Consider the following 511,992-nt stretch of genomic DNA (forward strand, 5'->3'; position numbering starts at 1 on the left):
AATTCCAACAAACACCCACTTACCTCGACATAAACCTGGACAGGTCGCTTACATTTTGTCAACACCTGACTTGTCTCCGCGATAAGGTTATGGCATGTAGCGGCCTCATCCGACGCCTGGCAGGAACAAGTTGGGGAGTCAGTCCATCAACTCTTAGCTCTTGTGTATGCCCCAGCTAAGTACTGCACACCCGTATGGAGTAGAAGTAGATACACTAGCCTGGTAGACATGAGCTTGAACAGCACCTTACGAACCATCACTGGGTGCCTTCAACCTACTCCAGTTGAGCAGCTCCCTATACTTGCAGGCATTGCGCCTGCATGGATCCAAAGCAAGCAGCAACTCTGGAACTATCTCGTCATGCCATGGACCCAGATCACTCCCTTCATCAGGCTAACAGCAGAGAGCAGAGGCCCCCCCGACTGAAGTCCCGTCACCCCTTTGCTCCACATGGAAAACAACTCCTAGCATCCATCCAGCCAACTGAGACAAAAGCACACTGGATAGCCACCAAGTGGTCACAGGAGTGGAAGGCAACCTCATCTCCATTACACAGCTACATCTCTTCACCAGATAAAAGCTGGTCAGGGTCTGACCTCCCCAGAGGAGCATGGGTGAAGCTCAATAGACTTTGTACTGGAGTTGGGCGTTTCAATGTCAGCATGTGGAGATGGGGGCTCTGCCAGAGCCTAGCCTGGAAATGTGGAGCAGAACAACAGACAGCCAACCATGTCATCTCTGGGTGCCCGCTCTACCACCCAGTAAATGGAGCTCAGGGCCTGGCAGACATTGATGCAGAGACAAAAACCTGGCTGATCAACACCGGCTTGAGATCTAACTATTCCTTTGGTTTATGTTTCATTCGCAAGAAGAAGAAGAAGATAGGATGTGCGATGTGCAATGTGCATCTCCTCTCCTCCCCCCAGCCCCATTCCGCCTTCCCCTACCCACTCTCCCTCCCCCTCCTCAGTTTTTGCACGCCCCCTCCCATAAATTGGACTGTTGTTTTTTGAGCCAAAAACACAACACGGTGACAATTGAACACTTAGATCTTATGAAGTTTTAATGAAAACTAAGTTATGAAGCTCAGTTCAATGTACATTTAACAGGATGTATTTCTGCATCTTTCTATTTAATTGTACATTGACTGGTTGTATTAAAAAAAAAACATTGCGCGTGTCGGTACTTGCTGAATTTTTGATCCTTGATGCAACACCAACAGCTACCAACTTTCCTACAAGGCCATTGCAGCAACCCGTGCACCAATGATCCAGAAGGATTCTTAATGAATGCAAATAAGAATTCATAACAAACACCACTAACCAGTTTGCAAAATAGCACCACAGAGTAATTATATTCATTCTTGGCAAGATTATACTTTTATAATCACAACGGAATAAACACAGGATCATAAATAAAGGATGCGAATTCCAACAGAAAAACATAAACACAAGAACAGGATGTTTTGCTGTACGGAATCAGTCTGATATTGGTGATGGTTTAATTTTCATTCCAGGATTCCAGATAGTGGCCATTAAATATAGGTGCAGATCTCCCACTGCCCCAAAATGACTGCCATCAGGTTACCCTTGGGTCTTAACGTATTTCAACACATGTGTTACCAAGCATAAACACGTTCAAAAACGTCACAACCCATTAAAATCATCAAATTCTTTCATGTCATCTCACTGTTCCAAATTCCACACACTATAGAAGACATTTGGACCATCTATGCCAATGCCGAGGAATCTCCTTCTCCCCACATTCCCATCAATGCCACCAACCAACCACAAATTCTCTGCCACAGAAGGTAGTTGAGGCCAGTTCATTGGCTATATTTAAGAGGGAGTTAGATGTGGCCCTTGTGGCTAAAGGTATCAGGGGGTATGGAGAGAAGGCAGGTACAGGATACTGAGTTGGATGATCAGCCATGATCATATTGAATGGCGGTGCAGGCTCGAAGGGCCGAATGGCCTACTACTGCACCTATTATCTATGTTTCACATTGTCCAATTAACCCTACATGTCTGTGTGATGCAGGATGAAACTGCAGCAGCAGAGAGGAAACCCACGTGGTCACAGAGAAAGGGTGCAAACTCCGCACAAAGCACTGGAAAGTACACAAAGTAGTGTACGAATTCTATTGACTTCTGACAATGATCATTTTGTGGTGCTATACACAACACAGCAGCTAATTAGTAGCTGCCTTTGTAAAAAAAAAATCAATTTTATAGAAGTTTGGATTCAGTCTTTTAGAGCACAGAGGAGATTGTGCTTGTGTGGCTCTTTGAAAGTGCTAACCAATTAATCCCTTTCCCTAACTCTGAAATTATTTCCTGGTTATCTAATTTCCATTTGAAAGTTGCTTTTGAATTTCCAACCCCCCACCCCAAATTTCAGGCAGTCCATTCCACATCGCATTAACTTGCCACAGGAGAAAAATGTCTTATAGAAACATAGAAACATAGAAATTAGGTGCAGGAGTAGGCCATTCGGCCCTTCAAACCTGCACCGCCATTCAATATGATCATGGCTGATCATCCAACTCAGTATCCCGTACCTGCCTTCTCTCCATACCCTCTGATCCCCTTAGCCACAAGGGCCACATCTAACTTCCTCTTAAATATAGCCAATGAACTGGCCTCGACTACCCTCTGTGGCAGAGAGTTCCAGAGATTCACCACTCTGTGTGTGAAAAAAGTTCTTCTCATCTCGATTTTAAAGGATTTCCCCCTTATCCTTAAGCTGTGACCCCTTGTCCTGGACTTCCCCAACATCGGGAGCAATCTTCCTGCATCTAGCCTGTCCAACCCCTTAAGAATTTTGTAAGTTTCTATAAGATCCCCTCTCAATCTCCTAAATTCTAGAGAGTATAAACCAAGTCTATCCAGTCTTTCTTCATAAGACAGTCCTGCCATCCCAGGAATCAGTCTGGTGAACCTTCTCTGCACTCCCTCTATGGCAATAATGTCCTTCCTCAGATTTGGAGACCAAAACTGTACGCAATACTCCAGGTGTGGTCTCACCAAGACCCTGTACAACTGCAGTAGAACCTCCCTGCTCCTATACTCAAATCCTTTTGCTATGAAAGCTAACATACCATTCGCTTTCTTCACTGCCTGCTGCACCTGCATGCCCACTTTCAATGACTGGTGTACCATGACACCCAGGTCTCGCTGCATCTCCCCTTTTCCTAGTCTCCCCTTATCCCCTTATCTCTTTAAACCATAACCTTAAGAGGGTTTTGTTTGTGCTCTTATATTCTCCTTGTCTTGCTATTTGCATTTTAAAAATAACATTCAAACAATCAGTATCCTGAAAAAATATATGCTTCTGCGTTAAAGCTCATTATCTGGGGATAAATGTTGCACGAATAACTACAGTGCTTTGGATAATTAGCAAAACTTGTTAATTGCATTATTTATTGGTGTGGGTCATTCTTTTCTAGATGTATTTTTGATGATGTATGCTGCAATCTACATAATTAGACCAGTTACTTCAGGTAGTGGGACTGACCACACAATTATATTGCAAGGTTCAGTGGAAACTAAACTATAATTCTGGATAAAAGCCTGGTTTCTTTCTGTAGATCAGCTGCTAAAATTTAAGTATGCAGCTCTTTTAGTCCTGATGGCTGCTCCCATGAGATGATTATGTGTTTCGTAACGATCACAGATCTCGGATCTATGAGTATTTGGTAATACACTAGGAACATGTTTAATTCCAGATACAATTACTGAACAATGCTAATAAGGACAGACTCTCCCAATACAACTGTACAGCCTGCGGTAATTACATAGAAACATAGAAAATAGGTGCAGGAGTAGGCCATTCGGCCCTTCGAGCCTGCACCGCCATTCAATATGATCATGGCTGATCATCCAACTCAGTATCCTGTACCTGCCTTCTCTCCATACCCCCTGATCCCTTTAGCCACAAGGGCCACATCTAACTCCCTCTTAAATATAGCCAATGAACTGGCCTCAACTACCTTCTGTGGCAGAGAATTCCACAGATTCACCACTCTCTGAGTGAAAAATGTTTTTCTCATCTCGGTCCTAAAAGATTTCCCCCTTATCCTTAAACTGTGACCCCTCATTACATTTGAAATGAAGTGGTTCTTTAAATACTGTGCATTCCTTCCTTGTGTTTGTGTGTGTTTCAATGATCTAAATATATGAGAAATGAAATATGAGATATGTGATGACATGAAGGACTACGATGAAAAAGGATGATATTCATACATCAATTTGAGGTTAAAAAGTCAGGGATTTCCTTTATTGGTAATGAAACATACAAAAGTCTTATAAACAAACAAATGTTGATAACAGCCTGGTGGGTGGTGTTGAGGGTTGTGCCCTGCCCCTGAGCTGAAGCCTTCCCCTCGGAGATATGTCTCACACCGTTTGATCCACTAAAAGAAAAATTGCGCAATGACCGAGCACAGGAATGACAGCACATCACGTGCTGCTGTTTACATACCTTTTTTTTCACAATGAGCCAATGAAAATGATCGGTCGATTAACTAAGACTACCTACGACTATCACGACTACTTACGATTACCTACAAATACATGACGACCCCACTACAAATTTTTGGTTGCAGAAAATTTTTCAACATGTTGAAAATTTTTCGGCCACCATACTGAGGTCGCGACCAGTTCCCAAAATGCGGGAACTCCTCGCGACCATGAAGGAGACTCACCAGAGACCACCAGCGACCATGTGGCGATCTTGTGGCGAGCGCAGAGTCTCCTGCACTTGCCAAAAAAGTCACCTAAGTGGAACAGGCCCTTTAAGGGCCAGCTATGTAGAATTCACACGGTATATATATATCTCACGATTCAGACAATGGGCCAGATTGTGGTTACCTCTGGTTGGTGGAGAATTACTGGACATCAACATTTTGTTGTCCAGCTTATCTCCAACTTCCATGCCTGCACAGTGAGATGGGAAACATTCATGTAGAGTCTGAGCTGCATTTACAGAACAATTTCTCTTTATTACAAATTGGTCAACTTGGGATACACCCATTCTGGGGCAGATGCCCACAGATACAAAGCATACATTGTTTTCTTATACTACCTATTATCTACATTTCCCTCATTATCTCCACTTCACAGGCGTAACAAGGACATAAAATAAAGGAATTCATGTTTACCACGGTGTACTCTGGTGGGCTCTGTGTTATAAAAGCTGTGAGTAGTTCCTTTTTACCCTATATGTTCAATGCTAAATTCCCCCCGGAGTCTGTGCAGTGGTTGTCTGGCAGCATCTAGGCATAGGCTAAGTTAAGGTCACTTCATTTGCACTGGTCACTGAATCTGGTATTATGCAATTTCAACAAGGTTTCAGTGAGGCCCCTGGTCCAGCCTTGAGTATTATCGGGTAGAAGCAAGGAACTGCAGATGCTGTTTCAGAAGTATCCTTGTCACCTATCCGTGTTCTACAGGGATTTTACCTGACCCGCTTAGTTACTCCAGCACTTTGTGTCTTTTTCTGAGGATTATCTCACCATATGTGTTAGTCCATTGTCTACTTTAACCCATTGTCTGCCTTGACCCATTGTATCCATTTACGGATGTGGAGATTGGATGGTGCCATAGGCAGTCCAGCGATGGAGTACAAACACATGAAGCAGAGGCAGTCACTGACCTCGAGTACGAAGGCAAGTGCAGGTAAATGGTTTATTTAATATTTTAACTTTTAGGGATTTAAAACAATTAACAATTATTTTAATCTTCAAACATTTGTATTTGGTCAGAGACATCTGAAATCACTCACATCTTGGGAAATATGGCTGAAGGGAAAACTCACAAAATGCACCATTTTCAGCCTAGTTATTGCTTGGAGCTTTCTCTGCCTCCCAGGACATTCAGTTCGAATGACCCAATTGTGTTAGAGGTGAGTGTTTCACTGCTGTATAAATGAGGTTGTTTCTATTTTGCCACCATTTTGTCCAATGGCCCATTTTCATGTCATATTTTTAAGACAATGTTGCTGGAGGCTTATCAAAATTGTAAGTAGATTAAGCAATTGTTTGCAGTTAATTGGACCCACGGGAGACTTGCTCAGTCGCACTTACAAAGACGATAGTGATTGGAGATTTATTTTTTCCGTCTGTAGTTCAAAGAACAATTATTTTAGAATGTAGAATTTTCATTAAATCAGAAGACACTTGGTAATTCTACAATTTAAAAATATTTGCAATTGATTTTATGGCTGCAGTTTGTCTTAATGGGTGTAATCTTTGATTCATGCTAATAATTAACTTAATATGAATATTTTTCTGAAGCAAATTTGTTAATTAGGTTTACTTTGATTCCTATGATAACAATATGGGTAGATTATTCTGCAATAATTTACCTGTCCAATTAAACTCTCAAAATTAGCTGAGACTTCCTAGTTACACACCCAGGTGGAGAATAGACCTATCAATGATAATACGCCAGGCTGGTAAAAGCAGGGCTGCATATCTGAGTCTCAACATAATGTCTTATAATGTTTCACAAATATGGGTGGTATAACAATGCTGAACTCTGCAAATGAGGAGGCTGTTTGGCAGGATTTGTAGATCTATATTTGCTAAGTACATAATGAGGACATTATGACATTTATTATCCCATATGAACAACAGTACACGCCAACATTTTATTCTCTTGTATTCCCATACTACCACTATACTTAGCTGATACAGGAGAAACAAGTTGTGGCCCATTAGCTTGTGGATATATATAGAACTAAGTGCCACCTTTAAGAACTTAGTATGATGTGGCGATTCTGTGGACGCAGTCGGGAGACCAGGATGGTGGTCTGTCTCCCTGGTGCCAAAGTCTCGGACGTGTCTCAACGCGTCCAAGATATCCTGAAATCAGAGGGAGAAGAGCCTGAGGTCGTGGTACATATAGGTACCAATGACGTAGGTAAAAAAAGGGAAGAGGTCCTGAAGGGAGGATTTAGGGAGTTGGGAGGAGAGTTAAGGAAAAGGACCAAAAAGGTAACAATCTCAGGATTACTGACTGTACCACGCGACAGTGAGAGTAGGAATGGAGCGAGGTGGAGGATAAATGCGTGGCTGAAAGACTGGTGCAGTGGGCAGGGATTCAAGTTTCTGGATCATTGGGACTTCTTTTGGGGAAGGTGGGACCTGTACAGAAATGATGGGTTGCAATTGAACCCGAGGGGGACCAATATCCTGGCGGGGAAATTTACAAAGGCTACTGGGGAGACTTTAAACTAGAAAGGTTGGGGCGAGGGACTAAAATAGAGAAAGCTAGTAGACAGAATGGGAGGCAGGAAGCAGAAAAGGGAAGCACTCGGACACAAGAGGAGAAAGAAAAAAAAGGAAATAAACAGAGAATAAGAGGCGGGGGGTTTCTTAAATGTGTATATTTTAATGCTAGGAGCATTGTAAGAAAGGTGGATGAGCTTAGAGTCTGGATAGACACCTGGAAGTATGATGTTGTGGCGATCAGTGAAACATGGTTGCAGGAGGGCTGTGATTGGAAACTAAATATTCCAGGATTTCGTTGCTTCAGGTGTGATAGAATTGGAGGGGCAAGAGGTGGAGGTGTTGCATTGCTAGTCAGGGAAGATATTACAGCAGTGCTTTGGCAGGATAGATTGGAGGGCTCATCTAGGGAGGCTATTTGGGTGGAACTGAGAAGTGGGAAAGGTGTAGCAACACTTATAGGGGTGTATTATAGACCGCCAAATAGGGATCGAGAATTGGAAGAGCAAATATGTAAGGAGATAGCAGATATTAGTAGTAAGCACAAGGTAGTGATTGTGGGAGATTTCAACTTTCCACACATAGACTGGGAAACACATTCTGTAAATGGGCTGGATGGTTTGGAGTTTGTAAAATGTGTGCAGGATAGTTTTTTGCAGCAATACATAGAGGTACCTACTAGAGGAGGGGCAGTGCTGGACCTCCTGTTAGGAAATGAGACGGGACAGGTGGCGGAGGTATGCGTTGGGGAGCACTTCGGGTCCAGTGATCACAATACCATTAGTTTCAATATAATTATGGAGCGGGTCAGAACTGGACCTAGGGTTGAGATTTTTGATTGGAGAAAGGCTAACTTTGATGAGATGCGAAATGATTTAAAAGGAGTGAACTGGGACATTTTGTTTTATGGGAAGGATGTAGAAGAGAAATGGAGGACATTTAAAGGGGACATTTTAAGAGTACAGAATCTTTATGTTCCTGTTCGGTTGAAAGGAAACAGTAAAAATTGGAAAGAGCCCTGGTTTTCAAGGGAAATTGGACATCTTGTTCGGAAAAAGAGGGAGATCTACAATAATTATAGGCAGCATGAAGTAAATGAGGTGCTTGAGGAGTATAAGGAATGTAAAAAGAATCTTAAGAAAGAAATTAGAAAAGCTAAAAGAAGATATGAAGTTGCTTTGGCAAGTAAGGTGAAAGTAAATCCAAAGAGTTTCTACAGCTATATTAATAGCAAAAGGATAACGAGGGATAAAATTGGTCCATTGGAGAGACAGAGTGGACAGCTATCTGCAGAGCCAAAAGAGATGGGGGAGATATTGAACAATTTATTTTCAACGGTATTCACCAAGGAGAAGGATATTGAATTATGTGAGGTAAGGGAAACTAGTAGAGTAGCTATGGATATTATGAGTTTCAAAGTAAAAGAAGTACTGACACTTTTGAAAAATATAAAAGTGGATAAGTCTCCAGGTCCTGACAGGATATTCCCTAGGACATTGAGGGAAGTTAGTGTAGAAATAGCCGGGGCTATGACAGAAATATTTCAAATGTCATTAGAAACGGGAATAGTCCCCGAGGATTGGCGTACTGCGCATGTTGTTCCATTGTTTAAAAAGGGTTCTAAGAGTAAACCTAGCAATTATAGACCTGTTAGTTTGACTTCAGTGGTGGGCAAATTAATGGAAAAGATACTTAGAGATAGTATATATAAGCATCTGGATAAACAGGGTCTGATCAACAGGAACAGTCAACATGGATTTGTGCCTGGAAGGTCATGTTTGACTAATCTTCTTGAATTTTTTGAAGAGGTTACTAGGGAAATTGACGAGGGTAAAGCAGTGGATGTTGTCTATATGGACTTTAGTAAGGCCTTTGACAAGGTTCCTCATGGAAGGTTGGTTAAGAAGGTTCAACTGTTGGGTATAAATGCAGGAGTAGCAAGATGGATTCAACAGTGGCTGAATGGGAGAAGCCAGAGGGTAATGGTGGATGGCTGTTTGTCGGGTTGGAGGCAGGTGACTAGTGGGGTGCCTCAGGGATCTGTGTTGGGTCCTTTGTTGTTTGTCATGTACATCAATGATCTGGATGAAGGTGTGGTAAATTGGATTAGTAAGTATGCAGATGATACCAAGATAGGGGGTGTTGTGGATAATGAAGAGGATTTCCAAAGTCTACAGAGTGATTTAGGCCATTTGGAAGAATGGGCTGAAAGATGGCAGATGGAGTTTAATGCTGATAAATGTGAGGTGCTACACCTTGGCAGGACAAATCAAAATAGGACGTACATGGTAAATGGTAGGGAATTGAAGAATACAGTTGAACAGAGGGATCTGGGAATAACCGTGCATAGTTCCTTGAAGGTGGAATCTCATATAGATAGGGTGGTAAAGAAAGCTTTTGGTATGCTAGCCTTTATAAATCAGAGCATTGAATATAGAAGCTGGGATGTAATGTTAAAATTGTACAAGGCATTGGTGAGACCAAATCTGGAGTATGGTGTACAATTTTGGTCGCCCAATTATAGGAAGGATGTGAACAAAATAGAGAGAGTACAGAGGAGATTTACTAGAATGTTGCCTGGGTTTCAACAACTAAGTTACAGAGAAAGGTTGAATAAGTTAGGTCTTTATTCTCTGGAGCGCAGAAGGTGAAGGGGGGACTTGATAGAGGTTTTTAAAATGATGAGAGGGATAGACAGAGTTGATGTGGACAAGCTTTTCCCTTTGAGAATAGGGAAGATTCAAACAAGAGGACATGACTTCAGAATTAAGGGACAGAAGTTTAGGGGTAACATGAGGGGGAACTTCTTTACTCAGAGAGTGGTAGCGGTGTGGAATGAGCTTCCAGTGGAAGTGGTGGAGGCAGGTTCGTTGGTATCATTTAAAAATAAATTGGATAGGCATATGGATGAGAAGGGAATGGAGGGTTATGGTATGAGTGCAGGCAGGTGGGACTAAGGGAAAAAAGTTGTTCGGCACGGACTTGTAGGGCCGAGATGGCCTGTTTCCGTGCTGTAATTGTTATATGGTTATATGGTTATATGTGTGATATTACTTTTAATGCATCATTGACCCAGTAACTGCTGTTAATGAAGATAGTAGTTTTCAACTGAAGGATGCTCTGTTGCTTGCTCCATCTCCATCTATTTGCCCTTGTAACCAGCAACACTGAAGAGCCTACAAATAAACCCATTCCTACTTAATTAATAAATATCAGATGATGCTGAGGTAAAAAAGAGAACCCTCAACAATATATTCTCGTTCTTCAAAGACTTTGTAATCTCTATACCCTTGCAGCTCAAATCCCCCGAAATATCTGTGCTCCTCCTAGTCGAGCCGTTGCTCTGATTTAATTTGCTCCATCGCTCACTGTCTGCAAGTGTTTCCACCCTAAGCTTTGGAATTCTCCAGCAATTATGACATTTTTTGTTTTAAAGACACGCAGCATCAAAACAGACCCTTCGGCCCACTGACTCCATGCTGATTATCCCACTTTCTCATCCATTCCCATCACAATTGGGGCAATTGACAAAGGCCAATTAACCTACAAACCCGTCTGTCTTTGGGATGTGGGAGGAAATTGGAGCACACGGAGGAAACCCAGGGAGAACCTGCCAACTCCACATAGACAACACCAAAGGTCAGGATCGAATCCAGGTCTTTGGCAGGGCAGAGGCAGCGGCACAATCAGCTGCACCACCCACTGTGCCACCCATCTCTTATAAGAAGCTCTTTAAAAATCATAAAAATGCTCTACACTGCTTTAGTGACAATTGCCTGATATGTTTTATTAGAGGAGCCCTCTGATTTACTGGGTAGGTTACTGCATGGTGATCCCTCCACCCATGCAAATCTAGGAGAGCTACCAACTCACAGCACCCATAACCCATATTCAATCCTGACCTCGGTGCTGTTTGTGTGGAGTCTGCACATTCACCCTAAGACCGTGTGGGTTTTTCTCTGGGTACTCTAGTGACTTCCCACATTCCAAAGACATGCAATTTGATAGGCTGGGTGGCCACTGTAAATTGTCCTTTGTGTAGGTGAGTGCTAGGATCTGGGGGAGTTAACAGAAAAGTGAGAAGAATATAGAGAAATGTGAGGTGTTGCTTTTTGGGACATCTAACAAGGGCAGGAACTACACAGAGAATGATCGACCGCTGTGGAGTGTTGTAGAGCAGAGGGATCTAGGAGTGCAGGTGAATGGTTCCTTGAAGGTCGAGTCGCAGGTTGATAAGGTGGTCAAAAAGGCTTTTGGCACATAAGCCTTCATCAGTCAGAGTATAGAAGTTGGGAGGTCATGTTGCTGTTGTATAAGAAGTTGGTGAGACTGCATTTAGAATATTGTGTTCAGTTCCGGGCACCATGTTATTGGAAAGATATTGTCCATCTTGTAAGGGTTCAGTGAAAATTTATGAGGATGTTACCAAGACTAGAGGCTGTGAGCTATAGGGAGAGGTTGAGTAGACTGGGTGTCTATTCCTTGGAGCGCAGGAGAATAAGGGATGATCTTATAGAGGTGTATAAAATCATGAGAGGAATAGATCGAGTAGATGCACAGAGTCTCTTGCCGAGAGTATGGGAATCGAGGACCAGAGGACATAAGTACACGGTGAAGGGGAATTTAATAGGAATCTGAGGGGTAACATTTTCACACAAAGGGTGGTGGGTGCGACCTGAGCTAATTGGGAGAGGTTGGGCAGGCTAGGACTTTATTCCTTGGAACACTGGAGGCTGAAGGATGTATGTATGGATCTATATGGATGTATACAATTGTGAGGGTGATTGACTAGGTGAATGCACAAAGCCTTTTACTCCAGGGTAAGAGTTTCAAGAAACAGAGGACATAGTTTTAAGGTGAGAGGGGAAAATTTAATAGGAACCTGAGGGGACAACTTTTTCAGAAGATGGTGGGTATCTAGAGTGAGCTGCTGGAGGTTGTAGTTAAAACAGGTACAATGACAATGCTAAAAAGACATTTGGGCAGGTACATGGGACTAGCTTAGATGGGGCATCTTGGTCAGCATGGAGGCTGAAAATTATAACCAACAGGTTCAAGAGCTGCTTCTTCCCAGCAATCAGGCTCTTGAACACACACAACACTAACCTCAAGAGCTGTGATCTTTGGTTGCACTATGCATATTGTTTTTTGCACTATTATGATTACCTATTTTTTACCTAGTAAAAAATATTAATTTAATGCATTTTTGATTTTTATATATTGTATGTGTCTAATTGCATTAACACTGAGACGTTAACTCGGTTTATCTGTCTTCTGATGCTGGTTGGCTTGCTGAGTGAGCAGAGCATTTTCTGTTTTTATTCAATGTAATTACATTTCCCCAAGGACATAACAGAACTGGTGATCAAAGGCTTGATGGACGAGAGAATGGTTGAGAGGTGCAGAGGTTCATGGAGGCAATCCAGAACAAAGAGACTTCCATTTAGAGAATGCCTTTCACAATTTCAAGCCAACCCAAACCACTTTGGAATCCTTGAATTATTTTAAGACATATTCACAGATATAATAGAATAGAAATATACAAACATAGAAAATAGGTGCAGGAGTAGGTCATTCGGCCCTTCGAGCCAGCACCACCATTCAATATTATCATGGCTGGATATCCAGAATCAATAACCATATAACCATATAACAATTACAGCATGGAAACAGGCCATCTCGGCCCTACAAGTCCGTGCCGAACAATTTTTTTCCCTTAGTCCCACCTGCCTGCACTCCTACCATAACCCTCCATTCCCTTCTCATCCATATGCCTATCCAATTTATTCTTAAATGATACCAACGAACCTGCCGCCACCACTTCCACTGGAAGCTCATTCCACACCGCTACCACTCTCTGAGTAAAGAAGTTCCCCCTCATGTTACCCCTAAACTTCTGTCCCTTAATTCTGAAGTCATGTCCTCTTGTTTGAATCTTCCCTATTCTCAAAGGGAAAAGCTTGATCACATCAACTCTGTCTATCCCTCTCATCGTTTTAAAGACCTCTATCAAGTCCCCCCTTAACCTTCTGCGCTCCAGAGAATAAAGACCTAACTTATTCAACCTATCTCTGTAACTTAGTTGTTGAAACCCAGGCAACATTCTAGTAAATCTCCTCTGTACTCTCTCTATTTTGTTGACATCCTTCCTATAATTGGGCGACCAAAATTGTACACCATACTCCAGATTTGGTCTCACCAATGCCTTGTACAATTTTAACATTACATCCCAGCTTCTATACTCAATGCTCTGATTTATAAAGGCTAGCATACCAAAAGCTTTCTTTACCACCCTATCTATATGAGATTCCACCTTCAAGGAACTATGCACGGTTATTCCCAGATCCCTCTGTTCAACTGTATTCTTCAATTCCCTACCATTTATCATGTACGTCCTATTTTGATTTGTCCTGCCAAGGTGTAACACCTCACATTTATCAGCATTAAACTCCATCTGCCATCTTTCAGCCCATTTTTCCAAATGGCCTAAATCACTCTGTAGACTTTGGAAATCCTCTTCATTATCCACAACACCCCCTATCTTGGTATCATCTGCATACTTACTAATCCAATTTACCACCCCTTCATCCAGATCATTGATGTACATGATAAACAACAAAGGACCCAACACAGATCCCTGAGGCACCCCACTAGTCACCTGCCTCCAACCCGACAAACAGCCATCCACCATTACCCTCTGGCTTCTCCCATTCAGCCACTGCTGAATCCATCTTGCTATTCCTGCATTTATACCCAACAGTTTAACCTTCTTAACCAACCTTCCATGAGGAACCTTGTCAAAGGCCTTACTAAAGTCCATATAGACAACATCCACTGCTTTACCCTCGTCAATTTCCCTAGTAATCTCTTCAAAAAATTCAAGAAGATTAGTCAAACATGACCTTCCAGGCACAAATCCATGTTGACTGTTCCTAATCAGACCCTGTTTATCCAGATGCTTATAAATATTATCTCTAAGTATCTTTTCCATTAATTTGCCCACCACTGAAGTCAAACTAACAGGTCTATAATTGCTAGGTTTACTCTTAGTACCCTGTTCCTGCTTTCTCCCCACATCCCTTGATTCCATTAGCCCAAAGAGCTATATCTAACTCTCTCTTGAATACATCCAGTGAATTGACCTCCACTGCCAATGCAGATCATTCCACAGATTCACAACTCTCTGGCTGAAAACGTTTTTCCTCGCCTCAGTCCTAAATGGCCCACCCCTTAATTCTTAAACTGTGACCCCTGGTTCTGGACTCCCTCAACATGGGGAACATTTTTCCTGCATCTAGCCTGTCCAATCCCTTAAGAATTTTATATTTCTATAAGATACCCTTTCATCCTTCTAAATTCCAGTGAATATAAGCCCAGTCGATCCATTCTATCATCATGTCAGTCCAGCCATCCTGGGAATTAACCTGGTGAACCTGAGCTGCACTCTCTCAATGTCAAGAATGTCCTTTCTCAAATTAGGAGACCAAAACTACACACTATACTGCAGATGCGGTCTCACCAGGGCCATGTACAACTGCAGTAGGACCTCCTTGCTCCCATTCAACTTCTCTCGCTATGAATAGCTTTCTTCTCTGCCTGCTGCACCTGCATGCTTACTTTCAGTTACTGATGTACAAGTTCACCCAGGTCTCATTGCACCTTCCCTTTTCCTACTCTGACGCCATTCAGATAATAATCTGCCTTCTTGTTCTTGCCACCAAAGTAGATAACCTCACATTTCTCCACATTATACTGCATCTGCCATGCATCTACCCCCTCACCCAATCTATCCAAGTCACACTGCAGCCTCCTAGCATCATCTTCGCAGCTCACACTGCCACCCAGCTTTGTGTCATCCGCAAACTTGGAGATGTTACATTAAATTCCTTTGACTAAATTGTTAATATATATTGTATGTATTATTGTAAATGACTGGGGTCCCAGCACTGAGCCTTGGGACACCCCACTAGTCACTACCTGCCATTCTGAAAAGGACCTGTTAATTCCTACTCTTTGCTTCCTGTCTGCCAACTCGTTCTCTATCCATGTCAATACCCTACCCCCAATACCATGTGCTCTAATCTCTTGTGTGGGTCCTTGTCAAAGGCTTTTTGAAAGTCCAGATACACCACATCCACTGGCTCTCCCTTCTCCATTCTACTTGTTACATCCTCAAAAAATTCCAGAAGATTAGTCAAGCATGATTTCCCCTTCATAAATCCATGCTGACTTTGGCCGATCCTGTCACTGCTTTCCAAATGTGCTGCTATTACATCTTTAATAATAGACTCAAGCATCTTCCCCACTACCGACGTCAGGCTAACTGGTCTATAATTCCCTGCTTTCTCTCTCCCTCCTATCTGAAAATGTTGGGTTACATTAGCTACTCTCAACCTCCCCTTTTCCTAATCTGACACCATTCAGGTAATAATCTGCCATATTGTTCTTGCCACCAAAGTGGATAACTTAACATGTATCCACATTATACTGCTTCTGCCCACTCACCCAACCTGTCCAAGTCACTCTGCATCCCCATAGCATCCTCTTCACAGTTCACACTGCCACCCAGCTTGGGTCATCTGCAAATTTGCTAATGTTACTTTTAATTCCTTCATCTAAATCATTAATGTATATTGTAAATAGCTGCGGTCCCAGCACCGAGCCTTGCGGTACCCCACTAGTCACTGCCTGCCATTCTGAAAGTGACCCGTTAATCCCTACTCTTTGTTTCCTGTCTGCCAATCAATTTTCTATCCATGTCAGCACCCTACCCGCAATACCATGTGCTCTAATTGTGTCCACTAATCTCCTTTGTGGGACTTTATCAAAGGCATTCTGAAAGTCCAGGGACCCTACATCCACTGGCTCCCCCTTGCTCATTTTACTTGTTACATCCTCAAAAAAATTCCCGAAGATTTTGTAAGCATGATTTCCCCTTCATAAATCTATGCTGACTTTGGCCGATCCTGTTACTGCTTTCCAAATGCGCTGCTATTACATCTTTAATAATTGACTCAAGCATCTTCCCCACTACCGACGTCAGGCTAATTGGTCTATAATTCCCTGCTTTCTCTCTCCCTCTTTCTTTTACATTAGCTATCCTCCAGCCCACAGGAACTGATCTAGAGTCTATAGAATATGGAAACTGATCACTAATGCATCCACAATTTCTAGGGCCACCTCCTTGTGTACTCTGGGATGCAGACCATCAAGCCCTGTGAATTTATCTGCCTTCAGTCACAACAGTTTATCCAACACCATTTCATAACTAATGTGAATTTCCTTCAGTTCCTCACAGTAGATCCTCGGTCCCCATGTATTTCTGGGAGATTGTTTGTGTCTTCCTTAGTGAAGACAGAGCCAAAGTACTTGTTTGTCGTTTCCTTGTTTCCCATTATAAATTCACCTGTTTCTGGCTGTAAGGGATCCACATTTGTCTTGACTAATCTTTTCCACTTCACATATCTAAAGAAGCTTTTTACAGTCAGTTTTTATATTCCCCGCAAGCTTTCTTTCATGCTCTATTTTCCCTCTTTTAACTAACCCCTTTGTCCTCCTCTGTTGAATTCTAAATTTCCCCCAGTCCTCCGGAGGCATAACATGAGAATGCTGAAAGGTTATGCAATTAAATAGAAGGCACTGATGGTGAAGTGATGAAAATCAGTAAGAAATCGATGAAAAGATGCTCACAATACAAGCTCACATATGACTATTACTGCACCCATAAAGCCACATGTAATATACTATTGGGAACTAACATCAATGTTTTTTTTGATAATGTAAAATAAATAGCCTAGTGTAGTTTTTGCTATTTAAGGAGCCCTAAGCACAGATGTAAGTGCTGACGATACCTAGTGCATTGATTAAACATTTGGAAATTATATGTTGAATAAACAGATACGTACCCTCTCCTGTTCCTGCCTCAGATCGGGCATGGTGCTGACACAGAGGCTTACTGTGGTGATCGTCACAAACAGAACTGAGAGGCATGCAAAGATCTTGCCTGGGATCCCCGAATCAGGATTCTCCACCATGTCCCTGAGCTGCTTCATGCAATGACCCAGCCGAGTCATCTCATCAAAGGCACCCTGTGGTTCTTCAGTAAGGAGCACTTCAAATGTCCTCTTGATTTCTTCTAGGTCCTCCACTTTCTGGTACAGTTTCCGGCGGCAACACCACTCCAGATTTTCGTCCTCAATGCCCCAGTAAACCAGCTCCTCCTGGAAGGAGAGGGCACACATTTCTCGGAGGAGCCTCAGCTTTCCAGCTGTCAGGAACGTCATGATGGTTCTGAAGGCACAAGGATTTCGGTCAAAGAAAAACTCGTTGTGGTTTACATCGTAATCGTCACAGATATCCATGATTTCCTCATAATTGCTGCAGGCTTTAAGCCTGCCCAGGCGTGTTAAAGGGATCTGGTCCAGTGTAGTCCATGGAATCTGATACTTATTGCCTCCGACGTTGACGATAACAGAGGTTCTGTCATTGAGTTGGGCGATGCTATATGCATCCTCGTTGGGTTGAAGCAGCCTGGCCTTTTGGTAGAAAATCCCCTTCCTGGCACAGCTTTCCGCCTTCTCCCAGGGGCAAGCGCAGTTTCCGAGCTGTCGCTCAGGCCTGCCGTCGGCCAGCAGATCCATTGCAATGTGATTTACTGCGGGAGGGCTAGTGGTCAGTTGTCACTGTCACGGAAAGAGACCCAATGAAGTAAAACTGCTGCATCTGCAAGAAGCAAAACAAAATAAGGAGTTAAAAAACCCCCCAATAAAACCTCAATACTCCAGCAGCATTTGGCCAGCCATGCTTTGTCCTGCCCTTCGAACGATCTAGGTTTCTTCCCGCCCCCACCCAACCTTGCAATCAGTCTGAAGAAGGGTTCCAATCTGAAACGTTACCTATCCGTGTTCTCCAGGGATGCTGCCTGCAGTTCCTGGTTTTTAGCATTTGGACTTTGCTGGCACTGGGCTAGCGGATTTTCCCATCGGCTGGATGTTGCTCCTGATAATACCCAAACATATATTTATTTTACTCCTTTTGTTAAGCACGTCACATAATGGTGCGATACATTTTCTGATGAACTTGACGAGTTTAAAGGAAGCCGAGAATTTACAAGTATTTCAGATCCCAGTTCGACCACAAACCTGACCCTTGGGTCCAGCCGCACATTCAGTCGACAGTCGGAACTCTTGCCCCAACCACACTCCAGCCCCCCAACTTTGGCTGGACATGCAGTTCCCTGACCTGCGTTCCTGACAGACAGTTGGGCTATCAGGATCACCCGGCATAGAAATAGGCCCTATGGCTCTATCCATCCATGCCGACCAAGAGGTCTATCTGAGCAACTTCCATTTTCCCACTTTTGGCCTATATCCCTCTAAGCCTTTCCTATCTGTGCACCTATACAAATATCATAGTCGTACTGCAGGGAAACAGGCCCTTCGGCCCAACCTAATCTGAGGAAAGACATTCTTGCCATAGAGGGAGTACAGAGAAGGTTAACCAGACTGATTCCTGGGAAGTCAGGACTTTCATATGAAGAAAGACTGGATAGACTCGGCTTGTACTCGCTAGAATTTAGAAGATTGAGGGGGGATCTTATAGAAACTTACAAAATTCTTAAGGGGTTGGACAGGCTAGATGCAGGAAGATTATTCCCGATGTTGGGGAAGTCCAGAACAAGGGGTCACAGTTTAAGGATAAGGGGAAATCTTTTAGGACCGAGATGAGAAAAACATTTTTCACACAGAGAGTGGTGAATCTCTGGAATTCTCTGCCACAGAAGGTAGTTGAGGCCAGTTCATTGGCTATATTTAAGAGGGAGTTAGATGTGGCCCTTGTGGCTAAAGGGATCAGGGGGTAAGGAGAGAAGGCAGGTACAGGTTACTGAGTTGGATGATCAGCCATGATCATATTGAATGGCGGTGCAGGCTCGAAGGGCCGAATGGCCTACTCCTGCACCTATTTTCTATGTTTCTATTTTAAAGACCTCTGTAAAGACTTGGTAAAAAGGAATGGGAAGTCAAAAGAGAGAGAAGTTCAGGGAAAGAATTCTAGAAGTAAAGGCATGAGCACCAGAGAATTTTTATCACCCTAATCTTGGCCTTTTAGTATCTCTTTCCATTCCCCATTTTTTTATTTTTTTGCATGTCATCTAATTTCTTCTTCAATACATACATTTTGCCTTATTCATTTCATGTGTTGGCAATTTTCACATTCCATCTATTATCTAATTTAAGAGTTTTTTCTCACTGTATTTATTTGGAACGTATTTACGAACTCTAGTTTATTTGTCTTCCACATCTAGAAGCTATTCAAACGTTTATCATTAATCTAATTCTATAATTTAAAATTATTTTTTATCAAGAGAATAGTTGCCAAGATTTCTCAGTTCCAAGACAATCCTTGTAAAACATCTATATACTATCTCCAGAGTTTGAGTCCAATTTGCAGTAAAGCCACCAGAATTGTGTACAACTTTGCAGTTAACTGCATTATAATGTTTGTGGCTGAGTTCTAGACTTAACCATATAACCATATAACCATATAACAATTACAGCACGGAAACAGGCCATCTCGACCCTTCTAGTCCGTGCCGAACACATAATCTCCCCTAGTCCCATATACCTGCGCTCAGACCATAACCCTCCATTCCTTTCCCATCTATCCAATTTATTTTTAAATGATAAAAACGAACCTGCCTCCACCACCTTCACTGGAAGCTCATTCCACACAGCTACCACTCTCTGAGTAAAGAAGATCCCCCTCATGTTACCCCTAAACTTCAGTCCCTTAATTCTCAAGTCATGTCCCCTGTTTTTCTCATCTCGGTCCTAAAAGACTTCCCCAACTTCGGGAACAATCTTCTTGCACCTAGCCTGTCCAACCTCTTAAGAATTTTGTAAGTTTCTGTAAGATCCCCCCTCAATCTTCTAAATTCTAGCGAGTACAAACCGAGTCTATCCAGTCTTTCTTCATATGAAAGTCCTGACATCCCAGGAATCAGTCTGGTGAACCTTCTCTGTACTCCCTCTATGGCAACAATGTCTTTCGTCAGATTAGGAGACCAATTCTGTACACAATACTCCAGGTGTGGTCTCACCAAGGCCCTGTACAACTGCAGTAGAACAGGAGTACAACTGCTCCTATACTTAAATCCTTTTGCTAATCTGCCTTTGAAATCTGCCTCTTTGATGAAGTTTTTGATTTTTTAAGGTTAACTTAGGATATTTCTGCTTTGTTACAGCTTTGCTATTAACTCAGATGATGACTGCCTGTTCTTGCTCTGCTGTGAACAGCTTGGCTGCTTTTAGTCTTACTCTAATCAGTAGGCAAAAAGAGTGGACATAAAAAGGTCAGATTAGATTATTAAAAAGACGTCATGGCATTTACAAAATCCAAAACAAATTGGCCATAAAATCTTGTTTCATTCGTCTTGGTTGGAGATGTCAGTCAAAAGTTAAAATACATTGGTCAGCGAAAATTTTTGATGAGATTACATTACAAAGATGGTTTGCATTTGTAACCTTGCTTTCAGGCCCATTAAGTTGTAGCTTCAACTTTTTTTGGCAGATATTAAATTTCAGTAATATTCTTAAACATAAACCGAATGCTGTAATCGCCCAGGAGTCAGTTCCCTACGTAACTCCCTGGTCAATTCATCCCTTCCACCCAAACCACTCCCTCCCCTGGTACTTTCCCTTGCAACCGCAGGAAATGCTACACTTGTCGATTTACTTCACCCCTCGACTCCATCCAAGGACCCAAGCAGTCTTTCCGGGTGCGGCAGAGGTTCACATGCACCTCCTCCAACCTCATTTACTGCATCTGCTGTTCCAGGTGTCAATTTCTCCTCATCAGTGAGACCAAGCGCAGGCTTGGTGATCGCTTCGCATAACACCTCCGCTCAGTTCGCAGTAACCAACTTGATCTCCCAGTGGCTCAGCACTTCAACTCCCCCTCCCATTCCGAATCCTACCTTTCTGTCCTGGGCCTCCGCCATTGCCAGAGTGCGGGCCAGTGCAAATTGGAGGAACAGCACCTCATATTTTGCTTGGGCTGTTTACACCCCCGCTGCTGGAACATTGACCTCCAATTTCAGGTAGTCCTTGCTTTCTCCTTCCTTCCTCTCCCCTTCCCAGCTCTACCCCAAGCCTACTATCCCCGCCTCTACCTTCCCTTCCCCCCCCCCCCCCCCGACATCAGTCTGAAGAATAGTCTCGACCTGAAACGTCGCCTATTCTCTCCATAGATGCTGCCTCACCCGCTGAGTTTCTCCAGCATTTTTGTCTACCTATGAGATTTATGCTGCTCTTTTGTAGTGTGGCATAGCGGTGCAGCCTGATAGCACCAGAGACCCGGGTTTGATCAACACAACAGGTACTGTCTGTACAGAGTTTGTATGTTCCCCTGGTAACCTCAATTTCCGGTAGCCCTTGCTGTCTCCTCCCCTTCTCAGCTCTCCCTCAGCCTCCTCCTCTTCCTTTCTCCTTTCTTCTGCCTGCCCCCCCACCCACCCTACATCAGTCTGAAAAAGGGTTAGAGGGTTTCGGCCTCGAAACGTTGCCTATTTCCTTCGCTCCATAGATGCTGCTGCACCCTCTGAGTTTCTCCAGCACTTTTGTCTACCTTCGATTTTCCAGCATCAGTAGTTCCTTCTTAGACAGATGAAAGAGACTGGTTCTGGGGATCCATCTATTTCTAGAATAATTTGGATGGATGACATTGTAAGACTGAATGTGACATATTGACATTATATTTTCAAATGCCAATATTCAACAAAAGTGCGAGCACATTTTGAAATAGCTGGCATAAAACATTTGGGCAGCATATATACATTTTGTAAGAATTTTAATTATACATTAAAATGCAAGTTCCTTGATTTATTTTACTTTCAATCAGAAAAATTCAACAAAATGGATACATGCTCCAGTTTGGTTATTGAGGGGGGATCTTATAGAAACTTACAAAATTCTTAAGGGGTTGGACAGGCTAGATGCAGGAAGATTGTTCCCGATGTTGGGGAAGTCCAGAACTAGAGGTCACAGTTTAAGGATAAAGGGGAAATCTTTTAGGACCGAGATGAGAAAATCATTTTTTACACAGAGAGTGGTGAATCTGTGGAATTCTCTGCCACAGAAGGTAGTTGAGGCCAGTTCATTGGCTATATTTAAGAGGGAATTAGATGTGGCCCTTGTGGCTAAAGGGATCAAGGGGTATGGAGAGAAGGCAGGTACAGGATACTGAGTTGGATGATCAGCCATGATCATATCAAATGGTGGTGCAGGCTCGAAGGGCCGAATGGCCTACTCCTGCACCTATTTTCTATGTTTCTATGTCTCTTTTTTAATCAAAATATTTATTTAATTATTAAAAATAATATTTACAATACAATAAAACAAAACAGAACCAACCACCATAATACAAGACAAAAATATCTACTAAATGAACTGCTATATAAATATATTGCAATCCTTGCCAAGGATGCATTCAAAGGTTTTTGGCTCTTGGGAGGGAAAAACATTTATAGTTATTTTCAGTTTTGATGATTTTATATTATCAGTGGATTACATCCATTACAAATCACCTACATAAGCCACTTACAAATAAGCAAATGAAGCAATAATGCACGAGTTAATTATACTTCCCTCAAGAATTGAGGCTTCTAAATTAACATGGATATCAATTTTAAAACAAATTAAAACGGGAGATTAAAATATTGTTTAAAATGTTTGCTAAGATGTCATCACTACATAATTCGTGTCTAGTGACCATAAATGAACAAAAAATGGGAGATAGAATTTCCAGAAATCACATGTAATTTAGGAACCTTTTCTTTAACTGTCAATAATGCACCAACAAATTGTTTTGTGGATGAAATACATCAAGTATTATGGCTGAAGATAGATACCAAAAGCTGGAGTAACTCAGCGGGGCAGGCAGCATCTCTGGAAAGAAGGAATGGGTGGCGTTTCGGGTCGAGACCTTTCTTCATACCGGTTAGGGATAAGGGAAACAAGAGAGATAGATGGTGATGTGGAGAGATAAAGAACAATAAATGAAATATATGCAAAAAGCAATGATGATAAAGGAAACAAGCCATTGTTAGCTGGTTGTAGGGTGAAAATGAGAAGCTAGTGCAATGGGTGGGGGAGGGATAGAGAGAGAGGGAATGCTGGGGATACCTGAAGTGAGAGATATCAAAATTCATACCACTGGGCTGTAAGCTCCCCAAACGAAATGTTAAGGCCCTGTCCCACTTACGTGTCCTTGGCACGCAAATTACGCGGCCTCGTCGTCGCGTTGAGGCGCACGGGCATCGTGGGGCCGGTCCCACTGAGAAGCGCGGAGGGGTATGGAGTTGTGCGCTGTATCGCACGGCGCTCCGGGATTTTGTACCGAACAAAATCTTCGCGCGCCACCGGCCTGTCAGGTAACTGGCGGCCAAAGTGGGACAGGCCCAAGACCCTGGCGCGACGCAACGTCTCACCTTCAACAGCAGCAGAAGCCGGCAAACGATCGTCGAACTCAGTTTTGGGCTCACGGCCGTTGCGGTCTGGATCCGCCCCCACTCCTATTCGGAGCGGGGCCAAGAAAATTGAAGATAGACACAAAATGCAGAAAGGATGGGTTGCACTTGAACCCGAGGGGGACCAATATCCTGGTGGGGAAATTTGCAACGGCTACTGGGGAGACTTTAAACTAGTATGGTTGGGGCGAGGGACTCAAATAGAGAAAGCTAGTAGACAGAATGGGAGGCAGGAAGCAGAAAAGGGTAGCACTCGGACACAAGAGGAGAAAGAAAAAAAAGGAAATAAACAGAGAATAAGAGGCGGGGGGTTTCTTAAATGTGCATATTTTAATGCTAGGAGCATTGTAAGAAAGGTGGATGAGCTTAGAGTCTGGATAGACACCTGGAAGTATGATGTTGTGGCGATCAGTGAAACATGGTTGCAGGAGGGCTGTGATTGGAAACTAATTATTCCAGGATTTCGTTGCTTCAGGTGTGATAGAATTGGAGGGGCAAGAGGTGGAGGTGTTGCATTGCTAGTCAGGGAAGATATTACAGCAGTGCTTTAGCAGGATAGATTGGAGGGTTCATCTAGGGAGGCTATTTGGGTGGAACTGAGAAGTGGGAAAGGTGTAGCAACACTTATAGGGGTGTATTATAGACCGCCAAATGGGGATCGAGAATTGGAAGAGCAAATATGTAAGGAGATAGCAGATATTAGTAGTAAGCACAAGGTAGTGATTGTGGGAGATTTCAACTTTCCACACATAGACTGGGAAACACATTCTGTAAATGGGCTGGATGGTTTGGAGTTTGTAAAATGTGTGCAGGATAGTTTTTTGCAGCAATACATAGAGGTACCTACTTGAGGAGGGGCAGTGCTGGACCTCCTGTTAGGAAGTGAGACGGGACAGGTGGCGGAGGTATGCGTTGGGGAGCACTTCGGGTCCAGTGATCACAATACCATTAGTTTCAATATAATTATGGAGAGGGTCAGAACTGGACCTAGGGTTGAGATTTTTGATTGGAGAAAGGCTAACTTTGATGAGATGCGAAATGATTTAAAAGGAGTGAACTGGGACATTTTGTTTTATGGGAAGGATGTAGAAGAGAAATGGAGGACATTTAAAGGGGATATTTTAAGAGTACAGAATCTTTATGTTCCTGTTCGGTTGAAAGGAAACAGTAGAAATTGGAAAGAGCCCTGGTTTTCACGGGACATTGGACATCTTGTTCGGAAAAAGAGGGAGATCTACAATAATTATAGGCAACATGAAGTAAATGAGGTGCTTGAGGAGTATAAGGAATGTAAAAAGAATCTTAAGAAAGAAATTAGAAAAGCTAAAAGAAGATATGAGGTTGCTTTGGCAAGTAAGGTGAAAGTAAATCCAAAGGGTTTCTACAGCTATATTAATAGCAAAAGGATAACGAGGGATAAAATTGGTTCATTGGAGAGACAGAGTGGACAGCTATCTGCAGAGCCAAAAGAGATGGGGGAGATATTGAACAATTTATTTTCTTCGGTATTCACCAAGGAGAAGGATATTGAATTATGTGAGGTAAGGGAAACTAGTAGAGTAGCTATGGATACTATGAGTTTCAAAGTAAAAGAAGTACTGACACTTTTGAAAAATATAAAAGTGGATAAGTCTCCAGGTCCTGACAGGATATTCCCTAGGACATTGAGGGAAGTTAGTGTAGAAATAGACGGGGCTATGACAGAAATATTTCAAATGTCATTAGAAACGTGAATAGTCCCCGAGGATTGGCGTACAGCGCATGTTGTTCCATTGTTTAAAAAGGGTTCTAAGAGTAAACCTAGCAATTATAGGCCTGTTAGTTTGACTTCAGTGGTGGGCAAATTAATGGAAAAGATACTTAGAGATAATATATATAAGCATCTGGATAAACAGGGTCTGATTAGGAACAGTCAGCATGGATTTGTGCCTGGAAGGTCATGTTTGACTAATCTTCTTGAATTTTTTGAAGCGGTTACTAGGGAAATTGACGAGGGTAAAGCAGTGGATGTTGTCTATATGGACTTTAGTAAGGCCTTTGACAAGGTTCCTCATGGAAGGTTGGTTAAGAAGGTTCAACTGTTGGGTATAAATGCAGGAGTAGCAAGATGGATTCAACAGTGGCTGAATGGGAGAAGCCAGAGGGTAATGATGGATGGTTGTTTATCGGGTTGGAGGCAGGTGACTAGTGGGGTGCCTCAGGGATCTGTGTTGGGTCCTTTGTTGTTTGTCATGTACATCAATGATCTGGATGAAGGTGTGGTAAATTGGATTAGTAAGTATGCAGATGATACCAAGATAGGGGGTGTTGTGGATAATGAAGAGGATTTCCAAAGTCTACAGAGTGATTTAGGCCATTTGGAAGAATGGGCTGAAAGATGGCAGATGGAGTTTAATGCTGATAAATGTGAGGTGCTACACCTTGGCAGGACAAATCAAAATAGGACGTACATGGTAAATGGTAGGGAATTGAAGAATACAGTTGAACAGAGGGATCTGGGAATAACCGTGCATAGTTCCTTGAAGGTGGAATCTCATATAGATAGGGTGGTAAAGAAAGCTTATGGTATGCTAGCCTTTATAAATCAGAGCATTGAATATAGAAGCTGGGATGTAATGTTAAAATTGTACAAGGCATTGGTGAGACCAAATCTGGAGTACGGTGTACAATTTTGGTCACCCAATTATAGGAAGGATGTCAACAAAATAGAGAGAGTACAGAGGAGATTTACTAGAATGTTGCCTGGATTTCAACAACTAAGTTACAGAGAAAGGTTGAATAAGTTAGGTCTTTATTCTTTGGAGCGCAGAAGGTTAAGGGGGGACTTGATAGAGGTCTTTAAAATGATGAGAGGGATAGACAGAGTTGATGTGGATCAGCTTTTCCCTTTGAGAATAGGCAAGATTCAAACAAGAGGACATGACTTCAGAATTAAGGGACAGAAGTTTAGGGCTAACATGAGGGGGAACTTCTTTACTCAGAGAGTGGTAGCGGTGTGGAATGAGCTTCCAGTGAAAGTGGTGGAGGCAGGTTCGTTGGTATCATTTAAAAATAAATTGGATAGGTATATGGATGAGAAGGGAATGGAGGGTTATGGTATGAGTGCAGGCAGGTGGGACTAAGGGAAAAAAGTTGTTCGGCACGAACTTGTAGGGCCGAGATGGCCTGTTTCCGTGCTGTAATTGTTATATGTTTATATGAGTAACTCAGCGAGACCGGCAGCATCTCTGGAGAGAAGCAATGGGTGATGTTTCGGGTCATGACCCTTCTTTCAGACTGAAGAACGGTCTCAACCCGAAACATCACCCATTGCTTCTCCTTAGAGATGCTGCCGGGCCCGCTGAGTTACTCCAGCATTTTGTGTCCATTTTCAAATGACGTCACGCGCTCCAGACGGTTGTGCGGGTGCATGAAGCCGCGTGCAACTCTCGTGGGACTGTCGGGGTTGCGTAATTAGCGTGCCAAGGACACCTAAGTGGGACGGGCTTAAGATGCTGTTCCTTCAATTTCCATTTAGCATCCCTCTGACATTGGAGGAGACCTAGGACAGAAAGGTCTGTGTAAGAATGGGAGGGAGAATTAAAGAGATGAGGTGGGTTCAGGCGGGATGAGTGAAGGTGTTCCGTGAAACGATCGCCCAGTCTGCATTTGGTCTCACCAATGTATAACAGTCCACATCTTGTACAACGGATACAGTAGATGAGGTTGGAGGAGGAGCAAGTGAGCCTCTGCCTAACCTGAAAGGACTGTTGAGGTCCCTGGACAGAGACGAGGGAGAAGGTATAGCGACAGGTGTTGCATCTTCTGCTGTTGCAGGGGAAGGTACCTGGGGAGGGGGTGTTTTGGGTGGGAAGGGATGAGTTAACCTGGGAGTTGTGGAGGGAACGGTCTCTGCAGAAGGCAGAAAGAAGTGGAGATGGGAAAATGTGGCTAGTGGTGGGATCCCGTTGGAGGTGGCTGAAATTTCGGAGGATTATGTGTTGTATGCAACGGCTGATGGGGTGGAAGGTAAGGACCAGGGGGACTCTGTCTCTGTTGAGACTAGGGGAGGAGGAGGAAGGGCAGAGCTGTGGGGTACCGAGGAGAGACGAGTGAGGGCCATACCTGCCAACATTTGAAAATGAATAATCTTACTCTGAGTGTGCGGGTTGACGGAGCGTGAGCGCCCAAGGCGGGTCCAGGGGCCCGCCTTAGCTCCTGGGTTTTTAGGATTTTTTAAGTAGTTTGCCGATATCGCGATATATTCAGAGCTGCCAAGTTTTGTCAGAGCATTTTAGTAGTCTAGTACCTGAAAATCAATATTTTGCTGAGGAAATCAGTATTTTTACGCAGTGCCATTTGCTGATTTTTTTTTATATATGTACAGTCATACCCATGTAAATGTACAAGAATGCATAACTTGTTTATTGTGTATTTGTAATACAGTTTATTGTGTATTATATGTCATAGCTGCTTTCTTGCATTTGTCCAGAAGTTTATAATTGAACGTCGTTTGGTAGCAATGTTTCCCCATGGCCTGGGGCAATGTTAAGGGGCTGGAATCATTTGGCGTTTTGCAAAGACAACCGCATCTGTTGTCCTTCCTATTGAAGAAGAACCCTGGCCTGAAACAACTCCTACAGGCATGATATTCACCTCCGGAAAAAAAGTAGGAAGTATTGGCCGGGGGTCCAGGAGGCCGGTTGGGCCCCCCACAGTGGGGCCTCCTGCAATTTCAATAAATTGAAAGTGATTCCCAAGCTTTCTGCTGGTAGTTTACATAACAGAAGCTTAGAATATTTCTAACACACAACCAGTAAAATAAGCCCCAAAAGATAAATATTTCATGAAATAAATGACTTCATACAGCTAAAAAAAATCTTTACAAAGAATGTGTCCTGAAATGTCTCTTTGCCTAGCACTGTGTGCAAACAGCAGAGAAAAAGTGTTGGGGGCAGCCATCTTCTGCTTCAGTGAGGGAAGCTGGTCGGTGATTGGTCACAACGCCTCTCGGAGACAGCGTCTGAATGGCCGCCGAGTGATCAGCGCATGTGATTGGACACAATGCCCTTGGAGGCAGCGGCTGATTGGATGGGAATTTTAAGGGAAGTTGGTCGGTGATTGGACGCAACCCCTTTAGAGACAGCGGTTGTTTGGCCTTTTTTTCCCCCCTCATTTCAAAATCGTACTGTTCCGATTTTTCACACTTTTTTAACCTAAAAACCGGAACAAATACGATAAAATCGGACTAGTTGTCTATGGTGAGAGAGGTGAACCCCCGTTTCCTAATGAATTAGGGCATCTTGGAGGACATACACTCTCCCCTACTCCCAATTCCTCCGTCTACACCACATCTGCGCCCAAGATGAGGTGTTCCATACGAGGACATCTCGGATGTCTTAGTATGGAACCCCTCATTTTGGGCACAGATGCGTAGACGGAGGAATTGGGAGTAGGGGATAGAGTCTTTGCACGAAGCAGGGTGGGAAGTGTAGTCGAATTAGTTGTGGGAGAGTGGGTTTGTAATAGACATCAGTCAATCGTCTATTTCCTGTGATGGAGTATTATGGTTGCTTTGAGTAATAATGAAATACATGATCAGGAATGAAGTGATTCTCTCTTATCAATCAGATCTGGAATCTATAAACAGATTTTGATAGAATCTGTCCCCATTTGTTGGACTATCCAATTATCATGCAATTTCAGTATCTGAAGAACTCATCTTGGTTTTAATAAAAAGCTGTTGTATTTTTGGTCATGATCTACCAGTGGTACAGATTTTGAAACAGGCTCCATAGATTGTTTGATGATTGAATGAATTTTACGAGTTCCATCCTGCCTTGAACAACAAAAATGTACAACTGTATAGCATCTCAGATGTAACCAATGTACCGAGACACACAGCAGGAGTTCTATGAAACCAAATTTAAAAGTAAAGTCACAAACAGATAACAAAAGGATTGACTTGTGAGGTATGTATTAAAGGTTGTGATAAAGCATACAGAGTAGTATAGAGCAGAGAAATATGAGAAGGGAATTTCAGATCTTAAGGTCAAGGCAGCAGAAACCCAGTAAGTAGAACAAAATCCGGAAATGACAAAATCAGGAATAAAACACAAAGTTAATGATCAGAATACCAATCCAACCTAATGAGTTTGATTTTAACTCACTCAGTACAACTGTTATGGTAATTGAGCCAGTAAAACCCAACAATGTCCAATGGGTGTCCATTGGGTGGCGCTGCGTGTGGCTGCCTCGCCAGCAGCTGTCTGTCCTTTCAGCCTTTTTGTTATTTTTAGTTCATCTAAAAGTATGTTTCTGGAGGTATTTTTGTCCTTTTTATGCGGGGGAGGAGGAAACCGTTTTCTCAGTCACTACCTGGTCGAGGATGCATCTATTCTCCGCGTCTTTGCCGCCTCTCGCGGCCCACCATCTGGATTGGCGCGGCATTTCCTGCCGGAGACAGGCCAGAGCTTCAGCAGCGGCGCAGCAATGGATTCCATCGCGGAGCGGGACAATGCCTTACTGTGTATCGCCGGAGTGTTGGGACTGCTGTTTAATACTGTGGAGCTGTGGTTTGCGGAACTTCCAGCCGCGGGCAGCACTGACTTTAACATCGCGGAGTCCTGGGGGCCTCTTGCCTGGGTCACCAGCATTGAATCTCCGCCAAGTTCGGCCCGTGGACTTCAGGAGCCGCGGTCTCCGGTAGGAAGTGGCCGATTCGGAAACTCCAAGCCGCTGAGAATGTTCTCCGTACCGATGCCGGAGCTCCAATCATCCCCGGCGAGAGGGCCTGAAGGCCCCGGCCACGGGTGAACAAAGAGGAAGAGGACTGAACTATATTGCCTTCCCTCATAGTGGGAAACATTGATTCTGCTGTGTGGGGATGTTCGTTAAATTCTATCGTATTGTGTTCTTTTTATTCGTATGGCTGTATGGTAACTCAAATCTCACTGTGCCAATTGGTGCATGTGACAATAAATGTCTTAATTAAAAAGAAAAAACAAAAAATAATCTGTCCCTGGGCCAGCTAAGATGGTGGACCATATTTCGGAGAGCAGGACAAATGGTCAAATAGGCTATTGGTCTGAGAAATACTGCAATCATACAGTTCCCCCCTTGCTGACTGCGACAGTGATCGCTGCTGAAAGGCGAAAAAAAAACCAGATACATAGTCACAGATAGGTGCAGGAGGTAGCTATTCAGCCCTTCTAGCCATTCAATGTGATCATAGCTGATCATCCACAATCAGTACCCAGTTCCTGCCTTCTCCCCATATTTCTTGATCCCGCTAGCCCTAAGAGCTCTGTCTAACTCTCTTGTGAATGCATCCAGTGAATCGGCCTCCACTGCCTTCTGAGGCAGAGAATTCCACAAATTCACAACTCTCTGGGTGAAAAGGTTTTTCCTCATCTCAATTCTAAATGGCCTACCTCTTATTCTTTAACTGTGGCCCCTGGTTCTGGACTCCCCCAATATTGGGATCATGTTTCCTGCATCTAGCGTGTCCAATCTCTTAATAATTTTATGTTTCTATAAGATTCCCTCTCATCCTAAATTCCAGTGAATACAAGCCCAGTCGCTCCATTCTTTCATCATATGACAGTCTCTCCATCCCGGGAATTAACCTCGTGAACCTACGCTGCATTACCTATTTAGCAAGAATGTCCTTCCTCAAATTAGGAGACCAAAACTGCACACAATACTCCGGGTGTGGTCTCACCGGGGTCCTGTACAGCTGCAGAAGGACCTCTTTGTCCCTATACTCAACTCCTCTCGTTATGGCCAACATGTAATTAGCTTTATTCACTGCCTGCTGCACCTGTATGCTTACTTTCAGTGACTTACTTTCATGTACTGGGACACTAGGGTCTCGTTGTACTTCATCTTTTCCTAACCTGGCACCATTCAGATAATAATCTGCCTTTCTGTTTTTGTCACTAAAGTGGATAACCTCACATTTATCCACATTATACTGCATCTGCCCACTTACCCAACCTGTCCAAGTCACCCTGCATCCTGATAGCATCCTCATCACAGTTCAAACTGCCACCCAGCTTTGTGTCATCTGCAAATTTGCTAATGTTACTTTTAATTCCTTCAACTAAATCATTAATGTATATTGTAAATAGCTACGGTCCCAGCACCAAGCCTTGCGGCATCCAACTAGTCACTGCCTGCCATTCTGAAAAGGACCCGTTAACCCCTACTCTTTGTTTCCTGTCTGCCATCCAATTTTCTATTCATGTCAACACCCTATCCCCAATAGCATGTGCTCTAATTTTGCCTGTGTGGGACATTATCAAAGGCTTTCTGAAAATCGAGATACACATCCACTGGCTCCCCCTTATCCATTTTACTTGTTACATCTTCAAAACATTTCAGAATATTAGTCAAGCATGATTTGGACCAATCCTGTTACTGCTATCCAAATGCGCCGCTATTACTTCTTTAATAATCGACTCCAGCATCTTCCCCACCACCGATGTCAGGCTAACTAGAATAGGAACTGGGCTAGATGGAATAGTAAGAGTTCAGTGGGAAAAAGTTAAAGATCAAACTAGCTTTAAGATGTTGAGAAAGGGGGCAGAATCTCAAGAACATAAGAGAAGCTGTAAGGTGATTAGGAGCAATTTAAAGACAAAAATGGATGGAAAAGAATGTAAACAGAGGAGGAGAATTGTTGTTCGATATTGTTGAAATCAATGCTGTGTCCAAAAATCATGGTTGAATGGAGTTTATGTTGAGGTGCATTGATTGTATATCGGTGGCTAAGCGCAGGGGTTAAAGTCGGAGTGCAAGGGAGTGTCAGAATGAAAAGGTGATCAGCTTGGGATCACTGAGCAGAGGTGGTCACCCAGTCTATATTTGGCCTCCATGAGAGAGGGGACACAATTGTCAGTCCTTGTCCCAGGCAGTACAGTGGTAGAGTTGCACCTTACAACGCCAGAGACCCGGGATTGAACCTGACTATGGGGCTGTCCAGAGTTTGTACACTCTCCCTGTGACCACATGGGTTTTCTCCAGGTGCTCCAGTTTTCTCCCACATTCCAATGACATACACGTTTGTAGGTTAATTGTCTTCTGTTTATTGTCTCTAATGTGAAGGATAGTGCTAGTATACATAGTGATCGTTGGTCGGCGCGGACTTGGTGGGCTGAAGGGTCTGTTTTCACACTGTATCTCTAAAGTCTAAAATAGTCAATGAATTTGAAAGAATTTAAACAAAAAGATGACTTTATATTGGTACTTGTTTATTATTGTGATGTGTACCAAGATAAAAAGAAAAAGTTGTGTGCTATCAAGCAAATTCCATACCAGAGTACAAAGCTTTTTTTATGTCTGGCTGTGGTGGCTTTGACAGTCCAGAGTTGCCTTCTAGAGGGAAGTGATTTAAAGAGTTTGTGGCCAGAGTGAGAGGGCTCAGAGATGATCTTACCCACTCTCTTCCTGGCACTTGCAGTGTACAGTTTGTCGATGGGGGGGGGGTTAGGTTGCAGCCAACAACCTCGGTTGATCGGACGATTTGCTGCAGCCTCCGGATGTCAAGCTTGGTGGCTGAGCCAAACCAGACCGTGATGGAGTAGGTGAGGACAGACTCTATGATAGCAGTATAAAACTGGACCATCATTGCCTGTGGCAGATTGTGTTTTCTCAGCTGCAGCAGGAATAGATGTAAGATAAATTCCTTTTATTTAAGCTAAAACTCCTAATATTTCTATATTGAACAATATAAACATTCACTGGAAGTTTCTAAAGTATGGAATAATTCCCTTTTCTTCAGATGTAAACTCCAGTCAACGGAACTCTGTTCCCTTTCACGTATCACACAATAAATTCATATAATTTGCAATAAATCTTCTCCTCTACCAACTTGCACTATTGTCATTTATTGTTCTTATGTTTCCTGCAACCCTAATAAGCACAGTTCACCATCCAAGTATGGCTGTTACAATGAGGACAGACAGCCTCTCTACAATATTTACCGTAAGTTTCATCACAAGATCATGTGATAGGTGCAGAATTAGGGCATTTGGCCCTTTAAGCCTATTCCGCCATTCAATCATGCCTGATCTAACTCTCCCTCCTAACTCCATTCTCTTGTCATCTTGTGGACGCTTTGGTAACCCACCCTTTACCCCCTCCCCTTTCAAAGTGGCCGTGAGTGGATCTACGATGTTTTATTACTTTTGATTTGACCCAAACCCTTCCCCTTTTGGGAAGGTATCTCAAGAAATATTTCAAAAGGGAACTGAAAATTCACTCTATGGAAACAATTTGCAAGGCTGCGGGGCATGAGTGAGGCAATGGAATTGATAAGATTACCTTCAAAGAGTTGGTAGACAGGCAGAATAATCTCCCTCAATTCTATTGTTATGAAGAGAAATATAATGTTTTCATACTAATAAAAACTAATGATCATGCTAATTTCCGAGCCTTGTGCTTACCCCTTGTTATATTCCTACCGTATTCATTCATGTAATGATGTAACTGTTTGCTCAGACATTACTGGGGAGAGAGTAAAATGCTGGAGTAATTCAACGGGACAGGCAGTATCTCTGGAGAGACATTTCAGGCGAGATCCTCCTTCAGAAGAAGAGTCTTGACCCAAAACAGCACTCCCCAGAGATGCTGCCTGTCCCGTTGAGTTGCTGGAGTTGAGGTAGTAACTTTACAAGTTGTGCACCAGTTCTCTATTGAAAGCAAATCAATATTCCTGGTGACTAGTGTTCACCATTGGTAATGGTTTTGCTTTTTACCACTGATGAGGTGATCATCCCATTGTTTTTTTCTGAATTACATCCATCTGCAAATCCATTAGCAGTAGTTTGACTTAATGTTAACTGTGGCGCTATTGGTAGAATTCTTCCCTCCAAATCTGAGTGTTTTGTTTGCAGAGATTTCTACCTATGTAGCTCTGAGGTAGTTGGGATGGTTGTTAGGATGATAAGTTAAATGAAGACCTCCTCAGTCCTCTAGCGCAGACACAAATTCTGTAGGAAAAGATTTTTTTAAATACAGAGGAAGAAAATTCAAGGTGCAAACTAGAAACACTAGTCAGGCTGCATCCATCAAAAGAGAAACAGATAATATTTCAGGTCAGGGCCATAGTGTGATAGAGTGATACAGTGTGGAAACAGGCCCTTCGGCCCAACTTGCCCACACTAGCCAACATGTCCCAGCTACACTAGTTCCACTAGTGTGTTTGGTCCATATCCCTCCAAACCTGTCCTATCCATGTACCTGTCTAACTGTATCTTAAATGTTGGGATAGTCCCTGCCTCAACTACCTCCTTTGGCAGCTTGTTCCATCCACCCACCACTCTTTGTGTGAAAAGGTTACCCCTCAGATTCCTATTAACTTTTTCCCCTTCATCTTAAACCTATGTCCTCTGGACCTCGATTCACCTACTCTGGGCAAGAGAGTGCTATGTGCATCTACCTGATCTATTTCTCTCATGATTTTAGACAGACCCTTCATCAGAACTGTGTAAAGGAGTTAGTTTTAGTTATAAAATAAGTTGGGGGAGGAAGATGTATAGAACAAAGGAAATTGCTTTTCAATGCATTGATTTTGTTCTAACATTCCCTCCTGCATTTCCTCTCCGACTGAAAACAAACTTCTTGCCCCCCTTTCCCAGATCTGACAAAGGATCCTGGACCTGGAACAATAACTGCATTTATTTTTAAGCCACCTGACCTGCTGAGTGTTTCCAGCATGTCCTGAGTGTATAATCTTTTGCGGGAGATTACTGGTTGAAAGTTGGGTGCCATATTTCCTGTATCATGACAATGACTATATTCATTGGCGATAAATGCTTTTGATACTGACACCATGAAATGTACAGTAAGCATATCTTTATCGTATACATTACTGACTATTTTGTATTTAGTTAATAACAAGCCGTCGATATAAAGTAGAAACAATAGTTAGCTGTGTTGTAGTGACTTTGTAGTATTTGCTTCTACCCAGATAACACTCAACAAATGCTTGTTGTTTCATATGTTTCAAATAATGACTTTCCTACTCCCATGATGTATCAGAGATGCCAAAAACCAAGTATAGACGATGGCCCATGAGTTTACAACACACTTTCACTCTAATCCCACATGCTTATAGTTTTATTTTCCACTGTACTGGAACCCATTCAGCCTATGCTGGCTCTCATGGCATTCCCATCCCCCCCCCCCCACTTACTGCCTTACTACCCATTCTCTCCCCAGTTCTCTGACTGAGCACCTCATTGTTCCGTTGATGGTACATATAACAATTAAACAGTCTTGACTATTGATCCCAAAGAGGTGCTGATCTTCTGATTTAGTAGCATTATCGGCTACTACAACATTGGCTACACAGTAATTGTTAGTAGCCAATTATTCTATTGATCACCACATCTTTAGACCAAGAGTCAAGAGTGTTTAATTCTCATTTGTACCAACAACGAAACAGTGAAATCTTGCTTGCAGCAGCATAATAGACCAGTAAACACAGTACTCATAGGTAATACCATCATCAACATAAAATTAAATAAATCAAAAACCCCAATATTATGCAAAAAGCCCAAAGTCCTTATTGCAACCAAGGAGGTACATAGTGGAGTTAGTATTTGTAGTGTTCAAGAGCCTGGTGGGTGTTGGGAAGAAGCTGTTCTTGAATGTGGGGGGGGGGGGGGTTCATGATTTCAGACTCCTATACCTTCTTCCCATTGGTAGGAGTGAAATGAGAGTGTGTTCAGAGTAGTGTGGGTTCTTCATGATGCTGGCTGCCTTTTTGTGGCAGCACCTACAGATCCATTTGATGGTGGGGAGATCAGCACAAGTTATGGAAGAAAACCAGAGTAGGCAGGGTAACCAATGCATTGGTAAGGAGCGCAGGCAATCTCCAGGCATATAGCACCAGAGGTCCTGTTTAAACGGTTGCTGAAGCCATGAGGCAGCAATACCATTGTGTCACCTATTTTTCTGAAGCTGCTATATAAATCTCTTAAACGACTTGGCAGGATCCTCACACACTTGTTTTGAAACACGCAAGCAGATTGTAATATCCTAAATTAAATTATACTGTCTTCAATGGACCGAATATCAAAAGTAGAACAGAATCCAGATGGGATCCCTGCACTCTCACTTTTCAAATTCTAACTACCTTGCAAAGCAACATCTAACTATCAAGGAGACAAAAGAGACTGCAGATTCTGGAATCTTGTGTTAGAAGCAAACTACTGGAGGAACTCAGCAGGTCAGGCAGCATCTGAGGAGCGAAATGGACAGATTATGTTTCAGATCGGGATGCTTCTTCAGACTGATGAAGTGGAGCGGAGATAGACATAGGGTCCATTGCCATGTTCATTATTTGTCACCCCCCTGACATATTTTGCCTTTGATTTTCATCTTGGCCAGTATCTTCTCTTATAATCAACTGGTGTTGGCCTCGTCATCATAAAGGTTCAAGACCTGATGATCCGTGAAGTTTTAAATCTTTCGAGTCGAAGTTCACATTTATTGTCACATGCACCAATTAAGGTAGAGTGATATTTGAGTTACCATACAGCTATTCAAGTAAAAAGAACGCACTACACAATAAATTTAACATAAACATCCACCACCGTGGAATCAACATTCCTCACTGTGATGGAAGGCAATAAAGTTCATTCATCTTCCTCTTTGTTCACCCGTGGTGGTCAGGGCCTTTGAACGGGACTGTTGCCGACGGTCCATTGTTGAAGCCCTCTCGTCGGGATGATCGAAACTCTGGCGTCGGGACGGATCGGGACTAGATTCAGGTCTAGTGAATAATGTTCAAATCACTCCACATGACAGAGGACCCTACTCATTTGTTTAAAAGAGACTTATACCAGGTGCAATGTTTAATTATGTTTTAAAATGTTTCAACCAATGTAAAGGGCAGCATCTGAGGAGCAAAATGGACAGATGATGAGCCTCCATACTCTTTTTTGATAGAGAATTTTAAAAGATTCACCACACACACACACCAGTGAAGAAATTTTTCCTCATCTCAGTCCGATATGGCCTACCTCTTCCTCACAAGCTGAACCCTCCAGTCCTTGACTCCTCATTCAGGAGAAATACACACCTCTGGTATCTTCTCTAATGCTCCATGGTTTGATGAAATCCCCCTTTTCAAATCCGGAGTAAAATCTCAACCCACTGAATCTCTTCTCTGATTCATGGTGCCTGGAACCAGCCTGGTAGGTCTTTACTGCACTCCCTCTATGGCAAGTACACACTTTTCCTTGGCAAAAGCACCAAAACTATATCCAATATTCAAAGTGCGGTCTTACCAAGCCCCTGTGTAATTGTAGCAAAACTTCCTTACTCCTGGAATCAAGCCTTCTTGAAATATGTCATCCTGTTTTTTTTTAATATATGCTCTAATGGTGTTTTTTCTAGGAAGAGAACTTAGTAGGATTTATAATATATAACAAATAGATTAATCAGCAGTTTATTTCCATCTAAATTTCATTAGCACTTTTATTTCTATAAGAACAGCCAATGTCTGTCAACCCTCGTAGTCTTACCATCTGTGAAGCAAATGCTGCCTGGTTACATTGAATGTTATATCTGGCAGTGCCTTGCAAGAGGCACGATAGTACTTTCAAAAGAAGCTGCATCACAATAGAAGTGGTCTGAAGGGCATGGATCAATGATGGAGATAGCTGGTGGTTGTCTTCTCAAGCCATGTTGCCAACTATGCCCAGTCAGTAACAAGCTGTACCACACCTTCGATGCTGAAGCACTCGAGTATAGAATTAAAGCACAAATAGTCGTCATCTTATTTCTTAAATAGATGGATCACATTTTGGCTGAAAATAACAAGTGCAACATATCTATTTATATGGCTGTATGCATTTGACAAGCACATTTTGTTTTGATAAATCATAGAACAAAAATATTTTATGTTTAGGAACATATGGACCCACATGGCCTTCATAATTCAACCCTTTCTTTTGGAGCCCATCAAAGTACTTTAGGCAACTGAAAACTGATTTCCAACTCCCATCTTTCTGATCTTTGTCCTTCCATTGCTCAGAGATCCATATCCAACATCCTGGGATGGCAGGACTTTCATATGAAGAAAGACTGGATAGACTTGGCTTGTACTCACTAGAATTTAGAAGATTGAGGGGGGATCTTATTGAAACTTACAAAATTCTTAAGGGGTTGGACAGGCTAGATGCAGGAAGATTGTTCCCGATGTTGGGGAAGTCCAGAACAAGGGGTCACAGTTTAAGGATAAGGGGAAAGTCTTTTAGGACCAAGACTGAGAAAAAAAAAATTCACACAGAGTGTGGTGAATCTGTGGAATTCTCTGCCACAGAAGGTAGTTGATGCCGGTTCATTGGCTATATTTAAGAGGGAGTTAGATGTGGCCCTTGTGGCAAATGGGATCAGGGGGTATGGAGAGAAGGCAGGTACAGGATACTGAGTTGGATGATCAGCCATGATCATATTGAATGGCAGTGCAGGCTCGAAGGGCCGAATGGCCTACTCCTGCACCTATTTTCTATGTTTCTATCCCTTTGTGAGAAAAAAAAACTTTTACTCTCTCTCCTATCCTTCTTGCTCCCCCTTCCCCAACCCTGAGTCCCAGATTGAACAGGTCCCCATTCTTTATTTTAGGCTTTAGAGATACAGCATGGAAACAGGCCTTTTGGCCCACCGAGTCCACGTTGACTAGCAATCATCCCGTACGCTAGCACTATCCTACACATTAGGGACAATTTACAATAGGTTTTTTGAATGTGGGTGGAAACAGGAGCACCTGGAGAAAACCCACAAGGTTACAGGGAGAACGTGCACACTCTTTACAGACAGCACCTGTAGTCAGGTCTCCAGCGCTGTAATAATAATAATAATAATGGATGGGATTTATATAGCGCCTTTCTAATACTCAAGGCGCTTTACATCGCATTATTCATTCACTCCTCAGTCACACTCGGTAGTGGTAAGCTACTTCTGTAGCCACAGCTGCCCTGGGGCAGACTGACGGAAGCGTGGCTGCCAATCTGCGCCTACAGCCCCTCCGACCACCACCAATCACTCACACACATTCACACACATTCACACACATTCACACACAGGCAAAGGTGGGTGAAGTGTCTTGCCCAAGGACACAACGACAGTATGCACTCCAAGCGGGATTCGAACCGGCTACCTTCCGGTTGCCAGCCGAACACTTAGCCCATTGTGCCATCTGTCGTCCCTGTAAGGCAGCAGCTCTACCACTGCGCTACTGTGCTACCCCTGTTTCACCCAGGATGAGGTTTCTTGCCTTTCAGCAGCTCAGCACAGAGAAATCTCAAGAGAGCCAGAAGAGGTGGACAAGAACAACACAGCTTTACAGGACCTCCAGCGATGCGATGAGGATCTTGGACCTTTAAATAACATTTTTTTTCAGTCTTTTGTTATCAGACTACTGGATAGTCCTTCCCTAAGTCTTCTAATCTACCCCATTATGAACTTTGCATATTTTTCATCTGTTCTTTTTCTGTAACTTAACACTATATTCTTTGCTTTAGTATTTTTCTCTTTGCACTTCCTGGTGTATCTGTGCATGGCTTGATTGTACACATGTATAGTATGATTTGATGGATAGCATATCAACCAAACTTTTCATTGTATCTCAGTACACGGACAATTATGAACCAATATCGAAATAAGCATTTGGTAGTTTGTTGGCCTTTATCCACACTCTTCCTTTCCATGGGGCAATAATACAAAGTGCATAAAGTCCATAAAGCAAATCCTGACTGCAAAATATCTGAAAATAAGTTGAAGCAGCACAGGCAAGGTTGCAATGTGCTGAATAAATCATCTGCAGACAGCACTGTGACAGATTTGGACGACGAACTGAACAGTATTTCAGGGAATATTAGTCATTTTGTACTTGATGAGATTTATTGTCATCAATAACAAAAGGGAAAAAATAACATATGCCAGACCTTGATAAATTGATCCTACTAATATTCTGTGACATTTGTGGCTAAATCATTGTTGTAATCAACCTACACTGGGCTGGAAAATGCTGACGTACGAAATGAATCCAAAAGGACCACATCTTGAAACATGCACACAAAATATCACTCGTCCTTCAACCAGGGCAATGCAAGCTGCCAATTCTCTCAAGCTAATGCAGAAACATTTTCATCTGTCGGCAAGTCACAGTTAGAGCTAATGCAAGCTAAACACGGCCACCCAATTGACTTATGAATCCATTGACACACTTATCTGCTGATATATTGCGTGCGTTACACAAATTCTTATTGGACAACTCCTTGGATTCGAAGGACAGCCCCATAAATTGCTTCGCAGATTCTGAGGTGGCTGAAAAGAGGGTGCTTGATGGGATGAGTAGATGCGTAGTTTTCCAATCCATCCTTGTTTCCGTTAAGGCCTCCATGTGCTTCCTCAATGTAAACACGAGGCTCACTGGGTATTCTCCTAGCTCTTGTGTGATCATGGGCCAGGGACTTTCTTGAGTTAGTGAGGGCCTTACATTGAGAAAATCCTGTAAGCATTACCCTGTGACCATGAAACTCCCATGCAGTGATTCCGTTTGGTGCTCATCTTATGTACCTGGACTGGACAATCATTAGTTCACTGATGTATACCACATCACATTAACCTGTGATTGCTAGGCTGAAGTTGGACATTGGCATTAGTTGCTTATCAAGCCAATGGATTTGGTAGATCATGCAAAAGATGTTCTTCTACTGCTCTGAGGTTTCTCCTCCCATGGTTACCTTCCAACCAGGCCATGGATCTCTGCTGCCCAGTAGACTAAGCTTGGTACCACTCTTAATCTTTTTTGTCCCATACACGGTTGAATGCTGGTACATTGGGTGTCTTGTGGATTTCATCACTGATGTGGACAGTATTGAGAAGTGCCTCCTGACGTATAGAAAATGATCCAGAATTTCCTGTGTCTTCAGGTATCTCGACTGTCCAGGGTGGGAAAGCCTTTGGACTTTCAAACTTTTCAGGTAAATTATGTCTTAAATACTTCTGTGAAGAAGTCACCGATGACTTGGGGCTTGGCCTCCGAGTGCTCATATTAGCACTCAAGTCTCGCTCGGTTGGCATGGCTACAGGGACTGGGGAGATGAAAGCATAAGGGAAGGAGGCAAGACTGACGGGTCAGAACGCAAGAATCAGTGTGAGGGTTGATGAGGAAATGAGTGCAAGAGCAAGGTATGTTGGGGGAAAAAGAGTTAAAACAAGGGATTAGAGAGGGTGGGGGCTGAGAGTGTGGGAAGAAGTGCCAGAGTTACAACTGAATGAGAGGGGCTCAGGAAGAGGTTTATGAGGAAGAGGGTGTGGGCAAACTGTGTGTGTCCTCTGTTTCTGCATGGTAGGTGAATCAGTGTGAGTGCGGGTTTGTTGTGTTTTAAGACCCTGAAGCAAAGCCAGGACTCTGATCATGGTTTCGACCCGAAACGTCGCCTATTTCCTTCACTCCATAGATACTGCCTCACCCGCTGAGTTTCTCCAGCATTTTTGTCTACCTTTGATTTTCCAGCATCTACAGTTTTTTTTATTTTATTTTTTTAAATAGGTGCAGGAGTAGGCCATTCGGCCCTTCAAGCCTATACCACCATTCAATATGATCATGGCTGATCATCCAACTCAGTATCCTGTACCTGCCTTCTCTCCATACCCCCTGATCCCTTTAGCCACAAGGGCCACATCTAACTCCCTCTTAAATATAGCCAATGAACTGGCCTCAACTACCTTCTGTGGCAGAGAGTTCCAGAGATTCACCACTCTCTGTGTGAAAAATGTTGTTCTCATCTCGGTCCTAAAGGATTTCCCCTTTATCCTTAAACTGTGACCCCTTGTCCTGGACTTCCCCAACATCGGGAACAATCTTCCTGCATCTAGCATTTGGCATCTAGTTCCTTCTTAAACAAAACTCTGATCATCTTGGATCCCTTTGCCTCATCCTGTCTGTTAATTGCCATGAAATAGTCCCCATGTTAAGCAAAATGATGTTCTCTAACATTAAGTCTGAGACTTGGAAGATTAGGATCTCCTTGACAATCCCAACAATGACAGACCCAAATATCACCACATGCTGAGAAACCGGATACTGCAAATTTGAGATACGGTGGACTGCCTCTGCGGGAATCTGGAACAAAGACCAAACTGCTGGAGGAACTCAGCAGGTCTGGCAGCATCTGTGGATGGAAATTGATATTTTATGTTGGAACTCTTCTTCAAATTCTTTAACATTCCAACCCAAAACATTATCAGTCCATTTCTCACCAATTATTGCCTGACCTGTAGAATTTGTATGGATTATATTTATGTTGCACAAGGTTTTATATTAACCTGGTGATCCTTCCCGGCATCGCGAAATACGGCAGAAAGAAGAGACCTGTCATTTCATACAGAATTCGCAAAGTTCAACGATAGATTGCATGCAAAGCACAGTGTCTTTACATTACCCACAACTTTAATCTGGGACAGGAAGAGTGAAGAGAGCCTATCATAGACTTCTCAATTGTTTGGGGATTTAATAAAATTTGCAACTGCGTTGACATTGATAAATGCAAGGGAAATCAAATACTACACCACTAAAACAAAATCTACTTAACAACTCTCGAATACCGATTAACCATTCTTCCCCTTCCCTGGTACGATTCCTCCCTATAATTAATGCTGGTATTACAACGACATTGTCTAAATGCAAAAATAAAGAGCAACTCCCTACAAAACCATCAACCATGACGGTTCCACATATCGTAGCTCAGTCAGGTCCATTAACTTATTTTTCCAACTGGAAGTAATGAGCTTACTGCAAATGCCTTATACATTAACCATTCATTGCTGCCTGAAGAGGTCATCTTATTGTTGCATACATTTTCAGAAAGTGCTTCTAATGCAGGAGGGAGATTACTAACTGTGTTGTTGACTCGCACTGATAACATCCTTACTTTCGAGCTAGTGCTCGTGAAAAATAATGTACCATATCCCCAGGAATGGAAAGTCATGGCTCCATAGGTAATTGGACATAAGAAAAAACTTCCAATAAGTTCCAATTTTTCTTCTAACTTAAAGAGTAACCTCACTGGGATTGGCTGGGGGTCTCCTGCACAGAACATTCAACCCAACTCCTCCATGCCCACCAAAATTCTCCATCTAAGCGAATCACAGCAACATTTATCCCATAACCCTCTAAACCTTTCCCATCTATGTACCCATTCGAACTACTTTTAAAAAGTAAACACAAGGAACTGATGATGCTGGTTGACAAAAAAAGACACAAAGTGCTGGAGTAATTCAGAGGGTCAGGCAGCATCTCTGGAGAAAATGGATAAGCAAAATTTCAAGTCAGGCCCTTTCTTCAGAATCTATGACTTTTAAACCTTATTGTCCCTGCTTCAACTACTTCCTCTGACAGCTCAGTCCATATACCCGCCACCCTCTGGTTTGAAAAAGTTGCTCCTCAGGTTTCAATTAACCTTTCCTATTATTTCCTAAGATTCCTATTAAATCTTTCCCCTCTCACCTTAAACCTGTGCCCTCTAGCTCTAGATTCACCTATCCTGGAAAAAAAACAATGTACATTCGCTGTTTCATGATTATACACCTAGATACGAACACACTCAGTCTCCAACTTAAAGGAATGAAGCCCCAGCATGATGAACGATCCCCTACAACTCAGTCTCTCAAGTACTGGCAACATCCTTTGATCATTCCAGCTTAACGGCGTCGTTCCAAAAGCTGCCTTCACCACCCTAACTACCTGAGGTGACTTTCAGGGAAAGTATTCCTGGATTCCTTTGTTGTACAACACTCCCCAGGGCCCTACAAATGACACACAATGAAATTCTTGCTTTGGTTTGGCTAACAAATATGTAACAGCTCACACTTATCGGAATTATCATCAAGTGTGAGGAAGGATCTCAACCCGAAACGTCACCCATTCCTCCTCTCCATAGAGGCTGCCTCAACCGCGGAGTTACTCCAGCATTTTGTGTCTACCCCCTATCTGAGTTAAACTCCATTTGCCATTCCTTAGCCCACTTACCCAGCTGATAAAGATCACAGTGGAATTCTTGGGAGCCATCTCAACTCTCTACCTAAGATAAACACAAAATGCTGGAGTAACTCAGCGGGACAGGCAACATCTCTGGATAGAAAGATCAGCCTATCACGCCGAGTCACTCCAGCATTCTGTGTCTATCTTCGATGTAAACCAGCATCTACAGTTCCTTCCTACACATTAACTGTCTACCTATATTAATGTCATCTAACTTACCATGCCTTGTACATTCTCATCCTGATCTTAGATGAAGGAAAATCCTGCTAGAGGAACCCAGGAGAAAGTTACAAAGGGATAAAAAGTTATGTTTGAATCATTGTGTTAATCAGTTGAAAACACAGTTGGAGATAATTTCCTGCTGTTATGGTTACAGTTGTTGAATCCTCTGCAATTATATCTTATGTCCTCTGCAATTCAGAATAGAAAGTAAATGCAGGCATTTGACGGGTATTTTGTTTGCTTCTTAAACCCATTTCCCCATTAGTCTGTGCAAAAGCAAACTGCAGGTGGGACTGAGCATCCGTGAAGGGAAACATTTATATGACACCCAATCCCAAAGGTCGTCTATCCATTTCCCTCCATAGATGCTGCCTGGCCCTCCAAATTCCTCCAGCAGTTTGTTTTATGCTCAAGATTCCAGCATCTTCAATTACCTGTGATCCCATTAGTACCTCTGTTGTTGATATATTCTATATAATGATTCCACTATGTTCCCTGCAGGAACCCCATGATGTTAAAAGGAAGTTGGCTGTTTGTACACAGGATTAGTGGTAGACAGTGAACTAAGCCTGTGTTTTTTCCTTAAATATGCAGTGGGCTGTCTACCAGGGCTGGTTTGAGGAACAGAGATGTCAACCTTTTTTAAATAGACATAAATCCTTATGTAAACTCCCTGTAGGCAAGTACGATCTAATCACTCTTTAACCTAAAGATGAAAGACTAAATAGACTGTACTTGCTTACAGAGAGTTTAACAAAGCTACTAACCTGGTCAAGAAGAAAGAAGTACAATTGAGGGGTTGTAACAGATATTGAAAGACAAGTGAAATAATAATAATAATAATAATAATAATGGATGGGATTTATATAGCGCCTTTCTAATACTCAAGGCGCTTTACATCGCATTATTCATTCACTCCTCAGTCACACTCGGTGGTGGTAAGCTACTTCTGTAGCCACAGCTGCCCTGGGGCAGACTGACGGAAGCGTGGCTGCCATTCTGCGCCTACGGCCCCTCCGACCACCACCAATCACTCACACACATTCACACACATTCACACACAGGCAAAGGTGGGTGAAGTGTCTTGCCCAAGGACACAACGACAGTATGCACTCCAAGCGGGATTCGAACCGGCCACCTTCAGGTTGCCAGCCGAACACTTAGCCCATTGTGCCATCTGTCGTCTCGAAATGTCTTGCTATATCAACAGACAGGTGAAATGAACAAATCCATAGTGATGCAGTTTGGTCAGAGTAACAACAAAGTAACATCTTGTGAGAATCAGCATGAACCATAAGACAGACGAACAGAATTAGGGCATTCAGCCCACCAAAAAAAAACCGTCATTCAATCATGGCTGATCTATTTTTCCCTCTCAACCCCATTTTCCTGCCTTCTCCCTGTAACCTTTGACCCCCTTACTAACCAGGAATCTATCCATCTCTGCTTTAAAAATACCCAATGACTTAGCCTCCACAGCCGCATGTGACAATGAATTCCACAGATTCACCACCCTCTGGCTGAAGAAATTCCACCTCATCTCCATTCTGAAGGTACACCCTTTTATTCTGAGGTTGTGCCCTCCGGTTCTAGACTCTCTGGACATTGTAAGGCAGTATACACAAAATTCATCAGAAGGGATTGGTCCGATGTACACATTAAATTAAAGCATATAATTCCTGTGCAACAGTCCTTCATTTCTTGAGATCCTGGTCCAAACCCAATGCAAAAGGTTGCAGTCACTTTCTTTCCTCTGCTAACTAAGCAGACAATTCTCTAAGTATGGAGCCAAGTGTTTAGAGTTTAGGGTGATACAGCATGGAAACAGGCCCTTCAGCCCACCAAGTCTATGCCAACCATCAATCACCCATTCACACTGGTTCTGTTATCCCACTTTCTTATTCACTCCTTGCACACAAGCAACAATTTGCAGAGGCCGATTAACTTACAAACCTGCATGTCTTTGGGATGTGGGAGGAAACAGGAGCACCTGGAGGAAACCCACGTAGTCACCAGGAGAACGTGCAAATTACGCACAGACAACACCCGAGGTCAGGATTGAACCTGGGTCTCTGGAGCTCTGAGGCGGTAGCTCTACCAGTTGTGCCATTGTGCCGCCAGTGATACAGCAGGTGGAGCCACTGTCACATTGCTCCAGTGATCCAGGTTCCACCCTGACCTTGGGTGCTGTCCGTGTGGAGTTTTGCCCTATAATTTGACTGTGATCCTGTGCAATGATCCAGATGATCCAGTTTCCTCCCTCAACCCAAAGACATGGGCAATGATAGGTTAATTGGCCACTGTAACAATGTCCCTACGACGGTGGAATCTGAGGTAGTTAATGAGAAAAGTGGGGAGAGTAGGTTTCAGGGAAAATGAGTGGGGAATAGATTGCTCTGTGAGCCAACATGGTCTCATCATACAATGCCATAAGTATGATTAGCTATTGTATGTTTGCCTCATGCCTGGATATAAGCCTCACTGTGAATCCAACAGTGGCTCACAAAGGACCATCAACACAGATAGAAACTCTCTCTTCCGGCATTCTTGGAACCTGACTGGTGCCACTCCACAGAAATTGTCCACGATCATCTTCTAGTGAGCAAAAGAACTGTTCTTTATAAGGAAGATAGACACAAAAAGCTGGAGTAACTCAGCGGAACAGGCAGCATCTCTGGAGAGAAGGAATGGGTGACGTTTTTGGTCGAGACCCTTTTTCATTAAGAACCATGGGACAGTCAGGGGAAATGGAAGCTGGAGGGTTCTGAGAAGTGTCTGTAATCCAAGCTCCCGTAAATTGGAAACACTGTTTGTCCGAGATTGCGAAAGTTGCACTAGGAGGTTAATTTAGCTACAGATCTTAGCTAGGACATGTTAATTAGTACAAATCTCTACTATAGATTCAAAAATGCCAGACCATGGGATGCTGGACCAGAGAACTTTAAACCCCTGTCCCACGGTAGGAGTTCATTCCAAGAGTTCTCCCGAGTTTGCCCTGATTTGAACTCAGAGATTTACGGTAATGGCCACTCGTCGGTACTCGGGGCGCTCGTGGACATTTTTCATCGTGTTGAAAAATCTTCACGAGTCAAGATCTTCCGTGCTTACCTGCCGTTAGCTAGTCTTCCCGAGTACCTGCCGTTAGCTAGTCTTCCCGAGTACCTGCCATTAGCTAGTCTTCCCGAGTACCTGCCGTTAGCGAGTCTTCCCGAGTACCTGCCGTTAGCGCTAAGAGACGTCCCCGAGCTCCGATGTGCCTGCTACGTTCATTCTCCATGCTTACCACGAGTTTGATTTTGATTTTTAACTCTGGAGAGCTCTTGGAATGAACTCGTACCGTGGGACAGGGCTATAAATCTGTACAAACTCAGTCTTTCTAATTCTGAATACAGTGTGCAGAGGATATCAAATTCTTGACCAGATTCAGAGTAGTTTAAGAATATAGAACATGGGACAGTACAGCTGAGGAACAGGCCCTTCAGCCCACAATGTCTGTGCCAAACATGATGCCAAAACCAACTCTTATCTTCCTGCACATTATCTATATCCCACCATTCCCTGCATATCCATGTGCCTATCCAAAATACTCTTAAATGCCACTATATATTTGCCCCTACTAACATCACCGGCAGCAGGTTCCAGACATTCACATTATGTAAATAAAAACTTGCCCCACACACCTCTTTCAAACTCTATCTCTCTCACCTTGCCCTCTAGTAATTGATATTTCCGTCCTGATAATTATGCTTTTAAATTATGTTTGGATACTAAAGAAATTAGATTATTCCACATTGAGTTGAGAAGGTCAGGCAATGCTTACAAACAAAATTCATATTATAAAGGGTTTTCATAGAGCAACTGGAATGAGTCACACTGCTCTGGCAAGGAGTTGGTGAAGAATGTTTAGATGCATAAATAATGTTGGCTAAATAATTGGAGAGAGAGTTAGACATATTCAGACAGAATATACCTTTGTGTAGGAAGGAACTGCAGATGCTGAAATACACCGAAGATAGACACAAAATACTGGAGTAACAGTGGGAGACGTCTGGAGGGATGGAATGGGTGATGTTTTGGGTCAAAACCCTTCTTCAGACTGAGCTTCGTTATCTTTGTTAGGACAAGGAATGTACAACCTGATAGAGTCATGGACTTATACAGCACGGAAAGAGGCTCTTTGACCCAACCTTTCCAATCTGTGAACTTTCCAGATGTCTCTTAAACGTACTTGTACCTGCCTCTACCACTTCTTCTGGTAGCTCATCCCACATATCCACCAAACAATGTACAAAATGTGCTTCTCAGGTCCCCTTTAAAGTTTTCTCCTCTCACCTTATATCTACACCCTTTAGTTTCAGAATTCCCTGCACTGAGAAAAAGACTGTGTCCATCCACCTTACCTACAGTATGCCACTTGTGATGGTATATAACTCCATAAAGGTCACTCCTCATCCTCCATCTCTCCTTATAACTCAATCCTTCTAGTCCTGGCTAAATGCTTGTCAATCCTTTTTGCACCTTCTATACCTTAATCACATCCATTGTATAATCTGAAAACCAGAACTGCACATAATACTTCACGTGTGGTCTTAATAATGTCATGAACAGCTGTGACATATAACCATATAACAATTACAGCACGGAACCAGACCATCTCGGCCCTTCAGGTCCGTGCCAAACACATATTTCCCCTAGTCCCATCTACCTGCACTCAGACCATAACCCTCCATTCCTTTCCCGTCCATATACCTATCCAATTTATTTTTAAATGATAAAATCGAACCGGTCTCCACCACTTCCACATGAAGCCCCAACTCTTGTACTCAATTCCCCTTATACCTTCACGTGGAATCAAAGCATGGGACTTTGTGTGCTGGTCCCAGAAGAGGGTCTACTATCATCCACTCTATTACTCATGGATGGCATAATTTGACTGGATAGCACACAATACAAAGTTTTTCACTGTATTCAATGTTACAATAATATTAAACTAACTCAACTTCATCAGTTTGTTAACCTGTGTTGCCACTTTCAGAGAACAAGGTACTTGTATCCCTAGGTCTCTATTCTATAACATTCCCCAGGGCACTATCATTTGTTGTATAGGTTCTGTCCAATTTAACTTCCCAAAATACATCACGACACACATGTGAGTTGAAATCCATCTGCCAATCCTGTGCTCACTTATCAAGTTGACCTTGACGCATGGGCGGCACAGTAGCGCAGCAATAGAGTTGCTGCCTTACATCAGAGAACCCAGTCCGATCTTGACTATGGGTGCTGTCTGCACAGAATTTGTACGTTCCCCCTGTGATTGCATGGGTTTCCCCTGGGTGCTCCTGTTTCCTCACACACTCCAAAGACGAGGACCAGAGCTTCAGGAGGCGCAGCGGGACTGTGACATCGCGGACCCCCTTGCCGGAGAAGCGCTCCAACCGCTGGCCTGTGGCCGACAACATCTGGAAGCCGCGGTCTGTGGAGCTTCTGCCGGCAGGCGTGGAGCGGACATTACTTTACCATCGTGGAGCGGGCAATCCCTCGCCGGGGTTTGCCAGAGAAGAGCTCCGACCGCCGGCCTGCGGCCTACAACATCTGGAAGCCGCGGTCTCCGGTAAGGAGGTGGCAGATTTGGGAGCTCCGGACCGCGAGGTGTACTCGACCCGTCCCGACATCGGCGTTCCGACCATCCCGACCAGAGGGCTTGAACATTGGGCCGTCCGTAGCGGCGACTACAGAGGATCAGGGTCCCCGACCACGGGTGAACAAGGGAAGAGGAGGAGGAGGACTATCTGAACTGTGTTGCCTTCCACCACAGTGAAGATGTCTGTGTTGAATTATGTTGTGTATTTTGTCCTTTTTTAATCGTAACTGCATGGTAAATTACATTTCACTACACCTTATGGTGCCTGGGACAAATAAATGTGAACTTTGAACTTTAATTTTGATGTGATCGCACCGCCTAGAGTAATAAAACATAGAAATGGCCCCTCGGGCTATCTCATCCACGTCAACCAAGATGCCCATCTAAGCTATGGTGGCGAGTATTGGAGGAACAGCACCTCATATTTCACTCGGGTTGTTACAACCCAATGGTATGAACATTGAATTAGCTAATTTTAAGTAACTTCTACCTACACTCTCCCCCCTCCCCACTTCCTCCTCCTAGTCATTGAATAGCCCTGTCCCACAGTACGAGTTCATTCCAAGAGCTCTCCTGAGTTAAAAAAAAATCAAACTCAGTGGTAAGCACGGAGAATGAACGTAGCGGGTACGTCGGAGCTCGGGGTCGTCTCTTAGCACTAACGGCAGGTACTCGGGAAGACTCGCTAACGGCAGGTAAGCACGGGAAGACTCGTGAAGATTTTTTAACATGATGAAAAATGTCCACGAGAGCCCCGAGTACCGACGAGTGGCCATTACCGTAAATCTCCGAGTTCGAATCAGGGCAAACTCGGAAGAACGCTTGGAATGAACTCGTACCGTGGGACAGGGGTTTAACAAGTTCCACAGTTCACAACATTGTATCTCTCTTGAGATCACACCTTCCCTATTCAACAATGGACCGACCAGGGCACCACCCTGCCTGAGGTCATTTGTGGCTGGCCCTGATTGGTCCTGGTCATTTCCCGCCTCCAGGTTATCACCCCCACCCACCGTCCCCTACTTTCAGTCTGAAGAAGGGTCCCCACCGGAAATGTCACCCATCCTTTTTCTCCAGAAATGCTGCCTGACCAGCTGAGTTACTCCAGCACTTCCCATCAAAGGTAGATCCATTTGACTGCGTTAGACCATATCCTGCTATACCTTTCCTATCTAAGTACCTGATCAAACATCTTTTAAATGTTGTTATTGTTCTTACCTTAAACATGTCCTCTGGCAGCTTGTTCCACTTACACACCACCCTCTGTATGGATAAGTCGACTTTGGGTTCCTACTCGCTCTTTAATTCTATGCCCTCTGGTTCTTGATTCCCCAACCATGGCAAAAAGTCTGCGTGAATTCACCCTATCTATGCCGCACATGATTCACACAACTCCATAAAATACCCCCTCAAACTCCTACACTCCAAGGGATAAAGTCATACCCTGCACAACTGTTTCCTATAAGTCAGTCCCTCAAGTCCTAGCAACATTCTCAAATCTTTTATGCACTCTTTCCAGGAAGTAGTTGAGGCAGGGACTGTTGCAATGTTTAAGAAGCAATTAGACAGGTACATGGATAGGACAGGTTTTGAGGGATATGGGCTAAATGCAGGCAAGTGGGATTAGTGTAGATGGGACATGTTGGACAGTGTGGGAAAGTTAGGCCAAAGGGCCTGTTTTGTACTGTATGACTCTATGACTGTGTTGTATGATTCCTCAGTTCTAACTGCTCAACCATTATTTCTACCCTATAAGGAGTAAAGAGGAAGAGGGTGTCCCAGGTTCGGCTAGCAATAATTAGTCCTTTCGAGTTTTATCATAGTAGCAGCCTAAAATGGAATTGGAGATTGGGAATGTGAAGTTCTGTAAATGTTTCTGAGATCAGGAAGGTTGTGATCCTTACCTAAAGTGTTTTTCTTAATCTAAATTCCTGCACTTATTAACCCAGAGTTGTCACAAAATGTCTAATACTGTCAACTTCTGATTAAATTGTTTTCTGCTCAATTAATTTACTCCCACCACACAAAAACAAAGCAAACATTTCCAGGGTGGATCAACTGTAATCTATTAATGTATCAGTGAAAACTGTCTGAGACAAGGCAGTACGAAACCGCATGCCAGTGGAAAGGAAAACTTATATTTACACACCAGTGAACATTTGAGCACAAGCTTGCAACATTGTGGAGATGCAAGATATATTGCATTCCACATGATCTCCCCGTGATCTCCCCAATTACACCAGTAACCCTACTTTTGTACAATAGGCAAACTGGTATTTTTACAAAGATTTATAAGACACCTATTAAAATACAGAAACATAGAAAATAGATGCAGGAGGAGGCCATTTGGCCCTTCGAGCCAGCACTACCATTCATTGTGATCACGGCTGATCATCCACAATCAGTACCCCGTGCCTGCCATCTCCCCATACCCCTTGATTCCGCAAATCCCAAGAGCTCTATCGAACTCTCTTTTAAATTCATCCAGTGAATTGGCAGAGAATTCCACAAACTCACAACTCTCCGGGTGAAAACCTTTTTTTCTCATCTCAGTTTTAAATGGCCTCCCATTTATTCTTAGACTGTGGCCCCTGGTTCTGGATTCCCCCAACATTGGGACCATTTTTTCCTGCATTTAGCTTGCCCAGCCCTTTTATAATTCTCTACGTTTTGATAAGATAGCCTGTCATCCTTCTAAATTCCAGTGAATACAAGCCCAGTTTTTCCAATTTTTCCTCATATGATAGTCACGCCATCCCGGGGATTAACCGCGTGAACCTACTGCCTCAATAGCAAGGATGTCCTTCCTCAAATTAGGAGACCAAAACTGCACACAATACTCTAGATGTACAATTGCAGAAGGACCTCTTTACTCCTATACTCAAATCCTCTTGTTATGAAGGCCAACATCCCATTAGCTTTCTTCAATGCTGTACCTGCATGCTTACTTTCAGTGACTGATGTACAAGGACAGCCAGGTCTCATTGCACTTCCCTTTTTCCTAATCTGACGCCATTGAGATAATTATCTGCCTCCTTGTGCTTGCTGCCAAAGTGGATAACCTCACATTTATCTACATTATACTGCATCTGCCATGCATTTGCCCATTCACTCAACCAGTCCAAGTCATCCTGCAACCTCCTAGCATCCTCTTCGCAGTTCACACTGCCACCCAGCTTTGTGTCATCTGCAAATTTGCCAGTGTTACTTTTAATTCCATCATCTAAATCATTCATATATATTGTAAATAGTTGCGGCCCCAGCACCGAGCCTTGCGGCACTCCACTTGCCACTGCCTGCCATTCTGACGGGGACCTGTTTATTCCTACTCTTTGTTTCCTGTCTGCCAACCAATTCTCTATCCATGTCAATATCCTACCCCCAATTTCATGAGCTCTAATTTTGCCCACCAATCTCCTGTGCGGGACCTTATCATAGGCTTTCTGAAAATCCAGATACACTACATCCACTGGCTCCCCTTCATCCATTTTACTTGTCACATCTTCAAAAAATTCCAGATGATTAGTCAAGCAGGATTTCCCTTTCATAAATCCATGCTGACGTACCAATCCTTCTACTGCTATCCAAATGCGCCATTATTACTTCTTTAATAATTGACTCCAGCATCTTTCCCACCACCGATGTCAGGCTAACTGGTCTGAAATTCCCAGTTTTCCCTCTCGCTCCTTTTTTGAAAAGTGGGATAACATTAGCTACCTTCCAATCCACAGGAACTGATCCTGAATCTAAAGAACATTGGAAAATGATCACCAATGCGTCCACGATTTCTAGAGCCACATCCTTAAATACCCTGGGATGCAGACCATCAGGCCCTGGGGATTGATCAGCCTTCAGTCCCATCAGTCTACCCAATACTATTTCTCACCGAATGCAAATTTCTTTCAGTTACTCTCTCTCCCTAGATCCTCTGTCCTCCAGTACGTCTGGGAGATTGTTTGTGTCTTCCTTAGTGAAGACAGAACCAAAGTACCTGTTCAACTCTTCTGCCATTTCCTTGTCGCCCATAATCATTTAACCTGTTTCTGCCTTCAAGGGGCCCACATTTGTCGTTACTAATCTTTTTCTCTTAACATACCTAAAGAAGCTTTTGCTAACCTTCTTTATATTCTTGGCCAGCTCAATTGAATTTACATGTCTTTAACTGAAGGCTATAGATCCCAAGTAATTGGAAATCTGATTTTGTAAAAATGTTGCAACAGATTACCTGGATAAACCTTCTACAGAATGGTACAGTAATTGGGCACCGGAACGGAGCTCCCGACTCACAAATGAAAGATAAAATGAAAAACCCCGATATAAAAGTAGAATCAAAACTCCTTTATGGAATCCAAAACACGCAAAGAAAAAAAACCAGCCAAAATCTCAATGCAGAGATCATATGGGGAACCCTAATCTCAAAACTCATCCTAAAAGCAAAATTCTGAATCCCAACCAAAAAAAAATCATACAACACTATGTAGAATCCTATCGTAGGAGGCCATTATACAAATGGAATACAACAAACACCATATATGTATCCCAGTGCACAAACATATGAAGGGATCTTGTACAGAATACATGGATGTGACTGCATGCCATGTGCGGTCAGTGAAACAAAACGCCACATTTGCTGATTAATATGATTGAATTCTGCGTGCTTTTACGAATCGCCGCCTGCTCTGATCTGCTGGGGAAGTCCAGGCATAACCTCACACCTACAACACGACACATTAAAAAATAAAGTCCGGCGCAAACTGCATTACCAGTCACGGTCCAAGTGGTTTGTCTCTGTAACCGAGAGTTTCGGTGAGCACAGATCGCCGAGTCCGATACCTTTTGAGGTAGTGGAGAGAGACCGACTCATGTAGATAACTGTACATTTAGATCCGGAGTTCATCATCCCCTCGAATGCAGGATATGAACACACAGGGTTTCAGATAACTATTCCCGGTTTGAAATAACTTCTATTCAATAATACTCAGATTAGAAATAAAACCAGGGAAATCACGCAATCAACCCAAATAAACTGGTTCTCAAGAAATAACTGTTATTAAGATGATCGTTAAGGGCGACTTACTTTGGGTATACGGTTCTTCATGTCATTTCTCCACAGCGATGTTCATTCCAAGTGCTCGCAGTCCCGTGTCTGTTGAAGCACTCGCTCTTCTTTCGCCTGCTGAAGGATGATATATTGTGGATTAATTTCAATCCGACGTTTTATTTTCTTTAGCCTGTTACAGCGTGGTACACACCCCCTATGCTTGCAGTGCCTCTGCTCTGGGTAAAGTGAAGTTGTGTTTCACTTGTCCTCCCCACCAGCACGATGCTCAGACATCCATCCCAACATCTCACCTGTTGCATCGGGCTCATTGAAGGTTGATGCGATGTCCGCTCCCGTTCAGCATAGCGGCCGCCCTTTCCCCACTCACCAGCTGAACAAGAACGTAAAGCATGACAGCTGGATGAGGCCATTCGGCCCTTGCCAGCCTATCCACCATTCACCTTCCTCAACCTGCTGTCTCCACCTATCCCCCAATCCAGATCCCACTGCCCGTATGAGGGGCAGAGGCCGTTTACTTAATGCGTTTTACAGAAAGTGGGGAGCAGGCCGTTCAGCCCATCTGCTCAAAGGTCGCCTAAACTTCCTCCCACCTCACGGACTCCCACCAACCCATTCTTGTCTGTTTCTTTCACTTCCACACACACACTGAATAAATAAACCCGTGCCTGTGTGCTCCAGCGGCTGTGTGGTAACGAGTGCCACATCCACGCAATCATTTAGTGCGAGTCTATACACTGCATCTATCCCGCTATCGGTCCCCGACCCGATATTCCACTCCCGTCCTCGCCCTGCCCAAGTGAAACCACTTTCACTGGGTACCTACCTCTTAAAGAGGTTTCAATGAGTTCCGTAGCCTTCACCCCGGATGAAAGAACTCGTCTCTTCGCGGACAGTACGTTTAAACCGTCGGCATTTAGACTCGTGTCTTCATTAAGCAAAACACAAAGTGCCGAAGGAAGTGGCTTCATTGATTGCAAACTCCATTTATGGCACTTTGCAATTCCCCGAAGAAAAGTGGTCTGTGCAAATCCCACAAATAAATGATTTATCCCTGGGAGCTGGAGCTCTGTCTTCCACAGGCTCACTGTTCCTGGTATTAAGCGCAGTGGTTCTGCTTACAATTTCCAGTAAAAAACAAGCCCCACAAGATAGACATAAAAAGCTGGAGTAACTCAGCTCGTCAGGCAGCATCTCTGCAGAAAAGGAATAGATGATGTTTCGAGTCGAGACCCTCTTCAGACCATATTTTAAACCGTCCTGGCTCCATGTACAAATCTTGGCCACACCATTGCAAATAAGTAGTGGATAATTGAACGTGCAGGTTATTAGATAACCGCCAAAGATTTCTTAGAGAGACATCAATAAATAGCGGGGACCGACTCTCGCCCACGTTAACTCTACTGCCCTACTCTTGTTTACACCGTGAAATTATAAGAGTACGCACACCGGCAGTGTTTGCAAGTAGCTTTGAGTGTAGTCTGGATGAGTTTGGAACAGAGCGCTCCAGTGAAAGTAGGTCTAGTTGCCGCAGCTCAGAATGGGTGTGAATCCCAAGGCAAATCCATCGCTTCGCAACCCACAGTTTGAGAGGTTTTCTATCTGTCAGTTTAGAGGGGAGCGAGGTTGTTCCGCCAGTACTCTAAACATCAAGTTCAAGTTCAAGTTCAAGTGAGTTTATTGTCATGTGTCCCTGATAGGACAATGAAATTCTTGCTTTGCTTCACAACATAGAAACATAGAAACATAGAAATTAGGTGCAGGAGTAGGCCATTCGGCCCTTCGAGCCTGCACCGCCATTCAATATGATCATGGCTGATCATCCAACTCAGTATCCCGTACCTGCCTTCTCTCCATACCCTCTGATCCCCTTAGCCACAAGGGCCACATCTAACTCCCTCTTAAATATAGCCAATGAACTGGCCTCGACTACCCTCTGTGGCAGGGAGTTCCAGAGATTCACCACTCTCTGTGTGAAAAAAGTTCTTCTCATCTCGGTTTTAAAGGATTTCCCCCTTATCCTTAAGCTGTGACCCCTTGTCCTGGACTTCCCCAACAACGGGAGCAAACTTCCTGCATCTAGCCTGTCCAACCCCTTAAGAATTTTGTAAGTTTCTATAAGATCCCCTCTCAATCTCCTAAATTTTAGAGAGTATAAACCAAGTCTATCCAGTCTTTCTTCATAAGACAGTCCTGACATCCCAAGAATCAGTCTGGTGAACCTTTTCTGCACTCCCTCTATGGCAATAATGTCCTTCCTCAGATTTGGAGACCAAAACTGTACGCAATACTCCAGGTGTGGTCTCACCAAGACCCTGTACAACTGCAGTAGAACCTCCCTGCTCCTATACTCAAACAGAACATAGTAGGCATTGACTACAGAACACATGAATAAATAAACTGATAAAGGGCAAATAACAGATAATGGGTTATTAATGCTCAGAGTTTTGTCCAAGTCAGGTTTAATAGCCTGATGGCTGTGGGGAAGTAGCTATTCCTGAACCTGGTTGTTGCAGTCTTCAGGCTCCTGTACCTTCTACCTGAAGGTAGCAGGGAGATGAGTGTGTGGCCAGGATGGTGTGGGTCTTTGATGATACTGCCAGCCTTTTTGAGGCAGCGACTGCGATAAATCCCCTCGATGGAAGGAAGGTCAGAACTGATGATGGACTGGGCAGTGTTTACTACTTTTTGTAGACTCCTCCTCTCCAGGGCGCTCAAGTTGCCGAACCAAGCCACGATGCAACCGGTCAGCATGCCCTCTACTGTGCACCTGTAGAAGTTAGAGAGAGTCCTCCTTGACAAACCAACTCTCCGTAATCTTCTCAGGAAGTAGAGGCACTGATGTGCTTTCTTGATAACTGCATCAGTGTTCTCGGACCAGGAAAGATCTTCAGAGATGTGCACGCCCAGAAATTTGAAGCTCTTGACCCTTTCAACCATCGACCCGTTTATTTAAACGGGACTGTGGGTCCCCATCCTACTCCTTCCAAAGTCCACAATCAGTTCCTTGGTTTTGTTGGTGTTGAGGGCCAGGTTATTGTGCTGGCACCATATGGACAGTTGCTCGATCTCTCTTCTATACTCTGACTCATCCCCATCAGTGATACGCCCCACAACAGTGGTGTCGTCAGCGAACTTGATGATGGAGTTCGCACTATGACCGGCTACGCAGTCATGAGTATAGAGTGAGTACAGCAGGGGCTGAGCACGCAGCCTTGAGGTGTTCCCGTGCTGATTGTTATCGAGTCTGACACATTTCCACCAATACGAACAGACTGTGGTCTGTGGATGAGGAAGTCGAGGATCCAATTGCAGAGGGATGCGCAGAGACCCAGTTCTGCGAGTTTGGTAACCAGCTTGGAGGGGATGATAGTATTAAATGCCGAGCTATAATCAATGAATAACAGCCTGACATATGAGTTTTTGTTGTCCAAGTGGTCCATGAGCGGAGTGGAGGGCCAGTGAGATCGCATCCACCGTTAATCTGTTGTGGCGGTAAGCGAACTGCAGTGGGTCCAGGTTTTTGTCGAGGTAGGAGTTGATTTGCGCCATGATCAACCTCTCGAAGCACTTCATCACCACCGGCGTTAGTGCCACTGGTCGATAGTCATTGAGGCACGTCACCTTACTCTTCTTGGGCACTGGTATAATTGATGCCCTTTTGAAGCAGGTGGGAACCTCAGACCTCAGTAGTGAAAGGTTGAAAATGTCCGTAAAAACTCCAGCCAGTTGGTCCGCACAGGTTTTTAGAACATGACCAGGTATACCATCAGGTCCAGGTGCTTTTCGAGGGTTCACCACCCTGAAGGATTTCCTGACGTCGGCCTCTGTGACTGAGACTGAAATACCATCACAGCGAATGGGGGCTCGGGAAGGCACATCAGTATTCTCCCTATCAAAGCATGTGTAAAACGCATTGAGCTCGTCAGGGAGTGATGTTTCGCCGACATTCGAGCTGCCTCCTGATTTCGCCTTGTAGGAGGTGATTGCATTCAGGCCCCGCCACAGCTGCCAAACATCTGTCTCATCCTCCAGCTTGGAGCAGAATGCCCTTTTGGCCTTTTTCATGGCCTTACCAAGGTCGTATCTGGACTTCTTGTATCATCACTCACTGTCTCACTGACACAGACATGAATGCCCGGTGTCTGGTCTTCAGAAGAGTGCGGATCTCAAAGTTCATCCAAGGTTTCTGATTGGGAAACACTCGGAAGGTTTTGATGGGGATGCAGTCCTCCACACATTTCATAATGAAGTCTGTAACGACTGTGGCGTATTCGTTCGTCCGTTGCCGAGTCCTTGAACATTTACCAGTCTACAGACTCCAACCAGTCCTGTAGTTGTTCCTCTGCCCCCCCCCCCCCCCCCCTCCCCCCCCGCCCCCCCGACCAGCTCTGTACTGTCCTCACCTCTGGGGGTGCGTTCTTTAATTGCTTCCTGTAGGCAGGAAGAAGCAGCACCACGGTATGGTCGGATTTACCGAAGTGAGGGCGAGGGATAGAACGATAGGTATTCTTGATGGTGGTGTAGCAGTGGTCGAGGGTGTTAGGTCGTCTGGTGCAGCAGGAGACATGTTGGTGGAAGTTAGGGAGTGATTTCTTTAGGTTTGCCTTATTGAAGTCCCCAGCAATGGTGGTAAATGCCTCGGGGTAAGACGTCTGTTGTTTGTTGACCACGGCGTGCAGCTCCTCCAGTGCCAGACGGACGTCTGCCTGGGATGGGATGTAGACCACGGTCAGGATGATGGAGGTGAATTCCCTTGGAAGGTAGAAGGGACGGCACTTCACCGCCAGATGTTCGAGGTGTGGAGAGCAGGAGTTGGACAGGACAGCCACGTCTGAGCACCACGCAGAGTTGACCATTCAATTCAATTCAACTTTAATGTCATTGCACAAATACTGAGTATGGGTACAACGAAATGCAGTTTTGCGTCAGTCCGTAGTAGTGCAATATAGAAATTTAAAAAAAAAGAGGATACAGAATAATAAAAAATACAGGATAATTAAACAATGGGGACGGAGGGATCGGAGGAATCTATCGGCGGGACTCCGAGTTCAGCAATGCGACGGTATGATTGTAGAAGCTGTTCCTCATCCTACTGGTACGAGACCTGAGGCTCCTGTACCGCCTCCCTGATGGGAGGAGGGCAAACAGTCCATGGTTGGGGTGGGAGGGGTCTTTAATGATCTTCCCAGCTCGTTTCAGACACCGTTTTCGGTGGAGGGCATCCATGGCAGGGAGCGGGGCACCGATGATGTGCTGCGCGGTTTTCACCACCCGTTGTAGTGCCTTCCTGTCCGCAACAGTGCAGCTGCTGTACCATACCGTGAAGCAGGTGGTCAGGATGCTCTGGATGGTACAGCGGTAGAAGTTGGTCAGGATCTGGGGGGACAGGTGGGCTTTCTTGAGCCTCCTCAGGAAGTAAAGGCGCTGCTCCCTCCTCTCCCTTTCCCAGATGCCAGGGTACGGTCCATACGGTGGATGGAGAACCCTTCAGGCTGGACCGCTGAGTCTGGGGAGCTGGGGGTGACCAATGTCTCTGTGAAACAGAACACAGAGCATTCCCTCATCTCCCTTTGATAAAGCAGCCTTGACCTTAAGTCCACTTTATTTTCAAGGGACTGTACATTGGCCAGAGGATGGTAGGGAGAGGGGGCCGAAGTCCCCTGCGCTTCAGTCTGACCTGAAGTCCTGCCTGTCGGCCACGTTTCTGGACACAATGGAGGAACATGCAGCCAGCTGTCCCACTGCGGCGACCTAATCCGCGAGCTCAGAAGAGTGTCTTCGACGTTCAAGCTCGAGGGCACTCGCCTGGAAAACCTTGAGCTGGATCGACCATCAGCGTTGAAACCGCAAACTGGATCGACGGACCGCACACACATACACACATTTCAAAGACCCGGGCCTGGGAAAGTGAGGGGGGAGCGCTGTCTGAAATTCACACTCACGATGAAGAGGAAGGTAAAATATGAGAGCGCGGAGGGGGAGGGGAGAGAAGGGGAGAGAAGGGGCGAGAGAAGGGGGAGAGAAGGGGGGAGGAGTGGAAATGCTTTTAAGATGCCAGACAACTTATAATAAAGTTTAGCGGGCATTTTATCTAATGGTCGGTTTTCCTTATCCTAAAACTCCAATGAGCGAATTAAAATGCCCGGTCAGCGAAGGAGATTGCCTACGGCTGCCCTCGACTGCCTGTAACTGCATAGCGACCCCACTCCACTGCACTACAAGTTAAAAAGAACCATGCCGACTAATTTATCCTCACGGAAAAATGCTCAACATGCTGAAAATATTTCTGCGACCTAGCTGAGGCCGCGAGTATGCGGGAACTTCCCTCGAGCATGAAGGAGAGTTCCAGTGACCTCATAGGACCTCATAGGACAACGTGTCGACCACGCTGCGAGTTTGAGTCGAGGGCAAACTCTTCTAAACTCGCAGATTAGGTTGCCGCAGTGGGACAGCCCCTTTAGGGCCGCGCATGGTCAGCTCAGCCGCCGCTTGTCTCAGCTCCCTTGCCCGGGAAAGATTCACAATGCACATGTTTGCAGAAACTCTCCCTGGATTTGTTGCAATACCTTAGACAACACTGGGAAGCGGCGGCTTTGCTGTCCAATTGTTAAATTAAATACATTTAATTTGCAGAGTCCGTTACTGCGCACCTTGTTTGACGTCATTGTAATCTAATATACGTGATTTACACGATCCCCGTTCACGTTCATAGTCACACGCGTGCCCAACCTGCCTACGCCGATCAACATGACCACCTTCACTTGTCCATATGCTTTGTGTGGCCCATATCCTATGAACCTATCATGACATGTGCCTGTCTAAATGAATTGCTCTTAAACATGGGATAGTCCCCTGCCCAACTGACTCACCAGCAGATGGATCCAGTTGACGTGACGTTATTAATTTGATGATAATTTGTTTGTAAATGTCAGATAGGCAGTCTTTGAATGTGTTATACTCTATGTTATTTATTTTTGGAAAAATAAAAAGTAGTTTCTCATTAAAAATTAAAAAAAAAAAAAAGCGATGGTTACATACACCTATGGCCCTTTGAGTTAAAAAGTTAACCCACACGTACTATAAAGAGGGACAGGAATGTGGCCCAGAGTTTGTCTGCTTGCCTGTCATGTTGGATGTCCATTACCCTGTATTCTCATCACTCTGTTCTTAAGTGCAAGCTGCACAAACAGCACCTTCAATGTTGACTGGGCTCATTCCAATCTTCTAGACTCAACACCGAGTTCAACGCATACAATGATTCGATTGTTCCTCTTCCTATTCCATTAATCCATCTTTCATTCTTTTGCCTATCCCAGCAACGATCCCTTCTTGCGCTATCACAGTTTATTTCCTTTACATCTCTCCTGCATTCTACTCTACCACAAACCGTCCCTTTAGTTCACCAAGCTAATCTGAAGAAATCGCTCCCTAACTTCCACCAACACGTCTCCTACAGCACCAGAGGATCAAACACCCTTGACCACTGCTACACCACCATCGAAAACGCCTATCGCTCTATCCCTCGCCCTCACTTCGGAAAATCTGACCATTCAGCGGTGCTGCTTCTTCCTGCCTACAGGCAGCAACTGAAGAGCGCATCCCTAGAGGTGAGGACTGTACAGAGCTGGTCGGGGGAGGACAGAGGAACAACTCCAGGACTGTTTGGAGTCTGTAGACTGGGCAATGTTCAGGGACTCGGCAACGGACCTGAATGAATATGCCACAGTCGTCACAGACTTCATAAGGAAATGTGTGGAGGACTGCATTCCAACAAATACCTTCCGAGTGTTTCCTAACCAGAAGCCTTGGATGAACCATGAGGTCCACATTCTTCTGAAGGCAAGATCCCGGGCATTCAGGTCTGGCGATGCAGAGGTCTATAAGAAGTCCAGATACGACCTTGGTAAGGCCATCAAAAAGGCCGAAAGGGACTTCTGCTCTAAGCTGGAGGATGATGCGGATGTTCAGCAACTGTGGCAGGGCTTGAATGCCATCACCTCCTAAAAGGTGATATCAGCAGGTAGCTCAAACGACAGCGAAGCATCACTCCCTTGACGAGCTCAATGTGTTCTAACGCACTGGTTCAATAGGGAGAACACTGATGTGCCTTCCCGAGACCCTATTCGCCCTGACGGTGTTACAGTCACAGAGGCCGACCTCAGCATATCCTTCAGGGGGTAAATCCTCGGCAAGCGCCTGGACGCCTCAAGCGACCACGTTTGGTCGCACTAGACGCATGCTATCGCTTGCTGGTGGAACAGGCCCTTTATGGTGCACATCAGCTCCTACCTCGACAAGAACCTCGACCAACTACAGTTCTCATACCGCCACAACAGGTCAAGGAGGATGCAATTTCACTGGTACTCCACTCCGCACTGGACCACGTGGACAATAAAAACACCCACATCAGGCTGTTGTTTATAGACTATAGCTCGGCATTTAATACCATCATCCATTCCAGGCTGGTTACCAAGCTCACGAAACTGGGCCTCTGCGCATCCCTCTGCAATTGGATCCTCGACTTCCTCATCCACAGACCACAGTCTGTTCAAATTGGAGGAACCACTTCATCCTCGGTAACAATTAGTATGAGAGCACATCAAGGCTGTGTGCTCAGCCCCCTGCTTTACTCCGTCTACACCCATGACTGCGTAGCCGAACATAATGCAAACTTCATCACCAAGTTCGCCGATGACACCACTGTGGTTGGACGAATCACAGATGGGGACGAGTCAGAGTATAGAAGTGAGATCGACCGACTGACCATATGGTGCCAGCACAATAACCTGGCTTTTAACATCAGTAAGACCAAGGAACTGATTGTGGACATTAGTAGGGGAAGGATGAGGACCCTGGTCAATGGTGGAAATGGTCAATAACTTCAAATTCCTGGGCGTGCACATTGATGTAACTGTAAAGAAGGCACATCAGTGACTCTACTTCCTGAGAAGATTACAGAGATTCGGCATGTCGAATAGGATTCTTCTAAACTTCTACAGGTAGAGAGCATTCTGACTGGTTGCATCGTGGCCTGGTTCAGCAACTTGAACGTCCAGGAGAGAAAAAGACTACAAAAAGTTATGATCACTACCCAGTTCATCACAGACCTCCCCGCCGTCGAAGGGATCTATTGTAGTCGCTGCCTCAAAAAAGCAGCCAAAATCAACAAGGACCCACACCATCCTGACCACACACTTATCTCACCATTGCCATCAGGAAGAAGGTACAGGAGCCTGAAGACTGTAACATCCAGGTTCCAGACCAGCTTCTTCCCCACAGCTATCAGGCTACTAAACACAACACCAAATAAGCTGTGAGCTCTGAACTGTATAAGACTATATTATTATTTGTTATTTGCACTATATTTGTTATTTATTGAACTTTTTCTTTTTTTCCACGTTATATACAATGTTTTCATATTCACATATTCTGTTGTGCTGCAGCAAGTAAGAATTTCATTGTCCCGTCTGGGACATATGACAATAAAACACTCTTGACTTCTTGACTAGTTTCTCCTTCTCTCCACTTGATTTTCACCTTAAGACAACCTAAAGCTGGCTTCGAATGTTCCAAGTTATGACAAAAGGTCTTCCATTTGGGACACAAACTCTGTTTATAGATAATAGACAATAGACAATAGGTGCAGGAGTAGGCCATTCAGCCCCTTGATGTGCTCGTGGCTGATCATCCACAATCAGTACCCCGTTCCTGCCTTCTCCCCATATCCCTTGACTCCGCTATCTTTAAGAGTTCTGTCTAGCTCTCTCTTAAAAGCATATAGAGAACCTGCCTCCACCACTCTCTGAGGCAGAGAATCCCACAGACTCACAACTGTCAGTGTGAAAAAGATTTTCTTCATCTTCGTTCTAAATGGCCTAACCCTTATTCTTAAACTGTGACCCCTGGTCTGGACTCCCCCAACATCAGGAACATGTTTCCTGCCTCTGGCGTGTCCAAACCCTTAACAATCTTATATGTATCAATATGATATCCTCTCATCCTTCTAAATTCCAGAGTATCCAATCCCAGCTGCTCCATTCTATCAACATATGACAGTTCCGTCATCCCGGGAATTAACCTGGTGAACCCACGCTGCACTCCCTCAATAGCAAGAACGTCCTTCCTCAAATTGGGAGACCAAAACTGCACACAATACTCCAGGTGTGGTCTCACTAGGGCCCTGTACAACTGCAGAAAGACCTCTTTGCTCCTATACTCAACTCCACTTGTTATGTAGGCCAACATGCCATTCGCTTTCTTCACTGCCTGCTGTACCTGCATGCTTACTTTCATTGACTGATGAACAAGGACACCCAGATCCCGTTGTGCTTCCCCTTTTCCCAATTTGACTCCATTTGGATAATAATTTGCCTTCCAGTTTTTGCCCACAAAGTGGATAACCCCACATTTATACACTGCATCTGCCATGCATCTGCCCACTCACCCAACCTGTCCAAGTAACCCTGCATCCGGAAGTGGCGGCGCTGCCTTGCAGCTGTGGCTCGCCTGCAGTCCGTTTGTCTTTTCTGTTTTTTGTTTTCTTAGTTGTGTATGTGTGGGGGGTGGGTGTGGTATGTTTTTTTACGAGTTCGTGGCTGTGGTTGCGGTGCGACCCGACTTTGGAGCGTCGGAGGCTCAGCCGCGGGCCAGTGGACGACATCGTCGGGAGCTCACAGGTGGTGACCTTTTTTCCGGAGCTCCCGCAACTACAGCTGCGTCCGCTGGACTGGAGGGCGGCAGCTTCGGCAGCTTCAACCGCCCCGGGCCGTGGAGTTTGAACCGGCCCGTTTGCGGAGCACGGATTCTGCCGTGGGACTTGCACACCATCACCCGGTGGGGTCACAACATCGGAGGCTTGGATTGCCTCAGCGCAGAGGGAGAGCAAGGAGGGAAGAGACAATGACTTTGGGACTTTAAACTGTGTTGAGTGTTGTTTGTTATTTATTCTATGTTATGACTGCAGGCTAAACCATTTTGTTGCACTGAAAAGTGCAATGACAATAAATTGAATCCAATCCAATCCAATCCATCCTCAGAGCATCCTCCTCCCATTTCACACTGCCACCCAGCTTTGTGTCATCTGCAAATTTGTTAATGTTACTTATAATCCTTCATCTTAATCATTAATGTATATTGTAAATAGCTGCGGTCCCAGCATCAAGCACCGAGCCTTGCGGTACCACACTAGTCACTGCCTGACATTCTGAAAGGGACCCGTTAATTCCTACTCTTTGTTTCCTGTCTGCCAAACAATTTTCTACCCATGTCAGCACCTTACCCCCAATACCATGTGCTCTAATTTTGCCCTAATCTCATGTGTGGGACCTTATCAAATGCTTTATGAACGTCCAGGTACACTACATCTACTGGCTCTCCCTTGTCCATTTTCCTAGTTACATCTTCAAAAAATACCAGAAGATTGGTGAAGCATGATTTCCCCTTTGTAAATCCATGCTGACTCGGACGGATCCTGTTACTGCTATCCAAATGTGCCGCTATTTCATCTTTTATAATTGACTCCAGCATCTTCTCCACCACCGATGTCAGGCTAACTGGTCTATAATTCCCTGTTTTCTCTTATAACATTTTTATGCCTTTCATAAAAAGTGGGATAACATTAGCTACCCTCCAATCCACAGGAACTGATCCTGAATCTATAGAACATTGGAAAATGATCACCAATGCTTCTACAATTTCTAGAGCCACATCCTTATGTACCCTGGGATGCAGACACCAGGCCCTGGGGATTTATCAGTCTACCCAACATCTTTTCCTGTCGAATGTGAATTTCCTTCAGATCCTCCATCACCCTAGATCCTCTGGGAACATTAGGGAGATTTTTTGTGTCCTCCTTAGTGAAGACGGATCCAAAGTACCTGTTCAACTCATCTGACATTTCCTTGTCCCCCATAATAAATTCACCTGTTTCAGTCATCAGGAGTCTAACTTTGGTCTTAACTAATTTTTTCCTCTTCACCTACCTAAAGAAGCTTTTACTATCCTCCTTTATATTCTTGGCTAGCTTACCTTCGTACCTCATCTTTTCTCCCCGTATTGCCTTTTTAGTTATCTTCTGTTACTCTTTAAAAGTTGCTCAATCCTCTGGCTTCCCGCTCATCTTTGCTATGTTATACATCCTCTCCTTTATTTTTATACTGACCCTGACTTCCCTTGTCAGCCACGGTCGCCCCTTACACCCCTTGGAATCTTTCTTCCTCTTTGGACTGAACCGATCCTGCACCTTCTGTATTATTCCCAGAAATACCTGCCATTGTTGCTCCACTGCGATTCTTGTTTGGGTATCTTTCCAGTCAACTTTGGCCAGCTCCTCCCTCATGGCTCCATAGTCCCCTTTGTTCAACTGTAATACGGACACCTCCGATTTACCCTTTGTAAACAGGCACCAGAGATTGTGTTTGATTTAAACACATCTTTAATCAGCACCAAAACTTAACAGCGTTGAGGACAACAGGTTGTCAGTACATCCCAGCTGCTCAGACGGGCAGTGCCGGGAACGGATGTTAGTATAGGTGTTATAGTGGGGTGGGGTTAGTGATGCTGGCTTATGTGTGATTGGTTCACATGCATCATCAATCTACATCCTTCTCCCTCTCACATTGCAGATTAAAACTTATATCATGTTATGGTCATTTCCTCCTAATGGCTCCTTTACCACAAGTTCCCTTTATCAAATTTAGTTTATTGCACAACACTAAATCCAGAATTGCCTTCTCCCTGGTAGGCTCCAGTACAAGCTGCTCTAAGAATCCATCAAGGAGGCATTCCACAAACTCCCTTTCTTGGGGTCCAGTACCAATCTGATTTTGCCAGTCTATCTGCATGTTGAAATCTCCCATAACCACCGTAGCATTACGTTTACGACATGCCAATTTTAACTCTTGATTCAACTTGCACCCTGTATTCAGGCCACTCTTTGTGGACCTGTAGATAAATCCCATTAGGGTCTTTTTACCCTTACAATTCCTTAGTTCTATCCATACTGAATCCACATCTCCTGTTTCAATGTCACCCATTGTAAGGGACTGAATTTCATCCCTCACCAACAGAGCTACCCCACCCCTCGGCCCATCTAAAAAGCCTCTTAAATGCCACTATCGTATTTGCTTATGTCATTAACTCTGTCAGTCCGCTGTACTTATATAGCCTTGCCAATTAGTCATAGAGCTTTACAGAATCTGGCATTTCAGCCCATCATTTACTGTAGAGTCATAGAGTCATAGAGTGATACAGTGTGGAAACAGGCCCTTCAGCCCAACTTGCCCACACCGGCCAACATGTCCCAGCTACCTGCGCTTGGTCCATATCCCTCCAAACCTGTCCTATCCATGTACCTATCCAACTGTTTCTTAAACGTTGAAATAGTCCCAGCCGCAACTACCTCATTTCTATGCGGTTCGTCAAGCATGCACCTACACTAATCCCATTTTCACACTCAAATCCTCATCAACTATCATCCCGCCCCTCACTTCCACATCCAAATTCTCCTGCCATCTACCTATACTATACCACCATTCAATGTGATCATGGCTGATCATCCACAATCAGTACCCGTTCCTGCCTTCTCCTTATACCCCTTGATTCTGCTAGCCCTAAGAGCTCTATCTAACTCTCTTTTGAATGCATCCAATGAATCGGCCTTCTGATGCAGAGAATTCTACAAATTCACAACTCTCTGGGTGAATATTCTTTTCCTCATCTCAGTTCTAAATGGCCTACCCCTTATTCTTAAACTGCGGCCCCAGGTTCTGGATTCCCCCAACATCGGGAAGATGTCTCCTGCATCTAGCGTGTCCAAACCTTAATGATCTTACACAGAGGCGACACAGGCGTGGGATCTATCTATGACAAACATGTTTGGTAAAGAAAGAGGACAGCTCAGATGCGCTAGAAAGGAAAGCCTCATCTTGGGAGTCTATGCGACGGTGACAGAGGAATTGAGAGTAGGGGAAAGCGCCTTTGCAAGAAGCAGGTGTAGATAACTGTGTGAGTCAATAGGTTTGCAGTAGATGTCAGTTGATAGTCTGTTCCTCATGATGTAGACAAAGAGATCAAGAAAGGGGAGAGAGGTGTCAGAGATAGTCCAGGTGAATTTCAGGCCTGGGTGGAAGTTAATGGTGAAATCAATGAGTTCTTCACAGGTGCAGGAGGCAACCTCAATGGTTTAATGGAGAAAGAGTTGGGAGACGGTGCCCCGCGTATGCCTGGAACAAGAGGAGAGTGTGAGGCAGGGAGAGAGATAGGAGAGACAGCGAAAGGCAGGCAGAGAGGAAATTGGGGAAATGAAAGTGAGAAGGAGAGAGGTGGTGAGAGAGAGAGGTAGGGTGGAAGTAGTCAATTAGATGAAAGTCTCAGAAAAAAAGTCAGAAAGTGAGAGATGGGCTGAGAAGGGGAGGCAGGGATGAGGTTGGTGGGGAAAAGGATGGAGAGAATGAAGAGAGACCAAAAGGAAGACAATTTGAAGGGGAGTGGAGGAGGAGAGAAGAGACGGGGGAAGTGGGGGAGGAGGAGGGGAGATGGGGAGAAAGAGAGAGTGTGGTTAGAAAAGGAAGAGGGAATGAGGAGGGATGGAGAAGAGGCAGGGGAAGGGAAGGGATGAAGAGGGGGAGAGATGAAGAGGGAGAGGGAGGAGGGGCAGGAGAAGGGATTGGTGTAGGAAGGTAGGAAAGAAGAAGAACGGCAGCAGAGATAAATGGGAAAGAGAAGTGGGGTGTAAAGGGAGAAAGAGTGAAAGGAAGGGGCCTGTTGAAACTGGCAGATTGTTCCATAATTTATCCATAAATACTTCAGGCACATTATGGCTGTGCTGAGGCACCCCACCAAACTGATTGCAACGATCCATTTGGTAAACTACACGGGGTGCAGTGGAAATTATGAAAGATGATGAGAGTTGATTAGGAGAAGGGAGAGTAGTTTCCTTTGTTGCCTGGAGTCGAAAGCATACTATCATGAGGAGGAAGGAAATCAATTGCCAACGGAGTTCTGTAAAGACCAAAGGAAATACAAGGTCAAAGAAAGAAAATGTATTAAAGCAATTAATCACAAATAGTGAATCATCTTTGAAGCATAGCTAATGTTTTTGGTTAAGCAACACATAGAATAATAAATTTAAGTTCTGAATGTTCCCCATTGGTGCACCTTATTTATTATCTCACAAATATGAAGTGCAGATTGTTTGAATGACAACTCCAATGTTATTGAGCTAACACTGCAGGTCATAAAACAATATATTTTTCTCTGCATTCTTCATATGTATGAAAATTGAGATCATTAAAATAGCTTAAAATTACTAAATGAAAGTTGTGATAAATATTTCATCCATGATTTGTGTTACTTTGGATTTAATGCAATTCTTTCATGAATGTACAGCTAATAGTGGTGGTTAAAAGAAAGTGCTTGTTAATTTTAGAATATTTCGTAAAGATTGTGCAAGAATCGCTCAGGAAAGATGTAAATGAAACTAGACAAAGTGGGACCCGTTGGGTCCCAGCATCACACGGGAGGGCTGATCACCAACGCAATATTCCACCTCTCCACCAATTCCAATATTGCTCGCCAGTGGGGGGGGGGGGGGGCTTTCTGTCGCGCTAGAGGGCTAGTATTGACATTGTGGGCCGAATGGATTCTTGGGCAGGCAGCCAAATGTTGCAACAATTTTAAAAGCCAAGCCAAGGCAAACAATTTGGCTGCAGCCACCCGACAACCAAAATTCATTTTGTGAACACAAGCTTTTTAAAAAAGGCGAGGCAAACAATTGGGCAGCAGCCGCCCAACAACCAAAATTCATTTTGTGAACACAAACTTGTTAAAAAGGGGAGGCAAACAATTGGGCAGCAGCCACCCGAAAACCAAAATTCATTTTGTGAACACAAACTTTTAAACCTTTTAAAAAGGCGAGGCAAACAATTGGGCAGCAGCCACCTTACAGCTGCATCGAGGGGACTCACCGTGGAGTAGACGTGCGTTCAGTGTTATTCGCAGCTCAGAGAGCCGTGACCCTCTCGCTTCCTGGGTCTGGTAGAGACTGAGTGAGGGACGACACTTCCGGGTTTTATAGACCCTCCCACTTGCCGCCAGCGGGGGCAGCAGAGAGAATGGGGAATTTTAAAAAAACATCTGATTTTTCATCGATGAGAAAAATCCTCCAGTCCCGGAAGGCGGAGGGGGGGGGGGGGGGGGGCTCTGAGCGAGGTGGCCAAAATTACGGCCGTTCTCTCGGAAATCGCACCACAGTGGGCCAAAAGCGGTCAAGATCAGACTTTTAGTAATATAGATGAAGAAACAAAGTCCTGCGGATGCTGGTATATACCAAAGATAGACACAAAGTGTTGGAGTAACTCAATGGGTCAGGCTAAATCTCTGGAGATAAAGGATGAGAGATGTTTAGGCCAGTCTGAAGAAAGATCCTGACCCGGAAGGTCGCCCATCGTTTTTTTCTCCAGGGGGGATGTGGGGGAAGGGAGGGTGGAGGAAGACGGGGAGGTGAGGGGTGGGGGGGTGTGGGGGAAGGAGTGGTGTGGGGAAGGGGGGAGTGTGGGGGACGGGGTGTGTGGGGTGGGGGAAGGGGGGTGGGGGAAGGTGTGTGTGTGGGGGAGAGAGGGAAGGGGGGGTAGTTGCAGCAGACGCAGCTCACACTCTGCTCATCCCGCACTCTGCTCACCCCGTACCTTCAGCTTTCGGCCTCACGCAGCAGCTCCAGGTCCCACTCCGACTTCACTCAGAGGCTTCCGGTTCAACTTAACAGCTCCCGGCTTGTGGTGCTGGTCGCTGCAGAAGCAGCCCGCACACTGCTCTCTGCCCACACTCTGCTCACTCCACGCACGCTGCTCACTCCCCGCACGGCTGCTCACTCCCCGCACGGCTTGTGGACTCAATCAGCATGGTTCGTGGACTCAGCCCCGCCTCTGAGATTTATTCTCCTCGCCCCGATGATTGACAGCGGGTGCCGGAAGGGGCGTTACCTTCATGGTGACTGACAGGCGAAAAGACCAATCTGCTGATCTCACGATTTTTTAAACCTTCATAGCTTTTGCAATATTCCACCGATCGGAACAAAACTTGGTGCACTTGGAGCAGAGGAGAACGGTAAGGTGGCGAACGAATCCTAGCAATATATGGTACCGTTTGTGCACAAATTTTTAAAATCGCAAGTAGATAGATAGATAGATAGATAGATAGATAGATAGATAGATAGATAGATAGATACTAGACCAAGTGGGACCCATTGTGTCCCTTTCCCCCAAGCAATATTCCACCACTCATACATAGATCTAACTATCCATCCATCCATCCATCCATCCATCCATCCATCCATCCATCCATCCATCCATCCATCCATCCATCCATCCAATCTTATCTATCTATAGTATTACTAAACCTATCCCCTTGACCACTTCCGGTTTGCATTGTATTTAAATTGGCGCAAAAATGCTACCCTATATTGCTAGGATTTTTTGCCACCTTACTCACCGTTCTCCTCTGCTCCAAGCCATCAAGTTTTGTTCCGATCGGTGAAATATTAGAAAATTTATGAAGGTTTAAAAAATCATGAGATCAGCTGACTGGTCTTCTCGCCCGTCATTCACCATTAGGGTAACGCCCCTTCAAGCACCCGAGTCGAGAAAGCCGCTGTGTAGAGTCGGGAAGTGCTGTGTGGTGACACGACCAGTGGCTGCTGAGTGGAGTCCCTCCCCCCCACACCACCCCTCCCACCCACACCACCCCCTCCCCCACAACCCCCCACCACCCACACCACCCCTCCCCCCACCCCACCCCCTCCCCCCACACCACCCCCTCCCCCCACACCACCCCCTCCCCCCACACACTCCACCCCCTCCCCCCACACCTCCCCCTCCCCCACAACCGCTCCCTCACACAACCCCTCCCCCACACACACCCTCCCCACAACCGCCTCCTACACACATCGCCTTCTGCACACCCCTCCCCCACACCAACCCCTTCCCCACACCAGCCCCCCTCCCCCACATCATCCCCACACCACCCCCTCCCCGACTCACCACCCCCTCCGGTTATTGAGTATTTCTATTTGCCCCAAAACAGTACGGGATAGCGCTACGATTTTTGTGGCAACCAACTCACCAATCTCCTGTGCTGTGAGTGCAACAAGTTTCGTTCCGATCGGTGGTATATTGTAAATGTTATCAAGGCTTAAAAAACTTGACAAATGCGTGTGCACAGATTACTTCAGTCAGCGCCACACAGATTGGTCTCTTTTTCTGTCAGTCAATGCTACGGCTGGGATGGCGACGCCCAGTCCTGCCACACTGATGGCAGCCTGTCCCGCCTCACTCACAAACTCCTTTCTCCCTTCCGCACAGCAACTTGTCTATCGTCTCCCCCACCACCGGCAGCGGCTGCGGGGGGTTCAGTGGAGGCCTAGTGGAGGCCCTGGTCCTGTCTCTCTCTCCCTCATCACTTACCCCTCTCCCCCGCCCACCCTCTGTGGCAATGGTGGTCCCGTCTTCCCACTCCTCCCGGGTCCATCTCCTCCACTGCCGCCGTTGCGATAACTCACCCTCACGGCCTTCTTGGAGGAGATCTTCTCCTTCAGCTCATCGAAAGTCATGGTGCCCACAGTGACGAACACTGCCTGCACAGTTGGGGGCTATGCATGAGTGGTGCAATATTGTGTTGGGGGAACGGGTTGCATTGGGGGACCAGGCCTCCCGTGTGACAAGGACCCAACAGGTACCACTTAGTCTAATCTCCTTTAAACTTTGCCCCATCTCACCTTAAAGCTATGCTCTTTAATATTTGTTTTTTATAGTGCCATGAGTGGAGTTTGGGATCTGTGCGACCCCTGATAGTTTGTTCTAATTTATGGAGCAGAAAGCAAACAAAAAGCAGATTGCACATAAATGATTGTAATGAGGTCAACTTAAGCCGTGTAGATTGGGTTGTGTTCCTTCAGGGAAAGTTGGTTAATCCATGTACATGTACATTATCTTTTCAAACATCTGCTATTAAAGTATCAATGCCTGTGCATATTGATAATGCTAAACATAAAACTATGCCTTTGATTGTCCGTGATGAACAATACAGCAAGAAAAATGGTTTTCATTGGTCAATCAGAGGGCACAACTAAAGATGATAACACAAAAAAATTAAAGTGTGTATAGGGAAAGATTCTATCCACTTAGTGTAAGACTAATTAGCTTGTTACTTCCTCACTAGAGAGTGGTGAGATGGTGACATTTCTCTACCATAAACTGGAAATGAAACATGTGCTGCAAATTATCACCTTCTTAAAATAAAGTGAAGTTATGGTGCTCACATATGTAGGTTTGCTCCATAAGGTTCCAGAAGCAGCCCTGGCATGTTGTTAGTCCAACATGGGAAGAAGTTCGAAGGTACACAAAAATGCTGGAGAAACTCAGCGGGTGCAGCAGCATCTATGGAGCGAAGGAAATAGGTAACGTTTCGGGCCGAAACCCTTCTTCAGTCTGAAGAAGGGTTTCGGCCCGAAAAGTTACCTATTTCTTTCGCTCCATAGATGCTGCTGCACCCGCTGAGTTTCTCCAGCATTTTTGTGTACCTTTGATTTTCCAGCATCTGCAGTTCCTTCTTGAACACATGGAAAGAAGTTCCTCAGCTTTGTTTGGGGTAACGATGAGAGGAAGATCTGAAACAATATCCATGATAGAACTAGGTTCAGAATAAGAGCAGGGAGAAGAAGCATTGGAACTATGTGCACCTGATTGAAAAAATATATAAACATATATAATCACTCATTATTTCTTTTCAGATTCAGAATTTGATACAATCCACACCAAATGAAATATTATGTAAAATTGGATAGAATTGACAGTACAGTAGCAAATTACATGTACTGAGGGTAAACATATTCCACACAAACTTCTCTCACCCATTTGTCTCAGCCGCTCCATATGGTCAGCAGCTACCACATTCTACCTGGGCTGTAAAAATGCCGCTTCATTTTTGTCAAGTACTTTCATCCCCAATTGTGGCCTCCACAATTACGGAAAGATCAAATGGGCAAATATTGGCCAGCATCCCACTTTATCTAAAAGGAATTTTCAGTACAATGCTGGGTGGACAATATATGCTGGAGAAACTCAGCGGGTGAGGCAGCATCTGTGGAGAGAAGGAATAGGCGGCATTTCGGGTCGAGACCCTTCTTCAGTCTGATGTCGGGGGGAGGGCGGGAAAAAGAAAGGAAGAGGTGGAGATAGTAGGCTTTGTGGGAGAGCTGGGAAGGGGAGGAGAAGGAGTGAGAAAGCTAGGGCTAGAGAAGTCAATGATCATACTGCTGGAGTGTAAACTACCCAAGCAAAATATGAGGTGCTGTTCCTCAAATTTGTGCTGGGCCTCACTCGGGCAATGGAGGAAGCCCAGGACATAGAGGTTAGATTGGTAATGGGAGGGGGAGTTGAAGTGCTGAGCAACCGGGAGATCAGGTTGGTTTGTACGAACTGAGTGGGGATGTTGGGAGAAGCGATCGCCGAGCCTGCACTTGGTCTCGCCGATGTAGAGAAGTTGACACCTGGAACAGTGGATGTAGTGGCCATTTGGCCTGTTTTGCATGTCATTGTGGATGGCATGTTCCTTTAAATTTTAGACTGCCCGTTATAATGTGGGTGGGATTTATGACGTGTCTTTGGGCGTGTTTATGCAGCTTAACTGCTTGCGTGGTAGTTTAGTTGGTTAGATTCGTTTTGGAGTGAAGAGGGAGAAGGTTAATCCTTCGAACATGTCAAGCCACATGTCGAGCATGTCGAGCCACATGTCAAGATCATGTGAAGCATGGAGACACGAGGAGTTTTCTAGTATCTGAAGTAATGAGCTGGAGTTCGAAGAAGATTGCTGGAACAAGTCGGAAAAACCTTGGATGTATCTTACTATTTTATATCTACAATAAAGAAAATATTCATTAAAAGACTGTGTGCTGAAGCTTTATGAAAGGAGAAGCTCTGAAGGTCTCTGAGGCAGCTTGCATGCGTACCGAAGATATTCCCCTTATCCCGTCTCACCCAATTAGTGGCTAGGGAATTAATTTCCTGAAAGATTTGAAAAATCTGCCGCTACAATAAGCCGAAGGATACCTCCGTCAGGGGGGTAATTGCCAGTCCCAGAGAGTGGGACAGAAGATAAGTAGAAGCGAACCTCCGGCGGGGGTAAATACCAGTCCCTGAGATAGGGACAAAAGATCGAAGTGCAAAGGCTAAGACCTCGGAGAGGCGCAGCCAGAGCAGGATGACCAGGCTAAGGCCTCATAGAGGCATAGCCAAAGAAGATTGGTTCCAGTCGTGGAACTGAAGAAGATCTCGGCCAGGAAGAGCCTTGAGGTCTATCATCAGCATCGGAATGTATCTGAAGACGTATCACTGGATTTGTGAGTACGAATCGATTATTACCTTTTGAATTAAAATCACGGTTTTAATTAAAAGAATTCTGTTACAGAGCTCAAGAAGCTGTTTTCTCCAGCGTGTCTGGGAAAGGCAGACCGACCTTGGATTGTTTTGAATCTCTTGTGATAAGGCGCATTCCATTTGAATTAGCATCATTTATTTTGCACCTGGAATTAGAGAGAGGTTCTCTACATTATCGGTATGTTTTAGTTTTGGAAGAAATTGTTGATAATAACAAAGTCACTTAGAAGCAGACTTTTTCGACTAATTTAAAGACTTGGCAATCTGCCAAGACCTTTTTTAAATCATGACTAAAGATGAAGATGAGGGCAGAGCTATGCCAGAAGAGCCACGTGGTGGTGAAGAAAGACCCAGACAACTTGAAGAAACAGATATTTCACTTGCTGCCTGTCTGAGGGAAACCGAGAAAGAGAGAAATGAATTATGGTTGCAGGTTACCAGAGTAATTGATACACAGAAAAAACGAATGGAATCAGAACAGAACGTTATCGAGGTGAAATCGTATACGAGCCAACTATGGAACCTCTACCAGGAGGTTGGCAAGAAACAGAATGTACTGCTGTGTTCAGTGCTGTCTTGGGAAGAACGCAGACGTCATACCCAGTGGGATGAATACACGAAGAAGATATTCAATGGGTTCAAGAAAAATGTAGAGAAGTGGTTATCTGAAATTATGTCACAAGTGACGAGCTTAGTAGCTGGAAGTGCAAAGCAACAAAGTGCCGGAATGGAAGATGAATTTAGACGACGAGATACCTTGGTGCTTGAAGGAGCACATGGTGGTGAAGAAAGACCAGCCAGACAAGTTAAACTCACTGAGAAAGGTCGAAGTCATGTTCTCAAGGAGGCTGAATTGGATAGGAACAAGTTGGGGTAGAGGATTAGAAGGCTGTTTGAAAGTGTGAAGATACTCATGGAATCAGATGAGAACCAGGACAAGGTGGAGGAGAAATTAGGCCTGATAAGTAGCCTTAACCAGGAGCTGAAAGAGAAGCAGGACACACTGCTGGAAGCAGAGCGTTCTCAAGAGGAACGTGAAAGACATTATAAGTGGGATTCCGAAAATACGGAGTATGATGATGAATCCAACGATGCTGCAGAAGCATGGTTAGAGCAAGTTGACAAAAGTAAATGTAGCAGAAAAGAAGATGCTAAGCATGAAGAAGAAGGTGATGAAATACAACCGGGAGATAGTATCTCAAATGTGTCTTCACGAAGATCAGGCTGTAAATCTGGTAGCTCAGCCAGTTCGGTTTCGAGGGCTTCTGCTCGTTTGGGAGCCAAGGCTGAGTTAGCAACGCTCTCAATAGAAGCGGATGCTATGAAGAAAAAACATGAGATGGCCCTACAGCAAGAAGAGATGATGCAACAGATGGCCCGACAGCAAGAAGAGATGGCGCGATGTTAGGAACAACTGGAATTAGATACAAAGTTGAAGGTGGCTAAAGCCAGAAAGGACATACTGGAAAGTGAAGGGTCTAGATGCAGCTCTAGATCGTCAAAGACGATGAGCTCTAGACAGAGAGCCAAAACTGCTCAGAGTGAATTGGCAGTTGGATCGATTCCACGGTCAAAGTCCACAGAATACCTTGGATTGGAAAACCTAAATAGGTTGAGTGAACCTTCAGCTCAGCAAATGGGTGCTAGACCGAAACTAGGCCACTGGCAGCAGCCTCTACCTACAGCCTGTCTGTTATTTCTATATTTTTTATTATTTTTAGTTAGTCTAAAGTCTTGTGTTGGGGGAAACTTTAACTTTTCTATGTGGGGGAGGGGGGCAGGGTAAGGGGGAAACCGTTTCCCAGTCTCTTCCGGGCGGGGATGCGACTATTTCTCTGAGTCGCGTCCTCGCCCCCCACCTCGTGGCCTACCAGCTGGATCGGAGCGGCCTTTCCTGCCGGGGACCGGGAACCGGACCAGCATTGCTACAGCGGCGGCGCAGCGCTGGAGTCACCGCAGAGCGGGCGATGCCTACCTGGGTCGCCGTTTGGAGCTCCGAAGCGTTGAGCCGCTGCTCCAACATCGTGGAGCTCTGGTGCGGAGAGCTTCCAACGCGGGAAGCGCTGACCGTCATCGCGCAGTCCTGGGGCGCCTTGCAGAGGGTCTCCAGCAGCAGTATCCACCCGGCGCGGCCTGCGGACTTTGGAAGCCGCCGACTCCGGTAGGAGGGGGCCGACTCTGGTGTCCACGCCGCTGAGGACGTCCCGCAGCCCCGACGTCGGACTTACAACACCCCGGCGAGCGGTCCTGAACATCGGGCCGCCCGTAGCGGCAACTGCGGAGGGCACGGGGAGGCCCTGACCACGGGGAACAATGGAGGAAGAGACTGACTTTGGTGCCTCCCACACAGTGGGAAACTCTGATTCTGCTGTGTGCGGATGTTTTATGTCAAACTCTATAGTGTGTTGTGTCCCTTATTTTTATTGTATGGCTGTATGGGAATTTCATTTCACTGTGTCATCTGGCACATGTGATGAATAAATCTATCTTGTATCTTGTATCTTGTATCTTGTATGGGAACATCCGTACAAACTCGAGATGGACCAGTGGACCAAGGAGAAGGGAATCAGGTTGGTCTATTGGCACTGTTGAATAAGCAATCTGAATTCAACGAGATTATAGCTCGACAAAATACCTCTCTCATTCTGCCACCAGTTGAAATTCCTACGTATGGTGGAGATCCTTTGGGGTATGAAACTTTCGTAAGAGCCATAGAAAAGGTATTAGAGACGAAAGTTAAGGATGAAAAGGAGCGCTTACGATTTCTGGTGAAGTACACAAAAGGAAGTGTGAAGGTGCTTGTGGAAAGTTGTCAGATGGAGCCAGGCAACCAGGGCTATAATAAGACGAGAAGATTACTAAAGGAACGTTTTGGTGATGAACAAAGGATTGCAAATGCATACATTGAAAAGGCCCATGCTTGGAAAGAAATCAAGCCAGAAGATGTGGATAAATTGAGTGAATATGCAATATTTCTGAGAAGATGTTGCAGCTCGATGAAAAATCTTGGCTACATGGAGGAAATTAATCTTTCAAGTAATATGAGAATCATCATTAACAAGTTGCCCAGAAGAATGAGAGAAAAGTGGAGAGACAGGGCTGGTAAATTGCGAGATAAGAGCAAACAAGTAGCCAGACTACCAGATCTGGTGGAATTTTTAGAAAGAGAAGTACGGTACATGTCAGATTCATGCAACGGGATTATTGAAGAAGCCAAGCCACTTGCAATTTATAAGGGTTCTACCTATGTCAAAACTAAACAAAAGACAGGGCCTAAGAAAAGCAATTTTGCTACCAATATAATACCTGAGAAGGTGTTGGGTGGTGCCAAAGAGGATGCACCGACCAGAAAGAACGAATTTTGTCCATTTTGTGATGAAGTAGGTCACACCATAAGATGGTGTCGTAAATTTAAAGACTAGAAATATGAAAAAAAGATGGACTTTTTAAAAAGGAATGGAATCTGCTATGGATGTTTAAAGAAGGGGCACATGGTAAAAGACTGTAAGTGCCCAATAATTTGTGACAAATGTAAGCAGAATCATCCTGATGTGCTTCATACTGTAAAGAAAGAGCCAGATCTTACTGAGCAGAAAAAGGAGTCAGCGGATGTTAATGCTATCACCTCGCCTCAAGTAACTGCACATATTGGGGCCGGAGAGAAAGCATGCATTTTCTCTATTTCACCAGTACAAGTGAGAAATAGGGAAACTAATGTAGTGTTGCAAACATATGCTTTTCTGGATCATGGAAGTTCAGCTACTTTTTGCACAGAGAATTTGATGAGAAGGTTGGACATTACTGGAGAGAAAGTTAAAATTCAAATGCGTACCATGAATAAAGAAAAGGATTACCATAGTTATTATATAACAAATATGGAGATATCCAGTTTGGATGAAGATAATTTTATTCCAATTTCAGAGGTTTTCACACATGAAACAATGCCTGTTGGTCGTCAAAATGTACCCAGATGTGAAGACTTACAGCAATGGCCTTACCTGAAAGATGTCAAAATATCAAAGATAAATTCTGATATTGACTTACTTATTGGAACGAATGCTCTGAGAGCATTAGAACCTGTACAGATAATTAGGAGCCAAGGGGATGGACCGTATGCTATGAAGACCCTACTAGGAAGGGTTATCTATGGCTCCTTGTGTAAGAATAAGGAAAGCACCAGCAAAATGAATTGCCGTGCTGTTGCTGTTAACCAAATATCTACAGGTAAATTGGAAAAGCTGTTAATGAAGCAACATAACCATGACTTCAATGAAAGTACCAGCCAGGAATATGAAGAAATGTCTAGAGAAGAATTAAAATTCTTAGATATTATGAACCATTCAGTTAAGATGAAAAATGGACATTATTGTTTGGGTTTACCTTTCAAGCAAGAAAGTGATAATTTACCGAATAATCGTTATATGGCTGAACAGCGTATTCAAGGTTTGAAACGTAAGTTTGTTAAGAACACGAAATTTTAAGAGGAATATACATCCTTCTTACAGAATATGATTAATAATGATTATGCCGAAAGGATACCAACGAATCAACTATATCGAGATGATGGAGAGATCTGGTATATTCCGCACCATGGGGTGTACCACTCGAAGAAAGGGACATTGAGGGTGGTATTTGACTGCGCGGCAGTCTTTAAAGGGACATCGCTTAACAGTGAACTACTGCAAGGTCCAGACCTTACTAACTCGCTCATTGGAGTTCTCAGGCAAGAACCGATAGCTTTGATGGCTGATATCAGATCAATGTTTCATCAAGTGAAAGTAACTGGTAAACATATTGATTATCTGCGATTCTTATGGTGGCCTGAAGGGGATGTGCAACAAGACCTGTTGATTACCAAATGAAAGTACATCTTTTCGGAGCAGTGTCATCTCCAAGTTGTGCGAATTTCGCTTTAAGGAAAACCGCAGAGGATAATAAAGATTATTTCCCAGAGGAGGTAATTTCCACTTTGATAAATAATTTTTACGTGGACGATTGCCTAAAATCCATATCTACTGAGTTAGAGGCCATTCAAATGGTGAAACACCTAACCTCTCTCTGCAATAAGGGAGGATTTGTACTTACCAAGTGGGTCAGCAACAGTCGTGCTGTTTTGGAAAGCATTCCACCAGATGACAGAGCGGAAGAAACCAAGGAGTTGGATTTAGACAAAGACAACTTGCCAATGGAAAGGGCACTGGGACTGCACTGGTGCGTGGAAACGGATGTGTTTAAGTTTAAATTGTCGATTCAGGAACGACCATGCACAAGAAGGGGTATCTTATCTGTGATTGGTTCAGTATACGATCCTTTGGGATTTCTTGCACCATTTACACGGCTAGCCAAGTTAATTTTACAGAATCTGTGTAGAGAAAAACTTGGTTGGGATGAGAGTATAACTCAAACATCCTCGCACAGTTGGACAGAATGGTTAAAAGACCTCCACAAAATGTCAAAGTTTAAGGTAGATCGGTGTATAAAGCCTAAAACCTTTGGTAAAATCGGAAATGCACAACTGCATCACTTTTCGGATGCCAGCAAAAGTGGTTATGGGACTGTTTCATACTTAAGACTACAAAATGTAAACAAAAGAGTGCATGTTGCATTCTTAATGGGGAAAAGCCAGAGTAGCGCCATTAAAGCAAATGACGATTCCCAGAATGGAACTTACAGCAGCAGTCTTAGCTGTTAAAATTGACATAATGCTGAGAAAGGAACTGCAATTTCAACTGGAAGAATCTACCTTCTGGACCGATAGCACTACAGTTTTGAAATACATTAACAATGAAAACAAATGTTTTATGACATTTGTTGCAAATAGAGTTTCCTTTGTACTAGGAGCTACTAATGTTTCTCAATGGAGATATGTTAATACAAAGGAAAATCCTGCGGATGAAGCCTCTAGGGGACAAACAGCAAATTGCTTTCTTAATGACAAGAGATGGATCAATGGGCCAACGTTTCTTAGTAAGCCAAGTAGAGAATGGCCAAAGCTTGAACTCGGATTTGAAATCTCTACAACAGATCCGGAAATTAAACAAAACATTTCGGTGAATGTGATTGAAAAAAACTCATATGACACCGTGAATAATTTAATTACCCACTTTTCATCATGGAATAAATTGATAACATCGGTAGCCTGGTTTCTTAAAATAAAAACAAGATTGTTGATGAAGATTCGGGAAAAGAAACAAATAACAGAAATTATCTTGGAGGAGAATCCTGAGGAAAGGGAAAAGGAGATCAAAGTCCAGATGCAAGTTTTTGAAGCTTCACATAGCTTCTTGATGATCTCCTCAAAGCAGAAAATGCGATCATTTATTTCTGTCAAAGACAGAAATACAAAGAAGAGATATTAACATTGCAAGCTGGAGGAGAGGGGGTAAAAAGAAGTAGTCAATTGTATAAGCTCGACCCAATTTGGGAAGGAGATCTTCTGCGGATGGGTGGACGCCTAAACAGATTGGCAATGCCTGAAGAAATGAAACGTCCTATCATTCTCGCTAAAGACTTTTACATAACGACATTATTATTACGGCATATTCATGAACAAATTGGGCATGGAGGAAGAAATTACATGCTATCCCAACTTCGTAAAAAATATTGGGTTACCAAGGCTAATTCAGCAGCAAGAAAGATAATAAAAAATTGCATCATATGCACGCGAGAGCGTGGGAAACTTGGTATACAGAAGATGGCAGACTTGCCTGTGGAGAGGATCACTCCAGACAAACCTCCATTCACGGATGTGGGGGTGGATTATTTTGGTCCTATGGAGGTTAAGAGAGGACGTAGCCTTGTGAAAAGATATGGTGTGATCTTCACTTGTATGGCAAGTAGAGCGGTACATCTTGTAGTTGCATCTACACTCGACACGGACTCATGTATTCAAGCATTAAGGAGACTTATTTGTCGACGGGGTCAAGTTACTTCGTTAAGATCGGATAATGGTTCAAATTTCGTTGGAGCGGATAGGGAACTAAAAAAGGCACTCAAAGACTTAAATCAAGATAAAATCCAATATACTATGCTTCAACAAGGCATAAAATGGAACTTTAATCCTCCAATGGGTTCCCATCATGGCGGTATTTGGGAACGATTAATTCGTATAGTACGAAATGTGCTGCGCTCCGTTCTTAGACAACAAATTTTGGATGATGAAGTGTTACGAACTCTGTTTTGTGAAGTTGAGGCGATTTTAAACGATCGACCTATTACGAAAAGTTCTGATGATCCTAATGACCTGGAAGTACTCACACCAAATCATATTCTTCTGCTGAAAACAAATCCAACACTTCCACCTGGGCTTTTTGTAAAAAAGGATTTGTATATGAAACGTAGATGGAAGCAAGTACAATATATGGCAAATCTTTTTTGGAGGAGATGGATACAAGAGTATTTGCCTTTAATCCAAGAACGACAACGATGGCTAAGGATTAAAAGGAACTTTGTTCCAGGCGACATTGTGTTGGTGGCTGACTCTACAGCATCTCGAGGTTCTTGGTTAATGGGAAGAATACTAGAAATCATGCCTGATGTTCAGGGTTTGATGCGTATGGTGCGACTGAAAACAAAAAACAAAGCGAAGATGGAAGAGTCGATAAAGAATTGTGATTGCAGATACAGTGGCTTGCAAAAGTATTCATACCCCTTGAACTTTTCCACATTTTGTCACGTTACAACCACAAACGTAAATGTATTTTATTGGGATTTTATGTGATAGACCAACACAAAGTGGCGCATAATTGTGAAGTGGAAGGAAAATGATACATGGTTTTCAAATTATTTTACAAATAAAAAACTGAAAAGTGTGGCGTGCAAAAGTATTCAGCCCCCTTTACTCTGATACCCCTAAATAAAATCCAGTGCAACCAATTGCCTTCAAAAGTCACCTAATTAGTAAATAGAGTCCACTTGTGTGTAATCTAATCTCAGTATAAATACAGCTGTTCTGTGAAGGCCTCAGAGGTTTGTTAGAGAACATTAGTGAACAAACAGCATCATGAAGCCCAAGGAACACACCAGACAGGTCAGGGATAAAGTTGTGGAGAAGTTTAAAGCAGGGTTAGGTTATAAAAAAATATCCCAAGCTTTGAACATCTCACGGAGCACTGTTCAATCCATCATCCGAAAATGGAAAGAGTATGGCACAACTGCAAACCTACCAAGACATGGTCGTCCACCTAAACTGACAGGCCGGGCAAGGAGAGCATTGATCAGAGAAGCAGCCATGGTAACTCTGGAGGAGCTGCAGAGATCCACAGCGCAGGTGGGAGAATCTGTCCACAGGACAACTATTAGTCATGCACTCCACAGATCGGGCCTTTATGGAAAAGTGGCAAGAAGAAAGCCATTGCTGAAAAAAAGCCATAAGAAGTCCCGTTTGCAGTTTGCCACAAGCCATGTGGGGGACACAGCAAACATGTGGAGGAAGGTGCTCTGGTCAGATGAGACCAAAATTGAAGTTTTTGGCCTAAATGCAAAACGCTATGTGTGGCGGAAAACTAACACTGCACATCACCCTGAACACACCATCCCCACTGTAAAACACGGTGGTGGCAGCATCATGCTGTGGGGATGCTTTTCTTCAGCAGGGACAGAGAAGCTGGTCAGAGTTGATGGGAAGATGGATGGAGCCAAATACAGGGCAATCTTGGAAGAAAACCTGTTAGAGTCTGCAAAAGACTTGAGACTGGGGCGGAGGTTCACCTTCCAGCAGGACAACGACCCTAAACATACAGCCAGAGCTACAATGGAATGGTTTAGATCAAAGCATATTCATGTGTTAGAATGTCCCAGTCAAAGTCCAGACCTAAATCCAATTGAGAATCTCTGGCAAGACTTGAAAATTGCTGTTCACAGACGCTCTCCATCCAATCTGACTGAGCTTGAGCTATTTTGCAAAGAGGAATGGGCAAAATTCTGAGTCTCTAGATGTGCAAAGCTGGTAGAGACATACCCCAAAAGACTTGCAGCTGTAATTGCAGCGAAAGGTGGTTCTACAAAGTATTGACTCAGGGAGGCTGAATACTTTTGCACGCCACACTTTTCAGTTTTTTATTTGTAAAAAAATTTGAAAACCATGTATAATTTTCCTTCCACTTCACAATTATGCACCACTTTGTGTTGGTCTATCACATAAAATCCCAATAAAAGACATTTACGTTTGTGGTTGTAACGTGACAAAATGTGGAAAAGTTCAAGGGGTATGAAAACTTTTGCAAGCCACTGTATATAGTGCATGCTATTTTTTCCTTGTTAGTATAGTGGTTAGTATCCACGCCTAGCACGCGGGAGATCGGGGTTTGATTTCCCGACGAGGAGCTACAGGGTTCTATTCCCTGATCTTTTGATTTTGATTTTGATGTATGTTAAGCCTTTATGGCCACTTTTTTAATGTTTATTGGTAATTGCCTCATTATGTATTCGGAACAATTAGGGGCCGGTATGTAGTGGTCATTTGGCCTGTTTTGCATGTCATTGTGGATGGCATGTTCCTTTAAATTTTAGACTGCCCGTTATAATGTGGGTGGGATTTATGACGTGTCTTTGGGCGTGTTTATGCAGCTTAACTGCTTGCGTGATAGTTTAGTTGGTTAGATTCGTTTTGGAGTGAAGAGGGAGAAGGTTAATCCTTCGAACATGTCAAGCCACATGTCGAGCATGTTAAGCCACATGTCAAGATCATGTGAAGCATGGAGACACGAGGAGTTTTCTAGTATCTGAAGTAATGAGCTGGAGTTCGAAGAAGATTGCCGGAACAAGTCGGAAAAACCTTGGATGAATCTTACTGTTTTATATCTACAATAAAGAAAATATTCATTAAAAGACTGTGTGCTGAAGCTTTATGAAAGGAGAAGCTCTGAAGGTCTCTGAGGCAGCTTGCATGCGTACCGAAGATATTCCCCTTATCCCGTCTCACCCAATTAGTGGCTAGGGAGTTAATTTCCTGAAAGATTTGAAAAATCTGCCGCTACAGTGGATGCAGTAGAAGAGGTTGGAGGAGGTGCAGGTGAACCTCTGCCTCACCTGGAAAGACTGATTGGGTCCTTGGATGGAGTCGAGGGGGGAGGTAAAAGTGTAGCATTACCTGCGGTTGCAACGGAACGTACCCGGGGAGGGGGTGATTTGGGTAGGAAGGTTGGGTAGGAAGGGACGAATTGACCAGGGAGTTACGGAGGGAATGGTCTCTGCAGAAAGCAGAAAGGGGAGGAGATGGGAAGATGTGGCAAGTGATAGTATCCCGTTGGAGGTGGCGAAAATGTTGGAGGATTATATGTTGTACTAGACTAAGTGGGACCTGTTGGGTCCTATGTTCACACGGGAGGGCTGGTCCCCCTACACAATATTCCACCTCTCCACCTATTCTAATATTGGTGGCCAGTGGGGGGGCTTTCTGGAGTGCTGGTATGGGTTCTTGGGGTGGCAGCTCAGTCCCTCAAGCCTGATCTGCTGGCAGCTCACTCACGGCTGGTGGGCTGGCAGTTGACTCATGGCTAATCCTTGAAATTCCATTTCAAGCAGGGTGCAAGGCCACCAAATTCAAGTGCAGTTTCTTACCACTATGAGCAGGGTGCAAGGCCACTGAATTCAAGTGCAGTTTCCAACCACTTCAAGCAGGGTGCAAGGCCACCAAATTCAAGTGCAGTTTCATACCACTTTCAGCAGGGTTCAAGGCCACCAAATTCAGTGCAGTTTCATACCACTTCAAGCAGGATGCAAGGCCGCCAAATTCAAGTGCAGTTTCATTCCACTTCAAGCAGGGTGCAAGGCCACCAAATTCAAATGCAGCTTCATACCATTTCATGCAGGGTGAAACCACCATAAAACCACACAAAACACTAAACCCACAGTTCAGTAGACATTCAGTGTGTTCAGTTGATTCACAGCTCAGACAGTGTCATGACTTCTCCCTCCCCCATCATGCAGAGACTGAGCCACACCCACACTTCCGGGTTTTATAACCCCTCCCCCTCCCACCGGAAAAGGTGTGGCTTTCAGGGCGTGATTGACAGGAGAGAGATACTCAACATTTTTTAAACACTAATAACACTTTTATTTTTCATTGATGGGAAGAATTTTCTGCACCTGCTCAGCCTTTCAATTTCAAGCAAAGCACCCAAGCCACTATTTGCAGTAAGTAGTGCCTTTAACTTCAAGCCAAAGCACCTAAGCCGCCATTTGCAGCAAGTAGTGCCTTTCAACTTCAAGCCAAAGCACCCAAACCACCATTTGCAGTAAGGAGTGCCTTTCAACTTCAAGCCAAAGCACCCAAGCCACCATTTGCAATAAGTAGTGCCTTTCAACTTCAAGCCAAAGCACCCAAGCCACCATTTGCAGTAAGTAGTGCCTTTCAACTTCATGCACCATTTGCAGTAAGTAGTGCATTTCAACTTCAAGCCAAACCACCCAAGCCACCATTTGCAGTAAGTAGTGCATTTCAACTTCAAGCCAAAGCACCCAAGCCACCATTTGCAGTAAGTAGTGCCTTTAACCTCAAGCCAAAGCACCCAAGCCACCATTTGCAGTAAGGAGTGCCTTTCAACTTCAAGCCAAAGCACCCAAGCCACCATTTGCAATAAGTAGTGCCTTTCAACTTCGTCAAAGCACCCAAGCCACCATTTGCAGTAAGTAGTGCATTTCAACTTCAAGCCAAAGCACCCAAGCCGCCATTTGCAGTAAGTGGTGCCTTTCAACTTCATGCCACCATTTGCAGTAAGTAGTGCCTTTCAACTTCAAGCCAAAGCAACCAAGCCACCATTTGCAGTAAGTAGTGCCTTTCAACTTCAAGCAAAACACCCAAGCCACCATTTGCAGTCAGTAATGCCTTTCAACTTCAAACCAAAGCACCCAAACAACCATTTGCAGGCTGTACCTTTTTACTTCAAACAAACCATATTTTCATTTTCAAACCACATTAAGTGTACTCACAGTTGTGTAGACATTTGTTCAGTGTTATTCAGAGCTCAGAGAGACGTGACCCTTGGCTTCATCCATCTTGCAGAGACTGTGAGGCACACCACTTCCTGGTTTTATAGTCCCTCCCCCTCCCTCCAGCAGGTGCGGCAGAGAGAATGGTGATCTTTTAAACTTCAAGCCGAAGCTCCCAAGTCACCATTTGCAGTAAGTAGTGCCTTTCAACTTTAAACCAAAGCTCCCAAGCCACCATTTGCAGTAAATAGTGCATTTCAACTTCAAGCCAAAGCACCCAAGCCACCATTTGCAGTAAGAAGTGCCTTTCAACTTCAAGCCAAATCACCCGCCACCATTTGCAATAAGTAGTGCCTTTCAACTTCAAGCCAAAGCACCCAAGCCACCATTTGCAGTAAGTAGTGCCTTTCAATTTCAAGCAAAGCACCCAAGCCACCATTTGCAGTAGGTAGTGCCTTTCAAGCTCAAGCCAAAGCAGCCAAAGCACCCAAGCCACCATTTGCAGTAAGTAGTGCCTTTCAACTTCAAGCCAAAGCTCCCAAGCCACCATTTGCAGTAAGTAGTGCCTTTCAACTTTAAACCAAAGCTCCCAAGCCACCATTTGCAGTAAGTAGTGCCTTTCAACTTCAAGCAAAAGCACCCAAACAACCATTTGCAGCAGTACCTTTTTACTTCAAACAAACCATATTTTCATTTTCAAACCACATTAAGCGTACTCACAGTTTTGTTGACATTTGTTCAGTGTTATTCAGAGCTCAGAGAGACATGACCCTTGGCTTCATCCACCTTGCAGAGACTGAGTGAGGCACACCACTTCCTGGTTTTATAGTCCCTCCCCCTCCCTCCAGCAGGGGCAGCAGAGAGTATGGTGAATATTTTAAAAACATTAATATCTCTCTGATTTGTCATCGATGGGAAAAATCCTCCGCACCCATAAGGCGGAGGGGGGCTCTGAGCGAGGTTGTCAAAAATGACGGCCGTAGGTGGCGGCGTTCTGTCGGAAATCGCAGCACATTGGGCCAAAAGCGGTCAAGATCAGAGATTTAGTAATATAGATGTGCCGGCTGATGGGGTGGAAGTTGAAGACAAGGAGGACTCTGTCCTTGTTACAAGTGAGTGGATGGGGAGTAAGAGCGGAGCTGTGAGATATAGAGGAGACCCTGGTCAGAGCCTCATCTATAATAGAAGAGGGGAATCCCCGTTCCCTAAAGGATGAGGACATCTCTGATGCCCTGGTATGGAACACCTCATCCTGGGTGCAGATGCAGTGTAGACGGAGGAATTGGGAGCAGGGGATAGAGTCCTTACAGGATGCAGGGTGGGAAGAAGTGTAGTCTAGATAGCTATAGGAGTCAGTGGGTTTGTAGTAGATATTGGTAAGTAGTCTATTACCTGCGATGGAAATTGTGAAATCTAGAAATGGTAGGGAGATATCAGAGGTAGACAGAATTGCTGGAGAAACTCAGCGGGTACGGCAGCATCTATGGAGCAAAGGAAATAGGCAATGTTTCGGACTGAAACCATTCTTCAAAATTGAAGAAGGGTTTTGGCCCGTAACGTTGCCTATTTCCTTCGCTCCATAGAGTTTCTCCAGCAATTTTGTCTACCTTCGATTTTCCAGCATCTGCAGTTCCCTCTTGAACAGGGAGATATCAGAAATAGTCCAGGTGAATTTTAGTGCCGGATGGAAATTAGTGGTGAAATGGATGAAGTCAGTGAGTTCTGCATGGGTGCAGGAGGTAGCACCAATGCGGTCGGCAATGTAGCGAAGGTAGTAGCAATGTTACAAAATTTTGAGATTTAAAAAATCAAGTCTGTAATTTATCCCATCAGATAAAGCATAAAAAGAAGTTTAATTTGGCACCTAATTCACTTTCATATCTTCAGTATTAAAAAGGTTATGGCCATTTTCATACTCGGAAATTAGCATCTTGTTCCATCTTGTTCCCTATTGCTTTTCCATTGACTTAACTAAAAAGCTGTGATCGAGGACAGTAAAAAGCCCATAACTTTCTTAAAAATTATGAGAACAGAAAGACATTTTCAGTTATTATAGATTGGAGCATTCTGAAACAAATATGGAACAATCTTACTTAGATGACTTGAAATTAAAGCATATAATTAGTTAGTTACCTAATTGTAGCTAATTACAAAATTCAATTACTAGATCTAAACATCTATCAATTTCTTAAGAATAGATTAACATTTTTAAATAGCCTAAGTGTCCAAATAATATTCACACAAGAATTCACAATATAACATAATTTTTAAATCTCATTGTCATGGATTTATAGGCCAAATGGAAGGAATTTAATGTTTAATACCTGTAAATTAATGGCCATTTAAATCATCTTGCGAGTGGGTTTTTCTGAAACGCGATCATTTGGAACGTTGCAGTTGCGTTGAATTTAAACCCCATATCAGCAGGAAAAATACTGCCGGTTCATATGGGGAAAAAAATCACCGTTTCGCAACGTAAAATGTGAATGAAAGGCATCTTAAGGAGCTCTTTTATACATAAAATAAACGGCTTTCCTTTACCTGTCCCATACGTGAAATCCGTCCCCGTTGTCGGCGTTGACGGCTTTAGAAACTGATTTTAAAATTACTCCAATGCTGAACTTGTTGGGCGATTAAAAAAAAAAAATGCACAGAATGGCCGTCGGAACAATTCTTCAGCAAAAGCTTGCACTCCGAGAAAATATAATCCAGGACAAGGCAGGAGAAAACCGCGTTTTAACCCCGCCGCCCCCCCCTCAAAGGTGCCAAAATCACGCACGAGGCCAGTATTGTAACATACTTAAAGGTAGAGTTTGAGGATAGGGCCACGGTATGCCTCGAACAGGGATTATTCGATGTACCCTACAAAGAGTCAGACATTGCTTGGGCCCATGCGTGTGCCCATAGCTACGCCTTGGATTTGGAGGAAATGGGAGGAGTCAAAGGAAAAGTTGTTGAGGGTCAGGACCAGCTCTGCTAGGCGGAGGAGAATATTAGTGGACAGAAGTTGGTTGGTTCTGCGGTCAAGGAAGAAACGGAGGGCTTTTAGACCCTCCTGGTGGGGGGTGGAGGTGTCGAGTGACTGGACAAGAATGGAGTTGTAGAGTGACTGGACAGGATGGAGGTGTAGAGTGATTTTCTTTCTGGTAATTCTTCCATACCTTTTCAAGGTTCCTTGGATATAAACTATCATCTCCAGTCCACCATAAATCTGATTAACCCTATGGAAATTACCAATAGTGACCACATTTGTATAATCAAATATCTTTGACAAGAACCCCCATTTACTATTCTACTCTATTAATTTCTTAAATTACAACAACTCAGATGTGAAAGCCCTGCTAAAGTACATTCTTTATATTTTCACCTCCTTTCCTGTTTACCAGTTCTGCTGCTACTTTAGTATTCAAGTAGCTACATAAATACCTATCGTCTTTTGTTAACCCTGTCAACCACTTCTCTTAACTTTCTCATCTTAACACTGCTCCTGTCATCATTGTACATTTTCCTCAATCTTTAAAATTGGTTCCTTGTCAGTTTTAAATTTGATCTAACCTAGCTCCTAATTTACAGAATTTCACATTTTGGTCCACTATATTTTTTATTGGACTTTGTTTGATTTGTATGCTTATGTTAAATGTTCTGAACAATGATATATGGTTCTGCTAGACCATTTTAGTTGTCCCTAAATTAAGGCAAAGTCTCTTTTTATTCCATTGTAATTTGATTCTTTTTTTTTAAACCAGTCTCGTCCTTGACCTTTCTTTTCCCTTTTCTGTTATTAAACTGAATCTAATTATATTATAATCATTGTGCACCAAATCTTCCATTTCTTTAAGGCTGCCTTGATGTCCAGCTGCATTACCCAGAGCCAAGTCAAATTGTTCTCTCTGCAAGAACAGAAGATAGAATATTCTTAAATACTCACAGAAATTCTCAGTTCTCTCAAACATTACCTCTCATTTAATTGCTCACTGAAAGTGAAAATCTATCATATAATCTTGCTGTTAATTTTCTCATTCTAATTCCTTTACATTACAGAGCAGTTCATTGTTTGTTTGGTTTACTTGTTGATCATCAGCTAAATCATTCATTTTAATTCTCCATTCAATTTATGAATCTGTCACTTAACTTTCTATCAATGCAACCGTGAATTAAATGGCATTAGATGTTGTTAATGCGTAAATCAGTCAGTAGCATTTTTATTTATTTGAGGATGGGGTCTTACAGGATAACTAATCATTGATTGTCCAAGCCTAGTTGCTTTTGGAAGGAATGACTGATTGGAGTAGGTATAGGATCAGGTTTAAACTTATTATTGTCGAGTGTACCGAAATACAGTGAAATGCTGTGTTTCACATGCTATCCAAACCAATCAGATAATATTATATATATAAATACAATCAAGCTAAACTCAAGCACAATAGGTAGATCAAAGGGAGAGATACAAAGTGCTGAATATACCGTAGTTCTCTGCATTATAGAACAACAGTACCAGATACAAAGTCCAATGTCTGCAATGAGTTGGAGGAGAATCGGACTGTCCCCTTGTTTAAGCAAGAAGCATACTTGGAGAGGATTTGAGAGGCAATTACATTGCTGTGCCAGGAGCCTGTGATAGCCAGACTAAGTAAAGGCAGTAGATTTATTTCCCTGAAGAATATTTGTGAACCAGATTGGATTTTACAACAATCCATTACCTTCAAGGTCACCATTACTGTTAGTGGATTTTAATTCCAAATTTATTTAGTTAACCCAAGCTTCACTTGATGGAATTTGAACTTATGTATCTAAATTATTATTCTATGAGTAAGAAGGAACTGCCTTTGGTTTAAACTGAAGATAGACACAAGAAAACTGGAATAACTCAGCGGGTCAGACAGCATCTCTGGAGAAAAGGAATAGGTGACGTTTCAGGTCGAGAAGGGTTTCAATCCGAAGAAGCGTCTCAACCCGAACCGTCACCTATTCCTTTTCTCCAGAGATGCTGTCTGACCCGTTGAGTTACTCCAGCTTTTATCTTCATTATTCTATGAGTCAGTCATGTAAAAGCTATCTTCTTAACTGCCCTGACCACAATGGCACCAACCACCTGTTGAGCAAGTATTACGCAGTGATCCATGAATTGCCATGTTTTGGACGATAGCCACTGCCTTATCATAAATCCAGGGAAAACTCCAGTTTACCATTCTCCTCCCTCACCCTCATATCTTAAGAATTTGTCAGATTTGCACAGTAACTTTACGTTAAACTCATTGCAGAATATTTACGTTAGCAAACCAAGTCATGTCTTAACAGCGTGGTCGTTGATGCTGCCATGCAATAAACTCCCCACACCCAGAAATGTTACCTCAGTCCCTGTTTCAAGGACAGACAACGTAGAATAATTTCTACACTGAAATCCAAGGCCCATCATAATGGGAATTTCAAATGACACCCACTGCAGAGGCAGTGCTGAGAGTTCAAAAGCCCCGACCACGGGTGATCAAAGGAGGAAGATAACTGAACGTTATTACCTTCCATCACAGTGAGGAATGTTGGTTCCACTGTAGTGGATGTCTATGTTACATTTTATTGTGTATTGTGTTCTTGTTTACTTGTATGGCTGTATGGTAACTCATATATCACTGTACCTTAATTGGTGAATGTGACAATAAATGTGAACTTGAACTTGAACTTGAACCTAGACACTGTCTGAAGTGATTGCTAAGTCTTTTCCAGATCCCAGTGAGAGGTCCAGTTGAATGTTTAATACTTGCTCCATTGGTTGTTGGTGTAATTGTGGACAGGATATAAGAAGATAGCAGGTACATGACTACTAACTCAGTTCAATGTAAACCTAGATTAGCCCAAGACAGCCAATTCCAGCTGAAATCAGGCAAAACAGGCCCATTCAAGACAAGTTCAGTTTTAGGAATTTACTTACTGCAATGTTGGCTCACTTGAAATTCCTTTACTTACGGCAGTTGACTCACATGAAATTCCTTGAAATTCCATTTCAAGCAGGGTGCAAGGCCACCAAATTCAAGTGCAGTTTCATACCATTTCAAGCAGGGTAGAAGGCCACTAAAGACAGCAAGTCGTGACCTCTCCCTCCTCCATCTTGCAGAGATTGAGCCATGTCCACACTTCTAGGTTTTATACTCCCTCCCCCTCCTCCCACCAGAAGGGACGTGGCCTTCATGGCGTGATTGACAGGAGAGAGAATCTCAACATTTTTTAAACACTAATAACTCTTTAATTTTCATTGATGGAAAAATCCTCGGCACCTGATGAGCGGAGGGGGAGCGGAGTAAATGGCCAAAAATCACAACCGTATGTGGTAGCGTATTTTCTAAAATCAATATAAAGCACAAACAGGAAGTGGTCAAGATTAGACTTACAATTATATAGAAGGCAAGGCAACTTTAATTAGGCAAGGCAACTTTAATTAGGCAAGGCAACTTTAATTAGGCAAGGCAACTTTAATTAGGCAACACAGCTTTAGCATTTCCAAACCAAATGCAATACAGCTTTAGCATTTCCAAACCAAAGGCAACACAGCTTTAGCATTTCCAAACCACATTTAGGGCACTGACAGGTCAGTATATATATATTTCTATATGTCAATTCTCTTCGTAAATAGGAAGTGTGGCCAGGCCTCGGTTATAGAGGGAAAACCATCAGTACCTTCACGGACACAATGAAGTCAGTGGCCTTTAAATTGCCCAGGGGCAAATTTCCTTGTACTAAAACAAGGTTGCATGGTTGCTTTAACAATGCCTGTTAAAGTTTCATTAAGTGGGAGGAAGAATTTCAATTGTTAGAGATATGATGGGTAGAAGGGGGATTGGGGCCAATGCTCCTTTCGGAGTTGCTGGGGCAGGGTGGGAAAGTAGGATTGGTTGGGGGAGGGAAGAGGGATCAAGATTAATGTTTGACTCAGAGGACATGGGGGATTGGGGGAAAAGGGATCAGAGCTGGTGCTAACGTCATTGTCAGTGGGGACGGGCCAGAGGCATCGGGACTAGGGTTGAAATGTGACAGTGGTCTAGGGAACGGGACTATTTAGGGATGGAGATCCTCATTGGAAGCCTTCATGGATTATAGGACCCCAAATTCAAAGGGTTGAACAGTTGCCAGGTAGGGGGTTGGGATCGATATTGGTAGGTGTGGGAACAGAGATATATTACTGCTGTGTGAGTTAAGGATGGTAAAGTGGAACAATGGTAGAGTTGCTGCCTTACAGCACCAGATACATGGGTTTGATACAGATTTTGATTGCTGTCTGTACGAAGTTAGCATGTTCTCCGGTGACCACGTAGGTTTTCTCTAACTACTTTGTTTCTGTCCACACTCTAAAGATGTACAGGTTTGTAGGCTAATTGGCTTCTGTAAGTTGTAAAAAAATTGTCCCGAGCGTGTGTAGGTTAGTGTACGGGGTGATTGCCAGTCGGTGCGGACTCGATGGGTCGAAGGGCCTGTTTCCGCGCTGTATCTTTAAAGTCTAAAGTCTAATTAGATGGGGCTAGAGAAAGATTCTAGATGTGTATAGAAGTTGGGAGGTCATGTTGCAATTGTACAAGACGTTGGTGAGGTCGCATTCAGAGTATTGTGCAGTTCTGGGCACCATGTTATAGGAAAGATGTTGTCAAGCTGGAAAGGGTATAGAAAAGACTTATGAGAATGTTGCCAGGACTCATGGGTCTGAGCTATAGGGAGAGGTTGAGCAGGTTGGGACTCTATTCCTTGGAGAGCAGGAGGATAAGGAGTGATTTAATAGAGGTGTATACAATGATATAAAAGAACCAGAGGGCATAGGTTTAAAGTGAAGGTGAAAAGATTTATTAGGAATCTGAGGGGTAACTTTTTCACACAAAGGGTGGTGGGTGCATGGAACGAGCTGCCAGAGGATGCAGGGACTATCACAATGTTTAAAAAACAATTTAGGTACATGGACAGGACATGTTTAGAGAGAAATGTGTCAAATGTAGGCAGGTGGGACTAGTGTAGATGAGACATGTTGTGGTGTGGGTAAGTTGGGCCAAAGAGCCCATTTCCACGCTGTATGACTATGAAACTATGACTATGAGTATGGGACTTAACTAATGGGGGAGGTGGTTTAATCTACTGACTGGGTAATTGAGACAACAAACAAAAAGAGGCGATTTGGCCCGCCATCGATGTCTGGCTTTTTGAAGGATCCATCCAGTTATTTCAATATCATTCCAATATAATAAACAAAGCCATATCTTTTCCAATTGCTCTAATGTGAATTGGGGAAAAGAAAAGTAATTTTTAAACTTAAATAAAAAATTACAGTGCAATGACCTTAGGAAGTGTATGTCACTAGGAAGGCCAATGTACTTTATCCACTTCTAATGGTCCTGGACTGACTGACTTGCTAGGCTATTTTCAGAGGCTAATAAGACTTAATGGATCTGGAGATCCAAGCAAAACCAAGTAAAGACATTTGATTTATTCTTCCAAAGAACACCGATGAACGAGATGGACTTTTATGACAATCCGGTAGCTTCCTGGCCTCCGTTACTGATACTATTGTTGCAGAATTATTTAGTTAAATGAATTTAAATTCCCTAGGGGATGTGTGGGATATGAACACATCTGCAGATGGATAGACCAGCTATTAACTTGATAATAGTGCAATCATACTATTCACAGCTGTGTATCTGGAACAGGCCAGCATAACTGACTTCAATCTATAAAATCAATAGCAGGAGAAAGGAACCCGGAAAGACGTGAATATTCCAGACATTGGGGTAGAATGCATAGAAAGGTGAACATCTAATTATTTGTATTACTGGATTGAAAGTCTGGAGGATGAAGATGATTGGGAACTTAAGAGTAAGAGTACCCCAATAACAATGATTTTAGAGGTACATTAAAAAAACCAGACTTGGTTATCCCCCTTATCCTTGTTCCTGGTTTTGGGAAGTCAGCAAAGATAGACACAACATGCTGGAGTAACAGCGGGTCAGGCAGCATCTCTGAAGAAAAGATGATGTTTCAGGTTGAGACCCTTCTTCAGACTGGAATCAGCACCCGCCTCTACAATTGAATCCTTGAATTATAGTCTCATGGACCGCAATCAGCGAAGATAGGAGACGAAACATCCTTCGGAATAATTCTTAACTACGGTGACCCGCATGGCTGCCATCTCAGCCCCTTACTATACTCCGGATACCTATACTGTATATGGCCAAATTCAGCTCTAACTCCATTCACAAGTTTGTAATGATCTGTACTGCACCAGATCTCAGACAATGATGAGGTGGGGTACAGGAAGGAGATAGAGAGCTTAGTAACATGCTGTCAGCCAACAACCTATCAATGTCAGCAAAATGAAGGAGCTTGTCATTGATTTCAGAAAAGTGGGGTGATGTGCAGAAAGAGACACTTTAGCCCACTGCTTCCCACAATCAAGCACTCGTTTACACTGATCTTACTCTATTCTTCCCACATTTCAATCAACTCTCATCCTTTGATTCCACCACTTACCTGCACACTAAAAGCAACTTTCAGTGGCCAATAGATGCATATACCTGCACCTATTTGTGAGGAAACAGAATATCCTACAGAAATCAATGTGGTCACAGGAGAACATGGAAACTCCACAAAGAAAGGTCAGGATCAAATCAAGGCCACTGGACCTGACTGGCTTTACTATTGTATTACCCGATTGCACCACTCTGCTGTTCTATACATGCATGCAGTAATTCAAGGATTCACTTGTAGAAGCAGATGCTGACTCCAGTCTGAAGAAGGGTCTCGACCCAAAACGTCATCTATTCCTTTTCTCCAGAGATTGGCAATGTTACACAAAATAACTCATCTTGCTTGGCCCTTGCTTCTTGGGTGGTTATATTTCTCTCTCATTTGAAAATGATTTGCCTTCCTGTATTTGAACAGCATGCTCCAAGAGGCAACAAAGATATATAGAGTCTATGGTGCTGCACCTATGCTGGAAATGGGATGCAATTGGTAATGAGGTATGTCAGGAGCTGAGAAGTTTATGCAGGGAATATTATGCAGGAGCTAGTGCTGTTTAACTGCTTTTAGTAATCTGTCTATGCAACTTCCTCGGGCGCCTAGATTGTTGAGACTGCAGTCGCAAAGTTTCTTCCTTGTGGAGGTTTTTGATCAATTTCAATATCATTCCTTCTAACACCATATGTCATTCCGGTACATGCAACCCGACCTTCATTTTGCGTCATTGCCAACAGCAATGCTAGATTTATTGGTGTCATTAGCACAAATTAGCATCCAAATAATATATGCTAACAATGATCTGAATAATTGCAGCTGATTAAGCCTTGCCATTCATTGCCAGCAGGAAGTTAAGATATGGTTTATTAGAAAGTGAACTTGTCATAGTTGCAATTAGCTCAAAAGCTAATAAAACGTGCCCAGAAGAGCGTAGAGGTCTGAATCACATTTCAGATTTTACACTTATGTGTGGGGAAAGATGGCAAGCCAAGATAGCAGTTGCCAAGTTGCTGGTGCATCTGGTTGTCTGCTCTGTTACTAGCCCTGGCTTATGTTAAAGGCAGTACACCAGCACAGAAGAACAAATATTGATGCTAAGCCAGGGCAATTAACAAATAGCTGGGTCATCCGAAGAGGAAAGGGATGTGGCAAATGCCATTAATACTGAGCCTAATACATAATTTTCACACGTTCATATTAGATGATAGAACAACACAGCACAGGAATAAGTTATTTTGCCCATGATGTCTTTGCCAACCTTGATGCCAATACCCACCAATCCCATCTGGTTGCACATGGTCCATAACTCTTCATTCTCCACCCATTTAAATGTCTGTCCAAATGCTCCTCAAATGCTGCTATGTATCTGCTTCCACCCCCTCCCCCAACAGTGCACTCCTGATACTCACCACCTTGCCTCACAGATCTTTCACAGACTTTCCCCCTCTCACCTGAAACCTACGGCTTCTTTTCCATGCCACATTGAGGATGTTTCCACAATACTTACCTGGTATTGAACCTTTTGCCGAATCCATCAGGGGATTCCTGGCACGGGAGAGACCGTGATCACCAAGGAGGTTCTCCCAGGACGAGCTATTTGAGTAAAAGAGACTATCTGTTCTTATTAGAACAGTTCTGGCGGTCCCTTGAGGACAAGGGCCGTGGATTGCGGAGCGGAATCAGGGACGAGGAGTCGGTCGGCTGCGGGCTTAGAGGTGGATCCATGCTGGTTGGGTAACCAACCTAACACCTCATTCAGCCACAATGGCAGCAGCAACTGGAGCGGGAGTACAGGGTATCCCATAAGGACCTCAGCAAGGGGGTTCCCTTCTCACGAGACCTGTTCGTGAGGAAGATCTTGCTAGAGACCTGCAAATTCAAGGCCAAGGACATCTACTGCCTCCAGGACTTCCTGGGTAACGGATACTTTGACGTTACCTCCAAGTATCCGATGGGATGGCAGAAATTGATGCAAGATTTCCGGGAGAAGGGGAACGAGGCTCAGCTGTCGATGCTGAAGGTGCAGCCGCTCTTCACGCTCGCCACCCAGAAGGAACGGATGATCACGGTGCACATGTTCAACCCACATGTGCCCGTAGTGGATGTCCTCACCTTCCTTGCTCGTTATGTCGAGGGAGCAGGGAACGGTGAGGATGTGAAGGACCTGCATGGGATCTGGACGAGCAAACGGCAAGTAAAGGTGAAGCTGAGGGTGGACGAGAAGGGAACCATCATCCACCCTCCCTCGGTGTTCGCTAGTGGAGGAAACCGAGGGTACATGAGCTACGCGGGGCAACCCAGGCTGTGCAGGAAGTGCAACAAGCCTGGGCATGTGGCAGCCCAATGCAATGCAGTTGTCTGCAAGAACTGCAAGATGGAGGGCCACGAGACAAAGGATTGTCAAGTCAGCAAGAACTGCAACCTGTGCGGGGAGGCAGGCCGCCTCTACAGGGCCTGCCCTAAAAAAAGCCTGCACCTACGCACAGGTGACAAGAGGGGCTGTTGCCAACACCCCCAGGGTGGGCGAGACGCCTCCCACCACTGCCAAGCCCCCAGCAGAATGGGAGAACAAGGATGAGGACAGCCCGACCACCTCCAGCCCCCAAGCGCCGGACAGAGCCTCCAGCCCCCTGTGCAGGAGGGAGAGTCAATGGAAGAGGGGGAATGGCAGGAGGAATGGCAGGTGGTGAACAGGAGGAAACACTGGAGGGTTCTGCCCAAAGAGCCAAGGCCGGAGGGGACGGGAAAGTCCAAGAAAAGAGTTATTTCCCAGACAGATGCCAGCAACCTCTCCTCGTCGGAGGATGAAGTGACATCGAGGACCCGACAATGGAGGCAGAGGTGGAAAACGGGTGAGGAAAAGGGAAAGGCCTTGCCTATTGTCCCCCAGCTCTGGGAGACCGGGAGCAGTGCAGCGACTGATGGGCCCCAGCTCCGGGAGACCGGGAGCACTGAATCAGCCACCGTACCCCAGCTACAGGAGACAGGGGGGAACAAGGAGGATCCCCCCGACGACAAGTCCGGTTACGCCAGAGGAGACCCACCTCCCTAAGGATGCCGGCACCCAGTACCTGAGCCCCGGAAAGGTGCTGCAATTCATCAAAGCGGTGGGCATGAGGGGACAAGACGACAGTCAGTGACTCTAAAGGATAATGGAGCTAAAACTGGCATCATTAAACGTGCGCAGTGTAAAGAACACTGCGCGATGTGTGAACGCCTTGCAGTACCAGGCCAAGGTCAAGGCGGACGTGACCTTTATGCAGGAGTGCGGGCTGCCACACCTCCGCTGCTATCGGAGGTGGTCGCGATGGTGGCCCCACGGACTGTCGGTGTGGTCGGGGGGCGATGACTGTTGTGCTTCCGGTCTGGGGACCTTGCTGCAGGGAGGGAACTTCGCCATCACTGAGGTCAGGGAAGTGTTTGGGAGGCGTCTGCTCGTGGTGGATGTAATGTACCGTGGATCTCCGCTCCGGCTGATTCATGTGTACGCCTCACCCGTGTGGACTGAGCAGTCGGCCGTTCTCCAGCAGCTCCCAGTGCTGTTGGCCACGTCCCGGCAGCTCGTTCTGGCCGGTGACTTCAACTGCATCATCGATGTGGCTGGACGATCCGGCAGTACCGACCACAGACTGGACAGCACGTCCAAGCTCCTGATGGAGACGGTCAAAGACGCGAAGCTGCACGACGCCTTCAGTGACCCTGCAGGCGGGTCCCAGACACGGTTCACCTGGTCGAGATCGGACGGTTCAGTCCCGTCCCAGTTAGACTTCCTCTTCACATCGAAGGCCGTCACGGTCAGAAACACCGACCTCACGCCAGTGTTCTTCTCTGACCACTGCCTCCTTCAGGCTTCCTGTCACCTACAGGAGGACCAGAAGGCAGGCAGAGGGACGTGGAAGTTAAATGTGAAGCTGTTGACCCCAGAGAACGTTGAGGAGCTAAAGAGGGACTACGCATGTTGGAGAACGGTGAGGCCCCTCTTTGACTCCCCGACACTCTGGTGGGAAGCAACCAAGGAGAACATCACGAGGTTCTTCATATTTAAGGGGGTTCAGAGAGCAAGACAGAGTCAGAGGGAATTGTGGCAACTCCAGACAGAATTGCAGCAACTGCTCCTTCTGCAGTCGAGAGGGGTGGATGTGAGGGAGGGAGGAGTTGAAGGGTCGGCAAGCTCTGCTCTTTACCTCTGAACCCTCCAAGATCATCTTCCGATCCAGGGTCCGCCACGTGGAGCAGGATGAGACGTGCTCTTGCTTCTTCTTCCATAAGGTTCACAGGGGGAGCTCTGTGATGAACAGCCTTAGGGAGGAGGATGGCTCGGTAGCATCCTTGCAGACGGACATGCTGAGGATCTGCAGAACCTTTTACACGGATTTGTATGACAGAAAGGCCACGGACAGCACCGCCTCCCAGAACTTCCTGTCCTCTATCACGGAGGTCTTGGAGGACAGCAAGCGGGAGAGTCTGGACCAACCACTGACCCTAGAGGAGCTGACTGGCTCCATCAGTTCCTTTGACTCGAGTAAAACTCCCGGAAGCGATGGCTTACCGGCCGAGTTGCATCGGCTCTGTTGGACTGGGTGGGCCCGGACCTGCTGGAATTGTACAATGACATGCTTCTAGCCGGCAGCATGTCAGACTCTATGAGGAAGGGCAGCATCACCCTAATCTACAAGCAGAAGGGGGAGATGAATGATATAAGGAATTGGAGACCCATCACATTGTTGAATGTAGATTACAAGATCCTGTCTATGGCCATCGCCAACCGGGTCAAGTCTGCTCTGGGACGGGTGATCCACCCGGACCAAACCTGTGCTGTACCTGGCAGGAAAATCTCAGACAGCCTGGCGCTGTTGAGGGATAGCATCGCCTACATGCAGGACAGAAGGGTGGATGCCTGCCTAGTCAGCTTGGACCAGGAGAAGGCCTTCGACAGGATATCACACACGTACATGAGGGATGTGCTCTCCAAAATGGGCTTTGGGGATGGAATCAGAAACTGGATCAAACTGCTCTACACCGATATCTGTAGTGCAGTTCAAATCAATGGGTGGGAATCAGACAGCTTCCCCGTCAGGTCTGGAGTCAGGCAGGGTTGCCCTCTCTCCTGTCTTGTTCGTCTGCTGTATTGAACCTTTTGCCGAGTCCATCAGGAAGGATGCGAGCATAAGAGGAGTGACATTGCCAGGCAGTGGGGGCATTCAGGTCAAGACCTCCCTGTACATGGACAATGTCGCCGTCTTCTGCTCGGATCCAGGGTCGGTCCGCAGATTGATCAGCATCTGTGACCAGTTTGAGTCGGCCACGGGAGCCAGGGTGAACTGCAGGAAGAGCGAGGCCATGCTCTTTGGCAACTGGCCCGACCGACCTTCCGTCCCCTTCACCATCAAGCCTGACATCTTGAAGGTGCTGGGGATCTGGTTCGGGGGGGCTGAGGCGTGTGACAAGAATTGGCTGGAGCGGATAGCCAAGGTGGGGAAGAAACTGGAGCTGTGGAAGCAACGTTCCCTCTCTATAACGGGGATAATTTGGTCATCAGGTGTGAGGTGCTCTCGGGGCTGATGTACTTGGCACAAGTGTGGCCCGTCCCTCCCTCCTACGCCACAGGGACCACCCGGGCCGTCTTCCAGTTCATCTGTGGTTCGAGCACAGACCGGGTGTGACGGGCCACAATGCACAAGTCGGCAGACAACGGGGGTAAAAGTGTGCCCAACGTTGCCCTCAACCTGATGGCCACCTTTGTGTGTGGCTGCATCAGGCGGAGTGTAGAGCCAAGGCACGTGGGCACCAAGTGTCACTACCTGCTGAGGTTTTACCTGTCCCCGGTGTTGCGAATGGTGGGCCTGGCGCAGATGCCACGCAATGCACCAGTCAGCTGGACATTGCCGCACCTTCTGTCGTTCGTGGAAAGGTTCTTCCGGACCAACACCTTTGACCACAAGTCCATCGGGCAGTGGTCAGCACGGAACGTCCTACAGGCATTGCAGGAAAATAACTCCATGAATCTGGTGGCGTGGTTCCCGGAGCAGACTGCCCAGCTTGTCTGGCAAAATGCCTCATCACCAGAACTCACCAACAAGCACCAAGACCTGGCTTGGCTGGCGGTGAGGGGAGCCCTCCCAGTCAGATCCTTCCTGCACCATCGGAACATCACTACCAGCGCACGCTGCCCTTCGGGACGGCAGCTATGGAGAAGGGACGGTTGCCCACCTCTTTGCAGAGTGTGGATTTGCAAAGGGAATCTGGAGAGGTTTGCAAGGGTCCCTGTCACGGTTTATTCCAAACAGCTCCATCACAGAGAACTCTGTGATTTACAGACTGTTCCCAGGGACGCATTCAGAGACTGACATCGAATGCTGCTGGAAGTCATCAACTCGGTGAAAGACGCTCTTTGGTCTGCCTGAGCGTTGTTGACCACCCAACAGAGCGAGATGTCCGTCAGGGAATATTGCCGACTGGCCTGCTGCAGACTGCAGGAGTAGGTGCTGAGGGACGCACTGAAGCTCGGTGCAGCCAACGCCAAGGCTTGGTGGTGGAGGACCACAGTCTAGGTTCCTTCCACTGCTGGACATGGGGGGCAGGGTGTGGTGGAGATGCCCCTCAAAATAAGGGAAGGGATTCCACGCCAGTGGGCCACATGAGTGGCAAGGGTGGGGGGAGAAATTTGTGATTTGAGCAAACTGTGTTGTATGTGTGTATAGCCTCCGAGAATGTCGGATGGAGTTTTGTAAGGATCGTGAATTGTATATATTTGTTTCTCGAATAAAGTCTATTTTGAAATATTAAAAAAATGTTTCCACTAGTGGGAGAGTCTAGGACCAAAGTCCATAGCCTCAGAATAAAAGGACATACCTTTAGGAAGGAGATGAGGAGGATTTTCTTCAGTCAGAAAGTGGTAGAAACATAGAAACATAGAAATTAGGTGCAGGAGTAGGCCATTCGGCCCTTCGAACCTGCACCGCCATTCAATATGATCATGGCTGATCATCCAACTCAGTATCCTGTACCTGCCTTCTCTCCATACCCCCTGATCCCTTTAGCCCCAAGGGCCAATCTAACTCTCTCTTAAATATAGCCAATGAACTGGCCTCAACTGCCTTCTGTGGCAGAGAATTCCACAGATTCACCACTCTCTGTGTGAAAAATGTTTTTCTCATCTCGGTCCTAAAAGATTTCACCCTTATCCTTAAACTGTGACCCCTTGTCCTGGACTTCCCCAACATCGGGAACAATCTTCCTGCATCTAGCCTGTCCAACCCCTTAAGAATTTTGTAAGTTTCCATAAGATTCCCCTCTCAATCTTCTAAATTCTAACGAGTACAAGCCGAGTCTATCCAGTCTTTCTTCATATGAAAGTCCTGACATCCCATGAATCAGTCTGGTGATCCTTCTCTGTACTCCCTCTATGGCAAGAATGTCTTTCCTCAGATTAGGAGACCAAAACTATACGCAATACTGCTCCTGTTAGAATTTGCAGCAAAAGTTAAGTGTATAAAGACTCAAACTGTAGAAATAAATGTACATTTCTCACATAAGTATAAAGACATCCTGCGGTTACAAATTAGTATCACCACAAAGGAAGGGTTGGAGAAGGTTTTACGTGTTAAAAGCCTGTATTGTTGGAATGGGCAAGATGGCCATAGTTTCATTGACATTGAACTTGATCTCTTTAATTGAGTCATAGTGTATATTGATGCATACTTTGTGTCAAATAATTTTAAGTGCCTTCAGCTGAAATCAATTTCCATTGCACCCTTTTAGCCATGAAAGAATGTTCCACGTTAAGCTATGGTCATAAGATCATAAGTGATAGGAGTAGAATTAGGCCATTCGGCCCATCAAATCTACTCTGCCATTCAATCATTGCTCATCTATCTCTCCCTCCTAACTCCATTCTCCTGCCTTCTCCCCATAACCTCTGACACCCGTACTAATCAAGAATCTATCTATCTCTGCCTTAAAAATATCCACTGACTTTGCCTCCACAGCCCTCTGTGGCAAAGAATTCCACAGATTCACCACCCTCTGACTAAAGAAATTGCTCCTCATCTTCCTAAAAGAACATCCTTTGATTCCGAGGCTAAGACCTCTAGTCCTAGACTCTCCCGCTCCCACTCTGGCCTAGTAGCTTGTTCTCATCTCGTACCAGCTGGCCAGTCATTCTGAACTTGTATCTTGACAATGGACAAGCCCTTTGCTTACGAAGTGGGCTGTGAATGGATATGATTGATGGTCGAGCCCTTGGGGTCATTTTATAATGTTAAAGGCATTTTTCAACACTCTTGAAAAGGGATGCAAGTAACCGATGACACCATTGACCATCCTGCAATATATATATACAATTTACCTAGCCTCAGCAAACCCTCTCCCACCCCACTCCATCGTGGTTACCTTTGCCATACCTTTGGGATGATAATCAATAATCCCATGAACCAGACAGCATTCAGCCAAAGAAGTTGAAAACCCGACTAGAGGCCAACATCTCATGGTTAGGGAAATTAAAAAAAAATGAATTAGAAATCAGAACCAAAAACAGAAAACGTCAAGAGAGTTTTATTGTCATATGCCCCCAAAATGGATTACAGCAAGGCAAGGCAAGGCAACTTTATTTATATAGCACATTTCATACACGAGGCAGACTCAAAGTGCTTCACATAAAAACATGTCATACAATAAATGAAATAATAAAATGAAATAAAATAGAAGAACTAAAAGAAAAGAAAAGCAAAATTAAAAATGCATTATAATAAGTGCAAAAGTTAAAAGTGCAATGTAGTTAAGATTTAGCTGAAAGCTAAAGTAAACATAAACGTTTTCAGTCTTCTTTTAAAAGTGGTCAAAGTTGAGGCAAGTCTTAAATCTTCAGGAAGTTTATTCCAGCTATTTGTTGCATAGTAACTAAATCCTGCTTTCCCATGTTTTCCCAGCAGGCCAGGCAACGTCCGGGGAAGGAAAAACAAGTCTTTTGTTTGCACACCAATGCTTCTACTTCCTTAGAAGGCCTAGGAAGTTCAGCATGTTCTCAACAACTCTTACCAACACCTGAAGATGTGCCATAGAAAGCATTTTATCAGGATGCATCGCAGCATGGTTTGGGAACAGCTCCATCCGAGAATGCAAGAATGCAAGATATCGCAGGGAATTTTGGAAAAGCACAATCCAACCTCCTTTCGATTGACTCCCTTCCATTGACCCCATTTATACCTCACGCTGCCTTGGCAAAGTCACCAGCATAATCGTGGTCATCGTACTCTGGCCACTCCCTCTTCTCCCATCTCCTATCGAACAAAAGGTCTAGGTGTGAAAAATAAAGTGTGAAGTGTGATTCAGGACAGTTTCTTCCCAGCTGTTATCAAGCAACTGAGTCATTCTACCAACAACTAGAAAGCAGTCCGGAGTTGCCTCTTTTTATCAAGAACTCATGGGTATGATCCGGGTTTGTGAAAAGATTCCTGGTGATCCAGGCACCTTCACTAGGTTGGGGCGTAGGGATAGATCTGTCTTTGGGAACCACAGACAGATCACAGCATATCTCTCCTGTCCAATTGAACCACCACAGCATATCTATCCTTTCCAATTGAAATCTCCTGCACAGTATCCTTCACACGGTGGCTTTAGACCAGCATGGGAAACTACTGATCTTATCTTGGTGAAGCAGTTTGAGGTTTTCACTGATCCCTCTTTGGTCTTTGATTCTAGAATCATGGAAACAGGCCCTCTGCCCCTTGAGTCACGATGACCATTAATACATTATTCCCAAGAAACCCCAAGGACGCTATTAGTTGTAAAGTCCTTGGTACCTGCTGATTGAGTTTGAATTCTGTTAACAATGTTAACATATGGTTCCTGCAGAGGCATATGACTTCCACGGCCCAAGGCAATAGTGCAGTCTTATAGCCCTTTACCATCAGCATGTACCATATCATTGGCCAACATTTATTTTACCATTTTCCTTCTACCCATCCGAGTCTTCATTGGTGACTACCACCCACCACAAATTACCTTCAAATAAAGGCAAACCTTTTCAATCTTGCCCATCTGTGCCCCAAGTTCAAAACCAACAGGACATCAATCACTAAACTTGAGTATGCTGATGAATGTACCATTGCAACATGCACAAATAAAGTCAAACAGTCCATGTTTACAAATGCCTGGGACTTATTATCAACGCTGAGAAAACAAAGGTGTGATATCAACCTCCTGGATATCTTCCAACTCCATCATGTATGAACTCTCTCCTGGTCTGCTCATACCACCACCATATGTGAACTATCCCCTGGCCTGCTCACACCCCCAACCTGGACTTTGAAAGAAAGACATCACGGCGCATTGGAACATTATCAGCAGCACGATCTTCATTGAATCCTTAGAGTCACCTAGGAAGACGAACTCACAATTGCTGGTGTCCTATCCTTAGGCAGTTGGGATCATGGATATTAAATACCAACTGCACTGGGCAGATTATTTTGGCCACAGGTCGGATGAGCTCTTCCCAAAACAAGATATCCATTACCACCGTAATGAAGGCAAAATAAGTTTTGAAGTTCCAAACGAATGATTGGATGATCAGCCATGATCATATTGAATGGCGGTGCAGGCTCGAAGGGCAGAATGGCCTACTCCTGCACCTATTTTCTATGTTTCTATGTTTCTATGTTATACCCTCAAAGCACTTCTCTGAAGACACACTAGATTGATATTATAAGTTGGGAAGTTCAAGCAATGAGCAAATCACTATGGGAACTATGTGGAATTCTCACACTTTTATGAGTTTCACTACTCTAAAGCAGCTGAAGAAAGAGTGAAGATGAAATAACAGGAAACGCCTGACAAGAACATGACCGATGTGTGGTATGTTTGTGCATGGATTTGCATCCCAAGGATTCGGCCAATAGGGTCTAAAACCATACTTATTCTGGATAGGGATAACATGGGAGAGAACATACTAATGCTCTAGCGTTTTTGCCAAGAATAAGTTGAAAGTCATTGCTCTTAATATTCATCAAAATTAACCAATAAAGCAAAAAGTGCTAATATATAACCATCCATTATTTGCATATTGTTTTACCCGGAAACTAGATATCATTAATGACATAATTGACCAAAAGCACTTTGAACAGAGATAAAAAAATATGGTTAAGAAGCATTTAATTGATTCCATTGATGGTAAGGGCATCTCACTGTTGATCAGATGTCATAGAGTTGGGTGTTTAAGAGCATTATAAAAACTACATTGACTATCAAAGGGGATTGCTTCAATCAAAACTCTGCTGCTTAAAGTAAGGGATGGTTGAAGGTCAGCCTCTGGGTCATTACGGGGTCCACCCTTCCTTGGTTATTTGTTGCCAGTCCTGCTTTGTCCTGGCCTTTTCCCACCCCCTGTTCCCTCCCCTCTAATTTCAATCTGAAGAAGGGTCCAGACCCGAAACATCACCCATCCTTTTTCTCCAGAGATGCTGCCTGACTCGCTGAGTTACTGCAGCACTTTGTCTCTATCCCTGGAAGTTTATATACGTCCAGTCTTTAATGGAGTGTGGGCAATAAGGCAGTGGACATGTGAATTGTCTATAATTCTCTATAATTCTAACCCCATCATGTATGAACTATCTCCTGGTCTACACACAACACCACCATATGTGAACTATCCCCTGGTCTGCTCACATCCCCAACCTGGACTTTGAATGAAAGACATCACGGTGCATTGGAACATTATCAGCAGCACCATCTTCATTGAATCCTTAGAGTCACCTGGGAAGCCCAACACATAATTGCTAGTGTCCTGTCCATAGGCGGTGTTGGGTTCATGGATATTAAATACCGACTGCACTGGGCAGATTATTTTGGCCACAGGTCGGATGAGCTCTTCCCAAAACAAGATCTCTATTCCCACCACAATGAAGGCAAAAGAAGATTTGAAGTTCCATATGAATGTTATACCCTCAAAGCACCTCTCTGAAGACACACTAGATTGATATTATACGTTGGGAAGTTCAAGCAATGAGCAAATCACTATGGAACTATGTGGAATTCTCACACTTTGATGAGTTTCACTACTGTAAGGCAGCTGAAGAAAGAGAGAAGATGAAATAACGGGAAAAGCCTGACAAGAACATGACCGATGTGTGGTAAGTTTGTGCATGGATTTGCACCCCAAGGATTCGGCCAATAGGGCCTAAAACCATACTTAATCTGGATAAGGATAACATGGGAGAGAACGTACTAATCCTCCAGCGTTTTTGCCAAGAACAAGATATACATTCAAGTCATTGCTCTTAATATTAATCAAAATCAACTAATAAAGCAAAAAGTGCTAATATATAACCATCCATTATTTGCATATAGTTTTACCCGGAAACTAGACATCATTAATGACATAATTGACCAAAAGCACTGAACAGAGAAAAAAAAAATGTGGTTAAGAAGCATTTAATTGATTCCATTGATTCAGATTCAGATTCAGATTCAGATTCAACTGTCATTGTCATTGTCAGTGTACAGTACAGACAATGAAATGCAGTTAGCATCTCCCTGGAAGAGCGACATAGAATATGATTTCAATAAATAAATCTATTTACATGCATACAGTCATAGACTTTTTTTTTCCTGTGGGAGGAGTGTCCGGGGGGGGGGGGGTGATTGGCAGTCACCGAGGTACATTGTTGAGTAGTGTGACAGCTGCAGGGAAGAAGCTGTTCCTGGACCTGCTGGTCCGGCAACGGAGAGACCTGTAGCGCCTCCCGGATGGTAGGAGGGTAAACAGTCCATGGTTGGGGTCATTATGTGGTCCACCCTTCCTTGGTTATCTGTTGCCAGTCCTGCTTTGTCCTGGCCTTTTCCCACCTCCTGTTCCCTCCCCTCTAATTTCAATCTGAAGAAGGATCCAGACCTGAAACATCACCCATCCTTTTTCTCCAGAGATGCTGCCTGACTCGCTGAGTTATTGCAGCACTTTGTCTCTATCCCTGGAAGTTTATATATGTCCAGTCTTTAATGGAGTGTGGGCAAGATGGCAGTGGACATGTGAAGCACCAGCAATTGATTGGCAGGCAGGGGTGTGTCAATTATGGCAGGTTTTTGCGGAGCATGGCAGGAACTGGTAGCCGAAGAAGCCACAGTGGAAATAACTCTATGAATTCTACTAATTCTCAACTTTTGCTTGTGCTGTGAAAGTGGGAGAGGGAATGAAATGAGAAGATATCAAAATAATCCTGTTAGCTTGGATGTTTTTTGATATGCCACAACATAGGGCAAGTAATATCATTAATAGTGTTATTAGACTTAATGTGTGTTAGTTCAATACATTGAGTCAATATTCCTCATCATTAAGCGATTCTTTGGTTGACATTTTGAACTCATTGAATGTATCAAGTCTCATGTACCCGCTATCCCTGCCTTGCTGATCTGCACAACGTTTCCATTTGACAAGGCCTCAATTTTGTCCACATTTTCAGCTGTCTCTAAGGCTTGATCTCCCTCCCACACAGGACCATGCCCGCAGCCCGTAAAAGTATCTGTACTCAGCCAATTCTGGCACATCCTTGACTTCATTGTCCCAGCATTGCCCCTGGTGACCCAGTTATTAAAGACCTGAATTCCCACCTAAAATCTCTCAGAAGGTACACAAAATGCTGGAGAAACTCAGCGGGTGCAGCAGCATCTATGGAGCGAAGGAAATAGGCAACGTTTCGGGCCGAAACCCTTCTTCAGACTGATGGGGGGGCGGGGGGGGGGAGAAGAAAGGATAAAGGAGGAGGAGGAACCCGTGGTACGGGAGGGAAGGGAAGAATTGACAAGGGAGTTACGGAGGGAGAGGTCTTTGCAAATGGCAGACATGGGGGGGAGATGGGAAGATGTGGCGAGTGGTGGGGTCACGATGGAGGTGGCGAAACTGATGGAGGATTACTTGTTGTATGTGACGGCTGGTGGGGTGAAAGGTGAGGACTAGGGGGACTCTGCCCTTGTTGCGAGTGCGGGGATGGGGAGAGAGAGCAGTGTTGCGGGGTATGGAAGAGACCCTGGTGCGAGCCTCATCTATGGTGGAGGAGGGGAACCCCCGTTCCCTGAAGAATTAGGACATTTCAGATCTGCTTGTTAAGACTGACTATAATCCTCTGACCAAATTGTTGTTGTCCCATGCTAACATCTCTTTGCAAGCCCCAGGATCAGATTATTTTTACAATGTAAAATGCATGATATAATTGTGTTATTGTTCTTTACCATCTATTTTCAATCTGAATGCATAAAGTGAGGCATAACTCAATTGTGCTAAACACTATTGTTTTATCAAAAGACCTTACGGTGTTGCAAGGACAAATTATAAATTGATATTTTATGTTGAGTGTTTTCAGCATTTTCTATTTTTATTTCCAATTAGCAGCTAGTGCAATGTTTTCACTTTTCAATAAAATATAATTTACTAATTGTCAGTGTGTTTTGAACTAAACTCATGCTGATTAAATAGCTCATCAAATCTGGTTTCCCCTGAGGCGATTAGCAAGCCCTGCGGACCTTTACAAAACTCGACCTGCGTGGAATCCAGTTGAGCGTGGCGAATGTACACAGACACAATGTCACCAGGTAGAAGGCAGAATCGTTTTACATACTTGGAAAATGTGCCCTTGAAATTCAATGTGATATATATTTCATATTTAGCAATGATGGATTTGTCTCATTAATATACTCATTGCAACATCATCTGTGCACCAATAAAACACATGGAATGCATTTTTTCCAGGGTTAGATTTCCTCTTCATTGTTCATTAGTTCTAATCTCCTGCGACATTGCAGTCCACAGCGGTGCTATGCATTGGCACAGTCACAATTCCTTCCCATCTGCGTGATGACACATGATGGCACATGAACCCAGGATGTCAATTCCTTCCCTATCCCATGTTATTATGCGTAGCACTCTATGGTCCAACACCAAATTAGTACAGTTATTCTTCTATTCCTAAATGTTTAATTTATGGGAATTTTAGCTGTAACACCATTGATTCCATGGGGCTACATGTCTTTGGTTTACAAATCTCTCTCTCTGCCGAGAAATATATTGTATAAAAATAATTACAATCCATTTTGCCCAGTCTTTTCCCATTCACTAAACCTTGCATGCCAAACCTTCCAGGGACCTTTGTTTATAAATTGAGGAAGTATATCTTGTGCCTGGGCATGACCGCAAGCCCAACAGGAGGTGATTTTGCAATGCTATGTTTCTAGATAAGCTCACAGCCAGGGATAGAAGAAATGGGAGCAGAAGTAAGTCATTTGACCCCCTATGCCTGTTCTGTCATTCAATAAAATTGAGGCTGGTCTTTTATCCGAGTCCCATAGGAGTCGCTGAGGAGTGTTCACCCGACGCCGGAGTTCCATCTTCCCGGCAAGAGGGCCTATAACATCGGGCCGCCGTTGTGGTGACTGGCTGCGGAGGCCTCAAATAGGCCCCGACCTCGGGTGGACTAGGAGGAGGAGGAGGAGGAATGGACTTTTTGGTGCTTTCCCTCACAGTGGAAAGTGTTGATTCTGCTGGGGGGACGTTCATGTTGAATCCTATAGTGTATTGTGTCTTTTTTTTCTTTTTTCTTTTTTCTTTTATATGGATGAATGGATTTGTGCCTGGAAGGTCATGTTTGACTAATCTTCTTGAATTTTTTGAAGAGGTTACTTGGGAAATTGATGAGGGTAAAGCAGTGGATGTTGTATATATGGACTTCAGTAAGGCCTTTGACAAGGTTCCTCATGGAAGGTTGGTTAAGAAGGTTCAATGGTTGGGTATTAATGGTGGAGTAGCAAGATGGATTCAACAGTGGCTGAATGGGACATGCCAGAGAGTAATGGTGGATGGTTGTTTGTCAGGTTGGAGGCCAGTGACTAGTGGGGTGCCACAGGGATCTGTGTTGGGTCCACTGTTGTTTGTCATGTACATCAATGATCTGGATGATGGTGTGGTAAATTGGATTAGTAAGTATGCAGATGATACTAAGATAGGTGGGGTTGTGGATAATGAAGTAGATTTTCAAAGTCTACAGAGAGATTTATGCCAGTTGGAAGAGTGGACTGAAGGATGGCAGATGGAGTTTAATGCTGATAAGTGTGAGGTGCTACATCTTGGCAGGACAAATCAAAATAGGACGTACATGGTAAATGGTAGGGAATTGAAGAATGCAGGTGAACAGAGGGATCTGGGAATAACTGTGCACAATTCCCTGAAAGTGGAATCTCATGTAGATAGGGTGGTAAAGAAAGCTTTTGGTGTGCTGGCCTTTATAAATCATAGCATTGAGTATAGAAGTTGGGATGTAATGTTAAAATTGTACAAGGCATTGGTGAGGCCAATTCTGGAGTATGGGGTACAATTTTGGTCGCCTAATTATAGGAAGGATGTCAACAAAATAGAGAGAGTACAGAGTAGATTTACTAGAATGTTGCCTGGGTTTCAGCAACTAAGTTACAGAGAAAGGTTGAACAAGTTAGGGCTTTATTCTTTGGAGCGCAGAAGGTTAAGGGGGGACTTGATAGAGGTCTTTAAAATGATGAGAGGGATAGACAGAGTTGACGTGGATAAGCTTTTCCCACTGAGAGTAGGGAAGATTCAAACAAGGGGACATGACTTGAGAATTAAGGGACAGAAGTTTAGGGGTAACATGAGGGGGAACTTCTTTACTCAGAGAGTGGTGGCTGTGTGGAATGAGCTTCCAGTGAAGGTGGTGGAGGTAGGTTCGTTTTTATCATTTAAAAATAAATTGGATAGTTATATGGACGGGAAAGGAATGGAGGGTTATGGTCTGAGCGCAGGTATATGGGACTAGGGGAGAATATGTGTTCGGCACGGACTAGAAGGGTCGAGCTGGCTTGTTTCCGTGCTGTCATTGTTATATGGTAATCTAATTTTATTTTCTCTGTAAAGCACTTTGGCTTCAACGTGATTTGATTTAAAAGTGCTATATAAATAAAAATTACTTACTTACTTACATAGCCTTCCAGCAGCCCATATACTTATGTGATATTGCTCTGAAAGACACAACATACTTTAAAAACAAATCAAATTTAAAGCAGAACAGAAATGAGTTTTACAGACTGCAAGATTTCATGTGGGGTGTAGCTTTCACAAACTTCCTCTGCTGTTCTCTTTTTGACAGATCATGACCTATTAAAGCATACGAGTACATTGCAAGAAAAGGGTTCGTAGAAATTAACTTGAATAATGGGAGGCGATCCTGAAATTAGTAAAAACATTTGCACGTTTTCAGGCAGTAACAATACAAAAACATTGCCTTCTATATTTACCTGCAGATCAGACAAGTAACCGATTCTTCAATTATGTGTGGCTATAAACTGAGATAATATAACTCCATGAAGGTAGTAGGTTGGTCCTCATGACATGAAGTATCTATCTGTTATGGTAATCCTCCATCTGAGTTCCCAATTTCTTCACTATGAGCCCCACTTTACCAATCGCCGGCTCGTGTTCAGCCCCATCATCCAGGCCTGATCTCCAGACTTGAGCCTGGCTCCCATCTCCAGGCCGGAGCCTGGATCCAAACCACAGGCCTACCCTGAGCTGTCAATCTTTAATCATCGACCAATGATCTGACCTCAACCAACCCTCAATGAAGGCTGCGCATGTGGCAATAAATTTAGATTTAGTAACTCCATTGAATGTAAGATCAGGACATCATGATTCAGCTTCATAGTACTTTGGTTAGGCTGCATTTGGAATATTGCATGCAATTCTGGTCACCCCATTACAGGAAGGATGTGGAGGCTTTGGAGAGAAGGCAGAGGAAGTTCAACAGAATTCTGGCTGGATTAGAGGGTTTCATCTACAGGGAGAGGTTGGGTAGCCTTGAATTATTTTCTCACGCACATGGGAGGATCAGGGGAGACTTGATATAAGTATAGAAAAATATGAGAGGCATAGATAGGGTAGACAGTTGTTGTGTATTTGGGTGCTTGGATCTGACTTAAAATAACACTCAGATACGGGAGTAAACTAACACGCTTCTTTATTCCAGGACGCCACCTTGAGTCTCCCCCAGCGCATGTGTCCCCTCGCACAAGACATAACATATGCTAATTATATCACATACATCACATTGCTCCCCCTTTAACTTGAAGACGGGTAACACCATTTATCTAATATACACCACAACAGTCAGTACCTTTTTCCCAGTGTGGAAATGTCCAACACTAGAGGGCATAGCTATAAGGTGAAAGGGGGAAATTTAATGGAAAGGTGCTGGACAAAGTTTTTACAGAGTGGTTGGGGCCTGCAACACATTGCCAGGGAACATGGAAGTGCAGGGAATAGATAGGGATCATATATTGGCAGATGAGATCAGTTTAATTTGGCATCATGTTCGGCAGAAACATTATGGGCATGTGCTGCACTGTTCGATGTACCATGTGTGGGGAAGGCCTGGTCTCATGCAGTGTCTTGAGAGTCCAGCTCTTGGTCAAGGACTTACAATTTCTATATCGTCATGCCAACTGTGGAGTGGCAGGAAATATGCAGCATGGCAGCTCTTATACTTGGATCACTCGTTGAAAGTACTGGTATCAGTACAATGGGTTGATTGCCCTCCTCCTCTGCACTTCATTCAATAATTCTCTGCGCAGATAAATCTAGAATATACAGAGCTTCACAGATAATGCAGAGAAATAATTGGTTGTAAATAACTCCGAAGAGACATATCAAAGGGACCATGTTCACTCTGTGACGAAGAGCAAAAGGTAATTGCTGCAGATGCCAGAAACCTGAAAACACTCAGCAGGTCAGGTAGCATCTGTGATGAGAGAACCAGGGTTCAGAGTTCAATTGTTTGAAATGACTCGCTTTTCTCGTCTTTTGAAGTCTTTACTCACCGCATCTTTACTTTCCTGCTCTGGCGGTGATACACTACTGGCTTTAGTTTAATGAATTACTAGAAAATGAAGAGTGAAGCAAATGGGAGCGTTATTAAAATGTTTTTATGTGTGAATGGACATAAAAGTAACAAAGCCCAAGGGAAAACACAAACAAAACACATCACAATATTGTCAAGCTTAGAAACATAGAGAATAGGTGCAGGAGTAGGCCATTCGGCCCTTCGAGCCTGCACCACCATTCAATATGATCATGGCTGATCATCCAACTCAGTATCTTGTACCTGCCTTCTCTCCATACCCCCTGGTCCCTTTAGCCACAAGGGCCACATCCAACTCCCTCTTAAATATAGCCTCAAGCTTGAAAGGGTTCGAAACATATTTACCAGGATGTTACCATAAATAATGCCAACAAGAAGCATCTGATGACATTGTGAATTATGGATCTTGTTATAAAATATCATGTGGAAAGAAATACCACAAGCTTTCAGTGCCTGGTAAAAAAAACCCTGCAGGTTGCATTTTGCTAAATATCTTAAATATAAGTTGAGCACATTGAAATAGTTTGTTAGAACCCAAACAACAATTAAAGCATTAGCAAGGCTATTATATCTAATTTAAGGTTCATTTAAGACATAATATTCCTGGATGAATTGTGTCTGCATTCAGTTCCTTTATGTTGAAACTGGATGGGTTTTGGTTAAGTCACCATGTTTATCCATCAGCTGTTCAGTCACATGAGCCAGGTTTATTGCCGGTTTATTGCGAGACCAATTACAATTGCTCCTTCCCTCCTGCTCCAGTTTCCTCCACTGGATGTCTGAATGTGCACCCTATCCAGCAAGCATTTGATTGGGCATCTCTGTTGCCTCTAATGGCAAAATAGTCTGTTCAAGACGGCACTCACATAACTTGGAGGGAGTCTGAACCAAAAGGATGCATGGGGCAAGATGACACAACTTTCAAAGGGTAATGGAGCGAGGTGAAAATTAAAAATAAAATATTGAGGAAAAGATAAGATGTTCAAGAGTAGTTGTCACCCCTAAGTATAAAGACAAGGGAAATATTAAACAATGTTAAAACTTTATAGAGAGTAACTTTGGGGCGGCACAGTGGCGCAGCGGTAGAGTTGCTGCCTTATGCCCCTGTCCCACTTAGGAAACCTGAACGGAAACCTCTGGAGACTTTGCGCCCCACCCAAGGTTTCCGTGCGGTTCCCGGAGGTTGCAGGTGGTTGCCGGAGGTTGCAGGTAGTAGAAGCAGGTAGGGAGACTGACAAAAACCTCCGGGAACCGCACGGAAACCTTGGGTGGGGCGCAAATTCTCCAGGGGTTTCCGTTCAGCTTTCCTAAGTGGGACAGGGGCATTACAGTGCCTGAGACCCCTGTTCGATTCTGACCACAAGTGCTGTTTGTATGTTCTCCCTGTGACTGTGTGGGATTTCTACGGGTGCACCGGTTTCCTCCAACACTCCAAAGCCATACAGGTTTGTAGGTTAATTGGCTTTGGTAAAATGATAAATTGTCCCTGGTGTAGGATAATGTTAGTGTACAGGGTGATTGCAGACTCGGTGGACCAATGGGTCTGTTTCTGCATTGTATTCTTAAAGTCTAATGGGAGGGAAACAATAGATGCAAGTATTTCCAAAATATTTTTTATAATGGTGGTGAAATAATGGGCCATCATATTTAAATGAGCGGGCATGCAAAGTTATTCCTTCATAATCTTTAGATTTGATGGCATGCCTCGAGAAATTCCCAAACTGCAGAGGGTTAAGAAGTTAGCAGATAGCGTTGTTTTAGTTTTAGAGATATAGTATGGAAACCGGCCCTTCGCCGACCAACAATCACTCGTACACTAGCTCTATGTTATCCCACTTTCGCACTTTACAGAACCCAATTAACCTACAAACTTCCAGGTCTTTGGAATGTGTGAGAAAACTGGAGGACCCGGAGAAAATGCACGTGGCATCAGAATGTTCAAACTCCGTACAGACAGCCCCCGTAGTCAGGATCGAATTCTGGTCTCTGGCACTGTAAGGCAGCATCATGACCAAAACACTTGGAATTGGAGTCCACCTGCCCCCTCAAGCCTGCCCTGCCATTCTATATGATCATGGCTGGTCTCAATTCCTCTTCTGGGCCAGTAGGTGAAGAGTATGGAAGGGAGCTTGAGCAAAGAATTAACACGGGGAATAGACGTTTGACTTGCATGGCCTGTACTGTAGGTTCTAAAACGGTGTGAGTAATTTGCATTCACCAAACAAGTGAGAATATTGGTTGGATGTATGCTTCTCCCGATATTCAACTTTTATGGAATTAATAACGTGTTTAGTGACATCGCCACATCAGCTAATGAGTTGAAAGCAGGACATGTGCCAAACAGCCCATTGTGCAGCAAACAGTCAAATTACTCAGAAAACTGAGTCTAAAGAGTGGAGAAAATCTACAGCAAGTTCCCTGAATTAAAGCAGGATCATTTCCAAAGAAAAGTGCGCACATGGGAGTGAGAATAATTTCTGGACATAAAATCAATCTCAATTATCAAACATGATTAGCTGTGGAATAATCCAATCATTAATGTATTCTCAGGCCGATTATACAACAACTCACAAGATTTACTAGGTCATCGCAGGAAGAAAGAAAAGTCACCTGCGCAACATGTACAAAATAATTTTTTTAATCTTTATTTAATGAAAGAAATTTTTTCAGTGTGTCAAATATGAAATTGAATATACAAAAACTTTACATTGGTTCTGCAAACAAAGAAATAATAAAATAAAATCCTTAACTAGGAAATCCTAGCTGCATTTCTCTGTGTGAAACTGATGATGAATGGAGGGGAAAATAAAGCTTACGGTAATTGACGACCGTGTAACATTCTGCACCAGAACCACTCGTTACACAGGGGTTTAGAATAAAAATCTACACAATGTTCTTCTGAAGAACCCAACTAGTCTGCAACTCAACTTCTCTTGCAAAACCATGAAATGCAACAAACTAGTCATTGAATCGAATTGTAGGTAACCCTTACCCACCCTCCCGGAAAATTGTTAGCTCGCGTCCATAGTTGCAAGTCGATAAACCCTTCACAAGAGGGCCAATGAAGAATTTCCTTGCTATCAAAAGATCACACAGTTTGTACTCTCGTACAGAGGCTTCGATGACCCCTACATTCTTTGGCTTATTTCACCAGCCCGCCGTAATAGTACTACATTCCAGAAACATTCCTCCTCCCCGCTCACCAAACCCCTTTACCAGCCCCCCTCCTATCTGAGCCCAACCCAACGTTTTTACATTTAAAATGAAGAAAAAAAACTAAGAATCTTGTTCCCTTGTAAAAAAGCATGAAGTTTCAATTTTGAAATCTGGTTACTGGTTCTGGCATATTATTTTGTAAGGGTGGCAACAAAAAAAATGTACAACATTCCAGGGTCTTCAGTCCAAGAAGTGGCGCTTTAAGTAAACTTTCGGCCCAGAGTGGCAACCTCAAATGAAATCGTTCAGCTCCGCTTCAAGCGCTGCTGCCATCTCGTCCGCTTCCGAACTGCTATCGTCTTCGTTGCTGGAGAGCTTGCTGGAATCGCTGGCAGCTCCATCTTCCTCCAACTTACGTTTGCGGCCCCTTGAACAACAGAAAATAGCGCATTACTGAGAGCGTCAAAATAAAATCACACCTGATTCCTTCACAGATAGAACACAAGGTGGTGGGCCAGGCAGCTTCTCCAGAGGATACGGATAGGTGACATTTCGGGTCTGGGCACTTCTGCAGATTTGGGGGAAAAAAATCTAGATTCTTTCACGATTTTCAATGGATTCTTGAAATATGAGAGAGAGGGGAAGGGGAAGAATCTGGGGATAAATGAGAAAAAGGGACGAGGGAGAAACAGAGAAGAGAGAGACAGAGGAAAGAAAAGAAACAGAAGAGAGAAAAGGGGAAGAACGAGAAATTGAAGTGTGAAAGGGGAGGAGGGAGCAAGGGAGGAGTGAAAGGGGGAGAGAGAAAGAGAGGTGAGAGAAAGAAAAGGGGGAAGAATGATTAAGAGGGGGAGAAGTAAGAATAAGTGGAAGAGAGGGAGGAAGAGGGAATAGAAACACAGGAAAGCCTGTAATTGTTGAACAATAATTATAAATGCATAACTTCATCTTAAACACATAATAATTAAATGTAGATTATACTGATGCTCTTCGAGGATTTTATTATTTACTTTCTGCATTGCATTCTCTTCTCCGCTTATCTCTTCATCTCTTATGCATTTGTAATAATGCTCAAGAATCACACAGGGATAATAAGCAAAAAGGAAGAAGAAAGGGTGTAAGGAGGAAGGCAGAGCAAGAGGGGGCAAGGGGGGGAAGAGAGTCTGTGGGGAAAGAGATCAAGATTTGGGAAAGAGGGAGTGGGGAAAGAGAGAATGGGGGGAAAGAGTGAGCAAGTGGGGGAAGAAGGGGGGGGGGTAAGACAGGGCAAATGGGGAGCGAGGGGGAAAGAGAGTGAGAGGGTTAAAAGTACAAGAGAGAGTGCGGAGAAGAGAACACTATGCAGAAAGTACATTATAAAATCCTCAAAGAGCATCAGTATAATCTACATTTAATTATTCTGTGTTTACGAATTGTGTGTAATTATTGCTCAATAAACGTAAAACAGTTTTGTGAAAAACAAAGCAGCAGTTGAATTGTCAGAAGCACATAATGGGGAGACACCGAAAGACTATGTAACCTGTGTGTTCAATAATAGTTATACAAGATCTCTTCACAAGATCACATAGTTAGCAATTCCTACAGCACATTTCACCTGCAACACTGGTGGCAGGGAAGCTGATATAAATAATCATTTTTAAAGAAACGCTACTTTTATAAATATGCATTTAAATATATTAGATATATTTCAGGCTGAGATAGATCAATATTTAAAAGACTGGGGGACTCAGCATTATGGGGAACTGGCATAATGAGGCCGGCATAGATCATACTGAATGGTGGTAGAACACGAAGTGCTGGAGTAACTCAACGGGCCAGGCAGCATCTCCTGAGGTCATGGATAGGCGACGTTTTAGGTCAGTCTGAAGTAGGGTTCCAACCTGAAACATTGCCTATTCATGTCTTCCCAAGATGTTTCCTAACCCGCTGAGTTACTCCAGTATCTTCTGTTCTATGCAAGATTCCAGCATCCGCATTCCTTGTGTTTCATATTCAATGGTGGGATAGGTTTCAGGGCCGAGTGGCCTACCCCTGCTGTCTTTCACTTGTGTTTTATCCAATGCTGGATTTACAATGGGTCAAATGTTCCCGTTTGTCTCCGGGTATGAACTCTGCTGGCATTCCAGTGTGTGCCGGCTTGATGCGGGCTCTGTCACTGCAGAAAGCCGGCTGCACTCATAGAATGGCTTTGACAGGCGGTGAGACCTCGTTCCCTATTCCACCAGTCTCACTGGCTATCAGCGTAACTATTTGCGCATCTCTTAGGCATTCACTAGCAGGTATGATCTGTTTAATAGAAAATGTTTACATTGAGCACTGAAACAGACTCCCAATTTAACAATTTTTAAATTTCAGATGCTGGAAATCTGAAATATATAACAATATACTGGCTAAATTCAGCATGTTCATGCAACATCTGTGGGAAGAGAAACTGCGAAGGCCTCAGCCAGCAATAAAAAGCTAACGGAAAATATTAAAGTCAACTTAAAGAATAAAAACTTTCTCCTGGGGATCAATCTTTCCTATCCACTTGAACAGCCTAGTTATGCCTTGACTAAGTTTAACGTCACAAAGAATCTACAGGCCCTGCCTGAGAGCTGTGGAAGTTCTTGTTTCCCTGTTAGGATTCACCAGCAGAGCTGATGAGGTTTAGTCTGGTTTAGAGATACAGCGTGAAAACAGGCCCTATGCCCCACCGGGTCCACGCAGACCAGCGATCCCCGCACACTAACACTATCCTACAAGGATATTAAGGATAATTTACAATTATACCCAAGCCAATAAGCCTACAAACCTGTACATCTTTGGTGTGGGAGGAAACCGGAGCACCCAGAGAAAACCCATGCAGGTCAAAGGGAGAACGTACAAACTCCATACACCCAACACCCGTAGCCGGGATCGAACCTGGGTCACTGGCGCTGAGGCTGCAGCTCTACCGCTGCACCACTGTGGCGCCATGGAAGCTGGGATTTCCATGAGGTAAGGCGGCCAATTGATGGAGTGAATGCTGGGGTCTTGTTGAAAGATTTGGAAACGTCAGTTTCTGGCTCAATTGGTTTTAAAGACAAAAATAGCAGAAACACTCATCAGGTCAAGGAGCATCGGTGGAAAGACAGAGCCCAGAGCTCCTGGTCAAATTTGAACTATTCCTGTTTCCTTAGACCCTGTTTGACCTGCTGAGTGAATCCAGCATTTTCTGCTTTTCTAGTCAATTTGTTCATGCCGACTGAGATGTCCCATCAAAGCTGGTCCTGTTTGCCCAGGTTTAGCCTATATCACTCACAACATTTCCTAACCATGTACCTATCCATATGTCTTTTAAATGTTATTGTGCTTGCTTCATTACTTCCTCTGGCAGCTCATTATACTATATATATACCCTCCACATTCTGTGTGAAAATGCTGCCCCTCAGGTCCCTATTAATTATTTTCCCCTCTTACTGTAAATATACTGTATATCCTCTAGTTCTTGATTCCCCCATCCTAGAAAAAAAGACTGCATATTCATCCTATCTATTCCTCTCATGATTTTATACACTTCTATGAGATTACCCCTCAAGCCTCCTCCACTTCAAGCAATTCAATTCATAGCAAAAGGATCTGAGTATAGGAGCAGGGAGGTTCTACTGCAGTTGTACAGGGTCTTGGTGAGACCACACCTGGAGTATTGCGTACAGTTTTGGTCTCCTAATCTGAGGAAAGACATTCTTGCCATAGAGGGAGTACAGAGAAGGTTCACCAGACTGATTCCTGGGATGGCAGGACTTTCATATCAGGAAAGACTGGATAGACTCGGCTTGTACACGTTGGAATTCAGAAGACTGAGGGGGGATCTTATAGAAACTTACAAAATTCTTAAGGGGTTGGACAGGCTAGATGCAGGAAGATTATTCCCGAAGTTGGGGAAGTCCAGAACTAGGGGGGTCACAGTTTAAGGATAAGAGGGAAGACTTTTAGGACCGAGATGAGGAAATCATTTTTTACTCAGAGAGTGGTGAATCTGTGGAATTCTCTGCCACAGAAGGTAGTTGAGGCCAGTTCATTGGCTATATTTAAGATGGAGTTAGATGTGGCCCTTGTGGCTAAAGGGATCAGGGGGTATGAAGAGAAGGCAGGGATGGGATACTGAGTTGGATGATCAGCCATGATCATATTGAATGGCGGTGCAGGCTCGAAGCGCCGAATGGCCTACTCCTGCACCTATTTTCTATGTTTCTATAACGTCCTAGCCTTCCCAGCCACATCCTAAAGGGCCTGCCCCACTGTACGAGCTAATTCAAGAGCTCTCCCGAGTTAAAAAAAACAAAAAAACTTGTGGTAAGCACGTAGAATGTACGCAGCTCGGGACGTCTCTTAGCGGCTAGTAACGCTAACGGCAGGTACTCGGGAAACACGGTAAGCTCGGGAAGACTTGTCAATATTTTTCAACATGTTGCAAAATGTCCACGAGAGCCCCGAGCACCTACCAACGGCTATTACTGTAATTCTCCGGGTTCGAATTGGGGGAAACTCGGGAGAACTCTGGAATTAGCTCGTACAGTGGGACAGCCCCATAAAGCTCAGGCCCTCAATTCCGGGAATCATCTATGTTTTTTTTACTTTAATATCCTTTCTTTGTTAGCTTTTGTCATTGATAAACAGTAGTGAAGTGGAAACAGAAAGCGGATCCTCCTGTCAATTGCATGTTGGCACGACAATAATAAGCTACATCAGAATCAACTTCTGAATAGATTGGTATCTCAACTCTTCTGTACTAATCCAAGGGGATAACATATTGTCCACTTTTCCTGTAAAGAGGAACGTTACTTTGAGTTAAGAAACACTGAGCACTGTGCTGGCATCACGATGCTCTTGAAATTCTACTCATTAATCTCAGTCAAAAAACTAACACCGCCCTCAGGGGTTTGGTCCTGCCCAAAGGAATTCTTGAGGATATCTAGTAAGTACAAGGCCAGTCTATCCTTCAAAAAAAATAAGAGAAATTTGTGATGTTGGCAGTTCTTTGGCATACGGAAGTGATTTTACTGCCTACCCCTGACATAATGTTTAAAAAGTTTTACAGAATAAAGATCAGAAAGACTCAACCACAACACATAACTCAGGAATACATCACCTGTCAAACACCTGCAATTTTGGAAATACCATTTTTGTTATTTTGACATTTTACAAGTGGCCTCTGGTTAATAACTAGGGGAATGGGAATGGACATGACCTTTTCTGCCATTCAGTGAGATCATGGCTGATTGGTGACCCGAGTCCAAATAGCCATCTTTCCTTACCTCCTCTCACATTCTTGGTTATTAAAAGTCCATCAATTTCAGAATAGATAGACTAAGTGGGACCCGTTGGGTCCCAGTCACACAGGACGCCTGGTCCCCCAACGCAACCTATTCCCCAACGCAATATTCCACCACTCACCCATAGCCCCTAACTGCGAAGGCACGGCTTATTTCCTCTCATCTCCGAACACTCCCTCCCCCTCCTCTTCATGTGTAGGAGGGGGGGAGGGAAGTGGTGTGTATGGCGGGTTGGGGGGGGGGGGGTTGTGGGGGGGGGGGGGAGGAGGGGTGTGTGTGGATGGGGAGGTGTAGGGGGGAGAGGGTGGTGTGGGAGGAAGAGGGTGTGGGGGAGGGGATGTGTGGCGGGGGTGTGTGGGGTGGGGGGGAGGTGTGTATGTGGGCGGGAGGGTTGTGGGAGGGGGAGGAATAATGTGGGAGGGGGGTGTGTGGGGGAGGGTGTGTGTGTGGGGGGGGGGGGTGTGTGGGGGAGGGTGTGTGTGTGGGAGGGGGGTGTGTGGGGGAGGGTGTGTGTGTGGGGGGGGGGGTGTGTGGACGGGGTGTGTGCGTGGGCAGAGGGATGTGCAGGCGGAGGGGTTGTTGGGAGAAGGGGGGTGTGAGCGGGGGGAGGGGTGTGTGGGGGCGGGGGGTTGTGGGGACGGGGTGTGGGGGCGGGGTTGTATTGGGGCCGGGCTGTGTTGGGGCGGGGTGTGTGGGTGGGGGGGGGGGGGGTGTGTACAAAGGCGCGTGCGTGGGTGTGTGTGTGGGGGGGGTGTGGGGAGGGGGTGTGTGTGTGGGCGGGGGGGCTTGTGGGAGGAGGGGTGAGTGGGCGGGGGGTTGTGTGGGGGAGAGGGATGTGTGGGCAAGGGGAGTTGTGGGGGAGAGGGCTGTGTGGGTGGGGGGGGGAGTGCTCGGAGAAAAGACGAGGGAAGAGCCATGGGGGAGAGGGGGGCACCATGGGGGGGGGGGGGAGGCAGCGAGGGGGACCATAGGGGTAGTGGCTGGAAGCAGCAGTGTGATAGGGACTCACAGTGGGCGCTGGTCGCTGGTCGTTCTTTTCTGCCGGGATCAGTCTCCGCTTTCCGTTTGGCGACCACTCTGACTGGGCTGGGCTGGGTCTCCCACGCTGGGCTGGGCTGCTGCTGCTTAGGGCGAGGCTGGGTTGCTGCTTGGGGCTGGGCTGCTGCTTGGGGCGGGGCTGGGCTGCTGCTTGGGGCGGGGCTGGGCTGCTGCTTGGGGCGGGGCTGGGCTGCTGCTTGGGGCGGGGCTGGGCTGCTGCTTGGGGCGGGGCTGGGCTGCTGCTTGGGGCGGGGCTGGGCTGCTGCTTGGGGCTGGGCTGCTGCTTGGGGCGGGGCTGGGCTGCTGCTTGGGGCGGGGCTGCTGCTTGGGGCGGGGCTGGGCTGCTGCTTGGGGCGAGGCTAGGTTGCTGCTTGGGGCGAGGAGGGGCTGCTGCTTGGGGCGGGGCTGGGCTGCTGCTTGGGGCGGGGCTGGGCTGCTGCTTGGGGCTGGGCTGCTGCTTGGGGCGGGGCTGGGCTGCTGCTTGGGGCGAGGCTAGGTTGCTGCTTGGGGCGAGGAGGGGCTGCTGCTTGGGGCTGGGCTGCTGCTTGAGGCGGGGTTGCTGCTTGGGGTGGGGCTGGGATGCTGCTTTGGGCTGGGCTGGGCTGCTGCTTGTGGTGGGGCTGGGCTGCTGCTTGGGGCTGGGCTGGGCTGCTGCTTGGGGCTGGGCCAGGCTGCTGCTTGGGGCTGGGCTGGGCTGCTGCTTGTGGCGGGGCTGTTTCGGGTCCCTCCGAAAGTTTGGTTGGAAACCTCCGTCGGCCACCCTCAGCCCCAGTAAAGACGCGATGGCACAGGAAGGGGCGGACCGTCCCGGGGAGCGACAGGGGAAGAGACTAATCCGCGCGGCGCTGACTGTCAGTAGAAGCGATCGATCTGCGCACGTGCAGTTTTTAAGATTTTTAAACCTTGCTAACTTTTACGACATTCACCCGATCGGAACGAAACTTGGTACAAACGCAGCATAGGAGAACAATAAGCGAAGTGGCGAAAAATTGTAGCGCCCCCGTTTTTTGTGCAAATGGAAAGACCGCCAAACCTGGAAGATAATAAGATCAGAGTTTGTATAGATATCAGTTGCTGTATTTGGAACAGATCCAAGCATCACCTACTCACTCCACGTAGCGTTGTTAAAAATTCCTGCCATCAGTGGTGCGCTAGATCTGCTCACTGCCTATGCGTGCGACTCGAGAGGCTGTGGGGGGGGGGGGGGGCTTAGTAAAATGCAGGTTTTTATAGGTTGTCAGGGAGGGATTTCCTCGTAAAACAAGCTTATGAGGACATTTTGTTCTGTCATCCCGTTCACAATTTAAAAAAAAAGTTGCTTAACTATTGAATCGCTGGATGAAAATTGCGCCAACTTCAACGCCTTCAAAATCACAGATCACAAATTCAGGACAAAAGGTATGTACTGTAGGACGTTTATTTAACATCTTATCTAGTTTTTGGTGTAATGTCATTTTAATCTGATGATGCAAAATATGTTATTTAGGCCCGATACCGGCCGTGTCTTGCCTGCCGGCTGTGACAGTGTGAGCAAAATCATGGCGGCGGCCACAATCCGATCTAAGTATCATAATCCACCAACATCCACTCTCAAGATAATCAAATTCATTATTTTTTGCACAATCATGTCATAAGAACATCTAAATTATCTATATTTTGTGTTATTGTCTATCTATAATTAATATTTTCATACTAAATATCTGACTAAAAACTTCCGCAGTACATAGTTTTTAGTCATGAATAGACAATTACACAAAATATAGATAATTTAGATGTTGTTATGACATGATTGTGCAACAAATAATGATTTTGATTATCTTGAGAGTGGATGTCTGTGCAAAACGGCCCTTGCCTGCCGCAGTATTATAAACCAACAGTAACATTTATGGGAATTGAACGTTCAATTCCTTTGATTTGGCATAGAAATTCACGACAAAGTGAGATTTAAACATCATGTTATATTGTGAATTGTTGTGTGAATGGGGTAAGTTTGTTATTTGGATACTTTGGCTATTTAAAAAATATTTTTAGCCTAGAGCTGCCAAGTTTTGTCAGAGCATTTTAGTATTCTAGTTCCTGAAAATCAGTATTTTGCTGAGGAAATCAGTATTTTTACGCGGTGCCATTTTGATGAAAGAAATTTTGTTTTTTATGTGCAGTCATAGCCATGTAAGAGTACAAGAACATAACTTTTCTACCAATTGATATGTCTTCTACGCACCTTACTTGACAGTGCATTCATTGGCATCTCTTTGTATACTGCTGTTTGAACGGCTGCTTCCTGCTTTTAGCACCAGATTATGATGTAGAAGCCATTTTGGAAGCCTCCCTCGCTCCCTCTACTCTCTCGAAAGAAGAAGCGAGAGAACGAAAGAACTCCCTCCCCCAACGAAAGAAAGAGACAACTCCTCAAGAAGCGCGAGAGAGGGAGGAAAGAACGCCTCCCCTCCCACCCAAACTCTCTCCTCGTCCTCCTTCCTTTTTTCTCCCTCCCTCTCTTATTCCCTTCCTCCCTCACTCTCCCTCTCTTTCCCTCCTTCTCCGTTTCTCCCTCCCCTCTCCATCCCTTTTCCCTCTCTCCACTCCTCTACTCTCTCCACCCCCCTTCCCTCTCTCCCCCTTGAGCCCACCCACCGTTTCTGTACAATCAACGGGCCCAATCCCAATTTAACTGCAATCCCACTGGTAACCTTTCACCACTAGACTTAGCGCTATGTGTAAAGCCCACAGCACTATGTTTAAAGTCCATAGCTCCAGCTGGTAGTGCTATTTTAGAACCCATAGCGTGTAGTCAACAGCACTTCGTTTAAATTCCCACGTGTTAAACTGACAGCGCTCTGTTTAAACCTGGAGCGGGACAGGCAGCGAGAAGGAGAGACATTTCTGGTCGAGACCCTTCTTCAGACTGAACTGAACTCCGTATTTAAAATCCGTGTTTAACAACACATCCGTATTCTAATCGCATTTCCGTACAACATACGGAAAATCCGTACTACTTGGCAGCTCTGTTAACCTTTTCTTAAGAATGGGATAGAAGTTCGAGAGAGTCCTCTTTGACATACCAACTCTTCCTTTCCAAAGCATCTATTGTGCTTTATTAATTATCGGTTTATTGCCTGAAGGCAAAAAAATATTGTTTTTATAGTTGGCTCTGTTCAGAGATGCTGTCTTGCGGGTACAATTACTATTTAAAATTACTATTAATAAACAAGATTGAAGAATGAAAGTTCGTAGACAATATATGTGCCAGAGATCCCTCCCCCCCCCCCCCCCCCCCCCCCCCGCTCTTTGCTACTTACGACTTTCATTTCTACCTATCCTGGTCCTGACAAAAGGTAATCGATTCAAAACATTAGTCTGTTTCTCTCACCACAGACACTACACAACCTGCTGAGTATTTCTAATATTTTCTGATTTTATTTCAGATTTTCAACATCTGCGGTATTTCAATGGTTTAATCGTTGGAATTCTCTCTCCACGAGGTCCATGTAAAACACAGTCGCTGTGTATATTCAAGACAGAGATTGATAGATTTCTGGAAAATCAGGAAATCAGTGGGGTATGGGTTTAGTGCAGGAAAATGGCCATGAGATAAACGATCAGGCACCTGCTTAATGGACAATGCTGCAGGCATGATAGGCTGAATGGCTTCTTGCTTCACATTCTCATATTCGTAAAGGAGTCAATCATTGTACCATCCACAAACTCTGATTGATGGCTTTTTATCATTAAATTCCTTTAAAAGTAGATGAAAGATCATGTACGTGTAGTTCTGATATAATACGTGTTGCCATAACATGAATTGGAATTTGCGATCAATGAATTAGGGAACGCTATCAGCACTAGACAGGCTGAATTGATTTTAATGCAAATTCAATTGAGAACTAGAGAACCACTTTACGTAGGAAATTGACAAGTAGAAAAGGGGGGAGAAAAAAACTGTTTCCATGTAACCTCCCAGCAGTAATCTGACATCTTTGGCTCTTTAGAACACAGCCGCTACTTGAACATTGAGTAACAGTTGAAACTGACAAGAAATCACGTCTGTAGACAACTCAGCGGGTGCGGCAGCATCTATGGAGTGAAGGAAATAGGCAACGTGTGGGGGGATGGGGAGAGAGAGCAGTGCTACGGGGTATTGAAGAAACCCTGGTGAGAGCCTCATCTAGTGTGGGGGAGGGGAACCCTCGTTCCGTGACGAATGAGGACATTTCCAGGGCTAGCTTGTGTTTTATTCAATCTGCTGATCAATGGTAGAAACTCTGTGATGTTTAAGGACACAGTAACTGTGAAAGCAGGCACTGTGTACCTGGACAAACTTTGACAGAAGCCAGAAGAAATCTACTTCCATAACTGAAATGCATATCTCCAACAAGCATGTTCGTACAGCTCCGTATATAAAATCAGTATGATCCGAAAGTTGGAATTTTAAAATGGAATTTTAAAATGGAGGTTTGAGGGAAATATGAGAGTGGGCACAGCAACTTGTGCTTACATAATCAGCACAAACGAGGATCACAAGACACCAATCTAATCACTAATCTTCAATGAAATAGTACAGCAAAATTGTGTTAAGCCAGAACCCTCGGGACTCTCTCTCTGGCCAATTCTCCAGACTATTGGATGTAATTTTCGTTTAATTTTAGTTTAGAGATTTTAGTTTAGTTTAGAGATATTTACTGATACTCCAACATACTTTTGGCATATTAAAAAAAAAAATGTTACAGAGTACCATTCCAGCAAACCTGCGAAACACAGTCCACAGAACCAGGCAAGTTTAAAGTGTGTGTGGGAACTGAAGTTCTAGCAAGTGGATGGGGAGTATGGTAAACGGCACTTGGTGAACCAGATACCAAAAGGATGGATGGCAGATTATTGGAGTTGCACTGTACATTGCATTTTACACACACCTGGGGCATCAGAGGGGACAGAGTTTTGTTGCCGATCTGAATGTTGGATCTACAAACCTTTAGGTCTTTGGACTGTGGGAGGAAACTGGAGCACCCGGAGAAAACCCATGCGGTCACAGGGAGAACGTACAAACTCCGTATAGATAGCATCATCGTCAGGATCGAACTCGGGCCTTGCGCTGTAAGGTAGCAATTCTACCGATATGCTACTGTGCCACCCTAGTTCTTCAATATACAATGCCTTGCAAAATGTGCAGTTCCCCTGATTAATTGTATCACATTTTAATAATTAAATGAGAGAACCATTTTAGGTACAGTGAAGTTAGTAAAGTTCACCTACAAAATAGTAATTAGAATTCTCATGGCAAAGTCTATTACTGTAATGCACCCTTCTTATCTTGGAAAACAAAAATAACTCATTTGATTCCCAAAAGTATTATTATTTCTTTATTTATACTATTATTTCTTTAATGTGTGCTAATAATAGCATTTTCTAAAAATGCTGCAGTTTATTTTCTAGTTTTTGCAAATGCTGCAATGGTGTAAATCTGAAGGTGAGTCAAGGAATAATCCCTTGTGTACTGGTAATATTATCCTTAAACACCATTGTTATTTGGTGTTTGGGAACCTTAAGGCAGCAGAGCATTGCACAGTAGAGAGCTTGCATTTGACCATTTGGTGTTTGTTCCCAAAATTCTTAAGGGGTTGGACAGGCTAGATACAGGAAGATTGTTCCCGATGTTGGGGAAGTCCAGGACAATGGGTCACAGTTTAAGATAAAGGGGAAATCCTTTAGGACCGAGATGAGAAAAACATTTTTCACACAGAGAGTGGTGAATCTCTGGAATTCTCTGCCACAGAAGATAGTTGAGACCAGTTCATTGGCTATATTTAAGAGGGAGTTAGATGTGGCCCTTGTGGCTAAAGGGATCAGGGGGTATGGAGAGAAGGCAGGTACAGGATACTGAGTTGGATGATCAGCCATGATCATATTGAATGGCGGTGCAGGCTCGAAGGGCCGAATGGCCTACTCCTGCACCTATTTTCTATGTTTCTATGTATACCAAAAATAGAAAATGCTGGAACTACTCAACAGGTCAAGGGGCCTTGGTGGGAAGTGAAATAGATGCTCCAGGCATGGTAGTATATGGCACCGGAACTGGCCCTTCAGCTCAATGGATCCATGCCAACAATCAAGCACTCATTGATAATAATCACTCTCTATTCTGCTGTTATTTCTAATGATTCCTCTTAGGATTCTACCAGCCACTCACGGCCTCGACAATTTACAACACCCAATTAATTTACCGACTTTCATTTCTTTGGGATGTGGGAGGAAACTGGGCACCCAGAGAAAAATATATGGTCAAAGAAGGAAGTGCACACCACAGACCCCGATATCAGGACTGCACCTGGGTCTCTGGAGCTGTGAGGCAGTGACCCATGATTTAAACAGTTACTTGTTGATGAAGAATCCTTCACGGATGCCGCTTGACTGCTGAGCATGTCTCCCCTTTTTTCCCCTCTTACAGCCCTCCTGTTCACATAAGAGACTACAGATGCTGAAAACCATAGGAATCCAGGCCAGGCAGCAACTGTGGAAGCAAATGGACAGACAGCATTAGTCGGTAGACTGATGTCTGAAGATGGTTTTGCGTGGCCTGAATGTGTTTTATGGTGAGGTAGAACAGCTCACATCAAGATAAATGGTCAAATGCAAGCACTCTACTGTACAGTGCTGTGTTGCCTTAAGGTTCCCAATCCAGTAGGTTCTGACATAACTCGCAGATGCCACAGGTCTAGTATCCAAAAAGCACATAAAACTGCCAGCAGTATCTCATATCAACAAGCTCCAGCTTCATAATGTTTTTAATTATTGCAGACAACATCCCTTAGAAAATGAAATACAACAGAATAAACTAGTGCTGTTTCTGATGTCTGAAACCAGCATTCCCCACTACATTTTTCATAGACGTGCAGTTTATGCATTATTTTTTATCATCGCTCATGAATGCATGTCCACTCTGCCTTCCTTTTGATGGAGGCAATTTTCTGAAGGATATCATTATAATGGCTGACCCAAAACAGTTCTAATTTTGTCTTTACAAAGATTACGGTGAAACTATCACTGAATGGGAGGCACATTCATAGAAAATATAAGGGCAAATGTTTAGAGGCACAATTAACTATGAACTGTACGCTGAAGGCTGTGAATGGAGTCTGACCTGATAATAACTGATTGTTTGTGAGGTCAAGTTGGTGAAATGGAGATAATTGGACAGTGCATGTTTGTTTATGGGGTCAGGAGTATTAAACAGAAGTTAGACAGATGGCTCATTTTAGAACACTGTCACTCCTCTTACTCTGACTTGCAATATTCATTTTGTCAAGTTGCTATGCAACACGAATATTTCAACCAAAACCCAAGCCACTCAACTTTCAGTGGACTACTGAAACACTCTGTAAGTAGGTAATTGTCCATTACAAAAATATTTGTTGCATCTAGCTTGAGGACACTATTATAATAATCAGGCTCTCTGTTCATTGCCTTTATTAATATTCTCAGCCTCATGGTTGGCAGTGACTTTCTCCCAACATTACTGCTATATTTCAACAGCACAGCTGGGGCTCTGGGAAACCAGCATCTCGTTGGTCCATGGCTGAAACCTGGTCTTGTATGTTAGGAAACCTATCATAATCACAATCACAAGCACAAGGGAACCTGGGTCGGCTCAGCGCAGAGGGAGAACAAGGAGGGAAGAGACAGAGACTTTAAGACTTTTGCCTCCATCACAGTGAGGAGGTGCCTGGTGAACTCACTGTGGTGGATGTTAATTTGTGTTTATTCTGTGTTTTTGTTATTTATTACTATATGTATGACTGCAGGCACGAAATTTCGTTCAGACCGAAAGGTCTGAATGACAATAAAGGAATTCAGATTCAGATTCAAATCATACTTTATTAGCCAAGTATGTTTTGCAACATATGAAGAATTTGATTTGCCATACATTCATACCACTAAAATGCAACAAAACACACAAAATACATTTTAACATAAACATCCACCACAGTGACTCCTCCACATTCCTCACTGTGATGGAAGGTGAAAAAAAAGTTCAATTTCTTCCCTTATTTGTTCTCCTGCATTCGGGGCCTTAAGCTTTCCGTTGTCGGGGCGATCTTGGCTCCCGCAGCCAGCGATCGGGCCCTCCGCGTCGGGGCGATCAAGCTCCCGCATCGGTGGGGGATCTCAGCTTCCCGGCGCCGGGCTATCGGACACCAGGTCGGGGCTAGTCGAACCTCCAGCGACTTTGGATCCATAACCGTGATCCATAACTCCAGGCAGGAATATCAAAACCTTTAGGAAACTCGCTCTCACTTTTTGTCTGTATTATAACCAGCCATTTCTGCCTGCCCTCATTTTGCTTCAGCTTTCCTTATCCTGATGCTGTACAATAAGTCCTTTGCAGCATTTCCTCACAGCTTTGTCAATGTCAACATGGGGCGGCACGGTGGCACAGCGGTAGAGTTGCCTTACAGTGCCAGAGACCCGGGTTCGATCCTGACTACGGGTGCTGTCTGTACGTTCTCCCCGTGACCGTGTGGGTTTTCCCCGGGTGCTCCAGTTTCCATCCACACCCCAAAGATATACATGTTTGTAGGTTAATTTGGCTTCGGAAAAATAAATTGTAATTTGTCCCTAGTATGTAGGATAGCGCTAGTGTATGGGGTCGGCATAGACTCATTGGGCCTATTTTATGCCATATCTCTAAACTAAACTAAATTAAACATAACACAGACAAAAAAGCGTAATGTACTGGTGCTTAACGCACTGATCTCACTCTATCAGAGGTAATCTCTTTGTTTTACTCATTCCTCCCCAGCTTCCCTCCTAATGAAAGCCAAATAGTTTTTCTTTCTTTCCCAGTTTTGACAAAGTGTTGTGGACCTGAAACATTGAGCCTTTCTCAGACCACAGATGCTGCCTGACCTGCTGAGTGTTTCCAACATTTTCAGTTTTTAGCTAGAGGAAGGACTTAGGGGCTTAGGGACTTAGGGAAACATTTTCACCCAGAGAGTTGTGAATTTATGGAATTCCCTGCCACAGAGGGCAGTGGAGGCCAAATCACTGGATGGATTTAAGAGAGAGTTAGATAGAGCTCTAGGGGCTAGTGGAGTCAAGGGATATGGGGAGAAGGCGGGCACGGTTATTGATAGGGGACGATCAGCCATGATCACAATGCATGGCGGTGCTGGCTCGAAGGGCCGAATGGCCTCCTCCTACACCTATTTTCTATGTTTCTATGTTTCTATAAGTTTGAAATTACACACGAGCTGTCATCATCCAATTGCCAGCCTTGTCTGAGAATACATTCCATGTGAGAAATCAACTTTCAATTGCAGGCCTTGTCTGAGCTGAGCCAGGCATCTTACACAGCATTGGAAAATGCTAATTGGTTTTCATTGCTGATGCCAACTACCTAAGCATAATAATCAGTATAACGTTTATAGCATATCATCCAAAATGCATATCACTTACTGTATTAAGAATGTAACAGCAAAGATGCAGTATTTATGATGTTATTTATGATGATGATATTTATGAACTAAATAGTATTTGGATTTTGATCTTTTGAAGAATTGGCGTATCAGAAACTGATTATAGAAACATGTGAAGTGATGAGCACTGAATCAGGCAGAAGTAGTGGAAGTATTCAATCGTCAAATTGAATTTACTGTCATATGCACGCATACAGTGAGGTACAGGCCCAATGACAACCTTGCTTCAGTTTAGTTTAGTTTAGATACAGCTTTGGAAACAGGCTCACCGAGTCTGTGCCAACCAGCGATCCCTGTTACTCTAGCACACACTACACAATAGGACCAATTTACGATTTTTACCGAAGCCAATTAACCACACTCTTTGGAGTGTGGGAGGAAATGGGAGCACCTGGGGAAAACCCACGTGGTCATGGGGAGAACGTACAAACTCTGTACAGACCGCACCCGTAGTCAGGACGAACCGGGGTCCCTGGCACTGCAAGGCAGCAACTCCACCGTTGCGCCACCATGCCACCCTTGCAGCAGCATTGTAGACACATAGACTCAGGCAAACACCCAAAGACAAATGATACATAAATTATACCCACAAATCCTAAAATAAATAAGTGTGCAAAAGAAACAAGACTTTAGTGGAAAACACAATTTTTAAAAATCCACAGAATGCAAGAGGTGGACTGTAGTGTTCTATTATCAAGGTGGGATTAGGGTAGTACAGGTTGGTGCAAGAAAACTGACAGCTGTAGAAATATAAGTTCCTCTGAATGGGAATTATTAAAAAATAATGATGTCAACTAGAGTACTGATGGCCAATAAGATACTGGTTGGACTCTTATCCTAACATCTGATATATGCAAGATGTTACTTTGCAAGCAACATACTTTGGTTGTTGGGAATCTAAACAGGCCTTGCCTGAAATGGTCAGCAGATCAGGCTCTATGGGAGTTAAAGAGTTAACGTCATAAGATGCTGATCCTGTCTGAAACGTAAGGATATTTTAATCCTCAGATGGTAAGGTAAAGGACACCAAGAATGAGGTCATGAGGAAAGGCTTGTTTATATTAGAAAAGTGCCATTAAGCTAATTGAAATTTCTTGTTTTAGATCAATTCTGAATGAAATTAATAAAGCAATCGAGACAAATTGCTCACAATGACAGAAGGTTCCAAGAGAAAGGAACACTTAAAATTTGTGAGTAATAAACAATTCAAGAGGAACTGTTTCACATAAAAGTAAAATATAAGATTAGGAAGTGAGCAATATAAACTGGTTCAGTGCACAATGACCATATTAATTCAGTGTCTTTACTGTAACAATATATACATTACGGGTCGTTTAAAGAAAAAACATCTTCCTCATGTTTGGAGTACATGAAGATTTTTCTTCATAGATTTAGATTAACAATAAAAAAATAATCGTAGTTCAGAAACCAATTATTCCACTCTGAGATGATTTGTATGGAAAGAGTGGAAACGATGAAGGATATTGTTGACTGATGCTGACTCCATTATCCTAACAATTGCATACTGACGGGGACTAGTGCTTTATAAAGGGGTCGATGTGGCAATGCTGAGCCTTACTTAGTAGGACGTCACCCTGCCAGACCCAGTGCAATGTGTACTTAGGCTTTATGTGGGCGCTCAATGAAGGTTGTAACTTATGCGCAACAGATAAGTAGTAGGACATTATTAGATACGTAACTGACTCCAAGGACTAATGTGACTTGTACACGCAAGTACCAAGGCAATTTCCTGAGAAAATAATCATGAGCATGATTTACTCTGGTCACAGTTGCTCTTATGTGTGATCTGTGTATGACAACTATATCCGATGGATCCAATTTCCAAGCTATGGACTGTCTCTGCGTCACCACTGTGCACGGGGGTTCTGCGTACAATCACTGGTGAGAAATATACTTCACTTCCATCACTGGGTACATCTTAGATGCAGTTGGGAAAAAATAGCAATGAAAGTACACGTAATATTCAGAACCAGTAGGTTAGCTTGGTGCATCAGTGCTAACAAATGGGCCATGCATGAATAAGTCACTAATCAGTCTGGCAACATAATGAGTTACATAATACTGATGAATCAGTATATTTAAAAACACATTTCCTCTTTACTGCTAGAATCAATTTTACTTATATTATTACATTAATGCAGCTCAGGTGATTAGGATCCAGTGGAATATCATATTTATTTGGTGAAGTTGATGAATAATTTGATCTACTTGATGTACTACAAATGAATGTAGCTCAATTATTTTAAACTAACACAGCCTATTACACACATTTTTAACAGTTGTACAAATCAATATAAATATTTAACAGAATCATTATGAAATTGCATAACATCAACTTTCATATTACTTCTGGTGGCTGTTCAGCATGAAATTTGTAATATTTTTATAACGATGAAAGGGTAATGCTCAAAGGAGACATTTAAATTAACTTTGCAATGCTGAAGAAATGTGTAACAAGTGTTATTTTTAAAGTATCCCTTTGTACACGTTCCGGTGGGCGGCGCGACTCACGTCGCAGCGGCCTCTGCAGTCCGTCTGTCTTTTTGTTATTTTTTGTCCCGTTTTAATGTAGTTTTTATTTTTTTGATGGGGTATGTGTGTGTGTGTGTGTGTGTGGGGGGGGGGGGCGGAGGGTGGGGGGGGGAAACTTTTAAAATCTTTCCCCTGCACGGAGAACCCGACCTTTTCCCTGTCGGGTCTCCATTGTCGTTGGGGCTGCAACGTGGAGCGGCCTCCAGCAGGAACGTCCTGGGGCTCCAGTCGCGGAGCTGCGGACTTACGTACCATCATGGAGCTGGCCGAGTTCGGAGCGGGTGGAGCTGTGGTGGCGCTCGGCTGCGACCCGACCCCCGGAGATTCGGAAGCTCCAGCCGCCGGTTTGGTGGACGGTAATATCGGGAGCCCGCGGGTCCATGCTGGGAGACCGCTTTTCGGGGCTTCCGCAACGGCGACTTCTCCCGCCCGAGTCGCGGGGTCGAAGAGTACCTGGACCGGGGCCTTGCATCACCGCCCGGTGTGGCTTCAACGGCTGCGGGACTTTGCTTGCGCCCGCCGGGGGCTCCAACACCAAGACCCAGAGCGCGTCATCACCCGGCGCGGCGTTAATGGCTGCGGGACAATTGCCATCGCCCGCCGGGGGCTTTGACTCTGACATCGGGAGGGGAATGGGAAGAGCAGGGGAGAGATATGTTTTTTTGCCTTCCATCACAGCGAGGAGGAGATGCGCTGTGATGGATGTCTGTGTAAACTGTGTTGTGTCTTGGGTCTTTTTTTCTTGTGTGTATGACTGCAGAAACAACATTTCACTTGAGCCTCTATGAGGTTCAAGTGACAAATAAATTGTATTGTGTATTGTGTATTGTGTGATGGTCCTGCCTATCTCATGCCAAATCTGTCCTACTTACACTGCGCAGTGAATTTAGCAAAAGAAAGGAGAAATGTGCCAGATTAGCCACCAAGTTGGCTGGAAGTTGTACCAATATTATGGTGAGGTCTATGCACAGTTAAATAGGCTGGCCGTTAAATGGAATTTAGTGTGAGGTGCTGACCTCCAAACGAGATGTTAAATGGAGGTGCTGAGACAGCATAGTTGATATTCAATTATCCAGGGCCACCACAGGGCTGGGGGAATCAGGACCCAGTGGATAATGAACTATCAGAGGTGTTGCTTAGTACGTTAACTGCTTATTAAAGTACTCTGTCATGTCTCCGTGTTTCAATGACTGGCTTATTTTCTTTTATAATATCCATCTGTAGTCTACTCTTATCAGTGCTGACATGGAATCTTGGTGCTCCACATAACAAGCAGAGTCCCAACATAGACTACGGTTGCACAGTTTTAACACCAGTGCCATGGTATAGGGTCTTCTCTCCTCCATTATTGCTCACCGTTGTGTTCTGTCCACGTACATATTTTACAATGTCATTGTCAGAAAACAATTTGTATCCACGCTGATGACAACCATTGGGCAGCCATTCATCAATGCTACTGCACTAACACCTCCGACTCTTACTGCACGGCCTCCATGGGTTCAGCTGCCTAATTTTCTTCCTTGTCCCAGTCCTCACCTCTGGAGAGATTTTGATCCATCATCTTATTGACTGGTTTCACTGCACTCAATACTATGGCCCCTAGAGTCTGTGTAATGACCCCCACATTCTGTGCATTGGGCCATGGTACTTTGACCCTCATAAGCCATATCCACTTAACCTCTTCTGCAAAGTTTTCAATTTGTTCCACTCGCACACATGCTTTTGTAAATGTCACGAATATCTTCTATTGCATGCAATCAATCTTTGGTCCACAGAATAGGCAAGGAAGACATACTTGATGGTAAGATTTGAATGCTAAGATGCACGTCAGTAAATATTTATAAAACCATTTCATTTCACCTTCTTTGCAAATCTGTTCTTGTTATAGCTCTTCTTTGTCAATGATTGCTGTGAATTCTTCTTGGCAGCTGAGCTGTCAGCACGTAACTTCACCCCAGCTCTTTTGGATGCCGCATTGCTTTTGTAAATCAGCCATTAGGACAAGTTGCTTACATTCCCCCATTCCAGAAGTATCAAAGACTTGGTGGCTTTAGCAAATTAACTTTGGATATTGGTGTACTCTCATCTCTTTGTTAATTAAACCCTTCCAGCGTTGCTGTGTCCATATCTTCATAATTTGTCTCCCTCACTGAATTTCACCAGTCACAGAAGTTAACTCCATAGGAAATCAGTACATGTTCTCCCTTCCACGTGGTTCCATCCTAACTCTTCCACTCACTTTCTTGACTAATTTATACTTGTCCCGGGGGGGTTATATAAGCAACCAACATCCAAAGGTCACATCTACCTTGACTATACCTCCTTAAAATCTGCTTCTGACAAGGACTTCATTCAATTCTCCCATTGTCTATGGTTCAGTCCTATTAGTTAAAAGGATACCACCTTCAACATTGTTGTTTCCAAGATGTCTTCCTTAACCACAGCTTTGCTATCAAAGCTGAAAGGGATCTCTGTCACGTCTGTTCCATTCCCCCCACGTGCTCTCACACTCTCTCTTCCCACTCAGCAAGGAGAGGATTTCCCATGTCCTCACCTTCCACCTCACGTCTCCACATTGAACAAGTTTCTCCCACCTTCAACAAGACCATACTACCAGATACACCCCCCTCGTCCCATTAAGTATTACAAAAGGACAGTCCTTCAGCAACTCCCTAGTTCACAAACAAAATCCACATTTGCAAATTGGATAACTTGCTTTGCAGAATAGTCTGCAGGAGTGACCCTGAGCTTCCAATTGCCTGTCACATCAATTCTGCACCCATTCTGATCTCTTAATCCAACCAAGCCCAATATAACAGCAATTCATCTTCCAACTAAACGCATCACAGCAACAGCATTTAACACTAAATTCAATCATTCAAAACCAGCCTTTCTGGTTTGTATCAAAATTATCTGATCTGAGGACATATCATCAACCAGTATTGTGAACTCTATTTTCACCCTCTACAGATGCTGCCTCCCATTTGAATATTTTCTTCTCTCTGAAATTAAATGACACACATCCAAGACTTTGCGCTACAATCTCTCAAGGATCAGAAAATCAAGATCGCACCATACAAGTTGACTGAACTACAATGAATATTATTGCAGCATCTTTAAAGAGCTGTATTTTCGAGCTTTATCCTTTTATCAGCAAGATTTTTGATATTAGATCAATTTTGAATTATTGTCACAAAAAAATGACAGAAGTATTTACTAAGATAAGCAAAAGAACTAAATTCAACACTTGCGCAAGCGTTCGATAAAAAGTAAAACAGTTACACATTACTGCACTACGTTTCCCCAAACACAATTACACTATGCAAACTTTAATTACCAAAGAACTCTCCCAGCAGAATTTTTCATCAGCTTGCATGGAAATGTTGCGGGAAGGCAGAGGAAACGGAATATTAATTACACCCACAACAGAACTAATTCCGATGGGCGCTGTTTGATATGCCCACATCAGAATAATGTTGGGACTAACGCCTACAGCAACAAGAATAATACAAACTGCAAAGGTTAGAAAACACATGGCTGTAATTATCTCTGAAGAATAGCATACATTAAAACAAAATCAGGTCGTCAATAATGCAGCAGTTAAATTTAAATTCTGCACTCGGTCAAATGGGAGCCAAATTCAAGGACGCGTGTGCGTGTTTTATCAAACTCCCATGATGGCAAGAGGAAAATGTGGAGTGCAACACTGAGGAGCCGGGGAATCAGCTGCCGTTGCATTTGATGCGAGTTCCATTCACTGACATCCCTCCATCAGCACGCCAAGAATGTATTACACAATGGAACATGGCCATTTGGTTACAGGCTAGGAGTGGGTTAAACCCAGGTTGCAGGACTTATGTGTGGGAGGGAACGGCAGATGCTGGTTTACACCGTAGACACAAAAACGCTGGAGTAACGCAGCGGGACGTCACAACCCTTTTTCAGACTGAGAGACAGAGGAGAGGGAAACTAGATGTATGAAAAGGTGTTGAACAAATCAGAGCTGGCACTGATGATCTGATTTATTACCTACCTTTTCATACATCTAGTTTCCCTCTCCTGACACTCAATATTAAGAAGGGTCTCGATCTGAAATGTCACCTACTCCTCTTCTCCAGAGATGCTGACTGGCCGTTGTGCTACTCCAATATTTTGTGTCTATCGCAGGGGCGGAAATTGCTATCAAAACAGGGGGGAGGGGGGGACACGGACACAATTTCTTGGTGGCCGTGCGCGCGCACACACACGTGCGAGGCTTCGGCCATGGGCCCTGTGGACGGTAACATCGGGAGCTGACCTGGTTGGTGACTGACTCCAAACTCCAGGAACAGCAGCTTCGTCCGCCCCGAATCGTGGGACTTGAATCGGCCCATATGCGGGGCCTTTCATCGCCCGGCTCGGCTTAAAATCCGCCACGGGAACTTCCATCGCCCGGCAGGGGCTTCAACATCGGGAGTCTCGATCACCTCAGTAGTCGCGCAGTAGTTTGACTGCCTAACCACGGAGCGATGGAAGATTCTGCGGCCGATTTTAAGCCACGCCGGGCAATGAGAGGCCCCACAAACGGGCTGATTCAGCCCTTAGAAAGCGTCTGATAACCGCTTGAATCTTTCAAAAGCTACAATGTAATAAATAACACTTAAATAAATAAAACTAAAGCAAATCAAGGCAAATAGCAGAACCAACCTTGGAGGGGGGGAGAGAGAGAGTGAGAGATGGGGAAAAAAAACTAAATAACGAGACCATGAAAGAGGCTTACCGGCAAGCCAGCGAGGAAACCAGTTCGACCGGAGCCCATAATGACCTGACCCGTTTACATTTTTCCCATCCACCAATACAGCCAATTAGTTCAAATGGTAATTGTACCCGCATCAGACAGTTTTAAGAAATTCTCCGTGAATACCTTCAGTAATACTTGAAGGTCAAAACACAATTGGTAACACATCGTGTTAATACGATGTTAATAGAGACATTTAACAAGCGCTTACCCCCCACTGTCTCACTGAAAGTGGAGATTTTAATAGATTTTTTTTCATCGAATTTCAAAATCCGGATCACAAAACATGGGGAGAGGGGGGGAGGGATTGTCCCCCTCACCTCTCAAAACATGGGAGGAACGTAGACATAGAAACATAGAAAATAGGTGCAGGAGTAGGCCATTCGGTCCTTCGAGCCTGCACCGCCATTCAATATGATCATGGCTGATCATCCAACTCAGTATCCTGTACCTGCCTTCTCTCCATACCCCCTGATCCCTTTAGCCACAAGGGCCACATCTAACTCCCTCTTAAATATAGCCAATGAACTGGCCTCAACTACCTTCTGTGGCAGAGAATTCCAGAGATTCACCACTCTCTGTGTGAAAAATGTTTTCCTCGTGTGTGCTCCCCCATCAACAACACCACTGTCACATCTGTGGAGTCCTTTAAGTTCCTGGGAACCATCATCTCCAAGGACCTTAAATGGGGGGCCACCATCGACTACACAGTCAAAAAGGCACAACAGAGGATGTACTTCCTGCGGCAGCTGAGGAAGCACAATCTGCCACAGGCAATGATGGTCCAATTCTACACGGCCATCGTAGAGTCTGTTCTCCCCTTCTCCATCATGGTCTGGTTTGGCTCAGCCACCAAGCACGACATCTGGAGGATGCAGCAAAACGTCCGATCAGCTGAGAAGGTTATTGGCTGCAACCTTCCCCCCATTGATGAACTGTACACTGCAAGGGCCAGGAAGCAAGCGGGCAAGATCATCTCTGACCCCTCTCACCCTGGCCACAAACTCTTTGAATCACTTCCCTCTGGAAGGCGACTCTGGACCGTCAAAGCCGCCACAGCCAGACATAAAAACAGCTTTTTTCCACGAGTAGTTGCTCTACTCAATAACCAAAAGTCTGTAGTCTCCTTTTGCTTTGGTATTTTATTTTATTCACATGTTTAAACTATAATGTTTTATTCCTAATGGTTTATTGCATGTCGTGTTGTTACTTGCGAGGGGAGCACCAAGGCAAATTCCTTGTATTTGTACATTCTTGGCCAGTAAACTTATTAATTAATTAATTAATTAATTCATTCATTCATTCATATATTCATTTCCAAATCTGCTGCAATTCGAGGCAATTGTTTGTCTGTCTTTACTAAGGTTGTCAACTTGCAGGCTGGCCCAGTTATGATGCACCTTGATTTTAAATTACTCAATCTCTTTTCAAATTCCTCTGTGGAATCTGAAAACGACACACCCAGTCAGTAGGGTATTTTAACGTACACGTACATTTTTGTCTTTATAAAAATGAGAAAGAACAAAGTAATTTGCTGGAAGTGCACAGGGAAACCACTTGGGGTTGGACGTCTGCAGCCTTGCATTGAAACAAGGCAGGAGCAGGCCAAGGTTGCTGTCTGTACCACAAGCAGGAGTCAAACTCAATATTCTCTCTCTTTGTTTACTTCATAGCAACGGGTTTAGCGATCTTAAAGACAGACAATGCATTAGCAGTAAAATAATCATCTATGTGGCTCTAAATACGTGTTTTCGCTGTACCCCAAAGGTTTCCCCAGGGGGTAAATTTGTTGATTCTGGATTTGTACATTTTTTTCTCATTGACTGACTGTGTTTGGCTCTGGTATATCTGTTCATCATTAGTCGTTCATAAATAAGTGAAATAACATAGTTATTGAGTCAACAACCAATTCTTTCTTCTTGCTGCCATTAAGGGTTAGGTTGTCCTTTGCTCGGGCACTGAAATGTAAAAGATAGTCTCCCACCCTATTTTTTTGAAAATGTAAATTGGATCCCAACGCAATAGAAAGTGGAGAAAGTTTATGTGCAAAACATGCATTGCTAATTTACCTCCATGTATGTTAAAAAATATGTATTAACATTTATGTCAATGATACAACTCAAAAATGACAACAAATATTCTAGATTGACCACATTCATACTAGATTGATAATCCTATTTATAGCAAGGTGAAAACAAATCTTTCACTGCCCAAAAATACACGCAAGATATTTTACATTTTTTAAAATCTAGCATTATGTATAAAAGCCTCAGGAATTAGTTCTCTGTGCTGAATATGCATAACTAAATCATACTGAAATAATTTCTTAGTGGTAACAGTAATCTTTCAATTCATTGTCAAAATTGTCATGCAATGTTTTCTCATATCAAAATCCCACTATAATATTACTTGAAATTAATTCTACTTTCTTGACATCTCCTTTCACATTTAATTAACTATGCAAGGTTCTAATAGCACTAGATGTGCTAAACCAATATTGAGATAAACTGCCATAGGCACAACAGGAGGTATTACCTTGCGTTTAATAAATTTGTGCAAGATGGTGTGGTAGCACAGTGGTTAAGTTACTGGACTGGCATCTGGAACCCTGGTCTTTTGTCATCAGGAACAGTTTCTACCCATATGCAATTCGAACTCTGAACACTCTATGATAATATCACAAAGCAACCCCGTGCATGTACTGTATACTGTATGTTGTCTGTGTTTTATGTTATGTTATGTTCTGCTTACTGTGTTCTTCTGTACCACAAACTGTATGTCTGCATGACTGGAATCAGCTTATTGTGTAAAATCCTGTACTGAACATGAATTCCACCAGCTTGACTGTGTGGTCATTAAATCATCTTGAATCTTGGTCTATTGGTCCAGAGACATGAGTTCAAATCTCACCTAACAGCTGGAGAATTCAGTTAATTAAATAAAGGGTTATGTCAATTTTTGTACTTCAGTGTCATCTTGATTTATCAGACCAAACCCAATATCAACAGCTTTTTAGAGAGCTTGTCTTCTAATAAAAAAACCTGAAGCTTCATTCTCCAGGTAATTCAGTTCTTTATTAATATTGAAAGAAATATTAATATTGAACACCTGGAGTTTTATCAGATCCAACATAACCATATGATTGTAAAAACTTCATGCTGCCTCCAAAAACTCGGCATGAAGTCAAAATATCAATGTCAGAAAGGATTCTTATTTTTAAGGTTAATGCACAGGCCACAGTTTAAAAAAAATATTAGGGGATATGGGTGCCACTGGTAATGCTCTCTTGAGAAGGTGCCTTGATGAGGTCGCTATCTTGTCCCGCTGCAGAGCTCCCTGTGAACGTGTGTACAAAGTGCTGTTGGGGAGGGCGTTCCCGGATTTAGATCCAGTGATGACAAAACATTGCACGATGTTTCCAACTCAGGCTGAACCTGGAGAACATGTGGTGATAGTTCCCTTTCACTTATTGTGCTTGTTCTTCTTGGCGGTAGAGGTCAGGCATTTGGGAGAAGGCAATCCATCTGCACTTCCTAACATGCAAATATATTGTGTATAGCACATAGCCAAATCACGTCAAATCAAGCCATGTCCAGTTCATTGTCATATGCACAAGTATGGTGATGTCCAGGTACAATGAAAATCTTGCTTGCAGCAGCATCACACGCGTATAGACTCACATAAACACACAAAAACAAATGATACATAAATGACACGTACCATTTTGAAATGAAGGAGACTGTGCACAAAAATAATACATTAGTGCAAAAATCATATTTAGAAAAAAACCCAAGTCTGTTGTAAAGCAAGAGATGGGACCGTCGTGTTGTCCTTTGTTGGAGCATCCACCTTGCTTTTTAAAATCTTTACTTCCTTTCATAATTTTAGTGCCGTACCATTAGAAATCACCAAGAATCATACAACTTTCATCAGCACTCCCTCCCACCCTTCACAAAAAACAAATTCTTAATTGGAGTTTGTTTTAAGGAAAGAAAATCTTAAAGCCATAATGTTGAAAGTTGCTCCCCTTGCTTCAAACAATGGTGTTTGCCATTCTGCTTTGTGAGATATAACGTGCAGTACTACTATACACGTTCTATCACATTCCTGCCTCATCATGGCTGAAGGATCAAAGTGTAGGTCATTTAATATTAGCATTATGTCTGGGATCACAAACATGTCTGCACATTACTCCAACGTAAATGATCCCTGCAACCTTTTGAATAAATGTTAGATTACATTTATACAGGTGGTGATGATAATCTGGAATGAGCAGCGAGAGGTGATGGTAGGCAGATAGAATTACAATGTATAAAAGGCATTTGGACAGCTACTTACATAGGAAAGGCATAAAAGATAAGGACCTAATGCAGTCAAATCAAATTAGGGGATATGGGCACCATGAACAAAGAGTGCCAGAAGGGCCATTTTCTGCTGTGTGATCCAATGAAGTAAATGTTCTTAATTCAATCACATTATCTATTAATATCTATTAATCCGTTCCCAATAAAATGCCGACAAGCACAATTTCTATATGGATTTTTGGCTGAATGGTTCCATGAAAACTCCTTCCAAAAGGTGTTGTCAGTTAGAGTGCTCAATTACTCAAACCCAGGCAAGTTTACCTGTAGGATAGCTAATACATAATTCTAGCCAGGTATTGTTAATGGGTCTGTAGAGAGTTACTTACACAGGCAACTAGACTCTAATCACTTCCCATTATTTTATGTTAACTGTTTTTGACCAAATAATGCACTAAATTGCTGCAAAATGCACGAGTCAATACCGCATGTAAGTAATTCTCACAGTTCCACAGTAACAACTGTACGACAGGGAAATAGTTGCAAACGCTCGGATACTATTCTAATGACTTTCCATTTTTCAACTTAACTTTTCTTAAATAACTAATGTGTTAAGTTGCTACAAGATGGCAGAAGTCAATAGCCTTTATGTGGGTGTGTTGCACAGTTCGTTATTGATAACCATTCTAATCAGAGCATAGCTGCACATTCTCTGATTCACTAATGTGTGAGGAGACCATCAAAAACTTCCACTAAAATAACTATAAAGAATCATTCGGGCTGAGCACATTTGGAGGAAATACAATTGGCATGAAATACAATTGTTTGCCAATTCTGCACTGTCTACTTTGCAAGAAGATAGATCGTAATTGGTCATTCAACCCAATAGTTTGCTACACTATTCAATAAAGTTACTGACAATTCTCCAACGCAGGTATAGTTTTTCACGTAATCTCATTAAAGGATCATTGTAAGTGCGGGATAGGTACAACAATTAAACATCCACAGTCCTCTGGGAGAGAGACTTCAAAGATTCATAACTAACTGAGTACTGACCTGTTACCCTGAAACTAATGGCACAGTGCCGCCACCCACAGTCTTCAGCTTCATCCTAGATGTAGACTTTGTAGATGTAGATTGTAGCTGTCATTCCCTCTTTGAATCTAATATATTGCAATGGTATCACTTCTCAATCTTCTAAATATCTAGAGAGCAGAAACCAATCTTCCTTAGCTTCACCTCTGTGGGAGAACACCCTTGTTTCAGTAAATAATCCAACAAAATGAGATTTCAGAAAAGACACATTTTGGAAAGAACTCTTCTTCCAGAAAAACCATAAAATTAATTGAATACTTTAATGTCAAGTCCCAGTGAAATTCTTTGCTTGCATACCCAAGGTATGTAATAGTCGCTGACAAAGTTACAAAGTATCCCGCGCTAGGTCCACCCTTGTTCTCAACCCCCCACGGCGGTTCCCCTATGTCGGGCCCTGCTTTGTTCTCCCCTTCTCCCTCGCCAGGTTTCCTTTGTACTTCCCCCCTCCCCCACCCTCACGCCGGTCCCCCCCCATGCCAGGCCCTCCTTTGTTCCCGGCAGCGCGTCCTCCGACTTGATAAAATTCCTGAGTGTTTATGAATATGAACATGATTCTATTCCCAAGATAGCAATGGATAGATGTATGTTCATCATCCAAATCTATTCTCTTTGATAAAGAAGATGAAAAAGGTGAACAAATGAAAATCTTATTGAGAAATTTTACTTTGGAGGTGAGGAAATCTTGAAAATTTGGAGCTGAGATAATACTCGAAACGGTGAAGGGAATTAATCTTTCAATATGCTACTTTTTCCCACACAAAGCTCAATTTTTAATTATTTCGAATGCACGTCAGAAAATACACGTGCTGATTGAACAGACAGCAGGAATAGCAGAAATGATTATCCAGTCCGATACTGGAAGGATGTAGATGCTTTGGAAAGGGTGCAGAGGAATTTTATCAAATGACGTCTGGATTAAGGAACATTAGCTACAGGAAGAGGTTGGACAGACTTGGATTGTTTTCTCAGAACAGTAAAGGTTGAGGGTGGAAGTATGTAAAATTATGTGTGCTGCAGATAAGGTAGACACAGAACCTTGTTCCCGAATGGAAATATCAAAAATTAGAGGGCATACTTTTAAGCTGAAGAGGCAAGGCTTAAAGGAGAGGTGCGTGACGTCTTTTTACACAGTGGGTGGCGAGAGCCTGGAAGGCATTGCCGGGAGTGGTGGTGGAGGCAGATATGATAGAGGTATTTAAGAGTCTTTCGGATAAGTAGATGGATTTACAGGGAATGGAGGGATATGGAATATGTGCAGCAGCTAAGATTTGGTCTTGGCATCATGTTCAGCACAGACATTATGGGCTGACGGGCTTATTTATGTGCTGTACTTTTCTATGTTCTGTTATTATTGGGAACTTAGTGACAGAAGTTGGGCCACAATTCTTTCCTGATTTTTGTCAATGACTACTTTCCAGAAGCCCTTAATCAGATATTTTGGGGTTATTAAAGGTGCAATATAAAAGAAAATCCAAATTTGAACAGCGCAGTTTTCTGAGTTCAGCTAAAATAAACATCAGGACTTTTTATTAGAAATTATTTGAATTGTGAGAATACAAACTTAGAGAAAAAAAGTCAATTTTAAACCCAGGTAGTTTGCACAATAAATTGTGCATGGCTCCAGGAGGAGTTATCTCCAGGAGGAACAAGCTAAAAATGTTGACACTCTAGAGCTGGCATTTTTTTAAATTAGTCAAATATAATATTTAGAAAAGAGCAAGGTTGGAAATGTGCCTTAAATTGACTCAATCAAACTCTTGAACATTACATTAGGCCTTAGTTCAATTGGTCAGGCAATAGGAGATAAATTAGCTCAGTGAATGAGCTAAAAATAACTCAAAGTTTGCAGATATCTTCCATGTCTTGTGTCCTTTCGAAGCAGTCACTTCCTCTAATATTCAAGAAAATCGAGGGATTATGAGCGTGGGCTGAAAATCTGGCTCAACAGTAGCTTGATGTTGAATATTAATATAATAGGTGGATACAGGTGAGGGGGGTTTGATTGGTAGATGGGAGGAAAAGGTGACAAATGTCAGATATGAAAATAAGGCAAAAGGTAATGGAAGCAGTAAATTATAAAGCAGAGAGAGGGGTATATGTGGAAGGGGTCAGGAAATGGGGGAAAGAGGTGTGGGATAGAGGGTTAAATGGGTGTGTAATAAGGTGGGGGGGATTTAGGGTGCAAGAATGTGAGAAGGTGATGAAGCGATGTTACAAAATTGGAGGATTTAGCCCACATACATACATTCAGAAAGTATTCAGACCCCTTCAATTTTTCCACACTTTGTTATGTTACTGCCTTATTTTAAAATTGATTAGATTATTTTTTTTATCATCAATCTGCACACAATACCCCAAAATGAAGAAGTGACAACAGGTGTTTAGAAATTTTTGCAAAGTTGGAGGTGTTTGTCTCATGGAGACAGAGAGAGGCTAAGAAAATGGAGAGAGGTGTCAGAGGTAGTGCAAGTGGATTTAAGTGCAGGGTGGATGTTAGCAGTAAAGTTGATGAAATCAACAAGTTCTGCATGGGTGCTGGAGGTAGCCTTGAGGCAGTCGTCGATATAGCAGAGAGAGTTGAGGGATGGTGCCGGGGTACGTTTAGCACAACGACAATTCAACCTAACAAACAAAAAGGCAGGCAGAGCTGGGACCCATCCAGGTGCCCATGGCTACACCTTCAACTTGAAAAAAGTGGCAGAGGACAAGTTCCACCAGGCAGAAGAGGGTGTTAGTTGTGGGGAACTGATTAGGGGTCTGTTTAAGGAAGAACTGGAGGGCCCCGAGAGCTTCCTGGTGGGAAATTTAGGTGTAAAGTCACTGTACGTCTATGGTACAGATGGAGGTCAAGGAATTTAAAGTTATTGAAGAGCATGCGAGGTGTCTAAGATGTAATGTATAAATTTAGGATACAGGGTGAGAGAGGTCGACGGATGTTGTTTTAAATCAGATTTTTGTGCACAGCCAAACTGCAGCTTTTTTGGTAGTATATATATATCAGTATTTTGAAATATAAACTGGCATTTATAAAACAGCAGATTATACCTGCAGGGAAGTAATCATATAACCATATAACAATTACAGCACGGAAACAGGCCATCTCGGCCCTACAAGTCCGTGCCGAACAATTTTTTTCCCTTAGTCCCACCTGCCTGCACTCATACCATAACCCTCCATTCCCTTCTCATCTATATGCCTATCCAATTTATTCTTAAATGATACCAACGAACCTGCCGCCACCACTTCCACTGGAAGCTCATTCCACACCGCTACCACTCTCTGAGTAAAGAAGTTCCCCCTCATGTTACCCCTAAACTTCTGTCCCTTAATTCTGAAGTCATGTCCTCTTGTTTGAATCTTCCCTATTCTCAGGGAAAAGCTTGTCCACATCAACTCTGTCTATCCCTCTCATCATTTTAAAGACCTCTATCAAGTCCCCCCTTAACCTTCTGCGCTCCAGAGAATAAAGACCTAACTTATTCAACCTATCTCTGTAACTTAGTTGTTGAAACCCAGGCAACATTCTAGTAAATCTCCTCTGTACTCTCTCTATTTTGTTGACATCCTTCCTATAATTGGGCGACCAAAATTGTACACCATACTCCAGATTTGGTCTCACCAATGCCTTGTACAATTTATACATTACATCCCAGCTTCTATATTCAATGCTCTGATTTATAAAGACTAGCATACCAAAAGCTTTCTTTACCACCCTATCTATATGAGATTCCACCTTCAAGGAACTATGCACGGTTATTCCCAGATCCCTCTGTTCAACTGTATTCTTCAATTCCCTACCATTTATCATGTACGTCCTATTTTGATTTGTCCTGCCAAGGTGTAACACCTCACATTTATCAGCATTAAACTCCATCTGCCATCTTTTAGCCCATTTTTCCAAATGGCCTAAATCACTCTGTAGACTTGGGAAATCCTCTTCATTATCCACAACACCCCCTATCTTGGTATCATCTGCATACTTACTAATCCAATTTACCACCCCTTCATCCAGATCATTGATGTACATGACAAACAACAAAGGACCCAACACAGATCCCTGAGGCACCCCACTAGTCACCTGCCTCCAACCCGACAAACAGCCATCCACCATTACCCTCTGGCTTCTCCCATTCAGCCACTGCTGAATCCATCTTGCTATTCCTGCATTTATACCCAACAGTTGAACCTTCTTAACCAACCTTCCATGAGGAACCTTGTCAAAGGCCTTACTAAAGTCCATATAGACAACATCCACTGCTTTACCCTCGTCAATTTCCCTAGTAACCTCTTCAAAAAATTCAAGAAGATTAGTCAAACGTGACCTTCCAGGCACAAATCTATGCTGACTGTTCCTAATCAGACCCTGTTTATCCAGATGCATATATATATTATCTCTAAGTATCTTTTCCATTAATTTGCCCACCATGAAGTCAAACTAACAGGTCTATAATTGCTAGGTTTACTCTTAGAACCCTTTTTAAACAATGGAACAACATGCGCAGTATGCCAATCCTCGGGGACTATTCCCGTTTCTAATGACATTTGAAATATTTCTGTCATAGCCCGGCTATTTCTACACTAACTTCCCTCAATGTCCTAGGGAATATCCTGTCAGGACCTGGAGACTTATCCACTTTTATATTTTTCAAAAGTGTCAGTACTTCTTTTACTTTGAAACTCATAGTATCCATAACTACTCTACTCGTTTCCCTTACCTCACATAATTCAATATCCTTCTCCTTGGTGAATACCGAAGAAAAGAAATTGTTCAATATCTCCCCCATCTCTTTTGGCTCTGCAGATAGCTGCCCACTCTGTTTCTCCAATGGACCAATTTTATCCCTCGTTATCCTTTTGCTATTAATATAGCTGTAGAAACCCTTTGGATTTACTTTCACCTTACTTGCCAAAGCAACCTCATATCTTCTTTTAGCTTTTCTAATTTCTTTCTTAAGATTCTTTTTACATTCCTTATACTCCACAAGCACCTCATTTACTTCATGCTGCCTATAATTATTGTAGATCTCCCTCTTTTTCCGAACAAGATGTCCAATTTCCCTTGAAAACAATGGCTCTTTCCGATTTTTACGATTTTTACTGTTTCCTTTCAACCGAACAGGAACATAAAGATTCTGTACTCTTAAAATTTCCCCTTTAAATGTCCACCATTTCTCTTCTACATCTTTCCCATAAAACAAAATGTCCCAGTCCACTCCTTTTAAATCATCTCGCATCTCATCAAAGTTAGCCTTTCTCCAATCAAAAATCTCAACCCTAGGTCCAGTTCTGACCTTCTCCATAATTATATTGAAACTAATGGTATTGTGATCACTGGACCCGAAGTGCTCCCCAACGCATACCTCCGCCACCTGTCCCGTTTCATTTCCTAACAGGAGGTCCAGCACTGCCCCTCCTCTAGTAGGTACCTCTATGTATTGCTGCAAAAAACTATCCTGCACACATTTTACAAACTCCAAACCATCCAGCCCATTTACAGAATGTGTTTCCCAGTCTATGTGTGGAAAGTTGAAATCTCCCACAATCACTACCTTGTGCTTACTACTAATATCTGCTATCTCCTTACATATTTGCTCTTCCAATTCTCGTTCCCCATTTGGCGGTCTATAATACACCCCTATAAGTGTTGCTACACCTTTCCCACTTCTCAGTTCCACCCAAATAGCCTCCCTAGATGAGCCCTCCAATCTATCCTGCCAAAGCACTGCTGTAATATCTTCCCTGACTAGCAATGCAACACCTCCACCTCTTGCCCCTCCAATTCTATCACACCTGAAGCAACGAAATCCTGGAATATTTAGTTTCCAATCACAGCCCTCCTGCAACCATGTTTCACTGATCGCCACAACATCATACTTCCAGGTGTCTATCCAGACTCTAAGCTCATCCACCTTTCTTACAATGCTCCTAGCATTAAAATATGCACATTTAAGAAACCCCCCGTCTCTTCTTCTCTGTTTATTTCCTTTTTTTTCTCTCTCCTCTTGTCTCCTCTTGTTGTAACGATTTTATATTTACAGTATATCCAAAATCAGCACCCAAGATTTCTTCAATCAAAAAAATATTCAATTAGGAATCGCCATGTTCGACCAACAATGTGGTTCAAAAACAATTGCTGCAAACATTACAGCTTCAACTGGAAGAAATTCCATTTCATGCAGAACATTAAGCTTATGATTTGTCCCATGACTCAGTGTTCGCAGATGAAAAGGCTGAATTTACATTTTCTGTTTAATTTTTGAATCATATCTGAAATGTGCCTGTTCATTAACACATGTTCTGCCTCTTCAAAGAAAGTCCACAAAAAAAGATCTGAATACCAGAAAATAACTAGCGATATTTTTCTTTTTACAGTAGAGAGCCTGCAATAATTAATTTACTGAAGAAGGGTCTCGACCCGAAACCTCACCCATTCTTTCTCGCCTGACAGGCTGCCTGAGTTACTCCGGCATTTTGTGTCTATCTATAATTAATTACATGTCCAATAATGAATTTACATTACAAAATTGGAGGTGGAAATATTAAAAGGCACAACATCTTGGATGACCTGTCCTGAGCCCGTGCCTCTACTTTCTTGAACTGTCCACATAGGAGATTAGTGGGCAAAATTAGGGCACATGGTATTGGGGGTAGAGTGCTGACATGGATAGAGAAGTGGTTGACAGACAGGAAACAAAGAGTAGGGATTAACGGGTCCCTTTCAGAATGGCAGGCAGTGATTAGTGGGGTATCGCAAGGCTCAGTGCTTGGACCGCAGCTATTTACAATATACATCAATGATTTGGATGAAGGGCTTCAAAGTAACATTAGCAAATTTGCAGATGACACAAAGCTGGGTGGCAGTGTGAACTGTGAGGAGGATGCTATGAGAATGCAGGGTGACTTGGACAGGTTGGGGGAGTGGGCAGATGCATGGCAGATGAATTTTAATGTGGATAAATGTGAGGTTATCCACTTTGGTAGCAAAAACAGGAAGGCAGATTACTATCCAAATGGCGTCAAGTTGGGAAAAGGGGAGGTACAATGGGATCTGAGGGTCCTTGTAAATCAGTCTATGAAAGTAAGCATGCAGGTACAGCAGGCAGTGAAGAAAGCAAATGGCATGTTGGCCTTTATAACAAGAGGAATCAAATATTGGAGTAAAGAGGTCCTTCTGCAGTTGTACAGAGCCCTAGTGAGACCAGACCTGGAATATTGTGTGCAGTTTTGGTCCCCTAATTTGAGGAAGGACATTCTTGCTATTGAGGGAGTGCAGCGTAGGTTTACAAGGTTAATTCCCGGGTTGGTGGGAGTAAGCCATTTAGAACGGAGACGAGGAAACACATTTTCTCACAGAGAGTTGTGAATCTGTGGAATTCTCTGCCTCAGAGGGCAGTGAAGGTAGGTTCTCAAGAGATAGCTAGATAGGGCTCTTAAAAATAGCAGAGTCAGGGGATATGGGGAGAAGGCCCATGTCGGTCGGTGGGGGCGCTGCAAGCCGCCGCCCTGTCAGCAGCGTGTCCGTTTTTTTCCTACTTTTTTTGTTTTTTTAGTATGTTTTAATGTATGCTTTTAATGTTTCTCTGTATGTCTTGTGTGGGGGGTGGTGTGGGGGGGGTAAGGGGGAAACCGCTTTGGTCGCCTCCTCCACGGAGAGGCGACTTTTTCCAGGTCGCCTCCCCCGTGGCCTAACAGCAAGGATCGGCGTGGCCTTTCCCGGAGACGCGACTGGGGCTTCAGCGGCGGGCGCAGCGTGGACTCTCGGCGTGGAGCGGGTGAGCCCTCGCTGGGGCTAGCCGGAGGGGAGCGCTCCGTTTCGCTGGCCCGCGGCAGCCGGCAGCCTGAAGCCGCGGTCTGCAGACTTTCAGCTGGCGCGGCGTCCGCAGCCCGGGATCCCTCGTGGGGGACCCGGGGGGAAGAAGAAGCTTCCACCGCCGGCCCACGGCCAACTTCTACCGCGGGCGCCGTGGCGACTTACCATCAGGAGCGGGGACCCTCGCCAGGGATCCCTGGAGGGGAGCTTCGACCGCCGGCCCTGCAGTCCGTGGTGTTTCTGACTGCGGCGCGAACTTTAAATCTACGACCGCCGGCCTGCGGCCTACACCAGCCTTAAGCCGCGGTCTCCGGTGGGGAGGAGCCGATTCTGGACTTACCTTGACTTGTACCTTGTCCTTTTACCATCTGGACGCCCGCAGCAACGGCTGCGGAAGGTTGAGGTCCCGACCACGGGGGAAAATGGAGGAGGACCGGCCAATTTGTGTGCCTTCCACCACAGTGATGAATGCTGTGGTGGATGTTTGTGTTAAATTTTTATCGTGTATTGTGTGTTCTTTATCATTGTACCGCTGCTGACAAATTCATTTCACTTGCACTTTATGTGCAATGTGACAAATAAAACTGATTGTATTGTGATTGTAAGGCAGGAACGGGGTACTGATTGGGGATGATCAGCCATTGAATGGCGGTGCTGGCTCGAAGGGCCGAATGGCCTACTCCTGCACCTATTGTCTATTGTTTAAAGAGATTCAATATACCATGGACTACTCTAAAATCTCTACAGATGCACTGTAGATCTTAATCAAGCGGTTACAGAGAGCTCTTGTTGAGTCTCATTGTCTTGTCACCCATTCTTCTCCAGAGATGTTGCCTGACCTGCTGAGTTACTCCAGCTTTTTGTGTCTATCTTTGGTTTAAACCAGCATCAGCAGTTCCTTCCTACACAATTAGGCTACAGAGAGTGCTGGACTCAGGCCAGACCTTCCAACAGCTACTTACCTCCAACCATCAGGCTCTTGAACTGACCTGCACTACCTAATCCTATCCCAACACCAAACACCACAAACCACTTCTTGCACTGCCATGGACTTTGTTTCCTAATGGTGTATTTTTGTTTTGAACAGTATTTTTCTTTTCACTGTCTTGTATAATTAATATGGCCTGTGATGATGTTACAAGTATGATTTTCATTGTATTTATACCTCACAATAAATTTGACTTGACATGACATCTATTTTTAGTGGACCACATTAAAGCATAAGGAATAAGTACTAGAGTGGGTCACACGTCCGTCCGCTCAAGCCTGCTCGGCCATTCAATAGGATTAAACGTCCACCTTTCTACAAGTCTCTCCATATTAGACTCATAGGGTCATAGAGTGATACAGTGTGGGAAACAGGCCGGCCCAAATTGCCCACACCAGCCAACATGTCCCAGCGATATTAGTCCCACCTGCCTGCTCTTGGTCCATATCCCTCCAAACTTGTCCTATTCCTCACACTCCCTTTTGTTCTCCTAACCTGCTCTACGTCCTCCTTAACCGGTAGCTTTCTGCCAGAAACGTTAACTCTGTTTCTCGCTCGATCAATACCTTCTGACCAGGTGGACATATCCAGCACATCCTTTCTTTAAACCCATAGGCACTGACTCTCCAAAAGTCCACAAATGTGTCGATCACATCAGTAAGGATAATGAAACAACTGATGATTTACAGCCCTCTGCTTTATGGTTAAAGACATTTCTCTTCACCTCATCCCAAAGGCAACCAGCATGATCTTTCTTTCTTGCAGTAGAAAGTTATGAATGAAACGTTTCATACTGGCACCTTCACCACTGACAGTCAATGTATTACCTTACTCTTACATGATGCCTCCTATGCTGCAAAGTATACCAAGGTACTTCACACGGTATAATCTAATAAAATTACTGAGTGGGAAAAATGTAAGGAGATGTTAGAGCAGATGATCAGTGCTCGGTCAACGAGGTAGGTTTTGAGGAAAGAGAGAGAAACAGAGAAGAACAAAAGTATAGAGATAAATAAGGAGATGGGGGTGGGAGGACGAAGAAAAGGGAGTTAGAGACAAATAAAAATACATAGGGAAGGATTTAGGGAGTGATCTCAGGGCTGAATGCCCAGCGGTAGAGTTGCTACCTTACAACACTTGCAGTGCCTAAGACCTGGGTTCGATCCTAACTGTGGGTGTTGTCTGTACGGAGTTTGTAAGTTCTACCCATTACCTGCGTGGGTTTTCTCCGAGGTCTTCGGTTTTCGTCCACACTCCAAAGACATACAGGTATGTAGGTAAACTGGCTTGGTAAATGTAAAAATTGTCCCTAGTGTGTGTAGGATAGCGGAGATCGCTGGTCAGTGAGGATTCGGTGGGCAGAGGACCTGTTTCCGCGCTGTATCTCTAATCTAAACTAAACTGAAGCTCCAGCTAACTGAGAGCATTCTCATCGAATGGTTACTCGACTATTTACGGGTCAGCTACTGTAACTTGCTTTAAGACAGCCGATGGGATTTCAGCTGAGAATTCAGTGCCATCATGAGGAAATGCTGCCGATATGGAGGCACCTTCAATTTGAAACCTGCATGGTCAGAAAGAAGTATATCATTCCCCTGGGATGATCTGCAGAACAGGGATTTAGATGGAAAACAAATTTTCCGTTCCTGGGTTTATGGAACAATGAGCAAGTTGGATGCAACACCTTTTGTACCCTGTGCTCAGTTGCACCATCCACACCCAAAAAGTTGAACTGATTTCCAGCATTTTCATGATTTCCAGCTACTTTGCACCCAATCATATCCTCCATTCAAAACAAAACGGGCTTATTTATGTGCTGTACTTTTCTATGTTCTGTTATTATTGGGAACTTAGTGACAGAAGTTGGGCCACAATTCTTTCCTGATTTTTGTCAATGACTACTTTCCAGAAGCCCTTAATCAGATATTTTGGGGTTTTTAAAGGTGCAATATAAAAGAAAATCCAAATTTGAACAGCGCAGTTTTCTGAGTTCAGCTAAAATAAACATCAGGACTTTTTATTAGAAATTATTTGAATTGTGAGAATACAAACTTAGAGAAAAAAAGTCAATTTTAAACCCAGGTAGTTTGCACAATAAATTGTGCATGGCTTCAGGAGGAGTTATCTCCAGGAGGAACAAGCTAAAAATGTTGACACTCTAGAGCTGGCATTTTTTTAAATTAGTCAAATATAATATTTAGAAAAGAGCAAGGTTGGAAATGTGCCTTAAATTGACTCAATCAAACTCTTGAACATTACATTAGGCCTTAGTTCAATTGGTCAGGCAATAGGAGATAAATTAGCTCAGTGAATGAGCTAAAAATAACTCAAAGTTTGCAGATATCTTCCATGTCTTGTGTCCTTTCGAAGCAGTCACTTCCTCTAATATTCAAGAAAATCGAGGGGTTATGAGCGAGGGCTGAAAATCTGGCTCAACAGTAGCTTGATGTTGAATATTAATATAATAGGTGGATACAGGTGAGGGGGGTTTGATTGGTAGATGGGAGGAAAAGGTGACAAATGTCAGATATGAAAAGAAGGCAAAAGGTAATGGAAGCAGTAAATTATAAAGCAGAGAGAGGGGTATATGTGGAAGGGGTCAGGAAATGGGGGAAAGAGGTGTGGGATAGAGGGTTAAATAGGTGTGTAATAAGGTGGGGGGGGATTTAGGGCACAGGAATGTGAGAAGGTGAAGCGATGTTACAAAATTGGAGGATTTAGCCCACATACATACATACATTCAGAAAGTATTCAGACCCCTTCAATTTTTCCACACTTTGTTATGTTACTGCCTTATTTTAAAATTGATTAAATTATTTTTTTATCATCAATCTGCACACAATACCCCAAAATGAAGAAGTGACAACAGCTGTTTAGAAATTTTTGCAAAGTTATTAAAAAGAAATAACTGAAATATCACATTTACGTAAGTATTCAGACCCTCTGCATAGCACTCAAAATTGAGCTTAGGTTCATCCTGTTTCCATTGATTATACTTGAGATGTTTCTACAACTTGATTGGAGTCCACCAGTGGTAAAGTAAATGGATTAGACATGATTTGGAACCACACACACCTGTCTATATAAGGTCCCATAATTGACAGCGCATGTCAGAGATCAAAAACCAAGCCATGAAGACAAAGGAATTGTCTGTAGACCTCCGAGAGGATTGTGTCGAGACACAATCTGGGGAAGGGTATAAAACAATTTCTGCAGCATTGCGGGTCCCGAAGAGCACAGTGTCCTCCGTCATTCTTAAACGGAAGAACTTTGGAACCACCAGGACTCTTCATAGAGCTGGCCGCCCGGCCAAACTGAGCAATCAGGGGAGAAGGGCCTTGGTCAGGGAGGTGACTAAGAACCCAATGGTCACTCTGACAGAGCTCCAGAGTTCCTCTGTGGAGATGGGAGAACCTTCCAGAAGGACAACTATATCTGCAACACTCTACCAATCAGGACTTTATGGTAGAGTGGCCAGACGGAAGCCACTCAGTAAAAGGCCCACGACAGCCCGCTTGGAGTTTGCCAAAAGGCATGAGAAACAAGATTCTCTGGTCTGATGAAACCAAGATTGAATTTGGCCTGAATGCCAAGCGTCACGTCTGGAGGAAACCAGGCACCGCTCATCAACTGGCCAATACCATACTTACGGTGAAGCATGGTGGTGGCAGCATCATGCTGTGGGGATGTTATTCAGTGGCAGGAACTGGGAGACTAGTCAGGATTGAGGGAAAGCTGAATGGAGCAAATTAGAGAGATATTTGATGAAAACCTGCTCCAGAGCATTCTGGACCTCGCACTGGGGTGGAGGTTTACCTTCCAACAGGACAACGACCCTAAGCACACAGCCAAGACAACGCAAGAGTGGCTTTGTGACAAGTCTGTGAATGATCTTGAGTGGCCCAGCCAGAGCCCGGACTTTAACCCGATCGAACATCTCTGGAGGGACCTGAAAATAGCTGTGCATCGAAGCTCCCCATCCAACCTGACAGAGCTTGAGAGGATCTGCAGAGAAGAATGGGAGAAATTACCCAAATACAGGTGTGCCAAGCTTGTAGCGTCATACCCAAGAAGACTTGAGGCTGTAATCGCTGTCAAAGGTGCCTCAACAAAATACTGAGTAAAGGGTCTGAATACTTATTTTATATGTGATATTTCAGTTTTTTTTTAAATTACTTTGCATAAATTTCTCAACATCTGTTTTCACTCTTTTTATTTTGGGGTATGGTGTGTAGATGGATGATAAAAAAATAATTTAATCCATTTTAGAATTAGGCTGTAATGTAACAAAATGTGGAAAAAGTGAAGGGGTCTGAATGCTTCCTGAATGCACTATATTGTTGGCTTAGAAGCTAACAGTTAGCGTGTGGCCTCATTCTGGCAACAGAGGAGGTCTAGCAGAGAAATTCCAGTATGCGAATGGGAAAGGGTGTACAAATGGTTAGCAACCGGGAAATCCAGCAGGCCTTGACAGACCAAGCAAAAGTGTTTGGCAAAACAATCATCGAATGCAGTAGATGAGGTTTGAAGAGATGCATGTGAATGTCTGTCTCATCTGGAAGGGTTGCTGGGCCCCTATAGGGAGGTAAGGGAAGAGGTGTGCAGATGGGTGTTACATTGCAGAGGAAAGGGTGGTTTGTGTGGGAACCGGTGAGTGAACCAAGGAGGTGCGGAGAAAATGGTTTCTATGAAAAGCAAAAATTGGTGGAAATGTCGGAGAATAAAGTGTTGGATGTGGAGGTTGATGGAATGAATGGTGGGAATCAGGGGAACTATATCCTTGTTCCATCTGAGGGAAGGGCGAGTGTGAAGAGAACTGCAGGACACAGAGGAGACATGAGTGAGGGATCCATTCACAACAGCAATGAATGACACATCAGACAATTAATCTTGGATGTCTGAGAATGGAAAGCCTGGTCTTGGGAGCAGATGCATTTGTGCAAGAGGCAGGGTGTGAGGAGGTCTAGATAACTATGGGGGTCTGTAGATTTGCAGGTGACGTTAGTGAAGGTGTTTGTCTCATGGAGACAGAGAGAGGCCAAGAAAATGGAGAGAGGTGTCAGAGGTAGTGCAAGTGGATTTAAGTGCAGGGTGGATGTTAGCAGTAAAGTTGATGAAATCAACAAGTTCTGCATGGGTGCTGGAGGTAGCCTTGAGGCAGTCGTCGATGTAGCGGAGAGAGAGTTGAGGGATGGTGCCGGGGTACGTTTAGCACAACGACAATTCAACCTAACAAACAAAAAGGCAGGCAGAGCTGGGACCCATCCAGGTGCCCATGGCTACACCTTCAACTTGAAGAAAGTGACAGAGGACAAGTTCCACCAGGCAGAAGAGGGTGTTAGTTGTGGGGAACTGATTAGGGGTCTGTTTAAGGAAGAACTGGAGGGCCCCGAGAGCTTCCTGGTGGGAAATTTAGGTGTAAAGTCACTGTACGTCTATGGTACAGATGGAGGTCAAGGAATTTAAAGTTATTGAAGAGCATGCGAGGTGTCTAAAATGTAATGTATAAATTTAGGATACAGGGTGAGAGAGGTCGACGGATGTTGTTTTAAATCAGATTGTTTGTGCACAGCCAAACTGCAGCTTTTTTGGTAGTATATATATATATCAGTATTTTGAAATATAAACTGGCATTTATAAAACAGCAGATTATACCTGCAGGGAAGTAACGATTTTATATTTACAGTATATCCAAAATCAGCACCCAAGATTTCTTCAATCAAAAAAATATTCAATTAGGAATCGCGATGTTCGACCAACAATGTGGTTCAAAAACAATTGCTGCAAACATTACAGCTTCAACTGGAAGAAATTCCATTTCATGCAGAACATTAAGCTTATGATTTGTCCCATGACTCAGTGTTCGCAGATGAAAAGGCTGAATTTACATTTTCTGTTTAATTTTTGAATCATATCTGAAATGTGCCTGTTCATTAACACATGTTCTGCCTCTTCAAAGAAAGTCTTCACAAAAAAAGATCTGAATACCAGAAAATAACTAGCGATATTTTTCTTTTTACAGTAGAGAGCCTGCAATAATTAATTTACTGAAGAAGGGTCTCGACCCGAAACCTCACCCATTCCTTCTCTCCTGACAGGCTGCCTGAGTTACTCCGGCATTTTGTGTCTATCTATAATTAATTACATGTCCAATAACGAATTTACATTACAAAATTGGAGGTGGAAATATTAAAAGGCACAACATCTTGGATGACCTGTCCTGAGCCCGTGCCTCTACTTTCTTGAACTGTCCACATAGGAGATTAGTGGGCAAAATTAGGGCACATGGTATTGGGGGTAGAGTGCTGACATGGATAGAGAAGTGGTTGACAGACAGGAAACAAAGAGTAGGGATTAACGGGTCCCTTTCAGAATGGCAGGCAGTGATTAGTGGGGTACCGCATAGCTCAGTGCTTGGACCGCAGCTATTTACAATATACATCAATGATTTGGATGAAGAGATTCAAAGTAACATTAGCAAATTTGCAGATGACACAAAGCTGGGTGGCAGTGTGAACTGTGAGGAGGATGCTATGAGAATGCAGGGTGACTTGGACAGGTTGGGGGAGTGGGCAGATGCATGGCAGATGAATTTTAATGTGGATAAATGTGAGGTTATCCACTTTGGTAGCAAAAACAGGAAGGCAGATTACTATCCAAATGGCGTCAAGTTGGGAAAAGGGGAGGTACAATGGGATCTGAGGGTCCTTGTAAATCAGTCTATGAAAGTAAGCATGCAGGTACAGCAGGCAGTGAAGAAAGCAAATGGCATGTTGGCCTTTATAACAAGAGGAATCGAATATTGGAGTAAAGAGGTCCTTCTGCAGTTGTACAGAGCCCTAGTGAGACCAGACCTGGAGTATTGTGTGCAGTTTTGGTCCCCTAATTTGAGGAAGGACATTCTTGCTATTGAGGGAGTGCAGCGTAGGTTTACAAGGTTAATTCCTGGGTTGGTGGGACTGTCATATGCTGAGAGAATGGAGCAGCTGGGCTTGTACACTCTGGAGTTTAAAAGGATGAGAGGATATGTTATTGAAACATATAAGATTGTTAAGGGCTTGGACAGGCTAGAGGCAGGAAACATGTTCCCGATGTTGGGGGAGTTCAGAACCAGGGGCCACAGTTTAAGAATAAGGAGTAAGCCATTTAGAACGGAGACGAGGAAACACATTTTCTCACAGAGAGTGGTGAGTCTGTGGAATTCTCTGCCTCAGAGGGCAGTGAAGGTAGATTCTCAAGAGATAGCTAGATAGGGCTCTTAAAAATAGCAGAGTCAGGGGATATGGGGAGTAGGCCCATGTCGGTCGGTGGGGGCGCTGCAAGCCGGCGCCCTGTCAGCAGCGTGTCCGTTTTTTCCCTACTTTTTTTATTTTTTTTAGTATGTTTTAATGTATGCTTTTAATGTTTCTCTGTATGTCTTGTGTGGGGGGTGGTGTGGGGGGGGTAAGGGGGAAACCGCTTTGGTCGCCTCCTCCACGGAGAGGTGACTTTTTCCAGGTCGCCTCCCCCGTGGCCTAACAGCAAGGATCGGCGTGGCCTTTCCCGGAGACGCGACTGGGGCTTCAGCGGCGGGCGCAGCGTGGACTCTCGGCGTGGAGCGGGTGAGCCCTCGCTGGGGCTAGCCGGAGGGGAGCGCTCCGTTTCGCTGGCCCGCGGCAGCCGGCAGCCTGAAGCCGCGGTCTGCAGAGTTTCAGCTGGCGCGGCGTCCGCAGCCCGGGATCCCTCGTGGGGGACCCGGGGGGAACAAGAAGCTTTCACCGCCGGCCCGCGGCCAACTTCCACCGCGGGCACCGTGACAACTTACCATCAGGAGCGGGGTCCCTCGCCAGGGATCCCTGGAGGGGAGCTTCGACCGCCGGCCCTGCAGTCCGTGGTGTTTCTGGCTGCGGCGCGAACTTTAAATCTACGACCGCCGGCCTGCGGCCTACACCAGCCTGAAGCCACGGTCTCCGGTGGGGAGGAGCCGATTCTGGACTTACCTTGACATGTACCTTGTCCTTTTACCATCTGGACGCCCGCAGCAACAGCTGCGGAAGGTTGAGGTCCCGACCACGGGGGAAAATGGAGGAGGACCGGCCAATTTGTGTGCCTTCCACCACAGTGATGAATGCTGTGGTGGATGTTTGTGTTAAATTTTTATCGTGTATTGTGTGTTCTTTATCATTGTACCGCTGCTGACAAATTCATTTAACTTGCACTTTATGTGCAATGTGACAAATAAAACTGATTGTATTGTGATTGTAAGGCAGGAACGGGGTACTGATTGGGGATGATCAGCCATTGAATGGCGGTGCTGGCTCGAAGGGCCGAATGGCCTACTCCTGCACCTATTGTCTATTGTTTAAAGAGATTCAATATACCATGGACTACTCTAAAATCTCTACAGATGCACTGTAGATCTTAATCAAGCGGTTACAGAGAGCTCTTGTTGAGTCTCATTGTCTTGTCACCCATTCTTCTCCAGAGATGCTGCCTGACCTGCTGAGTTACTCCAGCTTTTTGTATCTATCTTTGGTTTAAACCAGCATCAGCAGTTCCTTCCTACACAATTAGGTTACAGAAAGTGCTGGACTCAGGCCAGACCTTCCAACAGCTACTTACCTCCAACCATCAGGCTCTTGAACTGACCTGCACTACCTAATCCTATCCCAACACCAAACACCACAAACCACTTCTTGCACTGCCATGGACTTTGTTTCCTAATGGTGTATTTTTGTTTTGAACAGTATTTTTCTTTTCACTGTCTTGTATAATTAATATGGCCTGTGATGATGTTACAAGTATGATTGTCATTGTATTTATACCTCACAATAAATTTGACTTGACATGACATCTATTTTTAGTGGACCACATTAAAGCATAAGGAATAAGTACTAGAGTGGGTCACACGTCCGTCCGCTCAAGCCTGCTCGGCCATTCAATAGGATTAAACATCCACCTTTCTACAAGTCTCTCCATATTAGACTCATAGGGTCATAGAGTGATACAGTGTGGGAAACAGGCCGGCCCGAATTGCCCACACCAGCCAACATGTCCCAGCTATATTAGTCCCACCTGCCTGCTCTTGGTCCATATCCCTCCAAACTTGTCCTATTCCTCACACTCCCTTTTGTTCTCCTAACCTGCTCTACGTCCTCCTTAACCGGTAGCTTTCTGCCAGAAACGTTAACTCTGTTTCTGGCTCGTTCAATACCTTCTGACCAGGTGGACATATCCAGCACATCCTTTCTTTAAACCCATAGGCACTGACTCTCCAAAAGTCCACAAATGTCGATCACATCAGTAAGGATAATGAAACAACTGATGATTTACAGCCCTCTGCTTTATGGTTAAAGACATTTCTCTTCACCTCATCCCAAAGGCAACCAGCATGATCTTTCTTTCTTGCAGTAGAATGTTATGAATGAAACGTTTCATACTGGCACCTTCACCACTGACAGTCAATGTATTACCTTACTCTTACATGATGCCTCCTATGCTGCAAAGTATACCAAGGTACTTCACACGGTATAATCTAATAAAATTACTGAGTGGGAAAAATGTAAGGAGATGTTAGAGCAGATGATCAGTGCTCGGTCAACGAGGTAGGTTTTGTGGAAAGAGAGAGAAACAGAGAAGAACAAAAGTATAGAGATAAATAAGGAGATGGGGGTGGGAGGACGAAGAAAAGGGAGTTAGAGACAAAGAAAAATACATAGGGAAGGATTTAGGGAGTGATCTCAGTGCTGAATGCCCAGCGGTAGAGTTGCTACCTTACAACACTTGCAGTGCCTAAGACCTGTGTTCGATCCTAACTGTGGGTGGTGTCTGTACGGAGTTTGTAAGTTCTACCCATTACCTGCGTGGGTTTTCTCCGAGGTCTTCGGTTTTCGTCCACACTCCAAAGACATACAGGTATGTAGGTAAACTGGCTTGGTAAATGTAAAAATTGTCCCTAGTGTGTGTAGGATAGCGGAGATCGCTGGTCAGTGAGGATTCGGTGGGCAGAGGACCTGTTTCCGCGCTGTATCTCTAATCTAAACTAAACTGAAGCTCCAGCTAACTGAGAGCATTCTCATCGAATGGTTACTCTACTATTTACGGGTCAGCTACTGTAACTTGCTTTAAGACAGCCGATGGGATTTCAGCTGAGAATTCAGTGCCATCATGAGGAAATGCTGCCGATATGGAGGCACCTTCATTTTGAAACCTGCATGGTCAGAAAGAAGTATATCATTCCCCTGGGATGATCTGCAGAACAGGGATTTTGATGGAAAACAAATTTTCCGTTCCTGGGTTTATGGAACAATGAGCAAGTTGGATGCAACACCTTTTGTACCCTGTGCTCAGTTGCACCATCCACACCCAATTGTACACTGGTCTCCAAAGCACGAACAGGAAAGTTGAACTGATTTCCAGCATTTTCATGATTTCCAGCTACTTTGCACCCAATCATATCCTCCATTCAATTGTCAGGAACTATGGAAGTATCAACTTAAAATTAGCCATGAAGTTTGAAGGCCACTTTGTCTGTCATTAATATAACTAATGGACTTGGAACTTGGACAGGTAAAATTCTTCCACCTCCTGGGTGTTTGCAGTGGAAAAGAACATACTAAAAATAGTTTTGTTTTGGAACAAGTGTTTTATCAATTGTTGGTCTCTTTCCTAGTCTTATGATGCTGCTGTGATGGATAATGGCTTAATAATTCAACTGATTAGGTCACATTACCTCAGGTTACTGTTGGCCCTAGGAATCTCAATTTAATAAACGGTGAATTAAAATTTATGAGATATTTCAAAATGTCAATGAAATTATCCCAGGGTTTCATGAATATTAGAAATGGCAGAGCTTCAGGTCATTTGGCTGAACTAAGGCAAAACATTGTCCATATGCAGGCCTCTTGTTCATGACTGGTGGGCAAAAATCATATTGTTTTTAGAAGTTACTGGAACCAGTTTTTGGGCCGTTATAGTAGCACAACGGTTGGTGTTGTTACCTCAAAAGTTCAGGGACATAAGTTCAACCCTGACTTTGGGTGCTGTCTGTGAGGAGTTTGCATGATCTCCCTGCGATAGCATCGATTTCCCCAGGGTGCTCCAGTTTCCTTTCACATCCAAAAGAGGTAGATTAATAGGCTACTGATGCACTGTCGAAAGCATTTTATCAGGATGTATTATAGCTGGTTTGTAAACGGCTCCACCAAAGACCACAAGAAATTGCAGAGACTTGCATCCGTAGCTCAGACAATCACGCAAACCAGCCTCCCTTCATTGAGGCTGGTTTGCGGACTATCTACACTTCACGCTGCCATGATCAAGGAATGGTCTCCACCCCAGTCACTCACTCTTCTCCCCTTTCCCATCAGACAAGATTTACAGAAGTTTGAAAAACCATTCCTCCAGATTTAGCATCACTTTCTTACCAGGTGTTATCAGGCAACTGAACTGTCCTCTACAGCTAGAGAGCGGTACAGCCCATCCATTTACCTCATTGGAGACCTGTGACCTATCTTTAATCAGACTTTATTGGACTATATCTTGCACCAAATGTTGTACCCTCTATCCTGTATCTGTGCACATTGGACAGCTTGATTATAACCATGTATAATCTTTTCTTTGACTGGACTGAACACAAACAATAAGCTTTTCACTGTACCTCAGTACAGGTGACAATAATAAACAAAATAAAATGAATCTTAACTAAATGTGTAGGAATTGCAGATGCCGTTTATACTGGTCTGACCCAAAAAGTCACCTATTCTTTTTCTCTAGAGATGCTGCCTGACCCTCTGAGTTACTCCAGCATTTTGTGTCTATATTCAGTATAATCAGTCTGAAAAAGAGTTCCGACCCGAAACGCACCTATTATTTTTCTCCAGAGATGTAGCCTGACCCTCTGAGTTACTGACTGACCCGCCAGTCTGAAGAAGGGTCTCGACCCGAAATGTCACCTACTCCTTTTCTCCTTAGATGCTGCCTCACACGCTGAGTTTCTCCACCATTTTTGGTCTACTCTGAGTTACCCCAGCATTGTGTGCCTATCTTCGGTATAATCAGTTTGAAATCAGTTCCGACCCAAAACATCTCCTAATCTTTTCCTCCAGAGATGCTGCCTGACCCTCTGAATTACTCCAGCATTTTGTGTCTCATCTTAACTAAAGCTTCTTGTAAAAAATCAATGGAAAGTTGATGGGATGTGTGTCGGAAAGAAAGTTGCAGCAAGATATAGGGAAAACAAGGAGAGAGAATGGGACTGAAGGGATTGTTCTGTACAGTGAACTGCGTGGACCGACTGGACTTATTGACTTCCTCCTCTTGGTTCTTGGTTTCTTGGTCCTCCAAAATATTCCAAATGGAATTTAAACTGGAGGTGGTACCTCATCTCCCCCCCTCCCCCACACCTCTCTCCCCTCCCCTCCCCTCTCCTCACCTCCCCCACCCCTCTCCTCCCCCTCTCCATCTCCCTCTCCTCACCCCTCTCCCTCTCCTCCCCCTCCCACCCCTATCCCTCTCTCCCCCACCCCCCTTCCCTCTCTACCCCACCCCCTACCCTCTCTCCCTCCGCCCCCTTCCCCCTACCCCTCTGTCCCTCTTCCACCACTCCCTCTACCCCTCCTCTGTTGTAATAAACAAATAACTTGGTTTAAAATGCAAAGGAACAGCAATGGAAATAAATTCTAACCATGTACTATAGAAGGGGGTGGGGGGCATGAATATCACAAAGAAATCCAATAGGGATTTCAGAACAGGCTGCTCTGCCCAGAGAATGTGGAACTCACTCCCACACAAATAGTTAAAGAGATTAGCACAAACACAGTCAAGAGGAAACAACATGAGAGAGAAATTAACAGTAGGATATGCTGATAGGTTTAGGTAAGATAAATGGGAGCAGGTTTCTGTGGAGCATAAACACAGGCATGCGTCCAGTTTCATTGAATAACCAAGTAACAAAGACAGGGCAAGATTGGTCAATTGAGACTTAAATTATTTACCATTATATTGCATTAACCATTCATCATCTTCCTGATTCTGCATTGAAACTTGTTTTCAGCAATTTAATATTTAAAAGGAGCTAGGCCTTTCATCGAGTAGACCAAAACTATTGGCATTTGACAAAAGGGATACATTTTGCTGATTCATTTGTTTTCATCAGAAATTGCATTCCTCCCATCTCCCCCTTTCATCTTCACTTGGAGGGTATAACCTCACAGCTTTCTACATCTCCCAATGAACAAAAACTGTACTCGCTATAAACTAAAAAAAAACAAAGAAAAGCTGAACTCAGCAGATCAAAGCGCTGTGAAGCAAGAGGCAAAGTTCACACTTCAGGACATCCTCTCCACTGATGAACTGCTATTCCTCCAAAGATGCACTGTTTTCCTTTCTATCGAAGCACTGTTTACCCCTCCACTGTGCAGTTTCCCCTCCACTGTGCACTGTTTAAACCTCTACTGAAGAATTGTTGATCCCTCCACTAAGCACTTGTTTAATCTCCACTGAAGCAGTTTTCTCTCCACTAATACTGTTTTTCCCTTCACTGCAGCAGTTTTTCCCTTCACTGAAGCAGTTTTCCCCTCTACTGAAACACTGTTTTCCCATCCACCGAAGCACTGTTTTAATCTCCACTGAAGCACAGTTTTCCTCTCTACTGAATTGTTTCCCCCCCTCCACTGGGTATTTGCTTGCATCATGAATAATACAATTAAAAGATCTATTTAGATTAATGGATTCTCGGTGCAATTTTTGGAACTTGCTGACAAGGTGTTATGTGAGGAATTCAAAATTTAAAAGCCTAAGGAGACTTTGATTGGGCACGACACAATGCCTCACTGCCCTGGCATAGGAGAAGCAATTGAAATCAGGATGACTATTCACACCTCTTAATGAACTTCTGACTTTTAACCATTAAATATTAAATGTGGGACAAATGGCTGAAATATTTGAAGGTATGAGTGGAAAGATAGTGTGATTGCTAAAGGTAGATTTCTCAATGACAGTAAATCAACTAATAAAGAACAGCACCTCATATTTCACTTGGGCAGCTTACATCCCACCCCATTGACTTCTCTAACTTCAAGTAACCTTTGCTTTCCCTCTCTCTCCATCCCTCCCGCTTCCCGGTTCTCCGACCAGTCTGACTGTCGCCGATTACGTTTTACCTCTGTTTGCTTTGTTGTCACCTTCTCCTAGCTAACAATGAGCTATTCTACATATTGCTTAACCTTCATCCCCTTTGATGTCTTGTTCTCACATCTTATACTTCCTTATCTCTGTGTTTCCCTCTCCCCTGACTTTCAGTCTGAAGAAGGGTCTCGACACGAAACATCACCAATTCCTTCTATTCTGAGATGCTGCCTGTCCTTCAGCATTTTGTGTCTATCTTTGGGGTAAACCAGCATCTGCAGTTCCTTCCTACACATAAAATGATAGATGCATTAAATGATCAACAACACACATTGAACATGCATAGGGCTAGTGGAATTACAGATTACATCAGCACACACACATTTCATTGCATACTGCTAAGGTTCTACCGACCCTAACATTACCATTGAACTCACTGTATCCATGACAACAAAACATCTCTATCTACAGTGGCGTCACTGGTTGAGCCACTACCTCCAAGCGCTGGAGAGCTGGGTTCGATCATGAACTCGTGTGTGTCTCTGTACGGAATTTGCACGTTTCATCTAGGTGCTCTGGTTTCCTACCACACCCCCAAAATGTGCGTGTTTGTAGGTTATTATGTAAAATTGCCTCTGATGCGTTGGAATGGATGAGAAAGTGGGATAACATAGAACTAGTGTTATCCAACTAGTTGGTTTCCGTGGACTTGGTCATCCGAAGGGCCTGTTTCCATGCTGTATCTCTAAATTGTCTCTATGGTCCACATGCTATACCCATATCCAGAGGGTTAAAACAGGAATTGCTCATCCAACCTGCCAATGGTATGCACAACAGTTTCTATTTTATACTCTATGCTTTTCCAGATATGAACACACTCATAATTCTTGAATAGATATGGAGCCCCGATCAGCTATGATATCACCCAATGACAGAAAAATAAAGACTTGAAGAGCTTTGAGTGGCTTTCACTAATTCCCATGTTCATGAGGAACTTAACATTGGAGTAAGACTCTACTACTCCAAGTTTCATAGGTAAGGATCAAGTCAAGTCAAGTTTATTCGTCACATACACATACGAGATGTGCAGTGAAATGTGCTTAGCATGTAAATAATATAAGGTGTAGGAAGGAACTGCAGATGCTGGTTTAAACCGAAGATAGACACAAAAAGCTGGAATAACTCAGCGGGATAGGCAGCATCTCTGGAGAGAAGGAATAGGTGACGTTTCAGGTCGAGACCCTTCTTCAGACTTCTTGTGTCCCGCTGAGTTACTCCAGCTTTTTGTGTATATTAATATAAACTGCTTGCCAAACATTTTATAATATAATGAATTGAAAACGTGCAGATGATGTGGATGCAAGCAAAACAACAACAAAATATAAGCAAATTACTCTACAATATTTCAATCCATATCACAAACTATGAGAGGTTTAATTATTTTTGATGTGATATATTCATGTCGTTTGTTTCATTAGAAAAACTTTTTTTTGTGTCTCTGCAACTCCTCTAGTCCTTTGGATGTCCAAGGACATTTTTCTCCCATTCTGATATTCTGCACATCACTAAAATCTAATATTCCATCACAGGTGGCAGGTCAAAGAATAAAGGGTGTCTTCAGAAGAATAAGGGATGACTTGGCTCAAAGATATAAGATCCCAAGGGGGGCTTGACCAGGCAGATGTCGAGATATTTTCTGGAGTGAGATTCATAACCTGTTCCGAGTTTCACTATACCTTAATTGGTACATGTGACAATAAACTGACCTTCGAAACCTTTGAAAACTTAGCCACAATCAATACCAGGGGTCAGTCATTTAACACTGAGGTGCATCAAAAATTATTCTCAGAGGATAGTGAATCTTTGAATTTTCTGCCCGAGGGTGAAGGAAGCCAGATTGTTGGATAAGGTGGAGATGGATAAATATTTGAAAGATTAAGCTATTGAAGGTATTGGCAACTAGCAGAGAGGAGGTGAGGCCAGCATAGGTCAGATAGGGTCATATTGAATGGTGAGGCAGGCTTCAGTGACTTGGTGCCCTGCTGCTGCTCCTATTTTGAAAATCCTTCCCTCAGAAACTTTCCCTTGCTTTTTCTTTTAGGATGTTCCTCAAACTTTGAAAATCCTTCCGTCAGCAACTTTCCCTTGCTTCTTTATTTAGGCTGCTCCTTAAAACTCATCACTCAGCAATCTTTTGGTCACGAGTCCTGGTGTGCCTTCTTCTAACTTGTCTGATGGTGCTTCTGTGAAGAACTTTGGGGGGGTCTTAGCCCTGAATAAAGTAATAGCAGTGAAACGGTTGCGCTAAATTGCCACTCAGTAGAACCAAGGAGAGCAGTTTTGTTGCTGAATTATTTTAAGAAGAAATTATATTCAGCCCCAAATTGTTCTTTCATTATAAATGCAGGTCATTTATGTCGCCTTTATAAAGTAATGTTTCATTATTGGTCTGAATGAAGAACTAGTACAGGTACACAACCTTTTATCCGAAAGCCTTGGGACCAGACACTTGTCGGATTTCGGAATTTTTCGGATTTCCGAATGGAAGATTTTTAGCGTAGATTAGGTAGGTAGCGCGGGCGGCTTGAAAAGTCTGGAGCGGCTGCCTCCTCCCCGGTGACCGGGGAATCATTGTAAATCATTGCATAAATGTTAGTCAGTTAGTTTGGAGGGATTTTATGGGGGGGGGGGAGAGTCGGGGAGCGGGTAATGCCTTACCGGGTCGCCGTGCAGTAAGCTCCGGAGCGCTGTGGCCGCCGACTCCCAACATCGCGGAGCTGGGGGCTCCGTCCGGCCGCGGGCGGCGCCGGCTGGAGCTCTGACCCCGGCAACTCTACCCCTGGCTGCGCGGCGCTCCAAATCCAGCGCGGCCCGTGGCCGGACGCCCGCAGCCCCAGCTCCGCGAATGTTGGGAGTCGGCGGCGTCGCAGCGCTGGGATACCAGCGGGGAGCGGGCAATGCCTTACCGGGTCGCCGTGCGGTAAGCTCCGGAGCGCTGTGGCCGCCGACACACAACATGTCGGCGGCCACAACGGTGCTGGGGCTGCGGGCGTCCGGCCGCGGGCCGCGCTGGATTTGGAGCGCCACGCAGCCAGGGGTAGAGTTGCCGGGGTCGGAGCTACAACCGGCGCCGCCCGCGGCCGGACGCCCGCAGCCCCAGCTGGGAGTTGGCGGCCACAGCGCTCCGGAGCTTACTGCACGGCGACCCGGTAAGGCATTGACCGCTCCCCGCCTCTCCGACCAGGTAAGGGACTAAGAATTAAAGTTTCCCCCTTCACCCCCCCGCCCCCTTCACATAAAAGCCCTCCAAACTAACTGACTAACATTTAAGCAATGATTTACAGATGTTTAAGTGTCTCCCCGGTCTCCGGGGAGGAGGCAGCCGCTACAGTAGTACAGACCTGGGTTGACCGTGGGTCGTTTCGGGTCAAGTTTGGCGCCAAACGCGAGCTTTGGTGTGCAGACGACATACTGGAAAAAATGGCCGGTTTTCGGAGTTTTTCGGTTTCCGGAACTCCGGATAAAAGGTTGTGCACCTGTACTTTAAATTTGATATTGCATCTGAACTATTTAAAATGTGATCTTTATGACCATGTTATTATTGCAAAGATTTAGTGGAAAGTCGACTGTATGTATCCTTGATGATTAAAAATTCCAACTTTTAACATAAAGTAAGAACTGGGAGCAGAGACATTTGAGTCAGCTGTTCTAATTGTTCAAGTTAATTGGCATATGCATTGTATATGGTGTACGGTGAGGCACAGGTAAAAAAAAAATCTTGCTTGCAGCAGCATCACAGGCATATGGACTGGCGAATACACAAAGGCAAACTGTACATAACTTCTAAAAAAAATGGTGTAAAAACAAGACATTTGTGCAAAAACATTATTAGGAAGAAAAACACAATGCCACACTGGTGCAGTTGTAAAGACCATGGCTGAATACTAGAATTTGAATAATTTTCACTGATCTTCTATCTCACAGTCATTTCCCTGCATTATTCCCATATCCCTTGATTCCCTTAACATCTAGACATCATGCGATCCCCGTTAATGAACTCGATGGCTGAGCTCCTACAGCATTCTGGATTGGAGAATTCCATGGAATCACCATGTGAGGAAACGTTTCTAATCTCAGTCCCAAATGACCCACCCTTTTGTTCTGAGACTGTGACATCTGACGCTGGACTCCTCAGCTAGGGGAGACATCTTCCCCGCGTACGGCCTGCAATAATATGGTCAAGTTTCTAAATGCGCTGTAATTAACAAGAAGCCCAATTGTTGTGGGTGTGTGTGCCACTGAAAGATCAGCATTAATTGGCCCGTCTCTAACTGCCTTCAAGAAGGTGAATGTCACAACCTGACCCAAGAAGTCCACATTCTCATTGATCGGCAGTATTGCGGAACTAATGGGCAGCAGTAAGTGGAAGCCTTTGCTTTTAGGATCTCCATAAATTATTGCCCTTTCTCTTTATCTGTTGAAAGACTTTCCTTGCTACCAACGTCAGAGTTGATGGGGTAATCTGCAAATACTGGCAGCTGTGTATAAATTACCGTAGGATTTGCTAAATTCCTCTACACTGGTGGATCTTTTATACCAGTGGATCTCAAGTTGCACAGGATGACCTGTTCAGTGACCACCATAAATAACAGGCATAAAATTATATCAATGAAATTTAATTAGAAAGTTCATTAATAAAAAAATTAAAGAAAACATTAAATGCACTCAGCACACTGGCTCCCTGCAGTTCCCAAGAAATCTAAAACTCTTAATAGTCTGGCCTGGGTGTCAGGGGTTATAGGGAGAAAGCAGGAGAATTGGTTGAAAGGGAAAGATAGATGAGCCATGAATGAATGGCAGAATAGATTTGATGGGCCAAATGACCTAATCTGCTCTTATGACGTATGAACATAATCTTATTAATGTTTCTGGCAGGGGAGGGGGAGGACCCGAAGTGTCACATGTTCATTCCCTCCCAGAGATGCTGCCTGACCCACTGAGGTTATTCACACACTTGGCGTTTTACTCAGGAGAGGGAACACATGTCTAGTGTGTGAACAGTGGTGCAGTGTTGCCTCACACCACCAGGCGCCCGTGTTCGATCCTGCACTCAGGTGCCAACTGTGAGCATAGACACAAAATGCTGGAGTAACTCAGTGGGACAGGCAATCTCCAGAGATGCTGCCTGTCCCGCTGAGTTACTCCAGCATTTTGTGTCCATCTTTGATTTAAATCGGCACCTGCAGTTCTTTCCTACGTATTTTGTCTGCTATCCATGAGGAATAAAGGGGAGGCCATTTAAGATTGAGTTGAGAAAAAACTTTTTCACCCAGAGAGTAGTGAATTTATGGAATTCCCTGCCACAGAGGGCAGTGGAGGCCAAATAACTGGATGGATTTAAGAGAGTTAGATAGAGCTTTAGGGGCTAGTGGAGTGAAGGGATATGGGGAGAAGGCACGGGTTATTGATAGGGGACGATCAGCCATGATCACAATGAACGGCGATGTTGGCTCGAAGGGCCGAATGGCCTCCTCCAGCACCTATTTTCTATGTTTCTATGAATTTACATGGGGTGGGAGATTACAACCTTCACGTGGGCCGCCCCTGTTTCAACAAATGCAATCAATCCGGCGTGCACAATCAAATAAGATCAAATAGATCAAGTTGTCCGACAACTTTAGGCTGCGCACGCCATACGCAAGAAGAAGAGGAATTTACACTTTTTCTCCACTGCTGTGTAGGATTCGTCGGGTGCTCTACTTTCTTCCTACATCCCAAAGACATGTTTGGTGGGGTTACTGACCATTGTAAATTGCCCCAGAGTATATCAATAGCAAAAAAAGGGTGAGTTGATGGTATGACTCAGAACTGCTGTAGCTTTGGGAGCAACAACAGCAGCAGCAGAAGGAGATAGAGAGATACGACTGATTGGCTCTAGCCCAAGTGGGAGGAGAGAAGTTTGTAAATTGGTAAATCAGGCAATTTATCAGTCAATTTAAGTAAGACTGCTCTTAGGGAGCGGCAGTGAGTGAAGTGCCCTGTGAGAAAAGTGTGAGTCTTTGGCTCGAGAGTCTTCAGAGAGGAGGCTGAGGAGAGGAGACTACGCAAAACACTGCAGAGGGAGAGACGAAAGAAGGAGATGTCAGGCAAGCTGATTCAGTGTGATGCTTGCAGTATGTGGGAGGTCAAGGACACCGCTGGTGCCTCTGGCTGCTACAAATGCGAAAAGTGCATCCAGGTAGAGCTCCTGAAGGGCCGTGTTGGGGAACTGGAGAAGCAAGTGGATGACCTCCGGTTCGTCCGAGAAACGGAGTCGTTCCTCGACAAGTCCTACAGTACGATTGTTACACCTAAGGTACTGGAAGAGAGAAGGTGGGAGACAGTGAGAACGGGAGGGAAGCATGGAATGCCAACGTCCCCGGGGGTTGTACCTCTTATGAACAGGTTCACCCACTTAGAAGCTGTCGGGACAGAAGAGGTGTTTACACTGGGCGGCGGACTGGCTTGTGATGCGAATAGGGCTGTTGAGCCAAAACCAAAAAGGCCTAAGGCAGGCAACGCCATTGTAGTAGGAGACTCCATTGTGAGAGGTACGGACAGGGGTTTCTGCGGCAACAGACGGGATGCGAGGATGGTGTGCTGCCTTCCTGGTGCCAGGATCCAGGATGTCACGGACAGAGTGCAGAAAATCCTCAAGGGCGAAGGTGAACATCCGGAAGTGGTAGTGCATGTCGGCACAAACTATGTCGGAAAGAAGGGGATGAATATTCTGCAGCGTGACTTTGGAGAGCTCGGAAAAATGCTGAAAAGCAGGACCTCCAGGGTTGTTATCTCCGGTTTGCTTCCAGTTCCTCGTGCTGGCGAGAGCAGGAACAGGGAGATACGGGACCTGAACGTGTGGCTGAGGAACTGGTGCACGGGGCAGGGATTTAGATTCTTAGATCACTGGGATCTGTTTTGGGGTAAGGGGGAACTGTACAAAAGGGACGGATTACATCTTAACAGGTGTGGGACCAGCATTCTGGCAGGCAGGTTTGCCACTGCTACACGGGTGGTTTTAAACTGAATAAGGGGGGTGGGGTGTCGAATGGGCTAGTGGAGGATGGAGTTAAAGGGAAAGGGTTTCTTAAATGTGTGAGCGTAGAGACAGAGGGGTGTAAAATGAGGGTCGAAGCAATAGGTAGCAAGGTGAAAAGTAAAAGTGGCAGGCCGGAAAATCCAGGGCAAAAATCAAAAAGGGCCACTTTTCAACAAAATTGTATAAGGGGTAAGAGTGTTGTAAAAACAAGCCTGAAGGCTTTGTGTCTCAATGCAAGGAGCATTCGTAATAAGGTGGATGAGTTGAATGTGCAGATAGCTATTAATGACTATGATATAGTTGGGATCACGGAGACATGGCTCCAGGGTGACCAAGGCTGGGAGTTGAACATCCAGGGATATTCAATATTCAGGAGGGATAGAGAGAAAGGAAAAGGAGGTGGGGTAGCGTTGCTGATTAGAGAGGAGATTAATGCAATGGAAAGGAAGGACATTAGTTTGCAGGATGTGGAATCGGTATGGGTAGAGCTGCGAAACACTAAGGGGCAGAAAACGCTGGTGGGTGTTGTGTACAGGCCACCTAACAGTAGTAGTGAAGTTGGAGATGGTATCAAACAGGAAATTAGAAATGCGTGCGACAAAGGCAAAACCGTTATAATGGGTGACTTCAATCTACATATAGATTGGGTGAATCAAATTGGCAGGGGTGCTGAGGAAGAGGATTTTTTGGAATGTATGCGGGATAGTTATCTAAATCAACATGTAGAGGAACCAACGAGAGAGCAGGCTATTTTAGACTGGGTATTGAGTAATGAGGAAGGGTTAGTTAGCAGTCTTGTTGTACGTGCCCCCTTGGGCAAGAGTGACCATAATATGGTTGAGTTCTTCATTAGGATGGAGAGTGACATTGTTAATTCAGAAACAATGGTTCTGAACTTAAAGAAAGGTAACTTTGAGGGTATGAGACGTGAATTGGCCAAGATTGACTGGCAATTAATTCTAAACGGGTTGACGGTGGATATGCAATGGAAGACATTTAAAGACTGCATGGATGAACTACAAAAATTGTTCATCCCAGTTTGGCAAAAGAATAAATCAGGGAAGGTAGTGCATCCGTGGATAACAAGGGAAATCAGGGATAGTATCAAAGCGAAGGATGATGCGTACAAATTAGCCAGAAAAAGCAGCATACCGGAGGACTGGGAGAAATTCAGAGACCAGCAGAGGAGGACAAAGGGCTTAATTAGGAAAGGAAAAATAGATTATGAAAGAAAACTGGCAGGGAACATAAAAACTGACTGCAAAAGTTTTTATAGATATGTGAAAAGAAAGAGATTAGTTAAAACAAATGTAGGTCCCTTGCAGTCAGAAACGGGTGAGTTGATCATGGGGAACAAGGATATGGCGGACCAATTGAATAACTACTTTGGTTCCGTCTTCACTAAGGAAGACATAAATAATCTGCCGGAAATAGCAGGGGACCGCGGGTCAAAGGAGTTGGAGGAATTGAGTGAAATCCAGGTTAGCCGGGAAGTGGTGTTGGGTAAATTAAATGGATTAAAGGCCGATAAATCCCCAGGGCCAGATAGGCTGCATCCCAGAGTACTTAAGGAAGTAGCTCCAGAAATAGTGGATGCATTAGTAATAATCTTTCAAAACTCTTTAGATTCTGGAGTAGTTCCTGAGGATTGGCGGGTAGCAAACGTAACCCCACTTTTTAAGAAGGGAGGGAGAGAGAAAACGGGGAATTACAGAGCAGTTAGTCTAACATCGGTAGTGGGGAAACTGCTAGAGTCAGTTATTAAAGATGGGATAGCAGCACATTTGGAAAGTGGTGAAATCATTGGATAAAGACAGCATGGATTTACAAAAGGTAAATCATGTCTGACGAATCTTATAGAATTTTTCGAGGATGTAACTAGTAGCGTGGATAGGGGAGAACCAGTGGATGTGGTGTATCTGGACTTCCAGAAGGCTTTCGACAAGGTCCCACATAAGAGATTAGTTTACAAACTTAAAGCACACGGCATTGGGGGTTCAGTATTGATGTGGATAGAGAACTGGCTGGCAAACAGGAAGCAAAGAGTAGGAGTAAACGGGTCCTTTTCACAATGGCAGGCAGTGACTAGTGGGGTACCGCAAGGCTCAGTGCTGGGACCCCAGCTATTTACAATATATATTAATGATCTGGATGAGGGAATTGAAGGCAATATCTCCAAGTTTGCGGATGACACGAAGCTGGGTGGCAGTGTTAGCTGTGAGGAGGATGCTAGGAGACTGCAAGGTGACTTGGATAGGCTGGGTGAGTGGGCAAATGTTTGGCAGATGCAGTATAATGTGGATAAATGTGAGGTTATCCATTTTGGTGGCAAAAACAGGAAAGCAGACTATTATCTAAATGGTGGCCGACTAGGAAAAGGGGAGATGCAGCGAGACCTGGGTGTCATGGTACACCAGTCATTGAAAGTGGGCATGCAGGTGCAGCAGGCAGTGAAGAAAGCGAATGGTATGTTAGCTTTCATAGCAAAAGGATTTGAGTATAGGAGCAGGGAGGTTCTACTGCAGTTGTACAGGGTCTTGGTGAGACCACACCTGGAGTATTGCGTACAGTTTTGGTCTCCAAATCTGAGGAAGGACATTATTGCCATAGAGGGAGTGCAGAGAAGGTTCACCAGACTGATTCCTGGGATGTCAGGACTGTCTTATGAAGAAAGACTGGATAGACTTGGTTTATACTCTCTAGAATTTAGGAGATTGAGAGGGGATCTTATAGAAACTTACAAAATTCTTAAGGGGTTGGACAGGCTAGATGCAGGAAGATTGCTCCCGATGTTGGGGAAGTCCAGGACAAGGGGTCACAGCTTAAGGATAAGGGGGAAATCCTTTAAAACCGAGATGAGAAGAACTTTTTTCACACAGAGAGTGGTGAATCTCTGGAACTCCCTGCCACAGAGGGTAGTCGAGGCCAATTCATTGGCTATATTTAAGAGGGAGTTAGATGTGGCCCTTGTGGCTAAGGGGATCAGAGGGTATGGAGAGAAGGCAGGTACGGGATACTGAGTTGGATGATCAGCCATGATCATATTGAATGGCGGTGCAGGCTCGAAGGGCCGAATGGCCTACTCCTGCACCTAATTTCTATATTTCTATGTTTCGATGTGTTAGAGAATATATTGTAGGCTGCAATGATGTCATTGAGGGGGAATGAGGGGGAATGGGACAAGTAGGAATGCTCCACAGGAAAAGCTCATGGACTACTGTTCCATACAACAATGTTGTGCTCTGCAGAGTAAAAGTATCTGGCAAATAAAGTTCCTTGGTGTAAAGCACTGCCTCTAATGGGTTTGGTGGAATGTGATTGAATGAACTTTTTTCACACAGAGAGTGGTGAATCTCTGGAACTCTCTGCCACAGTTGCAATTTTAATCACAACACGGCTATTTACCTGCATCTTCTTTAAATATATAAAAGTGTGTATTTTCAGAGGGATAGTTTGTATCTACTCTATGAAATCCTACTTGCCAAGAACAAAGCTATAGGATTTCTGATTGCATGTAATGGATCTGAGCGTACATCGATCTTTGCTACTAACAATCACACCAATAGTCTCAGAGAAGGGGACAAGGGCTTTTCGTTTATCTTTTCTGCAGGATCTGGACATTGCTAGCAAGGGCACCATTTATTACCCATCCCTTAGTGGTGACAATAGACAATAGGTGCAGGAGTAGGCCATTTGGCCCTTCGAGCCAGCACCGCCATTCAATGTGATCATGGCAGATCATCCACAATCAGTACCCCGTTCCTGCCTTCTCCCCAAATCCCCTGACTCCGCGATTTTTAAGAGCCCTATCTAGCTCTCTCTTGAAAGCATCCAGAGAACCTGCCTCCACCGCCCTCTGAGGCAGAGAATTCCACAGACTCACAACTCTCTGTGAGAAAAAGTGTTTCCTCGTCTCCGTTCTCAATGGCTTACTCCTTATTCTTAAACTGTGGCCCCTGGTTCTGGTCTCCCCCAACATCAGGAACTTGTTTCCTGCCTCTAGCGTGTCCAAGCCCTTAACAATCTTATATGTTTCAATGAGATACCCTCTCATCCTTCTAAACTCCAGAGTGTACAAGCCCAGCTGCTCCATTCTCTCAGCATATGACAGTCCCGTCATCCCGGGAATTAACGCTCCACTCCCTCAATAGCAAGAATGTCCTTCCTCAAATTAGGGGACCAAAACTACAAACAATACTCCAGCCATCTTTTTGAATGGCTACAGTCCTTCAGGTGAAGTCCAACCACAAAACGCATGATCTTCTATTTAGTCATGGAGAAATATACCATGGAAACATGCCTTTCAGTCCATGGAGTAGTCCATGCCAACCATCAGCCATCCCATTACACTCATTCTGCATTAGTCCCTTTTTTCATTCTCCCTATAGTTGGCTGGAGTCTAATATTCTGCACCACTCACAATGAATTCCTCAGCAAATAATGACGTCCTCATTTTCAGGTGTAACTCTGATTGCATTATTTGCCTGGTTTAAGCACTGAAAATGTATAACATTATGGAATGGGTAAGCAGGAAATCACCATGTAGGTCAAGAATACCATTGGAGTTCGGAGAGATTTGTCAATGTTTAATTCTTTTTAGGATTTAAGAAATAAATATTCAGTTTAGTTAAAAGTTAAAGTTAAATTGACATGAAGGTATATCTGAGCAAGGCTGCGAATATCTATCAGGAAATTTTATAATGCGCATTCATATGGCGAGATATTACAACAGGATACTCTGATTTCTTCATGTAAATTCAACACTAAAATTAATTTCCATGCAACAGCGTGAACTTCAAAATGAAGCATCATTGCATGCTTGTTAGCAGAAGAGAGTCATAGCTATGCTGCATTGCTTTCTTTTACAGAAAGGATAATGGTTGAATTACTGAAAATCAAATGAGGACGATGCTCAAAATATTTTCCACCTCCACCAAAATGTGTGAGAAATGATTAAACAGAGCTGTTAAAACTGTTTGCATTCTTGTAGTCGTCTCAGTGGGATACGCATTGGCTGTTGGCGAGGAAGCAAATTAATTTGGCAAACCCATTCCAAAGAAAGAACTACTTGATTGCTCAATATTCAAATCTGATTGATGTACAAGTCAAGGAGCACATGCATTCCTCGTGATCATATTTAACATATGAAAAATGTCCAAACCCGTCTCTGCACTGTCCAGTATAAAAGGAAATTAAAAGCATGAAATATACAGCTTGGAAGCAGGCTCTTCAGCCCACCGTGTACACACCGACCATCAAGCACCCATTTATTTTCACCCAAAGTATTCTCTCCAACCCCCAAATCCCCCTCCCCCTCCTCAATTCTACCCCTCATCTCCACTCCTACAATTTGGGGGCAATTTACAATGGTCATTTAACCAAACAACCCATACATCATGGAGTCATACTGCATGGAAAATTACACTTCAAACCATCAAGTGTGCACCAACTCTCAATCACCCATTTATATTAATTTCACACTATTTCCATTTTATTTTCCTCACCTTCTCATCAACTCCCTCTAGATTCTACCACGCATCCACAGTCTAGGGGCAATTTACAGCGATCAATTCACCTATCAACCCACACGTTTTTGGGATGTGGAAGACTGGAGCATGCAGGGGAAACCAACGCAGTTAAAGGGAGAACGTGGAAATGGAGTTCAGGGTTGAATCTGGGTTTCCTGAGCTCTACTAGTCATAGAGTGACAGCGTGGAAACAGGCCCTTCAGCCCAACTTGCCCACATCAGCTACACAACACCCACCTACCCACATTGGACCATATCCCTCTAATCAGTCCTATCCATGTACCTGTCTAACTGTTTCTTAAACGTTGGGATAGTCTCAGCCTCAACTACCTCCGATTGGAAGCTTGTTCCATAACCACCACCCTTTGTGTGAAGAAGTTAGCCCTCAGATTCCTATTAAATCTTTTCCCCTTCACCTTAAACCTATGTCCTCTGGTCCTCAATTCATCTTCTCTGGGCAAGAGACTCTGTGCATCTACCCGATCTATTCCTCTCATGATTTTGTACACCTCTATAAGATACAACTCATCCTCCTGCAATCCAAAGAATAGAGACCCCGCCTGCTCAACCCCTCCCTATAGCTCACACCCTCAGATTCTGGCAGCATCTTCGATTAATGTAAGACATACTCTAATCCAATTTAAAATATTACACAGACTAAATTACTCAAAAATTAAACTGAACAAAATGTTTCCAAATGTATCTATCATCTGCGACAAATGTCTTTCTCAAGAAGCAACTATAACACACTCCTTTGCCTCTTGCATAAAACTCTATAAATTTTGAAAAGGAATCTTTGAAATCTTCTCAAAATTATTAAAAACAAAACTGGACCCCCACAAAGAATCGATTATTTTTGGAATAGCATGCGCCTGCTCTGAGCTATCTATATTTCAAAGATGTTTCCTCAATTATGGCCTGATAATGGCAAAAAAACTTATACTTAAATTTTGGAAAAATGCATCCACCACAACTCTTAAAATGTAGATCACAAGCATGTCTGAGACACTACATCTTGATGATATGAGACTCGTCTTAGCAGGAAAATCAGAGCAATTTTTAAAGATATGGTCTCTTTTCATTGATTCATTACAAGCATAGTATGGTGCAACACAACTTCGAAATTAAACCGATTTACGGACAGGGTGTGGCGAGGATTGAAGCAGGCATATCAACACTTTTTGGTCTTTTTTTTAATTAATTTTTTTAAATTATTTTTCATTTTCATTTACTTATTCACTCTGTGACTACACTCTTTGGTAGTTTAGGGGTTTACACATTCACTAGCTTTCACTTTCCCTCTTTCTTGCTCTTTTTCTCTTTTTCTACTTCATCTTTGTCAAAATTAAAATGGAAGATGTACAATAAATGTATTTTGTCATATGCAGCGGTTTATACGACTGTACACTGCCTCTAATATAAAAATTAATTAAAAAAAAAAAAAAATTCTGGCAGCAACCTCGTAAATCTTCTCAGTCCCCATTCCAGCTTGACAACAACATGAACTCCCAACTTCCATACTCAATACTCTGACTGATGAAGGCCAATGTGCCAAAAGCCTTATTGACCACCCAATCAACCTGCGACTTCAAGGAACAATACACCTGCACTCCTAGATCTCTCTGCTCAACAACGGTCCATAAAGCCCCACCACTCACTGTGTACGTCCTGCCCATGTTAGACTTCCTAAAATGTAAGTCCTCACATTTCTCTGTATTAAGTTCCATAAACTATTCCTCAATCCACCTGGTCAATTGATCAAGATCCCGCTGCAATTTTTCAAAACCATCTTCACTTTTAGTAAACTTGCTAATCTTGCCATGTATGTTCTCATCTAAATCATTGATACAGATGACAAACAGTAACGGGCCCAGAACCAAACCCTGAGACAGGGTCACTAGTCACAGGTCGAGGGGGAGGGGGACTTCCATGTTTATCTGTACTAAACTTCTTCCCACCCTGCTTCCTGTAAGGACTCCATCTCGTGCTCCCAATTCCTCCGTCTACGCCGCAACTGCACTCAGGATGAGGTGTTCCACACCAGGGCATCGGAGATGTCCTCATTCTTCAGGGAACAGGGGTTCCCCTCGTCTACTATAGATGAGGCTCTCACCAGGGTCTCTTCTATACCCCGTGACTCTGCTCTCACTCCCCATCCCCCCACTCACAACAAGGGCCGAGTCCCCTTGTCCTCACCTTCCACCCTACCAGCCGTCACATACAACAAATAATCCTCCGACATTTTCGTCACCTCCAACGTGATCCCACCACTTGCCACATCTTACCATCTCCTCCCATGTCTGCTTTCTGCAGAGACTGCTCCCTCCGGAACTCCCTGGTCAATTCTTCCCTTCCCATCCGAACCACCCCCTCTCCGGGTACTTTCCCTTGCAATCGAAAGAAATGCTACACTTGTCGCTTTACTTTCCCCCTTGACTCCATTCAAGGACCCAAGCAGTCTTTCCAGGTGTGGCAGAGGTTCACCTGCATCTCCTCCAACCTCATCTATTGCATCCGCTGCTCGAGATGTCAGCTGCTCTACATCAATGAGACCAAGTGTAGGCTTGGCGATCGCTTCGCTGAAAACCTCCGCTCGGTCCGCAATAACCAACCTGATCTCCCGGTGGTTCAGCACTTCAACTCCCCCTCCCATTCCGAATCAGACCTTTCTGTCCTGGGCCTCCTCCATGGCCAGAGCGAGGACCACGGTAAATTGGAGGAGCAGCACCTCATATTTCGCTTGGGCAGTTTGCACCCCAGCGGTATGAACATTGACTTCTCTAATTTCAGGTAGTCCCTACTTTCTCCTCCCCTTCTCAACTCTCCCTCAGCCCACTGTCTCCACCTCTTCCTTTCTTTTTCCCGCCCCCCCACACCCTCACATCAGTCTGATGAAGGGTTTCGACCCGAAACGTTGCCTATTTCCTTCGCTGCATAGATGCTGCCTCACCCGCTGAGTTTCTCCAGCATTTTTGTCTACCCACTAGTCACAGGCCTCCAGTCTGTGAAGCACCCTTCCATCATCACACTCAGCTTCCTTCCATGAAGCCAATTTTCTCTCCATACTATCTGCGTCATTATGCTGCTCACCAAATTTTGAAATACTAATAGCTTTTCCCTGTTGGGGAATAAACCTTGATATCCTGCCTGGCTGGGAATCCCATTATTATACCAAATACCCTCCTGAGAAACGATCAGACCATTACCAAAATTGCTCAAATCCTAGGAGACCTGTGTAACTTTAAATAAGAGGGGATTTATCCACAAGACTAGTGATTATACTACTATAATTAGCTGTAGTTGTATTGCACTTGTAACAGAGGTAAACCATTTATGGCACTTCTCAGGAAGGTTGTGGATCAAATTCGAACACCAAGCATCATGAAGCAGTAACAAGACAGCACCAATAATGCCAAGAGATGTAGGGAGGGAATTACAGGGTTTAGGTGCTTGATAGCTGAAGGCGATTATGGGGCAATTCAGTTTGGAGGTGAGCACAAGGCCAAAACCGGAAAGATACAAGTACTGGGGCAGCAATGTTACAGAGATAGAGAGGGGCAGGCCGTGGAGAATTTGAAAACAAAGATCACAAATTTATGATCATGCCATTGCTGACCCAGGGGCCAGTGTAGATCAATGAATGCAGGGCTGGTGGGTGAATAAACTTGTGCAAGTTGGGACACAAATAAGCTCAATTTAATGAAGGGTTGAACAGGGGTTTCTTAAATGAATGGAATCAATTATCAGGGATATAAAAACAGGAACTAACAGGCGATGGTACATTATTGAACCTTTACAAATCTTTGGTGATAGATCCTTTCACAAGTAATTAATAATCCAGTTATGTTCACAGACCATCACATTACCAAAATGCTCAGTAAAGGAAAATAAATAACAAATGACTGACTGAAAAATTATAGTAGAATTCATAATTGGGATTAACAAAAATATCCCACTGACTAAATGCAAAAAAAGATTCAATTTCCATTTACCAGCACTCAGTAGCAAGCAACAGCTAAAAGTCCAGACAATCACCATGTTCTTCAAATCTAACAGCATCAAATCCATCATCTGCCACAATTCTTATCTTCTTGACTTATTTTTTTATCTCACTCAAATCAGTCGACTTGCCAATAACACTTCAAACTCTATAATTTGCCACATCTACAGAGAAAACGTAACTTATTCATAAAGACAGTCCTTAAAACACCTTAAAGGATGCATGTGATTTTCTCACAGTAACAAGGAAGCTACCGTTCTTGGAAATGCAACAATGACTGTACTTTCAAAGTCAGTGGTGGAGATTCCAAGGTAACTTTAAATGGCCCACAAAGTGCCAGAGGAACTCACCGGATCCAGCAGCCTCTGTGGAAGGAATGGATAGGTGATGCTTTAGGTTGGGACCCTTCTTCAGACTTCCACAGATGCTGCCTAAGCCACTGAATTACTCCGGCACTTTGCATTTCACTCAAGGCCTGCAGCTCCTCGTGTGTCCAGGCAAATATTTGCGGAGGATGTAACTGCAGAACGTTGGGGAGAGAACAAGCGGAGCGACAGTAGTTGAAGAGTTCTTGCAAAGAGCCAGCGATGGGACAAAGGGACAACGAGTCTCCTGGTAAAATGCTTCTAACCGCGTCCTTCAAAATGTTTGTTGAATCTTCCTGTAATCCAAATGGGATCTAATAATTGCAATAGTTTTAAATTCAATTTACACTGTATACCTCACCATACGTGAACTTGACAATAAACTTGACGAGCTGTGTATTGCTTGGGGCTGGGAAAGGTTTCACCACAGTTTCACTTCACGATTGTCCTTGGTCCCCAACATAAATGGCAAAAACTAGCAGTAGAAACAAGGAATTGCAGAAGCTGGTTTACACAAAAGGACACAAAGTGCTGGAGTAACTCAGCGGGTCAAGGAGCATCTCTGGAGTACATGGAAAGACGACGTTTCGGGTTGGAAACCTTCTTTAGACTGAGTGTAAAGAAGTGTCCCAAACCGAAATGTCACCTATCCATGTTGCCTGACCCGCTGAGTTAATGCTGCAAACAATGTCTGTCTGTCTGTCTGTCTGTCTGTCTGTCTGTCTGTCTGTCTGTCTGTCTGTCTGTCTGTCTATCTGTCTATCTGTCTATCAGTCTGTCTGTCTCTCTGTCTGTCTATCTATCTATCTCTAAAGCTCTCATCTTGTTTGTTTGTTTGTTTGTACATATGTTTGTTCCCAAAACTCCGCAAAAATGGTATACGATAGCGCGACAATTTTAGGCCCAGCTTATTCTGCAATATGCATTAACAAACTTTCGTTCAGATTGATGTTGTATTTTACAAGTTATTGACAATTAAAACTTAAATTAACTTTGTACAGTGCCCCCACTTGCCAGCCGCGCATGTGCAGTTGGGGGAGGCCCGTCAGCCGCGTCACAATTGAAAATTGCGAGCGCAGTTAGGGCCTTTGTCGATTTTAAGATCGCCATTTTTTTTTGTTTTCGCTGTTCTTGCCTAGCCTCACAACGGGGACCCAACGGGTAAATTTTGTTCTATTTTACAAACAGCTCCACGGGTTCTCTATTCACTTTATTAACTTTAACTTAATTTCTGCCATCAACGGCACAACTTTGAACGCGGCATTCGTGCCTGCCCTGTGCGGGCCCGTCAGCCGCGCATGCAGTTTGGTGGAATATTGCATTGGGAGAACGGGACCCAACACAATATTCATTTCACACATGCTGCTTGACAGGATTTGTTCTTCCAGCATTTCTATTTCCGTAAATGTTTTCAAAGGCAGTTTTCTGGGGCAGCACTCAGCCCAGAGCTGGGAACCCAACCATAAAACAGCAGCAAAATAGCGTAGCCCTTCCCGAACACCTCACAAAGCCCAAACGTGTGCTGATTTATACCTGCCTCGTTGAATGGGGGGAGTTGATAAGAATGTTTGAGTGATTCGATTGCATCGGAGTGGTGTAAAAAGGATTGCTCTGAGGGCCAGTACAGACTCAATGGACCAAATGACTTCTTTATGTGTTGAAAGAGAATACGAGAAATAAGCACCTGTGGCCTCTGGCACGCCTGAATTGCACAGTGATGGTTTCAATAGAGAAATGGCTATGAGTGGAGTGTGCACCAACTCCTCAGTGTGCTATTAAAGGTGTAGATTAATTTCAAACTCACGCCTAAGTTCAGGACATAATCAAACTGGCTGGTAATCACCTCAGGACATTGTAGATGAAGGAAGGGATGCAATAAGTGCGAGCTCCCACCACATGGTTTAATTTATTTGAGTAACATATGAACTTTTTTTACATATTCTTATTTGTCATCTCTCTCTTTAAATATATCAGAGTTGATTTCAATCCCGTCACAAAAGTTGACAGCGCTGGTCGAGACTGATGGATTTGGACTACCGCTGTCATCCCTTTTCCTATGATTACCACAAAGTAATTTAGAATAAATGCGGAGCTTCAATCAAACAATCTACAGCACATAAGCGGAGAAGCCCAGTAACTCAGAAAGGAAGTCAGAAATGCAACAATTCCTGCGATTAATATTAGTAAGAAACATCAATGCGACCAGCTTATGATATATTCAGAATTTGAAATGTCCCTAAGATGAGACAATGCAAACTACAATTTAGTAAAGCATTCCAAGGCACTATAAAGGAATATTAGTGGATAACATTTGACGCCAAACAGACTGATTTCCAGTTCACAATCCATTTCTGCTCAGGATCAGCACCACAAAGGATTGAGATCCTTCTCATCCTATTGACACCCAGCCAACAGAAGCCACAGGGAGTCCACCATGCTACACTTGTGAAGAGGCTCCAGGTTTCTCGACCAAGAAGAACCAGGATTGGATTGTTGAGAATGACTGGGAGACTGAGTAATGAATAAACCACGCAAGTAAGGCATTCCAACATCCCAAGCTCCTCACTCGAAGCAAAAGAGACAGTCTGACCCACTGAGACCCAAGGGTGGAGGTGAATTTATCAAGGCCAGAGAGACGGTATTTGGTTGCTGGAAAGAGACAATTTGAGGACCTCAAGTGCAATGCTGTCCTTAATCTGACCATTCATGACTCCAACTCACAGCAGCCTATTTGGTTCAGTCTTGCTGCCATTTCTGGTCCTCAAAAAGACCATGTTACAATTAAAAATACAAATGAGAGCAAACGGTATCGTTGCTGAAATTGTACAAGCTGACAACGCAGAATTTCAGTCACGATTCCCCAATCACATAGTCCACCTCTGGAAAGAGGAAGAGGAAGACATCTCCGAAAACCAGTGGACCTCATAGATGCTATCACTGGAGAAGTAACCAGTCCAACTGTGGTAACCAGAGAGAGGGTCGGTCACAGGGAAGTCATTGCTAGAGTCCACCTTGACCACTTATAGAGTTGCTGCCCTTACTATAGTGTAGACTCCGCCCATCTAGTAAGTAAGTAAGTAAGTAAACTTTATTTATATAGCGCATTTTAAGCCAATTTGCATTGACCCCAAAGCGCTTTACATAATTTAAATAATAATAAGTTCCATTGCAAACCATAGAAAAAGGTTTTTAAAAAAATGAATAAAAATGGACACAACATATTACAGGGTTCAACACAAACATCTAGGGTCACAATGGACATGATCTTCACCATGCAATAACTCTGAGGAAAATGCAGTACCAGCACCAATGACTCCAAGTGACACGCTGACCTTCACAAAAACATTTAACCATCAACTGGGATGGACAGTTGAGTATTCTTCAATTTTTCAGATAAATTCACTTCCATCTTATACCTGCTCCAGGATAGCACGCCAGTTTTGATATTAACCCAATAGTCTACAAGGATGTGCTCAAATCCTTGAAAAATTGCAACATTTCCACTGACTTGTGGAGATCCCTGACCGATGACTTCCCAATGAGAAAAAGAGTTTTCCCAAAGGTATTGAGAAGCCCCTGAACACAGAGGCCTACGTAAGTGGTCGAAATAGTCACAAACTAACAACCCAGTGAGCCACCTCTGGAACAGTCCACAGTTCCCACATTGGCCTCATCTATCACCTTGGAACTCATAATATGGAGTAGAAGCAAAACATCCTCAATCCCAAATAGCTGCCGAAGAAGATAAAATCTGTAGTACTGGTGTCACCCAGTACAAACCCCAAGGTCCTTTGCAAGTATTTAGGTATCTTCTACAAATATCCACTGCTTAATTGTTTTCTGCTCACAATACTGCACCCAGTCAAAGATAATGACCATCTTTACACCTCTGCTCCAGCATGATATTTATATTGCACCCGGACCCAACACAAACACATACACCTTTTGAAATTTGACCTAAACCAAATCTGATGTCAGCAGATCTATATTGGTGAGACCAAGCGGAGTTTGGGCGATCGTTTCGCCGAACACCTCCGCTCGGTCCGCAATAACCAACCTGACCACCCGGTGGCTCAACACTTCAACTCCCCCTCCCACTCCGTATCCGACCTCTTTGCCCTGGGTCTCCTCCATGGCCAGAGCGAGCAACACCAGAAATTGGAGAAACAGCACCTCATATTCCGCTTGGGGAGTCTGCATCCTGGGGGCATGAACATTGAATTCTCCCAATTTTGTTAGTCCTTGCTGTCTCCTCCCCTTCCTCAGCCCTCCTGCTGTCTCCTTCCATCCCCCAGCCTTCGAGCTCCTCCTCCTTTTTCCTTTCTTCTCCCCGCCCCCCCCACCCCCGATCAGTCTGAAGAAGGGTTTCGGCCCGAAACTTTGCCTTTTTCCTTCGCTCCATAGATGCTGCTGCACCCGCTGAGTTTCTCCAGCTTTTTTGTGTACCTTCTAATCAAAATAAGTTGGACCGGCTGGTCTTGGGCCAGATGGCCCAATTCCTCCTCTTCCCCACAGTCCTCCATATATCCTCATACCATCTGAAAATAACATTTGAAACTACTGACATAATAAACACCTCTGTTAGATAGCAAGGAAACCATTTGGTGCACTATGCCTGTCCTGACTCTTCGAAGGATTCTCCAACTGGTCCCATTCCCATTTTTATTCTCTGGCTTTCGACACTGGCTGAGACATTGCTCCTGTTCTTAGTGCTTTTAATGTCTTTTAATTTTTTTTACTGTTTTTAGTCCTTCGTTTTACAGTTTTTAATGATTTGTAATAACTTTTTGTCCATGAGTTCTCATGTACAGCACTTTGTGGCAACTGCGGTTGTTTAAAGCGCTTTATAAATAAAGTTTATTATTATAAGTTTATTATTATTATTCAGATGTGTTTCAGTCATTGCAATTTTCAAGCTCTTATCTCCTTTCAATGTCATTAACTGAATCTGCTTCCACTGTAGTTTAAGGCAATGCATGGAGTGACCCCAAAATGTTGGAAAAGCTCAGCAGGTCAGACAACATCTATGGAGAAAGAAATAGAGTTAACATTTCAGGCTGACTAGTTTTTTGTTGTTTTATTAAATCCACCAGACCGGCAAACAACTGTTTTTTTCTGTTTCCATTCCAGAATTCCATATTTTGCTACTTAAGCACGTCATCCTGATGACCCTCAATTGCATTCACCAATTATTTTTACATCTGTGTCTCCTGCTAACTGGGCTACCCAGCAGCTAAACCTACTTCTCATTATTCACTCTGTCAAAACCTTTGTTCCCTTAGGTTTTCCTGCATGGACAACAACTCGGTTTGTTAATCTCTACAAAGAAAATGTAGTAACATGCCAACAAATTTAGGTTACAGAGTTCTCAAGATGGCAGTGAGCAACTATGCTCCCAACAGATAACAAAAATCAAAAGATTCCATGATCCTATAAGATTGCTTTGTGCAATCCCAATTCCTGAATCCATGCTTCATAAAAGATTCCGCACAGCAGTTACACTCAAAGATGTAAAGCAAGACTTCCCTCCCAAGAGAAGGCTTTTAAAACAAAGCTGAGTTCAGGTCACAAAGATTACATCCCCAATATTAACATATCAAGAGAGGAATCATTCTTACATCTCAGCTACTTCTCACTAACACCAATCTATCTATATTACTAAAAGTCTGATCTTGACCGCTTTTGGCCCACTGTGCTGCGATTTCCGAGAGAACGCCGCCACCAATGGCCGTCATTTTTGGCCACTTCGCTCAGAGCCCTCCTCCGCCTTACGGAACCAGAGGATTTTTCCCATCTATGAAAAATCAGAGATATATTAATGTTTTTTTTAAATTCCCCATTCTCTCTGTTGCCACCGCTGGCGGCAGGGGGAGGGACTATAAAACCCGGAAGTGTAGTGCCTCAGTCAGTCTCTGCCAGACCCAGGAAGCGAGAGGGTCACGGCTCTCTGAGCTGCGAATAACACTGAATGAACGTCTACTCCACGGTGAGTCCCCCCGATGCGGCTGTAAAGTGGCTGCAGCCCAATTGTTTGCCTCGCCTTTTTAACAAGTTTGTGTTCACAAAATGAATTTTGGTTGTCAGTTGGCTGCAGCCCAATTGTTTGCCTCACCTTTATTTTAACAAGTTTGTGTTCACAAAATGAATTTTGGTTGTCAGGTGGCTGCAGCCCAATTGTTTGCCTCGCCTTTTTAACAAGTTTGTGTTCACAAAATGAATTTTGGTTGTCAGGTGGCTGCAGCCCAGTTGTTTGCCTCGCCTTTTTAACAAGTTTGTGTTCACAAAATGAATTTTGGTTGTCAGGTGGCTGCAGCCCAATTGTTTGCCTCGCCTTTTTTTTAACAAGTTTGTGTTCACAAAATGAATTTTGGTTGTCAGGTGGCTGCAGCCCAATTGTTTGCCTCGCCTTTTTAACAAGTTTGTGTTCACAAAATAAATTTTGGTTGTCAGGTGGCTGCAGCCCAATTGTTTGCCTCGCCTTTTTAACAAGTTTGTGTTCACAAAATGAATTTTGGTTGTCAGGTGGCTGCAGCCCAATTGTTTGCCTCGCCTTTTTAAAAGGTTTGTGTTCACAAAATGAATTTTGGTTGTCAGGTGGCTGCAGCCCAATTGTTTGCCTCGCCTTTTTAACAAGTTTGTGTTCACAAAATGAATTTTGGTTGTCAGGTGGCTGCAGCCCAATTGTTTGCCTCGCCTTTTTAATAAGTTTGTGTTCACAAAATGAATTTTGGTTGTCAGGTGGCTGCAGCCCAGTTGTTTGCCTCGCCTTTTTAAAAGGTTTGTGTTCACAAAATGAATTTTGGTTGTTAGGTGGCTGCAGCCCAATTGTTTGCCTCGCCTTTTTAACAAGTTTGTGTTCACAAAATGAATTTTGGTTGTCAGGTGGCTGCAGCCCAATTGTTTGCCTCGCCTTTTTAATAAGTTTGTGTTCACAAAATGAATTTTGGTTGTCAGGTGGCTGCAGCCCAGTTGTTTGCCTCGCCTTTTTAAAAGGTTTGTGTTCACAAAATGAATTTTGGTTGTCAGGTGGCTGCAGCCCAGTTGTTTGCCTCGCCTTTTTAAAAGGTTTGTGTTCACAAAATGAATTTTGGTTGTCAGGTGGCTGCAGCCCAATTGTTTGCCTCGCCTTTTTAACAAGTTTATGTTCACAAAATGAATTTTGGTTGTCAGGTGGCTGCAGCCCGTGTGATGCTGGGACCCAACGGGTCCCACTTAGTCTAGTAGTTCATAAAATCAACCAGGTTATAATCTGGGGATCAGGCACAAATCTATAACTTTCTGGCTAATGCATCATTAGAATTGTGATTTATATTTGTGGCTTCGAAGGATATAAAACAATCATCAATTCTGGGGAGCAGCTTTAGTATCTACATTATTTATTCAAACTTGCAATGCAACATTTTTTCTCTCAACGGCTGAAAGGACAATATTGAAAAAGCACTTAATCTTTGATAACAAATGATTTGAAATGAATGTTATTAAAACAAGCTCTTTACTTTCGAAATCAAGAGTCACATTCACTACAATGGCAGCTTTAATACAATAAAACATCCTACGTATTAGTGAACAAATACAATGCTAAGCCAAAAAAATATTATTACTGGATGCAAACAAAAGCTTAGTTAAGATAATAGGTTTCAATGGAGTCTTTAAGGAAAGACTGAGAGAGGGAGATTGAGAGAGACGAAGTGATAGATTAAAACAGAAACGAAAGGGAGAGACTAGGAGTGATGGATTAAAACGAGAGAGGGAGAGGGAGAGGGAGAGGGAGAGGGAGAGGGAGAGGGAGAGGGAGAGGGAGAGGGGGGATCAGTGCTTTAGTTTGGTCCTTTTATCTGTTTCTGTTCTCCGCAGATGGATTCAGCGGGGAGGCTCAGCGGGTCCTGTGGGAGGGTCTACCGATTTTAGATAGAGAGGTGTTTGATGACCCCTTATCATTGGAGGAGTTGACTCGTGCCCTGCACCAGCTCAGGATGGGCAAGTCCCCAGGGCTGGATGGGCTGACGGTAGTTTGTAAGAGCCTTCTGGGGTATCCTGGGGGGTGATTACATGAAGGTCCTGGACGAGAGCCTGGCGACCGGGGACATGCCCCTCTCTTGACGTAGGACAGTCATTGTCCTGCTGCCCAAGAAGGGCAAACTCTGCCTGATGAAGAACTGGCACCCGGACTCTCTCCTCTGTACTGAGTATAACGTTTTTGCACGGGCGATGGCAAATCGCCTGGGCTCCGTGCTGTCCCAACTGATTCACCCTGACCAGTCCTATACAGTCCCTGGCCAGTCCATTCAGGATAACATCCACCTGGTTAAAGACCTGATTCATCTATCTCAGGGTACTGGTCAGTCAGCTGCTTTTCTGTCTCTTGATCAGGAGAAGGCTTTTGACAGGGTAGAGCATGACTACCTCTTCAGGACGCTGCAAGCATTCGGGTTTGGACCGCATTTTGTGACTCGGGTACGGCTTTTGTATGCTGCAGTGGAGTGTCTCGTGAAGGTTAATGGTGCGTTGTTGGCTCTCATTCACTTTGGGAGGGGGGTACGCCAGGGGTGTCCCATGTCTGGTCAGTTGTCCTCGGCCTGTGTGCCTAATACATAATAGACACTTCCTTGCCTTCGTCTTCCATCCAGACACGCCATGGCGGTCCGTGTTACCATCTGAAGGTGGGGGCGGTCCTGTGATGAAGAGTGTTGCCCAGAGCTGTGACATGTAATAAACTTTTGAGTCGGTTCACGGGCTCGCCGGCCGCCTGTATTTTCTGCGGCGAGGAAGAGACCGTGTTCCACGTGTATACGGAGTGTGTGAGGTTGCTGCCCCTGTACGAATATCTGAAGGGGCTGCTCCTCAAGATTTGGCTGCATTTTAGTCCCACGATCCTGGTGTTTGGGTACAAGGCAGGGAGTGGGGAGAGCCGATCGCGGGGGGTGGGTTCTTCCTGTCAGTTTGCTCCTGGGCTTGGCCAAGATGGCCATTTGTGGGTCCAGGCAGCGGGCGGTCGATGGTCACAACAGGGTCGGCTGCCTCTGACTCTTCCGGATCTGTGTCCGTGCTCGCGTGTTCCTGGAGAGGGAACACGTGGTGTCCATGGGGACGCTGGAGGCCTTCAGTCAACGCAGGTTGCCGCGAGGGGTCGAGAGCATTGATTGTACCATTGTATAATAATGACTGCTTGATGTATTGTAGCCATTGAACGTTTATGTACGTTTGGTACGCTGTAATATGCAATTGCTGAATAAAGTCCTTGGAAAGGAAAAAAAGAGAGAGAGGGGGAGAGAGAGAGGGAGAGAAACTGAGAAAAATAAAGAGAGTGACTGTGAGAGAGGACAAGTGGGATTGAGGCAGAATAAAAAATAGGTCACTGTGATTTCCACAGATCTCGATCGAGAGGTAGAAATAAAAATGGAATCAAAGGAAATTGGAGATGTACAGGCAAATGGGAGGAACACTGATTTTGCAGGGTTCTACGGGACAGAAAAGATAAAAGGAAAGCAAGCAATGCTAATGTTGATCTTATTAAAGTGAACACCTCATCCAACAGGGTTGTTTTATTTCTATCAGCCTTTTCCCAGCATTTACTTTTTTCATATGATATAGTGAAGATCATAATAGATCAAATGATGAGAGGTGTAAATAGGGATGACATTCAGAACATTTATCTAAGATGGAAATATCAAATACTGAAGGGCATAGCTATAAGGGGAGAGTGGCAAGGTATAAAGGAGTGCGGAGAAAGTTATTTGCATAGAGTGTTGTGATCGCCCGGAACATGTTGACGGGGTGGTGGTTGAGGTGTATACAATAGTGGCACATAAAATACTTTTAGATAGTTATATTGATATGCAGGGAATGGAGGGAATAGGCACATGCTAAGAGATGGTGGAGTTTGGTTTGATTTAGAGATACAGCATGGAAAGAGGCCCTTCAGCCCACCAAGTTCGCACAGACCAGCGAATCCCCATGCGCTAGTTCTATTGTACACACTAGAGACAATTTACAGAAGCAATTAACCTACAAATGTGCACGTCTCTGGAATGTGGGAGGAAAGCAGAGCACCCGGAGAAAACCCACGCAGTCACAGGGAGGATGTAAAAACTCTATACAGACAGCACCTGTAGTCAAGATCGAACATGGATCTCTGCCGTTGTAAGGCAGCAACTCTGTGCCGTCCTTTTGATGGCCTTGACATCACAGACATTGTGGCCGAAGGGCCTGTTCTTGTGCTGTACTGTTTTATGTTCTATGTGCCGTGGTTGTCAGCAACTTGGAATCAGTTGACTCCAAGGACTTTAGAATGTCAAGGAGAGCACATTCAGTGCAGTACAGAGTGGTTGCTGCACTGTTCGAAGTGATGTTATTTGTATCCATTGTTAAACCTATGTTAAACTTCACTTTCTCAGGTGGACACAAGATCCATTACACCATTTTGATGAAACGCAGGAGAGTTTGTCACCAGGGTCCCAAATAATATATGCCTCTCTTTCAAAGGTTAACTGGAGGTTACCGGGTGATCACCATATAGCTACTGGTGAGATTTTGTGCTATCAAATTGTTTGCCTTGTTTCCTGCAGTTCAATAGTGACTACATTTCAAGGGATCCACAATGGCAACATCGGTGCTTGTATTCTACAAAAGGAGAATCTTCCAGGAAGTTTCAGAAATAGCAAAGGAACAGCACTCTGGGGCAACTCCCCCAGGAGAAGAGCAAAGGCAAGATGACACAAACGGCCTTCTCTTGCACAATGATTCAATAAAGAACTCTAAAATTGCTGTTTGTTAAAGGAGCTATATGAATTCAAATCTACCTTTCTTACCTTAAGAGAATGCTTTTGCAGAACACTGATTAGGGAAGAATCTAACACACATGCCTATTGGTTCAAACCTTTGCTGGTGTAAATGCCAATCTCTAATTTGTTTGTCCGAAGTGGTTTGTTTTTGTCTTGTTCAGGTTGAATTGAGAAAGGGGATCAAGTGAACAAACATCTGGTATTGACAAAGATATGAAAACATATGAAACAGGGGCAGGAAGAGAAGATGACCCTCCAATATCTTCCATAAGGTCTGCCATTCAATAAGATATTTGCTGATCTGATCTTGGACTCAGCTTCACAACACGACTTTGGAATGCTTTATGGGCCTGTCCCACTTAGGCGATTTTTCAGGCGACTGAAACGATGTCAGAGTGGAACACACACACCCATCGCTTCCTTCACCAGCCCGTTATGCAGGTGGGGGACAGGGCAAGTGGGGGGAGCGCTGTCTGAGTGAAATTCATACGGTGCAAAGCCCCGGTGAAAGACATTCTTGCCATAGAGGGAGTACAGAGAAGGTTCACCAGACTGATTCCTGGGATGTTAGGACTTTCATATGAAGAAAGACTGGATAGACTCGGCTTATACTCGCTAGAATTTAGAAGATTGAGGGGGGATCTTATCGAAACTTATAAAATTCTTAAGGGGTTGGACAGGCTAGATGCAGGAAGATTGTTCCCGATGTTGGGGAAGTCCAGAACAAGGGGTCACAGTTTAAGGATAAGGGGGAAATCTTTTAGGACCGAGATGAGAAAAACATTTTTCACACAGAGAGTGGTGAATCTCTGGAATTCTCTGCCACAGAAGGTAGTTGTGGTCAGTTCATTGGCTATATTTAAGAGGGAGTTAGATGTGGCCCTTGTGGCTAAAGGTATCAGGGGGTATGGAGAGAAGGCAGGTACAGGATACTGAGTTGGATGAACAGCCATGATCATATTGAATGGTGGTGCAGGCTCGAAGGGCTGAATGGCCTACTCCTGCACCTATTTTCTATGTTTCTATGTGATACAGCCACACACCGCGATGAACAGGAAGGTTGGCGCTGTAATTAAGACGCTGAAAGCATAGTGTATGGGAAGGGTTACATAAGTCCATTCAAAGAGGGGATGAGAGGGGAGAGAGAAGGAGTGGATACAACTTTTAAGAAGCCAGAGATACATGGCTGTGAAGCTCGGCGGACATTAACATTACCGGTCGGTTATCCTTGGTTCTGAAAACTACTGCTTACGTTTTTTTCTTCCCCAATGAGCCAATTAAATTCACCGGTCAGCACCGGCTACAACATACGAGAACCTACGACAACCTTCGATCTCCAGGCAACCCATTACCACTGCATCTACGGCAGGAGAATTCTCGTTACTCCCCATGGCGGTTTCATTCTGGTTGCCGCTAATTTTTCAACATGTTGAAAAATTTGTGGCGACCATAATGAGGCCGCGACTAGTTCCCAGAATGCGGGAACTCCTCACGACCATGAAGGCGACTGCCCGGCAACTACCCGCGAACATGTGGCGACCGCATAGTCTCCTGCAGTCGCCTAAAAGGGACAGGCCCATTAAAGCATTAAAACTGCTTTAAATACGCCTGCAACTTTTGATTTAATGTTACTTTACTTCAAAATGCAATTTCCCCCCGATCTTAGATGCCTCTTGAGTTTGAAAATCTGGTTCAGGCTTAAAGGTATTCAATGATTCGGCTTCTCAGGGGAAGGCTATTCCACAGAATCGTAGCTTTCAGGAAATAGATTCTCCTCATCTTTGTCTCAAATGGGTAACCGAACAAGGAAAACCAAACTTCTCAGCATCTTTGTGAAACCTCTCTGAAGTATTTGTACATTCCACAGATCATCTTTCATGTCATGCATTCGACATAAGGTGGGATCTGCCATGTTGCAACATTCATAGTTAAGTCCTACTTAATAACTGAAATGCCTGAAGAAGGGACTTGACCCGAAACGTCACCCATTCCTTCTCTCCAGATGCTGCCTGTCCCGCTGAGTTACTCCAGCATTTTGTGTCTACCTTCAACTGAAATATCATGTTTTCCAGCAAAAACTGTTAAAAGACGTTGGCCAAGGTCTCCTGAAGCAAGTGAGATGACTCATGTTAGATCATTCCGCACTTGTTTTGAAAATGAAACACTGCTTTCCACTGACTCATTCCACTGCCCATTGTGATTATTCACAAGCCATCACTTCTGTGATTGACTTAAGCATGAAGAGAATTGCACATAAAGATGGAAACTTCAGCAAATGGGCACTTCATTTCTCAGTCCTATTGTTATTAACTGCATCCAAAGGGCAAGATAGACATTTGTGATAGTGGCTCAATGATGATATTTCTGTTATTGAGTGGGACTTAACTAATCTGTGGAATTCTCTGCCACAGAAAGTAGCTGAGGCCAGTTCATTGGCTATATTTAAGAGGGTGTTAGATGTGGCCCTTGTGGCTAAAGGGATCAGGGGGTGCGGAGAGAAGGCAGGGATGGGACACTGAGTTGAATGATCAGCCATGATCATATCGAATGGCGGTGCAGGCTCGAAGGGCCGAATGGCCTACTCCTGCACCTATTTTCTATGTTTCTATTAATGTTGCAACGTGGCAGATCCCTCCTTATGCTGAATGCACGCCATGAAAGATCATGCAAATTCTGAGGAGAGGTTTCACAAAGATGCTGAGAGTTTGGTTCTTCTTGTTGGGTCACCCATTTAGAATAGAGATGAGGAGAATTTCTTTCCCGAGAGCTACGATTCTGTAGAATGGCATTCCCCAGAGCAGCAGAATCATTGAGTACCTACAAGTCTGAACCAGATTTTCAAACTAGAAAGGAGTCTAAGATCAGGGGAAACTGCATTTTAAGTAAAGTCCAGTACATATTAAATCAAGATTTGCAGGCTTATGTAAAGCAGTTTTAACAAAATAAAGCAGTCCAATGTCGTGATGTGGAGCTATAGCAAGGTCAGATCCGCACCTTTGAGACCGAAGGATTATGTTTTTAGGTGTTTTTGCCAGTAACGTGATCACAAAATGCCAACAGTGCTTAATTGAAAGTGTTTAATGACCTATTTAGCAGGAAGCTGATCAGTGTACTTTGAATAATGGTTTGCTTTCTTAAACAGTGATAACTGGATTAATAAGTCAATACAAACATTGCTCTCCAAGTTCACCAAAGATGCAATGAAACCAAAGACCCAAATAGAAATGTTTGGGTTTCAATGCTTCATGCTAATTGCAATTGCTGAAATTTGAAAAATACTGCCTGAGTTTGTTCATCTCCCACACCAAAGTTACTGAGCTTTTCAAAAAAGAAATCCCACCAAGATTCCAAATAAGACTAAAATGTCTCCAGCAATCAAAATTCTGAGTGCAGCTGTTGCAAATTGCCACTTGCTACCTCCTTCAAGCTGCAACCTAAAACAACAAAGGGTGGTGGATCTATGGAACAAGCTGCCAGAGGAAGTAGTTGAGGCACGGTTATCCCAATATTTAAGAAGCAGTTAGACAGGTACATGGATAGGACAGATGCAAAATGTTGGTGTAACTCAGTGGGAAAGGCAGCATCTCTGGAGAGAAGGAATGGGTAACGTTTCGGGTCAAGACCCTTCTTCAGACAGGTTTAGAGGAATAAGAACCAGATACTAGCAGGTTTGACATGTAGTTGGGACATGTTGGGCTAGTTGGGCCGAAGGGCCATTTTCCACACTGTATCACTCTACGACTCTATAACAAGATCTTACCACAGGTGGCTAGGACTTATATTTCCAACACACCAGGACTATCTCATTGCAGTTCTAACAGTCTCCCTCAGTCTTACTCATGCACACACCTCCCTTTTTCCTTCCTTCCTTCTCCCCCCCACCCCCCACCAGTCATTGGAGGAACAGCACCTCATATTCCGCCTGGGCTGCTTGCGTCCGGTTGGCATGAACGTTGAATTCTCCCAGTTTTGCTAGTCCTTGCTGTCTCCTCCCCTTCCTTAACCCTCGAGCTGTCTCCTCCCACACCCCCGCCCTCGGGCTCCTCCTCCTCCCTTTTTCCTTCCTTCTCCCCCCCACCCGCCATCAGTCTGAAGAAGGGTTTCGGCCAGAAACGTCGCCTATTTCCTTCGCTCCATAGATGCTGCTGCACCCGCTGAGTTTCTCCAGCATTTTTGTGTACCCACATATACAAAATGTTATGCAGAATGGATGTGTGCAGTGAAAATTAATTGAAGTAATAAATATCCAATAAAAAATATTCTCTTTTATACATTCATCCTGCATAGTCTGTGCACCTATGTATTCTGCCCACAATTAGCTTCCCGTCCCTGTTCAGTTTGCTTTGAATCTCCCAGTTTCTTAATCTTTTTTATACAGTGCCCTCCATTATGTTTGGGACAAAGACCCATCATTTATTTATTTGCCTCTGTACTCCACAATTTGAGATTTGTAATAGAAAACAATCACATGTGGCTAAAGTGCACATTGTCAGATTTTAATAAAGGCCATTTTGGTTTCACCACGTAGAAATTACAACAGTGTTTATACATAATCCCCCGATTTCAGGGCACCATAATGTTTGGGATGCAGCAATGTCATATAAATGAAAGTAATTGTGTTTACTATTTTGTTGCATATCCTTTGCATGCAATGACTGCTTGAAGTCTGCGATTCATGGACATCACCAGTTGCTAAGTGTCTTCTCGGGTGATGCTCTACCAGGCCTGTATTGCAGCCATATTTAGCTTATGCTTGTTTGGGTGGTAGTCCTCTTCAGTTTTCTCTTCAGCATATAAAAGGTATGCTCAATTGGGTTCAGATTGGGTGATTGACTTGGCCACTCAGGAATTGACCAATTTTTAGCTTTGAAAAACTCTTTTGTTGCTTTAGCAGTATGTTTGGGATCAATGTCTTGCTGTAGAATGAACCGCTGGCCAATGAGTTTTGAGGCATTTGTTTGAACTTGAGCTGATAGCATGTGTCTATACACTTCAGAATTAGTTATGCTCCTCCCATCAGCAGTTGTATCATCAATGAAGATAAGTGAGCCAGTACCATCAGCAGCCATACAAGCCCAGGCCATAACACCCCCACCACCGTGTTTCACAGATGAGGTGGTATGCTTTGGATCTTGGGCAGTTCCTTCTCTCCTCCATACTTTGCTCTTGCCATCACTCTGATATAAGTTAATCTTCGTCTCATCTGTCCACAAGACCCTTTTCCAGAAATGTGGTTGCTCTTTTAAGTACTTCTTGTCAAACTGTAACTGGGCCATCCTATTTTTCCAGCTAGAGCTAGATAGGGCTCTTAAAATTAGCGGAGTCAGGGGATATGGGGGGAAGGCAGGAACGGGGTACTGATTGGGGATGATCAGCCATGATCATATTGAATGGCGGTGCTGACTCAAAGGGCCGAATGACCTACTCCTGCACCAATTGCCTATTGTCTATTGACCAATGGTTTGCATCTTGCAGTGTAGCCTCTGTATTTCTGGTCATGAAGTCTTCTGCGGACAGCGGTCATTGACAAATCCACACTTGACTCCTGAAGCATGTTTCTGATCTGTCAGACAGGTGTTTAGGGATTTTTCTTTATTATATAGAGAATTCTTCTGTCGTCAGCTGTGGAGGTCTTCCTTGGCCTGCCAGTCCCTTTGTGATTAGTAAGCTCACCAGTGCTCTCTTTCTTCTTAATGATGTTCCAAACAGTTGATTTTGGTAAGCCTACGGTTTGGCTGATGTCTCTCACAGTTTTATTCTTGTTTCTCAGTCTCATAATGGCTTCCTTGACTTTCATTGGCACAACTTTGGTCCTCATGTTGATAAACAGCTATAAAAGTTTCCAAAGGTGATGGAAAGACTGGGGGAAAGACGAGGTGCTGAGAGCTCTCTTATACCTGCATTAGCTGTAATTCCTATATGGTGAAACCAAAATGTATAAAAATACCATTTAATAAAATCTGACAATGTGCACTTTAACCACATGTGATATTTTTCTATTACAAATCTGAAATTGCGGAGTACAGAGGCAAATAAATAAAAAAAAATTTTTAGATTAGATAGCCTTTATTGTCATTCAGACCGAAGTCTGAACGAAATTGAAGCAGTCATACATACAATACAATACAATAAAAAACAACGATAAACACATATTAACATCCACCACAGTGAGTCCACCCAGCATCTCCTCACTGTGATGGAGGCAAAAGTCTTAGGTCTGCAGTCTCTTCCCTCCTCTTCTCCCTCTGCGCTGAGGCGATCCCCCACCGGGCGATGTTAAAAACTGTCCCGCGGCTCAATCACCGCGCCCCGGGGTGGTCGAAGCTGCCGCCCACCAGTCCTGCTGACGCAGCCGCTGGCCCGCGGCCGAACCCCGGACTCAGGCCACCACCGCCAGAACACCGTCCCAGCCACCCTCACATGAGTACCGTGCCGTCTTCATTATGGAGGGCACTATCTTTAATCTCAACAGCCAGCACATTCACTTTCACTACATTCCTGCATTTCAGTGCCATTTATTAAGTGTTTGGAGGTTTTCTGAGAAAAGAGAAGATTGCATTTGATTCAGAGGTTCCTATTCAATAGGATTTCATTGGCTGCAAAGCTCATTGAGACTTCAAGGTTATGAAATATGTTATTGCAGTATTTTCTTTTTCATTGAAAGGCCATGACTTCTTTTCAATTTGTTCTCTCATGGAAGATATATATTTTTTAAATTATTTGGATGAATTTTTACTTCTAATTCAAATTTTAATCAAAGCAATATAATTCACTGCATATGAATTAAAATCATTCGACTGCTCACATTAGTTTAGGCAGCAGGGGATGGCAATTATTCTGCTACGCCACTTTTTCAGAATATGTTTCGTATTTTATTATATCAGAAACAGAGGCCATTTGGACCATTAATGCAATCCCATTGAGCTACTTACTTCTTTATAACCTCGTCACTCTCACATCTCTATCAGCTCCATCCTGATTCTGCTACTACTCACTTACACAATAATTTTGGGTCAATTAATCCATGAATCCAAATGACTCTGGGTTGTGAGAGGAAACTGGAGTCCCTTGGGAAACCCATTGGGTCAAAGAAAGAAAGTGCAAATTCCACACATACAGTGCCGGACGGAGGTAAGGATCGAACCTGGGGTGCTAGAGCTGTGAGGCAGAAGCTTTCCCTGCTGGGCCACAGTTACACTTTGGTTTCTTTAATGCTGTAGGTTGGTCGCGTCCCTCAAGAAAGTAAAGACAAAAACAGAAAGGGAAAATCTCGCTTCATTCCTCTGCCTTCTTCAGTGGTACCTGACTTGCCTCTGATCGGCCTTCCTGGTTCAAGGGGGAACTAGAGATGGACAATAAATTCAAGCGCTGATACAGACATCCTGAGTACAGGTAAATAAAAATAACCAAACAGTAATGCATTAGTGATGCTCAAAAATGAAATCCTCTAATCTACTGCATTGTTGGATCATGTTGACAGTTGATCTATATACAGTAACAAGACACCCACATGCAGATATTAGTGTGTAGCCCATGTACCCATCTGTTAAGGTGAATACTGCACACAGGAGCACAATTTTGCACATGGTAACCACTTTGCAAAACAGAATTTTTGGAAACTTGGTATGGAAACAGTCCAGAGGTAGCATCGGAAATTGAGACTGATACGGAGCGGCAGAGGAGGAAACCGCCATATCGTCAGGCCAGGCCAACCCCTGCAACTACAACCCACCAGCGCCGTCACCAGGACAACAGGCCTTTATGGCCAAGTTAAGACTATAACATTTTTAACAACTCTGTATCTAGGTACATGTGATAATAAAGTACCATTGTACCATGGTACACTTTCAGGGAAACATAGAAAAATAGGTCATGGCAGATCAAGTAAAAACAGTACCCCGTTCCTGCTTCCCCCCCCCCCCCCCATATCCCTTGATTCCTTTTGCCCTAACAGCTAAATCCAACTCTCTCTTGAAAACATCTAGTGAATTGGCCTCCACTGCCTTCTGTGGCAGAGAATTCCACAGATTCACACCTCCCTGGGTGAAGAAGTATTTCCTCATCTCAGCCCAAAATGGCCTACCCCTTATTCTTAAACTGTGACCCCTGGTTCTGGACATCCCTAACATCGAGAACATTTTTCCTGCATCTAGTCTGTCCAATCCTTTAAGAATTTTATATGTTTCTATAAGATCTCCTCTCATCCTTCTAAATTCCAGTGAATACAAGCCCTGTCGACCCATATTTGTCACAGGTCTCATATTTAATTCCCTTGGTTAAATCATTAATATATACTGTAAATAACTGGAGTCCCAGCACTGAGCCTTGCGGCACCCCACTAGTCACTGCCTGCCATTCTGATAAGGACCCATTAATTCCTACTCTTTGCTTCCTGTCTACCAACTAGTTCTCTATCCATGTCAATACCCTACCCCCAATACCATGTGCTCTAATTTTGTACACTAATCTCTTGTGCGGGACCTTGTCAAAGGCTTTTTGAACGTCCAGATACACCACATCCACTGGCTCTCCCTTATCCATTTTACTTGTTACATTCTCAAAAAATTCCAGAAGATTAGTCAAGTTTGATTTCCCCTTCATAAATCCATGCTGTCTTTGACCGATCCTGTCACTGCTTTCCAAATGCACTGCTTTAACATATTTAACAATCGACTCAAGCATCTTCGCCACTACCAATGTAAGACTAACTGGTGTATAATTCCCCGTTTTTTCTCTCCCTCCTTTCTTAAAAAGTGGGGTTACATTGGCTACCCTCCAGTCCACAGGAGCTGATCCATAGTCGAGAGAACATTGGAAAATGATCACCAATACACCCACGATTTCTAGGGCCACCTCCTTGAGTACTCTGGGATGCAGACCATCAGGCCCTGGGGATATATCTGCCTTCGATCCCAACAGTTTACCTAACACCATTTCCTGACTAATGTAGATTCCCTTCAGTTCCTCCCTCCCACTAGATCCTCAGTCTCCTAGTATTTCTGGGAGATTGTTTCTGTCTTCCTTAGTGAAGGCAGAACCAAAGTACTCGTTTAACTGTTCTGACATTTCTTTGTTTCCCTTTATAAATTCACCTGTCTCTGATAGTAAGGGACCTACATTTGACCAATCCTTTCCTTTATACATATCTAAAGAAGCTTTTAGAGCCAGTTTTTATATTCCCCGCAGGTTTTCTTTCAAGACCCCCAAGATCCCTCTGAACAATAATGCGGTTAAGGGTCATGCCATTAATTGTATATTTTCCCTTACATTTGACCTCTTTAAGTGCAACACCTAACACGTTCTCAGATTTTACTTCGGAGTCACGTGAGTGACTACGTGAAGAACCCGTCCAGCACGCATGCGCGACATGAGCGTTCACGCAGTGCAACAGCGACGAACGGGAGTACAGGCGCTCCCGCTAGGTAAGTAACTTACTCTGAGGTCGTGATTTCCAAATCCTTGTTCTGTTTTGTGCACTCTCAGAATGAACAAGGCAAAACAGGGAAAGACGGTCGCTCCCCGTTCGACTCCAACGGAACAGGAGCGTTCCATCAGTGGGGGGTGATCGGCGGCACCTGGACCTGAAACTCGATGCCCGAGAGCGGCAGAGGCAACCGCCTGAGCCGCATGGAGAGGCTCATGGAGCAAATGCTCCAGCGAGACTTGCTTCGGGAGCTGGGGCAGTCTCGCCAAGGGAGTACAGGCACTCCCGCACCAGTGCACTACAACGCACTGGCCATCGCTTCTCCCTCAGCCGAGGGGAGCGTTGGCGACCAGGGCTGAGCTGGTCAGGAACAGGGGTCACTGGCCGAAGATGTCGGGAGTATGCACGGGGTACGGGAACAGGAAGAGCTGCTGGGTGTGGTAAACCGCTACGCGGCTACACCACGAGCGGGGCGGCCGTTGCAGCCAAAACTAGCGGCCAGCATTGACTACCTGTCCTTCAAACCCCTACAAGAACAGGTAGTCAATGAGGCGTTGGAACTCTACTCGCCTCCGGAGAACTGCGTTTCACTCAACGTACCCTCCGTAAACAGCCAAATCTGGGGGTACGTTGGGCAGGGTATCAGAACCCAGGAACTGAAACTGCAGCGCATACTGAAGCTCCTGACGTCAGCTATCACCTCCTATGCTCGTTCCGTGGACGGGGTAGACATGACTACCAATCAGCAAGATACCCTGGCTCTACTGTGTAATACTCAGTACGAGATCAATAACCTCCGCAAAGAAGCAATAAGACCTGCCCTCAATCCCAAATTTGCAGGACTGTGCAAAACACCGGCCTCAGAGCCACAGATCCTGCTATTTGGAAAGGACTTGTCCAAACAAGTCAAAGATCTAGAGAAGGAGTCAAAAGCATTTGGCCTCATGAGGGCAGGCCCCGGAACGAGCAGACACACACAACCCAGACGGCAGTACCCCATCGCATCCACCAGTCGACGTCAACCTCATGGGACTGGTGAAAGCTCGGGGTCCGCATACAATCCCCGGAAGCCTTTTTTAGGCCAGGGCCCAGAGCGGACCCCATGGAAAATGCGCCACCCCCACCCAGCACCACCCCGACAGACGAAGTCAGAAACAGAAGAAAGGAACACACCAATAACTATGGAGGTAGGTGGGTCTGGTTCCTACCAGCACATAAAAAGTGGGGGAACTGTACTAACAGGGGGGAGATTACACCTGTTCATGGAAGCATGGAGGACTATCACAAATGATAGTTATATACTTAACAGTATTCGTGGATACAAAATTGAATTTATTCAAGAAAATATGCCACCAGTTCAGCATGCACCCCAAAGGGCCTTTACCCTCTCAGTAAAAGAAAAACTAGAGGGTCAAGCAGAACTGGTGAGGTTACTTACAAAGGGTATCATTGAGAAATCTAAACATGAACCTTTGGAATTTGTCTCAAATATATTTACCAAAAACAAAAAAGATGGTGGATGTCACATCATCATTGACTTAACTACATTAAATACTTTCGTTAAGTATATACATTTCAAAATGGAAACATTTGTAACTGCCAAACAACTGATTTCCAAAGGATACTTTATGGCAAGCATCGATTTAAAAGATGCCTACTATTCAGTACCTATTCAAAAGGATCATCGTAGCTACCTAAAATTTACCTGGATGGGGCAACAATGGCAGCTCAAAGCGTTGCCTAATGGCTTAACATCAGCCCCAAGACTATTTACCAAGATATTAAAACCAGCCTTGGCAATATTAAGAAAACAAAAACATATTGTCATGGCATATCTTGATGATATTTTAATAGTAGGCAAAACCATGGAATTAGCTAAATCAGCTGTGTTAGCTACCAAACAATTGTTTGAAATCTTGGGATTTGTCTTACATCCAGATAAATCTAAGTTGACGCCATCCACGACTATGGACTATCTGGGATTCACAATTAACTCAGTCCACATGTCTGTAATGTTGCCAAAAGAGAAATCAGCAGAATTGGAACAGACGTGTAACAATTTAATGGTTAGCAATCGACCAACCATCCGACAAGTGGCAAGAGTAATTGGCAAAATAGTAGCAGCATTTCCAGCTACACAATTTGGACCTTTGCAATATCAAAACTTACAAAGAGCAAAGGTGCAAGCGTTAAAACGACATGCAGGTCATTTTGACTGAACCATGAAATTACCCATTGAAGCAATATCAGAGTTACAATGGTGGATAGAGAACATTTGGCATAGTTCCAGTCCTATCATCATCAATAACCCAACGTTAACTATACAAACAGATGCCAGTGCTCAAGGCTGGGGAGCAACTAATACCATATCCAGCACAGGTGGTAGATGGACTAACCTAGAATCATTGCTACTACAGACACTGGGCATAAACTATTTGGAAATGTTGGGTGCGTTTTATGGTTTAAAAGCATATTCTACAAATATGCACCATTTGCATGTTCGTTTACAGATTGATAAGACCACGGTGGTGGCCTATATTAACCATATGGGCGGGATAAAATCGATATCATGTGACAATTTGGTCAACATAATCTGGCAATGGTGTGTCGATAGACATATTTGGCTATCAGCAACTTACCTACCAGTGGCAGACACCAGGTCACGCAAGTTCAATGATAACACCGAATGGATGTTAAATCCTAAAGTATTTGCTGAAATCACAAAGCAATATGGCACACCAGATATCGATCTCTTTGCATCCCGATTAAATCACCAGGTACCAATGTATGTCGCTTGGGAACCAGACCCTGAGGCAGCAGCGATAGATGCATTCGCGCTGGACTGGGGGAACTATTTAGATTTTTAGATTAGATTTAGATTATACCTTTAATAATCCTTTTCAGGAAATTACAGTGCCACGACAGCTTCAAGACAGACATAACACCACACATTTCCTCAAATGGCTTCCATACTCAACAAGTTAAAATACAAGTTAAAATACAAGTTAAAATACAATTAATTTAAAAAAAGTGCAGTTATTTATGCGCATTATATAACCTTATAGCAGCTGGTAAACAGGACTTCCTATGTCTCTCAGTTTTGCACATTGGTGCAATCAGCCTCTGACTGAAGATGCTGCTCTTGATCACCTTCAGCGCATGGAGTGGGTGAGTGGGGTTGGTCATTATAGAACCATATTTCTTCTATGCCTTTCCCCCTTCTGCCTCATCAGTCGGGTACTACACAAAATACAGATGGACTCTGCTTCAGGTATTTTGATAGTACCCAACTGGCCTACACATCCATGGTTCCCAGTGGTCCTCGACAGGGTCATTGAAACTCCAATGACCATTCCCAGTAGCCCAGACCTATTGACTCACCCAGTGTCAGGCATAAGTCATCCATGCCATGACAGGGTTAACCTACTGGGTTGCAGATTCTGAAAAGACCACTGCTGGGCCTGGGATTATCTAACAGGACCATCAACACGATGACAGCGTCCCACCGTATGTCCACCAGGAAACAATACCTATCGCGCATAAGGAAATGGGAAACATACTGCTCGAAAACATGGACAACATATTCATCAACCACCGTAACTAATGTACTGGAGTTCCTGGCTGGCCTTCAACATAATGAAGGACTGAGCTATAGCGCCATCAATAGCGCCAGAAGTGCTCTGTCAGCCTACTTAAATCAGGCACCAGGACAACAGGCCATAGGGTCTCACCCGCTGGTGATCAAACTAATGAGAGGGATCTTTAATTCCAACCCCCCAAGACCTAGGTACACCAAGGTCTGGGATGTCAGTGTTGTCCTGACATACCTAAGGGGATGGTCACCAGCCAGATCTCTCACCCTGGAACAGCTAACCCTGAAAACGGTCATGCTGATGGCGCTAGTCTCAGCACAAAGGGTCCAGTCCCTCCACTTACTCCGACTGGACAACATGGTTATAACATATCACATTTACTATTCAGGAGCTGGTAAAGCAGAGCAGACCAGGAACTTCAGGCCTTGTTATGGATTTCCGGGCGTACCCACCTGACCCCCGGTTATGTGTCATGACTCATTTACTCGTTTACATCAACACAACAAGAGATTCCCGAGGGAGAGAAAAAGCCCTATGGGTCAGCCACAAAAAACCTCATGGTCGGGTGTTGAGCCAAACCATCTCCAGATGGCTCAAGCAGGTACTGGGAGCTGCTGGAGTGGATACTGACATTTACACATCTCACTCCACCAGGGCAGCATCCACATCGGCGGCTAAAAGGATGGACGTGCCATTGGACCACATCCTGGCTACAGCGGGGTGGTCCATGGAGAAAACATTCCAAACGTTCTACGACAAGCCATTAACAGAACCTGTTTTATTTGCAGAAAGAATCTTAGACTCGGCAAACATATAATTTAAGCCGGGGGAGCATTATTTTCTTTTTGTTATTGTCAAATAAATACCATTATTGTTTTACAAACAGATTCATGGTTGATTACGATAACATACTTCCTCCCTTGGATGACTTCGGCAGCGAGTGAAGTATGAACTGTTACACGGTTTGAAATCAGAGAGCTTTAAAATCTTCACGTAGTCACTCACGTGACTCCGAAGTAAAATAGTAAGATTAAACGAGAACTAACCAGTTTGAAGTTTGATCTGTATTTTATGAGGAGTTACGATGAGGGATTACGTGCCCTCCGCTCCCACCCTCAATTATAGAGATCAACTGGTAACTTAGTTCTCCTTGTCTTTACTATGTTTATTTCAATTATTGTGTTGTTTCTGTGATTCCACACCGCTGCTTTGAAGTATGTCGCGCATGCGTGCTGGACGGGTTCTTCACGTAATCCCTCATCGTAACTCCTCATAAAATACAGATCAAACTTCAAACTGGTAAGTTCTCGTTTAATCTTACTATTAAACGCCATCTGCTATTTCTCCACCCATTTCTGTAGCTGATCTATACACCTCTGTATACCTTGACAGCCTTCGTCACGGTCCGCGACCCCAGCAATCTTGGTGTCATCTGCAAACCTACTAACCAGTCTGTTTACATTTACATCCAAGTCTTATATACAGTAAACCCTCACTATAATGGACCATGGGGTGGAGGGGGGGGATGGTGCCCATTACTGCCGATTGTCCGCTGTAAGGGAATATCATTTTATGTAGTAGAAACAAATAACTGAACTGCATTGCTGATCAATACACATAAGGACATAAAGTGCTGGAGTAACTCGGCAGGTCAGGCAGCATCTCTGGAGAACATGGATAGATGATGTTCAGATCAGAACCCTTCTTCAGATTGATTCAGTCTGCTGAATTACTCCAGCTGTTTGTGTCGTTTCGCCTTAAAATTAGGCGCTGATGTTGCTGGTCACAGCAGCGAGCCCTTCACCAGCTGTTGTATGGACAGTTTGATACGGCTGTTGTTGTGGTTCACGTTGTAGCCCCCGCCGACAGCGCTTTCTTCAACAGTCACCACAGACACGACACGGTCGGTCACCGTGGGGCACCCCTCCCTCTCACCAGCTGCTGCTTCTTTCTGCCAGCCGTCACTTTGTCCACACTACCTCCACCGTCACCTCTTCCTGCTTCTCCCTTCACTCTGCCTCTCCCTTCCCTAATGCCGCTACCCCCTCCTTGTTTCCTGCAGTCGTCGACATCTTCCAAGGTAAAGTATGTCGGTGACTCTGGGGGAGAAAGCGGTGGTGGAGGAGGGGGGGGGAGGGGGGTTGTTATCAATGATCTGGAGTAAGGGCATAAGAAATAAGAGATGCAATGGCTGATCTGATCTTGGCCTCTGCTCCACTTTCTTGCATGTTCAAAACAACACTTGACATTCCTATTGAGCACAAATCTATCTCAGCGTTGATTGTAGGTAGACAAAAATGCTGGAGAAACTCAGCGGATGAGGCAGCATCTATGGAGCGAAGGAAATAGGCGACGTTTCGGGTCGAGACCCTTTTTCAGACTGATGCGGGGGTGGGGGTGGGGGTGGGAGGGAGGGGCAGAAAGAAGCAAGGAAGAGGCGGAGACAGTGGGCTGTGGGAGCGCTGGGAAGGGAAGGGGAAAGAAGGAGAAAGCAGGGACTACCTGAAATTGGAGAAGTCAATGTTCATACCGCTGGGGTGTAAACTACCCAAACGAAATATGAGGTACTGCTCTTCCAATTTACGGTGGGCCTCACTCTGGCCATGGAGGAGGCCAGGACAGAAAGGTCTGATTCGGAATGGGAGGGGGAGTTGAAGTGCTGAGCCACCGGGAGATCAGGTTGGTTATTGCGAACCGAGCGGAGGTGTTGGGCGGTGTTGTCCTGCGGTTGCAAGGGAAAGTGCCACTAGAGGGGGTGGTTTGGGTGGGAAGGGACGAATTGACCAGGGAGTTACGGAGGGAGCGGTATCTGCCTTGATTGTACTCCGAGATTCAGAATTCTGAAGATTCACAACCAAATCATCACCTCCATCCTAAAATGGGTGACGTCAGGTTTTGACCCTTTTCCCCCTTAATCTCTCCATTAAACTAAGTTTCAATTTTGTCATCAATTTGTTTTATATTAGTTACTGACTACATTACAATTGAACAATAAAAAATAAACCCTAAACAACTACTTTCACATTCACTTCTCTGTAAGAGCTTATTTGACTCCTCATTAATGTTGCTCATTGGCAGTAGTTCATTAAAGTAAAGCCAATATATTCTGAACAAGTGCATAACAATTAAATGCTTGCAACACAAATGGAGTATCTGTCAGTGTTCACTGTCATCTCAAAGTGGAAGAATGCGCTTCAAAGAACATACATGAAAGTGGAAGAATTAGAAGTCAGCCATCAGACGCTTTGAGTCTGTTCTGCCATGCTTAAAGAACTTGTTTATCTTTTAGTAGAAACAAGAAACTGCAGGCACTGTCAAAAAACAAATGTTAGTTGGAAGTCTTTTATGTGGTGGGTAGTGGGTGGGGGAGGGGAAGGGGGAAACTTTATTTCTTAGTCCCCTACCTAGTCGGAGAGGCGGTTCCCTCCGAGCTGCTTCTTCGCCCTTTCCTCGCGGCCTACCATCGAAACTGGAGCGGCGTTTCCTGTCGGGATCGGCCAGGACTGCAGCTTCGGCGTCGACACAGCGCTGGGCCACCAACACGGAGCGGGCGATGCCTTACCGGGTCGCCGTGCGGTAAGCTCCGGAGTGCGGTGACCGCCGACTCCAACATCGAGGAGCTGTGACTGCGGAGCGTCCAGCCGCAGGCGGTGCTGGATTTGGAACACCGCGGAGTCTGGGATCCTGGGATCCGGGATCGCCAGAGTCGGAGCTTCAGCCAACGTGGCCTGAGGACTATGGGTGCCACAGTCTCCGGGGAGGAAGCGGCCGCTCCAGACATTTTCCAAGCCGCTGAGGAGTGTTTTACCCGACGCCGGAGTTCCAGCTTTCCGGCAAGGATGGCCTGAAAACATCGGACTGGCTGTGGAGGCCACAAATAGGCCCCAACCTCGGGTGTTTCATAGAGGAAAAGGACTTAACTTTTTGTTGCCTTTCCCCACAGTAGAAAATGTTGATTCTGTTGTGGGGGGACGTTCTTGTTCAATTCTATAATGTGTTGTGTCATTTTTCTGATTTTTAATTTTTCTATGGATGTATGGAAACTTTATTATTTCTTTTATTATTTATTTTATGTAAAGCATTTTGGTTTCAACGCGAGTTGATTTAAACGTGCTATATAAATAAAATTTACTTACTTACTTACTTACAAAGAAAGGATACAAAGAGCTGGAGTAACTCAGCGGGTCAGGCAACACCTCTGCCCATCTTTACCTCAGTGCCATATTCCTGCACTAATAAGGTCATAAGGAATAGGGGTAGACTTAGGCCATTCAGCCCAGCAAGTCTACTTCACCATTCAATCATGGCTGATCTATCTCTCCGTCCGAACCCCATTCTCCTGCCTTCTCCCTATATCCTCTGACACCCGTACTAAACAAGAATCTATCACTGCCTTAAAAATATCCACTGATCGCACATGATTGTACCCAGGCATGATTTGTCTGGAGAGCACGCAAAACAAAGTTTAAACTATATATCAATGCACATCATAATAATAAATTGCCACCAATACATTCTAAAATTCATTTAATATCCAAATATCTACCGATCTCTGTCTAGATTACAAGACGTTTATGGGCACCATTGTTCGAGGAAGGCAGCGAGTGTGGAGACTTCATTGCTGAAAGCAAAATCTAGGTTAATTAGTTAAAACAGCACACAGAACTGCCAATGAATACTAAACATGGGTAAAAAACTCATCTGTTCATATTTTTTGCCACAAAAAATTATTTCTCTGAAAATCTGAACACAAAATAATTGACACATCTATTTTTTTTCAGTCCTAATTATGAACAGTGAGATATTTTACCAGAAACAAACACAGTTGGATTATGGAGACACAATAGGCTGCAGATGCAGGAACCTCGAGCAAAACACAAATAGCTGAAGGAGCACCAGAGCAAAAACAGACTGTAAAGGGCCGTCATTTACGTGACTGTCGCGCGCGTCATCATGCGTCAGCACAGCCGTCTGGAGTGCGTGACGTCAATTGAATACCCAGTTTATGATATTTACCCAGTTTATGATATTTATGGTGATTTTCTAAAATGTTCCAGTTTCTTGAGTGGTTCTAGCAATTGGAAAACTGCAGATGTAATGCCGCTATTCAAAAAAAGAGGTGAATGAAACATAGCAAGCTGCAGACCAAATTAATCTGTAGGAAGGAACTGCAGATGCTGGTTTAAATTGTAGATAGACACAAAATGCAGGAGTAACTCGGCGGGACAGGCAGCATCTCTGGAGAGAAGGAATGGATGATGTTTCGGGTCGAGACTCTTCTTCAGTCTGAAGAAGGGTCTCGACCCGAAACGTCACCCATTGCTTCTCTCCAGAGATGCTGCCGGTCCCGCTGAGTTACTCCAGCATTTTGTATCACTTATCTGGTTTGCTCTTCCATTGCTATATTGGTATGTAACCTTTCAGGAATTAGTGTGCAAGGATTTCCAGCTCGTTCTGAATACAAACATCTGCCAAACCCTCAATTTCTCATTCCTCATGTGAATTGCCTGTTGCCAAAGATTGCCAACATTCCCATTTCTGAAAATGCTAAATAATTATCCACAATGTACTCTTAAATCGCGCGGCTTATATCCATGACAGGTAAGGCGGGCCGACTGCCTATGGGCTGCACATGGTTACGCACGGTGACGTAATCATGCGTCACCACGCACTACACGTATGAGGTCAGGACGTCAGCGTGCGAGCGCAGTACGTCCGCTTTCGTAAGCAATACCTCATGCTGGTGGCGCGCGACGATTTCATGCAGCGCGAAATCCTGGAGCGCCGCACGATACCGCGCGCAACTCCACACTCCTCCATGCGCCCGTCCCGCGCTACCCACACGCTACCCGTGCGTCACAACGCGACGACCACATTTTTGGAGGTCGCGTAAATGGCGCGCAAATGACGCCCAAGTGGGACAGACCCTTAACTCGATAACTGTGAGTTCCTCCACGAGTTTGATTATTGCACAGTTGGATTATTGGATTGAATTTTTCTTTTATAAAAAAATGAAAGAGACTTCAATGTGAAGATAGAGAGAAAACATAAAATCTTTGATCATTGCAGTTGATGAGACGTTGTGAGTACATGTAACTTTACGGTGGTTACTAACAATGAGAAATTGGAGACAATAAACCTCTATTGTCCTTGTCTAGTATAGAGAAGTATAGTATTGTCAGTATAGTACAAAATAAGAAGTCATAATGATTGAAAATGAGATCTAAAATATTCACAGCACTTCATTAGGTAAACAGTTAAATAATATTTGCACTTAAAATATTCAATTTGCCGTATAACAAAATTCACGTTTCTTACCAAACAAAAACATTGGAAGTATTGTATGCAAATACTTTATCAAATATGCCTGAAACTATAGCAATAATTTCTGCATGCACTATTAAATCTAAGCCACTTACAGCGCAATTAGAAACATCCCACAGGACCAAGATCAAAGAAGAAAATGCTGAGAATACCAGGCGGTCTTAGAATGTGAGGGAGGGGGGAGAGAAAGTGAGGAGGCGATTCAGGTCGAAAGAGCTGGGGGGGCAGGGGAGGGGGGTGGGGGGGGGATAGTTGGAGCTGAGATTAGGAGAGAGCTGGGGATAGGAGCTTGCTGCATTAAGAGAAAGCTATGGGAGGAGAGATTGAAGATGGAGGAGAAGGAAGCAGGGGGGAGGGAGTGGAGCAAGGGTGAGCTGAGAGGGTGAGGAGAGTGGGGATTGGGGCAGGGGAGAGTAGGGCAGAGGAGGAAGGAAGTGGGGCCTGAGGTAGCATGGCGGGGAGGGTGGAGCAGGTTGGGGGAGGAGGAAGTGAATTGGGGAGAGGGGAAAGTGAAAGGAGGAAAATGAGAAGGATATTTTGCTGGAGCATTGGCAATCTCGCGGTATTTTTTCTTGTAAACCAGTAATGGGCTCAATGGTAGGAAGTAGAGGGTGATGGTGGAAGGTTGTTTTTCAGGCTGGAGGCCTGTGACTAGTGGTGTGGCTCAGGGATCGCTGAGCCCATTGCTGTTCGTGGTTTGATGGGAATGTACAAGGCATGATTAGTAAATTTGCAAATGAAAAGTGGGTGATATCATATAGTGAAGATGCTTATCAAAAATTGCTGCAGGATTTTGATCAGCTGGATAAGTGGGCTGAGGTTATTGAAGTTTAATGCAGACAAGTGTGAGGGGTTGCATTTTGGGAAGTCAATCCAGGAGGGACCTTCACAGTGAATGGTAGGGCCCTGTTGTGGAGCAGACAAATTGAGGAGGGCAGGTACGTAGTTCCCTGAGAGTAGCGACATAGGTAGACAGGGTGGTCAAGAAGGCTTTTGGTACATTGGCCGACATCAGTCAAAATATCAAGTATGGAAGTTGGGATATAATGTTATACAAGTTGTGTAAGACGTTTGTTAGGCTGCATTTGGAGTACAGTATTGTGTTCAGTTTTGGTCACTCAGTTATAGGAAGGATATCGTTAAGTGGGATGGAGTGCAGAGACAATTCACGAGGATGTTACCAGGATTTGAGAGCCTGAGATATAGGGGGAGAGTCGGGCAATCTAGGACTTGGATTTCCTTTTTCAGAAGGCTGAGGGGTGATTTTATAGAGGTGTGAGGGTGATCTTATCGACCTGCCAGATGAGGCAGATACTGCAACATCATTTAAAACACATTTGTACAGGTATGTGGATAGGAAGGTTTAAAGGGATTTGGGCCAAACACGGACAGTTGGGACTGGTGTAGATGAGACACCTTGATCGGCAATGGCAAGGGGTTTGTCTTCCATGCTAGTTCCTAATTGAAATTGCATTATAAGCAATTCAGCCTACACTCTGTAAATTGTGTTCCCTAAGCCATCAATCGCATTATATCCAATTTGCAGTATGGAAACATGCCTTAACGCAGAACTACCTGCGATGCCTTTTAGTTACACAGGCTAACCGATTGTATTACTAAAATCTCCTAGTGTTAGTCACGCAGACATAATAATGGTACAACAATTAAAACGGCTATTTCCAGTCAACATCAATAAACACAAGCAGGAAGCATTGAACCATTTGGTCCACGTCTGTGTGGCTTCTCCATCTGCAACCATGGATCAAACGTAGTTTGAAGGTGCATTCATCTCGAGAAGAAACTAAGCACTTTACAACCTTGGACTTTACAACAAAGGAAGCAGGCCATTCTGTGCTAGGATTCTGAAAGAGCTTTTCATTTAAACTCACTTTAGTGTAATATTAAAAAAGGTAAAATATTTACCCACCACCCAGATAACCACTACTCCCTTAAAAATATCCATTCAAAACTGATACTCGATGTTTATGAACTCCAGAAGTAGTGATTTAACAAGCCGCAGATTTAATGACAGGAAATATACGCAATTTTAAAAGTAAATATGTTTCCCAGAAAGTCTCATCCAAGAAAGATTGCTGGATTCTCTGAAGTCTGTTGCCATGGTTTTCTGCTATCTGCTAGGCAACAGCTAAGTATAGGCCTCAAACTCGAAGCTTTCATCGAGAAACTTTGATAATACTTAATCTTTGTGCAATCCAGGAAAGAATGAAATAAAAGCTGAACTCTTATTCCAGCTGCAGCATAACATAATTATTTTTTTTACTCATTTACTGATTCAAGTCTTGATGTCAAAGCCAGAACTGTTGCCCCACCCCAATTCTAATGAAATGAATACAGACTTTGCATCATCAGTTTGGTCGGCATGCATGCGTTTACTTCATGGCTCCTTCCCACCTTAGTCTCCAGGAAAGTTACAGCACAGGAGGCCATCACTTGGGCTACTGTATTTTTATTGACCCGTTGAAAGCACTATCTACTGTAATTTCCAAATTACATAGAAAGAGGCCATTCGATCCATTAAGTCTAGGCCAGCTCTCAGAGCGCTCCCCCGCTAATTTTCCTTTTACACTATTCCCCCGCTTTCCCACTAACTCTCTCCTAGATTCTACAAATTCCCTACAACTAAGGGCAATTGACAGTTTGCCAAATAACCTACCAACCTGCACTTCATTGAAATATGGGAGAAAAACAGAGCTCCCAAGGAAACCACTTGTCCAAAGAGAGGTGTGTAAATTCCACACAACGTTGGAGGTCAAAAGATTGAATCTCAGCCACTGAAGCTGCGAGACAATTAGTACCACATCTCTTTGTTCACAACTCAGCAAATCCCCCTTCCTCAAGTGTGTGTCAATTTTATATGCACAAAACACTCAAAGATGTAATACATGTATGTTCAACGGCATTCTAAAGTTCACTTCCCCTGACTTTAAAGAAAAGGGGATCCGTGGGCCAGCGATACCTTGTCAGTGGCATCGTACGTATCTCAGGGGATGAATTTCTGCACAGAAATTCCACTCCGCAAACATTTGCAGAACAAAACCTTGGAGCTTTTAGTGACTGGAATCAACAGCCTTCAAAGTCAAAGTGATAGAAAACCTCTGGGAATTGCTTGAGTGGCAGGTTTGATGGAAGCTTTTAAGAAACTCATGGGAAGCATTGAAGTCCAAAGCAGAACAAAGGCAAAATTAAACTTCTAGCAAATGGCTGCATTAGTGGTAATATATGCTTCCAGATGTAAGAACAAGGCACAACCTACCTGACAGCTGTGCCCGGTAAGCTTCCTTCACTGGATGATGACTTAGGCCTTGTTTCCACTTCCGTCTTCAGATTTTTTGTCACTCCGTGTTCGCCACTCAGTTGCTGTGGCTGTTGCACCTCCTCCTGGGGCTGTTCCTGGTGCTCCTTCAACTTCTCTTCTTTCTCACTCTCACTTTCATTATCACTGTCTTCTCCCAAGATGTCGTCGACCTGCCAAACGGGGTTGCATTGTTAAATGAAGTCACCCGCAAATCCACACACTTTAAATAATAATAATAATAATAATAATAATAATAATATCTTTTATTGTCATTGCACATAAGAGCAACGAGATTTGGTATGCAGCTTCCATCCAATGTCATAACATAAATAACTAATAACATTTAGATTTAGATATCCCGAGAACATGGATTGTAAAAAGAACAGTAAAATAGTCAAAACAGTTCAACAGACTAAAGTGCAGATGTGTCTGTGCGACGTGACCATCCGAGGGAGACAGTCCAGGGGGGATGGGGGGTAGTCAGGAGGGCCGGTTCAGAGCCGCCATAGCTCTGGGAATGAAGCTGTTCCTGAGTCTGGAGGTTCGGGCATAGCTGCAGATAGGGGCTGGAGGAACTGCAGATGTTGGAATCTTGTGCAAAAAAGTGCTGGAGTAACTCAGCAGGTTAGGCAGCATCTGTGGAGGGAATGGACGAGCGATGCTTCGCGTTGGGACCCTTCTCCAGACGAGCTGGAGATGTTGGAAATCTGAGATTAAAATAAAAACAGAAAATGCTGGAAACACTCAGCGGGTCAGACAGCATCTGTGGAAAGGGAACTCGAGTTAATATTTTGGGTCTGTGACCCTTTGTTAGAATGATGCATGTGTTAATGCACCAGCCACCTCCAGTTGTCGTGATATATTTTCATATTCCTTTTCCCTTTATCTACACATCTAGTTTACCCTTGTATCCATCTGCAATGCGTGCCTCAATCACTCCAAGTGAAAAGGAAATAGTGACAGGTCATTGGAGCTCTTCTCATCCCTTCACTCTGTCCAAAGATATCTTGCACCCGATAAAATACTTTTGTAGTGACTAGAGCAGTGAATTCTGTGCTCTCATCACTCTGGGAGAAAATAATTTGATTCTTCTAATTCCCCATTAGGATTATTAATCCTATTCCTTTAATATTTTTGGCCGCTATTTCCAAACTCTCCTCTGTGCTGCAAGCTACTTCTCCATGTACTTCCACTCAAACTGCTTCAGAATTTATAAAGACCTTCATCAGGTCAACGCTCTTAGTGGAGCCTTTCCTCATAGCTGTCCTTTCTGAAACTTACTTAAAAGGGGTTGTTGCACCTGCAGTGGCAAGCACCAGGCCTCCCTGTTCTGAATGAAGAATGCATTCACTTTGCACAGCATGGTGGTGCAGCGGTAGAGTTGCTGCCTTACAACGCTTGCGGCACCAGAGACCTGGGATCGATCAAGACTACTGGTGATGTCTGCACGGAGTTTGTACGTTCTCCCCGTGACCTACATGGGTTTTCTCCAAGACATTCGGTTTCCTCCCACATTCCAAAGACCTACAGGTTTGTATAAGTGTAAATTGGCTTGGTATAAGTGTAAATTGTTCCTAGTGTGTGTTAATGTGCGTGGATCGCTGGTCGGTGCGGACTAGGTGGGCCGATGGTCCTGTTTCTACGCTGTATCTCTAAACTAAAATAAAACCTCCACAATTGCAATCAAGAGCCAAGAAACTACCTGTTTATAGTTTGACATCATTTGAATGCTTTCATTGAGGAATTAATTTCTTCCTGATCTTCCCTTTCCTTGCTGCCAAACAATCATCAATGTCGATCGCCCCACTTACAGCCAAATTACATCGAGCAGATCTTCTGCTGCCCCTTTAATTTGCTGGCTTTGGACCACCTTGTAATTCATACATGGTCTGTGGTGCAGCCTTCTGCTGGCAGTCTGTTCCTGGAGGAAAGGCCGGTGCTATATGGTGCAATGGAGGAGCGCTCAGCACATTGCTAACTGTAAACGCAGACTCTCAAACCTGTTGCTTAACCTAACTGTCTGAGAATGCCCAATCTTTGACATCCAGTAACATTTGTAGCTTGATTAAATGAATTGAATGAAAGATACAGCGTGGAAACAGGCCACAACTATCCTTTGGCTCCTTCCTCCAAGATAATTGGTAATAATGTGTAGGCAGAGGAGATTCATTTAACTTGGCTTCATGTTTGGCACAGACATTGTAGACTAAAAGGCTTTTTTCAAAGACATCATGTCTTCAAATTCATAAATTTCAAAGACATCATCCTTTTATTTGGCTCGCTGATCTCTACAAGGCTGAGGCCACGCGCCAACTCTCAGACACCTCCTCCTACTTATCCTTGGTCCATGACCCCACAGACGAGCACCAGACCACTATCTCTAACACTATCACTGGCTTCATCACTTCCAGCTCCCTGCCCTCCCGAGCCTCCAACCTCATCGTTCCCCAGCCCCGCACGGCCCGATTTTACCTTCCCCAAAACCCCAAACCTGACTGTCCTGGTAGACCCATTGTTTCTGCCTGTTCGTGTCCGACCGAACGTATTTCCACATACCTCGTGGTTAAATCCCTCCCTACCTATGTTCCACATTTCCACATATCCCCCCTGGTTAAATGCCTCCATACCTATGTTCAAGACACCTCACATGCTCTTCGTCGACTCCAGGACTTCCGTTTTCCAGGCCCCCATTCCATCATCTTCACCATGGATGTCCAATCACTCTACACCTCCATCCCCCACCAGGAGGGTCTCAAAGCCCTCCGTTTCTTCCTTGACCGGAGAACCAACCAATCCCCGTCAACTGATACTCTCCTCCGCCTAGCGGAGCTGGTCCTTACCCTCAATAACTTTTAGTTTGACTCCTCCCATTACCTCCAAATACAAGGCGTAGCTATGGGCACACGCATGGGCCCCAGCTATGCCTGCCTCTTTGTAGGGTACGTCGAACAATCCTTGTTCTAGGCGTACCGTGGCCCTATACCCGAACTACCTCCGCTACATCGACGACTGCATTGGTGCTACCTCCTGTACCCACACACAACTCACAGACTTCATCCATTTCACCACTAACTTCCATCTGGCACTCAAATACACCTGGACCATTTCCGACATTTCCCTACCATTTCTTGACCTCACTATCTCTATCGCAAGTGATAGACTACTGACTGACATCCGCTATAAACCCACTGACTCCCATGGCTATCTGGACTACACTTCTTCCCACCCTGCTTCCTGTAAGGACTCCATCTCCTACTCCCAATTCCTCCGTCTACGCCGCATCTGCACCCAGGATGAGGTGTTCCACACCAGGGCATCGGAGATGTCCTCATTCTTCAGGGAATGGGGGATCCCCCTCTTCTACCATAGATGAGGCTCTCACCAGAGTCTCTTCTATACCCCGTGACACTGCTCTCTCTCCCCATCCCCCCACTCGTAACAAGGGCAGAGTCCCCCTTGACCTCACCTTCCACCCTACCAGCCGTCACATACAACAAATAATCCTCCGACATTTTCGTCACCTCCAATGTGATCCCACCACTTGCCACATCTTCCCATCTCCTCCCCTGTCTGCTTTCCGCTGAGACCGCTCTGTCCGTAACTCTGTGGTCAATTCATCCCTTCCCACCCTAACCACCCCCTCTCCGGGCACTTTCCCTTGCAACCGCAAGAAATGCTACACTTGTCACTTTACCTTCCCCCTTGACGCCATTCAAGGACCCAAGCAGTCTTTCCAGGTGTGGCAGAGGTTCACCTGCACCTCCTCCAATCTGATCTATTGCATCCGCTGCTCTAGATGTCAGCTGCTCTACATCGGTGAGACCAAGCGTAGGCTTGGCGATCGCTTCGCCGAACACCTCCGCTCGGTTCGCAATAACCAACCTGATCTCCCGGTGGCTCAGCACTTCAACTCCCCCTCCCATTCCGAATCCGACCTTTCTGTCCTGGGCCTCCTCCATGGCCAGAGTGAGGACCACCGTAAATTGGAGGAGCAGCACCTCATATTTCGCTTGGCCGTTTGGATCCCAGCGGTATGAACATTGACTTCTCTAATTTCAGGTAGTCCTTGCTTTCTCCTCCCCTTCTCAGCTCTCCCTCAACCCCCTGGCTCCACCTCTTCCTTTCTTCTTCCCGCCCCACCCCCACCCTCACATCAGTCCGAAGAAGGGTTTCGACCCGAAACGTCGCCTATTTCTTTCGCTCCATAGATGCTGCCTCACCCGCTGAGTATCTCCAGCAATTTTGTCTACCTTCGATTTTCCAGCATCAATCTGCAGTTCCTTCTTAAACATCCTTTTATTTTTGTAGTTATTGGCAATTTCCCTTCATATCTGCTGTAATTCTCACTATTCTTTTCCTGTTTCTAAGTTCTACCCATGTGTCTTCACTGGAAGATCCCCCGAGTAGATCTTCAATGAGCACTGTAGTTATGTCCTCCCTGATTATAAAGGAACCTCCCCTCTCCCCTCTTACCTGCATTACTATCATGCCTGTAACATCTATACCCTGGAATGTTGGGCTGCCAGCTCTGCCCTTCTCTCAATCATCTTTCTGTTGTGGCTATAATATCCTAGTCCCTTGAGCGAATCCACGCCCTGTGTTCATCCACCAAACTTGTTAAGCCGCCAGCGTTGAAATAAATAATTTAAACCTCTGGTCTTTCCTCTCTCTTTACCATGCACCTGTCTGCTAATCTTGTTCTATTTGACCTTAGTATTTGACCCCAACCTCTCCTCTGTCTCCTTTCTGCTCCCCCACGTGAATATAGTGTAATCCCTCCTGAGTAACGATAGCAAACTCCCTCCCAGGATATTGATCCCCTCCAGTACAGTTGTGAGTGCTGTGAGACTAAAATGTACTGACTAATTTATACACTGCTTCTACATTATAAACTGAGAATAGACAAGAAAAGCCTCAGTGAAATCTACCAACTCAGTGATGACAATTAGCTTTTCAAATACACTCTGTAATAACCAGCTGGGCATCAGCTAGCACACCATCCCAGTTGTTCTTAGAAACATAATAGAAATCTCAATTGTACCGTAATTGTACTATTACTGAAATTAGTGCCATAGAAATCCAAAATGTCACACATTGGGGAAAAAGGCAGAGTAGTAAAACTGATCATCTGCTGATCATCATATTGGTGCTTGTCAGAGCTTCCCCACTGTTCTCTGCAAGTTTCCTATGTGTGTTTGAAATGTTCTTTTCAGCAGAACTAACAACGAGACACCCTCAAACGCATTGTTTAACTGCAAGTTAATGCCAATTCATGCCAAGGACACCCTATGTAAGCCCAGAAGCTGACAAAGCCTACCAGAACTCTGCCGTCACAACACTGTAAATCCATCTTCCACATGGGCCAGTTTTACCATGTTACTTTATTCTGCAATGCCTGTGCACTAGAGCTGGAAAGAAGAGGCTGCTTGGCACTGTCCTGGGTCCAGCCCACCCTCACTGTTTCATCAATGTCCCTCCTTCCTTCGCTCACGATTGAACAATGTTCAATTTCATTTTGCAACCCCTCAGCAAATGAAGGAACATATACTGTACCAACATGCAGCAACACCTACACAACCGTCAAGCATAGGCTGAGAAGTCTCCAATTAGATAGGGGCTGCGAAGGTGCCAGGCAATGTTGCTCTTCACAAGAGAGAGTAACCAGTTAGCCATGACATTCAATGGCATTACAAAGTGCTGAGTTCATATCATCTGTGTCCTAGAAGGTCACATCTTTAACCAGGAACTGAAATGTCCAGCCACACAACCACATGTCCAGCCACATTATTTCTAGTCAGAAGCAGGGAGTAACTTGCCTCCTACCACTCCAAATGCCTTCCATCGTCTACAAAACACTCAAGAGTTGTGGGATGGAACAGCCTCTACTTGCCTGAATGAGTACAGTTCTAACAACATTCCAGAAGCACGACGCAATCCAGGGCAAATTCGGCCATCTGACTGGCTCCTCATCCCTGTTCCCTAAATATACATTTCCTCTACCAACACACTCAGCAGCTGCAGTGTGCCCAATAATAATAATAATGGATGGGATTTATATAGCGCCTTTCTAATACTCAAGGCGCTTTACATCGCATTATTCATTCACTCCTCAGTCACACTCGGTGATGGTAAGCTACTTCTGTAGCCACAGCTGCCCTGGGGCAGACTGACGGAAGCGTGGCTGCCAATCTGCGCCTACGGCCCCTCCGACCACCACCAATCACTCACACACATTCACACACAGGCAAAGGTGGGTGAAGTGTCTTGCCCAAGGACACAACGACAGTATGCACTCCAAGCGGGATTCGAACCGGCTACCTTCCGGTTGCCAGCCGAACACTTAGCCCATTGTGCCATCTGTCGGCCAATCTAAAACAATGCTCCCAAACTGGTGACCTCTATCAAAATGGGACGGCATGGTGGCGCTGGAGGTAGAGTTGCTGCCTTACAGTGACAGAGTTCAATCCTAACTATGGATGTTGTCTGTATGGAGTTTGTATGTTCTCCCTGTGACCACGTGGATTTTCTTCGGGTGCTCCAGTTTCCTCCCAAACTCCAAAGATGAACAGGTTTGTAGTTTGTAATTGGCTTTATAAAATTGCCATGCTGACCGGCATGGACTCAGTGGGCCGAAGGGCCTATTTCCGCGCTAAATCTCTATCTCTAATGTCTAAAATGAGGATAATGACAACACCACCAACTGTATATAGACACAAAATGCTGGAGTAACTCAGCGGGACAGGCAGCATCTCTGGATCGAAGGAATGGGTGACGTTTCGAGTGGAGACCCTTCTTCAGAATCTTCAGAAAGGGTCTCGACCCGAAATGTCACCCATTCCTTCCATGCAGAGATGCTGCCTGTCCCGCTGAGTTTCTCCAGCATTTTGTGTCTATCTTCGGTTTAAACCAGCATCTGCAGTTCCTTCCTACACAACACCAACTGCATGCTCCCCGCCACGTTGTACGCCACCCTGACCTGGAAATATGACCAATCTTCGTCATCACTGGGTCTGGATCCTGGAGATCCCTCCTGCCCAGCACTGTAGGAGCACCTTCACCAGAAGGACAGCAGTGGTTTAAGCCTCAAGGCATCACTTTCTCAGATAAGTCATAAATGGTGGATGTGCCAGTGATGCGCAGATCTCCCAAAATGAATCAATTTTAATAAAAAGCTCTGTGATGAAGGACATCATATTATTTCTGGCCAACACCAATAACATTATTCAGCAAATGAAACCAATTGCCAAGATGGATTATTGCCTTTGTGGTATCTTTATCAAGACCATGCTGGTAAAAAGGGAAGAGAATGGAAAGGTCTCATCCTACCCTATTAAGACGCAACTGCACTCCCACTCCTGAGATTTGAATGCAAAAAATCAAAGCTGAACCGCCAGAATAGTACTGAAAGAGTGCCACTGGGCTTGAGGTGCCATCTATTGAATGAACTGTGAAATCAAGTCCACCATAACATTCTGAAGAGTACAACATTTTAACCTGGTGCATCGGGCAATAGTATCCTCGTATATTGCTAGAGTGTCCTGGGCCTCTTCCATTGCCAGAGTTTTAGGCAAGTTATATGAACCTAAGTTAGGTAATGTTAGGTATGTTATATGAACACGCCCATCCCCCCTTCCTCCCCCCTTCCTCCAATAAAAGGTGGTTAACCAGATGTATCCCTATTGCTATCACATTGTCCATAGCCAACAATTGGCCTATCAGGGAACCACTCTGCCTGATGTCATCTGATGCCAGCCCTGATTTACCCTAGTCTTTTCTTGCTCCAGTCCCCTTCCCCCCCTACAATCAGTCTGAAGAAGGATCCCGACCCAAAACATCACCTATCCATTTTCTCCAGAGATGCTGTCTGACCCGCTGAGTTACTCCAGCATTTTGTGTCGATCTTTGGTATAAATCAGCATCTGCAGTTCCTTTTCTTTACATAGTATCCTAGGACATACAGATTACTTGCTCGTTTAAAGCTGAGTCTCACGTTGCGAGTTGACACAAGAGGTACCCCGAGTGAAAGACTCGTGGTTGTGTACGAGATTGCAAGTGTATGATCAAGAGTTTAACCGAGTTCCCACGGGTATGACAAGTTTGCCGTTTACCTGTCATTTCTGCGATGTTCCAAGTTCGTCTCCCGAGTTACTCTTGAGCCAATCCTGATTGAAGGTTTGTTTTAATAAGCAACAGTGTTAAAGAAGACCTCTCCATCCTGTGGCTTTGTTTTAAAGATAGAATTCAGCGCGGCCGCATCTATTGATGTGACCTACAAAGGGAAAATGCGCACCATCCAGTGCCAGAGCAGTTATACTTATGATTTGTTTGAAACACACAGGTTTGATATGTTTTAATTGAATTTACTGCCATGTCTACACACTGCGGGGAGACGGGAGATTAAATCTTTGAATGTGGACGGATGTGCACATCAGATTGTTGTGAGACGGAGCTCAGGGTTCGCCTCCTGAGCTGCTTTGGTGCCCAAGCGTGAGTTGAGGTGGAGAGAGGTTGGGGGGGGGGGGCGGCATTAATCTGTCTGGGGTGACATGGCTCTTGGGTTAGGCTGGGATCATTCTCTGCGGGATGATCTTAGTGCGGGAGACAAGTGTAGGAGAGGTGTACTGACTGTGTGGGCAGACACTTTGGAAGTGATTGCCCACCAGTCTCAAAAGCCGCTGTGTCTCCCTGTCCCTGGGATAGCAGGGGGCGATCAAACAGCACAATACCCCCCTCCCCCTCCACGCCAACACGAAGGGCAACGATCCCAAGGCTTTAGCGTCAGGAACAGCGGGCAGGCGACAATCACCCGCCATAACGCGAGAGAGATCATGCACTGTTGTAGGTCTCCTTTGCACGTCGGTGTTTCTGTCTTTCTCCACTCATTGTTGGCCCTATCTGTCACCACCCCCACCTACACCCCTCTGCTTCCCGGCCATGTGTGTGACCCCTTCCCTCCCCTCTCCAGCTCCCCGCCCATTGCACCGGGCGCGGGGGCTTTGCACTGTCTTCACATCGGCGATGCCAGCAGGTCAGTGCCAGTCGCCCCGGGGCAGTCGCTCCCTTCAGTTTCCCAGGGGGTCGGGACGGGACTGGAGTTGGGAGGGAAAGTGGGGGGGGTGGGGGGGGGGGAGGGTTGGGTGAGCAGGAGAGTGGGGTTGTTTGCAGTTGCAGAGGGAGGGGGCAAGGGCGGTCCAGCCCAGCCCCGCTCCAACTCCAGAGGAACTCGCTCCCCGATGGGACGCTACGGCGACAAGTGGCAGTTCGCCCACAGCCCGAGATGAGGGGGATCTTGTCCCGACCCCCTGGGAAACTGAAGGGAGCGACTGCCCCGGGGCGACTGGCACTGACCTGCTGGCATCGTCGACGTGAAGACAGTGCAAAGCCCCCGCGCCGGTGCAATGGGCGGGGAGCTGGAGAGGGGAGGGAAGGGGTCACACACATGGCCGGGAAGCAGAGGGGTGACAGATAGGGCCAACAATGAGTGGAGAAAGACAGAAACGCCGACGTGCAAAGGAGACCTACAACAGTGCATGATCTCTCTCGCGTTATGGCAGGTGATTGTCGCTGGGAAACTGAAGGGAGCGACAATCTGCTGCTGCCTGCCCGCTGAGTTAAAGAGTTCCCACGGTAGACTCGCGATACACTAAGGTAAACGCACGGGCCACTACGTTCTTACAATGAGTTCAAATGTTTCAATTCTTAACCACAAGAGTAAAATTGACTCGTGAAAAATTTTAAACATGTTTGAATTTTTGCAAGAGTTGACAAGTTTCACGAGTACCTGCCGTTAGCGCCACGAGTCTCTAAGTTGCATCCACGAGTTCCATACGTTAATCGTACGTTATTACCACGAGTTTTAACTCGGGGCACCTCTTGTGTCAACTCGCAACGTGAGACTCAGCTATTAATTTGTTGCTCCTTTTGGGATTATGCTGTCTTCTTCTTGGCTGCTATGTTTCTGACAGGGCTTTTGACTTTTTGCTTTGAAAGTCCATGCAGTAGTGAAAGATGCCAAATAAATACAAATCAGAAAAATACCACAAATATCCAGATTTCAACAGCACAGGCACACACAAGGACCAAGCGTTCTCTGCAGGGAGTTAATTATTGAATGGTTAATTAAATATACCCAATATTAGGTTTACACAATTCAGTGCCTCCAGCATCAATATTTCCTTAGGGTTCCACATTAGACTGCAATTACATTGGACAACTTTGACACGTGTACTGATCAAAATAACCAGTCCTCTTTTCATTTGGAACCAGCATGATTCACACAGGAGCAAAGAAGTTTGCAGTAAACTTCCGAGTACAGGGAGTGTCCTCACAGCTGTCTGTCTGACACAGCAGAGAGCAGGAACCGATGAGGAGGTTAAGCAGTGGGCAATGTATTGTCCATGTCCTACTCACTGCAAGATAGTTTATGGCAATCCAGTCTATTTGTACTGTTTCTGCTGGGGAGAAATATAAATATGTTTGCATGTCCTCTGAGAAAGTAACATGACCAGAGTTCTTTTTAAGCACTTGTATGTTCTGCTTGAACTGCATATTAGTTAATGACTATAGAACATAAGTAATAAAAGGTAAGCTACTTGGCTCCTCAAATCTACGTCACCATTCAACTTCTGATTTTCCATCTCAACCATTGTTTGGTTCTCATTTGATTACACCAATAACTAGAATTCTATCAAACTCCATTCTGAATGCAATCAAAATTTGAGCCTCAACAACTTCCCCCACCTGCACCTCCCCGCTAGGGCATAGAATTCTAAAGATTCACTGTCTTCCCTCTCACTTAAGAAGATTCAGTCCTAAATGGCTTGACACTTGTTTTTAATGTGATCCATAGTTATGGCTTCTTAGGCAGAGGAAACATCCTCCTCACTTACACCCTGTCAAGCCTCCTAAACATATTGAAAGCTTCAAATAAAGTCACTGTTCAAATTTAGAGAATAGAGGTCTGCTGACTCAATTTTCTTTCCCCAGAAATCAGTCCATACTGCTCTACATTCTGTGAGGTAAAGAGGGGAGTATTTCTCTCAGTGGGGATCTGGAATTCAATGATACTTTATTGTCCATGTACCTAGGTACAGTGGAATGCTTTATAGACAACTAGACCAAAGGGGACCCGTTGGGTCCCGTCCCCTCAGGGGGGGAGGAGGCCTGCGGCGTCTCACACACACACTAACCACCCCCTTGATATTATATTAATATTATTCGTTGGCTCCTTTTACCCCTCCCTGTCCTATCTTGAGGGGCAGAGAGAGTGGGGCAGAGGGGGGGAGAGGGGGGGGGGGTGGAGGGGGGGAGAGGCGAGGAGGGGGAGAGGAGAGGGAGGAGATGGTGAGGGGGGCGGAGAGGGGAGGGGTGGAAGGGGGAGAGAGAGGGGGGGAAAGGTGGAAGGGGAGGAGAGGGGGAAGGGGGAGAGAAGGGGAGGAGGAGGGAGAGGGAAGAGAGGAGGGTGGGGTGGAGGGGGGAGGGGGTGGAGGGGGGTGGGAGGGAGGGGGAGAGGGGTGGAGGGAGGGAGGAGGGTGGGAGGGAGGGGGAGAGGGGTGGGGGGAGGGAGGGGGAGAGAGGATCAGAGAGAGGGGAGAGTGGGGGCGAGGAGAGGGGAGAGCGGAGGGGGAGGGGGAGAGAGGAGGGGGGAGAGGAGGGGCAAGAGGTGGAGAGGGGGAGAGGAGGGGGAAGGGGTAGAGGGGGAGAGTGAGGGAGAGCACGGACGAACTCGGCAAGCGGGCGGCGCGGACGGGGCCGATGCGAGCGGGTGGCGGGCCTCGGCAGCTCTCAGGACCTCTGCTGGGCTGCGGGTGGTGCGCGGTGGTCATGAATGTTATGGAAATGAAAGCTTGCTCTTCGCATCATCATCACTCGGGTTCTCTCGGGAAACCCGAGCCGAGGTGCGAGCGTACTTCGTGATCAGCGGCTGGGCTGTGGAAGGCTGGGCAAGTGCTAATCGACAGCGAGTCAGGAGGCGACAAAATGACTGTGAGTCGGGGGGAGGGTAACATAACTCATCAGCGGTTTCAATCCAGAAGGGTTGGGGGGGAGGGCGGCTGGGCTGTGGACGGCCAGCCGGTTGGCTGTGAGCGAGAACAGCAGAGGCATTGTGAAGTTATCAGCTCGCTTCAGCTCGTTAGATTTTAAAAAGATTTCAGATGGTGAAGAATTTGAAGAAATAACTCGGGAAATAATAAATCAAATTTTCAGATGAGGTGATTTTTGAGATCATGAGGTAAATCTCTACCAGGAATATTTCACCGTTACCGCGTCGGGTTTTCGAGAAGATGTGAATCAAATAAAAAGACTCAAGTAAACAAACACATAATTAAACATCCAAGATCAGTTTTATAATAATATACAGACAATAGGCGCAGTAGTAGGCCATTTGGCCCTTCGAGCCAGCACCGCCATTCACTGTGATCAAGGCTGATCATCCACAATCAGTACCACGTTCTTGCCTTCTCACCGTATAACCATATATATAACCATATAACAATTACAGCACGGAAACAGGCCATCTCGACCCTTCTAGTCCGTGCCGAACACGTATTCTCCCCTAGTCCCATATACCTGCGCTCAGACCATAACCCTCCATTCCTTTCCCGTCCATATAACTATCCAATTTATTTTTAAATTATAAAAACGAACCTGCCTCCACCACCTTCACTGGAAGTTCATTCCACACAGCTGCCACTCTCTGAGTAAAGAAGTTCCCCCTCATGTTACCCCTAAACTTCTGTCCCTTAATTCTCAAGTCATGTCCCCTTGTTTGAATCTTCCCTACTCTCAGTGGGAAAAGCTTATCCACGTCAACTCTGTCTATCCCTCTCATCATTTTAAAGACCTCTATCAAGTCCCCCCTTAACCTTCTGCGCTCCAAAGAATAAAGCCCTAACTTGTTCAACCTTTCTCTGTAACTTAGTTGCTGAAACCCAGGCAACATTCTAGTAAATCTCCTCTGTACTCTCTCTATTTTGTTGACATCCTTCCTATAATTAGGCGACCTAAATTGTACCCCATACTCCAGAATTGGCCTCACCAATGCCTTGTACAATTTTAACATTACATCCCAACTTCTATACTCAATGCTCTGATTTATAAAGGCCAGCACACCAAAAGCTTTCTTTACCACCCTATCTACATGAGATTCCACTTTCAGGGCACTGTGCACAGTTATTCCCAGATCCCTCTGTTCACCTGCATTCTTCAATTGCCTACCATTTACCATGTACGTCCTATTTTGATTTGTCCTGCCAAGATGTAGCACCTCACACTTATCAGCATTAAACTCCATCTGCCATCTTTCAGTCCACTCTTCCAACTGGCATAAATCTCTCTGTAGACTTTGAAAATCTACTTCATTATCCACAACCCCACCTATCTTAGTATCATCTGCATACTTACTAATCCAATTTACCACACCATCATCCAGATCATTGATGTACATGACAAACAACAGTGGACCCAACACAGATCCCTGTGGCACCCCACTAGTCACTGGCCTCCAACCTGACAAACAACCATCCACCATTACTCTCTGGCATCTCCCATTCAGCCACTGTTGAATCCATCTTGCTACTCCACCATTAATACCCAACCATTGAACCTTCTTAACCAACCTTCCATGAGGAACCTTGTCAAAGGCCTTACTGAAGTCCATATATACAACATCCACTGCTTTACCCTCATCAATTTCCCGAGTAACCTCTTCAAAAAATTCAAGAAGATTAGTCAAACATGACCTTCCAGGCACAAATCCATGTTGACTGTTCCTAATCAGACCCTGTTTATCCAGATGCTTATATATATTATCTCTAAGTATCCTTTCCATTAATTTGCCCTACCACTGACGTCAAATTAACAGGTCTATAATTGCTAGGTTTACTCTTAGACCCCTTTTTAAACAATGGAACAACATGCGCAGTACGCCAATCCTCCGGCACTATTCCCGTTTCTAATGACATTTGAAATATTTGTGTCATAGCCCCTGCTATTTCTTCACTAACTTCCCTCAATGTCCTAGGGAATATCCTGTCCGGACCTGGAGACTTATCCACTTTTATATTTCTCAAAAGTGTCAGTACTTCCTCTTCTTTGAATCTCATAGTTTCCATAGCTACTCTACTTGTTTCCCTTACCTCACATAATTCAATATCCTTCTCCTTGGTGAATACCGAAGAAAATAAATTGTTCAATATCTCCCCCATCTCTTTTGGCTCTGCAGATAGCTGTTCACTCTGACTCTCTAATGGACCAATTTTATCCCTCGTTATCCTTTTGCTATTAATATAGCTGTAGAAACCCTTTGGGCTTACTTTCACCTTACTAGCCAAAGCAACCTCATATCTTCTTTTAGCTTTTCTAATTTCTTTCTTAAGATTCTTTTTACATTCTTTATACTCCTCAAGCACCTCATTTACTCCATGCTGCCTATAGTTATTGAAGATCTCCCTCTTTTTCCGAACCAAGTGTCCAATTTCCCTTGAAAACCATGGCTCTTTCCGATTTTTACTATTTCCTTTCAACCGAACAGGGACATAAAGATTCTGTACTCTTAAAATTTCACCTTTAAATGTACTCCATTTCTCTTCCACATCTTTCCCATAAAACAAAAAGTCCCAATTTACTCCTTTTAAATCCTTTCGCATCTCCTCAAAGTTAGCCTTTCTCCAATCAAAATTCTCAGCCCTAGGTCCAGTTCTGACCCTCTCCATAATTATATTGAAACTAATGGTATTGTGATCACTGGTCCCGAACTGTTCCCCAACGCATACCTCTGCCACCTGACCCGTCTCATTTCCTAACAGGAGGTCCAGCACCGCCCCTTCTCTAGTAGGTACTTCTATGTATTGCTGCAAAAAACTATCCTGCACACATTTTACAAACTCCAACCCATCCAGCCCATTTACAGAATGTGTTTCCCAGTCTGTGTGGAAAATTGAAATCTCCCACAATCACTACCTTGTGCTTACTACTAATATCTGCTATCTCCTTACATATTTGCTCTTCCAATTCTTGCTCCCCATTTGGCGGTCTATAATACACCCCTATAAGTGTTGATACCCCTTTCCCATTTCTCAGTTCCACCCAAATAGCCTCCCTAGACGAGCCCTCTAATCTATCCTGCCAAAGCACTGCTGTAATATCTTCCCTGATAAGCAATGCAACACCTCCACCTCTTGCCCCTCCAATTCTATCACACCTGAAGCAATGAAATCCTGGAATATTTAGTTTCCAATCACAGCCCTCCTGTATCCCCTAACTCCGCTATCTTTAAGAGCTCTCTATCTAACTCTCTCTTGAAAACATCCAGTGAATTGGCCTCCACTGCCTTCTGAGGCAGAGAATTCTACAGATCCACAATTCTTTGGGTAAAAAAGGTTTTCCTCATCTCCTTTGTAAATGACCTACCCCTTATTCTTAAACTGTGGCTCCTGGTTCTGGACTCACCCAACACTGGGAACATGTTTCCTGCCTCTAGCGTGTCCAATCCTTTAATAATCTTATATGTTTCAATAAGATACCCTCTCATCCTTCCAAATTCCAGAGTCCAGTCGCTCCATTCTATCAACATATGACAGTCCCGCCATCCCGGGAATTAACCTCGTGAACCTACACTGCACTCCCTCAATAGCAAGAATGTCCTTCCTCAAATTTGGAGACCAAACTGCACACAAATACTCCAGGTGTGGCCTCACTAAGGCCCTGTACAAGTGCAGAAGGACCTCTTTGCCCAAATACTCAACTCCTGTTGTTATGAATCTCTTTGCTCCTATACTCAACTCCTCTTGTTATTTTACATACAACCTGGTAAAATCAGCAGACCTCACCGAAGCAGTACACAAGTGTGGCCACGTTTTGGAGCTGACAAAGTTACAAAAGTTCACTGAACAGTCCTATCTACTTCCTGCTACCATATGTGGCAGCAACTCTCCCCCCAACCCCCTCCGCTGGTTCCCATTCAACCTCAGTGCCCCTCCCACCGGGTCCTCCTTCGTTCTTGGCGATCTTCCTCACATTCCGATGGCCTTCCTCGCTCTTTGATGGCTCTCGTCGGTCCCCTCCTCGCTCTCCGATGCCCCTACTCTCTCTCTCTGATGGCCCGTCTATCTCTCCGATGCCCCTACTCTCTCTCTCCGATGGCCCGTCTATCTCTCCGATGCCCCTACTCTCTCTCTCCGATGGCCCGTCTATCTCTCCGATGCCCCTACTCTCTCTCTCCGATGGCCCTCCTCGTTCTTCGATGGCCCTCCTAGCTCTTCAATGGCCACCCTCGCTCTTCTAAGGCCCACCTCATTTTTCGACCACCCACCTTGCTTTTGTGGTTGCGAGCAGGTCCCTCCCTGCTCTCTCATGGCGCGCGGGTGTCCCGTTGCATGGTCCGCAATGGGTGGCTGGCCCCCTACCGGACGATCTGAGAGTTGTTGGCACCCCCACTAGCGGGGGAAATCATTTACATGAATTTGTAAGGTGTCGCGGCAGCCAGCACAGACTCTACCAACCATCCTTAAAAACACGTGACCCAGAAGGGAGCCACATACAAAATGGCATATCTGCCAAGGCTAGAGAGATCAGGAGCACTCGTGGGGATTAATCTAAAACGTAGGAATGGTGGTACATTTCTATGATTTTCGGGTCCAGGATTGGAGTCACAACTATCCTAGACTGGATTTGTTTTCACTGCGTTGAAGGATATTAATGACGTAGTCATGTGTTTAAATATATCGGCAATAGTTTCAAGGTGATCTGTACCAAGGCAAATCTTTTATACATTCTAGTCGGCAAAAATGAATGGAAAATAATTTTGACTTCAAATCTAAAATCAACTCTGTTATTCTCCCCACTCAAAGCCATTCAATTTGGTTGTCTGTTAGAGTTTATTGCAATCCAAATTTGACATTCAAACAGCCAGCCTGTGATATGTGCAAGCTTTATGAGAATCTCTCAGAATAGCAAAGGTGACGTGTTGTGCAGTCACTGAATTTCTCCCTGGAGTCCGACTAAGTTTTAACAGCTTTATTTCTAAAGTTTGAACAAAGGAAAATGATTGAACAAAGGAAAATGAATGCCTGTTATAATATGTTTAATAGTTAGTAACACTGAAAATTAGGCTCAGGAGAAGGACATTCGGCCCTTCAACATTTATAATGGCTGATCTTCTATCTCAATACCAAATTCAAGCTCTTACCCCATACCCTGTAATATTTTTTGTATCTAGAAATCTATCTCCTTAAATATATTTTGTGACGTGGCCTCCACAGCCTTCTGTGGTAGAGGATTCCTATATAACATATATATAACAATTACAGCACGGAAACAGGCCATCTCGACCCCTCTAGTCCGTGCCGAACACATAATCTCCCCTAGTCCCATATACCTGCGCTCAGACCATAACCCTCCATTCCTTTCCCATCCATATAACTATCCAATTTATTTTTAAAGATAAAAACGAACCTGCCTCCACCACCTTCACTGGAAGCTCATTCCACACAGCTACCACTCTCTGAGTAAAGAAGTTCCCCCTCATGTTACCCCTAAACTTCAGTCCCTTAATTCTCAAGTCATGTCCCCTTGTTTGAATCTTCCCTACTCTCAGTGGGAAAAGCTTTTCCACGTCAACTCTGTCTATCCCTCTCATCATTTTAAAAACCTCTATCAAGTCCCCCCTTAACCTTCTGCGCTCCAAAGAATAAAGCCCTAACTTGTTCAACCTTTCTCTGTAACTTAGTTGCTGAAACCCAGGCAACATTCTAGTAAATCTCCTCTGTACTCTCTCTACTTTGTTGACATCCTTCCTATAATTAGGCGACCAAAATTGTACACCATACTCCAGAATTGGCCTCACCAATGCCTTGTACAATTTTAACATTACATCCCAACTTCTATACTCAATGCTCTGATTTATAAAGGCCAGCACACCAAAAGCTTTCTTTACCACCCTATCTACATGAGATTCCACTTTCATGGAACTGTGCACAGTTATTCCCAGATCCCTCTGTTCACCTACATTCTTCAATTCCCTACCATTTACCATGTACGTCCTATTTTGATTTGTCCTGCCAAGATGTAGCACCTCACACTTATCAGCATTAAACTCCATCTGCCATCTTTCAGCCCACTCTTCCAACTGGCATAAATCTCTCTGTAGACTTTGAAACTCTTCTTCATTACCCGCAACCCCACCTATCTTAGTATCATCTGCATACTTACTAATCCAATTTACCACACCATCGTCCAGATCATTGATGTACATGACAAACAACAGTGGACCCAACACAGATCCCTGTGGCACCCCACTCGTCACTGGCCTCCAACCTGACAAACAACCATCCACCATTACTCTCTGGCATCTCCCATTCAGCCACTGTTGAATCCATCTTGCTACTCCACCATTAATACCCAACCATTGAACCTTCTTAACCAACCTTCCATGAGGAACCTTGTCAAAGGCCTTACTGAAGTCCATATACACAACATCCACTGCTTTACCCTCATCAATTTCCCGAGTAACATCTTCAAAAAATTCAAGAAGATTAGTTAAACATGACCTTCCAGGCACAAATCCATGTTGACTGTTCCTAATCAGACCCTGTTTATCCAGATGCTTATATATATTATCTCTAAGTATTCTTTCCATTAATTTGCCCACCACTGACGTCAAACTAATAGGTCTATAATTGCTAGGTTTACTCTTAGACCCCTTTTTAAACAATTTTTAAATATATTTTGTGACGTGGCCTCCACAGCCTTCTGTGGTAGAGGATTCCCCAGCTTCACCACCATTAGACATTTTAAGTTTTACTTGTAAATATCATGCCCTGTCTTCTGAGATGCACTAGTGTAAAGCAAAAATTAAAAATACACAGCATCTATCCAGCACCTTCATGCATTCCCAATGTGCCTTGTGGCTAATGAAATATGATCAATATTACATCACATCATATAGCTCCTTTGAGGCAACAAACATTTCCCGGGGCGCTTCTAAGGAACAGTATCAAACAAAAAATAATTGATACTGGGATACTTAAAAAACAGCTGACCAATGATTTGGGCAAAGATTGGATTTTAATGTGAAACCTAGTGAAATAATGGCAGAAATGAAGAGGGTTAGAGAAGGAATTACAGGATTTTAAATGTTAAAGGCAATTGAAAATTTAAAAAAAACTGCAGGTGCAAGAAATCTGACCCCCCACCCCCCGCAGAAAATGCTGTAAACGCTCAACTGGTCGTAAAAAAAAGACCCTTCTTCAAACACAGACTGGTTATGTAATGCTTCAGGCATGGAAGAAACAAGTCCTTCAGACTACCCAATCTACCACACAACCATTTATACGAATCCTACACTAACCCCATTATAATCAGATTCCTACTAAAATCCCTTCTCTAATACTATCTCATATACATGCGTGGGGCAATTACAATAGCAAATTAACCTACCAACCTGAACACCTTTGGGATGTAGGAGGAAACTGGAGGAAGGCCAGGTGGTCACAGGAAGAATATGCCATCTCCACACACACAGCACCGGAGATCAGTATTGAACCAAAGTCGCTGGCAACAACTCTGCTAGTTATACCACTCTGCTGCCCCAACTGTGACTCAGTTGTTTGCATTCTTAACTTCAAGTCAAAGACTTGGACACCACTATTTAAGTTACAGTGCGGCAGAGGATATGATGTAAGGTCTTTTTAAAGAACTGTTAAATCTTCACTGTTTAATCTGCACAATCTTCACAATCACCATTGTAAAATGCACAAAATGCAGTCTTATTCTTTAATTGTCTTGTGGAATTTAGCTATTATTTAAATATTTTATGTTGGTCTATGTGCTTCTGATGCAAGCAAGATTTTCATTGTACCTGCACCTCACTGTGGTTGTACAGATGACTAAAATCGATTTGACTTGACTTCAAATGCTTCAGTTTCCCCCCGTATCCCAAAGGTGACGAGGTTGGTAGGTTAATTGGTCACTATCATTTCCCCCTGGTATGTAGATGAGGTGGAATCTGAGGTGAAGTTGGTTGGAAGATATGGAGATAAAAATGGGCCACTGAAATTTTTTTTGGGGGGGGGGGGGGGGAGTAGAGATTCCGACCTCTTGGGGTAAATATTTATAAACGCATGAGAAGTTTTTCCCTGGTTGACAATAAACGATCAATAAAAACGCAATACTGCTAACCTTTGTAACCCAACACCAATGTGTATCTGAACTTACAATCTGCAGCTAGCTTCCATCAGTGTAGTGCCACCTGATGTTGGCTATGGCTCACTTGGCTGCACTTTCAAATCTTAGTCAAATCTTAGCCAGAAATCAGGGATGTACTTGGGAGTACTGGTGCAGGATTCCCAAAAAGTTAATCTGCAAGTCGATGTAAGGAAGGCAAAAGCAATGTTAGCATTTATTTCAAGAGGGCTAGAATACAAAAACAGGGATGTAATGCTGAGGCTCTATAAGGTGCTGATCAGGCCGCATTTGGTGTATTGTGAGCAATTTTGTGCACCATGTCAGAGGAAGGATGTGCTGGCTCTGTAGAGGGACCGGAGGAGGTTTACAAGAATGATCCCAGGAATGAGTGTGCTAACATATGGGCCTGTACTCGCTGGAGCTTAGAAGGATGGCGTGGGGACAGACCTCATTGAAACGTACCAAATAGTGAAAGGCTTGGATAGAGTGGATGTGGAGAGGCTGTTTCCACTAGTGGGAGAGTCTAGGACCAGAGGTCTTAGCATCAAAATTAAAGGCTGTTCCTTTAGGAAGGAGATGAGGAGGAATTTCGTTAGTCAGTGAGTGGTGAATCTGTAGAATTATTTGCAACAGAAGGTTGTGGGGGTCAAGTCAATGGATATTTTTAAGGCAGCGATAGATAGATTATTGATTAGTATGGATTAAGGGTTATTAGTATGTTAAGGGCTATGGAGAGAATGCGGGAGAATGGGATTAGGAGGGAGAGATAGATAAACCATGAATGAATGGCATAGTCTTGATGGGCCGAATGGCCTACTTCTTCTCCTATCACTTATGACCTTTCGACTTGAACACCACAAATCTACGCTGACACTCCACTGTTATGCTGAGGATCTGCTGCACTGTCTTCTAAAACACATTAGCTGATTCTGGCCATGCAAAGATTTACTCTGCTAATTTGCAGTAAAAAAATCTTTACAGACACTATTAACACTTGTACTCCAGTCACCAAGCATTCAGCCAATGTGTCGTTAAAAAACCCCATTAAAATACCTTCTCATTTATTTAAACTATTGCCCTGATGAATTGTCCCATTAAGCGATCTGCTGTGGCATTTCTTTAGAAGTCTTGCTTCTTAGTTTAATGATCTATAAATAATATGCACTTTTGTAATAAATTAGTTTGTATTATTTTAAGAAATGCAGATAATCTTTGCACTTGAGTCAATAAATGGCTTCATAATTTGAAATTAAATCATAATTTAATACTTGGCTTCAATTTTATTCATATTGCATTTAATTATTTCCATAACATTAAACTCCAAATCTAATTAAGCTCATAGATATGTTTTGGTTAATTAATAAAATAACAAGGAAAAATATGAGGAGGCAGTTGGAATAGATGCTCTACATTGCACTGACTGAAAGAGCGATGGAAGCAGATTCAACATTAGGTTTCAATAGGGACGGAAAAGCATTTGGTCTACCAGACAATGAATGGGATGAAGAAGATTAGTGGGACTAAATTGATACTCCTTCAAATAATTGGTTGGCGGCACAGTGGCGCAGCGGTAGAGTTGCTGCCTTACAGCGCTTGCTGCACCTGAGACCCGGGTTCGATCCTTACTACGGTTGCTGTCTGTACGGAGTATGTACGTTCTCCCTGTGACATGCGTTGGTTTGTTCCGAGATCTTTGGTTTCCTCCCACATTCCAATTCGTAGGTTAACTGGCTTGGTATAAGTGTAAATTGTCCCTAGTGTGTGTAGGATAGTGTTAATGTGTGGGGATCGTTGGTCGGTGCGGACTCGGTGGGTCAAAAGGCCTGTTTCTGCGCTGTATGTCTAAACTGCAAAATGTGCTACAATTCGATAAGTCAAAACAATCAAACTAACAAAAACAATCTGAAGAAGGGTCTCGACCCAAAACATCACCCAATCCTTCTCTCCAGAGATGCTGCAAACAGGTCCCGTTGAGTTACTCCAGCATTTTGTTACTACCTTCAATCAAAATAATAATACATTGAGATAACCCAGCTCTTGACTTACTTATTTCACTCGCACTAATAACAATTTGCATTTATATAGACTCTTAATGCAGCAAAAACATCACCCAGAAGGGTTAAGAACGAAGTTGAGACCAAACCATAGACAAAGTTTGATCAAAAGTACTAAAGGGAGCAGGGAAAAGTGGAACGATGGGGAGGTTGAATGAGAGAGAATTCTCGAACTTGTAGTCATGTCTAATTAATTATGGCATTGATTGTGAACTAACTGTTTACCCTTGCACATATTCGCCAGCTAGATCAAACTTTATTGGTTTGGCATTTCGAGAAAAATCATACAAATAAAAGGAAAATTAATTTCAATGCTGCTAAACCTTGAGGCTCACCTCCTCAAATATTGCTTCAGAGTCATTCAGAATTATTTGAGCTCTCCCTTTTAAATTATAGAATGAACACATTGCTAGTTATCTAATATTTACAGAAATACTATTATCTGAAGTCCAATAAGAGCAGGTTGTCCATACGGGTGACAAGTACAAATTCTATTATTCTGAGATGAGGAATAATATTCCACATTCCACAAGACGAAGGCAAAATGTAAGTATCACAGGGTAAGTATCATAGGGTGAGGGGGGAGGGTGAGGGTGAGGGGGTGGAGGGTGAGGATGAGGGGGGAGGGGAGGGTGAGGGGGTGGAGGGGGAGGGTGAGAGGGAGGGGGAGGGAAGGGAGGTGAGGGGAGGCAGATCGCGGGGGGAAGCTCGCGGGGGAGCGGCAGCTGGTGGGGGAGGCGGCAGCAGCTCGCAGGGTAGACATCACTCGCAGCGCAGACGCAGCACGCAGAGCCCGCAGCAGGCAGAGCCATCGTGACATCATCAGCCAAAGCCGCTCGGTTTCTATTTTCAAAGACATTTCATAAATAACTCGAGACTTGAAGGGCCGAATGGCCTACTCCTGCAACTATTGTCTATTGAACTAATGCATGATTTTTTCAGATAAGACCATTTTGGGCTCAACGGGATAAAACTCTACAGGAATATGTAAAAATGTTCCCGTTCGCGCATCGTTTTTTCGAGTAGATGTGATCACACACAAACAAATAAATACACACACACACATACATCCAACTCAGAGTTTTATAGTTATAAATAAGGATAGACTATCTAATCTAGGCAACACCAGGTTAACCTCATCTGCGCTCTCTCCAAAACCTCCACATGCTTCCAGAAATGTGGTGACTATAACATTCATGGAGTTTGAATTAGTCTGGCTGAACAACTTCTAATCTTGTGTGTGGACTCGAAAAGAAGAAGTAGATCATTGTAACATAGAAGGCTCCTCCACCCAGTAAATCCATGTTGGCTCCCTACAATCTGCTAAATCCTGTTCTCACACTCCTTCTCTGAAAGATATTTTCCCTCAAGTTAATTGGCCAGGCCATCTATCCAGTCTCCCTTTTGACCAACCCACTGAATTATTTAACTTATTGCTAAAGAAATTTTCACTCTTAAGTGGTTTTCACGAGTCATTTAAAACATAAGATTGTCCTAAATTAGCAACACAAAAATGTGCTTGGAATCTTCAAAAGTAGTAATATCAGACCACAACTGCAGAATTTTCTGCCACGTAAACAGCAACACTCCTTCAGAGCAAATCTAATGGGGCAGCATGCTGTTTCTTGCGCAGAAACACCAAGGCTCTTTAGCTGCTGAGAGTTCAACTAGAAACTGCTCAAACAAAATAAAAGATCAGCACCTTGCCCACTGCTGCTTTCAAAACACCACAGGAGCAAAGGAGCCTTCTTCTTCTTCTCATCTCCTCTATCTTATATGAGCACTTGAAAGCAGACAGAACACCAACCACAACATAAAAAGACACTGCTGCAGATTGGCAGATCACACACTTTTGTTTTTGCAAATGTATGGAACTATTTAATTTGTCAGCATTTAATTTAGACACGCCAGTTGAAACTTTATACTTCAACATCAATACTTCTGTGTAAGAAGGAACTGCAGATGCTGATTTAAGCCGAAGATAGACACAAAAAGCTGGAGTAACTCAGCGGGACAGAAGGAGAGAAGGAATGGGAGACGTTTCAGGTCGAGACCCTTCTTCAGACTTCTGTGTCTTGAACCTCAATACTTCTGTGTCTTGAAACTATTCAGTAGCAGGATCAATGCATCAAAAGTAAGTTACAGGCTGTAAAATACATAGGGCCATGCTGAGTTCTGGTAGCCTATCGCTTATCACTTCACTGATGGTGCAGAGTTGAACAGTGCAGGAACTGCACAGAACACATTTATCCTGCTCTCTGTGGAAAGGATGTGAAAGTTCTAACAAGTATGTTTAAAGCTTCATCAATGGTGTTATGCAAAACCTGGGAATCATAATCAATTGATACTGTACATTCTCTCAGGTGTAAAATTCAAATCAACCTGTTACAAGCCAACTCGAACTTGAACTGACAAACCTAACCCAAATTTGGAAACATTGAAAATAGGAGCAGGGGCAGACCGCTCTACACTGCTCCAACGTTCAAGATGATCATGGCATTTATTCATCTTAACCCCATATTCCCACTATCTCTGTTTGGAGTGTCATCAAATCATGCAGCATAGACCAGACTCTTTGGCCCAACTCGCCCCTGCTGACCAAAATGCCCATTTTTTACACTCATCCTGATAAACCTTTCTGATACATGTACCTGTCTAAATATCTTTAAATGTTTTTATTGTACCTACATCAACCATCTCCTCTGCCAACTCTTTCCACCCTCTGTGTGAGAGAATTGTCCTTAAGGTTCCTATTAAATCTTTACTCTCTCACCTTGGAACGCTATTTTTAGCGCAGACAGTCCAATGTCATGACATATGCTAACATTGGCTCCTTTAAAAACATCACCCTGGCTTCAAAGTCTTCCCCCATTCCTGCCTGACCCGGCCTCCCAAAGTTTCCAATTCTAGCCTTGATCATCTTTGCTTTTCATCTTTCTGCCATTTTTACTCCCTTGATCCAAAAATATAGAATTCCTTCCATCTCATTACACCTCTAAGATTCTTCTCAGGACCTAGCTCTTTGGCTCAGCTTTCGACCACTGATTTGTGTGTCATATTTTGCTAAATTTCTGCTTGACGATCTATCTGTTTAATCACCAAGAAATAGGACAAAAAGCATGCAGTAGACCAACGAGTTCCAATAAATCATACATCAAGACTACATTACTGCATAAAGACAAAGCACTGAAGAAAAAAAAAATCCAGCTTGTGCTGGCAAGATTAACTGTGGTAGTGGTTCTAAGCAAAAGTTGAAAATAATACATATTTTTATGATTATACCCTGCAGAAAGCAAATATATTCAGTCTTCGGAAAATACAAAGAAACAACTTTGGATACATCCGACAGACAAGGCCACACAACATGTTAGATGAAGCGTGCACACCCTATAAATGCAAGATGCATTTCCTACACTGGATGCTAACTTACACCTCTGTATTCTTTTTAAACAGGTATTTACCTCAAGATTCAAGAGAGTTTATTGTCATGTGTCCCAGATAGGACAATGACATTCTTGCTTTGCTTCAGCACACAGAACATTGTAGGCATAAATATATACAGAACAGATCAGTGTGTCCATATACCATTGAATATATAGATACACACATAAATAAGCATCAATAAATTACTGTGTAATTCCAGAAATCATCCAAAAGCAAAATATTACAGAGGCTAAAATCTGAAAGGAAAAAAAAGTTCATCAGCAAGGTAATCGCCCTGAAATGTGAACTCTCCACAGATACTGCCTGACTTACTGAGTGCTTCCAGCATTCTCTATTTTCATGACAGAAATCAGTATATTTTCTGCAATAACAGAGCCTTTCTTCGAAACAAGGAATATCTAAAACCAATGACTTTTTTAATGTCCTCCATTCATTTTTTTAGTTTAGTTTATTATTGTCACATGCACCGAGGTACAGTGAACAGCTTTCAGTTTGTGTGCTATACAGTCAAAAATAAGACTATCATGAGGCTATACATATTCAACTCTAATCTGATGGTTATGAAACTATACCACCTGTCACAGCAGGCCCAACTTCAGCTTATAGTTATATCCCTGCTGGCTACTTTGTTAAGAGCAGACACTATGAACTGGCATGTAATTGGAATATGCCAAAAATGATAAAGTCCCCAACGTGTGGAAATAAGAATGATGGTCCCTCATGAAAAGTCGAATCACAACAAAAAAATATAATTACACAGTATTCAGACAAGCAAAGCATCCAAAGAAAATGTGCAAGCAAATGAACACTTGCCAATAAAAATAAATATAATCTCAGAGCTTTAAATGACAGCTGAACTTTCCTGGTTTGTATCTGTCATAATCTTAAATAGAGGCGGAATGAGAAATGGAATATAACGTTCTGCAGATCCCACACATGTCTTTTGTTGGCTAATTTGGAGTATGTATTCGGAGCAGGGAGGAAAAAAGGAAGAAAACTTCCTGCAAATCATTATTAGCACAGGGAAAATTAAAACCAACTTGTAATGTAGTTCATTATGGTTGGCATCATGAGAGTTGCGAAACGTCACGTGTGATAAGATAAAGCTGTAGGCATCAGGGCAACTGTTCCCAGGCCAAAATCATCACTCGTTAATTTCCACAGATACCATTTCAATCCAAACCATTCTTACCGTACAATTGAAAGCAATGTTAGCAGAGCCTTTAAAAAATCATTTCACTCAGAAGGAAAGAAATGTTCTCATCTGATTATTCAGAAAATGATTGAAGTAACAAGGGGGAGGGGGGAGAGATGGAGTATTATTGTTAGAACTGATTATCAGGATGTTGCCATGTGGATGGCAATTGATTATTAGGATGTAGCCATTGCAGGTCAGCATTTAAGACACCCATAACTGGCATTGGTTTGGGGTCAATTGCATTTCAACCTGGGTAAGAACTGCAGACTTGTGATGCTGATTTCATTCCTAGTTCCACAGGGTAGTCCCCCTGGTGCACTGGTTTCCTCCAATAATGTATTGCCACTACAAATTACCCACAGTGAAGGGTGAGTGGTGGAAGAAGAAGGGCAGATTTCTGGTGGGTATATGAGGGTGAGTAAATTACAGGGGAGTGATGGGCTTCCTGTGAAAGCAGGCATACACTTCATGAGCCGAATGGCCTACAATATAGTAATAGGCTGGGACAAGGAACCTATGGAAAATTCCCTCCCTGCAAGGACACTTTGGTCATTCGGATGCCAAGGTACATAATTTTCTTTCGATAAGCATGCACAGAAGCATTGCTTCGAATAACAAGAGTTGCAAAGAATAATTTAGTCTAAGTATTCAATAATATTGATTTCTTCAGTTCAAACGTTAGGTCGTTTTACTGATGTATATTCTTGCAATCTGAAACACGCTGCCCAGCTACTGGCCACATTTACTATCAGGCAGCAATCCACAGAAGTTGAGCCCATCTGGTATTGCATTCACATGAAAGCACAAGAAGCAGGAATAGGAGGAGGCCATTTGGCCTCTTGAGTCTCCTTCACCATTACACAGGATGAGGGTTGATCTTCTGCCTCATTTGCTATTTTCATGCTTTTTCTTCATATCCCTTGATTCCACTCGGATCAACCTGTTTTGAATGCAATCATGAACTGAACAGCTACAATCCGCTGGGGTAGAGAATTCCAAAAAGCTACCCTTTAGGTGAAGAGATTTCTCCGCCCCTCAATCTTAAATGGCAGAGTTCTCATATTGAATCCGCAAATTCTTGATTGTGTCGGCAGGGGATGCATTCTTCTTGTATCTGTAATGTTAAGCCTTCAATTTTAATTTGTTTTTATGTCTCAACGAGATCATCTCTCATTCTTCTAAACACTACAGCACCATGCCTGGAACAAGTTCAGTGCATCTTCACTGCATATTCTCGAGCAAATACTATGTAACATTTTGGTCTTTTGTTTAGGTACATGACCAACATTGTACAAAATATTCCAGGTATGGTTCTCACCAAGACCATTTATAATTGCATTAAGACAACTAAGAAAGTTCTAGTTATCAACTTCAGGAAGGATACATAGATACATAGAAAATAGGTGCAGGAGTAGGCCATTCGGCCCTTCGAGCCTGCACCGCCATTCAATATGATCATGGCTGATCATCCAACTCAGTATCCCGTACCTGCCTTCTCTCCATGCACCTATGGTGGAGTACATGGCACCAATCAGCATTATTGGTGCGGAAGTGGAAAGTTTCATATCCTTGGCACAGTAACACCTCTAGTGTACCTCTTGAGGAGACTGAAGAAATTTGGCATGTCTCTAGTGATTCGTACAAAGTTCTACATATGCACCTTAGAAAGCATCCTGTCGTGTTGCATCACAGCCTGGTTTGGAAATAGCGCTGCCAGGACTGCAAGAAATTCCAGTTATAGATGAAGTCCAGTCCAGTCCATCACAGAGACCAGACATCCCACACTGACTTATTCTCCACTTCACGCTGCCTCGGAAAAGATAATGAAAGACTTGTCCCCCCCCCAGTCATTCCGTCCTCTCCCTGCTCCAATCTAACAGAAGGTACAGAAGCTTGAAAGCATGCAATATCAGACTTAGGAACAGCGGCTTCTTCCTTGTAATCAGACTAATGAGCGGTCCTCTCATAGGCCAAGGATGCAGCCTCAATATCTCAACCGAATTCATTGCGGCCCTAGCACATTTTTTAATTGTACTTTCTCCATAATTGTAAAGCTATAACACCATATTCTGCACTCTCACACTTGTCCCTTTGCACTATGCGTTGTACTTGTGTAATGACTTGCTTGTACTCATGTATAGTATGATTTGACTGGATAGCACACATACAATGTTTCCCATTGTATCTTGGGACACATGACAAGAAGAAACTAATCCCCAAAATATTTTCTTGTACTCAAAAGCTCTCTTACTCTAAAGGCCAACATATCATTTGCCTTCAAACTGCCTGCTGCACCTACTTTCAGTGACGTGAGGAGAAGAACACTTTGCTTGATTCCTTACAATACCTGGTTGCAAGGAACATGATTCCTTGCAGTACCTGGAAAAACAAAGTGTTCATTCCATCTTCATATCTTTCAGCTCAGCCGTCACTCATCCAACAATTCAACTTCCCACTCAGCTTGAACCAGTTTTCAGCTACTCTTTCCACAGCTCCTGTGCCCTATAGCACAATCCCAATCTACACACCCACATTTCTACTCTGCTTTGAAGTGCCTATTTATTCTGTGCAGGTATGATATCTGAAGCTAAGTAAGTCTCAACCAAGCCTATGATTGATTTAAGTCCACAAGCAAAAACTGGATTTTGTCCAATAATATCTGTCAGTAAATCGACAACTACCTCTGAAAACTCACAAGGATCAGTCACTTAAGCAATGCAAATGTATCTCACACAAGTAGCGTTGGTCTATCTCCTTGCGGAATAAATATTTATTCGCAGAGATATTAATCAGACGGTTCATACTTCCAGCTTGCCAAAAGCTGTGTGGGCGGTTTCACGCTACTTTGCAGTGTTCACCCTATCGTGCTGAGGTGACAGCTGGTCAAATGAATTGGGGCACAAGATGAAAACCATATTCAGAAAACCAGCTGAGAGGATTAACCACTTAAGGTAAGACAGAGGAGTGGCTAAAGTGGATTTACAAAGATTAGTATTGGTATTACTTCATTATTGTCATGTGTACCGAGACACAATGAAAATCTTTGTTTGTGTGCTATCCTGTCAAATCAAATCATACACAAATACAATCAAGCCATTCATAAGTTCAACAGGTGGTTCAAACAGAAAAATAACCATAGTGCAGAGTATACAGTAGTGTTAAAGCATTAAAGTGTTACAGTTACAGAGAAAAAGTCCAACGTTTGCAATGAAGTAGGTTGGAAGATCAGGACTACACCCTTGTTTATGTGGGGATGGTTCTGTAGTCTGATAAAAGTGGGGAAATAGCTGTTCTGAATCTGGGAATACATACTTACAAGCTTTTGTAACTTCTGTCCAATGGCAGAGGGGAGAAGCGAGAATGACTCAGGTTGGAAAAAGGTCCTTGAGTATGTTGCTGCTGTTGTAGACGGAGCTGATGGTGGGAAGGATGATCTGTGTGATGGATTGAGCTACATCCATAACTCCCTGTGATTTCTTGTGGTCTTGGGCAGAGACGTGCTAAACCAAGTCGTGATGCATCCCAATTAGATGCTTTTCATGGCGTATCTGTAGAAGTTGGTAAGAGTTGTTGGAGACATGCCAAATCTTCACCTTCTGAGGAAGTAGAGGCATGGATATACTTTTTTGGCCATAGTTTCTATGTGCTTAGTCCAGGAACTTGAAGCTCTCAACCATCTCTACTTTGGCACAAAACAAAGTGTTGGAGAAACTCAACCGATCAGGCAGCATCTGTGGTGGAAAGGGATTAATGATGTTTTGGGTCAAAACCTTCTTTAATCTGAAGAAGGGTCCCCACACAACACGTCATCAGTTTATTCCCTTCACAAATGCTGGCAGACCTGCTGAGTTCTTCCTGTACTTATTTTTTTGCTTAAGATTCTAGCATCTGCACTTTGGCATCGTTGATGCTCAGAGCTGCCAAGTTTTGTCAGAGCATTTCAGTATTCTAGTATCTGAAAATCAGTATTTTGCTGAGGAAATCAGTATTTTTACACGGTGCCATTTTGCTGAAAAAGGTGTTATTTTTATGTGCGGTTATACCCATGTCAGAGTACAAGAATGCATGGCTTTGCTACCAATTGACATGTCTCCAGGCACCTTACTTGACAGTGCATCCATTGCCATCTTTTTGTATACTGCTGTTTGAACGGCCGCTTCCTGCTTTTAGCACCAGATTCTGACGTAGAAGCGATTTTGGAAGCCTCCCTCTCCCTCCCTCGCTCTCTCTCCCTCCTGCTTCTCTTTCCCTCCCTCCCTCCCTCCCTCCCTCCCTCCTCCCTCCCTCCCTCCCTCCCTCCCTCCCTCCCTACCACTCTCTCTCTCCCTCCCTCTCTCTCTCTGCCTCCCCCTCCCTCCCTCTCTCCTTTTTTATCTCCCTCCCTCTTATTCCCTCCATCCCTCCCACTCCCTCTCCCCTTCTCCCTCTCCTAACAGTCTGTGATCCATAGCGCTGTAGTCATAGCACTATGTGTAAATCCCATAGCTCTATGTGTAAAGGCAATAGCGATCCAGCTTAGTCCATCAACCTCAGAACGATCCAAGAGTACTCTACAGCCAAGAAAATACTTTTAAAATGTAGTCATATAGCCACTGTTCAGATCTGTTTAAAAAAAATACATCCACCAGAATCAGAATAATTTAATTACCCTTTCTTTGATTAATTATAAATATACCAAGGCCTTCAGTGTATCTTGAGCAATAGCAACAATTATTAAAGTTTAAAATAATGCTAAACTTCAGTAATTGCCCACTTAATAATATTATTCCAAATGTACATTATTGGAAAATAACTTGTCTGTGACCTATTACTTTTATTTCTGTTGGAACACATAGTGGGAAAAAAACTCGTTAAAACATATTTTTTTCCATCAGCTCATTAACTTTTGATCTTCAACATTAACATTTCAAACATCTCAACGCTGCAGTAGTCATGACCAGAAATGAGAGCAACACTCCCACCACAAAGAGGAATGCGGATATGCCTTGGGGGATCTCTCCAACAAACCCACGGGTGATTTAGAACAAGAGTTTCATTCATTTCCATGGCATTCTGTTGTTCTACTGCAGCCAAACTCAGAAAAATCAATCTTTCGAAAAGGAGGCATCAAAGTTCCTCATCTTCTATTCTTCAGAGCACTGAACATCTAATATAAATAATGAAGATCAGGCCGGTAGGAATACATAGAATACATTTGACTTTTGTAAGCAAAACCCTTGAAGAACATCTGTTCACTGAAGATAGGTAGTTAGTTTTCACAGAATTTTATTCATGGGCTTTTATAAGTTGATCTTCAAATTATCTTCTCGGAAGACCATCTATGGCATTTATTACCCATCCCTAATTATCCGGAGAAGATGGTGGTGGGTCACTTCCTTGAGCGCCAGCTGTTGGATATGACCCTATTGCTTGCCAAGTCAGATGGCTATTAGAAGTCATTCACCTTGGTGTGTTCCTGGAATCACACGTAGGACAGATGAAGTAAGGACAATGTCAAGACTACGCTTGTATTCACTGGAATTAAAGCCTAGAAGGATGAGGGGGTATCTTATAGAAACATATAAAATTATAAAAGGACTAGACAAGCTAGATGCAGGAAACATTTTCCCAATGTTGGGCGAGTCCAGAACCAGGGGACACAGTCATAGAATAAAGGGGAGGTCATTTAAGACTGTGAGAAAACACTTTTTCACCCAGAGAGTGGTGAATTTATGGAATTCCCTGCCACAGATGCCAGTGGAGGCCAAGTCACTGGGTGGATTTAAGAGAGAGTTAGATAGAGCTCTCGGGGCTAGTGGAGTCAAGGGATAAGGGGAGAAGGCAGGCACGGGTTATTGATAGGGGACGATCAGCCATGATCACAATGAATGGTGGTGCTGGCTCAAAGGGCCGAATGGCCTCCTCCTGCACCTATTTTCGATATTTCTATGTCCTTTCTTCTCTGAATGAGCTCGGTTACAAAAACAATCCGGTAGATTTGCAGTTACTTTATTGGTTTTTACTCTCATCTTTCCTTTCTGAAACTAAATTCAAATTATCATTGTGGCTCATCAGTTCAAGAAACCAATAACTCGTAACTGTTCAGTACCCTGCCTAGATCATTCTCTCAATGCAAAAATAAAAGACAAATACAGATTTAAAATTACTTAAATGTTGATAATCAACAGGGATGAACAGGACAGCCAACATTAAATAGAAATACACTCACAATGGAATTTATCTCAGATATAATCACTGGAATAGGAGGCCACTGAGGCCCTCAAGCCTACTCTTCCATTCAATTAGATCATAGCTGTTTTTATCAACTGCACTCAACTCTATCAACTTGCCTTTACTTAAATGTGGCCCATGCCTTTATTTAAAAAAACTTTGATTTCATATTAATAGCTGACTCCAGCGCTGTTTTGCCAAATTTCTCCCGGTGCAACGGTTCCAAATATGGACTGGTTGGTAGGTTAATTAGCCAGTGTAATTGGTCCCCTGTGTAGGTGGGTGGTAGGAGCATCACAGGTTGTTGATGGGGATATGTTGCAAAGAAATAAGTAAAGGGATGGCATTGAATTCTCTGAGAGCTGGTATAGACGTGGTGGACATTAGGGACTCCTTTTATATCATGAGATGAATATGAGAATTTTTACTCCAGATCGGAGGAAATGCTTTGCAACGTCAATCTTGAAAGCCTTGGCTTTACGTATTGGATGCCATCCTCCCCAACTTCAACCAAAGTAAATTTATTTCTCTACCTACCCCATCAATTCCTCGCTCTTACTTTTTGAATTACTGGATTTGCACACTTTGATCTCAGAATTGCCCATTAAAAAACGGCAACATTTAGCCCTCATGATGATCGTTCTCCCATTTGTGATTGTGAACCAATGTTGATGACGGAGCGGTGACATTTCTGACTCAGTAAGGCTTGTGACTACTTAAGCCAATCTGCCATTCGCAGAGCATTTTAAGTGGAAAAACCGGTTTGGATACTGCAAGAGAGTGCATTTAGACAAAACTGGGCACCAAACCAAGGAAAGTAGCATCAGGAAAAGTGACTAATAAAGTGAAAGTTCAGAAGCACGTTCCTGCCAGTCAGCCATCTCTGCTTTGGGTTCTTAACATATCGTTTTGATAGCTCAGAAGTTGAGACTATCTGAAGGGGAGCTCCAAGGTACACAACAATTTATGACAACTGCATTCCTTTGTAACCAAGATAAGCAGACATAATGAAAGAGCTTGCCTAGTAAATATTATAACTTGTGTAAGAAGGAACTGCAGAGGTAAGTTATGCGACGGCTGATGGGATGGAAGGACAAGGGGGACTCCTGTCCTTTTTACAAATGGGGGGAGGGGGAGTAAGAGCGGAGCTGCGGGATATCGAGTAGACCCTAGTGAGGGCCTCATCTATAATGGAAGAGGGGAACCCCCGTTTCCTAAAGAATTAGGACATCCTGGTTTAAACCGAAGATAGACACAAAAAGTTGAAGTAACTCAGCGGGACAGGCAGCATCTCTGGAGAGAGGGAATAGATGACGTTTCGGGTCGAGACCCTTCTTCAGACTGGTTAGGGATAAGGGAAATGAGAGATATAGACAGTGATGTGGAGAGATTAAGAACAATGAATGAAAGAAATGCAAAAAGTAACAATGATAATAGACAACAGACAATAGACAACAGGTGCAGGAGTAGGCCATTCGGCCGTTCGAGCCAGCACCGCCATTCAATGTGATCATGGCTGATCATCCTCAATCAGTACCCCGTTCCTGCCTTCTCCCCATATCCCCTGACTCCTCTATCTTTAAGAGCCCTATCTAGCTCTCTCTTGAAAGTATCCAGTGAACCGGCCTCCACCGCCCTCTGAGGCAGAGAATTCCACAGACTCACAACTCTCTGTGGAAAAAAAGTGTTTCCTCATCTCTGTTCTAAATGGCTTTCCCCTTATTCTTAAACTGTGGCCCCTGGTTCTGGACTCCCCCAACATCGGGAACATGTTTCCTGCATGTCCAAACCCTTAACAATCTTATATGTTTCAATAAGATCCCCTCTCATCCTTCTAAACTCCAGAGTGCACAAGCCCAGCCGCTCCATTCTCTCGGCATACCACAGTCCCGCCATCCCGGGAATTAACCTTGTAAACCTACGCTGCACTCCCTCAATAGCAAGAACGTCCTTCCTCAAATTAGGGGGGCAAAACTGCGCACAATAGTCCAGGTGTGGTCTCACTAGGGCTCTGTACAACTGCAGAAGGACCTCTCTGCTCCTATACTCGACTCCTCTTGTTATAAAGGCCAACATGACATTCGCTTTCTTCACTGCCTGCTGTACTTGCATGCTTACATTCATAGACTGATGTACACGGACCCCCAGATCCCGTTGTACTTCCCCTTTTCCCAACTTGACGCCATTTAGATAGTAATCTGCCTTCCTGTTTTTGATACCAAAGTGGATAACCTCACATTTAGCCACATTAAACTTCATCTACCATGCATCTGCCCACTCCCCCAACCTGTCCAAGTCACCCTGCATTCTCATAGCATCCTCCTCACAGTTCACACTGCCACCCAGCTTTGTGTCATCTGCAAATCTGCGAATGTTACTTTGAATAAAGGAAACAGGTCATTGTAAGCATTGTTTGTAGGATGAAAATGAGACGCTAGTGCGACTTGGGTGGGGAAGGGCCTCACTCTGACAATGGAGGAGACTGAGGACAGAGAGGTCTGTGTAGGAATGTGAAGGAAAATTAAAGTGTCCAGCAACCGGGAGGTCAGGTCGGTTCACGCGGGGTACCGAGAAGACACGATTGAGGGCCTCATTTATGATGGGAGAGGGCAACCCCCGTTCCCTAAATGAGGACATCTCGGATGTTCTAGTATGGAACACCTCATTTTGGGCGTCGGCGGAGGAATTGGGAGTAGGAGATAGAGTCTTTGCAGGAAGCAGGGTGGGAAGAAGCGTAGTCGAGATAGTTGTGAGTCAGTGGGTTTGTAATAGACGTCAGTCAATAGTCTATTTCTTGTGATGGTGACTGTGAGATCAAGAAAGGGGAGGGAGGTGTCAGAGATGCTCCAAGTAAATTTGAGTGTAGGATAAAAATTGTTTGTGAAGTTGATGAAGCCCATGAGTTCTGCATGGGTGCAGGAGGTAGCTTCGATGCAGTCATCAATGTAACGGAGATAAGAGTTCGGGGATAGAGCCAGTGTATGCCTGGAACCGGGATCTTACTTTGGTAATGCTATTTTTAATTTCCTTATTTACTGTACTTATTTTTTATTTTTCAAAGTTCAAATTGCAACAAGGAAACACAACAAATCTGCTAACTTGCCAGAAGAATGAGCAATTCATCTTGACGTCTTATTTTAGGTCTAATTTATGCAAATTACTGGGAAGCTTATTTTATGTGAGAATGATGAATTGCCATCGAATGACAGTGGAATTAATTTACAACATCAAACAAGGGAATTATTAACTATGACCACTGAGCTATTGACATCGTCGAAATTAAAACTCACAGTGCAATCCTGCGAGCCAGTACAACGTCTAATCAGAGTAATTAAATAGCGTAAGAGTAAGGCTTCCTCGTTGGGTGCCAGTAACTCATTCTGTATCAGGATGCTATCTACTACAGCTCTCGTTGTTATTCCAGTTACGATCCATTGGCAATATCTTTCTGCCAACATTAAACAGTTACATGAGCCGCTTTAAAAAGGGAGGGAGAGAGAAAACGGGGAATTACAGACCAGTTAGTCTAACGTCGGTAGTGGGGAAACTGCTAGAATCAGTTATTAAAGATGGGATAGCAGCACATTTGGAAAGTGGTGAAATCATTGGACAAAGTCAGCATGGATTTATGAAGGGTAAATCATGTCTGACGAATCTTATAGAATTTTTCGAGGATGTAACTAGTAGAGTGGATAAGGGAGAACCAGTGGATGTGTTATATCTGGACTTTTAGAAGGCTTTCGACAAGGTCCCACATAAGAGATTAGTATACAAACTAAGCACACGGTATTGGGGGTTCAGTATTGATGTGGATAGAGAACTGGCTGGCAGACAGGAAGCAAAGAGTAGGAGTAAACGGGTCCTTTTCACAATGGCGGGCAGTGACTAGTGGGGTACCGCAAGGCTCAGTTCTGGGACCCCAGCTATTTACGATATATATTAATGATTTGGACGAGGGAATCGAATGCAACATCTCCAAGTTTGCGGATGTCACGAAGCTGGGAGGCAGTGTTAGCTGTGAGGAGGATGCTAGGAGGCTGCAAGGTGACTTGGATAGACTGGGTGAGCGGGCAAATGCATGGCAGATGCAGTATAATGTGGATAAATGTGAGGTTATCCACTTTGGTGGCAAAAACAGGAAAGTAGATTATTATCTGAATGGTGGTCGATTAGGAAAGGGGGAGATGCAACGAGACCTGGGTGTCATGGTACACCAGTCATTAAAAGTAGGCATGCAGGTGCAGCAGGCAGTGAAGAAAGCGAATGGTATGTTAGCTGTCATAGCAAAAGGATTTGAGTATAGGAGCAGGGAGGTTCTACTGCAGTTGTACAGGGTCTTGGTGAGACCACACCTGGAGTATTGCGTACAGTTTTGGTCTCCTAATCTGAGGAAAGACATTCTTGCCATAGAGGGAGGTTAGAGAAGGTTCACCAGACTGATTCCTGGGATGTCAGGACTTTCATATGAAGAAAGACTGGATAGACTCGGTTTGTACTCGCTAGAATTTAGAAGATTGAGAATTCTTCTAAGGGGTTGGACAGGCTAGATGCAGGAAGATTGTTCCCGATGTTGGGGAAGTCCAGAACAAGGGGTCACAGTTTAAGGATAAGGGGGAAATCTTTTAGGACCGAGATGAGGAAAACATTTTTCACACAGAGAGTGGTGAATCTCTGGAATTCTCTCCCGCAGAAGGTAGTTGAGGCCAGTTCATTGGCTATATTTAAGAGGGAGTTAGATGTGGCCCTTGTGGCTAAAGGGATCAGGGGGTATGGAGAGAAGGCAGGTACAGGATACTGAGTTGGATGATCAGCCATGATCATATTGAATGGCGGTGCAGGCTCGAAGGGCCGAATGGCCTACTCCTGCACCTATTTTCTATGTTTCTATTCCAAACGGTATCTGGTGGCAGGCTGGGTTTAACAAGTTGCCTGTGATACGGTTACACTGCATATGAGGAAGATGGTATTGGTAGTGATCTATTATTGTCACTTGTATCGAGACACCGTGAACTTGTTATCCAGGCATATTGTACCATACATAAGTACAACCGGTCGGGCAAAAGAGATAATAAACAGTTTAGTTTAGTTTAAGCTTAGTGTATTATTGTCATGTGTACCGAGGTACATTGAAATGCTTTTCTTTGCATGCTATCCTGTCAGAGAGGGTGCAGAATCTAGTGTAATAACGCCACAAAAAGAGTGCAGACTTATAGTGTTGTAACCACATAAAAAGATTGCAGGATATCTTGTCAATTAATGGCATATGGGAGATAATAGGAGAATTGTCCATCAACATAGGCACTCCAGACTAACACCTACAATACTTTAAAATAATTTAAAACTTGTAGCTGACAATAACAGCACCAACAAGATGATCTGAACAAGGGTTCTGACCCAAAAGGTCACCTATCTACAGTATGTTCTCTAGAGATGCTGCCTCCCTGACCTGCTGCATTACTCCAGTACTTTGTATATTTTTTCCGTAAACCAGCCTCTGCAGTTCCGTGTGTCAACAAAACTGTTTGTTTGATCTTTCAGAATAGTGCTGTGCACAAGATTTAGGACTCCACAGTGGAATTGCACGTCCCCGGGAACCCAAGTTCAATCCCGACCTCCGGTACTGTCTGTGTGGAGTTTGCACATTCTCCCTGTGACATGCGGGTTCCCCCAGATGCTCAGTTTCTTCCCGTGTCTCAAAGACGGTAGTTGGTTGGTTAATCGTTTGCTTCAAATTGATCCGATAGTATAAGTAAATTGTAGAATATAGAGGTAATAAAAATAGTGTTAATAAAACCATAAGTGGGAACAGCTTTCGTCCATTAGAACCCCTCTGGCTTGGTTAAATTATGGCAGATCTGATTTTAGCCACGTCAGTGCTTTAATGATTGATACCATGATCCTTAATCCCCAAAAATCCCCAAACCTATTTTTGTGTTATATGCAAAGGATTAGCCCTCATACTTTTCTGTGCGGGAGAGAGGGAGAGAGAGAGAGAGAGAGGAAGGGAGAGAGAGACAGGAGAGAGAGAGAGAGGGGAGAGAGGGGGGAGAGAGAGAGAGAGAGGAGAGAGAGAGCGGGGGGGGAGAGAGAGAGAGGGGGGGACTCTGGAGGCCTTCCGTGAATGCCGGTTGCCACGAGAGGTCGAGAGCATTGTTAATATTGGTTGCACCATTGTATTAGAATGACTGCTTGATGTATTGTAACCATTGAATGTTTATGTGCTTTTGATACGCTGGAGAGAGGGAGAGAGGGAGAAAGAAAGAGAGACACAAAATGCTGGACTAAATCAACGGGACAGGCAGCATTTCTGGGTAGAAGGAATGGGTGATGTTTCGACTCAAGGCCATTCTTCAGAATGACAGTCAGGGGCTGGGGAGATACAGAGATGGCCATGAACTAGCTCCAAGTGTATACTTTAAACTTTTGAGATACATGCGGAAACAGGCCCTTCGGCCCACTGAGTCCCACACTAATCCTGTTTTCTTCCCTCCACATTGTATTGTATTGTAATTAATTCCTATCAACTTCCCCAGATTCTATCACTCACTGACACCCAGGTTACATGGGCAAGATACAGGGGCAAGTTACAGGGGACAATTAACCAACCAACCCATACGTCTTTGGCACGTTGGAGGAAACCAGAGCATTTAAAAGAAAGCCCCTAGGTCACAGAGCAAAGATCGCGTAGATAGCACAAAGCCAAGTTTGAACCCGGATGTTTGGAGCTGCAAGGTAGCAGCTCCACCAGCCATGTAGCTCAGCTGTTCTTTCTTTGTCACTTACTTCCCTGTCATTAGCATTCCTTCAATCATATGGGTTTTCAACTGAACCACAAACTTAAACAATTTGTTCATCTTTGGGATATAAGTGGAAACTAGAGCACTTGGGGAAAATTCAGACAATCACAGGGAGAACTTGCAAACTCCACAGTCGGATGTGGAGGTCAGGACCGAAGCTGGGTTGCGGAGGCAATGAGGTAGCAGTATTAGTTACGGCACCAATCTGTAGCCCCTGATCGTTGTCACTGGCCTTACCAATGTCTTGTATTGCTGTAACATGACATCCCAACTCCTAGACTTAACATACTGACTGATAATGAAGGTATCTGACCTTGCATCTCGCCACAGTTCGTCCAGGCCACGTGATCACTAATTTAACCACTACATTTCCACCATACCCTTAACAAAGGAAGCCTAAACCTGCGTTACTGCATAAAGCTGACACCAAGTCACACAGGGCTTCTCTTCCCAAATAACTCCTTGTATCATTCTGACCTTCAAACTGAAATATCACCTGCTTCTTTCCACAAATGCTGCCTGGCATTATTGTTTCCAGCATCTTCTATTTTTAGTTCAGATTTCCAACATTTACAATATATCTGATTTTCATCAAGATATATTTCATATAACATATAACGTCATCGGGTGGCGCCATGAGCGGCAGCCTCGCCAGTGGTTTGTCCGTCCTTTCACCCTTTTTGTTATTTTTGGTACATCTAAAAATATGTTTTTGGAGGTTTCTTAGTCTTTTTTATGTGGGGGGTGGGGAGGGGGAAGAGGGGTAACCGTTTCCCAGTCACTTCCTGGTTGAGGATGCGTCTTTTCTCCGAGTCACACCTGCGCCCCCCCCCCTTCCCTCCCCCTCTCGCAGCCTACCAATCTGATTGGCGTGGCCTTTCCTGCCGGAGACCGGCCAGAGATTCAGCAGCGGTGCAGCACTGAATAACCATCGCGGAGCGGGCGATCGCCGTGTTGAGGCTCCGGAGTGTGGGCCTGCTGCTTTAACATCGTGGAGTTGTGGTTTGCGGAGCTTCTAGCTGCGGGCGGCGCTGACTCTAACATCGCGGAGTCCTGGGACCCCTTGCCGGGGGTCGCCAGTGTTGAATCTCTGCCCAGCTCGGCCTGTGGACTTCGGGAGCCGTGGAAGTGGCCGATTCGGAAACTCCAAGCCGCTGAGAGTGTTCTTCCGTTCCGACGTCGGAGTTCCGATCATCCCGGCGAGAGGCCCTGAACATCGGGCCGTCCGTAGCAGCGACTGCAGAGGGCTGAAAGGCCCCGACCACGGGTGAACAATGAGGAAGATGACTGAACCTTAATGCCTTCCCTCACAGCGGGAACATTGATTCCGCTGTGTGGGGATATTTATGTTAAACACAATAAATCGTGTATTGTGTTCAAGTCAAGTTTAGTCAAGTTTATTCGTCACGTACATATACGAGATGTGCAGTGAAATGAAAAGTGGCAATGCTCGCGGACTTTGTGCAAAAAGACAAACAAACAAACAACCAAACAAACTACAAACAGAATGGAACAGAATCACATATTCTTTTACATATTAAATATTGTGGGCGGAAGGAAAAAGGGGAAAAAACAGCAACTTTTTTTAAAAAGCAGTCGAGTGGGACAGTAAAGTTAGTCCTTGGTGAGATAGGAGTTTACAGTCCTAATCGCCTCTGGGAAGAAACTCCTTCTCAACCTCTCCGTTCTCACAGCATGGCAACGGAGGCGTTTGCCTGACCGTAGCAGCTGGAACAGTCCGTAGCAGGGGTGGAAGGGGTCTCCCATGATTTTATTGGCTCTGGAGTTGCACCTCCTGATGTATAGTTCCTGCAGGGGAGCGAGTGAAGTTCCTTTCTTTATTATTTGTATGGCTGTATGGTAACTCAAATCTCACTGTACTAATTAGTGCATGTGACAATAAATATAACTTGAACTTCACCCGAACAGGCATTTAAAATGTTTCCCTTTTCCTTAACTCGAAGTATTTTTAACAGCTTCTGACTTAAGACCTCTGCAGCCGTTATCACTTAATATTACCTTTGCATCCAGTAAATTTAGACACAACTATTAACCCAGCTCTACATGAAAATATCTGGTTCATGAAAATATCCCCAGCTCTTTCAAACAAAACAAAGATCCCAGAAGAAAGTTCAGTGGATAATTTAAAAAACATTAACGCTGTAGCACAACACTTAGATACACTACAATTTAATTTGAAGGAAATAAATGAAGCATAAATTATTTATCACTAGCATCTTGTGGGAAAAGTGCTACTCATTTCAGGTCATACATCACTCGGGTAAACATCTGTGCAATATGAGAAGGTTTTCGTTTTCACAATGGAAAATGCGTATGGACTACACAGGACATACAGATACAGTGCAAATTCACCATCAAATGTGGATCTACAAGTTGCTGCATCAAAAAGGCAGCCAGCATCATCGGACTCACACCACCCCGGCTATACTTCCATTTCACTCCTGCCAACGGGAAAAAGGTTAGCCATCAGGAAATAGGAGCCTGAAAATTGTAACATCACATTCAGAAGCAGCTTCTTTCCTACAACCATCGGGCTATTAAACACTACTTCCTCCAAATAGACTCCGAACTGACATTATTTTTGCACTATTTTTGTCTATTTATTTGTCTGCTTGTTCCCTTATATAAATATTGTACATTTTTTGTTGTTGTTTATTATGGGATTTGCAGAGTACTATGTTTGTACAGACTAAGTGGCACTCGTTGGGTCCCAGTCACACGGGAGGCCTGGTCCCCCAACGCAACCCATTCCCCAATGCAATATTCCACCACTCACCTGTTCCCCCAAAGCAACGGTGGGAGCGTTCTGTAGCCGGGGGACGGGGACGGCTTCAGGCGGGGAGCGTCCAGCAGCCAGGGGAGGAGGGGGGGGTGTGGGTGGGGGGGGGGGGGGGGGGGGGAGGGGGGGGGGGGGGGGGGTGTGGGGGTGGGGGGGGGAGGGAGTGTGTGTGTGTGTGTGTGTGGGGGGGGGGGATGTGTGGGGGAGGGGGGGTGTGTGAGGGGGGGTGGGGGGTGTGCTAGAGTAACTCAGCCGGTCAGGCTGCATCTCTGAAGAACATGGATAGGTGACGTTGCAGGTAGAGACCCTTCTTCAGACTAGTCAGAGTTACTCCAGCACTTTGAGTCCTTTTGTTTATTAACCAGTATCTGCAGTTCTTTGTTTCAACTCATGTAAAGTAGAACTCTGACGTAGACATGGCTAATAAATCCTGTCACTGTGTGTATTGCAATCTTTAACGGTTTCTCCTGCAACTAGAAAATTAAAATAAACAGCATGACGTTCTTTACAGAATAGACTTTATTGATTGTCAGCTTGAAACATTACATTTTATGTATCAGCTCAATACGAGGGACCAATGATCAACAAGGCCAACAAAAATATCTCCTGGGTTGGGTCTCAAACTATTTATAGACTCGTGATTTATTTTTCATCAATCCATCAGTTCAAGTGGTTCAACACAAGCATAAATCACGCAGATAAATCTCCTCAAGAGCGCAGAGGCAAGGAGAGGCTTTGCACTGATTGCTAGATTCTGACAACTTGATCATTAGTGAAGAACGTTTGCTCTCTGCCATAGCTAGAAAATGTGGATAGTTTGTCACAGGCTCCTCCAGGCACACGACAAGAACCTTGCACCGGAGTGAAAACAGCTGGCCAGCTGCTTCGCCAAGACAATGCAAAAGAGAACAAGAGAATAAAATGTGTATGGAAGAAGGCAGAAATAGTGCAAGAGAGGGTGCAAGACAAAACACCAGAGAGAGTATGTGACAGAGGGAATGCAAAAGAGAGAACAGGCAGGAGAAGATTGGGGGCAAGAAAACAATGCAAATGATCATAGAAAGCACTGCACCACATACCTTATTTGGATAGCACACAAACCTTTCACTGTACCTCGGTACATGTGACAAAAAAAACGAAACTAAAACTAAGTTCCATCGACCTGGGTTTGATCCCGACTTCTGTTCCCATATAAAAAAGGACACAAGGTGCTGGAGTAACGCAGTGGGTCAGGCAACATCTTTGGAGAACATGCATAGGTGATGTTTCCATTTTCTTCAGAGATGCTGCCTGATCCACTGAGTAAGTCTAGCACTTTGTGTTCATTTTTGTAAATCAGCATCTGTTGATCCTTATGTCGATGTTTTTCTGCTCCAATGTAGTGTTTGTACATTCTATGTGATCACGTGGGTTTCTCTCGGGTGCTTTGGCTTCTACCCACACGCCAAAAGTCATACATTCTAATGAAGGCTCCCAGACCTGAAATATTAACTGTTTTCCTTTTCATGGAGCATTTCCAGTATTTCCTGTTTTTAATCAACAAGGACGTTGGTTGGTGGGCCAATATACTTACCTTGGTGTGCAGGTGAGTGGGAGAATCTGGAGTGGGGTGTTGATGGGAATGCTGGGAGAATAGGTCACAGGAACATCTTGCCATAGAGGGAGTACAGAGAAGGTTCACCAGACTGATTCCTGGGATGGCAGGACTTTCATATGTAGAAAGACTGGATAGACTCGGCTTGTACACGCTAGAATTTAGAATATTGAGGGGGGATCTTATAGAAACTTACAAAATTCTTAAGGGGTTGGACAGGCTAGATGCAGGAAGATTATTCCCGATGTTGGGGAAGTCCAGAACAAGGGGTCACAGTTTAAGGATAAGAGGGAAGTCTTTTAGGACCGAGATGAGAAAATCATTTTTTACACAGAGAGTGGTGAATCTGTGGAATTCTCTGCCACAGACGGTAGTTGAGGCCAGTTCATTGGCTAGATTTAAGAGGGAGTTAGATGTGGCCCTTGTGGCTAAATAGATCAGGGGGTATGGAGAGAAGGCAGGTACAGGATACTGAGTTGGATGATCAGCCATGATCATATTGAATGGCGGTGCAGGCTCGAAGGGCCGAATGGCCTACTCCTGCACCTATTTTCTATGTTTCTCTGTTTCTAACATTAAAGAGGGAGCGTGGGATTGCTCTGTGAGCTAGAATTGACTTGAGGGGCTGAAATGGCCTCCTTCTCTGTTGTAAAGAAATATGCAAAGCACGTGTAAAAAAAAAAGCAACTAAACTTCCATCAGCATCAAGTATTCCCAAGCATGCAGCTCAAAACCTGATACTAAGTACAAAACCAAGCTCAGTTTCTCCATCACTGCATTTGTACCAGAAGCGATTCATTAACTTTATACAACCACGTTTGAAGGTATCAATTAATCTTCCACGCTACATGTGTAAAAATAGCGACAAATTCCATGTTAAATTTAACCTCTTTTCCAAATATAAAACACCTTGAATAATATATGGTTCCAATCACCGCTCATTAGTAACCTTCCTGATCCTGCGGATTGATTTTGGGAAACCCATAAAATCTTGTTCTGCGTGGAAGATTGTTAATTCGATTCATTTTTTTTGCTGAGTGGGATAGCTTGTACCTGGATTTGGATCAATGGTGCTTTATTGTCACATGTGCAAATGCGAAATCAAATCATTTTCTAACGAACAGTTCAGTAGAGTATCGCCATACCTTAGCACATTCCGATTAGCAAAGTGTACAGAAGTAGTCCACTGAGCCACATGGAAGATGCACCATATTTTGGCGGCATTTTCAAGTCCACGCTCTAGTTCTGATGAGTGATTCTGATCCAGACAAGCCACAGGCTGCTGTAAGCCTCCAACCATTGCCTTCCTTGGACGTGGATTGACCTGCGAACTGACGTCCCTCTCCTTGCCCTTCCACCTTTGTGCCAGAATGATGCTGTCTCCTTCAGAGTTCAAAGTTATACTCAGGCACTGATACTATTGACAAAAGTAAGGAGCGTGTTTATACAGCGCTCCATATAACTCGCTGCAATGGTGGCACAATGGTTAACAATATAGACAATAATAAGCCGAAGAACCGAGTTGAAATCCTACCATCGCAGCTATGAAATGCTAATTCAATTATCTGGAATTTGTGAATTGACAACTAATCTTCGATCACCACAACAATGATCAGATGTTTGTGAAGGTCACTCGTGTCCTTCAGGCAAGGAAGACTGATCTCCTTACCTGGTCTGGCCTATGTATGACTCCTGACAAATATCATTGCTTGACTCCAAAATATCCTCAAATGGTCCCAGTTGCGCCTGCCTTATTGATGGCGACTTCGAACAGTCCTCGTTCCAACCTTGTACACTGGCACCATCCCCAACTTTCTCTGCTACATTGGCAACTGGATCAGGGCTACCTCCTGCACCCACGCACTTGATGATTTCATTAAATTTACCACTAACTTCTACCCTGCCCTTAAATTCATCTGGACCATCTCCGACGCCTCTCTCCCCTTTCTTGATCTCTGTCAACATCACAGTGAACAGACTATCAACTGACATCAACAAACACCCATGGTTTTCCAGACTACACATCCTTCCACCCTGCCTCCTGCAAAGATGTTATCCCCTACTCCCAATTTCTCCGTCTCATCTGCTCCCGAGATGAGGCTTTCCATTCTTCAGACTTATGGAGTAGAGGGGGTGAAAGCTAGAAAAGGGAGGTGAGGGCAGGGCAAAGCCTGGCAAATGATTCTGGTAGACAAAAATGCTGGAGAAACTCAGCGGGTGAGGCAGCATCTATGGAGCGAAGGAAATAGGCAACGTTTCGGGCCGAAACTCTCCTTTTGACTTTTTGGTTTCGGCCCGAAACGTTGCCTATTTCCTTCGCTCCATAGATGCTGCCTCACCCGCTGAGTTTCTCCAGCATTTTTGTCTACCTTTTTCCAGTGTCTACAGTTCCTTCTTAAACAAATGATTCTGGTTACAAGTGAGCAAAGAGTGAACGGTAGATGGGTGGAGATAGCGTCAAAAGTTAGAGGACACAAGGAGACAAAAGCCTTCTTAAGATCTTACCTGAAATATGACAGCTCTGATAGTGCATCTCACCATTAGCACAGCACCAAGTGTCAGTCACAGGTTTAGTGCCAAAATCTTTGAGGTTAGGCTAATCCTTCTCAATACTAAATCATGACCGGACATTTAGGAAGAGGGTGAAGTTTCAGTCTCATGTTTAAGTTTGTGAGGGGAAATGCCAAGGGTAAAACATGCAGAAATCTGGCTACGGAAAGTGTAGAAAGGAACTGAAGATGCTAGTTTAAACTGAAGATAGACACAAAATGTTGGTGTAACTCAGCAGAACAGGCAGCAACATCTCTCGAGAGAAGGAAGGGGTGATGATTCCGGTCGCGACCTTCCTTCAGATAATCCGTAATGCACTGTTTGAACAGCTGATGTAAGCAGATTCAATAGACACTTCAAAAAGGAACAAGATAAATATTTGAAAGCAGAGAAACTTGCAGTGGGCTGTAAGTGGAGCAGGGAAACCAATTAGACCTGTTTTCAAAATTTGATGGTTGAGAGGCACAACATCCTCCTTCCCCGCTTTATGGCTCTATACTTGTCTAACTCATGTTTATTACCGTATTTCATAAGCAGCTTCGAGAATACACCTATCTGGCCAACGAATATACTGAACGTTTAGATAACTGGAGTAGCACACTGGCGCTGCATGCAGAAGAGGCTGCCTCCAGCTCCGACAAGCTGAGTTCAAACCTGACTGCCAGTGGTGTCCATGTGGAATTTGCACGTTCGCCCTCTGATCGCATGGATTTCCTCCCACATCCCAAAGATGCACAGGCATGTAGACTGAACAACAAATTGCCCCCAGTGAACAGGTGGGTGACAGGAGAATCGGGTGGAGGGGGCGTGGTAAGATGGCGCACATTGACACAGTACATTGAATGGTAGTGTGGCTCTAACCTGCAGCTGGGGAGAGAAGGAGTGAAGAAAGCCATGCACAATACTCCTGTGATTGACTACATGATTTAAGTTTGTGAATTGATTCCAACCTTCAACCAACTTTTATGATCTGCCTCCTCATGTTGGCGTACATACATCCTACTAAACCATTAATAAGCAAAAAGCACAGCCAGGCTTTCAACATCATCAATGCCATTAAAATAAAACCAAGTTGTGGTTTCTGGTTGAGACACTCCGACAGAAAATGCAAACCTGACATTTTTGCCTCGCAGAAGCACTCAATTGTAGCCTTATAAACATATAACAATTACAGCACGGAAACAGGCCATCTCGGCCCTACAAGTCCGTGCCGAACAACTTTTTTCCCTTAGTCCCACCTGCCTGCACTCATACCATAACCCTCCATTACCTTCTCATCCATATGCCTATCCAATTTATTTTTAAATGATACCAATGAACCTGCCGCCACCACTTCCACTGGAAGCTCATTCCACACTGCTACCACTCTCTGAGTAAAGAAGTTCCCCCTCATGTTACCCCTAAACTTCTGTCCCTTAATTCTGAAGTCATGTCCTCTTGTTTGAATCTTCCCTACTCTCAAAGGGAAAAGCTTGATCACATCAACTCTGTCTATCCCTCTCATCATTTTAAAGGCCTCTATCAAGTCCCCCCTTAACCTTCTGCGCTCCAGAGAATAAAGACCTAACTTATTCAACCTTTCTCTGTAACTTAGTTGTTGAAACCCAGGCAACATTCTAGTAAATCTCCTCTGTACTCTCTCTATTTTGTTGACATCCTTCCTATAATTGGGCGACCAAAATTGTACACCATACTCCAGATTTGGTCTCACCAATGCCTTGTACAATTTTAACATTACATCCCAGCTTCTATACTCAATGCTCTGATTTATAAAGGCTAGCATACCAAAAGCTTTCTTTACCACCCTATCTATATGAGATTCCACCTTCAAGGAACTATGCACGGTTATTCCCAGATCCCTCTGTTCAACTGTATTCTTCAATTCCCTACCATTTATCATGTACGTCCTATTTTGATTTGTCCTGCCAAGGTGTAACACCTCACATTTATCAGCATTAAACTCCATCTGCCATCTTTCAGCCCACTCTTCCAACTGGCCTAAATCACTCTGTAGACTTTGGAAATCCTCTTCATTATCCACAACACGCCCTATCTTGGTATCATCTGCATACTTACTAATCCAATTTACCACACCTTCATCCAGATCATTGATGTACATGACAAACAACAAAGGACCCAACACAGATCCCTGAGGCACCCCACTAGTCACCTGCCTCCAACCCGACAAACAGCCATCCACCATTACCCTCTGGCTTCTCCCATTCAGCCACTGCTGAATCCATCTTGCTATTCCTGCATTTATACCCAACAGTTTAACCTTCTTAACCAACCTTCCATGAGGAACCTTGTCAAAGGCCTTACTAAAGTCCATATAGACAACATCCACTGCTTTACCCTCGTCAATTTCCCTAGTAACCTCTTCAAAAAATTCAAGAAGATTAGTCAAACATGACCTTCCAGGCACAAATCCATGTTGACTGTTCCTAATCAGACCCTGTTTATCCAGATGCTTATATATATTATCTCTAAGTAACTTTTCCATTAATTTGCCCACCACTGAAGTCAAACTAACAGGTCTATAATTGCTAGGTTTACTCTTAGAACCCTTTTAAAACAATGGAACAACATGCGCAGTACGCCAATCCTCGGGAACTATTCCCGTTTCTAATGACATTTGAAATATTTCTGTCATAGCCCCGGCTATTTCTACACTAACTTCCCTCAATGTCCTAGGGAATATCCTGTCAGGACCTGGAGACTTATCCACTTTTATATTTTTCAAAAGTGTCAGTACTTCTTTTACTTTGAAACTCATAGTATCCATAACTACTCTACTCGTTTCCCTTACCTCACATAATTCAATATCCTTCTCCTTGGTGAATACCGAAGAAAAGAAATTGTTCAATATCTCCCCCATCTCTTTTGGCTCTGCAGATAGCTGCCCACTCTGTTTCTCCAATGGACCAATTTTATCCCTCGTTATCCTTTTGCTATTAATATAGCTGTAGAAACCCTTCGGTAGGGGGCGCTGCACTGGCAGCAGCCTGTCGGCAGCGTGTCCGTCTTTTTTCAACTTTTTTTATTTTTTTAGTATGTTTAAAAGTCTGTTTTTAATGTTTCTTTGTGTGTTATGTGTGGGGGGGTAAGGGGGAAACCGTTTCGGCCGCCTCTTCCATGGAGAGGCGACTTTTTCAGGTCGCCTCCCCCGTGGCCTAACAGCTAGGATCGGCGCCGACTTTCCCGGAGACGCGCCCGGAGCTTCAGCGGCGGGCGCAGCGTGGACTCTCGGCGCGGAGCGGGTGAGACCTCGCTGGAGGGGAGCGCTCCGTTACGCTGGCCCGCGGCAGCCGGCAGCCTGAAGCAGCGGTCTGCAGAACTCCAGCTGGTGCGGCGTCTACAGCCCGGGATCCCTCGTGGAGGACCCGGGGGAAGAAGCTTCCACCGCCGGCCCGCGGCCGTCTTCTACCGCGGGTGCGGCATGGACTTATCATCTCCCCTGGAGGGGAGCTTCGACCGCCGGCCCTGCAGACTGCGGTGCTTCCGGCTGCGGCACGGCAGGTACTTTAAAACTTTGACCGCCGGCCTGCGGCCTACACCAGCCTGAAGCCGCGGTCTCTGGTTGGGAAGAGCCGATCCTGGACTCACCTTGACTTTGACTTTGTCCCTTACCATCTGGACGCCCGCAGCAACGGCTGTGGAGGGTGGTGGTCCCGACCACGGGGGAAAATGGAGGAGGACTGGCCAAGCTCTGTGCCTTCCACCACAGTGATGAATGCTGTGGTGGATGTTTGTGTAAATTTTTTATTGTGGTTGTGTTCTTTATTATTGTACCGCTGCTGGCAACCCAAATACCACCGACCTTGGTTGTGTGGCAATTAAATTATTTCAATTTCAATTTCAATTCAATTTGGATTTACTTTCACCTTACTTGCCAAAGCAACCTCATATCTTCTTTTAGCTTTTCTAATTTCTTTCTTAAGATTCTTTTTACATTCCTTATACTCCACAAGCACCTCATTTACTTCATGCTGCCTATAATTATTGTAGATCTCCCTCTTTTTCCGAACAAGATGTCCAATTTCCCTTGAAAACCAGGGCTCTTTCCAATTTTTACTGTTTCCTTTCAACCGAACAGGAACATAAAGATTCTGTACTCTTAAAATTTCCCCTTTAAATGTCCACCATTTCTCTTCTACATCTTTCCCATAAAACAAAATGTCCCAGTCCACTGCTTTTAAATCATCTCGCATCTCATCAAAGTTAGCCTTTCTCCAATCAAAAATCTCAACCCTAGGTCCAGTTCTGACCTTCTCCATAATTATATTGAAACTAATGGTATTGTGATCACTGGACCCGAAGTGCTCCCCAACGCATACCTCCGCCACCTGTCCCGTCTCATTTCCTAACAGGAGGTCCAGCACTGCCCCTCCTCTAGTAGGTACCTCTATGTATTGCTGCAAAAAACTATCCTGCACACATTTTACAAACTCCAAACCATCCAGCCCATTTACAGAATGTGTTTCCCAGTCTATGTGTGGAAAGTTGAAATCTCCCACAATCACTACCTTGTGCTTACTACTAATATCTGCTATCTCCTTACATATTTGCTCTTCCAATTCTCGATCCCCATTTGGCGGTCTATAATACACCCCTATAAGTGTTGCTACACCTTTCCCACTTCTCAGTTCCACCCAAATAGCCTCCCTAGATGAGCCCTCCAATCTATCCTGCCAAAGCACTGCTGTAATATCTTCCCTGACTAGCAATGCAACACCTCCACCTCTTGCCCCTCCAATTCTATCACACCTGAAGCAACGAAATCCTGGAATATTTAGTTTCCAATCACAGCCCTCCTGCAACCATGTTTCACTGATCGCCACAACATCATACTTCCAGGTGTCTATCCAGACTCTAAGCTCATCCACCTTTCTTACAATGCTCCTAGCATTAAAATATGCACATTTAAGAAACCCCCCGTCTCTTCTTCTCTGTTTATTTCCTTTTTTTTCTTTCTCCTCTTGTGTCCGAGTGCTTCCCTTTTCTGCTTCCTGCCTCCCATTCTGTCTACTAGCTTTCTCTATTTGAGTCCCTCGCCCCAACCATTCTAGTTTAAAGTCTCCCCAGTGACCTTTGCAAATTTCCCCGCCAGGATATTGGTCCCCCTCGGGTTCAAGTGCAACCCATCCTTTCTGTACAGGTCCCACCTTTCCCAAAAGAAGTCCCAATGATCCAGAAACTTGAATCCCTGCCCTCTGCACCCGTCTTTCAGCCACGCATTTATCCTCCACCTCGCTCCATTCCTACTCTCACTGTCGCATGGCACAGGCAGTAATCCTGAGATTGTTACCTTTTTTTGGTCCTTTTCCTTAACTCTCCCAACTCCTTCCAGCTTTAATACAGAGAAGTGCAGTAAAATTGCAAACGGCCAAGCAAACTTCTGTAGGCAGGAAAATGGAAAAGCAGGAGAAGGGAATTGTGAGGAAAGGCATCAGTTGATACAGAATCTTTATCAGCCTCCGGAATCGGTGATATTTTTCAAGTGTGCTCACAGTTGAATGTATGGGATATTTTGACTGGATAGTAGGCAAAACAAAGAATTTCACTGTATCTCAGTACTCCTGACAATAATAAACCAATGTGGCGTCAGCCTAAACACGGGCCACTCATGCTCGAACCCTCGTCAGGAGATACGAGGGCGGGCATGTGACGTCATGGGCTAGAGGGAGTGTCCTGGTACTTAAGGTCTCTCGCCTCGAGACCTTGAGGTGGAGTCAACCGGTAGCTGAGCCCGAGAGAACAACCTCGCTCAGCTACTGCAACAACGTAATATAGTTAGCGCACCAACCTAACGTGTCACCACTGAATAAACGATTCTTTGAACCGGCCCGACGCCTCACCTTTATTCACCACGTTTGGTGCCGCTACACCAATACCAATAACGCTGCAGCTAATTTGTTCACAACCTGCTCCCATAAAGAGCAATAGAAAGTTATCTACAAAATAGGTGTCAGGGGTTACGGGGAGAAGGCTGGAGAATAAGGGAGATATAGATTTCAAGCGCCTTGAGTATTAAGCGCCTTGAGTATTAGAAAGGCGCTATATAAATCCCATCCATTATTATTATTATTATTATAGATCAGCCATGATTGAATGGCAGAGTAGACTAGGTGAGCCGAATCGTCTAATTCTGCTCCAATCGCTTAAATAGCTGTTATATGCATCATCCAGACATTAAGCAAGAATTGCTCACTTTACAATTGATGGAAATGGTATTCACAGTACTAGGACTCATCAATAATGAGCTTACTCAAAATAGCTGGGCGTAGTTACGTTTATAAGCTCTGGCACTGGTTTCTGTGATCATGTCACAGTGTACTCAATTCCTGCATTTGTCATATCTAATTTGGATTAGGATCCAATGGTCAAACATTCAGCTTCAGTCTAGTTCTAATTTCTTTATGTTTTTTCACATCTCCACATTCTTCCACTCTCACTTAAAGTTTGTACAATCGACCATAAAAACACCAACCCCAATCGTCTACTTTAGCTCTTCCCCAGTAACTGTGTGCACGTTACTCCATCACGGGAAATAGACTAATGACTATTACAAACCCACTGACTCCCACGACTATCTCGACTACACTTCTTCCCACCCTGTTTCCTGCAAAGACTCTATCCCCTACTCACAATTCCGCCGTCTACGCGCATCTGCGCCCAAGATGAAGTGTTGCATACTAGGACATCTGAGATGTCCTCATTCTTTAGGGAACGGGGGTTCCCCTCTCCCATCATAGATGAGGCCCTCACTCGTATCTCCTCGGTACCATTCAGCTCTGCCCTCGCTCCCCCTCCCCTTAGTCGTGACAGAGACAGAGTCCCCCTAGTCCTTATCTTCCATCCCATCAGCCGTGGCATAAAACACATAATCCTCCAAAATTTCCGCCACCTCCAACGGGATCTCACCTCTGGCCACATTTTCCCATCGCCACCCCTTTCCGCCTTCCGCAGAGACCGTTCCCGCCGCAACTCCCTGGGTAACTCATCCCTTCCCACCCAAACCAACCCTTCCCAGGTACCTTCCCCTGCAACCACAGAAGATGCAACACCTGTCGCTATGCCTCCTCCCTTGACTCTGTCCAGGGATCCTGACAGTCCTTTCAGGTTAGGCAGAACCTCCTCCAACCTCATCTACTGCATCCGTTGTTCAAGATGTGGACTCTTATACATCGGCGAGGCCAAATGCAGACAGGGCGATCATTTCATGGAACACCTTCGCTCAGCCCGCCTGAACCAACCTGATCACCCGGTTGCTGGACACTTTAATTCTCCTTCCCATTCCTACACAGACCTTTCTATCCTTGGTCTCCTCCATTGTCAGAGTGAGGCTGAATGCAAATTGGAGGAACTGCATCTCATATTTCGCTTGGGCAGCTTACAGCCCAGTGGTATGAATATTGATTTCTCTCACTTCAGGCCTCATCCTTCCCTCTCTCTCTATCCCTCCTCCACCCAAGTTGCACTAACTTCTCATTTTCACCCTACAAACTGCTGGTTGGATTATTAGAACTGCTGGGTTTTCACCCATTTTCACCCTACAAATAGCTTACAATGGCCTGTTTGCTTTATCATTGTTACATTTTTTGCATATCTTTCATTCATGGTTCTTTATCTCTCCACATCACTGACTATATCTCTGATTTCTGTTAACCCTAACCAGTCTGATGAAGAGTCTTGACCCAAAATGTCACCCTTTCCTTCTCTCCAGAGATGCTGCTTGTCCCGCTGAGTTACTCCAGCATCTGCAGTTCCCTCTTACACAACTGTGTGCACGTGTTGGACTCTTCGATGTGGACTACAGTCCAGGCTTCTCCTCAGTTCAGTACTCCCCTGAGGTAGCTACCACTTGCACCCAGAGACTTCATGGGGTCACGCAGACTGGGAACAGTGCCCACTGATCCTCATGGAAGAGAAGTGGGACCATCTATCTCAGTGGGAAGAAACAGCAACCTACTGAAGAGACATATATGCTAATCGTACTTTTAGTTAATTTTAATGTAGCTGATTGTTTCTGAACATCTGCAAATGGCATAGTCGCTCACAAACATTCAATTTGAAACGCACACCACCAGATTCGGAGACCCTTTCTTCCCAGCTGTTAACAGGCAACTGAATCATCCTACCACAACCAGAGAACAGTGCTGAACTACTATCTACCTATTTGATGACCCTCGGACAATCCTTGATAGGACTTTGCTGGCTCTACCTTGCACTAAACGTTATTCCCTTATCATGTATCTACACACTGTAAATGGGTCAATTGTAATCATGTATTGTCTTTCTGCTGACTGGTTAGCACACAACAAAAGCTTTTCACTGTACCTCAGTACATGTGACAATAAACTAAACTGAACTGGCTTTGGTAGGACCTCGTAGGTTATCCAACTTGTTCTGGGGATGAAGGGGTGAAACCTAACACTTGTGCCGAGTGATGTAACCAGCCTTGAGGCACAAGGCCCTTTGCCCCATTTGACTTTTTTTTGCCACACTGGAACTATACTTACTGAGAAGTTAGAAACTCTGCTGTACAAGATCTTGGCAAGCTAACCAATAATTCGCAAGATATTCATTAATTAATCTGAAATTTTACATTTTCAACTCCTGTAATTACCTCCCACACAATGCTGAGATGGAATTACATGGTTCCTTTAGTGCAATAATGAATAAATTAAAAACACAATTCTGTCTTTTGCATTTGCTCATTAAGCAGCATAAGCGATTGGCTTGAATGGTTACAGAAACGACATGTTATTTATCCATGAGTACATTTATGAGGAAGAGACTAAGTTAAGCAGGCCTCAATTTTGACGTTCAGTTCAGTTCAGTTCAGTTTAGTTTATTGTCACGTGTCCCGAGGTACAGAGGAAAGCTTTTGTTGCGTGCTAACCAGTCAGCAGAAAGACAATACATTTGTTACAAGTTGCTACAACTCCATGGTGGTCAGGAGTGGTGCAGCAGGTGGTGCTGCTGGCCTCACAGCTCCAGCGACCTGGTTTCATTGCTGACCTCCAGTGCTGTCAGTTTGGAGTCTGCAAGCTCCCTGTGACCGTGCAATGCTTTCCCGTTTTCTTCCATGTCTAAGACCTGCAGATTGGTACCTTAATTTTCCACTGTAAATTGCCTACAGTATGTGGGTGAGTGATAGAATTTGGGGAGAGTTGATGGGAATGCAGGGAGAGTTAGATACAAGAAACATTAGTGGGAGAGTTCCTCTGTGAACAGGTATAGACTCGATGGGCTAAAGCAGCCATTCTTTACTATAAGGAAACACGGATATACAGAAATTACCCTCCTTTTTCGATTTAGCGATCAAATACTATGTTGCAATTACTGTGGTCATGTGAGTATCCTAATATTAATCTCTCTACCTCTGGTGGTCATTCCTTCACATTTCATAGTCCTAAAAGCGCTGAAATTCTCTTGTTAAATCTCTCCACCGTTTTCTCTTCTCTTACAACCTGGATGTCCCACCGAGATGTGTGGTCACCTCTTCTCCCACTTCCTTCTGTGGCTGAGCATCAGTCACTGTTTGACGGTGAGCCAGAAAGCTCTTATAGAAACAGCTGGAGGTTCCTTGGGGAACCACTGTTTAGTTTATTTTAGAGATACAGCACAGAAACAGGTCCTTCAGCCCACCGGGTCCGCGCCGACCAGCGATCCCCACATATCAACAATATCCTACACCCACTAGAGACAATATTTACCCTTACCAAGCCAATTAAGCTACATACCTGTACATCTTTGGAGTGTGGGAGGAAACAAAAGATCTCGGACAAAACCCACGCATGTCACGGGGAAAACGTATAAACTGCGTACAGACATAGTCGGGATCGAACCCGGGTCTCCAGCGCTGCATTTGCCGTAAGCCAGCAACTTTACCGCTGCGCCACCGTGCCGCTCTGCAACTGTAATTCTATAATACAATATTCTGCAATCTGGTATTTTCCCCTTTGCACTAGTGTTGTTCCCATATATGGCTAAAATGTACTCATGTCAAGTAGGATTTGATTGGATAGCACACAAACAGTTTTTCACTGTATCTTGCTACACGCAACAATAATAAACCAACACTAAACCAATCTGCAGTACATGTGTCAGAATTCAGCATCTACGTATGGAAGTATGAAATGCACTGCAGGTCTGCCGCAATGCTGAACACCCATTGTGTTCTTGCACTCAGCAAGGACCAGGGCACTCCATAACTTGCAAAGCCAAGGGCAGGAGTGGTGGATGCACTTCATACCTGGCCCCTCTCCTTTGCATCAGCTGCAACTATTGAGGCCCAGACATGCGAATGTGGTCACTGACCTTCGCTAAAAGTGTTTTTTAAAACCGTATGTTAACCAATATCAATGTTTTTAATTAATCCACGCTAAACACATTTTTTAATTACTTTTTTTGAAACAATATCGCTATTTTTTTTAATGTTTTTCGGCTGCTCCGAAGTGTTTCTGAGAGAGAGGGCTTTGGTGGGGTTAGTCCCACCCTATTGAGCTTTGATCACCCAACATGGAAGTGGACAACTGTCAAGAGACCTCTCTGGACAAGTTGTCTATTTTCACAACCAGAAGCCACTGCCGAGGCTGCAGCGTGGCCACTGCAAGTCAGTCTACTCCTGGACCTGGCCATGGAGGACCATTCACGGTTCATGCAGTGGGCTAACAGTAGGTTCACTGAGGTTGCATTTTATGTCTACTGATGCTTGCTAGGTCGCTAGAGGTGTATTCACAACCAGAAGCCACTGTCGAGGCTGCAGCGTGATCACTGCAAGGATAATATAACCTTCATTATTTTTTGATGCTTTAATAGATATTTTAAAACACAAAATGGCGGATTCCAGGCTTACAAAGACCGAGCGGTCAGTAGAATGGCGGGGAGGTACTGTACAAGGGGTTGGAGCTTTAATTGCCTGCCAATCCGTCACCGAGCTTAGACAGTTTCACTGCATGAACTGCTGCAACAACAATACCACTATTTCATTGAGACCGCACACTTGCACAGGCTAGTGCAACACCACGCCTCCCATAAATGGCCAACGTAAGGCATGGGGCAGGGTTCAGCCTGGTGATCCCTCTGAGATATGTTACCACATTAAAAGCATCTTTATTTAATTTGCAAATGCACACACTGTCACGAGAAAATTGCAAATGCTGCAATTCCCAGCAGCTCCAAAATGACAGACAATTTTGCTTCAGTTTAATTCTTGGGTCCCCCGACAATGAATGTTTCAGGATCAAATCCATCTTTTTGTTTTTAAAGGATTGCTGTGATGCTGCATTTTCTCTTTTGCAGGTTAGAAATAACTTTCTCGGCGTCCCACTAAAATGCCCACAAATCTCAGGGTTCCAACACTCAGGTCCCTGCAAATGGTCAACTATTCACAGTTGCTAAATGATATCCAGAGCAAGTACCCGCATACATCTGTCGCAACGCCAGCAAGACCTTCGTCTTGAATTGTCTTCGAGGACAAACTTCAGCTTAGTGTTGCCAAAATGCCAAACAAGAAATTGTCGCGGCAAAACAAATGTGATGCTAATCAAGTTGCAAGTTTGAAGAGTGAAAAAAAAAAAAACTGCTGGAAGAACTCAGCAGGATCTTGAAAAGATCAGAAAAGATGGTCAACGTTTCTGGGTGAAACGCTATGTTGGGACTAAGATGCATAGGAAGGATAGCCAGTGTATAGAAATGAGAGAGAGGGTGAGACAGAAGATAGTAGGTCATGGGTGCAACTAGATTGGGCGGGAAGGGAACTGTTGGGCAGATGCAGGCAGGTGGGGTGGGTGTGGGGGAGACAGTGGTAGTGTTGAGTCAAAATGGCAGATGACGAGTGAAAGTGGGTGTGAGGGGGATGATGGACAAATTGAGCCAGGTGGGGGTGGGGATATGTTAAGACAGAGGCAGGTAGGTGACAGGTGAAAACAGGTAAGGGGGGGATAAAGATTAGTCAGGTGAGGTTGTGTGGGGAAGGGGTGGATAGAGACAGAAGCCAGTAGCTGATAGGTTTTAGATAGTAGTAGCAGATAGCTCGAAGGTTTTAGAAGACTGCTATCTTCAACAACAAAGCCTTAATACAGTAGCGATGCGAGCAACTTTGCACACCAAAGAAAAATAAAGTTTCAGTAAAAATGATATCTTCGTGCATTGTAACGCAGTAATACGAGGCTAGGACAAACAACCAGCAAAAATCAGTTTTGAAATTTAGGGAATGTGGAATCAAATGCCTCCATTTGCTAATGATTAACAACCTCCTTGGTGGCATTAAATTTCCAGATCCTGCAGAGAATAGAAGATAGCAGTCAGCAGCAAGGTTTGGTTGCTGTCGAGGTGCCAACTGGTTATTATAATATATTGTAAAAATAGTTATAAAAAAAACATCAAGGTATTAAAGAGAACCAGGGCAGGACAGGGAAATGGAATTCAAGTGGAAAATCTGGCATGATCTTAATCAACCGTGAAACAGGTTTGAAAGGAAGTATAGCTTCTCTTATGTCTTAAGATCTTATGAATATCTCAACATTGTCAACCACATTGGGAGCTAAATAATCTGTACTTAGCCTTCAAATTTAAATGCAAACAGATATACAGACCCACCCCATTAATATTTCCCTACTAACATTTCTTAATGAAAACAAAACTGTGGTTGTAATACTATATTCTGCACTCTGGTCATTTTTCTCTCTGCACTACCTGTTGTACTTGCGTATTGTACCTAAGTAAGGTATAATTTGACTGGACAACACACAAAAACAAAGTTTTTTACTGTATCTCGGTATACATGACAGCAATAAGCCAATGTTTTGTGAATATTTTTTAACTCACATTGAAATCCGGATCTTTTTTTTAAAGGAAGTGAAAGTGGAGTTGATTAGTTTGCATCCCACTGCATGTATTCAATTTTAGACACTTGCAAGTTAGAATGTACAACACATGCACACACAGATTATAAATCTTTTGGTTTTAGTATTAGAAAATATATATATGGTTGATCACTTAAACCTTTCATGATTTCTAACCCTGCTCTGAAATTAAATGGTGGTATCAACTGCTTAGCACAGAACCTCTGAAACAAATCACTGCACAAAAAGTTGCTGAAAACACATGTCAGGGATCCTTTGCCAGTTCAATAGCGGAATCCGGACTTGCAATGTTACCTGTATTGTTTTCCATGGATGCTCCATGACCTGCTGGATGTTTTCAAGCTGCCTGCACGAGCCTGTCCCATTTGCTTGCATTTGGCCTATAGTCATCTCAACCTTGCCTATCCATGTGCCAGTCCAAATGTCCCACAATTAATATTTAACACGTTTTTGGAACATCAACACCAGGTGGAAACACAAGCCTTCAAGGAGAGAACATGCAAACTCCAAAAAAGGTAGCATCTAACGTCACAGTTGAATCCAAGTCCCCGTCACTAAAAGCTGCGTCAACATCTCTCTCATTTCTCCTCCTTCCTATGAGAAACTATAAATTATGCCTTTTTGGTCACAGAGTTTTACAGCATGGAAAAAGACCGTTGCTCATCCCGTCCATGGTGAACAAGGTGCCTGCCCGAGCTAATCCTATTTGCCAGTGTTTAGTTCACATCCTCTAAACATTTTCCATCCATGTACTTGTCCAAATGTATCGAACAGTTCCATCTACCCACCACCCTGGGTGTGTGAAACATTTGCCCCTTAGCTCACCTTTAAATCATCTTAACCTCTGCCTTCTAGTTTTAGACTGCCCTACTTTGGTAATAAGACTGCGATCATCCAAGTTATCTGTGCTTTTATATACCCCTCATCTCCTTTGCTTCAGAGAATACAGTCCGAGCCTATCCATTCTCTCTTTATAAATCAAACTCTCCAGTCCTGGCAACAATCTCGTGAATTTTCTCTCAACCCTCTCCACCGTAATCATATTCTGCCTATTATAGGGCGACCAAAACTACACATAATACTCCAACTGTGGTCTTACAAGGTCTTATACAGATGGAATATGACGTCCCACCTTACGTGTTCAATGCTCTGACCAATGAAGGTAAGTGTGCCATATGCCTTCTTCACCATCCTATCTAAATGTGTCACAAATTTCAGGGAACTATGCACTTGTACTACATGGTCTCTCTGTTCTACAACTCTACCCAGGACCCCTTGAGTCATGGTCTGGTTTAACTTCCCATCTACCTTTTCTTTGCCCATTTTCTCAGTTGATCTAGATCCTGTTGCAACCTTCTTCAGTGTCCACTACATTACCAAACTTACTAATCCTGCCTCTTGCATTCTCATCCAAGCTGTAAATATACGTGGGAAACATCAGGGACCCAGCATTAATCCCTGCAGCACATCATTGGTCAATGGCCTCTAATTTGAGAAACAACCCTCCACTTCCACCTTCTGACTCCTTCCATAAGGCCAATTTTGTATCCAATTTGTTAATTCACACAGGATCCCATGTGATCTAACCTTGCAAATCAGCCTACCAAAGATCTACCTTGTCAAAGGTCTTGTTAAAATCTACAAGAACAACCTCCACCATCCTGCCTCTTCAAAAAAACTCAATAAAATTTGTGAGACTTAATTTCCCACGGATAAAATCATGTTGGCTATTTTGAATCAAATTTCCTTTCCAAATGCAGATAGGTCCTCTCTCTCAGAATGCCCTCCGGTAACATTTCCACTATAGACGCTAAGTTTACCAATCTGCAGCTCCCTGGATTATCCTTGCAGGCCTTCCTAAATAAAGCCACAACAATAGTCACTCTCCAGTCTTCCGGTACCTCATTTGTGACTAATGAAGAGTGAAACATCTCTGAGGGAGATACATGAAACTGCAGTTACTGGAATCAAATCAACCTTTATTGTCATCTTGCAAAGCAACAGTTGTACAGTGCAAAATGAGAAGACGTTTCCCAGGGAATACTGGAGCATCGCACATGAAACTTAAACATTTCACACATAATAACAGTAAAAACAATCCAGTCCCTGATGAAACAGTATAAATAGTTAAAAGCAGGTAAAACAGCAACATTAAAATACAGTAAAAACAGTCATTAAAATGTCCAGGGCAGCTGATTTGAGTGGCCAGTGCCAGAGTTATTAAATTGTCAGTGCAAAGCCACAGAATCAGGTGGAGTGACTGTTTAGCAGCCTCACAGCCTGTGGCAGGAAGCTGTTTAGCAGTCTTGTAGTCCGGGCTTTGATGCTGCGATATCTCTTGCCTGATGGCAGGAGATCCAGGTGTATGTGGAGGGGGTGCAGTTTGTCCTTAGCTATTCTCAGAGCTTTTTTCAGACAGCGGCTCTGGAACAGTTCTTGTACCGAGGTTAGGGAGACGCCAATGATCCTCTCTGCTCCCCTCACTACCCTCTGCAGGGTCTGAGCAGTTGCAGTTGGAGTACCACGTATTTATGCAGTACGTGAGTACAGACTCCACCGTACCCCTGTAGAAAGTCCTGAGGATGTTGGTGGGGAGTGAGGCCTGTTTGAGTTTCCTCAGGAAGTGCAGTCGCTGATGGGCCCGTTTGACAATCCCAGTGTTGTTCCTGGACCAGGTGAGACTGTCTGTAATTTGCACTCCGAGGAACTGTATATGCTCTCCACTCTCTCCACCGTAGTGCCACTGATGTTGAGGGGTGTGTGTTTTGGCTGCGCCCTCCTGAAGTCGACAATCATCTCCTTTGTTTTGTCGACGTTTAATGCTAAATTGTTGTTGCCGCACCAGTCCACTAGTTGTTTCACTTCCTCCCTGTACATTGATTCATCATCTCCGCTTGAGCAAACAAAAAGTGTTGGAGGAACTCAGCGGTCAGAAAAATCTCAGGTCTACAGCAATTTGTTCCCTTGCTTCCCACAATGTCCCAGGATACACTTGACCCAGCTCCGGGGATTCATTATCTTTATGTGCCTCAAGATTGCTAACACATCCTCTTTTGTAATGTCCATATATTTCAGCTATATGGACATTACAATATCCAGTTCTATTCATAGAACTCTTGCTTCTATGATCTTCTCCACAGTAAATAGAGACGAACAGGTGATGTTTCGGGTTGGAACCCTTTATCTGACTGCAATTTATTTGCAGACCTGACAAATTACCATTCTGAAGAAGGCTCCGAACTGAAACATCACCTGTTCCTTTCTTCAGCGATGCTGCCTGACCAGGTTGCTTAATCTTACCAGCCTCGCCCTTCACTCCAACAGGAACAAGTTGGCCCTGAATTCTCCCTATCTCACTTTTAAAAACCTCCCACTTGCCAGACATCCTTATACCCTGTTGACAGCCTCTCCTAATCAACCTCTACACGTTCCAGTCTAATACCATTAGTTAGCCATGTCCCAATTTAGGATTTGCAACGAGAACCAGTTCCATGTTTTTATATAGAAACATAGAAAATAGGTGCAGGAGGAGGCCATTCGGCCCTTCGAGCCAGCACCGCCATTCATTGTGATCATGGCTGATCGTCCCCTATCAATAACTCGTGCCTGCATCCTGCCCATATCCCTTGACTCCACTAGCCCCTAGAGCTCTATCTAACTCTCTCTTAAATCCATCCAGTGACTTGGCCTCCACTGCCCTCTGAGGCAGGGAATTCCATAAATTCACAACTCTCTGGGTGAAAAAGTTTTTTCTCACCTCAGTCTTAAATGACCTCCCCTTTATTCTAAGACTGTGGCCCCTGGTTCTGGACTCGCCCAACATTGGGAACATTTTTCCTGCATCTAGCTTGTCCAGTCCTTTTATAATTTTATGTTTCTATAAGATCCCCCTCATCCTTCTAAACTCCAGTGAATTTAGAAGTCCTAGTCTTTTCAATCTTTCCACATATGACGGCCCCCCCATCCCAGGGATCAATTTCGTGAACCTACGCTGCACTGCCTCAATCACAAGGACCTGCGCATTCTAACTTCTAAATTTGCCTCAACTTTCTTATCTGCGACATCACTACGATCGGTCTGTACGCCCCTAAAAATATTTCCATGATTATTTTAAAATTATTAGAATGGTAGTCACGGATCCCAAAGTGCTTTCCCACTGACATTTAGGCCACTTGTCGAGCCTCATTTCCTAAGAAGAGGCAGAGTATCGCTGCCTCCCCAGTACTGCATCTTCTTATTGTTTGGGAAAACCTTCCTGGACCCACCTAACAAATTGTGTCGCATCTAGTCCCAGCAGATTCTAGGGGAATTAAAATCACCTAATATTATAGCCCTATTATTCCTACATCTATCCGTGATCTCCCTACATATTTGATCCAAATTCCCGCTGGCTGTAGAGGGATCTACAATGAAATCCTATCTAAGTGTGCACAAATGTATTATTTCTAAATTCTACCCACTTTGCTGGTTTACCTGCCTGGCATTGACAGGTACGCGAAGGCAGGGAATGGAGGGATAGAGACCCTGCACAGATAGCTGGGACTAGCTTAATTTGGCATCACTGGTGGTGCAGATAATGAGAGCTGAAAAACCTATTCTACGCAGTCTCAATATCCTCTCTAAGTACGGATGTGATGATTCCCTCTAATTAATATTGCAACTGCCCCTCCTGTTACCTCCACCTCTGTACTATCTGAATCCTAGAACATTGAGCTGCCAACGCTGCCACCTCTCAACCACGTTTCAGTAATAGGTGTAATATTTCATGTACCTATCCGTGTCCTGAGTTCACTTGTCAGGGGTCTTGTATTAAAATAAATGTAGTTTAGCCTATCAATCTTTCCTCGTTCCCTGTCCTGCCTACAGGACCTGCTCATTTTAACTTCAATATTTGCCTCAACTTTCTTATCTGCTACATCACTACAATGGGTCCGTACTCCCCTAAAATAAAACTGTTTAAACCCACCTGAGTAGCTCCAGCAAATTTCCCCACCAGAATATTAGTCATCCCCCAGTCCAACCAATCCCTCTTAGAAACATAGAAAATAGGTGCAGGAATACGCCATTTGGCCCTTCGAGCCAGCACCGCCATCCAAAATCAGTGCCCCCCTCCTGCTTTCTCCCCACATCCCTTGATTCGGTTAGGTCTAAGAGCTATATCTAACTCTCTCTTGAACACGTCAATACAATTGACTGATTAGCTTGTGTAATTATATGGTAAGCATGTTAACTGTCATTTCTTAGTGAACCAGTAAAACCGCGGAATTCCTTGACACTTTGTAGTTGCTATAAAACGCTAAAATCTTACAGTCTTTGTTCAAATGCTTTACTATAGGCTTGCCACAAACCGACACAAGGAAATATCAGGAAAGTTTTGAAGTACATCTCCATTTGTCTGAGGTCTCAAGAAAATTACTCAAAAAGGTTGCAAAATCTTGGTTAGTGATATAACATCCTATGGACTGTTTTATTCCATTCAGTTAAGTGTACAAATTCCAAAGTCAATATCGGACCGTTTTTCCTTGATGTCTTTCGGAGGTGGGTATGAAACAGCACAGACTGCATGTTTAAACACAAATATCACCAACAAACAACACTACAGAATGTTTACTAGTATTAAATAACAAGGTTATCTGCAAAGGCACACTGTTCATATGCCGGCATCTAGAGTGTGAATGAAATCAGGCTCTTCCCCTCCCTTGACAGCAGGGAGTCTCACTGTGACACTCTACTGCTCACACTTCAGATACTTTAGCTTTTCTGGATCTGTTTGCTGTGCATCACCCGTATCTATCGGTCAATGAATACTCTTAACACTCTTGCAACATCCAGTGCGGCAACAAATATCTTTGGTCAAAGATTGGGCATGGGTAAAAATAATTATGGAAAACATCAATTTCACAAAGATCCTCATCACCAACTCTAACACACGAGTGTGTGTATTCATACTGTATGTGATAGGAGCAGAATTAGGCCATTTAGCCCGTCAAGTCTACTCCGCCATTCAATCATGGCTAATTTTTCTTTCCCCCTCAACCCCATTCTTCTTCCCATAACCCCTGACAACCGTTCTACTCAAGAATCTAGCAATCTCTGCCTTAAAATTTGGTGAGTTTAGATGATTTTACAATATATTTGAACGGTCATACTGAAACCTATTTTTAATTTATTCACTGTGTAAGTGTACACAAGTCTCACCAACCCCCCTCCAATCTAACACGTAAACAGGAAAACACAATTTCATAGATTTTGCAACAATGAAACATCTTGGGTTGTAACTTAAAGAGATCCTATTAAAAGCTCAGAATGACAAAAGGAACATGCTAATGTAGACCATGGATAGGTCGTTGCCAGGTTGCAACTGGATTCCATTCCTGAGAACTGATTGTGACCCAAACAGTTCACGTCAGAAATGAGATTGCCTTACAATCTATTTAAATTAAAAACCTAGGCCAACCAAAGGCATCAACTGTTCTGATTTCTCTGCAAAATGCAATGATATTCCCACGACCAAGTTCCCACATGGCAGAAGATGACTGAAGTCCCGCAGCAGCCAGTAGATTCATCCCGGCTTTCTCCAAAGCGCTTATTTGGATGTATTAAGGACCGTACATAAATCGGTCATTCATAACCAGGGAGGGCTGGCCGGTGTGGGCAAGTTGGGCCGAAGGGCCTGTTTCCACACTGCATCACTCTATGACCTGTATTCATGATATACATACAATGGAAAATTGCTTCCCCAAATCTAGAATAAAAACATTTTTTTTTCCATTATGTACTTTTTTTCTGCATCTGAGAGCAGTTTATTATTACGTTAGTTTGACCCTCACAATTCAATTGGGAATTCAAATTCTTATTTGACTTTAGACTTTAGATGTGCAGCGTAGAAACAGGCCTTTCGGCCCACCGAGTCAGCACCAACCAGTGATCAACCCGTACACTAACACTATTCTGTGCACTAGGGACAATTTACAATTTACAGAAGCCAATTAACCTACAAACCTGTACATCTTTGGTTCCCTCGCATTCCAATAAAGCTGTCATGCTCTCATGACCTAGTGCCGTCCTCATTTTATATGCTCCTCAACTGCTTTTGTGAGTGTATATCTCAAGTCAGTCCAAATTATTCAACTTTTAACCCTTCCTTAGATTAAAAAAGCGGACAATTCCTGAAATCCGAACTTCAATCTTATCATGGCCCAGTGGGCAGAATTCACCTATCTGTCAGAAGGTCATGGATTCATGTCCACACAGACTCATAAACCAGGCTGACTATCCAACAGTGCTGTAATTTGGACATATCATCTTTTGGATAAGGTATTAAACCAAGATCCAACTGCTCTCTCAGCTGGATATAAAAACATTCTGATAGCATTTAAAGAGGTTCAGGAGCATCATTCAATATGTTTTTAGCCACATTTATTTCTTAATCAACATACTAAAACATTCTATCTTTCTGTCCTGGGCCTCCTCCACGGCCAGAGTGAGTCCCACCGCAAATTGGAGGAGCAGCACCTCATATTTCGCTTGAGTACTTTACACCCCAAGATATGAACATTGATTTCTCCAATTTCAGGTAGTCCCTGCTTTCTCCCTCCTTCCCCTCCCCTTCCCAGCTCTCCCACAGCCTACTGTCTCCACCTCTTCCTTTCTTTTTTCCACCCCCCCGACATCAGTCAGAAGGGTCTCGACCCGCTCCATAGATGCTGCCGCACCCGCTGAGTTTCTCCAGCATTTTTGTTCTACCTTCGATTTTTCCAGCATCTGCAGTTCATTCTTAAACATAACAGAACCTCTATCATTTTTACACTGTGCACATTATGAGAGCTCTATTTGGTACCTGACTTTATAAAGTGATAATGTAGTGGCCAAACAATTGGAGATGAAATGTCAATGAAGTTCAGTAACCACACAGCTGTAAGTGACTGCGAGTGAGCCTCTACACACAATTTGAGTATATGTCAGCTTCATTCAAACTGGAACAAATAGAAAGCTCATTAAAACTGGAGCAATATCAAGCCAAATTTGATAGCGAATGGCACAAAAATGGAAAATCTTGTTCCTAATCAACATAAAATGCAAAGTGCAAGTCCACAGATACTGATAAACAGTGGTATAATTTGCTCGCACAGATTTGGCAATGGCTCTCATGCCCATTAAGGGAAATATTTAAGAGCTATATGATTTATTAATGGGAACAGATGTTGTTACACTCTCCCAACACTTGCCCAACACTATGAGAAAACTTAATATGCATGCAAATGAAAGAAAAGCATGGATTATCGTGAAATATCACCACTTAGTTTAAAACAGGAACATTAAGGAAATCGTGGATGTCCAGACAAGCTTTATCAATTAATTTACAGGTTAGAATAACTGGAAATTATGCACAAGTCAAGAATAAGTGGAAGCTCTTGGAATATGTACGAGAACTATAATTGGGCACCGTTTGGTACATGCCTGATTAGCAATTCCTTAGAAATGGAAAATATACAAATACATTCATGACTAGACTGCGGTAATGAGCAATAATCTACATCTTGAAAACAAGAATTAGGCATACTGAGATACAAACAATAGCTGAAGACCTCATGTTGTCTCTCCTCATTACAAAGTGACACAATGAATTATGCGTGATTTAGCAAAATAAGCAAATCACTTTGAAATGTTTGGGCAGGTAGTTACAAATGTGTGAAAGTCTGCGCTCCAAAACTTCCAGTATTTTTCCAATATTTATATACAGCACCAATTGCATAAAACCACAGTAAGCAGACAAAAAGGAATCACCCTTTTAACAATCAAATGCACAGCGGTTAAAATTTTCACATTGGTACACTGAGCTTTTCACAATGGTACACTTAACATTGTGATCCAATGTTGGTTTAATCTGAGGGTACCTGTTAAAAGAATGGTGACAAACGCCGTTCTCAATGCTGACTATTTAGCGCCCCACACTCCGAATCTATGAGCCAGAGGGTGAGGGATGAGTTAGCATGTCACACAAATTCATCACCTGCAAAATCTAACTAGCTCCAGGGAAAGGTCGCAATAACAAAGAAGATTCACAGACAATAACTTCTAACGCTGCTTTATGGAACTGAAGGACAGACTGGGACTATATTTTTGAAGCATTCCCTTTATTTAAAATGCATTAGTCCTTTATGTGCATGTTGACAAAGCCTCCAAATGGAAAATAGTTTCCAATATTGCAATTGATGTTGCCCCGACATTTTAATTAGTGACTTTTGTCAAGTTTAATAAAAAGACAAATTTTCAATTGTTGCAGAACTCATAGAACAAAGTATTCCATTGTACGTGAAGCGTAAGTATTCCATAGTACCTGAAGCATAATTTCTCTAAGAATTGTAATGTAAAACTTTACAATAAGGACCAAGCTTCACAATAAGGGGATCAGGGGGTATGGAGAGAAGGCAGGTACGGGATACTGAGTTGGATGATCAGCCATGATCATATTGAATGGCGGTGCAGGCTCGAAGAGCCGAATGGCCTACTCCTGCACCTAATTTCTATGTTTCTATGTTTCTATAACTTCATTGGTTGCACAGCACTTTGGTGTCCCTGAGATTGGGGAAAAGCATATGTAGCTTACTGGAACTTGATCCAACTCGATCTGGTACATTGACAACCGCATTCACCTACTCCATATGTGGACTGCTAGCCAAGACAATTTCCATAGCCATTAAACAGAATGCGCCCTGGATACTGACAGGAGGCAAGTCTTTTGGTTGAGATGTACCTTCTGTCAAAACTGGGAGGCTTTTTATTTAAAACAGCATCTCTGATTCTTACAGATGTTTAAAAACGTTAAACCTGTTGCAAGTAACTTGTAATTATAAGGATATTGATTTAAAAAATGGAAATGCATAGCAAAATCGTTAAAAACATTAATATAAATAACTTTCCTTTTTCCTCCTAATCACCAAACGGTCAAGCACCATTTAAATGAATAGGGATGCTGAATGTACACTAGACCTGGCTCATGTTGGATTGGAGAGGTGGATTTAGCATAGTGCCTGCGAAACCCAGCATGTACAGACTCTACCATTGGTGCTTAAAAGTACCTAAAATGTTGGCATTTCACTTTGGATCCAACAGCCAGGACGTGTCAGGTTTAGTTTCCTACTTCAAAAACCAATCTAGATTCAAAGTGCTGGAGTAACACAGCGGGTCAGGCAGTATCTCTGGAGAACATGGATAAGGAACGTTTCAGACCGAAAACGTTGCCTCTCCATGTTCTCCAGGGATCCAACACTCTGTGTCTTCTTTTGTAAACCAGCATTGTAGTTCCTTGTTTCTACCAATCTAGATTTGTTCCCTTTTATCATCATCAAAGATAACGAAGAGGTCACTTGTGTAAATGAGGAAACAGGGGGAAATGGAAAAATTACACTCAGGCTTTCTAACAGTGCTTTGCCAATCTCCTAAATGGTTCAGGCATGAAATGGATAACTTGGACAGATGGGGGTGAAGATGATGAACACACCAGGCCTACGCACCTTCAGATAATTCAATGTTCCTTTCCAACATAGTACTTTTCTAGTATATATAATTTTAAGACATCGGCAGAATGGTAAGAACAAGAGGATTCTCCTCATTAATACCACTTTAATCTCAATGAATGTCAAGCATATTTCTTAATAAACCAGTGAAGTGATAGGTCACAGCTTGGTTTTAGTTTTCCCAAATTAATAATTAATCATCATCTTCACCCCCATCTGTCCAAATTATCCATTTAATGATCATTCCCAAATTAATGATGTGCTCTTGGGTAGAATTATATCAAAACTTAAGAGGCCACTTACACTTAAACTTAGTAAGACTTGAGATGAGCAGCAATCCCCTCTAACATTGGAAGTGGAGACCAGCTCTGCATGAAACTCAATGCCATTAATCTAATTGACAACACGCCAAGATTCAACTGTTTTAATAGCTCGAATGCTGAGATACATCATGAGTAGTAAATCAAATGCAGTTCACATCACCTTGTGGAAATAAGTGACAGCCACAGGATACAATCCACAATGAGTGCTGGTGGCAGCTTTGTTGTCAAGAATAGTGTTGATGCTTTGGAGGGAACAGAAAGCCTGCTGACAAACTAATGTTGCGCTCATGATTTGGTATAAAATTAGTCCAGTAACCTGCACGTACTTGGGACCTTTTATGGAGGAGGTCGAGGAATGCCGAGATGAGGGATAAGTGGGGGTAGTCTGAGGGGGTGATCAAACGGCATAAACAGTATGGTGAGGGTTTGGGAGGAAGGATAGGTTCAAAGAAAGAGGAAATTATACTCATTACAGGAATTAGAGAATGGAAGACATGAATCAGGACAAAACCAGAAAGGGACCTCAATCTGGAATTGACAGAGCCAAGAAGTCTGGAAGTGGGAAAGGCGTGGTTCTCCATTTCAGCAACAACTGCTATGTAAAGCATAGAGTCAGAAGCTCAGCTCTGGGTCAAAGTTTGTACAAGATCTCTTCCGTTAGGGATGGAAGTAGAATCCATGGAGAAGGTACAGTGTTTGTTGAGGGTACAGGCCAATGGCTTTTGTCTTTCATTGGTTAAGAAGCCTTGATGAATCACAGCTTTCATTTCTAGCACCGTTTAAAAATTATATGGTTGATGAAATGTTCTATCATTTAAAAATAATGAATGAGAACCTTATTCGCGTGGGAGTGCTGCATCGACGACTTTGCAAATATATTTTCTGCAGCACAACTTTGGTAGCATGATTCATTATAATCATGAGCTGTGCAATTTAAGCTGTTGAAGCTATTCTATTATACAAAAGTAAATATTTTGCTTTCGCAAGGAGCCTGAAGTAATTACTGAACTCGAGCTTTACAACTGTGGAGTGAGCACACAGTGGCGAAGCTATCAGAGCTGCTGCCTCACAGCTCAGAGACTGGCGTTCATACCTGACCTCCGGTGTTGTCTGTGTGGAGTTTATATAATATGCCAGTTACTGTTTGGTTTAGTTTGGTTTATTGTCATGATGTACAGTGGAAAGCCTTTTTGTTATATGTCCAGTCAGTGAAAAGACTATACATGATTACAATCAAGCTGTCCACAGTGTACATACAGAGGAAAAATGGAACAACGTTTAATGCAAGATAAAGTCCGGTAAAGTCCGATTAAAGACAGTCTGAGGCTCTCCAATGAGGTGGATGGTAGGTCAGGACTGCTCTCTAGTTGGTGATAGGATGGTTCAGTTGCCGGAAAACAGCTGGGAAGGAACTGTCCCTGAATCTGGAGGTATGCATTTTCAAACTTCTGTACCTCTTGCCTGATGGGAGTGGGGAGAAGAGGAGAGACTGGTCCTTGATTATGCTGGTGGCCTTGCCATGGAAGCGTAAAATGTAGATGGAGTCAATGGTTTGCGTGATGGTCTGGGCTGTGTCCACAACTCTGCAATTTTGTGGTGCCTTGGGTAGAGCTGTTCCCAAACCATGCTCTGATGCATCCCGATAAAATTATTTCTATGGCACATCTGTAGAAGTTGGTTAAAGTTGTTGGGGACATGCTCCTAAGCCTTCAAAGAAAGAAGAGGCATTGGTGTGCTTTCTTGGCCATTGCTAAATTGCGAGCTTCTTGTGAGTTTCTTCCACTCTGGTTTTCTCCCAGAACCCAATGATGTGCAGGTTTGTAGATTCATTGAGTTTACAGCATGAAAATGCGTAGGTCCATCTGCCCATCGTCCATGACAACCATGGTCCCAATCTATGCTAACATTTGCCTGCATTTGCCCCATATTGCTCCAAACTTTTCCAATCCATAATCCTGTCCAAATGTATTTTAATTACTGTAATTGCAGTGGTTGATAGGTTAACTGGCTCTGTAAATAGAATCTAGGGCGAGTTGATGGCAATGTGGGGGAAATAAAAGGGGATTAGTGTAAATGGGTGTTTGATGATCAGCATGGTGTCATAGATTGATGAGCCTGTTTCTGTGCTATACGACTAACAATTCAAAGCCTCCAACAACTCATAATAACAGGACTGGCTGCTGAAAGGATTACAAACACGATGGTTGGAAAGGAGGTTAAATTGCAGTATCATATAAAATTTACAGAATTGTTATACCTGAGAAATCTTCTTTCTTATTTCAGACAAGGCTCAATGCATTGCCCTGGCCTTAACCTTTTATGTTACAAATATTGCAATCTAAAGGAAAAATGCAGGGAATGTTCAACAGATAAGGCAACATCTAAAGTCAAGGATACAGGAATAGGCTGGTGGCTGTCTGTGCACCAGTCTCCCCCCATTAAACAGTCACGTACAGGCATCCTCCCAAAAGAGGACGGTCATACTCGTTTTGAGTGACCGCTGATGATGATGATGATGAGGGATGGGCAGACGGGCAGTTTAAGTCGGCATCTAGGTCGGCACAGACATCGTGGGCCAAAGGGCCTATTCCTGTATAAGAAAGCACTGCAGATGCTGGTTTAAATCGAAGGTAGACACAAAATGCTGGAGTGACTGTCTTAACCTACCTGATCTCCCGGTGGCTCAGCATTTCAACTCCCCCTCCCATTCCCAATCTGACCCTTCTGTCCTGGGCCTCCTCCATTGTCAGCCCAGCCCAGCACAAATTGGAGGAACAGCACCTCATATTTTGCTTGGATCATTAACACCCCAGCAGTATGAACATTGACTTCTCTAACTTCAGATAGCCCTTGCTTTCTCTCTCCATCCCCATCTCTTTCCCAGTTCTCCCAGTAGTCTTACTGTCTCCGACTCCATTCTATCTTTGTCCCGCCCCCTCCCATGACATCAGTCTGAAGAAGGGCCTCGACCCGAAATGTCACCCATTCCTTCTCTCCAGAGATGCTGCCTCACCCGCTGAGTTACTCCAGCATTTTGGGCCTATTCCTGTGCTGCACGGTTTGATGTTCTATCCGTGGAAGGAGAAACAGTCAATGTTTCGGATCTGAAACCCTTTCCCAAAATGTTGACCATCTCTCTTCCCATTGATGCGGTCTGGCCTGCTGAGTTTTTCCAGCATTCTCAGTTTTATTTCAGATTCCCAGCATTTAATGTTGTTTCGATTTTAATTTACCGAGTGAAACTGAGTTGACATTTCACATCAGACAATGAAGAAGGTCTTGGCTCAAGTGCTGCCACAAAGTTGCTCAACACATCGGCGCGGACACGGTGGGCTTGAAGGGCCTGTTTCCACGCTGTAACTCCAAGCTAAATAAAACTTAACATAATTGGCCTTAATGCACACTGGAAGCAGAGCTTGCTCAACAGACAGAAAACCAGTGCAAGTTTGAGAATTAGGCTTTTCATTAAAGGTGACAGCAAAGAGATTTGGACCACCCAAAACCAGAAATAGAATGGAGACACAAGGAACTGCAGATGCTAGAATCTTGAGCAAAACACAAAGTGCTAGAGTAACTCAGGAGGTCAGGCAGCATCTGCCAAGGGAATGGATTGGTGACGTTTCGGGTAGGAGCCCTTCTTCAGACTCTGAAAAAGAGTCCCAACAAGAATCATTGACTATCCATTCCCTCCACCGATATGTAGAAAGGAACTGCAAATGCTGGTTTAAACCAAAGATAGACACAAAAAGCTGGAGTAGCTCAGCAGGTCAGGCAGCATTTCTGGAGATGCTGCCTGACCCGCTGAGTTATTCTGGCTTTTTGTGCCTCCCCTCCACAGATGTGCCTGACCTGCCAAGTTACTGCAGCACTTTGTTTTGTACCAGAAATATAATGTTTGAAATGTAATTATCTTCCCTATAAATCTTGCAATTCTGTTTCTCTGCCCACAGCTGCACAAATTGAGTGATGAAATCAAGATGACAGCCAAAAGTCAAACTTGTTTATAGCATTTGGCTCATTCCTCATGCTGTTCATGATTGCAGCTTCTCATAAGATTCTTCCCTCGGTTTAACCACTTTCCTCATTCAATTACTGCATTCCTCATCTACTGAGTTATCTATTATGACAGCACTTGAGAGGTGAGAGATGACTCCAGCCAAGTAGCTCACTTTGAACCATAATCTGAGCCTCCATCTGCCACTGAGCAACTTCACGGGCACCTCTGAAATATCTAAACACAATTCACTCAGAAACTTGAGCTCAAGGGACTTAATTATAGCAGATTTCTGAGGCCCAGAATTTCATCCATGTTTTGGTAAGAACACAGCATTGTCCCATCAGTGCATTATTCCTTATCTCTTACATTGATTCCATTGACTATATAGCAATCAGTCAGATATTTGTACTTCTAGCCTTTGATGTTTTGTGTCAGTTCTTAAATAGTCCAGGTAAAATGAATCCGTCTCTTTGAAAAGGCCCCAAATTTTACAAGCGTTGTTACAAGATCAATTCCTTTTTTTTTTAAACCACATTTTGATCCTAAGTACAATTTTTTTTTAAGCAGACCATCTGCAAAATGTGATGGTGTCAGCTGTGCCTCCAGGGGAGCACTCACGTCCGAGTCAGAAGGTTGCGAGTTCAAATCCGGGTCTCGTTAGAAAGGGGCGGCTGTTGGAATCAAGGATCAGTTTTGACTCACCTCTTTGTCCATACTCTCCAAATCCTCCTTGCAGAGTGTGTAGAGGGGCATCGTCTCGGACATGCTGGGCTGGCGTTTCCGCCCTGCGGGGCGCGATGGGCCAGGCTTTTCGTCGCTCTGACCGGAGTTCGGAAGCTCATCTTCATCCAAGATGTGGTGCTGGTGAGGCTGCACAACCCTGCCACAAAACAGAACACACAACCCAACTCAACCTCGTTTAAGGCACATATTCTGCTCAGTAAGATCCTGATTTGCTTTGTTGTGGTAAGAGCAAGGGTCAAATTTTTTTGAATACAAGAACATTTCCAGTTTTAATGACTTTGGTCACAAAAGTAACTTTAAAAAAATCCTGGCGTGAAATATTTAACAAGACCCAATATATTTCCTTTAATAATTTACAGTATCGTGGACCCAACTTAATTGGGATTTAATTGAGTGGGGATATAGAGAAGCTGAAGTCCATAAAATTTGTTTGGGGAATTTATTTGAAATAATGATTCAACCTCCTAGAGCCAAGAGATTCAAAACATATTACTGTAAAGGCTACTAAGCTCAATTTAACATGTTTAATATGCACTGTTAGAAATCTATAATGTTAAATCTAAAAGTTCTCTAAAGGGCATTCAAACTTCTTTGGAAAATCTTCTGACCATCTTACAAAATGAAAATGGCCATCAAATGTACTCTGCAAATCAGGTCATGGGATAAAAGATTCCACGGAGATTGAGTAATTACATTAGTTCTTGCTTGCGCCAGAGAAGAGATGGGGTGAAGGGGAAGATGTTACCAAGATCCAGTTAAGGAGATGTTCTGTCACTGGGATCTTAAAAGTAGAACGCAATGGTGAAGAACTCAGGGAGATAATTGCAGATGTTTGAGGAGGTTTAGTGGCTGAAAGCAAAGACCCCAATAGATGAAAAGGACAGGGTTTGGCCAAGTTTAGGTTTATAGATACAGCATGGAAACAGCCCACCGAGTCCATGCCGACCATCAATCACCAGTTCATGCGAGTTCTATGCTATCCCATTCTTTCCCATTCACCCATTACGCGCAAATGGCAATTTACAGCAACCAATTAACCTACAAACCTGCACGTCTTTGGGATGTGGGAGGAAACCCGAGCACCCGGAGGATGAAGGGTTCCGACCTGCAACGTCACCCTATTCTCCACAGATGCTGCCTGACCCACTGAGCTACTCCGGCACGTTCTGTCTATCTTTCGTATAAACCAGCACCTGCAGTCCCTTCCTACACACCTGAAGGAAACCCACATGATCACAGGGAAAGGCAAACAGACTCCACACAGAGAGCACCCAGGTCAGGATCGAACCTGGGTCTCTGGCGCTTTGAGGCAGCAACTCCACTGTGCCACCCTGTGGTTACGCCATGAAGCGTGGTGGGTAATATTGGTCAAAGTAACAGAGAAGCAATGGGGTCAAAACTGTGCATATAAATCTTACATTTGTGATATTGCACAATTAAGGACGCATTTACTGCTTTAAATTGCAATTTCTTTCGACTGATATGCATTATTGAACTATGGTTAGAATATTGGAGCTTTGCGGCTGACATGAAGTTTTAAAATATTCCCTTATGCTCCAAGAGAAATGAGAACCATCTGCTGAAAATAATACATCCACATTAATCTAAAACACACTGTTGGAAAAACTATAAAGTATTTGAAATATATTCACTCCATTTAAAATGATACATAGATACATGGACAATAGGTGCAGGAGTAGGACATTCGGCCCTTCGAGCCAGCCCCGCCATTCAATGTGATCATGGCTGATCATCCACAATCAGTACCCCGTCCCTGCCTCCTCCCCATACCCCTTGATTCCGCTAGCCCCTATCTAACTCTCTTTTGAATGCATCCAATGAATCGGCCCCTACTGCCTTCTGAGGCAGAGAATTCCACAAATTCACAACTCTGTGTGAAATTTTTTTTCCTCAACTCAGTTCTAAATGGCCTATCACTTTTTCGTAAACTGTGGCGTCTGGTTCTTGACTCCATCAACATCGGGAACATGTTTCCTGCATCTAGTGGGTCCAATCCCTTAATAATTTAATATATTTCTATAAGATTCCCTGTCATCCTTCTAAATTCCAATGAATATAAGCCCAGTCTATTGTGTGTAGTTTTGGTCTCCAAACTTGAGGGAGGTCAGTCTTGCTATTGAGGGAGTGCAACGTAGGTTCACAAGGTTAATTCCCGGGATGGCAGGACTGTCATATGCTGAGAGTATGGAGCGGCTGGGCTTGTACACTCTGGAATTTAGAAGGATGAGAGGGAATCTTATTGAAACATATAAGATTATTCAGGGTTTGGGCACGGTAGAGGCAGGAAACATGTTCCCAATGTCGGGGGAGTGCAGAACCAGGGGCCATAGTTTAAGAATATGTGGTAAGCCATTTAGAATGGAGATGAGGAAAATCTTTTTCACACAGAGTTGTGAGTGTGTGGAATTCTCTGCCTCGGCGGTGGAGGCTGGTTCTCTGGATGCTTTCAAGCGAGAGTTAGATAGAGCTCTTAGGGATAGCGGAGTTAAGGGATATGGAGAGAAGGCAGGAACCGGGTAGTAATTGAGGATGATCAGCCATGATCACATTAAATGGCAGTGTTGGCTCAAAGGGCCTAATGGCCTACTCCTGCACCTATTGTCTATAGTCAGTCACTCCAGATGAATCATATTGAGCTGTTCAGTCATTTGGTTTTACAATAAAGGATTAGAAACCAATTCTTCATCTTATCCCTGTTTTTCCATTCATTTAAATTATCATTGACCTATAACAAAACTCCATCAAATGGATCCCCACCATTGCAAGTTACACAATCTGCATTATAGTGCAGAACCACTACACTGACTTGAATACAGGCATATCCGTTCTCAGGCACTAGGCTGCATTGATATTGATTGAGATTGGAAAAGGGGCTTTAAAAACAAACACAAATTAGCCAAAGTTAATACCAGCTTGTTATTGTGCAATGTCACGTGGCAAATTATTTGTCACGCCAGGAAGGGGGGGGGGGGGGGGGTTCCCGATGAGAGGCTGGGGAAGGACTGACCAGACTCACTAGATAAATGGTTGTGACTCCATTGAGATGTGACAAATGCTGTGTGAACCAGCAACAACGGCAATTTTAGGGGAGTCAACTCCTGATTTCTACCACCTGCCATGCAAAGAAGTGTTCCATAACACCACTCATGAGGGAACTAGTTCATATTTCCAACCCCCACCCCCCTTTCCCCAAACCCCCACTCACCTCACTAGCCCCAGGTTCTCTAAACACTGGAACTATTCTCCCTCACTATCAGTCCCCCTTGAAATACTCAAAGATTAAAATATCCCCAAAACATCCAAAGTGCATGCGTCATATTGTTTCTCCTCCAAGCACCTCCAAGTATGTTTTATCCATACATAGTACTCATTATTTTTGGCTCTGCAAGACTTTATGAATTGAATGAAAGACAGACATGTTGAATTAGACTGTGCTCGAGAACACTGCGTATGTGCATTGCAATACTTTTGGTGTCGAGCACTGAAGCCGCACACAATTTCCTAATGATTACAGTAACCATCAGCGTTTGCTAATTTTATTTTGTTAGTGGATAGTAAGGTCATATAGAACTGAACCATAAAAATACATGTTAAGTTACTACTGTTGTTCAGTTAAAAGGATTAACATAAACATTCATTGTCCCAATAGATTATCTTGAATACTCTGCATCATGATGATTTCTACATACCTTTCTTCCCTTTAGGAATCAGACAGCCACTGACTAGACTTTGTTTTTAATAATTACCGAAAGAAAAGCTGTCAATAAGTTTATTTTAGATATTGGCACCAGTGCAATTTACAAAAAACTGCACAAGCTAGTTAATATTAACATTGTAAAGTTGCATTTTTTAATTATCACCTCAGAGTGTTCGTACCCATTAAGCACTCGGAGATGGTCTTGATGCTTGAAGTATTTAAACTAATCGTTTTGCTAGTTGTTTTCATAATGCACTGGCCATGCCAAAGCAGTACTTTTATGTGTTTAACCCATTTTATAACACCAGATGAATCAATATAAAATAACATCTGAACTGCTAGGGCTTGCATCAAATTTGTTTCATGAGATCATAAGGCATAGGAGCAGAATTAGGCCATTCTACCCATCTAGTCTGTTCTGCTATTAAATCATGGCTATTCTAATTCCCCTCTCAACCTCATTTACCTGCTTTCTCCATGTAACCTTTGACACTCTTATAAATCAATAGTCTATCAATCTCCGCTTTAAAAATACTCAATGACGGCCTCCATAGCCGTCTGTTGCAATGAATTCCAAATTTACCATCCTTTGGCTGAAGAAAATACTCCTCATCTCCATTCTAAAGTTACTTCATTTTATTGTGAGGTTGTGTCTCTGGTCCAGGGCTTTGCCACTACTAGAAACATCCTCTCCAAATCCATTATTTTCATTATTCTGTAGGTTTCCGGTCTATGCAGAGGTAACTAATACACTTGCTGCCCATACCACTAACTGCTGCATTACCATGATGGCCCTCAGAGGAATCTTTCCATCTTTATCTCTCTTTGTTCCTTCAAAAGAGAAGTTAAACTCTAATTCTATGACCAAGATTTTACCACCTAATTTATCAGCTTCTTAAAAAGACAAAAATGCTGGAGTTACTCAGCAGGTCAGGCAGCATCTCTAGGGAACATGTTTTTGGTCAGGACATTTCTTCAGACTGTTGTTCTCCACGTTCTCCGGAGATGCTGCCTGTGCTGCTGTGTTACTCCAGCTCTTTGTGGGGGTTTTTGTAAAGTAACATCAGCATTTCTTTGTGTCTATATCAGCTTTTTATGTTGGCTGAGGGCAAGGTTTTGTTTGAGAATGCTCCTGTGAAGGTTTGGAATCAATTCGCTATTAGGTTTAGCAAAAATGTTTAGGTAGGAACTTTGAAGGAGATCTGAGGGCTGTATTTTTTATATACAGAATGGTTAACTGGGACATGCTGCCAGAGGAGGTGGTGGAATCTGATATAATTATTATGTTTAATATGTATTAAGACAGACAAATAGGAAAGGCACAAAACGATATAGACCTAATGCAGGCATGAGATGAGCAAAAAGATTGGTGTGGTCATGGTGGTAGCAGTTTATTTCTGTGCCATACGATTCTATGATTCTATTGAATGTTTTACATGGATGGAAGTTATTTTGTTTAGCTCCCAGATTTTCATAAACGCCACATGGTTGATGAATTCCCTCTAGCTAAGAAAGTTGGCTCTTCTCACGTGAATGCGACAGAGTTTAGGCTGAGCTTTGAAATGGCCTATTCAAGTGCAGTTCAAGGGAAAATGTGAACAAGCAATACATCCTGACCCAACTGCAATTCTTGCTTCCCCCTGGGTAGAAAAAGATCAAAACTGAATGTGAACAAAGTTAGATTGGTCTGAAATTTCAAGAAAAGATTTCTTCTATTCATCCAAAACAGACTGAATTTACTCAGCAAAGCTACTAAATGTCAACTCTATTACAGCAGTAGACAAGTAACAATTGGACCAGACACTGAGAATTTAAACTTACAGGTGTCACAGATAGTAATTTCAGCAGAACAAATTCACTCACGTTTTATTAAAGCCATTACAAATAAATGATTAGCTCTTCAAAATAAACTATATTCCATGTCAGAAACTCATCTGTGATTAAGTTGCTGCATCTGTAATTAAGTTGCTGAGTTGGATGATCAGCCATGATCATATTGAATGGCGGTGCAGGCTCGAAGGGCCGAATGGCCTACTCCTGCACCTATTTTCTATGTTTCTATGTTTCTATCCAGTGACCTTCATACTTACTGCAAGAAATATGCTTTGGCGAATGACAATTTGAACAAGTTATTGTCTATCTCATCAACAAAATTGATCGACCACTTTGCCAAGCGCCTGCACTCTGTCCACGATGGCCAACTTGAGCTCCAAGCTACAAGTCATTTCAACTCCACTCCCCATTCCTACACTGACACATCTGTCCTCTGTTTCCTCCACTTTCAGGGCAAGGCCAAAATAGAAGAGTACCATTCGAAAACGTCATCCGTCCATTCCCTCCCCAGACGCTGTCTGACCCGCCAAGTTCTGTCAGCACTTTGTCTTTTGCTAAAGCAGCTTCATATTCCCAAAACGTATATTAAATTAGAATTTTCCACATTCAGCTAACCTACAACCCCTCCATTCCTTCCGTCCTCCTGCTACCCATTAACCATTCCATGCTTGGATTCACCTATTGCTTGTCGCTCCTGACTCATGCTTCCCTTCATCTCCTTCTACTGGCCATCTCCCCTCTACAGTCGCAGTCCTGATGCAGGGTCGCGACCCGAAGCACTGACTATTCCTTTGCCTCCACAGATTTTGCCTGACCCACTGAGTTCCTTGAACAACTTACTTTTAGCTTCAGATACCAGCATCTGCAGTCTCTTGCATCTTTCATTCTATCTCTTCTGTTCTTCATTTAATCGGAGAACATAAATTGTGAATCAATGCTAGATTACTCCAGACAAAGGAACGGGCAAGCAGTCACTGAATGTTTAGGAGGCTAAATCACAATCTCACTGAACTGCAAAGGGAAAAAGGTCATGCTAATCCCACTAGACAGTGCGGAAACGGCAGCACGCTGGCACAGCGGTAGAGTTGCTTACTTACAGCGCCAGACACCCAGGTTCGACCCAGGCTACATATGCTGTCTGTACGGAGTTTGTACATTCTCCCCGTGACTGCGTGGGTTTCTCGGAGACCTTTGGTTTCCTCCCACACTACAAAGACATACGGGTTTGTAGGTTAATTGAAGGTACACAAAAAAGCTGGAGAAACAGTGGGTGCAGCAGCATCTATGGAGCGAAGGAAATAGGCAAAGTTTCGGGCCGAAACCCTTCTTCAGACTAATTGGATTGGTAGGAATGTAAATTGTCCCCTGTGTGTGTAGGATAGTGTTCACGTGCGGGTCCGTGGTCGGCGCGGACCCGGTGGGCTGAAGGGCCTGTTGCCGCACTGTATCTCACAACTAAACTAAACGAAACGTCACACTCTGATGACAGTGTGTCCTTGAAAGTGTGGACCAAAACTAAACAGAGCTGCTAAACCACAATAATGCACCAGATATCCCAACATGCAGTCATCTAACAGTTTGGGTGTGGGAGGGGTAAAGATCCCAAACCCAAAGTATATATCAGCCACTCTGTTATGATCACTGACAGTAAGGCTATAACTTATTTTGTGATCAATATTACACTTCGCTGGGCACAACATAAAACATTCCGACCACAATACAGACACAATTGAGACACAAGAGACTGCAGATGCTAGAATCTTGAGCAAAACACTTTATGCTGGAGGAACTCAGCGTTTCAGTCAGCATCTGTGGAGGGAAATGGACAGGCAACATTTTGGACTGATTGTAGTAGAGGGGAAGATTGGGGGGGGGGGGAACAAGTGGGAGGTGGATTAGCCGATAGGGGTTGGATTGGCAGATGGCTTGAGTGAGTGCCAAAGGGGACAAAAGGGTGTCAAATAACAAGAGAAGTGAAATGTAAAGTCAGCGGGAGGGAGATAGTTGGAAGGGGACGGGGGAAGAGAGGATAAAAGGGAAACAAGTGTACGGAGGAGGGGAAAAGAGCAAGGAGATTTGGGGGCTGGAAGATAATGAGAGTGGGAATGGGGATATTACCGATTTTTGAAATTGAAGAATTCCAAGTACAATGTAGGAGATCAAGGAATGGGAGGGGGAGTTAACAATCAGGAGAACTAGCAGGGTTTGGAGGATAGAGTGTTAGTGTTTGGTGAATTGATCATCCATTGGTGGCCTACTAGTTTTCCCAGTTGCTAGCTATTTTACTTCTCTCCCCCCTCCTCCCATACCAACCATCTTTGTCCTTTGTCCCCTCCACTGTCAGTGTGAGGTACTACACAAACTGGAGGAACAGTACTTCATATTCTACATGGGTAGCTTACTACCCAACAGTACAAACATTGAATTATCCAATTCAAGTAATACCCCCTATCCCCCTCTTTCATGTGCTCTTCCACCCCCAGTGCTCCCACTATCTACAATCACCACCCCGTCACCCTGCTCCATCTCCCATCCATCCACAAGTTCCTCATTTCCCTTTTACTTCTCCGCTCACCCTCCCCACTGACTCCTTCCACCTGAATTCCTCCCTCTGGCTTTAGATTTCACTCCTCTTTTCTCCTAATCTGACACCCTTTTGCCTCCTTTGTTACTTGATCCACTCATCTGCCAATCCAGTCCCCATCATCTGTATCCACCTATCACTTGCTAGGCTGTGTTCTGCCCCCCACCTTTCTTTTCTAGCCCCCCCACGCCCATTACAATGTCAGAACAAGGGTCCCGACCCAGAACGTTGCCTGTCCATTACCTCCACAGATGTTGTCTGACCTGCTCAATTTCTCCTGCACTTTGTGTTTACAGAAATAATTAAAATGGAATGGTCAGATACAGGCAAGGTATTGGCCAAGATCACCCAGTGATCAGCAGGCTTTCTGGATGCATAATTCCTGGAACATGGAAATGTACAGGACAGATGTAGGTCATCATCCATGCCTACCATGACATTCATCTGGGGTAATTCCATTTGCTTGCATTAAGTCCACATCCCTCCATACCTTTCATATCTAACTATCTAAACAACTATCTTTTAAATATTGTAATTGTGCCATCTTCACTACTTCCTCTGGAAATCCATTCCAGATATTCATAATTCTCTGTGCAAAACGTCTCCCCATCAAATCTCCTTTAAATTTCTCCCCTCTCACCCTAAACATATGGCCTCTAGTTCTGGGAAAATATTCTCACCTTCTATACTTCTCACAATTGTATAGTCATAGATTCATGTAGCTTGGAAACAGGCCCAACTTGCCCACATCAACCAACATGCCCCAACTACACTAGTCCCACCTGCATGCATTTGGACCGTATCCCTCTAAACCTATCCTATCCATTTACCTATCTAAATGTTTCTTAAATGTTGCAATAGTACCTGTCTCAACTACCTCCTCCGGTAACTCATTCTATACACCCACCACCCTCTGTGTAAAAAAGTTAACCCTCAGGCTTGGACAAAACTCTGATCATTAATAACCCACTATCTGTTATTTGCACTTTATCAGTTTATTTATTCATGTGTGTATATATTTATATAATGGTATATGGACACACTGATCTGTTTTGTAGTAAATGCCTACTATGTTCTGTGTGCTGAAGCAAAACAAGAATGTCATTGTTCTATCAGGGACAAATGACAATAAACTCACTTGAACTTGAACTTAAATCTTTCCCCCCTCACCTTAAATATCCTCTGGTTCTCAATTCCCCTATTCCGGGCAAAAGACTGTGCATTTATCCGATCTATTCCTTTCATGATTTTGTACACCTCTACAAGATCACCCCTCATCCTCCTGAGCCCGAATGAATAAAGTCTTAGCCTACTCAACCTCTCCCTATAGATCAGACCCTCGAGTTCTGGCAACATCCTGCACCCTTTCCAACTTGACATTATCTTTCCAATAACATGGTGACCAAAATTGTTAAAAACCTCAGCCTCCAATGTTCCAGTGTGAATCAACTTAATGGCCTGTCTCACTTGGGCGTCATTTGCGTGTCACGCAAAGGTTTTGTGAAGCCCAAAATCCTGGAGCGGCGCGCGCGAACGCGCGTCACTGCCTACGCCACCTCGCCTCACCATGCACGCCGTGAGTCGTGACGCGTAAATGATGTTGCACAAATGACACCCAAGTGGGACAAGCCCTTTAGTCTTTTCAATCTCTCCTGACAATTATGGGCCTCCATTCCATGCAATAATTTGACTGTATATTAAAGACCCAATTTGGCAAAGAGGTGACAAGGGAAATAATAGATAAACTGAAAGAGAAAATTATCTGAAGTTAAGAGAACAAGCTTGACAACTTCACTTTGGAAAAAAGATGAAGCAGAACGAATTGAATACTGCAGAAGGTTGATTACAATCCACAGGGGTTAAAACAGCTTCAAGAGCATGCCTTCAAAACCATGGCTGTTGCAACTTGCAAGATGAGTAACACATATTAGTTCATTTATTTCCCCATAATCATGCTTCTTGAGAGTCAGGATTTCGCAGAGATTAAAAGTGCTTCCAAACAATACACTAATCATTGCGACAAATAAGGTCACAACACACAATTAATCAACCTCACAGCTTGCAAATATACAAAGTTACCTCTCAAAATAGCAATAAGAGCAGCAATATTGATTCTTCCGTCACTGGTGGGCCAGATTAGTTTAAGAATATAAAATACTAGCCCTATTCCTGTGAGGGAACATTTTTTCTGCACGTCATTCATGACTTTGAGCTCCCCTTTCCATATTACTCCCATGCTGATCTGTATACAATTCCTTCGATGAGAACAGACTCTGCCATGTTGAACCACTATCTACCTCTGATGTCCCTCGGACTATCCTTCCGGACTTTGCTGGCTTTACCTTGCATTAAACGTTATTCCCTTTTCATACATTGTAAATGGATTGATTTCAATCATGGATTGTCTTTCTGCTGACTGCACACAACAAAAAGCTTTTCACTGTACCCCGGTACAGGTGACAATAAACTAAACTGAAACTGAAACTAAAAGTTAAATAACTCATTCCATCATCAACAATTCATTCACTGTTCTCTTTGCTAATATGGAAGCCAACATCTGTTCTAGTTGCCAACACAGGTCATGCATCAAGGTCAAAGAGAAAATATGTGAAGCTGCCAACAGGGGAACCAATTTCAAAATTCCCAGAAGATCACAGGCAGTGAAGTTTGTGCACATTCCACAGTTCTTCTTCTCACTCGACACCTGAATTTATTTTTAAAAAAGCCCCCTGTCCAGTCCAACCTGAAAATGAAATACAAGTTCTTGAGCATATCCACCTGGCGATCCCTGTCACCATGTGCCCACCAGTGTGATTTTAGGTCAGTCACATCAGGGTTGATGTCATTCCCTGCGCAACATTTCATAGGCAATTAGATCAAGTTGTAGAAGATAAACACAAAATGCTGGAGCAACTCAGGCAGCATCTCTGTAAAGAAGGAATGGGTGACGTTTTGGATAGAGACCCTTCTTCAGACCCCGAAACATCTCCTTTTCCTTCTCTCCAGAGATGCTGCATGTCCTGCTGAGTTAAGGGGCTGTCCCATTGCGGCGACCTAATCCACAAGTTCAGAAGAGCGTCTTCGACCTTCAAGCTCGAGGGCACTCGCCTGGAAAACCTCGAGCTGGATCGACCGTCAGCGATGAAACCGCAAGCTGGGTCGACCAACCTAGCTGAGGCCGCGAGTATGCGGGAACTTCCCTCGAGCATGAAGGAGAGTTCCAGTGACCTCATAGGACCTCCTAGGACCACGTGTCGACCATGCTGCGAGTTTGAGTCGAGGGAAAACTCATCTAAAGTCGCAGATTAGGTTGCCGCAGTGGGACAGCCCCTTTACTCCAGCATTTTGTGTATATTGTCGGTGTAAACCAGAATCTGCAATTCCTTCCTATCCATAGATCAAGTTGTCATAAGACTGTCCGTCACTGGTTTCTCCTGTGGTAATGTGTCCTTCACAGTGTGATGCTGGAGTGACATTCCACACAAGCAAGTCTGATACTTGCCACTGATTTTTATGGCCCATGACTTCGCCCTTACCTTCACCCCAAACACCTCCATGGTGCCACCGCTTTGATTGACTGTTGACCATGACATCCATCTCTTCCTCATGGCCACAAATGAATTCCACAGCTCTTTCCCTTGTCACAGCAGAGCGCCAACCCATCCACTGGTCACTTCCACACACTCCTCAACTCTTCCCCATTTCCTCACTCTCCTCCCTCAACCCCAAATACTCGTAACCTCTCTCCCTGCAACTACCTATGTTGCTCACTTCCCAAACACTCAGCTCCAGTTATGGTCATTGACTCTCTCTTTTCCTTTCTCTCCACCCCCTCCCCCCCCCACTCATATGCTATGGATGTATTCCAGGTCTTCCTTGCTGCGGCCCCTGCATTTTTTTTACTGCACTTTCCCTGTAGCTGCAAATTGTGTTCTGTACAGTTTATTTTCTCTTATGCACTACCTGATTGAAATTGCATATGGCATGTTCTGCCTGGACGTCAATGAATGTCACAACAATAAACTATCACCAATAGCAAAGCCCATCTCATGAGTTTATGGGGATGCACTAATACTAGGTCATAATACGTGGTAAATAGGGAAAAAGGGAATTACGCTCATGTTAAGTTAATGTTTCTTTCCTAACTCTCCAATGACACCCAATTTGAGGATTCAGCAAAATAAAAGCATTACTGGCAATGACATTCAGCATTTGAGGACAAGGGCCATTTGCATCCAATTCAAATTAATTAAATTGGCTGCAATGAATAAAATAATTTACTCATAGTTCAAGAAGCAAAAGAGAGTTCCTTTAATTAATCCACTAATTAGTGATTGGAAATGCAAACGGAATATCAATAGTTTGCAAATAATGTTACACAGCTCAAATTCACATTTTCCAGTGATCTTTTAAAAAACATTTTAAAATAAAGATTTATATTTCCGAACCATTTAGTATTCAACCAAATCTATGCATGTAAATCAACAGATTCTTTAACAACATTGTTCATCCTTCAAAAGGTCACAGAGAACTCCAGGTCAACCCCAGAGGAGCAGATGGACAAATGGACTTGCTTCAAACCTTCTAGCAAGTCATCAAGCTTCGCTGTTTCACTTTCTGGGTCAAAGCCAATTGTTCTCCACATTATAAACCCTCACCACAGCGTGGCTGAGACTGAGAACGCAACGTGGAGAACAATACTTCCAACTTTTCAATTACATCCTGCAACATTTTGCAAAGACTACTTCTTCATTTTGGACAAATGTTCAGAGGGAATATTAGACTGCAATGCAACAAATGATATTTGTGAGATTGGCAGTAAGGATTTGCTGGCTGTCGTTAAGCAGAGGAAAACATAAACCAGTCAGCTCCTCAGTCTTTGAAATAACCCTCCAGAGTGTTCCTTTACAAAATGATCCATCAACGTAATCACTCTCCTCTATTCCTTTCACTGATGTGCTGGCAGCAACTGATAGCACTAATTCTGTTTAGCGTCAGCTGGAGTTTTCTGGGACAATTACCTGAACGACGATTGTTCTCCATGAACCGGCAACTTCACAGGAGCTGCTGGGGGTTGGATGTACGCGGATTGCCTGTTTCCCTGCGAGTCCTTCCGGATTAGTTTCCCAGTGTTAGGATCGTAAATGCGGACATCCGGCCCAGGCTGTGCCTTCGGATGAATGGGAGTTGGATGAAACAGCGGTATTTGAAAACCACCTTGTAGCTCAGGGAAACTTGCAGGGCTGTTGGCTCTGTGGAAAAGGCAGACACATGAGTATTAGTAAATGATGATAAACCTACGACATCAATTTTTTTCACCGAGTCCGTGCCGACCAGCGATCCCCTACACCAGCACTATCCTTCACACTAGGGACAATTTGCAATCTTTACCAAAGCCAATTAACCTACAAACCTATACATCTTTGGAGTGTGGGAGGAAACTGGTGAACCCGGAGAAAACCCAAGTAGTCATGGGGCAAACGTACCAACTTTGTACAGGCAGCACCCATAGTCAGGATCGAACTCGGATCTCTGGAGCTGTAAAGAAGTAACTCTATCATTGCACTGTCTCTGAGAAAAAGCTCAGGGTTTGGGGGAAAGTTTTGATTGTGACCCTGACAACGACTTGGTAGCGAGAGGGACATGAGTGACAGCCCAACATTCCAGGGTTTTGATGTTTCCGATGTGATAGAGGGAGGAGTTACATTACTAATCATAAGTATGTCAGCTGCACTCAGAGAGGACATACTGAAGGGTACGTCCACTGACACAATATGGGTAGAGCTCAAAAATAAAGAAGGTGCAATCATTCTGATGAGCTTGTACTACAATCCTCACAATAGCCAGCAGGAGTTAGAAGAGAGATGTGGTCAGATGTTAAAGATGCAAAGCAACAAGGCTGTCGCAGTGGGCGACTTTAATTTCCCCAATTATTCATGGGACTACCCGAGTGTAAGCGGTATGGATGGGGCAGGTGTCTCCAAGAGGGTTGTTTGAAACAGTATGTGGATAGTCCAACTAGGGAAGAGACCTTACTGGATCTTGTACCAGGAAACAAGCCCGGCCGGGTGACTGGCATATCAGTGGTAGAACATTTTAGGAACAGTGATCACAAATCCTCAAGTTTAAAAGAAAGCCACAAGGTGCTGGAATAACTCAAGGCGTCGGACAGCATCCCTGGAAACAAAATATAGGGGATGCTTCGGGCCTAGACCCCTCTTCAGACGGATTGTGGGAAGGGAGGGGAGGATAGCTGGAAGAGAGGAGAGGCAGGACAATTTGTGGCAGGTGATAGGTGAACACAGGTGAGGGGGAGGTTCGGTAGGCAACGGCCAGAGATGAAAAAAGGTGTGAAGTTGAAGAGTTAGAATTGTGAAGCTAAAGTAAGGAATGTAGATGGAGGGAAGGGAGAGGGGAGAAATAGTCAAGACGAGGTGGGACCCAAGGGAGTCCCTGTGATTGCTTGTTTTCCTCCCACATTCCAAAGACATGCAGGTTTGTCAGTTAATTAGCTTCCGTAAATTGTTCCTGGTGTGTAGGATAAAACTAGAGTATGTGCGATCATTGGTCTGAAAGGTCTGTTTCCACGTTGTATCTCTAAAACTAAAACTAGGGAATTGGATCACGTGCAGGCAATTGGGATTAGACAATAGGTGCAGGAGTAGGCCATTCAGCCCCTCGAGCCAGCACCGCCATTCACTGTGATCATGGCTGTTCATCCACAATCAGTACCCAGTTCCTGCCTTCACCCCTTATCCCTTTAACTTGGTGTCATGTTCGGCACAGGCATAGTGGGCTGAAGGGCTTGTTCCTGTGCTGTACTGTTAATGTTCAATGTATCTAAATTCAAATTTTATTCGCACCTCACTGAGATGATTAAAGCTAAGCTGTGAGCCCGGTTTGAATAATACATCCAATGTTTCAGTACTCTTAGAAATATTTGACACCATGTCAGAAAAAGAGCTCATTAATATCAGAAAATGCTATTTGGAGCTCGAGAACTTGCTAAAGAACTTAAAAGGCAACAGTAATAGCATATCTGAGGAAGCATAATTGAGGTAGTTACATGCAGCAAAAGTTATCCATTTTAAATCTCTAATAGATATGAATGCTTTCTTTACCACCCAATCTGTATGAAGCCTTTGAATTACTAACAAGTATTATTAGACGCCATACTTTAAATGAAAAACCCATTCAAATAGCTTATCACCTGTGCTAGCAGCTTCCATCGGTTCCTGAGCCATGACGGCATCGTCATCTTTCCCAATTGCTCCAGGGCCTGCAATATCAGACATTATGTCCGATGAACAGCCTTGGAACAGCTGCAATTTTACCCAGATATAAATCGGGAAGACAGGTGTCATCCTCACACATACCCTCCCGTCATCACTTACCTAGATCATCTTTAATATCAACACCATATTCAAAACATGCATCCTGTGTCCCAGACTCATAAAACACATTCCTTGCTCCTAAATCAGCCACGCTTGTGCTATAATATCACATCTGCTTTAATCTCCTCCAGATAAAGGGCAATACAATATCAGAGACCTGGGTACGACCTTGACTTTGGGTGCTGCCTGTGTGGAATTTGCTCATTCTCCCTGTGACTGCATGGGTTTCCTCTGGCTACTCTGCTTTCCTCCCACGTCCCAAAGAAGTGCAAAGTTGTAGGTTAACTGGCCTCCGCAAATCACCCCAAGTGTGTCAGGAGCAGATGCTAAAGTGGGATAACATAGAACTAGCGTGTACAGGTGATTGGTGGTTGGCGTGGACCCGGTGAGTTGAAGGATCCGTTTCCATGCTGTATCTTTCTTTCAAATCAATCAATCAATCAATCAATCAATCAATCAATCAAACAATCATTTTCGCTAATCCATCATTCTCCTGACTAGCACACACAATCCAGGTCATCTTGGCTCTTTGCTGCCCCAGTTAAATTTGTATGCAAAGTGTTTCACTGTGTTTTTCTCTCTCTTGTTCTGTAGCCCATGCAGTTTGTAATTTCTGGGAGAAACTTGCCTTTTTCCAACAATGATCCCTTGTCCTCTCTCACTTCCTTCACTCGACCTATTTTCTATGTTTCTATGACCTACCAACAACCACAAAACCTTGATCCCACTTGAGCTCGACCTCCATCCCTAAAGATCCTGCAAAAACATAATTTGCCCTCCCTGAAACCAGACTCACAATCAGCCCTTTCCAACACCTTCCATGCTCAGCATCTTCCTTGAACTCTTGGAAGCATGTAGAGCATTCTCACGATTTTTTTCTACATTAAAAGTACTTTGTAAAATGCTTGTTGTTGATTACCTTTGCGTTTTGACGTAGTCTTCTATCAGTGGGAATAGCTTCTCCTCAACTCTTTCCCAACGTTCTAGAGAGCACCATAACCAGTCCGGGTTTACCACGTGAAGATGCTTTGAAGCTAACGCTTGTCGAACTTTCTCAGTTCCTGTGAGGAGAACACAGTTTCTTAAACACAAGCAGGCAATACAAATGTTGCATTCTTAGCAGTAACCATGTAAATTTGAAGTGTCCTTTTTGTTATGGTGCCAGGGGTGTAACAGACATCCACCAGCTCACTGCTAATGCAAGGCATGGGCTAATTAACCCAGACACCATCATATGATAACTTCTACAAGCCATACCAAAGAAATATAAGATGGTCCAGACCTCACCAAAGCTACAGATAAAAAATGTGTAATAGCTTCATCAAGCTACCAAAATATGGGCCATTTTATATCAATAGGGCGAAACTTACAAAGTTATTCAAAGTGACATTGTTTTCCATTTTCTTAAAGTCATCTGATTTTAGTACGATGCTTCTTTTGTAATTTTACATTTTAATAAGCCCTTCCAACTCTTTACAAACTTTCTTTCAGCATTTGTCTGTCTGGATGTGCCCATATGTCAGTGAAAATCAATGGACTACAAGCATGTTGAGGTAGTGCTCCATCTTTATAATGTCCTGGTTTATTTTGGATTGTAGCTCTGGACACCACATCTTTGGGTGAACATATTGTTCCTGGATGGAGTACAGAGTAGATTTTCCAAAATAACACCTGAACTAGAAAGGCTAAACTGAGAAGTGATTATGCTAACTGTCCATAAACCCCCAGATGCAGCCCTCATCTAGACCCTATACACTGCAGAATTTACTCCTGTGCTTGAATCCTCTTGTAATTAAAAATCAATTTGCTTTCACCATGGCTTGCTGCAGCAACATGCTGGTTTTCAACCAGGTTCCTTTAAGCATTAACCTTACTCCATCTCGCATCATTTTTACCCAGAGTAGGGGAATCAAGAACCAGAGGACATAGGGTTAAGGTGAGAGGGGAACCTGAGAGCAACTTTTTCACAGGGTATATGGAACGAGCTTCCAGAAACAGGCCCTTTGGCCCAACTTGCCCACACTGACCAACATGTCCCATCTCCTCTGGTCCCACTTGCCTGCAGTTGGCCCATATCCCTCCAAACCTATCCCAGTATATTTTGGCCCATATCTCTCTAAACCAATCCTATAGGTAAACCTATACCTAGTATCCTCGGTGTAGGAAGGAACTGCAGATGCTGGTTTAAACCGAAGATAGGCACAAAATGTTGGAGTAACTCAACGAGACAGGCAGCATCTCTGGAGAGAAGGAATGGCTGACGTTTCGTGTCGAGACCCTTCTTCAGACCTGAGGCGTCCGAGTTTGAAGAAGGGTCTCGACCCGAAACATCACCCATTCCTTCTCTCCAGAGATGCTGCCTGTCCTGCAGTTACTCCATCATTTTGTGTCTATCCTAGTATCCTAGGGATTTGAGGTAAGTACCATAACAACATCTAAGAGACATCTGGATAGGTACACAGACAGGAAAGGGTTAGAGGGTTATGAGCCAAATGCAGGCAGGTAGAACTAGCATAGATCTTGGTCGGCAGGGCAAAGTTAAGCTGAAGGGCCTGTTTCAAGCTGCATAACTCTGTTACTCTTTCATAAAACAATTACTCTGCTCTTCTATTCGTTACACCAATGTGCAACACATTTTCCCCACATTATATGACATTTGGCGTGGTCTTGCCCACACGCCTGTCTTGTCCATATCCACATGGAACATCCTTACGGCCACCCTCCCTAAAATCCCAGCTAGTTTTGTGTCAGCAAAAAGTTGAGAAGGTACGGTATTTGGTCCCCTCACCCAAACACGGGCACTGGAGGAAGCTGAGTGAGTCTTTGAGTCTTTTAATGCGCTGCGAACTGTTGTGCAGCTTTTATTGCCAAGTTTTATCATACACCGTTCAACACCTCTAATTTAAAATTTGTTTTTAATTTGTGGAAATAAATTGATAAAGGGGTTTAGGGAGAGAATTCCGGAGCTTCAGGCCTTGGTAGCTGAAGACATGTCTGTCGATGTAGGGCAATGAAAATGGGTGGTAATCATAAATATAGAACTGGAGAAATGGTTCTGAAGATTCTGGGGCCGATGAGCCTGTGGACAGATGGGAAACATGGCGGCATGGATCAATGGGGAGCCAGTGTAGATCAAAAAGCAGAGGAGTCAATGGGGCGCCAATAGTTAGTGCATAACCCACCGAGTTTTTGGATAACCTCTTGCCAACAGGATATAGGGAGGGAGAACAGTCAAAAGTCCATTGAAATACTCAGGTTTTACCATGACATTGGTGCAGATCAAGGTTTCAGCAGAGATGTTAAAGAAGGGAAGAAATTAGGCTGGAAAATATTGCCCTCATGGCCTTCAACTCTTCCTAGGTGCAACCCATCCAAATTAAAAATGGCCCAATTAAAAATGACAACAAATATCATAAAAGACCCACATCACCATGGGTATGCTCTCATTTTGCTGCTACCATCAGGGGGAAGGTACAGGAGCCTGAGAACCGTGACGTCAAGGTTCAAAGATAGCTTCTTCCCATCAACCATCAGCCTCTTGAACCACATTGCACAACCCTAACTCTGCAACAATCTAATATAGACTTTTGAAATGCTGCCATTTAAAATGTGGAAACAATGAACTGCAGATGGTGGTTAATACAAAAATAGACACAAAGTGCTGGAGTAACTCAGCAGGTCAGGCAACATCACTGGAGAACATGGATAGGTGACGTCTTGGCCTAAACACATCTCTGGGTGAAATTATCTTTCCTCAAATACCCTGAAACCTTTTTACTCTTCAGCTTACAGTAAATTGATGCCTTCAGGTTTTAGATGTCTCTGTTAGGAGAAAGGTCTCGCATCATCCACCCTACACCCCTCATTTTTTATGTCCCCATTCAGCTTGATCCCCTCTAAGGGAAACAAACCCCCCTGTTCTCATCACTCAAGCGCTCCATCTCGTCATAGCCTGGTAAATCTTCTCTGCTTCATTTCCCGAAAGATAATGTACTTTTTATAAAGTGGTGACAAGAATTGCACACAATATTCCAGCAATGGCCTCATCAACGTTTTATACAGCTGTACCAAGACCTTCCTGCCCTTATATTCCATATCCTAGCTAATGAAAGCCAAGACCCTGTATGCCTTGTTCACCACTTTATCTATCTGTGCTGCCATCTTTAGCGATCTATAGACTTGTACACAGTCTCCCTCCTCCCCAATACTCCTTAGGGCTTCACCATTCATGGTCTATGCCCTATCCTTAGTGGATCTGTCAAAATGCATCATCTCACACATACATGGCAGGATTAAATTCCATCTATCATTGCTCCATTCAATTTACCAGCTGGTAAATGTGTTCACTAGCCCAGGACTAGCCTCCTCACTATCAACACCACTGCCAATTTCTGTGTCACCTACCAACCTTATTCTCCTACAAGTCGCTGATGAATATGGCATGTAATAAGAGTCATAACCATTGTTGCCAATATTTTGTTTTTATTTCAGATTCTTCTCCAGTTTGTTTTAATGTTTCAGTCTATTTCTTGCTTTGTCTCGCCTGCAGTATATTCAGTGTTAACAACGGGTACTAATCACACTGAAGAGTCAGGAAGCAAAGAAAAATGTTAAATGTGTCTTCCAAGCATGAATCGTGACTGATGTAAAAGTTAGAAAGATCACCAGCTTGGATTATTCCCTTGTTATCACTGCAGAATGTCTTCTCTTCTGATGCATTTGAGGAAGACAGCATCGATTTGATGATCTGTCAATATCCTGGTCTTTCATTACCAAAGAAGCATTGCTTCTCACTCAGAAGAACAAGGCATCAGTACACGTTTATCACGACACAACGTACTTTATTGTGCAGTCAACGGCATTATTCACAGTTCACAGGCCACCAGTTTAGTGATCCATGTATTGGGTGATGTCATTGAAAAATAACAAAACTATAATGGAGTTTAACGAGTCTGTCCGTGGGCAGAAATCCCGGGGGGGGAGGTAGGGGGCCGTATCCCGTCCTTGTTTTGAGAGGTGGGGGACAATCCTCACCCATGTTTTGTGAAATATGTATTTTGCAATCAGTTCCCATCCGAGTCGTGGCCGCATGCATGGTCAGCTGGCTCAGACTCTGAAAAGAATTAGACCCTGGAAAGAAAAGACTCTGAAAATGTCATCCTTCGTTAATGACAAACGCTCATCCATTCCATATTAATTACAAGCTTTGTAAAGTATTGTGTCGGGTTCAATGAGTAGTGTACTGCAGAACAATTCTCGTTGTTTATCACTTCATTCCTCTGACTGAGACGGAAACTATGTGTTAACTGTCACTGTTATCTGCTACATCGACATGCATTCCTTAATCCTTAGTAAATATAATTGTGTGAACTGACCTTGCGTCAAGTATGACGCGTTCCTTTGAATAAAATTAACGGCAGAAGTTCTTAAAACTCTGATGCGGGTACATATTACAGAGACCAAATGCTTTCTTTATAAAGCAATTTTATTAACTAATTGACACCCTCTATATTTACAGCTCACAATTGGAAAAAAAAATGCTCAATACATCCAAGCATACAAAGTTTTAGGTTGCCTATAATGCAGATCATTTGTATATTGCTTGGTTTAATAGCTTGGTTTCCATACCACACATTTGAAAGTGTCCTGTCCTATATTATGTTGTCCAGTGTATGTTAAATCAGGGGTACAGATCTGTACTAGTTAACTCATTCTAACGGCCCCATAGTAGAAGCATCCACGGAAACTGGAAGCTGGAAACTGGAAACTGGAAGAATCATGAGCTAATTACCGTCCACAGGGCCCACGGCTGAAGCCTCCAAAGCCTTGTGTGTGTGTGTGTGTGTGTGTGTGTGTGTGTGTGTGTGTGTGTGTGTGCGCACGAGCATGCGTGCGTGTGTATGCGTGCGTGTGTGTGTGTGCGTGCATGTGTGTGTGTGTGTGCGCACGAGCGTGCGTGCGTGTGTATGCGTGCGTGTGTGTGTGTGCGTGTGTGTGTGTGTGTGTGCGCTCACGAGCGTGCGTGTGTGTGTATGCGTGTGTGTGTGTGCGTGCATGTGTGTGTGTGTGTGTGTGTGTGCGGCCGCCAAGAAAGTGTGTGGCCCCCATGTTTTGACAGCGATTTCTGCCCATCTATGAATTATCTATCTAATCTTACAACATCTATGAATTAAAATTGCATCTCCAGTAAGTGGTAGATTGATATCCCAGTAAAGGCATGTCCAGCACCAATTCACCAGCCAAGTTGTTCATTCATTGCTGTAAGATTACTCACAAAACAGTGAACAAAAAAAAAATCAATATTCTCCCAACAACCTTCCTTTGCAAAACAAGTAACTTACATCGTCTGAGATGGGTAAAATATACCCCAAAATTAGATGTCAGCAGTTTCTCCTTAAACTTTTCTTCTATAATGCTTGGGAAGATGATTGCAATCTTTCACTCCAAAGATTCAACAGATCAGGCCATGAGGATAACTCAAATAGCAACACATTTGGCTGATAGTCACTATTGTCAAAACTGATATAGGCGATACTTAGAAAGACATGTAACATCCTAAAACTAAATCCAATCCAGTCAGTGATATTCAGACATCCCCAGCTCATCATTACTCTGAAGTATTACCAATTATATCCTACATTAATAGTTGCTCAGTGGTTCCATGGCAAGTGCAGCGAATAGAACCGTCACCACGCTGCTCATGCAGCCCTGGTTCAATTCTGACCTCTGCTGCTGTCTGTGTGGAGTTTGCATGTTCTCCCTGTGATTGCGAGGGTTTCCCTTTTTGCGAGGTCCATTTTCCTTTCACAACCCAAAGATGATTGGGATAGTAAGTAAAATGGTTGCTGAGAATTGCCCCCCGTGCGTAGATGCGTGGTGAAATCCAGAGGGGAGTTGATGAGAATTTGAAAATACAATGGGATAAGGTAGTTTCAATGTAAAAATGGGTGTTGGATTGTGCATTCTCGGTGAGTCGAAGGGCCTGTTTCTGTGCTGACTCTCTCTACAACTCCTGCATTCAAAACAGAGAGTTGTGCCCACTACACTGTCTCAAACACAAAACTCCCAATTGACTTTCTCGTTCAGTGCCTGGTCTTCACTGTCGGGATCTTGGTTGTCAATAGGCCGGGAACGAGTGAGTACGAGTATTTGAGCCACTGCTTTCAGGACAGAGCCAAGGCAATGGACCGTAGGTACACCATGTTCGTGAGCGCCCGTAATTAGGGTCCAGTGCTCCGGGTGGCGTCCTCGAAGGGGCGGGATCCATGTGAACACGTGATTTGATGTCTGCCATCCGGGGCGGAATCTATGTGAAGACGTGATAGATGTGGCCCGCCATCCGCTCCCAGACATGCATCCTGGCCCCTATGCAGAACAAGTTTGCCGACCCCTGTTCTAAATGGTAAACTAAAAGAAAAACAGATATTCAAGTCCTTTTCAGTGAATTATGCAGCAACAGCCATATAACAGCCTCACTTAATAAACTGGACTCCTCTTTAACAGTCGTTTGGGATTGAGGATGATTTGTTTCCACTTTAGTTCAGTAATTCTGAGATGCATTACATGCCAGTGACAGAATCAGTCTTACACAGATGGAATAGATATCTGATCAGTTGGATGGGTGGGTATTTTCTCCAAGGAGGCTTTTGAGAATATTTCTCAGTCCATCAGCTGATCTTTTGCCACAACAAGCAGTCTGTTGGGTATAGAAATGACTGGGACTGTCAACAAAACCAACCAACCAAAAACCAATGCTGGAGAAACTCAGCGGGTGAGGCAGCATCTATGAAGCTAAGGAATAGGTGACGTTTCGGGTCGAGACCCTTCTTCAGACTGATGTGGGGGTGGAGGAGGGGGGCGGGAAGAAGAAAGGAAGAGGTAGAGACAGTGGGCTGTGGGGGAGCTTGGATGGGGAAGGGAAGGAGGGAGAAAGCAAGGACTACCTGAAATTGGAGAAGTCAATGTTCATACCGCTGTGGTGTAAACTGCCCAAGCGAAATATGAGGTGCTGCTCCTCCAATTTACGGTGGGACTCACTCTGGCCATGGAGGAGGCCCAGGACAGAAAGGTCGGATTCAGAATGGGAGGAGGAGTTGAAGTGCTGAGCCACCGGGAGATTAGGTTGGTTAGTGCGAACTGAGCGGAGGTGTTGGGCGAAGCGATCGCCAAGCCTACGCTTGGTTTCACCGATGTAAAGCAGATGACACCTAGAACAGCGGATGCAATAGATGAGGTTGGAGGAGGTGCAGGTGAACCTCTGCCTCACCTGGAAAGACTGCTTGGGTAAAGAGGTAAAGCTACAAGTGCAGCATTTCCTGCGGTTGCAAGGCAAAGTACCAGGGGAGGGGGTGGTTTTGGGTGGTAAGGGACGAATTGACCAGGGAGTTACGGAGGGAGCGGTCTCTGCAGAAAGCAGAAAGGGAGGAAATGGGAAGATGTGGCAAGTGGTGGGATCCCGTTGGAGGTGGCGAAAATGTTGTAGGATTATCCTATGTATGTGAAGGCTGGTAGGGTGGAATGTGAGGACAAGGGGGACTCTGTCCTTGTTACGAGTGGGGGGGATGAGGAGTGAGAGCCAAGCTACGGGATATATAGGAGACCCTGGTTGTTATATTCTTGCATATTCATGTATATGTTAATGAGTTGGTGTTTAATATAAGCAGGGAATGGTGGGTAATAAAACTCTCTCTCGTGATCCAGGCAACCAGGATGACCTACCGATATTCACAGGTCATGGTAGAACATCTGGAACTCATCAAGTTCTCACACGACTGAACTGCCACAATGTCAAACTGTGACAAAGTAAATGTGCATTTGCGCAGTCAGAGGTGGTCTACATTGGACACAAAGTAGATATCAACGAACATCGCCCTGTGAAGGTGAAAGTGGAAGCAATAGTGAATGCTCCAAAACCCAACAATGTGTCAGAGCTACGATCATTCCTTGGGATGGTGCAGTTCTATGCACGATTCCTTCCAGATTTAGCAACTGTGCTAAAGCCACTACATCATCTGCTACAAAACGTTGTGAAATGGACGTGGGGAAAGGAACAGCAACGTGTATATGACATCTGCAAGGAAAACCTGACAAGTGACAAACTCCTTGTTCAATACGATACAACACGCGAGATGAAACTTGCTTGTGATGCTTCAAGTTATGGTGTAGGTGCAGTGATCTCGCACGTAATGAATGGCGGACAGGAAAAGCCTATTGCTTTTGCATCCCGCACCCTATCACCGAGTGAACGCAACTATACTCAGATAGAAAAGGAAGCACTCAGCATCGTGTACGGAATCAAGAACTTCCATCAGTTTCTTCTCGGCAGACCATTCACCCTAGTGACTGATCAAAAGCCACTACTACTGCTACATGGTCCCAAGTCAGCTATACCTTCCATAGCGGCATCAAGGGTGCAGTGCTGGGCAATTGTGCTGTCCCAGTATGACTACAAGGTGGAGTACAGGAGCTCCAAGTGCAACGCAGTTGCAGATGCGTTGTCCCGGTTGCCCCATGAGAACTCTGACGTGGGAAGTGAGAACTGAATCTACACACTACAAGTTGTGGATGAAGACTTTCCAGTGACTGCAACCGAAATTGCAGCAGAAACAGAGAAAGACGCTGTGCTGAAGTTGATCTATGAATAGACATTAAATGGTTGGACTGAAATCGATAGCGGATTGAACTCAGAGCTGACGCCTTTCCATAATCAACACCATGAATTATCATGTGAGCAGGGATGCATTAAGTTACAGAGTGGTTGTACCAGAGTCTTTAAGAAACAAAATTATGAATGAACTTCATGCCGAACATCCTGACATAGTAAGCATGAAGTCAATTGCCAGAAGTTTTGTGTATTGGCCTGGTCATTGACATCGAGTCACTGGTGAACAAATATAGCATCTGCCACCAAAAACACCACTGCAAACCTGGTGATGGCCAATTAGACCTTTTCAGAGAGTTCATGTAGAATTTTGTGTAAAGGGTAATAATCACTTTCTGGTACTAGTAGTCATTCCAAATGGATTGAGGTTAAGCATATGGGGTTCAAGTTCAGTTAGTACAGACAAAGAAACAGATTCCTCTGGTCAAAATCAGGGTACTAAAACAGAGCCAAACAAGTGCACAGTTGAGTCAACACCTAAACCTGTTACACCTGTTTACTGTTAGACGATCAGGCAGGATCCGTAAACCAGTAGTCAGATTAGGTTTGTAAGTTAAGTAACTCACTGTATAGGTAAAGTGAAAATGTGTAGATATGTAAAATAAATATATTACGTTTATCATTTAAGATTTCATAAATACTGGTTTAAATCGAGTATCACAACAACAAAATTGTAACTGAGTACTTGGAGAGCAGTGCAATGTATTCATAGATATTCATGTATATGTTATTGAGTTGGTGTTTAATATAAGCAGGGAATGTTGGGTAATAAAACTCTCTCTCGTGATCCAGGCAACCTGCGTGTAAGTTGTTATTCATTCTGCCGTCCGGAATATACACTGGTGAGAGCCTCATCTATAGTCGAAGAGGGGAACCCCCGTTCCCTAAAGAATGAAGACATCTCCGATACCCTGGTTTGGAACACCTCATCCTGGGTGGAGATGCGGAGTAGACGGAGGAATTGGGAGTAGGGATAGAGTCCTTACAGGAAGCTAGCCATGGGAGTCAGTGGGTTTGTAGTTAAGGCACTGACTCCCATGGCTATCTGGATCTACTAGTGCAGAAGAAAAATGTTTGATTCAAACTTATTTATCTTTGCAGAACTTGGTTTTATAATCGTTTTGTGACACACACGTATTAAACAGTCATCACCTATGCACTTTAAAGGAATTAAGTGTATGTGGTATACATAAAATAGGTCTGATTATATAAAGATTTGTAAAAGGAAAAGCTTTTTGAGGTTGTCGGTAAGGCAACAGAAATGATGAGTCAGAGTGTCGAAGTGAGATTGACTGATTGACCAAATGGTTCCAGCACAACAACCTGGCTCTCGATATCAGTAAAACCAATTAACTGATTGTGGACTTTGGAAGAGGAAGGATGAGGATCCACAATCCTGTTGACGATGATGGAAGGAGCCAAAAACGTCAAATTCCTGGGAGTGCATATTTCCGAAGATTTTTCCTGGACCCAGCACACTGACGCAATTATAAATAAAGCACATCAACGCCTCTACTTCCTGAGACGATTACGGAGATTCGGTATGTCGGAGAGGATTCTCTTGAACTTATACAGTAGAGAGCATATTGACTGGTTGCATCATGGCCTGGTTCGGCAACTTGAATGCCGAGGAACGAAAAAAAAACTGGAAAAGGTTGTGAACACGACCCAGTCCATCACAGGCTCTTACCTCCCCACCATCCACCACCAGGGATTTATCAGAGTCGCTGCCTCAAAGGCAGCCAACATCATCAGAGATCCACAACATCCTGGCCACACACTCATAAATAAAAATGTGCACTTTCTTCCAAATAAGCATTTACCACTATGATCGAGAACAAAAAACACCTCTCCTGCGTTCTTAAAGTTCAAAATTGGCTTCTGTATATTTTAATGTTTTAGACCAACATGAAAAGAAAAATAACAAGTGCAAATTGAATCAAACCAGCTTAGATGTACTTGCTAATGTAACGAGATGTTAGATCTCTGACAACCTCCAAATATCATTCTGTTTCCCTTCTTGCATTTGAACTTTAATTAGAGCCACAAATCTTCGCTCCAGTCACCTTAATTTCTTCAAGGAGCAATGGGAGCTTTAAATCTTATAACTGGCTCAATGTATTGGTGCTGGTGAAGACCGCATGCAACTGTCAACAGGCTCTTTACAGCCTAACAGCTGCAGTGATCAGTTCAGGAGTTGATGAGCTTTGCTCTCATTCTTGAAGATCTGTGATTTTATTCAAAAGGAATATAATCCTTCAGTATAGAAATTGAGCAGATGCAAAAAAAAAATTCTGTCAAACTGTGCTTTGTTAGAATTCCAATTTCTTCAGGTACCTTTAGAATCTGATATGTTTCAACAAGATCATCTCACATTGTTTTAAACCCTAGTAAAGGCCCAATCTTAATTAACAAGGTATGAAGTTATTTTTCTTTGAAATCCAATCCAATCCAATCCAAATTTATTTGTTAAGCACTTTAAAACAACCGATGTTGACCAAAGTGCTGTACAGAAGAATAAACAAGACATCATAAACAGACAACATAACAGCTCACATGAGGCGCAAAAATTACATATGAAATACAACAATAAATTAAAAGACATAAAACATGAGTAAAAATAATAGCCACGCAATAAAAGCAATCAAAATAAGAAATTAAATCAAGTAAATAAAGTCGACATCTTACTGGGTATCAAAGGCCACGGAGAAGAGATGGGTTTTAAGAAGTGATTTAAAAACAGACAGAGAAGAGGCCTGTTTAATGACTTTGAACACCAGATATTTCTGTTCAGGGGGAATAGATAATACTTATTCATGCCCTAGGAAGTTTGGATCTAAGAGTAAAAGTACCTAGACTTGTACCCTGCAGTACACTGCCCTTGGTCCACCTTTTCGCATCGTCACCTGTTGGAATCAAAGGCAAGGGTGACGGAAATGCTGGCCTGTTTTGCACATCCGCTTTCAACAGAACACACTGACCATACACAGGATTTATGATAAATAGAGTCTAAAGAAGGGTCCCGATTCCAAACCTCACCCATCCTTTTTCTCCAGAGATGCTGCCTGACCCGCTGAGTTACTCCAGCACTTTGTGCCTATCTTCAGCTTGTCTCTCCCTACATTTTTATTTGTGAGTGTCACTACCTCTACCTTTGTGTGATCTGTCTTCCCCTGTCTTTGTGTGGTCTGGCATTCTCAGAGTCATAGAAAAGCTTCTATATTACAGAATATAAAAAATCTTCTATATTGCAGATTGATGTGTGCTGACTATACTCCATAAGTGTCAAAATTCAATAATATACAGGGAATGGACAGTCATCCAAAGATAGAGCTGGTTACACTGGTTGCTGCTACACATACAGTGCCCTCCATAATGTTTGGGACAAAGATCCATCATTTATTTATTTGCCTCTGCACAATTTGAAATTTGTAATAGAGAACATCACATGTGGTTAATGTGCACATTGTCAGATTTTAATAAAGGCCATTTTTATATGTTTTGGCTTCACTATGTGGAAACTACAGCTGTGTTTATACATAGTCCCCGGATTTCAGGGCACCATAATGTTTGGGACACAGCAATGTCATATAAATGGAAGTAGTTATGTTTAGTGTTTTGTTGCATTTCCTTTGTATGCAATGACTGCTTGAAGTCTGCGATTCATGGTCATCACCAGTTGCTGGGTGTCTTCTCTGGTGATGCTCTGCCAGGCCTGTATTGCAGCCATCCTTAGCTTATGCTTGTTTTGAGGGCTAGTCCCCTTCAGTTTTCCCTTCAGCATATAAAAGGCATGCCCAATTGGGTTCAGATCGAGTGATTGACTTGGCCACTCAAGAATTGACCATGTTTTAGTTCTGAAAAACTCCTTTGTTGCTTTAGCAGTATGTTTGGGATCATTGTCTTGCTGTAGAATGAACTGCCGGCCAATGAGTTTTGAGGCATTTGTTTGAACTTGAGCAGATAGGATGTGTCTATACACTTCATAATTCATGATGCTATTACCATCAGCAGTTGTATCACCAATGAAGATAGGTGAGCCAATACCTTCAGCAGCCATATATGCCCAGGCCATAACACCCCCACCACCGTGTTTCACAGATGAGGTGGTATGCTTTGGATCTTGGGCAGTTCCTTCTCTCCTCCATACTTTGCTCTTGATCACTCTGATATAAGTTAATCTTCTTCTCATCTGTCAAGTTCAAGTTCAAGTAAGTTTATTGTGTCCACAAGACCTTTTCCAGAACTGTGGTCGCTCTTTTAAGTACTTCTTGGCAAACTGTAACCTGGCCATCCTATTTTTGCGGCTAACACAATGGTTTGCATCTTGCAGTGTAGCCTCTGAATTTCTGTTCATGAAGTCTCATGTGGCAAGTGGTCATTGACAAATCCACACCCGACTCAAAAAATAAAGACTGGAGGAAAGACTAGGTGCTGAGAGCTCTCTTGTACCTGCATTAAGGAGGCATTTAAACACACCTGAGCAATTACAAATGGAGGGCACTGTATTTGCCCTGGGTTATAACTGCAACTTGCAGCTAAACATATTAGCTCTCCGAATGGCTTAGAGGATGCAGCTACAGCTGTGCTAGGGAGATAAAACGGTCCATATCTCGGCTGCTGGTGTCTGCTAAATTATCTGTTTGATTCAGTAATGTGCATGAATACAAGTCCTTACAAAGCTTTTATCTCGATGGGGATGAAACCATTGTGGCCTTTTGATTCTGCAATGAGATTAACGTGCTGTTTTAAACTGCAAATGGGCGCATCTGATGCGCTTTTTAGCCCTCCCTGCACTCCAGAAAGCTAATGGCTTTCCATCATGTATGTTAATTTATATATCAAGAAAGGCTTGTGGGCTGGAATTGAAGTATTAAAAATATACGAAAAAATGTCAGGTCTCCCACAAACATAAATTCTGCCGGTTGCTTGGAACATACATTAGGTGGACCAGCAATTACAAGGTGATATAGAAACAAGAGAGCTGCAGATGCTGGAATTTGGTGCAAAAATAAAACAAGCTACTGGAAGAACTCTGTAAGAAGGAACTGCAAATGCTGGTTTAAACCGAAGATAGACAAAAAAAAAACAGAGAGATCTTCAGATCTGAACAAGTTTCTCAACCCGAAACGCCTCTCCAGAGATGCTGCCTGACCCGTTGAGTTACTCCAGCTTTTTGTGTCTATCTGCTGGAAGAACTCAACAGGTTGAATAGCATGTGTGGAGGAAAGTAATTCCTGACATTTTAGGCCACAAATCTGCATTAGGACTGACAGCGCAGACAGGAGATATCCACCATAAAGATGGAAAGAGTGAGACGAGGACTAGTAATGAAAGAGACTCACATTTAGGCTCCATGCAGAGATAACACAATAGCCAGACAGAATTAAGATGATTAGCTAATTGTCAACAAGCTTGCCAATCATCCTGTTGTAAGTGATTGAGATTTATTTTATGCACATGATTTGTATGCCACCATAATCTATTCACTGCATTTTATTCCAGACAAATCAACTGCTGTTGTTGCAAGAACTTGCTGCAGTTAAATTTCCCCCACTACTTGGATAGACTTGGTTTTCCAAGCAGGTGCACTGTAGGGGCAGATCTTCCACCATCCCTTGTTTACCCATCTCTGCACCCTGGACTGCACTGTTCCATCCAGCACGGACTTGGGCGCAGCCTTCCACCAGTACACAAGCTCCCAGAACATTGGAGAGGGGCAAGGCCTCTCCCATTGCAAGGATGTGGATGCACTGACTGGATCAAGCATAACAAGGCCCTTACCCTAGATCTCCAACTTCATCTACTTTGTCAACAAAGGTCCCTCAACTTGAGGTCCCTCAATGAGATTGCCACTCATTCTCCTAAGCTCCAGGGAGAACAGATTCAGTTCCCCTCCACTAATTTAATCATCCACCTCGCAAAACGTGTTCTTACCATGAACAATTTATCTTTTGATTCAAACTCCACTACTTGTGTTCTAGTCTGAAGAAAGGGACCCAAAATGGCACCCACGAAGCTGCCTGACCCATTGAGTTACTCTTGCACTTAGCACTCTGGGCAAGATTCCAGCATTTGCAGTTCCTTGTATCTCCTTCTCATTTAATTTGTCTTGTTTTCTACAAATCAAAGAGGCACTCTCATGGCCCCTTTGCTATGCCTATCTTTTCACTGGCTGCCTGACCCGCGGTAGCTCCGGCAGTTTTTATACTCCAGTTTCCTGACTCTCTCTTCATGGATCAAATCCCTCATACCATATTTCAATTTGTTAAACCTCAACTACATCTTTCCTTATGTAGACCATACCTGTATACAACACTCTAGGTACGGCTTTGCCAGGACTCCATGTAATTCCTGTCAGACTTATTTACTCTGATAATAAGGTAGACAAAAATGCTGGAGAAACTCAGCGGGTGAGGCAGCAACTATGGAGCGAAGGAAGTAGGCGACATTTCAGATCGAGATCCTTCTTCAGTCTGAAGAAGGGTCTCGACCCGAAACATCGCCTATTTCCTTCGCTCCATAAATGCTGCCTCACCCGCTGAGTTTCTCCAGCATTTATGTCTGCCTTCAATTTTCCATCATCTGCTGTTCCTTCCAACATACTCTGATAATAAAATCTTCTATCAATAAATAATAAATATAGTGTTTGTCTTCCTAATTGCAGATATGCACTGCTGGGAATAAGTTCCAGGAGTGTAGCAGTAGATAGGGTCAACGTCTAAAAAATTATGGGTCAGGAAGGTGACCCATGCACTGACAGTACACAGTATGGGGCCCTATTTAGACCAGACCTGGAGTATTGTGTGCAATGTTGATCTCCAAATTTGAGGAAGGGCATTCTTGCTATTGAGGGAGTGCAGCGTAGGTTCATGAGGTTAATTCCCGGGATGGCGGGGCTGTCATATGTTGATAGAATGGAGCGGCTGGGCTTGTGCACTCTGGAAGGATTTGAGGAAAGAATTTGAGCAAGAATAAGGTGTAGGCCACTTAGAACGGAGATGAGGAAAAACGTTTTCACCCAGAGAGTTGTGAATCTGTGGAATTCTCTGCCTCAGGAGGCAGTGCAGTCCAATTCTCTGGACGCTTTCAAGAGAGAGTTAGATAGAGCTCTTAAAGATAGAGGAGTCAGGGGATATGGCGAGAAGGCAGGAACGGGGTACTGATTGGGGATGATCAGCCATGATCACATTAAATGGCGGTGCTGGCTCGAGGGGCCGAATGGCCTACTCCTGCACCTATTGTCTATTGTGAGGAGGCTCACACTCGGGGTGGGTTGGGGAAAAGGGCAGAGCCTGGGCCAAATGCACTATGGGTTCTGGATCTTCGTCCGACAAGCTAAATCTCAGAGCTCGATATCGCATACCCTTTCAACTCAGCGAGTTCACTAGAAAATGTAAAATACTGTTGTATCATGTAAATAAAAGTGTGCAGGGGTAAAAATAATAGCAATACCCAATAGTCTGGAAAATCTTCTAGCCTCCACCTCCACCCCTGCCAGCATGTTCCAGGCACTCCACCACTGTATGTGTCCTGCACATTTCTTTTAAATATTGCCCCACTCAACTGAAAGTTATTGTATGCCCTCTAGTATTTGATATTTCCATCCAGGTGAAAAGCTTCTGACTATTTGCCCTATCTATGCCTCTACTAATGTTATTTATTTCTATCTCTCCTCTCAACCTCCACTTTATCACTCTATCTACATGTTGCAATTTTCAGGGAGTTATGGATGGACCCCAAGATCCCTCCGTACATCAATGTTGTTAAGGGTCTTGCTCTAATTGTATAGTTTCCACCTTACATTCAACCACCAAAGTGCAACACCTCACAATGGAGTAAGAAAGAAAAAAGCAATAAATAATAGACAGAAGTTTATAAAAACCATAAGTAGTATACATAGGATAAGATAGTTGCAGTGTTTTCCCCACATCAGGGGTCTAGGACTAGAGGGCACAGGCTAAGGTGAGAGGCGAATCATTTAAAGGAGATCAAAATGTTATTTTTTTCCATACAGAAGGTGCTTATATCTGGAATGAGCTGCCAGAGGAGTTGAAAGATGTAAATACAATGCCCTTCATAATGTTTGGGACAGAGACCTAGCATTTTTGCCTCTGCACTCCACAATTTAAGATTTGTAATAGAAAAAAAATCACATGTGGTGTGACAATCAACACATTGTCAGATTTTAATGGCCATTTTTATACATTTTGGTTTCACCATGTAGAAATTACAGTAGCGTTTATACATAGTTCCCCCATTTCAGGGCACTATAATGTTTGTACCTCTTAAAAGGCATTTGAACAGGTACTTGAATATAAACGGCACAAGAGGGATACAGCAAATGGGATTGGCGTAGATAGGCATCATGACCGCTATGGTCAAGATGGGCTGAATGGACCTATTTCAGAGCTATACTTTTGTATGACTCCACGAGGATGTCAGGCCACACAAAGGGAGAGGATGACGGACCGCACAAAGGGAGAGGTAGTAACACACACAAATAAAAATTAAGTTGGAGCTTTAGATAGACACAAAATGCTGGAGTAACAGCGGGTCAGGCACCATCTCTGGAGGAAACGGATATGTGACGTTTCAGGTGGGGACTCTTCTTCAGACCCGATCCCAAACATCACCCATCTATTTTCTCCAGAGACTCTACCTGATCCACTGAGTTCTGCATTTTGTGTCTATCTTTGGTATGTACTGTCATCAGCAATTCATTTTTATTACATAAGGGACAAACTGCCCTGGAATAAAGGGAAAGAGACAGACAAATAAAGCACTGCTAAGGATTCTAACAGATATAGACATTTTTTTTTCACTCACAAGCTACCTTGAAACTAATACTGCCCCTTAATTGCTTTTGCGACCAAACCCTGACTACCTATAGCAAATGACTAGATAGATCTGCTGCAGATGAATGAAATTCTCACATTTTCTTCATGAATTTGTTTCTTGTGACATTTTCAGTCGGCATAGTTAAGCTTGTGCCTGCGGAGAAAGTCACACCGCTGGACCCTATGGGAACAGGAATACAGCTGGGTTCCTAGCAGACTGTGCAATTAAAAAAAACATTGGACAGCTATGCCTTCGTCCAATCACCCAATTCCCTCAGCTGACTGGGTCCCCATATATGGATTCCCCATGCACCAAAGATGGACACAAAATGCTGGAGTAACTCAGCAGAACAGGCAGCAAGCATCTCTGGATAAAAGGAATGGGTGATGTTTTCGGTCAAGACCCTCCTTCTCAACCAGAAACGTCACCCAATCCTTCTATCCAGAAATGCTGTCTGTTCCGCTGAGCTACTCCACAATTTTGTGTCTATCTTCAGTGTAAACCAGCATCTGCAGTTCCTTCCTACACATTCCCCATGCACCAACCTTATCCCATCCACCTCAACATCTGCCTGTAAGAGCCAACACTCTATATCTCCCCAGCTCCAAAATTGTAACCAAATACCTGAATTGCAGAAGCAGCCCTTTAAATCCACACCAACTCTTCCCACCCTCCTAATCTCATCCTGGATCACAAAACCCCTTCTCCCCTATCTGTTGAGTTTTTCCTTAACTGGTTCTTCAAATACCCTTTGTGCTAACTCACTCTACCTTCAAACCAGCTTCTACCCTGAATTTTCTCCCTATTTTGTCAACAATTAACTTACTCTACCGACACATAGTTCTGGCTCCACTTCTGCACAAAATCAAAGAAAATAAGGGAGAGAAGCCAGCGAGTAAGAAACTAAACACAAGAAGAAATTCAATAACAAGAAAGGAGGGTTTGCAATTTATGCGTAGGGATGTGGTTACCACTGGCAAAGCCGGCATTTGTTTCCCTCTCTAACTGCTCGGGAGACGGAGAACCGCTTTGTGCAATCTGTGAAGTCCATAAGGTGAAGGTGCTGTAGGGTAGAGTGCTCCAGGATGAGGGCAATGATAGAAACATAGAAAATAGGCGCAGGAGGAGACCATTCGGCCCTTCGAGCCAGCACCGCCATTCATTGTGATCATGGCTGATCGTCCCCTATCAATAACCCGTGCCTGCCTTCTCCCCATATCCCTTGACTCCACTAGCCCCTAGAGCTCTATCTAACTCTCTCTTAAATCCATCCAATGATTTGACCTCCACTGCCCTCTGTGGCAGGGAATTCCATAAATTCACAACTCTCTGGGTGAAAAAGTTTTTTCTCACCTCAGTCTTAAATGACCTCCCCTTTATTCTAAGACTGTGGCCCCTGGTTCTGGACTCACCCAACATTGGGAACATTTTTCATGCATCTAGCTTGTCCAGTCCTTTTATAATTTTATATGTTTCTATAAGGTTTCCCCTCATCCTTCTAAACTCTAGTGAATACAAGGCTAGTCTTTTCAATCTTTCCTCAATATAGTCCCACCATCCCAGGGATCAATCTCGTGAACCTACGCTGCACTGCCTCAATCACAAGGATGTCCTTCCGCAAATTAGGAGACCAAAACTGTACACAATACTCCAGATGTGGTCTCACCAGAGCCCTATACAACTGCAGCAGTGATGAACCACTGTATATTTCCACATCAGAATAACACACGATTTTGAAGGGAAGCTGCAGCTGGTAATGATTCTCTGTGCCTGATGCCATGGGTCATCTTGGTGGTAGATGTCATGGGTTTGGGAGGTGCTGGGAAGGCCACTAGGTGATACTCACTGCAGCTAAAGTGCAATAGGAGTGAAAGCCTAGGATGATGAATGGGATGCCAATCGTGTGGGCTGCTTTGGCCTGAATGATATCAAGTTTTGAGGGTGAATGGAGTTGAATGCTGGTGGAAAGACTTTGAGATGACAGGAGACAAATCACTCGCTGCAGGTTACTCAGCCTCCGATCTGCTCTTGAAACCGCAGTATTTATGTGGTTGATTCGCATTAGTCCCCATTGCCAATAGTTTATACTCCATTATATTCTTTTTGCAGCCAATTTTATTTATTCATTGGATGTGGACATAAGTGGGAAGATGAACATTTATAACCAAATCCTCATTAGCCTTTGGCTTGAGTCATAGCAGAAGACAGTGGATCATCCACATTGGTGGCAGCACATATAAAGTCGATCAGATAAAGGCAGCAGACACCCTTCCCTGAAAGATGCCCTCAGATGGAATTCTGCCATCTCATTTCCACTTTTACCGATTGCAGAATTACTTAAATGGTTTGACTTTAAAGTGTCCAATAACCTCGGTGAGATCTGAACCCATTTCTGTGCATCAATAGTATAAAGTTCCTTTCATTTAATAGCATACGATCAATTCACAGTTTTGAGGCATGTGGTTTAAGTGTAACGAGGTATTTAATTTTTGACCCTTGTCCTTTATGAAAAAAAAAAAAGCACACAGATTTCTCTTTACAATTCAAAATGCTCAGTAGAACCACATTGTCCCAGTGAGGAGGATGAAGGGATGATGCCAGAGCATGGCGAGAGGGAGGGGAGGCGGGTTAGAGAGGCCCCCCCGTCAGTTCTCTGCTCTTACCTCCACTCACTCTGCACGTTCCTGAAGACATATCGGAACTGCAGCGTTCTCACGAGACTTGCCCACAATGGAGACCCTGGAGTCGATATCGAGACCTGGTGGCACTGTAATTTCAAATAGGAATGTCCAGTGGGCCATCAGGTCTGTTTGTACATGGTGCATCTCAAAAGATATTTTAGTAATAATTAATTGTAAAAATAATGCATTCCCAGATCAAAGACGAGGGATCTATTATCACACAGTGCCTCAAATGAATTGCCATGAAAACTTTGGTGTAATGTCCCTACCCAAAGTATTGACACTGCTTTCGCCAATTTCCCACTGTCCAAAATTTAGTGTTCCACGAAAGTTAAAGCAATTCAAATTCACCTTGCCCACTCTGCTTGTCCTTCCAGCTTCTCCTGTGCTTCCTGAACCTTTCTTGTGTAAACTCTCCCACGATTCCCCCTAACCTGCCATCTCACAAACTTTCTCTTCTCCCAATGTCTCAAACAATGACAAAGATGTTCTGTTTCTCTCCTTGCCTTTCTCATCCTGTGCTCCCCCCCCTCCCCATTTCACGTTTATTACCTCTACATTCGTCTCCACTTGAACAAAACTCTTACATACATACATAGCATTTTCAATCGTCCATCTATTTGCTGAGCAAGTCTACTGTTGTTCTTAAAGAAAAGGTGTGACCTTAAAAAGCCTTGCTGGCTTGCCAATCAATCTCCAGCATCCGTGAGCTTGACCTCTTTCAAATCCTCCTGCCTGTTTCCAAACTCACAGCCTGGAGCATGACCTTGATGATCCCTTCTTGGGCCAAGCTTCGAGTCAAACAACACGACAAATTTCCAACACTCAAACCCTTCCAACCTTTTACCCCACCTAGTTCTGCAGCGACATCCAGAACAGCAATCTTCCTGTCATTCTACATTCTTCAAATCCTCTTGTACATCATCACCAATGATCTCAATTCCTTCCACCGGCTGGGCCTAAAGATTTGCAATCTCCTCCTTTTTACCAGACACCCTTTAAAAAATGGATGTAGTGACCATGCCACCCATTTCCATATCTTTCTCTATGAGCTTTCCTTCAACCTCTCTCTCTCTCTCACTGCTCCCTTGTGAAATGGATTGGAAGGTTTTCTCTTGTTGAAGCATTACAGACAACACACTATTGTAAGTTTGCAAACACTAACCAGTGAAGTAAGTGACAGGAACAGATGGTGCATCTTTAGACACACAAACCACATTGAAAATCTGAAGTGTTAGGACAGGAATGAAATTAATTTCCAAAACTTGCAGCCCACATAAATGAGGAGCCTTGTCATGTAACAAGGTGCAGAATTAAGAGCCGAAACTAGTAAGCAGTGCATTCCGAATGTTATTAACAATTAGAAGCGAGCAGCCCAACCCAACATGTAATGCTTAAAATAACTAATCTTCATTCCTCCTCCATTAAAAATGTAGCTCAACAAGGTAGACCACAGTGCACTTACCAGGACGAGCAGCAACTAAGTGAGTTGTCCTGTTGGGATCTTTGGGATTCAAAGATAAGGTTTTGCTAACCTTGGCTCCAAGGGCTGTGGCATGATACCACTCTCTTGTCTTTTCCATGGGGTAGTTTGTTGGGTAGATTCCACTGAATATTATTCTCGTGCCTTCAAGTGCCTTGCTCTTCAGTTCTGGAACAATCTTCCTCAGATCAGGCACTTGTCTTTCCTTTTCGAGGTACTTCTTATACTGGGCATAATACTCAGTGTGGACTTGGTTGAGGATCATTTCCAAATGAATCAAATGGTCATCCTCATCTTGGTCCTCCTCCTCCTCCTCCTCTTCCACATCCATGCTTTGATCCAGGGACTCGCCCATGGTCACACCAGACTGTTCGCTGTTCTGAGATTCAGTCTCAGCTTCTTTCTTGTCGGTGCACCCGTTTCCCACATCACCAAGCACGTCTTGGACAGCATCTGACTCGGGCTCCTGATCGTCACCCTTACCCCGCGTATCGCTCTCCAGTAAATCAAGCACCTTCTCCTTCTCCGAGTGGTTACGTTTTGCCCCCTTTCGCTGTTTCCTCGTCTTCTTCTTTGTCGCATTCTTCTCGCTGTCCAAGCTGGGGGTGGGCGAGGGGGAGGTGGAGCCTTGTTTTCCCCCCTCCGGTTCACTTTCACTGTCACTCGACAGGTCAAAGTCAAGCTCACTGCTACCTGCTGCTAAAAGACTTTCGCCTTCCTTGGCAGACTGTCCCAAGCTGCTCTCCACTGGTGTAACTCCACACTCTGACGACTGTTCAGACTCTTTTGTTTTATCAAAAGCATCAGTACTATCAGTTTTTGTCTGGGAGAGGCTGGCGTCACATGAAGGTATCCTTTCATGTATTTTTTTATGTAAAGCGTTTGCACTGGAATCACATTCTAAAGATTCAGCACATTTTAATGATTCATCCTTAAGAATACTATTGCTACCATTCTGCTTCTTGGAACACTCCAGAAGACCATTACTCTCCTCTGTTGTCTCCGTTCCCTCGCCACACCTGTTGCTTGTACTGTCAGCATCAGGTGAAATGGTCACTGGCTGCTCCAATCCTTCTGTGTGCTTTGAAGAGTGGTTTACTGTAGAACAGAGCATGAAAAGAAACAAAGTTAGAAACTCTTATAGGATTACCAAAAGCATGGCCCAAATCAAAAGTAAAAACACACTTTGTGCTTCAAATCAACCCAACATCGACCAAATCTGTTCTACTGGAAATGCAAGAGTCCGCAAATGCTAGAATCTGTGGCAAGTACAGAGACGGACAATATCATCAAGGACACACCACCTGGGCCATGCTCTTATTTTGCTCCTCGCATCAGTTAGAAGGTACAGGTATCTGAAAACCATGACCATCAGGTTCAAAAACAGCTTCTCCCCAACAACTATCAACATTAAACATTACACAACACTAACCTCTGCATCTATGAACTTCTATGGGTTGTGTTTTTGGCAGCACTACAGACTTCGATTTTAACACTATTATTATGGATATCTATTATTTTTTAACTTTTTAATTATGTTGCTCTTGGAAAAGATGGATGTAAAGGCCTTTTTTTTTGGATTAATTTGAGAATGTAACATTACAAACATGGCCAGCATTTATGAGCACTCTCAAAGTATCCGAGGACCCTGTAGATTGTATCATTCTCAAGGCTGATAAGACTCAAGTAATTGCAGAGGGACTAGAAACACATATAGGCCACACCAGTAAAACCATTGGATTTCATAATGCATATTAAAGAGGGTCTTTATAACAACCCAGAATGCTCATCACCATTGATAGTGGCTTTTAAATTCTAGAATTTATTAAATGATTTAAAATTCCATTGTGAAATTTAAATTCCAATAACTTGACTATAATCCTAGTTTACCTAAAGGGAGCATTTTAAAAAAATGCTACAATTGCAGCATGCTACATTTGCTGATTAAGACTCACCCCTCTTTTTCACTGGTGCATCTTTTGATCCCGGTGGAGCGTTGATATCTCCTGTTCCTTGAAAATAAGTGTACTTTTTAACCACTATTAAGTTGGGTGCAAACTTCCAGACATCTTCTCGATCATCAATGATGCAAACCATCGAATCGCCACATGGAAAGAGGTTTCTAAATTGACGAATAATAAAAAAAGAAAGCCTAAGTATAAATCAAAGACTGGAGATGCTGGCAAAGTGAAATGAAGCACAGAAGATGCTGGACATTGTCTGCTGGTCAGGTCGTGTCTGTGGGAAAGGGAAACAGATGTAATGCTTCAGGTCAACGGGCTTTAATTGGAATGGCGCTGATGTAAAGTCATCAATCTGAAGCGCTAAATATAGTCACATATTTAGTAACTCAGCAGATCAGGCAGCATCTCTGGAGAAAAGGTATAGGTGACGTTTCGGGTTGAGACCCTTCTTCGGACCTGAAACATCACCTATTCCTTTTCGCCATAGATACTGTCTGACCTGATGAGTTACTCCAGCATTTTGTGTCTATCTATGGTTTAAACCAGCATCTGCAGTTCCTTCCTACACAAGCTGACGCGCTATCTCCGTTTATCCCTCCATAGATTTTGCAAGACCATGTGAGTATTTCCAACCAAAGCATGAATGCTGGTTTGTAAATTGAAAAGTTTCAATCCTCCACTGACATCCTCATCCACTTTTATAAAATGTTAATTAAAGTAGGCAGTTGAGAATTGACTGACATTTTGAGGGGCATTGCTCAATATTTTCTGTAACACTTGGAAGCTCCACGCTTGCAATGAGTGAGTTTGCTTCTGGTTCACTTATGATGAGCAGAAAACCAGAGGAAATGTCTGCAGTTTCCATTCTCACGTTCTGCCAATTAGTTGTGACCCTAGGCCAGCTTATTTATACCACTCCATTGTAGTAAATGCTGCTCTTATTGTTAATTTCATATTAATTGTTGACACATTTAATTCCACCTACATTAATTACAGTGCAACGGCTACAAAATGACTGCATTCTACACATAGCTTTAAAAATCAGCAGCAATTACTCAGTTTACAGCACTCTGGCCACTAGAAGTTTTCAATTTCAGATTCCACTACAGCGAATTAAATATAAACATCAGTGCATTGAATCATACAGCACTGAAACAAGCCACCCGGGCCAACTTGTCCAAACCATATAGAAAGAGTGCCTTGCTCTGGAGGAGTTATATTTCAGATGGGGATCAAATCCAAAGCACCCATCTACCTTTACAGATGACTGTAAATAACTAGCGAGTATTTCAAAGAAGAGCAGAGGAAAGTGCTTAACCAATATTAACAAAAAAAAACCCAGATCATCTGTTAATTATCACATTGCTGTTTGGGCAAGTGCGTTTGGTGGCAATTGACTGTCACCTGTCTTATACAATAGCAGTAACTAATCCTCAAAAAGTACTCAAGCACTTTGGGATGCTTTGAAATGGATATGGCCAGTTTTATCAGCAATTCATAGATGAGCTCTAAGCTCTGAATGACTTTTCAGCACCAACTGCACTTCCTTTTATTTCCTTAATATATACAAATCTATTATATAATCAGAAACTGAGCCTCCAAAGCGTCCCTTTTGTGGGGAATTCCAAAGACTCACTGCCTTCTGCGTGAAGACGCTTTCACATCTCAGAGCTGAATAGCCAACTCCTTATTTTGAGACTTCAACCTCAGATTCTGGACACTCCAGCCAGGGGATTTTATCAGGCAACTGAACCATCCTACCACAACTAGAGAGCAGTGGTGAACAACTATCTACATCATTGGTGACCCTCGACTATCTTTGATCGGACTTTACTGGCCTTATCTGGCACTAAACGTTATTCCCATATTATGTATCTGTACACGGTGAATGGCTCCAACCCTGGTTGTGCGGCAAATAAATTATATCTATCTATCTATCTAGGCTCAATTGTAATCATGGATTGTCTTTCCGCTGACTGGTGAGCACGCATCAAAAGCTTTTCACTGTACCTCGGTACACGTGACAATAACCTAAACTGAACTCCAAATCTACGTTTAGAATGCTGCGTGTTTCAATGAGAACACCAGATTTGCAGGCATAGGTTGTGGTAGACAGTCAAAACTTTTTTTTTTCCAGGATGGGAATATCAAACACTAGAGGACATAGCTTTAAGGTGAGAGGGGCAAAGTTTAAAGGAGATGTGCAGGGCAAGTTTTTTTTTTTTTTACACACACGCATAGTGTGGAATGATCGTGGCATTTAAGAGAGTTTTGGATCGGGACATGCATATGCAGGGATTGGAGGGATATGGTTTATGTGCAGGCAGATAAGAGTTGGTCTAGGCAACATGTTCAGCACAGACATTGTGGACAGAAGGGCCTATTCTTGAGCTGTACAGTTCTATATCGGCCATACCACGAATTATATATTTTCAGTTTACGGCTTTTTTAAATTTGGCTTCTCAGTTATGAAGGGGCAATGGAGAGACTAGGTCTCTTTTTGCTGGAATGGAGGTAGTTAAGTGGAGACGTGATTGAGCTATATACAATTATGAGCTATGTACATTAGGTAGAGTGCAGACAACTATTCCGTTTTTCAGCGGTAAATAAAACTAAAAGACATAGAATTGGAGTAAGGGGTAAAAGAGTTAGAAGGAAGATAGACACAAGAAGCTGGAGTAACTTAGTGGGACCGGCAGCATCTCTGGAGGGAAGGAATCAGTGATGTCACCCATTCCTTCTCTCCAGAGATGCTGCCTGTCCCGCTGAGTTACTCCAGCTTCTTGTGTCTATCTTCAGTTTAAACCAGCATCTGCAGTTCCCTCCTACACTAAAGATATAGAGGGGATCGGAGGAATATGCTGCCTGTGAGAGTGGTGGAAGTAGAGTAGCTGCTAGCATTCAAGTAGTATCTGGATGAGGATTAAAATTGTCTGGACATTGATTGAAGTGTTGGAAGATGGGGTTGATACTATTGGGTGCCCACTTGGCAGGTAGACCGAATGACCTGTTTCCATACTATACGACTCCAATTGCTTGCTGCACCCACACACCACCTTTTAATTATTTTAGTACAAGCACATCCAGTTCTTTCCGACTACAAGCACCTTTCAATCGTTTTTTCTCTTAAATAGAATGCTCTGCTTTCTATTTTCCATGAACAATCTCCTTCTACTATTCCAAAGGAGACAAAGCCATTAATGATAAATGGATGATTGCCAAGGGGTTGACTGTCAAACTGCTTGAGGCGTGAGGCACTCATGAGAGGAGCTGTACACATCACTCAGCAACCACACCCTACAGCGAACAGCTGAACAGGAATAAACATTGAGAGTTGCTTCTACCTTCTGTTGTCCCGGTGCTTCTTGAGGTTTGATGTTGAACTTTGAAATATAGCTGTAGATTTTCATACAGCCATAAAGCCACGCAGCATGGATACAAGTCCCACACACGCCACATCAATCTTTATGACCATCAGCATCAATTTCAATTACCCACATCAAATGCCTCGCCTATTTGTGTGTACATCCTATGCCCCTTAGGCGTAATAATATTTGATTCCTCTTCCTCCTCTGGCAGTGTGCGAAAAGCTTATCCCCCAAAAACTCATTTCTTCAAGACTTCAACTCATTTACTTTGGACATTTCATGTAAGTGAACACTGTGCCACTATCATATGCTCCCAAAGGGAATCCCCCAGGAGAAACAGAGTAGTTGATCATATGTATCTAGTTAATGTCCTCGCTTGGAGTTGGAATGGGAAGATGTGATGAATCCAGGCAGGCAGGTTTATGCACTAAAGTTGAGCGAAGCAGACTTCCTCCCCACTGTGGCTACATGACATCTCACTAGTGCCGTCTCCAAAAACTAATTACCTTGTGTTGGTGTGAAACATATCTTCTAAAGAGTTTGAAGAAGGGTCTCGACCCGAAACATTGCCTATTTCCTTCGCTCCATAGATGCTGCCTCACCCGCTGAGTTTCTCCAGCATTTTTGTCTACCTTCGATTTTCCTGCATCTGCAGTTCCTTCTTAAACATATCTTCTAAGACCCCTCAGTTTGGGGGGGATTATCTTTTATTTTGAAAAAAAGCTAATTGAAAATATGTACTGGGATAGTGAAAGATCAAAGTGGCTGTGTCTATGTACGTTTCTCAATAGCATCAGCAGCAGGGAAGAACTGTTAGGGTTATATTGAGGGGTGAGAATGGTGACCATGGATACATCAGAATAATGGAATGTATGGAGAAAGACTGTTATATTTTCTGTGGTAGTCAAAAACTCAGCGGGTGAGGTAGCATCTATGGAGCGAAGAAGGAATGCCTATTTCCTTCGCTCCATAGATGCTGCCTCACCCGCTGAGTTTCTCCAGCATTTCTGCCTACCTTCGATTTTCCAGCATCTGCAGTTCCTTCTTAAACAATATATTTTCCGTGCTATGAGCAATTCTGAATCAGTTTCTAGCCAATGAGACATGTGACATTCTGACCTCGAAACATGACAAAAATCACTAACCCATTCACAAAGCATGTCAACAATACTGCAGCCGAACTTGCTCATTTCTGACAAATCTAAACATTTTGTGGAAAATCCTCTGGAACGAGAATTGCATCTACCAGATATGGTTGTTGCACAGACTGTAAACTAACAGCTGTGCATTCTGCACCAAATAGGTGCATGTGCATACAGAGTTATAAGACACAGCACAGTACTCACGACAGGTTGCCGGTCTTAGAATATGGATCGATGCACTCATCTCTTGACAAAATTCGATGCGAAAAAAGTTTCTTTTCTGGATCCAGAAAACCTTTAGTTAAAAATAAAGCAAAACAAAACAAAAGGTTGGTTATTAAATTTGAGGTAAACATGGGTGAAAGTCAAGTCACAAGAAACAAAGTCTCAAGTACCCCAAGCAGTCAATCATAAAATTACAATGCTACTGGTGCAGGAGATCTGAGATTAAATCAGCAGATTTAAATCAGCATTATCAGATCAGGCATGGTCAGTGGAGAAGAAATAGGTCATCATGCCTTTCGTACTCAGCTACAGAGAACAAGAACATTCTCCTAACTACTGCGTTCCCTATTCTCACAACTTTATTTTTGATTTCCAACTTGAATGGTCCCAGTTCCATGGTGCTGTGATCACTCCTCAACCCTGCTGTCTTTGCTCTTAACCACATGAACTGCAAGAACCTCGCATGTATGGACAAAAGCACTGAGACCCCTGAATGCTACCTTCCAGATCCTTATGCTGCACAGCTCCAGTGACCCGAATCATCTTGGTCACTGCACATCGTCCTCATAACTGTGGCTGGTTTCTTCAGGGAGCTCTGGCCTTTTGCCCCAGAAGTGCGCTGATGGGAGGTTAATTGGCTGCATTAAATTACCTCTGTCTACACTTCACACTGCCTCAGGAAAGCAGCCAACGACAGATGGCACAATGGGCTAAGTGTTCGGCTGGCGACCGGAAGGTAGCCGGTTCGAATCCCGCTTGGAGTGCATACTGTCGTTGTGTCCTTGGGCAAGACACTTCACCCACCTTTGCCTGTGTGTGAATGTGTGTGAGTGATTGGTGGTGGTCGGAGGGGCCGTAGGCGCAGATTGGCAGCCACGCTTCCGTCAGTCTGCCCCAGTGCAGCTGTGGCTACAGAAGTAGCTTACCACCACCGAGTGTGACTGAGGAGTGAATGAATAATGCGATGTAAAGCGCCTTGAGTATTAGAAAGGCGCTATATAAATCCCATCCATTATTATTATTATTAAAGACCTTTTGCACCCAAATCATTCCCTTTCCTTCCCGCTCCTCTCGGGCACATGATGCAAAGCTCAAAGGTGTGCACCACCAAACTCAGGAACATCTTCTTCTTCTCTGTAATCAAGCTTCTGAATGGCTGTTCCTTAAGCTAGGGTACAGTCCGATTCCCTCCACCACCCTGCGGACATTGGATTTCATCTCTGGATCTGTTGTGCTATAATGCGGAGGACAATACGGTGACATGACTGGTGGAGCTGCTGCCTCACAGGGCCAGAGACCCAGGTTCAATCGTGATCTTGGGTGCTGCTTGTGTGGAGTTTTCACGTTCTCCCTGTGACAACGTGGGTTTCTTCTGGATGCTCCGTTTTCCTCCCGCAACCCAAAGACGCACAGGTTAATTAGCTCTCTGTAAATAGTGTGTACAATGTGGATGCAAAAGTAGGATAACATAGAACTAGTGTGCAAACAGATGTTTGATAGTTGGCGTGGACTCAGTGGGCCAAAGGGTCTATTTCCATGCTGTATCTTTGTTCTAAACTATACTATATTCCACACTCTATATATTCCTTAGCCCAACATATTATACATTAGTTTGGCTTGATTGCATTTATGTATAGTATTATCCGATTTGATTTTATAGCATGGAAAACAAAACTTTTAACTGTACTCAGTAAAAGTGACAATAATAAACCTAAACTCATCATAGGTGGGCAAGAAGAGAATTTAATGGCCATGCAAGGGAGAACATGGAAATGTATGGGAATGGGATTGATGGAATTGTTTCCCTAAAAGTTTGCATGGATTCGATGGGATTAATGACATATTGTAAGAGAATGAAATATCAAATACCAGCCTTATGCAGTCACACTCTCCTATACCTCTCAAAAGACTAATTCTACAGTTAATTTCCCTACAATCCTCTTTTTACCTTCTACCCTCGCCCTCTTTATCATTTAACACCCTCTTCCACTGTATTACACACCCGACCTTTTGTTCTCTCCTCTGTTCACCTCATTTCCAGCATCCTATATTTTTATCGCTACTTTATTCCCAGTGGTATCCACTTGGTCTCAATTTGAAAAAGAGAGCTCTGGTTCTCTCTCTGGATAGCGCCAGATCTGCTGACCAACACTCCCATTTGCTGACTTTATTTTGGATTGCCAGTGTGGAGCGTTTTGCTTTTGCACCGGTGGAAATATTGTGACACGCACGCACGGCTGTAACGTTAAAAGGACAACTCGAAATTAAGCTCAATGAAAGGGTGGCATCACAAACAAGAAAAAGGGATTACAAATCACTTTTTTTGGTTAATGCTAAAAAGCAACCCAGCTTGCTGCTGTGTTCCCGAAACGGAGAATTGTAGATTTTCAATTGATCCAAATTTTAATTTTAAACCTTCACAAGATTCAGTGGGAGATTCAAAAATCTTGTGCATTAAAATAGAAAAATCTGTCCAAATGCTGGTGTTACAAGGACTTTGCTAGCAGAAAACATCTGCAATGTTAAATGAAAAACAAATTCCAAATAACATCAAAGAAATTGTCCATTCTCTGCACATTTAGAGAGACATGTTAATTATATTAACATCAAATGCTGAAGACGACTGTCAAATGTAATAATAATAATAATACATTTTATTTATGGGCGCCTTTCAAGAGTCTCAAGGACACCTTACAAAAATTGAGCATGTAGAGGAAAAACATGTAAGGGGAATGAAATAAATAGTAGAGACATGACTAGTACACAAAGTAAAGACAGAATTCAATACAAAACACAGTATGAGGCAATTAATGCACAGATGAAAAGGGACGGGGACATGGGGCTAAGGATAGGCAGAGGTGAAGAGATAGGTCTTGAGGCGGGACTGGAAGATGGTGAGGGACACGGAATTGCGGATCAGTTGGGGGAGGGAGCTCCAGAGCCTGGGAGCTGCCCTGGAGAAGGCTCTGTCCCCAAAACTGCGGAGGTTGGACTTGTGGATGGAGAGGAGACCGGCTGATGTGGATCTGAGGGACCGTGAGGGTTGGTAGGGGGAGAGGAGGTCAGTGAGATATGGGGGGGCCAGATGGTGGAGGGCTTTGTAGGTGAGGACCAGGATTTTGTAGGTGATCCGGTGGGAGATGGGAAGCCAGTGAAGTTTTTTGAGGACTGGAGTGATGTGATGCCAGGATTTGGTGTGGGTGATGAGTCGGGCGGCTGCGTTCTGGACCAGTTGGAGTCGGTTGATGTAGGTGGAGCTGATGCCAAGGAGAAGCGAGTTGCAATAGTCCAGTCGGGAGGAGATGAAGGCATGGATGAGTCTTTCAGCAGCAGGCGGTGTGAGAGAGGGTCTGAGTTTGGCGATGTTGCGGAGATGAAAGAAGGAGGTTTTAATGACATGGCGGATGTGAGGCTCAAGGGAGAGGGTGGAATCAAAGATCACGCCAAGGTTGCGGGCCTGGGGAGATGGGGAGACAGTGGTGCCGTCGATGGTGAGAGTGGGGTTATTGATTTTGCTGAGTGTGGCTTTGGAGCCTATGAGGAGGAATTCTGTCTTATCGCTGTTGAGTTTGAGGAAATTATGTTGCATCCAGGTTTTTATAGCTGACAAACAGGAGTTGATATGGGAGAGGGGGGGGTTGTGGGGGGATTTGGTGCCAAGGTAAATCTGTGTGTCATCAGCGTAACAGTGGAAGTCCAGATTGAAATGGCGGAGTATCTGACCAAGGGGGAGGATGTAGATGATGAAATGTACCCAAGTAATAATAGTTGCTTAGTCATTAGAAGATTGCAAAATTTGAGACATCTAATAATTAAGGAGCAATGCAATTCAGATTAATTGCCTCAGGATAATACCTGCAAACAAGATAATGGAGATATACTTAATGTGTATATACTTTTCTGACAAATTAAATAAAAGCATGAAGACAAAACCAACAAAATACATCAGATATCAGAATTGTGTGGCATAAATAGTCAGATTTCACCTCTATATCAAGGTCATGATAATCAGAACCTTAAAATACTTTTTAGGACCCATTGATTCCAGGAGGGGAGAAAGACGAGAGGCGAGAAAAAAAAGGATGAACTTAACCATGGAAGGAAAAAGAGCATTTTAATGAACAGCAGAATTATTCTCAGCCCCAGCCACATCCAAACAGTGCAGGCAGCACTTGTTGCCTACCCCTAATTGTCCTCGCAGGTAGGGGTGACCTTTGTCCACTGCCGGCCATTCCTGCAGTGCTGTTTGGGTCTGTCCAGGATTAGATCCGCACCCAAACGGAAGCCATCGAAGGCTGTGTGTCCTGGGATGAGCAACTCAAGTTTTTGGATCATCCACAAAACGAAAGTCTGGAGTGTGATGGAGTGTGTGGTGGAGTATTCCCCCTACTTGCCAGAGTCATTCCCTCCACCACTGGGGCATTGTAACTGTCCTGTTGTAGCGACACCTGGTGGTGGCTTTGGTTAGTCAAACCCTCGGATTGGCTGCACCGATCACGTGGGCGCGGGGGGGGGGGGGGGGGGGGGGGGGCGTGTTTTGTGCGCTTTTTACGAGTTGTATCAGACTAGTGCCACACTTGTGGAAGCAGCATCGCATTTCTGGCTGTCTTACCGACCTGAGTTAATTTGTTGTTTTACCATTGCAAAATAAAGCTATTTAACTGTCCCGACTCGCTAAACTGTTGTCCTTCTTCAATATGCACTGTACTTTCCTTCACTCCCATCCCCCCCCAGGCTACTTTAACACCATGCACACCTGTTACTAAGGACAGAGGCAGCAGGTACATAGGAACACCAACTTGGATTGTCAGAGGTGAGGGCAAACCTGATAGATGTGTATAAAATTATGAGAGGCATAGATAGGATGGACATCCTGTCCTGGAGATATATTTGCTGCTTCTTATCTAATCCTAGATAACCTATCGAACAGCATATGGACACAAAAAGCGGGAGTAAATCAGCGGGTCAGACAGCATCTCTGGAGAAGAGTAGGTGACGTTTCAGGTCGAGACCCTTCTTCAGGACTGCAGGAATAATCTGCAGTGGACAAAGGCAACTGCTCACCCTCACCTGCAAGGACAATTATAGATGAGCAACAAGTGCTGCCTGTTCTCTATTGGTTGTCTGCCACTTATGCTATTACATACTGACTACACTCCAAAGCAGTTTGTGCCATTTCCTTCTGATCTACACCACTGTACTTCTTCACTGCCTCACATAGTTTTATCTCACTCTCTATCTGACTGGGAATGCGGACGCCCAGAGTTTCCAGAGATGGCAGACACAGTGGCGCAGCTGGTAGAACCTCTGCTTCACAGTGCCAGGAACCCCAGTGCAATTCTGATCTCCAGAGCTGTATGTTTGTCCAGATAAGACTTGAAGAAAGGTCTCGACCTGAAACGTCACCTATTCCTTTTCTGCAGAGATGCTGCCTGACCAGCTGAGTTATTCCAGCTTTTTGTGTTTATCTTCTGTTTAAACCAGCATCTGCAGTTCCTTCCTTCATATATTACCCGCCTGACCCACCGCGTACCTCCTGCCGCACCTGTGGAAGAGTTTGCATTTGACTCATCAGCTAGCTCAGAACCCACAAAACCAAAGAGGGAACTCTGCCCAAGAAGAAGAAATTTGCTGGATATTAGCACCAAAAGGGTTAAATTCTGAAGACTGGTTTCACAGATCCTGTGTTGCCTCATGCGTAAATAACCAACGGGTAGATACAATTAAGGTGAGTGGAACAGCAATGGCAGGAATTGGTACAGTGAAATGTGTGGTCGCCATACAGCCATACGAGTAATAAAGAGCACAGAACACAAAGTCTTAACACAGACATCCCCACACAGCGGGATCAAAGTTTCCCACTGTGAGGGAAGGCTCCAAAATTCAGTCGTCCTCCTCTGTTGTCCTCCCGTGGTCCGGGGGGCTCCCGAACCCCCCCGCTGTCGCCGCTACAGGCGGCCCGATGTTCAGGCCCGCAATTTAGAAGGATGAGATGATATCTATAGAAACGTATAACATTATAAAAGGAATGGACAAGCTAGATGCAGGAAAAAATGTCCCAATGTTGAGGGAGTCCAGAACCAAAGGGGCACAGTCTAAGAATAAAGGGGTGGCCATTTAAAACTGAGATGAGAAAAAACTTTTTCACCCAGAGAGTTGTGAGTTTGTGGAATTCTCTGCCACAGAAGGCAGTAGAGGCCAATTTACTGGATGAATTTAAAAGAGAGTTAGATAGAGCTCTTGGGGCTAGCGGAATCACGGGATATGGGGAGAAGGCAGGCACGGGTTACTGGTTGTGGATGATCAGCCATGATCACAATGAATGGCGGTGCTGGCTCGAAGGGGCAAATGGCCTCCTCCTGCACAAATATTTTATGTTCCTATGTTTCTATTACCAATGGGCTTGACAGGATAAACAGAACCTAGTTCTTCTGCCAGGCAAGTCCAGCACACAAGAGCCCAAGCACAGAGAAACAGATGGAGGCTAATCAGCCCCTTAAAACTATGCCATCATTAAAGCAGATGACAGATTGGTGATCCATAATCCTGTCTTTTGGCCATAATACTTAATACTCCCAGTTTATAAACATCTGACAATCTTTGGTTTGAAATTAGCAGATGAACCAGCATTCAATGCAGCTTGTAGATAAGTTCCAATTCGCCATCACCCTCTGAAGAAAGAAGAATGTTTTAACTTCATTTATCTAGCTATATTCTTCCGTCTGTCCCCCTTCCCACAGCCCTCACCCCCTAGGTCCCAATCTCCCATGTAGCAGAAAGATTCCCTCTAAAGACAAAGGGTGATCCCTCCCCTCAAATATCTGCCACGGGGAAGATGGCAAGGGGTGCATCTCACCTGATGTCAATTGCAGTTGGCAATGTCCACAATTGTCTACATTCTACTCCCTGTTGCCATCAGGTTTCATACCCAGCCAAACCATTGTGTGAATAGCATTAACAGTATCGGCCAATCTGGTGCTATTTGGACTTTATTAATAGACTTTAGACAGACTGCGCAGATAAAGGTCCTTCAGCCCATCGATGCTGCACCAGCCAGCGATCACGCTCTACACCAGCAGTATTCTACACACTAGGGACAATTTACAATTTTTACCGGAGCCAATTAACCTATAATCCTGTATGTCTATTGAGTGTGGGAGGAAGCCGGAGCACCCGGGAGAAAGCGCACGTGGACGGAAGAAGAATGTACAAACTCTATACAGACAGCACCCGTAGTGAGAATCGGACTTGGGTCTCTAGCATTGTAAGGCAATAGCGCTACATTTGTGCTGCCCCTGTTGCTTAAACAAAAAAACAATTTTCAAAACCAGAGGACAGAATGAAGATGATTGGCAAAAGAATTAGAGGTAACAAGAGCATTTTTTGTGAAAAAATAGCAGGATCTGGAATACATCAGCAGGAATACATAGCAGTAAAAATTCAAGCATGGTGCTTGAGAGGGAACTGGACATAAGCCATTTGTAAGCCATGGTAACAGAACAGCTAGTAGAACCACTGTCTTGCAGTGACAGAGACCAGGTTCAATGTTTACCTCAAGTGTTGTGTACGTGGAGTCTATGCATTCTTCATGACCACGTGGACATTCCTCGGGTGAACAGATTTCCTCTCATATTCCAAGGATGAATTAATTGTCCGCTGTAAATTGCCCCTTCCCCAACCTTCACACATCGGGGAGTGAGAGAATCCAGGGGCAGTTGATGGGAATGTGGGGAGAATCAAAAATCAGATTTATGTTGAAATTGTGTCAATGGGTGAAGGCCCTGTCTCGGTGCTGCATCTCTCTCTGACTCCAAGTATTTGAATGGAAAGAAATTGGAGGGCAATGAAAAGGGAATGGGTTTATCAGACCCGCTAGGCTGATGTGACAGAGCTGTTCTGGTTCAATGGGCAGAATAGCCTTCTCTGCTGTAATCATTTTGTGATTCCTTCAGGTTGTTTTTAAAAGGAAGAAATGAAACGGCCATTTATTTTTATTTCATGGAATGGCTAGAGGAGTTGCAAGTTCCAGGTTGATACTGCCGTCCAGTGTTCATTTGCAGCAGCACAATTAATTCCAAAACATCAAAAACAAAACCCCCTTAATCAGATTAAATGTACATATACGCAAGGCAAAATACCTAGACTGATGCTGAAAATCTGAATTGAAAATTCAAATTACTGGACATATCCAGTTGGTCAGATAACATCTGTGACAAGGGAAATAGGATTAACTTGTCATGTCATTGGTCTAACATCAGTTCTCAGCGTCTGTTTCTCTATAAAAGAAAAATGCTTGATTGAACTTATAAAATCAATGCAGTTTACAAGTTATTTATAAGGGAGAGGCAAACACTATTCCTGCAGTGCTTCTGGTTTGTATTAGTTTGCAAAGGACATTATTAATTAGTGCAAGGAGCCATAATAGGTAGTGAAATAAGTGCTTGATGACTTCCTCAGCATTCTATCCATTGCAGCTGTGCATGATGACCATGGCACAGTCCCCATGGAGACAGGGTGGCACAGCTGTAGAGTTGCTGCCTTACAGCGCCAGAGACCTGGGTTCGATCCCGACTACGGGTGCTGTCTGTACAGAGTTTGTACGTTCACACCGTAACCTGTATGGGTTTTCTCCGGGAAAATCCAGTTTCCTCCCACACTCCAAAGACGTACTGGTTTGTGGTTTAATTGGCTTGGAATAAATGTAAATTGTTTCCAGTGTGTAGGATAGTGTTAGTGTGTGGGGGTCATTGGTCGGCGCAGACTCAGTGGGCCTGTTTCCACATTGTAACTCTAAGCTAAACTAAACCAAGTCCAGTCTTCACACCCACAATACTTTCCACTACAGTTGTACTAAAGAAGACAGACATCCAAGAACACTGTGGACCATCCGCAGAAATGTATTCCATCGCAATCCACAACCTCAGTAGCCTAGTATCAAGTCAAGGGCCCAATTCTAGTTTAATAAACTGTAGAGGGAATGCTGGGAAACAACGCTACACATCAAAAACAACAGTTAAAAACAAGTTAACAAAATGTAAAGGCAGGAACTCACTAAAAATTATGGTGGTAAATCTTCAGAGCATTAGGAATAAAACCTCTGAAGTAAAGGTACTTTTGGATCAGTATAATCCCGATATTGTACAAGGGACAGAAACGTGTTTTTCACAGGACATTAATAATAATGAGATTTTCCCGGATACATATGATGTCTATCGAAGGGACCGACGGGACGGAATTCATGTTGGCATCTTAATAGCATGTAAAAAGGATATTATTACAACGCCCACCACCTGCCGGAGGCCTGGCCCAACCGACCGCTCTCACCACCCGCCGGAGGCCCGATGGCCCAACCAATCCTCCACAGCATCCATCAGCCTAACGACAAGCCCGGCCGACAGACTGATAGGTTGACTGATTGACAGACCGACCAACTGACTGACCCTAATCCTAACCCTAGCTCTACATTTGTTATTTATCATTTTTATTTAACAGTTCACATCATAACTTTATAAAGATAAATCAATGGAAAAACAAAATTATCAGCAAGGTGAGCATTACCTTTATTCCTTGGAAACCTTGCTATTGTTTTGATGTAATGAGGGGGCAGCTATGATCCCAGGGTCCTCGCTGCCTAGCTACCATAAAACAAAGTGCGGGATTGGTCAATTTGCGCCCGACCTCAATGTCAACCGTGCATTGATTGGGCAATTACTACTCAGAAAATTTGAGGTTTTTCTCATATTTCTTAAAAATGTGCAGGTTTTGGTCTTGACGAGCATGATTTTCTAATATTTTTACACAATATGTTAAAAATTTAGGTAGTTCCGTGAGTTGGGTCACGAACCTGAACGAAAAAGCTCATCGGCCCACAGCCTAGTAACCCCCACGAGGTTTGTTGTCGATCTTCTGGAGGAGCACTTGTGACTGCGTAACCTTTTGGACGTGTCTGCTTGCACAAGGCTGAAGGGCTTGGACAAGCAGAGAGAAGGATTGATCCCACGGTGTGGCAGGGTATCGTATAGGGAATTCGTCATTGTTTCATAAAATAAAAGGTTTAAGGGCCTGTCGCATTCATGAGCTAAGGGGATCAGAGGGTATGGAGAGAAGGCAGGTACGGGATAATTAGTTGGATGATCAGCCATGATCATATTGAATGGTGGTGCAGGCTCGAAGGGCCGAATGGCCTACTCCTGCACCTAATTTCTATGTTTCTATGTCTATGACCTAATTCACGACCTCTGCCGAGTTTGCCCTTGACTCATACTTACAACATGGTCGTCATGAGGTCGTAGGTAGATCGTGATGCTAGTTGTAGGTACTCGTGGCATCAAGTAGGTCGGGGCGTTTTGATGAAAAATGTCCACGAGTAAAAAAGGTTGTGAATTAGGTTGTGAAAGTGGGACTGGCCCTCAAGTGGTCCAGTGCTTGACTCAGTGTTTTACTGAACTAGACTAAGGGGGATAGCTCTGGGAGCATAATTACAGCAGGAGAGATAGATCAGCCATGATTGTATGGCGGAGTAGGCTTGATGGGCCTAATAGACATAGACATAGAAATTAGGTGCAGGAGTAGGCCATTCGGCCCTTCGAGCCTGCACCGCCATTCAATATGATCATGGCTGATCATCCAACTCAGTATCCCGTACCTGCCTTCTCTCCATACCCTCTGATCCCCTTAGCCATAATGGCCGAATTCTGCTCCTATCACTTATGACCTTATGATATAACAAAGAGTGGCGAAAGGCAATAAAGAATCAAACAAAGAATCAATGGGAAGACACAAAGTGCTGCAGTAACTCAGCAGATCGGGTAGCATCTCTGGAGAACATGACTTTTTGGGTCAGAACCTTTCTTTAGACTGTAGGTCCAGACCAGAAACATCACCTATCCATGTTCTCCAGAGATGCTTGATGTCTGACCCGAGTTACTCCAGCACTTTGTATCTTTTTTGTAAACCAGCATCTGCAGTTCCTTGTGTCTCCAATCAATGTAAATAAATGGCCCCAAGAACATTTATGTTCTCAGCAAAGGTAGAATCTAGCTACAATCTAGTACAGACAGTAAGACTAAAAATGCATCAGTTTCACTGAAGCCCACCAGTGGAGGAAGTATACCTTCCTCAATTAGTCTGACCAATCTGACCCAAACCTCCACTACCCTCGGATATGGCCCAGCAACCAATCCAATTCAGAAGGCAGGCAGCAATGTCCTGTGAACAATTTAAGAATTTCAAAATATTGGCAGCTCTGAGAAGTTGGTTAACCTGCCGTTGACTAACTTTGCCTTGCATACCTGCAATGGTGTGAGCGTAGAGTCTGCTGCCAAAGGTGAATACATGCAGCTCGTAGAGTTTAGCTATTTTATCCAGGAACTCTTTACATTGTGGTCTCAGGCGCGTGTGCAGCATTGGCTCTCCTCTGCCGAGCTGGAAGTGAATTATTCCCTGCAGGCAATAATAAAAATCAGCAGGGTTACAATTCCAAAAGAACTGGCAAGTCCACCGTCAATTTTCAATTCATGCCTAAATCACAGCACTAAATCAGGAATCATGCGCGCCGCAAAACCGATCGTGCCTGCTAAGCAGCCCATAAAACTGCTGCTACGGAAGGCAAGGGCGGTGCTGGCCATAGAGCTTCTAATTAGCTTGGCACCCATGAGGAGGTTTGTCAAAGTGATGAGCAATGGATTTAGAGAAACCTTAACATACGTTGGGCACTTCACAGCAATGCTAGCAACGAGAGGTGACACAGGCCTCTTTAAGGACACATCACACCCAGTAGAATACAGGCACCTTGTATTTTACATGTGCTTGATTTACATGCTTTTAGAATAACACATTTGTTTAATTACTACCAATGTATAATTTATGTGTTCCTATTTTCAGAATAACTTCAAGCTCAAATTTATGCCTGGCACCAAATGTCAGCATAGTCGCGTGTGATGCCTGACATAGGCTTGATTTACAGGCTTTTTGATTTACTCGCTGCCTTTCAAATGCGTAACCGCCACGTAAAACGCACGGTGGCTGTATGGTAATTGTTGTAATGCATTAAAACAACATGGCATGTTTGCTCATAGTAAGCTCACACAACCTGCATCATGATTATGCAAGGATGGAAAATCTGGTCATGTGGGATATTGGCCAGGATATCCTGCTACATCCTTTCCCAAAGTGCCACAGAGCCTTTGGCATCCTGCTACGTGTTCTGAGGTAATACCCCACTAATGATGCAGCACTCCCTCAGTAGCACACTGTCATCAGCCTAGAGTTTCGTACACAAGCCTCCAACTAACACCTAATATTCCACAGTGGTGCAGCTGGTAGCCAGGGCCGCAACAAGGTAGATTGGGCCACATCTAACTCCCTCTTAAAAATAGCCAATGAACTGGCCTCAACTACATTCTGTGGCAGAGAATTCCAGAGATTCACCACTCTCTGTGTAAAAAATGTTTTTCTCATCTCAGTCCTAAAAGATTTCCCCTTTATCCTTAAACTATGACCCCTTGTTCTGGACTTCCCCAACATCGGGAACAATCTTCCTGCATCTAGCCTGTCCAACCCCTTAAGAATTTTGTACGTTTCTATAAGATCCCCCCTCAATCTTCTAAATTCTAGCGAGTACAAGCCGAGTCTATCCAGTCTTTCTTCATATGAAAGTCCTGACATCCCAGGAATCAGTCTCAGAGCATCAGGGACCAGGGTTCAATCCTGACCTAGGGGTGATGTCTGTGCAGAATGTGGAGTTTGCATATTCTTCCTGTGACCATGCGAGTTTCCTCTGGGTGCTCCAGTTAACTCCCACATCCAAAAGAATTGCACGTTTATAGGTAAATTTGCCTCTGTAAAATTGTCCCTCGTGTTAAGGGAGTAAATGAGAAAGTAGGATAACATAGAACTAGTGTGAACAGGTGCCGCATGAACTCGGTGGGCCAAAGCGCCCACTTCCATGCTGCATCTCTAAGCTAAACTAAACTTTAGTATCATCTGCCTGACGGGAGAGGGGAGAAGTATGCCCGGGTTTGAGAGGTCCATGATCATGGAGCCTTTCTGCTGAAGGTGATTGCACAGTGCTGCTAGGGAAGGACTTCCAGGATTAACACACAGTGACAATGAAGGAATGGTGATAAATTGGTACTCAGCAAGAGCTGCAGCTCACCTTGTTGGGTATTCTTTGGTACAACTGCTCTGTCGTGTGGATTAAAGTCTGATCCAGGTCCACCATCAACACTAACTTCCGGTTCTTGTGCAGCCACTGCTGATCCTCTCGACCCAATTGCTCCGCTTGCTGTATGTTGGTGGTGGGGGAGAGGAGATACATGAAATTACACATCCATACACATCTGTTAATTTATCATGTACAGAGAAACTTTACAACACAGAAAATGGCTAATCTTCGAATCCTTGTCGGATTCGATCCTCAATTTAAGCCTCCTCCAACTCTATTGAACTACACCAGCATTGTCTTGTATTCTTTGTCCCTCGAGGGCCACCTGGCTTTCACTTTAAATGCACTCGGGAAATCCCTCAACCACTCTGGGTTTACAAAATTCAGGTTGTCAGTATTTCCTGGGTAAAGAAACTCCTCCAGAGTTCATGACTTAACAGCAAAGGTCTTAGTGGACATATTTTCTATAGTTTGTCCTGCTCCTTTATAATTTTAAAGGGGCATTTCAGAGTCAATTTTCTCTGCATCTCCTTGATTCATTCACGCCTCCGCACCCAACCCACCGTCTCCTCGGGCACTCCCCCCCCCCCCCCCCCCCCCCCCGCAAACACAGGATATGTAATGCCTGCCCCTATACCTCCTCTTGCCCTTGCATCCAGAGACCTCAGCAGCCCTTCCAGGTGAGAGAGAGGTTCAGTTGCACTTCTTCCAACCCAGTTTGCTAACCATTTTAACTCCCCTTCCCATTCCCATTCATATATCGACCTCTCTGTCCCTGTCCCTCCTCCATCACCAGTGTAAGAGCACACACAGACTGGAAGAACATCACTTCACATTCCACGTAGGTAGCCTACAACCCCCCCCCCCCCCACCATCCCAGTATGCACGTACGCTGCCTGACCCACTACATCCCTCCAGCACTTTGTTTTTTTTAATGCCCAGTTCGATCCATGCAGAATTTAGTGCAGTGCATCAACTTGTCCTACTCTTTGAATTATAAATATCCATGGTGCCGAATAAGATCAATTGCCACATTGCCTGTGTCAACTCGATATTCTTTTCAGGTGGCCAGCACAGTGTGATCAAGATCAAGTAATTGTTGGGAGCTTGAGAGTGTTAGAAGAACCAGCAAAGTGTAGAACATGGAACAGTACATCGCAGGAATACATCCTTCAGACCACAGTATCCATGCCAAACATGAATCTAATCTCCTTTACCTGCACGTGATACATACCCCTCCATTTTCTGCATATCTGCATGCCTATCTAAAAGCTATCGTGGCTACCATCAGTGGTGGAGGCAGACAGCAACGTAGCTGCCTCCACCACTGCCCTTGGCAGTATGTTCTAGGCACCTACCACTCTCTGGGTAAAAGGAAAATTTAACCCGCACATCTCCTTTCAATTTTTGCCCTCTCGCCTTAAACCCATTCCCTCTAATCTTTGACATTTCCATCTTGTCTACCTCATCTATGCTTCTCATAACTTTACATACTTCTAACGCATCTCTCCTCAGTCGCCAACGCTCCAGAGAAAACAATCCAATTTTGTCACAGCCTGTGACACTCCAGAGACAATAATCCAAGTTGATCAAAACAGGTCAACTCTGACTGACTAGGAAGATGTTTCATGTCAAACAAGAAATGTGAATGAATTTAAGACCATATTAAACCACGTGATATTTTACTTCTTATTCTCCGGCCCTGCTGAGTGCCCCCCACCCCCACGGACTGTCTCCCTCGGATGGTCACGTCGCACAGACACATCAGCACTTTAGTCTGTTTTTACTATTTTACTGTTGTAATGTTCTTTGTACAAACCATGTTATCGGGGTATCTAAACCTAAATTTTAGTAGTTACTTAAGTTATGATGTCGGATGGAAGCTCCATACCCAAATCTCATTGCACTTATGCGCAATGACAATAAAGTATATTATTATTATTATTATTAGAAAAATAGGAATCAGGATAGGCCGTTAAACCATTTTTAACCTACACAACAATTCAGCAAGATCTGGATGTAGTTGGCAGGTTTTGTAAATTTGAGGATTAGTGGTATAGTGGAATAAGAAGAAGTAAAATTAGTGGTATAGTGGAATAAGAAGAAGGTTATCTAAAATTACAACAAGATCTAGATCAACTGAGAAAGTGAGTGAGAATTGACAGATGGAATTGAACTTAGATAATTGACAAGTGTTATATTTGGTAAATTAAACCAGGGAGGACTTGCTCAGTAAATGGACCTGCAGAAAGGTATGAAATAGAGACATCAGAAGGAAAAGGTATATAGTTCCCTGCCAGTGGCGACACAGGTAGAAAGGATCGTAAAGAAGGTGTTTGGCATGCTCAACTTCATGAGGTAGGACACCGAGTACAACAGTTGGATGTCATGTTACAACTGTACAAGACATTGGTGAGACCATACTTGGATATTGTGTGCAGTTCTAGATTCACAAGTATGTTGCCAAGGCTGGAGGGCTAGTGTTATGAAGGAGAGAGTAGATAGATTGAGGCTTTTTTCCCCCAAGGTAAAGAAGTATTACACTAGAATATAAAATTTAAAGTGAGAGGAGAAAGATTTAGTTTTAGAGATACAGCATGGAAATAGGCTCTTTGGTTACCGAGTCCACGCCTCCCATTGATCACCCGTTCACACTTTCGCATCCACTCCCTAACACACTAGGGGTCATTTACAGAGGCCAATTAAATTACAAACCCACACATCTGTGGGATGTAGGAGGAAGAACGTGCAAACTCCACAAAGACACCACGCAAGGTCAGGATCAAAACTAGGTCTCAGACGCTTTGGGACTACTTGGTCAGGATAGCAACTTGGTCTGCATGGAAAGGTTGAGCAAAAGGGGTTGTTTCTATGCTGTTACGACACAATGAACCGAAAATCCTTTGTTGATCTGAATCTTGACATTATCAGATACCCTTGCTCACATAAGTCATTCTCAAAGTTCCAATTAAATAGGAATAACAACAAAAAACTGGGAATCTATTTGTGAGTTTCGGGCGAATGAAGGAGCTCTCTGATTCACTTCTAAACAACACACCTTTCATTTAAACACTTTGGTTACTTGCTCTGGATATCACACCACTGGGAACAGTTCCCACACGACTCCCTCTCCCACACAAGGATGATGAGGGGGATGAAGGGTGATCTTATAGGGATATATATGAAGGGAATAGAGAGGGTAGATGCCCAAAGTCTTTTACCCAGAGTAGGGAAATCAAGAACCAGAGGACAAAGGTTAACGGTGAGAGGGGAAAGATTTAACAGGAACCTGAAGGGCAACATTTTCACACAAGGGGCGGTGGGTATATGCAATGAGCTGCCAGAGGAGGTAGTTGAGGCAGTAATTAGGGTAAATGAGGGGAGAAGATTAGACTTTATTGCCTTCCATCACAGTGAGGAATGTGGGAAATCCGCTTTGGTGGATGTTTATGTTAACTTTTATGTAGTTGTGTGTCTTGATGCTTTTTTTTAGTATGGCTGTATGGTAATACGAATATCACAGTAGCTTAATTGGTACACGTGACAATAAAAGGCCTTTGAAACTATAGAAACATTTAAAAGACATTGGGACAGGTACATGGATAGAAAAGGTTTAGAAGGAAATGGGCCAAATGTGGGCAGGTGGAACAAGGGTAGATGGGGGATCTTGATCGGCAAGGGGCCTGTTTCCATGATGTCTATCCATGGGAATACAACCCACGTTTTGCTACAGATCTTTATAACATATCCTGTTAAACACCAGGTGCCCTTTCCAATAAATTCATCTGCAGAATGATGCAGGAAAGAAAGGCACAAGTTCACAACACATCGAGAAACTCTGAAGCAGTGATTACAAAAAATTACAATGATTAACAATAAAGCAACTAAACATAATTATGTTGAAAAACCATAAAAGCAAAAAAAGATTTTGTTTGCAAGTGACATGACAAATAAATATAAAAGCAGTAACAACAATCAGAACAGACTCCAAACCGTACAATTATCAAGCGATAGCACCATCTACCGATAATAGATCAGATACTCGTGAGAGCCACCTACTGGACTCAGGAAGAGCAACAACATTCCCAAAACACTTTAACCACCACACACTGAAGTGCAGGTATGCTTTAACATGGAAAAGATGACAACCAACTTGGCACAAGCAGCATGCACAGACAACAAAGTGTTAATGAGCACATTACCTGCTTTTAGTGATACTGATTCAGGAATTAAAACATTGGCGCCAAGACAATGGAACAAATACCCCTGCTAACTTTGAAAAATGCTGCCAGATCAATTATACTCACCTGAGAAAGTGAATGGTTAATGCAACATGTTAACAAAAGTACTTTTGACCATACAGGATCTCTGTCATTTCTGAATATTAAGCAAATCGAGGGATATGGAGTACATGGAGTTGGTGCAGAAAAGCAGTGTGGAGCTGCCTTACGGCCGGCGCCAGACACCGGGTTCAATCCTGACTAAGGGTGCTGTCTGTGTGGGGTTTGCATGTTCTCCTCGTGACCTGCATGGGTTTTCTCCGGGTGCGCCGGTTTCCAAAGGCGTAGAGGTTTGGCGGCTAATTGGCTTTGTAAAATTGTAAATTGTCTCTAGTGTGTAGGATAGCGTTAGTGTGCGGGGATAGCTGGTCGGTGCGGACGGTGGGCTGAAGGGCCTGTTTCCGCGCTGTATTTCTAAACGAAACTAAAAATAAAATTTGCCATGATCTCCACAATATACCGAATAGCAGATCAGGCAATTGGAGACTGATCAAAAAGAGGCAGGCAGTTATTTAGGGCCAAGAGGATGTCCTGAGAGGGAGACAAACCAGGGAGAGAGGACCACTGTTATGCAACCCAAACAGTTTTAATTCTGCTTGACTTACCTCAGAGCTCACCATCAGCTCTGGAACACTGTGAACCATGGAAACTGTTGCTGTGGCGACTGGTACTATCTGCTTCCCATTCCTCTTCTGTAACCTGAAGGTAAGAATTTGAAACAAAGTAAGAATCACCATCTAGACGACTTGGACCAGAGGAGAAATGTTGTTTTCTGCCCCAATGTTCTCAGCCCTCCTTTGTGATAGTTTCGTGCAAGATCCAATTCCTGGGATATTGATTCCACTTATTGATGAATACCATGGCAACCACATGTCACTGGATGGTTCCTATTAAATGGGCGGAGAGGGTGGAGGGGCATTGAAAAGACATCATCCCTGGCTTACGCTAATGCATCTGGTCCACAACAGCTTCATCCCACTTTTTTTCACCTCACCATCACAAATTCCTCCTTTTCCTTCCCATCTCGTGTGCTTATGCAGCTTGTTATGTGTAAGGTAGACACAAAACTCAGCGGGACGGGCAGCATCTCTGGAGCGAAGGAATGGGCGACGATTCAGATCGAGACCCTTCTTCAGACTGTCCCGCAAAGTTACTCCAGCATTTTGTGTCTACCTTCGATATAAACCAGCATCTGCAGTTCTTACCAACATATTCTATTATGTGTATCTTTACTAATTGCCTCAAAACACTCCTTTGATAGCCGATTCTAATCGCTCTCCGCGTAAGGACGTTTCCACAATCGCTTCATGAGCGAGTACTATTAATGTGCAGAGTTTTAATCCCCATTTGAGAGGGATGGTCTTATTGAAACATAAAGATCCTGAGTAGATATTGTGACTGGTCTCCACCAGTGGGAGAACCTCAAATAAAGCAACATAAATAGCAGATTTTGGGGATGCAGGGATGCATATAGTGATATCTTCGTATAACCAATGGTAAATTTCTGGAATTTTACACTCTGGAGAGGTGTGGCGGTTAGATCATTTGAGGTATTTAATTTAATGATGTAACAGAAACATTTTAGTAAAGATCAAGAATTATGAGGAGCTGGCACAATGGAGAAAATCAACTCTAATGTAGATCAGACACAATCATACTAAACTGTTGGGCAGACTTGATGGCCCAATTGGACTGCTCCTGCAACCTATTTTCTTGTGTACATACACACACTATTTCCATTTTCCACATCCTCTGTGAATAAAGATGTTACCAGTCTCTTTCATTATTAGGTAGTATTTCATTATGTTGATCTTCAGTATAAACTTCTGTAAGTGATGGCCATTCCCTTTCTAGAGAAAACTTCCTGATCTTTGTCTCTCCCGGATCCTACTTGAAAATCATTTCTGCACCCTCGTGTGTTCTGGTGTCCTTTCTGTAAATTGGAGACAAATGTGTCTATATGGACTTTAGTAAGGCCTTTGACAAGGTTCCTCATGGAAGGTTGGTTAAGAAGGTTCAACTGTTGGGTATAAATGCAGGAGTAGCAAGATGGATTCAACAGTGGCTGAATGGGAGACGCCTGAGGGTAATGGTGGATGGCTGTTTGTCGGGTTGGAGGCAGGTGACTAGTGGGGTGCCTCAGGGATCTGTGTTGGGTCCTTTGTTGTTTGTCATGTACATCAATGATCTGGATGAAGGTGTGGTAAATTGGATTAGTAAGTATGCAGATGATACCAAGATAGGGGGTGTTGTGGATAATGAAGAGGATTTCCAAAGTCTACAGAGTGATTTAGGCCATTTGGAAGAATGGGCTGAAAGATGGCAGATGGAGTTTAATGCTGATAAATGTGAGGTGCTATACCTTGGCAGGACAAATCAAAATAGGACGTACATGGTAAATGGTAGGGAATTGAAGAATGCAGTTGAACAGAGGGATCTGGGAATAACCGTGCATAGTTCCTTGAAGGGGGAATCTCATATAGGGTGGTAAAGAAAGCTTTTGGTATGCTAGCCTTTATAAATCAGAGCATTGAGTATAGAAGCTGGGATGTAATGTTAAAATTGTACAAGGCATTGGTGAGACCAAATCTGGAGTATGGTGTACAATTTTGGTCGCCCAATTATAGGAAGGATGTCAACAAAATAGAGAGAGTACAGAGGAGATTTACTAGAACGTTGCCTGGGTTTCAACAACAAAGTTACAGAGAAAGGTTGAATAAGTTAGGTCTTTATTCTCTGGAGCGCAGAAGGTTAAGGGGGGACTTGATAGAGGTCTTTAAAATGATGAGAGGGATAGACAGAGTTGATGTGGACAAGCTTTTCCCTTTGAGAATAGGGAAGATTCAAACAAGAGGACATGACTTCAGAATTAAGGGACAGAAGTTTAGGGGTAACATGAGGGGGAACTTCTTTACTCAGAGTAGTAGCGGTGTGGAATGAGCTTCCAGTGGAAGTGGTGGAGGCAGGTTCGTTGGTATCATTTAAAAATAAATTGGATAGGCATATGGATGAGAAGGGAATGGAGGGTTATGGTATGAGTGCAGGCAGGTGGGACTAAGGGGAAAAAGTTGTTCGGCACGGACTTGTAGGGCCGAGATGGCCTGTTTCCGTGCTGTAATTGTTATATGGTTTATATGGTTTATCAGTGTCACCCATGTTATGAGTCATACTGTGACTGCCCACTGGTTTAATAGAAAGCCTTCTTTCCCTTTCTTCCCCAGTCTTGCGTTATGTGTTAAGATGAAGTTACCTATGCTATATTGCTAATAAAATTATTTGGATCTTAATTACTGTACGTGAGTTAAGTCATTCCAACATGGTGTCAGAAAACTCGGACTCACTCCTTGCCTAATTATATTGCTTTTATTTTAGTTTTTTATTTTATCCGATATATTTATTCTACATGGCTTCTGCTCTCAGAAAACCAGAAATCTTGGTGTTTGATGAAGAACGGTGGAACACATTTGAAGAAGATTTCACCATTTATATAGACGCGGCTCAGGTGTTCGTGCCTCAATTCTCCTTAACTGAGCAGGCACAGAAGCTGCGGCGTGCCAGAAGATTTCATTATGAACCAGCTAGGTTTGACCTGGCTGGTGTCCAGATTGCTCCCGCTGAATCTATCCGGGACCCCGATTGCTTGCTACACAAATTCCGGCAGGTATGCGAGTTACGAACCAATTTAGTTATGGAGAGACACTTATTTTTGTCACATGGCGAACCTGTTGAAACGTATGTTAGTGCTATGAAACACATTGACAGTCGCTTTTGGTGATTTATGTGACAGCTTAACCCATGACCGTCTGGTCTAGGGTGTCCGCAATGATAAATTACAGGACGAATTACTGCACGATACTGAACTTACTCTGGAGACTGCTGAAAACCGTATCCACTTTGCTGAAATAGCTGATGCTCATGTAAAAGTTTTGGGACATGGCCCCCACTCTACTCATGATATTAATGTTGTCGGCACAAACCTCTCGCCGCTCTCCTCAAGTGCCCGACAGCTCTATCGCTAAGCTCATAGACAATTGTTTTAACTGTGGGGGTTCGCATGTTGCAGCTTGTGACCGTTGCCCTGATTATGGAAAATTTTGTAATTTCTGTAAGAAAAGGAACCACTTCTTCAAATACTGCTGCTCGCATAGCAACAGAGTTCAAACAAGACAATCTGTCAATTCACTCAACCATGCTCTCAGTACGCTCTTAACAAGCTCCCACGGACTTGCAGTCTGCTAACGAAGATCTTGATTTGGATGTACACTCCCTGTCTGATTTACCTCATAAACATCAAGATCCCAAGGCCGCTTTGCTCGTTAATGGCAAGAATTATTTTTCTGAAAGTTGATACAGGAGCACAGTGTAATGTCATGTTTTTATCTGAATTGAAAAAGATACGAAAAAGAGAGACTATTTCTCCTACGGCTGCCTCCCTTCTTCCATTTGCAGGAGGTCCAGTGCACCCTATCGGGCAAGTCGAGTTACGCTGCTGTCTTAACGCGCGTGTCCACAACCTGAATTTCTATGTTGTTCGTGAGAATGTGCCATCCCTGCTGGGTGCCAAGGCTTGACCCGACCTGGGGCATGTCTCTTTCAGTGCTTGTTTGTCATCTGACTACAACCTGTGAATTTACTCAAAAAATCCTGACACAATACAAACCTTTGTTTGACGACAAGCTGGGCAGGTTACCTGTCAAGTACACAATTCCGATTAACCCTGAGGTACTTCCAGTTGCCCGTCCGGCACACCGGATTCCTCATGCTATGCGGGACCGTGTTCAAAGTGAACTCAAAAGAATGGTGTCTCAAGGTGTAATTGCCCCTGTCGTTGATCCCTCGGATTGGTCTCGACCATGGTTGTGGCAACAAAAAAAGAATTAGGACGAAATACGGATTTGCATCAATCCCCCAAGAACTTAAACACAGCCATTAAACGACCTCAATATCCCATGCGCACTGTGGACGAGATTGCAGCGCAGCTGGCTGAAGCAACTGTATTCACAGTACTAGATGCCAAGAGTTCATTCTGGCAGATTCCGCTGGAACGCAACTCCTCTAAATTAACTGCCTTCAGCACACCATTCGGGTGATACAGATTCCTTCGCATGCCTTTTGACATAAGCTAGGCTAGTGAAGTATTTCAACGAGCTATGGAACAATTGTTTGCAGGTTACCCATGCTCCATTGTAGTAGACGATATCCTCATTGCTGGACGAACTATCCAAGAACACGATGCTAATCTAACAAAGGTCCTGGACCGCGCCAATGCCATCAACCTCAAGTTAAACCCTCAAAAATGCAAATTCAGGGTAAGTGAGGTGAGCTACGTAGGCCATGTGTTCACTAAGGACGGCCTAAAAACCGATCCGGCGAAAACCAGTGCCATCAACGAGTTACCAGCATCCACAGACGTGTTTAGTCTGCAGAGATTCCTTGGCATGGTTAACTACCTGAGTAAATTTATTCCGAACTTCAGTGAAATATCAGCCCCACTGTGCCAGCTTACCCACAAAGACAGTGTTTGGGCCAGGCACGAGCAACAGCAGAGGGCGTTCGACACTCTTAAGCAGCAAATGTCTTGCTACTCTCGCCTATTTTGATCCTAAACGACCCGTCACACTGACCTGTGACGCTTCACTTGTGAAGTTCGTGGCAGCGGCGACCCGACTTCGGAGCCTCGGAGGACACGAACTTCACAAGTAAATGGTAGGGAATTGAAGAATACAGTTGAACAAAGGAATCTGGGAATAACCGTGCATAGTTCCTTGAAGGTGGAATCTCATATAGACAGGGTGGTAAAGAAAGCTTTTGGTATGCTAGCCTTTATAAATCAGAGCATTGAGTATAGAAGCTGGGATGTAATGTTAAAATTGTACACGGCATTGGTGAGACCAAATCTGGAGTATGGTGTACAATTTTGGTCGCCCAATTATAGGAAGGATATCAACAAAATAGAGAGAGTACAGAGGAGATTTACTAGAATGTTGCCTGGGTTTCAACAACTAAGTTACAGAGAAAGGTTGAATAAGTTAGGTCTTTATTCTCTGGAGCACAGAAGGTTAAGGGGGGACTTGATAGAGGTCTTTAAAATGATGAGAGGGATAGACAGAGTTGATGTGGACAAGCTTTTCCCTTTGAGAATAGAGAAGATTCAAACAAGAGGACATGACTTCAGAATTAAGGGACAGAAGTTTAGGGGTAACATGAGGGGGAACTTCTTTACTCAGAGAGTGGTAGCGGTGTGGAATGAGCTTCCAGTGGAAGTGGTGGAGGCAGGTTCGTTGGTATCATTTAAAAATAAATTGGATAGGCATATGGATGAGAAGGGAATGGAGGGTTATGGCAGGCAGGTGGGGCTAAGGGAAAATAATTGTTCGGCATGGACTTGTAGGGCCGAGATGGCCTGTTTCCGTGCTGTAATTGTTATATGGTTATATGGTTATTTGGTTATTTGGTTAAGTGAAGCGTCACAAGTCAGTGTGACCGGTCGTTTAGGACCCTATCTTGGGTTCACCTGCTCAGCGCTTATTGGCAAGGCAGACCCGAGCCACGGTGCCTGTGGCAGATCAGGCATTAATCCCGCAGGTGGTTCCACCATCGGAGGTTCAGTCCAGGCTGCAACAAAAGCGTGATATTCATAAACATGGTATGACAAAACAAGCAGGCCGCTGCCACCATTAACCAAGGGGTAGGTGGTTCATTTGCAAACTTACAAAGGTCATGACCTTATCGGTGTAATTTCTGGAACTGCCCCTGAGCCACGCTCATATTTGATAAGTGTGGATGGCAGCACCTACAGACGTAACAGACAATATATCATGCCTGTGAATGAGCCGGCTCCACCTCCGTATTATCCGGACCGAACAAGTGTACTTCCGTCCACGCCCAGTGGCATCGGTCAGCTTGTACCAGCACAACAACCTACTTCTGAAACGGCTACTCTCCCAATGGCGACGCTTCCTTCGCCTGTGCCAAAGTCCCCTGTTTCATCACCGGGAATGCTGTTTCAATCTCTGCCACCAGTCATCCCACCGAATCTGTCCACGGTGGCGAAAAACGGAGATGGTTTATATCGCACACGTGCTGGTCGTGTTTGCAAGCCCACCGTGAAGTAACTGGGCTACGTTTGACTTTTCTCCAGCTTATTATCAATTGCTATGCATGCCTTATTTAGTCAATGGTTTTGTATTGACTCATGTTATGAGTCATACTTGTCTCCACCCACTGGTTTAATAGAAAGCCTTCTTTCCCTTTCTTCCCCAGTCTTGAGTTATGTGTTAAGATCAAGTTACTCTTATTAGCAATACAGCATAGGTATTTGGATCTTAATCACTGTACGCGAGTTAAGTCATTCCAACAATTTGCAGGAACCAAAACTCCATAATGGAGTAAAGCCCCAATAACCCACCACCTTCAGGACTTTGATTTGCAAAACCAGCAGATGTTTTTGACAAATGGATGCTATTCTCATCAATACACGAATACACAAAGTTTTATTTCACCCCTTTTATATAATAATAATAATAATAATAATAATAATAATAATAATAATAATAATAATGTAATTAAGCTTCCTGGCAAGTTTAAAGGGAGCAGGGAATATATACTGCTCAATTGTGGTCTAATTATAAGAAAAAGAGTATGCAGAGGCTTAAGGTTGCATACAATGATGCAATGAGGTTGCTACTTCGTGTCCCTAGATGGCATAGTGCCAGTCAATTGTTTGTGTCCACTAGATTGCCAACCTGTGAGGCACTCTTAAGACAGCTGATGTTTAGTTTTATGTGTCGCCTGGACAAATCAGAGAACCACATAATTGAAGCCTTAGTCAGCCCTCTGAAAAGCTGCTATAGATTCACTTCTAGGCTAAGACGGCATTGGTGCAATAGCTTATATATATTTTAGGCTAATATGCAATTTTTTAAGGTATCTTTGTAATTCTTTGTACTGTTTGATGTGTTATATGGACCTGTGTCTGAAATAAAGCTTTAATAATAACTACATTCTGGCCCCCTCTGGCCGCTATCTTACCTACATTTCTAACAGCTGGGGGCTCAGGATCCAAACCTTGGCTCCAGCCACATATCCGGCCCAGAGTCAGGACCCTGGTTTACTGGCTCTGGCCTCACACCCCTCTGTCACTCGAGTCTCCTGGCTCACATTCTGAACTACTGAGCGAATCAAATGATTCCAGACAATCGGATGACAAATTGGCAGAGTTGTACTGTATATTCAATCCGCAACACTCCTTGCAATCCCATGAACACCACAAAGATAACTAGATATGCTGAGGCAGAGAGGGCTTTATATAGGAATTGCGAAATGGGACTGGTACCCTCTTTCAATTAAAGGGATGAGAAAACTAATTAACTGAGAAATCATGGAGCAATTGTTTACCCATTTTCAACCACTTCAGTAATGTCAGTTTGGCTCTCGTTGTCCAAGCTAAACTGCAGATTCCTTTGCAATCTGTCAGTGGTGATACCCGATGCCTCCTTTGAAAAACTATCTGATGACATCTGTGTCAGTTGAGACTCACCTTTGAGTCAGAGGGTTACAGAGACCAAGACTCAGTGTAGACAAAGAAACTCTAGGTTATCTAATGCTGCATTTTGTGAGTGGCCCAACGAGCAGAACTGTAACTTCAAAGCTACCAAGACCTGGATTCAATCATAACCTCTGGTGGGATCTGTGTGATGTATTGTTCATTCTCCCTATGAATGCATAGGTCACCACCAAGTGCTCGAGTTTCCCCTCATATCCCAAAGATATGCGGACTGTTAGATTAATTGCCCACTATCAACTGCCCCTAATGTGCAAGTGAAGGTTAGAATCTGGGGTGAATAAAATGGGTTAAGGGCCTGTCCCACGAGCATGCGACCTACATGCGGCAAGCGCGACCTAAAGGGCCGGTCCCACCAGCATGCGCCTGGATGCGGCAAGCGCAACCTAACGTGGTCGCTTGAGCCGTACGCCCTCGCGGGGCCGGTCCAACTTCGATCGCCGGAGCCGTATGGAGTTGTGCGGAGCTGGTCCCGACATCGCGCGGGGCTCCGAAAAACTGAGAGTGTTCAAAAATTCCACGCGGCAACGGCCTGCCAGCCCGCAGCCGCCTCGACTCCGTACGTCACGCGCAAACTTCCCGCGGATTTCGCTTGAACTTCATTTCACTCACTCGACCTCCGCGCGGCCCCCGCTTCTGGTTAGGTCGCGCTTGCCCCATGCAGGCGCATGCTGGTGGGACAGGCCCTTTAGGTCGCGCTTGTCGCATGCAGGTCGCATGTTCGTGGGACAGGCCCTTTAGGATAGGATAAGTGAAAGCTGATGGCCCCAATTTTGTACGAGATGTTAAGCCAAGGTTCCACCTGCTCTCAGATGGAAGAGAAGGACTGGGGTGGCATGGTGGCGCAGCGGTAGAGTTGCTGCCTTACAGCACAAGAGACCCAGGTTCGATCGTAACCACGGGTGCTGTCTTATGGAGTTTGTACGTTCTCCCTGTGACCACGTGGGTTTCCCCGGGTGCTCCGGTTTTCTCCCACAATTCAAAGGCGTACAGATTTGCAGGATAATTGGCTTTGGTAAAGAATGTAGATTGTCCCTAGTGTGTAGGATGGTGCTAGTGTACGGGGATCGCTGGTCGGTGCAGACACGGTGGGCTGAAGGGCCTGTTTCCACGCTGTGTCGATAAATGTAAAACTAAAGACCCCATTGTGTTATTTCGAAGAGGAGCTGACAGGTGTTAATGGCATAGAGTCAACATTTACTCTCTGCATGTCAGCACCTAACATTACAATTTGGCTCTCAACATGTTATTGGTTGTCCAGCACACGTTTGAAGTGACTTCATTTGGGAATAGAGAATTTTGGGACATGGTTGCAAAATGCAAGTTTATCCTTCATCAGAAAACCTATCTGGCCTAGATGGAGTGGATGTGGAGAGGATGCTTCCAGTAGTGAGAGAGTCTAGGACCAGCGGGCACAGCCTTAGAATAAAAGGACATAGCTTTAGAATGGAAAGAGGAGGAATTTCTTTAGCCAGAGGGTGGTGATTTTTGTGGAATTCATTGCCACAGGCGGCTGTGGTGGTCGTCTTTGGGTATTTTTAAAGCTGAGATTGATCGGTTCTTGATTAGTAAGGGCATCAAAAGTTAAGGGGAGAATACAGGAGAATGGAGTGGAGAGGGAAAAGTAGATCAGCTAGGATGGAATGGCGAGGCAGACTCAATAGGTCGAATGGCCTAATTCTGCTCTCTGTCTTATGGAAATGCTGTATACAAACAACTCCATTTAGGTTATCCTAGTTCAAGTTCAAGTTCAAGTGAGTTTATTGTCATGTGTCCCCGATAGGACAATGAAATTCTTGCTTTGCTTCAGCACACAGAACATAGTAGGCATTTACTACAAAACATATCAGTGTGTCCATATACCATAATATAAATATATACACACATGAATAAATAAACTGATAAAGTGCAAATAACAGATAATGGGTTATTAATAATCAGAGTTTTGTCCGAGCCAGGTTTAATAGCCTGATTGCTGTAGGGAAGTAGCTATTCCTGAATCTGGTTGTTGCAGTCTTCAGGCTCCTGTACCTTCTACCTGAAGGTAGCAGGGAGATGAGTGTGTGGCCAGGATGGTGTGGGTCTTTGATGATACTGCCAGCCTTTTTGAGGCAGCGACTGCGATAAATCCCCTCGATGGAAGGAAGGTCAGAGCCGATGATGGACTGGGCAGTGTTTACTACTTTTTGTAGTCTTTTCCTCTACAGGGCACTCAAGTTGCCGAACCAAGCCACGATGCAACCGGTCAGCATGCTCTCTACTGTGCAAGTCCAAACCTTTGGAAGGGAAGGTTACTCTGCAAAGTGATGATTCCATCAATCTGCTTCTCATCTCACTACAGTGTACATTTTGTATTAAGAGCAAGTGGATGCAAGGATAAAGAACTTACTGAGTCAAGTCTTGACCGCATGCTGCACAGAGACCTTTCATGATGACAGGATGATTGCATCCCTCCAGTCGCACCAAGACAGCCCTGAAAAAGATCAAGAAAAAGCAATTAGCAAGTACCCATGCTCGCGGTTTCTTTAACAGAAAGTACAGATGGGATTGACAGATGAAATTTTTTAAAAACTCAAGTGCAATAGACACAAAGGCAGTTTAGTCTTGATTAGTACCGGTGTCAGGGGTTATGGGGAGAAAGCAGGAGAATGGGGTTAGGAGGGAGAGATAGATCAGCCATGATTGAAAGGCAGAGTAGACTTGATGGACCGAATGGCCTAATTCTGCTCCTATCACTTATGGACTTATGAAACAAAAGCAAAAAATGTGACAAACACACAGGTCAGACAGCATCTGTAGAAAGAGAAGTACAATTAATATAAAAGTAGAGTTAAGTTTAGGTAACGAATACGTACATTGCATCCTCCCCATTCCCTTGCTTTTACCCCCTTCCTGCATGAAAAGATGGTTAATCTAAACTCCAAGCATAGTTTTACCCGATCTTTCTCTGATTGCAGTGAGACCCCTTTATTCCTGCAATCGAATGACAGAATAAGCCTGGGAGGTTGAAAGGGATCCTGAAATCCTCCTGCTCCCCTAGTTGCAGGAACCCGGAGAGCCAGCTGCCTCACTTTCCGACATGGATCATCGATCATGTAAACTCCACGAGCAGACAATGAACTAACTTCCTGCTTAAAAACAACTCTCTCAGATATCCATAACTTCCAACAGCTGTATTTCCTCTCTAAAGGTGTTGGGACTTCCTTAGAGATCGGACATCCATCAGAAGCCTGTGGGTTTATAGCCCAGCTGCAAACAGCAACACCACTAGTCCTGTGAAATGACTTGGTGAATATTTTCCCTTATTCTCACCTGGACACTGCAAAGTAACTGCAATAGATTTTAGGCATAGTTTGCATTGTATGACAATCCTCCAGTCACCTGCAGCATGCTAGAGAAATCATAGTGTTTATAATCAGGAGACAATTCTGCAACTGTGGACCTCGATTCTGTGTGCTGGTTGAGACTGGTGTCAGCTGAGGCTCGATGGGTAAAACAATTGAGGGTCTGCAGTCCATGCTTACACACCAGCTCAATACTGAGTGTTAGTGCAGAGTCGCAAGTGCTATGCTTCAGATAGCAATAAAGCCAGACCCTGGCTTGCTCTGGTGAAAGATCCCATAGCACTATATTGAAGAGCTGCTACAGAGCTTTCTACACGGAACTGGCCATTATTTCTCCCTCAATAACTTAATTACAGCCGTTTGCATTAGCATTGCAACAGTGACTACACTGGCAGCGCACCACTTTGTGACATGAATGCTCTGACAGGCAGTGTGTGGAAGTTAATAATGATTTAAAAACACAAAATGGATTCTGATGAAACTAAGACAAGCTTTAACCTTCTTCTATTAAATTGAAAGGCCAGCAAAACACACCAACCTTTGCTTTCAGTACATTAACAAAGCTAGCAGACAGTTGATGTTCCCATTCCAATAACTTAAGCGAGATAACAAGCACAAGTTTCACGAGCGTCTCCTCTGTAACATAAACATCGGAACTAACCCTTGTTCCACAATATTATGATGTACATCATAAGTAGAAAAAACCATAATGCTTGTTCTGCAGAAATATAACCTTCTTTCTCTGTCAGAAGAACCTGTCAATCTTCTTATGCTTTCAATCTTTAGGATCTGTTAATCTTAAGAAGCAAGAGGCTGTGCTAAGCTTTATAGATAACGTATTGCTGAATCGTTGATTATTGGAGTATATATATATGTAATTCGATCGCTGCTCCTTTGTGTGGGGATGAGAACTCTGTATAGTCTGTAATCTGCATACTGTTAAGAGTTTTACCACACCCGCCTGGCGAAATAAAGATTGTACTGCTTGATCACTGATTTTATTTGCGTTTTAGTCCGTTTAAGAATATTGAACCACAACAGGTACGCCTGGGGAGAGACACTAGTGTGCAAGTATAAAGAGTGAGGGAATAGAAGCAAGGAACTGCAGATGCTGTGTTACACAAAAGGATGCAAAATGCTGGAATAACTCTGCAGATCAAGCAGCATCTCCGGAGCGCATGGATAGGCGACTTTTTAGGTCAGGACCCTTCTTCAGACTCATTTTCAGACCGTCTGAAGAAGGGTCTCGACCCGGAACATCACGTATCGATGTTATAAAGAGTGAGAGGATGGCAAAGGAGGAGGCAGCAAATCTATGCCAGCATAGATTAGCTGGCAATTTATTGCCTAGATGGCTACGTGTATGAATTGTACAGGTAACACTGTAAAAGGGCTGGGGCCAATATCCTCACAAGAAGGAATGCAAAAGGAGGCTGAAATTAACTCGACAACGGTCATGGAACCTTGGAATTCAGAAAGGTGAGAAAATAACTGGAAATGGATGCTAGAAAAATAACAAACAAATTAAATAGGCTGGGAAGAGTACAGCAAGCATCAAAATAAATATTGAAAAGCTTTAAAGGGTAAAATTAAAATATACTCATTTTAAATGCATGTTGAATTCGCAAGAGATCAGTTAATGGCACAAGTGAAAGGGTGTGATCTTATTGCCAATACAGAAACATGGCTGCAAAGTGACTGGAGCTCAACACTGAATATTCAAGGATATTTGACATTCAGGCAGGTCAGACCAAAAAGTTAAAGGAGGTGGAGCAGTGCTATTAGTATGGGATGAGATCAGTACAGAGGTGAGAAATAATTTGGCTCAGCAGATCATAATATAGAATTAGAATCAGTTTGAGTGGAGCAGAGACATAAGAAGGGCAGCAGACATTTGCTGGAGGTTACCATTTGGCCACCAAATCATAGTTGTTATAATAGGCAAAGCAGATATCGGAAAATAAAACCAGATTAATGTAGTAGCCAGGGAGGCATTTCATTTACAGTGAGTCGGTAGATTAATGGAAAAGATATAAGATGAGGGGCAAATGGAATGTGCACAAGATGGTTTACTAGATCAATTATGTTTTGAGAATCACTTAAGGAAAGGCTTTAGATCCCATACTGCGCAAATGAAAAATGGGTCATTAATATCTCCGTATTCAAGGGTATGTAAGGAAATGGGACAATCATCTGATTAAGTTTTACATTGGGTCTGAAAGTGATGTAGTCAATCCAACACTAACCTGAAATGGAAACAAACTAAACTATAAAATAGCAGGGGATGAGGTGGCTGTACACATTTGGAAAACTTCATTAAAAAGATATGATGATGGACCAAAATTTGAAGAACTGCGTGATTTTCAAAATAAATATACTTTAGAAGCAACAAGAAACAACTGGAAAAAATGGTCCATCTAGGGATGAAATGAAAAAATAAAAGGTAGTATTAAATCAAAGGAAGAGACTTGCACAGTTGCTCAAAATCAAAGTAGGCCTAAACACTGTAAATATTTTAGCATACAACAAAGGGCATCCAAGGAACTGATTATGGGAAGATAGAAACTGAAACTAAACTGGCATGAAACATAAGAACTAGAGTCCATTAGTATATTTTAACGTGTAAAAAGGAAATAAAAGCAAGTGCTGGTCACAGATGGTCAGCGACAAGAGAATTAAATTGAGGCAGGGGGAGAGGTAGGAAATGGATAAGTCTGTAGCCTCCTTTTGCACTGGTATTTTATTTTATTCACATGGTTAAACTATAATGTTTTATTCTTAATGGTTTACTGTATGTTGTGTTGTCGCTTGCGAGCGGAGCACCAAGGTAAATTCCTTGTATGTGTACATACTTGGCCAATAAACTTATTCATTCATTCCATTGTATTTTGAGCATCTGGTGATAAAACTGAGCAGCGATTGTCGCCATCTTTGCCATCAACCTTCAGGATGGCGGTGGGCGGGGGAAAAGAACGATGCCGGTAAGCAGGCTGGAGGCTTACCTCCTACGCTTTCTAAGCATTCGGAGGTACCCTGAGTGGGCCGAGACGGTGGAGGCCCTGAAGGAGCCCAGGGCTCCATTAAATTGGGTGCTGCTCCAAGTGGCCGGGAGAGCTAAACGTTGCAGCCTGCAGTGGCATGGAGCAACGGTAGATGATCAAGATCTTGTTGCAATTTTTGATAACCATCTTCACTTTCTACACTACCACCTATGTTTATATCATCAGCAAACTTGCTAATCTTGCCATGTATGTTCTCATACAAATATCGAAGACAAACAGTAATGGGCCCAGCTCCGAACCCCAAAGCATGCCATTAGTCACAGGCTTCCAGTCTGATAAGCAACCTTCCACAACCACCCTCTGCTTCCTTCCATTAAGCCTTTTTTTTTAAAATCTATTCGACTATCTCTCCATGGATCCCATGCAATCAAACCTTCCAGACCAGCCTACTATGTAGAACCTTGTCGAACGCTTTAATGAAGTCGATATGTACAACATCTACAGCCGTGTCCTCATTGACCTTTTTGATCACATCTTTAAAAAACTCAAATCAAATTTGTGAGACACGACCTCTCATGTGCAAAACCATGCTGACTATCCCTAATCAGCCCTTGTCCATCTAAATGCATATCTATCCTGTTCCTCAGAATATTCTCTAGTAACTTTCCAACTACAGATGTTATCCTCACTGGTCTATAATTCCCAGTCTTTTCCCCACAGCTCTTCTTAAATAGAGGCACTACATTTGCCACCCCACAGTCTTCTGGCACCTCTCCTGCATTTCATACTTAGTATAATTGCACCTAATGCATAGTAGAATTGTCATGGAACTGTATACAAAATAAATGTCACTGTACTTAGGTACACATGACAATAAAATATGATTGAACCACAGAAGACACAAAAATTGACAGACAAATGAGAGACCAAAGTTCCTGTAACATTAAGGAACTGAAGAAATTAATGTAAGATACAATACAATACAATACAATACAATTTTATTGTCATTTGAGCCTCAGTGAGGCTCAAACGAAATTCTGTTTCCACAGCCATACAAAGACAATTCCTAGACATACACACAATTTAGTTCACACAAACATCCATCACAGTGGACCCACTATGATGGAAGGCAAAGTTTTTTCTCTCCCCTGTTCTCCATGTCTCTCCCGATGTCCAAGCCCCAGGCGGGCGATGATAAGTCCCACGGCCATTTTAGGCCGTGCCGGGCGATTTACGGCCCCGCTCCCGGTCTAGAAGTCTCGAAGTTGGAGCCCCCGGCGGGCGCTGGAATGTCCCACGGCCATGAAACCGCGCCGGGCGATGTATGACCCCGCTCCAGGTCGTTCCAACCCCGCGACACGGGCTGGAGAAGTCGCGTTGCGGGAGTTCCAGGAAGCGGTCTCTCCCCCCGGACCAGCGAGCTCCCGATGTCCCATTCCACCGGACCTGCGGCTGCGTTGCTGGAGCCTCCGAGCCGCAGGAGTCGAGTCGCAGCAGCGAGTCACCACCGCTCCCCACACTCCGAGGCCGGCCAGCCCCACGATGGTGAGTAGTCCGCAGCTCCGCAGTCTCCCGAGCCCCCGGGTCGTTCAGGTTGGAGGCCGCTCCACGGTGCTAGGCCCCAACGACAACGGAGACCCGACAGGGAAAAGGTCGGGTCTCCCAGACAGGGAAGAGATTTTAAACAGTTCCCCCCTGCCCCCCCCCCCCGCCCCCCACACATACACATTTAAAACCAGTATTAAAAAACACCAAACACTACATTTAACTAGACAAAAAATAAAAAAAAGACAGACAGGCTGCAGGGGCCGCTGCAACGGGTGAGTCGCGCCGCAAGTATCGCGAGAAAGCATATTACTAGATTGGTTGACAAGATTTAAAGCCAACAAGTCCCAAGGACCTGATGATCTACATTGAGTAATTTTGAAAATGATGGATATAGAGATAAGCGAGTGTTCTGGTCATCAACTTCCAAAATTATATCTATAGATTCTGCATTGGTTCCTGTGGATTGGAAAATAGCAAATGTGACCCCATTGATTAAGAAAAAGAGCAGACAGGCAACACTTAACGACTACGTTAATCTCCAACGCCAATATATCTACTGGTGCCAAATCAAACACCCAATTCACCAGAATTATGGATATTACTTTTTTGAAACACTGCTTATAAAGACAAATGTTGTATAAATATAAGTATTCGACTTTAAAGTGGATAGATATTAAGTTTTTATCATTTTGGTAATTATTTTTAATTTAGCTAATTATTTTGTATGGTTATTTTGTATGGTATAAAATAAGGTTATTTTAGGTAAAAATAAAAGTAAAAAAATAAATTAAATTTGAAAATCAGTAATGAAGCGTATTTTGGGTTTGACAGCTGATCATGAAGAAATTAGCATTCAGACTATTTATAGCCACTGCTAATTAACCCTCTAAATCACTGTGCTAAATGCTGTCTCACGATTTTCTTCTTCTGCCTACATACGTCAGCAGATCTAGAGGATTTTTTTTTTTTTTAAACCAAAACCAACTCTTAACAGTCCAGATGACCAATAAAAGAGTAATCAAAAGCTCCATCTGGCACAGTGAAATTTGTCTCCACCCTCCAGGATATAGAAGTCCAGTCATTTAACCAAGCCTCCAACCTCATTGTTCCCCAGCCCCGCACGGCCCGATTTTACCTTCTCCACAAAATCCACAAACCTGACTGTCCTGGCAGACCCACTGTTTCTGCTTGTTCGTGTCCCACCAAACTTATTTCCACATATCTCAACTCCATCCTATCCCCTCCTGGTTAACTCCCTCCCTACCCATGTTCAAGACACCTCACACGCATTTCGTCTACTTCCATTTTCCAGGCCCCCATTCACTCATCTTCACCACGGATGTCCAGTCACTCTACACCTCCATTCCCCACCAGGAGGGTCTTAAAGCCCTGTTTCTTCCTCGACCGCAGAACCAACCAATCCCCATCTACTGATACTCTCCTCCGCCTAGCAGAGCTGGTCCTTACCTGTAACAACTTTTTGTTTGACTCCTCCTATTTCCTCCAAATACAAGGCGTAGCTATGGGCACGCATATGGGCCCCAGCTATGCCTGCCTCTTTGTAGGGTATGTCGAACAATCTTTGTTCGAGGCGTACCAGGGCCCTATCCCCAAACTCTACCTCCACTACATCAACGACTGCATTGGTGCTACCTCCTGCACCCACATCATCCATTTCATCATGAATTCATCCATTTCACCACTAACTTCGATCCGGCACTCAAATACACCTGGACCATTTCCGACATTTCCCTACCATATCTAGACCTCACTATCTCCATCGCAGGTGATACACTACTGACTGACATCCATTATAAACCCACTGACTCCCATGGCTGTCTGGACTACACTTTTTCCCACCCTGCTTCCTGTAAGGACTCCATCCCCTACTCCTAATTCCTCTGTCCATGCCGCATCTGCACCTTGTCCTCGCCTTCCACCCTACCAGCCGTCACATACAACAAATAATCCTCCGACATTTTCGCCACCTCCAACGGGATCCCACCACTGGCCACATCTACCCATCTCCTCCCCTGTCTGCTTTCCGCAGAGACCGCTCCCTCCGCAACTCCCTGGTCAATTCATCCCTTCCCACCCAAACCACCCCTTCTCCTGGCACTTTCCCTTGCAACTGAAGGAAATGCTACACTTGTCACTTTACCTTCCCCCTTGACTCCATTCAAGGACCTGAGCAGTCTTTCCAGGTGCGGCAGAGGTTCAATTCGCAATAACCAACCTGATCTCCTGGTGGCTCAGCACTTCAACTCCCCCTCCCATTCCGAATCCGACCTTTCTGTCCTGGTCCTCCTCTATGGCCAGAATGAGGCCCACCGTAAACTGGAGGAGCAGCACCTCATATTTCGCTTGGGCAGTGTACACCCCAGTGGAATGATTATTGACTTCTATAATTTCAGGTAGTCCCTGCTTTCTCCTCCCCTCCTCAGCTCTCCCTCAGCTCACTGTCTCTGCCTCTTCCTTTCTTCGTCCCGCCCCCACCCCCCCTCCCATCAGTCTGAAGAAGGGTCTCGACCCGAAATGTTGCCTATTTCCTTCGCTCCATAGATGCTGAATTTTTCCAGCATTTTTGTCTAGCCTCACAAACCCAATTCTTTTCAAATAAAAACTGCACCCCAGCCATCAGGCCTTCTTTCCATCGGTAACTGTGGCCTCTGTTGTTAAGTTGCCCTGCGGCTCCAAGCTCCTCCAGATGGAAAAGAAGAAAATGGAGACATTTGCAGAGCAAGCGCAGAATTTAGTTGAAAAACTGCAGAGTAAAACTTCAAAAGGTTTCTCTTTTAACAATGATCTGGAATGCTAAAAGCTAGCTTTGGTAAAGTGAAAATGTTGGAGTGCTGGCAAATGCAAGGAGAGGGAGAAAAACCATAGTCTAAGATTACATACTTATAGAACAGCACAGAGTACTTTAAATGATAAATCTGATGGACTGCTTTCATATGACGAAAGATTAAATCAAGTCCTTATCAACAGAAATCAAACAAGTTACAAATCAAATTTGCAGCAAGCTTCACGCAGTTACTCCTTCACATTCTAAAGGAAATCCAAATTTAGTTGAGTAAAACATTTTTTTAAATACACTCTACTGACTGTTTTCTTGATCAGCCATAGATCTGAAGGCATCAATGGCAGGTGTCAGGATAAAATAAATAGCAATGACGTAAAGATAACATTTGCATTTACAAAAAGGACTGTCACAATTTGAAAAATTCCCCTCAACACTTCACAGCCTCCACTTGAAGTGCAGGTATGCCTTTAATGTGGAAAAGATAACAGCCAATTTGACAGGAGCACTCAGATAGCAAAGTGTTAATGAGCACATTGCCCGCTTTCAGTATAATATACTGATTACTGATGCAGCAATGAAAACATTGGCCTGAGTACAATAGAACAAATGCCCAGGCCGTCATTAAAAAAAATGCTCTTAGATCAATTATTCCTACCCGAGAAAGTGTATGTTAACAAAGGTAAACTGTACAGGATTTTAGACATTTCCGAATATGAAGTAAACTGAGGGAAAGGGGCTGAATGGCCTACTCTTGCTTATATTTGTGTTTTTACATTGGGTTGACCTTCATTTTTGGATAGGCAGTAGGATGTTTTCTCTCCTTTTAAACTTGTTACATTATGCAACTAATTGTAATTGCCAACAAAAGCTTTTCAGCTCCTCCTTTGTAGATACACATCACGTTTGAGACAGAACCTTAAGCTTTAATGTTAAATCCACATTTTTCAATTCTGCAGGTAGATTTCACAATCTTTGAAATGTTCAATAAGTTTTTAGAAACATAAACAAGCAGGTTTTGAAGCAAGTGATTTGTAAATCCACAACATTCCATTCACTCCATTAACCAGGCTTTCCTGTAATCATTCTCAATGGAGAGATGCCCTTAAGGGCATATTTTTGAAAATTATAGGTTGTTGGGCTGTAGGTGTAAAACCACAGAAACATGGTTTACATTTGACCAATTAGTACCAAATATATAACACCAAGGTGACCAGACCAAGACTGACAGATCAAAGATCAATATAACACATTTACAAAGCATATTTTACTCATCAAATATTTATAGTGCCACACAGGATTGGCAGGAAACAAAATATACCACCCAGGGTTTAACCCAAACCTTGGTCAAAGAAATAGATTTTGAGGGCAATCCTAAAAGAGCAATAAAGAGATTTAGGGAGGCAACAGATCGTCCAACAGAACACATTTTTAAGAAAAAACTGCAGATGCTGGACAAATCGAGGGTAGACAAAAATGCTGGAGAAACTCAGCGGGTGAGGCAGTATCTATGGAGCGAAGGAATAGGCAGCATTTCGGGTTGAGACCCTTAGGTAACAGACTACTTACTAACCGACATCTACTACAAACCCAGTGACTCCCATGGCTATCTGGACTACACTTCTTCCCACCCCGCTTCCTGTAAGGGCTCTATCCCCTACTCCCAATTCCTCCGTCTACTCCGCATCTGCACCCAGGATGAGGTGTTCCACACCAGGGCATTGGAGATGTCCTCATTCTTCAGAGGACAGGGGTTCCCCTCGTCTACTATATATGAGGCTCTCACCAGGGTCTCTTCTATACCCCGTAACTCTGCTATCACTTCCCATCCCCCCACTCGTAACAAGGGCAGAGTGCCCCTTGTCTTCACCTTCCACCCTACCAGCCGTCATATACAACAAATAATCCTCCGACATTTTCGCCACCTCCAATGGGATCCCACCACTGATCACATCTTCCCACCTCCTCCCGTCTGCTTTCGCAGAGACCGCTCCCTCCATAACTCCCTGGTCAATTCGTCCCTTCCCACCCAAACCACCCCTTCTCATGGTACTTTACCTTACAACCGCTGGAAATGCTACAATTGTAGCTTTAACTCCCCCCTCGACTCCATCCAAGGAACCAAGCAGTATTTCCAGGTGAGGCAGAGGTTCACCTGCACCTCCTCCAACCGCTTCTGCTGTTCCAGGTGCCAACTGCTCTACATCGGTGAGATCAAGCGCAGGCTTGGCGATCGCTTCGCCCAACACATCCGCTCAGTTCGCAATAACCAACCTGATCTCCCGGTGGCTCAGCACTTCAACTGCCCCTCCCATTCTGAATCCGACCTTTCTGTCCTGGGCCTCCTCCATGGCCAGAGTGAGTCCCACTGCAAATTATGGGACCAGCACCCCATATTTCGCTTGGGTAGTTTACACCCCAGTGGTATGAACATTGATTTCTCCAATTTCAGGTAGTCCTTGCTTTCTCCCTCCTTCCCCTCCCCTCCGCAGCTCTCTCAAAGCATACTGTCTCCGCCTCTTCCTTTCTTTTCCTCCCCCACCCACATCAGTCTGAAGAAGGGTCTCGACCCGAAACGTCGCCTATTCCTTTGCTCCATAGATACTGCCTCACCCGCTGAGTTTCTCCAGCATTTTTGACTACTTCCAACAGAACAATGCGAATTTTGTACTTAATTGTACCTCAAGTCCTTTAAAACAAGGCTCAAACATTGAAGATCACAGGTTTGCCAGTAATGATTATGCCAGCAAAATAAAATAACATCCTATATTTTACTTCATCAATATAAATTGAGCACTGAACAAGAAGCCTTTATTCAACCATTTACTGGAATCAAATAGTGTGTGGTACCTGATTTACATCAAGTCCGAGATTTATAAATAGAATCACAGAATTCAAAGTGATAGGATAAATGCCTATCAAACACTGGTTTAGCCACAAATGGAGTCATGCACTCAATTCTGGTTGAAATATAAGAAAATAGGTGCAGGAGTTGGCCACTGAGCTGTTTGAATCTGTTCCACCATACATAATCATAAGATGTAGGAGCAGAATTAGGCAATTCGACCCATCGTGTGCGCTCCGCCATTCGATCGTGGCTGATCCAATTTCCCGTCCCGTTCAACCCCATTCTCTTGCTTTTTCCCCGTAACCTTTGACGCCCTTCCTAATCATTCAACCCAATCATAGATGATTCCTTATCACTATGCCATAGTCTTAGTCTCTCTCCATACCCTTGTCACTTGAGTGCATAAAAAACGTATTTCTCCTGCTTAAATATATTCAGCGACTTGATCTCCAGATCCTATGGTAGTGAATTCCACACATTCATTCTCTCATCGCAGTCCTAAATCCCTTGCCCATTAAACCGAGACTTTGGCCCCTTGTACACAATACACCCTGGTCAAAGAAAACATCCAATCTGTCTAGTCCTGTCAGAATTTATTATGTTTCAATTAGATTCCCTCTCTAATTTTAGTGAACACAAACAGAGTCAACTTAATCTTTTTTCATTAGGCAGATGCCCAAGCCCTGGAATCTATTTGATGAACCTTCTCTGCACTCCCTCTCATTAATCTTCCAGAAAGATATTCAAGGCATATTCCGATACATTAATAGACCAGAGAAACTAGGATTAATCTCCTTGTGGTAGTTAAGGGATGATTTGATGGAAGTTCCTTTACAAATAATTGAGGTGAATAAGGAGAAATTATTTGCATCAGAATAAGGGACAAAACCCAGAGTTACAGCAACAGGCAGAATAATCAGGCTCATGAGGAAAATCAGCCTCAAGTAGTGAATAACCATGCTCCAAAACTTCCTGGCTGAAAGCATGGTTGCCTCCAAGTGGAAATTGGATGGACACACAAGGATAAAGTACTGTAGTGTTCTAAGGAAAGGAGGGAGCAACCACAAGCTCAACAGGCAAAATGGCATCCTTCCATACTATGACGCTATGCTAAACCACTGGCTCGAAGATAGACACAAAAAGCTGGAGTAACTCAGTGGGTCAGGCAGCATCTCTGGAGAAAAGGAATAGGTGACGTTTCAGGTCAAGACCGTTCATCAGACTGAGAGTCAGGGGAAAGGGAAAGGGAAATTACAGATATATAGACAGTGATATAGAGAGATATTGGACTAATGAATTAAAGATATGCAAAAAGTAACAATGGCCAAGGAAAGGTGGACCCCACAATTGTCCATTGTTTGCTGTGGGCTAGGTTTTGAGTTATACAGACAGTGAAACTTAACAGGATGACAGTGAAACTAGTAGGATGACTAGGGTGGGGGAGGAATAGAGAGAGAGGGAACGCACGGGCTTGTATAGGGTGATTTCACGAAAGGTCACTGGAGCGTAGATCCGCACCCACGTGACCGCAAAATTTAACTGGAGTACATGCGTCACTTCCGGTACATGTTAGTGAATGGGAAAACACGCACTTTCACACCCGTTAAAAACATCGAAAACGGCCAGTTTTTGAGCTGCAATTTACTGTGCCAGTCGGGGTGACCGTGAGGCACAGCTACCTAAATTTACAGTCCAAAAGAAAGATAGAAACTAAGGTAAATTCAAGAGGGAGCTGAAGGTGCAAAAACAGCGGAAGTGCTTAGCGGACATTTGCCGTGGAGATTTAAAGATCGAAAATATCGGGAATTATCGCGTTTGCTCGCTGCATTTCATCAAAAGTAAGGCATTATTGACTTTTTATCTTTATTCATTTGTTATATGAAAAGTTTTAAAAGTGAAAAATCCGTCAGTAAAATTGCAAAATCGCCCATGGTTCTCAGGTGGGTTTTAACATGCAAAATGAAAACGCTTCTCTCGTTTCCCTTACTCCTGACTCAGTTTGAAGGAGGATCTCAACCTGAAACGTCATCTATTCCTTTTCTCCAAGGATGCTGCCTGACCCGCTGATTTACTGCAACTGTTTGTGTCTATCTTTGGTTTAAACCAGCATCTGGAGCTACTTTCCTATGCATTTTGACTGGCTCAATGCATTGCTTTTGTTGAATAATGTTTTGTAAAGCAAACTCATTCTATCGGAAAAACTTAAATTCGCAAACTCATAACTAAGAACATTATTCAGCATTCCACAATTATAAAACGATAATGATAAACGTTCTGGAGAGAGGAAAATCCTTTCAGATTAAAAAATACGCAAGACGTGTAACTAAGTGGATGAGTGCCAACTGAAAATGCAATCTCACCCTTCTCCATTATTCAAGTCTCACTTGAGTGCTCGGACATTTTCCATAGCTTTCAGAAATATAACTTAAACTAGACCAAGTGCAGACCCGTTGGGTCTGTTCCCCCAACGTGCGGTTGTGGGGGGGGAGGCGGCATGCAGCATCACACACACTAACTATCCCCCCTCCCCCCCCGCACTCATGCTAATTAACCCCCTTGATATTATATTAATATTATTAATTTGCTCCTTTTACCCCATAACCACCCTATCTACTGACGCATAGCCCCCAACTTGCAGTCACATCTAGAGGGGGGGGGGGTAGAGAGTGAGGGCAGAGAAAGAAGGGGCAGAGACAGAGAGAGAGGGGAGGAGAGAGAGAGGGTGAGAGTGAGGGGGAGAGAGAGGGGGGTGAGGGGGAGAGGTGGGAGCAGGGAGGGGGAGGGAGGGGTGGAGGGAAGAGGGTAGGGGGTGTGGAGGGAGGGGGTTTAGGGGAGGGAGGGTGGGGAGGGATGGAGGGGATGGAGGGGAGAGAGGGAGAGGAGACGAGGAGGGAGAGGGAGGAAGGAGGGGAGGCCGGAGAGGGAGGGGGGGAGAGGAAGGGGGGGAGAGGAGAGGAGGAGAGGAGAGGGGGAGGGAGGGGGGGAGAGAGGAGGGGGGGAGGGGGGAGGGGAGGGAGAGGAGAGGGAGAGGAGAGGGGGGAAGAGGGAGAGGGGGGAGAGGGGGGGGGGGAGAGGAGAGGGGGGGAAGAGGAGGAGAGGGGGGGAAGAGGAGGGGGGGAGGAGGGGGGGAGAGGGGAGGGGGGAGAGGGGGGGGGGGAAGAGGAGAGGGGGGGAGGGAGGAGGAGGAAGAGGGGGGGAGAGACGAGAGAGGGGGGGGAAGGGAGGAGAGGGGGGGAGAGGAGAGGGGGGGAGAGGAGAGGGGGGGAGGAGAGGAGGGGAGGGGAGGGGGGAGAGGAGAGGAGGGGGGGGGGGAGGGGGGAGGGGGGGGGAGAGGGGGGGGGGGAGAGGGAGAGGGGGGGGAAAGAGGAGAGGGGGGAGAGGAGAGGGGGGGAGAGGAAGAGGAGAGGGGGAGGAGAGGGGAGGGGGGGGAGAGGAGAGGGGGGGGAGAGGAGAGGGGGGGAGAGGAGAGGGGGGGAACGAGGAGAGGGGGGAGAGGAGAGGGGGGGGAAGAGGAGAGGGGGGAGGAGCGGGGGGGAGAGAGAGAGGGAGAGAGAGAGAGAGGGGGGGAGAGAGAGAGAGGGAGGGGGGGGGGGGGGGAGGGGGGGGAGCGGGGGGGGGAGAGGGGGAGGGGGGGGGGAGAGAGGAGGGGGGGGAGAGTGGATGGGGGAGGGGGGGGAGAGAGAGAGAACCCAAACCCCCCCAAACAACCATTTGCAGGCAGTGCTTTTTTCCTTCAAACTAACCATAACCATATTTTCATTTTCAAACCAAATTAAGGGTACTTACTCACAGCTGTGTAGACATTTGTTCAGTCATTCAGAGCTCAGACCTCCATGTTGTAGAGACTGATTGGGGCACACCATTTCCTGGTATTATAGTCCCTCCCCCATCCCACCAGCAGGAACAGCAGAGAGAATGGGGAATTTTTTGTAAAAACATTAATATCTCTGTCATATTTCATCGACGGGAAAAATCCTCAGCACACATACGGCGGCGGGGGGCTCTGAGCGAGGTGGCGGCGTTCTCTCGGAAATCGCAGCACAGATCGCCAAAAGCGGTCAAGGACAGACAGACAGACAGACAGACAGACAGACAGACAGACAGACAGACAGATAGATAGATAGATAGATAGATAGATAGATAGATAGATAGATAGATAGATAGATAGATAGATGAATGAATGAATGAATGAATGAAAGAAAGAAAAGGCACCCAGCCAAGCCCTCTTCCAGCCCCACCCAGATTAGGTCTATGAACAAATCCTGAGGAAAGAGTTCCAAAGGACCAGTGGGCCCAGATATTCTGTCCAGAAACAGAGCCAATCCATTCTTTCCAACCCACAGAACGGCAAGCAGTGTTTAAAGACAGGCCAACTGTGTTGGTATCAGAAGCAGTTGGTATCTATTCTTGTCTCATATTCACCTAGAACATTGCATTCAAACAACCTGAAGGAGGTGGCGGACAAAAGACATCCGGTCCTCCTGATTCAACAGTCTAAAATCAATCATTTAGTCCATTCAGATATCTGAATTAAATTATAATTAACATATTATTGCTTTTTGAATGCAGTGTTACTGCGATTCTGGCAGTGGAAATTCACCCTTACATTTACGTTCTATTATTACTGTGCTCTCTGCTGAGGAAAAAAGATCCTCAATGTTTAATTTGTCATGGTTGCAGATACTTTTTTAAATAAACTTCTATTACATCGGGCGGCACAGTGGCACAGAGATAGATTTGCTGCCTTACAGTGCCAGAGACCCGGGTTCTATCCTGACTACGGGTGCTGTCTGTATGGCGTTTGTACGTTCTCCCTGTGACCGCATGGGTTTTCTCCAGATGCTCCAGTTACCTCCATTTACCTCTAAAGATGTACAGGTTGTAAACATTGATTTTAGTTTTTTTTTAATTGTAAATTAGCCCTAGTGCGTAGGATGGTGTAAGAGTAGGATGGCTGATTGGCGCAGTCTCGATGGGCTGAAAGGCCTGTTTCCACGCCGTATCTCTAAAGTCTAAAGTAAAGTCTAATATCTCGCATCTGGTTTCTTTATCGTTAAGAAAACGACTCATTCTTACCAGGCTTTCTTCAAAGCCAGATCTTTCAAACCCAGGGAATATCCTTAACAGTATTGCTTTTCAATTAGCTTCTCTATTTCACATGAGAATTAAAAAACGCAGTTGCTGGAGATCTTAAATACAAATAGAAATGGCTGAAAACACTCAGATGTTTTCAATTGATGTTTGAGGTCGAAGAAGCATGATCCGAAATGTTACCTTTCTGCTTTTCTAGATGCTGCCGGCTTGCCACAAGTTCTACCGAATTTTCTATATTTATTCCCTGTTTTTCCAATAAGATCTGAATAGCTGATTTACAAAGCAAAATGAAAATGGGATCGTCCCTAAATCCATTTGTTTCTTCTTTGCTCTGCAATGCTGTCTCTCCACAAAGCAATGATATTCTTTACCAAGCTCCAATATGTGAGTATCATTGTCTTCAAGTTCCCTGTGTGCTGACCCTCACTAGCATCTAGTTCAGCAGCAGCTCAGGTTTTCAACTTCTCATTCAACTATGATCCCTCCCTCTCATGCTCTCCAACCTTCTACAAGATATACAAACTCTTCCAATTCTGATGCCAGTTATTCGGGTCCATAGAAATCAGAGAAATACAGCACATAAGCAGGGCTTGCTGAGTCTTTGCCAACCGTCAACACCAATGGTTGCATTAACATTAATCCTACGCTAACGCATTTTAATCTTCCCACATCCCAATATTCCACCATCCACTTACACACTGTAGATGGGTTATGCATGCAACTTATAATGTAGTTACCTCATCACCACTAACCACGCCCCATCATATTAGTATAACTGTAGTATCCTCCCTTTGTTCCTCCCACTAGGTCCCAGTACGCCTGAAGGCTGGATGCAGTCAGTGCTGGGACGTGTGTGCCATGTGCTATAATAAACTACCAGTAAAGGTTACAGTGTGTCAGCAATCGCACCTTTACATGGTGTCAGAAGTGGGACTGACCCATCTGTGGAGCCTGTGATCCGTCCCCCCCACAGAGTGTCTTTTGCCATGAAGGGCAAGGTGGAGAATATGCTGAAGGACATGGTCAACATGGGAGTGCTGGAGGCTGTCAGCGATCCAACCGTATGGGTCTCCACCATGGTCGCCACGTTGAAGAAAGGAAAAAATGAGATACGGGTATGCATCAACCCTAAGGACTTAAATATGGCGATTAAACGGCCCCACTACCCCATGAGGACTGTCGAAGATGTTGCCGCCCAGGTGGGACAAGCTACTGTGTTCTCCGTCCTCGATGCAAGAAGTTCGTTTTGGCAGATACCACTGGACAAACGCTCCACGGACCTGACCACGTTCAGCACGCCCTTCGGCAGGTTTAAGTTTTTACGGATGCCGTTCGGCATCAACTCTGCCAGCGAGGTATTTCAGCGTTCTATGGAACAATTATTTGCAGGTTTGCCCTGCGCGATTATTGTGGATGACATTCTGGTCTATGGGAGGGATGTGGCCGAACATGACCACAACCTCCGGCGGATTTTGGACCGTGCTCGGCAGATAAATTTGAAGCTCAATCGGTCAAAGTGCAAGTTCCGGGTGCCTGAGGTCACATATGTCGGCCACATTTTCACGGCCCAAGGGTTGAAGCCAGACCCGCAAAAGACCAGCGCAATCTCTGAGCTGCCCGCCCCGACAGACGCTGTCAGTCTGCAGCGCTTCCTGGGTATGGTGAATTACCTGGGGAAGTTTATCCCCGACCTCAGCGAGTTGAGCGCACCCCTGAGACAGCTCACAAAGAAGGACATTGCCTGGGCATGGTTTCCACACCACCAGCAGGCATTTGATCTGCTAAAGACGAGGCTGGTCAGCACACCCACACTGAAGTTTTTTGACCTGCTGCGTCCGATCGTGGTCACTTGCGACGCCTCTCGATTTGGTCTGGGTGCTGCCTGCCTGCAACCCCACGCTGGTGACTCGCTGCTGCCCATCTCCTATGCCTCCAGGACCATGACGGACACAGAGCAGCGCTATGCCCAGATAGAGAAGGAGCTGCTGGCGGTGGTTTTCGCGTGTTCGAAGTTTAAGGACTTCTTATTTGGCACCAGGTTCACCGTTGAGACGGATCACCAGCCACTGGTAACGATACTTAACAAACCAATACACTGCGCTCCTGCCAGGCTACAGCGGATGATGCTGCAGCTACAGCGCTTTGACTTTAAAATCGTATATAAGAGGGGCACCGAGATGCATGTGGCTGATGCACTGTCCCGGGCCCCCCGTGCCTCCTGCGACCAGCACCCCTTCGAGCAGTCGGACTTACAGGTACTGAACGTCAACTTCGTCCCTTCTCACCAGCTGCAGTGCTTGGTTGAACATATGCAAACGACCCCGACCTGCAGCAGCTTGCTGCTGTCATCAAGCGGGGGTGGCCCACCAAACGGAATTCGTTGCCTGCCAGCGTCCACCCCTATTTTTTGGTCCGCGATGAGTTAGTCCTCCGTGACGGTATTATTATCAAAGGACACAAAGTTGTCATCCCGGAATCGCTGCGTGGCTTGTATTTTGATGCCGCCCACATGGGTCATCCCGGGGCAGATGCCACCATCTCACATGCCCAGGAACAGTACTACTGGCCGGCCATGGCTAAATACATCCAGGCCAGGGTGGATTCCTGTCCGGACTGTCACTCGCTTGCCCCGCATCAGCAAAGACAGCCACTTTTGCAGCAGCCTGCCCCTGACATGCCCTGGTCTTCTCTGGCGGCCGATATCTTCGACTGGCGTGGGAGGCAATACCTTGTGCTAGTAGACTCTTACTCGAATTGGTTCGAGGTGGACCTCCTCCCTGCCATCACCTCCGAGATGGTGATCAGCAAGCTTCGCCGCCACTTTGCCACTTTTGGTTCCCCTGTCCGGCTGCAGACAGACAACGGTCGCCAGTTCACCAGCGCCGAGTTTCGAGCATTTGCCACAAAGTGGAACTTTAATCATTTCACTAGCAGCCCGGAGTACCCGCAAAGCAATGGTCTGGCTGAACGGGCGGTCCGCAGCGCTAAGCACCTGCTTGAACAAACCCGCCTCTCGAACGGGGATTTCTATCAGGGTCTCCTGAACCTTCGCAACATTTCCAGAGACAGTACCATGGGATCCCGTGCCCAGCGACTCATGTCCCGAGTTGTCCGCCCTCCGATGCCTATTGCCCAGCAGTCCCTGATGCCTAAAGTCCTGCAGCCTGCTGATGTCCAGAAACGTATTGCCCAGAAGCACGAGATCCAGCGACGATCGCATGATAAATCCTGCCGCCCTCTTTCTCCACTGATGCCTGGACAGGTCGTCCGTTTGCAGAGGCCCACCGGCTACTCCCGACTTGCCACCGTCGTCGGGTTTGACAGCGCGCCACGGTCCTACCTCGTGGATTTCGAAGGGACTGTATACCGACGCAGCCGCCAGCACCTGTTGGCGGTTAACGAGCCCAAACCACCTCCTGCTATTCCGTATACCCCTCCATCGCGTGTCGAGCCTTCCTCCACTAACGTACCATCTGCTCCCTGCATGCCACGGTCGGTCCTTTTGCCTCGGATAGCCCCCCCGGCTCCTCCCGGTTTTGCTCCCCAGGCTCTGTTGTCCCCTGCAAGGTCTTCTCTCTCTCCAACTTCAGCTCGTTCTACCCCTTCATTCTCACCTGGCTCTCCTGTGCCTCTCCGTTCCCCCTTCAAGCTGGGTTCCCCACCCATCTTCTCTCCCCCTCCTGTTTCTGCTCCTGTCCCTCCTCCTATTCTTTCGGGCGGGGAGGGTGAAGGTGCTGTGCGCACTCGCTCGGGTCGGATTGTAAAACCTCCGGCTCGCTACGGAGATTATGCTTAGCTTTGCAGGTACTGTATAATAAACCTGCTACTGTAGTAACTTGTTTGAATTGTAAGGGAAAGGATGTAGATGGGTTATGCATGCAACCTATAATGTAGTTACCTCATCACCACTAACCACGCCCCATCATATTAGTATAACTGTAGTATCCTCCCTTTGTTCCTCCCACTAGGTCCCAGTACGCCTGAAGGCTGGATGCAGTCAGTGCTGGGACGTGTGTGCCATGTGCTATAATAAACTACCAGTAAAGGTTACAGTGTGTCAGCAATCGCACCTTTACACACACCATGGCCAATTAACCTACCGACTCACAACATGGGACGACTGGATCAACTGGAGGAAAACACACCCAATTAAAGAAGGACACAAAGTGCTGAGGGAACTCATCATCTCTAGAGAACATGGAGAGGTGATGTTTCGGGTCAGGAGCCTTCTTCACACTGATTGCAGGGGTAGGGGAGGAAAGAAAGCAGAAAGAGCAGGGGTAAAGAAAGAATATGGGTAGTACTAGGTGAACGCAGACAAGGGGGTTTTCTGATGGGCAAATTGTTGGACAAAGACCAGAGGTGAAAAGACAGGTGTAAGCCCAAAAAGGATAAAGAGCTGTGAATTTTGAAACTTGAGGTTAGAAAAGTTGCAAATTGTGTAGCCACTGGAAGAGGGGGAGGGAGTGGTGCAACGTCAGCCAGGGTTCAAGAGAGGGAAGTGGGGGAAAAAGGAGGGGGTTAGGTCAAGGTCCTGGCACAGAAATGGGAGGGGAAAGATGTGGGTTAGTTACCTAAAATTGAAGAACTCACCATTTGTAAAGTTGGGTAGTAAGCTACCCAAGCAAACTTAATTAAAAGGTGCATTTTGTTGAAGACCTCAAACATTATATGATAATCAAGTTTGGTCACAGTTGTAATATGGAGAAAATCAGGACAGCGTTAGGTGGGACAACAATTGGCCTTCCCGTCCTCGAATTAAGGGGATAAAAAAATGACTCAGTAGTTAATCCGCATTATATAATTTTACGATCCTTCCTGACAGCACGAGTTTATGCCAGTCTCTGTCTCTACGTTCACCGTGTCTCTGTTATGGGCCTGTCCCACTTAGGCAACTTTTTAGGCAACTGCAGGAGACTATGCAGTCGTCACATGTTCGCGGGTGGTTGCCAGGGAGTCGCCTTCATGGTCGTGAGGAGTTCCCGCATTCAGGGAACTAGTCGCGGCCTCATTATGGTAGCCACAAATGTTTCAGCATGTTGAAAAATTAGCGGTGACCAGAATGAAGCCGCCATGGAGAGTAGCAAGAATTCTCTTGCCGTAGGTGGGCCGCCACGAGATCCTAGTGGGTTGCCAGAAGTTCGAAGGTTGTCATAGGTTGTAGACCGGTGCTGACCGGTGAATTTCATTGGCTCATTGGGGAAAAGTGTGTGTGTGTGTGTGTGTGTGTGTGTGTGTGTGTGTGTGTGTGTGTGTGTGTGTGTGTGTGTGTGTGTGTGTGTGTGTGTGTGTGCTTTGCATATATCGGTCGAGTGTTTTTTTTAAATGTCATAATTGTACTAGCTTCTACCATTTCCACTGGCAGCTCGTTCCATATACACAACTGCGTGAAATTTTTATTTTTTTCCCCCCCACCTTATAGCAATTTCCATTTTCCCCCAGGGAAGGAAAGCCCTCAGCTCCAAGGAAAAAAGACCCAGCTTTTTTTTAAATCTTTATCAATTTTAATCTTCATAGCTCAAAACCTCCAGTGCTGGTAACATTTTTTTTTTACACCCCTTCCAGTTTAATGACTGTCGCAGAGAGACCAGAACTGTACACATTATTCCAAATGTGGCATACTGACATTTTGTGTACCTTCGATTTTCCAGCATCTGCAGTTCCTTCTTAAATACTGTACTCAATACCCTGACTGATGAAGCGTGCCAAACGGCTTCTTCATCACCTAGTCTACCTTTCCCATCATCACTTTCATGGTACTCTGTTTCCACACCCCTGGGGCTCTCTGTTCCACAAACTCTCCGAGGCCCTACCATTTTCAGTGCAAGTCTTGTCCTGCTTTGGCTTACCAAAATGCAACACCTCGCATTTATCTGAATTAAGCTCCTTCTGCCATCCCTTAGCCCAATTGATTAAGATCCTTTTGTAACTGTAAATAATCTACTTTATTGTCCACTATACCACCAATTGTAATCTAATGCACTAAATGGTCAAACATGGGACCTATATTCACATCCAATTAATTGATATAAATAACAAACACCCGTGGACACTGGATAGATCCTTGTGGCACGCCATTTGTTACAGGCCTCCAGTCTGAAAACCAATTCTCTTCCACCACCCCGTCTCCTTCCTTCTAGTCAGTTTTGTATCCAATTGGCTAGTTCACCTGGGTTAGATTGTCTAGTTTGGCTATATCTCGTGATTTGACCTTCTAGATGAGCCTACCTTGTGGTACCTTGTCAAAGACATGCAGGCAACTTCCACCACGTTGTCCTCAATCTTCTTGGTCACCTCTTTTAAAAACTCAGGCAAGTTCACAGGACATAATTTCCCATATGCAAAACCATGCTGGATCTCCCTATTCAGTCCTTGCTGTCCAAATGTGCACACTCACATCTGCCAAACTTTATGAACCCTCCCCCCTCCCCCCTCTTTCATCCCGGGAGCAGTTGCTGAAAATGGGATTGGTCCCTGCGGTTTTGCATCTCTCAGCCTAGCTGGTAGATTGGTGAAAAAAAATTTCACACACACACACGAGTTCCTATTCCAGAGTTCAACTTTTGAACTAGCAGCTGGTACAAAAGCTGACACAAATGTTCTCATGGCCCAGTCACATGGACAGGAGCCATCACGGTGCCACACGACTGGAACTACTGATGTTGTATCAGATTTACTTTGTTCCACCAGTAAACTGGAGTTATGGTAAACATTTCATATTAAGAGAGTAACAGCACAAGAGTTCCACAGCTGGCTCCGAGCTGCATTGTCCCCATCGCTGCGTGCTGTAACTGTAGGTAAGATTGGGAAATAATGACTTTTAATCTACTGTTTACAACTGCGCAGAAGCCATCCTTCAAGTGCACAGTAATATTGATGTTAGTTTAAGATACTGAGCCCGCTTACTTCCTGCGTGACCTTTCATATCATACAAATCAATTAGCCGCAGTCACTGATGAGAAGCTTCCAACAAAGCAAGGATGCTGGAACCAATCCAGGCACTGGGGAGACAACACTTCACTGAGCATTGGATCTCAGTGGCAGCTGTGGCTCACATGAATGCACTCCTGCCTCAGAGTCAGTGGGTTTCAGACAAGTCCAAGAATTAAAGGCAAATCTTTCAAGAGTGAAGTTGTGGATGTCCATTTCACCAGAGACAACTGAAGCGTTAGTAAAAATGAACTGAAGATTCCGATTTATACCATAGACACAAAATGTTGGTGTAACTCAGCAGGTCAGGCAGCAACTCTGGAGAAAGTCTGAAGAAGGCTCCCAACCTGAAACATCACCTCTGCATTTTCTCAAGAGATGTTGCCTGGCTCATTGAGTTATTCCAGCATTCTGTCTATGTTTGAAGCTAGCTAATGATTCCTTTAAATCAAATATTGTTTGTTTTTTTTTAACTCAAAGATCCTTGAATGTCAGGAGTGTCAAGAATGTTTTATTGTCATATGTCCTGAAACAGAACAATAACATTCTTATTTCCAGCAGCACCATAGATATATGTCAACACTGTACTCTGTAAACACCATAATGAACAATACAAAAGTTCAGTATATATCCAAAAAAAATCAAACAATAATAGTACAAAGATAAAAACAATGCCCCCCCCCCCCCCCCCCCCCCAAGTCTATTAAGTCTGAAGAAGGGTTTCGGCCCGAAACGTTGCCTATTTCCTTCGCTCCATAGATGCTGCTGCACCCGCTGAGTTTCTCCAGCTTTTTTGTGTACCCCCCAAGTCTATGTAGTTTAGAGCTTATTTAGAGTTTGTAGTGTTTCATAGCATGATGGCTGTTGGGAAGAAACTGCTCCTGAACTTGGACATTATAGACATCAGGTTCCTATGCCTTCTTTCTGGTGGCAGCAGGGAAATGAGAGTGTGGCCAGGGTGATGTGCAGGCATGATATTCACCTCCAGAAAAAAAGTAGGAAGTATTGGCTGGGGGTCCAGACTGGGGGCCAGGGGCAATGCCAGTGGGGGTTTAGGGGGCAACGCACTGTCTAGCACTGTAACTGTAAGTAACATTACCTAAACTTTAGTTTGACTTCCTCTTTGCCCGACACTTTCTGTTTGTAAACTTGCTCAACGTAGCTTCCCTGAGCTTCTTTCTTGCCTGAGTAGCTGCTAGCATGTTCCTTTCTCTAGGCTTCTGCACCCATCCTCTGCTTCAGTAAGGGAAGGTGTTCGGTGATTGGCCGCTACACTCCTCGGAGACCGCTTCTGATTGGCCGCCGAGAGATCGGCGCATTATGTGATTGGAAGCAACGCCCTTGGAGACAGCGACTGATTGGAGAAATATAGGCCGAAACGGATTTTTTGGGAAGCTGGTCGGTGATTGGACGCAACCCCCTTAGAAACAGCGGTTGATTGGCCATCAAGTGACCGGTACGGACCACATTATGTGATTGGACGCAATGCGCTTAGCGACAGCGGCTGATTGGATGGGATTTAAATCGGAAGAATATCATGCCTGGATGTGAGTCTATGATGTTACTAGCTTCCTTTATGAGGCAGTAACTGCTGTGGATCCCTTCGATGGTGGGAAGGTCAGTATCCGTGACAGACTAGGCAGTGTATACCACTTTTTGCAATCATCGTCGTGCCTGGCCGTTTGAGTTGCTGAACCAGGCCGTGAGGAAACCAGTCAATATGCTCTCTACTGTACATGTATAGAAGTTCAAGAGAGTATGTGTTGACATACCAAATCTTCTCAGTCTTTTAAAGAAGTAGAGGCATTGAAGTAGAGGTCTGAAGAAGGGTCTCGACTCGAAACACCACCCACTTCTCTCCAGAGATGCTGCCTGACCTGCTGAATTACGCAAGCATTTTGTGTCTACCTTAGATTTAAACCAGCATCTGTCGTTCTTTCCTACGCCTAGAGGCATTGAAGGGCTTTCTTTATGATTACACCAATGTGCTGGGTGCAGGACAGATTTTCGGAGATATGCACGCCCAGAAATTTGAAGTTTTAGACCACCATTCTAGATAGGTTTGTGGATCCTCAGCCTTACTCTTCTAAAGTCAAAGACATGTGATAGGAGTCAAGGCCTACAACAAACAAGATCTCATTGAATGGGAGAAAAACAGGTTTGAGGGGATGAATGACCACCTGCTCAAGGGGACCCAGCGGTATGAACATTGACGTCTCCAATTTCAGGTAGTACTTGCTTTCTCCCTCCTTCCCCTCCACTTCCGAGCTCTCCCACAAGCCTACTGTCTCTGCCTCTTCCTTTCGTTCCCCCCCCGACATCAGTCTAGAGAAGGGTCTGGACCTGAAATGTCGCCTAGTCCTTCGCTCCATAGATGCTGCCTAACCCGCTGAGTTTCTCCAGTCTACCTATGATCCAGTCTTTAATGCTTTATAAATTCTGATGGTTTGGCATTTGGCTCAAGTCTTGCGCTCTGTGGAATTCATGGGCTCCCGGACTCTGACTGTTGAAACCTAGCTGATTCAGTTTCCCAGGCTTCCTTGAAATTGAACAGGTTCACTGGAAAATGTACTTTAAAGTCAATGTCATTTAGTCAATGTCATTCCAAACTATTATACTGTGTCATTTAGCACAGAAACAGGCACTTCAGCGCAAATTGTCCATTTCGACCAAGCTAGTCCCATTTGCCTACGTTTAACTCAATGTCCTTCCAAACCTTTCCAGTCCAAAACTATGTAGCATCTTTAAAGTTAAAACAAGTGAATTAAGTGGGTTGGAGTATTAAAAACAAATGAACTAAACGTTTGTTGCAGTATTGATTGCAATAACATCAAAACAACAAATAAACACCAAACTATGAATTGCATGGGTTGCACTCGGAACTTTGGGCTTTGTTTTGTTTTTGCACTATATTATTTTGTTTTTTAACATGGGATTTTTTTGCCTGTTTATTATCTTATCTTTTGATAATATGTTAGATTGCGTTTCCAAACTATTATGATGTTTCCAAACCTGTTGCGCTGTCTCTGCAAGTAAGAACTCCATTGTACCGTTCCAGTTTATAAGACAATAAAGCACTCTTGACAAAATAGTTCAAAAATGTGTCTGTCCAATAGCACCAAAGTCCCAAACATGCTGCATTAAAAGATTTTTCACTGTATTAGACAATGTGTTAAATTGAGCTCTCTCAGCAAGACGCAAAATATCTCATGGCATTTTCTTTTCAAAATGTAGTTTGGAAAATCTCACCAATGCCCCAGCCAATAATTAAGTGGCCTTTTCACGGGGCGACTTGACGCAAGAGTGAACCAGAGTTTAACATCGTGGGAACCTCGTGCGATAACAGTACGGCATTCGTGGACCACCGTGGATCACCGTGGCGCTAACGGCAGGTAATCGTGTATCTTGGTCACTCGGGAGAAAATTCAAGAAAGTTTGAATTTCTCCAAGAGTGACTTGTACACTTGTGGTTGAGCATTGCAACATTGTATGAACAAGTGGCCAGTGCGATATCCGTGCGATATCCGTAATATCGTGATGACAGGACATCAGACTCCGGCAAGACCAGAGGTGGGGGTCTGTGCATTTATGTAAATAAAGCATGGTGCACGGACTCCACCATCATCGAGAGTCACTGCTCAGCTAACCTTGAGTTCCTCTTGGTTAGATGCAGACCGTTCTATCTGCCCAGAGAGTTCACCTCCACTGTTGTGACTGCAGCCTATATCCCTCCTGATGCTAATGCCAAGCTTGCAATGAAAGAGCTGCATACTGCCATTAGCAATCAACAGACGCACAACCCCGAGGCAGCCTTCATTGTTGCGGGTGACTTCAATCACTCTAACCTGAAGACTGTACTCCCCAAATTCCACCAACATGTCTCCTTCCCCACTAGAGTAGACAAGACACTGGACAAAGTCTACACCAACATGGCTGAAGCTTACAAAGCCATCCCCCTCCCCCACCTTGGTCAGTCTGATCACGTCTCATTGTTCCTGCTCCCTAAGTACTCCCCACTCATCAGACGGGTTAAACCAACTGTGAGGACAGTTAAAGTCTGGTCAGAGGAAGCGGACTTCACACTTCAGCAGTGTTTTGGAAACACTGACTGGAAGGCGTTTGCAGCCCAGGCCACCCTTGACTCCCACACGGACATTGATTCCTACACATCCTCTGTTCTGGACTTTATAAACTCCACCATCAATAGTGTCACCTCCCTCAAACAGGTGACCATATTCCCGAATCAGAAGCCATGGATGAACAGCGAGGTCAGGCTACTGCTGAAAGCACGGGACACCGCTTTCAGGTCAGGCGATGCTCGAGCCTACAGTTCAGCCAGGGCTAACCTGAAGAGGGGCATCAAGAAGGCCAAGCACTGCCATAAGCTCAGGATTGAGGAGCACTTCAACAACAACTCCGACCCCCGACGCATGTGGCAAGGCATCCAGGCCATCACGGACTACAGACCCTCCAACACCACCCCCACATCCAGCGACGCCTCCTTCCTTGAGGAGCTTAACCACTTCTATGGCCGCTTCGACAGGGACAATCTAGAGACAGCCATCAAGGCTGTGCTACCTGCCGATCACCAACCCCTCACACTCACCCCCTACGACGTATTCGTGGCACTGAGTAGGACTAATGCACGTAAAGCTGCTGGCCCTGACGGCATCCCCGGGCGCGTGCTCAGGGCCTGTGCTGCGCAGCTGACAGACGTCTGGACTGACATCTTCAACCTGTCACTTGCCCAAGCAGTTGTCCCCACGTGCCTTAAATCCACCTCCATCGTGCCAGTGCCAAAACACTCCACTGCGGCAAGCCTCAACGACTTCCGCCCAGTTGCACTTACCCCCATCATCACCAAGTGCTTCGAGAGGCTGGTCCTGGCACACCTCAAAAGCTGCCTACCCCCCACACTGGATCCCTATCAGTTTGCCTACCGCAAGAACAGGAGTACGGAGGATGCCATCTCAACGGCACTTCACTCCGCCCTCTCCCACCTCGACAACAGAGACACTTACGTAAGAATGCTGTTCATCGATTACAGCTCAGCATTCAACACCATTATACCATCAAAACTGATCACCAAACTCGGTAACCTGGGCATCGACCCCTCCCTCTGCAACTGGATACTGGACTTTCTAACCAACAGACCCCAGTCTGTTAGGTTAGACAAGCACACCTCTTCAACCCTCACCCTGAACACCAGCGTTCCACAGGGCTGTGTGCTGAGCCCCCTCCTCTACTCCCTCTTCACCTATGACTGCACACCTGTACATGGTACTAACACCATCATCAAGTATGCAGATGATACAACGGTGATTGGCCTCATCAGCAACAACGATGAGTCGGCCTACAGGGAGGAGGTCCAGCACTTAGCAGCATGGTGCGCTGACAACAACCTGGCCCTTAACTCCAAGAAGACCAAGGAGCTCATTGTAGACTTCAGGAAGTCCAGGGGCGGCACGCACACCCCCATCCACATTAACGGGACGGAGGTGGAACGTGTTTCTAGCTTCAGGTTCCTGGGAGTCAACATCTCCGATGACCTCTCTTGGACCCACAATACCTCAACTCTGATCAAGAAGGCTCACCAGCGTCTCTTCTTCCTGAGGAGACTGAAGAAGGTCCATCTGTCTCCTCAGATCCTGGTGAACTTCTACCGCTGCACCATCGAGAGCATCCTTACCAACTGCATCACAGTATGGTATGGCAACTGCTCTGTCTCCGACCGGAAGGCATTGCAGAGGGTGGTGAAAATTGCCCAACGCATCACCGGTTCCTCGCTCCCCTCCATTGAGTCTGTCCAAAGCAAGCGTTATCTGCGGAGGGCGCTCAGCATCGCCAAGGACTGCTCTCACCCCAACCATGGACTGTTTACCCTCCTACCATCCGGGAGGCGCTACAGGTCTCTCCGTTGCTGAACCAGCAGGTCCAGGAACAGCTTCTTCCCGGCGGCTGTCACTCTACTCAACAACGTACCTCGGTGACTGCCAATCACCCCCCCACCCCCCGGACACTTATTATCACTTATTATTATTTATTTAAATCATTTGCTATGTCGCTCTTCCAGGGAGATGCTAAATGCATTTCGTTGTCTCTGTACTGTACACTGACAATGACAATTAAAATTGAATCTGAATCTGAATCTGAATAACTCTTGCGGGTACCGTGGGAACTCCTGCGAACGGTGAGTAACTGAGCAGTTTGATTGTCAGTGCTTATTTTACCTCATTGTTAAATAAATATATTTTTTACTATCAGATTGATGTCTGCAATTCTTCATTAACACATCACTACAAGATGAATGTTTCTAATGTTATAATCCCTCTCATGCTGAAACACAAAATAGTTGAAGGGAGGTGAAATAATCACATTTTCATCCGTTTTCATTTTTGAGTGTTCAGGTACCTCACTTGCTGAGCTATTTTACTCCAGCAGTTTGTGTCTCTTTTTGTCTAAAGCAGTTTCTAAGACTGTAGGAACTCTGCGGGCCAGGCGGCATCTACGGAGGCAAATGGACAGGCGACCCTTTCTTCAGGCTGCCTTATCTCTCTCCCCCCCCACCCCCTCCCCCCTACTCCCACCCACACACACAAATGCTGGAGAAACTCAGCGGGTGCAGCAGCATCTATGGAACGAAGGAAATAGGCAACGTTGCCTACTACCCTCTGTGTAAAGAAGCTGCTCCTCAGCTTTCTATTAAATCTTGCCCTCTCACCTTAAACCCGTGTTCTCTACTTTTTGATGCTCCGACCCTGAGTAAAAGTCTGTGCATTTCCCCTCGGTTATACACCTCCATTAGATCACCCTTCAGCCTCCTGCACTCCAAGTAACATAATCCTCGCCTGCCCAACCTCAGCGGGAGAAACTCAGCGGGTGCAGCAGCATCTATGGAACGAAGGAAATAGGCATGGACGGATAGGCATTATCCTGCATGGATAACAGGAGTCCCAGCCAACACGACAATCGCCCGCTGCAGTCTCGGAGCTTCCACTGCGAAAACGGTGCCTACATTTGAGCACTTATGTAACTGAACCATCCTAACACCAACCACAGACCATTCCTGAACTACTACCTACCTCATTCGAGACCCTCGGACTATCTTAGATCGTATACTCACTGGCGTTATCGAGTTACAGTGTGGAAACCGGCCCTTCGGCTCAACTTGCCCATACCGGTCAAAATGTCCCATCGAAACTAGTCCCATCTGCCTGCGTCTGGTCCATATCCCTCCCAACCTGTCTTATCCATGTACGTGTCTAAATGTTTCTTAAATGTATGGATGGACCCAGCCTCAACTACCTCCTCTGGCAGCTTGTTCCATACACACACCACCCTTTGTGCGAAAATGTTACCCCTCACTCAGATTCCTATTAGATCTTCCCCCCTCACCTTGAACCTATGCCCTCTGGTCCTCGAATCCCCTCTGTGGGCAAAGGACATATATTACCCTGGACTCTGTCTATTTCCCTGCCAGTTCGTCTCATGGTTTTGTACACCTCTCAGCCTCTGTCCCCAGTGTGGAGTTAAGGGCTTGTTTATGGGCGCCCTGGGCTGAGAACTCTGGAGGATGGGTTTTAGACTTTATCGGGAATCGAGATAGACCCCGTAATGCAGGAGCAAAGAATCGCAGACGCTAATCTGCATTGGAAAGACACAATATGCGGGAGTAACTCAGCGCTGAAGAAGAGTCCCGACCCGAAACATCATCTATCCATGTTGTCTAGCGATGCTGGCTGACCCGCTGAGTTGCTCCAGCGCTTTGTGTCTTTCCACTAGACCTGTAATAAGTCTCGGCTGGGTGTTTACTGGGATCTCTGGTGTTTAATAGACGTCCTGATGTTGTTTTTGATCGGGTTTACTACTGACAGTATTTAATCAGATCCATATTAAATCATTTCCCCTTCACCTTAAACCTATGTAATCTGGTCCTCGATTCGCCTACTCTGGGCAAGAGACTGTGCATCTACCCAATCGATTCCTCGCATGATTTTAAACATTATCTTGCACACAGCGTTGTTCCCTTCACCATGTATACACCATTTATGGCTCGATTGTTACTATTTATTGTCTGTCTACTGACTGGTTAAACGTTTGAAAGTTTCACCTCTCAGTAGATAATAAAATAAGACAACCATCACGGTCAATGTGAGACAAAGTCTTTATTCTTATTTGACAAAATAAAAAGACGACTTCTTGCACATATTGAGAGAAGGTGCATCACACCAAACAACATTTGTCTAAAAAAAACAGATTATTCTTCAGCTCATTAAAGAGCTCGGGTGAAATTCTGACAAAGTTTGTGAATGCACTTTTATCCTCTTCGCACAGCACATTAAGCAGCTGATCATATTGTCCAAATTGAGGTCTCCGTTGAAAGATGGGCTTCACCCAGTGAGACTTCCTCTTAATTCTCTTTTTAATTAATCTCACCCTTCTGCCTTCACGCAAGCGTTCTCGATGCACATAGTTAGTATAGGCATGTCTCCAAATGAGCCAATTCAACCAAGGGAGGAATATAGTATGTGAAAAAACCCAATATAGTGTGTGAAAACAAAGTAACATCATTTGTGCCACGTGATTAACAACACTACAGTTCACGATGTTCATTCAAGATTAACGGGAAAGCTCGGGAGACGGACAAGTCACTCGCACAAATAACAGAAATGCCGAGTACCGTGGGAACTCTTTATCTACCCCCCGTTATATCGTGCGAAACTCGTGCTGGACCACGACCACTTCACTCTGGTGACATCTTGCGTCAACTCGCCCCGTGAAAAAGCCCCATTACCTCTCAATGAATTTAACATTTACAGTACATATTCTGTTTTGCTGCTACAAGTAAGAATTTCATTGTTCTATCTGGGACATATGTCAATATAACAGTCTAGACTCTTGATATCATTAAAGCAGATGATATAGTTATTAACTCAGTGATGTCTTGTGAGTTCTTGCTGTGTATCAAAAGGCTGCTGCATTTGCTCCAGGACTACAGTGACTACCCTTCAAATGGTCCTCAAGGGCCACAAAGTACTTTGGGATGTCTTTGAAAGGGAGATGAAAGGCACAATATTCAAAGGTAAGACTCTACTTAAAAACACTGTTGGCAAATTCCTTGGACCTCGCCCGAACTCATTGGGAACCCTGATGCAAAGGGTTTGGCATGCTGAATCTCAGCATAGTCAACTCACCCTATTATACTTGTGCAAATGCAACTCAGCAAATATCTTGAATGAAATCTGTGACCAAGACATTTTCTGCTTTACTTCAGCAAGTCCCCACTACTGCTGATAACCCTGACAATCACAGATACATAGATACATAGAAAACAGATGCAGGAATAAGCCATTCAATGTGATCATGGCTGATCAACCACAATCAGTACCCCATTCCTGCCTTCTCCCCATATCCCTTGATTCCGCTAGTCCTGAGAGCTCTAACTCTCTTTTGAATGCAAATAGTGAATCAGCCTCCACTGCCTTCTGAGGCAGAGAATTCCACAAATTCACAACTCTCTGGGTGTGACTTACCGACTAAAAAACTGGATAATATGTTCTGGGAAAAATATTTAAATTATTTTCTATTGACTGGAGAACAGTATCTGTTAAGTCTCTCAGAAATATCCTCTGATCGTGCAGGGACATGATTCGTAAGTTCGCAGATGACACTAAAGTAGTTGGTATTGTGGACAGTGAAGATCATTAGCAAGAATTGCAGCATGATTTTGTTTAGCTGGGCAAGTGGGCCTTGAAATGGCTAGTGGAGTTTAATTCAGGCGAGTGTGAGGTTTTACATTTTGGGAAGTATAACCAGGGCAGGACCTTCACAGTGGCCCTGGAGAGAGTTGTAGAGTAGAGGAATCTAGGAATACAAGTACATAATTCCCTGAAAATATCATTGCAGCCAGAAAGGGAAGGCATTCCCGACACTGGCCCTGGCCTTCATCAGTCAGGAAATGGAGTACAGAATTTGGGACATCAGTGAGGCTTCATTTTTGTGTATTATATATAATGGAGAATTGTGTTCAGTTTGGTCACCCTGCTAGAGGAATTATGCCATTAAACTGGAAAGAGTGGAGAGAAGTTTACGAGATTTACGAGGATGTTGTCAGGATTAAAGAGCCCGAACTAGAGTCATAGAGTCACACGGCATGGGAATAGGGCCTTCGGCTCAACTTGCCCATACCGAACAAGATGCCCATCTACAATAATCCCACTGCCATGTTTGGCCCATATTCCTCTTAACCTTTCCCATACATGATGTACCTGTACAAATGTTTTTGTTTTTTTTAAATAGAGTTTGGACAGGCTAGGAATTTATTCTGAAGGGCAATCTGAGATGTGAATAAAATCATGAGATGAATAGACAGAGAGAATGCATGGAGTCTTTTATCCCCAGGGTAGCGGAATCAAATACTAGAGGGCAAAAGGTTTAAGGCTAAAGGGAAAACCCGTGGGGTAACTTCTTCCACACCGAGAGTAGCGAGTATATAGAATGAATTGCTGAAGGAAATAATTGAAGCCTGTACAATAACAAAGATATTAGACAAGTACATGGATAGAAAAGATTTTGAGGGATATGGACCAAACGCAGGCAAATGGGACTAACTTAGATGGAGCATGTTGGTCGGCATGGACGGGTTAGGCTGAAGGGCCTGTTTCTGTGTTTGATGACTCTATAACTCTGAATAACTTTGCACCCATTGACATATTCGGCAGGTTTCTAGTTTTATTTGAAAGACAATCATTTCACATTGATTTCCGTCTACATGGAGCCAGAAATTAGCAAGCAAACACTAATAACCTCAAACACTCAACCACAGGGCACTTAAAACAGTAGACTGCATACACTCTAAACGTCGAGCCAGTCAAACACAGGAGCAAAATCCAACCCCATTAACAAGGTGGTAGAATGCCATTTGTAGCAGCTTACTCTGCAAAAATTAATCATTGCATTTCCCACATCACAGCTGCAACCACTTCTCAAACGTGCAACATGCTGCAGTCCTTTGCTGCATTCTCCAAGTGCAAAAGACTCTCAGAAATTTGTGAATTAAAAAAATAGAAAATCCCAAAATTACCAATCAAGTTAGGCATCTGTGGTGGAAGAAACAAAGTTGACACTTGGGGTTAATTACCCACCATCAAATTTCATCAGAAACCAGTTCTGACCCAAAATATTAACGCCCATTCTCTCTCACCAGATGCTGCCTCACTAGGTGCTTCTGTCATTTTCTATGCTTATTTTGGATTTCTATCATTTGCAATATTTTTGCTTTATCAACAAAATAAATGCATGTATTTTTTCAGTACAATAGCTGTAATAGATTTTCCATATGAATTAAGTTTTGTCAATTAATACAATGGAAAACAGCTACATGTAGTTGCACCTGCCAGTTCATTTCCAACCGAATTTAGTTCCTCGATCACTATTTCACTACATCATGAGATAGCTCGGAGGCTCCAGCTGCAGCCGCAGGTCCGGTGGACTGGGACATCGGGAGCTCACGGGTCCGGGTGGAGGGACCGCTTTCCGGAGCTCCCGCAACGAGACTTCTCTAGCCCGTGTCGCGGGGTTGGAACGACCCGGAGCGGGGCTGTACATCGCCCGGCGCGGCCTAAAATGGCCGTGGGACTCACCATCGCCCGCCTGGGGCTTCGACATCGGGAGAGAAATGGAGAACAGGGGAGAGAAAAGACTTTGCCTTCCATCACAGTGGGTTCACTGTGATGGATGTTTTTGTAAATTGAATTGTGTGTCTGTCTGTAGGAAATTGTCTTTGTTTGTATGGCTGTGGAAACGGAGTTTCGTTTGAGCCTCACTGAGGTTCAAATGACATGTAATAAATATATTGATATTGATTGATATTGATATCCAGTAGACATGCAAGAACCATCGGTCAAGAGCTACTGGAGGACAGAAACTTTGTCCCAACCTCTGCATGCCCTTGACCAGCTGTACTGCTTCAGGGACCATCTGTGACAGGTTCATACATGCAGGCCCACAAGTTGATCCACACCCACCAACCCCTGCAGGAGGGAGAAATTGCTGTTTATATCATCAGTCGTTGTGTGACACAACTGGTTACAGGTGACGGCACAGCGGTGGAGCTGCTGCCTTGCAGCGCCAGAGATCCAGGTTCGGTCCTGACTATGGGTGCTGTCTGTACGGAGTTTGTAAATTCTCCCTGCGACCATGTGGGTTTTCTCCGGGTGCTCCAGTTTCCTCCCACACTCCAAAGGGCCTGTTTCCACACTGCAAATCTAAAGCTGCTGTCTCATAGCACCAGGGATCCAGGTTCAATCCTGTTCTCAGGTGCTGTCCCTGTGGAGTTTGCACTTCCTCCCCGTGACCATGTGCGTTTTCTCCAGGTGCTCCCACTTCCTCCCCCATCCCAAACAAGTGCAGATTCATCTGTAAATTGGCTGCTGTAAACAGCTCTTAATATGTAGGAATGTGGCAGGAATAAAATGGGATTCTTATAGGCAAGTATTCCATGCAGACTCAAAGGACCTCTTTCCTTGCTGTATGGCTCTATTTTTATCCTGCAAGGTCTATGATGGAGTTAATTCGTTTTTGGTGTAATTTTCTAGGTCTCTGTAACCAAAGACACAAACAAGGAGGAAAACCAAGAAGTTTCCCACTACATTACGCCGTCGAGTCTCTGTAGGGGGCGCCGTCGAGTATGGCTGCCCTGCCAGCAGCTGTTAGTCCTTTCACCCTTTATTTTTATTTTTAGTGAGTTAAAAAGTGTTTGATTTGGAGGTCTAATCTTTTTATGTGGGGGGTGGAGGGGAGGGGGAAAACTGTTTTTCTCAGTCCCTACCTGGTCGGAGATGCGGCTTTTCTCCGAGCCGTATCTTCGCCCCTTCCTCGCGGCCTACCAACGGGACTGGAGTTGCGTTTCCTGCCGGGACCGGCCAGGACTTCAGCTACGGCGGCAGCGCAGCCCTGAAGCACCATCACGGAGCGGGCGATGCCTTACCCGGGTCGCCGTGCGGTGGGCTCCGGAGTGCTGAGGCCGCCGACTCCAGCATCGCGGAGCTGTGGTCTGTGGAGCGTCCAGCCGCGGCGGCGCTGAACTTTAAACACCTGGGAGCGCCAGTGTTGGAGCTCTGACCAGCGTGGCCCGTGGACTTCGGGAGCCACGGTCTCCGGGGAGGAAGCGGCCGTTCCAGACACTCCAAGCCGCTGAGAGGGTTCTGCCGACGCCGGAGTTCCATCATCCAGCGAGAGGGCCTGAAGCATTGGGTTGCCGTAGCGGCGACTGCGGCGCCTCAATAGGCCTGACCATGGGTAAACAGGGGATAGGACTGGACTTTGCTGCCTTCCCTCACAGTGGGAACCATTGTGTTTATTGTTAAATGTTGTGTCTTATTTTTATTGGTGTGCTGCAAATGGCAAGTCAAATTTCACTACACCAATTGGTGTATGTGATAATAAATGTCCTTTGTATCCTTTGAAATAGATAGTGGGAGCAGATTCAATCAGAACGTGAAAAATAAACTTGAAATAGAAACATAGGAAAGAGAAATGTAGTTAGAATAATTGGAGAGTAACCATAACACATTCAATAGAGTAAAAATATGCAAAGTGTTTTTAAAAAGCATTATCAGGAAAATGCTGACATCAAGTCTCGTAAAGGGGAACGAGGGCAGTTGGCCACATTTTTGGGCACTAAAGAGAGCAGATTAAATGAAGTGGTTTCGGATGGAGATTCCAAAGCTTCGACGATCATTGGAATGACCAGGATGTCTAAGTTGGGGCAGCACAAAGATCCCAGATAGTTGTAGCACTGGAAAAGGCATCTGGGAAAGGGAGAGGAGGGGGCGTCTGCCTCATGGTCAACTCTGCGTGGTGTTCAGACGTGGCAGTCCTGTGCAACTCCTGCTCTCCACACCTCGAACATCTGGCGGTGAAGTGCCGTCCCTTCTACCTCCCGAGAGAATTCACCTCCGTTATCCTGACCGCGGTCTACATCCAACCCCAGGCAGACGTCCGTCGGGGACTGGAGGAACTGCACGCCGTGGTCAACAAACACCAGACGTCTTACCCCGAGGCATTTACCACCATTGCTGGGGACTTCAATAAGGCTAACCTCAAGAAATCACTCCCCAACTTCCACCAACATGTCTCCTGCTGCACCAGAGGACCTAACACCCTCGACCACTGCTACACCACCAGAATGCCTATCGTTCTATCCCTCGCCCTCACTTCGGTAAGTCCGACCATACCGCTTCTTCCTGCCTACAGGCAGCAATTAAAGAGCGCACCCCCAGAAGTGAGGACAGTACAGAGCTGGTCGGGGGGGGGGGGGGGGGGGGGGGGGCAGAAGAACAACTCCAGGACTGTTTGGAGTCTGTAGACTGGGAAATGTTCAAGGACTCGGCAACGGACTTGAACGAATATGCCACAGTCGTTACAGACTTCATAAAGAAATGTGTGGAGGACTGCATCCCTACAAAAACCTTCCGAGTTTTTCCCAATCAGAAACCTTGGATGAACTTTGAGATCCGCACTCTCCTGAAGTCCAGACACAGGGCATTCACCTCCAATGATACAGTGGCCAACATGAAGACCAGATACGACCTTGGTAAGGCCATGAAAAAGGCCAAAAGGGACTTCTGCTCCAAACTGGAGGACGAGACAGATGTTCGGCAGCTGTGGCAGGGCCTGAATGCAATCACCTCCTACAAGGCGAAACCAGGAGGCAGCTCGAATGTCGGTGTAACATCACTCCCTGACGAGCTCAATGCGTTTTACGCACGCTTTGACAGGGAGAATACTGATGTGCCTTCCCGATCCCCCATTCGCTGTGATGGCATTTCAGTCTCAGTCACAGAGGCCGATGTCAGGAAATCCTTCAGAGGGGTGAACCCCCGAAAAGCACCTGGTCCTGATGGTATACCCGGTCGTGTTCTAAAAACCTGTGCGGACCAACTGGCGGGAGTTTTTACGGACATTTTCAACCTCTCACTTCTGAGGTCTGAGGTCCCCACATGCTTTAAAAGGGCATCAATTATACCGGTGCCCAAGAAGAGAAAGGTGACGTGCCTCAATTACTATCGACCAGTGGCACTAACGCCGGTGGTGATGAAGTGCTTTGAGAGATTGATCATGGAGCAAATCAACTCCTACCTCGACAAAAACCTGGACCCACTGCAGTTCGCATACCGCCACAACAGATCAACGGTGGATGCGATCTCGCTGGCCCTCCACTCCGCACTGGACCACTTGGGCAACAAAAACTCATATGTCAGGCTGTTATTCATTGATTACAGCTCGGCATTTAACACAATCATCCCCTCCAAACTGGTTACCAAACTCGCAGAACTGGGTCTCTGCGCATCCCTCTGCAACTGTATCCTCGACTTCCTCATCCACAGACCACAGTCTGTTCGTATTGGTGGAAATGTGTCAGCCTCGATAACAATCAGCACGGGAGCACCTCAAGGCTGCGTGCTCAGCCCCCTGCTGTACTCACTCTATACCAATGACTGCGTAGCGAACCACAGTGCGAACTCCATCATCAAGTTCGCTGACGACACCACTATTGTTGGGCGTATCACTGATGGGGATGAGTCAGAATATAGAAGAGAGGTCGAGCAACTGTCCATATGGTGCCAACGCAATAACCTGGCCCTCAACACCAGCAAAACCAAGGAACTGATTGTGGACTTTGGAAGGAGTAGGAGGGGGACCCACAGCCCCATTTATATCAACGGGTCGATGGTTGAAAGGGTCAAGAACTTCAAATTCCTGGGCGTGCACATCTCTGAAGATCTTTCCTGGTCCGGGAACACTAACGCAATTATCAAAAAAGCTCATCAGCGCCTCTACTTCCTGAGAAGATTACGGAGAGTCGTATTGTCAAGGAAGACTCTCTCTAACTTCTACAGGTGCACAGTCGAGAGCATACTGACCGGTTGCATCGTGGCTTGGTTCGGCAATTTGAGCGCCCTGGAGAGGAAAAGACTACAAAAAGTAGTAAACACTGCCCAGTCCATCATCGGCTCTGACCTTCCTTCCATCGAGGGGATTTATCGCAGTCGCTGCCTCAAAAAGGCTGGCAGTATCATCAAAGACCCACACCATCCTGGCCACACACTCATCTCCCTGCTACCTTCAGGTAGAAGGTACAGGAGCCTGAAGACTGCAACAACCAGGTTCAGGAATAGCTACTTCCCCACAGCCATCAGGCTATTAAACCTGGCTCGGACAAAACTCTGATTATTAATAACCACTTTCTGTTATTTGCACTTTACCAGTTTATTTATTCATGTGTGTATATATTTATATCATGGTATATGGACACATTTATCTGTTTTGTAGTAAATGCCTACTATTTTCTGTGTGCTTAAGCAAAGGAAGAATTTCATTGTCCTATACAGGGACATATGACAATAAACTCACTTGAACTTGAAGTTTACAGAAATAGAGAGGGGAGAGACAAAGAGGGATTTAAAAACAAAATGAGAATTTTCACATCAAATTTACCAGAAACCAAGAATTTAGTAGTCTCAGAGCTGAATCAATAACAATTCCATATCTGTATATCCCATCAGAAAGCACTTCTGACTTAATTTATACATTTAGAACTATGTGGAAGGATAAATTGGCAGATGCAGCTTATATCTTGGAGCACAACATAAACATCAGTTTCAAAGTATAGCTGTGAGAAATATTCTTGAAAATCGCTTCATGTCAAAAGATCATTTACATTATCATTGAGATACAAATATGCAACAGGACATCTCTTTTCAAACTCTCCTTCCGAATTGTGTTACGTCGCATGCTATGGGTCAACTCATCTGCTAACATAACTATCAAATAAACAATGTTGGTTATTCCACGGTACCTTCCAGTTTGTGAAGGACAAGTATGTAAAGTCGGATCTTGTAATACAAGTTCACCACTGATTTTCCAGCACCTCCTTCAATCCGGACGAAATAACACGAGTGTACTTGAAATCCCCACGAAAGTCCCCTCAAAAATGTGGTGCCTAGGCCAGGTGAGGCAACCGATCCCGACCTCATAGTGACGTTGGCAGCCGATCAGTGGGTCGAATTTGCCCCCAGCTGGAGCACGTGGATCCGTTCCTGTAGCCGGCTTCCATGGCCAACTTGGCGGGTCAGTATTCAGCCACCCCCAACCGCCCACCCCGCGATGGTGAACATTCCAGTACCGTTGGACTCCTCTCAGAGGCCATGACCTCTGTCAGTCTGGAAAAACAGATAATCCGGCTAGGCTCCAAAACCCCAAAATCGGTGGTTGACCTACATATAACACAGCATTCATTAGGATATTCCCTGGAACTGAGATAGGGACTGTGAGAGGGCCATGGGCACAAAGGGGCAAGAGGGATTGAAGGAATCCCGACACAAAAGGATTGAAATGGGCTTTAGTGAAAACCTTAATATTTTGGTGATTTCAGCAAGATGCATGTAAGGGCCCAAGCAATTACTGTTCATGTAAAGTAAGAGCAGTTGGAGTTAAACTTTGTTATAAAATACTGTACAAAGCCACTAACTGCTTATTTTTCTGTAGTAATTGGGAACAATAATATTAGCTCATATGTTCAACAGGAGATGGTACACTGAACCAGCAACACTCTGATTGCTTCCAAATGGTATGAACGACATAACTTGCATAAACCACACACGCATCCCAAAATAACATGGAAGCACCAACGCATTTAAAGAGCTGTAGTGTCCACTTAAAGAACAAGTTGTAAAAAATTCATAAAGAAAAATAATGGGGCTGTGGGATATTTATTGCTTTAATGAATTGTCAGGTTGTGACTTTCACAGCAAGGCCTGAGATGATTGCCTGTCTCTAACAGCCCTTGAGCTGATTGGCTTGCCAGCTATTCATAGGGCAGTTAAGATTAACTATGCTGCTGTGAATTTGGCATCATAAAGAGAGCGGACCTGGTAAAGTTTCCTGCTCTCAACAATGCAAGTGAACTGCAGGGTGGCTGAGCAGATAGAGCTGCTCCCTTACAACCAGAGAAACACTGGTTCAAAACTGACCCTGGGCCTTCTCACAGAGGATTCTGCTTATTCTCCCTGGGACCACATGGACTTGAGTCCGGTGTTGTGATCTTTCTCCCCACACCAAAAAAGAAGTGCTGATAAGTTATCTGGTAACTGAAATTATCCCGAGTGTAGGTCGGTGGCAGGAGGTTGTAGCCGGAGGGTGTTCAATGAGTAAAAGGTAACTGAATGGGGGAAATAGAACTGATGAGAATGTGTTTAAGAAGGACCCCAACTCAAAATGCTTTCTCTCCATTTCCGTCGCGCAGTTTGTTTTTGTTCAGAATGTCAGTATCTGCAGTCTCTTGTATCTCCAGCATTTCCTAAACTATCCATGAAGGTGATCTCTTTCTACCGAAACACTGATTCAGGGGTAAATGCAGGCTTGTGCCAGAGGATTTATTTTGTATAACCTACCAAAATGGCCTTGAGTTAAACAGCTGATGGAATGCATCACTAAACAATGCAAATCAATGAGTGCACGTTCAACAAAAAGCAAGTTCATGCCACACTGATGATGTAGCAACCAGTATGTAACGCCAATCAATTCAACAGTTTAGATGCTTCTGAGGAGTTCAATTCTCTGGTAAAGAACTGCTTAAAAAGTTTAATTTTGACATTAAAGAGAGACACCAATCCCTGAAGCTTTTTTCAACACTTGGCTGACAACTGAAACAACCACACCCTTACAAAAAACTCAATTCCCCGAAGAGAGTGACAGGAACTTAAAAGTTTACATCAACTCTGTCAGCCTCATCTGTAACGGTCTAAGCCCAATAGTGGCTCCACGGGAGAAACATACTTTGCTGCCACAACCACAACTGTTTAAATCCACAAAGAGTTGGCAATCCCGAGTTGCGTATCAGACACTGGTGGTATAAATATGATTATTCGTCATTCAAGTCAAGTCAAGAGAGTTTATTGTCATGTGTCCCGAACAATGAAATTATTGCTTGCTGCAGCACAACAGAATATTATAAGCAAAAATACAGAACAGTTCAATATACACATAAATAAGCAGGTAAAGTGCAATAGGCTGTTACAGTTCAGTGTCTGTTTGTTGGCGAGTTTAATAGCCTGATGGCTGTGGGGAAGTAGCTGTTCCTGAACCTGGATGTAACAGATTTCAGGCTCCGTACCTTCTGCCCGAAGGTAGCGGAGAGATTAGTGCGTGGCCAAGATGGTGTGGGTCCTTGATGATGTTGGCTGCATTTTTGAGGCAGCGACTGCGATAGATCCCTTCGATTGTGGGGAGGTCAGAGCCGATGATGGACTGGGCAGTGGTTACAACTTTCAATTGTCTAGAAATGTTTTTAAATCAAAACTTTTCTTTTAGTTTTCACGACTGTACCGCGAAGATATAAAACAACAAGTGGAAATTCTTCTGATGATGTTTCGGACTTGAAACGTCAGCATTCTCGTATCATAGATGCTACTTAACTTGTTCAAAGTTTATAACAGTTTCTATTTTGTTTAACTTAAATCTAAATTCCAAAGTGGTCATACGCGAGTTTCAATAACACGAGTTTGCAAATCACTTCGCTAATACACACTCACAACAAAGACTTGTCGCTGATATGCACGTTATATCCCAACAGTTGGAGCATTAAGTTGACAACTTGAAAGAGCCGAGAGAAAACGTACAAACACCTTTAGTGTTAACCGCATGTAGAAACAGCAGCGACTGCAGAGCGGCATCTACAGATATCGCATATTTGAAATAATTTTGGAAGAAAAAGATAGGTAAGGATCCATTCTAAGGATAATTATGCGTGTTCAATTTCACTTCATCCGTTTCACCAGAGATGCATCTTAACGAAACGCATGTCATCAAATCCAAAACGAATACGTTTAGGGTTACATACACACCCATCCACAAACCAAGTCAAGCCCTCCCACTGAAGATCTCTGCAATCAACACGCGTTTTTTTTGTCAAAATATTTTGCTTCTTGCAAAGTGTCCCGTAAATGGGTCTTTACTCTCTCTCTTTCCCCGCGAACTCCACGCCACTCCATCCCCACTTGCAACCCAACTGAGCCCGCGCGCTGTGTTCCATTCCCGGGCCCCGTTCCATTCCCATTGCAACGCGTTGTGTTCAATTCCCGGACCACGTTCCATTCCCAATGTAACGCGCTGTGTCCAATTCCCGGGCCCCGTTCCATTCCCATTGCAACGCGCTGTGTTCCATTCCCGGGCCCCGTTCCATTCCCATTGCAACGCGCTGTGTTCCATTCCCGGGCCCCGTTCCATTCCCATTGCAACACGCTGTGTTCAATTCCCGGACCACGTTCCATTCCCAATGTAACGCGCTGTGTCACGCGCTCCAGCTCCAGTCCTTACCCGCTGGGCACCACTTGGCCCGGTTGCCAGCAAAGCTCCTTCACCACCCCAGCCCGGTCGGACTTCACCCTCTTCTCCTGCGGCCGGGGCCGGGGCCTTTCGCGTTCGGCTCCACCGTCCGGCTCCACGGGGAGGCAGTGAGCCAGCACCGAGCCGATCTGCACGGGGCAGCCGACTTTCACGCTCCATTCTAGCAGCCTCAAAGGCACAGTGCCCGGGGCCGACACTTCCAGCACGGCCCCGGCTGCAGCTGCAGGCGTTGGCTCCCGGTCTTGATATCCTTCTCGGTCCCGGTCCGACTCCCCCGCGTCCGCCAACGTCGCCATCTTCTCGCCGCTGGGAAGGAACAAGAACGAAGAGATGATTTTTTTCGGCGTTTCGTGTTTTGAAGATCCTCGGGCTACAAGCAGAGAAACACTCAGAGGCAAAAGTGCAAGGAAAGGTTCACTCTTCCCGCCTGTAAACAGGAAATAATACACCCGGAGCCTGCACAGGGAACTTCCGGTGCACATGCAAGGATCTTACAACACGTCTTCCGACCGCACTGTCCCGGCGCTCAAATACACACAGACATATGTGTGTAAACTCTTATTTGCAGCCTGGCCATGCAATTAATTGCAGAGGGGTTTTTTTTCACCAACATAGGTCTGACACGCTGCATAATGATACAAACGTTGATGTTCTATTCGGGGAGAGCTAGTCCGATGGTTTCAAATGCACAGTAATCCTCGCCAAAGCAACAACAAAAAAGAAAACCAAAACGGTGACAATTGTCAGGCCCGAATCAGTTAAAGGTCAAAAAGAGGGTGGTAGTCAAATTGCAGCCGGGTCAGGCTGCCACTTGGTCAGTGACTGTTATGGCTCAGCGATGCAGCAGGTCCGAGAGTTAAAACTCAACCCGAGAAGCTAGAATGCAAACATGCAGACTGGCATCTGTTGGATATACTGAGAGCGAGTGCTGCACTGTCAGATATGCCGTCTTACGGGAAGGACAGTTACACTGTTATGAAGGATAACAGTAAAGGATAAAGGTATCCCAAAACAGGCGAAACTCCAGTTTAATGTCGCTGTCCTAACAGGCAAGATAGTTATTGCCACGACTGAAAAACAAACTCGATGTAGGAAGAAACAAATACATCAAATAAGCCTTAAAAATGTGCTCTAAGCATTTATTTCTTCATCTGAGGTAGGACGGCAATAAGGGGAGAGGTCAAGCAGTGAGCGCTATAAGAATCACTGACTGCGGGTGACAAGCTAAACTGCCTTTTCATATTCCTAGTGCTTCGTTTTAACTGTTGGGAGGAAAGTGAAGTAGAAGTTAATTTTAATTTTAGTGAAGGGTAATGAGAATGGCATGCAATTTATCTTCAAGCGGTGTCCTGCAGAAAAATATATTTTTTGGTTGCCTTTTTCGCAGTTTCAGTCATTTTGTCTTTTAAGCTTAAAAATAACATTGCCCACAAAAGATGGGATATGGGAATTAAAAGTAGTATTAGGGACTTTAATGTAACTTCAAAGATCTGATAAATCGAAAAGCAGCAACTCATTGTTTAGAAGACATTGGTATTGGTTTATTATTATCACCTGTACTGAGATACAGTGAAAAAATATATATATGCTACCTAGGCAAATCATACAGCAGGTGATGCATAAAGTAGGTCCTTTGCAGTCAGAAACAGGTGAATTGATCATGGGGAACAAGGACATGGCAGACCAATTGAATAACTACTTTGGTTCTGTCTTCACTAAGGAAGACATAAATAATCTGCTGGAAATAGCAGGGGACCGGGGGTCAAATGTAGGAACTGAGTGAAATCCAGGTTAGTCGGGAAGTGGTGTTAGGTAAATTGAATGGATTAAAGGCCGATAAATCCCCAGGGCCAGATAAGCTGCATCCCAGAGTGCTTAAGGAAATAGCCCCAGAAATAGTGGATGTATTAGTGATAATTTTTCAAAACTCTTTAGATTATGGTTCCTGAGGATTGGAGGGTAGCTAATGTAACCCCACTTTTTAAAAAGGGAGGGGGAGAGAAAACGGGGAATTACAGAACAGTTAGTCTAACATCGGTAGTGGGGAAAATGCTAGTCAGTTAATAAAGATGGGATAGCAGCACATTTGGAAAGTGGTGAAATCATTGGACAAAGTCAGCATGGATTTATGAAAGGTAAATCATGTCTGACGAATCTTGTAGAATTTTTCGAATATGTAACTAGTAGAGTGGATAAGGGAGAATCAGTGAATGTGTTATATCTGGACTTTCAGAAGGCTTTCGACAAGGTCCCACATAAGAGATTAGTATTCAGACTTAAAGCACACGGTTTTGGGGGTTCAATATTGATGTGGATAGAGAACTGGTTGGCAGACAGGAAGCAAAGAGTAGGAGTAAATGGGCCCTTTTCAGAATGGCAGGCAGTGACTAGTGGGGTATCGCAAGGCTCAGTGCTGGGACCCCAGCTATTTACATTATATATTAATGATTTGGACAAGGGAATTGAATGTAACATCTCCAAGTTGCGGATGACACGAAGCTGGGGGGCAGTGTTAGCTGTGAGGAGGATGCTAGGAGGCTGCACGGTGACTTGGATAGGTTGGGTGAGTGGGCAAATGCATGGCAGATGCAGTATTATGTGGATAAATGTGAGGTTATCCACTTTGGTGGCAAGAACAGGAAAGTAGACTATTATATTAATGGTGGCCGATTAGGAAAAGGGGAGATGCAACGAGACCTGGGTGTCATGGTACATCAGTCATTGAAAGTAGGCATGCAGGTGCAGCAGGCAGTGAAGAAAGCGAATGGTATGTTAGCATTCATAGCAAAAGGATTTTAACAGGTAGGTTCTACTCCAGTTGTACAGGGCCTTGGTGAGACCACACCTGGAGTATTGTGTACAGTTTTGGTCTCCTAATCTGAGGAAAGACATTCTTGCCATAGAGGGAGTACAGAGAAGGTTCACCAGACTGATTCCTGGGATGGCAAGACTTTCATATGAAGAAAGACTGGATAGACTCGGATTGTACTCGCTAGAATTTAGAAGATTGAAGGGGGATCTTATAGAAACGTACAAAATTCTTAAGGGGTTGGACAGGCTAGAGACAGGCAGGAAGATTGTTCCCGATGTTGGGGAAGTCCAGAACAATGGGTCACAGTTTAAGGATAAGGGGGAAGTCTTTTAGGACCGAGAGGAGAAAAACATTTTCCACACAGAGAGTGGTGAATCTGTGGAATTCTCTGCCACAGAAGGTAGTTGAGGCCAGTTCATTGGTTATATTTAAGAGGGAGTTAGATGTGGTCCTTGTGGCTAAAGGGATCAGGGGGCATGGAGAGAAGGCAGGTACAGGATACTGAGTTGGATGATCAGCCATGATCATATTGAATGGCGGTGCAGGCTCGAAGGGCCGAATGGTCTACTCCTGCACCTATTTTCTATGTTTCTAAGATAAAATGAACCAAGTGCAGAATATGGTTTTACACTATAGAGAAAGTGCAGCTAAAAGAAAAGGTAAATTGGGAGATTGGAAATTTCTACTTGGCATATGAGAAGTCCATTCAAGGAATAAAAGCTGTTCTTGAATTAGGTAGTACATGTTAAGCTTTTTTGTATTGTCTACCCAACAGGAGAGGAGATAAGAGAGAATGTCCAAGGTGTAAGTGGTCCTTGATTATGTTTGATGTGCCTTCCTTATAAATTAAGTTGATGGTCTAGTTTATAGATGGATTGGCTGCATGCACAACTCTCTGCAATTTCTTGCAGTGTTGGGCATAGCAGTTGCCCTATGAGGCACTGGATATGATGCTTTCCATAGTACATTTGTGGACATTAATAAGAGTCATTGGAGACGTACTGAATTTCTTCTGAAGAAGTAGAGGCATTGGTGTGCTTTCTTGACCATGACATCAATAAAGCTGGTGATATTTGTGCCTAGTAATTTGAAGCTCTCAACCAATTCCACTGCAACAGCATCAATACAAACTGGGCTGTGTACATCACCCCGCTTCCTGAAGTAGTTGACCAGCTCTTTCATTTTGCTGAGGGAGCAAGACGGTCATATAGCCAGAAGGACTGTGCAAAAACATTGGTACAAATAAATCGATAGATGCTCCTGAACACATCATCAGTGATGTAACCTGGGGTCATTGGGTGTTTCGGGTCTTTCAACATCAGACACCCTCACCCAGGCGACCCAGCCGTGGTTGATCAGACCACGACTTGTGTTCAGGTGGCATTCGCTCCTCCCCATGGACCTCCTCTCCTGATCCAGAGCCATCTCGAGGCCTTCTCCGCTGCCTCTGTGGTGTTCTTGATGGCCTTTCTCCTCGCCACTCCGTTGATGCCCAGTGCACTCAAGGCTTTGTAGAGCGATTGCCCTGCAAAACCTCTGCAGCCAACCTCGATGGGCATACACCTTGCCTTCCAGCCCTGCTTGCGGCAGTCTATGACCAGCTCTTCATACTTGGCCATCTTCCTCTCGTGGGCCTCAACCAGACGGTCCTCCCACGGCACAGTCAGTTCCAACAAGACGATGTTTTTGGTCGCCTCTGAGACCAGGAGGATATCTGGCCTCAGGGTGGTCGTGGCAATGTGCTGTGGGAACTTCAGCTGTTTCACCAGGTCTACGGAAAGCTGCCAGTCCTGCGCAGTTGCCAGGATTCCTGACTGATTCCTGGCTGCTGTAGTTCTTGGCAGCTGCACTCCGGCCTTCACGAAGGTGATCATCTGGGTGGTGGGGCGTTCTCGTCTATAGCTGCTGATTCCCATGCTGATGGCTTTAAGGGTTTAAGAACCTGGTCGTGACGCCATGTGTACCGGCCCTGCCCAAGAGCCTTTGGGCAACAGCTCAGGATGTGTTCCAACACCCCCTTGCCTGAGCATTGCGGGCAATCTGGAGATTCCGCTTTGCCCCAAATGAAGAGGTTTGATGGGCTGAGCAGGACATCATACACTGCCTGGACCAGGAACTTGATGCGCTGTGGTTCAGCCTGCCAGAGCTCAGTCCATGTGACTTTTCCGGTCCATGGCCTGCTCCCACCTTGTCCAGGCTCCCTGCTGCCTCAATCCAACTGCTCTGGTAGACCTCTCCTCCTCCACCACTGCCCTCACTTCCTCCTGGACCAGCCTGCGCCTCTCCTTCCCCTTGGCCTTGTCAAACTGGGGAGATGGGAAGATTTCCAGGCCAACTCTTCCCCGAGTCACTGCTCCTACCAGGACTCTGTGGCATATCCGAAACAATTTCTAATTGCGGCTGAAGAAGAAATGATGCCAGCTGACCTTAAAATATAAAGATTGTTCATGTGTGGACGAGGGATAGGTGGTATTCAGTGGCATAAAGCCAAAGTAGATATGAGTTTGATCAGTTGGAGAGCAGGTGAGAAAATACCACATCGACCAGTTCGTCAAACATCCTGTAAAGATAATGTTCTGGGGTTGTGTCAACCTAATTTGAGGAAGGACATCCTTGTGATTGAGGCAGTGCAGCGTAGGTTCACAAGATTGATCCCAGGGATGGTGGGACTGTCATATGAGGAAAGATTGAAAAGACTAGGCTTGTATTCACTGGAGTTTAGAAGGATGAGGGGAGAAACTTATAGAAAATTATAAAAGGACTGGACAAGCTAGATGCAGGAAAAATGTTCCCAATGTTGGGCGAGTCCAGAACCAGGGGCCACAGACTTAGAATAAAGGGGAGGCCATTTAAGACTGAGGTGAGAAAAAGCTTTTTCACCCAGAGAGTTGTGAATTTGTGGAATTCCCTGCCACAGAGGGCAGTGGAGGCCAAATCCCTGGATGAATTTAAGAGAGAGTTAGATAGAGCTCTAGGGGCTCGTGGAATCAAGGGATATGGGGAGAAGGCAGGCACGGGTTATTGATTGGAGACCATCAGCCATGATCACATTAAATGGTGGTGCTGGCTCGAAGGGCCGAATGGCACCTATTTTCTATGTTACTATGATGTTGGTCTGCTTCACCTAATTGACAGAATTATGAGGTTGTTGCAATAGCCAAGTCAAGTCAAGAGAGTTTATTGTCATGTGTCCCAGATCGGACAATTAAATTCTTGCTTGCTGCAACACAACAGAATATTGTCGGCATAAATACTGATCAGATCAGTGTGTCCATATACCATAGTATGTGTGTATATATACACACACACACATAAATAAACAGATAAAGTGCAATAGGCTGTTATAGTTCAGAGTTTGTTTTAAGTTGTGTTTAATAGCCTGATGGCTGTGGGGAAGTAGCTGTTCCTGAACCTGGATGTTGCAGATTTCAGGCTCCTGTACCTTCTTCCTGATGGCAGCGGAGAGATGAGTGAGTGGCCAGGATGGTGTGGGTCCTTGATGATGCTGGCAACCTTTTTGAGGCAGCGACTGTGATAGATCCCCTCGATGGTAGGGAGGTCGGGGCTGAAGATGGACAGGGCAGTGTTTACAACTTTGTGCAGCATTTTCTGCTCCTGGACGCTCAGGTTGCCATACCAAGCCACGATGCAACAGGTCAGCATGCTTTCTACTGTGCACCTATAGAAATTAGAGAGAGTCCTCCTTGACATACCAACTCTCCGTAATCTTCTCAGGAAATAGAGGCGCTGATGTGCTTTCTTTATGATTACATCAATATTCTGGGAACAGGAGAGATCTTCGGAAATATGCACGCCCAGGAATTTGAAGTTCTTGACCCATTCCACCATCGACCCGTTGATATAAACGGGATTGTGGGTCCCCATCCTACCCCTTCCGAAGTCCACTATCAGTTCCTTGGTTCTGCTGGTGTTGAGAGCCAGGTTGTTGTGCTGGCACCATTTGGTCAATCGGTTGATCTCACTTCTATGCTCTGACTTGTCCCCATCAGTGATACGTCCCACAACAGTGGTGTCGTCGGCAAACTTGATGATGGAGTTCGCACCATGTCCGGGTACGCAGTCATGAGGTGGCCGACTAGGAAAAGGGGAGATGCAGCGAGACCTGGGTGTCATGGTACACCAGTCATTAAAAGTAGGCATGCAGGTGCAGCAGGCAGTGAAGAAAGCGAATGGTATGTTAGCTTTCATAGCAAAAGGATTTGAGTATAGGAGCAGGGAGGTTCTACTGCAGTTGTACAGGGTCTTGGTGAGACCACACCTGGAGTATTGCGTACAGTTTTGGTCTCCAAATCTGAGGAAGGACATTATTGCCCTAGAGGGAGTGCAGAGAAGGTTCACCAGACTGATTCCTGGGATGTCAGGACTGTCTTATGAAGAAAGACTGCATAGACTTGGTTTATACTCTCTAGAATTTAGGAGATTGAGAGGGGATCTTATAGAAACGTATAAAATTCTTAAGTGGTTGGACAGGCTAGATGCAGGAAGATTGCTCCCGATGTTGGGGAAGTCCAGGACAAGGGGTCACAGCTTAAGGATAAGGGGGAAATCCTTTAAAACCGAGATGAGAAGAACTTTTTTCACACAGAGAGTGGTGAATCTCTGGAACTCTCTGCCACAGAGGGTAGTCGAGGCCAGTTCATTGGCTATATTTAAGAGGGAGTTAGATGTGGCCCTTGTGGCTAAGGGGATCAGAGGGTATGGAGAGAAGGCAGGTACGGGATACTGAGTTGGATGATCAGCCATGATCATATTGAATGGCGGTGCAGGCTCGAAGGGCCGAATGGCCTACTCCTGCACCTAATTTCTATGTTTCTATGTATAGAGTGAGTATAGCAGGGGGCTGAGCACACAGCCTTGAGGTGCTCCCGTGCTGATTGTTATCGAGGATGACACATTTCCACCAATACGGACAGACTGTGGTCTGTGGATGAGGAAGTCGAGGATCCAATTGCAGAGGGATGCGCAGAGACCCAGTTCTGAGAGCTTGGTAACCAGCTTGGAGGGGATGATAGTATTAAATGCCGAGCTGTATAACAGCCTGACAAATTAGTTTTTGTTGCCCAAGTGGTCCAGAGTGGATTGGAGAGCCAGTGAGATTGCATCCACCGATGTGGCGGTAAGAAAATTGCAGTGGGTCCAGGTTTTTGTTGAGGTAGGAGTTGATTTGCGCCATGACCAGCCTCTCACAACGTCTGTGGTGATGACGTGATCAGCACTTCATCACCACAGACGTTAGTGCCACTGGTCGATAGTCATTGAGGCACATCACCTTGCTCTTCTTGGGCACCGGTATTATTGATGCCCTTTTAAAGCAGGTGGGAACTTCAGACCTCAGAAGTGAGAGGTTGAAAATGTTCGTAAAAACTCCAGCCAGTTGGTCCACACAGGTTTTTCAAACACGCCCGGGTATACCATCAGGTCCAGGCGCTTTCCGAGGGTTCACTCCCCTGAAGGATCTTCTGACGTCGGCCTCTGACTGTGACCGAAATCCCATCACGGCGAATGGGGGCTCGGGAAGGCACATCGGTGTTCTCCCTATCAAAGCATGCGTAAAATGCATTGAGCTCGTCAGGGAGTGATGCTTCGCTGACATTTGAGCTGCCTCCTGATATCACCTTTTAGGAGGTGATTGCATTCAAGCCGAACATCCGTCTCATCCTCCAGTTTGGAGCAGAAGTCCCTTTTGGCCCCCCCCCCCCCCAGATGAGCTCTGTACTGTCCTCACCTCTGGGCAGGAAGAAACGGCACCACGGTATGGTCGGATTTATCGAAGTGAGGGCGAGGGATAGAGCGATAGGCATCCTTGATGGTCGTGTAGCAGTGGTTGAGGGTGTTTGGTCCTCTGGTGCTGCAGGCCACATGTTGGTGGAAGTTAGGGAGCGATTTCTTAAGGTTGGCTTTGTTGAAGTCCCCGGCTATGGTGGTAAATGCCTCGGGGCAAGCAGTCTGGTGCTTGTTGACCACGGCATGCAGCTCCCCCAGTGCCAGACGGACGTCTGCCTGGGGTGGGATGTAGACCGCGGTCAGGATGATGGAGGTGAATTCCCTCGGGAGGTAGAAGGGGCGGCACTTCACCGCCAGATGATCGAGGTGTGGAGAGCAAGAGTTGGATTGGACTGCCACGTCTGAGCACCACGCAGAGTTGACCATGAGGCAGACGCTCCCTCCTCTCCCTTTTCCAGATGCCTGCGTACTGTCCATACGGTGGATGGAGAACCCTTCAGGCTGGACCACTGAGTCTGGGGAGCTGGGTGTGAGCCATGTCTCTGTGAAACAGAACACAGAGCATTCCCTCAGCTCCCTTTGATAAAGCAGCCTTGACCTTAAGTCCTCCACTTTGTTTTCTAGTGACTGTACGTTGGCCAGTAGGATGGTAGGGAGAGGGGGCCAACGTCCCCTAGGCTCAGTCTTACTTGTAATCCTGCCCGACGGCTACATGAAGACCTCCTCGGTGTTTAAAGGTACAGTACTTGCGAGTCTCCGCGAGGTCGGGGATTCCCCTGAGATCGGGAATTCCATTACAGTCGGTACCTCCAGCTCCGTTGCTGCTGGGAGATCCTGTCCGACGGCCTCGATTCCGGACTCCATGAAGGCCTCCCCGGTGTTTAAAGGTATAGTACTTGCTGTACCTGCGCGCCTCCGCGAGGTCGGGGATTCCCCTCCGGTCGGGGATTCCCTTACCGTCGCTCTCTTCGGAAGTTTGCAGTAGCGCTAATGCATTTATTAAATGCGTTAGCAGCTTGTTACTTACAACGTTGATTTCTGCAGATTCTTTGATACAGGTGAGCTCAGAAATACCATATTTGAAGATTTTCTGTTGTGCCACTGGCAAAATGTCGCTGCAGGTAGGTGCCATCTTAGAAGAGGATGTCTGCAATATATCGATGTATCGCAGAGAAGAGTGGTGCCGGAGATGACAAAGTCTTGTGCAGATGGATCTGGGATATTCCTGCAAGACCTTGCACAATGCCACACATCAGAGATGGCAACTCAATTTTTCCAGCTGAAGGGGATAGGAGTCTTGGACTGGCCAAGTAACTCGCCTGACCTGAATCCGATTGACAATTTGTGGACAATTATCAAGGAGAGACTGAGAGGGCTGTATCATGAGACAGATGCTCAAAGTGGCATTAATTCAGCTGTGGTATCGAGATGAAAAACATTCTTGGAAACTGTCTGAATCCTGTTGTTTCCATGCCAAATCATGTCAAGAAATTGATAAAGAACTATGATAGACATATAATGTACTAAATACATAATGGTGCAATGATAATGAATAAAAGCTAGCCCTGCAACATGTTTGATGACGTTATATCCAAGTGTATGCTTGATTCAATTATTTTGTACAAGGATGTAATATAATTTTACTGGATTGTATGCAAAACAAAGCATCTCATTGTAGGTATATGTGACAATAAAGTAACTTTTGATATTGAATATTGAAATGGGACCCTCAAGTTCATCAATATAATTCCTATTTCATCAATATAAATTAAATAATGGCCATATCGCATCTTGAGTCTGCTCTGCTCATCAATAAGAATTGATTGCCTATCTCATCAACTTTCTGGCTGGATTTTCATAAGCCTGATTTCCTTAGTGCCCAATAATTCATGACTCGTAGTCTTAAGTGTATTATGTTAATGAGCAGCCACAGCAGTACAGAGTGATGTTTTTCAAAAATGTATAACCATTTATTGATATTGATGCCAAGTCAATGACTTATCTACCTGTGCATAATCTATATCCCTCCATTCCCTGCATGCCTGTCCAAAAATAGACACAAATGCTGGAGTAACCCAGCGGGCAGCAGCATCTCTGGAGAAAATGAATAGGTGACATTTTGGGTCGAGACCCTTCTTCAGACTGAGAGTCAGGGGAGAGGGAAACGAGAAATGTAGATGGTGATGTAGAGAGACATGGAACAAATGGATGAAAGACATGCAACAAAGTAATGATGATAAAGGAAAGGCCATTGTTAGCTGTGTGCTAGGTGAAAACGAGTTATAGACAATGACACTCAACAAGGTGACTTTGAAGCTGGGTGGAGGAGGGATGGAGAGAGAGGGGATGCTTGAAGTTAGAGAAATCAATAGTCATACCACTGGGTTGTAAGCTGTCCAAGCGAAATATGAAATGCTGTTCAAAAACTTCTTAAATGCCACTATCGTATCTGCTTCAACCACCAATCCTGGCAGTGCATTCCAGGCACTCACGGAAAAATAGTTGCCCCGCACATCTCCTTTAAACAATACCCCTCTCATCTTAAACCTATGCCCTCTAGTATTTTATCTTACCATCCTGTGATAAAGGTTCTGACTGTCTACCCTATCTAGTCCCCTCATAATTTTATATACTTCTATCAATCTCCCCACAATTCTAAAATCTCCCCACAATTCTAAAGGGTAATAGAATCTGGAGGGAGTTGATGACAATTTGGGGAGAATGAAATGGGATTGGTTTAGGATTAGTAAGGGTGGTTGATGGCCGACAGAGCCAGTGGGCTGAAGGGCTTGGTTGAGTTTTCTGTGCCTCTCTGACAGGAGAATAACTGGGGCAGTTCCAGTGATGGATCGACAGTATTGGAATGAGTGTTGGAACAGCTACGCCTAATTTTCATTTTCCCGCAACTCATCCCTGGAAAATGAAAGCTCATGGACTACTATGATTCTATATTTTAAATTTAACAAAGTGGAAGTTCAATGTAGATGCTCTTAATTTGAAGATAAGGCTAGAAGTAGCGATCATCAATGTATAACCGTCCACGAACAAACCTAGTAGTGAATTCAGGAGAAACCTGTTCACCCAACCCAAACCAATTAGGAGCAGACGAGGGCATTCGATCCAATTTGTGATCCCAGCTACAAAGACAGATGTGTACAGCAATTCGTTCTTCCCCCGCACAATTAAAGCATGGAATAATCTCCACCCAACTATAGTTACCCAACCAGATGCAACTAAATTTAAAGTAGCTCTTTCTTCCCAATAACCCTTTCTGGCTTAAGCCCTCCCTTCACCACCTCCAGTTTAAATTCAATTTGGAATATTTTGGAGGACCAAGAAACCAAGAACCAAGAACCCAGAGAATGGGTGGAATATGAAGCTTTCCAGTACATTGAGTCAGCAAATTGAACAGGAATGTAAATTTGCAGGGAATTGAAGATGTATGTGTATGCATCTTTCATTCTAAAGGACAAACGTGCACAGTATGGTGTGGATGATTATTAAAAGCCGATGTTCCTGCTTAATCCCGTTCCTCCTCCTGCACATGTTTGGAGCAATTGAGGGAAATTACTTAAATGTGTTGCCTGGGAGTCCACCTCTCAGAGGATCTGACATGGACATCACACGCTGCAGCACTGGTGAGTAAGGCAAGTCAGCGCCTCTACCACCTCAGGCAATTGAGGGAATTCAGAGTGTCTCTGAGGATCCTCCAGAGCTTCTACTCAGCGGCTGTGGAAAGCATCTTGTCCGGAAACATCACGATTTGATTTGGGGACCTGCTCTGCCCAGGATAAGAAGGCTTTGCTGAGAGTAGTGCTTTTGGCCGAACGCACTATGGGAACTACACTCACCCCCCTGCAGGAACTATACATCAGGAGGTGCAACTCCAGAGCCATTAAGAGCATGGGGGACCCCTTCCACCCCAGCAACGGACTTCCAGCTGCTACGGTCAGGCAAACGGATCCGTTGCCATGCTGTGAGAACGGAGAGGATGAGAAGAAGTTTCTTCCCAGAGGCCATTAGGACTGTAAACTCCTATCTCACCAGGGACTAACTTTACTGAACCATTTTACTGTTGTGTGGTGTCTTTTTTAAATTGCTGTTTTTTTTCTTTTTCCTCACACAAGTATGTAATATGTCAATATGTGTTTCTGTTCCATTCTGTTTTGTAGTTTTTCTTGCACAATCCGCAAGCATTGCCACTTTTCATTTCACTACACATCTCGTATGTGTATGTGACGAATAAACTTGGCTTGATTAAAACAAAGTTGGATAGGAGAAAGAACTAACAGGGCAATTTTATGGAGTCATGGTGATACAATGTGGAAGCAGGCTCTTCGGCCCAATTTGCCCACACCGGCCAACATGTCCCAGCTACACTAGGTCACCTGCCTGCGTATCCCTCCAAACCTGTCCTATGTTGTTGAAATAATACTGCAGCATGGACCTCTTGTGCTAGGTGATTTGATTATTTGCTGTAATCCAACCACTACTCACTCTATTCATCCACTATGCATTGAATGTTGGAGAGAATACAAAGTGGTGACCCTACTGTATAGCACATTTTTCACTATCAGCCAGGGCTTATTCAGAAGCCACCAGATTCATTTTCCCGCTTAAAAGTCAAATAGATTGTCTGCACTTTGCGGCAGCAAATTTCCTGTTGCATGGAACACATTTTTATTGCCTACTATCTTTGCTATCATTAATCAATACAACAAAGTGCATCTCCAACCACCAATCTATCCTGAACATATATGGAAAGGCATGTTGGACTGGTCCAACTGGAGCTGTACACTGCTACTCCCTGGACTGGAGGGAATTCTCTGCACTCTTTGCAGTTGTTCAAATCCAGGACTTGAAATTAACGGTTGCCCGGGTGCCAATGGTCACCTAAAGTCCCGCCGGGCAACTTAAAAGCTGTGCCATTTTGCCCGGCTTGGCAAGCACCCGGACCACCTGCCATTCAACTCTGAGCGGGGCCCCCCCTCTATATCTCTCTCTATGTCACTCTCCGTCTCCACCCACCATCCACGTTCGGGCCGCCGGGTCTCCGCTCTCCGACCGCTCCTCATCCGCCGGCACGGCCGCCCGCCTTGCACATGCGCACTGCAACAACAGCCTGCACATCCTCCCCCTGCACATGCGCACAACTACAGCCAGCACATTATTGGCCGCCCTGCACATGCGCACTGCCACGGCAACTGGTCGGGGCCAGGCACTTTCTCCCTCCCTTTGCGTTGTAGGAGATCTAGCCGCCATTGCTGTCCAGTCGCCGCCTCACCGCTTCCGCTGAAAACCAACGCAGAATCACTCCCTGGAACTGGAGTAACTCCCTGGAGTAACTCTTACTTCTTGGTTTCCTGGTCCTCCAAAAATATTCCAAATGGAATTTAAACTGGAGGTGCTGGAGGGTCCTAAACCAAACTCCAAACTCTGAACAATAACAGCACGTTATCTGTTTATTTATTGTGCATATATATTGTCTATGGTATATAGATACACTGAACTTCTATCTCCTGTTCTGTATTATGTTTACATATTCTGTTGTGCTGCAGCAAGCAAGAAATTAATTGTCCTATCTGGGACACATGACAATAAAACTCTCTTGACTCTTGACTTGGACTTAAGCAAAAAAGGGTTCTTAAATTTAGCAACGTCTGGAACTCAATGGAGCAGCCAGTGTCTCTGGATAGAAGAAATTGGGTGACGTTTCGGGTAGAGACCCTTCTTTAGACTCCCTCTGGTTTTAATGCTTTTAGTTTAATTTAAAGATACAGCGTGGAAACAGGCCCTTCGGCCCACCGAGTCCACGCCGACCACCGATCACCCGTACACTAGTTCTATCCCACACATTAGCGACGTAGGTCAAGAGTCAAGAGTGTTTTATTCTCTCACATCCCAGTTAAAACAATGAAATCCTTACTTGCAGCAGCACAACAGAATATGTAAACATAGTACTCTGTAATCAATGTTATATACGAGAAAACAAAACAAAACAATATATATATATATTGCGTTGGGGGACCAGCCCTCCCGTGTGATGCTGGGACCCAACGGGTCTAGTATATGTATATGTATATATACATATACATATACATATACACATACACATATACATATACACATACACATATACATATACACATACACATATATACATATATATACATATACATATACTAGACCCGTTGGGTCCCAGCATCACACGGGAGGGCTGGTCCCCCAACGCAATATTCCACCTCTCCACCAATTCCAATATTGGTGGCCAGTAGGAGGGCTTTCTGGAGCGCTAGTATGGGTGTTGTGGGCTGAAGGGACTGGTTTCCAGAGGGCTAGTATGGACATTGTGGGCCGAATGGATTCTTGGGGTGGCGGTTCAGTCACTCAAGCCTGTCGTGCTGGCAGCTCACTCACTCACGGCTGGTGGGCTCGCAGTTGGCTCACGGCTATTCCTTAAAATTCCATTTCAAGCAGGGTGCAAGGCCACCAAATTCAAGTGCAGTTTCATACCATTTCAAGCAGGGTGCAAGGCCACTAAAAACAGCGAGTCGTGACCTCTCCCTCCCCCATCTTGCAGAGACTGAGCCACGCCCACATTTCCGGGTTTTATAGTCCATCGCCCCTTCCCACCAGAAGGGGCGTGGCCTTCATGGCGTGATTGACAGGGGAGAGAATCTCAACATTTTTTTAAACACTAATAACTTTTATTTTTAATCGATGGGAAAAATGTTAGGCAGCTTTAGCACTTTCAAACCAAAGGCAACACAGCTTTAGCACTTTCAAACCAAAGGCAACACAGCTTTAGCACTTTCAAACCAAAGGCAACACAGCTTTAGCAGTTTCAAACCAAAGGCAACACAGCTTTAGCACTTTCAAACTACATTTCCAAACCACATTACGGGCACTGACAGGTCAGTCAAACCACTCACAGTTTAGTAGACATGTGTTCAGTGTTATTCACAGCTCAGACTGAGAATTGCGACCTCTCGCTCCCCCATCTTGCAGAGAAACATAGAAAATAGGTGCAGGAGTAGGCCATTTGGCCCTTCGAGCCCGCACCGCCATTCAATATGATCATTGCTGAGGCACCTCCACACTTCCGGGTTTTATAATCCCTCCGGAAGGGGCGTGGCCTTCAGGAGAGAGAATCTCAACATTTTAAACACTAATAACTCTTTTATTTTTCATAGATGGGAAAAATCCTCTTGTCCTGCACAGCGGAGGGGGCTCAGAGTAAGAGGGCCAAAAATCACAGCCGTAAGTGGCAGCGTTTTTTCTAAAATCAATATACAGAACAACAGGAAATGGTCAAGATGAAACTTTTAGTAATATAGATAGATATATACATAAAGCTAGGACCTTGTATCATTCTAATTCACATGGGTGGAAGATTAATTCAGGAAATTGCAGGACTTAATATTTCAGTGCTGAATATGTTACTTCATTTGACAATGAGGAAGGGTTTGAATTTTAAACAAGTACACACGTCTCATCTTAATTCTTCAGATGCAAAGCACTTATAAACAAATTCTGTGGGTGGACAGTCTGGATAAGGCATTGAAAAAATGGGTAATAAATGTCAGGTTAATAAGAAAGTGGCTTGCCTCTATGGAAATAAGTTTTTAATTTATATACGATCTTCCACAATATCCCACATTGCTTTATATCTAGTGAAGTAATCTCAGACTGTTTGCTATTGTAATGGAGAAAATACAGTCAATTTGCACATGGCAAGATCCAAAAACAACTGTGTTTTATAATAATCAGTAATCTCTTTTAGTGATTCTGATTAAGGTGTAAACATTGTAGGGGCACATGCAACAATTTCCCTGTCCTTCCCAGGATTTTATTTTAAATCCATCCACCCGTGAAGGTCAATGGTTTAGGTTCATTATTGTCATATGCCCCGAGGCACAGTGAAAGGTTTTGTTTTGCATGCTATCCTAACAGATCAGAATACTATGCATGAATACAATCAAGTCAAGCTCAGAGCAAAGGAGATGATAGAGAGTTCAGAATATAGTTCTCAGCATTGTAGCGCATCAGTTCCATAGACAAAATCCACAATAAGGTTTAGGTGCAGGTATCATTAAGGTATGCCATCTTACTTTTCTTTTGCACCTGGATGATAATGGTCTTCTTGAAGCAGGTGAGACCTCAGAATGGAGCAGTGGGAGGTTAATGATATCCATGAATACCTCTGACAGCTGATCTGCATAGGACCCAAGAACACGTTTAAGGATTCCATCCGGGCCCATCACCCTTTAATAAAGGCCAATCTTACGACTGCCATAGTAACCGCTGGTACAGGCTGGTACTGACACAAAATTGGCAGGGGGGGGGGGGGGGTGAACGTCCTCCACCGACCTTGTGTTCAAAGCAGAGTGCAGAATGCATTGAGTTAATCGGGGAGGGACCCATTGTTGCCAGCGATATTGTCTGCCTTTGCTTCATAGCCCATTATAGCATGCAAATCTTGCCATAATATATGGGATCCATGTCATTACTTCAGGACTCCAGCTTGGTTCAGAATTCCTTTTTGCATCCCTAATGGCTCGCAAAGATCGTAGATTGATGTATTGTACTGCATGGGATGGTTTGACTTGAATACTGACAAAATTGGCTTCCCCTGGGAGTGGACTTTGTGGTTCTTCCATGGTTTCCAGTTGGAGAACACATCTTTGATACATCATCTTCTTTGGTACACCATCTTCTACGCACTTACTGATGAAATCTGTGAGAGCAATGGCATATTCATCTAGTTAAGCAGCAGAGACCTTGAATATGAACCAGTCATAAGATCATTAGTGATAGGAATAGAATTAGGCCATTTGGCCCATCAGGTCTGCTCCGCCATTCAATCATGCCTGATCTATGTCTCCCTCCTCACCCCATTCTCCTAATCAAGTCTACTGTCTCAAAACAATCATGAAGAATCTCAACTGTTTCATTGAACCAGCAGTGCACGACCTTCTGTACCGAAACCTCACGCTTCAGTTTCCACTTGTAAGCCGGAAGTGAAAGCACAGCCAAGTTGTCAGAATATACCAAAGTGCAGTCTAGGAATAGAGTTGTATGCATTTTTGATGGTTGTGTAGCTGGGGTGAGGGTTTGGGGCTCTGGTTGGGCTGGGGACATGTTGATAGCATTTTGGCAGCACACTCTTGAGGGTGGCCTGATTGAAGTCCCCGGCTATTATGAACAAGGCCTCAGGGTACATCGTTTCTAGGCTATAGGTGACGGTGTGTGGCTCCTCAAGTGAAAACTTAGCATCGGCCTGGGGTGGGATGCAGAATGCTGTTAGGACAGCCAAAATAAATTTGTGCGGCAGGTAGTAGGGACGACACTTCACTGTAAGATATTCCAATTCTGGGAAGCAGGAACGTGCCAGGAACACCATGTCCAAGCACCATTCACCCTTAACTTTACCTCAGGACACCGTACAGTCCAGCCAGTGACGCAAGAAGCTCTCAGCATGAATGGCACAGTCAGGTGAGGCAGTAGTGAGCCATACAGTATCTCTGTAAAACACAGCACACGGCGGTCCCTTAGCTCTATAAGATATGTAAATCTAGCTTTAAGATTCCCCTCAAGTACTGTAAAGATGCATCCACCTGGACTGTTCCGTTCACATCTTTGAAGTGGGACTTGTTATCAATGTACTGAGTCAAAAGCAAACATGTTATGCATTAAGCTGACAATTAAGCGTTGTCATTTGTTGCCTTATCCTTTGATCTTCGTAATGCAGAGATCTGACCCTGCCCTGTAATGTAACTTCAGCTCAGATGGAGCTCCCATTGCAGTGTATAATGCCTTGGCAGAACCCTGAGGGTCAAAGAGTAGTCGCCTAAAAAGTCACCTAAGTGGGACAGGCCCATTAGTATTCCTTGATCCTGTGACAAGAGAACACCATTAGCAGGATACTCCCCACATTGTGTCTCCCTCTCTTCCTTTTCCTTTTCTCACCTTCACCCCTCTGGCTAGAGGGCCTGTGTTTTATATAGAGTCATCATCATCATCATCATTGGCGGTCACTCGAAACAAGTATGACTGTCCTTTCTGTAATGAGTCTAGGCGTACACACATCAAGATACAACACATATTTATTAAAGTTCACTTACAGTGTTGGTCTGCAGGACATTACAATGACTAGCAGCTACTCAGACTGAAATACGTAGGGAAGCTCTTGGTAATACAAATCGCATATAGGCGGAGCAACTACTAACGAGCACTACAAAGTATGAATTATACTTTGGCCGCACTGTCCATCAACTCTTCCTCGCTAAGGGTCCCACCCAGCAAATACTCTCTCAATACAGAGAACTATTTAACGATAAGCTTGGCAAGCTGCCCCTCAAGTACCGCATTGCCGTTGATCCCAACGTCACTCCGGTGGTTCGTGCACCACATCGTGTTCCGCATGCCATGCGTGACAGAGCACAAAATTAACTCAAGGGGATGGTCTCCCTGGGTGTTATTGCTGAAGCTACCGACCCATCTGACTGGGTTTCCACCATAGTGGTTGCAACGAAGAAAAACAAGGAGGAAATCTGTATTTGCATAAACCCCAGGGATCTCAACACAGCTATCAAACGCCTGCACTACCCTATACGAACGGTCGAGGAAGTTGCTGCTCAAATAGGCGACGCATCAGTATTCTCCATTCTGGATGCCAAAAGCTCGTTTTGGCAGATTCCGCTGGACCCAGACTCGTCCAACCTTACTACGTTCGGCACCCCCGTCGGCCATTACAAATTCCTGAGAATGCTCTTCGGCATCAACTCTGCAGCGAGGTTTTCCAGAGCACGATGGAACAACTGTTTGCGGGGTATCCATGCGCCATCATTGTTGATGACATTCTCGTCTACGGGCGCAACTTGGCTGAGGAAAGTGCTGGACCGTGCCAAAAACATTTAGCTCAAACTCATTCCCCTCAAGTGCAAGTTTCGAGTCCCGGAAGTCACCTACGTCAGACATGTTTTCACAAGTGATGGTCTCTGACCAGACCCATCAAAAACTGCTGCTATCAACGAGATGCCGGTCCCTTCTGACGTTACGAGTCTATAAAGGTTTCTTGGAATGGTCAACTACCTGTTATTCCCAACCTCAGTGATGTATCTGTCCCCCTGCGGGAACAGACACATAAAGACACTGCATGGTCCTGGTATCCACAGCATCAAAGAGCTTTTGATATCCTCAAGTTGCAGCTGGCCAGCGCACCCACCCTCGCCTACATCGCTTTGGAGTTACCAGTAACACTCACATGTGATGCGTCCCAGTACGGACTTGGCGCTGCTTGCCTGCAGACCACTACTGATGGCGACTACAAGCCTGTTTCATATGCCTCTTGCACACTGACCGATGCTAAACAACGTTACGCTCAGATTGAAAAAGAATTGCTCGCAGTGGTTTTCGCCTGCACTAAATTCAAATACTTTATTTTTGGGAAGTCTGTGACAATAAAAAGAGACCACCAGCCGCTGGTCACTATCGTGAATAAACCCATTCACACCGCTCCGGCTCGCCTACAATGGATGATGATGCAGCTGCAGCGTTTTGATTTCAACATTGTCTACAAAAAAGGCAAGGACATGCACACAGCTGACACGCTATCAAGGGCCCCACGCAAAACCAGCGAACAACAGTCCTCTGAACAGAACCAGTTCTCAGTAATGAAGGTATCGTATGTTCCTACTGGTTGCCTAAGCAGCCTGGCAGAGCACACGGCTGCTGACGAGACTTTACAATTGCTGTCGGCAGTCAACCGGCGTGGCTGGCCGGATAAACAACACAGCACCCCGCTCGCGATTCGCCCATACTTCTTGGTTCGCGACGAACTGGTGTTACAGAACAGGATAAAGGTCAAGGGTCACAAAGCAGTGGTCCCAGCTGTCCTCCGGGACAAGTACTTCGATGCAGTCCACAGGGGCCACCCCGGTGTGGAGGCAACCTTACAACAGGCACAGAGCATGTTTTACTGGCCTGGTATGACCAAGTACATACGTGACAAAACTGAAGTCTGCGCCATCTGCAAAAGCCTGACGCCACACCAGCAGAAGCAGCCCTTACTGCCGCACCCGCTTCCTCCTCTACCGTGGTCCACGGTAACCACTGACATATTCGAATGGCATGGGAAACATTATCTGGTTCTTGTCGACTCTTATTCAGGCTGATTTGACAGAGATCTACTCCAAACCATCACATCTGAAGCAGTTATCCAGAAATTGCAATGCCATTTCTCAGTGCACGGTTACCCTGCACGCCTTCTATCCGACAATGACAGTCAGTTCACCAGCCAGCTTTTCAAAAACTTTGCACAATGATGGGACTTTTGACATATCACCAGCAGCCCTGAGTTTCCACAGTTCAACGGACTCGCCGAACGAGCCGTCCAAAGTGCAAAACAACGAATGGAGCGTTCTTACCTTGCTAAATCTGATGTTTACCTGGACCTGCTCAATTTAAGGAACATTGCCAGGGATCCCAGACTTAGTGTGAGAAGCCGTTATCTCAGCAATCCGACGGGCGTGTTCGGCGTGATTAAGAGTCCGTTCAGTATTACGAAGCAATTCATCTCTTAACTTGTCATTAAGCATACCCCCAATGAGTTTGTTGCGGAGCAGTTCATTGCATGAATCTCGAAATTGACAGCATGCAGCTATGTGTTTCAAGTCACTAATAAAACATTCTATCGGCTCGCCAACTTGTTGCATACGAGCATAAAACTTGGTACGTTTAATGATATAGTTCGAGGGGAGTTCACACAACTGTCTAAACTTTGCAAGTAGGACAGCAGGGTCATCAATCGTTTCTGCAGGCACTTGGATCTGTCCGTTTGCATCTAAAACAGCAGGCACAAAAGTAAAACGATCCGCACGTTTCATTGCCTCAGGACCAGCCAGTTTTAGTAACACAGAAGCATGGACATCTGGAGGATCGTGTGATGAACGATGCAAACGTAGTGAATGTAGTCGCCCTCGAAAAGGCGCCAGCGTTCAGCAATGTCAGAGTCAAAGATCAGAGGACAAGGACGGCGAGACGAGTGTGGCATGATAGAGATAACAGGCACATAAAACAAATATAAAAAACAAAACCCGATAAACGTGAACGATGTAGGTAAGACTCACTTCTTGACACCATGTAATGAGTCTAGTCGTACACACGTCAAGATACAACACATATATATTACAATTCCCTACCATTCCTTGACCTCACCATCTCCATCGCAGGGGACAGACTTCTGACCGACATACACTACAAACCAACTGACTCACATGGCTATCTGGACCACACGTCTTCCCACCCTGCCCCCTGTAAAGACTCCATCCCCTACTCCCAATTCCTCCGCCTACGCCGCATCTGCTCCCAGGATGAGACATTCCATACCAGAGCATCGGAAATGTCCTCGTTCTTCAGGGAACGGGGATTCCCCTCCGCCACCATAGATGAGGCTCGCACCAGGGTCTCATCCATACCCCGCAACACTGCTCTCTCTCCCCATCCCCGCACTCGCAACAAGGGCAGAGTCCCCCTCGTCCTCACCTTTCACCCCACCAGCCGGCAAATACAACAAATAATCCTCCGCCATTTCCGCCACCTCCAACGTGACCCCACCACTCACCACATCTTCCCATCTCCCCCTATGTCTGCCTTCTGCAAAGACCGCTCCCTCCGCAACTCCCTTGTCAATTCTTCCCTTCCCTCCCGTACCATCCCCTCCCCTCTCCGGGCACTTTCCGTTGCAACCGCAAGAAATGCAACACCTGTCCCTTCACCTCCCCCCTCGACTCCATTCCAGGACCCAAGCAGTCGTTCCAGGTGCGACAAAGGTTCACCTGTATCTCCTCCAACCTCATCTACTGCATCCGCTGCTCTAGATGTCAGCTGATTTACATCGGGGAGACTAAGCGGAGGTTGGGCGATCATTTCGCCGAACACCTCCGCTCAGTCCGCAATAACCTACCTGAACTCCCGGTGGCTCAGCACTTCAACTCCCCCTCCCATTCCCAATCCGACCTCTCTGTCCTCGGTCTCCTCCATTGCCAGAGTGAGCAACACCGGAAATTGGAGGAACAGCACCTCATATTCCGCCTGGGTTGCTTGCGTCCGGATGGCATGAACGTTGAATTCTCCCAGTTTTGCTAGCCCTTGCTGTCTCCTCCCCTTCCTTAACCCTCGCGCTGTCTCCTCCCATCCCCCCGCCCTCGGGCTCCTCCTCCTCCCTTTTTCCTTCCTTCTCCCCCCCACCCCCCATCAGTCTGAAGAAGGGTTTCGGGCCGAAACGTCACCTATTTCCTTCGCTCCATAGATGCTGCTGCACCCGCTGAGTTTCTCCAGCATTTTTGTGTACCTTCGATCTTCCAGCATCTGCAGTACTTTCTTGAACACATATTTATTACAGTTCACTTGTAGCATTAGTCTGCAGGACATTACAGTGACTAGCAGCTACTCAGACTGAATTACATAGGGAAGCTCTTGGTAATATAAATTGCATATAGGCAGAGCAACTACTAACAAGCACTACAATTGGTTAGTAGAAAATAACCAATCTATACTCTCCTCTCCATAGGGTCGTCTACTTGTGGGTCTCCAGATGTCTGTAGAGGCTGATCCGCAATCCACACACCTTGGTGCAACGTGGGCAGTGGAGACACGCGGTGGTTGAGCTCCTTCTCTCTCTCCTTACGATGCTGTCGCTTTGTCTCTGTGACACAGCGTAGTTCCATTTCGTGACGTGCAGTCGACCTTCCTTCAATTGAGAGTACAGGATCTGTTTAGGGAGACGTGTGTTGGACATCCAGATGACAAGACCAGTCCATCGAAGTTGGTGCTGCATTATTGTGGTGGTGATGCTGGTCATGTTGACTTCCTTCAAAACTCTAATGTTGGCGCGTTTGTCCTCCCAGCTGATCCTCAGAATCTTTCAAAAGGATTTTTGATGGTATTGTTCCAGGGCTCTCAGGTGCCTGCTGTAGGTGGTCCATGACTTGGCGCCATACAACAGGGTGGAGAGGACAATGGCTCTGTAGAGCAGCAGTTGTGTTTGAGCCTTTAGGTCTCGATCTTCAAAGACTCTTTTCCTGAGTCTGACGTAGGCTCCGCTGGCACAACTCAGGCGATGGTTGACCTCAGAGTCGATGTCAGCATTTGAGGAAGGAACGGTGGCAAGGTAGAGGAAGTGATCAACGTTTTCAAGTGTGGTGTCGTCCAGTTTTATAGTGGGCTGGGTAGACGGCTGGTTGGGTGGAGGTTGATGTAGGACCTGGGTCTTCTTGATATTTAAGGCTAGGCCCATGGCTCTGTATGCCTTGGCAAAAGCATTCAGGATGCCCTGGAGGTCTTCTGCAGAGTGTGCTACAATGGCGCAGTCATCCACATACTGAAGCTCCATGGTGGCGGTGTTACTGACTTTGCTCTTAGCCTTCAACCTATTAAGGTTGCAGAGACCACCGTCAGTTCTGTAGAGGATTGGGATACCCTGTGGCAGCTCGTCACCAATGAGGTGAAATATATAGAGTAGGCTGACAAGGTTCAGGTGGCCAAACCAGTATATCAGTTAATTGGATCAACCTGTTACCAATGATGCTGGAGATTGGCCTCTCCTTACATGTCAGCCAGTGGTGGGGATCAGAGCAGCCTCCAAGGGAGGGGGAACTGTCACAGTAAGCAGTAGGTTTCATGGTGAACACCAGCCATGATTGTGAGGTCCATTGGCGGGAACAAAGAATGCAGAAAGTTAAGACCACTGCCCAGTCCATCATCGGCTCTGACCTCCCCACCATCGAAGGGATCTATCGCAGTCACTGCCTCAAAAAAGCAGCCAGCATCATCAAAGACCCACAGCATCCTGGCCACACACTCATCTCTCCGTTGCCATCGGGAAGAAGATACAGGAGTTTGAAATCTGGAACATCCAGGTTCAAGAACAGCTTCTTCCCCACAGCCACCAGGCTACTAAATATGACATCAAACAAGCTCTGAACAATAACAGTCTATTGCGCTTTATCTGTTTATTTATTGTGTACATATATGGTCTATGGTATTTAGACATACTGAACTTTTATCTCCTGTTCTGTATTATGTTTACATATTCAGTCGTGCTGCAGCAAGCAAGAATTTCATTGTCTTATCTGGGACACATGACAATAAAACTCTCTTGACTCTTGACTTGACTTTGATGCTATTAAAGATTATATACTCAACTCAAACTTGTAATGTATGTCACGAATATTCAAATAATGAGATAATATGGTGGAGGTTCATGTTAACCTCCCTGCTGTTTGTTCTCTGCATAGGGCGCAACAATTGCTGCTGTTTGTTCTCTGCATAGGGCGCAACAATTGGACTGTTGGAATGTTTGCCGAAGAATAATATACATCACAGTTATTATATTGAAGGTTGGAAGAGATTTATTAGGCAGAGTAGGTAAAAGCGCTATCAACTCATTCTGGCTTTCGTTCCTGAATGCTTGAAGTAAATGGTCACAAACACAATACTTTTTAAGTAAATGGTCTTGGAAAGATGACCTCAAAATCAATATACTTAGCTTTTATTTGCCTTTCATACACCAGTGGGAAAGAAAAGATTCAGCATAGGAAATAGTGTTCTTATTTCTATTTAAACAGTGTGACTGGAAAGCTGAAGAAATAAATAGTGGATGAATGTAAATAGCAGATCTGGTGAACCTTTAGCTGGACAGTTCACCAGAGTGAATTATAATAGGCAGTTATATTCATTCCCTACCCTAATTTCTCTCTGTCTTACAAATCTTCATCGAACTCCAGCTTATTGCATGAAACGTTAGAAAACTCCTCGTGCCTCCATTACACTTCGCATGGTCTAAGGGTAAACCTTCTCCATGCTGGTCCTAAACTAAACTAAAAACTAAGCTTCTGCGCAAGAAACTTAGCTCCAAACACACCTTAAAATACGTCATAAATCCCACCCACAATATAACAGGCAGTCTACAATTTAAAGACACATGCCATAATCAATGACACACAAAACAAGCCAAATGGCCACTACGCACGTGGTACACACACTCTTCCAGCCCGCAAAAGTGGCAGGCGGCACTCAAACAGCATGGAGGGCTCTGCTATTCTCTCAGTCACACCTCCTCTACACCAGGAGGTCTCGACCTTTTGGATGGAAAACCCACCCCTTGTGGCAGAACTTGTCGGCAAAAATACTTGTCCTCGCCCATAAATCTCCATTGACATCATGGGTCACTCATTTTAAGGACAATTAATGTGCAAATTTATTTTTTTGTTTATTTTATTATGAAGTTTCTACCTAAATTATCTCAATTTTATTAAAGGCTTGCAAACCCCTGGTGGTCTGTGGCACAATTTGCCCCAATGGTCCATACACCTTAGGTTGTGGGGCATAGCTGTAGTCTCATTGTTTGTACCTTACTTCTTCCAATGCATCCTCCTTAACCTGTACCAAGACATTGTTTCTTACTCTCTCCTGCCATTCTCCTGTCAAATACCTCACAATCTTAGAATACAGTCATAGAACACAGCCATAATGCACAGAAACAGGTCATCAAGCACCCATTTACAGGATCTACATTTTATTCTCCCGATGTTCCCATCAAACCCACCTCGCCAGATTCTACCACTCATCTACACAGTAGGATCAATCAGCTGCCAAATAACCTCCTGACTCAACGTCTTTGGGATGCGAGTAGAAACTGGAACTCTTCTCAGAAGCTTGGGTTCAAAGGTTCAAAGGTATTTTATAGTCACGTGTGCCAATTAAGGTACAGTGAAACTCAATTTACCATAAAGTCACATTATAAAAAGCAACAAGACAGACAACTACATAAGTTATCATAAACATCCACCGCAGCAGATTCGCCACATTCCTCACTTTGATGGAAGGCAATAAAGTATTTCTTTATTCTACCGCGGTCAGGTCAGTTGAACCATCCGCCGTCAGGGTGATCAAAGCTCCTGCAGCCGGCGATTGAGACTCCCACGTTGGGGTGATCGAAGCTCCTGCGGCCTGGTGCTCCCGAAGTCGGTCCCTAACCCTAAGCGCCATGACGTTGAAGTTCGCAGGCTCCCGCAGTTGTAGCTCCAAGGTCGATCCTTTTTTTTTTTTTTTTTTTTTTTTTTTTTTAATCAAAAATATTTATTCAAATATTAAAATTGTATTTACAATACAATAAAACAAAACACCACCATAATACAAGATGAACAAATATGCTAATCAACTGCTAAACAACTATATTACAATCCTTGTCAAGGATACATTCAACCCCCCTCGGTGCCCAGCGGTCGCGGAACTCCCTCAGGGTGCCCGTAGACAGGGCGTATTCCCTTTCCATCCGCACCCGGGCACGGACGTACCCCCGGAAAAGGGGCAGGCAGCTGGCTCAGGTAGAGCCCTCCACCATCTGGCGCCATGACTCGCGGATGGCCAGCTTGGCCAGGCCCAGGAGCAACCCAACCAGGACATCTTCAGCCCTACGCTCTCCCCTACGCACAGGGTGTCCAAAGATGAGGATGGTGGGTGAAAAATGCAGCCAGAAGGCAAGGAGCAGCCCCTTTAGATATTCAAACAGTGGCTGCAGCCTCACGCACTCCATGTACACGTGGTACACAGACTCTTCCAGCCCGCAAAAGTGGCAGGCGGCTGGCGAGTCTGTGAACCGCGAGAGAAACAGGTTGCAGGGAACACCTCGGTGCAATACCCTCCACCCCAGGTCCCCAATGTAGAGGGGGAGAATCAAGGTCGATCCTTGACAGGGACCGCCAGCTCCACGATGTTACGTCCTGCAGGCTCCCGCAGTGGAGCTCCCAAAATTGATCTCCAGCAAAGGTTGCCAACTCCTCGATGTTAGGCCGTAGTGCGGTCGGGGATACGATATGGAAAAAAATTACATCTCCGTCAAGGTAAGAGACTAAACAAAGTTTCCCCCAACCACCACCACCCCCCACACACACATAAAACAAAGCTAAAGAACACTAGAACATACATTTAACACATACTAAAAAACAACAAAGAAGGAAAAGGACGAGACTGACTATTGGCGAGGCAGCCATTGCGGTGCCACCCGGTTTAAACCTCTTTGTGACCAAATGGGGCTCTGCTATGTGTTCCAGTTCCCCTGCATCCAAATCTGCATGGGTCAGGAGTCTGAGCACAGAATGACCTAGAGACCATTTAACATCCCCATCCTGTTAAAATCTGTCTTACTTTTTGCAGGTCGGAGTCAGTTACAGAGGGGGAAAAAATACACTATCAGAAATAAATGAAAATCTAGCTACTATTTTCCAAGTGTAATCTTGAACGATGCTTTGTATGTTGCATCTAAAGAAATAGGCATGTGTTTGGAGTCATGCAGAAAGGTGTTAGCCTTGTTCCTTCGCTTTGCTGACAATGAGGGGGAGCTTGTTGTCTTGACACCATGTTACTCAGCTCACTATCTCCTTCCTATACTGTTAATACTGGCCAAATTAAAGACACCATAAAATGGAGGATCCCTGCACTTGTCAGAATCGCATAACCATTGTCAGTTGAAATTTACAGGCTTTGGATGGCGCCGGCCAGTCCAGGCTCAGACTGGTATGCAGGATGGTGAGGGGTCCAGGTGCTCTCCTGGTTTCTCCTAAATTGATAAAATGTATAGCAGTTTTGCAAACAAAACCCAAGATGCATCATTTCGATTGGATTGCTGCAAGGGCATTGTAAATAGTATAAATAATGTTGCAAGACGGTCATCCTGTTAATTGATGATTGGTCGAAATGTTGAGCCTTGGCGAAACTGTTTGAATCTCAGGGCACATGTTTCAATGTTTATTCTTGTTTGCTTCCTTTTAGAACTTTCTTTCAAATACAATGTATTGGTCACTGTATTATTGGGTTAGGGAAATGTCTATCATGTACTGTGTTGATCGATATCTGTTATTGGACTGTATAGAAACCACCCCCATGTGGTTTGGCCCCCAAGGTTCGGGGACCTATAAAAGGCCGCTCCCAAGAGGTCCTGTGTCGATCTTCAGGGAGAATGCTTAGGACTGCGTGACCTTCTGGAGTGTCTCTGCTTGAACGAGGGTAGGAGGGCTTGGTCAGGCAGATACAAGGATTGATCCCGCGGTAGTTAGTTATAGTTGTGGGGAATTGTTATTGTGTTTTTCCAAAATAAAGTTTAGATGCGCAAGAGCTTGACAGTGGTTTTTGACCGAGACTAGACTGGGGAGAAGCTTAGAACGAGATATTTACAATACTTCGTCTCGTCATTATTTGAGACCCACTACAGTGCCGCCTTCAGCAAACCTGTAAATGGAGTTATAACGGAATTTCAAATGCCTTTAGAAACCTACATTATTTATGTAGGTATAATGGTCAGGTTGAGGAAAGTTCCCACCGCCACGGGTACCATGTAATCCCATGCCACCTGCTCCATGGTCAGATAGTCGGCGACTAAACCGTCTCCCCCACCTGGTTTGCCAGTTGGCGACAATAGACAATACACAATAGACAATAGGTGCAGGAGTATTTGGTCCTTCGAGCCTGCACTGCCATTTAATGTGATACAAGCCCAGCCGCTCCATTCTCTCAACATATGACAGTCCCGCAATCCCGGGAATTAACCTTGTAAGCCTACGCTGCACTCCCTCAACAGCAAGAATGTCCTTCCTAAAATTTGGAGACCAAAACTGCACACATTACTCCAGATGTGGTCTCATTAGGGCCCTGTACAAATGCAGAAGGACTTCTTTGCTCCTATACTTAACCTCTTGGAGGGGGCTTGACCAGCAGGACCAAAATCAAGACCTGTCAAAGGGCGGATGAGCTTCTAGCGAGCCAACAGCCATCCACACTTTAGAAGAAGTTACAATCACTGTCGTACATAGCATTGTAAGGAATGATGATAAAGCACACACACCAAAATCCTATACTTCCAGCGGCGGAAGTCCGCAGGAACTGGAGGACAGAGACGTGTGGCGCGTCCGTTATTGTTCCCGTTGGAAAACAACACCACTGCGTCGCTAATGTTTTCAACGATGATGACATTATTTATCTCTATCATAAAGATACTGTATATTCAATCTGGAATGTAAATATCCTACTAAAGTAACTCCTTTCACAAGTGAAAGTTTATTTAATTTTTTGTTGATGACTCTTTTTATTTTTACTATATTATTTAGCAAGCAAATCTTGTGCTCACTTAAACTAAATCTTTCTCAACCAATGGTACTCTGAACCAAAGCCACAGTCTTGGGAGAGATGTCAGTTTTACTGTTGAATCTTCAATGGAAAGATTAGGGAGGTTAAAGGCCTGTCCCACTTAAGCGACTTTTCAGCAAACTGTCTGCGACCTTCAAGCTCAAGGGCACTCGCCTGAAAAACCACGAGCTGGATAGACCGTCAGCAATGAACACACACACACACACACACACACAAACACATCGCAAAGGCGGGGCCAGGGAAAGCGGGGGAGCGCTGTCTTACAGTGTACGGTAAGTCCTTTAAAAGAGTGGGAAAGGGGGGGGGGGGGGGAAGGGGGGGAGAAGGGGGGGGGGGGGGGGGGGGGGTGGGCGAAGGACTGGAGGCACTTTTAAGAAGCCAGACAACTTTAAATAAGCTAGAGATACACAGCTGTCAAATTTAGCGGGCATTTAACATTACCGGTCGGTTTTCCTTGGTTCTGAAAAGTCTTGCTTACGTTTTTTCAAGTCAAGTCAAGAGAGTTTATTGTCATGTGTCCCAGATAAGACCATTAAATTCTTGCTTGCTGCTGCACAACAAAATATTGTAGGCATAAATACAGATCAGATCAGTGTGTCCATATACCATAGAATATATATATATACACACACACATAAATAAACAGATAAAGTGCAATAGGCTGCTATAGTTCCGAGTTTGTTTGAAGTTGTGTTTAATAGTCTGATGGCTGTGGGGAAGTAGCTGTTCCTGAACCTGGATGTTACAGATTTCAGGCTCCTGTACCTTCTACCTGATGGCAGCGGAGAGATGTGTGTGTGGCCAGGATAGTGTGGGTCCTTGATGATACTGCCAGCCTTTTTGAGGCAGCACCTGCGATAGATCCCCTCGATGGTAGGGAGGTCAGAGCCGATGGTGGACTGGGCACTGTTTACAACTTTTTGCAGCCTTTTCCGCTCCTGGACGCTCAGGTTGCCGTACCAAACCACAATGCAACCGGTCAGCATGCTCTCTACTGTGCACCTGTAGAGGTTCGAGAGTCCTCCTTGACATTCTGACTCTCCGTAATCTTCTTAGGAAGTAGAGGCGCTGATGTGCTTTCTTTATGACTGCATCAGTGTTCTGGGACCAGGAGAGATCTTCGGAAATATACACGCACAGGAATTTGAAGTTCATGACCAATTAAAATGCCCGGTCAGCAAAGGAGATTACCTACGGCTACCTCGACTACCTACAATGACATGGCGATCCCACTACCACTGCACTACGAGTTCAAAAGTATCAATTTTCTCCATGCCGACCAATTTTTACTTGCGGAAAATTTGTAAGCTTGTTGAAAAAATTTTCTCTACCAAACTGAGGCCGCGAGTAGTAACCATTATGCGGGAACTCCTCTCGACCATGAAGGAGACTTACCAGTGACCACCTATGACCATGTGTCGACCATGCTGCGAGCTTGTGGCGAGCGCAAACTCTCCTAAACTCGCAAATAAGGTCATCATAATGGGACAGGCCCTGAAGACTGTTTTCTTCATGGAAGAATGAGGAGAAATGTGTTTGGGTAAGAAATAATGAGGGGTTTGGACAGAGAAGATAGTGGAAGTTTGATCCTTTTGATGGAGAGATTGAGGATTAGAGATCACAGGTAAAATAATAAAGGGAAGAGGATTAAGAGTGACATGAAAACAAGGTGCTTTACACAGCATGTGGTTGGACAGTAGGATGTGCTCCATGTAGATGTAATGAAGGCAGGTTTTATTGTGGCCTTCAAGAGAAATGTGTAACTAAATGAAGAGGTAACGAGGAAAGTTGTCAAGATTGCAGAGAATGGAGCCAAGGAGCCACAAGGCCACAAAGCTGTACTGTAATATTTCTGTGATTTCATGATTCCTGAGAGTTAAAATTCGTCCAGTTTCATAAGATGCCATCAAAGTAAAATTCAAATCCCAAACATTTGGTAGAGGTGCAACCAACGTAAATAATTATGAAGCATTGGAATCTTCCCGTGGACAATATTCTATTGACCACTTCATGTTCATTGTGCCATCTGACGACAGATGGCACAATGGGCTAAGTGTTCGGCTGGCAACCGGAAGGTAGCTGGTTCGAATCCCGCTTGGAGTGCATACTGTCGTTGTGTCCTTGGGCAAAACACTTCACCCACCTTTGCCTGTGTGTGTCCTTGGGCAAGGCACTTCACCCACCTTTGCCTGTGTGTGTGAATGTAATTATGTGAAGCACTTTGGGGTCAATGCAAGTTGACTAAAAATGTGCTATATAAATAAAGAAATTTAAATTTAATTTATATTATCCAGAAGGGCACTTACAACAAGAGGCCTGGATGAAAGAGTTTCAACGAACAGTAGGATTCTTTCTACTAAAGGCATCTCAAAATTATGATATTTGTGTCAGGATGGGGTTTTTCCCCGATGTAAGCACCACTTTTTATTCCATGTCATTGGATCGTGAATGATTGGATCATTGTCTTTCTGCTGACAGGAGAGCATGCAACAAAAGCTTTTCACTGTACCTCGGTGCACATGGCAATAAACTAAACTGAACTGAACTGATGAAACACTGATGCTTTGTTAAGATGCTATCTACCTGCAAAACAAGAAGAGAGGAAGTGATTGTTGGCAAATAGTTACAATACTCACAGCTTGAAACAATAGGTATTGTATTTTATAAGTCTAGCCACTGATTCATTTTCATTCTCATTCTCTCTAGATACTGTATCTGTGTCTCTCTCCTTTGATACTGTATTGCTCTCTCTCTTTCTCCCTCTCTCCCCTACTCTTATTCCGTCTCACCCTTCTTTCTTTCTCCCACCTCGCTCACTTTTTCTCTCTTGAGATCTTTGAAGATTCATTGAGATTAATGTATTTCTCTCCATGGATGCTGGCTGATCTGCTGAGCACGCTCTGGTATTTTATGTTTGATCTTAGATTTTCCGTATCACGTAAGTATGGTTGAGATGAATAGTTGTGCCATAGAAAGTATATTTTTGAGTTGCATCACAGTTTGGTTTGGGAACAGCTCTGCCCAAGACCACACGAATTTGCAGAGATATGTCGATGTAGCCCAGTCCATCACACAGACGAGACTTCCCACCTATATACAGAGTACTCCACTGACAATTCACACTGCCTCAGAAAGCAGCCAACATAATCAAAGATGTGCCTCAAACGGTCATACCTTATTCTCCCTGCTCCCATCCGGCAAAAGGTACAGATGCTTGAAAGCATGCACTACCAGATTCTTCCCCTGTTATCAGGCTTCTGAGTGGCCCTACTGTCTGATTTAACATGACCCCATTGTGGACATTGGACTTTGCCTATGAAGCTGATGCGCTACAATGCTGAGAACTATATTCTGCATTCCGTATCTTTCCCTTTGTGCTTTATCTATTGTATGTGAATTTGACTTGATTTTATTTATACACAGTAACTCTAATCTGTTTGGAAGCATGCAAAACAAAACTTTTCACCATTCTTCGCCAAGAAACATGCCCCTCCTCTGGCTGCAGCGGCTCTCCGGCAGTCCTGTTTGTTTTGTGTTTTTTTGGGTTGTTTATTTTCGTTTTGGTTAGTCTAGTTTTGGTTTTTAGTTTCTGTTTGGGGGGGGGGTTGAAACGGGGCTTGCTGTCTCTCCCTGCGGGGGAATGCGACTTTTTTGTCGTATTCCTGTTCTCTGCCTCCGTCTGCGCTGAGGCCTAATGGCGGAGCTGGCGACCTCGAGGCTCAGGAGGCAGAGCCCGCCAGGACTCGCACTGAGCTCGCTCTCGTGAAGGCGGCCCGGCTCGGGGCTGGAACAGGGCTTCCGTGAGGGGCTGTGATGCTCCCGTGAGGACGGCCGGCCCGAGGAAGGAACGGTGCTCCCGTCGGAGTGGCTGAGCTCGGGGAGGTACGGCGTTCCCAGCCCGAGGGAGGAGCGGCGCCCATGTTGCGGCGGCCCAGCCCGAGGGAGGAGCGGCGCCCGGTCGGGGCGGCCCAGCCCGAGGGAGGAGCGGCGCCCGGTCGGGGCGGCCCAGCCCGAGGGAGGAGCGGTGCCCAGTCGGGGCGGCCCAGCCCGAGGGAGGAGCGGCGCCCAGTCGGGGCGGCCCAGCCCGAGGGAGGAGCGGCGCCCAGTCGGGGCGGCCTGGCGCGAGGCTGAGACGGTAACGGCACTCACGTGAGGGCGATCCGGCTCGGGGCTGGGACGGTGTTCTGGCGGTGGTGGCCTGAGTCCGGGGTTCGGCCGTGGGCGAGCGGCTGCGTCAGCAGGACTGGTGGGCGGCAGCTTCGACCACCCCGGGCCGCGGTGTTTGAGCCGCGGGACAGTTGTAACATCGCCCGGGGGGTATCGCCTCAGCGCAGAGGGAGAAGAGGAGGGAAGAGACTGGAGACCTAAGACTTTTGCCTCCATCACAGTGAGGAGATGTTGGGTGGACTCACTGTGGTGGATGTTAATATGTGTTTATTGCTGTTTTTTATTGTATTGTATTATTGGTATGACTGCTTCAATTTCGTTCAGACTTCGGTCTGAATGACAATAAAAGGTAATCTAATCTAAAAAAAAAAAAAAAATCGGTGCCCATGACAATAATTACATGACAATAATAAAGGTGAAGGAATAGATGGACTAAGAGGGTTAGATGAGGAAGTATTTGCATCAACGCCATTATAGACCAATTCAGCAGAACAACCTTATCTGGGATCAGATCAGCAAAGCCAGTGTGGACCCAATGCAAGAGTTTCCTGAAAGTTTTAGGCTCCAAATTATGGCCCAATTTGTTGTCTTTGTAACTTTTATGAAGTTTCTGAGCTTGGGAAAGACACCGACTATAATCAGAGGAAGGCACACAAACATCAACATTATGTATATGACTGTTAAGATCATAAAGCAAATCTAATTAAGAGAATCTGATAATATGTGTCAACCTGCCATTCCACATTGTGACCCTGTTGAGCTACAGGTACATCCAAGTTACTGCTAAAACAAGAAATAGCAGATGCTGGTTTACAAAAATGACACAAGTGCTGGAATAACTCAGCGGGTCATGCAGCATCTTTGGAGAACATGGATAGGTGACTTTTTGGGTCAGGATCCTTGGGTCCCGACCCTGAAACATCAACTATCCAAGTGCTCCAGGGATGCTGCCCTACCCGCTGAGTTACTCCAGCACATTGTGTTCACCTTACTGTTCTTTTCCCTCTCAGGGTTAATTCAAATTCTACTTCTTGGTATCTGTGGTAATTGCATCAACCACTGCTCATGATAGTGAGTCCTGCGCTTTCTCCTTGAAGACGTTTATTTTATTGGATTCATCTGTAGTTGTCTTAAATGAGTCTTGGTTTCAACAGAAGAGTCAAGAGTATTTTATTGTCATATGTCCCGAATGGGACAATGAAATTTGTACTTGCTGCAGCACAACAGAATATGTGAATATGTAAACATAGTACATAAATATCCCTGGTGGTGAAAATAAGTTGTCATTGTTCATCCACCCACTTCCAAAATCATTAGGATCGACAAGAGCTTATCTCTCAGCCTTCATATAGCAAAAAAAATCCGATTAAAAATGATTATACTGTATGGCACCACTTCTTATGAATGTCGCTCAATGAAAGGTTAATACTTACAGATGTATCAAGCCATATGGAAAAGAGCCACCAGATGGCGATCCATACCCATGTGTGATAGCACTGCCTTCCTTACACTGGGTTTTATATATCAATAAAATCACTTGGTTAACTAAAGAGGCAACAATAGCACACTCATTTGTTTCCTGTGCAAAACTTCAGAAATTTTGGAAGGACATTTATGAAAGCTTTTCAAAAATATATAAATTAAGGCTGGACCCAAATACAGAATTGATTATTTTCTGGAGCAAGGTAAGCCCGTTCTGAACTAACTATATTTCAAAGATGTTTCCTAAACTATGGTTTGATAACGGCAAAAAAACATACTTAAATTCTGGAAAAACACTCCTATCCCAACGTTTAAAATGTGGATCACAAATATGTCGGAAATATTACATCTCGAGGAAATGAGACTCGTTCTAGCAGGAAAGCAAGAACAATTCTTAAGAATATGGTCACCTTTCATTGATTTGTTACAAGTATAATATGGTGCAGCACAACCCTGGAAAGTTATTGTTTTAGAACTAGGTGATGGGTGCGAATCGTTATAAGCACATTCCCTTTCTTTTTTGTTTAGCTCTACCTTCTTTGGATTCTTTACTTATTTCCTTTCCCTTCTTAAGGCCCTCTTCTCTTCGGGGCCTTTTTTTCTTTTTTTTCTTCTTTTTTTTTCACATTTTCAAGCACGCAGTCTACTTAACTATCATCATTCATTTAACGCCAACTACTGCGGATTACACTTCACTACTATCCTCATTCTTCTCTTCTTTCTCTTTGCTCTTTTTTTATTATAGGTTAAAGTTTTAAAAATAAGTTGTACACAAAATGTATTATGTTGCATATCATGATTAAGATGTATATACATTGCTTCGGAAAAAAAAAGAATTAAAAACAAAGAAAACCACTTGATTAGCAAAATATTTCCCTATCTATTTAAAAAAATTGCAGCAAAACACAAATAATCCACTACTTCACTAATCGAAAATAACAATGGTTTAGCATCTGATGGTACGGTGGTGCAGTGGTAGATTTGCGGCCTTACAGCACCAGAGACCCGGGTTTGATGCCCTGCCCTCTTGTTGCTAAAACCTGAAGCCACAGACCCACCATCTTCAGGAGCAGTTACCTTCCGACAGCTATCAGTTCTTGAACCAACCTGCACAACCCTAATCCTACCACAGCAGCAGTACACTGCAGAGCACCTCTTCCATTACCTTGGACATTCTCTTATTACAGTGTGTCATTTGAAAAAAAGTTTGAAGTATGTGGGTATATTAAAAAAAAAATAACATCCAATAGTCTGAAAAGGCTGCCCATATGGTACCACCAAATTCCCAAATTGCAGGATTATCGGAGTTTTACTGCAATGAAAGTACAAGCTCGTATTCGGAAATGCTATTTTGCCGAATTGAAAGACAATAGGTTGCAGTCCCTATGTAGTGCCTATGTGACTGGGCAGCTCATATTGGACTGGATGTGATCATCACATGAGCTCTCCTCTTGTAGGATGCCCACTATCTCACCTAACCTTGGTGAGCTCATGGCTCCCTACAACTCATCATCCTTTTAAAACAGTTTCCCAATTTACTCACACCCAACATTTTCTCTGTTTAGTTTTAAGATTTAACTAAACCATGTTCAATATTTGTTTTGATTTTCTTCCCTAAAGCTCCCTGAAATGCAAGATTACCAATTTACCCTTTCTTAATGCACAACATTAGATCAAAAATGCCTGTTCCCTCATTGGGTCCTCAACTTACTGATATTCTACACTGTTAATTCTCCACAATCTTTCTGCCAATGTGGTTTGCCTACTTTATATATTTATTTAACTCTTCCATGATTAACGTATTATACTTATCAATGTGCCGTTCATTTACCTAATTAGTGCAAGTGCCCAACTGTTTGGGGAACAATAGACAACTCTCACCAACATTTTATGGTTTTTGCTATTTCTCAGCACCACCCAACTATTCTACTTTATGAATCACCCAAGACTACTTTATGAATTAGTAAGTTATGACCATTTCTCTCCACTACTTATATCCCATTATTTATTATGAAACAACAGCAACAGCAGCAAACACTGTCATCAACCACAAATTATACCATGAAGCCTGTAAAGCTACATGCATGAATTCTGATTGAAGAATTGGGTGGGTCCTGTCTAAGATGTACGGAGCTAAGTTTGTATCTCAGGAGGTAAGATGTGTAAGAAAGAACTGCAGATGCTGGTTTAAATCGAAGGTAGACACAAAATTCTGGAGTAACTCAGCGGGTGAGGCAGCATCTCTGGAGAGAAGGAATAGAAACATAGAAACATAGAAATTAGGTGCAGGAGTAGGCCATTCGGCCCTTCGAGCCTGCACCGCCATTCAATATGATCATGGCTGATCATCCAACTCAGTATCCCATACCTGCCTTCTCTCCATACCCTCTGATCCCCTTAGCCACCAGGGCCACATCTAACTCCCTCTTATGGGCGATGTTTCATTTAGAGTCGAGACTCTCTTCAGAGTGATCTCAGGGGAATCTGTCCAGAGATGCTGCCTCACCCGCTGAGTTACTCCAGCCATTTGTCAAGTCAAGTCAAGTCAAGTCAAGTTTATTTGTCACATACACATACGAGATGTGCAGTGAAATGAAAGTGGCAATGCTCGCGGACTTTTGTGCAAAAGACAAACAAACAAACAACCAAACAAACTATAAACACAATCATAACACACATATTCTTTTACACAATAAATAATGGAAGGAAAAACATTCAGTAGAGTTAGTCCCTGGTGCGATAGGCGTTTACAGTCCGAATGGCCTCTGGGAAGAAACCCCTTCTCAACCTCTCTGTTCTCACCGCATGGCATCGAGGCGTTTGCCTGACCGTAGCAGCTGGAACAGTCCGTTGCAGGGGTGGAAGGGGTCTACCTTCGGGAAATAAGATGTTGGCAGAGCAGTGAAATATTTCAGCTTTTGGGACACTTCCATTCCTGAGAATATGTTGGCGACACAATGAGTTACCATATCTATCAATTACAGGGATGAAACCATTTTGTCTGTGGTGTCTATTGAGGGCAGGAAGAAAAGTTAAGTCAGCATTGAGTTCTCAGCATGCTTGATGCAACTCATTCCTAATCATGATGAATCGATTAATTGCTGAGGTATCTACATCCCGCAAATTAAACAACCAACTAACAACCAACCCTGTCTTGACAGAAGCTCAAGTAACATATGTTGTACTGATACAAAGACAAGTAAAATTCTATTGTTTCAAGAGGAAACTTCTCCTGTACCCAATATTTTTATAAATAATTTCAAATTCATTTACTATATGTTATCTTTTCTGTTAAGTACCTTTAAAGATCTTTGAAGTTTATAGACACTGTGAATCATCAGTGCTCACATTCCAAATCACATTGGACCAGATTTTGTGGTCTGTTGTGTGAGAGTGGTGCTAAGCTTTACACACTGGGATTTTGTAAATAATAATAATAATAATAATAATAATAATAATAATAATAATAATAATAATAATAATAATAAACTTTATTTCGGACTCAAGGTCCAGACAAGGGGCAACATTATGTAAAAATGCATTGCATATTAAAAAATATCATAAAGTACATATAAAATCTTAGTATATCACTTATAAAAGCATCATAAATTATATATTAAAAAAAAACACAATACATGAATTAAAATCCAGAATAAAAGAATGATCAATGTCCTACAACGAGACAACGATACCAGTGTCTCCACAACTGGGATTTGTAGCGTGTAGTGCTAAACCTTATGTTTGACAGGGCCACAATAATTAAATTTATCCTGCAAATGAATTTATACATATGATTTCTTAGGATAGCTTCTAAAGTACTGACTCCTGCAGCCACAAACATGTTACTAGCACTACACCATCTAGGTTTCCTTAGCAGTGTTCTCATGGCATCGTTATATGCCACCTTTAGTCTCTGCATACTTGTCTTTCCATAGTTCGACCACAGGTGCGCAGTGTAGAGTGGTGTGCAGTATGCTCTAAATAGCGACATCTTCACCACATCTGCACATGCACCAAATTTACGCAAGAGGATATTCGCCTGTACATACAGCATGCGTCGTTGCCTATAAATATCCTCATCATCTGTCATTTGTTCTGTAATAATATGCCCTAGATATTTTACCTTATTACAGACACTAAGATTATTGTCAGACAATTTAAAATCAGGAAATTTTAGACATTTATCCTCTTTGGTTCTACAGATCATAACAGCACTCTTACAAGCATTATATTTAATATCATGTTCCACACCATACACAGAACATATAGTAAGGAGCTGCTGGAGACCAGCGCTAGATGGACTAAAGACCACAAGATCATCTGCATACATAATATGGTTCACTAAAATATTACCAATCATGCACCCAGTATTACAGGCTTTCAATTGTTTGGACAGATCATCAATATAAAGTTTAAAAAGGACTGGGGACAAAATCCCCCCTTGTCTAACACCATTGCTAACCCCAAATGGGGCAGAGGCCCTATTGCCCCATTTTATTTGCATAGTCTGGTGGGCATACCAGTCGGCCAGAATTCTCATAATGTATTTAGGCACCCCTCTTTGACTCATTTTAACAAACAGCTTTCTGTGATTAACACGGTCAAAGGCTTTGGAAGCATCAATAAAGCCTTTAGAGTTTTTGCATCTATATTTGTTTACAATCTCCTTTAGGGCATATATGTATGTCAGTGCCATGTTTAGCTTTAAAACCAAACTGGTTATCTGTGGAGTTAACAAACTCATTTATTCTATCCAGCAGAACTCTTTCTAAAACTTTTGACAATATGCTGGCTAAAGCTATGGGCCTGTAATTATTTAGGCTACCACTTTACCAGTTTTGTCCTTAATGACCTGCACGAACAGAACAGACAACATTGAGTCTGGTAACAAGCCATGAATCATAATGCCAGTAAAACAAATAGCAAGAACTTGCTGTCATTAGGAAGCCATTTTACCACAGGAAACACTACAGATTACCTAGAAATTGCATGAATGCAGCATGAAATGGGCATTGTCCATAACCCCAACAGTGAGCAAACTACATCTGACCCAGTTAATTCATTGGTAAATGATTCTCAGAAAGTTATATAAAAAGAGGGGAAAGAACTCAATTCAGAAAAAGGGATGAGACAAAAATAATCAACACCAAAGTTGATATTTTAAAAGAGGAACCCAGTAATAATAAACATGTTAAGCTACGAGTTTCCATATGTGCAAAATTAAAAAAATGTTGGAGATGTAGCCGTAACTGTTAAGAATAATGTCTACACTGGAAAAGATATGTTCATTCTAATGAGTTTAGTACCCAACCAGGGCTCGAAATTAGCGGTTGCCCGGGTGCCACTGACCACTCAAAGTGCAAGTCATTTTGCCCGGCTTGACAACTTGGTTTATACCGAAGATAGGCACAAAAAACTGGAGCAACTCCGCGGGTCCTGCAGCGTAACGTTTTGTATCGGCGACGGTTGCGGGAAAGATGCTAAGTGTGGCGTGACGGAGGGTCGGGGAGAATGACGGGCCCCGCACAGCAGCAACGGCTCCATCTCCTCCACCTCCTGCATCCCGCCTGCCCTGTTAGCGGCCGCTGCTGCCACTCCACTTTCAAAACAAACCCTTGGAGGAGGGAGGTGTCGGTCAGAGGCGGAAGTAGGGGGGGGGGGCTGAGGATAGAGCGCGGTGATTGGAGGAGGGAGACGTGCCAAAACACTCTCGACAGACCTGCACCATAGCCAGGATCGATCCCGGTCTGCGGCGCTGCAATCGCTGCCGAACCGCCACTGGACCATCTCCCCCCATGCCCGAGGGTGGCCAGAGGCGTCGGGAGTCAGACGGGAGCGGTGCCCCTAGGCCCACAGCCAGCGCAGTGAAGCAGCACTAAACCCAGCTCAGCTCTGCCTGTCCCGCCAGGTTAACCAACAGCCCTGTCTGGATTGAGACAGGGCTGTAGGCGAGACAGGCAGTTGAGCTGCATTTAGCGCTGAATTGAGCTGAATTTACCTTTCACGGGGCCTCCGAATCCTCGCGGGCGTATGTGAGTATGCGCATGCGCGTGCGGCCACCAAGATATTCTGTCCCCCGGTCCCCTCTATATTTTGATAGCGATTTCCGTGCCTGACAGGGACGCCCAAGGCAGCGATGATGCCGGTGCTGTCCGAGGAGCGCTGGCCTTCCTTCCCATCTCCTCTGCCCCTTCCTCTCTCTCTCTCTCACTCTCTCTCTCTCACTTGTACGCCCCCCTCCACTCCCCTTATCCTGAGTCACCTCCTCTCCATCCCGAACTGATCCCCATTTCTGCCTCTATTCAGTCCTCACTGACATCCCCTGTGGTCCCCACTCCTCCCCCCCCCCCCATTGATTCTCCTGCCACTCCCCATCAATGCTACACTGGTCCCCCAATTCATCCTGTGCTGACCCCCCTTCCCATCCATCCTGCACTGCTCCTCCCTTTCATTCAGCACTGCACCCCCCATCCATCCTGCACAGACTCCCCCCCCTTCAACCCACTGTCATCCCCCGCGCTCTCCCCTCACAATTTTACCTACTCCAACCAACACGCACTAATTCCCCTGCCTCAATCCATTCAATCCGCACCGATTGCCTTCTCAAGCCCCCCCACCCCCCACCACCACCATCTATTCATCCTGCACTGATTCACACACCCCCCACCCCCACCTCTCCCGACCTTATTGCGCTGGAAATGTCTTCAGAGCTAAAATCGACTATGTTTGATAACGGAATGCAATCAAATATGTTTTAATTTCCAATGTTATTATTTGTTTTAATCCATAAAGATGGATTAATTAAATTGTGAACACGTGAAACATTGTCACTGTTACCGTTGACACGTTATTACAAAATTCATTTTAATGGCATATCAATGCTCTTAATATGGAGTATCAGTACTGTAGTTATTTACAGAGCAACATTCACAACTATATGTTGGATTTATCCAGGTTTTACTTCTACAGTCAGTCATATACATCACAAATTTGGTCAGGAGTTATTTCAGTTGAAATTTTAACGTTAATTCTGAAGTGAGAATGATGGAAAAAGCATTTATCAACAATTATTTTTTAAATGGTTGCTTACAAACTGGGTATCTTCATTGCTGTTCACAACACACACATTTAATCTGAATGTCCGGTTATGTGGCGTCTTGACACCTTTAAATATATTACCAAAAGAACATTTGGTAATATATGGCCATCTCTTGTTAGTTAGTGTAATGTTTAACCTGTCAGACGTATATGGTTACACATGAAATGCCAGAGCACAAGGATTTCTAATGTGGCAAAATTGTTTACACTGGGAGGTCAGGTTAGATTCTTTCATTAGAGGCCAGTCAGCCCAACATAGTTGATGGGATATATGGAAATATTTCTGAAGAACAGGATTTATGAATTTGAACAGTTTGGACTAATCAGGAAAATTGAATGCTGATCAAATTGATTGTTTTGGAACTGCTTGTGAGATTATTAGAACATAAATAAATACGACAGGAACAGGCCATTCATCCCCTCAAGTCTGCCCTATAATTCAATATAATCATGGTTGATTTGCCTCAGGCCTCATCTTCTCTTGTGCCAGTCTCCCATAGTTCACATTTCCCTGACCATAAAAGAATGATCTAGTTTTTCTTGAATTAAACCAACGTTCTAACCTCTGGGAAAGAGAGATTTACCATCTTCTAGCACAATAAATTCCTGCTACCTCTTATTTAAATAATTATATTCCCTTATTTGAGATTCTCTCACCAGTGGATAGATCTTGACATTACTGTCATGCCCTTATGTGTTATGTGTTTTAGTAATATCACCCATCATTCTTCCAAACTTCAAAGAATAAAAACCTAATTGGTACAAATAAAAACTGCGCATGCAGGAAATCCAAAACAAAAGTAGATATTGGTGGAAATACTCAGCAAGCCAGGCAGCATCTGAAGAGAGAGAAGCAGAGGCACCATTTTGGATCAAGGACCCTTCATCGGAATTGGAGAAACGAGAAGGCAAGCAAGCAAGTTGAAATGAGAAAGGTGAAGAGAATAGAGGTAATGCCTGTGACTAAGATTAAAGTTACCAAGTTAACAATTAATTTAAAGACTGACAGTTGTCAATAGAGAAGAAAAATGAAACCAATTGAAACAGGAAGGTATAACCACGTCCGTGCAGCAAAAGAGAAAAAAAGGGGCTTACCCGAAACATCTAAATTTGATATTAAGTTCTAGTACTCAAATCAAAAATGAGGTGCTGTACCTTAAGCCTAACTGGGCATTGTTTGGGCAATGCAGAGGTCTGAAGACAAGTTAGGCAGGGTGAGAGTGGAACAGTTAGTTAGTGATTGGAAAGTGGAGCTTCAGGCTGGCTCCACTGTCTGAACAGAACCCGAGTGTATAGACTTAAAATGTGTGAGGGAAGATTTAAAGGAGATCTGAGGAGCAAACAATTCACACAGATAGTTCTGGTTTTATGGAATAAGCTGTCAGAAGAGGTAGTAGAAGCAAGTAGTTACAATCTATCTATACTATTACTAAAACTCTCACCTTGACTACTTCTGGTTTGTGTTTCTTTTAATTTGCACAAAAACGCTATCTTATATCGCTAGGATTTTTTCGCCACCTTACTCACCGTTCTTCTCCGCTCCAAGCCACTAAGTTTTGTTCAGGTCAGTGAAATAATAGAAAAGTTATGAAGGTTTAAACAATTGCGAGATCAGCAGATTGGTCTTCTCGCCTGTCAGTCACTATGAAGGTAACACCCCTTCCGTCACCCACAGAGAATAAATCCCCGGAGGCGAGGCTGAGTCCGTGAGCAACGAGCGGGCAGAGAGCCTCTGAGTGAAGTTGGAACGGGACCGGGAGCGGATGCGTGAGGCCGAAAGCTGAAGATGTGGGGTGAGCAGAGTGCGAGTGCCTCCTCCCCTCCCACACATGAAGAGGAAGTGGAGGGGAGTGCTGGGGAAGAGTGGAAATGAGCCGCGCCTGCTCAGTTAAGGGCTATGGGTGAGTTGTGGAATATTGCTTTGGGGGAACAGGTGAGTGGTGGAATATTGCATTGGGGAATGGGTTGCGTTGGGGGGACCAGGCCTCCCGTGTGACTGGGACCCAATGGGTCCCACTTAGTCCAGTTATGTTTAAAAAGCAATTGGACAGGCATATGAATAGGATAGGTGTAGAGGAAAATGGGTCAAATGCAGGCTAATGGTATTATCTTAGGTAGGTATCTTGGTTGGCATGGACAATGTAGGCTGGAAGGCCTGTGTCTGTTCTGTATCCTATTAAATACTTATGCTTCAAGACCAGCCCACCTTAGCTATGGTATCAATGAGAATTAACACCATTGTATATTGTTTCTATTTAATCCTGCTGAATTGAGTCTATTTCCTGTCATTACATTAACGATATACAGCGAGGGTGTGACAGCCAAAAAGGCAAATTGCATTTCTTTTATTTATGCACAATGCTGTAATGGAAAATAAAAATCCTTTCATTTCCCTTAACTGTTCTTGTGTGATCATTAAATCTCTTCCTGCCCTGCATGGCTGCATGTGGGAAGGGTGGAGGCTGCAATGTTAATCTCTTGCATCTCCCTCCAAAAACATCACATCCACCTTCGCGTGGGACTTTCTGTCCACAGACATAAGAGGCTGTTCTCAGATTTCTTTCAAGCATTTCTGAACCAGTGAATCTTTTGAACCAGTGAACTCTCCCTCCCCCCCGCAGCACCCACAATAACTGTTCCTTCCCAATCCAATCTCCTCCAATGCCTTAGGATGCAGCATTTTAGACTCAGTGCCAACTCAGAACTTCCCATCGATGGATTACAATAGACAATAGACAATAGACAATAGTTGCAGGAGTAGACCATTTGCCCCTTCAAGCCAGCACTGCCATTCAATGTGATCATGGCTGATCATCCACAATCAGTTCTCCGTTCCTGCCTTCTCCCCATATCCCCTGACTCCACTATCTTTTAGAGCCCTATCTAGTGCTCTCTTGAAAGTATCCAGAGAACCGGCCTCCATCGCCCTCTGAGGTAGAGAATTCCACAGACTCCCAACTCGCTGTGTGAATTAGAGTTTCTTCATCTCCGTTCTAAATGGCTTACCCCTTATTGTTAAACTGTGGCCCCCGGTTCTGGACTCTCCCAACATCGGGAACATGTTTCCTGCCTCTAGCGTGTCCAAACCCTTAATAATCTTATATGTTTCAATAAGATCCCCTCTCATCTTTCTAAATTCCAGAGTATATAAACCCAGCTGCTCCATTCTCTCAGCATATGACAGTCCCGCCATCCCGGGAATTAACCTTGTGAACCTACGCTGCACTCCCTCAATAGCAAGAATGTTCTTCCTCAAATTTGGAGACCAAAACTGCACACAGTACTCCAGGTGTGGTCTCACTAGGGCCCTGTACAACTGCAGAAGGACCTCTTTGCTTTTATACTCAACTCCTCTTGTTATGAAGTCCATAACGTTTTATTATTAATGTTTAATGTTTTATGTGTCATTCCTAACTGTCACTCTATGTCATGTTGTCACTTGTGGGTGGAGCACCAAGGTAAATTCCCTGTATGTGAATACTTGGCCAATAAACGTATTCATTCATTCATTCATTCATTCATTCATTCATTCATTCATTCATTCATTCATTCAACATGCCATTCACTTTCTTCACTGCCTGCTGTACCTGCATGCTTACGTTCAACCACTTCAATCCCCACGACATTCCCTCCAGCCCCTCACATCACCAGAAGTGGAATCTTGTACTCTGATCACATTCCCACCACAAATGTTGTGCTGCCTGGAATCTCGGAGCACTAAGATCTAAGTATCTCCTCCACCCTGGCCACCCGGCCTCGGAGCCCTATAGAGGAGGATTGGGAGGCAGACTGGGGATCGCTAACTGGATTGAACTCAATAACGTAATAACTCCAGCATGGATGGAGATCATAAACCAATTGGCTCCATACCAACTCTGTCATCAGAGCAATCCAACTACAATCCTTTACTTTTCCCATAGCTCTACGAATTCTTATCTTTCAAATATTTAGCCAGTTCCCTTTGAACACTATAATTGAATCTGCCTATATTGCAATGCAGCCTAGACGCTGAACTCTCACTGGGTAGAAAGGCTATACCTAATATCAGCCACATTTCTTTTGCTGGTCATTTTGATGGTTAACGTAATCAGTACAAATTGGCAACAACACTTCCTCCTCGATAACCATCAGCACATGTGCAACAAGGCTGTGTGCTCAGCTTCCTTCTCTACGTATTCTACACTCATGACTGTGTAGCCAGACACAGTTCCGACTCCATCTTTACGTTTGTGGACAACAACACCGTTGTTGGACGAATTACAGATAATGATGAGTTAGAGTATAGGAGGCAGATTGATCATCTGATTGAAAGGTGCCAGTACACTAAAAGTCGTTTTTAACTAGATCCATGGTTTGCATCGATGTATCCCTCTTGGGCTCACTCCTGTCTCTAGTCAACAGTCAGCCTATTGGAGATCTTCCTTGCCTGAGGTCATTGGTTGCTGGCCTTGATTTCTCCTGTTATTTCTTTGCTTCCAGTTTTCTCCCCCACTCTCCCTACTACAATCAGTCTGAAGGGTCCTGATCCAAAACGCCACCTATCCATTTTCTCCAGAGATACTGCCTGGCCTGCTGAGTTACTCCAGCATTTTCTGTTTATCTATGATATAACCAGCATCTGCAGTTTCTTTTTATTACATTTACTGACTTGGAACTCCTTTACATTGTTGAGACAATTCATAGATTAGGTGATCATTTCGCTGAACACTTGTTCTCTGTCCACCAAGGCCTGCTGGATATCCTGGTTGCTAACTATTTTAAGTCCCCGACCCATTCCCATTCTGGCCTTTCAGTCCTTGGCCTCTTCCATTGCCAGAGTGAAGCTATGTGTAAACTGACGGAATTGCACCTCATATTGAACACTATAAATGTATCCCTCTTGGTACATGGTAAATGGTAGGACGTACATGGTAAATGGTAGGGAATTGAAGAATGTAGGTGAACAGAGGGATCTGGGAATAACTGTGCACAGTTCCCTGAAAGTGGAATCTCATGTAGATAGGGTGGTAAAGAAAGCTTTTGGTGTGCTGGCCTTTATAAATCAGAGCATTGAGTATAGAAGTTGGGATGTAATGTTAAAATTGTACAAGGCATTGGTGAGGCCAATTCTGGAGTATGGTGTACAATTTTGGTCGCCTAATTATAGGAAGGATGTCAACAAAATAGAGAGAGTACAGAGGAGATTTACTAGAATGTTGCCTGGGTTTCAGCAACTAAGTTACAGAGAAAGGTTGAACAAGTTAGGGCTTTATTCTTTGGAGCGCAGAAGGTTAAGGGGGGACTTGATAGAGGTCTTTAAAATGATGAGAGGGATAGACAGAGTTGACGTGGAAAAGCTTTTCCCACTGAGAGTAGGGAAGATTCAAACAAGGGGACATGACTTGAGAATTAAGGGACTGAAGTTTAGGGGTAACATGAGGGGGAACTTCTTTACTCAGAGAGTGGTAGCTGTGTGGAATGAGCTTCCAGTGAAGGTGGTGGAGGCAGGTTCGTTTTTATCATTTAAAAATAAATTGGATAGTTATATGGATGGGAAAGGAATGGAGGGTTATGGTCTGAGCGCAGGTATATGGGACTAGGGGAGATTATGTGTTCGGCACGGACTAGAAGGGTCGAGATGGCCTGTTTCCGTGCTGTAATTGTTATATGTTATATGTTATATGTTATATGTTATATGTTATATTCTCCTAAGGTTTGTTACAAAACAATGGCATGAACATTTATTTATCCCATTTCAAGTAATACCTCCCCTCTCTTGCACTATATGCCCCTCTCTCACCCCATTGCACACCCATTTCTCCCACTCTATCCCATTCTCAGGTCCCTCATTTCCCTTTTATTCTCTCTCTTTCCCCTTTACCCTTCCACCTATATCCCTCCTTCGGCTTTATATTTCACTCCTCTTTCCTTATCTGGCACCCTTTGTCTCCTTTTCACCTCTAGCGATTGTTGCTCCACCCATCTGCCAATCTAACCCCCTCCCCCCCCCCACCCCCCCCCCGCATCCACCCATCCGTCGCCAGGCGTTGTCCTGTCTCCACCTCCCTTTTCCTGATTTCTCCCCCTTACTACAATCAAGCTGAAGATGGGTACCAATCCAAAACATTGCCCGTCCATTTCCTCCACAGATATTACCTGATCTGCTGAGTTCCTCCAAACAGTTGTTGCAAATCTTTTGTATACCCTGAAACTTGCAAGTGGTAAGTTTGGATGAGGGAAGAAAATGTTAGCGAGAGAATTCCAATTTATCAAATCTATTCTGCTGAAAGAATGTTTGTTAGTGATGAAATTATTATATTTGGGGTTGAGAAAGGCCAAGATTGGAGGAGTGCAAATTTCTCCAAAGGGACTTGAGGTTGGAGATATTATTATGACAGACACTGTGGGCGGCACAGTGGTAAAGTTGCTGACTTACCATGCCAGCGACCCGAGTTCAAACTTGACTATGGGTGCTGTCTGGAACAAATTTGGGCGTTCTCTCTGTAACAGCATGGGTTTTCTCAGGGTGCTCTGCTTTCTTTCCACACTCCAAGAGAAGTAGAAGTTTAAAGGTTAATTGAATTTGGTAAAAAAAATTGTAAATTATCTCTAGTGTGTAGGATTTTATTTTTTATTTAGCGAATGCAAAGTCCTTTAGCCAAGCAGTTGCCTCTTGATCTGCTGTATGAAGGGTGACAAGTCCTCCTTTGAGTCTTTGTTGAGGGCATGCTTCAATGATGTGTTGCATTGTTTGCTGCTCTCCACAAGCACACTGTGGGGTTGGACTGCTGCCCCATTTGTGAAGGCTGGCCAAGCAGGGGCCATGTCCAGTCCTGAATCTATTCAGCGTCGTCCACTGCTTCCTTGGGAGATTGGTGCCAGGGACCGGTAGGGTGGGGTCTGACACCAGATGTTTATTTGGGACGTCCTTGGACTCCCATTCCTTTTTCCAAGCTGATTGGATGGTGAAATCAGCTGGTGGTGGGTTCTTCCAAATTGATCGTCTAGATGGAAGTCGAGCAGTGGGTGGGTTGAAGATGTCCATGTGAATTGGCAGGTGATGGGAGTTTTTGGTCTTTTGGAGCATCCTTTGAGTGAGGACTACTCGCCGGATGTGTGGGGGGGGCTATGTTGGATAGGACAGGGAGCCAGGGGAGTGGTGTTGAGCGGATTGTTCCTGTGATGATCCTCATTGTTGAGTTCAATTGGGTGTCCACATGGTGTGTGTGGGATGACCTGGACCAAACAGGGGCACAATATTCGGCTGAAGAAAATGCAAGGGCTAGTGCTGAAATGCGCGTGTGTAGGATAGTGCTAGTGTACGGGGTTGAACGCTTGTCAGGGCGGACTCTGTGGGCTAAAGGTCCTGTTTCCACGTTGTATCTCTAAAGTCTAAAGTCTAAGGAATAACAGGGAGCAATCTGAAAACATGCTACAAAATTGTAAAGGTGGAAGGGGAAAGGGGAAAGAGAGAGAATAAAAGGGAAATGAGGGACCTGAGAATGGGATAGAGTGGGAGAATGTCCTTCTGACATTGCCACAAGGAGTGGTGTTATTGCTGCCCCCCCCATCACTATTTTCCAGAGTATTGGTCCCTCTTTTTTTATATTCACTCTGTGCTGGTATCAATGCACTTTCCTCTGTGTCTAATCCTTATAAAGAGCCAGCTAGTCAAACCACATATCCATAAATTATGGTCTAAAACCATTACAAAAGCTCCATAAATAACTCCACACTAATGAATAACTCAGATCCAGTGTACAACACTTGCCAATTTTTCTTAAATAAAAGTCTGATGATTATAACTTCTCTTCGAGTATGTTATCAGCAAGGGGTTACTTCTGAAGTTCTGGTGATAGCAATCCTTTTTTCTATGACTTACATGGGGAGGCATCATTTTTCATTCAGTTCCAGTTCTAGGTAAACCAATGCAGAGGTAATAATGTTGGAGGAAAGGTCTTGAGATACTAAGCAGACACTTCCTTTCTTTTTATTCAGTCAGGGCACTGGGGACATATTTTTACACAATTTAAAATTTCTCCAGCAATTGTGCAATTCTTCTGGGAAGGTGGAAGGGTTTAAAATACAAAGGCATTATAAGGTAGGGGATGCTGGGAAGCCAATAAGGAGCTGATGTCCAGAGTATGCCCATTAAGTCTGGGTCAGGAGAAGGTGAACTGCTTAGAAGGTAGTGCATTTTTGGAACACTAACCTCAGTAACTGTGATCCTCTATGTGCTGTGTCTTTGGTTGCATTATGGACTTCAGTCTTTGTACTATTATGGTTACGTAGTATTATGATTATGAATATATTATATTTTTTGATTGCCACATATTATCTTGGTCTTATTGCATTTAAGGGCCCTGTTTAGCCACAGAAAGTAAAACTTCCTTCTGCTGTCATGTTCTGACCCAGACTATCCCCTCTCACCTGCCAGGCTTTGCTCCATCCCACCTCATTTTTGCAGCTTTCTGTCCCATACTGCTATCAATCTGAAGAAGGATCCCAACCTGAAACATCACCTGTCCATTCCTCCACATATGTGGCCTGGCCAACTGAGTTCCTCCAGCACTTAATGTTTTGATCAAGATTCCTGCATTTGCAGTTCCTTGTGTCTCCATTTTATTGTTCAACTGCACAATCTCAAAATATGGCTACGTCCAAAAAACTCTACTCTTCTCCACGCCAGGAGTTCCTTGAGGCCCACTCTCACTGTTCCACCTCCGTGATTCCTGCTGCTCTTCGACCATGTTCTGACCCAGACTATCCATCTATGACTTGCTAGACTTTGTCCCACCCCCACCTCCCCTTTCCAGTTTTCTCTTCCCAACTATGATCAATCGGAAGGATCCTGCCCCAAAAGTTACCTATCTATTTCCTCCACATATATTGCCTGACTCGCTGAGTTCCTCCAGCACTTTGTGCTATGCGTAATAAATTAATTGTTCTATGATTGGTACATATGACAAATAAACACTCTTGACTCTTGCCTCACTATGTGTACACTGGCCAATGCTTAAAGTGTCCTAACAGATAACAAGAGGGTAGAGGGGCATTGGGCTGACAACCCATCATCTCCATTTTTAGGCATAAACTGGAAGTTAAAAGGAAGCCTGAGCCCAGGGGGAGAGGGAAGATAAATGATGTGCAGTAGCAGATTATCTGGTGGCCAGCAGAAGGCTGTGATATGTTGATGGTCCAGCTGGAAACTTTCTCCCAGTGGAAATGTTTGTTGATTGGCTTTCAGTGAGCTCTCTATACTAGGATAAAGTGAAAACTCCATCCCTCACCATTTCCACTTCTCATGAAAGGGGCAGTAGTGTTGAGTAGCAATTGGTGACCATTTAGAATTTGCTTGAGGCAGTCCAAGAGTTAGGACATGTCTTGGGACAAGATTCACCTTCTGATCTAGTTGTTAAATGTGTGGTGTGGGAAATGAGTTGCAGGAACTAGGTTCAATGGGAATGCTTCACTGTAAACTGCCTTTGACAATTATTTAATTCCATGTATATTATTTAATTCCAAGTGGTATTGGAAATCATCCCTTTTCACTTCTGTTAAATCAATTTGTTAAATGATTTATTTATTGTTCATTCATGGGATGTACATTGCATTGGCTTGACTGGATTCTTAATTTGACCTGCATTGGCATAGTGGGCGAGACCATTTCAAAGGCAACTAAGAGCTTAAATGCAGGGTGGTGGGTAAGACAGAACCAGGTGAGTTCCACAGTTATCAGTAATTCCAGATTTTTAAAATCACATGAAGTTAAGTACCCAGCTGTGGTGGTGGAATTCAAATTGATGTCTGCAAATTGACTGGATACTTGTTCAGTGTCGTTAATATTACTGATGATCTGCCGTGGACTAGCCACGTTGATGTGATGGCCAAGAAGGCACACCAATACCTCTGCTTCCTGAGAAGACGGAGAATTTTCAGCATGTCCCCAGTGACCCTGACAAACATCTCCAGATGCACCATACAAAGGATACGGACGGATTGCTTCGCAGCTTGGTTTGGGAACAGCCCTGCCCAAGACCACGAATAATTGCAGAGAGTAATATATGTAGCCCAGTCCCAGGCAATACAGACACCGTCTCATTGATTCCATCAACACTGCACACTGCCTCAGAAAACCAGCCAACATAATTAATGACATCTCACCTCACTCATTCCTTCTTCTCCCTGCTCACATCCAGCAGAAGGTACAGAAGCTTGAAAACACACAGCACCAGACTCAGGAACATCTTCTTCCCCTCTGTTATTAGACTTCTGAATGGTCCTTCTATAAGCCAGAGTACTGTCTGATTCACCTCTACCCTTTTGCAAATATTGGACTTTGTCTATGAAACTGATGTGCTACAATGCAGAAAACCTTTTTCTGCACTATCTTTGCTCTACAAAATGAACTTCCCTCAGAACGCAGGGGTGCTCTAATAGTGATCATTTTCAAGAAGGGGTTCAAGGCTGAATGTGGAAACTACAGGCGCATCTCGCTCCTATCAACAACAGGCAAAGTCCTAGCTCGTGTCCCCACAAACCGACTTCTACCATTGTCTGCGGAGGTACTCCCAGAATCACAATGTGGCTTCCGCCCATCCAGAGGTACAGCAGACATGATATTCACAGCATGCCAACTCCAGGAAAAATGCCGTGAACAAAGGCAGCCTTTGTACATGGACTTCATAGATCTGACAAAGGCTTTTGACTCGGTAGACCACCAGGCTCTTTGGAGCATTCTATCATGGTACAGTTGTCACAACAAGTACATCAGGATATTGAGGCTTCTACATGATGACATGTCGGTCACAGTGCTCAGCAACTGCGGCCATGAGTTCGAGCCCCTCACTGTGGAAACGGGGGTCAAACAGGAATGCATCAATGCACCCACCCTGTTTGTTGCCTTCATTGCTGCAATATTTCACCTCATTGGTGAAGAGCTGCCACAGGGGACCCCAATCCTCTACAGAACTGACGGTGGGCTCTTCAACCTTAATAGGTTGAAGGCCAAGAGCAAAGTCAGTAACACCGCCATCATGGAGCTTCAGTACGCGGGCGACTGCGCCATTGCAGCACATTCTGCAGAAGACCTCCAGGGCATCCTGAATGTCTTTACCAAGGCATACAGAGCCACGGGCCTAGCCTTAAACACCAAGACGACCCAGGCCCTACATCAACCTCCACCCAACCAGCCGTCTACCCAGCCCACTATAAAAGTGGACGACACCACACTTGAAAACATTGATCACTTCCCCTACCTTGGCAGCATTCTTTCCTCAAAAGCTGACATCGACTCTGAGGTCGACCATCGCCTGAGTTGTGCCAGTGGAGCTTATGCCAGCCTCAGGAAAAGAGTCTTTGAAGACCGGGACTTAAAGCTTCAAACAAAACTGCTGGTCTATAGAGCCGCTGTCCTCTCCACCCTGTTGTATGGAGTCGAGTCATGGACCACCTACAGCAGGCACCTGAGAGCCCTGGAATAATAACATCAAAGATCCTTACGAAAGATTCTGAGGATCAGCTGAGAGGACAAACGCACCAACATCAGCGTTTTGGCGGAAGCCAACATGATCAGCATCACCACCACAATAATGCAGCACCAACTTCGATGGACTGGCCATGTTATCTGCATGTTCACCACGTCTCGCTAAACAAATCCTGTACTCTCAACTGAAGGAAGGTTGGCCAGCCCCAGGCGGGCCAAAGAAACGCTTCAAGGACAAGATCAAGAACAGTCTGAAAAAATTCCACATCACATCAAGCAACTGGGAGCACATTGCACTGGACAGGCATTCCTGGAGGAAATCCGTGCAGGAAGGAGCTGCACTTCACAAAATGGAACTACGCCATGTCGCGGAGACAAAGCGACAGCACCGTAATGAGAGAGGGAAGGGGGCTCGATGACTACCAACCACCGCCAGCCTCCACTGCCCACATTGCACCAACGTGTGTGGATCATGGATCGGACTCTACAGACATCTGCAGACCCACAAGTAGACGACCCTATGGAGAGGAGAGGACAGTCATACTTGTTTCGAGTGACCGCCGATGATGATACTTGAGTTTGACTTAATTGTATTTATGTGTAATATTATTTGATATGATTGGATAGCATGCAAAACAAAGCTGGATAGATGGGGAAATTGCTTCTTTCTTCTCAAACGTCCTTCTTCAAGAACCTTTCCAATCTATGCAAACCGTCCAGGCAATTGTGGCTACCAGCTATCATGGGCGTTGTACTAAAACTGAATATCAGGACGAGTCTGAGCAAGCAACCTTTAGGAGCTAGCTTGTTAAATCAATATAGCTAAGATCACAGTTGCATAACTGTTAGGTTTTCAATTGTGAAGCACCTTGTAAAAGTCAAATTGGTGTTTAGAGTCACAGCTTGGAAACAAGCTATTCGGCCCACCGTGCCCACACCGACCATCGATCACCAATACACTATGTCTGTATTATACACACTGGAAGCAATTTACAGAAGCCAATTAACCTATAAACTAGCACATCATTGGAATGTAGGAGGAAACCTGAACACCCGTAGAAAACCTGTGCGGTTACAGGGAGAACATAAGCACTCCAGTTCTTGCAATATCATAAAGGAAAAGACGGAGAAGAACGGAATCTCTTCCCACCAAGCAACCACTTTCACCCCAAATGGACTTGAAGCCATACACAAAGACACCCCCAAATCCATACAATAACACTAACCAACTCTTTGACCACACATGCACACACTCTCACACATATAAAAGAGTGTGTGCATGTGTGGTCAAAGAGTTGGTTGGTGTTATTGTATGGATATATATATCCATATATATATACACTAGACTAAGTGGAACCCATTGGGTCCCATGTTCACACAGGAGGGCTGGTCCCCCAATGCAATATTCCACCTCTCCACCAATTCCAATATTGGTGGCCAGTCGGGGGGGGGGGGGGGGGGGGGGCTTTCTGGAGCGCTAGGATGGGTTTTGCGGGCTGAAGGGACTGGTTTCCAGAGGGCTAGTATGGCCATTGTGGGCCGAATGGATTCTTGGGCTGGCAGCTCAGTCACTCAGGCCTGGTGGACTGGCAGCTCAGTCACTCAGGCCTGGTGGGCTAGCAGCTCAGTCACTCAGGGCTGGTGGGCTGACAGCTCAGAAACTGCCATAAATTCTGCCCAAAACAGGTGAGAGACTCTATGAGAGAGAGAGAGAGAGAAGGGAGCGAGGGTGGAGAATCAATTTTGGACATTTTTCATCTTTTTCTGCAGATCACAGCAGTGAAGTAGGAAAGTCTATCCTGGCCTGGATCTCACAGGGAGCCAATGAAGGGAGGGAGAAAAATACTGGGGTGAGGTTTAATACTTGCACGGGGAATATCTACTGATGGGCCGAAGTATAGGCCTGATGGGCTGAAGGGGCTCTTTTAAAAAAAAATATGTGTGGAATCTCAGTGAAAGGCACTTTTTCTGGACTTTATCTGGCCTGGCACAGACCTTTTGGGCCAAAATGCTCCTCCTGGGCTAATACGCGCATTTTGGGCAAAAGGGACTGGTTTCTCAGCTAATCGGGGCCTTGTGGGCCAATATTAGTGTTTTCAGCCAGGCCAAACAACTAATTTCATTTCCACTTCAATTTCAAGCACAGGGCAGGCCAAACAGCTCATTGCATTTTCATTTCATTCCCATTTCCATTGCAGTTTCAAGCACAGAGCAGGCCAAACAGCTCATTGCATTTTGAATTCATTTCCATTTCCATTGCAGTTTCAAGTACAGGGCAGGCCAAACAGCTCATTACATTTTCAATTCATTTCCATTTCCATTGCAGTTTCAAGTACAGGGCAGGCCAAACAGCTCATTGCATTTTCATTTCATTTCCATTTCCATTGCAGTTTCAAGCACAGGGCAGGCCAAACAGCTCATTGCATTTTCATTTCATTTCCATTTCCATTGCAGTTTCAAGCACAGGGCAGACCAAACAGCTCATTGCATTTTCTTTTCATTTCATTTCCATTGCAGTTTCAAGCACAGGGCAGGCCAAACAGCCCATTGCATTTTCATTTTTTTTTCCATTGCAGTTCCAAGCACAGTGCAGGCCAAACAGCTCATTGCATTTTCATTAAAGGCTAACAAATAATTTATTGCAAGTACATTGCAGACTCACAGTTCAGTTGATTCACAGCTTAGAATCACAGTCGTGGCCTCTCACTCGCGATCTTCCAGAGTGACTGACTCACGTCCAGGCATCCGGGGTTTTATAGTCCTGCCCCCCCTCCCCCAGAAGGAGCGTTACCTTCATCATGGTGATTGACAGGCGAGAGGACCAATCAGCTGATCTCAAGTTTTTTTTAAACACTCATAACTATTTTATTTTTCATTGATCAGAAAAATCCTCAGGGCTGCCTCAGCGGGGAGGACTGTGAGCAAGATGGCCAAAAATCATAGTGATATAGGGTAGCGTTTTTTCTAAAATCAATATACAGCGCAGACAGGAAGTGGTCAAGATGAGACTTTTAGTTATATAGATAACCAGCCACTTGAGCACACAACTTGTACTTACATACACTATTAATGAACACATATGCATTCACTACCGAAACACACACAAACCAGTCTCTTGTTTCACTTGCACACATTTGTAGTTAGTGATGAGGTGAATTGTTCCATCCAAAGTCAAGCACAAAAATATTAGGAGGTTTGGCAGGGTTCTGTGAGCGTAATTCTATGTTTCTTGTTCTGTGCCAGGGAAATAAACCAATGAAGATAAACGACACTACCTTTGTCCATCTAATGAAAGACATGCCATCTGATGACATGTTATTATTCCTACATCATTATAACCTTGCTATCAAGTGGGGCACCAATTTACATTCAGAAATTTCTCACTGTGCCCAGGGTGAATCAGTTGAACCTAGAAACCTTGTCAATCTAGCGTTCGTTGGTCCTTAAGATCATAGGAACAGACTTTTTTTGTTTTGACACAGATATAAAGAAATACAGGAAGCCTTTGTTAGTCAAAGCATTTATTTTCATGAAGTTTAATTACAAACTGAGGAAGTCATTGCAATGAGTTAACCAGTACTGCAGAAATTATTTACAACCAAGGCTTCCTGTACTCAGATACATCTCCAACAATGCCAAATTAATGGTCTTTCTCAGCTGGAACTGCTTGGCAAAAATAAGTTGTTATTGTTAAAGCATTGAGTATCATTGCAATGCTTCCTTCTGGGCTCGTTGATCATTCAGGAAATACATTGATTTCAGATGCCTTATTAATCATAGAGTCATAGAGAGAGATAAGGCACAGAAACAGGCCCTTCAACCCATTGAGTGCACACTGACCATCAACCACAATAAACACTAATCCTACATTAATCCATTTTTTAAATTCTTTTCAGTCTTATAACGTTCTAACACTCACTTCACATTGGATACATTTTATTGTGGTTAATTATCCTACCAACATGCCTGTCTTGGGATCTGGAAGGAAACCAGAACACCAGGAAGAATTCCATTCAGTCAAATGGAGAACATGCAAACTCGATAGAGACAGTACTCAAGGCTCATTAATTGATTGAAAAAATACAGCAGGGAAATAGGCCCTTTGGCCTCTAGAGCCCAAGCCGACCATTGATCACCCATTCACACTAGTTCCATGTTATCCGGAAGAAACCCACATGGTCACTGGGTGAATGTGGAAACTCCAAACATCAGCACCCGAGGATAGGATCGAACCACGGTCTCTGATGCTGAGAGGCAGTGCCACTACCAGTTGTGCCATGTTGCCATCCTAATCAGGACAGGATAGAACTTTGACAACCTGAAGGGACTGCTGCTCATATTGGCCTTTAGGTGTGATGTTCTCCCTGATGGATAAAAGAGAAAATTTGGTTATGCCAAATATCCTATCATTTATTTAACTCATAAGCAATGAGTCATAGAGTCATACAGCATGGAAAAAGGCCCTTAGGCCCAAAAATGCCGATGCTGACCAAGTTACCCCAATTAGGGGTCTGAAGAAGGGTTTCGGCCCGAAACGTCACCTATTTTCTTCGCTCCGTAGATGCTGCTGCACCCGCTGAGTTTCTCCAGCATTTTTGTGTACCTTCGATCTTCCAGCATCTGCAGTTCCTTCTTGAATACCCCAATTAGTCCTACATGTTAAGCCCATATCCCACTATTTCCCTTTCTTATCCATGTACCTGTCCAAATGTCATTTAAATGTTGTTATAGTAACTTTCTCAACTACCTCCTCCGGCAGTTCATTCCATATACTAAAAGCCCTGTCCCACGGTAAGAGTTCATTCCAAGAGCTCTCCCGAGTTTAAAAAAAAATCAAACTCGTGGTAAGCACGGAGAATGAATGTAGCGGGTACATCAGAGCTCGGGGACCTAACGGCAGGTACTCGGGAAGACTCACTAACGGCAGGTAAGCACGGGAAGACTCGTGAAGATTTTTCAACATGTTGAAAAATGTCCACGAGAGCCACGAGTACCGATGAGTGGCCATTACCGTAAATCTCCGAGTTCGAATCAGGGCAAACTCGGGAGAGCTCTTGGAATGAATTTGTACAGTGGGATAGGGCTTTGACCATCCATTGTGGAAAAAAGTTGCCCCTCAGGTCCCTAGTAAATCTTTCCCCTCTCGCCTTACACCTATGTCCCCTTAGTGGCTTTAAAACACTTTAGACATCTTGAAAAGGACATAAAAGTCTGAAGAAGGGTTTCGGCCCGAAACATTGCCTAGTTCCTTCGCTCCATAGATGCACCCGCTGAGTTTCTCCAGCTCTTTTGTCCACCAAAGGTTTCATTAATGTGAGTTTCTATCTTCTTTTAAAATTATAATTCTTGTTTGTAAATTCCTCTGTGGTCCTGTCTACTCTTTCAAACCTCTACCAGATTGACAATCTGCAAGTCTTCTTCATGTTTAACTTCAGTCCAATCAAGGCCCTATGCTCCAAAATTTCTCTGCCTCCCTATCTTTGTCGTGTTTCTGGAGCATCCTCAATCCACTTCTTTACCCAAATGTTGCCTGTTGTTCAAAACTTCGCAATGTGGCTTGTTTACAAATCGCTTTTGTGAAGTGTTTGGAGCAAGCTGCAATGGTACAGACACTACATTGATAGAAAATAAATAAATAGACACAAAGACTGATAAAACTGATGAGTGTGTTTAGAAAGTTAGCCAATTCTGTCAAATTACACTTGTTCTGACTTCTGCCTGTACAGAAAGGATGGGTTGCACTTGAACCCGAGGGGGACCAATAAATGCGTGGCTGAAAGACTGGTGCAGAGGGCAGGGATTCAGGTTTCTGGATCATTGGGACTTCTTTTGGGGAAGGTGGGACCTGTACAGAAAGGATGGGTTGCACTTGAACCCGAGGGGGACCAATATCCTGGCGGGGAAATTTGCAAAGGCTACTGGGGAGACTTTAAACTAGAATGGTTGGGGCGAGGGACTCAAATAGAGAAAGCTAGTAGACAGAATGGGAGGCAGGAAGCAGAAAAGGGAAGCACTCGGACACAAGAGGAGAAAGAAAAAAAAGGAAATAAACAGAGAATAAGAGGCGGGGGGTTTCTTAAATGTGCATATTTTAATGCTAGGAGCATTGTAAGAAAGGTGGATGAGCTTAGAGTATGGATAGACACCTGGAAGTATGATGTTGTGGCGATCAGTGAAACATGGTTGCAGGAGGGCTGTGATTGGAAACTAAATATTCCAGGATTTCGTTGCTTCAGGTGTGATAGAATTGGAGGGGCAAGAGGTGGAGGTGTTGCATTGCTTATCAGGGAAGATATTACAGCAGTGCTTTGGCAGGATAGATTAGAGGGCTCATCTAGGGAGGCTATTTGGGTGGAACTGAGAAATGGGAAAGGGGTAGCAACACTTATAGGGGTGTATTATAGACCGCCAAATGGGGAGCGAGAATTGGAAGAGCAAATATGTAAGGAGATTGCAGATATTAGTAGTAAGCACAAGGTAGTGATTGTGGGAGATTTCAATTTTCCACACATAGACTGGGAAACACATTCTGTAAATGGGCTGGATGGGTTGGAGTTTGTAAAATGTGTGCAGGATAGTTTTTTGCAGCAATACATAGAAGTACCTACTAGAGAAGGGGCGGTGCTGGACCTCCTGTTAGGAAATGAGACGGGTCAGGTGGCAGAGGTATGCGTTGGGGAACAGTTTCGGGACCAGTGATCACAATACCATTAGTTTCAATATAATTATGGAGAGGGTCAGAACTGGACCTAGGGTTGAGATTTTTGATTGGAGAAAGGCTAACTTTGAGGAGATGCGAAAGGATTTAAAAGGAGTAAATTGGGACATTTTGTTTTATGGGAAAGATGTGGAAGAGAAATGGAGTACATTTAAAGGTGAAATTTTAAGAGTACAGAATCTTTATGTCCCTGTTCGGTTGAAAGGAAATAGTAAAAATCGGAAAGAGCCATGGTTTTCAAGGGAAATTGGACACTTGGTTCGGAAAAAGAGGGAAATCTACAATAATTATAGGCAGCATGGAGTAAATGAGGTGCTTGAGGAATGTAAAGAATGTAAAAAGGATCTTAAGAAAAAAATTAGAAAAGCTAAAAGAAGATATGAGGTTGCTTTGGCAAGTAAGGTGAAAGTAAACCCAAAGGGTTTCTACAGCTATATTATTAGCAAAAGGATAACGAGGGATAAAATTGGTCCATTAGAGAGTCAGAGTGGACAGCTATCTGCAGAGCCAAAAGAGATGGGGGAGATATTGAACAATTTCTTTTCTTCGGTATTCACCAAGGAGAAGGATATTGAATTATGTGAGGTAAGGGAAACAAGTAGAGTAGCTATGGAAACTATGAGATTCAAAGAAGCGGAAGTACTGACACTTTTGAGAAATATAAAAGTGGATAAGTCTCCAGGTCCGGACAGGATATTCCCTAGGACATTGAGGGAAGTTAGTGTAGAAATAGCAGGGCCTATGACAGAAATATTTCAAATGTCATTAGAAACGGGAATAGTGCCGGAGGATTGGCGTACTGCGCATGTTGTTCCATTGTTTAAAAAGGGGTCTAAGAGTAAACCTAGCAATTATAGACCTGTTAGTTTGACGTCAGTGGTGGGCAAATTAATGGAAAGGATACTTAGAGATAATATATATAAGCATCTGGATAAACAGGGTCTGATTAGGAACAGTCAACATGGATTTGTGCCTGGAAGGTCATGTTTGACTAATCTTCTTGAATTTTTTGAAGAGGTTACTCGGGAAATTGATGAGGGTAAAGCAGTGGATGTTGTATATATGGACTTCAGTAAGGCCTTTGACAAGGTTCCTCATGGAAGGTTGGTTAAGAAGGTTCAATGGTTGGGTATTAATGGTGGAGTAGCAAGATGGATTCAACAGTGGCTGAATGGGAGATGCCAGAGAGTAATGGTGGATGGTTGTTTGTCAGGTTGGAGGCCAGTGACTAGTGGGGTGCCACAGGGATCTGTGTTGGGTCCACTGTTGTTTGTCATGTACATCAATGATCTGGATGATGGTGTGGTAAATTGGATTAGTAAGTATGCAGATGATACTAAGATAGGTGGGGTTGTGGATAATGAAGTAGATTTTCAAAGTCTACAGAGAGATTTATGCCAGTTGGAAGAGTGGGCTGAAAGATGGCAGATGAAGTTTAATGCTGATAAGTGTGAGGTGCTACATCTTGGCAGGACAAATCAAAATAGGACGTACATGGTAAATGGTAGGGAATTGAAGAATGCAGGTGAACAGAGGGATCTGGGAATAACTGTGCACAGTTCCCTGAAAGTGGAATCTCATGTAGATAGGGTGGTAAAGAAAGCTTTTGGTGTGCTGGCCTTTATAAATCAGAGCATTGAGTATAGAAGTTGGGATGTAATGTTAAAATTGTACAAGGCATTGGTGAGGCCAATTCTGGAGTATGGTGTACAATTTTGGTCGCCTAATTATAGGAAGGATGTCAACAAAATAGAGAGAGTACAGAGGAGATTTACTAGAATGTTGCCTGGGTTTCAGCAACTAAGTTACAGAGAAAGGTTGAACAAGTTAGGGCTTTATTCTTTGGAGCGCAGAAGGTTAAGGGGGGACTTGATAGAGGTCTTTAAAAATGATGAGAGGGATAGACAGAGTTGATGTGGACCAGCTTTTCCCTTTGAGAATAGGGAAGATTCAAACAAGAGGACATGACTTCAGAATTAAGGGACAGAAGTTTAGGGGTAACATGAGGGGGAACTTCTTTACTCAGAGAGTGGTAGCGGTGTGGAATGAGCTTCCAGTGGAAGTGGTGGAGGCAGGTTCGTTGGTATCATTTAAAAATAAATTGGATAGGCATATGGATGAGAAGGGAATGGAGGGTTATGGTATGAGTGCAGGCAGGTGGGACTAAGGGTAAAATGTTGTTCGGCACAGACTTGTAGGGCCGAGATGGCCTGTTTCCGTGCTGTAATTGTTATATGGTTATATGGTTATTATTATGGAGAGGAATGAAACAGATAACATTAAACCATCTCATCCCCTGTAATTTGGGCCGTAGCCTAGAAAGTATTCCTTGTGTGCTCTTGTGTATTCGATGTTACTCCTAAAGTTTGTTTTCCCATAATTTAACCGAAACAAAACAAATCGCAAAACAATAACAAAACGCATTTACGCCAAACCCATTTTATACCCTTCACATTTTCAAATCCCCCTGATTCTACCACCCAGCAATTCACGAGGGGTAATTTATGGCTGTCAGTTAACCTACCAACCTGCATGTCATTGGGATGTCGGAGGACACTGGAGTGCTGGGGAGAAACGTATGTCGTCACTTGCTAACTCCATGCAGACATCACCCACGGTCAGGATTGAACCAGAGTTGTGGAATTGCGAAGCTGTACTGTGTGCCGCTGTACTTGAACATGTGCTTGAGAAGTCATGACATCGTGCTGGAAGGCGGGATTGGTTTGGGTAGTTCTATTTCCAGCAACGTGGACATGATGGGCTAAATGGTCTCCTACTGCTCTATGCTTCTGTTAAGCACAGGGGAAGGAAAGGAAAGTAGGGCAACCTCCTCAAGAATAACACAATCAAAGCATTTCTGAGAACTCAAGCAGGGGAAAGTTTTCGGGCCACAAGAAAATGCAGAAATCACCACTCTTCTTGGACCAACTCATTGCATGTCTTGCTATAGGTTTGTTTCATGTGGCTGTGGCACCACAGTGATAGCCATTGGATGATTACACTGTAAGTAACAAAAGCCAAACGTAACCATCAATTTGTAGCAATGTACAACTGTGGTCTTACAGAAATCTTGACATAGATGTAGCCACACATGCTTCAGGGAAGGAAAGCTGTTCGACCTACTCAATCTAGTCTTAGTAGTCCGCAACCCACAGAAACGTGGTTAATTCACAAATGTCCTCACAATAGGCTGAGCCAGCCACAAAATTATGTTAGAAACCACCTTGCACCTTCACGATAGGGCTGCAACAGTTGAAGAAAGGGTTTCACCATAACATTCGTAGTGGCAGTTAGGGATGTTCGCTGCTTGCGAAGGTCGCATCCTGTAGATGAATAAAAAGTTAGCAAACCTTGACCAGAGGAGGAAATAAAATATATATGAACAGAGAAGGAATTGAAAGGGACTGAACACCAATCATCATTAAATGAAGACATGAGAAAATGCAGAAAGTGGAATCGTGAGCAAAAAAACAAAGTGCTAGAGGAACTCAATAGGTTTAGGCATTATCTGTGGAGGGAAATGAACAGACAAATTTGTGGGTTAGGACTTTTCCACAGATTTAAGGATAAAAGGGAGCTTGATGGCGTAAATGCTTTTTTCAAACCAGGATTATGCTAGTTGCATTCCTATTAACATCATCCCCGTGCTGACACACAAGCCGCTATCAACCACAGACATCACATGCTGCACACTGCAATGTTGGGGTGGCGTTATTTGCAGTTTATATTCATCTCATGACTTTGTAGGCCAAGTGCTTTGGGCAACCCTGCCGAATACTTCCTGTAGTGTTTCCAACCCTTTCTGCCCACAAGCCGGAGAATGTGGTTAAGATGCCAGATGAGCTGTATTGCTAACAGAGGACGAGCAAGATGCTACTGCTGGAATATCAACAGTACCACTTTCTTCATCTGTGGTGCTAAGGAATTCTGCCAGCGATGTGCTGATGTCTGGAAAGGATTTAAAGGGTTGAGCAGGATAGGAACATAAGAACATTATAAATATAAGCAGAAGTAGGCCATTCGGCCTTCTGTACCTGCTGCACCATTCAAGATGTTTACCTCAAGAGCCACTTTTCTGCGCTAACCTCATATCCCTTAATAGCCATTGAATTCTGTATTGAATATACTTCTTTCTGCCTTTCTGCACTGTTGTATTCGAGGGCACATTTTAAAAAAAAAATTTTTTTTGGAAGCAATGTTACAAAGATTAAACATTCGGCATTTAAAATTATACAATTACTGTACAGCTTCATTTTTAACCTTATAAACTGAAAATGAAAAAAAGTAAAGAAAAAGAGTACAAGAAAGGAAAAAGTGCAAAGTGAAAAGATAGATCGAAAAAGAACAAAGGAAAGACCCCTAAACTACCACGAACTACCCTTGATTCGAACTCGGGGAAAACTCAGGAGAGTTCATGAGTTGGACAGGGCCTTTAGCTTATAGATGTCTGGTGTTTATAGATGAATCTTGAAATGCTTCATGCATCAGACATTGACGTACCTGCCCATGTTTGAGTTGAGATAATGCCTCCGAATCATTCTCTTGGAAAGCATTATCCCGACCTGTAAACTCTCATTCATGCTCCTATTCTGATGGCCGATAGATGAAGAAACTGGAATAGGCACTTTCTTTTGCTACATGCTCAATGTCAGTGTCAAGGCACCTCCAAGTTCAGAAGAAAGACACATTTTCAGCACTATGGGACTCGTACAATCTCAGGTAATTTGTTTTGCAGTCATTGTGATACTTTTGGAGTGCAGTTTGTAGCGGCACCAAACGTGGTGAATAAACAGTTGCTTTATTCAGGTGTTACATGCAAATTTGGTCCACTAACATAATTGTCATTGCTGCTGTAGCTGAGCGAGGGTGTTGTGTCGAGCTCAGCTACCTGTCGACTCCAGTGATCTCAAGGTGAGATATGCTTATGTAGCAGGACACTCCTCTTAACCCATGACGTCACGTGTCAGCACTCGTAACCACTGACGAGGGTTCGACCATAATTCTACTACTATCACTTATGACCTTGTGACATAATATACATATAGAAAGGCAAACTTATTAGACACCTGTGTAAAATGGAGATTAGTTGTAGAATGAAAGAAAATAATCCAAGAAAATTACTTTCAGCAACAACCTGCATTTTTGGGTGGGCGGCGCGACTCACGTCGCAGCGGCCTCTGCAGTGCGTCTGTCTTTTTTTATTTTTTGTCTCGTTTGAATGTAGTTATAGTGTTTTTTTAAACTGAGTATGTCTGTGGGTGGCGGGGGGGGGGGGGGGGGGGGGTGGGGGTGGGGAAACTTTTAAATCTTTTCCCTGTTTGGAGACCCGACCTTCTTTGTCGGGTCTCCGTTGTTGTTGGGGCCTAGCACCGTGGAGCGGCCTCCAACCGGAACGACCTGGGGCTCCAGTCGCGGAGCCTGCGGAATAACTTGCCATCGCGGAGCTGGCCGAGTTCGGAACGGGAGGAGTTGTGGTGGTGCTGCTGCGACCCGACCCCGGGGATTTGGAGGCTCCAACCGCAGGTCTGGTGGACAGTAACACCGGCAGCTCGTGGGTCCCTGGTGGGAGACCGCTTTCCGGGGCTTCCGCAACGGTGACTTCTCCCGCCCGAGTTGCGGGGTTGAGGATGACCTGCAGCGGGGCCTTACATCACCCGGCGTGGCTTTAAATGGCCACGGGACCTGCTAGCGCCCGCTGGGGGTTCCAACAGCAAGACCCGGAGCGCGGCCTTGCATCGCCCGGCGCGGCTTTAATGGCCGCGGAACTTACTTACCATCGCCCGCCGGGGGCTTTGACTCTGACATCGGGAGGAGATTGAGGAGTGCAGGGGAGAGATAAGACTTTGCCTTCCATCACAGTGAGGAGGAGATCCACTGTGATGGATGTTGTGTGTAAATTGTGTGTCTTGGTTCTTTTTCTTGTGTGTATGACTGCAGAAACCAAATTTCGTTTGAACCTCAATGAGGTTCAAATGACAACAAATAAATTGTATCATGTTGTATCATTTATTTAGGATGAAGTGATTAATTTCAGAGATGAATAAAATGTCAGAACTAGAATTCTGCAAAGAACACAAACCATTAATGGGTGAGAGGTGATGTAGGAAGTGGCGAGGGCTTGGAGTGATTTAAAAGTGAAGGGGAGACTTTTTAAAGTTGGGCCATTGTTTAACTAGGAGCCAGAGCTGGTCAATGAATGCAGATTGGTGGGTGAATGGAACTTAATACACGAGGACAGATAGCATAGTGTTGGATGAGTCTAAGTCTGTGACACTGAAACGGACAGAGGGTTAATAGAAGAGTGTTAGAATTGGCAGACCTAAAGGTAATAAAGGTGAGGATGTGGTTTTCAGCAGAAGAGCTGAGTATTTTTCATAAGGGAAAGATAAATGGTAAACTGACAGCTCTTACAATGATTAGCACTCATCCAAGCTGTTAGCTTCCTCGCTTATTAATCTCTGGAGAAAAAATATAGGTTTGGATAAAATATAAATTATTATTGCTCTAGTTCTGCCAAATATTGCAATAACCAGAACTGACCTTGTCATGGTTAACGTGGTATTTACAGCATTGGAGAGTTCAAGCGGTCGGCAAATGTTGGCCTTGATCCAAGTTTAACACCTCAAAATCACAAGCCTGTAAAGAAATGTTGAAAGCTCACAAATCATTGTTGGGGTTGTCTGAATACAGATGCTCAGATATCTGGATTATATATCCGAGCTAGGGTGCCTACTCTAAAGTAAACTTTCTCATCCAATGGCTACAATCTAATGTGGCGTAATATTTGGGTTATAATTACAGTCATAAAGCATGGAAACAGGCCCTTCAGCCCAACACATCCATGTCAACCACGATGCCCCATCTAAACCAGATTTGCTCATGCTTGCCATATTAATGATCTGGATGAGGGAATTGAAGGCAATATCTCCAAGTTTGCGGCTGACACTAAGCTGGGGGGCAGTGTTAGCTGTGAGGAGGATGCTAGGAGACTGCAAGGTGACTTGGATAGGCTGGGTGAGTGGGCAAATGTTTGGCAGATGCAGTATAATGTGGATAAATGTGAGGTTATCCATTTTGGTGGCAAAAACAGGAAAGCAGACTATTATCTAAATGGTGGCCGACTAGGAAAAGGGGAGATGCAGCGAGACCTGGGTGTCATGGTACACCAGTCATTGAAAGTAGGCATGCAGGTGCAGCAGGCAGTGAAGAAAGCGAATGGTATGTTAGCTTTCATAGCAAAAGGATTTGAGTATAGGAGCAGGGAGGTTCTACTGCAGTTGTACAGGGTCTTGGTGAGACCACACCTGGAGTATTGCGTACAGTTTTGGTCTCCAAATCTGAGGAAGGACATTATTGCCATAGAGGGAGTGCAGAGAAGGTTCACCAGACTGATTCCTGGGATGTCAGGACTGTCTTATGAAGAAAGACTGGATAGACTTGGTTTATACTCTCTAGAATTTAGGAGATTGAGAGGGGATCTTATAGAAACTTACAGAATTCTTAAGGGGTGGGACAGGCTAGATGCAGGAAGATTGCTCCCGATGTTGGGAAGTCCAGGACAAGGGGTCACAGCTTAAGAATAAGGGGGAAATCCTTTAAAACCGAGATGAGAAGAACTTTTTTCACACAGAGAGTGGTGAATCTCTGGAACTCCCTGCCACAGAGGGTAGGCGAGGCCAGTTCATTGGCTATATTTAAGAGGGAGTTAGATGTGGCCCTTGTGGCTAAGGGGATCAGAGGGTATAGAGAGAAGGCAGGTACGGGATATTGAGTTGGATGATCAGCCATGATCATATTGAATGGCGGTGCAGGCTCGAAGGGCCGAATGGCCTACTCCTGCACCTAATTTCTATGTTTCTATGTTTAGCAATGTTACAAAATTTTGAGATTTTAAAAATCAAGTCTGTAACTTATCCCATCAGATAAAGCATAAAAATAAGTTTAATTTGACACCTAATTCACTTTCATATCTCAAGTATTTAAAAAGTTATGGCCATTTTCATACTGGGAAATGAGCATCTTGTTCCCTATTGACTTTCTATGGACATAACAAAAAAGCTGTGATCGTGAACAGTCAAAAGCCCATAACTTTCTTAAAAATTAAGAGAACTGAATGAAATTTTCAATTATCATAGATTGAAGCATTCTGAAACAAATATAAAACAATCTTACTTGGATGACCTGAAATTAAAGCATATAATTAGTTAGTTACCTAATTGTAGCTAATTTCAGACTTCAATGACTAGATCTAAACACCTATCCATTTCTTAATAAATGATTAACATTTTTAAATAGCCTAAATGTCCAAATAATATTCACAAATAATTCACAATAAAACATGATTTTTAAATCTCATTTACATTAATTTATAGGCCAAATGGAAGGAATTTAGTGTTCAATTGCTGTAAATAAATGCCCATTTAAATCAGCTTTCCAGTGGGTCCCTGTGGAACGCGCTGGTTTAGAACGTTCACATTGCGGTAGATTTGTGCCTCAAATGCCGAGAAAAATACTGCGCGATATAATGGGCCCAAATTGAGCTACTCGCAATATTAAATTTTGTATAAAAGGATCTTTAGAAGCCCTTTTTAATGTAAAAATATACAACCTACCTTCTGCTATTTTCTTTATGAGACCCTGCGGTTGCTGACGGTCGCGGGTTTAAAGATTGATTTTTAAACTACTATAACTATTATTCAAGGCCTTTAAACCTAATAATAGCTTTTGCGACGGGGTCTATCAGCGATTTTTCGTTAATAATTAACTAGGCTGAACATTTTCGATTGGAACAGCTTAGAGAAAATCGCGTTTTAAACCCGCCCCCTCTAAACGGCGCCAAAATCGCGCACAACCTCAGCGGCAGATCTTCAACGACGCTTCAGGTAGGCTTTGCAACATACCTACTATGTTTCTAAACCTTTCCTATCCATTTACATGTCCAAGCATCTTTAAAATGCTATTTATAGTACCTGCCTCAACTATCTTCTCTGGCAGCTCTTCCAAAGTGAAAAAGTTGCCGCTGTGATTCCTATCAAATCTTTCCCTTCTCATTTAAACCTATGTCCTCTGGTTCTTGATTCCCTACTCTGAATAAATGACTCTGCGCTCTCACCTTATCTATTCCCCTCATGCTTTTATACGCCTCCATAACTTACTTGGAAATGTAGTCTATCAACTTGACTATTTTTAGGTTGTGGATTTTAGGTTTTAGAAAATGGAGCACCCACACAGCCACAGGGGGAACCTGCAAACTCCACACATAGAGCACAGAAGGTCAGGATTATATAGGGGTTCTTGATCTGTGAGGCAGCTTCTATAAGCTATGCCACTGAGCTACATGTAAAACAGCGCAGAACAACAAATATGCAAGAGACGCTGCAAATGAGAGAAGTCGGAGGGATCAGTGCATGAATCACAAAAGGGCATGTGCAATGCGTAGTTAAGAAGGTAAATGGCACATTGCCTTTATTGCGAATGGGTTAGAGTTTAAGAATCCAATTCCTCAGAATGTTGCTACACCTGGTAAACTGTGCACTGTTTTAGTCCCCCTGCCCAAAAGGTAGCATTGGAGACATTCCAAAGAAAATTTCCCATGACAGTTGTCTTTCTATATAGAAAGGCCAGCTTGTTTGTGCTCATATTTATTGGAGTTTAGATGAATAATGGTGAACTTATGTAAACATCTAGGATCTTACGGGTGTTTAAAAGGGAGTAATGTTGAGATGTTTCCATTGGTGGGAGAGTCACGGAAATCTGTTCTCCTAGAGGGAGATTCTCTAGAATTCTCTGTCTTGGTGCTTAGATGCTCTGATGGTGCTTAGATGCTCAGATATATTTAAGGTGGAGATGGATAAACATTTGCAAGTTTGAAGAATTGAGGGTTAAAGGACTTACTTACCATCACCCCTGGAGGGGAGCTTCGACCGCCGGCCCTGCGGTCTGCAATGCTTCTGGCTGCGGCATGGCGGGAACTTTAAATCTTCGACTGCCGGCCTGCGGCCTACACCAACCTAAAGCCGCGGTCTCCGATGGGGAAGAGCCGACTCTGGACTTACCTGGACTTGTACCTTGTCCTTTTACCACCTGGACGCCCGCAGCGACGGCTGCGGAGGGTTGAGGTCCCGACCACGGGGGAAAATGGAGGAGGACTGGCCAAATTGTGTGCCTTCCACCACAGTGATGAATGCTGTGGTGGATGTTTGTGTTACATTTTTATTGTGTTGTGTGTTCTTTATCATTGTACCGCTGCTGGCAAATTCATTTCACTTGCACTTTATGTGCAATGTGACGAATAAAACCATATTGTATTGTATTGTAAGGGAATTGACAGTAGAGGATTTGAGGCCAGCATAGATCATGTTAAATGCCAGGGTCAGCTTGAGGGGCTGGGTGGCCTACTCCAGCTCCTATTTTCCTGTGCCTGAATACATTTGGGATATTGGCTCGCAAACAGCAAAGAATATCGAAAGACAATAAACCTACTTATGCAAAAATGCATGCCTCTCTGGATAGTGATGGTGGCAGTGTTATAATTTTGAATTTACATTTCACTGACCAAGTATTAAAAGGGCTTATCAAAACACCAAAAATCATTACATTATTAATTGATTTATTTTTCAAGAGGCCAGATGGCCATGATTTTTGGTGTCTTGACTTTTTGCAGGTTTATTGCAGGTTGTGTATATTAACGAGAAGTCATTGTCCCAATCATCCTCCCTCACTCTTCCAACCACCACTGTTCCAACTATCTGTCATGCTCTAATTATGAAATGGATTTAGCAAAAAAGAAAGCAATAGCAAAGATTGAAATCTCTCCTTAATCTGTGACTTATGGCAACTCTCCATAACTCAGCTGCATGGTGGCCTTGTTACTTCCCTCATATGTGGAAATGGGCTAAGGAATTGGTGACAAAATAAAATCTGCTTAGCAACAGTGAGCTTCAAACATCACAATATCACAAGTTACCACTTCTGAACACACAAAGGAAAGCAATTGTGGTTGTTAGAGGTCACCATTGACCAGAATCTTAACCAGACCAGCCACATCCACAGGTCAGAAGTGTGATGGATACTCTCCACTTGCTTAGATAAAAGCATTAACCATGTGCACCAAGGATCTTTATTGAGCTGAGCCTATCTTTGCATTTATTTAAGGGTGTTTACATTATTTGTATACATGCTCACTTTACATTAAAATAGGAGGGAAAAGGACAAACGATGACCCAAAATGTCAGTGTTATTTTCCCTCTAGATATACTGCCTAGCTGCTGTGTTCCTCCAGCACTTTTCTTTGTGCTAATTGTCTGTGCACTCTTTGTTTAGGGCCAGTTCCATCTCCCATATTTTTCCTCAAAAAAGTGTTTAATTTTAAATCATGATCAAATCTTTAATTTTCTATTAACGTTTTCCAGATCCGTATAATTATATTATCAGTTTTATTCTGACTGGTTTCAGTTAGCTGTTAAATAATGGTGTCTTGTGAAATAACTATGTCCTTTCCTTTTTTTCCCCTTTGCTAACAGCCACTCCTTTCCCTACTTCCGCTGATATCTGTTTTGTTTTCATCCTCGCTTGATTTTGTTATCAGTTTGGGTGGACCAGCTCCTTGGTGTATTATGAGGGTGGGTCACCCTCTTCAGAGGATAACATCTGATGATGCAGCTCTTTGGGCTTTGCGTCATTGAATCTGCAACCCATCGACTATTTCAGTATTGGTCCCCTTCTAGCTGATTTCCTCATTCATTTCCTTTGATATTCTGCAGTGTTGGACTCGACCCTCCAAACGCAGTTAATTATTGAAAGCTCTTCAAATCAAGTGCTTTACTAATGTCCATTTATAAGTTGTTTACATTTCCCAGCATGAACAAATTTAACATTTATACTTTTCTGATCAACTTAATAAATCCGCCCAATTGTCAAAATAGCAACATTACAAAAAATGAACATGTTGTTTTAATCTCAAGCTCATATTTCTATTGTTCTCCAAGTCTTAAAATATTGAGTGCAGTTGCCCACAACAGATTGAATTTTCCATTATCTTGCCTCCTTCCATCATTTAAAATCTTTATTTTAGTTTATTTCAGGGCATATAGGAATTGTTGGTTTGGCAAGTATTAATTGCTCGCAAACTAAGTGATTTGCTAGATCAGGAAGGAAAATAAAACACATTGCTTTGAATTTAGTCATTTATAGGCCAGACTGGGTAAGATATCAGCTTGCTTTTCTTAAAGGACTGTAGTGAAATGTTATTTTGTTCTTACACCATTCTAGTAACCACCGATACTAAATTTTTATTCCATATTTGTGAAATTACTTGAATTCAAATTTCAATTTGCCATAGTGTGATGTGAAGCTATCTCCAAGTCACTGGCCCAGTAATTTAACTTGTTTAATTTAATAAATCTGGAATTAAAATCAAGTATCAAAGATGACCATAAACAACTGGAATTATTTATATACAACTCTTATCTTTGTTCTTGCAAGGATATTTTCACTGATAAAGAGACACCTTATTGACTGATCCCTATAATAATTTTGAAAATCCACTTTGTTTTTCCAATTTTCCACATTCCTTTACTGAACTCTTGTCACAAACCTGGAATCTGTCCATCCAAAGGACAGCGCACTTATTATTCTTGGCCTTCATTCTTATTTTGATATAAAATCTAACTACACAGAGATCACTAAAACCTGAGGGCACCACCTACTTCCAGGTTACCAGTCATTTCTGGGAGCCTGCTAAATGTTAAATCTACTTGAACATCTGTCCTCAAATCCTGCCTCAATAACTAATTCTGTATAAACAGGAAGTGAATTATTTTACTCTTGAAAATATGCAAAGATCTTACTTTTAATATTGCTGCCTTTTCTTCTACTTGACAGATCAGATCTCCATTAGAAGTTAATAACATCCTGAGACAGAGATATGGATGTATTAATTTGAATGGCATTATCACAGATTCACAAAACAATGACAATATATAAGGCCTTTTGGCCCATTGTGTCAATGCCTATCTAAAATGGATCACCACCCTTTCCAACTATGAACAGGTTACAAGCCTTTAATATAGGAGAAGCAGCACTCAATTTATCCATATAATCACCCACAACCAGCAATTTGAGTGTAAAGTGTCCATTTAACCCCCCCTCCCATTTTTACACTGACCTTTAAATCCTGGACTTCCTCTATTGTCAGAGTGAGGCCCAGCGCAAATTGGAGGAACAGCACCTCATATTTCACTTAGGCAGCTTGCACCCCAGCGGTATGAACATTGACTTCTCTAACTTCAAGTAACCCTTGCTTTCCCTCTCTCTCTCCATTCCCAGTTCTCTGACCTGTCTTACTGTCTCCAACTACATTTTATCTCTGTTAACTTTGTTGTTACAGTACCTTCTCCCAGCTAACAATGATCTTTTCTACATTTTCCTTGATCTCCATTCCCTTTGCCCTGTTTCACACCTTCACTCATCCTTACCTATCTATCTCCCTCCCCCCTGATGTCATTCGGACGAAGGGTCTCGACCCGAAATGTCACCCATTCCTTCACTCCAGAGCCATTTCCTGCCTACATCCTATAACCCATGACACCATTCAGTGAAGCAGATGTCAAATACTTATCTTAATAATGACAGAATGTCTGAAAGCCATCTTGGTTTTGACAAAGACACAAACTGTTTTGTTCTTGCTCACTGCAGTAGATGGTCCACTATTGATGACAAATATGTAGTTGTTTCCATTTTAGGGATTAAAATGCTCATTGCTGCCCCAAAATAGAGAATGGTTGCATTTGGGCACTGGTTAGAAATAGGCCAGATTGTTTACCTGACACCAGCAGCCCTGTGGAGAACCATGGGCTATATACAGTCTGTTGGATTGCATTTCCTGGTCTTCCACGAATCTTGAATTCAGAGACGAGAAAGGAGGTTCGGAGCACTGCAACCGACCTCTGGCTTACTATGCTTGTGTGGAAGTCTGATTGTGCTGAGCCTTGGGCCACCTACGGATGTCTGCTCTCCATGGAACTACTGATTGAGAAAAACTTCAATGCAGTCGACAGAAGCCAGCAACAGCTGAGAAACATTCTGGAAAGCGCTTTGAACCTTAATTTTTTCATTGGGAACATTCATATCTCCAAATAGCAGGAGGAGCCCACCACTGGCCATATTACCCACTTTCCCACCCCATCAAACAAGTCTTGCTCCACATATAACAGAATCTATGGATCAATCCCATTTTTTCCTCAGTCACTCCTGAACTCTGAAAACTGGAGTAGAAGCAAATCAACTTTGACCCCTGGGACTACCTAAGAACCTACGTGAGCTGAACCAATTCAGCCTTTTGATAATTTATTAAAATTATCACACAATCTTTGATAATTCATTCCAATTTTGTAAAATAGTTATTTGGCTAATCAACAACAGTTGTTTTGAGTTATCAAACCGTCTTTAAGATGAGAAATTATACACAGTAACAGGGAAATTGCGCTCCTCAATGAAAGCAAATCCAATATATTAGTTGTCCAAAACAGTATTTTGCAGTAAATAATAATAATACTATTCAAAGACATGTATTTGACTTTGTCTAGACAAATTCTGATTAGCTTCACCATACATGCACTCCTTGGGCTTTGTTTTGCCAACCAAACTGGTGACTAAGCAACAGAATACTCCCACTTCTGAATCAGATCAATTGGACACTCTCCAAGCCATCTGACAAGTATAAATTCAAATTTGGCTACTGAACTAAACTTAAACTGTTTCTAATTAAACAAAAAGGCCAGGGTTGTGTTTTAAATTGTAAAGGGAAAGGAAAACAGAAATTGGCTTTTGTTAAAGGAACTTTATCGCTATAAAAAGAAATGAGTCAGGCAATGCAACTGGGGAATAATCATATTTCTTCAAATTGTAAATAATTGGCTTCAGGCAGAATTAAGTTCTAAGAGGTAAGAAAAAGGTCAGGAAAAACAAAATGGGCTGCGTTGGAACTGAAGTCGTTAGGAGGGCAATGAATTAAAGTTAGGCTTTTCTAGTCATTACTATAATTTCTGCAGGAGGAAAGGAGAAACCACGATGAAAGAATATAAGGCATGTTCCATACATTATATATCTCAGGGATCCAAGTCTGAGAGACACATGTGAACTGTGACTTCCAAACATCCTCCTGTCCCAAGAAATATTTGGGAGTGGTTTCTGGATTCATGGAACAGTACAGCATAGGAATAGACACTTCAGCCTACAATGTCTGTCTTGAACACAATGACAAGTGGCACCAATCTCCTCTGCCTGCATTTCCTTCCATTCCCTGCATATCTATGTGCCTATCTAAAAGCCTCTTAAATGCAATTGTGTTATGTGACTCTACCACCAGCCCAGGCAGTGCATTACAGGCACCCATACTCTGTGTAAAAATCTTCCCCCGCACATCTTCTTTAAATTTTGCCCTCGGACCATAAAACTTTACCCTCCAGTTTTTGACAGTACACGGACGTGGCTCCGATGGACGAGAAGCTGAAGCAAAGAAGTGGAAGCCAACTAACCGAATGGAAACAAAGCCGAAACGCCAACTAACCGAAAGGGTGGGACGGCTAAATGCAAACTAACCGAAAGGCTGCGTTGCCTAAAAGCCAACTAACCGAAAGGCTGTGTTGCCTAAAAGCAAACTCACCGAATGGCCCCTCTGCCGAAACGCCACCTCCCCGAAAGGCGGCGTTGCCTACAAGCCAACGAACCGTTCAACAGAAAAGTCAAATAACGGACATGACGTTGCCGGGGGGCGGGACTTGTTAGCGATTGGTCCAGACCCCTGCATCCATTACATCACTGTGGAGGGATGAACATTGTCCCACATCTCCGCTCCACCCGTCACACAGCCCGCGGAGGGTGACCGTGGGAGAGTGGGGGCTGTCCCAAGGAATACGCACCTTTGGCCACTTACAACTTGGTGCTTGGGTTCAGATTGCCCAGTCACCTACGGCTTGTGTGGGAAAATGACCCCGAACCTCCCGCCAGTGGAGACGGGAATGTGGGGGTCGAAGGAGCACAACCCTCGGGACAGCCCCACTCTACCACGGCCTCCCTCCGCCTTATCTCCCCCGTGCAGCAGCACTGTGATGGGCTGTGGGTCAGGTGGAGCAGAGGTGTGGGAGAGGCTGGTCCCTCCGACCACCCAGAGTCCCGGGATGGCGGGACTGTCATATGCTGAGAAACTGGAGCAGCTGGGCTTGTACCCTCTGGAGTTTAGATGGATGAGAGGGAATCTCATTGAAACATACAAGATTGTTAAGGGCTTGGACACGCTAGAGGCAGGAAACATGTCCCCGATGTTGGGGGGAGTCCAGAACCAGGGGCCACAGTTTAAGAATAAGGATTAAGCCATTGAGAACGGAGATGAGGAAACACTTTTTCTCACAGAGAGTGGTGAGTGTGGAATTCTCTGCCTCAGAGGGCGGTGGAGGCAGGTTCTCTGGATGCTTTCAAGACAGAGCTAGATAGGCTCTTAAAAATAGCAGAGTCAGGGGATATGGGGAGAAGGCAGGAACGGGGCACTGATTGGGGATGATCAGCCACGATCACATTGAATGGCTCGAAGAGCCAAATGGCCTACTCCTGCACCTGTTGTCTATAGTCACTGACTGTGATACACTGCCATCGGACCCCAGCCCCCACACCAGGGCGATTCCTCCCCCCCCCCCCCCCCGACCCCCAGACCCTGACACTCACACCGGGTGATTTAAGGCCAACCCAGCCGTGGGTGTCAGTGTCCGGGGGTCGGGGGGGGGGGGGGGGGGGTGAATCATTTTGTGAATCATTTTCACTGAGCCCTACGTGTTAAGTTAAATGATGGAAAAAAATTAAGAATAATCCATTAGTTTCTGTCCACAGTGAAAGTGAAAATTACCCACCTTCTTGCTTGTCCTGGCCATTCTTGAAAGAAGGATGTCACAGTGAAAGCAAGGCTTGTATTCATACAGTGCTGTTTAGAATGGTGTACCAGGTGTGGCCCAGTTTGAGCGAAAGGTCAAGCCCCTCTGCAGATACTTCAACATAATGAGTTCAGTTGCTACTCCATTGGAGGTGGTGTCTTTTGGACAGCAGTGCAAACTGAGGTCCTATGAACTCTCTCGGGTGGAAATAGTAGATCTCATGGCTCTATTTCAAAGAAGAGAAGGAGATATCCCTCTGGCCAACAACAGCTGAAAGCAATAATCTGAATGTGGGCGTTTGCCATATATCACTACATTTAATATAACACTAACCAGTTACTTCAAAATAGTTTAATTGGTTATAAAGCACAACATTTGCTTTGGAAATGCAAATCTATTTCATTTCAGCCATCTTAGTGATTACCAATCAATGAAAAGCAAGATAAAACATTTAGGATGGGAGTTGATTAACAAATGGTTTTGTTAGATAGGTAAGTTATTGCCTAGTGTAAGTTACCCGTTTCATATATAGATGGGATGTTAATAGGTATGTCAGAGAGAAATGGAAAATAAGGAGGAGCGGTGAGTGGGATTGTCTGGAGAACTGGCATGTATTCAATGTGTTGAACAGTTTGCGATGTTGTATGAAAGTACATGAAATATATTTCATAGTGGAAGTAACAACTTCGACAAGATTAGGATGGAAACCTATAGCTAGGTGTCAGGTAATACAACAAACAGGATGGTGACAACTGAGTCATGATGATGCTTTTTTTAGGATAATTATCGGTGTTATATTGTGGTGGCAGGTAGTGGATAATTTAGCAGGTCAGTCCGCATATTTTAGTTTTTAGTATTTTTTCATTTAGAGATACAAAGCGGAAACAGGCCCTTCGGACCACCGAGTCCACACTGACCAGCGATTCCCGCATGCTAACATTATCCTACACACACTAGGGACAACTTTACATTTTACATTAATACCAAAGCCAATTAACCTACAAACATGTACGACTTTGGAGTGTGGAAGGAAACCGAAGATCTCGGAGAAAACCCACGCAGGTCAGGGGGAAAATGTACAAACTCCATACAGACAAGTACCCGTATTCGCGATCGAACCCGGGCTTCTGGCGCTGTAAGGCAGTAGCTCTACCGCTACGCCACATAATTTTATAAACTTTTTTTGGGTCACCTCCTCAGCCTCCGTTGCTGCAGAAAAAACAATCCAAGTTTGTCCAACTCCTCCTATTGCCCCTGTCCCACTTAGGAAACCTGAACGGAAACCTCTGGAGACTTTGTGCCCCACCCAAGGTTTCCGTGCGTTTCCCGGAAGTTACCGGAGGTTTTTGTCAGTCTCCCTACCTGCTTCCACTACCTGCAACCCCCGGCAACCACCTACAACCTCCGGGAACCGCACGGAAACTTTGGGTGAGGCGCAAAGTCTCCAGAGGTTTCCCTTCAGGTTTCCTAAGTGGGACAGGGGTATAATACTAATACTCTCCTAGCCAGGGAAATCCTGGTGAATCTTTCATGCGCTCTCTCGAAAGCCTCCCATATACTTCCTACACGGCTGCGACTAGAACTGCACACAATAATGCATATGTAGCCCAACCACAGTTTTATGCAGCTGCAACATAGACTTGCCAAGTTTTATACTCAAGGCCCTGACTGATAAACAACTGATGGTTAAATTAATGGACTAAAGTCATAGAGTGATATGGTTATAGAGCTGTATAGTACGGAAACAGGCCTTTGACCCACCTAGTTCATGCCAACCAAATTATTATATTGGGATTGTCCCATTTGCCTAAATTTGGCCCATTTCCCTCTAAACCATTCCTATCCAAATGACTTTTAAAAGTCAAAATTATAACCAGTTCTATAGTTTCCTTTGGCAATTCATTCCACATACAAACTACCCCCTGAGCGAAATAGTTGTCCCTTAAAATTTTCCCAGAGGTATCCACTAGTATTCAGAGATGTGGGCTATTGACCTAGAGTCCCATTTCAACAGCTGGGGATGAGTAAAATAAAATTGTATCAATAATGTTTGATCATCAGGAAAAAAATGAACCTGGTATACTAATATTCTTCAGGAAAGATCATCTGGTTTAGGTAACGGTTTAAAATGACTAAATGTCACATGTATCGAGGAACAGTGAAAAGCTTTGTTTTGCATGCTTTCCAAACAGATCAGATAATACTATGCATAAATACAACCGTAAAGGGTCTGTCCCACTGCGCGCGAGTTCAGACGAGTTTGCCCTTGACTCATACTCGCAACATGGTCGACACAAGGTCCTAGGAGGTCTTTGTCACTCTCCTTCATGCTCGAAAGTAGTCCCCACATACTCGAGGCCCCGGCTAGAGTAAAAGAAGGTCGCCATGGAAAAAATTGATACTTTTTTTACTCGTAGGTTTAGTCGAAGTAGGTCGTAATAGGTCGGCATGTTACTCGTAGGTAATCGAGGGTAGTCGAAGGTAATCAAAGGTAGTCGAAGGTAGTCGTAGATAGTCTTCAACATAGTCGAAGGGAGGTCGAAGGGAGGTCAAAGGAGATCGAAGAGGGTCGTCTTCACTCTCCACTATTCGGTGTCCAATTTTCCCGAAGCTAGTCGAAGCTAGTCTTCAACATAGTCGAAGGAGGTCGAAGGAGGTCTTCTACATAGTCGAAGGAGGTCTTCAATATGACATTTTTGCAAACTCTCCTAAACTCTTCTAAACTCTTCAATTAGGTCGCCGCAGTGGGACAGCCCCTTTAAACTCAAGTACACTAGATAGTACATAGGAGGAGTTACAGAGTGCAGAATATTGTTCTCAGCATTGTAATGCATCTGTTCCTTAGACAAAGACCAATGTCTGCAATGGAGTAGATGTGAATCGGACAGTACCCTAGCTTATGAAAGGACTCTTCAAAAGCCTGATAACTAAGGGGAAGAAGCAGTACATGAGTCTGTTGATGCACGCTTTTCAAGCTTCTGTACTTTCTACTTGTCCGGAGCAAGGAGAAGTAGAAATGGGACAAGTCTTTGATTATGTTGGCTGCTTTTCCAAGGCAGCGTAATGTGGCGGGAAGTCAGATCTGTGTGATGGACTGGGCTCCATTTCCAGTTGTTTGTAATTTCATGTGGTCTTGGGCAGAGCTTTTCCCAAACCAAGCTGTGATTCAACCCAGCAGTATATTTTCTATGGTACATCTGTAGACGTTTGTAAGACATGCCAAATTTTCTCAGTCTCCTCAGGAAGTAAAGGCGTTGGTGTGCCTTTTTTGTCACATCATTGTGGTTAGTCCACATCACATCATTAGTAATATTAATACCAAAGAACCTAAAGCTCTCAACCATTTCCACATTGACACTGTTGATACTAATCGGGGCATGTACTCCACCACCCTTCCTGAATTCAATAACTAGCTCCTTCATCTTCTCTAAGTTCTGATCTAATTCTTGAAGCTTGCAAGTGTTTCCTACAGGGGTTGACAAGGCAGAATTTCCCCTATTCGCCTTCTGAATTTCATAAACCTCTCATAAAAGTTGCAATGAAAATCTTATGTGTATATTTGTTCATCAGTTTCCTCATGAGAGCTATTTGCCTGGAAGTGATTGTCAGCACAATATAACATAGGAAACATAGGTTTTATATGTAACATACCCTTAAAACATATTTAAATAAATCTAATGATGAGAACATGTTTGCTCACCTCTCAGTTGAGCTGGTTCTGGACTTAAGACAGTTTTTCACTTGTCACTTCCATCAGTGGCAGGGGTTGATGGGGTTGAGGGGAGAAGGAAGCATTTTCCTTATTCTCCTTCTGAATGAGAAATAACACTATAAAATCCTGTTGCCTCTGGAAAGCAGCCAATATAATTAAGGGCCACTCACATGCGATCATTCATGCTTGTTATCTTTCTCATCGTCAAAAAGACACTAAAGCACTTACTACCAGATTCAAGAACAGCTTTCTTCCTGGTGTTATCAGAATCTTGAACCAATCTCTTAAGAGCTAAGGTTGCATTCCCAATCCACCAAGCTACCTTGTTGTGGTCCTCGCACTCTTTCTTTTATCTGCACTTCTCTGTTGCTGTAACAATATGTTCTGCATGGTTTGATTGTAATCATGTATGGATGATTTATCTATGTAGCACATAAAACAAGGTTTTTCACTATCTTATTAGACATGACAATAATAATCGAATATCATTACCAATAACAAAATCCTCTAAAGCTTCACATTAAATGATCACATTGAATGACTCGAAGGGCCGAATGGCCTACCCCTGCACCTATTGCCTATGTATCTGTTAACACAACTTATACAATACAAAATGCTGGAGTACATCAGCTGAACAGGCAGCATCTCTGGAGAGAAGGAATAGATGATGTTTCGGGTCAAGACCCTTCTTCAGACTGAGTCAGGGGAGAAGGAAACTGAATATGTGGAAGGGTACAAAGACCATGTAAGGTGTGAAAAGAACAGATCAAAGCAGAAGTTGATCAAGGAAATGTACAATGGGTCATTGTTAGATGAGGAGTAGGTTACAATGAGGCATACAAACAGTAAAATTAGGAAGACGGTGAAACTAGGAGGATAACTAGGATGGGGGAGGGATGGGAAGAGAGAGAGAGAGAGAGAGAGAGAGAGAGCAAAAGTAAGGCTTACTTGAATTTAGAGAAATCAATATTCATACCGCTGGGTTGTATGCTGCCCAAGTGAAATATGAGCAGCTGTTCCTCCAATTTGTGTTTGACTTCACTCTGATAGTGGACTAGGCCCAGGACAGAAAGGTCAGTATGGGAATGGAAGGTGGAGTTAAAGTGTTTAGCAATCAGGAGATTGTGTAGGCCCAGGTGAACTGAGCTAAGGTGTTCAGGGAAATGATCGCCCAATCTGCACTTGGTCTCGCTGGTATATAAGAGTCCACACCTGGAACAGCGGATACAGTAGATGAAGTTGGAGAAGATGCAAGTGAACCTCTGCCTCACCTGAAAGGACTGTCGGGGTTCTTGGATGGAGTCGAGGGAAGAGGTATAAGAACAGGTGTTGCATCTCCTGTGGTTGCAGGGGAAAGTATCTAGGAAGGGGGTGGTTTGGTGGGAAGGAACAAGTTAACCAGGGAGTTGCGAAGGGAACGGTTCTATGGGGAGTGGAAAGGGGTGGAGATGAGAAGATCTGGCTAGTGGTGGGATCCAGTTTGGAGGTGGCGAAAAAGTTGGAGTTTTATGTGCTGTATGCGTCGGCTGATGGAATGAAAGGTGAGGAGTAGGGAGAGTCTGTCCCTGTTGCGACTGGGGGGGAGGGGAAGCAAGAGCAGATATAACAACATAGAAACATGGAAAATAAGTGCAGGAGTAGGCCATTCGGCCCTTCGAGCCTGCACTGCCATTCAATATGATCATGGCTGATCATCCAACTCAGTATCCTGTACCTGCCTTCTCTCCATACCCCCTGATCCCTTTAGCCACAAGGGCCACATCTAACTCCCTCTTAAATATAGCCAATGAACTGGACTCAACTATCTTCTGTGGCAGAGAATTCCAGAGATTCACCACTCTCTGTGTGAAAAATGTTTTTCTCATTTCGGTCCTAAAAGATTTCCCCCTTATCCTTAAACTGTGACCCCTTGTTCTGGACTTCCCCAACATCGGGAACAATCTTCCTGCATCTAGCCTGTCCAACTCCTTAAGAATTTTGTAAGTTTATTTTAGATCCCCCCTCAATCTTCTAAATTCTAGCGAGTACAAGCCGAGTCTATCCAGTCTTTCTTTATATGAAAGTTCTGACATCCCAGGAATCAGTCTGATGAACCTTCTCTGTACTCCCTCTATGGCAAGAATGTCTTTCCTCAGATTAGGAGACCAAAACTGTACGCAATACTCCAGTTGTGATCTCACCAAGACCCTGCACAACTGCAGTAGAACCTCCCTGCTCCTATACTCAAATCCTTTTGCTATGAATGCTAACATACCATTCGCTTTCTTCACTGCCTGCTGCACCTGCATGCCTACTTTCAATGACTGGTGTACCATGACCCCAGGTCTCGTTGCATCTCCCCTTTTCCTAATCAGCCACCATTCAGATAAAAGTCTACTTTCCTGTTTTTGCCACCAAAGTGGATAACCTCACATTTATCCTCATTATACTGCATCTACCATGCATTTGCCCACTCACCCAGCCTATCCAAGTCACCTTGCAGTCTCCTAGCATCCCCCTCACAGCTAACACTGCCCCCAGCTTCGTGTCATCCGCAAACTTGGAGATGTTGCATTCAATTCCCTCGTCCAAATCATTAATATATATTGTAAATAGCTGGGGTCCCAGCACTGAGCCTTGCGGTACCCCACTAGTCACTGCCTGCCATTCCGAAATGGACCCGTTTACTCCTACTCTTTGCTTCCTGTCTGCCAGCCATGTCTCTATCCACATCAATACTGAACCCCCAATACCATGTGCTTTAAGTCTCTATACTAATCTCTTATGTGGGACCTTGTCGAAAGCCTTCTGAAAGTCCAGATATAACACATCCACTGGTTCTCCCTTATCCACTCTACTAGTTACATCCTCGAAAAATTCTATAAGATTCGTCAGACATGATTTACCTTTCATAAATCCATGCTGACTTTGTCCAATGATTTCATCACTATGTGTGGGATACCGAGAGCATCTGCAGTTCCTTCCTTTACAACTGATACAATCCGTCCTCATAACTATTGGAATAGTCAATAAAATTCTACTGACGTTGCAATGAATTATTTCCAAGAATGCACATTGTGTTTGCAAACATGATGGATATTATACTATACATGATCTACCCCCCAGCGACAGGAGTGTTTATCAAACACAATTTAATGCTGAGACACATGCAGTACATTAGGGTGTCTGACCAAGGGCTTGGGCGCAGGATAATCGCCGAACTACTGACCCGGGGTCTGGAAGCATTTTGCTTGTGATGCCAGGACCTAATTTTGCATCACTCTGGAGAATGATCATCGATCTCCGTCTGAAGAAGATCATCAATCTTCAGCCCGAAGAAGGGTCGAGACACTCGACCCGAAACGTCACCCATTCCCTCTCTCCAAAGAAGCTGCCTGGCCCGCTGAGTTACTCCAGCATTTTGTGTCTCCCTTCGATTTAAACCAGCACCTGCTGTTCTTTCTGACACATCAATCTTTGTTCGCCTTGAATCAGACGTGCTCATTGAGCCTCAGTAAATATGGAACTTTGACTCTGCAAATCCCACACTCAGATGGTTAATTATAAACAAAATATCATAGCACATTTATTGTAGAAATTCCCAGAGTAATCAAGTTACAGCAATAAACCCGTTTATTGTAAAAAATGTTAAATTTATATACATCATTACCATCTTATAGAAACTTACAAAATTCTTAAGGGGTTGGACAGGCTAGATGCAGGAAGATTGTTCCCGATGTTGGGGAAGTCTGGACAAGGGGTCACAGTTTAACGATAAGGGGGAAATCTTTTAGGACTGAGATGAGAAAAACATTTTTCACACAGAGAGTGGTGAATCTCTGGAATTCTCTGCCACAGAAGGTAGTTGAGGCCAGTTCATCGGCTATATTTAAGAGGGAGTTAGATATGGCCCTTGTGGCTAAAGGGATCAGGGGGTATGGAGAGAATGCAGGTACAGGATACTGAGTTGGATGATCAGCCATGATCATGTTGAATGGCGGTGCAGGCTCGAAGGGCCGAATGGCCTACTCCTGCACCTATTTTCTATGTTCTATGTTTTCTATTTTAGGTCATTCTTTGACTTTCTTTCCTTTATCTTTTGACACAAGGGCTAATAGATCAAAAATTACTGAACAATATCTAATAAAAACATAAAACAATTCGAAAAGCAGTACCTGCAATGAGTGTTCCTCACACAAATTCCTTGCATTAGATACATACAAATTTCAGAGATACATGAGGTTGTATAATTAAATTGTTTTTAAAGCTTTAAAAATATCATTGCTGGGAAGGCTGCCATTTATTGCCCATCCCTCAGAAGATTTTCTGGAGGTTTTTTGAAATTCAGAAGGTGGATTAGGAGAATTCCTCTCCCCTCATGCTATTAGTAGGGCAACCAAAGACAAAACAAACAAGCTGAAATTCAGAACCAAAGACAGAACCAAGGTGCTGACATAACTCAGCGGGTCAGGAGGCTTCATCAGAGAGAAAAAGATGGCTGATGTTTTGGGTTGGGACCCTTCTTCAGACTTAAATTCAGAACCAGTTGATTGAGCGGAGAGCCAGCATCACTACTGGTTTGGACAGCACCTGTTGGGAACTTAGTTCAGAAACTTCACCTCAGTGTAGCTGGCACTTACTCAATTGTCCACCTCATACGTCATGGGGCATGCCTTACCTTGATTGTGAGCAGCAACAGGAGCTTTTGGAGGAAACACCTACAAGTGTCGTTGATAAAAAAAGCAGAAAATTAGTATAACATCATCCAGGGACAGTGAATGTGATGAAAACTTAATAGGTCTGCACTGCTACTTGAACCCACCATCTCCCTTCTTTAGTGTCCAATGGCAAGTATTATAAATGGAATGGAGAGAGAAAGTGGGGCTCCCTTTAATGATCGTAAGCTTTCACTTAAAAATTAAATCTATAAGTTGCAATTTCCAGCTCCTTAATCAGCCCTCAAGTCAAGTCAAGTCAAGTCAAGTTTATTTGTCACATACACATACGAGATGTGCAGTGAAATGAAAGTGGCAATGCTCACGGACTTTTATGCAAAAGACAAACAACCAAACAACCAAACAAACTATAAACACAATCATAACACACATATTATTTTACATAATAAATAATGGAAGGAAAAACGTTCAGTAGAGTTAGACCCTGGTGAGATTGGCGTTTACAGTCCGAATGGCCTCTGGGAAGAAACTCCTTCTCAACCTCTCCATTCTCACCGCATGGCAACGGAGGCGTTTGCCTGACCGTAGCAGCTGGAACAGTCCGTTGCAGGGGTGGAAGGGGTCTCTCATGATATTGTTGGCTCTGGAGTTGCACCTCCTGATGTATAGTTCCTGCTCATGTTGCAGTGTCATGGGGTGTTGATAAACCCACTTCATCATGGAGGATCATCTGACATACTGGAAAATGCCATCCCCCCCCCCCCATCTTCTTCACAGCTCTTCCTGTGGCCATTGAGTGGAAAATTGAGCTCCAGCTCAATCCCTAGAGTTCATAGCAGTAACAATGCATCAAATACTAGCTTTGCATGCAGGAACTACTGAGGACCTGTTTTAATGCACAGACCTGTGTGCCAGATGGGAGAGTTTTTCTTTTAATGGGTTGTTGGCCTAATTTTGCAAATCTTTTCCAGTGGGATTTGATTGTGTGTTCAGGCTACATGAAACACATCTTTAGTGCAGCAAAACAATCTGACGCTGGCACCGAATTCTTTGGTGCAGTCTCCATATAAAAGGTGGCAGAAGTGTGGAACACTTGCCAGGGTGTGACTTGCCACTTAGATAATCATTCCATGTCTGAGGTTAATAGAGTTTTGATATGCAAGGATATTAAAGAATACTAGACTAAGTGGGACCCGTTGGGGAGTGTGGGGGAGGGGTGGTGTGCGGGAGAGGGGGTGTGTGTGGGGGAGGGGGCTATGGGGGAGGGGGGGGGGGTAGTGGGGGAGGGGGGGGGGGGTGGGGAAGGGGAGGGGAGGGGCTGTGTGGGGGAGGGGGTGTATGGGGGAGGGGGAATCTTCAAAACCTTCATAACTTTTATACTATTTCACCGATCAGAACAAAACCTATTTGACTTGCAGCAGAGGAGAATGGTGAGTAAGATGGCGAAAAATCGTAGCGCTATGGGGGGTTGTTTTTGCGCAAATTTTATTACAACGCAGACAGGAAGTGGTCAAGATGAGAGTTTTAGTAATAGTATAGATAGATGTGGCCAACAACAAACAATGGAATTAGGATATATACCTATAAAATATATTTCTAAATGGCAGGGCAGGCTCAAGGGGCCGAATCAAAAAATAAAACACCGGAATAACTCAGTGGGTCAGTCAGCAGCTGTTAAAGCAAAAAGATGTAAGTCATCATTTGAGTTGAGACCCTACACCAGGGCTGAGAAGGAGGGGGAAAGATTGTCAATATTCAGCAGTACTAGAGAGCATGGGTGGGGGTGGGGAATAGAGGCTGTTGGGTGATCAGCAGAACCAGGTTGGATGGGGATGATGAGTAGATGGAACCAGTTGGGGATGGGAATGGAAAAGACTAAGAAAGCCAGAAGAAACTTGGGTGGGCAGATGAATATGTGAGCTAAGAACACTGGAGAGAATGGTCCACTCATGCTAAAGTTGATTATTCCGTGAGTGAGTGAATCAGTGCTATTAAAGTTATGCATGGGATGCTAGTTGTTACTACCCCTTCACAATGCAACAGACACCTCAAACAGGAATTGGTGCGAATGAGTGGGATCCGTCTAACATATTATCTGTCGTTCGATAGAATTGGTAGATTTGCGATTAAATATTTCCATTTTAGCAGAGGCCTGGTGAGAGTAAAGCCCCTCTGTTCGAGGGGAAAATCCACAAAGGGAACAGCTTTGCACAGCAGACTGGACCATTGATCAAATAGAACTCCAGCGATGTAGGATTACAGTGTTTATCTCCAGATTTCAGTCTTCTTCTCTATTCACCTTTGCCTGGTTTGGTCTATCCCATTTTACACAAACCAGGCACTTCTTCCAATCATGAAAAGCCTCCTGACGTATATGACTCATTATAAACTTGGACACAAATAAAGATGTTGAACACACGCTAGACAAGCTACAACTGAGTTTGACAAGCTTCCTTCACAAGTGTGAAAAAAATCCTGTCCTCGAAAATAACTTCCTCTACAACATCCTATTTATACAACATTATGTCCAGTGCCATGTCAATCCAAATTTAATCTCAGAAGAAGCCTGCTCACTTACAATGGAATTCTTGGGACTTGTCCATCTGTCCTCATACTCATACTTACTTTATTAGCCAAGTATGTGTTGCAACATACGAGGAATTTGATTTGTGATAGACAAACTCTCCCGCGGTCAGGGGCCCCGAGCCTTCTGTTGATGGGACGATCTTGACTCCCGTAGCCAGTGACGGACCCCCTTCGTTGGGGCGATCAAGCTTCTGCATCAGGGGGATGTCAGTTGCCCGTGCTGGTCGAACGGACCCCGGGACAGGGCTTGTCGAACGTCGTGCGGTTTTGGAGCTCCCGACCCGGTCTCTCCCGAGGGTGCGAGCCCTCGATGTTAAAGTCCACAGGCCGCGGTTGGAGCATTGATCCCAGGCAAAGAATCGGCTCCGATAGTTAGTCCAAGGCCAGCGGTGGGGCTCAAAGTCAGTTCCGAGCAAGGCCTCCAGCTCCACGATGTTTGGCCGCAGGGAGACCAGAGATGCGACCCGGAAAACAAACGCACCTCCGGCTAGGTAAGCGATTGATAAAAAGTTTCCCCCGACCCCCTCCCCTACCCCCCACATAAAACAAACCAGAGAACACAAACTTTTAAAATACACTAAAAAAAAGAAAAAAAGACGAAAGGACAGACAAACTGTTGGCGAGGCTGCCATCGCAACGCCACCTGGTGGTCCTGGGATGGTATTTGTGAATCTATGCAATTGTGCCGAGTATTTCTGTGTTTACATATACCAACTTATCAAAGATCAAAGCTCTGTTCATATGGCCTGGTCAAACTATGGCAATGTCCGAAAATAAACTATCAATATTGCCTTATTTAAATTTAAAAGACACCAAATATCCATGGAAGACAAAAAGTATGATCCCAATTTGGCAAAGTTCCTGGAAAGCAGTACTAATTAAAATTGTAGAACTAAAGATCCAGAGGAATAAGCACAAATCTCATCATGGCATTTAGGGGATTTAAGTGGTTGTTTAAATCTGGAATTAAAAATCCAATAAAATATAATGGTGACCACAGCTGTTGAAAAAACTGTATTGTTCTGAGAGAAAAAAAACTGCTTCAGAGTTATTTTTGGCCCACAATAAGATGACTGACTATTAAATGCCCTCTGAAGTGCTGATCAAACTACTTATTTGAAGAATAATTAACATGGATAATAAACATTAGCCTTGCCAGGTTTGGCTACTTTCTGTAAATAAATTAAAACATATTAAATAAGCAAATTTGTAAAGTCTTTGGATTGGTTTACAAGAAGTAAAATATTTCAAGAGCATTAATTAAGATATGTGCCACAACTTGATAGACACTGCAGAGAGAATGGAAATAATTGAAACATAGAGGGGCTGTTGCTAAATGTGTCTAGATCTACCTCTTGTATATCGGAAAATATCCAGGCAACTAATTTTCTTGTACATCAGTGGAGCTGCACACTAAATCTCGTTGCACTGACGTGCAATGACAATAAAATATATATTATTATTATTATTATTATTATAAGAGAAAACGGCCTTGAACGGCCACGTCATGATCTGGTTGAAATTTGATTTGAAAATTGGATGAGGAATAGGTTCTAGGATTCTGAGTCTGCTCGACTTATATCAATAAAAATGTCAATATGTTTATAGCTGATGTTCAATCCATATAACCTTTAGACAGGAAGATAGATGATTTGCTTTTATTCCAAAATCTCAAGCCAGTATATGACAGATGACAGAACTCCCCTGCAATTTGGAGAAGGCAATTCTAAAGACCAATGTAAAAAAAAAATCTTCTGCTTCTCAACTTTAAATAACTGTCCCTTTTACACAAGTCCGTGCCCTTAATGAGCCTGTCCCACTTAGGCAACTTTTTGGGAGAGTGCAGGAGACTCTGCGCTCGCCACATGGTCGCCACATGTTCGCTGATGGTCTCTGGTGATTCTCCTTCCTGGTCGTGAGGAGTTCCCGCATTCTGGGAACTAGTCGCGGCCTCAGTATGGTCGCCGCAAATTTTTCAACATGTTGAAAACGTTTCGGCGACCAATAATTGGTCGCCATTGAGAAAATCGATAATCCTGTAGTTGTAGGTGCAGTTGTAGTGGGATCACCATGTAGTTATGGGTAGTCGAGGTAGTAGTAGGTAGTATTAGTTAATCGCCTTTGCTGACCGGTCATTGGGGGAAAAAAACGCAAGCAGGAGTTTTCAGAACCAAGGATATCCGACCGGTAATGTTAAATGTCCGCCGAACTTCACAGCTGTGAATCTCTGGCTTATTAAAAGTTGTCTGGCTTCTTAAAAGTTGTGTTCCACTCCTTCTCCCCCCTTCTCCCCCCCTCTCCCCCTTCTCCCCTCTTTTAAAGGACTTACCGTACACTGTGCTAGCCGTCTTAATTACAGCGCCAACCTTCCAGTTCATCGCGGTGTGTGTCTATATCACCTTGGCTTTGTACCGTGTGAATTTCAGCCAGCGCTCCCCCACTTGCCCTGGCCCCCACCTTTGCGATGTGTTTGTATGTGTGTGTTCCACTCTGACAGTCGCCGTTCCACTTCTCGGTTGTTCAGGCGACTGCCGACAACTTAGCAGTCGCCGGCAGTCTGCTGAAAAATCGCCTAAGTGGGACAGGCCCATTAGTTATTGACATCCCATCCTAAGGACACATCTCACAGCATATATTCAGTCGTAGTATGGGTATCTCTTTATATCTCATTGCATCTTTCAGAATTTATATTTCAATAATTTATTTTTATTACTTTCGATTTACATCCATTGTGAATCAAGGTAATGTGGAAACTAATACATTCATGGCTGCAAACCAATTTAAATATAACTATTACAAATCGATCATTAAGTTTTATTATTAACAAAATCAATCCTATGAGTCATTATTAATTGTATATGAAGATAATTTGCTCCCATTAAGAATGTTGCTTTCAGGAGGCTGTTTGGCCAGTTTGACCTTTGTTTTTAGTCTAGTTTTCTCCAGACTAGTTTTGTCAGAGATTCCATGACAATCAGATAAAACAAGAATTGTTTTGCGGTGGCGCAGCGGTAGAGTTGTTCCCACTTGGGCGTCATTTGCGCCTCATTTACGCGTCATGTAGAAAATTGGTCGACGTGTCATGACGAGTGGGTGGCGCGTGGGTGACGCGCGCATAGCGCATGGTGAGGTGTGGAATTGCACGTAGTGGCGCGCGTTATCGCGCAATGCTCCAGGATTTTGTAGTGTACCGAAATACTTGCGCGCCACCTGCGTGACATATCACTTACGCAAACACTGACGCATTGGCTATGCATGCTAACACATTGGCTACGCACGCTGTATCGCGTGGTTACGTCACCGTGCGTCAAAGTCCGTAAATATGCGACCTCGCGCTCCGCCCATACGCAGTCGCCCCGCCTTTTACGCGTCATGTAATCTCTAACCTCGTCCACACAGACCTCCTCCTGGATTTCTTGCTAGCCTTTCTTGTACTCCTGCCTGGCTGATCTGTAAGTATGAGGGCTGCTGCTAACAGATGTCTTTGTTGTTGCCGTAGCAATAAAAATCTGTAGTTCTTCCATGATGGTCATGATGCAGAATAGGGAAGCAGGGTATTCTAATGACAACACGCGCACGAGACGGCTGTGCTGACGTATGATGACGCATGATGACGCGTGATTTGCGCGCGACAGACGAGCAACCGCCACGCATCAGTCACTACCGGCCTGTCGCGTAAATGACGCGCAAATGATGCCCAAGTGGGACAAGCCCTTTACAGCGCTTGCCGCGCCAGAGACCCGGGTTTGATCCAGACTATTGATACTGTCTGTACGGAGGTTGTACGTTCTCCCCGTGACCGCGTGGGTTTTCTCTGAGATATTCGGTTTCCTCCCACACTCTAAATTTGCTGATATAAGTGTAAATTGTCCCTAGTACGTGTTGATGTGTGGGGATCGCTGGCGTTGCGGACTCGTTGGGCCGAAGGACCTGTTTCCGTGCTGTATCTCTAAACTAGACTAAACTAAACTAAACTAAAAATAAACATCAAGAAAACAGACATGGACTTCACGAGTTGGGGAAAGGGGGCCATTAACCAATCTCATGACTTAATTGAGAAAAAAGCCTGTTTTGTAGATATTCATCTGATTGTAGGAACTGAAGGAGAAAAGGAAAGAAACGCAGACCTAGGGATAGCTTTCTCATAGCAACAGCGCCAATATTTGGAGAGATATCTGTCTCAGATCAGATTGCTCAAATTACCCCAGGATTTTGTAGTAAACTATTCTACCAGCTACCTCATTGGAGACATAGAAACATAGAAACATAGAAATTAGGTGCAGGAGTAGGCCATTCGGCCCTTCGAGCCTGCACCGCCATTCAATATGATCATGGCTGATCATCCAACTCAGTATCCCGTACCTGCCTTCTCTCCATACCCTCTGATCCCCTTAGCCACAAGGGCCACATCTAACTCCCTCTTAAATATAGCCAATGAACTGGCCTCGACTACCCTCTGTGGCAGGGAGTTCCAGAGATTCACCACTCTCTGTGTGAAAAAAGAAAAAAGAGACTCTTGGACTATCTTTATTCAGATGTAATCTTGCACTAAACGTCATTCCCTTTATCCTGTATCTGTATACAGTGGACAATTTGATTGTAATTATATATAGTCTTTCATGAAGCTTTTCACTGTACCTCAGTACACATGATGATAAACTAAACTAAACTATTCATCCTTGAATTAAGGGATCACTGCTGTTGAACTTCAAGATTTCCTCTCTTCCATTGTTGTCTGCCATGGAAAATAAATGTTTCATTCACATTTCATTTAATAAGTACATAATGATCTAAATGCATAAGATTATTGTAATGTATTGTATTCATACATATTCATGTGTATGTTAATGAGTTGGTGTTCAATATAAGCACAAAGCTGGGGGGCAGTGTTAGCTGTGTGGAGGACGCTAGGAGGCTGCAAGGTGACTTGGATAGGCTGGGTGAGTGGGCAAATGCATGGCAGATGCAGTATAATGTGGATAAATGTGAGGTTATCCACTTTGGTGGCAAAAACAGGAAAGTAGACTATTATCTGAATGGTGGCCAATTAGGAAAAGGGGAGATGCAACGAGACCTGGGTGTCATGGTACACCCGTCATTAAAGTAGGCATGCAGGTGCAGCAGGCAGTGAAGAAGGCGAATGGTATGTTAGCATTCATAGCAAAAGGATTTGAGTATAGGAGCAGGGAGGTTCTACTGCAGTTGTACAGGGTCTTGGGAGACCACACCTGGAGTATTGCGTACAGTTTTGGTCTCCTAATCTGAGGAAGGACATTCTTGCCATAGAGGGAGTACAGAGAAGGTTCACCAGACTGATTCCTGGGATGTCAGGACTTTCATATGAAGAAAGACTGGATAGACTCGGCTTGTACTCGCTAGAATTTAGAAGATTGAGGGGGGATCTTATAGAAACTTACAAAATTCTTAAGGGGTTGGACAGGCTAGATGCAGGAAGATTGTTCCCGATGTTGGGGAAGTCCAGAACAAGGGGTCACAGTTTAAGGATAGGGGGGAAATGTTTTAGGACCGAGATGAGCAAAACATTTTTCACACAGAGAGTGGTGAATCTCTGGAATTCTTTGCCACAGAAGGTAGTTGAGGCCAGTTCATTGGCTATATTTAAGAGGGAGTTAGATGTGGCCCTTGTGGCTAAAGGGGTCAGGGGGTATGGAGAGAAGGCAGGTTCAGGATACTGAGTTGGATGATCAGCCATGATCATATTGAATGGCGGTGCAAGCTCGAAGGGTCGAGTGGCCCACTCCTGCACCTATTTTCTATGTTTCTATGTTTCTATGTTTAACTCACCGCACAAGTAAAACAGAAATGTGTAGATATGTAAAATAAATATTGGTTTAAATCAAGTATCACAACAACAAAATTGTAGCTGAGTGCTTAATAATACTTGAAAACAAGGAGAGCAGTGTAATATATTCATACATATTCATGTATATGTTAATGAGTTGTTGTTCAATAAGTAGGGAATGCTGGGTAATAAATCTCTCGCTCTCATGATCCAGGCAACCAGTGTGTCAGTCTCGTTCTTCATTCTGCCATCCAGAATATAACAATTATCTGTTAAAACCAAAGCCTCCCAATTACATAAAGGTTGGAAGAATGGAAATTGAGAATGGTCCAGGATGGATTGATTCAAGATTGCATTGTTGGCAAATGAATTTCACCTGGAAATTAACATTGTAGAAACATTTAACAGTAATTTTAAGTGGAAAATGAGGAAGCATGTATTGATGAACCATTGGAACTCTCATCGCTCCAGGAATGTTCATCTGCATATTTCAAATTGGGGCTGATAGATGTTTGAATACAGTACAGGCAATAAAATATATAAGGGAGCGCTGGAGTAACTCAGCGGGTCAGGTAGGAACTGTGGAAGGAATGGTTAGGCAACGTTTTTCATTTAACGGGATCTTCTTCAGACTGATATATCACCTATTTGTTCCTTCCACAGATGTTGTCCAGCCCGCTGAGTTACTCCACACTTTGTGTTTATTCCCAAAATTCCAACATCTGCAGTTCGTTGTGTCTCCAAAGTATAACTGAATACGGTTTGAAAGTGGAGCCCAAAGGTAGAACAGCCCAAACCATACGGAGCATCAGAAAAAACGTAAGGCGTCAATTGTCTATTCCTAATGTTATTTCACACAGACATTGATATTTGTCAATATGAAATTAACCACAAAATGTAAATAATATGGTTGGGTTTTTTTTACAATTTGCTTCTCCTGAATGCAGTTACAGTGTTGCATTTGGAACCAAAATCTGTTTATAATTATTAGCCATTGCTGGACGCAAAACTTTTATAATACTGTATACACTAATTTCACTATTAGACATAAAATGTAATTGTATAACTATATGGGTGGCATATAGTAAAAACTCTTTGTACAATAACATTTGCAGGCGTGTCTAAATCAGTCTCTGGAAAACTATTTGTGATGCTCAACAGTAAATTTTCTCTCACCACCTCTAACTCAAAGCTTTCCTAAACAGAAAATGGATTTCCTGCTGGAATGTTGCTTTTGCTCTGAAGTGACTAACCTTGTCCTGTTCCTGAGCCATGCATCACCATTAATTCCTGTATTCAAAACAATCCTGAAATATTATTGAGCTGAGGCTAAGAATTCTTAGCCAAGGGAGAAAAAAAATGTTGCGAATAAACACAGCTTAAATTGAATGAGTTCAATAAAAACTACCGGTATTTCGTTAATTATAAATTAAACCACAAAAATCATTTCAGAAACTTTGGTGCTTTGAGTTCATCATCTGCTTTTTTTCTTGATCATTTATTGTTGTTTTCTCATGCCTCCACGATCCATGGCCGAAACCTTTCACTGATTCTTTGAAGATGTTATTATTATTATTATTATTATTGCTTTATTTATATAGCACATTTTAAGTCAACTTGCATTGACACCAAAGTGCTTTACATAAATTAAATAATAAATTTACATACAAACCATAGAAAAAGGTTAAAAATAAAGAAAGAAAGAAAATGGACACAACACATTATAGAGTTCAACACAAACATCCCCCCACAACAGAATCAAAAATGTCCACTGTGGGGAAAGGCAGCAGAAAGTTAAGTCCTCTTCCTCTGAAACACCCGAGGTCGGGGCCCATTTGTGGCCTTGCAGCCAGTCCGATGATTTTCAGGGCCCTCTTGCCGTGAAGCTGGAACACTGGCGTCGGGTGAAACAATTCCTCAAGCGGCTTGGAAAGTCTGGAGCGGCTGCCTCCTCCCCGGAGACCGGAGAACTCGTAGACTTCAGGCCGCGCCGGTTGGAGCTCCGACCCCGGCGAACTCGATCCCTGGCTCCGCGGCGCTCCAAATCCAGCGCCGCCCGCGGCCGGACGCCCGCAGCCACAGCTCCGCGATGTTTGGATCGACGGCCACAGCGCTCCGGAGCTTACCGCACGGCGACCCGGCAAGGCATCGCCCGCTCCGTGGCTCCGCTCCGTGATGGTGTCCTTGCGCTGCGCCGCCGCCGAAGCTGTAGTCCCGGCCGGTCCCGACAGGAAACGCCACTCCATTCTCGATGGTAGGCCGCGAGGACGGGGCGAAGAAGCAGCTCGGAGGGATGCTGCCTCTCCGACCAGGTAGGGGACTAAGAATTAAAGTTTCCCCCTTTCCCCCCCCCCCCACCCACCACATAAAAGACCTCCACTAACATTTTGGACAGGACTTAAAATAAAAAAAAGGTGAAGAGACGGACTGCGGGCAGGCTGCCATACACAGACGGCGCCCACTCCCGCACATCCGCCATCTTGAATGTTAAAAGTTAATATTTACCAACTTGTAGTTGCCAATAAATGGTCACACATGTGCACATAATCCAACCCTTAATTTCACAGCCACTGCCCTACTAGTAATCTGAGTTTTATATTTGCTGCTTAGAATTGCATCTGAAAAAAGTACAGTGACAATTTTATGATTGATCATAACTTGTTTATCTTGTAGATTCATTCTGTACATCATTTAAACCAACATCACTATCCTTCCCTTTCTCTGGATGACCCTATCATAAAATGTATTGCATTAACAAGCAAATAGTTTCCACCAGCAGCTATAAGCAGCTTACCAAAATCCTAGCTTTTCCCTCCTCACTGTGTATTATGGTATCCCCGGGGCTTAACATTTTGCCTGCACAAGACAACTTAATTCATCTTCACAAATGGCCCCAAATCTCTTTACTACAAATTCTTCAGAGTCTTATAGAAACATAGAAACATACAAAATAGGTGCAGGAGTAGGCCATTCAGCCCTTCGAGCC

The 511,992-nt window shown here is 44.1% G+C and overlaps 2 protein-coding genes and 1 long non-coding RNA gene across 4 annotated transcripts in view; 1 reads left to right on the forward strand and 2 right to left on the reverse strand.

Annotated features, from left to right (window-relative positions):
- The window catches only part of kcng2 (potassium voltage-gated channel modifier subfamily G member 2), a 22,609-nt gene extending 4,662 nt beyond the window's left edge, over positions 1 to 17,947 (reverse strand). Inside the window, exon 1 of the mRNA XM_033019050.1 lies at positions 17,137 to 17,947. Coding sequence (XP_032874941.1) covers positions 17,137 to 17,871 — 735 coding nt within the window. The 5' untranslated portion in view covers positions 17,872 to 17,947. The remainder of the gene's footprint in view (positions 1 to 17,136) is intronic.
- A 102,146-nt stretch (positions 17,948 to 120,093) lies between these two features.
- On the reverse strand, positions 120,094 to 415,239 carry ctdp1 (CTD phosphatase subunit 1). Of its 2 annotated transcripts, XM_033019051.1 has the most exons (13): positions 414,609 to 415,239; positions 371,053 to 371,136; positions 360,706 to 360,799; positions 355,812 to 355,940; positions 353,947 to 354,097; positions 342,635 to 342,725; positions 337,912 to 338,078; positions 335,939 to 337,054; positions 314,210 to 314,351; positions 310,918 to 311,148; positions 297,720 to 297,897; positions 222,430 to 222,641; positions 120,094 to 121,054 (listed from the first exon to the last, which is right to left on the reverse strand). In XM_033019051.1, exons 1-13 carry the CDS (start codon positions 415,118 to 415,120, stop codon positions 120,919 to 120,921), a joined length of 3,243 nt encoding a protein of 1,080 aa, XP_032874942.1. In that variant the 5' UTR covers positions 415,121 to 415,239; the 3' UTR covers positions 120,094 to 120,918. The 2 variants fall into 2 exon arrangements, with proteins under 2 accessions (XP_032874942.1, XP_032874943.1); XM_033019052.1 differs by lacking the exons at positions 120,094 to 121,054; positions 297,720 to 297,897 and having other exon boundaries at positions 222,438 to 222,641.
- A 74,048-nt stretch (positions 415,240 to 489,287) lies between these two features.
- Positions 489,288 to 509,629, forward strand: LOC116971698. Its single transcript, XR_004411565.1, has 3 exons — positions 489,288 to 489,298; positions 500,381 to 500,387; positions 509,555 to 509,629. It is a non-coding gene; the product is annotated as an uncharacterized LOC116971698 (long non-coding RNA).
- Positions 509,630 to 511,992: the final 2,363 nt, after the last annotated feature.

The sequence above is a fragment of the Amblyraja radiata genome, chromosome 4 (genome assembly GCF_010909765.2).
Source record: "Amblyraja radiata isolate CabotCenter1 chromosome 4, sAmbRad1.1.pri, whole genome shotgun sequence".
NCBI lineage: Eukaryota > Metazoa > Chordata > Chondrichthyes > Rajiformes > Rajidae > Amblyraja > Amblyraja radiata.

Excerpts from the sequence above, each read along its gene's own strand:
- ctdp1 (XM_033019051.1), bottom strand. The coding sequence starts at position 415,120 with ATGTGCACCGGAAGTTCCCTGTGCAGGCTCCGGGTGTATTATTTCCTG. Across the intron at positions 354,098-355,811 it reads ACCAAAGAATACCCAACAAG|GGAATAATTCACTTCCAGCT; the intron begins GTGAGCTGCAGC and ends TATTGCCTGCAG. Across the intron at positions 311,149-314,209 it reads GACTACGTCAAAACGCAAAG|AGCCAACAGCCCTGCAAGTT; the intron begins GTAATCAACAAC and ends CCTTTTCCACAG.